At 42.7% G+C, this 576,716-nt stretch overlaps 3 protein-coding genes and 1 long non-coding RNA gene across 8 annotated transcripts; 1 reads left to right on the top strand and 3 right to left on the bottom strand.

The window, feature by feature from the left end:
- Window positions 1-40,498: 40,498 nt before the first annotated feature.
- BEND7 (BEN domain containing 7) lies at window positions 40,499-125,035 on the bottom strand. The gene is made up of 9 exons (XM_040413158.1): window positions 124,305-125,035; window positions 124,115-124,179; window positions 102,510-102,587; window positions 69,474-69,773; window positions 69,217-69,339; window positions 50,441-50,697; window positions 48,452-48,677; window positions 47,282-47,407; window positions 40,499-41,350 (listed from the first exon to the last, which is right to left on the bottom strand). Exons 2-9 carry the CDS (start codon window positions 124,173-124,175, stop codon window positions 41,292-41,294), a joined length of 1,230 nt encoding a protein of 409 aa, XP_040269092.1. The 5' UTR covers window positions 124,176-124,179; window positions 124,305-125,035; the 3' UTR covers window positions 40,499-41,291.
- LOC120983372 lies at window positions 72,450-90,667 on the bottom strand. Its single transcript, XR_005775054.1, has 3 exons — window positions 90,647-90,667; window positions 78,965-78,968; window positions 72,450-72,571 (listed from the first exon to the last, which is right to left on the bottom strand). It is a non-coding gene; the product is annotated as an uncharacterized LOC120983372 (long non-coding RNA).
- A 21,424-nt stretch (window positions 125,036-146,459) lies between the features above and the next one.
- Window positions 146,460-193,598, top strand: PRPF18 (pre-mRNA processing factor 18). Of its 2 annotated transcripts, XM_040413156.1 has the most exons (11): window positions 146,460-146,604; window positions 149,155-149,232; window positions 149,330-149,356; window positions 159,656-159,760; window positions 167,096-167,209; window positions 167,301-167,450; window positions 178,815-178,883; window positions 180,236-180,376; window positions 187,907-187,978; window positions 191,784-191,939; window positions 192,749-193,598. In XM_040413156.1, the coding sequence occupies exons 1-11, from the start codon at window positions 146,539-146,541 to the stop codon at window positions 192,827-192,829; spliced, it is 1,059 nt and encodes a 352-aa protein (XP_040269090.1). In that variant the 5' UTR covers window positions 146,460-146,538; the 3' UTR covers window positions 192,830-193,598. The 2 variants fall into 2 exon arrangements, with proteins under 2 accessions (XP_040269090.1, XP_040269091.1); XM_040413157.1 differs by lacking the exon at window positions 149,330-149,356 and having other exon boundaries at window positions 192,749-193,592.
- Window positions 193,599-218,378: 24,780 nt separating this feature from the next.
- Window positions 218,379-556,078, bottom strand: FRMD4A (FERM domain containing 4A). Of its 4 annotated transcripts, none has more exons than XM_040413154.1 (23): window positions 555,739-556,078; window positions 416,250-416,315; window positions 393,991-394,085; window positions 376,123-376,215; window positions 347,086-347,170; window positions 328,423-328,479; window positions 322,032-322,054; window positions 290,900-290,983; window positions 288,049-288,114; window positions 284,223-284,280; window positions 281,663-281,749; window positions 263,622-263,698; window positions 257,802-257,940; window positions 254,329-254,470; window positions 248,178-248,311; window positions 244,672-244,794; window positions 240,923-241,151; window positions 240,680-240,736; window positions 239,294-239,531; window positions 238,405-238,569; window positions 237,001-237,860; window positions 228,746-228,842; window positions 218,379-220,540 (listed from the first exon to the last, which is right to left on the bottom strand). In XM_040413154.1, the coding sequence occupies exons 1-23, from the start codon at window positions 555,802-555,804 to the stop codon at window positions 220,438-220,440; spliced, it is 3,144 nt and encodes a 1,047-aa protein (XP_040269088.1). In that variant the 5' UTR covers window positions 555,805-556,078; the 3' UTR covers window positions 218,379-220,437. The 4 variants fall into 4 exon arrangements, with proteins under 4 accessions (XP_040269088.1, XP_040269086.1, XP_040269087.1 ...); XM_040413152.1 differs by lacking the exon at window positions 555,739-556,078 and adding an exon at window positions 507,986-508,335; XM_040413153.1 differs by lacking the exon at window positions 555,739-556,078 and adding an exon at window positions 470,924-471,363.
- Window positions 556,079-576,716: the final 20,638 nt, after the last annotated feature.

Below are 576,716 nucleotides of genomic sequence, written 5' to 3'. Positions count from 1 at the left end.
CCCACAGCAACCAATCAGATTCCACCTTTCATTTTCCAAAGAAGATGTCAAAAATGGAAGGTGGAATCTGATTGGTTGCTATGGGCTACTTAACCAGTTCTACTTGACACCAGTTTGATAAATTATCCCAAAGGTCCCTGTCTACAGCAATTATAATGTCCTCTAGAGTGCCCCCAGTAATATTAACATCCTATTTTGTGCTCCAGGTAATAATGCCTGTATAGTGTCCCCCAAAATAATGTCCCCTAATAGAAATGCCCCCACACTGCCCCCATGTAGTAATTTCCCCCACACTGCCCCATATAGTAATTTCCCCCCACACTGCCCCCATATAGTAATTTCCCTCACGGTGCCCCCATATAGTAATTTTCCCCACACTGCCCCATACAGTAATTTCCCCCACACTACCCCCACACAGTAATTTCCCCCACACTGCCCCCATACAGTAATTTCACCTACACTGCTCCATATAGTAATCTCCCCCACACAGTAATTTCTCCCACACTGCCCCATATAGTAATTTCCCTCACACTGCCCCATATAGTAATTTCCCCCACACTGTCCCATATAGTAATTTCCCTCACACTGCTCCTATATAGTAATTTCCCACACACTGCCCCATGTAGTAATTTCCCCCACACTGCCCCATGTAGTAATTTTCCCCACACTGCCCCATGTAGTAATTTCCCCCATACTGCCCCCACACAGTAATTTCCCCCACACTGCCCCCATATAGTAATTTCCCACACACTGCCCCCATTTAGTAATTTCCCCCACACTGCCCCATATAGTAATTTCCCCCACACTGCACTCCCATGAAGTAATTTGCCCCCACACTGCACTCCCATGAAGTAATTTGCCCCCATAATGCAACCCCATGAAGTAATTTGCCCCATACTGCACTCCCATGAAGTAATTTGCCCTCACACTGCACTCCCATGAAGTAATTTGCCCCCACACTGCACCCCATGAAGGAATTTGCCCCCACACTGCACCCCATGAAGTAATTTGTCCCCACACTGCACTCCCATGAAGTAATTTTCCCCCATAATGCAACCCCATGAAGTAATTTGCCCCCATACTGCACTCCCATGAAGTAATTTGCCCCCACACTGCACTCCCATAAAGTAATTTGCCCCCACACTGCACCCCTGAAGTATTTTGCCCCCACACTGCACCCCCTGAAGTAATTTGGCCCCACACTGCCCACCATGAAGAATTTGCCCCCACACTGCACCCCCTGAAGGGATTTCCCCCCATGAAGTAATTGTCACGAGGGTGTCAAGAACCACGCCTGACTCCGTTATACCCGGGGTCAGGAAGTCGCAGCGGTTGGCTGCACGCTCTATGTAAGATAGGGTTGTTTCCTTATGGTAGCTTTCTGGGTTTGCTTTGCAAACCCTTTTGGCTCACTCAGGGATCTGTAGCTCCTTCTCCTCAGCTGTTCCTTGTCCAGCACTCCCAAACCTCCTTATATTTTAAACTGTGCCCTTACTCCTCTGGTAATGAAGAACAGCGGGTGGGGGTTGTTATTTCCCTGCTGCAGGGGGACCCGCAGTCCTGGGCGTTCTCTTTACCTACTTATTCCCAGGCTCTTCGGTCAGTGGATGAGTTTTTCGGGGCCTTGGGTCTCATATATGACGACCCTGACTGAGTCGCACTGGCTGAATCAAGATTACGGAGACTCTTACAAGGAGAGCGGCCGGTAGAGGAGTATTGCTCTGAATTCCGTAGGTGGGCTACGGATACCCAATGGAACGACCCGGCTCTCAGGAGTCAGTTCTGCTCTGGGTTATCCGAAAGGGTTAACGATGCGCTTGCATTATATGAGACCCCCTTTTCCCTTGATGCGGTTATGTCCCTTTCTATCCGAATAGATAGACGCCTTAGGGACAGGTTGAAAAAACCGGAGCAATTGGTAACCCCTCCCAAGCAGCAGTTAGTCTGTACGGACTTAGACGAGCCTATGCAGCTAGGAGGAACTACTCGTCAGGTCCGTCCTCCTGAGGATCGCCGTAGGCGTGGGGTTTGTTTTTTTTGTGGGGAGAGGGGTCATTTCATTAATGTCTGTCCTTCTTTCCTCAGAAACAAAAGACCGTCGGAAAACTACTAACCCCAGGCTGTGTGGAGGATGTCAGCCGGGGGGTATACGTTTCCTCCATACGTACATCGCAATTTGTGTTGCCAGCGGTTATTGTTTTTGGTGATAAGACGGAGACTATTTCTTTCTTTCTAGACAGTGGAGCAGGGGTAAATTTGATAGATGCCCATTTTGCCCGCACTATGGGTTTGTCTCTCTGTACGTTACAGAGACCCATTCCCATATTCGCTATTGATTCTGCTCCTCTGTCTCAGAGAAACCTCACCCACATTGTTCATAATTTACACCTTCGGGTAGGGGACCACCATAACGAGATGCTTTCATGTTATGTTCTGGAGGGGCTTCCCACTCCGGTAGTGCTGGGTCTTCCCTGGTTGGTAGCGCACAATCCAGTGGTGGATTGGCAGGCCAGGGAGATATTGGAGTGGAGTGAGCAGTGCAGAGAAAATTGCTTAAATAGCAATTGCTTAGTCGCCTTCATAACTACCCTACCTACATTTATTTCGGATTTTGAGGATGTTTTTTCTGAAAAGGGTTGTCAGAAGTTACCACCTCATCGTCCTTATGATTGCCCGGTTAACCTTATTCCCGGCGCAAAATTACCCAAGACCAGGTTGTATAATCTTTCGGGTCCAGAGAGACAAGCCATGAAAGATTATATCTCCGAGAGCTTGGCTAAGGGACACATCAGACCATCTTCTTCACCCGTGGCTGCAGGGTTTTTCTTTGTTAAAAAGAAAGATGGGGGCCTGCGTCCTTGCCTAGATTTTCGCGAATTAAATCGGATAACCATCCGAGACCCATACCCTCTTCCTCTCATTCCTGACCTGTTTAACCAGATTGCGGGTGCTAGGTGGTTCTCCAAACTTGATCTTAGGGGGGCCTACAATCTGATTCGTATTAAGGAGGGGGATGAGTGGAAGACAGCTTTTAACACCCCTGAGGGGCATTATGAAAATCTAGTTATGCCTTTCGGTCTGACCAATGCTCCTGCCGTCTTTCAACATTTCGTTAATGACATTTTTAGTCATCTAATCGGCAGGTTTGTGGTAATATACCTAGATGATATTTTAATTTATTCATCTGATCTGAGAACACATGAGGTGCATGTCAGACAAGTACTGCAGGTCCTACGGACGAATAAATTATATGCTAAAATTGAAAAGTGTGTCTTCGCCGTTCAGGAAATACAGTTCCTAGGTTATTTTTTATCTGCTTCAGGTTTCCGTATGGATCCTAGGAAGGTCCAGGCAATTTTAGATTGGGATCTTCCTGAGAACCTCAAAGCACTACAACGGTTCTTGGGCTTCGCGAATTTCTATAGGAAATTCATTAAAAATTATTCACTTATTGTAAAACCCCTTACTGACATGACTAGGAAGGGGACTGATTTTTCTAAATGGTCTGACGCCGCTAAAGTTGCTTTTTCCTCTCTAAAAGAGAGGTTTACCTCAGCACCTGTACTAGTCCAACCTGATGTCTCTCAGCCTTTTATTGTTGAAGTCGATGCGTCAGAGGTGGGAGTAGGGGCGGTGCTGTCTCAGGGTCTGTCTCCTGGCAAATGGCGTCCTTGTGCTTTCTTTTCTAAAAAACTATCTGCAGCAGAAAAGAACTACGATATTGGCAATAGGGAACTATTAGCTATTAAACTTGCGTTTGAGGAGTGGCGTCACTTTTTAGAGGGGGCAGTCCACCCCGTCACTGTGATTACGGACCACAAAAATCTTCTGTACCTCGAATCAGCTAAGCGTCTCACCCCTAGACAGGCTAGGTGGTCGCTATTTTTTACCAGGTTTAACTTTGTGATTACCTATCGTCCTGGGGCAAAGAATACCAAGGCTGATGCACTATCTCGTTGTTTCCCTGGAGGGGGTAATGTGAGTGATCCGGTGCCCATTCTTCAAAGAGGAGTGGTTGTTTCTGCGGTACACTCTGTTCTGGAGGGGAAGGTGTTAGAGGCCCAGGGGGACGCCCCGGTCTCTTGCCCCTCAGAGAAATTGTTTGTACCGTTGAACCTACGTTTCGAATTATTAAAGGAACATCATAATTCGGCACTTGCTGGGCACCCGGGTAGTAAAGCAACCTTGGAGCTATTGTCTCGTCGTTTTTTGTGGTTGCGTCAGGATGTATTGGATTTTGTGTCTTCTTGTTCTACCTGTGCGCGCGCAAAAGTTTCACATACACGTCCTGCAGGGTCTCTATTACCACTCGTCATTCCCAATAGACCGTGGACACATCTGTCAATGGATTTTATCACTGACTTACCTTTGTCTGCGGGTAAAACAGTTATTTTGGTAGTAGTGGACAGGTTTAGCAAAATGGTACACTTCATTGCGTTACCCGCACTACCTAATGCTAAGACTCTTGCTCAGGTATTCGTCAGTGAAATCGTGAAGCTTCACGGGGTCCCCTCCGACATTGTTTCGGATCGGGGTACCCAGTTTATTTCTAAATTTTGGAAAGCTTTTTGTTCCCGTTTGGGGGTACACTTGTCCTTTTCCTCAGCTTTCCATCCTCAGTCGAATGGACAGACTGAGCGTACCAACCAAAACCTTGAGACATATCTAAGATGTTTTGTGTCTGAAAACCAAGAGTTGTGGTCATCATATTTACCGTTAGCTGAGTTTGCCATAAATAATCGTCGTCAGGAATCCACTGGCAAGTCACCATTTCTTGGTGCATATGGTTTTCATCCCCAATTCTGTACTTTCAAAGAGGAAGGGTCTTCTGGGGTTCCCGAAAAGGAACGGTTTTCGTCATCTCTTTCATCGGTATGGCAGAAGGTGCAGGCTAACTTGAAAAATATGGGAGGTAAATACAAATGCATGGCTGATAAGAGACGGTCGCCAGGTCCGGACCTAGGAGTGAATGACTATGTGTGGTTGTCTACTAGGAATATTAAATTGAAGGTTCCCTCTTGGAAACTGGGTCCTAAGTTTATTGGCCCTTACAAAATTGTAGCCATTATCAACCCCGTGGCTTTTCGCCTGGAGTTACCTCAGACTTTTAAAATTCATAATGTTTTTCATAAGTCATTACTCAAAAAATATGTTCCACCTCTAGAACCGTCACCGCTGCCACCCCCTCCTGTTGTCGTGGATGGTAATCTAGAATTTCAGATATCCAAAATTGTTAATTCTCGTCGGGTCCGCCGCTCTCTTCAATATCTGGTGCGTTGGAGAGGTTACGGTCCCGAGGAAAGAATGTGGGTTCCTGCGTCTGAGGTAAACGCCGACAGGCTAGTTCGGGTTTTTCATGCCTCTCATCCTGAGAGACCTGGTCCTGAGTGTCCGGAGGCCCCTCGTAGAGAGGGGGGTACTGTCACGAGGGTGTCAAGAACCACGCCTGACTTCGTTATACCCGGGGTCAGGAAGTCGAAGCGGTTGGCTGCACGCTCTATGTAAGATAGGGCTGTTTCCTTATGGTAGCTTTCTGGGTTTGCTTTGCAAACCCTTTTGGCTCACTCAGGGATCCGTAGCTCCTTCTCCTCAGCTGTTCCTTGTCCAGCACTCCCAAACCTCCTTATATTCCCCTCTCACACTTCTCTGGTTGCCAGATATAGAGCTTCCTGCCTGGACATCTATTCTGACCCTCTGGAGCTGTGTTGCTGCGTTCTCTGGTAGTTGGTCCAGAACGCTACCCTCCGTATCCCTGTTGGACCTTTGTGGTCTATTGTGGTCGCCCACCTGGGTGTATGTGTTTGTCTGTTTTGTCTGTCCTCTCCCTGGTGTTTCCCTCTTAGTGACAGTGGTGCGGACTAGCGATCCCACCGGCCCGTTCACTATCTAGGGCTCATTTTAGGGAAAGCCAGGGTTTAGGCACGTGATCGCCGCACGGGTGAGGAACCCTTCTAGGGACGTCAGGGCAGTCAGGTGCCAGCCGCAAGGTGAGTTAGGGGTCACCACCTTTCCCTCTCCCTTGGGCAGGGCTTTCCCTTTTTCCTCCCTGTGCGTGACGCTGGTCATTACAGTAATTTGCCCCAAGTAATAATCTGCCCCCACATGAAGTGATTTGCCCCATTTAATAATCTGCCCCCCCTGAACTGATTTGCTACCACACTGCCCGATGTCCTCCTCTGCACACACAGAAAAAATAAATAAATTAAAAGCTAATACTTACCTGTGTCCGCCATGGTGAGGCAGGCGCGCATTCTTCATTGTCCTGTGTCCCTCCCGGCACAGGCGCGCGATGACATCATTACCCACGCCTGCGTCGGGATTTCACTACCGCATAGGCCTCAGACCTACTAGGCCTGAAGCCTATGGCGGTGATCGGCGGCGGTGCAGGGAACTATTCGCTGGGCGTATCTGGGCGTTCCCCAGGGATGCCGGGCCCGGGGCTACCGACCCGAACAACCCTATTATAATCCGCTACTGGTCCAGGGAGGTCCGAGAACACATCCGTGTTCCGACTAACGAACTCCCTGGCCTCCTGAATCTGTTTAGAGGAGAGGCTGTTAGCAATTTTTACTGTGGCAGCCGCCTCTCTTGCATCAGACAGAGGGGCCGATACCTCTTCTCCTAGAAAAACCCGGCCGCGGGCTATCTTCTGTACAGGTTTCCCATCTTTCCACAGTTTGAGTAAATTCACATGGTAAACCTGCTCCGGCTTTCGCCGCCCTGGCTGGTGTACCTTGTAGTTTACATATCAAATTTTCTCGAGTACCTCGTAGGGCCCCTGCCACCTAGCCAGGAACTTACTGTCCACGGTCGGCACCAGAACCAAAACCCGATCACCCGGGTTAAAGATCCGGACCCGATCCTGCCGATAGACCCGACTGGGCTCGCTGAGCTGCCTCCATATGCTCCCTAACAAGAGGCAACACTGTCTCTATCCGATCTTGCATCTGGGTAACGTACTCAATGACACTTTTATGTGGAGTGGGTTGTTGTTCCCACGCCTCTTTGGCCACGTCCAAGAGACTGCGAGGGTGTCTGCCATATAGCAGTTCGAAGGGCGAGAACTTAGTAGAGGCACTGCAAACATGAGATAGGGCAGAAGGAGGTCCTAGTCCTTCCCAACTTTAGACACTAAATTTTTCAACATATTTTTTAATGTTTGTTAAAACCGTTCAACCAGACCATCCATTTGCGGATGGTAAACGGACGTCCGTAGTTGTTTTATGTGCAGCAACTTACAGAGTTCCCTCATCACCTTGGACATAAAAGGGGTCCCTTGGTCGGTCAGAACCTCTTTAGGTAGTCCTACTCGGGAAAACATCTCCATTCACTCCTTAGCTATGAGTTCGGCCGTGGTATGGCGCAGTGGCACTGCCTCCGGGTACCGAGTGGCGTAGTCTAGAATGACTACGTTGTGTTGATGCCCTCTGGTGGACTTCGGTACTAGACCTATGAGGTTCATAGATATTCGGTCAAACGGTACTTCAATAATCAGGAGATGTACTAGGGGACTACAAAAATGTGGCTGGGGGCAAGTTATCTGGCAGGTCGGGCAAGACTTACAAAACTCTTTAACTTCTTTGAATTTGCTGGGCCAGCTGTAGAATACAATCCTGAGTTTTCTGCAGCCCCAGGTGACCCCCGGGAACGTGTTGATGGGCAAGATCTAACACAAGCTTGCAATAAGCCTTGGGGACCACCAACTGTTCAATAGGTTCACCCTGTAGATGGTTTACCCGATACAATATATCTTGATGAACCACAAAACGGGGAAACACTGACTCTGCCCCAGGTTGTTGTGGTTCACCATCTACTATTAACACATTTTCCCAGGAACGGGATAGGGTTGGGTCCCGACGTTGGGTGGTACCAAAATTTTTCCAGAGACGTTTGAGGTCTGCCAATTCAGGAACCAGCGGCAAGTCCTCCACCATCACACTTAGCGGGGTTGTCTCCCCCTCTTCCACCGAAGTGGCTGTCACCCCAGGGTTCTGGTCTCCCCCCTGAGCCAGGCCACTCTGCTAGGGTAACCCCTGTCTCATGGGAATCAGTCACTCTCATAGCAGGCCACAGTGCCAGGAAAGTCTCTCCCTATTATGAGTTTATAATATAAATTGGTGGCAACCTGCCGGGCACAGTGGATAAAGACACCAGGGGGGTGGGATAGTCCTTTAAGTCTCCATGGAGGCACCCAACCCCGACTTTTCGGCCAGTATACTCGGCGGGCTGCACTAGGGAAGTTCTTACCAGGGACTCCAGACTACATCAGAGCTACCGCCAGTGTCTCCCACTACTACCTGGCTATTATCTATAGTCTCTAGGGTACCTGTTGCACACAGCTTCCTGGCATACAAGGAGTGGCGGTAGCCATAGTTAGTATCCATGGGTTCGTCCCGATGGGGACAGTCGGCCCTTATGTAGCCAGGCTCCTGACACCGCCAGCAGACTAGCGGGTCATATCCCGGGCGGGTTTTGCTGGCACTAGTCGCCGGGTCTGGGGTGGAGAATTTCGGGGTTTGACTGCCTCCCTCCCAAAATAACCCCTCTGTAAAGTTCTGGTAGCCTCATAGCGCTCCACCAGGTCGACCATCTCAAGGGCATTACCAGGAAACACCTGGCCGATCCAGTGCTGGAGAGGGTATGGCAAAGCCCTCCAGAACACATCAGCCAACAGATGGTCCAGTATATCTGTGGAACTCAGCACGTCAGGCTGCAGCCATTTTTGCAACCCGTGCAACATATCATAATACTGAGGTCTCGCGGGTTCAGCTGGGTTAAACTCCCACTGATGCACCCGCTGGGCCCGGACTAACAAATTCACCTCCAGTCTTGCCAGAAACTCACTCTTTACTGTCATGTAATCGGCCGCTTGATCATCTGGTAAGTCGAAAAACACCTGCTGGGGTCCGGATGCCAGGAACGGAGCGACGACCTCAGCCCACTGATCTCGGGGTAGTTTCTCCCTCACGGCCACCTTTTCGAACGCCATATAGGTCTCGACGTCGTCCAAGGGGGTCATCTTAGGGATCACCGCATGGACCGCTTTTTGGGCATCGTGGACGCTCTGGGATGCTCCTGCTGCTGGTAAAGCCATCACATGTTGCAATAGCAGCTGGTTGGTTTCCTGCTGCTGCTTATTAGCCTCCCGCTGTTGCAAGTTAGCCTCCACTAGGGCTTTCACGACAGCTTCCATTTTGCCGAGAGACACGGGTTGTAATCTCGCTGGTTTAAAGTAAGACATACAACCGTGCCCGGAAAAACTTAAATTTTTGGCCTTCATGCCAGGCTCACTGCACTTTCTCGCATCCTCCACCAATTGTGGGAACTCGCTCTGGTAGACAGGATTAGCGGACACAGTATAGAGGCAACAACAAGTTCTTTGGATCAAACAGTTCAGTGTTTTATTCACACTTTAGGCAAGTGACAAAACAAATAGTCATATTCAAACAAAAAGTCACCTTGCGGTGTTGGGGGTAAGCCACACCATGCGGCAATTCTGCCTCAAAGAGTCCTTGCTGATAGCAGCACCAACATGTTTTCATGCCACACAGGTAGCAAGCCTTCATCCAGACACAAGGCTCCCAGATCCCAACACAGAGACCTATTTAAGGACAGCCAGGTGCTGCCAAAACCCGGACCGGCATTTAAAATCCAGTCCGGTATTTGACCTCACCTGGCTGTAAATCAGCCCAGCAGCACATGCTGGCACGAAAATACCTGTTTTCCCAGACCAAACCTGTCACTGTGTCACATACCCTCCCTTTGTTCAACCCTGAGGGGGTGAACACACGCCAGACATTGTACCCGGGACAGGGCATCCGCGTTTCCCTGTAACCGGCCTGCCCTGTGTTTCACCAAAAATTTAAAGTTTTGTAGGGAGAGAAACCATCAGGTGATGTGGGCATTTCTGTCCTTGGTCTGGCTCATCCACTTAAGAGGGGAGTGGTCAGACTGTATTGATGTGTGGCAGTACATGTCATGTTCCTTCATGCCTCCTCTTAACAACAAATTCACTGGATCCTGATGAATCCACTTGACTTACAATGGTGCATCAGTTTTTTTTACATGAAATAGCCAAAGTTGTAGAAAAAGTTCCTTCACTTGGGCAACGATTCAATATGCTGTCCTAGCCCTGTTCCTAAATAATGTGGCCAAGGAACAGTAGCTTGTTGGTGCCACTTCTGGCATGAACACACATGCCTTGGCAGCTTCCCAAGCTATGGCTCTGGAATAGCACAAAAAGCAATGCCAAGGACCAGATTCTAACACCAATGGGAATGGAGCCTAACACTAACAAGTCACAGGGAGGACATGTTTTTTTTTCTACGTACTCTTATGTATCTAGGAGTATAATTGTGCTGTACATATAGTAGCATAAGCCTCTGAAGTGAATCATGACTGCTTCTATGGCAAGGGATGGGCTATAACATTCCTCTCAGACCCCCTTCCCATTCTTTAATTGGTTGATGAAATACAAAGCTTTTCTGAAAATGCCATCTTTTCATCAAAGATTTGATTGTATACATAATCCCATGTACAGTCAACATGATTCTGGGAATATACTCAATATTTTAAATAAATACAGCAGATTTGATCTGATCAAACATGAGTGAAAGAGATTTTGGCAGCAGTTCTCCATACCACAAACTCCTGCCTGTGACTACAGAGGTGCGGTTTGGTTCACTTGCTGGTTCACTGCAGTAGGTCACTGCAATTTATTAAGGATTAGATTTGCGAACATGTTTTCACAGGCATTATTCTCCAACATTAAATAACATGACACTGGCTGAAAGAACAATTTACCAGAGCACATTTTGCTGCAGTTACTTTTCATTGTGAATGTCTTCCTGGTGTGATGTTTCCATAGAAGCAAAGCTTAACCTTTTAAGTGCAGATTATAAAAGTACCTAATTCAATTAAAATCAGCCTTTCCTAGCAGCATTTAATGCAGATTTGTTATTACTGGATTTATAGATAAGTACAAACCACAGACCTCACACGAATCCTGTTTGCTACTTTCACAGGACGCCACTTATTTTTCTTCTTACCCACACATCATCTTGGAAAGTTCTGTATATAATCATAAAGTTTGGTAAGAATTTACAATGTCCATTCACTAGAGGTGTAAAGTAATTGTTCTGCAGGATAAAACATTTTGAAGGCTACTCGAATCAGTTATGTATTGGGTATTATATGGTCTGGATCCCTTGAAGGTATAAATGGAGTTTGTCAGCAAACAGACATAACAGAAGTTTACTGGAACATCTGACTAATTTCTAATACACTAGACAAGGGGTGCACAACCTGCGGCCCGGGGACCACAAGCAGCCCTCGATACCATTCTGTGCAGCCCGCAACCATCTGGTGGCTGCTCACAAGTATCTTTCATGTATTCTCCCATTAGATTGGAATCCTGGAGGTGTAACCAGACATTTATACATATACTGTACGTTCAATACGCCATAAATATAGTATTTCAGTTGGTAATACCCCTTTAAAGGGGTTCTGCAGTTTGTTTAAACTGATGATCTATCCTCCAGAATCTGACCGGCGGGGGTCCGACACCCGGGAACCCCGCCGATCAGCTGTTTGAGAAGGCAGTGGCGCTCCAGGAGCGCCGCTGCCTTCTCACTGATTACCGCAGGCCCAGTGACGTAACGACTAGTATCAACTGGCCTGGGCGAGGCTAAGCTCCATTCAAGTGAACAGAGCTTAGCCCCGCCCAGGCCATTGATACTAGTCATGATGTCATTAGGGCTGCGGTAAACAGTGAGAAGGCTGAGGCGCTGCTGGAGCGTCGCTGCCTTCTGAAACAGCTGATCGGCGGGGGTCCCGGGTGTCAGACCCCCGCCGATCAGATGCTGATGATCTATCCAGAGGATAGATCATCAGTTAAGACAAACTGCAGAACCCCTTTAACCTCTTCAGGACATAGGGCGTACCGGTACGCCCTGATGTCCTGGTACTTAAGGACACAGGGCGTACCGGTACGTCCTGAGAATTTTTGATCACCGCAGCGCCGAAATAATTCGGCAGGCACTCTGTACCAAGGACACAGGGGGGTCTTGTGACCCCCCGATGTCGGCGATCGCAGAAAACCGCTGGTCAATTCAGACCTGCCGTTTTCTGCGTTTCCGGGTTATTCGGGTTTTTGATGACCCAATAACCCGGAAAGGACGGTGATCACCGTCCTGCGATCCTGTGAGGTGGCGATCACGTCACCTCTCAGGATCGCCTGCGATTGGTCCCCATGCGGCATGTGGGCGGAGCGCGGCAAGTTTGAATCTCCGCCGCTGCTCTCCTCCCTCATTCCGGTCCGTGGAGCGGGGAGAGCAGCAGGAGATCACGCTGCCCACCATCTTGTTGGTTTTTGGTGCCATCAGGCACCTTAGGAGGCAGGGGCAGGCAGGTAGTGGGAGGTGTATTCAGGGGTAGTTAGGGCAAGTTTAGGGTTAGATTAGGTAAAAAAAACAAAAAAACTTTTTTGGTCTGTGAGCCCCCTGATCGGTTGTCTGGGGTCCACAGCACTTAGCTGTATGACCCTAGACCCCCCCAGGAGTGCTGCAGCTTGCCCCCCCCCCCACACACTTTATGGGGGTGCAAGTTGTTTTTTTTTCTTTTTTCTTTGCATGCGCTATCTGTGGCCGTCACTCTTTGCGTCCGGCCACTGTTAGCGCATCGCCCACCCCGCCCCACAGCGCATTTGTATTTTTTTTTTCTTTTTTACACTTTTTTTTAACTTTTTTTAGTTAGGGATTTTAATTTTTTTTTTCTATAGCTATAGGGTAAGTGCGTAAACACCCGTGCCCCACACACACGCACACCTAATAAAGATTTACACACACGCACATACACACGCAGACACAAACTCCCCTATGGCCCGCCGGACGTTCTCGGCCGAGGAGGCATACGCCCTCCTTGCCTCTGAGTCCGAGAGTCCCAGTGAGGATGAGGGTGACCCTTCGTTCCTGTTGTCATCCGCATCCTCCTCATCATCAAGCGATGATGAGCGCCCAAGGCGGCGGAGACGCCCCCAGGCGGATCGAGGGGACCCCCATGCTAGGGACCCTGTGGCCCAGCCTAGTACGAGCAGCTCTGGGGCTCGTACTAGTTTTCCGGCCCACCAGGTCAGTCCACCTGAGCCCCCTGCAGGTGGACTTGTCTGGTGTACCCCAGAGAACTGTGAGCGCGCAATTCCTGATTTTGTTGGTGAATCAGGAATCCAGATTTCCACAGTGAGCTTCATTGAATACGACTTTTTCAGTCTTTTTTTCAGTGAGAAACTGGTAAATCTGATGGTGGAGCAGACGAACCTGTACACTCAACAGTTCGTCGCTCAACACCAGGACTCGTTTTTGGCTAGGCCCGGTGGCTGGACCCCGGTCAGTGCAGCCGAGATGAGGACGTTTGGGGCCTCGTGCTGCATATGGGCCTAGTCAAAAAGCCCAGTGTCAGGCTGTACTGGAGTGGGGACGTCCTCTACCAAACCCCACTCTACAGTATGGCCATGACACGTTCCCGATTTGAGGCCATCCGGAAATGCTTGCATTATTCACATAATGCAGCATGTCCCCCCAAGGTGATCCTGCCTATGACTGTCTGTATAAGATACGGCCGGTCATCGATCACTTTGGGGCCAAATTCATGGAGGCCTATGTACCTGGAAGGGAGGTCGCGGTTGATGAGTCTCTCATTGCGTTCAAGGGGAGACTCATTTTCCGCCAGTATGTTCCCTCAAAGCGGGCGAGGTATGGCGTGAAGCTGTACAAACTTTGTGAGAGTACCTCAGGGTACACTTACAAGTCTCGTGTGTACGAGGGGCGAGATTTCCGTATTCAACCCCCAGAATGTCCCCCCACTCTGGGTGTTAGCGGGAAACTTGTGTGGGACCTTATGCACCCACTGCTAGATAAGGGTTACCACCTATACGTGGATAACTTTTATACTAGTATCCCCTTGTTCCAGTCCCTCGCCGCCAGATCCACGTTTGCTTGTGGGACCGTGCGGAAAAATCTGCGCGGCCTCCCTGCCTACCCCCTCCAGGTACCTATTCCCAGGGGTGAGACCCGTGCCCTTAACACTGGAAACCTGCTGCTGGTCAGATATAAGGACAAGAGGGATGTCCTTGTACTGTCTACAATTCATGGTAACGGCATCACCCCTGTCCCTGTGCGAGGTAATGCGGCAAAGGTCCTCAAGCCCGATTGTATCGTCGACTACAATCAGTATATGGGAGTAGTTGATCTCTCTGATCAAGTCCTCAAGCCATATAATGCCATGCGCAAAACCAAGGCATGGTACAAAAAAGTTGCGGTCTACTTGGTGCAGGTTGCCATGTACAACTCTTTTGTACTGTTCCAGAGCGCTGGCAACACAGGGACATTCCTCCAGTTCTATGGGGCAGTCCTCAAGACCCTGATCTTTATTGACTGGGAAAGAGCAGGTGGGAGTACCTCTGGAATTGGAGGCGCCCGGATCGTCCCTGGCCAACACTTTTCAGGTGTGGTCCCCCATACTGGAAAGAAGGGACGAACGCCAAAAAAATGCAGAGTGTATCGCAGGAGGGGGATACGGAAGGACACCACTACTCAATGTGACACGTGCCCCGATCATCCGGGCCTCTGCGTTATTGGTTGCTTCAGGGAGTACCACACTTCCATGGAGTTCTAAATTTATAATCCCCTTCACCAATTTAGCCACTGACTATTCAAAAAAACTATGGTTCTCAGACTTGAGACACCCCAATTTTTTTTTTTGTAGAACAAAAAAAAAAAAAAAGTAGACTTACGAGGTAGCGCAGCGTCGGTCATAATCTCCTCTGTAAATATACCCCTAACCCCCCAGATTAACACGGTAAAACCCCCAAAAAAAGGTGCAAAAAAGATTTTTTTTGTCACCTTACATTAAAAAAAAGTGTAATAGCAAGCAATCAAAAAGTCATATAGCCCCCAAAATAGTGCCAATAAAACCGTCCCCTCATCCCGCAAAAAATTAGCCCCTACCTAATACAATCGGCTAAAAAACAAAAAAAAATTACTCTTAGACTATAGAGATACAAAAAAATTTCTTTTTTTGTATCCAAAAAGATAATATAGTCTAAAACCTAAATAATTGTAAAAAAAATAGACTTATTAGGTATCGCCGCGTCCGTAATAATCTCCTCTGTAAAAATACCCCATGACCCAACCCCCCAGATTAACACGGTCTAAAAAAAATATTAAAAATGGTGCCAAAACAGCTATTTTTGGCACTTTTCCATTTCAATCCGTCGTTTCCGGTAAAAACCAAGGGTTAACAGCCAAACAAAACTTAATATTTATTACCCTGATACTGCAGTTTACAGAAACGCCACATTTGTGGTTGTAAACTGCTGTATCAGTAAAAGGGAGGCGCAAAAGGAAAGGACCGACATGGTTTCTGGAAAGCCGATTTTGATGGCCTTTTTTATTGACATCATGTCCCTTTAGAAGCCCCCCTGATGCCCCACTAGAGTAGAAACTCCCTAAAAGTGACCCCATCTAAGAAACTACACCCCTTAAGGTATTCAAAACTGATTTTACAAACTTTATTAACCCTTTAGGTGTTCCTCAACAGTTTATGGCAAATGGAGATGAAATTTCAGAATTTCAATTTTTGGTAACCTTACCTCACAAAAATGTAATATAGAGCAACCAAAAAACATATGTACCCTAAAAATAGTCCCCAAAAAAAGACACCTTATCCCGTAGTTTCCATAATTGGGTCACTTTTAGGGAGTTTCTGGAAATTCGCAAATTTCATCCCCATTTGCCAATAACTCTTGTGGAGCACCTAAAGGGTTAACATAGTTTGTGAGATCAGTTTTGAATACCTTGAGGGGTGTAGTTTCTTAGATGGGGTCACTTTTAGGGAGTTTCTACTGTAGGGGTGCATCAGGGGGTGTTGAAATAGGACACGGTGTAAATAAACCGGTCCATAAAAATCAGCCCCCCAAAACCCACACGGCGCTCCTTTCCCTCTACACCCAGCCGTGTGGCCGTACAGTAGTGTACGACCACATATGGGGTGTTTCTGTAAACGGCAGAGTCAGGGCAATAAAGATACAGTCTTGTTTGACTGTTAACCCTTGATTTGTTAGTGGAAAAAATGGGTTAAAATGGAAAAATTGGGAAAAAAATGAAATTCTCAAATTTCAACCCCATTTGCCAATAACTCTTGTGCAACACCTAAAGGGTTAACAAAGTTCGTAAAATCAGTTTTAAATACCTTGAGGGGTGTAGTTTCTTAGATGGGGTCACTTTTATGGAGTTTCTACTCTAGGGGTGCATCAGGGGGCTTCAAATGGTGTAAATAAACCAGTCCAGCAAAATATGCCTTCCAAAAACCATATGGCGCACCTTTCCCTTTACACCCTACTATGTGGCCGTACAGTAGTGTACGACCTCATATGGGGTGTTTCTGTAAACGGCAGTCAGGGCAATAAAGATACAGTCTTGTTTGACTGTTAACCCTTGATTTTTTGTGTGAAAAAAATGGGTTTAAATGGAAAAATTGGCAAAAAAATGAAATTCTCATATTTCATCCCCATTTGCCAATAACTCTTGTGCAACACCTAAAGGGTTAACAAAGTTCATAAAATCAGTTTTGAATACCTTAAGGGGTGTAGTTTTATAGATGGGGTCACTTTTATGGAGTTTCTACTCTAGGGGTGCACCAGGGGGGCTTCAAATGGGACATGGTGTAAATAAACCAGTCCAGCAAAATATGCCTTCCAAAAACCATATGGCGCATCTTTCCCTCTACGTCCTACTGTGTGGCCGTACAATAGTGAACGACCACATTTAGGGTGTTTCTGTAAACCGCAGTCAGGGAAATAAGGATACAGTCTTGTTTGACTGTTAACCCTTGATTTGTTAGTGGAAAAAATGGCTTAAAATATAAAAATTGGCAAAAAAATGAAATTCTCAAATTTCATCCCCATTTGCCAATAACTCTTGTGGAGCACCTAAAGGGTTAAGATAGTTTGTGAGATCAGTTTTGAATACCTTGAGGGGTGTAGTTTCTAACATGGGGTCATTTTTGGGTGGTTTCCATTATGTAAGCCTCACAAAGTGACTTCAAACCTGAACTGGTCCCTAAAAAAATGGGTTTTTGAAAATTTCTGAAAATTTCCAAGATTTGCTTCTAAACTTCTAAGCGTTGTAACGTTCCCAAAAAATAAAACAGCATTCCCCAATTGATCCAAACATGAAGTAGACATATGGGGTATGTAAATTAATAACTTTTTTTGGAGTTATTACTATGTATTGTAGAAGTAGAGAAATTAAAATTTAGAAATTTGCAAATTTTTCTAAATTTTGGGTAAATTTGGTATTTTTTTTATAAATAAAAATGAATTTTTTTGACTCCATTTTACCAGTGTCATGAAGTACAATATGTGACAAAAAAACTATCTCAGAATGGCCTGGCTAAGTAAAAGCGTTTTAAAGTTATCACCACATAAAGTGACACTGGTCAGATTTGCAAAAAATGGTGAAATAAGGCTGTGTCCTGAAGTGGTTAAGTTTTATTTTCGGCCCTTGGAATTGGTTCAGGCTGAAAATGTGGCCCCCAACCAGAAAAGGTTCTGCACCCCTGCACTAGACTGCCGTAGCATTGACAACACTTAATTACATTGCCCTACAATTGTGGCTAGCCAGCTGTAGTTATCATGACATACAGGGAGCAGAAGTTTCACAACAGGTGAAGATCTATAGTCAGCAGACCACTTATGTTATGCATAAGCAATCATCTTTTTTATTAAGGGTATGTTGCTTATTCTCTAAAAGTTGAATTCCAGACACAAAACGGGTTACATTCTCCCAAAATGTTCAGCGAAGTGCATCATCATCATCAGCTATGGTGGTTGTGGAATGGTCAGTGTTAAGGGCCGCTACATGCTAGACTAATGCCCCCCCCCCCCCCCCCCCCCTGACGGACTTGTCAGGAGACAGGGAGCCGCAGAGCAGGGACTCGTTGACTCACGGTTCTTTTAACTCAAAGAATTAAATGAGTCTCTGACTCATTCGATTCTTTTAACTAATAAACTCAGACGATTCTCTCTGCGAGTCCCTGCGACTCCCCCTGTGCTGTGAGTCAGTGCTGGCTGCCTCTGATTGGTTGGGGGGAGGGGCGGGGCTAGCGTCCATGGAAGGCTCCTATTACACTGCCTGCTGCTGCCTCTATGCTAATATGACTGAGCGGCTTCACACGGATCAGCTCAGTCAGAGGAATCGACTCTTCCGGATCAGTGAACTGAATCGGTTCAAAAGAACGATTCGTTCATGATCCGGACATCACTAATGTGTATATGTAGATATTTGTAGTCGGCGATTGTATTACCAATAGATTATATATGCTGTTTATGCATGAGTCTACATATGTACATGTACTAATGGTCAGGTACTGGATGTGAGTTGGTTAGAAGAGTAGATCCAGTAGACTGTATATTGGTGGACTCTGGATATACTGTATATACATACACATTATTAGCCACATTTGCTTAGCATCCAGGGTGCGCAGGAACAGAGGTGGCTGTGTGTGGTGGTGTCCTCTATGTATTGTGTTATCTGTATCTTTATGTATAATGTCCATTGCTTTGTCCTCTCTATGTTATCAGTAAACTATTTTTATATATAAGAATCTGCGAGGGTTGTGTGTTGCTCCTGGGGTGTATGAAGGACTGAAAAAGGTGTAATTATACACAGGATATTAGGGTTGTATGGGAAACAGAGGCAACATGCTAGGAATAGAATAGAAGGGAAGGAAAACGGAGATATACATAAATCTCCATTTTCCAAGAGCAAAAATCCCCTCTTCAATGCCAGGGGGACAGATGAGAGTGAGACCGCTCCTATGGCTGCCTCCAATCAGACTGATTCCACTCCAATAGCTGTACATAGGGCTGCTGGTGACACCATTCGTGGATTAGGAGTTGGCATGGGACAGACCACTTCCAACTCACAGACGTGTCACAGCAATGCGGCAGAATTGAATTCTTTCCATAACATGGAGAGGATGCAATTTCTTCTAAAGATATGTAAACTGATTCCTACATATGATTCAGACGCAGATCCTTTCACTTCCTGTGATACTTTTGAGGGACATTGCCAGAAATTTTCTGTCCCTCCAGAATATCGCATGGAACTGTTCAAGCTTTGGTTGCCTACACATCTTTTTCAAAGATATGAGGTCATAGAAAAAATTGCCTACAGGAATGGCCTATTTCATGATGATGAAGACAAGCTTTCCATCCTCATGAAATTGGTAACAGGGCATACGGACGTCAGCCCAGAGGTCCTAAGTAACTTCAGGCCTACCACCCATGATGAGCCCCTGTCGCTTTGTGGAAGGTTTGAAGCTATGTATAGGAAGGTGAGAAAGGATCATGGTGTAGGAGCCCCACAAGGCATGATACGTATGTTTGTGGAGAAGTTTCCATATCTTGATACCACAATTCGTTTAACTGCAGCTAAGGAGACATCACTGATTGAAGCAGCAATTGTAATAGAGCAGGTCAGGCAGGATTTGCTAAAGAGTCACAAATCTATAAAAATCAGGAAGAAGGTAGCATTTAATAAAAAAATGCAAGATGGCTGCACGTTAAAGGGGATGGCAGCTAACAAAATATCTGTGTATTCTAGTGCTCTTCAAAGAAGAAAGTGGGAGAATATACAGTGTTTCCATTGTCTGCAATCTGGACACATAAAACGACTCTGTCCGCACAGAGATGGAAGGCAGGGTGGCTTTCAACCACACATACAATTGCAGAGACAGAGACCTGTTCCATTTGTGAGCCAACAGGCTACACATGAAACAGGGCTGCAAAAAGACACCATTACAACAGATATCCCTACTGGGAATCTGTTATAATAGATTTGTGGTGGGGATCCCCAAAGATCTGGCCATAATATGTAACTCAGGGGTCCCCCATATACTGGCCAGAGCATGCAATCAATGTAAACCCATAATAGCCCCAGTGCATGGGGACATGGTCACCAACACAGGGGGAGGGATTAGGTTTACTGTTGCAGAACCTTTTGTTTGTTTGTCCTCAGTGTGTAATGCAAATGTGATAGAGTTCTTATCTTTAATCTCTACACCCAGGTGTCTGTTGGGGGAGCTGTTAGGAATTTATGACTCTCTTTATTGTAGGGGTAAGGCAATACAGCTCACAAACAGATGGTATTGTCCCTCAACCATGAGGAGACAATGGATTTTAGATGAGCTCTTTTGCTTGCATCAATTGTCAATACTGTTGGTTCATAAAGAATAACTTCTTGCAAAATAGGACAGTTCAGTCTGGAAATGCTCTTTTCATGTTGGGCAGGAACCTTAAAAAAAAAAAAAAAAATTTTTTTGGTGCCAAGGTCTGTTGCTCCCTTAACTTGGCTCAGAGTGTCATCATAAGGGCATGTTCATCATAAGGGCATGTCGTTGCATATCTCCAGTGTGTCTTACTCAAGTAAACCCTGTACTGTCAGCTTAAGAATTGGGTCACTAAACAGCATTGAGAAATGGCAGTCTATCTCCCTGTCTGTCACTGGCACTTATAAGTAGGCGTTCAGTCAGGCCAAAACTGACTGGGCCCATTAATGGTAGTAACTAACTACCATGGATACATGGCGTGTAATTTGGGTGCTAGCCCACAAAGTCCGCGGCGCAGCCAGTAGGTTGTGGGGCATAGCTCTCCCTATTGGGGATTCTGCGAGGGAGTGGGATGACCCCACAGTGATCCACAGAGGCTCTTTGCATAAATTGCGACTGTCCAGTCGGACGCGGAACATGGGCGCAGCCGTTGCAAGTGGGAGCTCCCACTGGGTTGTGATATATAGCCTCAATTTGTAATGTACCTACTAAGAGTGCCAAGTGTTATCTACAGATACTGTCAACAGGGGGAGGCCATGATATCTCCTGATGGATTTTCAGAACTACAGCTGTTGAGGTGTGCTCCCCGGAGGGGCAGACTGTTTAATATGATTCCAGGTGGAGAAATGCCCAGAGACACAATGATTGCCCTTGATCTAAGAAGATGACCAGACATCTGTACCCATCATGAAGCCACCAGATGAACATCAGAACCATCCATACACAAGAAGATGAATCAACCGATTGGCCAAAAATGCAACATAAATGAGCTTATAATGTATTGTGTTTGTTCTTATTGTAAACACCTCCACACACAGACCAGGCTTCCAACATAGTGTGTCGGTATACCGACAACAGGGGGATATGTTAAGGGAAATATGGCTTTCAGCCAGAACCTCATCCTGATGACCACACAAATATGCCTAATAATTGGACCCAGTGGTATTCACCCATTCATTATGGCCAGGAGCATTGTGTCCCTTGTTAGCATATCTAAGGCAGTTGAACAACATCCTCTTGACCAAGAGATGGGGGAAGATATTTGGGTGGTCACAGGGTGGAGTCTATGGTGGGGGGCTGGGACACAGCAAGATATAGGTGAAAGTTGGGAGTGAGGGTGGCTCTTCTCTTCCTGCCACCCACTGGACCAACAGCACTTCAGGAGCAAGCTAAGTTATATGTGTGCGTATAAGGGTATGTATATAAGTATAATATCCCAGTAGACTTTATATGTGTACATATAGATATTTGTAGTCGGCGATTGTATTACCAATAGATTATATAAGCTGTTTATGCAGGAGTCTCTATATGTACATGTACTAATGGTCAGGTACTGGATGTGAGTTGGTTAGAAGAGTAGATCCAGTAGACTGTATATTAGTGGACTCTGGATATACTGTATATACATACACATTATTAGCCACATTTGCTTAGCATCCAGGGTGGGCAGGAACAGAGGTGGCTGTGTGTGGTGGTGTCCTCTATGTATTGTGTAATCTGTATCTTTATGTATAATGTCCATTGCTTTGTCATCTCTATGTTATCAGTAAACTATTTTTATATATAAGTATCTGTGAGGGTTGTGTGTTGCTCCTGGGGTGTATGAAGGACTGAAAAAGGTGTAATTATACACAGGATATTCGGGTTGTATGGGAAACAGAGGCAACATGCTAGGAATAGAATAGAAGGGATGGAAAACGGAGATCTACATAAATCTCCATTTTCCAAGAGCAAAAATCCCCTCTTCAGTCAGCTTACTAATATTGAGGTTAAGATAATGTTTATGGTGGCTCACCAATTAAACAGCTGGAACTGAGGTGCTTTGTTATATAAAGCTTCACCCAAGAGCTAGGTAAGTACAATTAATGGTAAATTAATTAACAAGCACTCTCAGCATTTGAAGTTACATTAAAAAAGCCAAATATTTTAATGGTAAAATAAAGTAAAAATTGTATGGGACTGGTCCAATAGGAGCCAAACAAAAGGACACCAACAGTGTGTTGTCCTCAATATTTCATCAAATTATACCAATCTCATTCAGTTATCAACATAACAACACATAATTTCATATAAAACTTGATAAAACAATTAAAATTTAATTAAATTCCCTAATTATATCTGTTATCTCATGATGTTGGAATAGAAGATTTGCAAGTTTATAGATTCACACTAATATTTCATAAATTCAAAATGAATCCAAAATAAATCCCAAAGTGTTGCACAAAGTCTATTAAATCCAAAGTGTATTAAGTCCAACAGTGTAAAAAATATATAAAAAATATAAAAATATACAGTACAGACCAAAAGTTTGGACACACCTTCTCATTCAAAGAGTTTTCTTTATTTTCATGACTATGAAAATTGTAGATTCACACTGAAGGCATCAAAACTATGAATTAACACATGTGGAATTATATACATAACAAACAAGTGTGAAACAACTGAAAATATGTCATATTCTAGGTTCTTCAAAGTAGCCACCTTTTGCTTTGATTACTGCTTTGCACACTCTTGGCATTCTCTCGATGAGCTTCAAGAGGTAGTCCCCTGAAATGGTTTTCACTTCACAGGTGTTCCCTGTCAGGTTTAATAAGTGGGATTTCTTGCCTTATAAATGGGGTTGGGACCATCAGTTGCGTTGAGGAGAAGTCAGGTGGATACACATCTGATAGTCCTACTGAATAGACTGTTAGAATTTGTATTATGGCAAGAAAAAAGCAGCTAATAAGTGGCCATCATTACTTTAAGAAATGAAGGTCAAAAATTGGGAAAACTTTGAAAGTAAGGGCTATTTGACCATGAAGGAGAGTGATGGGGTGCTGCGCCAGATGACCTGGCCTCCACAGTCACCGGACCTGAACCCAATCGAGATGGTTTGGGGTGAGCTGGACCGCAGAGTGAAGGCAAAAGGGCCAACAAGTGCTAAGCATCTCTGGGAACTCCTTCAAGACTGTTGGAAGACCATTTCAGGGGACTACCTCTTGAAGCTCATCAAGAGAATGCCAAGAGTGTGCAAAGCAGTAATCAAAGCAAAAGGTGGCTACTTTGAAGAACCTAGAATATGACATATTTTCAGTTGTTTCACACTTGTTTGTTATGTATATAATTCCACATGTGTTATTTATAGTTTTGATGCCTTCATAGTCATGAAAATAAAGAAAACTCTTTGAAAGAGAAGGTGTGTCCAAACTTTTGGTCTGTACTGTATATAAAGTCCAAAATTCATATACTTGTGATTCACAAAAAATAAAATAAAATAATAATATATGTCCCAAAGCAATCCAATTGGTGTTAGTGAATACGTATTCACTAACACCAATTGGATTGCTTTGGGACATACATTATTATTATTTTTTGTGGATCACAAATATATGAATCTTGAACGTTATACATATTTTTAGATTTTTTATATATTTTTTACACTGTTGGACTTAATACACTTTGGATTTAATAGACTTTGTGCAACACTTTGGGATTTATGAATTATTATTGTGGATCTATAAACAATCATGTAGCTTGCAAATCTCCTATTCCAGCATCCAGTTTTATATGAAATTATGTGGTGTTATGTTGATAACTGAATGAGAGTTGTATAATTTGATGAAATATTGGGGACAATACACTGTTGGTGTCCTTTTGTTTGGCTCCTATTGGACCAGTCCCATACAATTTTTACTTTATTTACTAAAATGTTTGGCTTTTTTAATGCAACTTTAAATGTTGAGAGCTTACTAATATGCCTGCAACCAACCTTGTACAAGCTATAATGTAACATGATTACGATCTCTTAAAATTAGACTATGACTATGTCTATGTGAGCAGAAAGAGAGACGAGAGCTGGCACGCGCACTGCATCATACCGATCAGCTAGCTGCTCATGCAGCTGATCAGCAGGGGTGTTGGACACCCGCCGATATGATATATTATTGATGATCTATCCTGAGGATAGGTCGTCAATATTAAAAGCCTGGACAACCCCTTTAAACATTTCCCAATATATCTAAAATGAGGTAATTTTGCAATAGGTGTTAACCCCTTAAAGACTAGGCCTATTTTCATTTTTGCATTTTTGGTCTTTCCTCTCCACGTTCCAATTTCCATAACTTTTTTATTTTGCCGCTCACATAGCCATATGAGGGCTTATTTGCAGGAAGGGATGCATTTTTTAATGCCACCATTTAATTTACTATATCTTGTATTGGGAAACAGGAAAAAAATATCTTTTTGGGGTAAAATTGAAAGAAAAGCCACAATTCTGGCAGGGTTTGAAATGACATCTTTATTCTGTAGCGCAATATGATTACGGCGATTCCAAACTAGTATAGTTTTTATTTTAATTACTTTAAAAAAAAGAAAAACGTTTTAAACAAATTAAAATTTTCTTTCACGTCGCCATTTTCTGACAGCTATAACTTTTTTTATGTCAGTCTACAGAGCAAATTTTTTGCCTAACGAACTATTTTTATTGGTACTATTTTCGTGTTATGTACAGCTTTTTGATCACTGTTATAAATTTTTTTTGGGGGGATAACATTACTCAAAAATGGTGAATTGTGTGTTTTTTTTCCGTTACAGTGTTCACCACACAGGAATTTGTTTATATATATTTTAATACCTGATATGTTTATTTTTATTGTTTATATATTTTTATATGTAAAATTGGGAAAGGGGAATGATTGAAACTTTTAATATTTTGGTATTTTTTTTATTTATTTAATAACTATTAGCCCCCTCAGAGTGGCTGGACCCTGGGATCTTTTGATTCTTTGTCCAATTCACTCTAATAGGGATCTATTGGGGTGAATGGGATTCTGACACTGTCCCTGCTGAGTTGTGTCTTGTGAACAGTGCAGCAGGGAGCCTGCCATGGCAGGCCTGGAAGGCTTCAGCACCGCCTAGGCTGCCATTGTAACCAATTAGAGCCCCGTGATTTCACTGCGGGGGCTCTGATCAGAAGGCAGAGGGAGCCACATCCCTCTGCCTTATCTCACAGATGCCGCGATCAGTGTTGCATGCGGCATCTGAGGGGTTATATGTCAACGTTCGGCACAATCGCCATTCCCTGTCATTGCGGCCGGGTGTCTGCTTTATGTTACACCTCGCACCTGCAGCATATCAAGCGGGGACACATGTACGGCATTTTGCTTTAAGGGGTTAATTACAAATTTCCCATGCTTGTCTTTGTACAGCTACTGTGCCTGACTATGTGTCTCCAAGGTAACAGACAGCAAACAAATTCGGTGTAGTCTAATTCAGAATTTGTATACTTTCTTTCATTTTTCCTATGCTTTGCACTGATGTACCTTTGGGAGGTTAGCCAGATGTAGAGGGCAGACAGAAGGGAATATGACTGCAAATAAGATTACAGTTTATTTGCTGTGTTTTCCTGGAGACACATAGTCAACATAGAGCTGTGGGAGCACACCATAAAGACAATTTTAATTAACACCTACTTCAAAGCTACTTCAGTTTTCATTGTATATCCACTGACAGAAAACAAAATGTGAAGTATACATAGCTTTTAATTTACAGATGCCACTGTGCTAAGAGTGTGATCCCAGGTTTGAGAAGACAGTAGATTAATTCTCTCTAATGCCAGGTGGTAGCAGAAGACAGGACAAGCAGGTCTTGTTAGGGTGCTGCCACATGGGCAGGTTTTCTGATGCAGTTTTTGAAATCAAAACCAGGAATGGATTAAAAAATAAAGAAGAGAAATCGTATCAGTCCTTTAGGCTCCATTCACACGTCCGCAAAATGGGTCCGCATCCGTTCCGCAATTTTGCAGAACGGGTGCGGACCCATTTATTCTCTATGGCAGGGGTCTCCAAACCCCGGCCCGCGGGCCACATCCGGCCCGCTTGTGCGTTCGATCCGGCCCGCCCGCAGCTGGCAGGTTGCAGGAACCAAATCCGCACAACCGCCCATGCTGTCACGCTTGTGTTGTGTGTTCGATTCCGCGCCCGCCCGCAGCTGACAGGTTGCAGGAACGAAAGCCGCACAACCGCCCATGCTGTCACGCTGTGCTTTTTGATTGGCTGCTGGGACCGCCGATGTCCCGGCAACCAGTGACGTCACAGGTGCGGCACCTCCCCTCTTCCCGCCCGCTGTTTGAAATAACAAATCCACGTGTGTAGCAGCGGGCGGGAGTCGGGACTCAGGAGTCCAAGAAGAAAAAAAAAAGAAGAGGAGCAGAAGCCGGCTACAGCGGAGGCAAGTGTTGCACAACGCTGATGGGGACACAATGGGGAACGCTGACATTGCTGTGCTGCGCTGATGGGGACACAAGCTGCTGAGGACACATACTGATGGGGATATTGCTGTGCTGATGGGGACATTGCTGTGCTGATGGGGACATTGCTGTGCTGATGCTGACATTGCTGTGCTGATGCTGACATTGCTGTGCTGATGCTGACATTGCTGTGCTGATGGGGACATTGCTGTGCTGATGGGGACATTGCTGTGCTGATGGGGACATTGCTGTGCTGATGGGGACATTGCTGTGCTGATGCTGACATTGCTGTGCTGATGGGGACATTGTTGTGCTGATGGGGACATTGTTGTGCTGATGCTGACATTGCTGTGCTGATGGGGACATTGCTGTGCTGATGGGGACATTGCTGTGCTGATGGGGACATTGCTGTGCTGATGCTGACATTGCTGTGCTGATGGGGACATTGCTGTGCTGATGGGGACATTGCTGTGCTGATGGGGACATTGCTGTGCTGATGCTGACATTGCTGTGCTGATGGGGACATTGTTGTGCTGATGGGGACATTGTTGTGCTGATGCTGACATTGCTGTGCTGATGCTGACATTGCTGTGCTGATGGGGACATTGCTGTGCTGATGGGGACATTGCTGTGCTGATGGGGACATTGCTGTGCTGATGGGGACATTGCTGTGCTGATGGGGACATTGCTGTGCTGATGGGGACATTTTTGTGCTGATGGGGACACCGCTGATAGGGACACGGGTGTCTTTGCGTTGTTTTGCTAAAGTTTTTTCTCTTTTGTTCTCAGTCATATCATGCTGATTACAAAAACGATCCATGTAAAATATATACATTTAATTTAATACATAATTGATTTTTTTTTTCGGCCCCCGAATACTTGTAAAATCTTCAATGTGGCCCTCCTGTTGAAAAGTTTGGAGACCCCTGCTCTATGGGGACAGAATGGATGCGGACAGCACACAGTGTGCTGTCCGCATCCGCATTTGCGGAGCGTGGCCCCGATCTTTGGGTCCGCAGCTCCGCAAAAAGATAGAGCATGTCATATTCTTGTCCGCAGCTGCGGACAAGAATAGGCATTTCTATAGGGGTGCCGGGCGGGTGTGTTGCGGATCCGCAATTTGCGGGTCCGCAACACAGCACGGACGTGTGAATGCAGCCTTATACTTTCTCTCCTTTTGTGATCAACTCCTAATTTTGACAAGAAATTACATCAAACCTGAACGTGTGGCAGCACCCTTAGGCCGGTTTCACACGGGCGTTGCGGAAAAAGATGCGCGATTTTTCCGCGCGAGTGCAAAACATTGTAATGCGTTTTGCACGCGCGTGAGAAAAATCAGCATGTTTGGTACCCAAACCCGAACTTCTTCACAGAAGTTCGGGCTTGGGATCGGTGTTCTGTAGATTGTATTATTTTCCCTTATAACATTGTTATAAGGGAAAATAATAGCATTCTTAATACAGAATGCATAGTACAATAGGGCTGGAGGGGTTAAAAAAATAAATACAATTTTACTCACCTTAATCCACTTGTTCGTGCAGCCGGCATCTCTTCTGTTTTCTTCTTTGAGGAATAGGACCTTTGATGACGTCACTGCGCTCATCACATGGTCCATCACATGATCTTTTACCATGGTGATGGATCATGTGACGGACCATGTGATGAGCGTAGTGATGTCACCACAGGTCCTTTTCCTGTGCACAGTAAAGATGAAGACAGAAGAGAAGCCGGCTGTGCGAACAAGAGGATTAAGGTGAGTTAAATTTTTATTTTTTTTAACCCCTCCAGCCCTATTGTACTATGCATTCTGTATTAAGAATGCTATTATTTTCCCTTATAACCATGTTATAAGGGAAAATAATAAAGATCGGGTCTCCATACCGATCGTCTCCTAGCAACCGTGCGTGAAAATCGCACCGCATCCGCACTTGCTTGCGGATGCTTGCGATTTTCACGCAGCCCCATTCACTTCTATGGGGCCTGCGTAGCGTGGAAAATGCACAATATAGAGCATGCTGCGATTTTCATGCAACGCACAAGTGATGCGTGAAAATCACCGCTCATCTGCACAGCCCCATTGAAGTTAATGGGTCCGGATTCAGTGCGGGTGCAATGCATTCACCTCATGCATTGCACCCGCACGGAAATCTCGCCCGTGTGAAAGAGGCCTTTGGGGAATTTCACTCATGTTTTAGGGCAGCTTGTTTTCATCAATTTAAATATCCAACATGCAATACAAAGCTAATACAGTTTCCATTATTATTTTCACTAATAATGCAATAATCTGAATGCAGGTTCAATTAAAATTAATTTTATTATATTTGATTTCTAATGAACATTAAAGTCTCCCGGTAACTTCATGACACAGTACAGTGTTAGACACAATTGTCACAAATGTCCATTGTTTTTTTTCTTTATATAAAAAAAAAAAAATCAGAATTGAAAAATATCCATATATATTTACATATTAATAAAGTTGTATATACAAATCAAACAAAAGCATCTCCCTGTATATACGGAATGATCGCAACAAGTCTAATCTTTATGCAGCATTTTGAAGAAAAACTCTAAACAGTAGTCATAGTACCGTAAATCAGCCCAATAAAGGAAATCATAGTTTTTTCAACGTAGATGTGCGTTTTCATATATATTTCTTATATCACCTTTGAGACTGATGGCTAAGACCTAAAATAAACACCTAGACGCTACATTTGAAGCATTAAATGAAAGTGCAAAGTTAGATTTCTCAGGTACCCCAGAAGCACAGGTGGTTATAAAACCTAACAAAAAACTGATTGAAATATTATCAATTTAGTATTAAATTAAGAAATGTTGGTCACTCATTTTCTTTGTGTAAAGCGGATGTCCACCATATCATTCTTGGATCCGACATGCCTAATATTTATTCGTTTTTCAAATGTTTGGTACTCATGTTTTTTCTCCTACAGAGCTACAAATCCTCTTCATCAGGGGTCTGCAACCTCCAGCACTCCAAGCTACTGTGAGATTACATCTCCCAGCATGCACACTTGCTTGGCTGTTCTTGGAACTCCCACAGAAGTGAATGTAGCATGCTGAGAGTTGTAGTTCCACAGCAGCTGAATGCCAGAGGTTGCTGACCCCTGATATACATCGTCATAGAGCTGAAAGATTATAGTCAGGCTGCCTGCATTTACCACTAGTGGCCGATTAGTGTATACCACTCAGATTTATTATTGAGCTCAGTATATAGTTAGTAAGCTCTTAAGCGCCCACTAACGGTGGCTAAGGCTAGTTTCACACTAGCAGTTAATATCTGGCAGGGAACAGTCTGCTAGATCCCTCTGCATTTCGGCATTGCTAAAGCATTGCCGTCCATTCCCCATTAACTATAATGGGGAACGGCGGTGATCCGGCAGTAACCCTGCAAATATGCCAAAAATCAACCAGACGAAAACCGTTGTGTGCAGCCTGCCGGATATTTTGCGTTAGTAGAAAACTAGCCTAAAAGCAATTAGATTTTTATGTTCAGGGTAGTTTATCATGATCTTTGTGCCAGAAAACACACAAAAGGTGGCAGAAATGTGCCACAAAGTCGCATATTTTCACGCAAGCTTTATCTGCAAAAATTTTTGCAACTTTTGGGAGTTTAAAAAAAAAACTGATGGGGTTTAGAGCTTGTTCACACGAAATTGCGGATCCGCAAAAAACAGACGCCACCAGTGTGCCTTCTGCAATTTGCGGAACGGAACAGGAGGCCCATTATAGAATCCCTTTTCTTGTCCGCAAAAAAAAAGAATTTTTGAGGGGCCACGGAACAGAGCAACGGATGCGGACAGCACACAGAGTGCTGTCCACATCTTTTGCGGACTCATTGAAATGAATGGTTCAGTATACGGACCGTACGTGGAACGCAGAAAACGGCCCGTATACGGAACGCAAACCACGTTCAAGTGAACGAACCCTTAGCAGGAGGGGTGATGCCTCTTGCAGTCCAATAAATTTAATTGCCGTAAATTATAACGCAGATTCCTTTTCTGCTGCCTGGGCAGGCAAACATGCAACAAGCTTATTAAGAAGCCTGTACGTCTTAATAAATTTGGCACATCTTACTCTAGTACATTTTGGAATGAAACACCTGATTTAGTAAACTCTCCTGTATGTTTATAAAGTGGATTTGGAGCTCTTTTTCAGAAAAGCAGAGCTGTGGCTGTTATAAAGATATATTGAGACATTAATCAGCACAGAATGTGATTATTCAGATGATAAAATAGTGTTCAAGGGTGGAAATGTATTGTGAATAGAGCTTTTTCATTCCTGGAATTGATTCCTGTACTGGAATTGACATCCTGGTATCATTCAAACCTGCTCTTTTTCAGATTTCTATTTGGGCCAATGACACAAAGTATACAGTACATTTTTGTGTACCTAAAACATAATCAAATCCAGAATTTAGCAAGACAGTGGTTTAAAGAACACACAGGTGTGGGTGAGTTCAATGATTACAAGTAGAATGAATGCTTTTACAGATAAGGTATACAGTATTTTCTATTAAGCCTGTATTGCACCTGCTGATTTTTCGGCAGATGATCGCTAACGAGCGTTCTTATGAATGCTCGTTAGCGATCATCATGCAGTGTAATACTGCCGACAATTGCTTGATGAATGAGCAAACGCTCGGTCATCGGGCAATTCAAATCTTTTGACATGTTAAAAAATAATTGTTTGCTGGCAGCAGATTGTGGTGTTTAATAACAATCTGCAAACCACTATACAGCATGGGGAGGAGTGATGGAGGAGATCGTTACATGTAATGGCAGTGGTTTCCTCCGCTAACGAGCAGGCGATCGCTGGAAGGGAACCCTGCCCCTCCCGACAATCGTCTGCCACAGCCTTTTGTCTTTGTTTGGAAGGGCTCCATGACGTTGGTAATTTGAAGCATAAATTCACCTTTCGATACAATCTATATAAAATGTTGAAATACTAAACTTTGCTTATTTATTATCTTATGATTGCATCCTATCATGAGGTTCCTTCACGTCTAGTGAAGCATTAATAATTCTTCTGGTTCCTATTTGGGATCACTGAGCGTTGTGCTGACATGCTGTGATGATGTCCGGGATTGCTCTGCATTCTGAGACATACAGTTTTCTCAACATCGGACTTCTGTACTGTTCTTGCTCTAAACAATGAGGCATTTCAAACTGGAATAAGATATGCTAAAGCTGCATGCCATCAGTTTGCACCCTTCATTGGCGTCGGTGCACCACAAAATTAAATCTATGCCAGCTATGAGTTGGTGTACTGTAGATTTGCGTATGGATTTATGCCAATTTCTGGAAAAAATTTAAATAAAACTGCCTTCTCATGAGAGACCCCTCACACTAAACTCCACCCACTTTTCTTATCACCTAGAAAAAGGATAAGCAAAGCCTAAAAGGGCAGAGAAAAATCTGCTACCTTTTGACATCAGAAAGCTGGTATAAAACCCTTTATATATAGATATAATCTGCTCAACCCATCCTGCCCTATAACATGTTGCTGGAACAGCAGACTGCATGATTAACGTTGCAGGTTCCCTTTAAAGGGGATGTACAGGATTTTTTTTTTATTATTTAGCCCCCAGACATCAGGACCTGTGGAGAAATCCATACTCATTTGTTCCCTGCCACTTGGTTCCAGCTCTGTGGCTCCTGGGTTGTCCTCGACTGTCAACTTCATATATTGACGGTATCAAGCGCGCCACTGTAGCCAATGACTGGCCTCAGGGTTGACCCCAAGCAGCACATAACCAAGCTGTAATGTCAGGAAGTTGACAGATGGGGACTCCAGGAAGCCGAACCAAACGAGAATGGATTCTCCACATGTCCCAATATCTGTGATTTAAATTTATTTAAAAAATAAATTAAAAAAAATTGAATTTAAACACCCTCTTTATTCTATTATTTTATGGATGCTAGATAAAGACAGAATTGGAAAATAAACCATACCAGAGAAATATTTCCACACGAAAGTTGTATCACAAGAAAAAGACATTAGATCAAAACCGAGATGAAACTAGGTTTAACCCTCTGTTAATACGCAGCATGCCCTAATCTGCTTGCCACATTCTCACTTCCCATGACCACACATCTTTCTTCTCAAACTCTGCTCCTTCTATGTCCAAGAACTGGGACATTCCCACACAAGCTGGGAGTTATGCCTTATATCAGGAATAGTATGCAGGAAGCATTTTTCTTTCATTGGTGCCAATTGGCAAAGCAGACGGTGACAGAGATTAGCGTGCACAGGTCCTTCACCTTAGATGATACCTATCTACCTCCAACTAATGAAATAAATAGCACTGCCAGAATAAAGTCACAGACACATACCTATTTATTTATAGACATATGGGTAAAAAAATATATCCCTTTAATAAATCTACAGCTGATGGATGACATTAACCACACTCTGCTTCACATATTAACAAACTACAATTCTACTGTATACATGGAGATACATTAGGATGTAACAGTCACGGCTCATATCAGTTTATCAAGGGGCATGGAAGAATGGCATGCTAAAAATGACCTGCTACCTTATCTCCGTCATGTGTGAATAGGGATCAATATACCAAATGGCTGGAGAAAACAAAGTTGCAAATACAAAATGTGACCATATAATGTGACTGGGCACTTGGAAATTAAAGGATCAACAATGGTGAAGGTCCTCAATGTCATAAGTTGTTAAACTTTTTTTTATCATTCCTATCCAGTTATTTAAAGGAACACTAAACCTAGAAATTAATGATAAAAGTAAACAAGAAATCTAGTTGCCCTTGTCATTTGCCAGTCTGAAGCATTTTTGGCAAGTTCCTGAAACATTTAAGGAACAGAGGGGTTAATCTCCTGCTGGTCACTTCTTTTTTCAGCTGGTATCAACCTAAGTAGCGGATCTTAGCTAAAACGAAGGGTTTAATCTTTCTATCCTACTGTGCACAGCAGTGAGGCCTGTGCTTCAGCCCGTTGTCTTACAGCGATCAAGACACATGACAGTAAGGAGAAGGGGACATGGCTGAGCTCTGTGATGCAGACAGATGGTTTCTTAATATCGTTCTCAGCTTTAATTGTCCTGTGAGACAAAATAGGACCAAGGGAATGGAGAAGACAAAGGGTCTAGGTGCTGGGTTATTTTTAACAAATTCTTCATGTATTTTCTGCGTTTAGTGTTCCTTTAAAAAGTAAGCTTTATAAAATGAGGTTGTCGGGTTCCAAAATTGCTTTCAAATTTTCAGCATAGAAAATGCAAAACGTTCTAAATGACACACATTTGCAATGTGGGCTCATCTTGGTGCTCTTGCTGTATGGACGTGGGCCTTCACACTGGCACATCTACACTGCGTGCAGAATTATTAGGCAAATGAGTATTTTGACCACATCGTCCTCTTTATGCATGTTGTCTTACTCCAAGCTGTATAGGCTCGAAAGCCTACTACCAATTAAGCATATTAGGTGATGTGCATCTCTGTAATGAGAAGGGGTGTGGTCTAATGACATCAACACCCTATATCAGGTGTGCATAATTATTAGGCAACTTCCTTTCCTTTGGCAAAATGGGTCAAAAGAAGGACTTGACAGGCTCAGAAAAGTCAAAAATAGTGAGATATCTTGCAGAGGGATGCAGCACTCTTAAAATTGCAAAGCTTCTGAAGCGTGATCATCGAACAATCAAGCGTTTCATTCAAAATAGTCAACAGGGTCGCAAGAAGCGTGTGGAAAAACCAAGGCGCAAAATAACTGCCCATTACTGAGAAAAGTCAAGCGTGCAGCTGCCAAGATGCCACTTGCCACCAGTTTGGCCATATTTCAGAGCTGCAACATCACTGGAGTGCCCAAAAGCACAAGGTGTGCAATACTCAGAGACATGGCCAAGGTAAGAAAGGCTGAAAGACGACCACCACTGAACAAGACACACAAGCTGAAACGTCAAGACTGGGCCAAGAAATATCTCAAGACTGATTTTTCTAAGGTTTTATGGACTGATGAAATGAGAGTGAGTCTTGATGGGCCAGATGGATGGGCCCGTGGCTGGCTTGGTAAAGGGCAGAGAGCTCCAGTCCGACTCAGACGCCAGCAAGGTGGAGGTGGAGTACTGGTTTGGGCTGGTATCATCAAAGATGAGCTTGTGGGGCCTTTTCGGGTTGAGGATGGAGTCAAGCTCAACTCCCAGTTCTGGAAGACACCTTCTTCAAGCAGTGGTACAGGAAGAAGTCTGCATCCTTCAAGAAAAACATGATTTTCATGCAGGACAATGCTCCATCACACGTGTCCAAGTACTCCACAGCGTGGCTGGCAAGAAAGGGTATAAAAGAAGAAAATCTAATGACATGGCCTCCTTGTTCACCTGATCTGAACCCCATTAAGAACCTGTGGTCCATCATCAAATGCGAGATTTACAAGGAGGGAAAACAGTACACCTCTCTGAACAGTGTCTGGGAGGCTGTGGTTGCTGCTGCACGCAATGTTGATGGTGAACAGATCAAAACACTGACAGAATCCATGGATGGCAGGCTTTTGAGTGTCCTTGCAAAGAAAGGTGGCTATATTGGTCACTGATTTGTTTTTATTTTGTTTTTGAATGTCAGAAATGTATATTTGTGAATGTTGAGATGTTATATTGGTTTCACTGGTAAAAATAAACAATTGAAATGGGTATATATTTGTTTTTTGTTAAGTTGCCTAATAATTATGCACAGTAATAGTCACCTGCACACACAGATATCCCCCTAAAATAGCTAAAACTAAAAACAAACTAAAAACTACTTCCAAAAATATTCAGCTTTGATATTAATGAGTTTTTTGGGTTCATTGAGAACATGGTTGTTGTTCAATAATAAAATTAATCCTCAAAAATACAACTTGCCTAATAATTCTGCACTCCCTGTATACAGGTCTATCTATGGAGGCTTTAGAATATGAGGTGCAGCCACAAACATGTTAGGGTCCATTCACACGTCCGCAATTCTGTTCCACATTTTGCGGAACGGAATTGCAGACCCATTAGTTTCTAGCCACCCACATGACATATGGTAAACAAGTGTAGAAAGCTGCATTACCTTCTGAGCTGGAACCAGTACAATCAGAGAAGTCTCAGAGAATATGTTATACAAGTGAGGGCTCGTTCACACGAACGTGTGCTGCCTGTTGCCGTATTGTGGACCGCATTTGCGGATCCGCAAAACGCGGGCACCGTTCCGTGTGCATTCCGCATCACGAATGCGGACCCATTCACTTCAATGGGTCCGCAAATCCAGAGATACGGAACGGAACACTACGGAAGCACTACGGAGTGCTTCCTGGGATTCCGTTCCGTGCCTCCGCACCGCAAAAAGATAGAACATGCTCTATCTTTTTGCGGAACGGAGGGATCGCGGACCCATTCAAGTGAATGGGTCCACGATCCCCATGCGGCTGCCCCACGGACGGTGCCCGTGCATTGCGGACCGCAATTTGCGGTCCACAGCACGGGCACAGGCTTCACACGTTCCTGTGAACGAGCTCTAAAACCTGATAACGCTGACAGTCTACAAATTGCTCTAATAAGTCATGATGTTGTTCTTGGAGAAGCTCTAGCTATTGCTTTCAATTACCTATACTTGCAGTTTTTAGATTTTTTTGTGGAATTCTTTTTGGGTAAGGCCTAGTTCACACGAACGTTTTTTTTGCGGGTGTACGGGCCGTTTTTTTGTGTTCCGTATACGGAACCATTCATTTCAATGGTTCCGCAAAAAAAACGGAATGTGTTCCGTATGCATTCCGTTTCCGTATTTCCGTTCCGTTGAAAGATAGAACATGTCCTATATTTGGCCGCAAATCACGTTCCGTGGCTCCATTAAAGTCAATGGGTCCGCTAAAAAAACGGAACACACCCGTATGTCTTCCGTATCTGTTCCGTTTTTGCTGAACCATCTATTGAAAATGTTATGCCCAGCCCAAATTTTTCTAGATAATTACTGTATATGCCATACGGAAAAACGGAACGGAAAAATGGAACGGAAAAACGGAAACACAACGGAACTCAAAAACGGAACAACGGATCCGTGAAAAACGGACAGCAAAAAACTATAAAAGCCATACGTTCGTGTGAACTAGGCCTAAGGCATCCACAGGAATGAAAAAAAATTAAGCCATATATGTAATGTATAAAACGTTGTGTAAAAAGGCCGGGTTCACAAAGGTCAGGTTTTGTATGTATTTTCCTATGAATTAAGCCTCATGCACACGACCATTGTTGTGTTCAATTCCGCAAAATGGGGTTCCGTTGTTCCATGATTCGTTTTTGTTTCCGTGTGTCTTCCTTTATTTTTGGAGGATCACCAGACATAAAGGAAAGTAAAAAAAAATCTAAGACAGGTTTGCCATGCAAATGATAAGAAAAAAACGGACGCGGACGTGCGGACAATCTTGTGTGCCTCCGTGTTTTTTAGCAGTCCCATTGACTTGAATGGGTCCGCGAACCGTTTTCCGCGAAAATAATAGGACAGGTTATATTTTTTTGACGGACTGGAACCACGGATCACGGACGCGGATGACAAACGGTGCATTAGCCAAGTTTTCAACGGACCCATTGAAAGTCAATGGGTCCGCAGAAAATCGCGAAAAACGGAACAACGGACACGGAATAAAACAACGGTCGTGTGCATGAGGCCTTAAGGGTACTTTCACACTAGCGTTTTTCTTTTCCGGTATTGAGTTCCGTCCTAGGGGCTCAATACCGGGAAAAAAATGATCAGTTTTATCCTAATGTATTCTGAATGGAGAGCAATCCGTTCAGGATGCATCAGTTCAGTCCCCCTTATGTTTTTTGGCCGGAGAAAATACTGCAGCATGCTGCATTTTTCTTTCCGGCCAAAAATCCTGAACACTTGCCGGAATGCCGGTTCCGGCATTAATTTCCATTGAAATGTATTAGTGCCAGATCCGGCATTAAAATTGCCGCACTGACAGATCCGTTCTTCCTGTCCGCGCATGCGCAGACCTTTAAATCTGAAAAAATAAATACTGGATCCGTTTTTCCGGATGACACCGGAGAGACGGATCCGGTATTTCAATGCATTTGTCAGACGGATCCGCCTGACAAATGCCATCCGTTTGCGTCCGGATTGCCGGCCGGAATCCTCTGCCGCAAGTGTGAAAGTACCCTTAGTTATGACAAAATTGGGAAGTATAATTTTCCATTCACACTCCCTTCTATAAGTTCTATTAGAGCACATGAATGTAATAGAGTGTGGTCCCCACTCATATCCTAAAGTCCAGTCCTCAACAATTTTTTGGTATGAAAATGTTAATTCTTGGACATGGTTTTATGGTACGAAAAATTTGACAAAATTGAGACATATGGTTTTCTATTCACACATGGCTATTTTTAATCGGGGTGTTCTGATCAGGCAACTCACTTCTATAAGTTCTAGAGTACAGACCTCAGCAATTTTATGGCATGAAAATGTACATTCGCGGACATGATTTGATGGTATGAAAATGTTAATTCCTGGACCACGTCAGTGTGAACTAGGCCTTACTAAACAAGGCAGTTTTTATATATTATACTACATTATTATTTCTGTTCAATACAAAGAAAATTCTATGTACATGTGTTTCTTCCACTGTATCCTTTATGGGACAGATTTGATATCTGATGTACAATATACATCAGTGACGCTATTCCAATGTGAGAAAACAGCAGCGACTAGACGCATGATCAAGAGAGTTCTAATTATTAACAGATGAAATTTTGTAAAAAGAGTATTCTATATATTTTTGGCATTTAAATGATGGAATTCAGTTTGTACATTTAGTAAGCTGGATCACATATGTATGCATTTATGACCATTATTTTCCCGTAGGTTCCCTGGTCTGTGTTTAGACTAGAAGAGATTTTACTAGTGAATTGCACATAGAGCAGTTCCCTTTATTTAGAGCATATGTTCACTGTCTACATATAGCATAAATCATCTACAAACCGAAATACTATTTATTACTGATCTTGTTTTTATTCTGAGTGGCAGCCTGTATTAGTCCAGAGCTGCGTTCACAATTCTACAGACTTCAGAGCCAAAATCTCCCAGCATTCATTGATTGCTCAATGTCTGTAAATAACTTGTTTTGGTGATTTTTAATGTCGCTGTGTAGTCTTTACATCAGGAACTATACAACAATGTGATGCTGGGAAAACTATAGTTACGCATGAAATAGCTGTCAGACAAACGCTCATTCATTTGACAGCTATCTGTGCAGAAACATTCACAATCGGTTGAGCAGAAAAAAGAATCAAGCATGCTGAAATTCTTCATACCAAATGTTCTTTTTTGCCCCCTGTCTGAGGTTAAGAGCTATTTGGGATACCCCAGACACATTAGACAAGTTTGACGTCATACTGTGTACTGGCAGCTGAAATGTCACATTGCATTGTAGGATCTCTGGGCCTCCACTAATAACCAGGAGACTTGTGAAGACCGCTTTGGGCTGTAATATGTGCAGTGACAAAGTACTAGTGCCAGGTAAGGAATGAACTGTACTTACAAAGATTACATCTATATATGAACAGTAAAATAATGAAGGGAACTCACTGACAGCTTGAGAAAATGAACGCTGAAAACTAAAACAATCTCCATTTATTTAAAGGGGTATTCAGAAGAGAATCTTGAAAGAAGGCTACAGGGTCATGACACACAGTACAACACTACTAGTATTACATCCTAAACATTTGTAATGACCTTTTCTTGTCTGACTACTGCTCTATAAGCAAGGATGGCCAACCTGCGGCTCTCCAGCTGTTGCAGAACTACAGCTCCCAGCATGCCTGGGCAGCCTACTGCAGGGCATGGTGGGAGTTGTAGTTTTACAACATCCCTGCTCTATAGTGTTCCTCCTTGGTGCAGCAAGAATGGGCTTGGCTTCAGCAGCCGCCTATGTGGATAGCAGACTACAATTCTTATCTTGCATTGGTGAAATCTATTCCAGGCCGTTTGTTCTCCTCCTTCTATATTCCCATTATTGCTGAACTGCAAGTCTCCCGCTCTTGTGCACCTTATATTGTGCTCCCTCACTGCTGAGCCTCTCCCATTAGTTCCGGTTACAGTCTCCTATAACTCCTAGTGCTATAACTGAGCATGCTCAACCGGCAGCTGCAGGTCGTAACCCTAGGCAGCAGGCTATAAGCATCACATTTTGGGCCAGTAAGTGTTAAGTGAATACGTGGGGAAATTACAGATAGGGTTGAATGACTGCATATGACAGATTTTCACTTTGTACCGCACTGTTTCAATAGGAGTCTAGTTTTGTGTAGTGCAAAAATCCCTTTAATAAACAATTCACTACACAGAGAACTATAAACCTAACAAAATATTAGTCTGTTCCGTTTATATGTCTCCGTGTAATTATATTCACTACGAATATGAATTATTTAGCACAAAACATTTCTTTAAAAAGTAACCTATAAACACGTGGCATTGGAAATGTATAAATGTGTTCAATGGCCATTAAAGGGTTTCTGTCATCAGAAAAATGGGTATTAAGCTGGTTGACATTAGCGATGTGCTAATGTCAGCTGAACATAACTATATTAGTCCCATGTCACTATGTGCAGCCGTTATTGAGAAAAACTAACTTTTATAATATGCAAATGAGCCTCTGGGAGCAGGAAGGGGGGTGGGGGCGTTGCACCTGCTCCTAGAGGCTTCGTTCGCCGGCTTCCTCACTGCGCCTGCGCTGAATACGTTGCAGTGAGGAAGCCGGCGACCGTCCTTCCCTCACTGCCCCTGCGCCGAATACTGAACGGGGCGGCGCAGGCGTGAGATTTCCCCGGCAGACAGGAGGCCAACGCTGCCTGGCCCTGTCAATCAAGTGTAGAAGGGTGTGAAAAGAGGTAAGCGAACGGAGCCTCTAGGAGAAGGTGCAACGCCCCCCCCCCCTGCTCCTAGAGGCTCATTTGCATATTATGAAAGTTCGTTTTTCTAAATAACGGCTGCACATAGTGACATGGGACTAATATAGTTATGTTCAGCTGACATTAGCACATCGCCAATGTCAACCAGCTTAATGCCCATTTTTCTGATGACCGAAACCCTTTAAATCACTAAATGTTATCACTTGATTACAGAAGGTGGCGATTTCTATGTCATATATATTCTTGGGCAAGGTATCGTGTATATTATGGGATAGAATTATTTCTCCCCACTAGACTGTAATTAGTTCACTATGTGATTGTAGATATGAAAACTCTTGTAAATAAATTCCCCTACATTGCAGATTAATCAACCAGTGTGTCTTATGTCTAATGTAAATGAATGCTACGTTTTCAGTAAAAAGAAGAATGTCTCTGAAACGCCTAACCAACCTGATAAAAAAATCCCTAATGTAAAGCATAGACAGCAGACTCCATGTCCCCTGGATCACATTAAGACGTGACTCTAAGAGTGTAATGCCAGTACGCCCCAAAAACAGCAATAATCTTCAGAGAAGAAGTTTTTACCAAAAGCATGCCACCTGTGAGCGGGCCACAGGGGCTGCACTATAAAGCCACACTGTCAACCCTGTTTGTGATTAACGTCCTGCCTGATATTAAAAAATAGACCTTTTACTCATACAGATGTCCTAAAGATGTCAGCACAAGGTTCTGGATGTAGCGCCTGCTGGACAGATGTCTTCTGGACACTTGTTGCTCAGAACCCTGCCTTTGAATGAAGCCACATTTCGTCATCGGTAGTCTGAAGAGAATTTCCTTAAAAAAAGAATGATAGTAATATGTGAGTAATCAATAAAATACACTGTAGTAACATTGCATGGAAAATAACAAAGGTCCGGTTTCCAGACTCAACCCCCCCAGAGGCATACTTCTATCACATTTACTAACATTTCCCATGCCAAATCTAAATTAATAATAAATTAATAAATCAAATAGTAGGCGAAATATACCTTATTAGACTTCAACAACATCATTAATATTTGGGAAGCTATATATAGCTTTAGCAGCTATTCTGTAATTTGAGGAGTGTACCTTTTAATGTAACAAAGACTCCTCTTTAAATTTCTGACGCTGCTACACGCAGTCTAGCAGAAGCTTATCCCTCTGCAGTACACATGTCTGCTCGACTGATCCGATTGTGGAGGTTTATGAGGGAGTCGGGGAGGTAGGTTGTTCAGCAGATGCCTCACTTATGTGTGTCGGCACCTTTACAGTTATTTTTCCACTTTACTTTCACCTACTGATTCTCCAATCAGACATCCCATCTAAAAACCAAGGTTCTTGCTCCACATCTTCCAATCTCCAGGACTGGAACTAGCAAACTGAATGGAGCAGAAATCACAGTTTTGCATTCAAAGTGTAGTGGCCGTGTCGTATTACTGCAGCTTAGCTCCCATCCAAGAGAACGCTGCGGTAACCAGACATGACCACTACACTCTGAATGAAGCCGTAGCGCCGGCTCAGTACAGGGAAACAGCTGATCAGTGGGAGGGTGGGTGTCAGACCCCACTAATCTGATATTGATAACCTATCCTGAGGATAAGTTATTAATATGTGGAGCCTGGAAAACCTATTTAACCTGGCAATTTACATTAAGATGCATTTACACTGCACTGACTAGCAGACAATTATCTGGAACAAAGCATTCCTTCCTGATAATTGCCTACTCATCAGTGGAGGTGAAGCACTGCATTTACATGCAACAGGGAATGTCCCACAGGATTGGCGCATGGCAAATGTGGTGCCAATATTCAAAAAGGGTCCAAAAACAGAGCCTGGAAACTATAGGCCGGTAAGTTTAACATCTGTTGTAGGTAAACTGTTTGAAAGTTTTCTGAGAGATGCTATGTTAGAGCATCTTAACGGAAATAAGCAAATAACACCATATCAGCATGGCTTCATGAGGGATCGGTCATGTCAAACTAATTTAATCAGTTTCTATGAGGAGGTAAGTTCTAGACTTGACATCGGCGAATCAATGGATGTCGTATATCTGGACTTCTCCAAAGCATTTGACACTGTACCACATGAAAGGTTAGTATATAAAATGAGAATGCTCGGACTAGGAGAAAACGTCTGTATGTGGGTAAGTAACTGGCTCAATGATAGAAAACAGAGGGTGGTTATTAACGGTACACACTCAGATTGGGTCACTGTCACTAGTGGAGTACCTCAGGGGTCAGTATTGGGCCCTATTCTCTTCAATATATTTATTAATGATCTTGTAGAAGGCTTGCATAGTAAAGTATCAATTTTCGCAGATGACACTAAACTGTATAAAGTAATTTACACTGAAGAGGACAGTATACTACTACAGAGGGATCTGGATAGACAGGAGGCTTGGGCAGATAAGTGGCAGATGAGTTTTAACACTGACAAATGTAAAGTTATGCACATGGGAAGAAATAATGCAAGTCACCCGTACATACTAAATGGTAAAACACTCGGTAACACTGACATGGAAAAGGATCTAGGAATTTTAATAAACAGCAAACTAAGCTGTAAAAACCAGTGTCAGGCAGCTGCTGCCAAGGCTAATAAGATAATGGGTTGCATCAGAAGGGGCATAGATGCCCATGATAAGAACATAGTCCTACCACTTTACAAATCGCTAGTCAGACCACACATGGAGTACTGTGTACAGTTCTGGGCTCCAGTGAACAAGGCAGACATAGCAGAGCTGGAGAGGGTCCAGAGGAGGGCAACTAAAGTAATAACTGGAAAGGGGCAACTACAGTACCCTGAAAGATTATCAACATTAGGGTTATTCACTTTAGAAAAAAAGACGACTGAGGGGAGATCTAATTAATATGTATAAATACACTGCTCAAAAAAATAAAGGGAACACTTAAACAACACAATGTAACTCCAAGTCAATCACACTTCTGTGAAATCAAACTGTCCACTTAGGAAGCAACACTGAGGGACAATCAATTTCACATGCTGTTGTGCAAATGGGATAGACAACAGGTGGAAATTATAGGCAATTAGCAAGACACCCCCAATAAAGGAGTGGTTCTGCAGGTGGTGACAACAGACCACTTCTCAGTTCCTATGCTTCCTGGCTGATGTTTTGGTCACTTTTGAATGCTGGCGGTGCTTTCACTCTAGTGGTAGCATGAGACGGAGTCTACAACCCACACAAGTGACTCAGGTAGTGCAGCTTATCCAGGATGGCACATCAATGCGAGCTGTGGCAAGAAGGTTTGCTGTGTCTGTCAGCGTAGTGTCCAGAGCATGGAGGCGTTACCAGGAGACAGGCCAGTACATCAGGAGACGTGGAGGGGGCCAACAACCCAGCAGCAGGACCGCTACCTCCGCCTTTGTGCAAGGAGGAACAGGAGGAGCACTGCCAGAGCCCTGCAAAACGACCTCCAGCAGGCCACAAATGTGCATGTGTCTGCTCAAACGGTCAGAAACAGACTCCATGAGGGTAATATGAGGGCCCGACATCCACAGGTGGGGGCTGTGCTTACAGCCCAACACCGTGCAGGACGTTTGGCATTTGCCAGAGAACACCAAGATTGGCAAATTCGCCACTGGCGCCCTGTGCTCTTCACAGATGAAAGCAGGTTCACACTGAGCACATGTGACAGACGTGACAGAGTCTTGAGACGCCGTGGAGAACGTTCTGCTGCCTGCAACATCCTCCAGCATGACCGGTTTGGCATTGGGTCAGTAATGGTGTGGGGTGGCATTTCTTTGGAGGGCCGCACAGCCCTCCATGTGCTCGCCAGAGGTAGCCTGACTGCCATTAGGTACTGAGATGAAATCCTCAGACCCCTTGTGAGACCATATGCTGGTGCGGTTGGCCCTGAGTTCCTCCTAATGCAAGACAATGCTAGACCTCATGTGGCTGGAGTGTGTCAGCAGTTCCTGCAAGACGAAGGCATTGATGCTATGGACTGGCCCGCCCGTTCCCCAGACCTGAATCCAATTGAGCACATCTGGGACATCATGTCTCGCTCTATCCACCAATGTCACGTTGCACCACAGACTGTCCAGGAGTTGGCAGATGCTTTAGTCCAGGTCTGGGAGGAGATCCCTCAGGAAACCGTCCGCCACCTCATCAGGAGCATGCACAGGCGTTGTAGGGAGGTCATACAGGCACGTAGAGGCCACACACACTACTGAGCCTCATTTTGACTTGTTTTAAGGACATTACATCAAAGTTGGATCAGCCTGTAGTGTGTTTTTCCACTTTAATTTTGAGTGTGACTCCAAATCCAGACCTCCATGGGTTGAAAAATTTGATTTCCATTTTTTTATTTTTGTGTGATTTTGTTGTCAGCACATTCAACTATGTAAAGAACAAAGTATTTCAGAAGAATATTTAATTAATTCAGATCTAGGATGTGTTATTTTTGTGTTCCCTTTATTTTTTTGAGCAGTGTATATCAGGGGTCAGTACAGAGATCTATCCCATCATCTATTTATCCCCAGGACTGAGGAGGTGGTGATGGTGAGTACAATAAAGGAATTCAAGAGGGGCCTGGATGTATTTCTGGAGCGTAATAATATTACAGGCTATAGCTACTAAAGAGGGGTCGTTGATCCAGGGAGTTATTCTGATTCCCTGATTGGAGTCGGGAAGGAATTTTTTATTCCCCTAAAGTGGGGAAAATTGGCTTCTACCTCACAGGTTTTTTTTTTTGCCTTCCTCTGGATCAACTTGGATAACAGGCCGAACTGGATGGACAAATGTCTTTTTTCGGCCTTATGTACTATGTTACTATGTAATCACCTCTACTGTATGAGGACAAGTTATGGCTACTGCTGTCATTCGTCCTCATATGGATTAACTGTTTCTGGTCAGCAGAGAGCTGTTTACACAGCACAATATGCCACCCAGAAACAATTATTGACGTGTCCGCATGAAAGATGAATTGAGCATTTTGCTTGTTCTTCGGCTGATTTGCGGCACATTTACATGAGCCGAAAGGAACGTTCGTTCACGATAATCTGCCCGACAATTGGCCAGTGTAAATGTGCCTTTAGTGACTATACAGGGTCTGTGCAACGATGTCACTGATAAGCAGCTAATATCATTCACTTATATGTACGTAAATGTGTTCAGAGGCATCAGACCTGGAGATATAGTAAGTGGGATAAATTAAAGCTCATGGGCACAGACACTTATCTTTTCCCAGACTGGAAAGGCTGCTTACAGAAAAAAATACATTGCATTCAACTAAAGTCAAATAGAAATTACATACCTACCGATGTTTTAGTTGAATTTTAGTTGAATTGGTAAAATTGGGGCATCTAAGCCCTGCCCCGTGAACATCCACTTGTTTTATGTTACTCAGTACATTTTCAACCTGGGGCAGCCCTGGACTATCCCTGATTTTCAGAGACAAATTCAGGACAGTTGGCAACTATGGATTTAGCATCCCTTTAAAGAGGACCTTTCATCACTCCTGACATGCCTGTTTTAATAGCTCCATGCATTCCCCGTGTAATAATAATTCTGGAGCATCTATTCTTATGGCTCTATGTTGTGCCATTCCTTTATTATTTCTACTAGAAGTTATGAATGAATTGTTAGCAGTCTGCAGTAAGGGTACAGAGGGGTGGTAACCGATTGGGGGGTGGTTTCCCTGCACAGACTCGCTCTATCCAATCAGTGCCCCTGGTGTCAGACTGTGCAGGGACCCCCCCCCCCCCCAACTGGTTACCTCCCCTCTGTACCCTTACTGCAGACTGCTGGCAATTCATTAATAACTTCTAGTAGAAATAATAAAGGAATGGCACAGCACAGAGCCATAAGAATAGATGCTCCAGAATTGTTATTACATGGGGAATGCATGAAGTTGTTAAAACAGGAAGGTCAGTAGCGGTGACAGGTCCTCTTTAACGAAGCACTACAGGTCTAAGAGCTGCCAGGAGGGATTTGATAAGTGATGATTTCATGCTGTAGTTCACACAGATACTACTGGTAGAATGACCACTGCTGTCCACACAGGAGTGCAGACTGAGGGCTGGTGGTCAGAATTGAGCATGACCAAGTTCCCATAATGAAAAGAGTCAGAATGTGTGGATGTAACTGAGCTGGGGTGAAACAAATTACACTGCCAGAATATTGGTGCAGAGTTAGGCTGGGTTCACATGGGCGTTGCGGGAAAATGTGCGGGTGCGTTACGGGAACACCCGCGATTTTTCCGCGCGAGTGCAAAACATTGTAATGCGTTTTGCACTCCCGTGAGAAAAATCGCGCATGTTTGGTACCCAAACCCGAACTTCTTCACAGAAGTTCGGGTTTGGCATCAGTGTTCTGTAGATGGTATTATTTTCCCTTATAACATGGTTATAAGGGAAAATAATAATGATCGGTTCTCCATCCCGATCGTCTCCTAGCAACCGTGAGTGAAAATCGCACCGCATCCGCACTTGCTTGCGGATGTTTGCGATTTTCACGCAACCCCATTCACTTCTATGGGGCCTGCGTTGCGTGAAAAACGCAGAATATAGAGCATGCTGCGATTTTCATGCAACGCACAAGTGATGCGTGAAAATCACCGCTCATCTGAACAGCCCCATTGAAATGAATGGGTCGGGATTCAGAGCGGGTGCAATACGTTCACCTACCGCATTGCACCCGCGTGGAAATCTCGCCCGTGTGAACGCAGCCTTAGCATTATATGTAAAAATCCAGAGTTCCTCTTTAAGTCAGAGATATTTTCTCACCTAGATCACAGCCTCTTTTTAATCTTCTCCTAGCGAGTTTGATCTGATCCTGGAGAATCTGTACCCAATGTCGTGGCCCAGGAACCTTTTCTACATTGTTAGCAGTGCAATATTTTTCTGTAAAGACTGGGGAATAAAAAAGACTGTTTTATACACTGAAGATTGATAGACAATTATCTCTTCTACAAGAAGACAGAGATGTAGCATTTCTGGGAATACGTCGATGTGCGTAGAAATACTGCATCAATAACATCTTGGTATGGCGTCTGAAACTGCTGGATATACAAAATGGTAATGAAGATCTCTGTCATTGTGCAGAGGAGATGTGCCTGTGCATCCTCATATGAACCTGCTAATATAAAAGAGAACAGACAAAGCTGAGAACACTACTTGGATACTGGCTACGCAGAGGACCGCAATCCACATTTACTTCTCCTGTCGCTTTGTCATTATCACGGCATGGAATAACCAGAAAAGCTCAGCAAAGTCTTGTGAATCCAACATGTAATTAAGAAGCAGAATCATTTGTGTACCATTTGCCTTGATGCGTACAGCTAAACTGTATGATTTAGGCTCTTAATAATGAAGACAGGGCAGCTTGGGAAGCTTACAGTAAGTTCTAGCTGTTTCTTTATTAGGTTTAGATATCTCCAGTCACTCTTACAGTAATTAGAAGTAAATAATACAAATGAGAAAATATGATTTTCTTCTTAAGGGTTTTTTAATTGTGAAACAATGTCCCAGTCAGATGTTTCTTAAAGAGGACCTTTCACCAGAGGAAAGCCTCTAAACTAACTATACAGAGGTGTAGAGCGGCGCCCAGGGATCCCCCTGCACTTACTGTTATCCCCGGGCGCCGCTCCGTTCGCCCGGTACAGCCTCCGGTATGTAAGGAGTTAGGCTTCACCCATTTGATCCTGCCGGCGTCTTCTTCTCCTATGCTGTAGCGCTGGCCAATGGCAGCGCTCAGCTCATAGTCAGGCACCCAGTAGGCCCTTCCACTTAGGCACTCCATGCTTTACCACTTATGTTTCTTTACGTAAAGTGCCAATATGCTTCCTTTTTGCCATATTTTGTATAACCTGGTTCTATAGTCTTGTCCCGTCTGATGTGAACTTGCCCACCCCTTTATACACATATGCTACAGACCATGTATTATAATCAAGGTACCTTTTATTGCTCCCACAATATTTTGATCCAATCCTTGCCTGTTGTCATTGAGTCCACGCTTCCTTTTTCCATTGGGTAATGATGTGGCCAAAGTTTTATCATCAAAAAAAGCACACACAAGTTTCCTAAAGAGCAGGCTGCCGGATCTCTTATAGTTAGACAATATGGAGTCCAGCTGGGATTTCGGCATGAAGACATCAAACCCTTCTGCCAACTGCACATCTGGCTAACAAATCAAAACACACAGTAATGTCAGAACAATGTCATATCTGTAGCTGATAATCTGTCTAGATGAAAAGTACAAACCAGGCCTGAACTTCGACAATCATATGCAAGATGCTTAGAAACCATATAAGCAATAGTCTGCACATACTGAAAACAAGGTGAAATGCTGAATACTGCTAGTGATACTGTATTATCAGTCTGTGTCCTTTGGCAGACCCCTAGCATAAGTAAATGTTGAGAACAACCAGCTCAAAACAGCAAGAACGTGTCCCAACATTACTACTAGCACTGGTCCCTTTTCAAGAAAAAGTTGAAAAAGCCAACACAAAAGCAGTTACCCCACGAATACCATTTTATATATTTTAACCTAAACGGCTTATACTGTGCATATGTTGAATTGAAGAATAACAGTATACAGTAAGCTGTACGCCCTCTATTTCACAGTGTTGTCATTAAAGAGTGCCTGTCACCTCTCCTGACACATCTGTTTTAGTAACTACTTACATTCTCCATGTAATAACATTTCTTGAGCAACTTTTCTTATGTCTCTGTATCGTGCCATTCCTTTATTATTCCTGCTTGACATTATAATGAATTACTAGCAGTTTGCAATGCAGGTCCAGCTGGGTGTTACTAGTTGAGGGGAAGGGGGGGGGTGTCCCTGCACAGTATGGACTACCCAATCAGTGCCATTTGGACCTTCATTACAAACCGCTAACAATTCATTCATACCTTCTAGCAGGAATAGGCCGCTGTGGAGGTCACTGTTAAAGGGCGGGCTGTTGTGGAGGTCACTGTTAAGAGGGCGGGATGCTGTGGAGGTCACTGTTAAAGGGGCGGGCGCTGTGGAGGTCTCTGTTAATGGGACAGGGAACGGTGGAGGTCTCAGTTAAGGGGAAGGTCCGCTATGGAGGTCAGTGTTAGGGGCGGGGTGCTGTAGAGGTCACTGTCAACAGGGCGGGGTGTTGTGGAGGTCACATTTTAAGGGAATGGAGCTCTGTGGAGGTCACTGTTAAGGGTGCAGGTTATTGTGGAAATCACTGTTAACGAGACGGGGTACTGTGAAGGTCACTAATAAAGGGGCGGCCGCTGTGGAAGTCCGGGTGCTGTGGATGTTACTGTTAAGGGGGCAGGCCTCTGTGGAGGTCACTGTTAAAGGGGTGAGGTACTGTAGATGTCACTGTTATAGGGGATACTGTCGATATCTTTTAACGACAAACACAAACATGAAATGAAATAAATGAAATATACCCGTGCAAAGCCGGGTCCTTCTGCTAGTAAGAATATATGATCCAGAATTGTTCTTACATGGAGACTGCAAGTAGTCACTAGAGAAAAGCATGGAAACCTCCATGGTTCCCATAGAGATGATGGGGTCTGTGACCACTGGATCAGGATGCAGCAGCCAAGCAGAAATATTGGAGGACAATAAGAGGCAGGTAAACATCCCCTGTAGCTACTGCATGGCACCATATTATTTCAGAGCTCCTGCCTGGAAGGTGGCTTTAAAATTAGAAGACGTAGCAAAATCTGTAGCATAGAAGAAAATGTATCATGACTTTAAGTGGTTTGTTATAAATGAAAATGTCTTCCTAATGCGGCATCTGCAGAACTAACACGTTTCTGGACAAAAAATAAAATAAAAAATCAGACTGCAAAGGACAAATGCTAATGTTTTTAGCTTTGGTGTAATGAGAAGTCATATGAAACTCATTACACTGCTTGAGGCCAGCACAACTAATTAACCTCTGTATTGCCACTTACATCAGAGGATGACGAGTTGACAACAATACCGAAAGCTGGGACGTGATCATCTTCTTTCTTGATGGCCTCTGCTTGTGGCACACTGGAGGACCTGTCTGGAAGAAGCAGCGGCTTGTGTTCCTTCACACTCGTGCTGTGTACCGAGGTCATGGTTGTATTCTTTGGAAGAACTTTTTTCTTCAGGATTCGTTTTCTTGAGAGAATGGTCTTCTGGGAGCAAAGACATGACGGTGCGGTTTGCTGTCGGGTTTGTGCAACTGTATAAAAATAAAAGGACTTGAAATTGAAGGCTGTGCTACGTTTAGCTGCAAGCAATTGGAAGGACACTGACAAGTGCATGCAAATATTCCTGCAATTTCTGCAAAATTATTGATAAACCAGGCACAATACTTTGTAGGACTATCTCAACTAAATATAATGAGAACTTTCACTTAGTGACCCATTGCTTGATTCTGGAGAAAAAGGACATTTGGTCTATATGCAAGTAAGTAGTTAAGTGCACCAAGGGTGGGCCTAAGCCACTCAGTGCACCCTTGCTCCTCCTGCTATCCTCCTCCTATGTCAGTTCCTCCCTCTTCTTCTTGATTGATAGGGTGAGGCAAGATGACTGCAGGAACCTGGCCAAGAAGCAGAGGGAGGGACTGAGAGAGGAAGCAAAAGGAGCAGAGGTGCACAGAGGGGCTTTGCCTCCCCCTTGTTGCACTTAACTGTTCATTTGCATATGGATTTAAGAGTAGTTTTTCTCCCGAATGAAGCAATGGCTAACTAAGTGAAAGGTACCATTATATTCAGCTGAGCTAGCCCTACAACCTATTGGTTTAAGGCTACATGCACATGACCGTTGTGTGTTTTGCGGTCCGCAAAACACGGAACGGCACAGACAGCCATTGATATAACTGCCTATTCTTGTCCGCAAAACGGACAAGAATAGGACAGGTTGTATTTTTTTTTTGCGGGGCCACGGAACGGAGCAACGGATGCGGACAGCACATGGAGTGCTGTCCGCATCTTTTGCGGCCCCATTGAAGTGAATGGGTCCGCATCCGAGCCGCAAAAACTGTGGCTCGAACCAAAACAACGGCCGTGTGCATGAGGCCTAACTGTGAATTTCCTGGTCACTCCCTTGTGCTGCACTGAGACTTACTAAAGAGCACTATCCATTTAGTAAAACCTAGGTTCAAACTGCAGTCATGTGGTCACTAAGCAATTCAACATTGCACTAAAAAGTATGATCCTTACAGCAGTACGAATACTTTACTCTGAGAAATGCTGAGACAACATTCCCAGGCTCATAGAAGAATGTTCACTATTTTCACACATGTCTAATATGTTACATATTCTTCTTACACAGGAGTAGCTGGGGGCCAGTAAGACACCTAGGGCCAGATTTATCATGACTCTGACAGCTCACTCCACTTTCACATATGGCTAAAGTCAGTTTTAGCCAAGTCAGATTTATGATCGGCCCTTTAAGACTTTAATAAATGTGGTTTGACGGTAGCAGTTTATCCGTCAGTAAGCAGCTTTACAAAAGTCGCACATCTTTACGAAAAAGTTGCATGTTCCAATAAAAAGTCGCATAAGATAAGCATGGTCCTCACTGGAGTGAAATTGCGCATTTTTTTGTGACTTTTTAAATTGTCGCAATAGTAAATCTGTCTAGAGATTCATTTACATAAGAAAACACGCCCACTTTCAGAAAACTGGTGAGCGTAGCGCAGAGCCAATAAAAGTCGCACATTTTTGAGCAGTTTTAGCGATTGCACAAAAATTTGCGACTTTCACTCCATTATTCTGACCTGAGCTAATGATAAATCTGGCACTATTCCTTGGCCAGGGTTTTTAGATACAAGGTTAGAACAGTGAACTAAATTTTTGCCCCAGGTAATGGAGGGATCAGCTACAATGCGAGCAGAAAGTTGTAATGAATCCATTTCAAGCTACACTAAGGTCTCATTCACACGTTAGTGAATCACAGACAGCACATGGTCTCCATGGATAGCACACATACCCAATGACTTTAATGTATGTATTCACACATCATTGTTTTTTCATGGACTGTGGCGACACTACGGAAGCATGCCCTATTACGGATCCCTCACATACATTATAGTCTATGGATCTATGAAACCACGGACACGACATAGATTCCATCTGTGTTTGGTCCATGGTTTTCACAGATCATTGCTAGGAGATGCTCTGGAAGCCAATTTTCAGCCTAGCAGTGTTCATGGAATATGGATGATAAGGACAAAAAATGGACACATGAACCAAACACGGTGTAACAGCAGCTGCTGTGCGCCGCTGTTCTCCTGCTTACCGCCGCAGTCCCAGGCGCCGTGTTTAACAGTGATCTGCGTCCGGTGCTTCCCATTCACTGCTGCAGTCTTGGGCTCTGTCTGTGGGTGCTGTTGTTCTGGGATCCGCTCCACAGTTTGCTCTCAGCCCTGGCCACAGCATGCTTGCTGCTTGTTTCCTGCAGCACTTCCTTAAAGGGAACCTGTCACTGGGATTTTGGGTATAAAGTAGAGCTGAGGACAAGGGTTGCTAGATTGCCGCTAGCACATCCGCAATACTCAGTCCCCATAGCTCTGTGTGCTTTTATTGTGTAAAAAAACCGATTTTATACATATGCAAATTAACCTGAGATGAGTCCTGTCCCTTTAAGGGCCGACGCATGTCACTTCCTGAGCTTTATGGGTTAGGTCATGTGACCTTGCTGACCTATCCTAGCCATCCTGCGCATATATAGGTGGCTCAGCCCTCTTCCCAGATGCCTCAGTGTCAAGGTCCTTGTGTCCTGCTAAGGTTCCTGGTTTCCACTAGTGTTCCTGACTCATATCTGTATTCCTGGACTCTGCTACCTGTTAGATCCCTATCTGCTTGCCTTGACTCTCCTGTTGCCAATCCGGATTGCCTGACCTGTACCTGTGCCGCCTGACCTGACCTTTTGCCTGTCTGAGTACGCCTCTGCCTCATCCTTCGGTCCTGCACCTCTGGTACCTTTCTCAGGAACCTCCTGGTCCGCCTGGACCAGCTGCCTTGTGTGCCTATCCTCCTCAAGAGGTAGCAACCTGGTGTTCCCCTCGGGAAACTCTATCCCCACCAATAGGGGTACTGTGAAGATCCATGGGTTCACTTATACAACGCCCTTAGAGGAGGTAGGACATGTGGTACAGTGAGTTTACACCCGCTGGTTCGTGACACATGGATACTTCACGGACCTCTTCACAGATAAGCTACTGACCATCTTGTCACAGATGCCGTCATGGACATGGAAATGTGAAAGAGGTCTAAGACATAAAGAAAGGCATGTCCTGCCAAATCTCCTAACCTCTTTTCCACCCTCAGTTCAGCTGAACACCTGGGTAACATAAAGGTAAAGAGAAGGTGAAATCCAGAAAACTCAAATTGTGTTTGTTCTAACAGTGCCACATCTTGTCTTCATAATGATTTGTGGTGTTGAGGATTGTTAGAGGGATGTTCTGTAAACTAGGATTTATATACGGTACATCTAGCATCCATAATATCATTGATAGCATGCGGAAGATGTATGATGTAGAATACTATAGTTTATTGACTTTTACAGCCATCCAAATGGTGTAGAAAGACTAGGAGAGGGGGGCGGAGGAATTTATCTTAAGGATGTCCAAAATGGACAGTGGGAGGATATACAATTTCGAGTCCTTTAATTCCCAAATGCTGAGATGGAATTATTTGGTTTTCTTGTGAAGTTGTGGGATGGGCGTGAACCATTGTCATCCATTGCCAGGCTGTACGGCCCTGTGACACACTCCATCGTGGCATCTTTATATTATTTCATATATTCAAATTGTTGATATTCTTAATCAACTGTTATTGTCTCTATTGATGTTTCATATTATTTTCACTTTCATTCATTTTTTTTAAATCAAATTTTTTTTTTTTTTTTACAAAAATATCTTACACGTATACAATATGATTATGTATAATGAACCATATCACAGAAGAATAAATCTTTTGATACCGTCTGTTTTGTATTGTTAAATTCTTTTTATATACGTAGATATATGTAAATATATTTATCCCTAATAACCTTATAAGATTTTTCACAAACCAGCATATTGTCAACTGTAACCCTGAATTCCTCCACTGTTGAAGGGCTTTCCTGTATCCAGTGTAGGTCTATAATTTTTCTGGCTACATACACCGCAACCTTTCTATATTCATCTGTCCCAACCTTAGAAACATATCCTAATATACATACTTTGGGATCTCTATCTACCCTCACTGACAATGTATAATATATTGTCTCCAGTATATGTTTCCAGTAACCGTCAAGACTCTGACACTGCCACATCATTTGAAACAAATCAACTGGCTCGAAAGAGCACCTTGGGCATTTTGCTTCAGTTCTGACGCCTATGTGTTTAAAAAATATTGGAGTTTTGTACACTCTATGGATAATAAAAAGTTGAGACAATTTCCCCTGTTCACTCAATGAGGCCAGCGGGATCGCCTCTAAAATGTCTTCCCATTGGTCTTGTGATATCTCCCCCAGATCTCGCTCCCATTTTTTCATTCTAGTCAACGGATGAGAGTTTAGGAAATTATCCAGTAGTAAAGTGTACAGCATAGATATCAGACCTCTCTTTTCACCCCATGTAAGAATTAATTTTTGGGCTGTTTCTAGTTTAACAATGTTAGTACCTTTTTAATGTAGTATTATACGCGTGGCGCAGTTGGAGATATTGATAAAAACTTGTACGAGGGATCCAGAATCTCTCCTGTATGTCCGTGAAGGTCCTAAACACTCCATTGTCTAAAAGATCTCCTATTCAAAGGATCCCTTTAGTCTTCTATTCCTGAGGACCTGACAGGGAAAGGAACTCAGGGAGCAGGGGATTGATCCATATGGGGGATATTTTACTAATACCTTTAACCTCTCTCAGCTGCTCGACCTTATCCCACACTTTTTTCATAAGTTCTATTAAAGGCAACTTTTCCTCCAAAATATGAATTCCCGCACACTCCAAAATCCATACTAAATCACTCCTACCTTTTTTTGCCGTAAAATCTGACTAGTCGTATCTTTCAAGAGGACCTTTCATTAGTCCAAACATTGTGAACTAAGTATCATGATATATACAGCGGCGCCCAGGGATCTCACTGCACTTACTATTATCCCTGGGCGCCGCTCCATTCTCCTGCTATAACCTCCGGTATCTTCGGTCACTTGGTTATAGTAGGAGGAGACTGCCCTTGTTCTCCTGGGCGTCTCCTTCTCCTAGGCTGTAGCGCTGGCCAATCGCAGCGCAGAGCTCACAGCCTGGGAGAAAAAAAACTCCCAGGCTGTGAGCTCTGTGCTGCGATTGGCCAGCGCTACAGCCTGGGAGAAGGAGACGCCCAGGAGAACAAGGGCAGTCTCTTCCTACTATAACCAAGTCGCCTAAGTCTCCGCCTACTATAACCAAGTGACCGAAGATACCAGAGGCCATAGCAGGAGAACGGAGCGGCGCCCAGGTCCTCTTTAAGCGTATAATCCATCCATCCCTTAAGATGCTGACACTGCGCTGCTAGGTAATAAATCCAAGGGTTTGGTACCGCCAATCCCCCCTCCGTTTTAGCATATTGAAATGTCTCTAATTTAATCCTAGGTTGACCTCCTCGCCATATTAGATCTCTTAATATCGCATTGATTTTATTAACTCTATCTAAAGGTAACCAGACTGGGGCATTATGGAATATATATAACAACTGCGGCATCATTATCATCTTAAGGAGGTTTACTCTGCCCACAACTGAGAGAAACAATTTGCCCCATGTTTTAGCTCTTCAAAGTCCATAATTCTGGGCGATATGTGGATTCCTAAATATTTAATGTTTCCCCCGCATGGAATATTATTAGCAATGGCCGTGGCAGACACATCCTGACCATTAATAGGCATCAGCACCGATTTTTGCCAATTAATAGTAAGTCCTCACAATCTACCAAACCGCTCTATAACAGTCATGGTGGCCGATAGGGAGGTTGACGTATCCCCCTAGAATAAGAGAGTATCGTCAGCGTATAATGCAATTTTATTATGTATCTGTCCATACTGAAGCCCCCTAATTTCTGGAGACTCTCACTGCTGCCGCCAACGTCTCAATGGCTATAGCAAAAAGTAGGGGCAATAACGGGCAGCTTTGTCTAGTTCCCCTAGCCAGCTGAATGTAATTAGACACTCCTCCATTAGCCCGAATCCGATCCTTCGGGTTAGGGTACAGTACCTGTACCCATTTAATAAACCGCTGTCCAAATCCCATACATCTCAACGTACCCCAAAGATACCCCCACTCCACACTGTCAAAAGCCTTAGCAGCGTCAAGAGACAGAACAGTCCTATCTCCACAGTTGTCCGCCAAGACCTGTATACTCTACGAATATTAATAGCCGTAGATTTCTGGGGCATAAAGCCTGTTTGATCTGGATGAATTATATTAAGAATCACCTTGGACAGACGTTTTACCAAGACCTTTGCCAGTATTTTGACATCTTTAGTTAGAAGGGATATCGGCCTGTACGAGTCGCGATATCTCGGGTCCTTTCCTGGCTTTGGAATCACTACTATAAGGACCTCCTGCAAAGAAGTCGGAAAAGAAACACACCTCTAACGAGCAGTTGAAAACCTTTAACAATTCTGGCAACAGAACTTCCTGAAAATTCTTATATACTTCCACTGGGATAGCATCCTATCCCAGAGCTTTGTCATTAGCCATATCTTTTAGGGCCTACTCCAATTCCTCCAGATTAATAGGCTCTTCTAATTGTTCCTTCTCCTCTACCAACAGTGTAGGTAAGTCTGCCTCCCCAAGAAACTTTTATAACTCCTCTTCCGAATTAGAGGCTCTAGAGATATAAAGAAAGGAATAAAATCCCTCAAGCAACCCTAGAATATCTCCTGTATCTGTGCATGTTCTCCCCTGGGGGTCCATCAATTCAGTTATACATGATGACCCTTGCTGGGCCCTGGAAATAACAGATAGCATATGTCCCACTTTTTCCCCTTCAGCAAACAACTGTTGCTTATAAAATATACGTTTCCTGTCTGCGACCTGTAATATATGACACCTCAGTTGTTCCTATGCCTCTCTTATAGCCCTGTTATTGGACTGGGAGTGTGTAACTCCGTAGGCCTCCTTTGCCTCCACTACTGCTTTGTGAGCCCTAACGTCCGCTTCCCTAGACCTGGTTTTATGTGCACTGATAGACTTGATTAATAACCCCCTCAGATATGCTTTCATAGCATCCCAGATAGCGTGTGGGGATGCCATAGCCGTTGTGGAGTTTCGCTCTGGTAGATAGGGTAATCGGATGCAGTACAGAGGCAAAAGACAAGTTCTTAACGCAAAACTTCAGTGTTTATTCACACGAGGCAAATACACAAAATAATGCGTTACTTTGCAGTCTTAGTGTTTACTTCACACACAATGGAAAGTACATGTTGGTGTTACTTCACACAAATTGGAAAGTTCATATAAGACAAGTCACCTTGATGTCAGTTCTGCCTCCAGCAGTCTACGGCAGGCTTTAGGGGGCCTGTTTCCTCGGCCCATGGGTCTCAGCTCTCCAACCTGGCACCAAGCCTTAGATCCCAACACAGAGATCCTGCTGCTGAGCCCAGCTGCCTATTTAAGGACAGCCAGGTGCTGCCAAAAACCCGGACCGGCAATTAAAATCCAGTCCGGTATTTGAACTCACCTGGATACAAATCAGCCCAGCAGCACACGCTGGGAGGAAAATACCTGTTTTCCCAGACCATTCCCCTCACTGTGTCACACTCGCCAGACAATGTACTCGGGACAGGGTATTCGCATTTCCTTGCAACCGGCCTGCCCTGTGTTCCACTGTAAATTTAAAGTTCTGTAGGGAAAGGAACCATCTGGTGACCCGGGCAATTCTGTCTTTGGCCTCGCTGATCCACTTGAGAGGGGAGTGGTTGGTCACCAGGCGTAATTTTCTCCCCAACAAATAATATCGGAGAGACTCTACAGGGAGTGCAGAATTATTAGGCAAGTTGTATTTTTGAGGATTCATTTTATTATTGAACAACAACCATGTTCTCAATGAACCCAAAAAACTCATTAATATCAAAGCTGAATATTTTTGGAAGTAGTTTTTAGTTTGTTTTTAGTTTTAGCTATTTTAGGGGGATATCTGTGTGTGCAGGTGACTATTACTGTGCATAATTATTAGGCAACTTAACAAAAAACAAATATATACCCATTTCAATTATTTATTTTTACCAGTGAAACCAATATAACATCTCAACATTCACAAATATACATTTCTGACATTCAAAAACAAAACAAAAACAAATCAGTGACCAAGATAGCCACCTTTCTTTGCAAGGACACTCAAAAGCCTGCCATCCATGGATTCTGTCAGTGTTTTGATCTGTTCACCATCAACATTGCGTGCAGCAGCAACCACAGCCTCCCAGACACTGTTCAGAGAGGTGTACTGTTTTCCCTCCTTGTAAATCTCACATTTGATGATGGACCACAGGTTCTCAATGGGGTTCAGATCAGGTGAACAAGGAGGCCATGTCATTAGATTTTCTTCTTTTATACCCTTTCTTGCCAGCCACGCTGTGGAGTACTTGGACGCGTGTGATGGAGCATTGTCCTGCATGAAAATCATGTTTTTCTTGAAGGATGCAGACTTCTTCCTGTACCACTGCTTAAAGAAGGTGTCTTCCAGAAACTGGCAGTAGGACTGGGAGTTGAGCTTGACTCCATCCTCAACCCGAAAAGGCCCCACAAGCTCATCTTTGATGATACCAGCCAAAACCAGTACTCCACCTCCACCTTGCTGGCGTCTGAGTCGGACTGGAGCTCTCTGCCCTTTACCAATCCAGCCACGGGCCCATCAAGACTCACTCTCATTTCATCAGTCCATAAAACCTTAGAAAAATCAGTCTTGAGATATTTCTTGGCCCAGTCTTGACGTTTCAGCTTGTGTGTCTTGTTCAGTGGTGGTCGTCTTTCAGCCTTTCTTACCTTGGCCATGTCTCTGAGTATTGCACACCTTGTGCTTTTGGGCACTCCAGTGATGTTGCAGCTCTGAAATATGGCCAAACTGGTGGCAAGTGGCATCTTGGCAGCTGCACGCTTGACTTTTCTCCGTTCATGGGCAGTTATTTTGCGCCTTGGTTTTTCCACACGCTTCTTGCGACCCTGTTGACTATTTTGAATGAAACGCTTGATTGTTTGATGATCACGCTTCAGAAGCTTTGCAATTTTAAGAGTGCTGCATCCCTCTGCAAGATATCTCACTATTTTTGACTTTTCTGAGCCTGTCAAGTCCTTCTTTTGACCCATTTTGCCAAAGGAAAGGAAGTTGCCTAATAATTATGCACACCTAATATAGGGTGTTGATGTCATTAGACCACACCCCTTCTCATTACAGAGATGCACATCACCTAATATGCTTAATTGGTAGTAGGCTTTCGAGCCTATACAGCTTGGAGTAAGACAACATGCATAAAGAGGATGATGTGGTCAAAATACTCATTTGCCTAATAATTCTGCACGCAGTGTAGTGCCCACTTGATAGCCAGGCACTCTCTCTCCACTATACTGTACCTGGTCTCGGCTGGGGTGAGCTTACGGCTGAGGAAGACAACGGGATGCTACTCCCCGTTGACTTACTGAGACAGTACAGCACCGAGGCCTACTTCGGAGACATCAGTCTGTACTATAAATTCCTTTTGGCGTCACCAAAACCGGGGACCCACACAGGGCCGACTTCAAAGCGGAAAAAGCCTCTGATCATCCCAGCGTACCATCACTGACTTGCGTCCCTTCAAGAGCCCTGTTAATGTCGCGGCCACCGTAGCAAAGTGGGGGACAAACCTCATGTAATAGCCCACCATTCCCAAGAACAACTTTACTTGCCTAGTAGTGACAGGTCGGGCCAATTCCGTATTGCCTCTATTTTGTTCACTTGGGGTTTGATGACTCCGCGCCCAATGACATACCCCAGGTATTTTGCCTCCTCTAACCCTATCGCACATTTTTTGGGGGTTAGCGGTTAGTCCAGCCTTCCGAAGGGAGTCCACTATGGCCTGCACTTTGGGTAAATGACTTTTCCAGTCGGTACTGTGGATGACAATATCGCTCAGGCAAGTCAAAGCGTACTGACGATGTGGACGAAGCACAATGTCCATAAGTCGTTGAAAAGTGGCAGGGGCGCCATGCAGACAAAAGGGTAACACCTTATATTGGTACAGCCCCTCTGGTGTGATGACGGCAGTTTTCTCTTTGGCAGCCTCCGTCAAGGGTACCTGCCAGTACCATTTGGTGAGGTCCAAAACAGAAAAATACCGGGCTTGTACTAACCTCTCGATAAGCTCATTCACCCGGGGCATGGCATACGCATCGAATTTGGAAATCTCGTTTAGTTTACGAAAATCGTTACAGAACCGTAACGTCCCATCCGATTTGGTTATTAAAACTATAGGAATGGCCCACTCACTTTTAGACTCCTCAATGATGTCTAGTAGCAGCATTAGCTGCACATCCTCCGAGATGGCTTGTCGCTGAGCCTCGGGTATCCGGGCTTTTGCCTACGGCTCAGTGACAATGTCTTGCTGAATTGTGGAAGTGCCTCCAGGGATGTCTGAGAACACATCAGTTTTCCTGCTGACAAACTCCCTGGCCTCCGGAGTCTGTTTATAGTAGAGACTGTCAGCAATCTTCACTGTGGCAACCACTTCCCTTGCATCAGACCGAGGGGCCGGAACCTCTTCGCCTAGAAAACTCGGCCGTGGGCTGTCATCAGTACCGGTCTCCCTATCTTTCCAAGGTTTGAGTAAATTCACATGGTACTCCTGCTCCGGCTTTCGCCGCCCTGACTGGTGTACCTTGTAGTTTACCTCTCCAACTTTTTCGATTACTTCGTAGGTTCCCTGCCACCTAGCCAGGAACTAACTGTCCACGGTCGGTACCAGAAACAAAACCCGACTCCCGGGTTAAAGATCCGGACCCGAGCCTGCCGATTATAGACCCAACTTTGAGCTCGCTGAGCTGCCTCCATATGCTCTCTTACAAGAGGCAACACTGCTTCCATACGTTCTTGCAACTGGGTGACGTATTTAATAATACTTTTATACGGAGTGGGTTGTTGCTCCCACGCCTCTTTGGATATGTCCAACAGACCACAACGATGTCTGCCATATAGCAGTTCGAAGGGCGAGAACCTAGTAGAGGCCTGGGGCACCTCTCACACTGCGAACATAAGATAGGGCAGAAGGAGGCCCAAGTCCTTCTCATCAATAGACACCACTCTTTTTAACATGTTTTTTAGTGTTTGGTTAAACCTTTCTACCAGGCCGTCAGTTTGCGGATGATAAACGGACGTCCGTAGATGTTTGATGTGCAGAAACTTACAGAGTTCCCTCATGACCTTAGACATAAAAGGGGTCCCCTAGTCAGTCAGAACCTCTTTAGGTAGCCCCACTCTGGAAAACATCTCCATTAACTCTTTAGCTATAAGTTTGGCTGATGTATGTTGCAGTGGCACCGCCTCCGGATACCGAGTGGCGTAATCTAGGACGACCAAGATGTGTTGGTGTCCTCTAGCGGACATCGGTACTGGGCCTATGAGGTCCATAGCGATTCGATCAAACAGTACCTCGATGATCGGAAGAGGTACTAAGGGACTGCGGAAAAGGTGCTGGGATCCAGTACTGGAGAGGGGGTGGCAAAGCGATCCAGAACATATCAGCTAATAGTCGATCCAGCATAGCCGTGGGACTCAGTACATCAGGCTGTAGCCACTTTTTCAAGAGGTGAAACAAGTCATAATACTGGGGTCTCGCAGGCTCAGCCAGGTTAAACCCCCACTGATGTACGCGCTTGTAGTGATGGACGAACATCGGCCGGGACGTTTCGCGAACCATGTGTTCGCGGCGGACCCCATTCACTTTAATGGCAGGCAAAACTGAAAAACCTTCAGGTCATATTTGCAGCCACCAAATACTTACTAGAAGTGCACAAATAGTCCCACAACATAGACAGTGGCATACCAGAGGGGGATCAATGGCAAAAATTCCCACAAAAAATATGTATTTTAATCAGGGGCCATTTTTATGCGTCTTAAAGGGAAACTCTCAAAATGTGCCCTGCTGCTGCAGAAATTTTATATTTTAGGCCACGGGAGTACAGGCACCAAACATTAGGCATTCACCAGACAGGAAAGTACAAGTGATTATGTGGCTTGAGGTATATTAGACGGTCAGTGGATAACAATTTTACTGCAGGCCAGTGGCGTACAGGCACCAAACATTAGGCATTCACCGGACAGAAAAGAACAAGTGATTATGTGGCTTGAGGTATATTAGACGGTCAGTGGATAACAATTTTACTGCAGGCCAGTGGCGTACAGGCACCAAACATTAGGCATTCACCGGACAGAAAAGAACAAGTGATTATGTGGCTGGAGGTATATTAGACGGTCAGTGGATAACAATTTTACTGCAGGTCAGTGGAGTACAGGCCCCAAACATTAGGCATTCACCGGACCCCTCAATCAGTTTTTTGGGGGCAATAGGTATATCACACCAGTTGCAATTAGTTATTCCAATAGCGTTTATCCCTCTATATAGCTGCGGTATCGCGGCAGAACCGCACACAACTGCTGCACAATACAAATGCACTATAATATACTTTCTATGTTAGAAAGTATATTATAAGTATATAACACCCCTCAGTATATTACACCTATCAATTGCACACCTATACCAGTCCTTAAAAGGACTTTTGTGGCCCTATTAGCTAGCGTTTGGTGTCCCTAACAGTCTGTCCCTGCTCCACAAAGCAACCTCTCCCTAAACTGGCAAAGCACAGAAGGTAAAATGGCTGCCAGATCGGGTTCTGTGATAGGGTGGGGGTCCATGTGCTGAAACGTCTCAATTGGCTGTCCTGTCCCACCTGATGGATGTGTCATGGGTAAAAGTTTGGCGCAATGCAAAAGAATATGGCGCCGGCGGACATCGCCATATGTTCGCATGTTCGGCGAATGTCGCTTCTTGGTATCAGCCATTCCCCTCACATTCCAGCTGAGTATCCTAGTCATATGTGTCATATTCCCATTTATGACCAGATCTACATTATCATGTGCCTGCCTTAATATGGTATCTCTATCTCCAAAGTGCAGTATTTTAGCAAGGATAGGTCTCGGTGGTCTACCCGGTGGCAATGGTCTTGTGGGCACCCGATGGGCTCTTTCCACAGCATATAGTGAGGACAGTCCTGTATCCTAAAATTTCTGATGTAACCACTTTTCTATATATTCTGTAGTATATCTTCAGTTTTTTCGGGGACCCCCCCTATTCTGATTATTACGGCGTGATCTATTTTCTAAATCATCAGCCTTAGCAAATAGGGCTGCCATATCTCTTGTCGTTGACTTAGCCTCCATCTTGAGAGGCCTGACCTCATCCTCCAACTTTGACATTCTTTTTTCCAGTTCAGAGTTTCTTTCAGAAATTTTGTGCATATCCTGCCTTATCAGGGATACATCTTCCAGCAGGCTGCCTACTTGAAGATTGAGGGCTTTTAGGGTTTTGTTACAGCTAACTACTGCCCCCATAATATCTTTAAGGGTGGGTTCTTGAACACTGAGGGTTTTCTTCCCCCTGTGTATTTCCCCTTAACACTGGGACCCGGCGTCCATTATTCTCATCTCCCTCTTCATCTGAGGAGCGATCCTCCTGATCCGAGGAGGGCATGTTCTCTGTCTCTTTACATTGAGACCAGTCCCTCGCTCCCTCCAATACTCTAGCAAATCTGCTGAGGCGCGCTGCTGCCCTCCGGCTCACCACCTCGTGCTGGCTTCTCCTCCCCCTTCACTTCGGCGCCATTTTGGCTGTTTTCCACTTTGTCCAGGCGGGCGCTGCTCTTCCCCCTCTTCGGCATTTTGGTCTTCCTGAGAGCAAGGCAGGGGACTATTCTTCCACCCAGGCGCCGTTCAGGGTTCTCCCCGTCCACTAGAGGACTGCAGGCAGCGGTACAAGTCAGGATGATGGCAGGAGCGATATGCCATGCTACTCACTCCATGCTATGGCAGGCCACGCCCCCACTTTCATAAATTTTTAGTTTTATGTTTACTATCATGTGATAAATCCAGTCCCTGATTATTTTCAGCCATAGTTAGTCCAGCTCTGGATTTACATATGATCCAGTCCTTATATACTGTGTAACAAGGGAGATGACTATTTTTTATATCTTCTGGCTAATGACAAAGGGGACAGGAGCCCTGAAAAGTGTTTAGTCACTATAGCTATTATACCACTTTATCACGATACTACCAGTGACTGTACCTAACAAGAGCATTGTGTCTCACATACCATGCTCTGTACCTCAAATAGAAGTCTATCCCATGAAGAATTCCTCACTTCACCAGATAGTTGTTTGTTCAATGGTTGTTTAACTATTAATACAGGATAGATGACTCCTATAATGCAGTTATCTCTGATGCACTTTGCTTTCGAGGAGAGTTATGGTGGATTTAAACTGCACTTGTTGGGCAGATTACTGTGATCGAACAATACCACGAACGATCACAGTAGCTATTGCACATTCCCATACGGTGGAGGTGATCGCTACATATAAATGCACCTCTTCACCTCCACTGATGAGCAGGCAGTTATCAGCAAGGAACACTTCCTTCCTGATAATTGCCTGCTCGCTCAGTGCATGTAAATGTGCCTTTAGGTTATTTTTGGTTCTAGTTCTGTGCCTGGTGAAAAAAAATTACACTTCCCATAATGGAAATCACCAGTTAAGACATTGAGCCTCCAAGAAATGCTGGGAGATTTAGCTCTGAAGCCTGCTAAATTGTGAAACTCAGGTTCAAAAGAAGTAATGCAAAGTAGTTTCAAAATGGCTTAATGATATATGTAGATGATATCGACATGTAAACTCAGAAATTATATATTGTACCAACTGATACATTGGCCATATTAAACTGCCTGGATTTTTTTATGCTTAAATTCTTCTTCTAATTAATAGGGGGGAAAGGCAAACATTTTTACACATGCCAAAAAACTATATCCAACATATCTCATCTCTGTGATGTTATTTGTTGTAATTTATGAAAATAAGAGATTGTGGTGTAAGAAGATTTCCATATAACACACCCGAAATTTCTCAACACATTAGGGCAAGATCAATTATAAATGATGCTTTTCTATGACTCAAGAGCTCCTGCATGGACTGTATGTACTGAAGCAAATTACAACACGTTACAAGTAAGGCTCTGAATGTCTGGTGTATAAACCAGGAAACTCCTAGCCCTGTCCACTGTGACTATGTGCCATACATTCTGCTGAGTGGTAAGGGCATCCTCGCCATCAGAAAGACCATCAATGATTTTTTTTTTAAAGCCGCTCGACTACTAGTAAGGAACGGATATCTAGATAACTGGCCCAAGGAGCCTCAATAAATCCTGAAGTTCTTCTTTAGGTAATCAAGCTAAAGGGACACTTAGTACCAGGATACCCGATTTCCATTATTCAGCTTTCTGAAGCATTTAAAAGATCTGACTTTACTGCAAATTAGTTTACTGGAATCTTGGTTTTACTATATTAAAGAAACAAATTTCATACATTTAATGAAGTCAGGGTACATGCTTCACGGGTTATTTATTGGAAAAAGCTTTCTCTGTGTTTTCTGCATTTTCTATATTATTGATCTTGTGCTGAGAAAATAATTTATTATGTAATAGGCTAAAAAAAGTAATCAGCTTTTCAGAAACAGGCTGGGGAGTGCAGCGTGATAGAGTATGATGTCTATGGCGATAATGACTACTGGGTCTGTGCCGTTTTGGAATTTATTGTTGTCCCAGATATCCGGAGAACTTTTTTTTAAACTGTAGCTACCCACACCAGTAGCACAAATGATTTTCATACTAGCAGCATGAAATATGCTGCTTTGTCTTTGGTTGAAGTCCATTTAATGCATAGTTGTATCGATCTAACATTATTTTACAAGGTTACTTTTTTAAAGGGAACGTGTCATCAGAAAATGACCAATTGTTTGCAACCCCAATTCCTAAAAAGTTGCCACGCTGTGTAAAATGTGAATAAATGTAAACTAAGGCCTCATGCACACGACCGTTGTGTGTTTTGAGGTCCGCAAAACAAGGATGGCGTCCGTGTGCGTTCCGCAATTTGCGGAAAGGCACCGAAAGCCATTGATATAACTGCCTATTCTTGTCTGCAAAATGGCCAAGAATAAGGTTATATTCCTTTTGCGGATCACAGAACGGAGCAGCGGATGCCGACAGCACACGGAGTGCTGTCCGCATCTTTTGCGGCCCCATTGAAGTGAATGAGTCCGTATCCAAGCCGCAAAAACTGCGACTCGGACCAAAATAACAGTCGTGTGCATGAGGCCTAAACAGAATGCAATGATTTGAAAATCTCATAGACCCCTATTTTATTCATAATAGATCATAGAACACGTATCAAATGTTGAACGTCGGACATTTTACTATTTCATGAAAAAAATTCACTCATTTAGAACTTGATGACAGCAACTTTCGACATCTGTTATGTGTTCTATGATTTAGTGAATTTATTTTTATTACGTCTTTATTTACATGTATTTACATTTCACAGCTGATTGGTGGGGTGCAGCGTTTAAGACCCCTGTCAATCAGATATTGATAGCCTATTCTGAGGATAGGTCATTGATAGTAAAGGAGCGGACTAGGGTTGCATCGGGTATCAAAGTATTGATACCCAATCGCTACTTTTAGACCCGGATGGATATACCAGGTCTTACTATTTACTGATACTAGGCTGCGCAGGCTAGAATCAGTTAGAGAACATGGCACACGCCACTCTCAGCGCGCGCCATGTTCTCTTCACTAGCACAGTGGAGAAGGAGGCAGTCCCTCCCTCCCCACTGTGACGTGGCTGCCGCTGCCACCAATGGGAAGATAGGGAGGAGGAGGGGAGGGACTGTGGCCACTGTGCCACCAATGAATATAAAACACATTAATTAAAGTATAGGAGGCAGCGGGTGTCGGCAGCGATATCACATAACCGGTATCAATAAGCCTCAATGACAGAGCGATCAGGTGTCACACTTGAGGGGTTAATTGCCGCAGTTCAGTGGATCGCATGCCCTGTTATTGAGGCCGGGTGCCGGGTATGTGATACCGCCGCCGGCACCCGCTTCCTCCTATACTTGAATTAATGTGTTAATTACATTCATTGGTGGCACAGTGCGCCCCCCCCAGTATAATAAATTATAGCTATTGGTGATGCAGTGCACCCTCCAACCCCCCCCCCACAGTATTAGTATCATTGGTTGCGCAGTGGCCACAGGCACACCCACTCCCACCATTGTTATATTTATTGGTGGCAGTGGTCACAGGGTCCCCTCCCCTCCTCTTTATTGGTGGCAGTGGCAGTTCTGATCGGAGCCCCAGCAGTGTAATTGCGGGGCTCCGATCGGTTACCATGGCAGCCAGGATGCTACTGAAGCCTTGGCTGCCATGGTAACATCCCTGATGCTGTGTGCACTATGCACAGGGCAGCAGGGAGAGTGTGAGATCCTATTCACCCTAATAGAGCTCTAATAGGGTGAATAGGACAAGGATTCTAGCCCATAAAGGGGGCTAATAGTTAAAGGTAAAAAAAACACTAAAATACAAAAAGTTTAAATTGCCCCCTTTCCCAATTTTACATATGAAATTTAAAAACAATAAAAAATAGACATACTACATATCGCCACGCCTCAAAAAATGTGAACTATTAAAATCTAAAAAAAATATTTCCTTTGTGGTGAACGCCGTAACATTAAAAAAATCAAAACCGCACGATTCGCCATTTTTAGTCACCTTGTCCCCCCAAAAAATAGGATAGGACTGTTCTATTATGGGCTGGACCTTCCATAAGCTGGTCCACAAGTAGTTAACTCTGCCCCATGAACACTGATGAAAATAGCTTCATACACATAGTCGCTGTGGCAGTAATGTCAGTCTACAAAATGACTGCATTGTTAGAAAGGGTGCCTGGAGCTCCTGTCTTAGATAGCAGCGTAGATTTGGACAATTTAGCAGACTGTATGCAAATAGCAACTGCACTTAGGTGCCATTTTTGTCTTCACTACACCTATGTAATGCTTCTTCCTCCTCCTGATTCATTTGAAATGCGGATCCCATCTAAAGAGCAACTTTTGACAATATTAAAAATGATTTTCCCAAATGATGTAAATCGCGTATCCACAAAATAAGGATGTGGTCTGTGTGCCATCCACTTTTTTTTTTTTTGCAGACCCATTGACTTCAACGGGTTGGTGGTCCACCTTTTGCTGACATATTCTACCTTTTTGTGGAATGGACATACGGATGTGGAAAGCACACGGATGATTCTTGTGCTTTCTGCATCCATATGTCTGTTCCACAAAAATATAGAACATGCCCTATACTTGCCTGTAAAATGCGGACCACAGACCCATTGAAGTCAATAGGTGTACACAAAATGTGGATGCAACACGGACGGTATCCGTATTTTGTGGATCCACAATTTGCAGACAGAAAAATACATACTGTCGTGTGCATGAGACCTAAATGTCATATCATTGAAATCACATAACAGTTGATATTGGGTGTTTTTTTTTTAAATCCACTTTGTCTAGCAGTTGATGACATAAAGCAATGGAGGGGTTGAAAAGATAAAAAGTAAATATGCAGTTTTGCAGGATTTCTAGTATGTAACTGGTATATAATACAGTACCTGCCTGTACTTGCATGAACTTCCTCATTGCTTTTAGCTCCTGAAGGATGGCCTGGAGAGTGGGTTGGCAGCTACATGTACAGCACTTTGCTTCTGACACTGAATTCACCATTCGTAACTCACCTGATGAATAAACAGAGTATTAAAACCACATACTTCATATTGTCCACTACACAGCAATGCAGCAAATGAACTCATTACGATCAATGTCATTTGCTTGACCTGTCACTCTACATCTATTTTTTTCCTAAACATACCATTAGTTCCTGGATTTTTCATCTGATTTTGTACAGTCTTAGATCGGGTCCCATACTGTCCTGAAAACTCGCTGGTTTGGATTGGCACATTGTTCCATGGAGGCTGTGTTGAGTGACTGGGATCAGCAGCAGCAGCACATGAAGTGCTCAGACTATCAGTCCAACTCATGTCCAGATCATGTACACCTTCCTTGAGTTTCTCGCCTTCCTTGCCAACACGCTGGTAAACCCGTCCAGTGCTGTCATTTAACAGTCTCCTCATGCCAGTGATCTGCTTTTTAATCTCCATACCTTCATCTCCTGTGTACAGAGAAGAAAGAGTGATACCTGATGTAATAAGCAATAAAAATATATTCTATGTGAGTAGTATTGTGGGGGCAGGTTTCTCCATGAAATCCAAAATTCAATTGTAAGTATATATAAAGCTAGGATTCCACATAGAGGCTACGCCTGAAATTGTGGGTTAATGGAGGTATGACCTTAAAAATTGTGCAGCCATTGGCCAAAAAAGCACATTACCTCAAGTGTAGAAGCAAGGTTTTGTCCAACTCTGCAAGCATTATGTATTGCTCCATCTCTTATATATCTAAAAATGAGTTTCTGTCTGTCTAGACGTCTGTCTGTTCTTTATGCGCGACCAAACGACTGGACCGATCTTCACCAAATTTGGCATACAGGTAACATCAGGTGTCTGGGAAGGTTTTAGACCAGGTCTCAGCTCTCTAGGGCGTACCGTTCCTGAGATGTTCCCAACAAATGACCTGCATTAACCAATACAAGCCTGCAAGTCTTTCTCCATACTGCCATACACACAGTTTTACTCCAGGTTTCCATAACAACCCAGCCATTTTTCTTCACAGCTGTAGGTCAGCTTTAGGCTAGGGCTATAGGACAACAATAAGTTGAACGACACATATGGCACAACTACACTGCTACATGCATCCATTTTGCAGTGCGACACCATAGCCTATCATTATAAAAATAGTTGAGACAAAATGTTGCACGACACATGTCGTCGTGTAGCCCTAGCACTAAAGGGGCAGAGCGCTGTGGAGGTCAATGTTAAAGGGACGGGCGCAGTGGAGGTCACTGTTAAAGGGGCGGGTGCTGTGGAGGTCACTGTTAAAGAGGCGGGCACTGTGGAGGTCACTGTTAAAGAGGCGGGCACTGTGGAGGTCACTGTTAAAGAGGTGGGTGCTGTGGAGGTCACTGTTAAAGGGACGGGCGCTGTGAAGGTCACTGTTAAAGGGACGGGTGCTGTGAAGGTCACTGTTAAAGTGGCGGGGTGCTGTAGAGGTCACTGAAGCTGGGTCCTTCTGCTAGTAGCTTCTAAAATAAAGAGCGAAGCAACCTGGCAAATAGACTTTATTAATGGGGGTCATCTCATGAAGACAACTTTGGCTTTCACAGCTGTTGTGAGCAGGGAAGCCACAGAGCAGTCCCTGCAGGGCCACTGTGTGGGCCATTGAAATAAATGTATTGGCCACACTGGGTCCACCAAAGCAGCTCCATGTCCTGGCACATAAAAGGTGCATTTCCGAGCAGCTAGACAACCCTTAGAAAGCTGTGTGTCACATCTTGTAGTTGTGTGGAACTCCCTTCCCTCTGCCATTTTTTCTATTATCTGCACGTTATCAAGAATAGGGTCAGAGGCAGTGAAATCATCTAGACTTTTTTTTAGATGCATGAATAAATATAAAATAATCATTGCAGAAGTGCACATATCCTTCATGCATCTCCGTTACATTTCCTTTACTGGGGCTTCTGTAGACATAGCTGCATGTGATACGTCCATTCTCCAAATATCTCTAGCCTGGGCTAGATTGTGTCAAAAGCCATGATCTTAGTCTTGTCTTGAAACCAACTCTTGACCAAAATCAAAGGAGTGCTTAAGTGGACTGACATCTGACATATGTCTGCAGCTTCTGTTTCGGCCTGTGTGCAGGGGCAGAAACCCGTGTGTGCGGGGAAGGGCTGTTCAATGGGTGATAAACTGACAGGAGGATAACATATGATAACCCTCCTGTCCTTGTTTGGTTTTAGGTGACACCAAGGTTTTTGACCAAGGTATCACTGCCTTTATCTCAGTAATCATATTTGACCACTGTCAGTCACATACAGGGGACGGACGGACAGTTTTTTCTGTCCATGAAATAGAGCTTTTTGGAGTGGCCGGATTGTGGTGTCAAGTCACACAAAGCACTCCCTCCGCCATAAACATTAATAAAGTTTATACATGTTACATTATCCTCCTCTATACCGTATCTTTGGTGTAAAAACCTCTGACCGCTTCACTAGCAATACATCTAACACACTATAAAAATTATAAATTGTATTTCTGAAAAAATGTGATTTTGATAACACATAAACTGATTGTGGGAAAGATACAACGCATGGCATTCCTAGGCATATCCCTCGCACGCCATGCTGCAGAAACTCAAATCTATGCCGGTTGGTTACTGGCGTAGACTTGAGCTATAGCGTACACCAGTTTTTGGCATACATGATAAGTTATCCTACAAGCTCCATCTAAGCTCGCTTCCTTTTCTTGCCACTTTTGTAAGCTCCAAAAGTCAAAATCTATGGTGCAAATATGACAAGTGCCATAATCTGCAACTTTCTAATGCCACAAAAGTCGTATTAAAAAAGCAATGATAAATCTCCTATGTTTTTTTTATCACATTTGTTTTTAGGAGCACAACCTCTTATTGATTTAGAAGTTGGCAGTAAATGTGAACACTTTGATCTTTATATTGTTTTTGTGTGTAAGCTTCTGCTTATTTTAAAGTTTTAGGCACAAAGGTAAAATATTCAGTGCAAGATTCTAAAAATTCTTTGTGTAACAAACTGTGTCTTTTCCCAAAGCGGTAAAAGTATGTGCACATATATAACATGTAAAGTGTAAACAGCGGCTCTCTTGATCCCATAGATGAAAAATGCACGTCTCAGATGATTGACCCTCAGTAGTAACATGCTGTTTAAGGCCTCATGCACACGGCTGTTGTGGTTCCGTTCCGTGCATTGGGGACCGCAATTTGCGGTCCCCAATACATGGGCAACGTCCGTGTGGCGGCCGGAACGGATCCAGACCCATTCAACTCGAATGGATCCGTGATCCATCCGTTCCGCAAAAAGATAGAACAAGTTCTATTTTTTTGCGGAATATAAGCACTCCGTAGTGCTTCTGTGGGGTTTCGTTCCGTGCCGCACCGCATCTCCGGATTTGCGGACCCATTCAAGTGAATGAGTCTGCATCCATGATGCGGAATGCACACGGCCGGTGCCCCGTGTATTGCGGAACCGCCGTATGCGGACCGGAATACGGCCACGGGAGCACAACGGCCGTGTGCAAGACGCCTAATCCACGTGTATTATAATTTGCTGCATTATCACTTTACCTGTAGATACTAATTACAGTCACAGAAATAATTGTACTCATTGTTAGTAAGTGAGAGTGACCTTCATATTCTCAGCTAACAGCCATAGGTTGCATTTACCCGATTCCTGGAAGCCAAAGCAATTAGGTTTTGTCACCTTCACTTCCTGGAATCTAGTGAATGAATGCAAACCATCCAAAATCATTGCAGAGGTTGTTATATCACTTTTCACTCATTTATTTGCAGCTACTGATATGAGTAATGTAAATTATGCTGGATAAATCGTAACATTGTAATAACCTAAAGAGCACAACACGAAGAATACTGCTAGAGAAGTCCTGCACGAAAACATTAGGGAAAACTCAGGAAGACCTTGGGAGGAATTTATCATGAGGGTAATATTTGAAGTCATTTTATTCCAAATTCCATCCCTCTTCACAGTAATCCCTCCATTCCCTTGTTGACAGACACGGCTAGGAGTCTGTATGTTGCTCTCGCCTGGCTGTAATCTCACACCTAGGCCATGCATCAGTCGTATGCTCAGTACAGGTTCTTCTCTGTAGGGCATGAAAGACATGCTGTACTGTGCATGCGCTGACATTCTTGGGCAGGCATGAGATAAGGGGCCAAGTGAAAATTGCTATACAGATGCCCCAAACAGCTGATCAGTGGGGGCTTCAAGTGTTAAACTCCCACTAGTCAATATTGATGACCTATCTGGAGGATAGGTAATCAATATCTAAAAGCTGGACAACCCCCTTTAAATTGGTCCTGTGAAAGATGTAGACCATATTTGAATAGAAGAGTTAGAAGAAAACCAAAAAGGGCTATATCCATCTGGAAGGGATAAGATTAATGACAAAAAGAAAACATTGAAACTATTAAAGCAAGAAAGTAGTGATGGGTATTAAAAATCATAAAGAAAATACATTATGTAAAACAAAAATGCAGCAAAGATGAAACTTAGAGACTCATTGCTGTGATGCAGCAGGTGTGGATCTACTGTGCCACTGAATGGATTTGGCTTGGGACGTTATTTAAGTGGTACCTGGTATTCCTATATGGGGATCTAGACTTGACTGCAGTGGACCATCAGTCCAGTACCTCTAGGAGTAATCCCCGTTCAGTGACTGTTGACCCAGGCGAGTCTAGAGACACCGATGCATGGTACTAAGGAGACAGGCAGAGACATGGTCATTGGGCAAAAGTTTGTGCAATATGGTAAAACAGGCAACAGATAAGGATGGGCAGCACAAGATCCATTTAGTTAACAGGCAGAGGTCAGGACATGTGAGGTCAGAACACAAAGTAACAGAATACTTTGCAGGAACTAGGAAAGCCAGGAATCCCTTTGCTTAGGCACCTTCCCAAAAGGGAAGGTGCCATATACGCCCAAAGGAACACTGTCATAGACTAGAGACAGATTAGTTTGGGTATGCACTGGCCCTTTAAAAGCTGTGGAGAGCATGCATACTCTATGGAAGCACAAAAGCAAGTACAGAAGGAAAGAGGGGGGGTGCGGCCGTGAGAGGCATGGAGAGCGGAGAGGGTGACAACTATTTAGGCTGTGACCACCAGGAGAGGAAAGATGCCAGCAGATACAGACTGAAGAAAAAACTACCCTAAAAATGTTTTTCAGCTACTTAAACAGTAAGAAATTTAAAACAAACGTCCCCTAGGTGGAAGAGGAACAGGAAAAAGCCAATTTAATAAATCACCACTATGGTGAAAATGATTATGAACAAATGATTGACTTGCTTAACTTATGATTGAAAAGAATAAAAGGGGTATTCTGGTCATAGAAAGTTATCCCCTATTACCTAGTGGGGGTTCTACTGCTGAGGGCAGTTGGTTGGAAAAGCACGCCGCCACGTACTGGGCCCCTGTTCTTGTGATCGGTGGGAGTCACAGCGCTAGGACCCCCACCAGTTTGATAGTTATCCCCTATTCTGTGGATAGGGAATAACTTTTCACAACCAGAAAACCCTTTTAAACTCCACAAGTCACTCCATGTAGGTATAACTGTATATAATATACTGACAAAAAGAGAGGGATGTTAAAAAGGACCAAAACAAAAATCTTTATTTAGTCACAGGGTTGTGGGGGCAAATAAATAAAACTAGACTTTGTTACTACCCTACAACCCCGATGTTCACGCAGGCTGGGCAGGTATTATCATCCTAGCCACAGGGTGAGAGTCACCATAAACCCTGGGCCAACCTATACCCCAACCAATCTAGACAACCAGTGGTGCAAGGTCTATCTCATTAACAGCTGGTCTGTAGCTCATACATAGAATATGCCCCACTGCTGTATCTAAGCAGACCCTCACACACGCTGCTGTTGAAGTAGCTGACAGGCTGCAAAAATACTCAGACCTTATGAGATAGTAATACAAATGCCCTATCTGATCTAGGGCAATATATCTAAGTACTAGTACAGCTCTACTAAGTATGGCTCTACGCGTTTCAACATCTGAGACAATGTCACATCAGGAGCCCGTACTGTAACCAAGATTGCGTCTGTGTTTAAATGTACATAGACATAATAGGTGTGCAGTCCCTCTCTCACAGGAATCACGCTTCGGCGCTATGGTGGCCATGAAACGGCCGCTCATGCGTTGGCTATTTAACAAGAGTAGCTCCACTTCCCCCCCAAAGTGAACTGAAAGCGGTCCGACCCCACAGCGAGTCCGAGCCACTTCACATGGGTCGACAAAATGTCACGTGACCCGCATGGATCGACGCGCTGTCAAAGAAGGGGGGAGGAGCCGCTTAGAGACAGCGCTCTATAGGTAAGGCGGGTATTAGAAGGTTAAGGGGAGGGGGGTTTGGACTGACAAGGGACAGTTGGACAATAAGACACAAGGGCAATACTTGTAGTATGTAAATAATGACACAGCACATACTGTAAATATGAATCTATACATGTATATAGAAGAAAAAAAACTGATATGAATCCAGAGATTAACCTTTGAAATGGTATAACATATACATCCTATCATAACCCCAGAGAGAACATGAGATATATCTCAATTGGAAGCCATAATTATGACCCAGGGTAACAGGAATGGCACTGAGTGCCAACCAGAAAGACGGCTACATCTCAAGCCTATCCATGATGGTAGGATGCTCAAAAGATACAATGATCAAACTACAGGAAGCACAAATATGATATATGGTCATTGAGGCCATTAGGTCGGACAGTATTCAGCCGAAAAGTCCATTGTGCCTCCTTCTGTAGTATACCTTTGTCAAGATTCCCCCCCCCCCCCCCCTCTCGGGGAGGGTCGAATAATTTCAATACCCTGGAAGCAAATAGCTTTAATGTTACTAGCATGGCACTCCACCACATGCCTTGCCACCGGGGTATCGGCCTCCTTTCTGATATCGTTAAGATGTTCCCCAATGCGGCGCCGGAACTCCCTCCGCGTTTTGCCTACATAGTGAGCTCCAAATTCACATGACATCAAGTACACTAGGCCCGTTGAGCGACAATTAATGAAAGACCTAATGTCGTATGTACGGCCAGTCGTGGTGCTCGTAAAGGTTTTACCTCTATTAATTGAACTACACGCAATGCAGCCAGAGCACTTGAAAGTACCCATTAGCTGATCCCTAAAGGGGTTAGTGGATTTAGCCATTGGGGTATATAGACTGTGCACTAGTCTGTGACTGATGTTACGTCCTCTGCCTCTCCTAAAGGTAATTGAGGGATTGTCACCCACTAGGTGTCCCACATCCGGGTCTGCTTTCAAAATGCCCCAGAATTGTGACAGAATTTGTCTGATGGGTTCATGGGACTCATCAAAATCTTCTATAATGCGAATGTGGTCAGAAGTATCCAGGCGCAACCGGGGATTGAGTAGGGTTTCCGTTACTGCTCAAAGCCATGATGGTATGCCTGTCTCAAAGTGTTCTCTGGGTACCCCCGGTTTTTGAATCTTGATCTAAAGGTCACCCGCAGCCACCTGGAAATCCTGAATAGTAGAACAATTACGACGAATGCGTAAATATTTTCCTTTCAGGATCCCTTGTTTCAGGGCCCTTGGGTGACAACTACGCCAGTCCAACAAATTGTTGGTGGTCGTCTTTTTCCGAAAAAGGTGTCTGCCTATGTCACCATTTTGATCTTTGAAAATATTGAGATCCAAAAACGTGATGGTAGTGGGATGTATCCCAGATGTAAAGTAAAGCCCCCAATCATTGATGTTGAGACATTGGACAAACTGGGCAAAGGTATCTTCATTGCCTTTCCAAAAAATCTGTATATCATCGATATACCTCACCCATAGGAGAATCGATGACACAAAATCTCCTATGGCCTCTCCAAACACAACTTCACGTTCCCAGCCACCCAGGTATAGATTTGTAAATGTTGGAGCACAAGGGCTTCCCATTGCAACACCTTTTACCTGGTGGTAAACCTTGTTGTTAAACAGGAAGGAGTTGTGTTCAAGAATAAAACGTAACAATTTAAGGACAAAATCGTTATGACGCCCCAAATAAGTACCTCTTTCCTGTAGAAAACCCGAGACCACTTCACAACCCCTATCATGGGGTATAGAGTTGTATAGGGCTTCCACGTCCAAACTTGCCAATAACACGTCATGCTCAACATGGAGGCCATCCACTCTTTTGATGACCTCCATGGAGTCGCGGACATAAGACGGGAGAGCAATGACGAACGGTCTCAAGATTACCACATAGGTACTTACTGGATGAGTGAGGCTATTAGTCCCTGAGACTATGGGTCTCCCTTTAAGGGGCACCAGGCCTTTGTGCACTTTGTGACCATAGAAGCATGCCATCTGTGGGAATGGTGGTAATAAAAAGCCCAATTCAGAACTACTAATCAGCCTATGTTGGAGGGTTTCTCTTAGAATGCAATTGAGCTAAGCTCGATCGGATATTGATGGATCGTTGGGGAGGATATCATAACACATTCTGACATTCAGAATTCTGAGACAAATCTCAGTGTATTGATCAATGTCTAGAATGACAATGTTACCTCCCTTATCTGAAGGTTTTATCACAATCGATTTATTATTTTGCAGACTGAGCAGGGCCTCCCACTCCGCACTAGTCAAATTATTGTAACCAAAGTCGTGTCCCTCTAAGGTGGCTAGTTGGTCTGTGACCACCCTGAGGAACACGTCCATAGGCGTATGGTCACTAATTGGCGGGTTGATTGTCGACGGTGGTCTCAACTGGGTGAATGGGCCCTCACCGGGATCCCTATTACTTTCTTCCCAGAGCCCCACAAGGACTTGGACATCTTGCAAGTCCCCTAACTCATTACCCAATTGTGTACATTGTCTCTTGTCGCGAGTATCAAAAAAAAAATTTCCATTTCAGATTACACACGAAAAGGTTAAAATCTTTGACCCATTTAAATAGGTCAAATTTGTTAGTAGGTACAAAAGACATGCCTCTCTTCAGGACTTTAATCTCATCCATACTCAGTGGTCTATTGTAAATTTTAATAATTTGCATCTCATCATTGGAGATGGATTCCTGTGATGGTTGCTTAGGGATCATTTCCTGTCCCTGAGGAGGTAATTGTATATATAACCCAGAATTCTGCAGGAACTTAATACTCTGAAGGACCTTTGTTTCTAATAAGTGGTTTTCTGGGATTTACAGTTGTGTTCAAAATTATTCAACCCCCACTGAAATTGAGTGTTTTGGCCAGTTTGACATTGATTTTGATCATTTCAGTCATCTTGTTTACAATTAAATCAAAGAGGCACTTGTAACTCAGACAAATATAACATAACATTTATAATGAAATAACCACAAATGTCTTTTCTGTGCTCACATCATTATCAGTTTTATTCAACCCCCAAGTGACATTCAATCTTAGTACTTAGTACAACATCCTTTTCCAGTTATAACAGCTTTTAAACGTGAAGCATAGCTTGACACAAGTGTCTTGCAGCGATCTACGGGTATCTTCGCCCATTCTTCATGGGCAAAAGCCTCCAGTTCAGTCACATTCTTAGGCTTGCGCGCTGCAACTGCTTTCTTTAAGTCCCACCAGAGGTTCTCAATCGGATTTAAGTCTGGTGACTGCGATGGCCACTTCAAAATGTTCCAGCCTTTAATCTGCAACCATGCTCTAGTGGACTTGGAGGTATGCTTGGGATCATTGTCCTGTTGAAAGGTCCAACGTCTCCCAAGCCTCAGGTTTGTGACAGACTGCATCACATTTTCATCCAATATCTCCTGGTCCTGAAGAGAATTCATGGTACCTTGCACACGCTGAAGCTTCCCTGTACCTGTAGAAGCAAAACAGCCCCAAAGCATGATTGACCCCCCGCCATGCTTCACAGTAGGCAAGGTGTTCTTTTCTTCATAGGCCTTGTTCTTCCTCCTCCAAACATAGCATTGATCCATGGGCCCAAACAGTTCTAATTTTGTTTCATCAGTCCACAAAACACTTTTGTGGTTTGTCCACATGACTTTTGGCATACTGCAGTCGACTCTTCTTATTCTTTGGAGACAGCAAGGGGGTGCGCCTGGGAGTTCTGGCATGGAGGCCTTCATTACGCAGTGTGCGCCTTATTGTCTGAGCTGAAACTTCAGTACCCACATCTGACAAATCTTTTTTCAGTTCCTCAGCAGTCACACGGGGACTTTTCTCCACTTTGCGCTTCAGGTAGCGCACAGCAGTCGAAGTCCGCATCTTCTTTCTGCCACGACCAGGTAGCGTTTCAACAGTGCCCTTTGCCTTGAATTTGCGAATGATGCTTCCTATGGTGTCTCTTGGTATGTTTAAGATCTTTGCAATCTTCTTATAGCCATTGCTCTTCCTGTGAAGAGAAATCACCTCTTCTCTTGTCTTCCTGGACCATTCTCTTGACTTCACCATGTTTGTAAACACAAGTAAATGTCTAGAAGGAGCTGAGTATCACAGTCCTTTTAAATCTGCCTAATTGGTGCTTATTATGCTTGATTGCTGCTCCTTGACATCCACAGGTGTTTTCAATACCTGATCGAAAACACTTGAATGAACCTCTGTTCTTAAGAGTGGTAGTCTTTAAGGGGTTGAATAATTGTGTCAATGAAGAAATCACAAAAAAACATTTAATACTGTATTACAAAAACAATTGATGTCATTTGGTTGTATTTGGTTCTTTAAAAAGTCCTTGTAAGATTTCATTCTGAACACAATTACAAATGTACACTAAACTCCCTAAAACCCTTTACAGCATTGGGGGTTGAATAATTTTGAACACAACTGTAGATATTGATGGCCTATCCATGAAATAGACCATGAATATCAGATTGGAGGGGACTTGACTCCCAGCACTCCCATGATGACTCTGGGGGCTGTGGCGATGCATGCCCTTTATCATTTACCAGGTCCAGCTATGTACATTTTGTGTTGTCTGCGCTTAGCACTACAACTCTCTGCAGCTCTGTCTAATTCAAGTAAATGGGATTGAGCTGAAGTACTAGGCGCAGCCATGAAAAAATGTATGAAGCTGGAAACTGAGAACTGCTCTCGCTGGGCCCAGTAATCTCGATTTGATGCATACGCAGTATACCTTTTCCCTCTAGGGTGGAATGGGATGATCTACTGTGCATGTACAGAAAATTTCATGCAAGGTGCACATGCGAGATTATGAGGCCAGGAGAGATCAGTTCCCAGAAGCCTGGCCCTGTCAATCACTGAGGGATGGGAGAAGCTTGATGAGAAGAGGAAGGAACAATGGTGCACTGAGGGAAAAGGGCCCACTCTTGGTGCTTTGAACAACTCATTTGCATATGTGTTCAAACTACTTTTTCTGCTAATGGAAATAACGGTTTACCACTTGCGTTTACATTTTCCTGTATTGAGTTCCGTCATATGGTCTCAATACTGGAGAAAAACGCTTCCGTTTTGTCCCCATTTATTGTCAATGGGTACAAAACTGAACTGAACAGAACTGAATGCACCAAAATGCATTCTGTTCCGTTTGGTTGCGTTCCCATACCGGAGAGCAAACCGCAGCATGCTGTGGTTTTCTTTCCGTCATGGGATGCGGAGCAAAACATTTTTGCTGATCCATGACAGATCAATGTATGAAAGTAGCCTAAGAAAGGTAACAATTTAAATTTAACACTACCACTATGCTTAGTTTAATGAGCAAAAACAAGGTGACAGACCCCCTTTAACATTAGCAATCAGTGCCAGGCAGAAGTGAGCTAGTTTTTGTTGAGCCTGAGCCAAGTCATCTACCACCCACTGATAATTTCATAAGCCTTTATTCACATGTCCGTGAATCACAGACTTCGCTGTCCGTGGTCTCCCCATGCCGATTAGTTTTACAGTGTTAATTCACACATCTGTGATTTTCCACTGACCATGGGTCACTGTAAAAACCAGAAACTATTTTGGTCTGAAATGTAAAGCAAAGATGTCCATTGAAGTCCATGGTTGGTCGTTTTCACAGACCCTTGGTAGGGCATGCTCTTGAAATTAATTTTCAGCCTAGCCACGTCCGGGGAATACGTATGACACACAGAGAGAGCAAAAAACGTACACACGGATATCTTCATGGAAGAACAACTGATCATCTTGCCACAGATGTCATCACAGACGTGTGAATAAGGCCTAAGGCCAGGTCCATACAGAACCCTTGTGGATGTCCATCACGCAGCTAGTGACACCCACATATTCACTCACTATTAAGAGTGTGTGTGTAAACTAAAGAAGCCATGCTAGCCATCCTGACAGAACACTGAAATATGGCCATACATGAGTAAGATGCGAATGTTTAATGCAATCATACACAATAAGCAGAAGTTCTGCCACAGTTCTTCCAACCAAAGTGATTTTCCTGTCTCAGAATGACAAAAGTACCATTTATAATCTACAAACCAGGTGAACGAGATGTGCTGGCGCGGAGACTTATCGTCATTAAATGAGTCATATAACTATATCTTCAGCCATTTGTACAATTACAGGAACAGACATCATAGAACACATGAATACATAAGTATGATGAGCAAACATGGCAAATCATCGTCCAGTCAAGTCAGGGCCAAAAACACCTTCAATGACTAAACGTCTCCCTGGCAATAGTCATGTAGTCTATAAGTAAAGACTCTTTTTCAGTGGATGACTAGTGCAGTTATTATTTCATGCCAATGCCATTTAGCATTGTTAGATCTGCTATTAAGGGAGGGCAGCACTGACATGGCTGCAATGCGGCCGAAAACCACAGCAACGTGTGACTACTGTGGCCCTCAAATTCATTGTTAAAGGGGTATTCCAGTTATGTTAAGTTATCCCTTTGGGTGATTGTGCCAAAAAACTGGTGTGCATGTTTGATACACATTTATCAACTGTTTTACACACTCTGCTAAATTTTTACACCTCGCCCGACAAGGGGGTGGGGCTTGGCACAAAGGGGCCTGGTCTAAATGCACCACCATGCGCCAGGAATTTTGGAGTAAAATTATACCTACTTATACAGGTAGGTGGTGTAAACAGTTTTTTATAAAGGTCTATGCGCCAGAATAGTAAATTTGTATAATATTGACTGTGAATCATACTATTAGACAGTGTAAGGTGCACCGCTATTAGTAAATCTGCCACAGTCATGTAGGACTAGCTTATCTGAATGCAATCATACCTTTCACTTAGTGATCCACTGTTTTATTCTGGAGAGAAGTACTTGTACTAAATGAGCAGTTAAATGCACTGAGAGAGGGCGAAAAAAAAAAAAACACTCTGCGAACCCTTGCTCCTCCAGCTTTCTCTGCCAGCCACTCCCTTTCTATGAATGATAAGACTAGGTATCTTTCCTGGCCCTTGTCCCATGGAAATATTTTATACTGTATGTACAGCCTCTCTGGGGGGTGTATTTCCCCTGTAACTGGGGCTACTATGTCAGCCCCAGTTACAGGAGAAATCAATAGTAAAAAAAAAATATGAAGTTAAATGTCCCCCAGAGGTCTTGCATGACCTTATAGGGGATACAAAATGTAAAATAAAAAAAATAAAAAATAAAGTATTTTGGAAAAAAAAAGTTTCACATAAAAAAAAACTTCCCCCCCAAATCCTTTATTTTAAAAATGTAAAAAAAATAAAAAAAATAAAATAGACATATTTGGTATCAACGGGTCCGCAGTGAAAGGCTCTATGATAATATCATATGATCTACCCCATCAGGTGAGTGCCTTAAAAAAAAATAATAATAAACATTGCGCCAAAACAGATTTTTTAGTCAGCTCACCTCCCAAAAAAACATAATAAATCAAAAAGTCAGATGTACCCCAAAATGGTAGCAATGAAAATGTCACCTCATCCCGCAAAAAATGAGCCCCAACACAAGACCATAGCCAGAAAAATAAAAAAAATATGGCTCTAAGGCCTCATGCACACGACCGTATGGCTTTTTCAGTGTTTTGCGGTCCATTTTTCACGGATCCGTTGTTCCGTTTTTTGTTTCCGTTGTGTTTCCGTTTCTGTTCCGTTTTTCCGTATGGCATATACAGTATACAGTAATTACATAGATGAAATTGGGCTGGGCATTACATTTTAAATAGATGGTTCAGCAAAAAACGGAATGGAAACGGAAGACATACGGATGCATTTCCGTATGTGTTCTGTTTTTTTTGCGGACCCATTGACTTGAATGGAGCCAAGCACCGTGATTTGCGGACAAGAATAGGACATGTTCTATCTTTTCACGGTATGGAAATACTGAAACGGAATGCACACGGAGACACTTCAGTATTTTTTGCTGAACCATTGAAATGAATGGTTCAGTATATGTTCCGCATACTGAACTACAAAAACGGCCAGTATACTGAACGCAAAATACTGTCGTGTGCATGAGCCCTAAGAAAACTGCAACACAAAAACATGATTTTTTTTTCTAAAAATGCAAAATAGGCATATTTGGTATCGCCGCGTCCATAACAATTGGCTCTACAAAAATATCACATGATCTACTCCATAAAGTGAACGGTGTAAAAAAAATACTAATAAAAATTATGCCAAAACTGTTTTTTTTTGTCACCTCAGAAAAAACATACTATCAATCAAAAAGTCGTATGTAATCCAAAATGGTAGCAATAAAAACGGCACCTTGTGCCGCAAAAAAAAAGCCCTCAGACAAGACTATAGCCAGAAAAATGAAAAAAAAATATGGCTCTGAGAAAACAACAACACAAAAACATGATTTTTTTTGTAAAAATGTTTTTACTGTGTAAAAAGTAAAAAAAATAAATACAAAAACTAGACATTTTTGGTATCATTGTGTCCGTAATGACCGGATCTATACAAATATCACATGATCCACCCCATCAAGTGAACAGAGTAAAAAATTACACCAAACAGCTTTTTTGTGACTTCCCTCCCAAAATTTTTTATAAAAAGCAACCAGAAAGTCAAATGTACCCAAGATGGTGCCAATAAAAAGTACACCTTGTCTCGCACGAAATAAGCCCTCACGCAGCTCATTCAACAAAAATTTTAAAAAGTTATTGCTCTTAAAAACCATGACAGAAAATTTCATGTTAGAAAATCCAGATGCCGCTCCTTCCCTTCTGAGCCCTGGCGTATCCCCAAATAACAGTTTACGACCAAAATTGGGGTGCTACTGTATTCAGGAGAAAGTGGGTGGATATTCTCCTGTAATCTTTTCTGAAAAACAAAGTTTGGTTCTAAAGCAATTAAGTTCTAAATTAATTTTTCATTTTCACACCCAAGTATTAAAAATTATATGAAACACCTGTGAAGTTGTCGCTACACCCCCAAAGACCATTCGAGCAAAATCTGCCCTCCAAAAACCATATGGCGCTCCTTGCCTTCTGTGCCCTGTCATGTGCCCAAACACCGGTATACGGCCACATATGGGGTGTTTCTGCAAACTGCAGAATCAAGGTAATAAATATTAAGGTTTGTTTTGTTGTTGATGTGTTTCAGGGAAAAAATGGTTAAAATGGAAAATCTGCAAAAAAAGTGACATTTTGAAATGTTACCTCTATTTTGCTCTATTTCCTGTGGAATACCTAAAGGGTTAACAACATTTCCAAAACCAGTTTTGAATAGCTTGAGGGGTGTCGTTTCTAAAATGGGGTCATTTATGGGTTGTAAGCCCCCACACAGTGATTTCAGAACTGAACTGGTCCATACAAAAGTTGTTTCTAAAATTCTAAACCTTCTAAACGTCCTAAAAAAATAAAATTACATTACTAAAATGATGCCAACATAAAGTAGACATATGTGGAATGTTAATTAATGAATATTTTATGAGGCATCACTATCTGTCTTAAAAGCAGAGAGATTCAAATTTAGTTAACTTTTGGATATTTTTTTTATAAATAAAGGTAAAACATATTGACTCAAATTTACCATTAACATGAAGTACAATGTGTCACGAGAAAACAATCTCTGAATGGCTTGGATAAGGCTACCACATGCATCCGTTCAGAACGGATCCGTTTGTATTATCTTTAACATAGCCAAAACGGATCCGTCTTGAACACCATTGAAAGTCAATGGAGGACGGATCAGTTTTCTATTGTGCCATATTGTGTCAGTGAAAACGGATCCGTCCCCATTGGTGTACACAAGTCTCGAGTAAGGAAGGAAACCGCAGCTTACCATCTGCGCAACACCTCTGAATTTCTGGAAGCGCTTCTGCAAAGCCGATCGGAAGAAACACAAGTCCTTTTGTGTCTTTACCAAAAGACACTAAGTAACGCCGAACATTCAAGTGGGTCTTAACCATTCCAGACCCCGACGTCTAAACGGACAGTTTTTTTCCCAGCCTCGGTATTTAACTCACTCATACAAAAGAGCGGACCGGAACTGAGACCAGCTATGCTGTAACACGTGGGACGCCACGCCAAGCACCAGTGATCGGTCACTCCACCGCTTCAGAACAGTGAGTAGTGTGATTACACACAACAAGGTTTAACAGCAGACAAACTGGGCATATGCTGTGAAGATAACCAGCAATAACAAAAAGACTGTGTATATATACTTGCAAATTACTGGCTATAGTTGCAACCTACGTATTACATATCAGCAGAGACATTACTTTACGTATCGGAATTGTATCAAAGACTATACACAAAGATAGACAGTCACGATCCTCCATTGCAAAGTAATATACAACCAGGGATTCTGCTATACATTCTGCCACATATTCCCTACAGACGGTTATTAATTGTATGATTTTAAGCAAATGTATTTTTAATGTAATATATTGAGTTACCCCACTTGTTTTGAATTAATTATTTTTGGTGCAAATAAATAGTTTTACAAACGCATTGGCTGCAGCTCCATGTGACTTTTAGATGTAGGTGTGCCCTTCTTATTTATTTAGCTAATATGTATACCTTAAAAGATTGGGGATATCTTTTTTTTAGGGGGAGCACCCATTCCATAATTTTTTGGAGGGTGAGCCAATCCAATTATTCAATTTATAAAGTGACACATGTCAGATAGATTTGCAAAATTAGGTCTGGTCAGGAAGAAGGGGGTAAAGGGCCCGGTCTGGAAATGATTAATTGCTCATCTGCATATAGATTAAAAGTACTTTTTCTCCAGAATGAAGCAAAAGATCACTAAGTAAAAGATATCTACATTCAGCTGAGATAGCTCTACACAGCATTGTGCCTGGTTTATCAGTGAATTTCTGGTGACAGGCTCCCTATAACAATCAAGTTAAAACCACAATGGCCATGTGCCACCAAATAGTAGACACATTAGTGTTGTAGTCACATCAGTACTGGCCCATGTGAACCTCCCCTTACAGGTAGCAGATACAATGCTTGTGGAGCTGTGTGTTTGGAGCTCAGTGGGCATTCTCCATGCATGCTTTTCCTTGCCCGTCTTTCCTTCACTGCTCTGTCCTGAGGGCCTATGACTCACATTCTGGCTATGTTTTCCAAGCTGTGACTTTAGGGAGTAAATAGGATATATAACATCCTGTGAGTAAGGCCTCATGCACACGACCGTACCGTTTTTGCGGTCCACAAACCGCGGATCCGCAAAAAACGGAAGCTGCCCGTGTGCCTTCCGCAATTTGCAGAACGGAACGGGCGGCCCATCGTAGAAATGCCTATTCTTGTCCGCAAAACGGACAAGAATAGGACATGTTCTAATATTTTTTGCGGAGCTACGGAACGGAGCAACGGATGCAGACAGCACACGGAGTGCTGTCCGCATCTTTTGCGGCCCCATTGAAGTGAATGAGTCCGCATCCGAGCAGCAAAAACTGCGGACCAAAACAACGGTCGTGTGCATGAGTTTTCAGGTACTGAGATCCGTCATAGGGTCTCAATACCGGAAAAAAACGCTTCAGTTTTGTCCCCATTCATTGTCAATGGGGACAAAATGTAACTGAACAGAACGGAACGCTCCAGAATGCATTCTGTTCCATTTGGTTGTGTTCCCATACTGCAACATGAAGTATTTTGCTTTCTGTCCTGGGATGCAGAGCAAGACAGATCCGGCATTACACCAATGCAAGTCAATGGGGACGGATCCGTTTTCTCTGCCACAATCTGCCACAATAGAAAACTGATCCGTTCCCCATTGACTTTCAATGGCGTTAATGACGGATCCGTCTTGGCTATATAAGACATAATAGAACCGGATCCGTTCATAACGGATGCAGATGGTTGCATTACCAGTAACGGAACCATTTTTGCTGAACCCTGCCGGATCCAACAAAAACGCTAGTGTGAAAGTAGCCGAATGCACACAGTGTTTGTGCACCACATTTAAATTATACAATGGAAGAAGCTCCTGGTGTGTAGAGTAAATATATTTATAGGCCCTAATTCGACTAATGGGGGCCAAAAGAGTGTCCTTTACGTCACCGCCGAGCCGGAATGTGTCAGAATGCCACCAGCTGTAAGGCAGCTATCCTATAAGTCAATGTTCAGCTCTTAAAATAAGCCTTGAGCCAGTACTCTCTGCTCTGCACTGACGAGGGGCAATCACCCCAAAACAGCTGTCTGCAGATGAGGTGCTGGCTTATTTAATATCCAAGTCATGTCTCAAGGCTTATTTTAAGAGCTGAACATTGACTTATAGGATAGCTGCCTTACATCTGGTGGCATTAGAGGCAGAGCTTGTTAAGAGCTCATTTGCATTTCTTCCCTCCCAGAATGCCAGAGGAGCATGTATGGCCTATAAGTCTCCTCACACTGATTAAGGTGCTCTCTCCCTAAGGAGAGTTAGTTCCCCCCCTTGCTCGGACACAGGCCTCCTACCCAGTTAAGCCAGTACTCTCTGCTCTGCACTGATGAGGGGCAATCACCCCGAAACAGCTGTCTGCAGAGGAGGTGCTGGCTTATTTAATATCCAAGTCATGTCTCAAAGCTTATTTTAAAAGCTGAACATTGACTTATTAGATAGCTGCCTTACATTTGGAGGCAGAGCTTGTTAAGAGCTCATTTGCATCCCTTCCCTTCCTATGGGTAACAAATGCAATTTTATGACATCCAAGACATTGCGAGCACATACTTCCAACAACAGTGTATACAGAGGTTAAGCTTACAGCAAGTTGCAGAAAAGTCGCACGAACTGTGATTTGGCTGTGAAAGCAAAGTGGGTTGTGTTTTGTGCGCAACTTCCATTAGAGCCAATTGTAGAAAAATTGCACACAGCCTGTGACACAATTCTGACACGATTCTGGATTTTTTGCCACAGTCGCGTCGCAGCATGTCGCGTGTCGCATTGCGGCACCATGGTTAATCGTTAGACCAAACGTCGCTCAACATATGTCGCCACAAACCTTCTCTGACCACAGATTCCTCTACAGTGCTCACAAGGAGTTGGCACGAAGTAGGTGCAGACTTCACAAGGTGCACATAACAGCTGTGAACACGTCAGTATATAAAGTGCAGATGTACATTAGATGAAATCCAGAGATGTACTCAAGCTGGAAGGAGGCAGAGCAGATGCCTCTCTTTACTCTGTGACAGTTCATCTACTAATCCAGATATAGAAATCAGAAGCCCCTGGAGTGTTTTTAAGAAGTAAGAATTTCTTTTAAAGTCTGCTCTCCGATGAATACACTGTCTCACTTTGTCAACCAGCTTTGAAGTTTCTTTTCATTTTTTTTGAACACAAGGAAATAAATTACCAACGTGTTTTCCAAAAAGATAATTAGCTGTGCAATTAATCCTTTAGAGGTGCCGGTTTATTTAGTAGGTTTAATTAAGGACTGTCGTACTGCTATATGAACACTCAGAATTATCTCCATCTTATAGTTGTGGTAGATTGCTAGGAGATGCCATCACTTCATGACTGGTAAGGGTCTGACCTCTGGGGCCCCAGTAATCCTGAGAATGATGGGGCCACAGCACTGAGTTAGTGCTGCGTCCTGAAATCCTGTTGAGGGAACTTCAGTGCAGCCCCATTCAAATGACAGAGGGATTTTGGGAGTAGGAGCATGGAAACCTTACAAAGGACTGCAGTAAATCAGTGCCACAGCCTCTTCATTCTCATTGCCATCACCTTATAAGATATGTATAACTCTTAAAAGGGGTTTTCCAGGACTTAGGTACTGATAACCTATCCTCCGATCAGCAATTTCGGGCAGCTGCTGGCATGAGAACTATATAATGGACAGAAGGCTACATCTACTATGCAGTTTTCCTCCTCATCCCCGGCATGGCCACTACACGGGAGATGGGACGTTGTGCGTCCAGGTCCATCCACTGTATTGGTTCCAGTGTTGGTAGCTGTCCAAAACATCTGTTTGGTGGGGGTACTTGGGGGTAGTAATGGCCTCTGGGTCCACAGCAACCCTTCAAAATGTGGGACCCTGTTGTTGTATACAATGTGAAAAAATGTGGCTCCTATGTGCTTTCAGCCATGGTGATGAAGTAATAACCGTAGGAACCTATGCCTTTTCAAGAGACTAAAAAGCTCCAAAAGGATGCAAAGCCCAACAATCTCAAGACAATCACCTCTATTACAAAAACATGTTAATTGTTTGTGCAATTTTTTTGTGCAGATTTCACCCTGTGCATTACAAGGGTAAGATCTACGAAAAAACACACACAAAAAAAAAGAGTGGAATTTGTTTTGAAATCTGCACTCGTGTATAGGTACCCTAAAGATGAATTCACATGCAGCAGATTTGCTGCAAAAATTCTGCAACTGTCTTATTTATCTGAAATCCATCTGTTTTCTGCCAAAACAATCCAATTCAGACCGATTTTTGTCAGAAATGTCTACAACATTTATCCTTATGAGACAACACCTGGATGTGAAACACACCTGGAGAACTTCATAACAGGTAATGGGGGTCATTTACTAAGATCCCCAGTTTTTGGTGTGGGAAAAGTCACAGAACCCCTTTTTGCGGCTTTTGTTGCGTGGGCGTTTTTACGCCATCCATGCCACTTGGGAGTTGCGGGGGTGTGGTGGGGGCTGGGGCTCGTCCATCCGCCCTGCAAATTCATTATCACGTATACATAGAAACAGGCGTAAAAGTGGAGTGAAAACTACTTCAGCCCCTGGATTTCCCTCCAGTCACACGGACTGCCAGAGGTATGCCTAATTTATGATGAGGTGTGCGTATCGTCATAAATTAGGCACTTCCTCCAGCTATCAAATACCAATGTAAATAGCAGGTCCTCGATAAATCCCCCCCCAATATGACAAAAATAATTCACCACCCTTTGTCTTGTAATTAGAAGTTAATTAACAGGTTTATTGTTAGGGCTCATTCACACGGCCGTTGCCCCTCCATTGCCGTATTGCGGGTCCGCAATACACGGGGCAGCGGCCGTGTGCATTCCGCATCATGGATGCGGACCCATTCACTTCAATGGGTCTGCAAATCCGGAGATGCGGCGTGGAACGGAACGGAAGCACGGAACGGAAACCCACAGAAGCACTACGGAGTGCTTCCTGGGGTTCCTTCCGTGCCTCCGCACTGCAAAAAGATAGAACGGAACTTGCTCTATCTTTTTGTGGAACTGACGGATCGCGGACCCATTCAAGTGAATGGGTCCGCGATCTGCATGAGGCTGGCCCACGGTCGGTGTCCGTGCATTGCGGACTGCAAATTGCGCTCCACAGCATGCGCACAGGGGGGCAACCTTCTTGTGAACAAGAACCTTAGGCGGATAATCTGAACTTTGCATTTATTTAGGGGGTTCTCTAGCTTTCAGTGTATGTTCACATGAAAAAAATCCACTACAGATTCCAAGGCGGAAAATGGACACTTTATGCCATGGAATACGCTGTCAAAACACCGCCAGCACCTTCCCATTTACTTCACTGGGAAAAACCCCACTATGTGCCCAGGGTGCATTTTTTTGGTGATGCTCCGCTTTAAAAGTGGCATGTTACTTCTTTGAAGTGGCTTTTAGATGTATTCCCCAAATCAATGGGGAAGGTCCTAAATGGCTAGCTTTTTTTCCATGTTTTGGCAGTGTTTCTACCTCCAGAGGAGCATGTAAGGCCTCTTGCACACGACCGTATGTATTTTGCGGTCCGCAAAAAACGGATCCGCAAAAAATACGGATGACATCCGTGTGCATTCCGTATTTTGCGGAACGGAACAGCTGGCCCTTCATAGAACAGTCCTATCCTTGTCTGTAATGCGGACAATAATAGAACAAGTTCTATCTTTTAGCGGAACGCAAATACGGAAACAGAATGCCACAGAGTACATTCCGTTTTTTTTTTTGTGGAACCATTGAAATGAATGGTTCCGCATACGGACTGCAAACGGAAACCGCTAAAACGGAACGGAAATAAAAGTTTTTGTGAAAGAGGCCTAAGGCCTATAAGGCTGGGTTCACACGAGCGTGTCCGGATTAGTTCCGGATGCGTCCCGGTGTGTTGCGGCAAACCCGCGCGAGTAGGAATGCAATTGCAGTCAGTTTTGACTGCGATTGCGTTCCGATGTTCAGTTTTTATCGCGCGTGTGCAATGTGTTTTGCACGCGCGTGATAAAAAACCGACTGTGGTACCCAGACCTGAACTTCTTCACAGAAGTTCAGGTTTGGGTTCGGTGTTGTGTAGATGTTATTATTTTCCCTTATAACATGGTTATAAGGGAAAATAATAGCATTCTGATTACAGAATGCATAGTAGGTGATCAATTGAGGGTTAAAAAATAAAAAAAATTAACTCACCTTCTCCTCTTGTTCGCGTAGTTCTCCCGGTCTTCAGTTCTTTAAAAAGATGAACTATGGGCTAAAGGACCTTTGGTGACGTCAGATCACATGCTCCAATCACAGGGTCCATCACCACGGTGATGGACCATGTGATTGGAGCATGTGATCTTACGTCATCAAAGGTCCTTTAGCCCATAGTTCATCTTTTGAGAAGTAAAGAAGAGACCGGGACTTACGCGAACAAACGGAGAAGGTGAGTTAATTTTTTTTATTTTTTTTAACCCTCAACTGATCACCTACTATGCATTCTGTAATCAGAATGCTATTATTTTCCCTTATAACCATGTTATAAGGGAAAATAATACAGTGTATAGACAGTCACCTAGCAACCGTGCGTGAAAATCGCACCGCATCCGCACTTGCTTGCGGATGCATGCGATTTTCACGCAACCCCATTCACTTCTATGGGGCCTGCGTTGCGTGAAAAACGCAGAATATAGAGCATGCTGCGATTTTCACGCAACGCATAAGTGATGCGTGAAAATCATCGCTCATCTGAACAGCCCCATTGAAATGAATGGGTCCAGATTCAGTGCGGGTGCAATGCGTTCACCTACCGCATTGCACCCGCGCGGAAATCTCGCCCGTGTGAACGCAGCCTAAGTCTCCTCAAGCTGATTAGCACTCCCCAAATCCCACCTCTAAAAATGCAGTTAGTAGAGGCAGATCAGCCTTTATTGGGACCGCGAAAGATGCGGACAGCATTCCGTGTGCTGTCCGCATCCTTTGCTCCGTTCCGTGGCCCCGCAAAAAAAATATAGCAAGTCGCATTCTTGTCCTTTTTGCGGACAAGTATAGGCATTTCTACAATGGGTCCGCAAATTGCAGAAGGCACACGGGCGGCTTCCATTTTTTTGCGGATCCGCGGTTTGCGGTCCACAAAAAACGGAACGGTCGTTTGCATGTAGCCAAAGTTGTATTTTTCATGGGACTGGACCATGGTCTGTATAGAAGGTGGTGCTGATGTAATTCATTCCTGTGTGGAGGGTTGTAATTCTAAGGTTAGGAGCCGGATGGCCAGTAGGATACACTGACGAATTCACTTGTCAGATTTGACATTTACTTTTGGTGAATCTTTGAAAAAAATATGAAAATAGATTCTCTAATTGCAGATAATGAATGAGCATATTGGGAGAACAGAGAAATACATTTTCTCACCTCTAGTTGGGAGGTTCGGGGTATGTTTATATGGCTAAAATCCACCATGGAAACCCTCAATCACAATGCCAACAACAGTGTCCCATTTACTTCAATGGGAAAAAACGCCACCATATACTCATGGCGGCGTTCTCTTCCGTCACTCATTTTCGGTTCCCTGTAGAAGCGGCATATTACTTCTCTGTAGTGGATTTTAGCTGTGTTTCCCATTTAAGTCAATGGGGAAGGACTGTTAGCTAACCTTTTTTGTGCGCATCTTTAGCAGTGTTTCCGCCGCCAAAAACCTGCCTACTGATGGGCCATTGTTTTTTACTACTGCTGATTTTAGCCGTCTCAATTTAACTTCAAGCTCTGCGGCTATGAGTAGTTTGAAAAGAGCGGCTGCCAGATTCTACATTAGTATGAATAAAAGCACATTCACTCATTGGGGCATATTTATCTCCCCTTGCACTGCCAGAGGATTAGCTTCATTTATGCCAAGGTATGCCCCGCGTGATAAAGTTGACTAATCTAAGGCAAATGTGTGCCTGGTGGAAAAATGATGTCGCTTTTAGCCAACATGTAGGTCTGCGCCCCCCTCATGACCGCCAGTTCCCCCCACCGTCACCCCAACTGTGAAAAACTTTTCAAGACTGGCCACAAATAGTGGCAAGTCCACTTTTTGACTTGCCGTGCAACAATATTAAGTCACACGGCAAGTCAAAAAGTGGACTTACGACTATTTTTTAGGGCTCGTTCACACGAACATTTTTTTGCGTTCCGTGTACGGGCCATTTTTTGAGTTCCGTATACGGAACCATTTATTTCATGGTTCCGCAAAAAAAACGGAATGTGCTCCGTATGCATTCCATTTCCGTATTTCCGTTTCGTTCAAAGATAGAACATGTCCTATTATTGACCGCAAATAACGTTCCGTGGCTCCATTCAAGTCAATGGGTCCGCAAAAGAAACGGAACACATACGAAATGTACTCCGTATGTCTTCTGTATCCGTTCCGTTTTTGCAGAACCATCTATTGAAAATGTTATGCCCAGCCCAATTTTTTCCATGTAATTACTGTATACTGTATATGCCATACGGAAAAACGGAACGGAACCACTACTGAAAAAAAAAACGGAAAAAACTGATCTGTTAAAAACTTATATGGATAATTTGGTTGAACTTTGCGCACAAATCTCCGATGCACTAAAAGGTGCACTTCAGTAATAAAGTGAGCCCAGCACAAACAATTCCGTAGCTATTATTCAGTTCTTTCTGCATAAGGGATGAAGTACTTCTTTAGCCCAGGAAGAGTCAGACACAATGCTGGTTCAAGCTGGAGTCCATGTAAAAAAGCTCCCCAATTGGCTCCAGACTCCTTCTTTATTAAGGCAATAGAACGACGCCCAGTAGGAGATGGCTTTACAATTTCAGCCAGTCAGCCGAGAAAGTACAGGTACATATCAAGGGACAGGGGAGGTCATCACCATGGCCGGACAGTGCAATGCACACACCCCATCCCTGTATAAGGAAGGATGAGTCATGTCCATTGTCTGATCAGCCAGGTCGCCGCACATCCCCCACCACTGTCAGCATGGATCCCATTCAATACTGCTCAAAGTGCCCAGTATCTAGTGAAGATCATTCTAATGGTTCTTATAGGTTTGAGATTATCTGCGAGACATTGCTACGGCTATTGTCAGTATACGGTACGAGTATACCGACAAGGCAGATATGCATGTCTTAAAAGCAGATATGTATCCAGAAAGGGATAGCGAAGCCGCAGCAGAGGTATAATATGTATCTCTCGTTATGCAGACTTCACTTCTCTAATGTGTATAGACATTTGAAGGGAAGAAGCCCAGTGCTTGCACTTAGTGCTCACAAACCGGAAAACGCCCCCCTACACACTGAGAACACGTCTCCAAGCCCATGAGAAGGTTTTCATACTGACGGTTTTACCGCTGGTCCCGATTCAACCCAAGTGCCCTCTGCTAGAGCGCTCTTTGGCTAAATCCGACACAGGGAGACAGATGACAATCTATAAAAACACACACACATCCTAAGATAAAATGTCCGCATAATTCCATATACTAAAATTTCCACAACAAAACGTCCCGCAAAACACTGAAAAAGCCATGCGGTCGTGTGAACAAGCCCTTAGTCTTTACGCAGATAGCGAGCGATCTGTCAGTCACAATGAGCCCCACAGATAATGCAGTTTTAAAGCTACGTTTTCTTTACAGCCTCCAGTACTATAAAGTCAAACATAGCTGGGTATGGTAGGAAGAGCACACTCAGGGAAGCCTGATCTTCACTAAATGCCACTGTCAATCGGTAGCTGTGGCAGGTCTTTAAAGTGGGTCTCATCAAAGAACGGCATGAATGACCTATGGCTGGGATCATACTGTGCAGCGTTGGCGCATCTTTTGCAAGCTTTTTTCATTAAGCCAAAAGCAGGAGTGTATAAATGAAACAGAAGAAAAGTGTAAATGTCAGCGTTTACTATTTGTTTTATCCATTTCTATCTATCTATACTAGCTTAAAAGACATACAAGAACTAAAGTAGAACTAAATGTGAACAAAAGCGAGATTTTAAACAGGTCAAATATAATATACAGCATGTGATTAAATAATAGTTGCCCCACTGATCATTAGAAATGCTTAGTGGATCTCCACGGCCCCTACATGCTGCGTCTGGTTCGTAGGCTGGGACTACATGGCAACTTGGGCACTGAGACCCACAGGTCGATCATTAGATGCAATGTAACATTGTGATCGTCATGCCATGCGACATATATTGTTGTGTAGCCCTAGCCTTAGGGATTTGTTAGGCCCACACAACCCCTAACGTTCTGTACCCCAACTATGACTCCCAGCATGCACACTTGCTTGCCTGTTCTTGGAACTCCTATAGAAGTAAATATTGCATTCTGGGAGTTGTAGTTTCACAACAGCTGGAGGGCTGGAGGTTGCTGACCCCTGGGCTAGGTTCACAGAGGCTTTTGTGTTAGCCACTTGAAGTAGGGTGCCTACACACACAAACTGTGTCTGGTGTTTTTTTTTACCAATACAAAAATACCAGAATAAGTGCATACGTTTTTTCTGACCACCTGTATATTTTTTGCCATCACTTTTGTGACCATGAGTTTTTATAAAGACAAATTACACCACTTCATTAAAACAACCAAACAAAACCTTGTGTGTCCTGCAGGGGTGGCCATAGACCTTACAGGGAAATTACCCAGTGGGCCGATGCCCATGGGGCCACCCAAGCCCTCTTCTCTGCCGCTGGCAGGTACATAATGAGCTCTCTGCGGTAATTAACCCTGCTGTGACCGCATCTCACCTCCTAACCCCCCTGCTCCATATCTTAATCAGAGAGAACTGGAGAGGGAGGACAGAAGATGGCATCTCATGATGGCCACAACAGAGGGACACTTTCTGGGGCAGTATATTGTGCTGCTCTGTGGTATATGGTTCTGCTGGGTCAGTATTTTGCGCTATGGTATTGCTGGCCCTGCCTATTTGGGTTGCCCTGCCTTCTGTCAATTTGGACACCCCTACAACATGGGGCCACTTTTATGTTTTTTTTTCCCAGGGCCACCTTAAGTTCCCAGTTTGTCCCTGGTGTCCTCCATTTCACAACTTTCATAGAACTTCTGCTAACATCTGGGGGTGGTGTTTTTAACGCAAAAAAAAAAGCCACACCAAAAATGCTGGTGCAAAAAGTGCCACTAAAAATGCAAAATTGCAAGAAAACTTTTAAGGCTGAAAGAAAATTTTACTGCAGTTTTCAATGTGTTTTTGTAAATATGTTATTTCATGAAGTTTTTAAGGCTAAGTTCACATCTGCAGGGGAGGTTGCAGCAGGAACCTCTGCTGCACATTCCGACAACCCCCCTCCGGTATTCACAACATCAGCGGTGTCCAACACAGTCCTGATCCGGTGGTGCCAGTATTCTGTTCTGAATAACGAAATTGTAGAGCTGATGTGCACTTAGCCTAAGGGCTCTTTCACACGAATGAGTTTTCCGCCCGGATGCGATGTAGCGAACGCGTAGCATCTTGACTGAATCCTGACTCATTCATTTCAATAGGTCTGTGGACATGAGTTTTTCATGCATCATCTTTGTGTTCAGGAAAAAGTCGCAGCATCTTCTATATTGTGCGTTTTTCACGCAGCTCTGACTCCATAGAAGTGAATGGGGCTTTGCGTAAAAAATCCAGATGCAATGCGTTTTTCACTGATGGTTGCTAGAAGCATTTTGAAATGATGCCACTGACCAATATGCAAAAGAAGCCACACAAACCTGCAACGCTATGTGTGCACATATACTCATTTCCTCCTATACACTAGCTGCACACCTTTGTGGCTTTGAAAAATGTCCGAAAACAAACATCTGGAACACAGTCGGAAACCTTTAGTGAATCAGCAATACATTCAGAAAGGTGAATTCAAAGGTAGAGATACACTTTAATCTAATAATACCTATAAGGCATCTAGTGGTAAGTGTTCAGTGACGTCATTATCTCTGTTGGACTACACTAGATCTCATTTCTATAGTGTGTATATGTAGCTTTTATACAACTGCTTGAAAGTTTTAAAGGAGGCGACCTACATAACAGAACACACGTGATGGCCTGGCCACATGACTCTATGGGACCCAGAAATGATGGCCCTGGTAACTACTGCAGAGTTATTCATGCCTTAATCTAATGAAAGGAATGACTATGGATATATAGATTTTTTAGAGCCGATACCAATAATCTGTGAACTTTCAGGCCGATAGCCGATAATTTATACCGATATTTTATATATCATAATATATATTATATTAGTTGGTAGTCACTGAGGTGGTGAAAATTTGCATTTGGCACGAGTATATTATAAATGTAAATGATAAATTAATAAAGCCCTTAGTTGGTAGTCAATTTATAATTTACATTTATAATATACTAGGGCCAAAGGCCAATTTCCACACTACCCCCCGTCCTTTATTAACCCCTATCAGACCTCAAATCAGACCTTTACTAACCTCTATCAGACCTTTATTAACCCCTATCAGACTTCAGATCAGACCTTTATTAACCCCTATCAGACCTCAGATCAGACCTTTATTAACCCCTATCAGACCTCAGATCAGACCTTTATTAACCCCTATCAGACCTCAGATCAGCCCTTTATTAACCCCTATCAGACCTCAGATCAGCCCTTTATTAACCCCTATCAGACCTCAGATCAGACCTTTATTAACCCCTATCAGACCTCAGATCAGACCTTTATTAACCCCTATCAGACCTCAGATCAGACCTTTATTAACCCCTATCAGACCTCAGATCAGACCTTTATTAACCCCTATCAGACCTCAGATCAGACCTTTATTAACCCCTATCAGACCTCAGATCAGCCCTTTATTAACCCCTATCAGACCTCAGATCAGCCCTTTATTAACCCCTATCAGACCTCAGATCAGCCCTTTATTAACCCCTATCAGACCTCAGATCAGACCTTTATTAACCCCTATCAGACCTCAGATCAGACCTTTATTAACCCCTATCAGACCTCAGATCAGACCTTTATTAACCCCTATCAGACCTCAGATCAGCCCTTTATTAACCCCTATCAGACCTCAGATCAGACCTTTATTAACCCCTATCAGACCTCAGATCAGACCTTTATTAACCCCTATCAGACCTCAGATCAGACCTTTATTAACCCCTATCAGACCTCAGATCAGACCTTTATTAACCCCTATCAGACCTCAGATCAGCCCTTTATTAACCCCTATCAGACCTCAGATCAGACCTTTATTAACCCCTATCAGACCTCAGATGAATAAAATAAAAAACTCCTCACCTCTCCTGTGCCGCAGCTCCTCTTCATCTCCGGGTCCGGTGTTCTGCTCCCCTGTGTTCTCCAGCCCGCGCTGCACTGTCACCTGACAGCGTGCAGCATCAGGTCATATTGCGCGCACTACGTCCTGACGCTGTACGGGGTCAGGACAGTGCAGCACGACCCCATCAAAGAAGACCAGGGAGGGTGAGTATCGGAAGCGCTTGCTGCACTTCTTCCCTGCTCCCGGCACCCGATGCATACTAGTGCGCGCTTCCACAATGGAAGCGCTCACTAGTATTCGCTTTATACGCATTATCAGTATATTGGCAAAGTTAGATGCTGATACCGATAATGTACAAAATCCTGAATATCGGCCGATAATATTGGTATTTCCGATAATCGGTCGATCCCTAGTATGGAGCTAAACCTTGAGGGTCAGGTCACGGTTATGATGGAACCACAGCATCTCATTTCCCAGTAGAAGTCAATGGGAAAATAAGTTTCTGAAACAGACCTGGCACTTTCCAAGTTGTGATGACGGCACATAAAAGAAGCCTCCCCGCTTTGGCTATACAGTTGATCAGCTGCTTGTGGTATATGTTTAACATATTTTACCACATGTATCTCTATTTGAAGTTAATCAGAATGCTAAAGAAAATTCGCAACTGTTCAAACAACAGTCCATAAATGATTGCGGGCAAAAAATACATCTTAAAAGCTTGAATAGACATGTGGTTCCATAAGTGTACTTTCACACCTCTGGACATAGCCTAAAAGATAGGGTGGGTGTTAGGGGCAGTGATAGGGCAGTGTCTATGTAATTAGCTGGTGGGAGGAGCTATAAACTAGCTGGGTGTTGTTGGGGGCAGTGATAGGGGAGTGTCTATGTAACTAGCTGGTGGGAGGAGCTATAAACTAGCTGGGTGTTAGGGGCAGTGATAGGGCAGTGTCTATGTAACTAGCTGGGTGGGAGGAGCTAAGAACTAGCTGGGTGTTAGGGGCAGTGATAGGGCAGTGTCTATGTAAGTAGCTGGTGGGAGGAGCTATAAACTAGCTGGGTGTTGTTAGGGGTAGTGATTGGGGTGTGGTAGAGTATTTTGTGGTAGAGTATTTTGTATACATGGTGAAAATGGGTCAGGAGAAGCCAAGTTGAAAAACTAAAAATCATGGGGAAGATGTACATGAGATAAGCAGCTACATAAACATATCTGTTAAAAACCGTAGTAATCCCAGAAAACCCCTTTAAGGAATTTTGTCTGTTAATAATGTACCTAGTTAACTACATCTCTCTGCATATCGTAGTGTACAATGTGGAGATTTTAGCCCTCTATACATCATGAGATAGCTGTTGGCCGAACGCTCATGAGGCTGACAGCTATTGCTCTTGATTCCCCACACGTGGCTGAGCATGCATGTGTTGTGAATGAGAGAGAGGAGAAACTGCTGCCAGACACCTATGGCAGCGGCTTATCTCCCAGAAAACAAAAGGCTGTGTTGAAATCCAACATGCCCGACCCTTCTCTCCCAGACATCTGCCATCGCTGGTGAATCAGGAGGCCCCCCACACGTTAGACGGTTGATCCTGCTGATATTGATGGGCTTGACCAGCAGATACTGTAATGTGTATGGCCAGCTTTTAGCAGTGTCTGCAATGCAGAATGTCTCCAGACCTCTGCCTTTATCTACAGCATAAGATAAATAACACATAACATTAGGAGGAAAGCAAGATCCCAAAAGGGCCCTGAGATAATTATCACAGAGTAGTTATGTTCCTATTTATAACGGCTCTGCCTTGTGATCTCAGCATATGTAGGTGCATCCCATTAGAGATTTTTTAAAATTAACAGCGGGCAAACATTTTGTTTCTATTTTCCATTCAGCCACATTAACTCTGGCCATTTAATTAGTTCAGTCTCTCGTATATCCCCATTGCCTATTATCTGATAACAATTCATTTTGAACAGGGATGACAAACATTTCATTTCAGCCAGCTGAGGACAAATGTATTAGGCAGAGCGCATAATGCTACAGGTTATGAATGTTCAATTAGCTAGTCAGACAACTAGCATTTGCTGTGATGTAGGCTTGACATATCGCTGTGCTGATAATGCAGGTACCGTGGTACACTACAACCAAATAGGACATTTCCATCTCATAGACACATTTTTCTACAGAAAAACCTCTTGCCATGTTAAATGTTATTGCCTTAAAATTCTGACACTAGCCATGAAGCGATAGGGATGCAACTGGGGTGGGCACAGCATGTACAATAGATGGGTGACTTAAAGGGGTTGTCCGGGCTTTTAATATTGAAGACCTATCCTCAGGATAGGTCATCAATATCAAATCGGCATGGGTCCGACACCCAACATCCCCGCCAATCAGATGTATGAGGAGTCGGCGCGTGCAGTGTCCGCTGCTGCTGTTCCATAGACATACAGCGGACAGCAGGAAGAGAGACGGCACGCGCACACTGCGCGCCCTGACTCCTCATACAGCCGATCGGCGGGGGTGTCGGGTGTTGGACCCCCGCCGATCTGATATTGATAACCTATCCTGAGGATAGGTCATCAAAAGAGAGAGCCCAGACAACCCCTTTAAGGACAAAATTACATATCATGCTAACTCAGTAAGGAGATGGAGCTATTTTATTATACCAACTAGCACTCCACCATTATTATAGTGTACAGAAAACTATACCGTGTGTCATCATCAGCAAGTATGGGATGGACTCAGTCTTCTGACCATGGAACTGTCCACAAAATTATTAAAATACCAAGCAACTATGTTCATTGGGTATATCTTCTGCCGCTGATAGAGAACAGTGGGTAACAGCTAACTGTGCCATAACTGCTTATATAACACTGACATACTCCGGAGCGCTTTACAGAAATTATCATCACTCACTGTCTCCGGTGGAGCTCACAATCTAAGGTCCCTATCAGTATGTCTTTGGAGTGTGGGAGAAAACCCACGCAAACATGGGGAGAACATACAAACTCCATGCAGATGTCCTTAATCAGATTCAGGACGCCAGCGCTACAAGGGACCAGCGCTAACCACTGAGCCACCATGCTGCCCTTGATCCTAGAGCCGTTGCACTGAACAGTAGAGGTCCTCCACCGAAGGGGCAGCGAACAACTCCAAAAGTAATGGCCTCAACCCTTTTTGGAGAAATTTGTGGTGTCATGGTCTTATAAATGACTTCATTTGTCATTGTGCTGATCAAGATTACTAAATTATTACCTGCACGGCAGGTCAATTTCCATGTGAAAAAAAAAGCTAAGTGCACATGAGATTTGTCTGATCTCATGCACTTTGCTGGTACTGTATTATGCTGCGTTTTTTACGCAAGAAAATCCACACAAAAAACAATGCGTAATCCACAACATGTGCATGTACCTTAAAAGTATAGAGCAAAATCTATAGTCGTATGCATGTTTAACTGAAAAATTTAAGCGAACATAAATCTAGGTAAACAGGTAGAACTACAAGACTACAGATTGTAAAATATTGTGGTTACCTGAAAAATGCTGGAAGTCCAAGGATTCCCCATTGATGTCGTTGTAGTCTTGGGATTTGTAGACCTCAGAATGGTAATCTGTAAAAGAAATGGAAGTTTATGGGAAAACAATAACTCCAAGCATCATTTCTCTATCACCGGGTGACCCTAAGGGCCTTTTACACATGCAGATAATTATCCCAGTTATCAGAAATGCTTGTTCCCGATACTTGGCCAGTGTAAAGGCAGCAATCAGCCAACGAACGAGCAAATGCTTGTTTGTCAGCAGATGGGATCATTTATATGAGCATAAAATACCAGTCAGCAGAGCGTCTCCACGTGTAAACAAGAGGTATGCTGCCAACACTATGTAAAGGTATGGTAGGCGAATGACAGTAATAATTGTTCATCCCCATGCACTTTCTATGAGCCTGTGTAAGGCCTTTTAAACAAGTACCGATCAATTGTCACTCATTAAGGCCTGGAATTGGGCCATGTAAAAACCCTCAGTAAATCATTGACATGTGCTGTCCGTTTTCTCCCTGGACAGCACACGGATACGTTTATTGTTCACACTTTTCCGCTGACCAATGGAGACATGCACTGTACAGTTCAAACACACCCATTGAAGTCTATGGGTCCGCCAAAAACCCCTGACAGAACTCAGGTAGCATCCGTCTTCTATCAGTGGTTTTTCACTGATCATTTTCACTGATCACTGGTAGGAAATTCTCTGGAAACCAATTTCCAGCTTAGCAGTGCACATGAAATAAGGATAACACACTGCGGGCAAATAAAGGACAAACAGACCAAACACGGACCCATCTTCAAAGATGAAACACTGACCGTCTTGTCACAGACGTCATCACGGACATGGAATTGTGAACGAGACATAGTTGTTGTCAGACTGGCATTCAATCTCACTCCCTCACACTCACAATCTTACACTCACAACGTTACAACCACCCCCCACCCAAATCCATTACTGTAGAGACAGGCGTCTATGAATGTCCATCATACTTAATACAGGGAGCTTTTTAAAGGGAACCTGTGAAATTGAACATGGAGTCTGATTTGCAGTCAGCATGTTATAGAGCAGAAGGAGCTGAGCAGATTGATATATACTTTTATGGGAAAAGATTCAGTGTAAGGGCTCATGCACACAAAATAATTTTTTGTCCGCTTCTGATCCGCATTTTTTGTGAATTAGATTCGGACCTGCTCCTTTCAATGGGGCCGCAAAAGATGCGGACACCATGTGCTGTCTGCATCCAAAAAAATAAAGAATATGTCCTATTCTTGTCTGTGGACAAGCGTATGACATTTGTGAAGGATGTAAGAAGGTACAAGGAATCATCGAGGTTGATAGGTACGTGTCACCGAGGTTCCTGGCCTCGGTGGAGTAAGAGCCATTTTTTATGTGTCAGCAGCAGTTGCTGTTTGGCACCTTGGTACTTAGCATGGCTGTAATAGTTGATCCGGGACGACTCTTACTGGGAGTAGTCAAAGTGCTGGGTGGGTGACTTCTCCCCACGTTCCAGGCCGGGTTTTGCCAGGCATAAAAACCCACCTATCACTGCCAGGCGGAGAGGATTACCTCCGTCTGACAGTGGAGCTCATGAGGTCTGTGTGCTGGGATCTGAGGCCTGTGCTGGGCTGGAGAGCGAAGACCCGTGTGTCAGGGGAACAGGCCGTCTAAAGCCTGTATTTGAACTCTCTGAGGCAGAACTGCCACAAAGGTGACTTTTGTTTTATTAACTTGCCATTGGGTGTGAAGTAACACCAACACTGCAAAAGTGACATTTTGTTTTTGGCATCATGTGTGAATAAACACTGAAGTTTGAATTACGAACTTGTATTTTCCCTCTGTACTGCACCCGCTTATCCTAACTACTAGAGCAAATCCCCACAAGGAGTAAAAAAGGAGGCTCTTGCCCAGTATCCGTGTTTTGCATATCTGCAATTTGCGGACCGCAAAACAGGTTTCGATCATGTGAATGAGCCCTAACTTGTATTTTAGGCAAATCTGTTAAGAAAAAAATACATGAGGGGGTCATTTACAAAGAGCGGTGTTTTACCTTGGCTTTTCTTTCCACACTGCACTGGCAGAGAAAGCGCATAATTTATGACGAGGCTCAGGCCTCATTATAAATTAGGTGCACCACCGGCGGTCTGTGGGCCTGGGGTAAAAACTACTCCAGCCCCTGACTGGAGTACTTTTCAATCCATATTTATGTCTGTTTTAAGGCGTAAACGCTAATAAATGTGTCATACTTGATGTTCCGGCCCCTGCCAATCTTTTGTCACTCCCTCGCCACCTCGCAAAAATGGCAGTTCGACAAAATACTGTGGCATGGGCGTTAAAAGTCACAAAACGGGGTCTTGCAACTTTTTCTACAACCAACACTGTCATATCACCCATCATAAATGACCCCCATGGATTGCACATCCACATGCCATGCATTGATCTATTGCTTTTCAGCATCATTTATGAACATCTCCATTGAGGCATTTCATATATGTTTTGAGGCCCACTCACTACATCAAGGTGGCCTCATTTGAGTGGGTTCCCGCTCTAATTTAGCGCAGCATCACATGGGGGTCACCACCAATGCAACACAGCACCCACAGGCAGTGAGACCCATCAGCCCAGCTATCAGGCCAAGTCCCCTTGGCACTGGGCCCCACCAATGCACAGCATCACAACAGCGACAGCCACCATGCAGTACTGCATCATGGTTTCAGAAACCTAAACTGAGACTGGGTATGAGTTCATTAACCCTTAGGCTGAGTTCACACGGGCGAGTATTCTGCGCAGGTGCAATGCGGGAGGTGAACGCATTGCACCCGCACTGAATCTGGACCCATTCATTTCTATGGGCCTGTGCACATGAGCTGTGATTTTCACGCATCACTTATGCGTTGCGTGAAAATCGCAGCATGCTCTATATTGTGCATTTTCCACGCAACGCAGGCCCCATAGAAATGAATGGGGCTGCGTGAAAATTGCAAGCATCCGCAAGCAAGTGCGGATGCGGTGAGATTTTGACGCACGGTTGCTAGGAGACGATCGGGATGGAGACCCGATCATTATTATTTTCCCTTATAACATGGTTATAAGGGAAAATAATAGCATTCTGAATACAGAATGCATAGTAAAATAGCGCTGGAGGGGTTAAAAAAATAATAATAATAATTAAACTCACCTTAGTCCCTTTGATCGCGGAGCCCGGCTTCTCTTCTGTCTTCTTTTTTGCTGATTGCAGGAAAAGGACCTGTGGTGATGTCACTCCGGTCATCACATGATCCATCACATGATCTTTTACCATGGTGATGGATCATGTGATGACCGGAGTGACATCACCACAGGTCCTTTTTCCTGCAATCAGCAAAGAAGGAGACAGAAAAGATGCCGGCTCCGCGATCAAGTGGACTAAGGTGAGTTTAATATTTTATTTTTTAACCCTCCAGCGCTATTTTACTATGCATTCTGTATTCAGAATGCTATTATTTTCCCTTATAACCATGTTATAAGGGGAAATAATACAATCTACAGAACACTGATCCCAAGCCCGAACTTCTGTGAAGAAGTTCGGGTTTAGGTACCAAACATGCGCGATTTTTCTCACGCGAGTGCAAAACGCATTACAATGTTTTGCACTCGCGCAGAAAAATCGAGCATGTTCCCGCAACGCACCCGCACCTTTTCCCGCAACGCCCGTGTGAACTCAGCCTTATGCAGTCTCCTGCTAATGAAAAACACCTTGGTAGAATGGGAGTGCTGATGCCATAAGAGAAATAAAAAAGAAAAGGGACAGAATGCAATATGCCAATCTGTTAAAAATGTATATTACCTGCCTAAATGGAGTATACATCTACAAATTGGCATAACTTGCAATTTAGTAATTTAAATCTCTGCCCTTTCTATGATTAGGAGTCCAGTGGGTGATCCTATTCAGTGATTGACAGTTTTCTCTGTATGCATGCTTATACAGACATAGCAGTAAGTCACTGCATAGGACCACCCACTGGACTCCTAATCATAGAAAGAGCAGAGATTTCAATCAATCGATTTCAAGTATAACTGAATCTTTTCCCATAAAACAATATATGAATCTGCTCTGCTCCTCCTGTATATATAACATCATGTCCATAGGTTGATTAGCATTTTTATGGTGATGCGTACCCTTCAAATTTGAAAACAGGGTAAAATGCAGTATGCTAGGGATGCTCAATAATAGCATCACTACAAAGGGACGTAGCAAGCTTCTCCTCCTACTTGAGTTTTAATAGCAACAAAAATAGGGATGAGCAAACTTCAGGTTATCTAAGAATTCCGTTAAGGATTCCGCTACCATGGACCATAACTTATGGTCCGTGGTAGCAGAACCCATAACGGAATTCTTAGATAACCTGAACCCGATCCTTGTATGCCGAACTTGAAAACACAAGTTCACTCATCCCTAAACAAAAACAGATGGCAGCATGGGACATAACTGTAAGGACAGAAGTGTCAAACTTAAAGTGTACCTAAACCGTTGCAGAAACCATGAAGGTTCAGCAGCACTTCTCAGAGTGCTCGACACCTTCAGGTTTCATCACTTCCTATCGGTTTTTCCAACATGAGGAGTACGGATCCGTAGAAAGTATATGATATCTAAATTCTACACGCTCGAAAAGCCCAGCAGAATCATTGAAACCTGAAGGTGCAGAGAGCTCTGAGGCGCAGTGCTGCACCTTCATGGTTTCAGCAAAGGCTCATAGGTCCCCTTGGAAGTTTTCATCAAACACATGCAGTCATTCTGTAGTAACCCCTAAATACATACCCTGACCAGTTTTGTTTAATGGCTATTAGGCCCCTTTCACACGGGCGAGTATTCCGTGCGGATGCGATGCGTGAGTTGAACGCATTGGACCCGCACTGAATCATGACCCATTCATTTCTATGGGGCTGTGCACACGAGGCAGTGATTTTCACGCATCACTTGGGCGTTGCGTGAAAATCGCAGCATGCTCCTCTTTGTGCGTTTTTCACGTAACGCAGGCCCCATAGAAATGAATGGGGCTGCGTGAAAATCGCAAGCATCCGCAAGCAAGTGCGGATGCGGTGCGATTTTCACGCACGGTTGCTAGGAGACGATCGGGATGGAGACCCGATCATTATTATTTTCCCTTATAACATGGTTATAAGGGAAAATAATAGCATTCTGAATACAGAATGCATAGTACAATAGCGCTGGAGGAGTTAAAAAAAAATAAAAAATAATTAAACTCTTCTCTTCTGTCTTTTTCTTAGCTGTGTGCAGGATAAGAACCTGTGGTGACGTCACTCCGGTCATCACATGATCCATCACCATGGTAAAAGATCATGTGATGGACCATGTGATGACCGGAGTGACGTCACCACAGGTCCTTTTCCTGCACACAGCAAAAAAGAAGACAGAAGAGATGCCGGCTGCGCGAGCAAGTGGATTAAGGTAAGTTTAAAAATATATTATTTTTTTTTAACCCCTCCAGCCTTATTGTACTATGCATTCTGTATTCAGAATGCTATTATTTTCCCTTATAACCATGTTATAAGGGAAAATAATACAATCTACAGAACACCGATCCCAAGCCCGAACTTCTGTGAAGAAGTTCGGGTTTGGGTACCAAACATGCGCGATTTTTCTCACGCGAGTGCAAAACGCATTACAATGTTTTGCACTCGCGTGGAAAAATCGCGCATGTTCCCGCAACGCACACGCACCTTTTCCCGCAACGCCCGTGTGAAAGAGGCCTTAGGGATGAGCGAACTTCATATTTTGAAGTTTGAGTTTGTGTTCGGGTTGGGGTATATGCTGAATTGCGTTATGGATTCCGGTACCACGGACCATAATGCAATTCCATGACGGAATGCATAATGGAATGCCTTTAGAGGCATTCCGTCATAATAGAAGTCTATGGTCTGCATAACGGATCCGTCCGGTTTCCGTTATACAGGAGAGGACTTCAGCATAACGAAAACCAGACGGATCTGTTATGCTGGCCATAGACTTCTATTATAAAGGATTAAATAACGGAATGCCTTCCGTCATGGAATTGCGTTATGGTCTGTGGTAACAGAATCCATAACGCAATTCAGCACATACCCCAACCCGAACTTCAAAATATGAAGTTCGCTCATCCCTAATGGCTATGTAGACTTTTAGGGGCAATTTTTTTACTATTGCATTGTACTTATTTTGAGCTAAAAATCAATTTTTCAATTGGTCTTTGTTAACAATATGGAATCCTTTTTTCTGTACAGAGCTGAGATGCTCTAGTAGCACCCTTTGGATTTTCTGTCTTTTCCTCACAGCAGGAGCTGATGGACTTCTTATCTCTGCTCTCTGACCTTATTATAGCTCAGTTCTTATCTTACTGATAAGAATGTGGCTTAACTATGTGTTTATGGCCTCTTACTAGTTTAGAGATAAGGTTTATTAGATGACCAGTACAAGTGAAAGTACCAGTCACACAGCTAGAAAAACAGTTAACCCATTGTGATACAACGGCTCAATATTTTAATAAAGACCAATTGAAAATATGATTTTTAGCTAAAAATGAGTAAAATGCAATCCTAAACAAAAATTATCTCCGAAGGTGTACATAGCCTTTAAAGGGAACCTGTCACCGGGATTTTGTGTATAGAGCTGAGGACATGGGTTGTTAGATGGCCGCTAGCACATCCGCAATACCCAGTCCCCATAGCTCTGTGTGCTTTTATTGTGTATAAAAACTGATTTGATACATCTGCAAATTAACCTGAGATGAGTCAGAGCTTGAAAATATGACTCTTCTTTTGTCACACAAGCAAGATATGACTCTTTTTATGTTAATTTGCATATGTATCAAATCGCTTTTTTTTACACAATAAAAGCACACAGAGCTATGGGGACTGAGTATTGCGGATGTGCTAGTGGCCATCTAGCAACCCATGTCCTCAGCTCTATACACAAAATCCTGGTGACAGGTTCCCTTTAAGTCTCTGAAAATATTAAAGTATCAAGCAGATGAGCTAGAATCCAGAAAATAATGCAGGGTATTACAACCACAATCATATCATGTAATGTCAGTATGGGGGTTCACCAATAAACAAGCACAAAACAATCCACTCAAGTGAATATTTTCTAGGTGGCAATACTATTTTTTAAAACCTTCTCCTGTTTATAATCTTGCTTATTTAAGATTAAAACGTGGCTAGAAATTGATGCCCCAAAGGTTACACATTTTCTAGAAAACCAGAACTTATAACAATCCAAAGCTGACCATAAGATAACTATCTCGATCCCCCAAACACATGCATGGTCGGCACGGCTTGGAGAGGGAGAGGGGAATGGCAGAGGGGAAAACAAGAAAATCAGGGATGTTGAATTCCAACATGCATGACCCTTCTCTCCTGACATCTACAGAGAATCCGGAGGGGTACTGTTTAAAGGGATCTGGACAATTCCATCTTAAGAATTCCCTCCTCCCCAAGCCCAATAAGCTGACTGTTCCAGGCTTGGCTGCTGAAACCCAAGGTGAAGGAGGCCAAATAGCACCTATTTAAATCTGTCCCTTCTGCGGACAGAATCAGCACCCATTCACATGTGACATCCCTCTAGGACACCTATATGCCATAATAGGGCGTGATTCACTTCCTTTTAGGCCCCTTTCACACGGGCGAGTTTCCACGCGGGTGCAATGTGTGAGGTGAACGCATTGCACCCGCACTGAATCCGGACCCATTCACTTCAATGGAGCGGTGCAGAGAGAGCGCTCCATACAGTATTAGAATGTACGAGCCGAGGTTATTACTTTGCGAAGTCTCGTGAGACTTCGCATAATAACTTCAGAAATAGATTTTTACTATAAAAAAACATTTCCAGAACTCTGGTTCGGTTCCAAGGTACCACTTCGGCTCATCGGAGCCAATACATTCTAATACTGTACGGAGTGCTCGCTCCGTACAGTATTGAAACAAAGTTTTATGCGAATCAACTTCGGATGTTTCATTCAATTCACATTTAATTTTGAGAATATTCTAAAAATACGGTATCACATACATGAGGTGCGTCTAGATTGCTACTTATCTCACTGGCATCATTCTTCCACATATGATTTTACAAGTGGAAACTTTACTTCCTTTTACTATAAATCCAAGTTTCATCTCTTATATATGTATAAAAATGAGTTTCTGTCTGTTTGGACATCTGTTCTTTATGCGCGACCAAACGACTGAACCGATCTTCACCAAATTTGGCACACAGGTACATCAGGTGTCTGCTCTCTAGGACGTACCGTTCCTGAGATATTCCCAAAAAATGCCCTGCATTAACCAATACAAGCCTGCAAGTCTTTCTCTTCAAATCCCAACTCCCATACACACAGTTCTACTCCAGGTTTCCATAACAACCCAGCCATTTTTCTTCACTGCTGTAGGTCAGCTTTAGGCTAGGGCTATAGGACGACAATAAGTTGCTACATGCATCCATCTTGGATGGATTTTTTGCAACTGTCATGTTGCAGTCGCAGCATGTCACATGTCGCAGTGCGACACCATAGCCTATCATTATAAAAATTGAGACAAAATGACGCGCGACACATCTCGTCGTGTAGCCCTAGCATTAAAGGGGCAGGGAGCTGTGGAGGTCACTGTTAAATGGGCGGGCACTGTGGAGGTCCCTGTTAAAGAGGCGTGAGCTGCAGAGGTCACTATTAAAGAGGCGGGCACTGTGGAGGTCACTGTTAAAGAGGCGGGCACTGTGGAGGTCACTGTTAAAGAGGCGGGCACTGTGGAGGTCACTGTTAAAGAGGCGGGCACTGTGGAGGTCACTGTTAAAGAGGCGGGCACTGTGGAGGTCACTGTTAAAGAGGCGGGCACTGTGGAGGTCACTGTTAAAGAGGCGGGCACTGTGGAGGTCACTGTTAAAGAGGCGGGCACTGTGGAGGTCACTGTTAAAGAGGCGGGCACTGTGGAGGTCACTGTTAAAGAGGCGGGCACTGTGGAGGTCCCTGTTAAAGAGGCGTGAGCTGCAGAGGTCACTGTTAAAGAGGCGTGAGCTGCAGAGGTCACTGTTAAAGAGGCGGGCGCTGTGGATGTTACTGTTAAAGGGGCAGGGCGCTGTGGAGGTCACTGTTAAATGGGGCGGACACTGTGGAGGTCACTGTTAAGGGGGCAAAGGCCACTATTAAAGGGGCATCTGCTGTGGAGGTCACTGTTAAGGCAGCAGGGTACTGTGAAGTCACTATTAAAGGGGCGGGCTGCTGTGAAGGTCAAAGTTAAGTGGATGGGCTGCTGTGGAGATCCCATTTTAAAGTGGCGGGGCACTGTGGGGGAGTCACTGTTAAGGGGTGGGGGACTGTGGAGTTCACTGTTAAAGGGGTGGGGTACTGTAGAGGTCACTGTTATGGGAGATACTGTCAATATCTTTTAACAACACACAGAAACATTAAATGAAATAGATGAAATATACCCGTGCAAAGCCGGGTCCTTCTGCTAGTCTCTTATATATATAAAAATACGTTTCTGTCTGTCTGTTCTTCAAACGACTGGACCAATCTTCACCAAATTTGGCACACAGGTACATCAGGTGTCTTGGAAGGTTTTAGACCAGCTCTCTAGGGCGTACCGTTCCTGAGATATTCCCCAAAAATTACCTGCATTAGCCAATACATGCCCCCCAACTGCCATGCACACGGTCACATGTCCCTTATCAGCCAATAGAAGCTCGCAGGCTTTTAGTCTCCACATACACACAGTTTTACTCCAGGTTTCCATAACAACCCAGCCATTTTTCTTCACTGCTGTAAGTCAGCTTTAGGCTAGGGCTACACGACGACATGCACAGCTCAGCAGACAGTATCACACAATAGACAGATACACAGCATACAGTATCACACATGATAGGATTAGATACACAGCTCAACAGACAGTATCACACATGATAGGATTCGATACACAGCTCAGCAGACAGTATCACACATGATAGGATTCGATACATAGCTCAGCAGACAGTATCACACATGATAGGATTAGATACACAGCTCAACAGACAGTATCACACATGATAGGATTCGATACACAGCTCAGCAGACAGTATCACACATGGCAGGATTAGATACATAGCTCAGCAGACAGTATCACACATGATAGGATTAGATACACAGCTCAGCAGACAGTATCACACAGGATAGGATTAGATACACAGCTCAGCAGACAGTATCACACATGATAGGATTAGATACACAGCTCAGCAGACAGTATCACACATGATAGGATTAGATACACAGCTCAGCAGACAGTATCACACAGGATAGGATTAGATACACAGCTCAGCAGACAGTATCACACATGATAGGATTAGATACACAGCTCAGCAGACAGCATCACACAGGATAGGATTAGATACACAGCTCAGCAGACAGTATCACACATGATAGGATTAGATACACAGCTCAGCAGACAGTATCACACAGGATAGGATTAGATACACAGCTCAGCAGACAGTATCACACAGGATAGGATTAGATACACAGCTCAGCAGACAGTATCACACATGGCAGGATTAGATACACAGCTCAGCAGACAGTATCACACAATAGACAGATACACAGCATACAGTATCACACATGATAGGATTAGATACACAGCTCAACAGACAGTATCACACATGATAGGATTCGATACACAGCTCAGCAGACAGTATCACACATGGCAGGATTAGATACATAGCTCAGCAGACAGTATCACACATGATAGGATTAGATACACAGCTCAGCAGACAGTATCACACAGGATAGGATTAGATACACAGCTCAGCAGACAGTATCACACATGATAGGATTAGATACACAGCTCAGCAGACAGTATCACACATGATAGGATTAGATACACAGCTCAGCAGACAGTATCACACAGGATAGGATTAGATACACAGCTCAGCAGACAGTATCACACATGATAGGATTAGATACACAGCTCAGCAGACAGCATCACACAGGATAGGATTAGATACACAGCTCAGCAGACAGTATCACACATGATAGGATTAGATACACAGCTCAGCAGACAGTATCACACAGGATAGGATTAGATACACAGCTCAGCAGACAGTATCACACATGATAGGATTAGATACACAGCTCAGCAGACAGCATCACACAGGATAGGATTAGATACACAGCTCAGCAGACAGTATCACACATGATAGGATTAGATACACAGCTCAGCAGACAGTATCACACAGGATAGGATTAGATACACAGCTCAGCAGACAGTATCACACAGGATAGGATTAGATACACAGCTCAGCAGACAGTATCACACATGGCAGGATTAGATACACAGCTCAGCAGACAGTATCACACAATAGACAGATACACAGCATACAGTATCACACATGATAGGATTAGATACACAGCTCAACAGACAGTATCACACATGATAGGATTCGATACACAGCTCAGCAGACAGTATCACACATGGCCTGGATTAGATACATAGCTCAGCAGACAGTATCACACATGATAGGATTAGATACACAGCTCAGCAGACAGTATCACACATGATAGGATTAGATACACAGCTCAGCAGACAGTATCACACAGGATAGTATTAGATACACAGCTCAGCAGACAGTATCACACATGATAGGATTAGATACACAGCTCAGCAGACAGTATCACACAGGATAGGATTAGATACACAGCTCAGCAGACAGTATCACACATGATAGGATTAGATACACAGCTCAGCAGGCAGCATCACACAGGATAGGATTAGATACACAGCTCAGCAGACAGTATCACACATGATAGGATTAGATACACAGCTCAGCAGACAGTATCACACAGGATAGGATTAGATACACAGCTCAGCAGACAGTATCACACAGGATAGGATTAGATACACAGCTCAGCAGACAGTATCACACATGGCAGGATTAGATACACAGCTCAGCAGACAGTATCACACAATAGACAGATACACAGCATACAGTATCACACATGATAGGATTAGATACACAGCTCAACAGACAGTATCACACATGATAGGATTCGATACACAGCTCAGCAGACAGTATCACACATGGCAGGATTAGATTCACAGCTCAGCAGACAGTATCACACATGATAGGATTAGATACACAGCTCAGCAGACAGTATCACTAAGGATAGGATTAGATACACAGCTCAGCAGACAGTATCACACATGGCAGGATTAGATACACAGCTCAGCAGACAGTATCACACATGGCAGGATTAGATTCACAGCTCAGCAGACAGTATCACACATGATAGGATTAGATACACAGCTCAGCAGACAGTATCACTAAGGATAGGATTAGATACACAGCTCAGCAGACAGTATCACACAGGATAGGATTAGATTCACAGCTCAGCAGACAGTATCACACATGATAGGATTAGATACACAGCTCAGCAGACAGTATCACACATGGCAGGATTAGATACATAGCTCAGCAGGCAGTATCACACAGGATAGGATATTAGATACACAGCTCAGCAGACAGTATCACACAGGATAGGATTAGATAAACAGCTCAGCAGACAGTATCACACAGGATAGGATTAGATACATAGCTCAGCAGACAGTATCACACAGGATAGGATATTAGATACACAGCTCAGCAGACAGTATCACACAGGATAGGATTAGATACACAGCTCAGCAGACAGTATCACACAGGATAGGATTAGATTCACAGCTCAGCAGACAGTATCACACATGATAGGATTAGATACACAGCTCAGCAGACAGTATCACACATGGCCTGGATTAGATACATAGCTCAGCAGGCAGTATCACACAGGATAGGATATTAGATACACCGCTCAGCAGACAGTATCACACAGGATAGGATTAGATATACAGCTCAGCAGACAGTATCACACAACATAAGATTAGATACACAGTTCAGCAGACAGTATCACACAACATAAGATTAGATACACAGCTCAGCACACAGCATCACACAACATAAGATTAGATACACAGCTCAGCACACAGTATCACACAGGATAGGAATAGATACACAGCTCAGCAGACAGTATCACACAGGATAGGATTAGATACACAGCTCAGCAGACAGTATCACACAACATAAGATTAGATACACAGTTCAGCAGACAGTATCACACAACATAAGATTAGATACACAGCTCAGCACACAGCATCACACAACATAAGATTAGATACACAGCTCAGCACACAGTATCACACAGGATAGGATTAGATACACAGCTCAGCAGACAGTATCACAGAGGATATGATTAGATACATAGCTCAGCAGACAATGGGGCGGGATGCTGTAGAGGTCACTGTTAAGGTTCATGCCCACGAACGTAAGGCCTCCGTGCCCATGCTGCGACCGCAAATTGCGGTCCGCAATGCACGGGCACCGACCGTGCGGCAGCCGCATGCGGATAGCGGACCCATTCACTTGAATGGGGTCTGCGATCCGCATCCGACAGTCTGCGCCGCAAAAAAGTAGTGCATGCACTACTTTTTTGCGGTGCGAAGGCACGGCCAGAATCACCACGAAAGCACTCCGCAGTGCTTCCGTGGGGCTCCAATCCGTGCTTCCGCACCACATCTCCGTGATTGCGGACCCATTAAAGTGAAAGGGTCCGTGATGCGGAATGCACATGGCCGGTGCCCGTGTATTGCGGACCCTCTGTATGCGGGCCACAACACCGCCACGGGGGCACACGGTCGTGTGCATGAGCCCTTATGGGGGATACTGTCGATATCTTTTAACCACACACAGAAACATTAAATGAAATAATTATCTAATTATCATTGAGGAAACTGATATCAGAAAAGACAGACTGCCACTCCAGAGTAACAGCTAAAGGGAGGGTTTAAAATTAATTATTTCTAACAATCGTTCACTAAACCGGTGACTTACTTAGTAAATCATTAACGCCTTCTTTGTAAGTAGTATTGTAATTTGTCGTTAGCTGCATTAGAATTGGCCTGCTCCCATGACATGTATATCATGTGTAACCACCACAATGTGAAAGGTGTGTGGGCAGGAGGAGGCTGGTGTCACACATAAATCTTGGGGTTTTCGAGGAGTTTCACAGTTTTTGGTGCATTTTTTTGTAGGCATATTTTGCAATGTTTTTAGTCAAAAACGCCAGCTCCAGATGTAACATGGAAGTTATTAAAGGGACATTTCCATCAAATTTTTTATCACACATTAACAGCCTGTATGTGAATATTCTATGTATTTTTTAATAAAACAGGTTGATGGTTTTCTGGATATAATTTTTGTAAGTCACTTCATGTATTCTACTTCCTGTCCTGGCTTTTAACTTCCTCCTTTGGACACAAAGGCAAACAGCCGGTATTACACAGGCAGATAATCGCTAACGAGTGTTTATAGTAACGCTTGTTAGCGATGATCTGGCAGTGTAATACTGCCACCGATTACCCGATGAACAGGCAAATGCTTTTTCATTCGGCAATCGCAATTTTTTAAGCATGCTTAAAAATCATCGTTTGCTGGCGGCAGATCATGCGGTGTAATCACGAACTGCTGCCAGCAAACAGTGATCCGTATGGGGACGAGTGATGGCATTAGCATCGCTCCTCTCCAGACTGTGGAGGAGATTGCTGCATGTAATAGCAGCAGTCTCCTCCACTAGCGAGCAGGCGATTGCTGTGAAGGAATGCTTACTTCCTGACAATTGTCTGTCTGATCTTTTAATCTAATACAGCCCTCACTTGACTTTCTCAGTTAGACCATTTACTGCAGCCACAAAAGGAAAGGGATGAGTGACTGAATTAGAACATCACACATTAAACTGATAGCTGTAAGGCCGAGTTCGCCGGCCGTAGGTCAGCCGCATCGGATCGCAGACCCATTCACTTTAATGGGTCCGCGATCCGCCCGTTCCGCAAAAAGATAGGACATGTTCTATTTTTTTGCGGAACGGAAGTACGGGACGCAACCCCACGGAAGCACTCTGTAGTGCTTCCGAGGGGTCCCGTTTCGTGCGGCCGTTCCGCAATTCCGGACCCATTGAAGTGAATGAGTCCGAATCCGTGATGCGGAATGCACACGGAACTGTGGCCGTGTATTGCGGCCCCCAATTTGCAGGCCGCAATACGGCCACGGATCACACACGTTCGTGTGAACTAGGCCTAATGCTGTTCTATGGACATCTTTATCTAGGCCTATCAGAAGAACAATAGAGCTGCCATACTGTCATCCTAATTCTATAATCTACTATTATACTAACAGATAACATCTTTCCCTCACAGCAGCAGTAAACTGACAATAGATTCTCTATTTATTTAGGAGTTGTATCTCTCTGTTGACTACTACAGAAGGATAATATTTTGTATTTCATGTTCAATAGTTTAGTACTGCTGAAAAAAAAAAAATCTAAAAATGTTTTCTATAAATTTTGAGTTAAGAAATACCCCTTTCTGACAGAAGTGTCCCTTAAAAGACAGGATAAACAGGTATCTTTTTGCAAATGCAATTTTTTGAGTCAGTGTTTTTTTTAAGTTGCTGCATGCTCTGGGTGTGTCATTTTTCCCTCATTGTCTGGAATTTTTCCCATAGATATACATTGATTTTTGTTGCCCTGCTTGAATTGCATTTTTTAAGATTTTTTTTTTGTACCAATTTTTTCCCCAATATCGCTATAACAGGAAGCGACATCACTTGCTGCCAAAACAACCCTTTCAAATGAATGGAACTGATTTTCTGAGATACTTTTTCTTAAGGCCTCCTGCACACGAACATGTACGCCCTGTGGTCGTGCTGCGACCCGCAAAATGCGGACAGCAACGCCGTCCGTGGGGCAGCCGCAGTGGATCGTGGACCCATTCACTTTAATGGGTCCGCAATCCGGCCTTTCCGCAAAAAGATTGGACATGTTCTATCTTTTTGCAGAACGGAAGTACGGGACAAAACCCCACAGAAGCACTCCGTAGTGCTCCCGTAGGGTTCCGTTCCGTACCATTCCGCATCTCTGGATTTGTGGACCCATCGAAGTGAATGGGTCCGCATCCGTGATGAGGAATGGCCACGGAACAGCGCCCGTGTAAATACGGCAACGGGAAGCACACGTCCGTGTGCAGGATGCCTAACCCCTTCATTACCTTGCAATTTTTCCATTATTTACTCCAAGCCTTCCTGGGGCCATAACCGTTTCATTTTTCTGTTCACATAGCCACTGTTTTTTTGTGGGACAAGTTGCACTTTCTAATGTCACCATTTAATATTGCATACAATGTAGTGGGAAACTGGAAAAAAAAAATCCAAATGTGAATTGGAAAGAAAAAACCCAATTCTTCCACAGTTTTATGGGTTTCATTTTTACGGCATTCCTTAAGCGTTAAACCTGACCTGTTACCTTCATTCTTTGGGTCAGTATGATTAGTGATACCACATGTATCGTTTTTCTTTTGTTTTAATACTTAAAAAAAATAAAAACATTGAAAAAACAATTATTTTTCTTTGCATCCCCATAGCATTTTTTTATAGTTACACCTATGGAATTGTGTGAGAGCTGTTTTTTTTGCGGGGCGATAAGTTTTTATTGATACCATTTTGGAGTGTGCATGACTTTTTGATCACTTTTTCTTAAATTTTTTTGGGAGGTGAAGCGATGTAAAAATGGTAAATTGGACAATTATGGTAGATTTTTTTCCCATTATACTGTTCGCGATACTGGATGAATATGTTTATATTTTAATAGTACGGGCATTTTAGGACATGGTGATACCTATGATCTTTCTTTTTTTTTTATATATCTATTTTTAATATGAGGAAAGGGAGTGATTTGAGGTTTTTTTTTTTACTTTTTTAAAATTCTCTAGGGAATTTGAACATATGATCATCAGATTGCTTCTCTCACAGACTGCAATGAATTCCTTTTGCAGCCTATGGGGCTCCATAGGAATGTATTGCTGTGCCTTGGAGGGCTCGAGGCTACCACAAGTCTCTCAGATGCCATGGTCACAAATGGGGTGCCTTCACACATGGCTGATTTTGTGGCAGAAGATTCTGCGACTGAAAATCAGTTCTATTCACCTTAATGGGGCTTGCAGAAATCCAATAGCAGGGCGCGACGAGATCGAACCTCCCTAGCATCGCGGGTGATGCTAGGGAGGCTCGTCCCCGTCGCAGCCTGCTATTGGGTGCTCCCCCTGTCGGGAGAAATTCACACGTAGGTTTACAAGGGACAGAACCCAAAGTAAAAACTGGCCCATTAAAGTCAATGGGTTAAAGCATGTTAATGCGTCGCTCCTCACTAAAGGTTATTATTCATGCAAAAAGGACCCCACAGAAATAAATGGGTCTCAGGGCATGCATTTGGTCACATTTGTCATGCAGGACTTGCCCATTCAAGCCAATCTGTCAGTGATTTAAAAAATGAACCACGCAGAAGGATGGTCATGTTCACAGATGGTGGCCAGGAGATGCAGTGTGATGCAGATCTTCACAAGCACGAGAGAACGCTTTCACTCACAGAACTTGAACAAGTTTGGTACCGCTCATGTGTATAAGGCCCTTTTCACACGGGCGAGAATTCCGCACGGGTGCGATGCGTGAGCTTAACGCATTGCACCCGCACTGAATCTGGACCCATTCACTTCAATGAGGCTGTTTAGATGAGCGGTGATTTTCACGCATCACTTGTGCGTTGCGTGAAAATCGCAGCATGCTCTATATTCTGCGTTTTTCACGTAACGCAGGCCCCATATAAATGAATGGGGATGTGTGAAAATCGTATAGCATCCGCAAGCAAGTGCGGATGCAGTGCGATTTTCACGCATGGTTGGTAGGAGATGATAGGGATGAAAGCAACCCCGGACCCCATTAAAGTGTATTCCCTGTATTATTTTCCCTTATAACATGGTTATAAGGGAAAATAATAGCATTCTTAATACAGAATGCTTAGTAAAATGTAGATTGAGGGGTTAAAAAAAATAATTAACTTACCTGTTCCAATTGATCGCGCAGTCGGCATCCTCGTCTTGCTTCTTCTTTCAGGACCTGCAAAATGACCTTTGGTGACGTCAGCGCAGGTCCTGCTGAATGAAGATAGATTTCTACGTCACCAAAGGTCCTTTTGCAGGTCCTGAAAGAAGAAGCAAGACGAGGATGCCGGCTGCGCGATCAATTGGAACAGGTAAGTTAATTTTTAAAAAGTTTTTAAGAATGCTATTAACCATGCTATAACCATGTTATAAGGGAAAATATTAAAATCTACAGAATACCTAAACCAAACCCGAAATTCAGTGAAGAAGTCTGGGTTCGGGTCTGGCTACCACAGTCAGTTTTTTATTACGCGCGTGCAAAACGCATTGCACCCGCGCAATAAAAACTAAACATCCGAACGCAATCACAGTCAAAAGTGCAATTGCGTACCTACTCGCACGATTTTTCCGCGACGCACCCGCATCCTATCCGCCCCTCACACGCGACACCCGTGTGAAAGAGGCCTTAGTGTTCTGCCAGTCCTAACTAGTATAATTCCTGAGAAGACTCAGTCAACCACACTCTAATACTGCAGAGGAATATGTACAAATAATCGCACACGTTGGGGCTTCAGTGGGGGAGATCAGCAGCCACCATAAACCTCTGGGGCTGCTTGTCTCCAGGAGAACAAAGGATTGAGATCCATCTTATTTCAGGACGTGCGGGTTCTGTCAAGGTGTTCTCGTATACCTCAAATTGCTGGAGGATCCTGTGGAAATCTGTGGGATCATCCACCAGCAAATATGTAATGCGTATGGCTAGCTGCACAAGAGCTGAAGGATATGTGACAATCAGTACAGGAGGGGAGGAGCATAGCAGTGGAGGGGAGAAGTGGTGGGGAAGGACCTGTGATGACATCACCATCATAAGATCAGTACAGGAGGGGGCGGAGCTCAGCAGTGGTGGGGAAAGACCTGTGATGATGTCATGTGACATGAGATGGCAGAGCTTTGTGTGGAGAATAAATTGGATGGAATCAGTGTGAAAGCCAGGGAAATCTTATACTTCTTCTTATAATAACAGCCTGGACACAGGGGCGGGTTGGCCATAGACCTTACAGGGAAATCTTATACTTCTTCTTATAATAACAGCCTGGACACAGGGGCGGGTTGGCCATAGACCTTACAGGGAAATTTCCCGGTGGGCCGATGACCAGGGCGCCGCCTGAACCCTCCTCACGGCCGGCCAGTGGAAGTTTTTGGGGATGTATTTTGTGCTGCTGGCAGTATTTTGTGATGGACTGTGGTATCTGGCTCTGTTGGGTGGTATAATGTGCCACAAGATGGTATTGCTGGCCCTGCCTTCCATCAATTTGGACCCGACTACAAAACGGGGCCTCTTTTGGTATTTTTCCAGGGCCACTTTAAGTTCCCAGTCTGCCCCTGCCTGGACATGCTGGGAGTTGTAGTCCTCTACTCTTATACCTCCTCCCTGTAATGTCCTCTAATATCAAATAATTACACCATGGACATGCTGGGAGTTATAGTTCTCTCCTTCTAAATCTTTTCCCTCGCTACCGGGTACAGGTGCCTGAGGGGGCCCAAAGACCCTTGTGCTACATAAGAAGACACCAGTATTATAGAAAGTGCATGCTGGTCCAGGTAAACCTCTGGCTGGAGGGAAGGGGTTAGGTCAAGAATTTGGTATTGGGAGAGGGGCGGGGGGGGGTGCCGTATCAATGTTTGCCTCAGGCAGCACGAAGGCTATGTGCTTCCCTGCCCCTGGCATTGAGGGAAGGGGGCCCAAGCTGAACTCTTGCACCAGGGCCCATGAGCCTTTAGCTACGCCCCTGATAACAGCCCAGAATTGCTGGGAGTTGTAGTTCTCTCCTCTCATATCTCCTTATTGTAATGTCCAATAGCCAACTCTTGGAGGCAGCGAGGAAAGTAGTTAAATATTGCAAGTAGGCTGAGTAAAGCAATGATTTATTTTATATACTTCTAGTGTAATTTGGCTGACGCTGCCATATAGATTACATTCTGTGTTGTAGCATCATCACCCACTGTCCCAGGTATGATGTCTTCCTTTTGGGGGGGGGTGACGTTCTCTTTTTTGGGGGTTATGAAAGTAGCGACCCTGACTGTATCCAGGTTAGCTGGACATGTTTTTTTTAGTTCATTTATAGACGAGATTATACCGTAATTGATAATCGTCCATTAATTGAAATAATCAGATTATAATTTTTTTGCCAAAATTGCCCAGCCCTAGTTAGCTTTATTCTATACTAGAGGTGTCAAAGGTGCTGTTCCATTACAACAACGTATCCCTTATCCACAGGATAGGAGATAAGTCTCCAATCAACCACTGGGGCCTCTGCCAATTGTGAGAATGGGGGCCTGTATCCCCCATTTGAATGATGTGGAAAACATGCATGCACGCTGCTGCTTCATTAAACTCTATGGGTTGCTTGTACTCGGTTATCTCCGGCATCCTATATACAGGGGCAGGCTGGGAACTTAAAGTGGCCCTGGATAAAATTTTAAAAGTAGCCTCGTTTTGTAGTTGGGTCCAAACTGATGGAAGGCAGGGCCAGTAATACCACATTGTGGCACATTATACCACCCCAACAGAGCCAAATACCACAGTGCATCACAAAATACATCCCCAAAACTTCCACTGGCCGGCCGTGAGGAGGGCCCGGGCGGCCCCCTGGGGAATTTCCCTGTAAGGTCTATGGCCAATCCGCCCCTGCCTATATAGTTAATTCAAGTGGAGGAACACAGGTCCCCATTCTCGTGATCGATGGAGACCCCAGCGGTCAGACCCCCGCCATACACTTAGACTCTAACCTGTGGATAGGGGATAAGTCGTTGTAATGGGAGAACCCCTTTAAACCATCTCCCCGTGTACATCCAGCTTCAGTCTACTATTCAGTGACTAGTTGGCAACATAAACAGGAAAACAGTAGAAAGAGTAGATGCCCTAAAATAAAATGACTGGTAGATACCAAGGGGGCAGACGAGACATGTAACAATGGAGTCAGGAATACATATATTAGGCCAATTTACATCAATGGAACCTACAGAGAAAAACCATAGCAGAAAGATGACATCTCACCCATTACTGGGTCTGACTGACAAATACCGCCATGTGAATGGGGCCTTAGGAATAAGCTGGGAGTTGTAGTGGCAGCAGCTCCTCCAGACAATGTGACTGTATACAGTGCACCGTCTATATACGTCTTCACCTGCCCTGAACTCTGCAGGCAGACCACAGTCTGGGAGCAATGATATATAGATATATATATACGTGTAGACTGTCTCTCCTCTAGACTAGGCAGCCGTCTCCATGTTCCAGACAGAAGTGGACACGGAATCTAATGGAGGGAAGGGGTGGCTGTGTATAAATCCTGTCATGAAGTCCGCCTCTCTGTGGGGTCCCCAGAGCTTTTGTCCTCAGCCTGTCTGTCACCGTGTCTCCCTGCGGACACCAGAACTAACTGCCACTGGCTGCTTCTCCACTAGAGGCCCGACCAGCAGAGCCCGCGCCAGAGCTGCTGCAGCACCTCTTCGGCAGAGGCAGTTGTGCCCGTCCCATGCTGTCACCTCTGACAGGTGTCACCATACTGTGCCCAGCCCTCTGCTCCTTACTTACCCTCATTCACCAGCTTGTAGCTCTGGGATTTCCTGCTCCGTCTCCTCTCGGAAAACTCCATTCTTCTACCGTCAGGGTGATGTTGACGAAGGCAATGCCAGTGACGAGAAGAAGGAGAAGCACAGGGAAAAGATCAGACAGATTAAGACGCTGACAAGGAAGGGGAGGGGGAGAATGGAAGGAAATTAACCGCTGGAGTGTGCCACGGGGTAGACAACTGCCAACTGGTGTGCGAAGGTAAAGTTTTTCCAGGCTTCCAATAGGAACGTACAAAAGGAAAATGTAAAGAAATCAGAGGCTAATCCCTGGGACTTCCCAGCAGGCGCTGATCTTTATCACACAGTGTCCTGAGGCGCCAATAATGATACATACGAGGAGCCCCAGAGGACTGGGAGCCGCAGACAGGGCCCGCTCGCTCTCTCTCTCTGTTTTGCTTTCTCCTTTTTTTCTTTTAGGGTCAATGATAAACAGGGGAGAGAATGACTTCGAGACGGAGGAGGGAGCCTGACACCTGCTGGCCAAATTCAGTCTTGCAGCAAGGTGGATTAAAGCAGCGTATGGCGTGACGTCATCGGCTCAGTACTACCGTAGGTAGAAAGGAGAAGCGACACCTCAGAAAGAGGCAGGAGAGAGGAATCCGGGGAGCGGCGCGTGCGCAGTGAGTGCTCATTCCTTGGCTTTGTCAGAGTGTCTGCTGCAACAGTGACCTGGCTGCTAGGCTAGGCTAGGCTAGCCTGACAGACGTGCTCACAGGGAAGTAGTCCTCATTGTGCTCCTACCCTCCAATCCACAGAAGAGCCATCATTAGCAAACAATAAAACTACTTAGAAACAATGAGCCCTCATTAGACCCCTGTAATACCCCTCGGAAGCTTCTGCTATTAATCTGTTCTTTCTTCTCTTTCATAGGATTCCTGATCTGGAGAGCAGACAATGTGTGCAGAGGCGCTAGGGCTTATTAAAGGGTCTCTGTCACCTGAAAAATGGGTATTAAAGGGAACTGGTCACCGGGATTTTGGGTATAGAGCGGGGGACATGGGTTGCTAGATGGCCGCTAGCACATCCGCAATACCCAGTCCCCATAGCTCTGTGTGCTTTTATTGTGTAAAAAAACTGATTTGATACATATGCAAATTAATCTGAGATGAGTCCTGTATGTGTGATGAGTCAGGGACAGGAGTCATCTCAGGTTAATTTGCATATGTATCAAATCGTATTTTTTACACAATCAAAGCACACAGAGCTATGGGGACTGGTTATTGCGGATGTGCTAGCGGCGATCTAGCAACCAGTGTCCTCAGCTCTATGCACAAAATCCCGGTGACAGGTTCCCTTTAAGCTGGCTGACATTAGCTGAATGTAACTATATTAGTGCCATCTCACTGCCGGCCACCGTTATTGAGAAAAACAAACGTTTATAATATGCTAATTAGCCTCTAGGTGCAGGGGGGCGTTGCCCCTGCTCCTAGAGGCTCCGTTCTCCCACCTCTGGCCACGCCCTGCTACACTAGATTGACAGGGCCAGAGCAGAGCTGCTCTCCTCCCGCCGGCCGTGTCTACAGTGTAAATCTCACGCCGTTCAGTATTCGGCGCAGGCGCAGTGAGGGAAGGGCGCTCGGTGGCTGCTGGCTTTCTCACTGCGCCTGCGCCGAATACTGAACGGCGTGAGATTTACACTGCAGACACGGCCGGCGGGAGGAGAGCAGCGCTGCCCTGGCCCTGTCTATCAAGAGAAGAAGGGCGTGGCCAGAGGTGGGAGAATGGAGCCTCTAGGAGCAGGGGCAACCCCCCCCCCTGCACCTAGAGGATAATTAGCATATTATAAAAGTTAGTTTTTCTCAATAACGGTGGCAGGCAGTGAGATGGCACTAATATAGTTACGTTCAGCTAATGTCAGCCAGCTTAAGGGTCCATTCACACGTCCGTTTTTTCTTTCCTGATCTGTTCCGTTTTTTCTGGAACAGATCTGGACCAGATCTGGACCCATTCATTTTCAATGGGTCCTGGAAAAAAACGGACAGCACAATGTGTGCTGTCCGTTTCCGTTGTTCCGTTCCGCATGTCCGTTTAAATATAAAACATGTCCTATTCTTTTCCTGAAAAATCGGATCCTGGTACAATACAAAGTCAATGGATCCGCAAAAAACGGATGACATATTGATGTCATTCCGTATGTCATCCGTTTTATACGGAATCCGTTCCTGGAAATTACATTTAAATTTTTTTTTTTTTTTTTTTTAAAGAAATCCAAACAACTTTATTTACTTATTGAAATTTATACATGTTTCCGTTTTTTGCGGATCCGCAAAAAACGGATGACATACGGATGACATACGGAAACATTTTCAGGAACAACGGATCCGCAAAAAACGGACAGAAAATCGGATTATAGAAAAATACTGACGTGTGAATGTAGCCTAAGGCTCTATTCACACGTCCGTGATGTGTTGCGGACCCGCAAATTGCGGGTCCGCAACACACCAGCCCGTCACCCCCATTGAAATGCCTATTCTTGTCCGCAAGCTGCGGACAAGAATAGGACATGCCCTATCTTTTTGCGGAGCTGCGTACCCAAAATCGGGGGCGCGCTCCGCAATTGCGGCTGCAGACAGCACACTGTGTGCTGTCCGCATCCATTCCGTCCCCATAGAGAATGAATGGGTCCGCACACTTTCCGCAAAATTGCGGAAAGGATGCGGACCCATTTTGCGGACGTGTGAATGGAGCCTTATACTCATTTTTCAGGTGACAGAAACCCATCTGACTGCACATGGCCAGACTTCCAGTCTCAGTATAAGGCTCAATTCACACATCCGCAATTCCATTCCGCATTTTGCGGAACAGAATTGCGGACCCATACATTTCTATGGGGCCACACAACGTGTGTCCCCGATCCGGAATTGCGGACCCATACATTTCTGTGTGAATGGACCCTTAAGGCGCCAGTTTTAATCTGGTGTCCTCGCTCTGCTGAGCAATCAGGACCAGGATCCAGAAAAATCGCTCTATGTTCCAGATGGGCTTTACATTCCATGCCTCTATGTTACTCGATGTTCTGCAGATGTTCTGGATTGCATGCCTACATCTAGCTATATGTTACAGAAGTGTCTGTACGTTACTACAGTATATGTCCCAGAGGTGATTTGGCTTGCATACTTATAAGTGGCTACAGGAACCAGAGGGGCTTTGGATTGCAGCCCCAAGGAAGGGAAGGCAGCACACACATCCAAATAAAGTGAGCTGAATCCATATAGACAACGTGTCAACTGGATATAATCCTTTTCAACCATGGAATGCTGCCTTGTGTTATTAAATATTGCAGACTGCTCCAGATACAATAGTTTAGTGGGTGTTCCAGCGACTCTCTGTATGTTTAATATATAATGGTGGTCTCCAGGTTTAAATTTTATGTATTATGTTTTTGAGGAACTTTGCATTCTGTGACTATTGACCTTCCAACTGGGTTCTGGATTTCAGATCTTTTTGTTATTTGGTTATTTTGCTGCATTGCCAGTCCACTTGCTCTCATCCAGTGATTAAGGCAGTGATGCCTAGACTCAGCTACCTTCATGCTACTTTGTGCCCATTTTTATTTAGAAGTACTTCAACTTTTGTATGTATTTCCTGAGTATCTAGAGGTGTTCTAGTATCTCATGCTGGTTTGGAGGGAAATCTACTTATCAGAAGCTTTGTTCATAATGCCAAAAACCTCTTCCAGTTGACGTCTGTGCTAACTGTTCCTCACCTCTAAGGGCTCATGCACACGACCGTATGTATTTTGCGGTCTGCTAAAAACGGATCCGCAAAAAATACGGATGACGTCCATATGCATCCCGTATTTTGCGGAACGGAACAGCTCACCCCTAATAGAACAGTTCTATCCTTGTCCGTAATGCGAACAATAATAGGACATGTTCTATTTTTTTGCGGAATGGAAATACAGACATACGGAAACAGAATGCACACGGAGTAACTTCAGTTTTTTTTGCGGACCCATTGAAGTGAATGGTTCAGCATATGGTCCATAAAAAAAAACGGAACGGACACGGAAAGAAAATACGTTCGTTTGCATGAGCTCTAAGGGTTCCTTTACACTGATAGATACAGCAGCAGATTGTCAGGGAGGGAAGCATTTCTTCCAGACCATCGCCTGCTTGCTGGTGGATAAGACCGCTACTATTACATTCAGCAATCTCCTCCACAGTATGGGGAGGAGCGATCGCTAATGCCATTGCTCATCCCCATAATGACTAGTTGTTTGTTGCAAATGATAATTTTAGTCAATGACATAAATGATTTATTATTAATCGGCGGTACATTTACACCGCCAGATAATTGCTAAAGAGCGTTTTTATGAACACTCGTTAGCGATTATCTGCAGGATTCTCGGCCTGTGTAAAGGGCCCTTAAGATAAATTTCTCTTTTTCTCCTTCATCAGTTAAAGTAACCTCACTTTTATAAAATAACAGTCTTTTTATTTTTTTCAGAAGTCCCATATTAGTGAATGGAGAGAGCTGCACTTGCGGGGGCTTCTCCATTCAGTGCAGCATGTGATAGGGTCCTATTCTTGAAATAGATGCGGGTCCTATCAGAGATTTATGGCCTATCCTTTGGCTATTTTAGGGAATGCTGTCGATTTTAAAAATCCAAAGCATGCTCTATGTCATGTATATTTGTGAAGATATTTGCTTCAGATTTCATCCCTTTTAATGCTGGAGCATGACACATAAAAGTTTTCTTTCCTCTGTTGCATCATCCAGAGTTTAACACTGTCTTTGGAAACGACATCAGCACAAGAACTGCAACAGGAGCTACATGAAATTAATTTCCATCATCAACCTTAAAAACACACAAGCTTAAAAAAAATATATATATTCTATAATAGTGCAGTTTTTGTAATGGTCTAATAATACGTTGAGACATCCTGTTCTCTACAGGTAACTTTTCAGTAGCTATTACATTGTTATCACAGGCATAATTACAATGACAGATATCACCTATTTACAGATAACATAGGATCTTCCGTTCACAATAGGTGATATCACGGCCGATCTACCGTATTTTTCACCCTATAAGACGCATCGGCCCATAAGACTCACCTAGGTTTTTGAGGAGGAAAAGAAGAAAAATAATATTTTTTAACCAAAAGGTGTGCTTTTGGTGGGTTTTGAACTAATGGTGGTCTGTGCATGACACTACTATGGGGGATCTGTGGATGGCACTGTTATGGGGGATCTGTGGATGGAACTGTTAAGGGGGGTTGATCTGTGGATGGCACTGTTATTGAGGGGGATCTGTGGATGGCACTGTTATGGGGGAATCTGTGGATGGCACTGTTAAGGGGGGTTGATCTGTGGATGGCACTGTTATTGAGGGGGATCTGTGGATGGCACTGCTATATATGTGTCACCCTCATATCCCCCACCCCATAACAGTGTCATCCACAGAACCCCCACTCCATAATAGTGGCATCCAGAGAAGCCCTAATATACCGGAGCTAAACCTGTGGGAGGGAGGAGGGGCCGGTGGCATTCAAATGCGGTGTACTCCGGCCCCGCCGCTCACTCACTGCTTTATTGCCTAAACCTTTTCTAATAATAACTTTAATTGAAGTTCCGATCCCCAGCTCCATCTGTACTACTTACTAAATGTCCTGTAGCAGGCAGAGCAGGGCGGGTGGCCGGCCGTAACTCACTGATGTCATGTGCCTGCGCCGCCTACTTTATGAATGAAGTAGGCGGCGCAGGCACGTGACATCAGTCAGTTACGGCCGGCCGCCCGCCCTGCTCTGCCTGCTACAGGACATTTAGTAAGTAGTACAGATTGGGCTGGGGATCGGAACTTCAATTAAAGTTATTATTATAAAAGGTTTAGGCATTAAGGAAGTGAGTGAGTGGCGTGGCCGGAGTACAGTGACCGCACCGGCCCCGCCGCATTTGCATGACACCGGCCCCTCCTCCCTCCCCCTCTAGCTGATACATCGCAGTCTGCGATGTAAAATGGCAGCATTCGCCCCATAAGACGCAGAGGCATTTTCCCCCCACTTTTGGGGGAAAAAAGTGCGTCTTATGGGGCGAAAAATACGGTACTCTCTCCTGTCACAGGGCATGTCTAGAAAAATCTCCCATAGAAGTCAATGTATATGTATATCCTATGGGTGATATAGAGTTGATACGGTACAGACACAGTACAGACACAGTACAAAAGCCAATGCCTCATAACATTGCCAGCCACAGAACCCCCGCTTATGCCAGCCAAAGTTTTTCATGACATTAGCAGACAAATACCCCCTGACTATGCCAACCACAGTGCCTCATCACATTAGCAGCCACATGTGTATGGATTAGGGTACATAGGCAAAACTACATGTGAACATTGTCAAAGAATTGGTGAACATGTAGGTGGCATCATATGCAAGGCATCATGTCAGGCTAGTTTCACACAGCTGACAGAGCAAGTTCTCTGGATCTGGCCTAGCCGGATACCTTAATGGGAACCGGCGAGGGTTTAGCCCGACAAAACTGTAGTGCGCAACAATATTTTTCTGTCAAATCCTGGCATAAATGCATAGATACAGATACCTGCTGAAACAGCCTGTCTGACTGCTCTGCCACCTGTGTGAAAGGAGCCTTAGGGTCCATTCACACGTCAGTAAGTGTTTTGCGGATTCGCAAAACACTGATACCGGCCATGTGCACATGGCCGGCACTATAATAGAAAATGCCTATTGTCCACTATTGCGGACAAGATTAGGACATGTTCTATTCTTTGCCGGAAGTGCTGTCCGCATATTTTTCGGCCCCATTGAAAACTAATGGGTCCGCACCCGTTCCGCATCATTCCGGAACATATCCGGACCATTCATACGGACGTCTGAATGGAGCCTAAGGGAGACCATCAGGGGCAGACTGGAACAGAAGGGTACTATAAAAACTGATTCACTGCATCTTTCACTCAAAGATGATATCAATCATGGGTTTAAAGGGGTTGTCCGGGTTCAGAGCTTAACCCGGACATGCCTCCATTTTCACCCAGGCAGCCCCCCTGACTTGAGCATCGGAGCAGTTCATGCTTCAATGCTCTCCTTTGCCCTGCGCTAAATCGCGCAGGGCAAAGGCATTTTCAAGAGTTCCGGTGACGTACCGTGCTCTCCATGGGGCTGCCAGGAAGCCCGGTGACATCACCGGCACTGATGGGTGGGTTTAGTGCTGCCCTAGCCAGTAAAAGAGCTAGGGCAGCGCTAAAGCACGCCCATCAGAGTCGGGGATATCACCGAACACGCTGCCGAGCGGAAACCTCAGCCCGGCAGTGTGCTATTGTAAACAAAAGAGCACGTGCCCTGCACGATTTAGCGCAGGGCAAGGGAGCGCATCGGAGCATGAGATGCTCCGATGCCAACATCAGGGGGGCTGCCTGGGTGAAAATAAGGGTATTTCTGGGTTCAGCTCTGAACCTGGACATCCCCTTTAAAGGGATTCTGTCACCAGGTTTGACCCCTGTCAGCTAAACATATGCTGATGTTCAGGGCGTCTTCACGATTCCTAATGTGGGCTTATAAATGTCATCTGTGGGCTTATTTAGCTAAAAAACAGCTATTACTAACCTGTCAGTCAAACAAATAAGGTGCCCAAGGGGATGTTAATGGGTGCAAGGTGCCCGCCGCACCCACCGCTGTTCGTGCCCAGCGCCACCTTTCCGGACTTCTGCGCCGCCTCCTAATCCTCTGTGCCGCCTCTCGCTCTCCCTCCCTCCCCCCTCCTTCTGCTGTAAGATCTCGCGCTTGCGCACAGGGCTCTGCCTGATGCGCCCGTGCAGACTTCTCCATTTGGCTTCTTACAGCGAAGTGCGCCTGCGCCGGCACTTCGCTCAACCCCTGTATGCGCGAGATCTTACAGCAGGAGGAGGGGGAGGGAGGGAGAGCGAGAGGCGGCACAGAGGATTAGGAGGCGGTGCAGAAGTCCGGAAAGGCGGCGCTGGGCACGAACAGCGGCGGGTGCGGCCGGCATCTTGCACCCATTAACATCCCCTTGGGCACCTTATTTGTTTGACTGACAGGTTAGTAATAGCTGTTTTTTAGCTAAATAAGCCCACAGATGACAATTATAAGCCCACATTAGGAATCGTGAAGACGCCCTGAACATCAGCATATGTTTAGCTGACAGGGGTAAAACCTGGTGACAGAATCCCTTTAAATGAGTGGCTGAACTTTAGTTACTCCCTGTAGTGGCACACAGTATATGATATGTCAATTGTTTTTCTCCTGTTTTTTGTTTCTTTTTTGGACTATTTTGGCATATGCATGGGGCATAAACCGCTGGCCAGGTTTTAGAAACATACAATTTTACAAATTATTAGAATTATTAGGTATTACAATGGCATAACGGATAACAGCTGCGTAAAAGTATACACCCATGTACACTAGGGCATATATTTCACAATGAAATCAATGGGAAGCTGTTTGGTAGCATTTATCCAATGTGGATAAATAGAACTGTAAAGAAAGCAATAAATGACAAAAAGAAAGCATATAAAACACTAAAACAGGAGGGTAGCACGGAAGCACTGAAAAACTATAAGGAAAAAAACAGAACATGTAAAAAACAAATAAAAGCGGCCAAACTAGAGACCGAGAGATTAATTGCCAAAGAGAGTAAAACTAACCCTAAAATGTTCTTCAATTATATAAATGTTAAAAAGTATAAATCTGAAGGTGTCGGCCCTTTAAAGAGTAATGAGGGGGGAGTCGCAGAGAGCGACGAGGAGAAAGCAAAGCTGTTAAATATTTTTTTCTCCAATGTATTCACTGAGGAAAATAAACTGTCAGATGAAATGCTGAATGCTGAAATAAATTCGCCATTAAAAGTGTCCTGTCTGACCCAGGAAGAAGTACATCAGCGGCTTAAAAAGATTAAAATAGACAAATCGCCAGGACCGGATGGCATACACCCCCGTATCCTAAGGGAATTAAGTAATGTCATAGCCAGACCCTTATTTCTGATATTTGCGGACTCTGTACTGACAGGGAATGTCCCACAGGATTGGCGCATGGCAAATGTGGTGCCAATATTCAAAAAGGGTCCAAAAACAGAGCCTGGAAACTATAGGCCGGTAAGTTTAACATCTGTTGTGGGTAAACTGTTTGAAGGTTTTCTGAGAGATGCTATGTTAGAGCATCTTAACGGAAATAAGCAAATAACGCCATATCAGCATGGCTTCGTGAGGGATCGGTCATGTCAAACTAATTTAATCAGTTTCTATGAGGAGGTAAGTACTAGACTTGACAGCGGCGAATCAATGGATGTCGTGTATCTGGACTTCTCCAAAGCATTTGACACTGTACCTCATAAAAGGTTAGTATATAAAATGAGAATGCTCGGACTCGGAGAAAACGTCTGTATGTGGGTAAGTAACTGGCTCAATGATAGAAAACAGAGGGTGGTTATTAACGGTACATACTCAGATTGGGTCACTGTCACTAGTGGAGTACCTCAGGGGTCAGTATTGGGCCCTATTCTCTTCAATATATTTATTAATGATCTTGTAGAAGGCTTGCATACTAAAGTATCAATTTTCGCAGATGACACTAAACTGTGTAAAGTAATTTACACTGAAGAGGACAGTATACTACTACAGAGCGATCTGGATAGATTGGAGGCTTGGGCAGATAAGTGGCAGATGAGGTTTAACACTGACAAATGTAAAGTTATGCACATGGGGAGGAATAATGCAAGTCACCCGTACATACTAAATGGTAAAACACTCGGTAACACTGACATGGAAAAGGATCTAGGAATTTTAATAAACAGAAAACTAAGCTGCAAAAAACAGTGTCAGGCAGCTGCTGCCAAGGCTAATAAGATAATGGGTTGCATCAAAAGGGGCATAGATGCCCGTGATGAGAACATATTCCTACTACTTTACAAATCACTGGTCAGACCACACATGGAGTACTGTGTACAGTTCTGGGCTCCTGTAAACAAGGCAGACATAGCAGAGCTGGAGAGGGTCCAGAGGAGGGCAACTAAAGTAATAACTGGAATGGGGCAACTACAGTACCCTGAAAGATTATCAAAATTAGGGTTATTCACGTTAGAAAAAAGACGACTGAGGGGAGATCTAATTACTATGTATAAATATATCAGGGGTCAGTAGAGATCTATCCCATCATCTATTTATCCCCAGGACTGTGACTGTGACGAGGGGACATCCTCTGCGTTTGGAGGAAAGAAGGTTTGTACACAAACATAGAAAAGGGTTCTTTACGGTAAGAGCAGTGAGACTATGGAACTCTCTGCCTGAGGAGGTGGTGATGGTGAGTACAATAAAGGAATTCAAGAGGGGCCTGGATGTATTTCTGGAGTGTAATAATATTACAGGCTATAGCTACTAGAGAGGGGTCGTTGATCCAGGGAGTTATTCTGATTGCCTGATTGGAGTCGGGAAGGAATTTTTATTCCCCTAAAGTGAGGAAAATTGGCTTCTACCTCACAGGTTTTTTTTTGCCTTCCTCTGGATCAACTTGTAGGATGACAGGCCGAACTGGATGGACAAATGTCTTTTTTCGGCCTTATGTACTATGTTACTATGTTACTATTTCTAATGTGTGTTGTGTTGCCCCTTATAACATTTCCATTTTATGCACAGAACTACACAGTGTTTTTTGCTGTGTGAACATAGCCTGAGTCATTGCAAATAATACCAAAATGAATACATACCTCCTGTTGACAATGAAAACAAAACTCCTTCTTTGCTATAACAAAAATTTTTTTTTACTGTTATCTAGCCAAGGGAATATACAACGTAACTCTGAGAAGTTTATTTTCTTTTAACCTAACCCCTTAAAGTGGTTCTCTGGGAATAGAGAAAATGAAAATACTTAAATATTACTTTATTATAAATATATTTACAAATACCTTTCATTAGTTATAATGGCTTGTTTTGTCTGGGGAGCAATCATCTTGGAAAATAAAATGGCCGCCGTCCTATTAGTATACCGTATTTTTCGCTTTATAAGACGCACCCCAGATTTTAGAAGAGGAAAATAAGAAAAAAATATTTTTCTTCAGACCTCATCTCAGATCAGACCCCCATAAATATTAGTTATGAGCGGCAGGGGCTATATTCGAATTCGCAATATTTCACGAATATTTGAGCGAATATTCATCATATATTCGCGAATTCGAGATTATTTTCTTGATTGCGAAAAATTGGCAATGTACGGTAATATTCACGTAATGCGCGCAAAATACAGGTGTGGGTCACCTTTGCTACATTTCTCAAGCTGCTAGAAGTTTCCTGAGACTGGAGAAAATGGCTGGCACGACAGAACATTAAAAATGGCTTTATATGCAGTTAGAGTGCTCCAATATATTCACGATTGAGCTAATCGGCACTAATGATGCGAATATTTTGGCGCAATACATGAAACTTAACATTTTAGCAGGTCTGCATGTATGTATGAATAGCAGAACCTATTACACTACCTAACACACTGCACTGCAACAGCTACACTATATCTGGATATAACATACACTAACTATCTGTATTAAGCTCAGACAAAGACATTGCAGCCTTCTCATTGGCCCACAAGCAAGAAGGGAGGTTACTGATAAAAAAAAAATCTAGAATATTCAAAATTACGACTATATATCACTATATTCAAAATATTTGCGAATTCTCAAAGTGCCGATATTTGCGATTAATATTCACGATTCTAATATTCGCGCCCAACACTAATAAATATCAGGACATCACATCCCCATATCAGCCCTCCATGTCAGAACCCCATCAGCCCCCTATGTCAGACCCCAGATCAGCCCTTAATGTCATACCCCCATCAGACCTCAAATCAGCCCTTTATTTCTGAGCCCCATCAGACCTCAGATCAGCCCTTTATTTCTGACCCCCATCAGACCACAGATTAGCCCTTTATTTCTGACTCCCGTCAGACCTCAGATCAGCCCTTTATTTCTGACCCCCATCAGACCACAGATTAGCCCTTTATTTCTGTCCCCCATCAGACCTCAGATCAGCCCTTTATTTCTGACCCCCATCAGACCACAGATTAGCCCTTTATTTCTGACCCCATCAGACCTCAGATCAGCCCTTTATTTCTGACCCCCATCAGACCACAGATTAGCCCTTTATTTCTGCCCCCCATCAGACCTCAGATCAGCCCTTTATTTCTGACCCCCATCAGACCACAGATTAGCCCTTTATTTCTGACCCCCATCAGACCTCAAATCAGCCCTTTATTTCTGACCCCCATCAGACCACAGATTAGCCCTTTATTTCTGACCCCCATCAGACCTCAAATCAGCCCTTAATGTCATACCCCCATCAGACCTCAAATTAGCCCTTTATTTCTGACCCCCATCAGACCTCAAATCAGGCCTTTATTTCTGACCCCCATCAGACCTTAGATCAGCCCTTTGTTTCTGACCCCATCAGACCTTAGATCAGAATAAAATAAAAAACTCCTCTTACCTCTCCTGCGCCGCAGCTCCTCTTCATCTCCGGTAGAAGTCACGCTCCCCTGTCTTCCCCGGCCCGCGCTGCCCTGTCACCTGACAGTGTGCAGCGTCAGGTCATAGTGTGTGCACTATGTCCTGACGCTGTACGTGGTTAGGACAGTGCAGTGCCGGCCCCAGAAAGACCAGGGAGGGTGAGTACCGGAAGCGTTTCTTCCCGGTACCTAATGCATACTAGTGAGCGCTTCCATAATAAAATCATACAAATTCAAGTCACCTCAATCTCCCCATAATAAAAACAAACAAACCATCATTAGCATTATCACATCCCAAAACACATGGGAGTAAAAAAACAAAAACGTAAAACCCCCCAAAAATCGCCATCTTCAAGGGGTTAAAGGACCAAATACGTGTAAACTGTTTGATTGTAAATATTTGATACATACAAACATTGAAGGCTCATTCACACTACCGTAGGCCGCCCATGCCTGTGCTGTGGACAGCAAATTGCGGTCAGCAATACATGGGCACAGGCCGTGTGAATAGTGTATTGTGGTGCAGACCCATTGACTTGAATTGGTCCGCGATCTGTAATATACGGTTAAAGATATGACGTGTCCTATCTTTTGCGGTGCGGAGGCACAGACCCAAAATCCCACGGAAGTCTTCGTAGTGCTTTTGTGGGCTTCCGATCCATGCCTTGCCTCCGCACCTTGCAGACCCATTCGAGTCAATAGGTCTGCATCCGTGATACAGGATTAACACGACCGGTGCCCATATATTGCAGACCTGCCGTTTGTGGTCCACAATACGGTCATAGACGGCCTACGGTCGAGTGAATGAGCCCTAAAGATTATATTGTATCCTCTGGTGGTTCATGATGTCATATATGAGCCTGACTTTTGTTGGATGGGATGTAATATTTATTAGTAGCATTTTTGGGTACATCAGGCAATACTGAACTTTTTTGGGGAGGGAGGGAAATGGGAAAAAAATAATTCCGTTATTGGTGGTTTAAATAAGGCTATCTTTATTATACGGGTTGTGCAAATGCGGTGATATACAGTATGTGTGTGGGTTTTATTTTTTACAAAATAAAACCAACTTTTAGTGAAAAATTGAGATTTTTTTTTTTTACACTAAGCTTTATTAACATTTAGGCCGCATTCGCATGACAGGGGGACGGCCATGCCTGTGTTGCGGATCATGCACCGCAGACACTGGCCATGTGCACCCTGTATTGCAGTGCGGACCCATTGACTTCAATAGAAGTCCAAAGATACGGCCAAAGATAGGACATGTTCCATCTTTTGCGGCATGGAGGCATGGACCTGGAAGCAAAACGGACACAGCCGTCACACGGGGGGATGTCACAATGCAATCATTTTATCGCTTTTATAGTACATTGGTATACCTTGTATAAACCAATGATTATAGACTATCACTTCAAGGCTCATGCACACGACAGCGTCAGTATTGCGATCCATAAACTACAGATTTGCAAAATAGGGATAACTTCCTTGTGTGCTCCGCATTTTTCTCACTCCCATCACTGGAAATAATTTTTATCCACAATACGAAAAAGTATAGAATATGTTTTATGAAAATGAAAACTACAAGCCCTCACACAGCTCCGTAGAAAACAAAATAAAAAAGTTTTAGCTCTTGGGATGCGGCAATGGCGATTTGGTATCACTGTAATTGTATTGACCCAGAGAATAAAGTTATCATATTGTTCATTCTGAAAAATGTTGTAAATTTTTAAACGTTAAAAGACAATGGCAGTATTGCAATATTACTATTTTTTTTCTATTCTACCCAGAAAGAATTAGGGCTCATGCACGACCGTATGTATTTTGCGGTCCGCAAAACATGGATCCGCAAAAAAAAAAAAAAAGGATAACATTCATGTGACATCCGTATTGCATTCATTTTTTTGCGGATCCATTGTAGCAATCCTATGCTTGTCCGCAAAACAGACAAGAATAGGACATCTTCTGTTCTTATGCGGGAACGGACATGTGGACATACGGAAACGGAATGCAGATGGAGTAATTTCCGTTTTTATACGGACCCATTGAAGTGAATGGTTCCACATACAGACCTGTAAAAATACGGAACGGAAAGAAAATACGTTCGCATGCACAAGCCCTTAGGCCCCTTTCACACGGGCGAGTTTTCCGCGTGGGTGCAATGCGTGAGGTGAACGCCTTGCACCCGGACTGAATCCGGACCCATTCATTTCTATGGGGCTGTGCACATGAGCGGTGATTTTCATGGTGATGGATCGTGTGATGGACCATGTGGTGAGCGCAGTGACGTCACCAAAGGTCCTTTTCTCCCAGGTCATCAAAGAAGAAGAAAGAAAGAAGACAAGCCGGGCTGCGCGAACAAGTGGATAAGGTGAGTTAAATTATTTTTTATTTTTTTTAACCCCTCCATCCCTATTTTACTAAGCATTCTGTATTAAGAATGCTATCATCAAATAATGAAATTTACACAACACCAATCCGGGTCTGGGTACCAAACATGCCGATTTTTCTCACACGCGTGCAAAACGCATTAAAACGCTTTGCACTCGCGTGAAATTGCGCATTTTCCCGCAACGCACCCGCATCCTATCCGGCCCTAACATGCGAAGCCCGTGTGAAAGAGGCCTTATTAAAGTTAATCAATAATTGCGTGCACCTAGGGTTGCCACCCGGTCGGTATCTCACCGACAAGGTCGGTATTTTAGCAGCCATGCAGGTGCCGGTATTTTGTTACAAGGACTGCTACTAATGAGCGCTTCCATCGCGGAGCACTCATTAGTGCAGCCTTTACCTCCCCCGTTATAATAAAAATTAAAAAAATGTATTAAAAAAAAGCACTCGCCTCCATTTGCTCTCGCTGTTGATTGGAAGCTCAGGACAGGACCTGTGAGACGTCATCACGCTGGATCGCAGGTCCTGTCCTGAGCTTCCAGTCAGCAGGGAGTGTTCACTGTAGCGTGAGCAAATGGAGGAGGTGAGTGCTGTTTTTTTTATTTTATTTTTTTGGCAGAAGCAGAGAAGGGGGCACTAATGGGGGTCAGTGTTCTAACTGGGGGCATTAATGGGGGGCGTTATTCTAACTGGGGCACTAATGGGGGGCATAATTCTAACTGGGGGCACTAATGGGGGCATTATTCTAACTGGGGGCACTAATTGGGGCATTATTCTAACTAGAGACACTAATAGGGGGCATTATTCTAACTGGGAGCACTAATGGGGCATTATTCTAACTGGGGGCTCTAATGGGGGCATTATTGGGAGCATTATTTTAACTGGGGGCACTAATGGGGGCATTATTCTAACGGGGCACTAATGGGGGCATTATTCTAACTGAGGGCACTCATGGGGGGCATTATTCTAATGGGGGCAATATTCTAACTGGGGGTACTAATGGGGGGCATTATTCTAACTAGGGGCATTATTCTAACTGGGGCACTAATAGTGGGCATTTTTCTAACTGGGGGCTCTAATGGGGGGTATTATTCTAACTGGGGGCACTAATGGGGGAATTATTCTAACTGGGGGCAATAATGGGGGGGTATTATTCTTATGGGGGCATTATTCCTCCTGGGGGGCACTAATGGGGGTATTATTCCTCCTGGGGGCACCAATGGCGGCACTATACTAACTGGGGGCAATAATGGGGGGGCATTATTCTTATGGGGGCATTATTCTTCCTGGGGAGCACTAATGGGGGAATTATTCTTCCAGGGGGGCACTAATGGGGGCATTATTCTTCCTGGGGCACTAATGGGGGCATTATTCTTCTTGGGGGCACTAATAGGGACATTATTCTTACTGGGGGCACTAATAGGGAATTAATCTTATTGGGGGCACTAATGGGGGCAATTAATGCTGGGTGGCACTAATGGGGGCATTATTAATGCTGGGTGGCACTAATAGGGGCATTACTATTACTGGGGGGCATTAAAATTATTGGGAGCCACAGTATGACAGCGACTTAACACCCTGTGTTAATCCACGCCCACCCACAGCCACACCCCTTTTGGGTGTTGTTTAACTTGGCAGGTATTTTTTGTTGGGAAAGGTGACAACCCTATGTGTAGCCCACAATGGTGCCATTAAATAATCTACAACGTGTCCTGCAAAAAACCTCCTACATTGATGGAAAAATAAAAAAGTTATAGCTTTCGGAGTGGGACAATGAAAAAAATTGCTTAGTCGATCCTATATAAAATAAGCTGTAACAGATGAAGGTCGCGATTTAGAAAAGTATTTTAGTTGCACTTTGTGTTATTTTTACTTGGGGCAAATCACTGACACAATAAAGGATACCCATAGGGGTTTGTCAAGGAGCTATATCACTGAACAAGCAATATTTCCCCATTAAAACATAACGTTTAATTATTATTTTTAAAATCCCACTTAAATTGCATTGGGGGGCGTTATTCTAACTGGGGCACTAATGGGGGGCATCATTCTAACTGCGGGCACTAATGGGGGCTTTATTCTAACTGGAGACACTAATAGGGGAAATTATTCTAACTGGGAGCACTAATGGGGCATTATTCTAACTGGGGGCTCTAATGGGGGGCATTAATGGGAGCATTATTTTAACTGGGGGCACTAATGGGGGCATTATTCTAACGGGGCACTAATGGGGGCATTATTCTAACTAGAGGCATTAATGGGGGTATTATTCTAACTGGAGGCACTAATGGGGGCATTATTCTAACTGGGGGCACTAATGGGGCATTATTCTATCTGGGGGTACTAATGGGGGGCATTATTGTAACTAGGGGCATTATTCTAACTGGGGCACTAATAGGGGGCATTTTTCTAACTGGGGGCAATAATGGGGGGTATTATTCTTATGGGGGCCACTAATGGGGGAATTATTCTAACTGGGGGCAATAATGGGGGTATTATTCTTACGGGGGCATTATTCTTCCTGGGGGGCACTAATGGGGGCATTATTCCTCCTGGGGGCACCAATGGCGGCACTATACTAACTGGGGGCAATAATGGGGAGCCATTATTCTTACGGGGGCATTATTCTTCCTGGGGAGCACTAATGGGGGGAATTATTCTTCCTGGGGGGGCACTAATGGGGGCATTATTCTTCCTGGGGCACTAATGGGGGCATTATTCTTCTTGGGGGCACTAATGGGGACATTATTCTTACTGGGGGCACTAATAGGGACATTAATCTTACTGGGGGCACTAATAGAGGCATTATTAATGCTGGGTGGGACTAATGGGTGCATTATTAATGCTGGGTGGCACTAATAGGGGCATTACTATTACTGGGGGCATTAAAATTATTGGGAGCCACAGTATGACAGTGACTTAACACCCTGTGTTAATCCACGCCCCCCACAGCCACACCCCTTTGGGGTGTTGTTTAACTTGACAGGTATTTTTTGTTGGGAAAGGTGGCAACCCTATGTGTAGCCCACAATAGTGCCATTAAATAATCTACAACGTGTCCTGCAAAAAACCTCCTACATTGATGGAAAAATAAAAAAGTTATAGCTTTCGGAGTGGGACAATGAAAAAAATTGCTTAGTCGATCCTATATAAAATAAGCTGTAACAGATGAAGGTCGCGATTTAGAAAAGTATTTTAGTTGCACTTTGTGTTATTTTTACTTGGGGCAAATCACTGACACAATAAAGGATACCCATAGGGGTTTGTCAAGGAGCTATATCACTGAACAAGCAATATTTCCCCATTAAAACATAACGTTTAATTATTATTTTTAAAATCCCACTTAAATTGCATTGGGGGGCGTTATTCTAACTGGGGCACTAATGGGGGGCATCATTCTAACTGCGGGCACTAATGGGGGCTTTATTCTAACTGGAGACACTAATAGGGGAAATTATTCTAACTGGGAGCACTAATGGGGCATTATTCTAACTGGGGGCTCTAATGGGGGGCATTAATGGGAGCATTATTTTAACTGGGGGCACTAATGGGGGCATTATTCTAACGGGGCACTAATGGGGGCATTATTCTAACTAGAGGCATTAATGGGGGTATTATTCTAACTGGAGGCACTAATGGGGGCATTATTCTAACTGGGGGCACTAATGGGGCATTATTCTATCTGGGGGTACTAATGGGGGGCATTATTGTAACTAGGGGCATTATTCTAACTGGGGCACTAATAGGGGGCATTTTTCTAACTGGGGGCAATAATGGGGGGTATTATTCTTATGGGGGCCACTAATGGGGGAATTATTCTAACTGGGGGCAATAATGGGGGTATTATTCTTACGGGGGCATTATTCTTCCTGGGGGGCACTAATGGGGGCATTATTCCTCCTGGGGGCACCAATGGCGGCACTATACTAACTGGGGGCAATAATGGGGAGCCATTATTCTTACGGGGGCATTATTCTTCCTGGGGAGCACTAATGGGGGGAATTATTCTTCCTGGGGGGCACTAATGGGGGCATTATTCTTCCTGGGGCACTAATGGGGGCATTATTCTTCTTGGGGGCACTAATGGGGACATTATTCTTACTGGGGGCACTAATAGGGACATTAATCTTACTGGGGGCACTAATAGAGGCATTATTAATGCTGGGTGGGACTAATGGGTGCATTATTAATGCTGGGTGGCACTAATAGGGGCATTACTATTACTGGGGGCATTAAAATTATTGGGAGCCACAGTATGACAGTGACTTAACACCCTGTGTTAATCCACGCCCCCCACAGCCACACCCCTTTGGGGTGTTGTTTAACTTGACAGGTATTTTTTGTTGGGAAAGGTGGCAACCCTATGTGTAGCCCACAATAGTGCCATTAAATAATCTACAACGTGTCCTGCAAAAAACCTCCTACATTGATGGAAAAATAAAAAAGTTATAGCTTTCGGAGTGGGACAATGAAAAAAATTGCTTAGTCGATCCTATATAAAATAAGCTGTAACAGATGAAGGTCGCGATTTAGAAAAGTATTTTAGTTACACTTTGTGTTATTTTTACTTGGGGCAAATCACTGACACAATAAAGAATACCCATAGGGGTTTGTCAAGGAGCTATATCACTGAACAAGCAATATTTCCCCATTAAAACATAACGTTTAATTATTATTTTTAAAATCCCACTTAAATTGCATTAATACAACAAAGAAAAATAGATAGTTTTGCCTAGGATTAGTGTAATCATACCACGTTATAGATACATCACCACCATGTGGTTACTCACGGTATTGTAGACCAAGGACAAATATTTGCATCAACAGGAGTACAAGTCCCCAACTATACGATGGTTTCTCCTTGATGATCAATGGATACAGGGTGAATACCGTCTTGATTGTATTTCAGGGAAACTGCGTACAAGTACGCTTATAGGCAGTGTGGGAAACTATCCCTAACGGCTATGCTTGCCCTGCCTACAAGCGGAGTGATCGTTCCGAAAGGGGCGGCCCCATTTCTCGGTGGCTGTTCCCTATTGTGATCTCCCTGCCTGCCAAATTCCCAAATAGTGGAAGCTGCCAGGTGTGGATGTTAGTGATCCCACAACTTAGTACAACAAATAGTTAAGTGTCCAAGTAAGAGACTTGAGAATAATGGCTGCAAGCTACTCATCTAACGGCAGGATTATCTTCTCCAGTGCATGACTAATATGATCCCCTGATGAATCTCTTCATTTCAAAGGGGAAATGCGTCGGGATGAAAGCTTTTTAATTTCTGCCTAGGATTACCACCATTATTCTCAAGTCTCTTACCTGGACACTTAACTATTTGTTATACCAAGTTGTGGGATCACTAACATCCATTTGAAGGAAAGATCACGGCACTCTCTTTTTGCTGTTACGTCAAATGCTTATTTTTATTGTCTTATTATATCCATCCAAAAGTTTTTTTGAGCCACTTGGCGTCGCCATCCTACTTCACCACATAGCACCATGACTACAGCTGTGATCAAGGTCTATTGCTGACTGAAATGTTGGCCAAGTGGCTCAAAAAAACTTTTGGATGGATATAATAAGCATTTAACGAAACAGCAAAAAGAGAGTGCCGTGGCCTTTCCTTCAAATACATGAACTTGTATACCACTGAGCACCTCCCTGCACACATTGAAGAGTGCCGTTCAACCTTTTCTTCACATCACTAACATCCACACCTGGCAGCCTCAACTATTTGGGAATTTGGCAGTCAGGGAGATCACAATAGGGAACAGTGATGGTCAGTTCGCAGTGTTCGCCAGCGAACACATGCGGGCTGCCATCTTTAGTAAGGTAGACTCACCCGTCCGGCGATGCACAGGTAAGCCTTTACCTGTGCCTGTATGAAATCAAATGCAGTCACCGGGAGCAAGCAGCCTTCATCGGGCTGTTCTCGGAACTGCCTGCTCCTGGGGACTGACCATCACTGATAGGGAACAGCCACCGAGAAGTGGGGCCGCCCCTTTCGGAGCGATCACTCTGCTTGTAGCCAGGGCAAGCATAGCCGGTAGGGATAGTTTCACACACTTCCTATAAGCGGACTTGTACGCAGTTTCCCTGAAATACAATCAAGACTCCTCAGGGGCAACAAAGTCTGACAAGACGGTATTCACCCTGTATCCATTGATCATCAAGGAGAAACCATCGTATAGTTGGGGACTTGTACTCCTGTTGATGCAAATATTTGTCCTTGGTCTACAATACCGTGAGTAACCACATGGTGGTGATGTATCTATAACGTGGTATGATTACACTAATCCTAGGCAAAACTATCTATTTTTGTTGTATTAATGCAATTTAAGTGGGATTTTAATAATAATAATAATAATTAAATGTTATGTTTTAATGGGGAAATATTTTTACTGGGGGCACTAATGGGGGCATTATTTTTACTGGGGGCACTAATCGGGTCATTACTCTTACCGGGGGGCATTAATATTACTGGGGACACTAATGGGGACAGTATTAATTCTGAGGGGCGCTAATGGGGGCATTATTAATGCTGGGTGGCACTAATGGCGGCATTATTAATGCTGGGTGGCACTAATGGGGGCATTATTAATGCTGGGTGGCACTAATGGGGGCATTATTAATGCTGGGTGGCACTAATGGGGCATTACTGGGGTGCATTAAAATTTTTGGGAGCCACAGTATGACAGCGACTTAACACCCCGTGTTAATCCACGCCCCCCCAGCCACACCCCCTTTGGGGTATGACTTAACTTGGCAGGTATTTTTTGTTGGGAAAGGTGGCAATCCTACGTGTACCCCACAATGGTGCCATTAAAAGATCTACAATGTGTCCTGCAAAAAACCTGCTAAATTGATGGAAAAATAAAAAAGTTATAGCTCTCGGAGTGGGACAATGAAAATAATTGCTTAGTCGAACCTACATAAAATAAACAGTTTATTTTATATAGGGTAAAGGTCGCGATTTAGAAAAGTATTTTAGTTGCACTTTGTGTTATTAAAAAAATGAAAATGTGAAAAAAAACACTTGCTTTCCTAAAAACCACAAAAGGTGCCTGGTTTACAGCTGGTTAAAAACCAGTCCCACAAAAAAATCCGCAGCGCATTCAATTTTCCCCCTCACGTGACCTAAACCTCCAGGGAGCCCATACACTGTACTCCACTACCAACATACAAAGTACTGCTTCCTGTGGACGGGACCCGAGGATCACATGACTACTCAAGGTCAGCTGACTGTAAAGGCTGCTCTTCAACTCACATCCAGCGCACGCCTAGCGTGTCACCATATTAACCCTCTCATTAGAGGCTTGCAGTACTAATGGCGACCACACGAGACATGCGCACTACTGTTCGCCATCATAAGCATACGTATAGTGTTTGTGAGCGCACTGACCACTGCTGGAGGCCGCTAGGACCCAGTACTCTCCACAGCAGATAAGGGGCGGGGCGAGCAGTACAGTCTCTTCCGCTGTAAACAGGAAGTGCGGTGCTGGTGCCCGGAGTGCTGTGCAGTTGGTGCCCGGCCGGAATGGACATTCTGAAGGCTGAGATAGCGCGGAAGAGGAAGCAGCTGGAGGAGAAGGAGCTGGTCGGGGTGAGGCGCTGCCTAGGTGGCCATCGTTACAGGCCAATGTGCTGTCAGGTGTCCACTCTGTGATAAGTTCAAGAGTTCAGATGCCCTGCGCCTTTCCTGTGGGTTCCTGCAGTTATGTGCACTGTTCACATTAGGGGGGGGGGTGGTGTTCTTAAAGCTGTTGTCACACCTCAAACATTGTGTCAGATAGGTGCTGGTCCGTATCTAGCTCACTGCACATGTTCATTTCTATGGGAGTGCGGGCTCAGTTTAGTAGCAAAATCCCATCACACCCCCAAATCAGACCCTCATCACACCCCCAAATCAGACCCTCATCACACCCCCAAATCAGACCCTCATCACACCCCCAAATCAGACCCTCATCACACCCCCAAATCAGACCCTCATCACACCCCCAAATCAGACCCTCATCACACCCCCAAATCAGACCCTCATCACACCCCCAAATCAGACTCCAAGCTCCATCAGCCTCAGATCAGACCCCCCCAGCCTAGATCAGCCTCCAATTGCACCCCCCAGCCTATATCAGCCGCCAATTGCACCCCTCAGCCTCCATTAGCCTCTCCTACCTCTATCAGCCTCAGAGCAGACTCTCCTCCCAGCCTCCATTAGCCTTAGATCAGCCACCTATCAGACTCAGATCGGACCACCCAGCCCCCATCAGCGTCAGATCAGACATTACAAAAAAAAAAGTATGGCACTACAAATCCACCGCTCGCTGCACTGCTTGTTTCGGGTCTCTTTGTGACCTCAGGGCACAGTGCAGAACAAGGCCTGGAAGAAGACCAGGGAAAGGTGAGTACCGCCAGCCCAGCACCTCCCACTTGCTGATGACTGCTTCTATAAGGGAAGCGGTCATTAGCATTTTGACTATAAGATGCCTTGCCACTGGCGTCTTATAGTCTGAAAAATATGGAAACATTTTTTTCAATATATATATATATATATATATATATATATATTATATATTTTTTTTAAATATTACATTCCAAAATCATAACCATAAATATGGTATTGCTGTAATTGTACAGACCCGCAGGATAAAGGTAATAGGGGTCATTTATCAAAGACCAGTCTTTGATACCCCCTGCTCCACCAGAGGGTGTGTTTAATTTAGGACGAGGCACAGGCCTTGTTATAAATTGGGCGGATCCTCGAGCAGTCTGTGCCCCTAAACTGCTCCAGCCCCTAGCTGAGTAGATCTCAGTCTTCAGTCACACCAGTAAACAATCTTCACAGAGCAGCTGATAATGGCCGTCTGATATCCTCTGCTGCAAAGGAGGAAGAACGAGGCAGATTTTCTACATAATATGATAATAGTGAAAGAGCTGCTGGGCTATTAGACTAAACTTTAAAGGGGTTCTCCAGCAATTTAAAAAATGAAAATACTTAAATATTATTGTATAATAAATATATTCACAAATACTTTTCATTAGTTAGAGTGGCGTGTTTTGTCTGGGGAGCAATCACTAGGAGAAATAAAATGGCCGCCTATCAGTACACACCGAACCTGTACTAATCACACAGGACATGTTACTTCACAACACTGAGCTAAAGAGCTGCCTCATCCTCCTCTCTGCTTGTCAGAAATCATGATCCTGAATACAGGTTAATCTCTGTGGTAATGGAGAAGATGAGGAGACATGAGAGGAGGGTGGGGGTAATGAGCAGCAGCACTTGTATGCAGTCTCCATTACCACAGCTCCATATCACCACAGTCTGTCCTGTCCATCCTCTCTGTACTTCATGTCTCCTCATGAACTAAATTCCCCAGAGATTCGGCTAAAGTTCTTATCATCTGTATTCAGGATCATAATCCCTGACAAGTAGAGAACACAGTAGGATGAGGCAGCTCTTTATCTCAGTAATTTGTCCTCCTCTCTGATTAGGACAGGTTTTGTGTCTACTGGTAGGGCAGCGGCCATTTTGTTTCCCCTGATGATTGATCCCCAGACAAAACGAGCAATTATAGCTAATGAAAGGTATTTGAGAATATACTTATAATAAAGTAAGATTTAAGTATTTTCATTTCCTTAATTCCCGGAGAACCCCTTTAAGGGTACCTGCAAACAGGGTACAGTGCATGTATATAACAGAAACTCTTTTTTTTGTTTTTTTGTTGTGCATTTCTGCACACAAAATGCAATTTGTTATTGTAGATTTTGGTGCGAATTAGATGCGGTTTTGCCGCATATGTGAAAAGGGTGAAATGCACACCTAAAACCGCAAGCATAATTGACATGCTGCAGATGTCTAACTTTGCACGGCACAGAAATAAAATCAGTAAAGTGTACATGAGAATTGTCTATTCTCATACAGTTTGCTGGTACTGTATAGCGATGCGGTTTGTCCACACGTAAATCGGCAGGGAAAACACGACGAGGGAAGCAGTTACCTGCCCCCGACACTAATATGGCTGCTTTGTACATGGGACAGCTAGCTGACTGTAGTGACAGGCTGTTTAGGTGTAATGTATTTCTAAGACCATTCCATTATCACACATTACATTTTTTAAGAATGTGTTTTTTTTCTTTCTTTTATATATTTCAGGAAAGTAAGAAGTATTTCAAGCGCAGTGAACTTGCTGAAAAAGAAAGGGAGGCTTACTTTGAGAGATGTGGCTTCCAGGTATAAATGTCTTGCTTCCGTAAATCCCATTCCTGTCTTGTCTTCCTGTCCCGTTTTAATATAAGATTTCTCTTTATTCGTCTGTCACAACTGTTAGCCTTTAAGTGAGAAGCCAACACAAAAGGTAGGATTTGGGAATGCATGCTTTACATCCGGGTACATTTTCCAAATGGTTTCCAGTTCTAGTTGACTTTTCTAGAAGGCAAACCATTTTGAAAATGGCTGCTGTCGGTAGTGTGCTTTCATTTGGCTTAAGGCGCTGAGCATGTGATGTCTTGATGTGCCTGGCAGCATTTACTAGGACACTAGGTCAACTAAATTCCGCTACGTCAAGACCACTTCAAGTAAGTTTGTTAGAAAAATAATATTTATCATTTGGCACATTTTAAAAAAAATCTTACACTTTGTGGCTTACCTAATAACCACATGGGGTGTGCAGATTGTCGCCCTTTTTTATAGCATGCCATAATACAGTACTTCTTTTTTAAGACTGCCTCATTTGTCTTCCTTGCTGAGCACCCTGGGTGCCGTTCACATCAATGCTAATGATTTCCACTGTGTTGCTAAGTTAAAAAAAAAGCCCTTACTTAAGGGTCCATTCACACGTCCGCAAAATGGGTCTGCATCCGTTCCGCAATTTTGTGGAACAGGTGCGGACCCATTTATTTTCAATGGGGCCGGAATGTGCTGTCCGCATCCGCATTTGCGGATCCGCACTTTCCGTTCAACAAAAAAATAGAACATGTCCTAATCTTGTCCACAATTGTGGACAAGGAAAGGCATTTTCTATGAGAGTGCAAAATGCGGAACGCACAATGCCGGTGTCCGTGTTTTGCAGATCCGCAAAACACATACGGATGTGTGAATGGACCCTAAAGAGGACTTTTCATAGATTTTTTTTATTTTTTTTTAACGTTTAAGTTTACTTAAATACCTTTCCTTGCCAGCTGTTTTCCCCGCCTAGTATGTTAATACTGAGCATCGATACAGGGAGGATTTGACGCCAGGGTTCCTTCTCCCTGGCTGTGACGCTCTCCGCTGTGAATAAACTGCGTCACAGCCAGGGAGAAGGAGACGCCCATTGAGAAACCCTGGCGTCTCCTCCTACCTGTACCGATGCTCAGTATTAAAGGGGTTGTCCGGGTTCTTTCGCCTATGACAGCACCCCTGGAGAGACCGCCTCCTCCTCCGGACAGGAAACAGGAACCAGAACCGCCTTTTAAAAGAGGGATCCTCCTCTCTAGCTTCAATTCTGTTTCCTGTCCTAAGAGGCAGGAGAAAATAAGAGCTGTTCTAGAGCTGCGTGGGCCCCGGCAATTGATGCGGTGAGGAGGGTTACCCCGGGCGGCGTAAGTCTCCATAGGGAGCTGCTGCTAAAGTCTGGGCTCCAGTCTCTGTCCCTCACCTTCCGCTCCCCTTCCTGGGGCCTGGGGAGTTTTGACTTCTCTGGGATTCCTGCGAACCTCTGCGGTCGTTTTCGCATGTTCTGCCGCCTGCCCGCGTGTGCAACTACTTCCGGGTTCAAGCGGTGGGAGGAAGTCGTCTCTGCGGACTGGAAGCGGAGGGAGCCGGCAGCGCGCGCCGAGGAGAAAAAGCCCAGCCAGCTTACTGCCATGCCAACTGAAGAGCTGGCAGTTTCTCATTCTGGCTGATTGTGATGTGTGAAAGAATAGAGCAGGTTCAGCGCGCTGAGACCACTGAGACCACCAATGATACATCGGGACCAGGGTGGGGTAAGAGGGGTCATTCCCCGGCAGATTTTATTTTTAGTATTGCTCATGGGATCATGTTTGTTTGTGCCTAGGTGTCTAAGGAGTCTTCCAGGAAGACCTCCAGAGCTAAAGAAAGGGGGCGTGCTGTCTGTTAAAAGAAGCTACCTTCTGCATGGGCTAAACCCCTTTGTCAAGCATGTGTCAGTTAATGGAAGAGGAAGCTCCATTTTTGATGCGCAGCATAAAGCAGATGATCAAGGATGAGGTCAGAGAGTCGGTTAGCGGATTGATTAAATACCGCCCCAGTACTTCTGCTGCTGCATCTAAAGATTCCCCCTCCAGTGACAGCGATATCCTTTCTCCCTCGCCTATGACAGCACCCATGGAGAGGCCGCCTCCTACTCCTCAGGACAGGAAACGGGAACCAGAAACCCCTTTAAAAGAGGGACCACCCTCTCTCCACCTCCAGTTCTGTTTCCTGTCCTAAGGGGACAGGAAGTAGTCGGAAACCGTCAATAGATGGAGCTGCGGCGCCCCAACTATCTGAAAGTGTGTAGGAGGTCTTACCCATGCGGCTTCTCCCTCCTCCCTGCTCCTTCTCTGCCCAGGGGGGTGTTTTTACCTTCCTGGCGCTGCGGACCTCTGCGCGGGGGGGAGCTGGTGTGCGCGCCCGTGTGAGAAAAGCCCAGTTCCTCCATTTGGAAAGATCCAGTGTCTGAACATGGAGCAGTCTCAGCGCGCTGAAGCTACTGAAACCACCAATGATACAGCGGTACCGTGGTGGGGTAAGAGGGGTGATTCCCCCCCCCCCCCCATGTGCATGTGGTTGTTTACTCATGGCGGTCATCCTCTGTATCTAAGGAGTCTAGGAAGGTCTCCAGATCTAAGGACAAGGGCTGTGCTATATGTAAAAATAAACTACCCTCTGCCTGGGCAAAGCTTCTTGGTGGAGGAAGCTCCGTCTCTGTTGGGCAGAATCAAGCAGATGATCCGGGAAGAGGTTAAGGAGTCGGTTAGCGGTCTGCTAAAAAGCCACCCTATTACCTCTGCAGCTGCATCAAATATCCCGTCTAGCGACAGTGATGTTCTTTCTGGATTGAAGGAAGAGGGAGAATGTTTTTCATCAAATGACTCCTCTGATGAGGAAGCCGCTGGGAAGACCCTTTTTCATACAGAGAACATTAGGTCCCTAGTAATGGTTGTGCGAGCTACTATGGGTTTAGATGACCAAAAGCCAATACAGTCCGTTCAGGACTCTGTTTGAGGGTCTGGGCCATAAAAAAATAAAAATAAAAGTCTTTGATGTACATAAAAATATTCAGGCTGTTATTGCTAAAAAATGGAAAAAAGTTTTTTATTCCCTCCTCTGTGAAACGTAAATACCCCCTTGAGGAGGAGGTGACTGCCTCTTGGGATAGAGCCCCTAAGCTAGATGCCCCTGTGGCAAAAATAGCTAAAAAATGTGCTTCCATTTGAGGATATGGGTTCTCTAAAGGACCCAATGGATAGAAGGGCAGACATCTATTTAAAGGATAACTGTCATATTTATTAATTTTTTGCTAAAGTGTAGGGCAAGTGATAGGTTTTTTGCAATAGACTTTATTTAGCCAAAACGTTTATTTTTGGTAGAAAACTGGGGCTGAAATGGCCCTTAGCAGCATTCTTCAAACGAGCGTTGCTAAAGGCCATCCGTCTCCTATTAGAAAAGGGGAGATGGCCCTGTGCAGACGCTGTGCTTCCCTGGGAGACGGAAGGCTGGGCACAGAAGTCTTAGGAGTTAAAATTACATTTATATTCCCCCTTTCTATGCAATCTAATGCTCCGTTACATTCACTGACCTGCGATCCCTGTGATAATAATTCATGAAGCAGCAGCCGGCTCACTGCGCACAGTGCTTCTACTTCCGGCGGCTGCTTCATGAATTATTATCACAGGGATCGCAGGTCAGTGAATGTAACGGAGCATTGCCCAGCCTTCTGTCTCCCAGGGAAGCACGGGAGGCAGAAGCACAGTGTCTGCACAGCCCGTCTCCCCTGTTCTAATAGGAGACGGATGGCCCTTAGCAACGCTCATTTGAAGAGTGCTGCTAAGGGACATTTCAGCCCCAGTTTTCTACCAAAAATAAACGTTTTGGCTAAATAAAGTCTATTGCAAAATTGTTACCTATCACTTGCCCTACACTTTAGCAAAAAAAAAAAAATATGACCGTTCTCCTTTAAAGAAAAATTGGGAAACCTCGGCGGCAGCCTTTAAACCAGCTATTGCCGCTACTTTGGTAGCTAGATCCCTTAAGGCATGGATGAAGGAGTTGGAGGATCACATTCAAGGGGGTACCCCTAGGGAGCAGTTGTTATCCTCTTTTCCTACTTTTTATAATGCCCTAGATTTTATGGCGGATGCTTCGGCCGACTCCCTAAGATTATCAGCCAGGGCTTCCGCTTTATTCAATTCTGCCCATAGAGCTATCTGGTTGAAAAGCTATAGCGGAGATGCTGGCTCTAAGGCTAGGCTTTGTGGCATTCCGTGTCAAGGGGAATTCTTATTAGGCCCGGTCCTCGACGATCTTCTTGAAAAGGCCTCTGATAAAAAGAGGGGTTTAACTTCCATCAGTCAGCCACCTAAAAAATCTTTCCGCTCCAAGTTTAACAGGGAAGTTTTCAGGGGAAGAGAAAGATCTAGACAATATACAAGAGCTGCAAAAAAGTCAAAGGGGTTTCTTTTTTCCGGGGCAGAGGCCTCAAAAAAGCAGCCCAAATGACGCCAGGCCTCCAGTGGGTGGTCGTCTGTTTCACTTTTCAAGTCAGTGGCAAAAAATCTCCAACAGCCCATGGATAAATGCTATTATCAAAGAGGGCTTAAAATAAAATTTTCAGAGGCTTCCAGAAGAAAGATTTGTGTTGACAGACTATCGTGCAGACCCCGCAAGGCAGGCAACCATTATTTCAGAGGTTTATTCCCTATTAGCAAAAAAAGGTATTGGTGGAGGTTTCAAAGCAAGAAGAGGCAAGAGGAATTTACTCAACTCTTATTCTTGTAAAAAAGCCGAATGGTTCTTTTCGTACCATAATAAACTTAAAATTTCGGAACTAGGGATCGACCGATATTGATTTTTTAGGGCCGATACCGATAATTTGTGAACTTTCAGGCCGATAGCCGATAATTTATACAGATATTCTGGTAATTTTCATTTTTGGAAAAAAATAAAAATTCCTACACAAATCTGCTGAAAATGAATGTTTATTGTTAACGTGTATTTTTTTATTTATTTTTATTTTTTAAATCTTTCTTTCATTTATACTTTAATATTTTTAATTAATTAATTTATTTACTAACTTTTAGCCCCCTTATGGACTAGAACCCTTGTCCTATTCACCCTGATAGATCTCTATCAGGGTGAATAGGAGCTCACACTGTCCCTGCTGCTCTGTGCTTCGTGCACACAGCATCAGGGATGTTACCATGGCAGCCAGGGCTTTAATAGCGTCCTGGCTGCCATGGTAACCGATCGGAGCCCCAGGCTTACACTGCTGGGGCTCCGATCGGAGGAGCAGGGGAGAGGGGATCCTGTGGCCACTGCCACCAATGATTAATACTGGGGGGGGGGGGTTGGGGGGCGCACTGCGCCACCAATGATTAATACTTGGGGGTTTGGGGGGGTGCACTGCGCCACCAATGATTAATACTGGGGGGTTTGGGGGGGGGGCGCACTGCGCCACCATTGAAGAGAAATCTCTCATTAATTCATATACAGGAGGCGGGAGCTGGCTGCAGAATCACATAGCCGGCTCCCAAGGGGTTAACTACCGCAGATCACAGCTATTGCTCATAGAGGTCGGGAGCCGGCTATGTGATTCTGCAGCCAGCTCCCGCCTCCTGTTCAATTTGAATGAATGAGTAAGTCAAAATCATTGGTGGCGCAGTGGCCACAGCCCCTCCCCTCCTCTTGTCTTCTCTCCTGTCCATGGCGGCAGCAGCATCACAGGGGGAGGAGACCCCGCTTCCTTCTCCCCTGTGCTGCTGAGGGAACACGGAGAGCGCTGAGAGCAGCGCGTTCTGTGTTCCCAATACGTTATCGGAATATCGGCAAAATAGATGCCGATACCGATAACTGTCAAAATACTGAATATCGGCCCATAATATCGGTAAAACCGATAATCGGTCGATCCCTAGTCTGAACCGTTTTTTGGTGTACGGAAATTTTCTGATGGAATCCATCAGGTCAGCAGTGAACTACCTCTTCCAAGGTTGTTACATGGCCACAGTGGATCTCAGGGATGCTTATTATCATGTTCACCGCCAAAAGTTTTTGAGAGTAGCAGTTCCCTTAGAGAGCGGTATTATGCATGCCCAATTTCAGACTGTCTCAGGCCCCAAGGGTTTTTATGAAGATCATTGCAGTCTCAATGTCTCAAGACAGCTTCGTTTTCCGTGGTAGAATTGGCCCAATATCATTCAAGAATTCTCCAGCTTCAGATTCTACAGGAATGGGACAAATGTATTCTCTCTCTGGATTCGGAAATCTCTCGATCACCTGGACTCTGAGCTCCTAGAGGTGGTAGATTGATTTAGAGAATATACAAAGAGGAGTCCTGTGGAGAAGAGATGCGGTTCTTCCTTTAACGACGGATGCGAGTACATCCGGTTGGGGAGCCCATGTGGAGTCCCTTCTGTTGCAGGGAAGCTGGGACAGCAGAGCTTTATCCCAGTCTCACAATTTCAGGTTGTTAAATGCGTTCAGGTTAGCCCTGGTACAGAGTCTTCCCGTTATCAGGGGCAGAAATGTAAAGATCTACTCTGACAACACGACAGCTGTAGCCTATATCAATCGGCAGGGAGGTACAAGGGCTCAGGGCCTCATGTCTCTTACCCATCAGATATACAGTCTGGCAGAAGCTTCTCTATCATCTCTTTCTGCGGTGCATCTAAAGGGCTCGCACAATGTGAAAGCGGACTTCCTCAGTTGTCATCATCTAAGCCAGGGAGAGTGGTCCCTAGAACAAAATGTTTTCAACCAGGTCACAGCATTATGGGGGATTCCGGAGATAGATCTCTTTGCCACCAGATCGAACAGAAAGGTAGAGGTTTTCTATTCCCTATATCCGGGGGAATATCCGAGAGCAGTGGACGCATTGGCTCAATATTGGAGGCAGGGCCTTCTCTATGCCTCCCCCCCCCCTTCCCTCTCTAAAAATGTTACCGAGGGTTCTCAAAAAGATCAGAGAGGAGGAAGCCAGTGTAATAGTTATAGCCCCCTTCTGGCCGCAGAAAGAAGCTAACACTGAGAATGAGAATGAATCAGAGTTCCAGTACCTAGAATGCTGAAACACCGCCGACCGCATGCTGCACAGCGCAGCCGGCGTGTCTATCAGGGAGGAGGGGCTGGAGGCCGGCCTCTAGTTTTGTAATGGCAGCGGGGCCCGGTGCAGTCACTGTATTCTATTGCACCGGGCCCCGCTCACTGTACTAATCGTATCTACTGTAACTGCAGGCAATGTTTAACTATAGATATGTTCGATCCAGCACTGAGCAGCCTGTACTTACGATCATAGCAGGCAGGAGGGTGGGCGGGCACTGGCAGCGTAACTTCCTACGTCACGTGCCTGCTCCACCCACTTTATGAATGAAGCAGGCGGCGCAGGCACGTGACGTAGGAAGTTAAGCTCTCAGTACCCACCTGCCCGCCCAGCCTCCTGCCTCCAGCCTGCTTTGATCGTAAGTACAGGCTGCTCAGTGCTGGATCAAACATATGTATAGTTAAACATTGCCTGCCTGCAGTTACAGTAGATACGATTAGTACAGTGAGCGGGGCCCGGTGCATTAGAATACAATGACTGCACTGGGCCCCCGCTGCCATTTAAAAACTAGTGTAGATGCCAGCCCCCACCCCCTGTATTGGGGGTAATTCACAGTGGCTGACACTGTTATGGGGGGGGATCTGTGGATGTCAAATAGCATAAGATGCTATTTATCTGTCATCCACAGATCCCCCCCCCCCCCCATATCAGTGTCATGCCATCCACAGATGCCCCCCATAACAGTGCCATCCACAGATGCCACCATTAGTTCAAAGCCCACCAAAAGCACACCTTTTGGTTAAAAATATTTTTTTTCTTATTTTCCTCCTCAAAAATCTAGGTGCGTCTTATGGGCCGGTGCGTCTTATAGGGCGGAAAAATACGGTACCTTCTAATGAACGTCTTTCCTCTGGCCGTAAGGTGCTACAGGCTGTTGACCTGCCCAAGATAGGATTCTTGCCTATTCTCCAGGGGTGCTGGAGGGCAAAGGCATTTTCTGGAGTTCCGGTGACATACCGGGCTCTCCATGGGGCTGCCACGCGGAGGCTTCCGCCCAGCAGTTAGCCCGGTGTCGTCACCGTCACTTATGGGCGGGCTTTAGCGCTGCCCTAGCCTGTAAAATGGCTAGGGCAGCGCTAAAGCCCGCCCATCAGAGCCGGTGACGTCACCAAACACACTGCTGGGTGGAAGCCAGGCAGTGTTTTATTGTAAATAAAAGAGCCCTTGCCCTGCGCGATCCTGCGCAGGGCAAGGGAGAGCATAGGAGCATGAAATGCTCCAATGCTAGCATCCGAGGGGCTGCCTGGGTGAAATTATGGGTAGGTCTGGGTTCAGCAGGGTGACAGCATCAGCGGAGGGTACCCGGCAAGGAAAGTTATTTAATTAAACTAAAAAAAGAAAATCTATGAAAGGTCCTCTTTAAGTGTAGCTGTAGTGGGACTCGTATATCTTCAGAAAGGGGCTCCCAAAGTGAAGGAGAGCACACTGCTCCTGCTAGTAATAAAGGCACCCGTATTAAAGAATGCGCTCACTTGTCCACATCTTGAAGAAGAGAATCTGCAGCAACTGCCTTGCATTTTTGTGAGGGCAATAAAGCGAAGTATAATTTCTGGAGTTTTTTCCGCAATCTACTAAAGGTGGTTTCATCATTGGATGCAATACTGTAACAGAATTATGGAAGAGAATGTACATTTCAACATTTATTTGTTAGTATTGTGAGGTTTGTTATATATACTGTAGCTTGTTTAGCATTTTCATACAACTAGTGACCAAAGCCTCCATCATGGGTCTTTGAAGACCATTTTTATCCAATGTATATGCGCGCCATTTTTTTATTTTTTTTTTAAATATTGCACAAGGTGTAACTAAAATGCTTTTTTTTTTTTTAAAGTGTATCCCCCTTCTGTCATGGTCACATAGTTATAGTTTCTATGGTTGGGGCTAGAAGCTGTTGTGTGGGTTAGTGGTGGCATTGTTTTTTTTTTTTTTTTCTAATTTTGTCTCGTCTTTATTTTATTTTATACATTGCCCCAGTTGCAGGAAGAATACATCCTCTGGGGCCTCACTGCAGAGCTGATCTGTGTCAGCTAAGACCCAACAGATTGTACAGTCACCAGGACCAGGTGATCACGTGACCACTGGGACAGGAAAAGGAAGCATCATGGCCGCTTCCTGATCCGTATGCATAGCGCTCATTGAGCGCTGTGCACACAGTGATAGAGAAGGAAGGAACGGTAATAAACCTTCTCTGTCGCTGAGAACTGCCTTCCTGCAGCTGCTAACACTGCATGGACTGTCAGAAACCTGCTTGCATTTAAAGTCACCTGGTAATCCGCAAGTGGTTATTTATTTAACTAAATTTATATAACGGCTTCGATCAGTTCCTAGTGTTAAAAAAAATAATATTAAGAGCTAAATTTTCTTCTCTTCAACAAGTGTTAACACAGAGGCAAATGGTTCTGCCGAGCCTTAGCACTGCCATGACTCTGGAATGCGGCATACAAAGGTTGAATGATGCAGTGCTATTTTTCAGTCTGCCCAATATGAAGGAAATAATTTATCCCAAACTTAATCCTCTCTTCTGTATTGATGCTCGGTGGTCATCTATTTTCCTTTGCTTTATATAGTGGCAACCTATGCTGCAGCTCTGTACAGAAGTTATCTTACAGTCACAGCACATACCATTACTAGTGATCTCTAGGTAGGAACATGCAAACTGTCTATTCATGCCCTTTCACCCCCAAGCATGTAACATCATCATGGCATATGAAAAAGCCGAGTCACACTGCTGGCCATGTGGGCACTGACTTCAAAGCTGTGCCGTGGTGCAGGGTCGCCCTGCCAGTGTGAGGGACGCAGGTTCTGTCGCATTTATCTGCATGCACGCTAACTGCATTCAATTCGTCACACTTTTTTTATTAGCATACACTATAACCCAAAAATTTGCTAGTGGACCAGCACCCACTAAGAAGAACCTCATTCTGCCAGTTCAGGAGCTGGGTGCTCTTTAGTTTTCTTTGTCAGCCTGCATAAGTGGTTTGAGCTCATTGGCTAAAAGGGTTTGACCTATTGCATTTTATGTGTTTCGACCCCCTTGTCTCCTCATCGGGCTCGTGCACCCACTAACGTCTGTTAAGGTTTTAATGGTTCTTTATCAGAAGCCATATTTATGTACAAAGATCTATGGGCCAAATACCTGAGTGTTTGTTTGTATCTTTTTCTCGCATGGGGCATAAATTGGTGAAATATTTAATGTGAATTATCTTTAATAGTGTGTGCATAGCCACTTTGTCTTTTTACTAGGTTTCTGTACTGCAGCATGTGCAGATTTTCAGATATTAATTCTAAGACTGCCTGGAGTTACATGATACGAGTTAGTATGAGTGCATTTTTTTATTTTTTATTTTTTACTATTAGGTTCAAAATACAGATGAAGAAGAAAAGCCGTCAACGTCGAACAATCCTGTACTGGACTTAGAGCTGGCAGAAGAGAAATTGCCTATGACTCTGTCTAGGCAGGAGGTGAGCTAGATTTACACACAAAAATTTGAAATTAAAAGGGTTTTCTGAGATTTTTTTTAATTTTTAATTTTTTTTACTGATGACTAGCGATCAGGGGTGTAACTAACATAGTGGCAGACCATGCGACTGCTATGGGGCCCAGGGCAAGAGGGGGATCATCTCCTCTTCTACTGGAGGGTGAAAACTTGGTCAAGACTCGACCCTCTAAAGGAACAACTTTTAGCAAATGACAGTGGAAAGAAATGGCCCAAGGGTCATTGAAAGGGGTTTATGTGGAGGGGCCTGGTTTGATCCTTGCTATGGGGCCCTTACTTCTCTATGTACGCCACTGCTAGTGATCCTAATTTCACTATAAATTCGGTTCACAGCGACGCCGAATTTCCTCGTGCTTCATGGTATTGAATCGATTTACCCTGAAATAGTGTAAAAAAAAAAAAAATCATGCCTGATCCATTTGCTCGCAATGGGCCGACCACTGCCATCTTGCTTGAAGATCTCACACAAAATCCTGTGCGCGGTGACATATGACGTCACCACTGGCCACGTGAGATTTCACGCCACATCTTCAAGCAAGATGGTGGCGACCGGCCCATCGCAAGTAAATGGATCAGGTATGTTGTGTGTTTTTTTTTTTTTTTTTTTTTTTTTTTGACACTCATTTATATCAGATGCCGCGATCATGTATGAATGTGGCATCTGAGGTGTACAATCACAGGGAGCGGCGCAATCGCCGCTCCCCGTCATTGCACCCGCTACTTACAAAGAAATGCGTGAAGCAAATTTTTTTGTAAAATTTGCAAAGTGGGCAAATCAAACTTTTGAATAATTCGCTCATCACTACTGAGGACCTATCCTCTAGATAGGTCATCAGTTTCCAATTGGTGGGGGTAGGACACCCGGGACCTCCGCTGATCAGCTGTTTTGAGAAGGCACTAGCGCTCCTGTCAGTGCCACAGCCTTCTCCATGCTTACCAAGCATAGTGCTGTACATTGTATAACAGCTGTGCTTAGTATGGTGCTCAGCCCTGTTCCAGAGGATAGGTCAGCAGTTTAAAAAAATCTCGAAAAAACTTCTTTAAATAATAATCATTTTGTGACTTGAACCTTCTTGTTAGATTGTGTGAACACTGTTCATAGGGGACGAAAGCCCTTAAACTTTCAAGATTTCTGATACTTGATCTATGGACCTATGAAAGTACCTGGGTTTCCACATCCACAATATTGCTGTAAGGGATTAAGCCTGGCATGTACAGACCAGTTTCTCCATTTTTACGTTGATGTGGTTCTCCTATGGAGCTTGTAACCGCTCTCCAACAATAACAGCGTGGTTACTTAGTCAGCTGGTTGCGTTCAGCATGGCTGTGGAAAAATCTCCTCTGCTTTTAATAAGGCTACATTCACACGAACGTATTTTGTTTCCGTGCCCGTTCTGTTTTTTTTTGTGGACCATAAGCAGAACCATTCATTTCAATGGGTCCGCAAAAAATGCAGACAGTACACCATGTGCTATCCGCATCCGTATGTCCGTTCTGTAGCCCTGCAAAAAAAAAAACAGAACATGTCCTATTCTGGTCCATTTTGCGGACAAGGCTAGACAATGTTACAATGGATCCGCAAAAAAAAATGCCATATGGACGCCATTCTTTTTTTTTTTTTTGTGGATCCGCAATTTGCGGACTGCAAAACACAGTTATGTGAATGTAGCCTGAGCTGCAGTATTTCCCCGGACAGCAGTATCCATAGTTGTTATCTTAGCTAAAAGTGCGCTGCGAATTTCAAGTGCATTTGCTAACTTGTAAAAGCTTATATTATTGTCTAAAATTAAATGGATGGCAAAATGACGTTTTTTCTCCTTTCGAAGTCAAATGGAGTATGAAACATGTTTACATTGTCATCAAACACCATTACGGGTTGTGCTGAACAATTTAGGTCGTATATAATTACACATTTCTGAGTTTACAATTCATCAGTGTGAGTTTAATTTGGAGTTGGCGCTATATAGTCACTTTGCTGCCAATACTGTAGAAATTGTATTTTTCGTACCGATAATTGTAGTAGAACGTAAGCATTTCAGATCTGCACTTCATCATTGCTGAACGCTAATAAACGCCAATCCGCTGTCATCCTGAATGGTAATCGGATACGCTGAGATTGGATCAGCAGTTCTATAAAATTGCCTCTGTTAATGGGATGCCTTTAATGAAGTTTGAAGGCTCAGAAGTCGTTGGCTTTAGCGCAGAGAACACAGTGGAGTAAAATGAATATTTCTGTTCGCCAATTAAAGAGTCCTTAACACCAGTCTGTAACACCATTATATATTTCACATAAAACCAGATGAAATCACTCCCTGGCAGCCGCATTGTTTGTTTTAGCTGGCCGTAGCTATTCCTGCTGTTTGAACCTCTCTGCACACTGTGAAGTACGTGTATGTCACAAACGTATGAGAAGTGTATACAGCGACGTGTGGTGGCTGTGTTACACCTGCCGGTGATGGATAACTAGATTCATAGCTGATTCACCCCTCAGATGCCATGGCTAGACAGGCATTATAACGTTTTATAAAAAACCAAAAAGATAAACCTAGTTGGAATTACCATGTCGGTATTAATGTATTGAATTGCGGTAATATTCAAATATAACATCCCAAAATAAAGAATGACCAAAAGGTTCTATGCATCCCAAACTGGCCCCTATAGAAACAACAGCTCACCCCACCAAAAATAAGCCACCATGCGGCGGTCTACAAAAAATAAATAAATAAAAAATGGTATGGTGCCAGAATCTAGTGTCACAATGCAATAAAAAAAATTGTTTGCATTTGTAGCTCCATGTGAACTAGAGCCTGGGCTGTGTTTTTAAGTATAAGCAGATTTATGAAAGGATCTAATGTTGGGTTAATGGTTAAAGGGTTTCTGTCACCCCATTAAACCGTTTTGTTTTTTTTTTCTTTACTAAACATCCCTATAGTGCGATCTCATGATACATAAGCAAATTTATCATTTTGGTTCAGTAGAATTTGCTAAAAATCGATTTTTAAAATATGCTAATTACCTTGCTACCAGCAAGTAGGGCGGCTACTTGCTGGTAGCAGCCGCATCCTCCGATTGTAATGACGCCCCCTCGGCATGCTGATTGACAGGTCCAGGGAAGGGAATCGTTCTCTGCTGGCGCTGTTAGAATTTGAAATCTCGCGCCTGCGCCGTACCTGTCTTCAATCGGCGCAGGCGCACTGAGAGGCGGCCGCTCGCTCGACCGCTCCATCCTCAATGCGCCTGCGTCGATGACGTCATCAAGTACACCCGGAAGAGAAGACGCCGGCATCGCTGGAAGGAGGCGGAGAGTCTGGTGACGTCGCTGGATGCTCGAATCAGGTAAGTATGTACATAATAAGCATGCTGCCACAAAAACCACCAACGAAATGGGAATAAATAATTTTATAAAAATGACAGTTATTAACACTATACCACCAACGATTATTAATAATAAATCTCTTCCGGGTGTACTTGATGACGTCATCGACGCAGGCGCATTGAGGATGGAGCGGTCGAGAGAGCGGCCGCCTCTCAGTGCGCCTGCGCCGATTGAAGACAGGTACGGCACAGGCGCGAGATTTCAAATTCTAACAGCGCCAGCAGAGAACAATTCCCTTTCCTGGCCCTGTCAATCAGCATGCCGAGGGGGCGTCATTACCATCGGAGGATGCGGCTGCTACCAGCAAGTAGCCGCCCTACTTGCTGGTAGCAAGGTAATTAGCATATTTTAAAAATCGATTTTTAGCAAATTCTACTGAACCAAAATGATTAATTTGCTTATGTATCATGAGATCGCACTATACGGAATATTAGTAAAGAAAAAAAAAAAAACGGTTTAATGGGGTGACAGAAACCCTTTAAGCTCTTTTCTTTTCTCTCTGTGCATTTAAAATACCATCAATAAAAGTAAAAATGACCATTCATGAAAGGAGTTCAAAGACTCACTCTTCTGTCTCCCCATCACTTTCCCCTGGATTTGGTTGTATATAGAATAGTGAATTAATTAGAATTTGCAACATGTTCTCTACGCTTCAGCTGTCAGCTGAGCTCTTCTCCTGACCCCTATTGACCGCCATACTTAATGCAGTGTATATACACTGCTCACAAAAAGTTAAAGATATTTGGCTTTTGGGTGAAACGTTAAAAGTTCACGCTACAGTGATATTATATCATGAAAGAAGAGCATTTCAGCAGAAGCATGCAATAGTGGTTTCCTCATCTCAAACGATTTATGTAAACAAAAGCCCCACAAAATATGTCAATGCCTCAGAAACGTATGTGACCTTGAGCATCAATTACAGCTTGACAACGACGTCTCATGTGGTTTACAAGTCGACTTATTGTCTGCTGAGATATGGCATCCCACTCTTCTTGAAGGACGGCCCTCAGGTCATTGCGGTTCTGGGGTACAGAGTTAAGAGCCTCTTCTACATGGCAACTCAGCTGATCCTATAGGTTTTCATTGGGATTCAGGTCTGGAGAAAGTGCAGGCCACTCCATTTGAGGTCCCCCAGTATCCAGCAGCAGTTTCCTAATGATGCAACCTCAATGAGCTGGCACATTACCATCCATGAAGATGAAATTAGGCCTGTGTTGTTAATGCAAAGGCACAATGACCGGATTAATGATGTTATTCAAGTAGTATGGGCTTGTCACTGTACCATTCACAAAGTGTAGGATAATTCTATATTGACTAGGCACACCTGCCCACACTGTAACACCACCAACACCAAAGGCTCCTCTGCTGACAACAGTGGCTGATGCATACTGCTCTCGATGTCTCCAACTCTACGCAGTATGAATTGACTTTCATCAGTGAACAGCACTGAGGCCCACTGGTCTCTCGTTCAGAGTAGATGCTCCCTGGCCCATGCAAGACTAAAACACCTGTGCCTGGTGATGTGGTCTGGTACCCTTGCAGGTCATCTAGCACACAGACCATGCTGATGTAAATGGTTTCCAATGGTCTGACATGACACTTGGGTGCGTCTCACATCCCTTAAAGGGATTCTGTCACCAGATTTAACCCTATTAAGCTAGCTGACATTAGCCATGTGCTAATGTCAGCTAAACCTAACTAGCCTATTCCTACTTTTATCTATGCCCCCATTACGCCAGAAATCGAACTTTTATAATATGTTAATTATCCTCTAGGAGCAGGGAGGGGGGGGGGGGGGCGTTCCTGCTCCTAGAGGCTCCGTTCTCCCACCTTTTGTCGTCTCCCTCCAAGTCCTGATTGACAGGGCCAGGCAGCGCTCACATCTGTCTGCCAGCCCTGTCTTTTGGTGAAATCTTGCGTCGTTCAGTTTTCAGGGCAGGCGCGGTGAGGAAGCTGGCAGCCTGCGAGCGTCTTTCCCTCACCACGCCTGCGCCGAATGCTGAACGGCGCGAGATTTCATAATTGCACAGGGGATGGCAGACAGATGCGAGCGTTGCCTGGCATTAATCATCTGGTTCCGCAGGGATTTGTTCACAATGAAGCATTCATCAGTGTGGCATCTGGCCAAAGGACATCCACTTCTATGCCTTTATGTCTCTTTATCTCTGTTACAACTGATTACACTCGTTAAGTGCTTAGTTGCCACTTTCTTTTGAGAACATCCTGCTTGAAGCCTTGCAATGGCAAGGAACTGCTGATCAATTGTTAGGTTCGTCTTGGTCTCATGATGTCAAAATGTGAACAGCATGGTGAGGAGGACTATTTAAATACCAATTCTAATTGAACCTGGAAATTTATTTGACGATTCATGGATCAAACACCTGTTGTGAATTTTGCTGATAAGCTCCTTGTTAGAGAACAGCAAGTTGTGCAAAAAGTACAGAAACATTGAACAGTTAGACATGTGCATTCAAAAGTTTAGAGAAGGTGACATTAAGTTCATCTGTAAAGGTTAAAGTGCATTTTAGGTTCATCCTGAAATTTCACCCAGAAGCCAAATATCCCTAATTTTTTGTGAGTAGTGTATGTTTTTAATTAGGAGTGGGTTTTAAGCCGTTTCCGGATACATGGTTGTGGCTTATCTCCCCAGGGAACAAAAGGATCCGGCATGTTGAAATCCAACTGGAATAGGGAAAACTGAAGAGAATGGACATACATTTTTGTTTTGTTAAAGGGGTCTTCCTATTATTGTAAAGGCGTATCCCCTGTTCTCAGTATTTGTACTCTGCTGTCTCCAGCAGTCCCATAGGGTGGATGGAACAGCAGCGTGCGTGCATGCATGATCACCGATCCATTGAAACGGGGAACTCGGGGGGAGGGGGCCCCCCCCATCGGTCAGACCCCTATCCTGTGTCTTCATAATGGAACAACTTATATTCATCGTTCATTTGCTCCATAGGTTTGGCATACACATAGGTATAATAAGGAAGTATACCAGCATATATTGTAATTTACTCAGGGTTTTGGAGGCAAACCTATACCAAGAATGTCCTTTAGGCATATGTGTAACAGGTTTGTTTGGATACCAGGCAAAAACAATGTGCCTTATGAGCAGAGATGATTGATGTAAAATGTGAGAGCAGCTGCAAGGAAATCACACTCCCTCTCCTGCTTTCCCAGCCTGTCAGCATATCTCAAATTACATTCAAAGAGCCTGTATCTATAGGGAGAGAAGAGCAGCAGTAATACCCATCAAGCATTGCCACAGCCTCTCTCCTACGAAGCCTTAAAGGGGTTGTCCTGCCATATATAATGATGACCTATTGTCAGGATAGGTCATCAGTATCAGATCGGCGGGGTCCGACACCCGGGACCCCCTTCGATCTGCTGTTTGACAAGGAGTTGTAACTCCATGTGAGCGCTGCTTCCTGGTCATTACACTATGCGTTGCCCCCTTTTGGAGCGGTTGAATAGTGTAATTACAAGTACTCGCTCCATTCACTTGAGTACCTGTCATTACGTTGCACTTCGCATAAAGCGCTGCTCTCCCCTTCAAACAGCTGATGAGCTGGGATGCCGGGTGTCGGACCTCAGGCAATCTGATATTGATGACCTATCCTGACGATAGGTCATCAATGTATTTAACAACTCCTTTAACCTTCCAAAGACAAGTCCTACCAGCATTGCAAGTAATAAAACCCCTGTCGGCAATATGCAGTATGCCCCGAAACCCGTTCAGATGTTTCTCAGTACATGTAGATGTATGAAATCTCCCTTCACATATACTGTGCTTTATAACAGATTTTTGGTGCAGAGTGCCCCCTGATAAAACTGTGACCTATCCTCCATATCTGAACAAACCATTAATGTAGCAGCTTGTCAGTTACACAGGTAGTGCTGTTATATCTGTCTTTTATTGTGTAGGTCATACGGAGATTGCGAGAGAGAGGTGAACCCATCAGACTGTTTGGGGAAACAGATTACGACTCATTTCAGCGCTTACGAAAGATAGAAATTCTTGCTCCAGAAGTGAATAAGGTACCTTGTGAAAAATGCCTACATGTATTCCCTATTGTTCTATGTGTTTATTGGTGAAATCCGAACAGTTCTGTTTTACCTTCATTTACAGGGATTAAGGAATGACCTGAAAGTTGCTTTGGATAAGATTGACCAGCAGTATTTTAATGACTTGGTGGCTGGTCAAGAACAAACAGAAGATGATACTACACAGAATGACCTAAAAGTTCATGAGGAAAACACCACAATAGAGGAACTAGAGGTATGTATCTTCCCTCAAAGGGGGTATGGAATTTAAAGGGTCACTAACATTTAAAAAAACTTTTGATATGTCTTTATGACATATCATGAGTTTAGATCAGTCTGAAGGCTGAGATCCCCACTGATCTGTAGAATGAGGGGAAAAAGCATGTGCATCTCTCTGTCTCTCTCCCTCGGGGAGAGAAGGGCCCATAGACTTCTATGGTGCCCATATCGTGCACCAAGGAGAGAGAGCACGCTTTGGCTTTTTACCTTCTGTTCCTTATGACACTGGGTCTGGGTCCTGAGAGCCTTAATGATCTCTGAGACAAAGGGCAGAGTGCTCTGCCCCTTCGGTTGTGATTGGCTTTGGGGCTTTCCTTAGGGATGTGAGCAGAGTAGTGTACAGACTTCCTTACCTTTTGCGTTCCGTACAGCACCCAACAAAGTAACAAAGTTGGTCATCAAAGGCTCTCAAGTGTGACATGTATGTGAGCAATGACAGGCATACTAAAAGCAGTACAGAAGTAAGGATTGCTTAACTAAATAAAAAAAAATGTAAAAGCTAAAACTGCACATAACTGGTATTGTCACAACAGTAATGAACAACACTACACATTTGCGGGTACTGCAGCTCCACTCCCATTCACTTTTTATATTGATTACCTATCCAATGTATAGGTCACCAATATGCTAGTGCAGAAAGATCTCTTTTGGGTGCTTTGACACAGGTGTTTTCTGGTGTTTTTCTGCACTTTTGCATTTTAGTTTTTTGCACCTGCTAAGAATAGGTCATCAGTATTAAGATCTCAGAAAACCCTTTAAAGCAGTAGGTTGTATGTACCTCAAAATGGTGCATATGAAGACTGCAATAACTAAGGCTCCATAAAGCAAATAAAAGGAAAACAATTATGCTTTTTGGAATACACTGACACAAAATAAAAAGTTATTGTGCAAAAGGAGTAAAACATAAAAAATAAACTATATGCAGTGGTCTCTCAAGACAGTGACCTCAGAATAGAATATTTTCAGCATGCATTTGTCTTTGCTAGCAGCCCTGTATTGGTTGTCTAGCAGTTGCTCTTTACAGTACAGGGCAGTACTGATACTATATGTTCCGTACTGCCCTCTATCTGTGCCAGCCTGAGCTGCTCTTATGGATGTCAGATAAAGGCGACTCCAATGTGTTATTCTGGCACACTGTATAAGATACTGAAGCTCCTGTTCTCATCCTAGAAATTGATTTACAACTTTCGGCATCTATTCGTGACTGCTGTCATTTTAAATTTTATTTTTTGTAATGTGTAGGGGCGGTGATGCTCTAAAGTGGCCTTAGTGACGCTCCTCTGTCTTCTGTTACATAACAGGGGAGACCTGCTCTACACTGACTGTTATCTGATCAGAAGACGGAGAAGTGTTGCTAAGGATTAAAAGAGGCCACTTTGGGGCCATTTTCTAATAGAAATGTGCAATTTCAGTAATTAAAGTATATTACAAAAATGGTCAGCATCACTGGGGGACAGATCAGTTTTTCTATTTTGTCAGAGAATATGAGAACGGTATGGGAATGCAACTAAATGGAACAGAATGCACTCCGTTCTGTTCAGTTACGTTTTGTCCCCATTGACAACGAATGGGGACAAAACAGAAGCATTTTTGTCTGGTATTGAGATGATATGACGGATCTCAATACCGGAAAATATTAATGCTAGTGTGAAAGTAGCCTTATCTGCTTATTTTATTTTTTAAAGGGCATCTCTCAGCAGATTTGTTCCTATGACACTGGCTGACCTGTTACATGTGCACTTGGCAGCTGAAGGCATCTGTGTTGGTCTCATGTTCATATGTGACTGCATTGCTGAGAAAAATTATGTTTTAATATATGCAAATGAACAATGGTAGCGTTGCAGAGAGAGCTGAGCCTCTAGGTATACCCACAACTGCTGCGCTCTCTGCAGTGACAAACGTCATGATGCCTGACCCTGTCATTCAAAGTGCAGGGGGCACGGCAGTTGCAGAGAGAGCAGAACCTCTAGGTGTAATGGCGACACCCCTTTTGCTCCTAAAAAGCTCCTTCGCATATATTAAAACTTCATTTTTCTCAGCAATGCGGACACATATGAACATGGGACCGACACAGATGCCTTCAGATGACAAGGGCACATGTAACAGGTCAGCCAGTTTCCTGCTGAGAGATGCCCTTTAAATCGTCCTTTTCGCTTACCTTGGGATGACATTTTGGGGCCCTGGAACCAATTACTAGTTTTCCATAGTTATAAACTCAAGTTACGATGGTTTCCACATGCAATAGTCCAGGAACACATGAATATTGTAACTTGAGGGACCACTGTATTTGATAGTGCTATGATCGTAATGACCCATGTAATGAATAGAGTTAACATGTTGTTGTTTTTTTTTACCTCAGTGTAAAAACAAATCCCAGAGAATTTTTTTTTTTTTTTTTTTTATCCCCAAAACTTTATATGTTCCATGCGTCATATTTACTCCAAAATGGTGGTAAATACCTAATATAATTTGCACCGAAAAAATAAATAAATATATAAATCTTTATACAACTACATCAATTGAAAAATAGATTCTGAGCCCAGAAATTTCCCGACACATCTGTTCAGTATGCCTCTATGGGTGAGCACTTATGGGGAAGCCTGCTGCCAGAAAGTTTCAGCACACATTATTTGTATTGGACTTTCTCACCCAGTTATTGGAACAGAACGAAGAGCTTTCGTTCACAGCGTTCAGTACTTACTTTGGATGTATTTCTACATTTCTGTTAATGACTGTCACTCCGTCATAAGTATCAAGAAAACTGCGGAGCGGCTCTAATTTGCAGATATATATTAAAGGGAGTCTGTCGCCACAATTTGCCCTTATAGACCACTTACATAGCACTATAGATCAGTCAAATGGTACCTTTTTGTTTGGATGTTTACCAGGGGCAAAAACAGAGTTTTATTCATATGTAAATGAGTGCTCGCAAGTGCCCAGGGGCGGCGTTCGGGCTGTAAGTGCCCAGGCCGCTCTGCCTTCTTCTCACATAACCTCTCCCCAGCCTGTTGCTTGGCCCGCCCTGTAAGCCTCTTACGTCATCCAGTGTACTGTCCGATATCCCGCGCATGCGCACTGTGATGACCATTGTGGGTAGCAGCATCATTCCATGCAGTGCGCATGCGCGGGCGGGATATCGGCCAGTACACTGGATGACTTAAGAGGCTTACAGGGCGGGCCAAGCAACAGGCTGGGGAGGGGTTATGTGAGAAGAAGGCAGAGCGGTCTGGGCACTTACAGCCCGAATGCCGCCCCTGGGCATTTGCGAGCCCTCATTTACATATGAATAAAACTGTTTTTGCCCCTGGTGAACATCCAAACAAAAAGACAAAGTTATGCTATAGTGCTATGTAAGTGGTCTATAAGGGCAAATTGTGGTGACAGACTCCCTTTTATTTGTACCCTGTAAAAAAAAGGAGGACTGGAATAGCTTGTTAAAGCGCCGCTGTCACCCGGATCAAACCTATCCTTCTAGGCGTATAGCCTGGTAGGGTTGATTGCCCTGATTGACCCTCGGTGGTATCGTTGTGGAGAAAAATGAACTTTTAAATCTATGCAAATTAACTATTTGAGCACCAGGAGGCAGTCTTCCCCTGCAAACCCCCCCCCAGCCCCGCCGCCTATAGATTGAAAGCACTAGCCCGCAGTCTTGTCCAGAACGGCATGTATGCACAATATCTTCGCTCGTCAGGATGAAGCTGAAGACGCGCCGTTCTGAACTCAAGTGCAGTCTAGCGGCTGTCAATCTAAAGGCAGTGCTGAAAAGCAGAGGGGCGTCATTATGGAGTTCCAGGGGTGTTGCTGGAGTGGTGCTCAAACCGCATAAGCCTCCTGGTGCTCGAATAGTTAATTTTCATCATTTAAATTTCTCGCCCAATTCCTTGGGGGACACAGGAAACCTTGGGTATAGCTCATCTCCATAGGAGGCGTGGTATAGCTCATCTCCATAGGAGGCGTGACACTAAGTGAAAGACTGTTAAGCCCCTCCTCCAGCAGCTATACCCTCAGCCTGGAGCGAGCGACTACCAGTTTTTTGCTTAGTGTCAAGGAGGCAAGACACTCTCTGCACTGCAGAGCTGTCTTTGCTAAAGATTTTATTTTTTCTCTTTTTATTATTTTCAACTTTTTTCCTTTTTTCAACAGGGACAACAGAGTCGCAAAGACCTCTCTGTTTTCCCGGGGTTGAGCTGCGCCAGTGCCGGCTATCCGCACTGCTGCCTCCCCCACAGAAGAAAAGGAGGACCAGGGCAGCCCAGCTCCCCTGCATCCCGCCAGCACAAGGGTCGCCCGCCTGCAAGCCCCTCTCCAGCTTCCTGCCACTTCGGTGCCAGTGGCTGAAGGGGCGTCCCTGCTGGATGGACTGAGGGTGAAAACGTCGACTGGTGAGGTGGCTATGCAGCCGTTCCAACCCCCCCCCTGTTAGGGTTTTAACTTCTGTGTTCCCTCTGCCTAGCCTTGTCACATTACAAGGCTTACTGTCGGCTTCCCCCCCCTTGTGTGTGGAGCAGGACGGAGCGGTGCTCGTGGGGGAGGGTTTACTGCACAAATTTACCTCAGGTGCTGCGGCCTTGTGGGGCCGCCTTTTGTTATCTCGGCCAGTGCTGCCGCTGTGTTCAGCTGCCGGCTGACTTCTCTTGCCGGCTACCGGTGTGTCATTCGCCGCCGGTGTATAAGGAGGTGGTCGGGGGGCAATATTTTCTCGGCGGCATATTTGTTTGAATCGCGCGCGCGCGAAAGTTCCGGCGGGGGGCGGAGCTTCGTTCCGCTTCTCCTGTACATGTTAGACATTCAATCGGGGGGCGGACGTCTTTCTTCCCGCTCCTCGCTGGCCCCGCCTCCTCTTCGTGCCTGCTCTCAGGACGGATCGTTTTTACCTCAGGTTTTACCTCAGGTTTTACCTCAGGATTTGCCGCTGCTGTTGCCGCTGCTGTTGTCGTCCGCTCCCACTGTGACCTGGTAGGACTGTTGACCCTTTCTAGCTCTGCAGCCCTCTGGCCTGGACGCTTTTATATTACTTCAGCCAACATGTCTGACCCCTCAGCGCCGGCCGGTCCTTGGTATCACACCTGCACCGCATGTAAGGCGCCCCTCCCTCAAGGGCAGCCTGACCCGCATTGCTCGGCTTGCAAAGCCCCATTACAGGGTCCGCCATCTGTTGTGTCACCCCCTGGCCTATTGGATCCCCCTGACTGGGCTAGGTCCCTTTCCCAGGCTGTGGTCAGCCTCTCTAACGTTGTGGGCCGCCTTGCAGAGGTATTGCCCTTATCGCAGCCGGATATTTCCCCTGCTGGGCCCTCCGGGTCCGCTATCTTAGCTGACCCGTCTGAGTCCCTCTCTCCAGGCGACACCTCCAGAGCCCGTCAACCCCAGAAGCGGTCTAGGGCGGAGCGCCTATCATCCTCGGATGCTTCAGTATCACCCCCAAGGGTGCGCTCTCAGTCGGGCCCTTCCTCGATACAGGATATGCCCTCTGAAGGGGAACTAGTTGATTCAGATTGTGATATGGACTCAGCCTTGCCTTCAAAACTGGCTTCTGCTGTGGGCCATCTTATTAACAATATTCGTGATACCTTTAAGATTCACGATGATCCTCCTAATTCTGAAAAAAACAGTGTTTCCTTTTTTCGCCAAAAACAGACGTCTGCAGTTTTTCCCCTCCACACTGACTTCTCGTCGGTGGTTTCCAAGGCCTGGGCCCGCCCTGATGCCCGTTTTACCCCGCCTAAGAAGTTGGATATCTGTTATCCATTCCCGGCGGATTGCATTACAAACTGGGCGTCACCACCCAAAGTCGACCCCCCGGTGGCCCGTTTGGCAAAAAGCACGGCTATTCCCGTTGCTGATGGCTCTTCCTTACAATCCACTGAGGATCGCCGTATAGAGGCCATTACCAAAGGTATCTTTGCAGCCTCCGGTTCCGCCCTCCGGCCGGTCTTTGCTTCCGCTTGGGCTGGAAAAGCGGTTTCAGAGTGGGCTTCTCAGCTGGATCAGGAGCTTGAATCCGACGTCCCTATTCAGGACCTCCGTGCTCTAGCCCAACTTATCGTTCAAGCCGGCAAATTCGTCTGTGAAGCATCCCTTGATGCGGGGGCTCTCATAGCCCGTTCGTCTGCCCTGGCCGTTTCGGCCAGGAGGGAGCTTTGGTTAAAGGTTTGGACGGCGGACTCCACGTCAAAGCGGTCTCTTACTGGCCTTCCCTTTACTGGTTCTCGATTGTTCGGGACCCGCTTGGATGAAATCATATCCGAAGCCACGGGGGGGAAAGAGTACGCATCTTCCTCAATCTAGGACTAGGACCACCACTCGAGGCCGTCCCACTTTTTCTCGCTTCAGGTCTTCCCGCAAGGCTCCCGCCTTGCGTCCAAGACAGACGTAAGACAGACGTAAGACGTCCAAGACAGACGTAAGAAACCTTTTTTTCGGACCCAGCCCTCCTGGCGCAAGTCACAGCCTGCTCGCCCTCCCGCGACCAAGCAGAACACTACCTGAAGGTGCGCCCCTACCCGCCCGGGTGGGGGGGACGTCTCTTCCTGTTCAGGGACTTCTGGCAGGCGCACGTCTCCGACGCCTGGGCTCTCGAAGTTGTGTCTTCCGGGTACAAACTCGAGTTTACGTCCCTCCCCCCAGTTCGGTTCTTTCGCTCCCGGGATCCCCAAGGGGCGGCCGATTTCTTTACTGCCACTCGCACCCTTCTGGACAAAGGGGTCATCGCTCCGGTTCCCATGGAAGAAAGATTCAAGGGGTTCTATTCGAACCTTTTTGTGGTCCCCAAAAAAGAAGGCTCGGTTTGTCCCATTCTGGATCTAAAACGGTTAAACCGTTTCCTTCGTCTTCAGCGATTCCGGATGGAGTCTCTCAGGTCGGTGGTGGCCTCTCTGGAAAAAGGGGAGTTCCTGGCCTCTATCGACATCCAGGACGCCTACCTTCATATTCCAATCGCTCGGTGTCATCAGTGCTTTCTGCGCTTTGCAGTGGGGTCCGACCACTACCAGTTCGTTGCTCTCCCCTTCGGGCTGGCGACGGCCCCTCGCGTTTTCACAAAGGTCCTTGCCCCTGTCTTCTTCCATATTTGGACGATCTCCTTATCAAGGCACCCTCTCTGTCACTGACATCCGCCAGTGTGGACCTCTCGCTACAAACCTTACGCCGGTTCGGTTGGATTATCAATCTTCCCAAATCCGCTCTTGTTCCATCCAGGCAACTGATCTTTCTGGGGATGCTGCTGGATACAGATGCAGCGGAGGTTCGGCTTCCGTCAGAGAAGCGCCAGCTCCTTCATCGGTCGGTTCGGAGGCTTCTGAACCACCGCCGTCCTTCCTTCCGGTTCAGCATGCGGGTCTTGGGACAGATGGTGTCCTGTTTCGAAGCAATCCCCTACGCGCAGTATCACTCCCGCACCTTTCAGACTGCCATTCTGTCCGCATGGGACAAGTCCCAGGAAAGTCTGGATCAGCACTTTCCTCTTCCCCCCCCAGGTTCGCTCCTCTCTACCCTTGGAGAGGGGTCCGTAACCACCAGAGAAGTCCTTCCTACCGATAACTTGGTTGGTGATTACCACCGATGCCAGTCTGCGGGGTTGGGGGGGGGTGTTTCCTCCTCGGTCCGTACAAGGCACTTGGTCTCCATCGGAGTCCAAACTGCCGATCAACGTTCTGGAGCTGAGGGCGGTTCTCCTCTCACTCCGGCATTGGACTTCGCTGCTTCAGGGTCACCCTGTTCGTGTCCAATCGGACAATGCCACGGCTGTGGCATACATAAATCATCAAGGGGGCACTCGCAGCACGGCGGCAATGAGGGAGGTGTCTCTAATCCTTCGCTGGGCGGAAGTTCATGTTTCAGCCATTTCGGCCATTTACATCCCGGGAGTGGACAATTGGGCGGCGGATTTCCTCAGCCGGACGACGATCGACCCGGGCGAGTGGTCTCTGCACCCCGACGTCTTCGAGTCTCTTTGCCTCCGTTGGGGTCGTCCGGACGTGGATCTCATGGCCTCCAGATTCAACCACAAGCTCCCCACCTTCATGGCCAGAACCAAGGATCCGGACGCTTACGGCGCGGACGCGCTCGTCCTTCCCTGGACGGAGTTCTCTCTCCTCTACGTTTTTCCGCCCCTGCCTCTTCTTCCACGAGTCCTTCGGAAGATCGCGGCGGAGGGCACGCCTGCGATCCTAATAGCCCCGGATTGGCCTCGTCGTCCTTGGTACGCCGACCTTATGTTGCTCCTGGCAGACGCCCCCTTGCCTCTGCCTCTAAGAGAAGACCTCCTCTCTCAAGGGCCGATCTTCCACCAGCATTTAGGGTTGCTACGTTTAGCGGCGTGGCTATTGAAACCGCGGTCCTAACGCGGCGGGGGTTTTCTGCTGACGTGGTCCGTACCATGATTCGTGCGCGTAAACCGGCATCGTCCAGGATTTATTACCGAACCTGGCGGGCCTATTTGAATTTCTGCGAGACCTTAGATGTTCATCCCCTTCGGTTTTCTCTCCCCACGATTTTATCCTTCTTGCAGTCTGGTCTGGATTTGGGTTTGGGTCTCAGTACCCTAAAGGGTCAGATCTCAGCGCTTTCGATCCTCTTTCAGCGACCTCTGGCTCCGCTCGGTCCAGTTAAGACTTTTCTTCAGGGGGTTGCTCACTATGCTCCCCCGTATCGCGCTTCCGTTCCATCTTGGGATCTTAATGTTGTGCTGACGGCTCTCCAATATTCTCCTTTCGAGCCTCTGCGCAGGGTTTCCCTTCGCTTGTTTTCTTGCAAAGTTTTTTTCCTCGTTGCCATCACGTCTCTTCGGCGTGTGTCTGAATTGGCGGCACTTTCTTGCGTAGAACCCCTCTTGGTTTTTCACCAAGATAAGGTGGTTCTCCGCCCGGTTCCGGATTTCCTTCCGAAGGTGGTGTCCGCTTTTCACCTGAATGAAGATATAGTCCTTCCTTCTCTGTGCCCGTCCCCGTCTCATCCTCGGGAACGGGATCTTCACCGTCTGGATGTTGTTAGGGCTCTGAGGATCTACTTGGATGTAACTAGACCCTTTCGGCGCTCGGATTCTCTATTTGTGGTTCCGGAGGGTCCGCGCAGGGGGCTGGCGGCATCTAAAGTGGTTATTGCCCGCTTCATCAAGATGGCTATTGCTGAGGCTTACCGTGCTAAGGGCAGGGAACCGCCCTTTGGTGTTACCGCTCATTCTACCAGAGCGGTCGGGGCTTCCTGGGCTCAGCGAAATCGATCTTCGGCTGAACAATTGTGTAAGGCGGCCACCTGGTCTTCTTTGCACACCTTCACCAAGTTCTACAAGGTGAACACTTATGCATCGGCGGATGCTGCTTTGGGCTGCCTGGTCTTGCAGGCGGTGGTGACTTAATGCCTATGGTGCTTTAATTCTTCTTGGGTTGTGGTCCCTCCCTATTTGTGGACTGCTTTTGAACGTCCCAAGGTTTCCTGTGTCCCCCAAGGAATTGGGCGAGAAAACGAGATTTTTGTATAACTTACCAGTAAAATCTCTTTCTCGCTCTTCCTTGGGGGACACAGCACCCACCCATTGTTTTGGTTGCCCTGACGGGAGTTTTGACTTGTTGGTGTTAATTTGGTTGATCCTTGCCTTTGTTTTAACTACTTGGGCACATAACTGGTAGTCGCTCGCTCCAGGCTGAGGGTATAGCTGCTGGAGGAGGGGCTTAACAGTCTTTCACTTAGTGTCACGCCTCCTATGGAGATGAGCTATACCACGCCTCCTATGGAGATTAGCTATACCCAAGGTTTCCTGTGTCCCCCAAGGAAGAGCGAGAAAGAGATTTTACTGGTAAGTTATACAAAAATCTAGTTTTTTCTCCACAATGATACCACCGACAGACATAAGACGGGTATCGTTTTAATCAGCGTAATCAACCCTACCAGGCTATATGCCTAGTAGGGTAGGGTTGATCCAGGTGACAAAGACGCTTTTAAAGAAAGTATGTCACCAGCCAGGTAAATTAGGGCCCCTCCAGTTAACTCCTAAATATGGAGTCTGAAGCATGCAGGCAAATGTAGACACTTGAGCATCCTTGGCACTTCTGAATTACTTAGATTAGATGCAACATTTCCATCACGATTGGCTGCTTTGGGGTTGTCTAGCTTTATTTGGTGCCTTGTATAGATGCTCAAGTAAATCTTCCATTATTTCCCTGTGCCCATATATTTTCTAAAAGTAAACTTCAGCCACTTTATGAAAATGCCACCCAGCACTTTTATACTCATGGGCTCCCTCTGCATGAATGCATAACATTTTGTAAAAAAAAAAATTGTTTAAAGAATTTTATAGGGGAGTTTTATCTAAACTGACTAAGGTGCCCATAGCAACCAATCAGATTCCACCTTTCATTTAATAAAGGAGCTCTGAAAAATGAAAGGTGGACTCTGGTTGCTATGGGCAACTACACCAGTTTTCCGTTACACCAGTTTTGATAAATCTCCCCTTTTGTGTCTAAAATTCGAACTCAAGCAGAGCCCGAGACGCACAACACCTACTACAAAGTTGAAGCCATGCCGAGTTCATACATGCCACTGTCCGCATGCAGACATCTTCACTAAAGTACCAAAAATGTCCACAATCCCAGATGCCGGAAGTTTGGGGCCGTGCTCCGGAAATGCGGATGCGGAGAGCACATGGTGTGCTCTCCGCATCCATTTGTGCCCCATTGAGAATGAATGGGTCCGCACCCGTTCCCGATATTGCGGAACGGATGCAGACCCATTTGCGGACGTGTGAATGGACCCTAAGGGTCTCCTACTTAGAGGTGTATGGGTTCCATGTCTAGCACCTGCTGCTATCTCACGGACAGGGCACCATTGTGAGCTGCAGTGAATGAATAGCTGGATGTGTATTTGCAGCTGTGGGACTGGACAGAGCGCTGTGACGGGATCCCGTTCTTAAGATAGGAGCGGGACCTAGAGTTAGGACCCACACCGGTTGGGCGTCTATGGCATATCCTGTAGATGTGCCATAAATGCTCAGATGAAACTACCCCTTTAAGTCATCCCTCTAGAGATTTGGCTCAGGATGAACAGGCCTCTGGCAGAAGAGAACTGTGGGGATTTCGTACAAACATCTGGAAAGTAGAAGTTGAATGGCATCCAGAGTGGCTGGAACAGGTGCTTGAAATGAATAGCGTAGTAACCACATTGTGATGTGAGACGGTGTTTGTACCAACTGGAATCATTTTCTTTTTAACTGTTCTAGCTTTGGCTGCAAAGCATTTAAAGATGAGAAAAATATATAAACCTTTTCTATATAGTTTACCCTGCCTTTATCTGGATTTTTTACCTGAAATGTTTCTCTGCATTATAGGTTTTGGGAGAGTGTCTGGGACAAGGCGATGACAACAGAGACATGGATGTCATTAATAAAGTTCTTAAGGTAATTGTGGCAGGGGGTGGTCATCTGGGCATTTATATTTAGAATACACACCTAATCCACTGATCGGGATATACCACTATGAATGTTATGGAGGTATACCTACTACCTTGAATTGCCCCCAATACAAAAATACCGCCACATAGATTTATCAAAAATAAGCTTTATTCAATACAAAGAAATACATAGACCTAAATATAGCAGCAGTCAATACTCCAAAAGAGGACTTAAAGGGCGCTGCAGGGTCAGTCACCACAAATCCACATATATCAACAATCAAGTAATTACTGTGCGCCCCACACTAACCGTAATCGTATAAGAAAGCTCAAAAGGAGCCAACTACTGTAGATAACTTAAACATAGTGATATGGGGATAATGTCATTACAAAGTATATAACTACATATGGATTACAGACCGACTCTGCAGAGTCCTCTTCCCAATGCCGTTTCACCCTAAGGCTTCTTCCGAGGATTTTTTGTCCTCTTTTGGAGTATCGACTGCTGCTATATGTATTTCTTTGTATTGAATAAAGCTTATTTTTGATAAATCTATGGTATTTTTGTATTGGGGGCCATTTATATTTAGAGCCTGGGAGAGGGCCTATGTGGGAGAACGCTAAAGGGGTTGTCTAACCTAGGAGCCAACAATCCCACTCTTCCAGCCTGTGCTCCTTAAAAAAACAAAAAACTACAGTCACCTGTCTATGGCCCTGCCAGGCCTATGCTGTTTCCAGCCCCTTTCTGGCCCTCCAGGACCAGAAGTGGCTTGCTCTTGTGACCACTGTGACCAATCACTGGCCTCAGTGGTCACATTTCTTACGCAATTTTGAGTGTGATGGAGTATTCCTTCCTAAATAAATGGGGCTCTATCCATGTAAAATTTTAAGAATATCTTGTAGTAAGAAGCCTTGTACTATTTCACCTTCCTAATTTTGTTTATTCAGGCACTGCTGTTCTCCACAATCCCCAATGCTCTGTTTTTAAATGTACAAAGTGACATGATGTCCCCTGCAATGCCATATGAACACAACAGTCAATTCTTGTCTGCCATAGTGCTGTTTTGCCTATAGGTGACATCACATTACATTGCTCTGTGGCCGTAGTCTTGTAACTGTATGGTTCATGTCACTGCGTACAGTTTAAACAAAGATGGGTGGAGAAGGTCAGTGGAGAGGCTTGAAGTGAAATTGTTGTGGGGTCAATATTACAAAGTTTCTTTCTGTCCTAATTCTGAAGACTCTTAAATATATTCACCCTTACATGCACATAATGCAGGGTTGTTGTTTTGCAGAGGTGCAGTTTTTTCATTGTCCACCAGGTGGCTATGTAAACCAAACATAATTTGTTTTGTTTAGTTTCTCTTAGGAGTCTGGGCCAAAGATCTGAATGCACGAGAAGATTATGTTAAGCGGAGTGTGCACGGTAAACTTGCAAGTGCCACACAGAAGCAGACTGAGTCCTATTTAAAACCACTCTTCAGAAAATTGCGTAAAAAGGTGAAGACCTCTAACAAATGCACAGAACAGCCTGTTTATTCTCTTTTTAACCCTTTCATTCATAGTACATAATCAGCAGGACACAGACAATTCCTACATTGTATTCCCAGAACAGCTTTTCACTTTTTAAAGTGTAACTGCCGATTCATTTTTTTTTTTATACCCTAATGGTATTGTACACCCTGCTGTGTAAATGCTTTTGTGCTTTATAATTTAATCTTATTCAGTTTCACCTCATAATAACACCCAGAAATTTGTGTCACTTTCACATTGAGCAGGCCTCTTCTTACAGCGTTCTCATGTGCAGACCGTCTCCTCTCCGATATAAACAAGAGAACTGGGAGGAGGAGCACAGCCCTGAGTGCCTGGGGTTAGCCAGAAAGTGGAGGGCCGAGGGCTTCTTTAGATGCTGCTACAGTTGCAGGAAAGAGTATGCGAACCCGTTGGAATGATATGGATTTCTGCACAAATTGGTCATAAAATGTGATCTGATCTTCATCTAAGTCACAACAATAGACAATCACAGTCTGCCTAAACTAATAACACACAAAGAATTAAATGTTACCATGTTACCAAGAGCTAATTGGAGTGAGGTGTCAGCCAACTGGAGTCCAATCAATGAGATGAGATTGGAGGCGTTGGTTACAGCTGCCCTGCCCTATAAAAAACACACACCAGTTCTGGGTTTGCTTTTCACAAGAAGCATTGCCTGATGTGAATGATGCCTCGCACAAAAGAGCTCTCAGAAGACCTACGATTAAGAATTGTTGACTTGCATAAAGCTGGAAAGGGTTATAAAAGTATCTCCAAAAGCCTTGCTGTTCATCAGTCCACGGTAAGACAAAAGTTCAGCACTGCTGCTACTCTCCCTAGGAGTGGCCGTCCTGTGAAGATGACTGCAAGAGCACAGCGCAGACTGCTCAATGAGGTGAAGAAGAATCCTAGAGTGTCAGCTAAAGACTTACAAAAGTCTCTGGCATATGCTAGCATCCCTGTTAGCGAATCTACGATACGTAAAACACTAAACAAGAATGGATTTTATGGGAGGATACCACAGAGGAAGCCACTGCTGTCCAAAATAAATATTGCTGCACGTTTACAGTTTGCACAAGAGCACCTGGATGTTCCACAGCAGTACTGGTAAAATATTCTGTGGACAGATGAAACCAAAGTTGAGTTGTTTGGAAGAAACACGCAACACGCAAAAATTAGCAACTTTTTCACTCCATTATTCTGACTTGAGCTAATGATAAATCTGGCCCGATGTGTGGAGAAAGAGGCACAGCACACCACAGTTGGGATGAGGTTTTGATGTTGACGTATGGTGGTGGGGGCATCATGGTTTGGGGCTGCTTTGCTGCTTCAGGGCCTGGACAGATTGCTATCATCGGAGGAAAAATGAATTCCCAAGTTTATCAAGACATTTTGCAGGAGAACTTAAGACCATCTGTCCACCAGCTGAAGCTCAACAGAAGATGGGTGTTGCAACAGGACAACGATCCAAAACATAGAAGTAAATCAACAACAGAATGGCTTAAACAGAAGAAAATACGCCTTCTGGAGTGGCCCAGTCAGAGTCCTGACCTCAACCCGATTGAGATGCTGTGGCATGACCTCAAGAAAGCGATTCACACCAGACATCCCAAGAATATTTCTGAACTGAAACAGTTCTGCAAAGAGGAATGGTCACGAATTACTCCTGACCGTTGTACACGTCTGATCTGCAACTACAGGAAACTTTGGTTGAAGTTATTGCTGCCAAAGGAGGTTTAACCAGTTATTAAATCCAAGGGTTCACATACTTTTTCCACCTGCACTGTGAATGTTTACATGGTGTGTTCAATAAAAACATGGTAACATTTAATTCCTTGTGTGTTATTAGTTTAAGCAGACTGTGATTGTCTATTGTTGTGACTTAGATGAAGATCAGATCACGTTTTATGACCAATTTGTGCAGAAATCCATATCATTCCAAAGGGTTCACATATTTTTTCTTGCACCTGTATCTCCTGAATGGCAGCAGCTAGAAACTGGTCTTGTTTGAAAGCTGACAAGACCAGAATGACAGCATTAGTCCAAGCCCTAGAGGAGAAATCACTGTTAGAAATAGAGTCTAGAATGATCGCGGGTAAAACCTGCATTCACTGCTTCCCGATTTCTATCAATGATATATTCCCCTATACTGAACATATTGCTGTCATTCTAGTATTGTCTGAAATGTCAGCTTTCAGACATTACAAGCCCATATATCTATAGAGATATAAGCAGCCGCCCCCACTCCCTGTCAGTGTGGAGGAGAATGATGGAGCAGCTGCAGAGCTGACAGGAGGAGAGTAAAATGGTAAAAAAAAAAAAAATGGAAATGTAGAAATGTGACATAATCATGAGTGTAGTGACCCACATAATAAAATTACATTTACCACACTGTGAACGCCGTAAAAAAAAAAAATCCACAAAATAATGTGAATATTGCAGGGTTTTTTTTTCTTTCCCCCTAAAAATAAAATAATGAAATTTATTTCATACACTATACAGTTAGGTCCATATATATTTGAACAGAGACAACATTTTTCTAATTTTTGTTCTGTACATTACGGATTTTGAACAAAACAATTCAGATGCAGTTGAAGTTCAGACTTTCAGCTTTAATTCAGTGGGTTGAACAAAATGATTGTATAAAAATGAGAGGAACTAAAGCATTTTTTAAACTCAATCTCTTCATGACGGGCTCAAAAGTAATTGGACAAATTAAATTGTAAATAAAATGTTAATTTCGAATACTTGGTTGAAAACCCTTTGTTGGCAATGACTGCCTGAATTCTTGAACTCATGAACATCTCCCGACGCTGTGTTTCCTCCTCGTTAATGCTCGGCCAGGCCTTTACTGCAGCGGTTTTCAGTTGCTGTTTGTGGGCCTTTCTGTCTGAAGTTTAGTCTTTAACAAGTGAAATGCATGCTCTATTGGGTTCAGATCAGGGAACGGACTTGGTCATTCAAGAATATTCCACTTCTTTGCTTTAATATGCTCCTGGTTTGCTTTGGCTTTATGTTTTGGGTCATTGTTTATCTGTATTCTGAAACGCCGACCAATCAGTTTGGCTGCATTTGGCTAGATTTGAGAACACAGTATGTCTTTGAAAACCCCAGAATTCATCTGGCTGCTTCTGTCCTGTGTCACATCATCAATAAACACTAGGGACCCAGTGCCACTGGCAGCCATGCAGGCCCAAGCCATCACACTGCCTCCGCCGTGTTTTACAGATTATGTGGTATGCTTTGGATCATGAGCTGTACCATGCCTTCTCCATCCTTTTTTTTTTTTCTTTTCATAATTCTGGTAGAGGTTGTTCTTGGTTGCATCTGTCCAAAGAATGTTCTTCCAGAAGTTTGCTGGTTTTTTAAGATGTGTTTTTTTTTTTTTTAGCAAAGTCCATCCAAGCCTTCTATTCTTGAGGCTTATGAGTGGCTTGCACCGTGCAGTGAACCCTCTGTATTTCCTTTCATGCAGTCTTTTCTTTATGGTAGATTTGGATATTAATACGCCTATATCCTGGAGAGTGTTGTTCACTTGGTTGGCTGTTGCAAAAGGGGTTTCTCTTCACCATGGTAATTTTCTGCGATCATCCACCACTGTTGTCTTCCGTGGGCGTCCAGGTCTTTTAGCATTGTTAAGGTCACCAGTGCTTTCTTTCTCAGGATGTACCAAACTGTAGATTTTGCCTCTCCTAATAGTGTAGCAATTTCTCGGATATTTTTTTTTCTGTTTTTACAGACGAAGGATGGCTTGTTTCACCTGCATGGAGAGCTCCTTTGACCGCATGTTTACTTCTCAGCAAAATCTTCAAAATGCAAGCACCACACCTCAAATCAACTCCAGGCCTTTTATGTGCCTAATTGAGAATGAAATAATGAAGGAATTTCCCACAACGGCCCATGAAAAAGCCTTTAAGTCAATTGTCCAGTTACTTTTGGTCCCTTTAAAAACAGGGTGCCATATGCAAAGGAGCTGAAACTCCTAAACCCTTCATCCAATTTTAATGTGGATACCCTCAAATGAAAGCTAAAAGTCTGGACTTTGTCTATGTCCATTATATAACTATAACTTGAATATGTTTTAGTAAACAAGTAATAAAAACAAAAAAATTGTCAGTGTCCAAATATATATGGACCTAACTGTATATACCCCAAAATGGTTCCTAAAAAACCTTTTAATGTGACTATTAAGAGGATAAAATAAATGGTAACTGATTTCATGTAATTGCAGGGCTTGTCTCTGGTTAGCTGTATGTGAGAGGATACACACTGCTGTGGGGTAGTGGGGGAGGTTATCTGCATTCTGATTGGTCTTGCCTGTCTCTGGTTACCTGTATGTGAGAGGATACACACTGCTGTGGGGGAAGTTATCTGCATTCGGATTGGTTCTGCTAGTTCATGTGAGGAGAGCAATGGGTTATGGAAAGTGAGGGAAATACAGGACAAATTCATTGTTTCTGGGCAGCTGCCAAATTCATTGTTTCTGGGCAGCTGCCCTGAAATTATAATTTTGGTGTCCGCATCAATGATGCGATCACCCAATGATTTGAGCATTTGCTCGCTATTCGGGTGCTACACAGGACAGTTTTCAGAAATGAGAGTGCTCCGATTGATAATCCATGTAAGGGTGGTCTCACACGTGTGTTTTTCTGTACTGTTGCATTTTTGGTGCAGTTTTTTGTGCAGATCTGAAATGTAAGACACACAGGTGTGTTTTTTTTTATTTACTTTTTTGTTGCTCCTGGCATTTTTGTTAATTGATGGTGTTTTTTTTTTTTTTCCTTTCTGGCTTCTTTTCAAAAACACCATTTGCGGTAGCTCTTGGCATTTTTTTTTTGTCGTTTCCACATCACCCTCTCTATAGGGGAAAAATTACCATGAAGAAAACGCTGTTGGTAAGGCACACTGTTTGCAAAAAAAAAAAAAAAGCCTCAAAATAACAGAAAGCAAATGGACAAAAATACCGCTTGGGGCTCATGCACACGACCATATGTATTTTGCGGTCCGCAAAAAATGGATCTGCAAAAAATACGGATGACATCCGCGTGCATTCTGTATTTTGCGGAATGGAACAGCTGGCCCCTAATAGAACAGTACTATCCTTGTCCGTAATGCAGACTATAATAGGACATGCTCTATTTTTTGGCGATACGGACATACGGAAACGGAATGCACACGGAGTAACTTCTGTTTTTTTTGTTGACCCATTAAAATGAATGGTTCCGCATATGGTCCGAAAAAAAAACAACGGAACGGACATGGAAAGAAAATATGTTTGTGTGCATAAGCCCTTATTGCTGCCATTTTGACAGTCCAAAAAAAAGCCTGTCAAAATTTGTCTTTGAAAAAAAAAATCCTGAAAGATCAAAACCGCCACCCATGTAGGAATCCTAAACTTTTTAGTGAATCCTAGGAAGATTTATACGAAGATGTATGCGCAGTACACTTCTGTTTATCTGCATGACTTACTGTAATATAATTGACTATTATTTGAAGGGAGTAAATAATTACTGCATCAGGTAGATGCAATAATTGATACTCCTGTCATAGCCTATTATTATATTGCAAACGTACCAGTCATTTTTGAATATAACAGTAGTTTTTCAGCTAGACTTAATATTAAAGGAGAAAAATATTAGATCATGGAGAAAAAGACTATACATTTTGATAAAGATACATAAGCCTACTCGCAATGTCAAGGTGGCGTCTATTGATTGGGTCCCTACTCTCATTTGGCACAAATGGCATGAGGATTTACTATCCATATCTAGTTCTCCAAAGCCTAGTATTAAAAAGGGATCAAATGCATAACCAAATGATATGGCTTTTATACTAGAAGTAACTGCCAGTGATAGGAAGCCAAAGAACAGAAGATGGTATAAGAGCAGACTTGGTAGCTTCCTTTTTGACATGAAAAGTAGCTCTATTTTCCATATTCATATGTCATTTATGGGAAAAGGCCAACTAATAATATGAAACCTAGATTGTCAAATCTATGCAAAAAAATGAAATGCTTGACCGGAGAGCTGAGATCCTCTTTAAATGAAGTCTACTTTGAGCGTGTTAAACCGCTCATATCACGATTTAGCACCAGTCACTGCCGGGCCCTTGGGCGGAGGCACTGATGTTAAAAGTGCGCGGGCCTGGCGGTGAGATCTAAACCAGAGGAGGAGGAGGATGACTAAGGAGAGGAGCGTGGGCCAAAGGAATCCAAGGGGAGCAGTTATCTGGGCACATCAGATTTGCACTTCTTTATAAAGTGTTTATTTTCCATTTGTGGACATGTGAAAGACACAATACAGGTACTATTTTTATGTTGGGTAACTGCTAAATGGTGATATGAGCGGTCTACAACGCTCAGAGTAGCTGACAGACTCCCTCTAAAGACAGGCAGTGCAATAATGCAAACAATTTTTACCATTTAGGCGTTTGCTGAGCTGCGATAGCTTTTGAATGGCAATCTGCAGGCAAGTGTTAGAGTAGAATGAGTGAGCAGATTGATATAAAGATTCTGTATAACTGGTCCTAATATACATATAGAGTATACTTCCAGAGAAGGAAGTCCGTCACTGAGCAGTTCCACCCCTTGGACACCTAAGATCAGAATGGGCAGGGATTTAATTGAATCAGTGGCAAGTTATACCGAACTCCACTAAGCTATGTATCAGTCTGCTCAGCTCCTTCTGACTGGCCTCACAGCTGATAATGAAAAGACTAGTTTGAGTGTGCATTTTTATTTTGTGTTCATTGTCCCGACACCAAGCCAAAATTTATTTAAAGGCTGGAATGTGTTCACTGCCTCTCCGTTCTAGTGCTGCCGTTCCCGTTCTTGCTGCGTCCAGTCTACTGTGGACTGTGTGATCTACTGTCAGTGGTCACATGCGGCACTGCAGCCATTCACTGAGCCTCTCTCCTGGACAAGTCACTGCTGGGGCCCGTGAAATACTGCAGCAGTGCACGTGACGACACCCTTCTGGACCACAGTGGACCAGAAGCAGTGAGAATGGGACCCTCACCGGTGGAACAGAGTGGCAGTGAATAGGCGAGCTAGTTTCTTTATTTTAAACACATTCCAGCCCTTAATTTCATTTTAATGATTTAGCACACTAGATACTGCTATGTAGGGCCTTAGGATGATTGTGGTTTCCAATTTTAGGATGTGTTACTTAGGGTTCAGAATGAAAGGCATTGTAAGTAGGAATGACTATAAGGGACTTTCCACCAGGAAGCATTTTGTCTCGTCAGCAGCTGTTGACTATTTCTCCTTCAGCTTGTAAAACAAATGTGGGCAGATAGAAACATGTTAGCTTCTTATAGACCAACATATTCTACTTTCCCACAGTATAATAGAATAATGACAGACCGTCTAGTGCTGAGCTCTCTTATCCACTGTCAGATCTGTCACCTTGCTCATGGCCTCTTACACAGTACTGTCACTTCACTTTCTCAATTCTCGTGATCTGTCCTTGATGCTTTTGCACGTTTTTGTCAATCCAGAACCTTCCTGCCGACATTAAAGAGTCAATCACGGATATTATCAAATTTATGCTGCAAAGAGAATATGTGAAGGTAAGTAAATCAGAATTCACATATACAAACCTTGTGCCACCTTTTATTTTCCTTTTTTAATCAAGTACTTCGTTTGGTTTGTCACATTAGGATACAGAAACTGTGTCGGACTGCGGTACCTAGGGCCCACCAGTAAAATGTATTTTAGCGGCCCACCATACGCATACATTTAAATATAATAAATAATCTAACACGTTTTTTTTTTTTTTATGGACATAGGCTGGTAGAGGTGCTGTACATAGAATATATGTATGTAGTGCACTAAATCTACTGTGTTATGTGCCACTTGTGCAGGGGGTGGGAGACTAGGGACGACCGGGGGAATTTACCTGTACCCCCTTGGGCCAGTCTGAGCCTGTACAGAAAGAAGAAATAAAGAACCTCTAGCAAGGGGAGTAATATACAGATATTGTAGTATTAACAAAGGAAAACAGTAGTAAGCAGTATAACTTTCCAAAAGCCACTGCAATAAGCCCCATCTTTCAGAAACCCCTATTAAACACAGGGCCCCTGTCAGACGCACGGAAATGTTTAAGAGAACACTTAAAGGGAACCTGTCACCGGGATTTTGTGTATAGAGCTGAGGACATGGGTTGCTAGATGGCCGCTAGCACATCCGCAATACCCAGTCCCCATAGCTCTGTGTGCTTTTACTATGTCAAAAAAATGATTTGATACATATGCAAATTAACCTGAGATGAGTTAGAGCTTGAAAATATGACTCTTCTCTGGTCACACAAGTAAGATATGACTCTTATGTTAATTTGCATAAAAGGCGGAAAGTACAAAAATGCATAATACTTATTGAATTCGTCTGCAAATGAAATTAAAAGTGTAATTTTATATGTTTAGGGTAACACAATGAATATTTAGAAACACTCAGTGAGGGTAGCATAGTATAGGTGACAGGTTCCCTTTAAACATTTATCTGACGTATAACAGCAATCATACCATTGCAGAGCATAACCCTCCGCCAAATATTCCTCCTCCAAATCCTTCAGGTCACTCCAGCAAAAACTCCACCCCCCTCGCAATCACTGGATCCTCAGAGACACCAAGGTTCCCTTCACTGTGTGAATTTGTAAATCTCCCATGAACTGATTCATTTCTGTCCTAGACTTGTGTCTAAGGGCTCATTCAGACGGCCGTATGCTGTCCTCAAAAATGTGGATCCTTTTTTTTGCGGATTAGATGCTGCCCTATTCACTTCTGTGGGGCCCTTTTCTTCCATTGCACGGCTCACCAAAACAAATGAAACCTGCCCTATACTTGTCAGTGAAAATCAGGACATGGTCCCATTGAAGTCTATAAGTCAGCAAAAAAAAAAAACTGAATGCATTCCGTTTATTTGCGGACATGCTGAACTGTCCGCAAATAAAACATCCGCATTTTTGCGGACAACATACGGCCGTCCGAATGAGCCCTAACAATGAGTGGTTTCAGTTTATCAAAGAATCTTTTATAATGTGCACCAGATTTATCACAGGGGCTCAGGCTGGATGCTAAAATTTGTGCAGTGATAGATCCTTTTGTCTAGTTCTATGGGTCCATTCTCACGTCCGTTTGTGTTTTGCGGATCCGCAAAACACGGACACCGCGGCAATGTGCCTTCCGCATTTTGCGGACCGCACATTGCCGACCCTCTCATAGAAAATGCCTTTGCAATTGCAGACAAGAATAGGACATGTTCTATTTTTTTGCGGAACGGAAGTGCACATCCGCAAATACGGATGCGGACAGCATATTCCGGGCCCCATTGAAAATAAATGGGCCCGCATATGTTCCACAAAATTGCGGAACGGATGCGGACCCATTTTGCAGACGTGTGAATGGACCCTATACCAGCTGTTTGTTGGCTTAGTTTGAGACAGAATTTATTCCAGAATTGTGGCTTAATTTTGGTGTAAAATGTAAATTTCCCCCCTTCTCCTGTTACAATTTGTACCACTTTTTATAGAGATTCTAGTCACAGACACATTAGTAAATTAGCCAACATGTAACATCTGGGTGCGGCAGGGTGTTTTTGCACTAAAAAAGACAGTTGGTTGCAGTGTGTATGTAGCCTCAGTGGTATACAAAGGTATGTACTCTGCAAGAGCTTATCTGAAGCCTAGCTTTTGTGGCTGAGGGGTCATGTAGTAATTGTTAGAAGGAAATGCCAAGAACAACAAGGTGCTTGGGAAGTATTGTAAGAAGGCCGCACTAATCTGCAGCTTTTGTAGTAATGTTATTTTTGGAGCAGTAGAAAGCTTGTTTGTGTTTCTGCTTTCAAACCAAGTTTGGATTGGGAATCATTTGAGAATCTAATGCCTTGACCAAATGTTTTGAGACTAACACAAATTTTGGTGGTCACAAAGTGTTTTTGGATCTTTTTGTCCAATGTTTTTTTTAACTTTTATTGACAAATCCATCAAGTTTAGGCAAAGGCTCAATATTTCCAGTGTTGACCCTTCTTTTTCAAGACTTCAGCATTTCGCCCTGGCATGCTGGATATCAGCTTCTGGTAGAAAAATCACAGAAAATAATGCACTATCTATGCCATTGGCAATCTACATTCTGCTGTCCTGAATGTAGATGCCCAACGGCATAGGTAGGTTTAGCGTAGGACCTGCCTGACTGACTGAGACCACCTTGCCGCGGGTAGGCGGGCACAGATGTGTTTTCATTAAAATATATTGGCTGAGAGTCTCAGATGGTATATCAGTGAGGGCTTAGTCAATATATAATGTTTGCGTCTATTGTGTTAGTGCATTATATTCTGTTCTCAATGGGATTGAGACCATGGATCCAAAATATTAATGTTTTGTTTACTGTTACTGAGCCATTTAGTCATGCTGGAAAAAGCATTGTTTATCACCATATTCCTCCTAGATCGTTGTGAGGCTGCTCTTGGAGGAGGTTTTGATACTATTCTTTATGTTCCAAACAGTCTGAAGGGGCTTTATCAGATAAAATAACTTTACCTCAGTCCTCTGCAGTCCATTCCTTGTACTTCCTGCAGAATGTCCTTCTGTCCTTCATGGTTTCTCCTGGCAAGAAGTGGCTTCTTTGCTGCTATTCTTGATGGCCTGGTATCATCCAAAAGCCTTCACCTCACTGTGCATGCAGATGCACTCACATGCCTGCTGCTGTTCCGAAGTAAGCTCTCCACTGGTGTTGACCGGATCCTATAGCTGAATCCACTTTAGGAGATAGTCCTGACACTTGCTGGACTTTCTTGGGTGCCCGGGATCCTTCTCATAGCAATTGAGCCTCTCTCCTTTGAAGTTCTTGATGCACCTAAATCAACCATTTATTGGATCAATCTTACAAGCAGCAATGTACTTGCCTGTAAAGCCCTTTTGATGCAAATCAATGATGACTGCACATGTTTCCATGGAGGTAACTTTGGTTAACAGAAGAAGACAATGATTTTAAGCACCCCCACCCCTTTTAAAGTAACCAGTCTGCTCTATTAATTAATTCAGCATGACAGAGCGATATCACCTACCTTGTCAACGTTAACACTTTCTCCTGAACTAATGAGATCACTGAACTAATGCTAGCAGTTCACTTTGTGGCGGGACTGAAAAACTGTGGAAATGTTTTTTTTGTAATTAAGTAAATTTTCGTGGCACGGAATTACTTTGCAACTTATTGCAACTTTTCTGGTCATCTAATGCAAATTGCTACCATAAAAACTGAAGCAGCAAACTTTGTGAAAAACAAAATTTGTGTTGTCTCAAACCTTTTGGCCATGGCTGTAATTGTATATGTTCATGATACTTTTACTAGGGATGTTCAGGTTAGCAATTTATTTTTCCAGGCCAATGATCATTATCTCCAGATGGCAATTGGGAATGCTCCATGGCCCATTGGTGTGACTATGGTTGGTATTCATGCCCGTACAGGCCGTGAAAAGATTTTCTCCAAGCATGTGGCACATGTGCTGAATGATGAAACGCAGAGGAAATACATACAGGTAAGAAACATCTCTTTTACAAAATTGGGCTTATAAAATCGTTTTATGTGTGTTTTATATATGATGAATATATATAATAATTGGTTAAGGGCTCATTCAGACGGCCGTATGTTTTGTTCCATTCATTTTAATGGTACCACAAAAGATGCGGACATCACACCGTGTGCAGTCCGCATCCGTTGTTCTGCTCCGCGGCCCCGCAAAAAAATATAGAGCATGTCCTATTGTTATCCGCAATTGCGGAACTCACATGGGCTGGTATCCGTGTTTTGCAGACCGCAAAACCCATACGGCCGTCTGAATGAGCCCTAATACTGAGGCAGTGCTAAGGATTGCTGAGATGTGCTGCTGTGCTCGAATGTTGTAGCAGTTCTGCTTGTCATTTAGGTTTATATTCCACGTTTAGCTGCAGTTTACAGGTGGTCTGTCACAGGGGAATAATAATGAAGCTGTGTTTCCACAAACCTGCTTCTGATGCTTGTCCCAGTCTGGAGAATACAACTTTTGGTCCTTCTGTGGATTACTCCATGGAAACTATGACTAGTGCAGGTGCCAGTCCTTAATAAAAGAACATGCGGTTGTCTTCTCCAGACAAGGATCAGTATGATCTGCAGGAGCCGAGTCATGCGGAGAACTTGCTTTGATAGTTATCCTTAGTATTTGCCACTCCAGTCAATTGGCATTACTGGCGACCTCTAATGGTAGTTTCTAATCCTTATGATATCTGGGATTGTGGCGTGTTACATGGTGGAAAATAACACTTCTTTCCAATAATACATCATGTCTATTTTATTTTCTTCTCCATTTAGGGGTTGAAGAGACTAATGACCGTTTGTCAGAAACATTTTTCAACGGACCCGTCAAAGTGTGTAGAATACAATGCATTGTGAATGTGTCTATGAAGCTTGTATTCACAACTACAGTTATCGCCTATTTTTTCTATTGGAAAGATTTGTTAAATTATTAAAATTATTATACATTTTAATGAAAGAAAATGGACTTTTATGAATGGTAAAATGTCTTTAATTTTAAATGTGTTTTCCGATGGTGGTGGGGTAAATAGTACTTTTGTGTGTTATAAAGAAGCTTCCAAGTCAGGCCCTCTTAAATGTTACCAAGATATGGACCCGAGTAACAGAATTTGCACCTACAATACATGAGGTTGCTTCTTCAAATTCTCTCTTCTGTAAAGTACTCCTAGGCAAGCTACTCGTAACTCTTGTGGTTGTATGAGGGCCAGTGGTTCGTACATTACGTTCCTGTCCCTTTCCTTTGCTGCTAATGGAGGAAAATTTAGACTGAACTCTTCAGGTGGGAAATTTCACTTGAATCTAGTTAAAAGTTGGTATATGTATTCACTTGGGAAAGGGGGAAGTTGTTGCATAATCTCCTCAGGATCCAATTCCACAGATCTTCATATAAACAGGAAGTTATCTTCTGTAACTCAAGAATCTTACTGTCATTACATTTTTTTTCTTTTTAAGAAAAATCATGATTTTGCTGTCAAAGTAAACCAACAGATAGTTGGCATAGAGCTATACAAATGCGTCTATCCCTGCACCAGATTTATCGTTCAGCCTGAGCCACTGTGATAAATCTGTTGAAGGTCTAGATGCCATCTATGAGTTTAGTAAATCTGCCCAAATATATTTTTGGATGAAGCTGAATATTCTTTTTAAGATCTAGTTTAATATAAGCTCTAAAGTGTACTTGTTAACTTTCATTTTACTAAAACCTAAACTACATGTAATAAAAAGCATATTTGTAATCTACTTTTTAATTTTTCCTAGCAAAATAGGCACTTGAAGTTTAGATGCTTATTGCGCTTTGCAGTCTGTACACTAGGGATGGAGAGAACTTGTTTTTTTTTTTTTTTACAAATTTTATTACAATTCCAATATGGATTCCGTTACCACGGACCATAATGGAATCCTATGACGGAATGCATAACTAAATGCCTTTAAGAGGCATTCCGTCATGATAGAAGTCTATGGGCAACACAACGTATCCATCTGGTTTCGGTTATGCAGGAGTCCTGTCCTGCATATCGTAAACCAGACGGATCCATTATGCAGCCCATAGACTTCTATTATGACGGAATGCCTCTTAAAGGCATTCAGTTATGGCCTGTGGTAACGGAATCCATAACGGAATTGTAATAAAACTCGAACTTGTGAAACACAAGTTCGCGCAGTCCTACTATACACCACTGTGTACTGGAGTATGGATTTTTCCACTGAGTGCTGTAAAGGCCTAAGCACATCACCCTCCTGCCTGTACCAGTGCTGCCCCACTAAAGCCTGGCATAGATGTTCTATGTCAGGCTTTAGCAGAGTGGGCACAAGCAGGAGAGCGATGTCTTATGTGAGCTCCTGCCCTGCACATTGGTACAGGCTATTAGCGGAAAGGAGCGAGTGCAGGGCAGGAGCTCGCGTAAGACATCGCTCTCCTACTTGTAGCCTGTTCTGCTAAAGCCTGACATAGCACATGTATGCCAGGCTTTAGGAAAGCAGCGCTCGTACAGGCAGAGGACCGTTGCTCCAGCCTATACAGCGCTCAGTGCGGCCCCAGGGAAATCCGTACTCCAGTACACAGCGGACTAGAAAAAAAACAAAAAACTGAAGTATATTACAAATATGCATTTTATTTCAAGTACTTTAGGTTTTAATTAAGCGAAGGTAAAAGTTTAGGTACACTTTGCTACTATGTAATTTTTGACCTTCCTTGTACCAATCTCTAATTATACAAGATTTTTTTTCTAGGCAGTATACCTTTTTTTATACTGTTTGTGGATTTTGCCCAGATGGGAAAATCCTCAGAGTGTAAGGTACTAGGTTCCTGTATATCTCTGCTGGTTTATCATCTATAAGAAAGCATTTGTAAAAAGATGACACTTTTTTGAAGTGCTTTGTACAGTTCAGTCTGCTATGGTTGCAGTATCTAATATTCTACTGTTAGATACTCCAGATGTTCACATACTTTTCCGGCAGATTATAAATCTACATTTTAATAACAATCACTTGTCAACCTTGCTGGGACATTGAAACAACACAGGCCCATGTTTTATAGATGAAAAATCTTCTGGATTTATCAGCTTTGTGCATTTTTTTTTTTTTTTTTTGCTTTTCTTTGTGGCACAGGCAGCAAGATAAACTCCATTATAATGTACAGTGGAATGTCTATCCCCATATTAATTCACAGGAGGACATTATGGGTTTGTAGAAACTTAAAGGGGAGGGAAAGGACCTGTTTCTCACGGCATCTGTATGTAATTGTTTGCAGCTGCTCAATGCGAGATCCAGCACTTCTCCCAGGAGAGAAGCACGAGGAACTGTTATGGTAACTGGATTTCATCACAGACTGTATCCCTGTGGTGTAGCCACTTGGCTATACCACTGCCTGGACCTTTAAGTGAACTGATGAATGTATAAGCTTATAATTAGTTTATCTGCTACAAGACGTTTCTGGCCTCCATATATTGTTTTGTAAAGACTTATCACATTTTTAAGTTGAAAGAACGGATAGAACAGACATGTCAGTTTAACACATTAATTTAATTTATAAAAGTAAAGAATACTGAGCTATTCAGTTGTTAGAGACTAATCTTTGATAACTTAGTATAGTAGTAGTAATAGTAGAGGAAGGGGTTATATTTAATGTGATAATTTTAATAGAAGCATCACTTTTACATGGTAAGCTTTGCTAACAGAAAAAAAAAATATATATATTATTTTTTAAATCGACCATAATTTTGTGTAATATATAATATCATTCTGGCCACTAGAGGTCAGGCCAGCAAGAAATGCAGTCTAAATGAAGCCAGTGATTCTCCCTTTCAGTCTGCTGTAAATAATGGACAATGTCTAATTATGCAGACACAGAGCTGAAAACCATCCACCTTGTGGTTAATGCCCATTAGGTTATATTAACAGGTGACTCACAAAGTGACAATTATTCAGGTATCGCCGGCTAACAATTTAACATGACATGGATGAAATAAAAAATAAAATAATAATTTTTTTCAACAGGCTTTTTTCAGGGGTTGGTTGTTATGATTGTTTGGGATCCCTTAATTCTACAGACCAGTTGGGATTCCTTGGGTCAGACCCCCACCTTCACTCACTGCAATCAAAGTCTACAAAAAGGGAGCATGGCGAGGGCAGAGTGCGTTCATGTATGAGGGCTCTGAGCTGTCATAGATTTTATTCCAGTGCACGGAGAGCCGGAGGAGGCAGGTAATTTACAACAAGGCCTGTGCCCTATCAAGGCCGCCATAGCACATGCCAGCCCTAATAAAACAGGGCTGTGGTGTACAAAAACTGGAGGCAGAAACATATTATGTTGAAAGATGTGCCAAATGTATCAAACAATGTGCAACACAATAAATTTAATGGAAATGATGGCAGCACAGGCTCAAAGCACAACAAAAGTCAAAAACTCCCCTCGGGATTAATTACCCCTTTCTTGAAATCTTAGGCATCCGGGTGCGTGTGATTTCTCACTTCCCATAGTAAAGTCACATAAGGGGTAAATGGAGGGGGAACGTGCCTCCCAGTGTTTGGTATAGGTATATGTGGCTTGGCTGCATTCATCTTAGGCTACAGTCACACGACTGCATGTGTTTTATGGTCTGCAAAACACTAATCCGCAAAAAATACAGATAATGTCTGTTTGGCGTCTGTATTGCATCCGGGGTTTTTTTGTGGATCCATTGTAACAATGCCTATCCTTGTCCGCAAAAAGGACAAGAATAGGACATGTTCTATTTTCATTTAATTTTTTGGTGGGGCTATGGAACGGATATACGAATGTGGATAGTACATGGTGTGCTCTCCGCATTTTTTGCAGACCCATTAAAGTGAATGGGTCCACATCCTATCCGCAAAAAAAACTTACCTGACACAGAAACAAAATACATTTGTGTGCATGAGGCCTTATCCAAGTTTTCAGATGTCGTAAATGAAATGCAGTACATTGAAAAACTGGCAAATTAAGGCTCTGTGCAGAATGTGTATGAGCCTGTTGTTGGCGATATGTGATGCAAAGATTTCCTGATGTATACCTGTGATGGAAGCCACGTCACCCATAGGGTCCAATTGGAGACAAACATACTGAATGTCATGCATTATTCACACGTCAGTGTTCCATCAGTGATTTTGAGCCAGAAACAGGTGCGGCTCTAAACACAGACTTGGTGCAGATCTTTCCCTTATACCTCATGTCTGTGGAGGCTCCAATCCTGGTTTTGGCTCACAATCACTGATGGAAATCACTGAGGTGTAAATGAGGCTTTATATTATCTTTTGCTGTGGCACTGCATATAGGAAAGCACCATCTGCCTTGCTTTCTTATACAGGTTACAAAAGGGTATGTAGACCCATTCCACTCCATTGAAGACCAAAAGGACACTTATGACCTTCATTAAGGAACCACATGGATACTTTTAATATATATACGGCAGGATAAAATACTGTGTGTACAGAGCATATCATCTTTTTTTTTTTTTTTTTTAATCCATTAACAGACCATAAACCAGAGAAAACTATTCCATAGAACTGAAGAGAATCCTTCCTAGTTGCATGTAACTTGCTATGTACTTTAAAGGATAACTGTCATTTTTTTTTTATATTATTTTTTTGCTAAAGTGTAGGTCAAGTGATGGGTAACAATTTTGCAATAGACTTTATTTAGCCAAAACGTTTATTTTTGGTAGAAAACTGGGGCTGAAATGTCCCTTAGCAGCACTCTTCAAAAGAGCGTTGCTAAGGGCCATCCGTCTCCGATGCAGCCAGATGCTAAGCTTTAGCCTCCCGTGCTTCCCTGGGAGACAGAAGGCTAGGCACAGGAGTCTTAGGAGTTAAAAATTCATTTATATCCCCCTTTCTATGCAATCTAATGCTCCGTTACATTCACTGACCTGCGATCCCTGTGATAATAATCCATGATCCAGCCGCCGGAAGTAGAAGCACTGTGCGCAGTGAGCCGGCGGTCTGAAATAGACCAACTTTTAATATTTCAAAACAAGTCCCCCTTTTTCACTCATGCAATCACCACTGAGTTTTATTTAACAACTCAAACAAAACCAAAATTTACCGAAACCCAGTCCGGATTTTCGAAATCACCGAATTGGATAATCGTAACGCCCACGTTAAGAAAACTGCTCAAAACACCCTCACTAGTTCCAGTATACTACTATAAGCCACTGAGGAAGGAGCAGTAATAGGCTCCGAAACGCGTTTGATAAAAGGAACTCGACTGTTATACAAGTCAAAATTATTCAAAATATTGTTTTTCCCCAAGACCAAAGAGCTAAAAGCCAATCGCAATCTGACACTCCAAAAGTGAACTTTCACCCTGAAATTAAGGACTAATCGCAACCACCGCCAGGAATGATGTGTTGCCCCGCCTTGTCACGTGGGACGCCTCGTAGCTCCTTGCAGGGCAAAGAAAGAGATCGAACGAACGGAACCGCACACAGCGAAGCTGTAAAGTACCAAAAATTCAACATTCTAACCGATTCAAAGCGGAACTAATTGTACTATTTTTACATTTATTTTTATTTTTATTTTTGCTCTAACTTTTTACCTATGGGTTTTTATGTGACTTTTATATGACTACCATAAGACTGCTATACGAATTCTACTACCAGGCCAACCACCTTTAGGAAACATTCGAAGCATACTACCTCAAAAAGCCAAAGCGAGATATTATTTTATATATATATATATATATATATATATATATATATATATATATATATACACTGCTCAAAAAAATAAAGGGAACACTTAAACAACACAATGTAACTCCAAGTCAATCACACTTCTGTGAAATCAAACTGTCCACTTAGGAAGCAACACTGAGTGACAATCAATTTCACATGCTGTTGTGCAAATGGGATAGACAACAGGTGGAAATTATAGGCAATTAGCAAGACACCCCCAACAAAGAAGTGGTTCTGCAGGTGGTGACCACAGACCACTTCTCAGTTCCTATGCTTCCTGGCTGATGTTTTGGTCACTTTTGAATGCTGCCGGTGCTTTCACTCTAGTGGTAGCATGAGACGGAGTCTACAACCCACACAAGTGGCTCAGGTTGTGCAGCTTATCTAGGATGGCACATCAATGCGAGCTGTGGCAAGAAGGTTTGCTGTGTCTGTCAGCGTAGTGTCCAGAGCATGGAGGCGCTACCAGGAGACAGGCCAGTACATCGGGAGACGTGGAGGAGGCCGTAGGAGGGCAACAACCCAGCAGCAGGACCGCTACCTCCGCCTTTGTGCAAGGAGGAACAGGAGGAGCACTGCCAGAGCCCTGCAAAATGACCTCCAGCAGGCCACAAATGTGCATGTGTCTGCTCAAACGTTCAGAAACAGACTCCATGAGGGTGATATGAGGGCCCGACGTCCACAGGTTGGGGTTGTGCTTACAGCCCAACACCGTGCAGGACGTTTGGCATTTGCCAGAGAACACCAAGATTGGCAAATTCGCCACTGGTGCCCTGTGCTCTTCACAGATGAAAGCAGGTTCACACTGAGCACATGTGACAGATGTGACAGAGTCTTGAGACGCCGTGGAGAACGTTCTGCTGCCTGCAACATCCTCCAGCATGACCGGTTTGGCATTGGGTCAGTAATGGTGTGGGGTGGCATTTCTTTGGAGGGCCGCACAGCCCTCCATGTGCTCGCCAGAGGTAGCCTGACTGCCATTAGGTACCGAGATGAGATCCTTAGACCCCTTGTGAGACCATATGCTGGTGCTGTTGGCCCTGGGTTCCTCCTAATGCAAGACAATGCTAGACCTCATGTGGCTGGAGTGTGTCAGCAGTTCCTGCAAGACGAAGGCATTGATGCTATGGACTGGCCCGCCCGTTCCCCAGACCTGAATCCAATTGAGCACATCTGGGACATCATGTCTTGCTCTATCCACCAACGTCACGTTGCACCACAGACTGTGCAGGAGTTGGCAGATGCTTTAGTCCAGGTCTGGGAGGAGATCCCTCAGGGGACCATCCGCCACCTCATCAGGAGCATGCACAGGCGTTGTAGGGAGGTGATACAGGCACGTGGAGGCCACACACACTACTGAGCCTCATTTTGACTTGTTTTAAGGACATTACATCCAAGTTGGATCAGCCTGTAGTGTGTTTTTCCACTTTAATTTTGAGGGTGACTCCAAATCCAGACCTCCATGGGTTGAAAAATTTGATTTCCATTTTTTTATTTTTGTGTGATTTTGTTGTCAGCACATTCAACTATGTAAAGAACAAAGTATTTCAGAAGAATATTTAATTAATTCAGATCTAGGATGTGTTATTTTTGTGTTCCCTTTATTTTTTTGAGCAGTGTATATATATATATATATATATATATATATATATATATAATATCTCGCTTTGGCTTTTTGAGGTAGTATGCTTCGAATGTTTCCTAAAGGTGGTTGGCCTGGTAGTAGAATTCGTATATGCACATATATTATTACTGAAGTTCAGTTATACTCGGCACTTAATATAGTGCTGAGTACATAGACTTATGCCGGATACATGTAGTGACAAATCTTGAATGAGTATCAATTAAGCACTAGACACTTTATTCAGCGTATACACGCCAAATCTGGCACTGTATGTATTCAGCTTAAGTTTACCTTCTCTATACCTATGTACTCAGCCTATCTATGTACCCAGCACTAAATTGAGCACTTGCCACTATGTATTTGATGTATTCGGCGAAGGTGAATATGACATATAATTGCAACTAAACACTATATTGCCATACATCCCAGCCGAATATCTGTCCTAAATCCTAACAGTCATCCAACACATAAAGAAGACTCACCACCCCTATCAACATTTCCTACCAATTTTTTATATATATAAAAATACATAATTTTAGTACTATCACTGTCTCTGTATTCATTCCGTGCAGCAACATATGAGTGTGCCTTTCATACCTATCTACAAGTATTAAAAAGTGAAAGTTTGATTTTTGATTATTCTGTCCCATTACTTTTGGTCCCTTAACAAGTGGGAGGCACATATGCAAACTGTTGTAATTCCTACACCGTTCACCTGATTTGGATGTAAATACCCTCAAATTAAAGCTGACAGTCTGCAGTTAAAGCACATCTTGTTCCTTTCATTTCAAATCCATTGTGGTGGTGTATAGAGCCAAAAATGTTAGAATTGTGTCGATGTCCCAATATTTATGGACCTGACTGTATAAGTGTCGTAGAGTAATAGAAAAAAACAGACCCAACAATTAGGACATGCATGCCGCTATTCTGAGTAATTGAATCATTAATTGAAAGGGGTGTGAGCAAAATAATAGCAGTTAGGAGTCAAATTGGTGAAATCAACGGGTGTCAATTTTGGCCCTTATTTAAAGTAGGAGGATGGCAAATGTTGCACATGTTGGTTTTTAGCCCATTTAATTCTGGAATACTGGGAAACATGAGTCGTTCCTGACATTGTTCTGATGAAGAACATAATTTGATTGAAGAGGGAAAACATAGAGAAGTGTAGCAAATTTTAGGCTGCTCATCTAAAATGATCTCAAATGCCTTGAAGTGGCAACCAAAACCTGAAAGACACAGAATGAATCGTGGAACTACTGTTTAAATGGATCGTAGAATGGCCAAAATAGCAGAGGGTTAGCCAATGATCATTTCCAGAAAGATCAAAGATCTGAAGTTAACAGTGAGTACTGCTATAATCAAAAGAAGATTAAGCAAAGCCAATTTACCACCAAGAACTCCCCGCAAAGTCCTGTTGGGAAAGAAACTTGAATCTGTGAAAATAGCTATTTCAGACGATCCCCGAGGACTGAATTCAAGCCACAGTAAACTGTGAAGACTGCAAAGCATGGTTATGCAAAAATCATGATACGGGGATATTTCTCAAAGCATGGTGTTGGGCCCATTTATCGCATACGAGGGATTGTGGATTTGTTTGATTATATCAAAATACTTGAGAAAATGTTGACCTATGCCAAAGAAGAAATACACTTGAAATGTACATTTCTACACGACAGTGACCTAAAACACACCAGCAAGCGAACAGCATTTTGGTTACAAACACATTGGATTGAGGTAATGGAGTGGCCAGCCCAATCCCCTCACCTCAATCCCATAGAGAACTTGTGTGGCGAGACAAAACCCAAAATACTGAAGAACGGTGGAATGTAGTCCAATCATCCAAGGTGCCTGAAGTTGGTCGACTCTATGCTTTCCTATTCAGTTTACAAAAGGGTATGTAGACACATTCCACCCCATTGAATACCAATGGAAATTTGTTGTTATAATGATTTTGTGATTTATTAGCTTTTTTAAGAGTTATCACTTAAGCAAATGGCATTTATTATGTAGATAAAGTTGAAAGGGTTATCCAGCAAATGATAATGATGACCTATTATCAGATCAAGCGGAGGTCTAATTCCAGGCATCCCCACCGATCAGCTGTTTCAGGTTGTCGCCGTGCTCCCCAGAGCACTCCAAGCACTCTGCAGTACATTGTATAGTGGCTGTACCTGGTATTGAAGCTCGGCCTCATTCACTTCTACGGGGCTGAGCAGCAACTGGGCCGTGTGGACGTGGTCACAGCAGGAACGGTGGACAGTTTTAAAAAGGGTTTAGATGATTTCTTTAAAGTAAATGACATTAATGCTTATAAAAACGTGTAGAAATCTAAATCTCACTTCCTTTCTGGGATTCGCGTCCCCACCTATCCTTGGTTGAACTTGATGGACTTAGTTACATAGTTAATACGGTTGACAAAAAGACATGTGTCCAATGTACAGTGACGTCACATGGCCTAGGAAGAGGCTGTGTCTCTCATGGAGTGCCTGACCTCTTCCAACAGTGATGGACCTACCCTTTAAATTTTTAAATTTTTTAAAAAAAAATTAACACTGCTATAAGTAGGACAGCTTGTCTGTGGAGTTTTCCTGACTGGGGTAAAGGTGAGTACTTTTAAACTATGTGTGCATATCATAGTGATGAATACACAGCATAAATACACAAGTATGTGCTAAGTTCTATTAGTAAGCATGTGTGTCATTGCCTTGTTTAGTAACACACATTACAAGCAGCAACGTGACATCTGTTCTGTCTGCTAGAGCCATCTACAAGTACCATGTGCTCGGGGGATAATGGGTTGATAATTATTAATACAGCACATTCTTCACTTCCAGGATAATTGCAGTATAATATCAAGCTGCAACTTTGCTGGCACACACCCTAAACATTCATTTGGTTCCATAAATGTAACTGTCTGCTTTAAACTTAGAGTTGATAATAAACTGGGTATCGGGAGGTACTGCTTTCCTATCCTCATAGCCCACATACAGAACACCCGCATACTTATTGTGTAGTAACTACACCGTCCCTCCTCACTAGATGAACTATAATATAGCATAATGTACTGATTCAAATCATGCCAATTTATGCATTGGTAGATCTAAGTTCATACTTCCTCATTGTATTAGGTCAAGGGTGCACAGTCCTGTCTTACAGCCTTCTGTGTATGTCTGGGGCCTTTCTCACTGGCAGCACTGCTCTGGCACTGGCAAAACTTCTCTTCCTTCACTCTCCACGAGTTGAAATGTCTCTTGAGAGATGCCTAGAGCAAGCATACGGAAAACTGTTTCAGCATCGCCAGTAAATGCCGGACAGGTGGTGCCTGTGAAGGTACCGCTAGAAGTGTTACAATAACAGTGGGTTGCTGCATTTGTACCACAGGTGATTCCTGCAGCATCAGCACTGTTGCCTTATTGTTGACTTCCTACAGCAAAGTACACTAGGTGTGTGAAAATATCCCCCTCCAACTAGGACTACTTTGCATTGCTAAAGCTTGGGCAATACCAAGGTTTACCCATGTGCACTTAGGCAAGAGGTTCCCAACCATGGTTCCCTGGAATACTGGTGTTTCTTGAGCTCTGAAAAAACGCTTCCGTTAAAATAATACAACCACATGCATCCGTCGGTTGTATTATGTCTCATATAGCCATGACGGATCCATCATTAACACCATTGAAAGTTAATGGGGGACGGATCCGTCCCATTGACTTACATTGTGTGTCAGGACGGATCTGTCTTGCTCCGCACCACATCGTGGACAGAAACATGCTGTTTTGCAGCGTTATTCTGTCCACGATGGGAGCGCAACCAAACAGAACGGAATGCATTCTGGTGCATTCCGTTTCGTTCAGTAAAATTTTGTCTCCATTGACAATGAATCCGTAAGGCTGATCGCATGCATTTTCCCTTTCAGATGCCATGGTCAAATGTGACCACAGCATCTGCGCAGTCCGGAAGTGGAAGTCGCGCACTTCTGCTCTGGTAACAGCTTTCCCCAGCTGAGATTGGGGAAACTGTTACACTGCTCTAATAGGCTGAAGCCTCAAGCAGGTTTCAGAGTCCATTAGATGACTATACCAATACAGGCCACTAGGAGGCAGCATTGTATTGGTATAGTGCAGGCATGCGCAACCTGTGGCCCTCCAGCTGTTGCAAAACTACAACTCCCAGCATGCCTGAACAGCCTACAGCAGGGCATTGTGGGAGTTGGAGTTTTACAACAGCTGGAGGGCCGCAGGTTGAGCATGCCTGGTATAGTGCAAATGAAGTCTTCAATGATGGCTATATAGCCATCAATGGAGACAATGGGCAATCTAATTGCCCGTTATTGTCACCCAAATATAAAAAAAAAACCTAAAAGTTCAAATCGCCCCCCTTTCCTTTAAAATAAAAATACTTAAACAATAAAAAAATAAACATCATGGGCATCGCTGCATGCGAAAATGTCCATACAAAACAGATCGCCCCGCAAAAAATGAGCCGTCACACAGCCCCATACACATAACTACCAAAAAATTATAGGGGTCAGAATATGGTTATAAACATTTTTTTTTTCCCCTCAAAGGTTTAAATTTTATTTATATTTTTGTATTAAAACGCAAGAAAAATTTATACAAGTGTGGTATCGTTGTAACCATACTGACTTGGAGAATGAAGATAACAGGTCAATTTTACTGCATAGTGTACAGTGTAAAAAAAAAAAAAAAAACTATCAGAATTGCGTTTTTTCCCAATTCTACCCCATTTGGAATTTTTACCTGCTTCCAACAACCGTAAATGGTGCCATTAGAAAGTACAACTTGTCCCGCAAAAAATAAGCCCTCATAAGGCTATGTGAATGGAAAAATAAAAAAGTTAGGACTATGGGAAAGTGTTGAGTAAAAAACAAAAAACGCAAAAATGGAAAATCTCAGGGTCCTTAAAGGGTTAAATGCCACCTCCGATGTCCATGTGCCAGATGAACGTCCCAACTGGAACCTGAACCCGAGTTCTGGAAATATTTTTTCAGAGTACAAATTAATTTATGAAGTCATTACCCGAAGTCTTGCGAGACTTCGCAAAGCAATAACTGGCTCATCGGAGCCAATACATTTTAATACTGTATGGAGCTCCAAGTGCCAAATTCATGCTTGGGGACCCTTACAACTGCCATGAAAACTGCAGCAAAATGCTGTGCATAATTTCAGTCTAAATATATTAGTAGGAATGGCTACATTATTCAATGTCCAAGTCAACAGCCCAATCTGAACCCATCTGAGGTATGTAAGGGGATTTGAAACAGGATGTGTGTAGAAGAAAATTTGTATAGTAAGAGGAGTGCAAAAAAATTATTTATGTCTGTTAGCTATACAAAATGCCTGCTAGAGGTTGTTTCTGCCAAAGAGGGACTTTTAAGAGAAGGAAATATCCAATTTTTTATTTAGTAATTTGTCAGTCAGTTTACTGTTTTTTGTTTAGTTACAGTACCTATGTCCTTGTATACTGCTTGAAAGAAGATAGAATATTGAAATGGGCACATATGTTTAAAATTAAAAACGTTATGTCCGATGTCTTTTTTCACATTACTGTTCCTAATTCCGGCATATTAGTTTTCTATTTCTGTGGAAGCTAGGTAATATAAGATGAAATATCAGGGCACTGCATTATCTGTGGTTCCTTATGTTTTTGATGACTCCAGGCAGGCTGGAATTCATTGACTCTGTGTGTTTTCATGGGTTCACATCCTCGCACTGACTGTGTATTGTAATATGCCAGCTTATTTTGGTGCTGCATTAAAATTATTATAGAAAATGGAAAACATTTTTGAAAAGACCCAAAAGTAATTCAAAATGGGTTTGATTATTTATATGTGAAACACTTCCAGACATTGTGCTAGTGAATAAAAAAGATCAGCGTGAGATTAGTATGGGTCAAGCTATCACATAACCCAAATAAACCTTTGGGGCAAAACCTGTAAAGGAACATAAATACATGAAAAGTATATGTGAACATACAAATCATTTGTCTTGATAACCTCTAGTTGTTTTGTCTGCCGAACTCCCCATATAGGATTATGTTATTCTAAAGAGGGAGGTCTTCACTCCAGAATTCTGGCTTCAAACAGTCACTAAAGGGGGCTTCTGCGATTTTTGCCTCACTTGCACCATAATTTAGCAACTTTTAGCATTTTTACAGCACTCACTCCAGTTTTGAAATATGGGTGGGAAAGTGGGCGTGGTTAGCTATGTTTTATGAGTTTCACTCCAGAATTCACTGAGACTATTTTAAAAAGTCACAATCTCACTCCAGTAGGAGGGTGGAGGAGGAAAACTGGAGTAGCTTCTCTAGACAAAAGTGTGAGGTTTAAGGATGAGACAAATTTATCAAACAACGTTATATTTGATAAATGTGGCATAAAGTACTCTAACACATCAAAACTGACTTCAAATATTCCCTTCATGATAAATCCATCCCCCCCCCCCCATATCCATAACCTTGGATTCCATCTGTTCTTTTATCTGCATTCATAAATGTCTAGAATATACAGTTGTGTTCAAAATAATAGTGTGTTAAAAAAATGAACAAAGCTCAAAATCCTTCTAATAGCTTTTATTTCCATACACACAAATGCATTGGGAACACTACACATTATATTCCAAATCAAAACATGAAGAAAAATATATAACATTTGTGTTGATCCTCTAAAAATTTTTTTTAAGAAAAGTGAATATTAGACTTCAAAAAAAAAAAAATAGCAGTGTTTGTATTCTTCTTTACAAACTCAAACATTCACTTTATAAACCGAAAAATGTTTGAACATTTTGCTTTCCTCTGAATCACTTCACTACTATTTAGTTGTATAACCGCTGTTTCTGAGAACTGCTGTACATCTGTGTTGCATGGAGTCAACCAACTTCTGGCACCTGTGAACAGGTATTGCAGCCCAGGATGATTGGGCTACATTCCACAGTTCTTCTCTGTTTCTTGGTTTTGCCTCAGAAACTGCATTTTTTATGTCACTCCACATGTTTTCTATTGGATTAAGATCCAGGGTTTGGGCTGACCACTCCATAACGTCAATCTTGTTGGTCTGGAACCAAGATGTTGCACGTTTACTGGTGTGTTTGGGGGTCATTGTCTTGTTGGAACACCCTTTTCAAGGGCATTTCCTCTTCAGCATAAGGCAGCATGACCTCTTCAAGTATTCTGATGTATTTAAACTGATCCATGAGCCCTGGTATGTGATAAATACAGGTCCTTCTCAAAAAATCAGCATATTGTAAAAAAAAAGTTCATTATTTTCTGTAATGTACTGATAAACATTAGACTTTCATATATTTTAGATTTATTACACACAACTGAAGTAGTTCAAGCCTTTTCTTGTTTTAATATTGATGATTTTGGCATACAGCTCATGAAAACCCCAAATTCCTATCTCAAAAAATTAGCATATCATGAAAAGGTTCTTTAAACGAGCTATTAACCTAATCATCTGAATCAACTAAATAACTCTAAACACCTGCAAAAGATTCCTGAGGCTTTTAAAAACTCCCAGCCTGGTTCATTACTCAAAACCGCAATCATGGGTAAGACTGCCGACCTGACTGCTGTCCAGAAGGCCATCATTGACACCCTCAAGCAAGAGGGTAAGACACAAAGAAATTTCTGAACGAATAGGCTGTTCCCAGAGTGCTGTATCAAGGCACCTCAGTGGGAAGTCTGTGGGAAGGAAAAAGTGTGGCAGAAAACGCTGCACAACAAGAAGAGGTGACCGGACCCTGAGGAAGATTGTGGAGAAGGACCGATTCCAGACCTTGGGGGACCTGCGGAAGCAGTGGACTGAGTCTGGAGTAGAAACATCCAGAGCCACCGTGTACAGGCGTGTGCAGGAAATGAGCTACAGGTGCCGCATTCCCCAGGTCAAGCCACTTTTGAACCAGAAACAGCGGCAGAAGCGCCTGGGCTACAGAGAAGCAGCACTGGACTGTTGCTCAGTGGTCCAAAGTACTTTTTTTGGATGAAAGCAAATTTTGCATGTCATTCGGAAATCAAGGTGCCAGAGTCTGGAGGAAGACTGGGGAGAGGGAAATGCCAAAATGCCTGAAGTCCAGTGTCAAGTACCCACAGTCAGTGATGGTCCACTGTGTTTGATCAAGGGCAGGGTCAATGCAGCTAGCTATCAGGAGATTTTGGAGCACTTCATGCTTCCATCTGCTGAAAAGCTTTATGGAGATGAAGATTTCATTTTTCAGCACGACCTGGCGCCAGCTCACAGTGCCAAAACCACTGGTAAATGGTTTACTGACCATGGTATTACTGTGCTCAATTGGCCTGCCAACTCTCCTGACCTGAACCCCATAGAGAATCTGTGGGATATTGGGAAGAGAAAGTTGAGAGACGCAAGACCCAACACTCTGGATGAGCTTAAGGCCGCTATCGAAGCATCCTGGGCCTCCATAACACCTCAGCAGTGCCACAGGCTGATTGCCTCCATGCCACGCCGCATTGAAGCAGTCATTTCTGCAAAAGGATTCCCGACCAAGTATTGAGTGCATAACTGAACTTAATTATTTGAAGGTTGACTTTTTTTGTATTAAAAACACTTTTCTTTTATTGGTCGGATGAAATATGCTAATTTTTTGAGATAGGAATTTTGGGTTTTCATGAGCTGTATGCCAAAATCATCAATATTAAAACAAGAAAAGGCTTGAACTACTTCAGTTGTGTGTAATGAATCTAAAATATATGAAAGTCTAATGTTTATCAGTACATTACAGAAAATAATGAACTTTATCACAATATGCTAATTTTTTTAGAAGGACCTGTAGGCCCAACACCGTAGTATGAGAAACATCCCCATATCATGATGCTTGTGCCACCATGCTTCACTGTCTTCACAGTGCACTGTGGCTTGAATTCAGTGTTTGGGGGTCATCTGACAAACTGTCTCTGGCCACTAGACCCAAAAAGAACAATCTTACTTTCATCAGTCCACAAAATGTCTCTTTAGGCCAGTCAATGTGCTCTTTGGCAAATTGAAACCTCTTCAGCACGTTTTTTTTTTTTCAACAGTAGGACTTTGCGGGGGCTTCTTGCAGATAGCTTGGCTTTACATAGGAGTCTTCTAATTGTAACAGTACTCACAGATAACTTTAGATCTTCCTGGAACTGATTGTTGGCTGAGTCCTTGCCATTTTGGCTATTCTTCTATCCATTCGAATGGTAGTTTTTTTGCTTTCTTCCACGTCTTTCAGGTTTTGGTTGCCATTTTAAAGCATTTGCGACCATTTTAGCTGAGCAGCCTATCATTTTCTGCACTTCTTTATGTTTTCCCCTCTCCAATCAACTTTTTAATCAAGGTATGCTGTTCTTCAGAACAATGTCTGGAACGACCCATTTTCCTCAGAATTTCAGAGAGAAATGCACTGTAACCAGCATGTACAACATTTGCTGCCTTCCTCCCTTTAAATAAGGGCAATAATTCCCACCTGTTTTTCAAAGAATGAATGACCTCACTAATTGAACTCCACACTGCTATTATTTTGAACATGCCCCTTTCAATTAGGGATTCAATTACACAGAATCGGCAGCATGCATGTCATGACTGTTGGGTCTGTTGGATTTCTATTACTCTACTACACCTGCTAGTAAATTATTTGCCATGTAGGAATATCATTTCTACCAAAAACAGTGATTGATCAGGTAAGGCCTCTTTCACACTTGCGTTGTTGGGATCCGGCATGCACTTCCGTTGCCGGAGGTGCCCGCCGGATCCGGAAAAACGCAAGTGTACTGAAAGCATTTGAAGACGGAACTTCCAAATGCTTTCAGTGTTACTATGGCACCCAGGACGCTATTAAAGTCCTGGTTGCCATAGTAGGAGCGGGGGAGCGGTATACTTACAGTCCGTGTGGCTCCCGGGGCTCTCCAGAATGACGTCAGGGCGCCCCATGCGCATGGATGACGTGTCCAATGCGATCACATGATCCATGCGCTTGGGGCGCCCTGACGTCACTCTGGAGCGCCCGGGGAGCCGCACGGACGGTAAGTACACTGCTCCCCCGCTCCCCACTACACTTACCATGGCTGCCAGGACTTTAGCGTCCCGGCAGCCATGGTAACCATTCAGAAAAAGCTAAATGTCGGCTCCGGCAATGCGCCGAAACGACGTTTAGCTTAAGGCCGGATCCGGATCAATGCCTTCCAATGGGCATTAATTCCGGATCCGGCCTTGCGGCAAGTGTTCCGGGTTTTTGGCCGGAGCAAAAAGCGCAGCATGCTGTGGTATTTTCTCCGGCCAAAAAAACGTTCCGTTCCGGAACTGAAGACATCCTGATGCATCCTGAACGGATTTCTCTCCATTCAGAATGCATTAGGATAATCCTGATCAGGATTCTTCCGGCATAGAGCCCCGACGACGGAACTCTATGCCGGAAGAAAAGAACGCAGGTGTGAAAGAGCCCTTAATGATGTCTGACTGCTATTATTGTGAACACAACTGTATGTAACACATTCACAGAGATGTTCTCTGCCTAAATGTACATAGTGAAGACAGAGACCATTAGTAAATAATTCCGGTGTCCACATCTCATTTTTAGATTACACTGGAAGTGTACATTAGTAGTATTCTCCAACATATACTGTACTATACTATATATAGCATGTAGAAGGGATCTCAGCACACCAGAGATGTGAAAGAAAAGTAGTAGATTTATTCCTCTGTGTCCTTAAAAACACAACATTTCATTTCCCTCCTGGAGCTTTTTTCAAGCACACCCCTTGAGGTGGGAGATGAAACATTGCGCTTTTATGGATACAGAGGAATTAATGTACTACTTTTTTTTCACATCCGTGTAGTACTGTGATCCCTTTTACATGCTGGACCATTTGATCAACGTCTGGATTGCGTGCCCCATACTTAGAAGACAGCATCACTAGGTAGTGAAGTATTCAATCTATCTGCCTAAACAGCCCAGCATACATGTCTTTTTGTAGTCCACCTTATCCTAAAAGGATGTTGTTAGGATCATGGGGACCTAAGGTCACCTTTATTGTATGCATCGGCAGCTTTCCCGGGGTATATGCTGAATACATTTAAACAAATTGTGAACATACAGCAGTTTAAAGGGGTTGTCCGAGTTATGAAAAAAAAATATATATATTTATAGCACTGTAAATCTGATGGGCAGCAATATATAACTAAGCTAAGCAAGTTTTAGGCAAAAAAAAAAGTGTTTCCTCATTTCCCTGGTTCTCTTCTGGCCCTTTGTTTACCCGCAATAACTACAATCTCTACCCCTCCCCCTGCTCTGCAAAGGGAGTGAATACAAGTGCTGCCCTGAGTGACATGTCTGCCTGCTGGTAGACTCAGCAGCATGTTGTATTTGTAGGACTACAAGTCCCAGCTGTACAATTACACTGCTGATGCACACAGGATCTTCCCCCTACCTGTTCTTGTGCTCTCCTCTGTCAGCTCCTGTGCCTAGCATTTGTCTACTCACTGCCTGCAGCTACTCAGCAGAAGGGGGTTAATGGTTTTCCTCAAGAATCCAGGGAGAGCGCAATAAGCAGTGCAGGGGGCGTGGCCAGCACGGTGATGTCTCTGTACAGACATAGATCTGCTTTCTCAGGCTTGTGCACGAAACCTCATCATATCAGGGAGAGAAGTTGACATCACAGGTCATGTGACCCTCAGTGACATCTGAGAAAGGAGCAACTGGAGATAAAGTAAGTGAATTGTAAAGTCCTTACATTTGCCTAGTTAGAAACATACAAAGAATAAAAATATAACTCAGACGACCCTTTTGATGTTTTCATTGTGTCTTGAGATGTGGAAACTACTTTTCCGTCCCTCCTCTGTAACTATAATTTGTTTTATAAATGTATAGGGCCACGTGATTTTATGAAGTTTTTCAGTATACTTTATTAGCCAATTCAGCCTCCTTGTCTGATAAAATTAGTCCTGAACGCAACCCCTATGGTCTCAGCAACTGGCCATTGCTAAGGAAAGTCCGTATCCGTTGCTCGGTAGATGACGAATACAGCTCTAGTAGAGGCTGCTGCTGGTCTGAAGTGCAATATTCCTGATACTTCAGTGCATCTGTTTTTTCTACAATGGATCGTCCCGCCTCTATGCCGGTTTCTGATTAATGCTTGCGACTGTGTCCGATTTTAAAACACAATCACTAACACCTCTGCTCTTACCCCTTCCCAGCCTACTACTTAGTTATAATGCCAGAAAGGGCAGAGAACAGTGGAAGAGTATAGGGAAGCAGAAGTACTCTATTCCTTGTGGAGATATAGTGGCTTACTTACCATGTGACTGCTATGAGGCTGGAGGGCATGGCCCTTAAGCACTTCTTCTGTTTCTCTTATAAAATCCACAGCATTTTCCATCAGCTGCCACTAGGAGGAGCTCAGTGCATAGAGAGTTTTACAGCTGCCATTAAGTTCAGTGGTAAGTGTATAAATGCCTATGTACTGCATTCCCCCTAGTTCTGGCTGCATGCAACCAGTTATGTGATATACTATATGAAGGGAGACACTAAACTATATTGGGGAGGAGATTTATCAGTGTATTATGCATTTATAAGCAATATGGTGTTCAGAAGGAGCACTATAAAGAGGACCTTTCACTAGTGTACAAACTAAAAACTAACTATATCAGTGGGCAGAGAGGGGCCCAGGGGTCCCCCTGCACTTACTAGTATGTCTGGGCGCCGCTCCGTTCGCCCGGTATAGGCTCCGGTGTCTGCGCTCCCTCTGTTGTACTGGACTGATTTTTTGTATGAGGCGTGTCCCTTGCTGCAGCGCTGGCCAATCGCAGCGCACAGCTCATAGCCTGGCTATGAGCTGTGCGCTGCGATTGGCCATTGCTGCAGCAAGGGACACGCCTCATACAAAAAATCAGTCCAGTACAAAAGAGGGAGCACAGACACCGGAGCCTATACCGGGCGAACGGAGCGGCACCCAGACATACTAGTAAGTGCAGGGGGACCCCTGGGCGCCGCTCTGCCCACTGATTATAGTTAGTTTTTAGTTTGTACACTAGTGAAAGGTCCTCTTTAAGCACCTGTTCCACTTTTTCTCATATAGAAGTCAGGTAAAGTGGTTGAGAAGGAGCATGACCTTTTTAATGAAAAAGTTCCTCCATGTAAAACAAAAAAATCATAATTTATCATACAACCTTAATAAGTTTTGATATGGGGTTTAGCTATAAGATCTGTTTACACCCCGGTGAAGATACTAATATATAGTGCTGTACTTACCTAGGGGAACCACATTTATTTGCTACAAGCACATGACTAGATGTTTTTAGGGAAGTCATGACCATCAGTTTCAGGAGGTTGTGTAGCGGTTATGTGGATGAACTCTCAATATGTCAATAGGTACTAACTTTTCACACAACTTTGCATACATCAATAGTACAAGCAACCACAAGAAACTTTGTAATAGGTCTTATCAGTGAGACATGTCTAGTTCTCATTTTATTAACTGCTAACTCTTTTCCCCCCTTTTCACTTTGCAAAATGTCTTAAACCCCACAAGGATGGATCAGCTTAACAGAAGGACCAGGGGGGAGGAAGGGGAAGTGAGCAGGAGCTCAATCACACACACACACACACACACAAAAAGACTGCACAGCTAAATAAAAAGTTTAGATCTCAGCAGAAGTGCTTTATTCACAACTATGTAGTACTTCTCTGTAATGTTCTCCATGATCCTGAGGCTGCTCTGAGTAAGAGAAGGTTCTCCTCTACTTTTTGTGTGTAGTGAATTGCATGCAGGTCTAGACCAGCAGGTCTAGGAGAACTGAAAACTAGACATTCCGTATGCACAGATGAAAACTGCTAAAAAAAAACCCACGTCAGATACAATTCATATAATGACCAGAACTAATGTTATCCCTCATGTTTACACTCTACTACCGCATAATGCAAAGATTGTTGAAAGGTTAGGTACGCTTTCAGTGACAACTTATAAGTAGACTGTGTACTGCTTTATTTATTACATGTAGTTTGTAACTTGATTCTGTAGTTATTTAAAGGGACATTTAGCATCCAGAATAAACCATTTGATTTTAAAAATGCTTTATTAAGGAAGTGTCAACAACACTGTTTTGCAAAATGTAAAGGTACTATACAAATTCTTAATACAAAAAGAATAAATTAATGACAGAATTCTTTTGAAAAATTCTGCAACTTTTCTACAACATACATATTTTCATTGATTACAGTTGAACAGAATAAAAAAAAAAGGAATTTTACATGCTCTAGAATGTTGTTTAGGCGCAACCTAAATTATTTAACCCCTTAAAGAGTCAGTGGACGAGTGGCATCACCCGCTCTGTTGTCTTCTAAGGGGTGAAGCTAAATTTAATTTTTTTGCACAACTTGTATTAAAACTATTGACATTAATAAATGTAAAACTTTACACCTAGTTGACTAAGCAGTAACTGGTCATCTTGGTAGCACCTGAAAAAAGAGGTTTGCTATTTTTCCGAACTAAAACTAATACTGGGTGAAAAAAAAAAAAATCATATATGGGTTACTATTTTCCAACACTCAACTGCTCATAAGAAAAAATAACTTGCCTTACAGCATAGTATACACCAGGTAGTCTGGTTGTATAAAACAATAGCCCATTGTAATTATCCAGTAGTATGCTAAGGTTACACAGGAGAGAACGACAAAAGGGATGCAGAACTGCTTGTGTACAATAATACTTATGAGTTAGGAAATATTGGGGGAAAAAAGGACTTATAGCATAGTGACAATGTAGTGTATAACCTGAGGAGTTGCCTGGTTCGTACAACCCTCTTTACACTGTAGGCATTCCAGAGGTTTGCTAAAGCTACAAGTACCATGATAATGTATACAGCACCCAAAGAAACCAAAAGATGCTAGTGGTCCTCCAGATGTAAAAGCAGCTCTAGACAATGGACCTCCCTACTTAACATGCCCAATAAGTCAAATGGAAAAGTAGCATTTAGCAGACAACCCATTATGTCTGTTCCAGCAGAGGAGCAGGCTAATGGAGTTACCATATCCAGCATTTATGCTGGAAACTCATCGGATCCCATTATAGTGAATGGGGATCCGGCTGTGCCTGGCTATGCCGGATATTGTAACTATGGTAGTCCTCTGTTGAAACAGACTAACGGCGTTACTAACACAGATGTGAACCTACTGACTATTGCTGTAAAACTAGACAGCAGTTGGATTTCTAGCATGTGGGTTAAGCAAGTTATTGTTCCCAAACAAAGGATGGTTTGCAAGTCATTCAATAGGATCACTGAGAGGAAGTCTACTGTGCATAGGCAATGAGTAATTTTTTTTAACTCAATATTTTACTTTTTTTTTTTTTCATTTCTTCAGTACTAGGCCATTGGTAATTAAATATAAATTATTGTATTTCTGCAGCAGTAATCTCAGAGAGAATAGTTCTCAATAGGAGAGGAGCATTTGTCTGCAAGGTAATCTTCATTAAAATAGTAGGTGGTGGATTGGAATGACTGATTGGTTGATAGGTCTAGATTAATCTGCCCACGGAGGAGCACTGCGTTCATTAGAATAACGTGAAAAGTTCAGATCGGCCACATGACTGGGATAGCAAAGAGAGGCATGGTGCGCTAATTGAGTCCTCCACACCTCAACCCTCCTGGTCTGACAAAGAGTGTTAAGTGGGACTCTCTGCTAAAAAGTGCCTTAAAAAAAATTATATCCGAAAAAAAAAAAAAATCCATCTATTATTTATGGATTTGTCCTTTAAAGTGTGCCCAGCTATTCAAGCTAATTCAGTTGCTCACGTGTTATAGTTTATAATTCTTTAATAACTACTTATTACTAACCATACATCCTAACAATGTTGCATGGATATTCAAGTGTGAAGTAAAGGGGACATTTATCAAGACTGGTTTTTCCATATGCCAGTCTTGATCTCCCTGTGTTGGGAGTAAGATGTGCCTTTTAATAAATTAGTTGCATCTCTGGCAGTCCAGGCGCCAGAAAAAAAGTCAACAGCAGTCGGGTTGAGCTTAAGAGCTTACACCAGTTTCTGGCGCAAGTTATATTAAATCTGGTGGGTATTGAGAAGCCCTGTCCCTTTTCTTGCCAGTTCAGAAAAGTCACAAATTATGGCACAAATGCCGTTTGTGCCGTAATTGTCATTAAAGCTTAAGTAAATGTCCCCCTAAGTGTTTACCAGTTAGTATTTTATTAAAATCACCACCGCCATTCAATATAATTATAGAGGAAAGATTTCTAAAACTTGCCCATATATTACTAAATTTAAAGATCTGATGTGGCAAAAATTTCCATCATCTGAATGATTTCACCAGTCATTTTTCTTATTATTCCAGCAGGCTCCTACTTTTGGTCATGGTATGGGTGTTGACTTACCGTTAATTTTATTTTTATTTCTTTTTCTGCCCAAACCACTGTTGAATCATAAAAGTTAAGTATTAGGTATGTTGTCATCTTGCATTTTTCACGCAAGTTTCCATGAAGTTTGGAATGGATCAATAGGGGAGCATCTTAAAATATTCAGTAATATTTCTAACACTTGATTTCACTTCTGCTTCTTACTAAATATATACACCCAGATTTACTAATGTGTTTGTGTCAAAAATCAGTCTAAAAAGTGGTTCAAGTTGGTGCAACTTGGCACATAAAAATTTAGGCCAGTCTTTGATATGCCCTGACTGCCAGAGGATGTGCCTAATTTATAAAGATGGTGCATACTATAGCAGTCTGGGCACCAAAATGTCTTCAGAAAATTACCACAAAGAAAGATAAATGTGTCAGGCGCACTGACCCCGCCTCTGCCACACCACCCCCATTTGAGAAAGAGGCGAGGTCGGCGTAAAGCTGCAAACATGGCGTTTGCAAGTCTTTTGCGCCACAAAAGTAGCATGGGGAATGATTAATTCCACTCACAGAATTTCAATAGCTTTGCAGAGCAGGGCCTAAGATGCACCTTTTTGAACCAAAATTGCACCATAATTCTGTTATAAAAATCTGTCTCAAAGTAAGCCAACCAATAGTCAATGTGTCCCTACTGTGGAGAGGGGTGAAAGCTGCTGCTAGACACCTCTGGTGGCAGCTTTTCTCCAAGGATCAGATATGTTGAAATCCATGAGCCAATCCTTTGTTGTCCCCCCTTCCCTGAAATTTGCTGTTAGGAGAAAGCTGGGACACCCCATACATATTAGATGGCCATTCCCCTTATGCCTGTTTTGGGTGTAGAAAAGCCAAAACTTTTCTAGTCACAGTCTGCATTTTTACAATTTACATTATTTACACCAGAAACTGACGTAGATAATGACTGAGCTGCTTAGACCTCATTCCGGCATATGGAGAGCCAGAGGGGGCAGGTCATTTATAACAAGGCCTATGCCTCATCTTAAATTGCATACCTCCTCTGGCAGCGCAGGTCCCATCAAGGACAGGATAACACACGCTGGCCAGGGATAAAACAAACAGAAAATGTGATGTGAACCCAAGGGGCACTGAGATATCCAGGTACCTCCAAGTTCGGTCTATGTTTGTATAGGGGTTTTATTGAGGTTCATAGATTTTCATTGTATTGGTAGGTTACTTTTTTTTTTTTTTAACTAATCTGGGCTAAGATTACAGGGACTATATAAATCGCTGTAATTTCATGATCTGTGTAATTATTTATGTCCTAACAATTGATACACTAACCTGTACCAAACTGATAGAAAAGCAGGATAGGTGCATCCATCCATGTCTGATATTGGGATGAGCATCTACATTTTACTTCTGTCCTCGTCACTGTTAGAGTGCTGTCTACTACAGTGTTCATCAACTCCAGTTCTCAGGGCCCACCTCCCAGTCATTTGTTCAGGATTTCTTTAGTATTCAGCAGGTGATAATAGTGTCAATGCATCAAGACTTACCACAGGTATTCATTCTGTGGGATATTCTTAAATCCTGACCAGCAGTGGGCCCTGAGGACAGGAGTTGAGGAACACTGGTCTACTAGATTAGGCCCAAGTTTTCCATGTCTTATGATCCCTTCCAGAAATGGCACAGAGGCTGTTATAAAACACTTATAGCACCAAACAGCAATATGAAAGGTGCTTTTTTCCCCCATGTTAAGGGCACTTTCACTGTGAAATGTGCGTTCACCTATGTGAATATTGCTGACACATATGTTGCATGCGGCCATATAAATGGTGGTCTGGTGGCTACAATTAATGTAAAGTGAATAATGAATGAAGAGTTTGGTTATGATGAATATAATAAAGGTTGTACCGATGATCTACTGAGCTGCTAACCTTAATTCTATAGGCAGCGTCGCTATATTCAGCATGTGGTGATCGTAAATGTGCACACATTCGTTCAGGATGTTTGGCATTGGGAACCACATGGTGCACAAAGCATTTTCCTGGAATTCTGTACCAGGAAATATCTGCACCATTATTCTTGTGAAAATAAATTGTGATTTATAATGCCAACGAGTGAGCAGTAGTGCCAGCAGCCAGGCTAACAGCTTATGTAAACCCTTCATGTATTCACCGATTTCTAGTGCATAGTCTGGAGATGATATGGTCTACTACTATTTGTAGTAAAAGTTTGGGACAATTAAATGTAATATATTTTTGCAGCAAATACTAGACCATATTTCCATGCTACCAACGCACCTGTCAGTCTTTATGAACGGATTCTAAAGCAGTACACTCGTACATGCGGTAAGTGGAGCTTTCATGTGTCTCACCTAATTGTTTTTTGGCAGCAGATCATATTTCACGTGGTCACCTAAATCATAATTTGCCGGCAGCGGATGGTGCCATCTACACAAACACATGTTCAATGAAATCAGGTGATGGACAAAAGACTTTCCTGGAAATTTTCTTTCAAAGATCTTTTGTCCAATTAGCAGACAAAAATTTCAAACATGGCCGACTTTTTTGCAGGCGACAATGGTCTATCATCAGTCGGTTGAAATTTTCAATTTTTATCAACTTTAGGCTCCATTCAGACGTCAGTATGAATTGTCCAGATCCATTCCGCATAATTCATTTTCAATGGGGCCACGGTCCCGAAGTTCCGGTTTGCGGCTCCGCAAAAAAATAGAACATGTCCTATTTTTGTCCACTATTGCGGACAAGAATAGGCATTTTCTATCATAGTGCCAGCCATCCACAAAACACTTAAAGACGTGTGAATGGACCCTTATACTAAGGTGTATGGCCATCTTTACAAGTCTAAGAGGTAAACTGCTGTAATTGTGTTACTTTATCGGATTGAGTAGCATTTTATATATGTTAATATTGTAATGTCATCCCCAGATTTCTAGCAGTACATACCGGTATATGAACTAACTGGTCTACATGTTAAAGTGAGAACATCCCCATGAATACACAACTGGTCGATCACAGTTGGTAGTCATTTTTTTTCCTAGTTGCAAAGTAAAATATTTTCTGTACTATTATATGGTAAATGTAACTGCATAATTAGCCTCATGGAATAGTAATATTAATACAATGGTATGCTTTAACTATAAACCAATGGCATAAAAAAGTGAGTGCAACACATTGCTATGTGTCATGTCAGCACCAGTGGCATGGACAGGTTAAGGACTATGTAGCAGTTAATTAGCAACCCTCCTGTTTTATCTTTGGTTAGAATTGAACTGAACACAATTTTCGGACAATTAGCCAGTTTTGTATACTTCAAAAAAAAAAAAAAAAGGAAATAATAACATGGATGTAGAAAAATTTAATATCACCCCTTGATTAAAATAACCAAGGCAAAATAAAAAGTTCTTTTTACTAGTGCTCTGTTAGCCTAAACATGAGATCTTCATCTTGTTAGAGTTTCACTTCCGTATAATGATATTAATAGTGATTAAGCAGTGATGATCCCCCAACCAGTACAAAATGACTCCAGTGGAGTATGAAAGCGAGTCCTTCACAGTTTGTCAATTTACACCGATAAGGAGGCACCCAATAGTCAGTAGTAGCAACATGGGCCTCCAGGGAGTGCTGTACGTACAAGGAGCAGGGGCTTCAATAATTTTCCTCACTTGTAGGTTTTTCAAATGAAAAGTGCTTGTAGCTGAAGCTGGTGTGGGATGGTAGTGCATCTGGGTAAGGCAAATGAGAGGCAGTGAGGTGATCTCCAAATGGCATTGTAATTATAGGTTCACACAAGAGTCCCAGGCTTGGCTTTTTCTTGTCCGTACCACTGGACATCAGCTAATTCCGAATATAGGGCAGCGTCTAGGTAGCAACTGTCATGGTATGTCCTGAAAAATAAAAATAAAAATATAATAATGTGAGATCCAGTGATCCTTAAAGGATTTTCCAGGAAAATAAAATTACTGAAAATATTTAAATATTTCTTTATTATAAATATATTCCTAAACACGTTATATTAGTTATTATTGCTTGCTTTGTCTGAGGAGCAATCATCAGGGGAAAAATAAAATGGCCGCCGTCCCATTAGTACACACAAAACCTGTCCTAATCACACAGCAGGACAAGTTACTTCAGACACTGAGCTAAAGAGCTGCCTCATCCTCCTCTCTGCTCGTCGGGGATTATGATCCTAACTACAGTTTAATATGATCTTCAGCTGAATCTCTGTAGGAATGGAGTTCATGAGAAGACATGAAGTACAGAGAGGACGGACAGAAGTGGTAATGGATACTGCATACAAGTGCTGCTGCTCATTAGCCACATACCCTCCTCTCTGTATTTTATATCTCCTCATGAACTCTATTCCTACTGAGATTCAGCTGAAGATCATATTAAACTATATTCAGGATCATAAATGAGAATGAGGCAGCTCTTCAGCTCAGTGTTATGAAGTAACTTGTCCTCCTGTGCGGTTAGGACAGATTGTGTGCACTAATCAGACGGAGACCATTTTATTTCTCCTAATGTTTGCTCCGTAGACAAAATGAGTCATTATAACTAATCAAAAATATTTTGGAATATATTTATAATAAAAGTAATATTTATGTATTTACATTTTCTTAATTCCCACAGGACCCCTTTAAAAGAAAAAATGTAAGTATACCAAACAGCAAGGAATAAAAGCAATGGTTCAGGCTGGCCCTATCCCCGATTGGCAGCGTAAACCGATGCAGTAAAACCACATTTAGAATTTTAGTATTCTATATTAAAAAACAATTTTTACCCTTTCGCCCTGTACAATAACCAGTAAAGGCTGAATAATAGAGATGAGCAAAATTCAATTTGGGTTCGATTAGGGTCCAAATCAATTCTACCTGTATTGTAAGTGCTCCAATTGGCCTCGACATTTGTGTATGAGACAGAGGTCTCCTGGAACTCATATTCCCCATCTCAATTTGGATCCACCTCAAATGTTTACAAAATTCTGGTTGAATCTGATTAATTGACAAATCGATTTGCTCATCTCTACTGAATATATAAAATAGGACTATGAAGCAATGTATCCTATATGGCCAGTACAATAATTAAATATATTTATATATATATATATATATATATATATTTTATTTTTATTTATTTTTTTATTAAACTTTTATGATCTTACATGGAAACACTAATAATCATTTCTCATAATGAAAAACATTTACTCATTTGGTTTTAAAGGAGACAGAACCAGAGTACAATGGACTACACTGAAGTTTTGCGATCATGCAGAACTATATGACGGATATATGGATTTCCATGCACAGTGTGACCAGATCATATGTTCTTTGTACAATACCTCTATTCATCAGTACTTTGGTGACTTGAAGACTCAGACCCATCCTGAGTGGGTGAGTTTTCTGTTGTGTCTCTGAGCACAGGAAAGCAGCAGAAGGAATAAAGTAGAGACAGAGTGAAGCAGACATTATTTAGTAACATGTTAGCAGAGGTAGGAAAGGAAACGTATAGTATTTTACAGTATTAGTATTTCAAAGACTGAAACCTCTTCGCTATTTTTTTAAAAGTAATAATGTTTGGTGATAAGTGATACAAACAGATGACAAACCATGATCGACATGGCTTAACCCGGCCATACATTCATTTTGGTGGAACTGGCTGACCATCTATTATGAAGGCCACCTGACTGTCCCCCTAATGGCAGATGGTGGATTTCCATCGCTCAGCCTTTGTGGTCTTGGGAGATAAGCCGCAAACAGAATGTCTTAGTCTGCTGAGCATTTATATAGGAAGGTTGGGAAGGATAACGTCTGGCCAAACTAGCCAGCCAGCCTGCCTTTTTCCAGCTCACACATTTTTTGAGTCCAATTTTGCTAGCTATACTAAAGGATGTAGACCTATACTGAACAACAGGAAATATTTTGAATATTAATATTCTGTAAATTTGACTTTTTGCAAAGGAATTTCCACAGTTCATCAGTCCAACAGCATTACTTATGAGGTGTTTACTGGGTAATGCTAATGGGAGAGGTCATTTTTCCCTTGGGCCTCTCCAGCTGGTGTTCTTCCTCCCCTGCATGAAAAGTTGCACATGGCATTGTCAGAGTTTGTCCTATGTTGTGCAGACAAAATGACAGCCAGCTGAAGAATCCCGAAGAGGAAAGGACCATGGATGAGCACCATATATATGGAAAATTATAAGGGTGGGAGACTGATGCAAAAATAAATCCATAACATTGTAGATATAATGCCACCATAAATCTTAGCATATACAGTTGCAAGAAAAAGTATGTGAACCCTTTGGAATGATATGGATTTCTGCACAAATTGGTCATAAAATGTGATCTGATCTTCATCTAAGTCACAACAATAGACAATCACAGTCTGCTTACACTAATAACACACAAAGAATTAAATGTCACCATGTTTTTATTGAACACACCATGTAAACATTCACAGTGCAGGTGGAAAACAGTATGTGAACCCCTAGACTAATGACCTCTCCAAGAGCTAATTGGAGTGAGGTGTCAGCCAACTGGAGTCCAATCAATGAGATGAGATTGGAGGTGTTGGTTACAGCTGCCCTGCCATATAAAAAACACACACCAGTTCTGTGTTTGCTTTTCACAAGAAGCATTGCCTGATATGAATGATGCCTCGCACAAAAGAGCGCTCAGAAGACCTACGATTAAGAATTGTTGACTTGCATAAAGCTGGAAAGGGTTATAAAAGTATCTCCAAAAGCTTTGCTGTTCATCAGTCCACGGTAAGACAAATTGTCTATAAATGGAGAAAATTCTGCTCTGCTGCTACTCTCCCTAGGAGTGGCCGTCCTGTAAAGATGACTGCAAGAGCACAGCGCAGACTGCTCAATGAGGTGAAGAAGAATCCTAGAGTGTCAGCTAAAAACTGACAAAAGTCTCTGGCATATGCTAACCTCCCTGTTAGCGAATCTACGATACGTAAAACACTAAACAAGAATGGATTTTATGGGGGCATACCACAGAGGAAGCCACTGCTGTCCAAGAGCACAAGAGCACCTGGATGTTCCACAGCAGTACTGGCAAAATATTCTGTAGACAGGTGAAACCAAAGTTGAGTTGTTTGGAAGAAACACACAACACTATGTGGGGTTGAGAAAAAGAGGCACAGCACACCAACATCAAAACCTCATCCCAACTGTGAAGTATGGTGGTGGGGGCATCATGGTTTGGGGCTGCTTTGCTGCATCAGGGCCTGGACGGATTGCGATCATCGAAGGAAAAATGAATTCCCAAGTTTATCAAGACATTTTGCAGGAGAACTTAAGGCCATCTGTCCGCCAGCGGAAGCTCAACAGAAGATGGGTGTTGCAACAGGACAACGACCCAAAGCATAGAAGTAAATCAACAACAGAATGGCTTAAACAGAAGAAAATACGCCTTCTGGAGTAGCCCAGTCAGAGTCCTGACCTCAACCCGATTGAGATGCTGTGGCATGACCTCAAGAAAGCGATTCACACCAAACATCCCAAGAATATTACTGAACGGAAATAGTTCTGTAAAGAGGAATGGTCAAGGATTACTCCTGACTGTTGTGTACGTCTGATCTGCAACTACAGGAAACGTTTGGTTGAAGTTATTGCTGCCAAAGGAGGTTCAACCAGTTATTAAATCCAAGGGTTCACATACCTTTTCCACCTACACTGTGAATGTTTACATGGTGTGTTCAATAAAAACATGGTAACATTTAATTATTTGTGTGTTATTAGTTTAAGCAGACTGTGATTGTCTATTGTTTTTATGACCAATTTGTGCAGAAATCCATATCATTCCAAAGGGTTCACATACTTTTTCTTGCAACTGTATATACGCTACAATAGTGGCATATTCAAGTTGCAAATTTTGTCATATACCATTTTGTGGCAAAAACTGCAACTTTTCCCCACTCAAAAATGAAAAATGGCTAAAATCTATGCCAGCAAGGGAGCTAGTGTACATTTAGGTCTGTTGCATGGTCTGCAGAAGGAAGTGCCAAAGTTATATGGAGGCCTCATGCACACGACCGTTGTGTGCATCCGTGGCCGTTGTGCCGTTTTCAGTTTTTATTTCGCGGACCCATTGACTTTCAATGGGTCCGTGGAAAAATCGGAAATGGCACCGTTTTGCAGCCGCATCCGTGTTTCCTGTCCATCAAAAAAATATGACCTTTTTTGACGGACAACGGTTCACGGACCCATTCAAGTCAATGGGTCCACGAAAGAACACGGATGCACACGGATGCGTCCGTGATCCGTGGCCGTAGGTTACTTTCATACAGACGGATCCGAAGATCCGTCTGCATAAAAGCTTTTTCAGAGATGAGTTTTCACTTCGTGAAAACTCATATCCGACAGTATATTCTAACACAGAGGCGTTCCCATAGTGATGGGGACGCTTCTAGTTAGAATATACTACGAACAGTGTACATAACTGCCCCCTGCTGCCTGGCAGCACCCGATCTCTTACAGGGGGCTGTGATCAGCACAATTAACCCCTCAGGTGCTGCACCTGAGGGGTTAATTGTGCATATCATAGCCCCCTATAAGAGATCAGGGGCTGCCAGGCAGCAGGGGGCAGACCCCCCTCCCTCCCCAGTTTGAATATCATTAGTGGCCAGTGTGCGGCTCCCCCGCCCCCCCTCCCTCTATTGTAATATCATTGGTGGCCAGTGTGCGGCCCCCCCCTCTATTGTATTAATATCATTGGTGCCAGTGTGCGGCCTCCATCGGCCCCCCCTCCCTTTATTGTAATATCATTGGTGCCAGTGTGCGACCCCCCCCCCCCCAGCCCCCCTGTACTGTATTAATATCATTGGTGCCAGTGTGCGGCCTCCGTCGCCCCCCCCTCTCTTTATTGTAATATCATTAGTGCCAGTGTGCGCCCCCCCCCTCCCTCCCTTTATTGTAATATCATTGGTGCCAGTGTGCGGCCTCCCCTCTCCCCCCCCCCCCCGCCCGATCATTGGTGGCAGTGGAGAGTTCCTTCTGTGCTGTCTGTGACCGGCCGGGAGCTCCTCCTACTGGTAAGTGACAGATCATTAAGCAATGCGCCGCACAGACCTGTCACTTACCAGTAGGAGGAGCTCCCGGCCGGTTACAGACAGCGCAGCAGGTAAGTATGATGCTTCTAATATTGTAATATTGCTAAGTAACCATGGCAACCAGGCCTGCAGTAGCGTCCTGGTTGCCATGGTTACCGATCGGAGCCCCAGCGAATAAACTGGGACTCCGATCGGAACTCTCCGCTGCCACCAATGATCGGGCAGGGGAGGGGGGGGGGAGAGGGGAGGCCGCACACTGGCCACCAATGATATTACAATAGAGGGGGGGGGGGGGCGACGGAGGCCGCACACTGGCACCAATGATATTACAATAAAGGGAGGGGGGGGCGACGGAGGCCGCACACTGGCACCAATGATATTAATACAATAGAGGGGGGGGCGCACGCTGGCACCAATGATATTACAATAAAGGGAGGGAGGGAGGGAGGGAGGGGGGGGGCCGCACTGGCCACCAATGATATTCAAACTGGGGAGGGAGGGGGGTCTGCCCCCTGCTGCCTGGCAGCCCCTGATCTCTTACAGGGGGCTATGATACGCACAATTAACCCCTTCAGGTGCGGCACCTGATGGGTTAATTGTGCTGATCACAGCCCCCTGTAAAAGATCGGGTGCTGCCAGGCAGCAGGGGGCAGTCATGTACACAGTTCGTAGTATATTCTAACTAGAAGCGTCCCCATCACCATGGGAACGCCTCTCTGTTAGAATATACTGTCAGATCTGAGTTTCACGATGTAACTCAAATCCGATGGTATATTCTAACAGAGGCGTTCCCATGGTGATGGGGACGCTTCAAGTTAAAATATACCATCGGATTGGAGAAAACTCCGATCCTATGGTATATTAACTCCTGACTTTACATTGAAAGTCAATGGGGGACGGATCCGTTTGAAATTGCACCATATTGTGTCAACGTCAAACGGATCCGTCCCCATTGACTTGCATTGTAATTCAGGACGGATCCGTTTGGCTCCGCACGGCCAGGCGGACACCAAAACGACTTTTTTTTCATGTCCGTGGATCCTCCAAAAATCAAGGAAGACCCACGGACGAAAAAACGGTCACGGATCACGGACCAACGGAAGCCCGTTTTGCGGACCGTGAAAAAATACGGTCGTGTGCATGAGGCCTAACACTGGTGTGGAAAATGCTGGTCTTAATAAATGACCTCCCATCCCATCCCAATTGTCTATTGCAAAGTCTTCATAAGATATAATAGTGAAATACAGAAGTATTGATCAGTGGAGATCTGGGTCTTAAGAATTCCACTGATTGTTGATGCAAAAGCATTTGAGAAGACAAAATGACAGATTTATACATAGGTAAATATACACAGTACATTAACTGTACCTCCACTTAATGCAGGCTTGGACTGGTCCACAGGGGGAACAGGTGAATCCCACAAGAGGCTCCTAAGCAAGGGTAGGCCCCCCAATCCAACACCCCTTGCACAAGTGGCACATGGCACAGTACATAGGAAGAGGCAGTTTACAGAGTCTTAAACAGCCTGTGTGTCCATATAAAAAACTAGGTAGATTATTATTGAACAGAGTACCAAGTTTATTACTATAGATGCATCGGCTGGTGGAGAAGACTTCTAGGCACAAAGGCATGCCAAACAGTATCCGCTTTTCCCTGGGATTCACTTTTAAGTCCCTGTAGGGACCCCATTATCAATCATCTTAAGCATCTTTCTGCTGTCTGCCTCTGTGTGAGCAGGCAGTCTTTGCATGTAGCTGTGCATTGGGCCCCCAAAATGAATTTTACTGATGGGCCCTAGACAGCCTAGTCCAACACTGATGTTATGGTAAAAAGCAAGAAAAATCAATGAAAAGAAATCTCACTGATCAACAAAAATTTGGATTTATTATTTTTTTTTAACAAAGACAAGTAATCTTACATAATTTTGTAATGCTGAATATGAAAACAACATTGAAAATTCAAAATTGGTTCCTGTTTGAAAGCTACGGAAAAAAAAAAAAAAAACATGGAAATTTGAGAGTCGGTTGAAGGGCAGCAAAAGAGAAGCATGGAAGGCTTTCAAAGTTGTATTAACTAGTTTGTTCGGAAATGTCACAGTCAAAAATTTCCATTAGCTTGTAGATGAACTTCTAATAGCATACAAAAAAAATGGACTGCAGAATGTCCCAGAAACCACATAACTTCTATTCCCATTAATTCAGTGACAAACATGGGGAGCTTTTTTCATCAGAATATTGCAGTCATTGAGGAGCCCTGCCATGTTGGCACATTACTGCTCGATGATCAGAAGAGAGGCTCCAGAAATGGAATACAAGACACAAACATGTCAGATTTACGACAGATGTTGTATTTGAAGCATGGACCTGCATTTTCTTTCTAATAAAAGAAAATCTCATTATATTAAGTTGGGGAGTCTTGATCCGTTGTGCGCCTGGGCGAGATGGATTTATTAAATTAGGTGCATCTCTGGCATTCTGTGTGCCAGAAACCCAAATCTACGCCAGTCGGGGGCTGGTGTACACCTGAACTATAGCTTACTCCAGTTTCTGGTGTAAGTTATAGTAAATCCAGCAGACCACAGTAGGGGCTGCCATTTCCACTAAGCCCTACCCCTTTTCTCAACACTTTTCTAAGCACAAAAAGTCACAAATTGCAGTGCATCCCATAATTTGGGATTTTTTAACTACACAATGTTGTAAATAACTTGATAAATATTCTCAGTTCTCTTTCCTTTTTATCTCTGTAACTTCCAAACAGGAACCAATCTTGCATTTTCAACGTCATTTTCGTGTTCAGCAACCGAAAATTTCATGAGATTAATTAACCATGTCTCCATTACAAAATGTGTATTGAACTAGGTCATCAATTAAGCACCACATTCTGCTCATCCTGACATCCTGGAGGTTCATTTTACACACTCATTCATGTAACGGTCTGACAAACAAAACCTATGGAATGCTTTAGAAATTCACTTTGATGTATCAGGTAGGTATGAATGGAATGCTAATCTTTCAAAAGCCTAAAGGACTTACCCAGTCTGCCAGGTTAAAATGTGGTGAGGGCTGCTGGGAGGTGTGGCTGTATGATCACTACAAGGCGTTGAACTTCTCGGACCATGGGGTAAGGCAGCTGTGAAAAGCAAAGAAACAAAATAAACTAAATTAAAAAAAATGCAACAAATGTCAAAGTATGAAACCAGAGACAGTCTAATAATTGTATTCCATTCTCCAAGATTTCTGTAATGAGCTGCTTTGATCTGGGCCACAGTTTAAGGTTACTTTTAACATAGTCATATTATGAATCACCAGTTTGTTTACACTTAAAAAAAAAATATTAAAAAATGCTAAACTATACAAATTAGCTCTTCTTCAGAAGGAAGAAAGCTGTCTCTCTATTGCCACCTATATGTAGCTAGCCTGTCTGATCAATAAAAAAACTTTAACTATGACTTATATTAGCCAAACCGGACACCCATCTGTAGACAGCTGTTGTACAGTTCCTGGCCCTCCTCAGTACAGGACGGCTTTCTTTCTTCTGGAGGAGAGATAATTTGCATACTTTTCTTCTCATGGATCACTGCTATAAGGTTAGTCGCACACTAGAGTTAAAACTATCCAGCAGAGGAACAGCCAGAGTTTATCGTATCCGGCCAAAATTGGCCGATGCACCATCAGGTCCTATTGACTTAATTGTTAAGGGTCCTATCAATGGGGGGGGGGGGGGGGGGTTAATGGTATCTGCTCAATAAAAGTGGTTGTGTACATTAGACACTCTATTTAATGGAACTGCTCTGATTATGAATGGAAGCAATCCAGAAATAGTTTCCAGTTCCTTACAGCTTCCCTGACAAAAGCCTTAGGTAAACTGTAGAATGTTTTAGGGCGTGCCATTGTCTGTGAAACATCTGCAGGCAACAGACACCAGATGTGTAGAACTTGCTGAAGGAACCTCAAGACAACATTGGGCAGTTTAAAGTTTCCCTGAATGCCCTGCCCCATTTTTACATCGCTCCCACTGCATCATTTCCAAACAAGACGTAAGAAGGTTTGTAAATTTATAACTAGAATGCCCTGTACATTATAAAGCACGTTTGCAACAAGATTCACACAAGATCAGATTCTTCCCAACTGCTAAGGAACAGCCTGAGCTTACATTGACAATACTGCATAACGTACCATAATGTACAAATTATAACACAGGGGAAAAAAAAAGAATGACTTGTCATCCACATTTTCAGCCTTGTGTGAAGCTGTACAGTAATTACTTCCAGGATGGGGATTCCAGGCCTAATTCCCAATTACGCTTTTAAGACGGTTAGAGAAGACTAGAACCACAAATATCCTTACATCGTTTATTTACATGTTTGAGCAGCCAGAAACACAAGATGGAAATGTGTTGGCTTATAACAATTCTCACCGATTTACAGGCAGCACATCACCCCAACAACATGATCCCTAAGGGTTAATATTATTATGTGCCATAATATAAGATTTTTAATAGCTCTTCTACAGACTGAAAACAGGGTCATTTAGAACGTCAGCTTCCTCTCCTGGGATATGCACTTTTTGTTATGTTTTTGATACACGAGACTCACTGGAAATTCCTATGAGATTAATATCTAAACTACAATTCATTCACTTAATTAAGATTCTGACCTACATGTTTGGCTTTACACATATCCCATACTATTTTCCCAGGAAACTTAAATACCAATTTCCTTGCAGGAAACGCATGCTCTCCTTCAGGTAAAAGGGCACATCTGGCACGCAAGAGTAAAATAGCTTTGGTACACCCTAGACCTAACTACGAGAGGACAATTATTAACAATGAAAATCAGAATAGTGATCTAAAGACTAAAATGATACCCCCTCCCCCCCATCTTTCTGAATATTAATCAACTCATACTATACCATTGAGGATTATATATTAATACATTGGTTTCAAGCAGATGTGGATTCAGTATTGAGCACAGACTGTTATATACATTATACTTTAGTTGTTCTTTGGCTTGTTGTTTTGTGCTGCTATAAAAAATTGGGCTCAAATCCCAGCAGATGGGTATATATGCCATAGCAATAGCTTCTGTGTTTGCTATGGGGCCTTTGAAGTGGAAACCCCCCCAGTTTGGCCTCACTCTGCTTTCCCTTGAGAGATGTCACCCTGTACATGGATTCCCCTCTCCTCAAGTGCGCACACAAGTCAAAGGGGTTTTTAGACCTTGTATTATCAGCTATGGGGTATCTAAACCTCTATGGCAAATTGCTAGTAATGCACCACAAAGGGGCATATTTTCTAATCCTCTGTAACAGAAGGCATAAACTCAGACCAGACAGTCTACTGATGCATGAATTTATGACAGTGGTTCATGCTGGATGATAAATTTGGTGCATCTTAAAGGGGTTGTCTCACCTCCAACATTGGTGGCATATCGCTAGTAGGTGCGGACCCCATCTGTCTCTAAAACAGAGCACCTGAAGTAAAGGAGGGTACACTGCGCATCCATAGCTGTCCTCCATTTATTTCTATGGGAGTGCTGGAGATGGCTGCGTAAGCACTCGGCTATTTTTCGCCGCTCCTATAGTTCTGAATGTAGAGCGGCCACACATGCGCGGTGTGCTCCTGTTGACTTTGAGAGCTCCGTTCTAGAGATAGGTGTGAGTCCCACAAATGGGACCCGCAACTATCTAACATTGGTGGCCATTAATGTTGAAGGTGAAACAACTCCTTTAAGGCACTTGTCTAAATGTATAACCATCTTTGGCTGGCTTAGTTTGAGGCAAAATTTTAATGCATCTTCAAGGAGTATTTCAATATTTTACTGTTGATGGCCAATGCTCGTGATAGAACATTAATATCTGACTGGAGGCGGTCCGACACCCCGTCAATCAGCAATTTCATAGTAGCAGTAGGTGTTTCATAGAAGTGAATGAGAGCAGCATACATACATCCGATTGGTGGGGGGCCCTGACACCCGGGACCCAATGCCAATCAGTTGTTTGAGGATGCACCGGCGCTCCTGTGAGCACCACACCGGACGTCGGACCCCTACCAATCAGATACTGGTGATGACCTATCCATCAGTATTAAAATATCGGAAAAACCTCTTTAACTCAGCTTAATGTGCCAGAATTCTGGCTTAAAATGCAAACAAAAATTGGTGTACATGTCCCACACTACATTTATTGTGTTTTAGGCACTTTATGTGCTTCACTCTTCGAGGGGATAAAGCTTAAAGGGGTATCCCAATATTTTACTATTTATAGCCTATCCATCCTATCAGCTGTTTCAGAGTAGTGCTAGAAGTCAGGTCTTGAATTACACCGCTTGGTCCATTGCATAGTAGAGAGGCTGGTAACTGGTCGTCGGTATTAAAATGCCAGAAAACCCTTTTAAATAACAGATACATATAAAGAGAGAGGTCATCAGAGCCCTGCTTTTAAATATTTTATAAGAGTACGGAAAACCAGCAAATTCTGTGTATTATCTGCCCCACTGCCAGGGTCCAATGCAACCATGCAAAGAGAATGACTGACCCGGCACAAGGCTTGCCATGGCGATATTAGTTATGAAGTTTTACGTTCCACTTCACATCTAGTTAACATTCATCAGCCGCCTCTAGGCAGTCTTTGAAAAGCACCAGACAGAAATGCACGGCAGGAGCCCCAATTGTAGTGTAATATAATGTGCAAATACATTGCTGGAGTCAGAAATACTGAACAATAACTAGAAGCTCTGTAATTCTAATTGGTAAAAAGCGGCCTCCCTCTGATGTTCTCATCTTTGACAAATGCAGATTGTGGCCAAAATAGTATCTCAGCGTTTCCAAGAAAAAAAATTATAATAATAATCGGGGAATGAAAAAAATAAATAAAATAGTACCATCTAGATTTCTATATGTGTTCACACTGACACTTGTTTCAGCTCTTTTTGGTTCCTGTTGCTTTTTGACAGCAAGACAATAACAGATAAGGACAGCATAGAAAATTAATAAATAAACCTGACAGATCTCTAGGACAAAGGGATCTGTGAGAATTCGCTGCGAACCACTTGAGAACTGATCAGACTAAGCTGGCATGATGGTTGTGTGAACAGAGCCTAAAGCTGGCCACACACATTAAACCACAGCCAAGCGCAGTCAGTCATTTCTCCTGACCACCATAACCATACACACTCAGTTTGTTTATTTAAATAGGAAGAGTGGAACGAGGGTCTACCAGACCCCTTTGCCAGTGACTACTGTGGGAACAAAGGATAGGACATGTTAAAATCAGACATACTTGATCCCACTTACCTCTGCGACTGCCATTGGGGTTGTGTGACCCCAAACACATAAGATCACTGACTGATCCAACCGGAGTGTTATCCCAAAGGGAATCTGTCATAGTGAAAACCACCACCCAGTGCACCCCATCTCCTTTGCTCACCAATCATCCTTCAAGTTGATTAACAAGTTTACTCCGAATTGCAGCAATGGATTGGAGAGAGACAGGTCTGTATGTAATTTGCGGAGGCAGCCCTACCTGGCATTTTGGCCAATTTGCTACTGATTTACATGCTGACAGATTCCCTTTACGTGTTTACCCAGCTACAGAGTTTGTTCATTTCAGCATCCCTACTAATGTCACTAAATACCTCTCAATAAAACCAGCATGACATGGGAAATGTGCCCTTGCCAGCTGAATCTAATAGAGTTGGTCCAGTCTCACTCAGTGGCCGCAGTGCAGAAAGAAAAAAAAAAAAAAAAACAGCTTTTGACTAATATGCAAACTAGTCCCTGGGTGCAATGAGGGAGTTGCCCTTGCACCTTGTTGCACCCAGAGGCTCCGCTCACTTCCCTTACAGGTCAAGCCTCCAACACTTTGAATGACAGGGTCAGGCATTGAAGAGATAAGCACACCTGGCCCTGAAGTCTAACGCCTTTGCCTTCACTTTAATAAGGGGCGTAGCTATAGAGGAAGCAGCAGAAGCCGCTGCTTTGGGTCCTAAACTCCCACGAAGGAGGACTAAAAGATTTTATGGTCAGGGCCCCCTCAACAGTATTAAAAAATGACATATATAGTGACACTGTAGGAAACGGAAGAGCGGCTTCTGGGCTCGTCTGAGAATGTGATCTTGACTAGCCACAGAAGTGTGGGTTGCACAGGAGGAGGGGGTTTTGAAGAAGTTGCTGGAGGGAGGGGCCCCCATGTAAAAATTTGCTGTAGGGCCCAGTCATTTCTAGTTATGCCACTGACTTCAATGTTTGGTGCAGGCACAGTACAGACAGAAACTAGACCAGTGATGGCTAACCTCCGGCACTCCAGCTGTGGTGAAACTACGACTCCCAGCATGCTCCATTCATTTTTAAGGAGTTCTGAGAACTGCCAAGCAAGTGTGCATCTTGGGAGTCATAGTTTTACCACAGCTGGAGTGCTGGAGGTTAGCCATCACAGAACTAGACTAATTTGAATTGCACCTAATGCCCAAATGTAAAATTACTAAACAATCATTGCATTTTCCAGGGCGTAGACTTAAAAGTATGGCGTGAACTACAGACTTGCTGTGACAATGCCAGATGACTAGACCAATTAGTATTTTTAGTATCTCACAGGTAACAAGTTCCTTGCACTGTACACAGGGGCTTATTGTGGTTATTAAAGGGGCTTTCTGGGATTCATAAATTGATGGTCTAGCCTCAGGATTGCTCATCAGTATCTGATTGGAGAGGGTCTGACCCCTGCACCCCCACGATCAGCTGTCTGTAGAAGCCAGGGCGCTCCTGTGAGCACTGCAGCCCATTCCTACACCAGTGAGGTCACATGACCAAATTACAACTCAGTCCCATTCAAGTGAATGTGTCTGAGGTGCAATACCAAGCACTTCCGCTATACAATGTGCAGCGCTGAGCTTGGTAAGCTGGGAGGAGGCTCTGGCCTCTTCAAAGAGCTGATTGGCAGGGACACCAGATGTTGGCCCCCACCAATGAAATATTAGTGACCAATCTTGAGGATAGGTCATCAATATAGGAGGCCCGGAAAATCCCTTTAAGGTATGTACGACAGGATGCAGTCACTGCAGTGTTAATAGTATACATTATGTATTGTAAAAGGACAGCACAATACAATACTAAAGAATTTCGATAACATTATTCAGTATGTGTTTACACAGTCCTTATTGGACGCAGGGCCGGCGCCACCCATAAGCAAGGTACGCCCCCGCGTAGAGCGCACTCTTGCTGGAGGCGCCGGCGACGCCTCCTAGCTAATTTATTCACTTTAGTTGCCTCTGTGTAATCTCGCACAGGCACACTGGCAGAGGCATCGTCGAGCGAAGTGTGCATGCGCCGTCTTCCAGCGCACCTCGTTCGACAATGCCTCTGCCAGTCCGCCTGTGCGAGATTAGGGCACTTCTCTGCAATTACACAGAGGCAAGTGAAGTGAATAAATTAGCTAGGAGGCAGCATTGGGCGATCTGTGGATGACACTGTTATGGGGGGGGGGCGATCTGTGGATGACACTGTTATGGGGGGGGGATCTGTGGATGACACTTATGGGGGGGGGGGATCTGTGGATGACACTGTTATGGGGCGGATCTGTGGATGACACTGTTATGGGGGCGGATCTGTGGATGACACTGTTATGAGGGCGGATCTGTGGATGACACTGTTATGGGGCGGATCTGTGGATGACACTGTAATGGGGGCGGATCTGTGGATGACACTGTAATGGGGGCGGATCTGTGGATGACACTGTAATGGGGGCGGATCTGTGGATGACACTGTAATGGGGGCGGATCTGTGGATGACACTTGTGGGGATCTGCCCTCAGCATGGTATGTAGCTGGAGGGAGAAAACGTGGCCTTACCACAATGAAGGGTACAGTCTGTATAAATAGTTGGCCGACAAAAAAGGGATGGGTCAAAGGGTGTGGTCAGTAGGCGGAGTCAAGGGGGCGGCAAAATTAGCTTTTGCCTAGGGTGGCAAAAATCCTTGCGCCAGTCCTGATTGGACTTTAACCAGGACGCACAAATGATACCCTTCTGCCAAAGCAATGTCATAAAGAAACAGCTTTTTAAAAAGTTACAATATTTGCAAAGAAACCCTGACGGAATTAATTGATAACAGATTATGATCCGTGTCATAAGAACATCTGCCAACGAGCTGAACACATCCTGTCTAATTTGCTTGAATGTATAGAGAGTAGACCAAAACTTGGCTTATAAGAATGTCCTCATGTTATCCACTCAGCGAAAAGCAGACCACCCACTTAGGAAAGCTGGTGAAAATCAAAGGCAGATCTCTAGTAAGGAAATCGTACAAATTTCCCACAGTACTACACTGGATATACAAGGCCATTAAACCAATAAAAAGACGTTCACAATGGTATGCAAAGATGCCTCGCCACCTGCTGGTGCTCACAAATCACTGGTGTAGCTTAGCTCATGGAAATAAAAGGTCTACGTCCAAGGAATACCACTGGTTGAGGTCTGGAATTGTATAATGATACATTTACTGTGCACTATAATGGTTTCTTAATTACAGGACTTTTGTATTACAAAAGACATGGTCAACCTTTGGGGGTCAGTTACAATAAACTGACAAAAACAATATTTTAAAAGAAATGGCATCAAATGTGTATAAATGTATTTAATCTGTCAGAGGAATATTGACATTTTGGTCATTTTGGGCTTCATTCATGTAACAATTATAGGCATAAAATTAAGTAGTTGCTATAGCAATCAGGTTTTTATTCAATTAACATATAGTCGCCTTTTCGGCAGCATTCATTCATAGCAGCCCCTAATATTGCATGCATGCAAATCTCAATAGTTGCATGCACGGCTTTAAAGGGAGTCTGTCACCTACAAAATCAGTTTCAAAGTAAACATACCGCCACTTAGGGTAGGTGTCCTGAAACATAACCATACCTTTCTTGTGAAATTCCAGTTCTCTAATCCTGATATATGCTTTTTTTTAATGTTCTGCAAACAAGATTTTTGGTGCACTTTGAGTGGGCCGCTTCATTAGATGCACCATTGCTCCACCAGTAATGCCACCTAGCACCTCTCACTCTTGTTTGATTGACGGTCCATGACCTTTCAGCTCCAGTAACAATGACACAAGGGAAACCAGGTGCACCGGACGGGGTGGCCCTGCCCATGGTGCACTGAAAACCTTACTTGCATAAAAATAAAAAGCTGAATTTCTTGGGATTAGCAGGCGACAGGCTCCCTTTAAACACACTTCCTCGGAATGCGTTCTTCAGTAAATGCATTCACAGATGTATATGACGATGCGATGTGTCTTACCTGTAGTTGCTTTACACATTGGAGGCATTCTTGTTACCCTGCTGTGTGCCACAAAGGTGCTTTGAGATGTGCTGTATTGAGAGCCACTGTCGGATGAGTTGGAACTAGTATGTGAAAGTCTGTTGTGCTCCTTTTGAGATGAGCTGGACCTGTGGAACCACTGCCGCAGCTCATCAGACACCACAGTCCTGCCTGAGCCCTTATCATGGCCGTCTCTGCCAAGTGATGGAGTCCTTACAATCTGAGAGCGAGAAGGGGTGAGCCTCACAGAGTCCACAGTATCATCCCCGTGCCAGTTCTCCTTATACATCCCTCCTGCAGTATAAGAGTTTGACGTCTTGAATTGTGCTTTGACACTGTAGTGTCCCTCTTGGTCGTTTTCTAGACTCCGCACAACAACAGGTGTTGAGCTTCCTTCAATGTACAAAGGATACTCTTTGATCCTATACTGCGATGAAGGTTGGCTCTGGCTATGCAGGTATACCCCATGGTGTCCGTTTCCATTCCTAGCAGCCAAATTGGGCATGCTCCCTGAATTGGAGGATACAAGGTTCCCATTAGACTTGTGTCTATGTCTTTGCCTCTCCCTGGCCTTGGAGGGAGAGTCCTCAGCCAATGTTGAGTAGTTAGGATTTATCTGGGCTGGATAATAGTGCTCAGAACTGGAATGGCTAGTACACGAGGAGCAGTCATCCATAGGATCGGAACCATTACTGCTACGAGTCCTTGGGGTGTAGAAATCTGGACTCCCCGTGTCATTTTCAGAGCCCAAAAGTTTTCCTTGGGATTCCAAGCTGGAACTGCGGTGCCTAAAGTGCTGTGCTAAGCTATGTAGTCTGGTAGGGCTGATGTCCACAGATCTGTAGAAACAATCACTTATTTAGATCACAGGAACAAAGACTATCAATCTTTTCTCAAAAATATGCAGTCTCTAATTATTCTGTCATTTAACCCCGCATGGCATTCTTCCCAAGAATGGATAGAATATTCTTGCCAAGCACTGCTAAATCATGAATGTCACTGTCTTACAAGATGGTAGTGACAGATAAACAGCTATTGATTAGAACATAAAACCCCAATTCTCACCTTCTGTCTCATAGTAAGTTACTGTGCTGTAGAATACAACAATAAGCCAACTGCGTCCTCTGCTTCCTCTACTACTTTCAGCAGAGGGCCACATGATATAACAATGAAATAATATAACAAAGTGCAAGTAATGAATTCTAAAACTCCCACATCATACATTTTGATAACATGATTCAAATCCATTACTTGAAAAACTAAACTTTTGTTAGAAAACTGGAAAAACACAATAGAAGACACTGCCATATTTTCCGGCAAAGTATACAGTACCATATAGTAGAGTATACACCAAAGAGAATAATAAAAAGTAAGATGTGTTACCTGGTAGAATGAACATAATGCGGGCTTCGTATTCGTAAGTCTGGGGTGGATGGCATGCTGGACTGAGAATTCCAGTGTGGGAGGGTTCGGATGGGACTATTCTGCAGAGAGTTACTCCCACCTGCTTCTGAACAGCTACCTGTGCTAGGAAACCTTTTGTGGTTGCTGCAATGGAAATATAACATTAACTATATTGGCATCTGTAACATCTGTATCACCTACAAGACTAGAAAGAACAAAGGGATGAATGACAACCTACAACGGATAAATCTTTAATGAAATGTGAAAAAAGGACATGAAGGTTTTACAAAATCCTAGTGTGGTTGCCACCTAGGATTATTGACAACCTGGACATGTGTAGAACATGGGGAAGGATTCGTTCTTCTGAAAATGAGTTGTGCTAGGTCCCAGGGATGGCTAACCTCCACTCCAGCTGTGGTGAAACTATAACTCCCAGCATACTCCATTCATTTCTAAGGAGTTCTGAGAACAGCCAAGCAAGGGGGCATCTTGGGAGTCATAGTTTTACCACAACTGGAGTGTCTGAGGTTAGCCATCACTGTGCTAGGCACATGTTCTACTAGCTATTGGTATTAGAAGACATTTGATGGCAATTTATTACATACATAAGGGTACGTACATAAAACACCGTTTATAAGGGTTACATAATGTAAAATCTGGGCTAAATATTATGCATGACCTTTATAACCAAAAATATCCATTTATAACAATCATTATCAGACACATATAGAAATGTACATTTTTCCAGAAAATATTCAATTTACAAAAACATTCCATCAACACCCAGCAGACAAGGATAACCAACATGATCATAAAATGATCTGCATATCTGGTTAAGAAGCCTGTAGTCAAGCAGAGTAGAGGTTACCTGGAATGGCCATGTGATGATTTTTTCTTCAGTTTCTCATAGGGTTCATCTAAGGAAGATTCACTCCACATTTTGGGTTTTATGGGCGATTTGTCATAGTCATTTCTCTGGTAGTGCAACTGTCTTAGTCCATCCAGTGACTGTGGAGGGTGTGGTCTGGCATGTGACGGAGGTCTTGGTGGTAGGCCTTTATGAGGGGACTGCATAGGAGACATGATGCTGGGGGCCTGAGAATCTTCTGGAAATGGCAAACAAGAGATATTCAGAAGCGTAGCAAGATTTCACCTAAATGCTGCTGAATTATCTATAGCTAAGGTATGGTTACAGTCACACTTGCGTTCATTCTTTTACTCTTTGATATCCATAATAGTGCAGCAGGCTGTACCATTTTATCCAGTTAAAACTAGAAACCTGACAGACTCCTCAAGTCAATGACTGTTGTAACAATTTGAAGCCATGACTTGAGTGTGAACAAAGCCTTGCTTACTAAGCATAATGAAGTACCATAATCAAAACCAACCAAAGATGTAATATATCCACTGCAGTTATGAAATATCCACAACATACAAATCTAAGGAAGTATAAGGCTGGGTTCACACCTTAGTGTATTCGGTATGCGCTTTTTACAGGCGTTTTTTAGGCGTATTTTGGGGCGTTTTTGCATTTTGGAAACGCGCGTAGTAAGCGCGTTCGTGTGATTAATCCAATGAAAAACTGCCACAATACGCGCGACAATACGCCCCAAAAAAGCTCCTGTACTTCTTGGGGCGTAGGGCGTTTTACAGTGCGTTCGTACGCGCTGTAAAACGCTCAGGTGAGAACCATGCCTATAGGGAAACATTGGTTTTTGCCTGTTGAGCGTTTTACAGCGCGTAGGAACACACTGTAAAACGCTCAGGTGTGAACCCAGCCTAAGATGTTTCTGGAAGGTCCCACAAACCAGTCTTAACTGCCTGCATATGCTTATTTGCTGACTGCATTGTTTCTTCTATAAACAGGGCAAATTTGCTCCAGTACACAACCGGGGGGGATACTCCATCTATAAAAAGGTTGTTAAAATGTCATCATGCCTGGCCCTTTCAATCAGAATGAAGACTGTGTGGCAGTTGAGACAGAGCAGATCCTCTAGGTGTAAGGGCAACACTCCCATTGCTCCTAGAAGCTCCTTAGCATATTAAAACATACATTTTCTCAGGGATGCAGACATGTATGAAAATGGGACCAACACAGATGCCTTCAGCTAGTTTCATAGGTACAAATCTGCTCACAGATGCCCTTCAAAGTGAGACGGTTTTGTCAGTAAAGTACGTATTTTAAGGCACAATAGGATTACAACCTAAAAACACTATTGATACACCCAATTGCTCTCTATTGTACAATACATACCATCCTCAAGAACAAGAGCATCAGAAAGTGAGCTGTCTTCACTGCCGAGGTTAGCTTCTGTAAGGAAAATAAGCCATGAGAAAGACAGTCAATGAACCTGTCCAACGTGCTCTACCACTCTTTTTATCCAACACGTACAATAGTTTTGTTAATGCCCACTTACTGTGACTTTTTTTTACCTCTTATGTTGGGGTATTAGATAACAAATGCACAATTATTAAATTAGTAGATTATTGCACTCACCATCTATGATTAAGGATGCCCTCTGTGTAGGCTTTTTCCCAAACTTGATGCGATAGTCATTAATGGAGTTTTCGATCTCCTGTAGTTTCTTTAGTGCATTGAGGTATGAGGTCTTTCTCTGCTTTTTCAGCTTTTTGCTTACGTGAGGATCACTGGCCAGTCGGCGAGCTGCCTCAGTAATCTGGGACTGAATTGCAAATTCTCTTTCAAGACGTTCCAGCTCGACTTCCTAAAACAATATTTCAAATATTACTCACTGTGCACAGGAGTTCATTCTTGGATCTGGTACCAAGATGCCACAGCTTCTTTCTCATAAATGAGATTTAAAACATTTGAATACACTTTACGTTTCAAGAGGCCTTTCTATCTTATGCGAATTCATTTCGTGAAATTACCACCCTGTAAGCTAAACTATACTTAGACCGCTTGCACATTCATCCATCAGTCCAAGTAATGTAACCACAACTCTCATGAGTCACACATGGTTTCCTTCATCTCCGTAAATTAAATAGGGATAAAAGCCCTTTTAATTTCAAGTTATGTTCAAAAGCATCACAGAATATATCACATATACCGAAAAATACCTTAAGCTATTTTTTTCTTATTAACTCGTTAATCATCACGCGAGGCAAAAAACATTGCATTTTTGTAGCCTTTTAAAGGGAACCTGTCATGTTGTACACGGTGTCTGACCTGCAGGTAGCATGTTGTAGAGTAGGAGGAGCCGATTACTGTAGATTGATATATAGTTTTGTGGAAAGTTTTTATTAACTTGAATTTTTGCTAATTGCAGGCCTTGGAGTCCAGTGGGCGGTCCTACTCAGTGACTGACAAATATAGTGATAGAAGTCAATCACTGATTATAACTGCCCACTATGCTGCATCTTTTTAGACAATCCAGTATATCAATCTGCTTACTGAAAGGGGTTGTCCCATCTCGGCATTTCATGGTTGAGATAGGAATAATCCAAAGTAAGGGCCCGAGCAGGGTGGCGGAGTTATGAAAATCGCCAAGTGGCCGATGCTGTGGATCCATGAGAGGATCCTGGTTTCCATATGAAAAAAAAAAGGGCGTGATTTTTCATTATCAAAAATGAAAGTTATTTGAGTGGAATGAACCAACTGAATAGTAGTGAAAAGCTTTCTAGGTGAACAAGATGTGCTCTGTAATAAAAGTATGGTTTGGGCATTTGCCTACAGTCCCTGGAAACATGCATCTGGATATGCAAAGATCCTCAAATCACCTACCCATATATAAGGGTACCTGCACATGGGGAAAATTTTGTTGTAGAAACTTCGGCAACAAAAAATCCGTCAACTGAAAGAGGCTGCCGCCAAAACTACCCCATTCAGATGAATATTGATTTTCAGCTGCAGACATTTATGCAGCACAATTGGCTGAATGTGAATGCACCTTAATAAAGCTTTCACTCACTCTAATTTGGAAAATTGGTGACGTAACCATGCCAAGCTAAATCAAGCCAAATTTATCAACTGCAAATTTTGACTCCAGTACTGGGGCGGTAGAAAGTAGAGTAACATTTAAAGACAAAAGTGTTAGACTTATAGATGCAACACATTTATCAAACATTGTGCAGCATTTGTTAAAATTATGGGAAGACTCCTACAAAACTGACCTTAAAAATTCCTACTATGATAAATCCCCCCCTAAACTTTCTGCCGTTTTGTATAACATTTCTAAGCTGAAATGTATTAGGGACATAGGTGAATCCTTGTTCTATCTGCAATCTGTCTTGCCTTTAGATAAATCTGATTAAATGGTATGATGCTCAGGAAACCAAACAATTGCAAAGATGTCTGGAGGCTCATAAGTCACTCCAGACAATGGTCTTCTTGCAAATTCCTGTCCTAAAAGCCGCTTTAGTTGTTTTTCCAGTCGTGGTTCAGTTCATTGACCCAGGGACTAGTGGAAGGAGGAGATAGGAAACCAGCACAAAGCAGATCTCCATATGACTAAATCTCATGGAAGCAAAGGAAGCCATGGTTTACATATTATAGAATATAAGGTGAATTTGTACAAAAACGTTCTGTTGCTTCTATTCTGAATCACAGGCTACTTTTTGTTGAAGCAGCATTGCTACAGAATGACTCAGTGCCAAGAACATGGGGCTAGCATCTGATTTAGTGGGTGGCTGACAAAAGACAAACTATGCTTCACGCTACAATACTAAATCCTCCTAGCTGGTAACATGAGACAATCACAGCTGTGTTACAGCAAACCATAACCTGGCACTGAGTGTCCGCAGACCTAATACAAAACCCACCCATGACATCAATATATACACATCCTGTGGGACATTCCTAAACTTTACATAGTCTCCTCTTTTTGTTATATGGGCACAACCATCTTCAAATTAATACTGATCCACAGTATGTTGACCAAGCGAGAACCTCCTTAGATCACAACTAAGTGAGCATTAGAGAACCACAATCCACCTCGAGACGCAGTGTAGACAGCAGGTAACTTAGAGAATCATCTATAATACAATATATTTGATCCTTAAATAATTTGAATTTGTACATATATTGAATCTATAGAAATAAAAATGACCATTTTCAATCATTCTGCTGGAAGGGAGGCTATATGGCTAACAGCCTAAACAATTATAACCTATAACTCAAAATGTCTGTCTAAAACAACAACATGTGCCCCAAGGCCTCTTTCACACGGGCGAGTTTTCCGCGCGGGTGCAATGCGTGAGGTGAACGCATTGCACCCGCACTGAATCCGGACCCATTCATTTCTATGGGGCTGTGCACATGAGCAGTGATTTTCACTCATCACTTGTGCGTTGCGTGAAAATCGCAGCATGCTCTATATTGTACGTTTTTCACGCAACACAGGCCCCATAGAAGTGAATGGGGCTGCGTGAAAAATCGCAGGCATCCACAAGCAAGTGCGGACGCGGTGCGATTTTCACGCATGGTTGCTAGGAGACGATCGGGATGGGTACCTGATCATTATTATTTTCTCTTATAAAATGGATATAAGGGAAAATAATAGCATTCTTAATACAGAATGCAAAGTAAATTAGAGATGGAGGGGTTAAAAAATAATTAAAAATTAAACTCGCCTCATCCACTTGGTCGCGCTGCCCGGCTCGTCTTCATTCTTCTTCTTTGATCACCTGGGAGGAAAAGGACCTGTGGTAACGTCACTGCGCTCATCAGATGGTCCATCACCATGGTGATGGACAATGTGATGAGCGCAGTGACGTTACCACAGGTCCTTTTCCTCCCAGGTCATCAAAGAAGAAGAATAAAGACGAGCCGGGCAGCGCGACCAAGTGGATGAGGCGAGTTAAATTTTTAATTATTTTTTAACCCCTCCATCCCTAATTTACTTTGCATTCTGTATTAAGAATGCAATTATTTTCCCCTTATAACCATGTTATAAGGGAAAATAATAAAAAACTTACAAAACACCTAACCCAAACCCGAACTTCTGTAAAGAAGTCAGGGTTCGGGTCTGGGTACCAAACATGCCGATTTTTCTCACCCGCGTGCAAAACGCATTAAAACGCTTTGCGCTCGCAGGGAAAAAAATCGCGCATTTTCCCGCCACGCACCCGCATCTTTTCCCGCACGTCACCCGCAACGCCCGTGTGAAAGAGGCCTAACCCTTCCTTTATAGTACGGATATCCTCCTATATGCCAAAAGGGGCTGTGGGACCCTTAGACACCATTCTAGAAATGCATTATAGGTGGGCAGAATGGACTGGACTCACCTCCCCTCTTGCAAGTAGTTTTTGTTCATCCAGCTTAAATGCCGTCCCTATTCGTCTTCTAACTGCAGGCGGCTCTTCTCCTGGATCTAACGGGTATTCTCTTGGCAGCTTGCCTGTAAGTTCCTATGATGAAAATATATAACCAATATTAATGAGTACTCCAGGCAATGGTTCTTATAATTAGTATTTTATACAAAATTATAACCTTCATCCATCAGCTATTACATATGTATTATTGAATAGTCGGCTGGTCAATGGAAGAACTGAACTAAAAAGTGATTATCTATGTTCACAAAGTTGTAGCTAGGCATTTCTTTAACTGGGAAATGATTAACTTCAATGTGGGTGGTTGACATCCCCACACGCAGGGCACATGCCCGCCAACCCTCACTGACTGTGCTCCCGATATCCACCTTGCTGACTAATCTGAAAAGTCAGCATCAAACTGCATTGTACCGGAGGGGGACGTCTACAACTATTGTGCTAGCTATTTATTTGGATTCCAAAAATGATAATGCAGCAAAAAAAAAAATGTAGGTTATTAATAGTGATCATAATTATTAACTTGTTTGGGTTTGTTATGGTGATGTGATTGCATTATACCAAACACATCAGACTGTAGACCCATGAACAAATGGATTGATAACCATTGCTTGATAATTTCCAGAATAACACAATTTGTACACTATAGGATTTACAGATATATTTTTTTCTATCCGAAGTCAGTGTGAACTGTTCTAAACAATAATGTAAACCTCAAGCATCAAAAATAAAAACTATTCTTGGATAACGAATACACTTTCTGTAACTCTTAATCCACAGGTTTAATTGGCAACACAATCCCTTTAGACAAGGCCTTGTCACTCTTCATCAACTGCATTTGCTTAGCTTTCCTCCCACACTTCCAAAGCATTCTCGCAGGAAATAATTATGATTCCTTACATTCCTTGCAGGGTGAAGGAGGATGAGAGCAAGTTTAACAAACACTAAATAATTAAGTAGTTGATTCACTGGTTTTACCCAATCTGAACCAAGGCAGTTTCCAGATCCTGACTCTTAAAATCACTGTAATGTTTTTACACCATGTAATTTCCTATATAGTGTGCTGTTCACCAGCCTGAGTCACCTTAACACCTATATGAAAATAGTTCCTTACACAGATGCTTTCATGTCCACATTTACTACATTCACATCAAAAGCATAGTCATATATGCCACTTATAACCATGTTGGTTAAAAGTGTTTTCCAGGTCCAGGTCATCAATATTAGATGTGTGGGGGCCATTGCTCACCACCTCCAGAAGTTTGACGGTGTTGCAGTGCCTGCGCAAGCGCTGTGACTTCATGATTTTTACATGGGATAGTCTACCTGTACTTTGTCTACTAATTGTAGAAGCAGTTTTGAGGATATTGCAGTTTCGTTCTATTTAAGTGAAAGGGATGAAGCTGCAATATTCTGTACCACCAATAGTGTGCAAGTAGATAGACTCAGGTAGACAAAGAAGGGTGCTGAGAGTTGGACCCCCATATAATGATGGCTTAACCTGAAGATAAGCCATCACCCGGAAAACACCTTTAATGATTTTTTATTTTATTTTATTTCATTTCTAGGAGGGGTGCAACTATGAAGCCTAACCACCATACCTGTTATTTCATCACACACCTAGTTATCAGGGTTGTTTCAGTAAGGGTATGTTCACATCTGCATTGGAGGCTCCATTCAGGACCTCCAACATAGATGTCATCAAAAACAGCGAAGAGAAAAGTCCTCCACGCAGAAGGTTTTTCTCTGCTAAAAAGTGGACTCCAGAATGGAAACAAACATACCCCATTATAGTCAATGAGATCTATTCAACTTTGTTTGGGTAGTTATGTGCCAAATCCAGCACTTCCCTAATATTTGCTGTTCTGCTCTTATAATTAACCAGAACAATGGAGATAGACAGCACAAGTGTGAAAGATGACTAAAGGTCCCTTTACACGGGACGACGATCTAGCTGAATGTCGGGAAGGAATCGTTCCTTCCCGACAATCTGCCGATCGCTAGCGGAGCAGACCAGTGCATTTACATGCAGCGATCTCCTCCAGAGTATGGGGAGGAGCGATCACTAATGCCATCGCTCTTCCCCATACTGTCTCCTTGTTTGCCGGCAGCAGATTGTGTTTACACAGCACGATCTGCCAATGGGAAATGATGATCTTTTGTGCTGCACAAGCGATCCAATTCGCTCGTTCATCGGGTAATCAGCAGTGCATTTACACTGCAAGATCATCACTAACAAGCTTTAGAAAAATTGTCGGCCTGTGTAAAGGGTCATTAAAGGGTTTCTGTCACCAGAAATACCTAAATTAAACTGGCTAACTACCCTATTCCTAGTTTTATCCATGCCCCCGTTACTCCATAAATGTAACTTTTATAATATGCAAATTAGCCTCTAGGAGCAGGGGGGGGGGGGTGTTGCTCCTAGAGGCTCCATTCTCCGACTTCCGTTACCTCCCTCCAAGTATTGATTGACAGGGCCAGGCAGCGTTCGCATCCTCCTGCCGGCCCTGAGTGCATGGTAAATCTCACGCCTGTGTTGTGCAGTATTCAGCGCAGGCGTAGTAAGGAAGTTGGCAGCCAGTAAGCGTCCTTCCTTCACTATGCCTACGCCGAATACTGAACGGCATGGCGCAGGATTTACCAAGCACTCAGGGCCAGCAGGAGGATGCGAACACTGCCTGGCCCTGTCAATCAATACTTGGAGGGAGGTAACAGAAGTCGGAGAATGGAGCCTCTAGGAGCAGGAGCAACGCCCACCCCTGCTCCTGGTGGCCAATTTTTATATTGTAAAATTTACATTTATGGAGTAAGGGGGGCATGGATAAAACTAGGAATAGGCTAGTTAGGTTCAGCTGTGTCACGAGGGGATTTATTAAGGGACTAGGTTGACCTAACATAATTACATTTATTGGTAAATACACAGCTTCTAAAGGAGTACAGATCTCAATGTGCATTTACACTGTGATTTTTAGCAAGATCTGTGTAAACCCAACCAAATGTAACTTGCTATTTTACAGAAACAAGAACCCTTAGAGAAATAGTAGAGGAACCTTGTAGCTCCTAAACAGACTCTGTACCAGGGCTTGTCACATACAATGGCATTGTACTAATGATAGTTATATAGCTCTGCTAATGTCGCCATTGTCTATGTAGTCTATGTGGCAAAAAGGTCTTTGGGTTCTCAAACACCAGGGCTTTGGTGTGACTACATCATCTGTACCTTCTATAGCTATACCATTGAACATACATGAAAGAAATAATATCTAGATTCCAATTATAAAGGACTGTGGCATAACTATATAATATGACTGTATGCTCAGTTATATCTATTGTAATAAATAAAATAAAAAAGACAAAAAGGCACAATATGGAAAACATCATCTGAATTGAAGAATGAGCTTTGACCAACTCTCCCCATACTACCCAACCAAAATACAAGACAGGAAGAGATGCTTGCTCAGTACCGCTTCACGTAGACAGAGTTTCTTCAGCTCCTCCAGTCGCTGCCGTAGAGTCTCCTCCAGAGCTTCCTGCCTGGATTTCAGTGCAGCTAGCATGTCTTTCTTGGCAGACTGTGAGCTGTCGGACTCCTGGGAACCTGTCAACAAATAAATGATTTCACTACAACCAGCTGACAACAGCCTGTACATCTGGAGCATTCATTGAGAAACCTACAGCTTCTCATGTGTACACTATGTGGGATACAGCATAGTGGACAAGATTCTCCTGGCATAGTCATATACAGAAAGCACCTGGTGTATGATTTATGGCAGTCTTAACACTTCCTTCTGTATCATGGGGTGGGAATAACAAGTTACTTAATTAAAAAACAATATAAAAGTAACAACCGGAAAAAAATGATACATAATAGGCATATACTGTATTTACTTTATTGAGGTGTATTTGCTCTACCACCACCAGCGTTCAGTTATTACATTATATTTATATATTTTTCAGTGGATCTTAGCATATATGTTGTTGGTAGTTTTGCTATTAGGGCTTATTCACATGGTTATTTCCATTTTGGGCACACACAAAAACGCAGACTCTTTTGCATCCCAGTTTTGCATCCACAACGGCCCAAGTTCAGGATGTGTCTTTTAAACTACATTTTTATCATTATTCTACGCACTGGATCAGTGATAAATGGACAGAACATGGGTGCCATCTGTGTGCAGTTCATAGTATTCACAGAAACATTGAATAGAACAGGTGCATTATGTTCGCAAAACAGACCAAAGTAGCGCACGCTGCTGTTATTTTACCGCAACGTAGAAAACAAAACGGACAGCTGAATACACATATAGAATTCAATGGATCCATGTGCTGTCTGTATTCTCCATGTACATCATTGGCGTAAATAAGTTGCAAAGAAAGGGGGAAGGTGGCGCACTCTAGGAATACTAGCAAAGTAGGTGCACGCCTCATGGGGGATTGGTCCACTTCACCCCGCACATAAAGTCAGATATAGAGAATGGAGGCAGCACTCTGTAGCTATACTAGAGCCAAATGTCCAATTTATTACCAGATGGGGCGTTTCGGCTATAGAGCCTTTTTTCAAGTAAGCATTCAGCCTCAGAGAGGCATGAGTGTCCACTGTTTCATTGCAAATGGAGAACACATCAGAATCTTAACCCTTATCCTGTGTATAGGTTATTGTAATGGGACAACCCCTTTAAGAATGATTTAAGAAAAATACCAAATCCAAGCCTATAAAATGTTCTGAGGATTCTTGAGATACAACAGGTGTCTGCATCCATACAGGGTGCAAGCTCTTACATGTTCATGAAGATGAATTTAAGGCCTTCAGAGCAACCACACCAAAGCATCTGATGAATGTAAAAGTGTAAGCATTTTTTCTCTGAAACAATATACAGAAAGGTCATCACAAGGTAGCTCTGCATACTTCATATTAACCGAATACTTGTCATGTTGTAACATGCAAGAGCCGCAAGACCGAGGAACATCCTGTTCACTTTCACTGCTCGTGCCCACGCCTGTCTGGTTGCAATCATCTATAATGGTGCTGGTGTAATCAGTATAAACACTACCATGCTTTGGGCACCTGTGAGGAGAGCTACTTACATACACTAGATCTGGAAATAATGAAGACTGCCGTGGATACAGCAAGCTGTGGCATAAGTCCAGTCAGGCCGTGGTCACCATTAAAAAGGGGGTTTCTGGATTATTTATCCTCAGGATACATCAATATAGATCACTGGGGGTTCGACACCCCCATGATTAGCTATTCCTTGCTGTTGCTGGATCTAACACTTTGAACTGACCCGGAAACATAGCTTTGTCTTTAGATTATTGGACATGCTCATATGCTGTACATCAGCTCCCATTCAACTGAATGCTGCCATAACCAGGCTCGGCCACTACACGTTGAACTTAGTGGTGCTTCCAGCTCTGTTTCAAATGTTAGTTCCAGGGCCTTAAGCTGGCCATACACATATCTCTGTTGGCTGACCCACTAATGTGTGTGGGGAGCTTCTGACTCTGCCCTGACAGGTGTTGAAGGAAACAAGGATCTGGTGAAATTAATATGAATTGGGCGAAAATCGTTCAGCCGACAATTATTGAATGTGTATGGCCAGCTTTAGGGTGCAGGAAACAACTGATCAGTGAAGTGCCAGGTATTGGACTCCCACTAATCTGATATTGATAAACCATCCTGAGGATAGGTCATAAATGTCATTAACCTCGAAAAACCTGAATAGTTGTAGAGACTCATAAATAATCAGCAGATTCTTGACGTCCAGTTAGACAAGGCGATAATTGCCTGAGCAATGATTCATAGGAAGAATTGTTCTCGATTACTGGCCAGCGACAGAAGTGGTAACTCCCCTTCTGTCATTAGTTGTTAGCCTAAACACATCCTACAATTAAACGATAATTTTCTTGTTTGCCAATAATCGAATTTTTGATACGGACCTAAAAATCATCATTGGTCAGCAGCACATTCTCTCAATATACACAGGCACCTGCCTGTTGCTTGAAATAGAAGCATTTAAGAGAAGGAAAAAACTAAAGACCGCACGCATAAATAATTCTACACTAAAAAGCAACCAAACTTTTCAACTTCTCACCAACATAACTTTGGTAAGTTAGTAAGAAGTAAGTGACAGAGAGAAAGAGACCTAAATTCAGTCCACACTATAGTAAAACTAAAATATACAATTGCCTACAAATTGCATAAATCCACAGCAAAATGACATATCTTCTAAAAGGTCCATATAATATATATATATATATATATATATATATATATATATAGTAAAAAATAGAAGAGCAGCACACAATGTATCAGCAGGTGCAATACCTTGAAAAGGGCCACGGACCTGGTCCAAATTAGATATACAGAAGGAAAAATCCAAGGCAGCACACAAGTTATCCGTGAAAAAAAAAGGGTGTTTATTGACCCATATGTGGACAGCAATATATATATAAAAGCTAACACAGCTCAACAATGTGGCCCAAAGCATTCCCAAAATAACCCTACTATCTAATCAATGTAAACATGTTCTGGGATGCACATGGAAATATCAAAGTGATAAAACTACATTTCATTAATAGTACGAACAGAAGAAAGGAGCAAGTTCCCACTGGTTCATAACCTTCTAGATCATCTGGTCTTCTGCCAAGTTCTCCAGACATCTGTTAAGTCCACACCACCATATCATCACTTGCAGATATACAAGTGCTACAACTCAAACCAATGCCAGAATGAGCTATTTATTGCATAGAAATCTGTCACCAATTGAAACCTGGACAAATTGAGTGGAGACATAACATTGTGGAGATTATCTCCAAAAGATGAGAAAAACAAGAACTGTGATTTCATGTCATCGCTTTGTTAAGCTGCTGGTTATTTTGGGACCTGTTTTAATAGGCTAATCTAAAGAGTATTCAACACTTGAGCAAAATGACAGTGCACAAGAATATCAAAATGATCATGTGCCTAGTCACAACAGTCTCCACATGGCACCATTATTTTGGAACCCACAGGCCAAAGCATACGTTATTTGTCAGCTATATGCTAAAAGAAAAACTCCAAGTCCTTCCCAATAGTTCCCCAACCTAATCATCACCTTTTGATATTTTAGACATTTTTCCTATTTAGTGGTAAAATCCACTTACTTTCTATTGTTGCCATGTTTTCTCTCACAGACATCTCTATTAGGAAGATCATGTTGATAGCCATCTTGTGGTAGATGAGACATGACTCACCAGTTACCACACAGGATGAATCAGGGAGACAGGATTATCTGTGCCAACATCATTTTGCTGGAGAACTTAACTGCCTCTAGCAAAGTGATCACCATATAAAAAACACTACATAGAGTTGGTGGTCACCTTGTTGTCATGTGGTCTGTTGTTATAGAATGCCTTCATAAGTGCATAGTCTCATAGTAAAAATAATGTCCACAAGACAGCATCACTTAACTAATACATCATGTCTAGATTGGTTTAACTTCGGGTTTTTATATGACAAGGGATATCCTCTACATATAGAGGAAAGAAGTCCTGAACTAATCCCTTCCCTGGCACATGCACAGAAGAGGTGGATTCAGGAGTTTGTGCATGTGCCAGGGACAATTGTTCTGGCTCCATCCACAAAACTTCAATTATGTCCCCATCCATTGACCAGACCAGAAACCTGGTAAAAGATGTAGGAGCAAAATTTTCAGAAGAGAAGCATTACCTGACTGGGTTCCTGACTCCTGAGCAGTAGATACAAATGCTTGGGGGAGAGGGGGTGGGGGGTGAAAGCAGGTATGAGATGACAGAACTCCTTTCAACAGCAACCCTAGCTGGAAAAATATCTCAAATGCAGACATGCTGAAGTATTTCTGAACACCACATAGGATATCCTAATAGATCAGACCAGACAATGGGTTCTGTCTTTGGGAGACCCTCGGGAGCTCATCACAGGATACACACGTGCTCACATCCGGCTTGATGAGCTCTGCTCAGTGACAGAGATGCAGTAAATCCACTTCCAATTGCAAGCATTAGCTGAGAATACATTTATCATAGTCTCAAGGGACTTTTACTGGTCTGGAGACAATCAGGTATAGGACTCTCTACCAGCAATGTTAGATTTCCCTCTGATTAATACGGTATATAAAAAAACTTTATACATACAAATATATACTCTATATGGATATACTTCCTGAGTAATTAGAGCTGTATATTATCTTGTTTGTGCAATATAAATGGTGAATCAGAGTAGAAATCTGAAATAGTTTTAACTGTAAATGGTTACATCTACTGATTCTCAGCCACCATTATCCCAGAAGCCTTTGCACCCAATTATATAATATGCCATATTGCTACCCATCAGTGATAACCGCATGTACTGGCTACACTTGTTTTGTTGTGGGCCATTTGGATGTGTCACACGTCTGTTCCACTTCAGATTAAGGCAGGAAGGGAAACATCTGTGTTTAAACACAAATGGTCAGAGCTGACAGACATATGCACAAATCATGTCCGACACAGAATTCCTATTTATACAATTGTATCACAGATTTCAGCTTGATGGTGGCAGAAGGAAAAAAAAAGGTTTTGTAGTAACAATCGTAAAAGCACATCTAACAATTGGTGGAAATGTCTAGTGTGGCTGAAAAACAGCAGTGAACTTTCAAAACAAAAACAGGTCGACACACCCGAATTTACGGTTTAAAGGGGTAGATCCATAAATAACCATATGAAAATGGATGATAAGGCGGCATGACTGGTACTATGTGGGGCTGAAGTGGTGGAAAGCAGTGACAAGTCCGACTTGGCAGTGTTTGAGCCAAGTTTATAAACAATAGCTTCTATGAGATATAGTCTTCTTCATCCTTACACGTTGAGCAGGTTTTATATGTAAGGATGTCATGTTGAAAATGTCAATAATTTTGGGGGGATAGTGGTAATAAACTTATCAGAGAACACAGACAAATACAGTAAACCTGCTTAAAATACTGTACATTACTTTGTAGGCAAAGAGGTATCTCACAAGAAAGAGAACCATCTTACCAGAACCACCTATTGAAAGATGGTTCTTTTTCTTAGGAGATACCTATTTGCATATTCAGTTCCCATGGAGCATTGCCAATAAGTCTCCATACCCTGGAGTACTTCCAGTAAGTCTCCATACAGGACTGGTCCCTACCCTGCCTAAGCCACTTCCAAAGCATCACACCGAGCCAGACAGAATCCTACTCCACACTGATGAGGGGCAAGCACCCTGAAATAACCGGCTATGGATGGATATATGGCGTGGCTATATTCCCTTGTCAAATCTCAAGGCTTGTTGGTAAGTCGGCCCTTGACTCATAGGGAGCCACTTCCAATAGGTGGCGCTGGCGACATGGTTCTCTTTCTTGGGAAATAACTCTTTGCATGTTGGTTTCCCATGGACCATTGCCAATAAATCTCCATAGAGGACTGGTCTCTTTAAGAAGATTACTTTGGAAAATTGAAACCGATGACCCATGTGCTACAAAGCAGCAATGCTAATCACTCAGCCAACAGTCCACCGGAGGTATGTCACAAATGTGGTACAGTATTGGCCACTGACAAGCAGTTAACGCTCAGTTATCCAAAAGATGGCGCTCTTACCTGATGACAACAGGCTTCCACTGCTTCCACTGATGATTTTCCCTTTACTTCCCATATTTGCAAGTTTTGAAGTCTTCAAGGTTCCAGTCTCTGTTAGGTCTATAGCAATCTCACTCAGGCTTCTTGCAGCATGTATTTTGGACTGTTGGATGAGATATCATATCCTATTATTACTGTAGCTCTTGTTTGAACATGACATTTTTTCTTAATGTATTACACAAAAATTTCAGTTTCTAAAGGATTATGACAAATCACGTGCAATACAACCAGTAACTGTGGAAAAACGACATGAACATGCCCGGGCAGACATCGTTATAAATGCAGGCCCAACTGTAACTCTCAGCAGATTTTTCAAGGTAAGTACAGTCTCATGAAGAAAAAGTCTTATTAATATGATATAATAAAGATAGGTTTGGTTTAAGATTAAAGGGGCTCACCCAAAAACCAAATTTGTGACTGCTAGGACTCATATGGTCACGAGAATGGGTGTCCCAAGTTTCCGGTTGAATGAAGCAGTAGTCACTCATTAACTAACTATTGGATAGCCAGAGATAGCTGAGTACAGAGTTTGGCTGTCTCCATTAGTCCTATAGACAGTGACTGGAGTAGAAGAAGTGCGCATGTGTGACTCCCTTGGTTCAAACTGGAGACTTGGAACCCATGTTCTCATAATCAGTGGGGAGCAAAGTTGTCAGACCTCCAGCAATCATACATTGACCATCTATCTTTGGATAATTGATAACTGTTGTTTATGAGACAACGCCTTTAAGTCTAATTACCACTACCTTGGCCTTTGCTCAGAACCATATTCATCTTTGAAGGCCTATGGGCTCATGCACACGGCTGCAGTTTTGGCCCGCATCCGATCCACATTTTTTGCGGACGCGTTCATCTCAATGAGGCCGCAAAAGATGCAGACAGCTCTCGGACTGTTTATCCGTGTTCATCAGCCCTAAATCTGAGGTCAGTGTGTTTGCTAGGACATGCTGCTGGACAATCTCATTGAAAAACTAATCTGGATTAACACTGCTGACAGAATAGAAAGTGAAAAAAGCGAGGAAACTGTTACATTCCCCATTTCAGCCTGCTTTATTAATCAGATTTTTCTAAAATGAGCTAATGATTTTAGTGTGTAGACATGCTTGCTATAAAGAGATGAGATGTGAAAACAGTGATTGCTTATAGAAAGCGGATATCAGGAGAGGACTTGTGAAAAATGAGGAAGTACAGTAAATGGAAGAGTTTCCCGCTTCATGACATTTGCAATACACCCACATGCTATCAGTCTGATGAATTGCTCAAGAGTGAACTAGTCACATCTCTGACATTTCATCACTCCCCATACCCGTTTTTCAAAGAAATGCCTGCAAGCAGCTCTGAAAACTTTGAAGTGGTTCTTGGTCAAAACCCAGGCCTCAAATTCTAGGGCACCCACACAGATCCTATCATTCAATAGGGTCAATGTTTTCTATGATTTCTGGAACGTATTAAACGGCTCTGGATAGATTTATCCAAATCATACAACATGTTGTAACTTGAGACACAGCATATACTGTGTTACTCTATTGTACAAAATGATTTTAAAAATGTTGGCAAGTATGCAATAGTTCTTAAAGGGGTATTCTGGTTTCATGACATGTATGACCTATCCTGGGGACAGGTCATCAGTATCAGATTGGTGAAGGTCCAACTCTCAGAATCCCTGCCGATCACCTGTTTGAAGAGGCTAGCGTGAGAACTGCGTCCTAGTCAATGTTTATTGCACGTGTCCACATTGTAGTGGTGGCGCGGGGTAATTACACTGCACCACCACTACCATATAGACGGCGTGCAGACAAAGACTGAAGAGGACATCGCTCTCATATTAGTGCTGCTGATTGGCAGTGGTCCACAACGTTGGACCTGCACCAACCGGAAATTGATGACCTATCCTGAGGATAGGTCATCAATTTCATGAAACCGGAATACCCCTTTAACTGCCTTACAGGACTTCTGCTTCTCAGCTATCTGAGTAGTCATTATACAACACACAAAAGTGATGTCCCACATTCATCCTACTAACTACTTTAAATGGATCTGATGAGGATCCACAAGGCCTTACTAATTAGACCAATATCTGCTGGACATGCCTATTTCAGCTGCCCAAATGATGTGTGTTAGGGCCAGAGGTGCACCTAGCCTTTCTGCTGCCTGAGGTGAAAACTGAAAGGGTGCCCCCTCTCCCCAAAGCCAATTTCTTAACCTAACCACTTCCCTTCAGCTACTCCTCTCTTGCCCCTAACTGGTGCTGCCTGAGGCGAACGCCTCACTTGGGCTCATTGGTGGTGGACCCCTGGTTGGGCCCCAAAACTCTCTCCCAATGTTGGAATATGTTGGAAAAATAAGCTACAGTATCTAATGCAATGACCAAACTTACTCAGTATAAGTTAAAAACAAGACAATGGGGCAGATTTATGAAACCATGGTTAGTCTAATGGAACATGGGCACCATACCAGTCGATTTAAAGGGGTCCTGTCAGCATGAAAATGCGAAATAATCTGCAGGCAGCATTTTATAGAGTAGGGGGAGTTGAGCAGATTAATATATAGTTTAGTAGGAAAAGTTTACATTTCATACATTTAAATTTCTGCTTATTCTAGGCTTTGAAGTCCAGCAGGCGGTCCTATCAGTGACTGACAGCTATCTCTGTATACACAGTCATAGAGGGAGGGATGTCAGTCACCGATAGGACCGGCTGCTTCACTGGAAAGTCCAGAACAAGGAGGAACTGAAATGTCTAAAATACAAGATATTCTGAATCTTTCTATAACATGGGATCTGCAGCTCAGACACCCTGTTTAACGTGACAGTTTTCCTTTAAAGAGACATCCATCCATACGCCAGCACAAAATATGTCAGCTAGGTGTGTGTACAGTGAATAAAATAGGAACGGTTCCACTTTTCTTAAAATGTTTTACATTACAGTTCCATTTATAAGCAAAGTATTTTATTTGACATTTCCAGTACAGGACAGACAAGTAGAAGTAAGTGGCATCTTGACATAACTGGAATAGTTCAGTGATTAAGTGTCAGCTCTAGCTCCTAGCACTGCTATTTTATTGGGAGAGAATGTATGTGACTTCCCGCATACATGTGCTGGTGGTATAGTCATTGATCAATAGCTATACTTGGGTTCAATCATTTATCAGACTTGTCATAAGCGACTGGTAAAAAAAATTATATATTAAATATATATATAGCCATTAGAATTTAGTAGGGCAAATTATTCCAAAAATTATGTTCCCATGAGGCCAGGACATGCAGGAAATATTTAGAAGAACCATACCATACACTAATCCAATGGAATGATATTGACTGGATGTTAATGGATGCCACCATCTCATACTTGACCTTGTGTTCCTCACATGACATCATGGCTCCTAGACAGGAAACCTATTCAGCCCCTCTATAAACCAGGGCACGAGGCGCTTACCTTGCTTTGTTTCCTATCCAGATAGAACTGGTGTTGGCTAATGGCCATAGCCCAGATGGACTTTATGAGAGCAGCACATGCGTACCACGTGTGCACAGCAATCCCGCCATGTCCAAATGTCCTCCTGGTAACAGATGCCCTGCACATAGAGAAATGAGCTGTGATTTCCCCCGGACACATCAGAAAGACATGAGCGCAGGACGTATGAACCAGCTTGCATCCTGCAGCCCATGACAGGCAAGTAATCAGATGTCTCCCTGGCTGCCATTAACCCCTGTTTATCTGAGAAACTGGTGGAATCAGGTTCATGTAACCACAAGAAAATCTTAAAATCAATAAAACATTCTACATTCCCCTACTACAAGACTAACTGGTTGTGCCAACAGTAATTATGAGCAGAAATGTCAATTATAATACCTACAAAAGGACCTGTCACCTCTCTTGACACATCTGTTTAAGTAACTACTTCCATTCCCCATAAAATAAAATAAATGTCAGCATCTATGTTGTGTCATTCCTCTATACTTCCTGCTAAAAAAATTAATGAATATAAGTGTAACCATTCCCATTATAAAAAAGAAGTGTGTCCCTGCACGTTGTACAACTGACCGGACAGTATCAGACTGTGCAGTGACACACCAAGTTATACCTTTATTCATACGTTTCTAATAGGAATAATAGAGGAACTACACCAAATAGAGTCATAACATGCTCTAGAATTGTCATTTTGACATGGAAGACAATTATTTACTAAAAGACGTGCCAGGAGCGGTGACAGGTTGTCTCCGATTCTTTATAATGCCATCATTGTGGAATACACTACAGCACTCCATGCCCCATGATATGTGCGCTGACTGTCAGCTGCCGGGAAACGGTTAAGATTTGCTGTCAGCACTAACATAAGACAGTATTCACATTGTTCCATGCAGACAAGTTAGAGATTGGTCGCCCCGTGGAATTAGTATTTAGCAAGCAAAAACAGTTCCATGTGGCTCGGGGGGCATGTGACGGACCACGTGTATATACAATATAACGCTGGCCCAGTACGAGCACCAGTCAGGTGCAGGCAGCTTTTGTGCCTACGATTCGTGAAGGACTACAAGTTCCAGCATTCCTCAGCCGATATTTCCACAGTACACATGAGCATTGCTGTCAGGAGAAGCTGGGTCCTGTTACACCTATTAGACTGGTCTTACTAAAGGCTGTCTAACCTGACGTAGATGGAACCGGTTATTGCAGACAGCTCGTACATATGACAGGACCTAACAAATTTGGCAAAAGGTGGAAACAGCAGAGAATTTGTAAAGGCGCCAGCCTCGGGGTGAAAATGAAACCAGGTGAGGGATTTGTGTAGAAGAATGGAACCCTAGACTGCTGTATAAAGAATAAGTGGCCAGACGTGACTCCGCATAAGAAGGAGCTACAGCTACGCAGCCCAGTGTGACCGTCAGCTATTGTCAATGGAAACCTGGCAGAGGTTCATACTGACAGTTAAAACTAATAGCATCTTATTCCAAATATCTATTCATTCAGCTCTGGTTAATATGGCTCCATTCCATTGCCCATGTTGGGTAGAATTCTGCAGTCTTCTGTGCTAGTCTACTAAGAAATGGACACCCGATTGCTACATACAGTAGAAGTCCATGGTATACTTTTAACATTCAGCCCATGGTGCCAGTTTTAACAGATTCATTCATTGTACAGAGCAAAGGGGGTGACCCATGACAGAAAGACACTCTGGGGGACATTTATCAAACTGGTGTAAAGTAGAACTGGCTTAGTTTGCCCATAGCAACCAATCAGATTCCACCTTTCATTTTTCACAGCTTCTTTTGAAAATGAACGGTGGAATCTGATTGGTTTCTGTCTAACACTAAGGCAGTTTTACTTCACACCAGTTTTATAAATCTCCCCCTCTGCCTCCCCAAGCGCCATGTTAGGCCTATTATAAGGCTACATGCGCATGTGGCGGATTAGGCTACTTTCACACTCGCGTTTGGTGCGGATCCGTCATGGATCTGCACAGACGGATCCGTTCAGATAATACAAACGTCTGCATCCGTTCTGAACGGATCCGTTTGTATTATCTTTAACATAGCCAAGACGGATCTGTCTTGAACACCATTGAAAGTCAAATGAGGACAGATCCGTTTTCTAGTGTGCCAGATTGTGTCATAGAAAACGGATCCGCCCCCATTGACTTAGGCCCCTTTCACACGGGCGAGTATTCCGCGCGGATGCGATGCGCGAGGTGAACGCATTGCACCCGCACTGAATACCGACCCATTCATTTCTATGGGGCCGTTCACATGAGCGGTGATTTTCACGCATCACTTGTGCGTTGCGTGAACATCGCAGCATGCTCTATATTCTGCGTTTTCACGCAACGCAGGCCCCATAGAAGTAAATGGGGTTGCGGGAAAATCGCAAGCATCCGCAAGCAAGTGCGGATGCGGTGCGATTTTCACGCACGGTTGCTAGGAGACGATCAGGATGGAGACCCGATCATTATTATTTCCCCTTATAACATGGTTATAAGGGAAAATAATAGCATTCTGAATACAGAATGCATAGTAAAATAGCGCTGGAGGAGTTAAAAAAAATAATTATTATTATTTAACTCGCCTTAATCCACTTGCTCGCGCAGCCGGCATCTCCTTCTGTCTTCATCTTAGCTGTGTGCAGGAAAAGGACCTGTGGTGACGTCACTCCAGTCATCACATGGTCCGTCACATGATCTTTTACCATGGTGATGGATCATGTGATGAGCGTAGTGACGTCACCACAGGTCCTTTTCCTGCACACAGCTAAGATGTAGACAGAAGAGAAGCCGGGCTGCGCGAGCAAGTGGATTAAGGTGAGTTAAATTATTTTTATTTTATTTTTTTAACCCCTCCAGCGCCATTGTACTATGTATTCAGAATTTCGATTATTTTCCCTTATAACCATGTTATAAGGGAAAATAATACAATCTACAGAACACCGATCCAAAGCCCGAACTTCTGTGAAGAAGTTCGGGTTTAGGTACCAAACATGCCGATTTTTCTCACGCGCAAAACGCATTACAATGTTTTGCACTCGCGCGGAAAAATCGTGCATGTTCCCGCAACGCCAGTGTGAACTCAGCCTTACATTGTGTGTCAGGACGGATCCGTTTGGCTCAGTTTCATCAGACGGACACCAAAACGCTGCAAGCAGCATTTTGGTGTACGCCTCCAAAGCGGAATGGAGACTGAACGGAGGCAAACTGATTCATTCTGAGCGGATCCTTTTCTATTCAGAATGCATTAGGGCAAAACTGATCCGTTTTGGACCGCTTGTGAGAGCCCTGAACAGATCTCACTAACGGAAAGCCAAAACCTGAGTGTGAAAGTAGCCTTACGTGCGTAATAAAGTACCAGGAAAGCGCCTGAGATTGGACAAACCTCATTTTGCTTTTTTATTCCATGCAAAAAATTGGATTTTGAAATCTGCAGCATGTAAACTCCTTGGGAGAAATTTATCAGACTGGTGTAAAGTAGAACTGGCTTAGTTTCCCATAGCAACCAATCAAATTTCACCCTATATTTTCCAAAGTAGCTCTAAAAAATGAAAGGTGGAATCTGATTGGTTGCTATGGGCAATTAAGCCAGTTCTACTTTACACCAGTTTGATAAATGACCCACTTTGTGTGGTTCTTTTGTGCCGATTTCACCCTTTTCGATGCAAAGATGAGACCTGCAGCAAAACACATCAAATCCGCACCAGAAAATACAAGTAACACATGCGGTTTTTGGTGCAGCTTTGATGCAAAGACACAAAGAATGCAACACGGGAATTTGCCCAGAATCTCCGCAAGACAATCCTCAACAGTGTGCCTTACACTGGCAGGTAAGATACCCATCTGTACAGTGCCCTGCAGTTAGTACAGACTTCATACTGTATTTCCTGAAATCAGTATCCACTGAACAGGTGGTGCCAACACCATAGAATAAGGTTGCCCTCACACGTTGCGGAATTTTACGCAAAATAAAGACATCCTCCATGTTAGCCTATGGGGATGAAAAGTGTAATTTCCTGGGTTTTATATTAATATAATTAATTTTATATTAATTCTGCAACGGTACAAAACGCAACAAATGTTTTGTTGCAGATTTCCTTCCTCCATTCATTTCAGCGGAGATGTAATCCGCACAGAAATCCACAACATCATTTACAAACAAACATCCTATTACGTTGCGGAAAAACGCAACAACAAAAAAAATTCAACTTTTTAAAATTCGCACCTGCAGATTTTGCTGTGGCAAATTCTGCAATGTGTGAGAGCACCCTAACGCAGTCTGTGTATTCTGCACCTGCTCTATACAAAACGAGTAGGGAGCCAATACTCACAAGTGTGAATGAGGCCTAAGGACCAGCTACTGTAAGCCCATATTATGGACTACTGTCCTGGTCCCAACGAGGGTCTACTGCCTGGAACTCACAGCATCATAATCCGTATGACACTGTGTGGTTAGGTCAGGAAACACGTCCATAATATGGGCGCTAAAATGCGCATATGAAACTGGTCTTGGAGTGTATTAGCACGAGGCACGGAGGCAGATTTGTTGAGTGAAATTTCTGGGATTGAAAATCTGTCCCGTGTATGGATTTTTGTTCTGCAGCATGCACTTGGATTTCTGCCGATGAATGGAACAGCTGCAGAAACAAATCTGCCATGTGTGAACAGTCTCTTAGAACTGGAGTGTGGGGACAGCACCAGCACTGCTGCCAAAACGGAATTTTCACAGAATAAGGCTACATGCACACGAACGTTGCTCATTTCCGTGTCCATTCCGTTTTTGTTTTTTTTGTGGATAGGATGTGGACCCATTCATTTCAATGGGTCCACAAAAATTCTGCATCAGTATGTCTGTTCCATAGCCCCGCAAAAAAAAGGAAATAGAACATGTCTTATTCTTGTCCGTTTTAGGCATTGTTACAATGGATCCGCAAAAAAATAAAAATAAACATGGATGGCATACGGATGTCATCCTTTTTTTTTTTTTGCAGACCGCAAAACGCATACGGTCGTGTGCATGTAGCCTAAAAAAATATTCACTTGGGCACTGTGCGTGCGATGTGCCAGTACCCCAGCCTGGTTTACTGGGCTGTCACTGATAGAGTAGAAGGATATTCAGTAGTGTACGATCTCACTAGTACAGTTTTATGCCTAGAACAGGGATTAGCAACCTCCGGCACTTCATTGTTTCAGGAACTACAACTCCCAAAATGCTTCATTCACTTCTATGGGAGATAAAAGAACTGCCAAAGATGCTGGGAGTTATAGTTTCACAGCAGCTGGAGTGCCGAAGGTTGCTGATCCCTGGCCTAGAAACTGGGGCTCACATTTTGCTTTCTTTGGAAGCAGCAGTGGCTACAAAGACAAGCAGGTCTATGCAGGACAGTCGCACATCCACCGCATGCGATCACACCTTAGAATCCAGATTTACTAAGTTAGTATAAAAAGTAAGAATTGCATAATAAATTACCGTGACAGTCATAAAATGGGTGTTAAGTGACAGCTAATAAAGTGCTAAAAGGAGCTGCCCTGTGTATATGAATATAAAGTCAGGATCAGAGGTTACGTGGTCTGTAGTCCACACTAAGGCTCCTGCACACCACTTTGTTTGCTATAGCAAACTAGGTCAATTATTAGCACATTCCTCTGACAAGTACCAGAATACCATAAAATCACACTGCATATACCAGTCACTACTGCAACTATCTTACCAACGCAGAATCCTAAGTCATGCAAAAAACAAACAACAACATAAAAACCTAGAAGAAAGTGCAACTTACCTGCGAGGATCATGAACTTCCACTGAGAACTTCTTTTCTCTGAAGTAGAGGTTTTCCAATTGTCTCCATTGAAAGATCTAGACAAGAGCACAGCTGGAATCAGTCACCATCTACAATCAGAACGATCCCCAAAAAAAATCACAGCTCCTCCAAGACTCCTCAGACCCCCGCTTTGTATCCTTGAAAGTAGCAGAGCGTACTGTTATCTGTTGGTTCCTTTTGTGTAATTTGCAACTCCTAGAGTCTTGATTTCCCTACACGCCTGGAGTAAGAACTGGCAGGAGGGGGGAAAAGAAGTCCTGGAAGCAAGCAGTAGCCATCTGTGAGAGCAGCTTCCTCCTTTCACAGTGGTGGAATGGCAAGGAATTCAAATTCCCCTGCCTCCCATTGGAACAGCCACTTCCTGCCCACTAAATGTGTAATAGTCCCTGACAAGCACTCTAGCTTGAAACAGCTTCTAAAAACCCAGCAGAGGGTGGGGGCGAGGGCTGACCTTAATTCAAGGCAAGGCAACATGAGATAACAATGTGAGCTTGTAAAAGCCTCTCGAAATATTCACCCAGCACAGCTTTTTCTCAAGATGCTGGTAGAAAGCAAGCAGGGAAAGGGCTCGGGGTTAAAGTTTATAGATGGTAGGTTAATGTGATCCTGTATTTGTAGTTCATGTATTTAGGCAGCTAACACATGATAGTACGGCAATCACTTCCCCCCAGTATATTAAACAAATGATCGTCCTGATCGTTGCCCACTGTAAGTTCATAAAAAGTTCAGCAAACTATTGTTCAGCGTTGATCTAAATGGATTGTGCCTCCATAAGGATTGGCGTTGTGGGTGGTGCTCATAAATATACATACCCCTCATATTGAAATTAATCTTTACAATGTGTTGGCTATAAGGAAAAGCGAGGTATGAGGAGGTTGCTGCCAGAGAGAACTTCTCAAAAATAATGGGGGTCATTTACTAACTGCGCTACGCCAGTTTATGGCATATGAAAAGTCAGAAGGCCCCATTTTGCGCTGTCCCCAACCCATCTGTTATGAGGTCATACCATTCTTTTCATTAGGATGGTGTTTATCCTGATGAAGAGACCAGTACGGTCTCATAATGCGATGTAATGTAATTCTTGTACCTTGTGAAGTTATTGGAACATGACACTGGACCTCTGAGTCTTTTCATCCAGCAGAGCTGCCAGAAGTGATGTTTCATTGTTTCTATACTCTTAAGCAGTGATGGTCAGTTCGTAGTGTTCGCCAGCGAACACATGCAGGCTGCCATCTTTAGTAAGGTAGACTCACCCGTCCGGCGATGCACAGGTAAGCCCTTACCTGTGCCTGTGTCGGTCTGAAATCAAATGCAGTCCCCGGGAACAGGCAGTTCCGAGAACAGCCCGATGAAGGCCCCCGGCAGCTGTTCTCGGAACTGCCTGCTCCCGATGACTGCATTTGATTTCAGACCGGCTCCCGGCACAGGTAAGGGCTTACCTGTGCATCGCCGGACGGGTGAGTCTACCTTACTAAAGATGGCAGCCCGCATGTGTTCGCTGGCGAACACTGCGAACTGACCATCACTGCTCTTAAAGGCTCATGCATTCGACCGTATCAGTTTTGCGGTCTGCAAATCATGGATCTGCAAAACATCAATACCATGCCACCATTTCTTTTTTTACCTCCTGCAGAAATGTCTTATTCTTGTCCACAAAATGGACAAGTATAAAAAATGGACAAGTATAGGACATGTTTGATCTTTTTTGTGGGGCCGTGGAATGGACATATGGATGCAGATTGCACTCAGTGTGCTGTTTGCATGTTTTGCGGCGCCATTGAAATGAAGAGTCTGCTTATGATCCACAAAAAAGGAGTGTGGCTCGGTGGGAGGAGCAGGGTCCCTGCTGGCCACCAGATTTACTATAATTTATGCCAGGTCTACACCAACCCCTTGATTTGAGTTTCAGGTGCATCTGCCTCTTAATAAATTAGCTGCATCTCACTCCAGCGAACAGGAAATCAAGACTAAAATAGGAAAGCCAGTCTTGATAAATCTGCCCCTATATGTTCAGAGATATTGGGAGGTGGACACTAAAAGGTGAGTAGGCTCATTTAATGGGGAGCAGTACAATGGAGTCCATTCCCCGGGGTCTGGTCACTAGGAAATTGCCCTATACTGGGCTGTTTCCTAATTTTTCAATACAGTTTTAATAACGTATCATTGACATTTCTATATACAAATACAGCATATATGATAAGATAAGAATCCTCCTGCCGCTGATTGATGGAGACAATATTAGTAGATTGTCATAACACAGAATGGTTACCCTGGTAAAATCTCGCTATCTCTTCCTGTTATTGTCTCAACAGTAGGTGTCGAGACACAGGGAGCGGGATCCACCGTTCAGGGCACGGCGAACAATCCATTTCCTGTTTAGTCAACAGGATTAATGCACATAAGGCCCAAGTCAAGCTGGATGGGAGACAAAGGGGATACTTTTACCAAGTCCACTTTGGTCCATGTTTACTAAGCAGAGCTTATGGGATGAGTAGTAGAGTCACTGAACAGTTAAAAGCCTCTGATGGAATTCAGTCCATTTGTGTTGGGGTTTCTTCACACATGGCAGATTTATTGTATAAATTTTTGCAAGTGAAAATCAGTCAGGCCGGTGTTACAGCCTGAGTGGCCCTAGGAAACTATGATGCTGAGAGTTTGGGCCAGTTAAACTCACAGTCAGGCCATAATACATGGGAGTTACATGGACAGAAAATACGTCCAGATTATTCTTGTGTGAATGCTGCCTTACATTCAGCTGAATGGAGTTACTTTGGCGGCATGGATTTCTGCAAGCCCCATTCGGATAAATGGAACGGCTTTTCAGTCGCAGAAATTTCTGCTAAAAAGTCTGCTACATGTAGGAAAATCATTTCAGGTACTGTGGAAAGCTGGGTGGCAACGCTTAAGGGCGGCTCATACACATGGCCAGTGTTGGCCAGTGCCCGTATTGCGGCCCGCAAAAAGCGGGTCCGCAATATGCGGGCACCGGCCGTTTGTACACCACATCACTTGAATGGGTCCGCAACCTGGAAGGTGCGATACGGAATGGAGGCACTATAGAGGGTTTTCTGTCCGTGCCTCCACACCGCAAAAAAGTAGAGCATGCACTACATTTTTAAGGTACGGACTGCCGGATGCGGATCACAGATCCCATTCAAGTGAATAGGTACACGTCCGCAAACGGTGGACACACGGACGGTGCCCATGCATTGCGGACCGCAATTTGCGGTCCACAGCACGGGCAAGGCCGGCACACAGTCGTGTTCATGAGCCTTAATACGGACACAGTTATGGTTGCTTACAACCGTTGTCAACTATGGAAATCTAGCACCAAGAAAGCTTCTAACCAGGGAAACAGAATATAAAAAAAAGATAAAAATGACTCAAGGAGTTTGTCCCTGATGAAATGCACACTTCTCCTCCTTGAACTTGTGCTTCCCCTAAAAATAGTGGTGAGATGTTCTACTCCCAGTATGTAAGTATTGGATCAGTAAACGTTCTGCACATTGTTACATTGTGATTCTAAAAAAGCAGGACACAGGCAGGCTGACAAGTGGATCTGGAAGCGGTTCAGATTCTTCTGACTTGAGGGCAAGCAGAACGTCAACTGACTGTTTTCAAAATGCCACAACAAGCTGAAGGCGGAAGCTTTGTGCCAGCTTGAAAATCTAGTCTACAGATGAATTCTGTAGGTTAAAACTTGTATTATAAGCCTCCGTATTTCTCACATGGTCACAGTAACATATGCAGGAAATATTATATACTACACAGTTAATCGTGTCATAGGCAGATCATCCAAGTGACATTAGAAGCAGATAAACTGAGGGGTACATGAACCACTGGTGAACTAATCACTATCACACACTGGCATCATAACTTCAGAAGCCACAACATAGGCACAGCTGTATGGAGAACTGTCATTTATGGCATTTCTTTTTGGTTGCTATGATCAACAACATTTTTAAAAATTTTTACTCCTTTTTAGCAAATCAATTTTTTTTTTTTTTAGAAAACTAATGGTGTCCAAACCATACTAACCACATATATGTGAACAGATTATAGAAAATACAACCCAATCAGTGCAGAGTAACTGGAGAACCCAAACTAGTCTAGTGGAGAAGTTCCTAAAAGTATTTTGTAATTACATTTAATTCCTAGAAACAACTGGCCAAATTCTTCAGCTCGACTTCAGTTCCAGCCTTGGGGCTTGTCATGACACACCTTGTGATAATGGATTTCTACCCCTGGGAGACCGGAGCAGTTCTGTACAAAAAGGTATGTAGATTCTTCCAGGGTAGATTCCTAACCCTGGGAGCCTGGGCAGAGCTGGGGAGTTCCATTCCCCTGGGGAAAGACGGTTTGGCTCTAATTACAATTCCACATGAGCCGTGTGCCAGTCACATCATTCTAGATGTCCAGGGGCTGCTCATTAGGAGTAGTATTATTGGTTATAAGGGTATGGCTACTCAGTCAGGTTTCTAGATGCAGTTTTGGAAGCCAAAATCAGGAGTGAATAATAACAGGAGAGAAAGTATAAAGGACAGATCTGACCTGCTCTTTTCTGAATTCAGTACTGGTTTTGGCTCCCAAAACTGCATGGAGAAACCTAACTGTGCGGCCGTACCCTAATTCTACATATTAGCACGTTAATACCTTCCCACATCTTGCAAAGCTTCCAGGCCAGCAAGCAAGTTTCTCCCGAAAAATGTGATTTTATCTATTCTAGTTCTATATATTAGCTCATTTTTAACTTCCCACATCTTGCAAAGCTTCCATGTCGTCTTCTGAGCAGCAAGTTTCTCGAGACAAATGCGATTTTCTCTTTCTTTCACAATGTAACAATATAAACACACCGCAGAGTTCTGTATATAGGAAATGAATACATACTGCAAGTGAATATATGCAGAAAAAGACAATGCCCATATATGAGAAAGCCCTGTAGGAGGCAGGATAACTTTACCACCCATCAGTTTATGGTATGAATGACAAGATCCAGATCCAGCGCTGCTCGGATGCCAGGATAAGAGACTGTCTGACTCAAAGTTAGTCATTATATCCACAGGCAATGAGCTATTGATTAGTACAGTAAATACCATACACTATTAACTCAATGATTTCACTCCCATGCCAATGCTTATACCAACGTCTTAAAAAACAAACAAACCGGTTTTCTGCACAGCCCCATTGGGAGTCATTATTAAGACTGCTGTAAACACACACCTATTGCGCTGACATTAACAATTGAGTTTGGAGGGGAGCGGCATGAGTCAACGTGGAGATGTATTTCTCAGGCTTTGAGGATGAAAGTATAAAAGCTTTATGAACTCGGCTGGTGCAGAGTTTACACTCTGACTCAATGCTGCACAGCAGGCATACGCCAACAGGGCATACGTCACTGTCTGGTAGTCTGGAGTCCAGATAGAAATATTCCCTTTATAGCAATATGGATGCGGTGGTCCATACACATGAGATATTTGGCTGACCGCTATCATCCCCAACCTAAACATAAACTTGTAGAATTGGCTCAGCGTTCATCTTTATTTCAACGGGCAAAGGGAACAAGTTGCCGCCAGAACTCTCTGGTAGCAGCTTATCTACCAGCAGAACAAATGGATTGGGCATGTAAACAGCCAATATGACCAATCCTGAATCCCCCTGACATCTGCCTTTAGGGGGAGATGTTAGATTATTCCAGGATTGGAACGGATCTGCTGATACTAACCTGATGGAAGAGGCAGCCTTACACTTGAATCACACAATAGATCCATTCACTATATAGACATAATATTCAACACAATGGTTTCTTTTCTATAGCAATGCTTATAGCAATATCATTAAAGACACAGAACCTGTTCTCTGCGCAGCCCTATTGGGAGTTGCTATTAAGACAACTAATACACACCTAGCCTGCCTACATCAACAGTCAAGTTCTGTGGGGAGAAGTGGGGATTCATTGAGCTGCGCAGTTGTCGGGGTTAGAGGTTGAAGGTATAAAAACCTTATATATTTATAGAGAGAGCTTCCCCCACCTCTCCCCGCCAACCTTAAAGGCTGAGGTGGGGGACGGGAGAGAGCTCCCCTCTTCAATATTCTGGACTCAAACTATACGTCTATTGGCCAAACTGCGGATCTGTTTCCATACTATACTGTACTTACATGTATCAGCATAGTCTAATCATCTGCTTTTAAGGGAGTCTGTCACCTTCTTTAGGCTGGGTTCACACCTGAGCGTTTTATAGCGCGTTCCTACGCGCTGTAAAACGCTCAACGGGCAAAAACCAATGATTCCCTATGGGCATGGTTCTCACCTGAGCGTTTTACAGCGCGTACGAACGCGCTGTAAAACGCCCTACGCCCCAAGAAGTACAGGAGCTTCTTTGAGGCGTATTGTCGCGCGTTCCCGCCCATAGACTTCAGCTGAAACGTGCCTAAATGGGCGTTTGCTTGTTTCCGCCTTAAAAAAACGCCCGAAAAAAAAAACCTCGATAAAAACGCCTGTAAGAAGCGCTTATCGAGTATGCTCAGGTGTGAACCCAGCCTTACACATATTTAACTGCCCTGTAGGTGATATAAACAGTTAACAGATCGTATCTTTCTTTCTGTCTTCTGTGTATCCGAAGTTGAAAATCGAAGCTTGATAATATATGCTAATGTCTTGCATATGTCCAGGGGCGTTCCCCACTGAGGCAAGTGCCCATGCCCTCCGGAGACTGCCATTGATCTCTCCTCCCATGTCCGTACATCACTGACTCTGCTCGCTACACATGTGCCGTACAATGCCCACTATGGCTGGCTGCATCAATGAACTGACGGCACATGCCTGTGCCCAGCAGTGTAGCGAGCAGAGTCAGTGATGTAAGGACACTGGGCTGTCACAGTGAAACATGGGAGGAGAGATCAATGGCAGTCCCTGGAGGGCATGGGCACTTGCCTCAGTGGGGAACGCCCCTGGACACGTGCAAGACATTAGCATATTTTATCAAGCTTCGATTTTCAACTTCGGATACACAGTAGACAGAAAGAAAGATACGATCTGTTAACTGTTTATATCACCTACAGGGCAATAATGACAGGTTAATGTGTATAAAGTAGGAGAATGACTCCCTTTAAGTTATATCTCACACCAGTTTGAAACTCTTCTATAGCTTTTCTCTCTTACTTTATTTTGCTAGTTTTATCTTTGTTGAATGGAAAAATAATATCTTGCAGCTTTCTAGGTCTCTTTGGTAAGTGGATACGTTGAATATTATCTCCAATATTCTAAAACGTGTTGTATTATGCTTGTATTTAATTTTAAATTGATTCTAGTGATTCTTGTTCTCCCTGGATGGTGCTATTCCCGGTAACTAGTAAAATGGATTTCTGCATGTAATGATACGTACATACATGCAGTACAGAGAATTCTGTGCTAGGATTATATTCTAGAATTCTGCTCTTTAAGTAATATATATTCAGGCGGGAAATACTATATCATATCCCAACACCATGTAAGAAATGTTAGGGACATAGTTCAGGTCCTAGTCGGAATGTCTTCCTGTATTTTATTTCCTGGTGGTCCAGCCTATTGTTCTCCCCAGACATTAATCACTCGGCTCTGAGCCCACATAGACATGCAATAAATGATGTGGTCTCAGCCCACTACTTATTAAATTCCACCCAAATCATGCAAATGTCTCAAAATAATAATAAAGGAAATAAATAACGTGCGTCCAGTGAGACATTGATATCCTGTTTAGTTGCCAAAGTCGGTCTCCCTTTGTAATCTGGCCTGCTAATGTAACCAAGATGTTCCCTTCAATGAAGGCCTCATCTATCAAACCACATACTGTCTGAGGGCTAGCATTGATTTGTTAATTCAGCGGCAGATGCAAATCCTGACACGAGCCTGACCCTTTTGTTCAGAAAACCAATTCCTTTGCTTTTACCTTGTTTTTTTTATTTTTTAAACCCAATCTGCTTGGTGGAAACCAATAGCGTGTCATCTGACATGTCTTAAGATATGCATGCAATTTTTCAAGATATTGGAGCAATCTGCTCTTGTGTATTATCAACTAAGTAAACCACCTCCTTCAGAGGCCAATGGTCTTCTAGCTGTGACAGAAAAGTACAAAGTGTAATTTACAGTCTGTCATCTCCACCAAACCATCTTACATTCCACATGGAAAGTCAGTGAGCGTGAGAGCTCCAGGGTATCTTCTGTTTATTTCTAGCGGGGTCACAACCAGCACAACCAGTGGATTAGTGGAACTACAGAGTTGCAATCTGACAGCATGCCCATTGACTTTCATGGACAAACGTATATGTGAAGAGTATCAGGTTCCCACTGTCCCCTCTTCCAATAGGAATGTATAAATGATAGGCATACAATTACATCAATCTGTCTATACATTAAGACAATTTCAAACACTCCCACAGAACTGAGAATGTAGCTAAACCTGTATCTTCTATGCAAATATATGAGTAACAATAACAATTTCACAATCGAAAAAATGGATCTGCATACATAATTCTGAGTTAATACAATATTTTTTTTACACTATCCGTTTACCTACTTTGAAATTATCTATAGTCCACCCATGTGAGATGGAAAGCTATATAAAGATATTATAAATTTGTGAATGAATGGCCAAACCTTACTCTGTTGTCTACATAAGAACCATTACACATGTGAATTCCGCTACCCCCTTCAGTGGCAGCAGGGCCTGTGAAAAGATCCGTACTTACCTGCCCCCCCTCCCTCCAATCTGATCGGGCTCAGTGGCTCCTGAGCTGTCTTTACTGGACTTCCGGTCAATGCATGTAAACTTCCTGCACAGATAGCGTCATGGGTGCCTCTTCAGCCTCAGCGCCAGATCGCTGCTGGGTCATATGCCGCTTGTGAACAGTCACTGGCTGCAGCAGCGCACGTGGCCCCATGTGCAGGAAGTTTACATGCAGGGACTGAAGTGCACTGAAGCCACAGAGCCGGAACAGAGCAGCATACGGCAGGTAGGTATCACTCTCTTCATAGGTCTTGCTGGGGGGGGGGGATGCAATTTTCAAAAATGTCATCCATCCCCGACCTGATTCTAGATTGATAACATAATTTGGTTTGGTTTAGCTTCCAAAGAAAGCTATGTGACCATCGATTTCTTCATTTTCTTCATTTTCCTTTTTCCTACTTCCTTATTCCTGATTTACCTTCTTGGTAACTAATTGTCCGTTTCAGGTTCTTTTCTTTATTATTGTCTTAGTTCTACGTTGGCAGCACCCAAGCGGGTGCCGTAGGACTTCCTATATTACAAAATATGTCAAGTTAATCTAAGTAGTGGCTGCGTCCACTAAACATTGGACTCTAATTTTCGTCTCATTTTATGAGTGGCTGCGTCCACAACATACTTGTTGCCATATTAATATGCCAATAAAAATTGACAATAAAAAAAAATTTGAGAAACAAATATATATATATGAAATATTCTGCAACAAAATCCACACATAACTCGACACGTGGTATGGAGTTGAAATCTACAGCATGCCAATATAATACATCTTGTGGATATCTGCTGTGGATTTCAGTTCTAGGGTAAAACCTGTGGGAGCATTTCGGCAACAAAAGCCACAGTATTTGGTGTAGATTTTTGGAATACCAGCAGATACGTCATCACTACAGTTTATAATCCATGTGGCCGTTCCCTCAGTCAGCACCTCCTAACGCAGGAAATACATGTGCAGTTTCTAATCTGAAAACCAGCGTGTCCAGAGGAAACCCTGGCAAACAGGGTGAGAACTTCAAGTAGATGTTCCTCCTATGGGATTTGACCTTGTGGTCTCAGTGCTGTAAAGCAGCAGTGGTAGCCAATGTCCTCATTTCAATGCAACTAATGTGTTTATTTCCTCCTACACTAGGAGCTTCAATGTTAAAAGCAGAATTCTCTAAGAGTATGTATGTTACTTGTCTGCCTCCGCTAACACCCAACATGGAAGTCTGCCACTGACGCTCTGTTTATCCTTCCAAATAATTAAGAGCTGCTGCAAGAATAACTGTTTATGAGAGTACAGCTTGTACAGTTCAGGATGGTCAGTGACAGGCAAACCACCCACACTTCTATTTCCGAAGGAAGAAAACTTGTCAGGTCAAATCTGAATGGAGAGATATCTTTCAAACCGTTAGAAAGACCGTTTCATTTTGCCAAACTGCCATATTGTGGCAGCGCTCTGTTCAGAGGCGGTGTCACTGAGACGAAAACTCCTTGTGGTTTACACACTACGGCTTTCACCCTGATTTCTCCTGACTAGCTCCAAAACAAGGAGATCTCCTTTTAATGTATGTTCACACAGGGCAGGTTTGTTGCAAACTAGAGATGGGCAAATTTCTTGAAATTTGTTTCAGGTCCAATACTAAGGTATCGGTCAAAAATGTGATTCGGGTCCAAATCAATTTTACTTGACTCAAAAGTGCTCCAACTGACACTATGACACTCTAAGGTCTCCTGGGACTCAAATTTTTCTCTTAGGGTACTTTCACACTAGCGTTTTTCTTTTCCGGCATAGAGTTCCATCCTAGGGGCTCTATACCGGCAAAGAACTGATCAGGCATATCCCCATGCATTCTGAATGGAGAGTAATCCGTTCAGGATGCATCAGGATGTCATCAGTTCAGTCTTTTTGACTGATCAGGCATAAGATAAAATCGTAGCATGCTACAGTTTTATCTCCGGCGAAAAAAACTGAAGACTTGCCAGAATGCCGGCATTTTTCCCCATAGGAATGTATAAGTGCCGGATCCGGCATTCAAAATACTGGAATGCCGGATCCGTCCTTCCGGTCTTCACATGCGCAGATCAGTAAAAATGTGAAAAAAGATACAAGACGGATCCGTCTGTCCGCATGACAAGCGGAGAGACGGATCCGTTCTCGCAATGCATTTGTGAGACGGATCCGCATCCGGATGCGTCTCACAAATGCTTTCAGTCACATGCAGATAGGCGGATCCGACGACAGAACTGCCCGCCGGATCACACTGCGGCAAGTGTGAAAGTAGCCTAATCTCTCTTTGTTGTAATTTTTTTTTACAATTTTTCTCCCCCTCCATTGCAATGACAGCAATAGAAAATAATGTCAGAGTGACACTTACATATATAGCTATGAGTAAACGCATGGCTGACAGTGTTAACATACAGCGTGTTTAGAAACACACTGCACTTTCGGAAAATTAAAAACATTCCAGATATTGTTCCTTAATTGCACACTTACAAATGTTAGAAAAATAGCAAATATTGGCCCAATTAAACCTCCCCTGGCTGCAACCACACTATACACTAGTATTGATACACTAAAATAAGATTATTTGTGCACTTTTAAATAGTAGAAAAATTGCAACAGGTTTTTGGAAAAAAAAGGGCACAATTGTTTTGCGTATTCGGCGAAATATATGCTTCTGGTGATGTTGGGAAATATGCCTATAAAACACTTATGAACTGTAGAAGCTTTTTTTGGACAAATAGGTTGTCATGCACAGAAAAAAAAAAGAGTACTGACTGTAAGACACTCAGTATACTAACTACTCCTATCTTGTCCCTAATGATAAAACCTGACTTTCTACCTAGTAATTCAGTTTACCTAAATAAATGTATTTTCTTCACAGCCCCTATACTGTACCTGTAAGACCCTATAATAGCTGGCTTGTGTCTAATTGTTGTCAGAGACATGACAGACACCGACACGTCATATACGTTAGCATACAGCCAATATCCCCTCTTCTGATGGTCTGTCAGGCTGACTTCATAGCATTATGGGCAAGCCTGCCGACCGTGGTCCTGCCTGGGACCATGTGATCCTCAGTCTTCATTCTCCCTGCCCTGTTTCCCTTCCACAGAATTTTTTTTATGTAAAATGACGGGTGCTATTTTGCGTAATTCTTCTGAAGCAAATTGCCAAAACTTCTGATTCGTTTGGAAGAAGAACTTTTTGTGAAACTTGTGATGAATCTGATTCTTTTAGAATCCATTAGCTAATCTCTATTGCAGATGTTTCTGTGACTAGAAATCTATTCCATATCTCTGAATCGGTTGTTACTGCAGAACTTGCATGTTTTTTTGGACAGTTCATTCAGCTGCATAAGACACTTGCAGATATTTCTACAACAAATGCATTGTGTGAACACGTCCTATTAGGGATCTGCAAGTCTATGAAGTTCTTTCAATGAGGTTTCTGGCTAGATTACAGTCTGTATGGTGAATTTAAGGGTTTTTCTGGTAGTAGAATATTGATGTGATCTGTGAGGGTCTGACTCCTGACACTCCTGACACACCAATCAGCTCTCCGGTGAGCGCTGTGGCCTCTTCCTACATGACGTCGTGTTCATCGGTTACATGGCCTATTTGCAGCTCAGTCCCATTCAAGTGAATATGCCTGGGCTGCAATACCAAGCACAGCTGTTATACAATGTATGGTATCCTCGGAGATCTGCTGCCTTTTCAGGCAGCTTATCAGCAGGGGTTGCAGGAGTCGGACCCCCACCGAATGGATATTGATGGCCTATCCTGAGGATAGGTAATCAATATTGAACTGGAAAACCTCTTAAATGAACTCTAATGGGTTCATTTATCAAACTGGTGTAAAGTAGAACTGGCTTAGTTGCCCATAGCAACCAATCAGATTCTACCTTTCATTTTTGACAGCTCCTTTGGAAAATGAAAGGTGGAATCTAATTGGTTGCTTTGGGCAGTTCTACTTTACACTCGTTTGATAAATGACCCCATATGTTCTAATATACAAGTTCTGCTTTTTTTCCGGTTGCCACACCACAGTGATTCTAAATAATGCTGCAGATATACCAGGAATTATAAAATAATTAAAATATTATTTTAGAACATAGAAGACTCAGATTAAAATGACTCTGTGGTAAACACTACAAGTGGAACAGTAAACTATTCTTTGTAAAGTGGTTTCCTATTGTAATTACTCATTAGACAGTCATTCAGACTCCCTAATGAATAATTCTGTACTGTGTTCCCTTGACAGTGGCTGGATATTTTTAGGCCTTTGACTATAAAAAGCTACTGTTGAACATGGAAGAAAGCAGGACTGTATTAAGAGTTCATGCTGCCCTAGGCACTTTACTGCTGCCCCCTCCATTAATGTGGGCCTGTGCCTACCACCGTAACATACACACACAGGTTTGTGCTGTGCTGCTTTGGTGTCCCAGAATTATGCTATGCTGTCTAACCTCCCAGGTTTTGCATGGGCCGCCCGTGTCTGCCACTCCCCCACTGCCTTGAGCGGGCATGGGTGCCATGTCAGTTACCCTTCTCTCCCTACTGTGCCAGCAGTCCGAACCCACTTGTCCTCTGCCCACCTGCAGTGGGTATGGCTACTGGCGTCCCATGTACTTGATGCAGGCCATGGCCTGTCTCTAGGAGTGCGTGCTCCCTCTGGCTGTTAAAGGGCCAGCACATATCTCCATCGTCACCAGCCAATAGCTGGCAATCTATGGGTGTTTTAGGATCCTTCTCCTGTGGGAATGTGCCTGAGCTTTAGGTTGTCTAGTTCTATTGAACAATTTAGGTGTATTTTTCTGCTGTCTGCCCATGTACTGACCTCTGCCTGTTTAAACAACTTTGACCCTTCACTGCCAGTCCTGACTTTAGCCTGTTTACCATACCCCCACACCAATATCGTGCTGTGATACCTCCCAGGACAGGACACTAAGAAACCTCAGCAGTGGGCAAATGGGGTACCTGGACCAACAATTCCACCACTCCTAGGACTAAACAGCAATGCCTTCCACTCTGCTCTTTGAACTCTAGTCCCACTCCCCTTCAGTACAGTTAGCAGTTCTCTGGGTACACACACCATGTCAAAGACAGTCTAATCCTACAGATCAGCGCAGCAGGACTTCGTCAGAGCCTTCTTGCTTCTGACAGTGGGCGATGGACTCGTGTGGACCTTACCCAGTCACCCACTGTCAGATGCCAGTGATGAAGTCCTAATGCGGTGCTGACATGAGGGTAGTGGACAGTGGTGAGTATCAGTCTCCACTGACTCACCTCCTCTGAGAACCTTTTTTTTTTTTTTTTTCTTAACTCCAGCCTCCAGGGCCGTGTTAGCTCCACCAGTCCTTCTCTGGGGTGCTCACATTCAAGCTGGCAGGCAGTCAGGCAAGCGAATAACACTGATAACAACTGGCTCTGCCTAAACCAGAGTGAAGGGTGGCTCCTTCTCCCTCTTGTTGGTGCCAGCGTGGTGTTGTCTACTGGCTCTGACTGTGTTGATTGATGGAGCATCGGTTAGCAGGAACTGCTGCCCCACCAATCAGCTTAACACTTAGCACACCGGTGCAGAGGAGCAGGAGGAAAATTGCTTCTCTCTTTAACCTCCTTCTGCCTTGTCAACCTACATGCTGGCAACTCCCCGAGAGTTTCAAGTAATGAGAGATACTCCAATTCCAGCACTGTTAATGCCTCCCTGCTGCCCTGCACTATGCCACTATAAGCACCCCCACCCCAGACCCTTTGCAGAAATTAAAAAATTTGGCTGTCCAGCAGTGCCCCCCTACATGGGGCAGCCCTGGGCACTGGACCTCCAGCGCCTATTGGCAAATACAGCCCTGGACAAATCAAAGGATTAGACTTTGATGAGACAGATGAATAGCTAGATCTCAACCATTACATATGAACAGCAGATACATATCCTACAGCTAATTGCTCTATATGCAGACTCTCCTGATAATCCCAGTTATTAATTTATTTATAAACCACAGTTGTTGCCATTATAGTTGATGCGTGCTTTGGTTATCTAATAAGAAATACAGAATACAGATAGTAATGACATTACTACTAAGTGCTTTCCGCAGTCTGTGGTAGCTGGAAGGAACTCTGACATACTCCGGATTTAATAAGTTCTTCCTGCTAACCACCTATTAAGGTAGCTCATCATTGAAGCCACAGTCTTCATTGGAAAAAAAACCTTCTCCAGGCTAACATTTTTTAACTTTGGTGTCTTGATTTTAAAGTTTAATAATACAATAGAGCTCTAAATTTCTATTATGATTAAACTAATTATTAATAAATAAAAAAAAGAAAATAAGAACAATGCACATATTTGGCAGCATGGTGGCTCGGTAGTTTGCCGTGTTGCCATGCAGCACTGCAGTCTTGTGTTTGAATCCAACCAAGGGTAACACTTTCATAGAGTTTGCATGGGTTTCCTCCAGCACTATAAAGACTGTAAGCCCACTGGGGACAGTGAGGAATGACAATGTCTGTGCTGTGGAATATGCTGGCACTACATAAGGGCAATTTCACAAGAGTGTATTCAGTGGGGGAAATATGCTTCATGTGGACAACAGTATTTCCTGGACTCACAGAATTAGGCCTCATGCACACGACCGTTCCATTTTTTGCGGTCCTCAAACCGCGGATCTTCAAAAAACGGAAGCCGCCCGTGTGCCTTCCGCAGTTTGCGGAACGGAACGAGCGGCACATTGTAGACATGCCTACGGACAAGAATAGGACATGTTATATTTTTTTGCGGGGCCTCGGAACGGAGCAACGGATGCGGACAGCACACAGAGTGCTGTCCGCATCTTTTGCGGCCCCATTGAAGTGAATAGGTCCGCACCCGAGCCGCAAAAAATGCAGCTCGGGTGCGGACCACAACAACAGTCGTGTGCATGAGGCCTTATAATGATTTATAAAGCTGTGTGTTCCTGCCTGACCTCAGCTATAACGAATTGTACTAACAGCATTATGTAAGTACATAAAATCATCACTAATCTGTGCATAATGCCCTAAATAAATGGAAGGACATTGCCCTAAAAAGGCTGCAGTGACATTGCAAGAGAAAAGTGGAGCAGCACTTTGTGAAACAGCAACCTGATTATTTGGGATGGGCAATTGCTCTCTGATCCACTTTTGATCAGTTTCGCTAATGCTTTTTAGGAAAACCACAACCATCACATAGTGCTGTTCAACTGGTAGAATACTTCAGTGCTACAGAATGCTACAACTGTTAACTCAAGTTGTTTTCAGATGGGTGACTGAGGTCCATGAGACACATTTCGTGTGACGGTCACATCATCTTATCTGATACTGTGCGTTCCAGCCCAACCTTGGGTCTACTGTCCCATACTCACATGCTGTGAATTCACATTAACATAGATCAGTATGTCTGAAAACAACCATAATGTCTTAAATACACATTTGCAGCAAACTTTAAATTGACACTTACCATCAAGTTAGAGTTTGCCATGCATGCGTATTTAATGTGTTAAGTGGCATGTTAATGTTTGCTACATCTGTGCTGTTACTTTATCACTAGCAGTGCATCTTGTATTTGTCTGAATGTGAGATCCTCTGCTGCTGGAATTCCTGATATTTATTACTCAGAAAACACTCTTTCAGCCTTGACTGGGATGTTTGCACTCAGTAAAACCAGCAAGTGAATACTAATTTATCAGCAGGAGGCTAGACCAATATTGACGCCTTCCTTGACTTGCACCCCTCTAGCTCTGCTGTGATATGCAAATTGCACAATCCATCAATTGCTTCTTCAGGCTGTCACTGCCATTATCTATTTGAGACATGCTGGGGAAATCGGAGCTCTAGTAAATACATAGAGGCAGTACTTTAGTTAAGTGCACATATGTGCTTCGTTTCTGATATTCTGTTCTGGCATAGGAACAGAATACTGAAAGTGTCAGATCTGGCATTTGCTGGACACTGCTGGAGTCTGATGGATCCCCTTCACTAAAATGGGTTCTGTTGGGTTTCCGGCACAAATACTGGTATTTTGACTGACAAAAAACTAGTTATTATCCTTTATTTTTACCAGAATTTGCATCCTGAAGGAACCTCTGCTGATGTGAACCTAGTCTTAGGGCTCATGCACGCAAACGTATTTTTTGTCTGCATCCGATCCGCCTTTTTTTGCAGGTTGGATGTGGACCCATTCACTTCAAGGTGGCCGCAAAAGATTTGGACAGCAGACTGTGTGCTGTCCACATCCGTATATCTGTTCCATGGCATCCGCAAAAATATAGAACATATCCTATTCTTGCCTACATTACGGACAAGGATAGGACTGTTCTATTATGGGTTGGACGTTCCATTCTACAAAAAGGCAGAGTGCACACGGCCGGTATCCGTGTTTTGCAGACCACAAAACAGGCAACAGTCATGTGCATGAGCCCTTACATTGTAGACATTGGAATATCCATCAGCTTTGGTTATATAGTTAATCATACCACCAAATGACATATATGAACGATTGCAAAGAAAATGTGGTGGAGCTGCCCCTAACAAAGATTTAGGAGCAGGAATGTGTCGGCAGCTCTTACTTTTCTCCTTTGCATTTGATTTGATAAATTCCATGAACCTTTACTAGGTATTGACTGTTATGTTATGATATGGTATAAAGAGGACCTGTCACCCCTTCTGACATGTCAGATTTAGTAAATACTAGTATTCCCCGTGTGATACTAATTCTGGAACATCGATTCTCATAACTCTTCATTGTGCCCATCCTCTGTTATTCCTACTACCAATTTATGAATAAGTAGACAAGTGGGTGTTACCATCCTCCTTGTCAAAAAGGGTGTGTCCCTACACAGTCTGGCCCTGCAGCACTGATTGGATAGTTACAGGCAGTGCAGGGACACCCCTCAATTGATAACAGTTTATGCATACATTTCTAGTAATTATAACCAAGGAATGCCACAATGGAGAGATCTAAGGTGCTCCAGAACTGTCCAATTATGAGAAATACAAGTATTTACTAAAACTGAAGTATCAGGAGAACTGACAGGTCCTCATTCTAAGATGCTGATCACATATGCACATGGCTTCCAATAATGGGTTCTGTCATGGTTTCCATCATTCTGAGGGTAAGGATAGCGATGGTGGGACTGCCAACAGACAGCAGAATGAACATAGCCTTTACATGTTTTACTCATATATAGATTTGGGGGACTGCAGTGGTATAATACCATTTTATCATTTTGACAATGAAATTAAACATACCTTTCGTGGTTTCACTTTATCATGGTGATCGTATTGGAAAATACCTTTGTAACTAAGTCCCAACCACCAAGGGATTCCTTGTTTGTCCTGTGAAAAGGAGGAGATAGCATGTAGTGGTGTTCATAGAAGGGCTGAAATGATATCTATGAGATACGTATGTCCTGGTTCTTTTCACTTATATAACACCATTGTCTTCTATAAGGCTGCAAAAAATAAAGGTCCCTATGAACTTGCTTGAATAAGCATTATTAATACGATATCACCTGTAACCCTCCTTATAAGTGATTTGCAGGGGTCCGCTTGCTGAGCGGAGCGGAGGCTGAACGCCGCCAGACTGATGCATTCTGAGCGGATCCGCGTCCACTCAGAATGCATTAGGGCTGGACGGATGCGTTCGGGGCCGCTTGTGAGCCCCTTCAAACGGAGCTCATGAGTGGACACCCGAACGCAGGTGTGAAAGTAGCCTAACTTACTTACGATTGCTCCAGTCAATGCTTAATGTGTTCAGAAGTTTTAAATCTTACTATAAAGGGGTTGTCTCAACTCAGACACTGGGGGTATATCGCTAGGTCCCCAAGGTGGGAGTCCGCAAAGTGAAGGAAGGTGCACCGCGCATGCATGTACGGCCGTCCTCCATTCATTCCTATGGGAGCGCCTAATATAGCCAAGCACGCTGGCTATATTTTCGGCAGTCACATTGAAATGAATGGGTAGCGCAACGCACAAGCGCAATCACCACTCCATTCGCTTCTATGGGGCTGTCGGAAATAGCCGAGCCAGCACTTGGCTATTTTCAGTGCTGGCATAGGAATGAATGGAGGGAGGCCACACATTTGCGGTGTGCCTTCCTTCACTTTGCGGGCTCCGTTCTGATGATGGTGGGAATCGCACCTACCAGACGTTGGGGGGATATCCAAGCGATATTCCCCCAATGTCTGAGGTGAGGCAACCCCTTCAACATTCATTGGATCAAAGGTTCAAACTAGCCATACATATCAGATAAACGTCAGCCGAACTCCCCAATATTTGCAGGACCAGCCAACAACATAATGGGGTAGATTTACTAATATGTACTTTATACTATCTAAGAATACAAATCATAGTCTTAATGTTAAGCAAATGTACCTTTGTAAATGTGGAGTATTATAAATCCTGCACCAGATTTATGCTGAAATTCCCTTCATGCGCCCAAAATTTGCCCATGCGCCAGAATTTTGTCTGTGCACCAAAAATGTGTCCATGCGCCAAACAAAACCTGTCTAGTCTAAGTTTAGGCCACCTATAAGTGGGCACAGTTTCACCTAAAAAAACGGGAGCATTTTCAATAGTAAACCTGCCCCAATGTGTATGGCGTGCTCCTGACTCTCCCCTACAGAAATCAGCAGCTAGATTTCAATTGCTCAATCCTTTTGTTCTTGGGAGATTTGTTCATCCCTTCTCCCCTTTCAGGAAACATGCATGCTTGACCAGTCCGAGTATGCGTGTGTATGGAGGGGGTCAGGAGCGTTAGCTGAACCAGCTATGTAATGTGTATGGCCAGATTTAAAATGACCAATTTTGCTTGAGTCTCACATCAGAGCTGCTTATACATGCATTACCCTTATCATCATAAACATTAAAGGAGTGCGAGGCCCTGTCATGTGATGCTATATATCACTCATCCCTTGTAACGCTAGAAAGAAGTAATGGAAGTCTCCTGTGGGATCCTAGCTATTTTCTTATCAATAATTCAACGATGTTTTTCTGTAGACCTCTGAGACCAGACAATGAGTCTGGAGAGTAGGGAGTGGGAGCACATTGTGAATGAGGATGTAGGGATGGAAGGTCACCCTAGGCATCTGCTGTATTCCTATCATATGTGCAAGCTAACAAAAAGTATAGTACGGAGAAACGTCTTTTCCTGCACCAAGGAAAATGTCTGTCACTATAAAGACTGAAAGTTGTCAAGTGTGGCCATGACGGTAGTAGAGATACTGATCAACCAGTGGAGAAACGTGACAGGTTTAAACCTTGGTATATCAGATGTCTCCTGGCCTCCATACTTCATAAAGCATCTGGGGACTGAGGGATTAGACACATGGGTTTTCTAAGAACTAGACAGTCTGGACATGGCATTTGCTACTACGGCTGTGGTACAATTAAACCATACTGTTGTTCCACTATAGACATAATACATTTCTTAAGGAGGATATGTAGTAATATCACAAATACTATACAATTGGAGTAATTTATCAAACTGGTGTAAAGTAGAACTGGCTTAGTTGCCCATAGCAACCAATCATATTCCTCCTTTCATTTTGGACAGCTCCTTTGGAAAATGAAAGATGGAATCTGATTGGTTGCTATGGTCAACTAAGCCAGTTCTACTTTACACCAGTTCGATAAATGACCCCAAATGTATTAATCTGAAGTCAGCAGCATAATATCTTAATGGACTTCTCAATCTCGCTGTTTATTTTACTAAGGAGTGGTCCTGATGCTATTGCATTATTGCATAACACAAAGTATTATCCCATATTAGAGATTACATGCAAAGCTCCCATTTAAGTGTAAAGCTTACCTTAACGGCATAATAATGCACTCCATACGTGGGAAGGGATTCTACAACACTCATATAACTGGAACATAAAAAATATGAAGCCGATGTGAAAACCGATCGACAAATAGCAGCTAGATTCATTTCATTCAATTTAATACAGTATTTCAGATCTGCCTTTCAACACGGCATATCAGCACTGAAACATTATATCAAGATGAGTTAATTTCCTGAACTTCGTTTCAAGTCCAATTCGCACAAATTGGCCATCATATTTGATTGGGGTCTGAATAAATTGAACCCAAATCAAAAGTGCCCGAGTTGCCCTGAAAAGTTGTGTATGACACCCGGTGGCCTCGTAGCACTGTATCAAAGAGGCAGCACCATTTGTGGTTATGGTAAGTACATGACTGCTGGTGGTACACTGCACTGTAGTTTTTTTTTTTAAACAATCCAAAAATGATCAATTTTGGGTGGCAGATGCCTTCTCCTCTGTCTTTTGCTCTGCAAATTTGTGTCTGCCATGCTTAGTGATTTATGAGGTTGAATAACAAAAGTTTTGAATTTGCCAAAATTCAATTTGTTTTGTAAATTCGGAAAGAATTTTATTAATGAAGAAATTACTCATTCATCTCTAATCATTTCCACAAAAGAGAGTTCACGAAAACATATTGAAAACTACAGAGGTATCATGGTGCCTAATATATTTTATGGTTTGTCTTGTTGACTAAAATTATACATTATTTTCTAAGAGTTGTTTTTGTCAAATTCAAATTAAAAATCAGTTAATCAGTCAAAAATTTGTCCTACCAGTTTGGTGGTGATTCGCGTCTATGGCTCAAGGTTAAGATTTGTAATAAGGTTACAATTTATCGTGGTCCGTATTATGGATCCAAAACGAAGGTTGCATTTACACCAACAGATTATCTTACAGATTTTCCGACCAATCATTGGTCAGATGGCCGTTTACACACACAGATCATTTGTTATACACACCAACTATTGGTCTGATTGGATAGAAATTGGTGAGATAATCTGTTGGTGTAAAGCTTTATTTATTTGAAGAGAGAATCGCACAGATTTCAATGCAAATTGCATACTGCACATGAAAATCACCAGTGTAAATGATGAGTGTTTCAATGTCAAGAACATGTTCGAAAATGCTCATTGGTCGTGTCAAAAATAGTTGATGCAAACCCTTGAATTATCGCCTGTCATTAAATGATTGGTGTACAAGAACAAGAACTGTTGAATCGTTCACTGATTTCGAGAATCCTGGTTGGTAACACTACAGGGTGGACCATTTATATGGATACACCTTAATAAAATGGGAATGGTTGGTGATATTAACTTCCTGTTTGTGGCACATTAGTATATGTGAGGGGGGAAACTTTTGAAGATGGGTGGTGACCATGGTGGCCATTTTGAAGTCGGCCATTTTAAATTCAACTTTTGTTTTTTCAATAGGAAGAGGGTCATGTGACACATCAAACTTATTGGGAATTTCACAAGAAAAACAATGGTGTGCTTGGTTTTAACGTAACTTTATTCTTTCATTAGTTATTTACAAGTTTCTCTTTGTTTACAGCCATTGACATATCGCCGAGGTTAACACGTGAGGAGCGGATAGAAATTGTGTTGATGTCTGGTGAATGCAGTAACCGGGTCATTGCAGCAGATTTCAATGCAAGACACCCTACGAGACCACCCATCTCCCATGCTACAGTTAGCAAACTGCTTGCTAGGTTTCGTGAAACTGGTTCAGTGTTGGATTTGCCAAAATGTGGACGCATGAAATCTGTCTCTAATGAAGAAACATCAGTGGCTGTCCTAGCTTCATTCAGCAAGAGCCCACAGCGAAGCACTCACCGTATGTCACTGGAGAGTGGCATTAGTCGAACATCCCTTCGGCGGATATTAGCTACTCACAAATGGCACCCTTACAAACTCCAGCTACTGCAGCATCTCAACGAGGATGACCTAGATCGGCGCACTGAATTTGCAGAATGGGCAAAACAAAAATTGGAACAGGATCCTCAGTTTACGCAGAAGATTTTGTTCAGTGATGAGGCAAACTTTTATGTGAATGGTGAAGTTAACAAACAAAACCACTGCTATTGGTCTGACACTAACCCACATTGGATAGATCCCTCCAAGACTGTTGGAACAAAAAAAATGATGGTATGGTGTGGTATATGGGGTACAAAGATAGTGGGGCTATTCTTCATCAATGGAAACCTCAAGGCCACTGGATATGCGAAATTGCTACATGATGATGTGTTTCCCTCTTTATGCACTGAAGCTGGCACGTTCCCTGAGTTTTTCCAGCAAGATGGTGCACCACCACATTATGGGTGTCAGGTCCGAGCATTCCTAGATGAACAGTTTCCTGGAAAGTAGATTGGTCGTCGTGGGCCAGTTGAATGGCCCCCAAGGTCTCCCGATCTGACCCCCTTAGACTTTTATCTTTGGGGTCATCTGAAGGCAATTGTCTATGCTGTGAATATACGAGATGTGCAGCACCTGAAACTACGGATACTGGAAGCCTGTGCTAGCATTTCTCCTGCGGTGTTGCTATCAGTGTGTGAAGAGTGGGAGAAGAGGGTTGCATTGACAATCCAACACAATGGGCAGCACATTGAACACATTTTATAAGTGGTCAGAAACTTGTAAATAACTCATGAAAGAATAAAGTTACGTTAAAACCAAGCACACCATTGTTTTTCTTGTGAAATTCCAAATAAGTTTGATGTGTCACATGACCCTCTTCCTATTGAAAAAACAAAAGTTCGATTCAAAATGGCTGACTTCAAAATGGCCGCCATGGTCACCACCCATCTTGAAAAGTTTCCCCCCTCACATATACTAATGTGCCACAAACAGGAAGTTAATATCACCAACCATTCCCATTTTATTAAGGTGTATCCATATAAATGGCCCACCCTGTACTATGGGGGCCTAATAACACAGAAAGAGTAGGTGGGGCTTGGAAAAAACTCCCATCAGATGTGGTTGGGAAATCGATATTAAGTGAATTTAAACATGCCCGGGATAAACACATGTCTATCCTAAGATAAAAAAGAAATAATATAAGGGCAGACTAGATGGACCAGGGGTCTTTTCCTGACGTCAATCTTCTATGTTATCTTATGGATAGCAGCTTTGCATTTTTATTAATAAATGTAGCCTTATCTAATATATAAAAATGGTAATAGTTTTTGAAGAGGTTGTCCCATGAAAAATATTCAACATTTTTCAAAACTGGATCTGAATACTAATGTTACTGCATGGAAAGTAGTTTAGCCTCTCATTAATTCATTAAAATGTATCAGTATAGCACCACCTGCTGTTTTTTTCTGTTCTTTATTTCTCTGTCCATCTCTAGTCCAGTAATATTGCTAAGGAGGACACACATGCTCAATTACATCCTTTTACTGCCACCAGCCGAATTTCCTGTTAGAAGCTGTGACAGTTACCAGGAGAGAATTATAGAAGAAAGGACACACCCCAGAGAAAGGACACACACCCCCGAGTTGCCAGCCTGACAGCAATCTAGCAGAGTAATTGGAGCAATGAATGGAAAGATCTCTGGATCCATGTGAGTTACAGGAGTGGTTCTAGATTTGTTAGAAAGAGATTTAATTTATTGCAATAATGATGGGATAACCCCTTTTACATGTGGCTGTGATAACATAAATCAGAGCAAACATAAAAATAAAACCACCAAAAAAATCTAAAAAAAGTTACCCGTACATGAATATCCTATAAAAGAGAGAGAGAGACTACTTGTAACCTGCCACCTATTAACTGTAAGACTCTGTTCTGTTAGACGGCTGACACAAATACTTACTTCACAATTGCTTGTCCTCTAGTTTGTCCATTGAGTTTCTTGTAATATTCTATAACTCTGTCCTCACTGCAAAGGAATAACAGAAATTAGCCATCTAGCTATATTATAGTTACACATATTTACCATCCATTTTATGAAGAATGGGAGAGGTGAATATAAAAAGACATGAATGACTTTTTTTAGAATGTTTTCTATTGACTTATGTTTTGCACAAAAATAGTAGTAATAAAATCTCGCAAACTGTAGAATTAGTGAGGCTACCAAAAAAATATGTCATATGAAACATGTTAGATAGGCTGGAGCTGTGGTGTAGTCACCAATCATCCATTATTTCCTAGGACAATCGTAGATTGTCATGAATGGTGTAATTTCCCCTCTAGGGGTATTTATTTTTAACTCCATCATTTATCTCATTTTCTTTTCTTTTTTTTCTCACGAAATGCCAATTAATAATAATGATAGTAATGATCGTAATCTCAGGAACCAGTTGTGGATGGCTCATGTAGTACTGTAAGGTTCTTAGGAGCAATAAAGTCCATGACAGTCTCAGATAAACTGTAACAAGCATCAAATTATCTGAAAGCAACTTAGTTTTCCCCCTGACGAAGCTAGTCGGCGAAACGCGTTGGAAAGTGAGGACACTGGGATGGGCTTTTGGCTGGAAGAACTCTTCTATGCTCTTTTTGGTACTTGTGGCACATGGCACTATATGCACTTTTACTGTCTGGGTACCCCTACAGGCATTGTCCTCCAGGGAGACTTTAGTCGGACACTTTTTTATTACTGCTGTGATGCTTTTGCTGCATATATCTTTGTTTAATCATGTTCATAGATTATTTGCTCCCTTTATATGATTAACTCATTGTTAGCCCATTCACTCCACTGAATCATGCAGGCTCCATTGTATGTCTTTTAATAATTGTATGTCAATAAAGTTTTTCTGTTTATTAAATGGTCGTGTGTAGTTCCATGATCTGGGTATACACATGGTTTTGTAGGTGCTGTGTAATAACTCTCATGTGGCCCTAATAGGTTTAATAATATATTCAGCAAGACCCTGGTGACAACCCTTTAGAGAACTATGAGAGCCAAACCTCCATTATAATCTATTGCACACATAATTAGAAATGTTCAGAGGGTCCAAACCACCGAGCCAACTTTGGAGACCCAAGGTCTACATAAGATTGCTGGATGGTTTGAGTTATGCAACATTCTCCCACATCCCCAGTAATTTACCTATGAACATCTCTGATAGCTTTGTAGGACAGTAAGTGGTCGGATTTGTGGAGATTTGCAATTCCTGCACTTGCAAAGCTCATGAAGCCTACTGTCATCTCAGCTGTTCCCCTCCTAACTGCTGCACTCCTAAAAGTCCTTGGCAGCTGTGAAAATTCCTTGTCTGGAACTGGACCACCTGCCAACCTTGGAGCTAGGCAAAGTTGACAGACTGACTCTTCCTGCAGAAATCTCTGCATAAACCCATACTGTTCCTAACTGCATAGACCAAAATGCTCTCACGTTGTATATTTCTTCTAGCTAACATGCATGATCCTTCTCGGTTAAAGCGATGGATCTGAAGCTAAGCTTTACCTCTCGTAATGTAAAATGATGCACGGTTTACCTAACTTCTTTTTTAATATGTTTTCATTAGTTTGTGTTGCTTTGTGCTGCACGATCTCCATAAACTGTGTGTATCCCACATAGGAACCTTACAGATTTTCTTACTGATTATAAACAGCATGGCTCCCATACTGAATACAGGTACCTTGGAAGCATAGGAGGTGCTATAATAACCTGTGCAGATTATGGAGAGTGTGGAGCAAGGAATCCACAATATCCTTGTAACAGAGCAAAATTAGCTGATTAAAGGGCATCTGTCAACAGGTTTGTACCTATGAAACTGGCGGACCTGTTGTATGTGCGCTTGGCAGCTGAAGGCATCTGTGTTGATCCCATGTTCATATGTGCCCACATTGCTGAGAAAAATGATGTTTTAAAAAATGCAAATGAGCCGCTAGGAGCAACACTGGCATTGCCATTACACCTAGAGGCTCAGCTCTCTCTTCAACTGCCGAGTCCTCTACCCTTTGACTGACAGGACCAGGCAGTGAAAACATTTACACTGCTTGGTCCTGTTAATGAAGTGCAGAGGGCACGGCAGTTGCAGAGAGATCTGAGCCTCTAGGTGTAATGGCAATGCCCCCATTGCTCCTAGCGGCTAATTTGAATATATTAAAGCATACTTTTTCCCAGCAATGCAGATACATATGAACATGGGACCTACACAGATGCCTTCAGCTGCCAAGCGCACATACAACAGGTCAGACAGTTTCATAGGCACAAATTCAGAATTTGATGACCTCAGGATGGCACCGATATCCCAATGGATGGCACTGTGCTTGGTAAGCTGTGAGGAGGCTGTGGTGCCCCCTCAAACAGCTTATCATGGGGGTTCCAAGTGTCGGACCCCTGACAATTTGATATTAATGACCTATCCTCAGCATAGGTCATCAAAATCAGAATCTCAGCAAACCCCTTTAAATGACCTAGTCCATCTATATTGTATTCTAGCAATTAAACAGAACATAAAAAATACATTAGCTATTGGTTTGGATTTCCAGGCATGACACAAACATACTATGGAGGGAGCAGGCCTTCAAAGAAGAAGGAAAGAGTCCGCGCAGTCACATCTACAAACCTGAATGATATTTTATGACCATTTCATCAGTGCAGCATCTATAATTTTCAGTCCAGTCATGATTGGTCATGGCATTTATTTATACAATCATTATGAGAGGCATTACAAGCCCCGCGATGGAAGAAATATACAGACACAATATTGTAACATTACCAGTAGGCGAGGGAGGGGTGCTCTTTAAGGGCTTGTGTGGGAAGTGCTGGCAACTTCTTTAAATCTATTCTTGTTAGTTCATCACTAGGAGAAGAGAAATGAGAGCGGATCAGAATACATAACAAAGTCACACGTATCTGACCTATACAGCTGTCAGAATCCCGCCGAGTGATGGCTCATTTCTTGGCTCCTCCGCCAGGTGTTACTGCACAGAATAAAGTGACCCCATCATCTGTTTTGAAGTTTGCTTTTGAAGAAAATAAAGTGAGACAGAAAGCCACAGAAGGAGCACACAAGGCGTTACCAGTCCTCTTCAGCGTGACATACTGTACTTGTCAGATCATATAGTTCAAGGCCATTTAACAAAGCAGATGTTCTTTCACCATATAATATTAGTTTTTTTTTTCTTTTTAGATCTCATCATGAGCTCATTCACACGACAGTATCCGTATTTAGGTCCGCAAACCACGGATGCACAAAATACAAATACCGTCCACATGAATTGCTGTTTTTTTTTCTCACTCCCACTAATAGAACCTGCAAAACAGACCAGAACTGGACATGTTCTATAATTTGTGGAACTGAAAAAATGGATCTGCGAAAAACACTTACGTCTGCATGGCTCCATGAATGTGTCAGAAAATGTGGATCATTCAACCAACAAACATAGAGGTCCCTCAGGACCCTGCACGTCATCCCCTGAAGACGCCGAAATATACGGTGAAACATGTAGGGATGCAGGCATAGATTTTAGTTCAGGATTGAGAGGTAGGGAAAGTTCATTCAGATGGTGACAGACAGAATCAAACAGTAGGGCAGAGAGACCTAAGAAATGATCAGGTGTTCCACCTAGATACGGTTCATCTGAACATATGATATAACAACAATATACAAAGACATAAATTCCCTCCTGTCTTTCCTGAGGAATTTTAAATTGGTTCCTAAGAGTTATATGTGGTTTTAAGAGTAAACAATAAAGAATAATGTTTTATATATTACTAGTCAGAGAGGATGCAAATGTTGCGCTTACGGTAGGTCCTAGAGACCTCTGAACTTCACAACAGAAAATGTGGATGGCACACAGATGAAAAATATGTTGTGTGCATAAAGCCTTAGGCTTAGTGCTATGTTGTGTACCGCAACATAAAAGCCCGCCAAAGTTCTCTGGATCTGTCATAGTATGATAGTGCTGCGTGCCCGCTGGACACCACTGACTATAATAGGAACTGGTGGGGATATGGTCTCTTCCCAGCATAAATGCCAGGATTTGGTTGGTCAAAATTGATGCATGAAATGTTTTTGTTGTCCAGGCAAATCCTGGCAATTATGCTGGGGAGTGGCTGTATCCCCGCTTGTTCCCATTATAGTTAATAAGGTCCAGTGGGCTATGCTGGATCCAAAGAACTCTGTATGTAAATCTGAGAGAACTCTAGATGTGTGTAAATGCCAAGACCCTATCTGTGAGATACCTAAGTAAGGCCTCTTTCACACGAGCGTGTCCGGATGCATTGCGGGTGCAATGCGTTTTGCACGCGCGTGATAAAAAACTGAATGTGGTACCCAGACCCGAACTTCTTCACAGAAGTTCAGGTTTGGGTTCGAGGTTGTGTAAATTGTATTATTTTCCCTTATAACATGGTTATAAGGGAAAATAATAGCATTCTGAATACAGAATGCTAAGTAAAATAGCGCTGGAGGGGTTAAAAAAAAAGAAAAATAATTTAACTCACCTTAATCCACTTGTTCGCGCAGCCGGCATCTCTTCTGCCTTCTTTTGTGAGGAATAGGACCTTTGATGACGTCACTAAGCTCATCACATGGTCCATCACATGGTGTCTACCATGGTGATGGATAATGTGACGGACCATGTGATGAACTTAGTGACGTCATCAAGGGTCTTATTCCTCACAGATGAAGACAGAAGAGATGCCGGCTGCGCGAACAAGTGGATTAAGGTGAGTTAAATTATTATTGTTTTTTTCAACCCCTCCAGCCCTATTGTACTATGCATTCTGTATTCAGAATACAATTTTGTAGTTGGGAAATGAACGGAGGGCGCACTGCGCATGCGCTGGCTCGGCTATTGCAGTCTGCCTCGTAGAAATGAATGGGATCATGGGCCGCGCATGCGCAGTGCGCTCCCATTCACTTCTATGGAAGCAGCGCTTGGTGGTGGACGGACCCCGGGAAATCCGGAGTCCTCCAGCCACAGCGCTCCCTGCTTCGTTCTCGTTGTAGGTGCGGGTCCCACCGCTGGGACCCGCACCTATCAGACAATGGGAGCATATCCTAGCGATATGACACCATTGTCTGAGATGGGAATAGCCCTTTAACGACACACACAAACTTTAAATGAAATAGATGAGATATACCCGTGCAAAGCCGGGTCCTTCTGGCGTTTACTCAGCTTCAGTTTGTTATGTTATAGGTGCAGTAGGATATTGCTCAATGGGTAAACAATAATTTTGTTTTTGTTGGAATTATCTGGTTTATTATACGAGTAAAATAAACTTGACTATGATGAGCTGGTTTCTATTCTGATTGTGTAACTGAAAGTACCAACCCGGGGTTTTCATCAGTAGAGTTTTCAATAATGACTTTTATAAAAGAAATTATCTTATGTCTTTATCATATATGTCCAGGAATGTGTAGCATATCTATAGCGGTGAAGGTCACACACTGAACCAGACCCCATGCTCTTACGGTCTTATTGTTCTTGAGTATTGCCTTTGTTTGGTAGAGAGCTGATATACAGTAGCTTTGGCACTGGGGCCCACACACAAGTATGCAATCTGACAGGTTCTTACCCCCATAAAGTCTAGTTATTCTCAATGGAGGATTTAGAATCTGAAATTCTATGTTATTAAACGCATTGCAGTAAGTGAGTAATATTATTACATTATCATACAGTAATATTACAATATTATTATAACAGTAATACTATTCACAACGTATCTATTACATGCTGTATATTATAGCATACTTTTATAGTGAAGAAAGTGAAAAATGTAACTTTCCCAAATGTAAAACTGACACCCTGGAATGTGGATTTCTCCCACCATGTCCTGCAAAATGGCAAAAACTGCTGAGTAGGTGTGAATGAAACGCAAAACATAATTTTCCAATCAATAAAGGAGCTGTAAAATATACCGTGATCATAAAAACTGGAAGCAGACTTATGTTTCAATGGTAGCTTTTGTCCTTTTACATAACAAATGAAAGCAAATTACAGTGGCAGCGCCAGCAGAAGCCTTAGGAGTGTAAACCAGTATGGATGAGAAAATATTGAAGACAAAAGACACCTTTGTGGCGCCTCAGCCATTTTCTTTGCAGCTTAAAGAATTCAGGTCCATTTATACCTTCCCTATTGTTCCTTTATACATGTACCCTGTTATTAGAGAGCTGACATTAATGATCATACTTCAGTAATACTATTAGTATCTGCGCACACAATAAAAATGAAATATGACGACTTGTTACACTGTATTTGATGTTGTTATTTCATCGATGATCACTAAGTAACATGTCATGGGCGGGCTGGGAAATTAAAGTGGCCCTGGAAAAAACTAAAAGTGGCCCTATGTTGTAGGCAGGTTGAAATTGCCAGAAGGTGGGGCAACACAAGTAGGCAGAGACAACAGAAGTAGGCAGGGCAGCAATACCGTAGTGTAGCACAAAATAGTGCCCCTGCAGAACCAAATACCACATGATGCAGGAGAAATTGCCACTAATTGTACTAACTTACACAGAAAAAAGCAGGCCCTTACTCATAGAGTCCAAATGGGACTACTCCTTGATGGTAGTATCCCCCCGGCAGGGCACTATGCTTGGTTGTTGCTTCCTTCCTGTACACCTTGTACAAGAAGAGAGCATTTGTCACCCATGCTTATTTCACTTCAGCCTTGTTTTTACATTTTGTGGGCCAATTAAATGGAATTTCTGGTGGATTTAATGTAAATGTGTGTTAAACCTAAAGAAGCACTCCCGCGAAATGTATTATTCTCTAACCTGTTAGAAAGGTACACAATGTAAACTGTAGTGAATGTAATTTTCTGTATTTGTGAGTTATCCCCTCCCTTCTGATCCTCAGTTGTTTCATACAACTGACACTCTGACCCTCCAAATAACACAGAATCTTATGTGTGGACAGGAAGTCAGTTTCTCTATGTATTCCTATGGGAACCTCACTCTCAGTCTCATAGGGATGAATAGAGAAGTAACTGACTTCCTGTCCTGTGTCAGTTGGAGAGGATCAGAAGGGAGGTTATAACTCACAGTCACCGGTAAGAAGATTACCTTCACTACAGTTTACATCAGGGACCTTTCTAACAGGTCAAAGAATAACCTTTTTTGCGGAAGTTATGCTTTAAAGAGCTTCTTCTCCATCCGAATTTCTTTCTGATTAATAATGCATACTGAGATAGGCAATGCCATGGCTTGACATGTTACCAATCAGTTTTTTACCTTTTTTATTATCTCAGTCCAGTAGCAACCGAGGTTGGACACGAGTCATTTAAGACAAACTGGGCACTAGATATACACTGCCCAACAAATGGGGCTTCCAAAAGCTTTTCTCTATTAACTTGAACAAGGCCGTTAGTTAAAGGGGTTCTCCACTTTAGACAATATATTTTTTTTACAAAAATGCAGCAAATCATCCTATAATTATACAGTATATGTTATATTTTCCTTTATGAAATGGCATAAGTATTTGGCATGAAGAATTACAGGGTATGAGAAATTCCTGTAAGAATCCTAATGATCCCGTGTGCAACGGTTAAATGTGGAGTACAGTAGGTATCTCAAGTAAGCAGGAAGGAGATTCCAATCCTGGTGTCTGCAGCCACTTATTCCACATGTATTCAAATTCGGGGACAATGTGTTTTCTAAAGCAGATAACCACTTTATTGGCAAAGAGACTTGGCAGAACTCAAACAAGAGTTTACTTTATTCTTTACTGCTATATCAATAGAAATTTAGAAAGTTTAGGCACTAGGAAGAGGACCTGTCACCTCTCCAGACATGTCTGTTTAAGTAAATACTGTACTTGCATCTTTTAGGATTCTGTTTTGTACTGTTCTGCTGTTATTTCTCCTAGAAATGTATGAATAAATTGACAGCGGGACATTACCACTTGTCAAAGGGGTTTACCCTTGCACAGTCTGATAATATCAATGATTTGGCAGTATTAGGTTACGGCCATGTGCTCAGGTTTCTACATACCAGTTTTGGAAGCCAAAGCCAGTAGTGAAGTCGTATTTGTCCTGTATACTTTCTTTCCTTTTATGATCCAATCCTGATTTTGGCTTTCGGAACTGCAATGAGAAACCTGAAGATCTGGCTGTACCCTCATGGAGTAGGGACCCCCCCCCCCCCCCTTCCCCCAATTGGTAACACCCAGCTGTGAATTTATTCATAAATTTCTAGTAGGAAAAACAGAGGAACATCACTATGGAGAGTTATTAGTATAGATGAAGAATTATTGTATCTGGCATTTCTTACTTCCTTTCTTGCAGTAAACTGTTGTGTACAGCACGTTATCATACTTGAGGAAGGGAGTAGCAGTAGGGGGAAACAATGGTGATGTCTATTAACATAACTGAATTAACAGGGGAACACACTTGCCAGGATGTAAGAGACTTGTACGTTTCCAATTCACAAGCGTGAACAGTACAGTATAAGGTGAAGTTGGAATTACATTTTTTTCGCTAGTAAAACTAATGGAACTGCTACAAACTGCTTTGCAGTGAAGATTCTGCACCCCAAATTACAATGGCAATTCACAATACAATACTGTAGACGGGATGTTTAAAAAAAATCATCTACACACAACGGGAAAAAAACATGCAGAGACAGGAGCATGCTGTGGACTATCAAATCTGCGGCATGCTGATTATGTTGTGGAAAAGTCACCGCAGATTTCACTATTAACAGTGCAGAGGGTTAAATCCACAGCTAATCTGCAACAAAAACTACAGATCATCTACTCCTGTAACCAGCAGGGTCTTCCACACACTGGGATCTGATACCTACAGTGGATATATAAAGTCTGCACACCCCTGTTAAAATGTCAGGTTTCTGTGCTGTAAAAAAATGAGACAAAGATAAATCATTTCAGAACTTTTTCCACCTTTAATGTGACCTATAAACTGTACAACTCAATTGAAAAACAAACTGAAATATTTTAGGTGAAAGGAAGAAAACAAAAAAAACTTAAATAAGGGTCCATTCCCACGTCCGTGGTGTATTGCGGATCCGCAATACACCCGGCCGGCCCCATAGAGCTACCTATTCTTGTCCGCAATTGCGGACAAGAAAAGGACATGTTCTATTTTTTTGCGGACCCGTGTCCCGGAAGTTCGGGGCCACGCTCCGGAAATGCGGATGCGGAGAGCACATAGTGTGCTCTCCGCATCGATTCCTGCCCCATTGAGAATGAATAGGTCTTCACCCGTTCCCGATATTGCAGAACGGATGCGGACCCATTTGCAGACGTGTGAATGGACCCTAATGTGGTTGCATAAGTGTGCACACCCTCTTATAACTGGGGATGTAGCTGTGTTCAGAATTAAGCAATCACATTCAAAATCATGTTAAATAGGAGTCAGCATACACCTGCTATCATTTAAAGTGCCTCTGATTAACCCCATACAGTTCAGCTGCTCTTACGAAGAAAAACATCCAAGACAGGTTACATTTTGCAAAAACACACCTGAAGTCTCCCAAAAGCATGTGGGAAAAGGTGTTATGGTCGGATGAAACCAAGGTTGAACTTTTTGGCCATAATTCCAATTATGTCTCACCAAAAGAACACCATACCCACAGTGAAGCATGGTGGTGGCAGCATCATGCCAAGGGGCTGTTTTTCTTCAGATGGAACTGGGGCCTTAGTTAAGCTAAAGGGAATTATGAACAGTTCCAAATACCAGTCAATATTGGCACAAAACCTTCAGGCTTCTGCTAGAAAGCTGAACATGAAGAGGAACTTCATCTTTCAGCATGACAACGACCCAAAGCATACATCCAAATAAACAAAGGAATGGCTTCACCAGAAGAAGATTAAAGTTTTGGAATGGCCCAGCCAGAGCCCAGACCTGAATCGGATTGAAAATCTGTGGGGTGATCTGAAGAGGGCTGTGCACAGTCGCAATCTGACAGATTTGTAGTGTTTTTGCAAAAAAGAGCGGGCAAATCTTGCCAAGTCAAAATGTGCCATGCTGATAGACATAGTTGGACCGCAAAACACACAACGGCCGTGTGCATGAGGCCTAAAGGTGGAACAAGTTCTGAAATGATTTATCTTTGTCTCATTTTTTTACATCACAGAAACCTGACATTTTAACAGGGGTGTGTAGACTTTTTATATCCACTGTATATACAGCACTGTAGGTACTGCAGAACAGCTAACTGATGGGAGTTGATATTGAGGACCCTTCCTAAGGATAGGCCATTAATATGAAAATCTTTAAGTGCCTTTTACATGGGGTGATTATCATGCAAAAATTTATATAAAAAACTTCACAATCATTGTGTAGTTGGGGGTGTCTATGCACAGTCTGACAATGACAGCACTGATTGGTTAATGTCACACTGTGCTGGGACCACACCCAGATGGATCTTTACTGCAGACTCCGGGCAATTGATGAATGACCTTCTAGTATTAAGTGATCAATCCTATTAAACTAGGCATATTACATGGTAGGGTTGATCATGCTGATTAGGCTAGCTTCCCACTAGCGTCAGGGGAGTCCGGCAGGCTGTTCCGGCGGGTGAACAGCCTGTCGGATCCGTCATGCTGCTAGTTCACGTGTGCCCCCGGACTGCTGCTCCGTCCCCATTGACTATAATGGGGGCGGGGGCGGAGTTCTGGCGGCAGCACGGCAGAGCATGGCGAGAGGCAGCCGGAATAAAACTACGACATGCAGTACTTTTAGTCTGGGGCCTCTCGCCGTGCGCTGCCGTGCTGCCGCTGGAACTCCACCCCCGCCCCCATTATAGTCAATAGGGATGGAGCGGCAGTCCGGGGGCACATGTGAACTAGCAGCAGAACGGATCCGACAGGCTGTTCACCCACCAGAACAGCCTGCCGGACTCCCCTGCCGCTAGTGTAAAACTAGCCTTACATTGACATTTGTCTTATGGTTTAAGGTCAACTGCTGCAGGAAGGGGGGGGGGAGTGTATAGAGCACAGTAGCGGTGCTCCAAGATCTAGAACCAGCCCCCTGGTGCTCCATCTAGTTCATCTGCATAAATGTAAAAACTAATATATCGCTGCAGCAGTTGATCGTATAGCCATAATACAGATATCAATTTAATCAGCATTAGCATCCCTACCAGGCAATGTGTCTGGTGTAATAGGGTTGAACATGCTGACAGAAGCTCTTTAAGTTTTAATGGTTATTAAAAATTAAAGGTGATGGCCTTGGAAAATCTGCCCAGCTTGGTGGCCGAGTGGCTTTCAATATGAATATGTCCAATATTAACATATACCTTGAGTTTGCATGTTCACACTTTGCTGACTCAGCAGTGGTGTACATAGAGAAGTAAGGGCCCCATAGCAAGGATCAAACCAGGCCCCCCACACAGGACAGAAGAGTTTCCGCCTAAACTCCTTTCAATGACCCTTGGGCCCTTTTTTTCCACTGCTTCATTTCCTAAAAGTTGTTTCTTTAGAGGGTAGAGTCCTGACCAAGTTTTCACCCCCAGTAGAAGAGGAGAAGATCCCAACTGGGCCCCCTCTTGCCCTGAGCCCCATAGCAGTGGCATGTGGCCCCTGTGATTTAGATATGTCAGCTGATGGAATGAGATTGCGAACCCAGCCTTGAGGACAGGGTTTACAGTCTGCATACAGCTCTGCAGAACATGCTCTTATGTTCTAGTTCATGGCACTGTAAAGTAGAAAGGGATGGCACAGTACCAGGAGGCAGGTGAAAGCCCTTCTTAGGCGTCCATGCAGCTAGATCCGCTCATATGTTTATACAATATGAACCAGGTTTCTTTCTGGAAACAAGTGAGCTGTGTGCTTTCTCTCCTTGTAAATCCAGCTAAATTGCTCACATGCGGACACCTCTTTCATCTCTCGCCCCTCACCTCTTGCTCTAAAATATCTTGCACTGTGATTCCAGCACTGCTCAGCCAACAAGCAAAATCTCTTTAGACAGTTTATAGACTGTTGCTTAGGCAAATGGTACTAATGACTTTATGAACGGATTCTGCCACAATATCTGCAGTGTTTTCCATCAAGATTGTAAAAAGCGTGCGCACCATGTCTGTAAACAGAGCCACTTTTGGAAATATTATCGCCATCTATACAGACACATAGAACTGCTAGCAGATGTCAATATACAAATGACTATGGAACACACAGTATAAAACATTGCACACAAACCCCTAAAACTGATTAAATGAACCCCAGGAGCCAGTCAATAAATGTATTCATAAAGACAGCAGATGTATAATGCAAAATCCAGATGTCAGAATGAGGACAGATTAAGGGCGAGGCAAAAGAAGACCCATGGAGGTCAATGTATAGAGGCTGCTCTGCCATGAATTTTCTTTAATGCCCCTACCCATCTCCTCCTCCGCAGGAATGTGGTGCTCCCCCTGCTGTTAGGGTGTAGGTAGCAACAATAGGGAACGTGTTGACTCAACCTTTTCAGCCCATCAATCTTTCAGGTCATCTATTGTGGTTACCTGGGTTCTGGGTGGTCATGTAATATGTGGGATCTGATATCACACTCATAATGTATGCTATATGTAGCTGCCTCCCTGTATTACCTAACCCTTCCTTACATGACACCAGTGGTTGGACCCACACCAATGCCATATCTCTATGTAAATCGAGTGGTGTTGGATATTAGGAGTAGGGCAATATTTCTTAACTACTCTATGCAAGTACCTCTAGTCAAAGAAATGTTAACAAGTACCTGAAGGCTATGATCAATAGCCAGCAAGTACCTGTAGGCTATGATCAGTAGCCAGTAAGTACCTGTAGGCTATGATGAGTAGCCAGTACGTACTAGTAAGTACCTGTAGGCTATGATCAGTAGCCAGAACGTATCAGTAAGTACCTGTAGGCCATGATCAGTAGCCAGTAAGTACCTGTAGGCTATGATGAGTAGCCAGTACGTACTAGTAAGTACCTGTAGGCTATGATCAGTAGCCAGTACGTATCAGTAAGTACCTGTAGGCCATGATCAGTAGCCAGTAAGTACTAGGAAGTCTAGGATAGAGGGGAGTGTGTGTCTTCTTACCTCCCATGTGCTATCTATATTAATAAGAGCTCTGGGGTTCAAAGGGGTTGTCCATGATTTCATTATTGGTGGCCTATCTGTAGAATAAGCAATCAATATATGATCCACCCCTGAAGTGAGCAGCACTGCAGTTACCAGCTACATCCAGTGGACAGTACTGTGTAGTTCTGGTGGTGACTTCCGGCACAGAAACTACCCTGAAACAGCTGATCGGCGGGGTGTAGGTGTTGGACTCCCACTGATCATTGATATTCTCAGGACAGGCCATCAATAGTATAATCCTAGAAAACCTTTTAGAAGGATAACAAATGCATATTTCCAGCTTCTGATGATGAAAAACAACAATTCTGCAATTATACCCTGATGACATAGTTGTCCTGCAACAGTGCTCCCATAACTGCCATCCTGCAACAGTGCCCCCATATTCAGTCATCCCCTAACAGTGCTCCCGTAACAGCCATCCTGCTACAGTGCCCCCATAATGGAGTCATCCCCTAACAGTGCTCCCATAACTGCCATCCTGCAACAGTGCCCCCATAATTCAGTCATCCCCTAACAGTGCTCCCGTAACAGCCATCCTGCTACAGTGCCCCCATAATGGAGTGTTTCCCTAACAGTGCTCCCATAACAGCCATCCTGCAACAGTGCCCCCATAATGGAGTGTTCCCCTAACAGTGCTCCCGTAATGGAGTCATCCCCTAACAGTGCTCCCATAACAGTCATCCTGCAACAGTGTCCCCATATAGGATTCATCATGCAACAGTGCCCCATAATGGAATCAGCCAGCAACAGTGCCCCAATAACTGGCATTGTGTAACAGAGGAGGGGAGAAGGAGATGTTTGAGATAGAAGAATGGCTTGGTGGCCATAGCCCCCCTAAATGTTCTGTGAAATATGGGAAAATATAAAAGGGACAAACCTTGTAGACTGTGAACCCATAACATATGAGCAATAAGAATCTACACATTCCTGTTTTCTTGAAGTTATATGCTCTTGTCTAAATGATCGGTAGATGAAATACAAGTTGTAGATATCGAATGCAGACATGGCAATACGTTTTCTGCTTAGCCATCTCTGCAGTCAAGACTGAACATGTGTCTTGAACCAGCCCATTGCAGTCACTAATCTTCTCTATAACAGTGCGTGACAAATAATGTGGTGTTTTAGGTTCAACTCCAAGAAATACTTATCACGGTTCTCATAGCATGTTGTGCTAACTTGGCAGGAACGTTCACAACATGCTCTATTATCATATTTTTCCCTGGAAAAACTTGGCTTCCCTTCTAATGTTTACTGTACACCAGGAGATCTTTAGCCTGATAGCTGATAAGATGCTCCACAAAAATGTTAGCTAAAGTAAGCTTTCAACAGTCGGACACATATTTCACATAATGAACCAAAAACTTTTTAAAACCTGAATGGCCGTTCATACAGCGTTTTCTACAGCAGAATTTTGGCGCAGGCAGCCATGTTGATCATTGATATTCTCAGGACAGGCCATCCTTTCTGCTTCCCATTCTTTGCAATGGGAGGCAGCGCTTAAGATTGCAGAGTAGCGGTTTAAAACCGCGGCCATGCCAAGAAGGGACATGTCTGGTCACGGCTGTGGCTTTAAATCACTGCTTTGCGATCTTCAGCGCTACCTCAAATAACACTAAATTCCGGGGCAGCTGTCCATGCTAAGATTCCAATGTAAAAAACACGGTTAAATCTAACCCCAGACATCTCTGTGGAGAAATCTATACTTACCTGGTCCATGCCTCTTGGCTCTGGCTCCCTGGTGGTCTTCACGGGAGTTTTGGACCCGGTCGGTCAACTTCCGGCACAGATGGGTTCATGTATGCCATGCAGCCCATGGCCTCAGTGGTGATGTGTCCTCAAGAGGCACGTCATTGCTGGGTCACGTGCTACTTGGAGACATGTCACTTCTCAGTCATTGTGGTGCACATGACCCCATCCATGCAAAAGTTGACAGATGGAAGTGTAGTGAAGAAAGCCCTGGAGCCAGGGAGAACAGAATAGTGGGGAACTGCTGAGTATGGATTTCTCCACCAGTGTCTCTGGTTGAGGGGCAAATTAAAAAACAAACAAACACCTGACAACCCCTTTAAGGAGACTAGCTGTGTATGGAGACATATACTGGAGTGGCAATGCTCAATGGGAAAAAAATATGCAAAGATGTATCTTCCAGAAGAAGTGAGAAATTGAACTAGTGCCACCTATTGACACATACCCAAACATTGACACAAACATTGAGTGTGCTTATAAGTGTCACTGTGCGCTGATGTACGTGTATACTGGGAATACAATACGAGGATTCCTTCCCCTAAATGCTTCTGCTAACTGGTGACCTAATGTGTTTCCTGTATGACAGGATAAAAACAATGATTGTGCTATTTCATGCCACATATGGAGATATGGAAGCCAGATTACCAAAATTAGGCTCCACACTGCGATATATAACCTGTGTATTACACTACGTATCTTACAATATTATGTAGGGCATGAGCCCTAAAAGTGATGTGAACCATTATCTTCCCGTCTAAAGGTGCCGCCGATCACCGGAATAACGAGCAAAACGTTCATTCATCGGGTGAAGTGATGCTTAATGCAGATGGATAAATTATTGTTTCTGGGCAGCAGAAAAAATGCAACTGTATGAGGACGAGTTATAGCAGCAGTCATCGCTTGTCATCATACTGTGGAGGTGATCGCGGCATGTTGATACAGTTCTTCACCTCCACTAAACGAGCAGCCAATTGTTGGGAAGGAACACTTTCTTCCTGATAATGGGCTGCTGGTCGGAGCATAAAGATCCAGCATTAGGCTTTCCGTTTTCCATGAACGCTTGCTGGAACCATTCATGACTACATATCTTCTGCCAACTGCCCTGATAAAACCCAGTATGAGTCTGATGAGTCTCAAACCAAAAACTGACACCCAGAATATAATTTTAGTAAAAGATTTTGTTGGCGTAGAATACCAGTCTAGTGTTAGTATCACAGGGATACAGCACTTAGCACAGGCCCCGGGTTAATCCTTGCTATGTAAACAGCCATGTTACCTGGGATTAGCATGTAGAACAGATTTGAGGCTGTTGTTGCACACGTCTGTGTACTGGTGATGATGGTGAAGAGTCCAAAAATGCTGAGCATGGAAACCAGAGGTCTATCTTAAGGTCCATGCATACATTCCAGTGGGTCTAAAATTGTAAGCATTTTTACATTGTCCTTACACCAGATTCTGTACAATAATCTGATGTATAAAAAAACAACATTATTGTATTATGTGAGGCGTTTACTATTCATTTTGTGGTTTATGAAGCATTTCATATCTGCACTTTATTTGGGAACTTTTCACTTTTTCACTTTTTGATTCTTTTGAAAAGGGCATAAAAAGTGGATGGGGTTTAAAGGGGTTGGGCCATCAATGTCAAGTAGGTGCGAGTCCCATCTCTAGGACCTGCACATATCTCCAGAATGGGGCCCCGAAGTGAAAGAGAGCACACCATGCAAGCTTTCCATTCATCTCTATGGGAGTTCTGAAAATATCTGTATATCAACTGTAAAATGCTGTTCAAAGGCGCACATATGTGAATTCCCGATTTGGAAGGGTTTACATGAGATTTAACCTCCTAACAGTCACGATAAAAGTGGAAAAGCCCTCCCAAAAATGTCACTTTTTTATTGTAGATTTTTAATGTCTGTCTGCAGTAAATCTTGTTGGCGCACAACTCAGGGGACACTGTTGCATTTTTAACCCCTTGGTGACATAATTAATTTTAGCCTTAAGGACCAATAATATTTTCCCCTTTGTGTTCTAGCAGTTATAACCTTTTCATTTTTCTTCCAAATTTTTTTTATTTTGCAGGATTAGTTGTTGGTTTTTTAGGAACAATTTTGGGGTATATAGTTTTTACATTATTTTGTGGAATTTATTTACAGCGTTCACTGTGTGGTAAAAAATAGCATCATTTTATTATGTGGGTCACTACACTGATGATAATGTCACATTTCTCTATATTTTTTTTACTATTTTTCCAGTTCTGCAACTGCTCCCCCTCCTCCTCCAGACTGTGAAGGGGGAAGGGCTGCATTAGCTGCTCAGATCTCTGGTTTGGTTCATAGCTAGCTTTGTATTGTCTGAAAGCTGCCATTCCAAGCTTTCATACAATGCTAGAACGACAGCAATCTGTTCAGTACACGGGAAGATATCACTGTTAGAAATCGGGATGCAATGAATACAGCTGAAAGTAAAAGAAGATTTTACCCGCGATTATTTCCGACTCGATTTCTAACAGTGATATCTCCTGTTTAGCTTGGACTAATGCTGTCAGCTTTCAAACAAGACCAATTCCATGCTAGCTGCTACCATTCAGGAGATATCAGCAGCTCCCCGCTCTACTTCTGCCTGAGCTCAGCTCGGGCAGAACAGTTAGGTACTTTTCCCACAGCTGGAGCTGAGCTCGGGCAGAACAGTTAGGTGGTTAAAGGGGTTGCCCTACCAAAAATATTCTTCAGTTTTCAAACCAGCACCTGGATCTGAATACTTTTTGTAACTGTATGTTATTAAAAATGTATTATAGCCACTGAGTTATTCAATAAAATATATCTGTATAGCGCCACCTACTGTTTGTTTTTTCTTATTTCTTTGCCCTTTTTACTGAGGAGGCCGCACATTCTCAGTTTCATCCATCAACTGCTTCCTGAGCTGTGGTAGGGAGAGAGCTACAGAAGAAAGACACGGCCCCTGAGAAAAGACACTTCCCTTGAGCTGTCAGCATGATATAAATCTAGCAGAGCAATGAATGGGGAGATCTCTGGATCCATGTGAGGTACAGGGCTGGTTCTAGCTTTGCTAGAAAGAGATTGTCATGTACTATATGATGTCTGATTTTAATTTTTTACATTAATTATGGGATAACCCCTTTAACTTTCCAACATAAAAAAACATATTCACAGGGTAATTATTCTGAGAGTTCAGTATTGATGGCCAGTATCAATATCTGACTCAACTCCCAGACTCTTCCTAGGCCAGTGACATCACGGTTATTGGTCACATGACCCACTTGCAGCTCTGTCCCAATCAAATGAATAAGCCTGGGCTGCAATACCAAGCACAACCACTATACAATGTACAGCTCTGTGCTTGGTAAGCTGTGAGGAGGATGCAGCACTCCCCTGAGCACCGTGGCTTTTTCAAACAGAAGATCGCGGCAGCGCCGATCTGATATGGCTGGCCTATCCTGAGGATAGGCCATCAATATAGGACTCCTGGAAAACCCCATTAAAACCTGATGAGTCAGGAAATGATACTGGCATTAGTTCAGCCCCTGGAGCTATTTCTTGCTCCACTGCAGAGTGTGTATATATCAACACACATAAAGTGTATAGTGTATGGTGCGTGTCGCTTTGTGCGCTCTATGTTACTGGCTCACATTTCACTGCGTAATTAATCTGACAAATCAGGTATCTCTTTCCACTGCTTATTAACCACTTCCCGCAACTGTAACGCCGAAAGGCGTCATTGCGGCGGCTCCCCCAGGCTACGCTAACGCCAATAGGCGTCATCTCGCGTGAGCCGAGATTTCCTGTGAACGCGCGCACACAGGCGCGCGCGCTCACAGGAACGGAAGGTAAGAGAGTTGATCTCCAGCCTGCCAGCGGCGATCGTTCGCTGGCAGGCTGGAGATGTGTTTTTTTTAACCCCTAACAGGTATATTAGACGCTGTTTTGATAACAGCGTCTAATATACCTGCTACCTGGTCCTCTGGTGGTCCCCTTTGTTTGGATCGACCACCAGAGGACACAGGTAGCTCAGTAAAGTAGCACCAAGCACCACTACAGTACACTACACCCCCCCCCCCGTCACTTATTAACCCCTTATTAGCCCCTGATCATCCCTGATCACCCCATATAGACTCCCTGATCACCCCCCTGTCATTGATCACCCCCCTGTCATTGATCACCCCCCTGTAAAGCTCCATTCAGACGTCCGCATGATTTTTACGGATCCACTGATAGATGGATCGGATCCGCAAAACGCATCCGGACGTCTGAATGAAGCCTTACAGGGGCATGATCAATGATTGTGGTGATCACCCCATATAGACTCCCTGATCACCCCCCTGTCATTGATTACACCCCTGTCATTGATCACACCCCTGTCATTGATCACCCCCCTGTAAAGCTCCATTCAGATGTCCGCATGATTTTTACGGATCCACTGATAGATGGATCGGATCCGCAAAACGCATACGGACGTCTGAATGAAGCCTTACAGGGGCATGATCAATGACTGTGGTGATCACCCCCTGTCATTGATTACCCCCCTGTAAAGCTCCATTCAGATGTCCGCATGATTTTTACGGATGCACTGATAGATGGATCGGATCCGCAAAACGCATCCGGACGTCTGAATGAAGCCTTACAGGGGCATGATCAATGACTGTGGTGATCACCCCCCTGTCATTGATTACCCTCCTGTCATTGATTACCCCCCTGTAAAGCTCCATTCAGACGTCCGCATGATTTTTACGGATCCACTGATAGATGGATCGGATCCGCAAAACGCATCCGGACGTCTGAATGAAGCCTTACAGGGGCATGCTCAATGACTGTGGTGATCACCCCATATAGACTCCCTGATCACCCCCCTGTCAAGCTCCATTCAGATGTCCGCATGATTTTTACGGATGCACTGATAGATGGATCGGATCCGCAAAACGCATACGGACGTCTGAATGAAGCCTTACACGGGCGTGATCAATGACTGTGGTTATCACCCCATATAGACTCCCTGATCACCTCCCTGTCATTGATTACCCTCCTGTCATTGATTACCCCCCTGTAAAGCTCCATTCAGACGTCCGCATGATTTTTACGGATCCACTGATAGATGGATCGGATCCGCAAAACGCATCCGGACGTCTGAATGAAGCCTTACAGGGGCATGATCAATGACTGTGGTGATCACCCCATATAGACTCCCTGATCACCCCCCTGTCATTGATTACCCCCCTGTAAAGCTCCATTCAGATGTCCGCATGATTTTTACGGATGCACTGATAGATGGATCGGATCCGCAAAACGCATACGGACGTCTGAATGAAGCCTTACAGGGGCGTGATCAATGACTGTGGTTATCACCCCATATAGACTCCCTGATCACCCCCCTGTCATTGATCACCCCCCCCTGTCATTGATCACCCCCCCTGTCATTGATCACCCCTCTGTAAGGCTCCATTCAGACATTTTTTTGGCCCAAGTTAGCGGAATTATTATTTTTTTTTCTTACAAAGTCTCATATTCCACTAACTTGTGTCAAAAAATAAAATCTCACATGAACTCACCATACCCCTCACGGAAACCAAATGCGTAAAAATTTTTAGACATTTATATTCCAGACTTCTTCTCACGCTTTAGGGCCCCTAGAATGCCAGGGCAGTATAAATACCCCACATGTGACCCCATTTCGGAAAGAAGACACCCCCAGGTATTCCGTGAGGGGCATATTGAGTCCATGAAAGATTGAAATTTTTGTCCCAAGTTAGCGGAACGGGAGACTTTGTGAGAAAAAAATTAAAAATATCAATTTCCGCTAACTTGTGCCAAAAAAAAAAAATTTCTATGAACTCGCCATGCCCCTCATTGAATACCTTGGGGTGTCTTCTTTCCAAAATGGGGTCACATGTGGGGTATTTATACTGCCCTGGCATTCTAGGGGCCCCAAAGCGTGAGAAGAAGTCTGGTATCCAAATGTCTAAAAATGCCCTCCTAAAAGGAATTTGGGCACCTTTGCGCATCTAGGCTGCAATAAAGTGTCACACATCTGGTATCGCCGTACTCAGGAGAAGTTGGGGAATGTGTTTTGGGGTGTCGTTTTACATATACCCATGCTGGGTGAGAGAAATATCTTGGTCAAATGCCAACTTTGTATAAAAAAATGGGAAAAGTTGTCTTTTGCCAAGATATTTCTCTCACCCAGCAAGGGTATATGTAAAATGACACCCCAAAACACATTCCCCAACTTCTCCTGAATACGGCGATACCACATGTGTGACACTTTTTTGCAGCCTAGGTGGGCAAAGGGGCCCATATTCCAAAGAGCACCTTTAGGATTTCACAGGTCATTTACCTACTTACCACACATTAGGGCCCCTGGAAAATGCCAGGGCAGTATAACTACCCCACAAGTGACCCCATTTTGGAAAGAAGACACCCCAAGGTATTCCGTGAGGGGCATGGCAAGTTCCTAGAATCTTTTATTTTTTGTCACAAGTTAGTGGAAAATGCAGATTTTTTTTTTTTTTTTTTTTTTCATACAAAGTCTCATATTCCACTAACTTGTGACAAAAAATAAAAACTTCCATGAACTCACTATGCCCATCAGCGAATACCTTGGGGTCTCTTCTTTCCAAAATGGGGTCACTTGTGGGGTAGTTATACTGCCCTGGCATTCTAGGGGCCCAAATGTGTGGTAAGGAGTTTGAAATCAAATTCTGTAAAAAATGACGAGTGAAATCCGAAAGGTGCTCTTTGGAATATGGGCCCCTTTGCCCACCTAGGCTGCAAAAAAGTGTCACACATCTGGTATCCCCGTACTCAGGAGAAGGTGGGGAATGTGTTTTGGGGTGTCATTTTACATATACCCATGCTGGGTGAGAGAAATATCTTGGCAAAAGACAACTTTTCCCATTTTTTTATACAAAGTTGGCATTTGACCAAGATATTTATCTCACCCAGCATGGGTATATGTAAAAAGACACCCCAAAACACATTCCTCAACTTCTCCTGAATACAGAGATACCAGATGTGTGACACTTTTTTGCAGCCTAGGTGGGCAAAGGGGCCCATATTCCAAAGAGCACCTTTCGGATTTCACAGGTCATTTTTTACAGAATTTGATTTCAAACTCCTTACCACACATTTGGGCCCCTAGAATGCCAGGGCAGTATAACTACCCCACAAGTGACCCCATTTTGGAAAGAAGAGACCCCAAGGTATTTCGTGATGGGCATAGTGAGTTCATAGAAGTTTTTATTTTTTGTCACAAGTTAGTGGAATATGAGACTTTGTAGGAAAAAAATAAAAATAAAAAAAAATCATCATTTTCCGCTAACTTGTGACAAAAAATAAAAAGTTCTATGAACTCACTATGCCCATCAGCGAATACCTTAGGGTGTGTACTTTCCGAAATGGGGTCATTTGTGGGGTGTTTGTACTGTCTGGGCATTGTAGAACCTCAGGAAACATGACAGGTGCTCAGAAAGTCAGAGCTGCTTCAAAAAGCGGAAATTCACATTTTTGTACCATAGTTTGTAAACGCTATAACTTTTACCCAAACCATTTTTTTTTTACCCAAACATTTTTTTTTTATCAAAGACATGTAGAACTATAAATTTAGAGCAAAATTTCTATATGGATCTCGTTTTTTTTTGCAAAATTTTACAACTGAAAGTGAAAAATGTCATTTTTTTGCAAAAAAAATCGTTAAATTTCGATTAATAACAAAAAAAGTAAAAATGTCAGCAGCAATGAAATACCACCAAATGAAAGCTCTATTAGTGAGAAGAAAAGGAGGTAAAATTCATTTGGGTGGTAAGTTGCATGACCGAGCAATAAACGGTGAAAGTAGTGTAGTGCCGATTTGTAAAAAAGGGCCTGGTCTTTAGGGGGGTATAAACCTGTGGTCCTTAAGTGGTTAAACACACTTACAGCTTTCCTTAAAAGGCTTTTTGTGTGTCTGCTTATAAGAAACATAAAAAAAAATCCCCCACCCCATATGGCATGAGATGTAACAGAAAGATTAAAGCCATATTACATTTCTTGGCCTGCCCTGCTGATTTTCTTAACCCGTTCATTGCTGGACACGAGAAACCCAATCCGAGTAAACAGCATATGTTTATCCACGACCATTCTGCTTCCTTTATACAGAACCTTCTACTAGATATCTATGTATGTGCTTAGAGCCTTGCAGAGATTTCACGTTGCGTATTTAGGCTGTAGTGAATGAAGAGGGTAAGCCAGCTCTGGCAAATCTCAAAAGTAACTGGAGAACATGATTTATACTTTTAGTTCATTTTCCTTGAACAGAGCCGTCGTCTGGAGAAATTGTAATGCCAACAATGAAGGGAAAACGTGTTATTGTTGGTGGTAAACTGCTCTAATGACCGAGCGTTTTTATAGAAAGTATGTATGTCAAAGGTGACATAGTATTCCATAGGAACCATGATGCATACACTCCAACCATTCTATTCTATACCATCCATTATGGTCCAGTAAAGTATTTTACCTTCTCTGTTAATGTATTAGTGGAGATTGGGATTTTGATCAACACAATGCTCCCGTGACAACAATTAGCTGCCTAAGTGTAAAGACGGAAGCCTTGTCATAGTTATACAGAAGGAGATAACTTGAAAGTTCTGGCCTTGTACCTTAAAGCAGAAATAACACAGCAAATAAATTACTTACAAAAAAATAAAATAAAAAAAGACCTAAAGGAGCTTTCGAAATATCTTGCAGAAATACTTTATACATTTTTGTCAGAAAAGGGTATTTTTATAAGCTCAATATTCATGGACAATCATTTTTAAATAATTTGTTGTCTGTACTTTTTCATTTCTGCAGCACTATACCACTGAAAATGACACCTGTTATCTGTTAGAATAATAGTAGATTATAGAATTGGAATGACAGTACGACAGTTCTACTGTTCTCTTGATTGGCCTAGATAAAGATGCCCACAGAAGAGCATTCCATTTATCGGTGTAGTGTGTGATACTCTAATTTACGGCACCTTTACACTGGTAGATGAATCAGATGATTGTCAGGAAGGAATGCTTGCTCGTCAGTGGAGTAGACCGCCGCATTTACATGCACAGTATGGGGAGGAACGATCACTAATGCCATCGCTCATCCCCATACAGAATCACTGTTTGCCGACAGCAATTAGTGATTAGACACCACGATCTGCTGCCGGCAAACAATGATTTAGGTGACGGCTTGAAAGATCCAGTTACCCAATGAGCGAGTGCTTCACTCGTTCATTAGATAATCGGCGGTATAAACAGCGATGATCTGCTCGATGTTCGGGTAGTGTAAAGGGGCCTTTAGTCTCTCATCCCCTTCCCTCTCTGGCCGTAGTGAATGGTCTGACTGTGAAATTTAAGTGAGACTGTTTGCTGTGCTAAAAGTCCAAACATAGGAAGAAATTAAAGAGCCAGGGCAGGAAGTAGAATACATGAAATGCCTTCAAAAAATTATATCCAATTTTTTGAAGGCAAGAAAATACACAGAATATTCACGTTCAAATACTGTGAGAACAAACATGTGATGGTAGTGTCCCTTTAAAGGGTTAATCCATCTGCACAACCCCTTTCTGCATGCTATTTTGAGCCATTTGGACATCATATGGAGCAACAAAGGAAAGCTCTGGTTCTGGCGAACTCAGCATGATCATGCATTTCATGACTGCCCATTCATTATTTTAGTGAAAACCCCTCCTCCGCTTCACCCAGCATATAATTTGCTTCTGCCACAGAAGCCTAGATCTACAGTGAAATATATAACGCAACAGCAAATATATCACTGGTACATGACCCGTAACAAATGGCAGCACAGATAGTTCAGGTGGTGACTAGTGTGCCAGACAATCTAGACACCAGGAGCATGTACTATAGGTGCCTGGGCCTAGTGGCAACAGCATGAATTCAAAAACTGTAGCTTTTCCTATCAATCTTTTATTTGTATTCATTTTCAGTAACCTACTTAAAGGCGTTATGATATGATTGATGTAAAATGACATGATGTGATGAAAATCAGATATTATATACATTACTATATGATAATACCTTTCTAACATTTTCCATTTGTTCTGATACTGTAGACTATCTTTAGCCTGGCAACTCAGGGGTGTGTCCTTTCTGCTGCAGCTCTCTCCTTATCATAGCTAAGGGGGCATGTGCTTTCTGCTGCAGCTCTCTCCCTGTAACTATCACAGCTTCTATCAGAAGATATGGCTGGTACCAGTTGAAGATTTTTATAGTGAACATAGTCAACAAGCTCAGTGAGTTGGACAAGAAATAAGGAAAAGAACAAACTGCAGGTGGCGCTATACAAATATATTTTATTGAATAACTCAGTGGCTATACTACATTTTTAATTACCTGCAATTACAAAAGTATTCAGATCCAGGTGCTGGTTTGAAAAATGTAGAATATGTTTTGTGAAACAACCCCTTTAAAGTTTTTTTTTTTTCACATTCCTGCGCCCCTTAAAGGATAACTGTCCTACTTTTTTTTTTGCTAAAGTGTAGGGCAAGTGATAGGTAACAATTTTGCAATAGACTTTATTTAGCCAAAACGTTTATTTTTGGTAGAAAACTGGGGCTAAAATGGCCCTTAGCAGCACTCTTCAAAAGAGCGTTGCTAAGGGCCATCCGTCCATTAGAAAGATTGGGCTGTGCAGACGCTGTGCTTCTGAAGCGTGCTTCCCTGGGAGACAGAAGGCTGGGCACAGGAGTTAAAATTACATTTATATTCCCCCTTTCTATGCAATCTAATGCTCCGTTACATTCACTGACCTGCGATCCCTGTGATAATAATTCATGAAGCAGCCGCCGGAAGTAGAAGCACTGTGCGCAGTGAGCCGGCGGTTTGCTTCATAAATTATTATCACAGGGATCGCAGGTCAGTGAATGTAACGGAGCATTAGATTGCATAGAAAGGGGGATATAAATGTAATTTTAACTCCTAAGACTCCTGTGCCCAGCCTTCTGTCTCCCAGGGAAGCACAGCGTCTGCACAGCCCATCTTTTCTAATAGGAGACGGATTGCCTTTAGCAACGCTCATTTGAAGAGTGCTGCTAAGGGCCATTTCAGCCCCAGTTTTCTGCCAAAAATAAACGTTTTGGCTAAATAAAGTCTATTGCAAAATTGTTTCCTATTACTTGCCCTACACTTTAGCAAAAAAAAAAAAGTATGACAGTTATCCTTTAAGCTCCGATTGGCTACTGCTATCTCATGATCTGGGTTGTTATGGATAACCTTTATTCATGCCAGGAAGTTGGAAATTGATTGAGGTCAGCACTCGGAGACCCGAGCAAATTTTTGATATTGTCTATTGGCAGGAGTTTCAAGAATTTTATATATTTTGGACAACCACTTCTCAGAAATCTCTACAATTTCAACCTTAAGCTTCACACTGAATATGTAGCCTAACGCTATGCTATTCTGGGTTATGCACACCTTGTATATACATGTTTTAAATCTATTTCTGGAAGTTGAGGCAGGTCCACGGTTAATGTGTCCTTCAGGTATCCGCAGAGACTGCCATCCATCACAAGCCATGAAAGGAGTAAACGGCATTTATATCAATAGCAATGTTCCCTAGTTCCAAGATGAAATATGATACAATGAAAATGAAAGGGAATCTTGAGGTCGGACCCCTAAGGTTTTTCCTTGTAGAGTACCGGAAACCAGGATTGGAAATTATTGTATTCAAATCATAACCAGCTGGGTATTCCAAAATGAAAAGGTTAAAAAACAAGAAGCTCTGCAGCATAGGATATTCCTGAGCTCCTGTTAACCACTGCATTTCACATTCTGGAGGAAGAACAGATCTCCTGGAAAAAGCCATGATTGGAAACAGAAACAATGGCTTAATATGTGGATCTAATGGTAATTGTATATTATTATACATAATGTAAAGAAATGTTTGCTGCGTTGTTTACTTCAATGATATATGCTAAGATGTCAGGAGCCCACAGCAAGTACGGCAAGATCTGTCTCTATGTACGTAACAAGACTTAGTTCAACCAAGTAATAAAGAAGCACACACGACATACAAGAAAGGAAACCAATGCACTGCAAAAGTACTCACGCAGTCCGTGCTAAGCGCTTTGTCCTAGTCTCTGCGCTATCATATGTTATTATTTACATTCTTTGGACCAAGGGCAAAATGATCTCATTTATACAATCAGGCAAATGTCCTAAAAACAATACGTACACAAATCTACATGTTTAGAGCCTGTAAGCCAACATACCGAGCCCTACCTTTTTTTCTGAACTCTCCGTACCGCCATATGTCTCATTACTCCCTAAGCATAATACAGTGAATGCCCCAACATTTTCTCTATACTAATTCATATGCCTCTTGAAAGGCGAGTTACAAAAGTACAGCAAGTGTACCCTGAGGGTCTATAAGCGCCATGTTATGGATTGGCACCACAAATAAAGCCACCAGAGTGCCGCAGCCTCTTCAAACAGCTGGTCCGTGGGTGTGCCAGGAGTTGGACCCCCACCAACCATATATTGATGGCGTTTCTTGAAAATAGGTCATCATTATTGAACTCCTGGAAAACCCGTTTAGTATCAATCTTACTGCCTTCTACTATAAACAATCCAGATTCTGTAAGGGGGAGCCGGCGACGCACGTTCTCCATGCAGCGCTTCCGACATCCCGCTGGTGAGGAGCGAGAACGCAGCCTGCTTCCTCGTCTTCATGGTGACGGCAGGGTGGGGAGGACCCGGCCGCGCACGCTTCCTCAGCGTGGCCGGCGTCCTCCATCCCCTAGGCAACGAGCAGGAAGAGAACTGAGTGCCGATAACAATGAATCGGCGCTCGGAAATAGTGAGGGGCAGGACATGAGTCACGTGGCGCTGGCCATGTCACGTGACTCATCTGCCAGGGGTATTTAAACAGGTAACCTGTTGGCCAAAGGTTGCCTGTGATCGATCTATTTACCCTCACTAGTGTTCTATGTACTTTGGACTTCTGTTTTTGACCTCGGCTTGTACTTGACATTGACTTGGTATTTCCCCCCTTGTACTGACGTGACTTCTTGGCTTCTGACCCGGTTCGTATCAAACTTGCTTTGTTTCTTCCCTTAGTGTCGTTGTTATCTTCCGCCTCAGTGTTTGTATGCCTGCCTGTCACTCCTTTTATTGTTCTTTAGGCCCCTGCACGTACGCAAGCTAGGGACTGCTGCCCAGTTGTACGCTGTCGGTTAGGACGGGCCATGCAGGGGCGTACATAAAAATCACTGGGCCCCATAGCAGGAATCTAAATTGGGCCCCCATTCCCCTTTTATAGCCCCTCCTTTTGTTCCATGAACTATTCTTGCTGCTGCGTTTTATAATTTATGCCACCAGGGCCGGATTGGGATTACAAAACAGCCCTGGCACACAAAAGAGGTATAATAGATGCAGTGTGTACAGGTATATAGTGTATACAGTAGTGTACTGATATGTGAGGTACGGGGTATAATATATGCAGTGTATACAGGTATATAGTATATACAGCAGTGTACTGATATGTGAGGTACGGGGTATAATATATGCAGTGTATACAGGTATACACAGTATATACAGTAGTGTAATATGTGAGGTACGAGTACGAGGTATAAATGATGCAGTGTGTACAGGTATATAGTAAATACAGCAGTGTATTGACACCTCGTACCTCACATATCAGTACACCGCTGTATATACTATATATCTGTACATATTGCATGTATAATACTGTGTAATATATGCAGTGTGTGTGTGTATATATATATATATATACACACACACAGAGCAGTGTATTGATGTGAGACATAGAAGGTATAATACTGTAGATGCAGTGTTTACAGAAATATGTGGTCAGTTATACACTATGAGTGAGCAATGAGTAAAAACAGGGCATGCTTGTGAACTTCTAATACTTGCTGTTAGGGGTTGAAGGACCTGTGATGATGTCATCACAGGTCCTGGCAGATATACATTTGAAACCTAGGAACTACACCATTTTTGGTGCAGTTCCTTTGCTAGATTCTGCAGGACCTGTGATGTTGAAGATGATGTCATCACAGGTCCTGGCAGATGCACTGTTCTAACCTGGGAACTACACTTTACACTGTGCAGTTCCCTTACAGGACCTCTGATGACATCATCAAAGGTCCTTTAGCTTTAGAAAGATAAACAGGAGCAATTAGGGGGCGGGGCCTCTCCTCCACTTCGGGCCCCTCTTCTTCACGGCCCCATAGCAGCTGCGTGGTCTGCCTATATGGTAGGTACGCCACTGGGGCCATGCAAATAGGCAGGGACAGAGGTGTCGGTGGAGTTCAGGGCTGCACACATCCCCACCCCCACCGTGACAGATTCTTAATATAACTAGTTCTTAAGATGAGATTTTTCACTTACCCCCGCAACAAATAAAAATAAACGTTAAAATTAAAACTAGCCAATCATTCTGAAGTCTTTACACCGGGCTGATGATCGGGAAAGAATATTCTTTATCGTTCCTTCTAAATCCTCCACCAATCAGCCAACCAATGAGCAAAGATTTGTCAGGGGATTAGATCCTTTATGCTACCGCAAGAATTGTTCAGCAGCTTATTTCCTTGTGTAATCAGAGGATATGTTGTTGACATGATGCAAACTGTGTAGAGGAGTGAATGATCATCTTAACAATTGTTCATCCCTATTGCAGTTTGCATCAGCCTCAATTTATTTATATCACCAATTGGCGCTTGTTAAGGCCTGACCTTGAGCCATGTAAAGTCCTCGTTATGTACAGGCACAGAGCTCATATTCACACTAATGAAAAATACTGAAAAATGTACCGTGCAAGGTAATGCCTTATTCACACAGTCAGTGATTTCCATCAGTGATTGAGCCAAAACCACGGCTCTAAACATAGAACAGGTGCAGATCTTTCCCTTATACCTTATGTCTGTGGAGGCTCCAATCCTGGTTTTGGCTAACAATCACTGATGGAAATCACTGACAAATCACTGACCAAACACTGACGTGTGAATAAGGCTTAATAAATTTGATGCACAACAATAAAATAATCCATAGCCATTTAAAGGTGTTGCATGTAATTAAAAAATTTAGTATGGCCACTGAGATTTACAATAAAATGTATCTGTAAAGCGCCACCTGCTGTTTGCTCTTTTTCTTATTTCTTTGTCCTGCTCACTGAGAAGGCCGCACATGCTCAGTTTCATTCTTCAACTGCCTCCTGGGCTGTGATAGGGAGAGCTGAGACACACCTCCTGAGCTGTGATAGGGAGAGCAGAGACACGCCTCCTGAGCTGTGATAGGGAGAGCTGAGACACACACCGTGAGCTGTGATAGGGAGAGCAGAGACACGCCTCCTGAGCTGTGATAGGGAGAGCTGAGACACACACCGTGAGCTGTGATAGGGAGAGCAGAGACACGCCTCCTGAGCTGTGATAGGGAGAAAGCTACAGAAGAAAAGTCTTGCCCTCTTAGCTGTAGCAGAAAGACACTCCTCTGCAGCTGCCAGCTTGATATAAATCTATCAGAGAAATTGAGGCAATGAATGGGGAGACCTCAGGTTCCAAATGAGGCAGAGGGCTGATTCAAACTTTTTTAGAGATTGCCATATACTATATACAGAGCATAGTATATACACTATATATTTTTTCATTAATCATACACACATTTTTTCATTAATCATGGGATAATCCCTTCAGTTACAGATTTTTGTATGTGTTCTAGTATTTTCCACTGCAGGTACAGATGCCCTTGCAATGTTAGGTAAAATGCCGTGGTACCCCTGTCATAATGATATTTTAAACACTAGTAACAAACTGATTCTTAGATTAAAGAGCCCCTGTCAGCAGGATGAACCCTATTAAACCGGGCATAGTGCATGGTAGGGTTGATCCTGCTGATTGAGGGGTTGTGCTGTGCTAGTATATTGATGACCTATAACCAGGGCTGGGACAAGGCCATTTGGTGCCCAGGGCGAAGATGGCAAACTGCGCCCCCCCCCCTCCCCCGTTTTTAAAAAAGAATCAATGTTGTTTCAAAACAAGAATATACTTAAAGCAATAGAACAAAGGACTGTGGGACTTTGAAAGTCACAGACACTATAAAGTTCCCCCCCATCATCATGTGCCAGTATAAAGTCCCCCCCATCATCATGTGCCAGTTTTGTAATAAGCCCCCCCAATGTGCCAGTAACACTATTGTAAAAAAAAACAAAAAAAAAACACTTATACTTACCTAAGTGTCAGCGATGCGATGCAGCCTCTTCCTGTGTCCCACGCTGTAATGTAAGGCTCAGGCGGCACGATGACGTCATTGCGCCGGCCTCTGATAGGCTGCCGGCCTAGTGCCTGCAGCCAGGGGCGTACATAAAAATCACTGGGCCCCATAGCAGGAATCTAAATTGGGCCCCCATTCCCCTTTTATAGCCCCTCCCTTTGTTCCATGAACTATTCTTGCTGCTGCGTTTTATAATTCATGCCATCAGGGCCGGAATGGGATTACAAAACAGCCCTGGCACACAAAAGAGGTATAATAGATGCAGATGTATATTATATACAGCAGTGTACAGTTATGTGAGGTACGCAGTATAATAGATGCAGTGTGTACAGGTATATAGTATATTCCCTAGTGTTCTGATATGTGAGGTACAGGGTATAATAGATGCAGTGTGTACAGGTATATAGTATATACAGCAGTGTACTGATATGTGAGGTACGGGGTATAATATATGCAGTGTATACAGTATATACAGTAGTGTAATATGTGAGGTACGAGGTATAATAGATGCAGTGTGTACAGGTATATAGTAAATACAGCAGTGTATTGACACCTCGTACCTCACATATCAGTACACTGCTGTATATACTATATATCTGTACACACTGCATCTATTATACCTCGTACCTCACATATATAGTATATACAGAAGTGTACTGATATCTGTACACACAGCATCTATTATACCTCATACCTCACATATCAGTGCACTGCGGTATATACTATATATCTGTACATATTGCATGTATAATACTGTGTAATATATGCAGTGTGTGTGCATGTATGTGTGTGTATATATATATATATATATATATACAGAGCAGTGTATTGATGTGACACATAGAAGGTATAATACTGTAGATGCAGTGTTTATAGAAATATGTGGTCAGTTATGCATTATAGTCACTGTGAGGTACATGAGGTAGTGGTAACTGTCTGAAGTAGTATACATGAGTGAGCAATGAGTAAAAACAGGGCATGGAGGGGGGGGGGGGGGTAAATGATAAAAAGTGGAGGACCTCCTCTTACCTCTCCATTCCAGTCTGTATGGATCAATACAGAGCTGCTTGTGAACTTTTAATACTTGCTGTTAGGGGTTGAAGGACCTGTGATGATGTCATCACAGGTCCTGGCAGATGTACCTTTGAAACCTAGGAACTACACCATTTTTGGTGCAGTTCCTTTGCTAGATTCTGCAGGACCTGTGATGTTGAAGATGATGTCATCACAGGTCCTGGCAGATGCACTGTTCTAACCTGGGAACTACACTTTACACTGTGCAGTTCCCTTACAGGACCTGTGATGACATCATCAAAGGTCCTTTAGCTTTAGAAAGGTAAACAGGAGTAATTAGGGGGCGGGGCCTCTCCTCCACTTCGGTGCCTGCCTGCAGCCTATCAGAGGAAAGGGAAGGGACACGCCTCTCCCTCCCCTGCACCTCCGCTGGCACAGACAGTTTACAATGGAGATGAGCGCAATGGAAGCGCTCATCTCCCTGTGCCCGGCGGCGGCTGCTCACTTGGGGGGGGGGGGGGGGGTCATTTTAGTTGGGGGGGCACATGGGGGGGCACAGCATGATGTAGGGGGGGGCCGTGGCTGGCACTTCACCTGCGCCCCCCTCCTGTCCGCAAATGGTAGCGCCCAGGGCACCCGCTCCTTCGGCCCCTGCCTTGTACCGGCCCTGCCTATAACCTATCCTCAGTATCAAGTCGGTGGGGATGCGACTCCATGGCACCCCCACAGATCAGTTGTTTAAAGAGGCCGTGGTACTTGTGCAGGAGCTACGTCCTCTTCACTGTTTAACTGAATGCCATCTAGGTTGTAGTGGCGGTAGCTGCTGGTCCCATTCCAGTGAAGCTCTAGGCTCCAACAACATTGTCAGCATGTCTCCATCTCCCAGCTTGTGGAATGTAAACAGGGCTGGACGTCAGCCGGCTGTCTATAATCCTGAAATACAGCACTCTCTTCAACCGACTTGTGTTGTTTTTCTGGTGATCACTTTACTGAGTACACTTCAGTCAGCTGTGCATAGAAAGGCAAAGCAAATCGATTTTATGTCCGGTGCATCTTATTTTCATTGCTCTATGACACATTTTTCCTGGTTGTTTCTTCTATTACATATTATGTGCACTTTTTATAGGCAGAAGAATCCAGATACATATTTTCTGAATTAAAGCGTAGATCTTCATTGAGACGGCCAAAAGAAACAATGTATCCGCATTAGCAGTGCAGTGGTTATCACATGGAACTTAAAACAATAGTCTTCCCCTCCTCATTGAAAAGATAGAAAGATACATGAAAATAATACCCGTAAGTAAAATAAAAAAAATGCAACCCTTGGAAAGGAAAGTGATACTTTGGTAGGTATGGTCTAGGAAATGACAACTGGAAAATGAACCAGTAAACTAAGATGTGTTGGAATATTTTGGGGACAATAAAACGCCAGTCTTAATAAGCCCCTGTGCTGACGGAGGATCAGCCGAAGTTATGAAGAGGCGCCGGCCTCCCCATAACTTTGGCACATCCAGCGCCGTTTCTAAATGTAAGACAGCTTCCTAGCTGGCTTATATTATGACCATTTTCTACGCCTGAAACAGGTGTAGAAAATGATGAATGAGACAAGGCTGCCCGTCCCTTCCCCGCTCACACCGCGCCCACTTTTTTAGACCTGGCAGATTGCAGCGCCAATAACCTTTGAGCTGCAATATGCCAAATATAGGAATATTTCTGGATAGTAAATGGCCCCCATAGTATTTTCCGACTAGGTCAACATTATAAGTGAATATCTTAACAAACAAGTGAGAAGTTATAGACTTACCTTGTGAAGTCTCCCTTTGCCTCCTAAAATGGAGACAAATAAGAGTTAGTGACGGGTAAAACCTATGACTGCTTCTCTTCTTTGTACATTGGATTTGTATTTAAAAAGTCTTTGGAGAGACACACAGGAAAACTACAGGGCATGAAAATGTCATGCAGCCATGTGAATGGGGATTCTCGTTCTCCTAACAGAGATCCAGCTGGTCTAGAGAGTCTTCCAGGCAATGGGAAAATATGCTAATCAGCTCTCCTCTAGAAGGAAGAAAACAGTCTCTCTGGTACCACTGCTAAAGGTGGCTACCCTGTAAGTCAATGTCCAGTCCATTAAAGAACTTGAAACATGACTAGCGATATCAGCTGAACCAGTACACATGGGTAGTCATCTTTCACGGCTCTTTAGTGCTGTGAAATATGGTGGTTCTATATATGGTTGATTTCTTACCTCCAAAAACTTTACATACTACTAAAAACATCTGACTCTATTAAAAGGATAAGGTTGAACACCAGACTAATGTATGTAAGTGAAGGGCTGACGATCTTAGGAGAAGAGCTAGACCTTTATATATCACATTGCTAATAGCAGGCTTGGCATACACAGACTGAAGGCCCTTTCACATGGGCCAAGGATTAGGGCAATCATCAGGAACGAGTGTTTGTAGGAATGCTTGTTCCCAATAATTGCCCCATGTAAAGGTGCCTACAATCACCTGGCAAACTAGCAAACACATAAAATTATTGTTTGCTGGCAGAATATTACCCTCTGTAAACAGGGATGTAGTACTGGCGAGCACTGAATCTGTATGAGGACGAACTACTGTAATAGGGATCATTCTCCCTTATACGGAGAAAATGATTGCCGCATGTATTTGCAACTATCATCTCCCTTCAGCAATAAGACAGCTATTGGTTTATTCCTAATAATTGATTGTGTAACGGCCTGTATAAAAGGGCCTTTATTGGGAAAGCCAGTGAGTATATAACTAAAGTGTCACACTGCTCACTGTCCTGAAGCTAGTTCTCTGGGCATCTATCAGCAGGTTTGTACCTATGGAACTGGCTGACCTGTTACATGTGCACTTGGCATCTGAAGGCATCTGTGCTTGTCTCATGTTCATATGTGCCTGCATTGCTGGGAAAAATTTATTTTTAATATATGAAGATGAGCCTCTAGGACCAATGGGGGCTTTACCGTGACAGAGAGAGACTGAGCCCTCTCTGCAACTGCCACGTCCTCTGAACTTTGACTGACAGGACCAGGCATCATGTTTACACCCCTGTTGCTCCTAGGGGCTCATTTGCATTTATTAAAACTTCATTTTTCTCAGCAATGCGGGCACATATGAAAATGGGACCAACACAGATGCCTTCAGCTGCCAAGGGCACATGTAACAGGTCAGCCAGTTTCATAGGTACAGAACTGCTGACAGATGCACCTCTTAGCTCCCCTTTTTTCCTAATCCCTGAAAGTTGTTACATATTGCCAAATAGGGTAGACCTAGATGGGCATAACATGGGCGGCGTAGGGGCAATTTCCCCTGGTGACAAACTGCAAGGGGGTATCCAGCTGCCTGGGCACAGACAATGCCATTCACTGTGCCCAGGTACAGTGGTCCCATCTGTCAGGGAGCCATTAAGTGCACTGATTTTGCACACTCGGCATCATCAGTGCAGTTCGGATGCTTAGAAAGCTAAAGGACCTGTGATGACGTCATTGGAGGTTCTGAACAGTCTAAAAGTAGAGGGAAGAGCAGACCTACTGGGTTTAGCAGACTCTGATTTTACCCTGTGTGCCCATAGGTTAGGAGGCACAATACTTGGCTTGCTCTGGGCACTGGCAACCCACACTACGCCACTGCGGGTATTCTATAGAATTATAACACAGTTCATATTGTGGCCCCCGCCCTCATTTCCCAACATATCCATATCCATATTATAGTGTCAAGGTTGGTGGAAATATCTAAGTCAATTAAAATACAGTTACATTTAATTACACAGGAAACAGTCAATAGCAGGAACTAATTCAGGAAACAGGATTGTCATCATACCATTACAATAAATACATTTTAATATAATCATATACCATAAACTGAATTTTGCAGTATATTAGAAAAAAATATATGTGCAGGATAAAATTCCTTTAAGATCAGGAACCCATAGTTTATTGTTCAGGAAGCTCTTCTGCCTGGACACTGAACACTTTCCCATGGCTGATAGGTTCTTACTTACAGAGAAGCTGAATTTCTGAAGAATGGCCCTAAAGAGGCCCCGTCACCCCATTAGAAAGCTTCGTGTTAGTTTTTAGTCTTACTATCTTTCAAACATTTACAATTAAGAGCATGGGGGAGGGGGAGATGTCACTGCCGCAACCCTACTTAATGATGCAGAAAATCCTTGCATGCCACAGGACCTTTCAGCCTCAACTGCCCTGCCTGCTAGGCAGCTGTAGCACCATAGTAAGTTGCTAGGAAGATCTTAATCCCTGATCTATGCCTATTTTATCTTCGTGCCGCTTTGATTCCCATATTGTACAATGTCACATAGCAACACTGGATAGCAGCAAATCGTGAGGTTTAAGGATGCTATTCAACAATGACCTCTGTATTGTACAGCTCTTTTTTAACTCAGACCTTGTAAGCACTGCTAGAGAGAATACACAGACAAAAAGGTAGCTTGAAGATCCTGGTCACCAATAAAAAAAAGTCTATAGGGCTTTCAGCCATTTCATGTCATTTGCATCCTCTATAGTGACTCAGCTGTCCTTAAATATTGCCTATGGCAAACAACTGTATCATCTAGACACGAAGACACATTGGGAAAACACTCTCGATTCCCCATAATAAGCATGACTTTTCATGAAACTGCAAAGATGTTACCAGTTTAGTTGTTTCATCCTAGAAACTATCCACTGCACCAAATTAGACAGAAATGCAATGGAGACCGGAGTCTGTTCAATTTAAAGAACTTTGGAAGAGAAAATTGGTATTCGGTACGGTATTGCATCGTATTCATTCTCAGCCTCTAATTATGTACTGTGCAGGAACATATACAGTCCTGATCAAAAGTTTAAGACCACTTGAAAAATGGCAAAAAATCATATTTAGCATGGCTGGATCTTAACAAGGTTCCAAGTAGAGCTTCAACATGCAACAAGAAGAAATGGGAGTGAGAAGAAACATTTTTTGAGCATTCAATTTAATGAAAATAACGAATAAACTGAAACAGGCTGTTTTTCAGCTGATCAAAAGTTTAGGACCACACCTCCAAAAAAAAAATAAACCCCCCCAAAACAGAAATTCAACTTCCAAACATGAACTCAGTAATGAGTAGCTCCGCCGTTATTGTTTATCACTTCAAAAATTCGTTTCGGCATGCTTGATGCAAGGGTTTCCATGAGGTGAGTGGGAACATTTCTCCAAGTGGTGAAGACGGCCGCACGAAGGCCATCTACTGTCTGGAACTGTTGTCCATTTTTATAAACTTCCCTTGCCATCCATCCCCAAAGGTTCTCAATTGGATTTAGATCAGGGGAACACGCAGGATGGGCCAAAAGAGTGATGTTATTCTCCTGGAAGAAGTCCCTTGTCTTGCGGGCATTGTGTACTGTAGCGTTGTTCTGTTGAAAAACCCAGTCGTTACCACACAGATGAGGGCCCTCAGTCATGAGGAATGCTCTCTGCAACATCTGGACACAGCCAGCGGCCGTTTGACGCCCCTGCACTTCCTGAAGCTCCATTGTTCCACTGAATGAAAAAGCACCCCAGACCATTATGGCGCCCCCTCCACTGTGGCGCGTTGAAAACATCTCAGGTGGGATCTGCTTGTCATGCCAGTAACGTTGGAAACCATCAGGACCATCAAGGTTACATTTTTTATCATCAGAGAATAAAACTTTGAATGTCCCATGTTTGGTGCTCTCTTGCAAAGTCCAAAAGAGCAGTTCTGTGGCGTTCAAGGAGACGAGGTCTTTGAAGACGTTTTTTGTTTTTGAAGCCCTTCAGTCTCAGATGCCGTCTGATGGTTATGGGGCTGCAATCAGCACCAGTAAGGGCCTTAATTTGGGTCGAGGATCGTCCAGTGTCTTGACGGACAGCCAAATGGATCCTCCGGCTCAGTGCTGATGAATTTTTTTGGGGTCTTCCACTTGACTTTTTTGTTCCATAACCCTTAGGATCATTTAAGAATTTAAGAAATTCCAAAGGACTGTCTTACTGCGTCCCACCTCAGCAGCGATGGCGCGCTGTGAGAGACCCTGCTTATGCAGTTCAACAACCCGACCACGTTCAAAAAGGGAGAGTTTTTTTGCCTTTGCCATCACAACGTGTGACTACCTGACAGAAAATGACAATGAATCCACATCTTTGCACAGATTTGGCCTTTTAAAGGCATGTGGTCCTAAACTTTTGATCAGCTGAAAAACAGCCTGTTTCAGTTTAATAGTTACTTTCATTAAATTGAATGCTCAAAAAATGTTTTGTCTCACTCCCATTTCTTCTTGTTGCATGTTGAAGCTCTACTTGGAACCTTGTTAAGATCCAGCCATGCTAAATATAATTTTTTGCCATTTTTCAAGTGGTCTTAAACTTTTGATCAGGACTGTATGTTCAGATGCCTGCATGGTGACTCAATAGTTAGCGCTGGTGTGTTGTAGCATTGGGGTCCTGGGCTCAAATCTGACCAAGGACAACCTCTAGATGGAGTTTGTATGCCCTCCTCATGTCTGTGTGGGTTTTGTCCTGGTACTCTGGTTTCCTTCCAAAGACATATTGATAAGGAACTTAGCCAAATACTACTTGACCCCTGCTGTAGCCCATTGACTATAATGTGACTAGGCAGAGAGCTGGTCTGTTTCTGGCATTAGTGCCGGAATTCGCTGAACAAAAACCCCAATTTGTCTGTCCGAATCCCAGCCAGATCTCCATCGAGTCCCATTATAGTCAATGGGGCCTGGCAGTGCTGCAGCCTTTTTCTGGCTATGCCTCTGCCAGAACAGCCTGCCTGAAGGTTTTACCGCTCGTGTGAAACTAGCCTTAGATTGTAAGCTCCACTGTAAAGTGCTGTGGAATATGTCAGCACTATATAAGTGAGTAAAATATATAAATGTTATTGCACTTTACCTAACTTCTGTGTTGGAAAAAATGGAAAAGGGTGTTCATTCTCATACACCAGGGATGCTCAACCTGCGGCCCTCCAGCTGTTGCAACACTACAACTTCCAGCATGCCCTAATATCTGTAGGCTGTCCAGGCATTCTGGGAACTGTATTTTCGCAACAGCTGGAGGGCCGCAAGTTGGGCATCCCTGTCATACACCATATTCCTCAATGTACAGTATTTACACCAGACAACTAGCATTAACCACATTGATAAATTTCTCCATATGGCTCTATGTCGGCTGCTTCCTTCATACTCTGTATCATAAGACACCGCTACGGGGAGGTCTGTGCATAGGAATTTACACTGTTGCCATTGCATGCAGCTCCCAGTAGTGACTGCTACCATAAAATGCAGTGTTTGCATTTCAGGAACAGAAAAAGGCATTCATCACTGGGACATAGCTGTAAAAAATAATAATAATATTAAAAAAAGCTATGGCTATCAGAAGGCAGGGATGAAAGACAATAAAAAATCCCCACATCTTGAAGGCCAAAATAGGCGTTCCAAGACTATATATGTCTACGGTGCGGCACCTATACAGCAGAGGAGCAGTGTGAATACCATCTGTGGACATGGTGTGCATGCCCAGGAATACATGTACCACACTATTTGGGTAACTAGGAACAGGAACATAACAGTTATTGGTTCAGTTTTATAGTTTCTGCTAGGCAGAAATCTCACATCTCATTTGGAGCTGTGTGATGCCACATTAAGAGCTGACAATCTGGTAACAAGGGCCTCCAGAGAACAAATACAAGCTGCAGCAGGATACACGGGTAGACGTCAGGACTCCTTCTCTGTATTGTGACCTGGTACATTAAACTGAGCTTGTTTCCTAAGAGCCACCAACTGTGACAAAGGGATGTCTACACAACCATAGAAAATACAAGCAGAGCATTAAAATGCAATTTCTGACCAAAGTAAATGGTCTAAAAATGTAAATAGCGAAGCAAGACTCTTATTTCAATGGTATTAAAAAGTCAAGTTAAAATAAAGGTCTTTGGTTTCACATGGGGCTCATTAGACGTAGAAGGGACGGCCAAGTTATCCTACACACATATGGAATCTGAGAAACCAAAAAAAAAGAAGAAGGCAAGGTTGCAATCTTAATTGATATCACATTTTGCATTTGAAAGCATGTGGTGCGTATGATGTGGATGACAATGCTTTAGATTTGATTATCTTCCTTCGTTCCCCCATGTGAGAACCATCTGATAGGCGGTGGAGAAAGCCTTCTTACCTGCAGGATGTATGCTGCCAGTTCAAAAACAACCTCGCTGTCAACATCTATCAATTCCTGCAAAACACAAAGAGAAAAAGATGTTGTGAATTTGCAGAGAACAGGCTGCTCCAAGCTGTATAATGTAGCGTGCAGAGCTGCGCTCTTGTGGCTTTACATCAAAGGCCGGCATTACATTGGGACATGGAATGCTAAGACAAGGGGAGTTACATGAAACCTTCCTTCTAACATATATTCTGCCTAACATAAGAACAGTCAAAGGCCCTGCAGTTATTTTCATCCCAATTAAACAAAGATTAACATACTGTGTAACCAGTTGTCCATCACACAACCCATGATGTTTTCCCATCACAATGCTCGTATACACCAGCCTAAATTTCCGCATTCAAAAGGGAGCAAGAGCAATCTGTCAAGTATGATGAATTCCCCTGCTCGCAGGGCTGTCGGTTGTTCTCTATTTGTAGTTCCCAAATGTACCACGAGGAACCGAAACATTTGTTGGCCAAAGAAAGGGATTTCCGGAGGCTGAGACAGCAGAAAAGGTATTCCTGGCACAGCAGAAATATGACCCTTCATATCTAATCTACTGTGACTGCCAAATTGATTATTTATGTGCTCATAGATCTAATGAATGGAGCTATCCATGACCCAAAATAGATTCAGAACAAGTATGGGATTGGAGGTGTCTAAAGAACACTATAATCATATGCAAAAAGAGGTGAAACAAATGTGGTATCAAAAGGATAAAGTCACCAGTTCTTCCTTAGGATACTTTCACATGACCTTATGTATATATAGGGATCCACAAAATAGATGCTGTCCGTGTGGCCTCTGCATTTTTTGTGGACCCGTTAGCTTCAAAATACATACGGTCGTGTGAATGTATCCTAATTTTCAGGGACAGTCCCAGGTCTTAAAGAGGACTTGTAATTAGTATACCACATTTGTCTTACCAGTGTTTCCCCCATGCAGGCTTCATATGTAATTGTTAGGAAAGGACACTATAAAACAGTATTTAGAAGTGGTGCTGTGAATCCTGCACTGGAGTAAGACAGTAAAACACTACAACCAGCTGCAGGGTCTATGTGTGTGCTTGTCTCTCCCACTCTGTCACTGCTCCCTCCAGTCTCTATAGCCTTCTATGGACAGCAGTCATGTACTGATCCTTCAGAGAAGATGAAAATCTGTCTCATCTCTATGTCTAGCAAGACAGTGAATAGACAGTGAATGATCAGTGCATGAGGCAGAAAAGAGAAGGTGCAATCTATCACTGGTGGTCGTGCTTGCAAGCTATAGGGAAAGGTATCAGCCTCTCTGGTGGCTGAGACCGCAGGATCGTACATAGGCCGGTGCTTTTTCCTATAGTGTGCAAGCACAACCACTGCTGCTGGATTGCCATAACCATGGAAACGAGCAGTATATAATGTGATGGGAAAATAAATCCAGCCAGCAAAGGAAGCATTATGGATAATAACAATACATTAATAAGTGGCTTCTATTAACCTCCTCTACATAATAAATGCTATTTGGTGAAGTGAGACAACCCCTTTAAAGGGAATCTGTCACTAGCATATTAGCAAAAAATTTTTTTTATGAATCCATGTGTAATAAAGTACCTTATATCCTTATGTCTTGTTCTTTTTATTGTGAGTCTTGTCATTTCTTCAAAAAAACACTTCTTATGACATGCAAATGAAGCTGTAAGGAGCCCAGAGGGGCGTTATTCTTTCTCCACGGTGCCCAGGAACGCCCCTCTGAAGTGCCGTGCCCGCCTAAATTTGAAAACGAATAACTCCTCCAAGTTCATCTAAATCGCCTCCCAGAGGCGAGGGTAAGTGCTCCCCCCCCCCCCCCCCAGCGCCGCACTCAGCGGCAAACACCCCTGATCCTCCTCTCGCCTGCAACCGAAATCCCGTGCAGGTGCAGTGCCGGCGATTTAGCTGGCTGAGGAAACAGCGAACACGTCACTGGGATCGGCGCATGCCCAGTGACGCTGTTGAAGCTGTTGCCCTCAGTCGTCTTATCATACCGCAGGCGCAGGAAATCGCCGTCACTGCGCCTGCGCGGGATTTCGGTTGCAGGCGAGAGGAGGATCAGGGGTGTTTGCCGCTGAGTGCGGCGCTGGGGGGCACTTAGCCTCGCCTCTGGGAGGCGATTTAGATGAACTTGGAGGCGTTATTAGTTTTCAAATTTAGGCGGGCACGGCACTTCAGAGGGGCGTTCCTGGGCACCGTGGAGAAAGAATAGCGCCCCTTTGGTTCCTTACAGCTTAATTTGCATATCATAAGAAGCGTTTTTTTGAAGAAATGACAAGACTCACAATAAAAAGAACAAGACATATGGATATAAGGTACTTTATTACACATGGATTCATTAAAAAAAAATTTTGCTAATATGCTAGTGACAGATTCCATTTAAGCATATTTTTTTCTAGTTTTTTTCACACACAAAAAAAAATGACACGCAATCGGGTCTCCTTAGGGTATCTCCATAGGAAACAAGGCATTGATGTGGAAGTTCTGCTGCAGTCCCAATGTATACAGGGATGTGTCTTCACAGGGGAATTGACAATAGTAAAGAATCCTAATATCTGCAGTAGAGAAGCGTCTATGGAAATTATTTTAAAATGTTCATAAAAAGATGGATTAGGACACAGCGGTGTTAGGCCACATGCACACGACCGTATGTATTTTGCGGTTCGCAAAAAACGGATCCGCAAAAAATACGGACGACGTCCTTGTGCATTCTGTATTTTGTGGAACGGAACAGCTGTCCCCTAATAGAACAGTACTATCCTTGTCCGTAATGCGGAGGACAATAATAGGACATGTTCTATTTTTTGGTTGAACGGAAATACGGACATACAGAAACGGAATGCACACATAGTAACTTCCGTTTTTTTTGCGGACCCATTGAATTGAATGGTTCCGCATACGGTCCGCAAAAAAACGGAACGGACACGGAAAGAAAATACGTTCATGTACATGAGGCCTTAGAATGTAAAATGTATAAGGCTGGGTTCCCATTACATTTTTCCCTTCTGTTTAACGTATACAAAAAGCGTATATGTTAAACGGATGCCTCAGACTGATGCCATACAGTGGCATCCATTCATCAGAGTTCCATTGAAAAAAAAAAAAAGTATACTTTTTTTTAACGGACTCTACAGTATACAAGAACATGGTGTGCTGCGTTTTTGTATCCTTTTTTTCCCTAACATATAATTCAGATGAAGGCATAAAAAACATGATGTAAACCCACCCTTAGAAGCATTTGTAACCTCTAAAAATTAGCAATATAAGGGTATGTACTTTCACACTAGCGGCAGGGGACTCCGGAAGGCTGTTCCAGCGGGTGAACAGCCTGTCGGATCCGTCCTGCCGCTAGTTCACGTGTGCCCCTGGACTGCCGCTCCGTCCCCATTGACCCCCGTCCCCTATAATGGGGGCAGGGGCGGAGTTCCGGCGGCAGCACGGCAGCGCACACTGAGAGGCAGCTGGACTAAAAGTACTGCATGCAGTACTTTTAGTGCGGCTGCCGTACTGCCGCCGTAATTCTGCCCCAATTATAGTCAATGGGGACGGAGTTGCAGTCCGGGGGCACACGTGAACTAGCGGCAGGATGGATCCGACAGGCTGTTCACCCGCCGGAACAGCCTGCCGGAGTCCCCTGCCGCTAGTGTGAAACTAGCCTTAGATTTTATAGCTGTAAAACGACTTACTGTATGTTTCCTATACTAAACCACTTCAGTAAAAATTCTACAGCACAGATACTAAACACTCAAATAAATTGCTGTTTGCTGGTTTGGATCTAGTCTAAATACTTTAGGGAACCGTGCTTTCACTAATAGTCCCATTTAATGTCATTATTGCGGCGACTTTCTTTACAGCCGGAATTAAACAAAGTGAAACCCACAGGTTTAAGCAAAATACCATTCAAACAAATCCTCCTGTCTTGAAATATGTATGTGAGTTTGAATAACGTCTTCTATGGGAATCCTGCTTTTCACTTAGTGCATTGAACTTTGAAGAGGTGTTCAGTGAACTCTGAGAACCCAAACAGTGAATGTCTCTGAATTCAGGATGCAGAGTTCCCATGAATAGCTGCAGGCGGCCACTAATGACATCCCGCCATCATTCCCCTCCTACAATCCAGTTCCCCCTCTCTCTCTCAACGGCTCTGCAAGTCATGGAGGCTGCTTCCCAGAGAAGGACAATTGGAGTTCTGTTCTTTCAAGGTCCTTATTTAATTAACAACCTCTTGAGCTATTATAAGCCTCAAACCTGCACCTTCCCATCAAGGTCAATGACACTGGTCCCTGTGGGGAATCTTCTTAGCTTAGGCTTAGCCGCAGCTCTTCATACCCTGATCGTAAGGAGGGGGGGGGGGGCACTGGACAAATGGCAAGAAGCAAGAATCTTGCAAAAATGCGGGTAACAATGTTGTTGATTAGGCCACCCATATGGGTCGATTCTGCACCACTGCATGCCTCCCAAATCTAATGTTTTAGTTGCACCAATTTGTGCCAACTTTTTAAACAGATTCTAGGCGCAGACACATTAGTAAATCTGGCCCAGTGTTTATTTTCCTAATGGACTCTATGAAACCTCGGGATGCCCCAATACAAGCCGCATTACACAGGTATTCTCCCCTAGAAGTATTACACAGGTATTCTCCCCTAGAAGTATTACACAGGTATTCTCCCCTAGAAGTATTACAGAGGTATTCTCCCCTAGAAGTATTACACAGGTATTCTCCCCTAGAAGTATTACACAGGTATTCTCCCCTAGAAGTATTACACAGGTATTCTCCCCTAGAAGTATTATACAGGTATTCTCCCCTAGAAGTATTACACAGGTATGTAATGTGGACAGGGGTGCATCTAGATGTTCTGCTGCCAGAGGCGAAAACTGAAACGGCGCCCCCCCCCCATGCCAGCAGCAGAGGCGAAAACTGAAACGGCGCCCCCCCATGCCAATTTCATAACCTAACCCCTTTGCCACAATCAAAGTGTTAAATGCCCATGGCCCTTCCGCTGCCCCCCTCTTGCCCCTTCCTGGTGCTGCCTGAGGCGATCCACCTGGCCTCATTGGCGGTACACTCCTGCCCATGGGGCTGTAGTTCTGTACCAAGAAAAGTATAAGGATTCCGAGAACTTGCATTTGGTGTTAGTCATGATTTTTTGTTCAAAGCCATTTCCCATCTTTCTTGTTACAAATTCCCACTGTATGTTTGGTTTTAACTTCCCCAACTATGACTGTAACTGGTACTATTGTCTGTGAACTTCAATACTAAAACTAAAAGAATTCATGTATCTCACTTCATATACTAGCTCCTTCATTCAAAGCACCCCCATCCCACAGTGACTAATTCTTAAAGCAAATAGTCACCAAGGCAAGGTCTCAAGTATGTCATGACAAAGATGAAATATTATTAAAGGGTTATTTCCATCCTTAAAGAAATGGCCTATAGCTGTAACTAGTAGTATATGTTATAACCTAAGATCAGGGTGCTGATTTATCATTGTGCCCTCTTTACTGTTTTTATCTGCAGTCAATGACCGGGAAACTGATGTGTAGGGACAAAAAAGCCCCTTTCAAGTGAATAGGGTTGGCGTCAGTTCCCTGACCAGCTGGGTAGCCACAAACACTGTTCTGCAGGGAAAATTTAGGAGGGGGCACAGCACTAAACTAGTGCTATCACAATTAGTCGGAGACCCCAAGATCGAGCCCCACCAATCATAAAGTGACGGCAGATCCTAGCTATATGCTGTCACCTTATTAGATAGGAGAACCCATTTTGCGAATACAATCTATTTGCAGAACCCTAATACTAAAATGGCAATTACCCAACATTCAATAGGAGAACAACTTGTGTTGGAGCTATTTGACAGCACCCATGCAGAGTGAATCCATCATCAGGTTTTTCTTTACCAGTCGACTAAAAGGGCTGCTAACGGATTTCAGTGGAGGTAGTGCTGCTGAGGGGAGCATATCTGATAATAACCCTGTATTAAGGAATCATTATTAAAGGCTCCAGGCAAAGCTGATACACAGATTTTTGTCCTAATTTTGTTAAAAGTATTCATTTTGGGACAAAAGCCATGTTTATGACATCCCCGTGCCAATAGTGATTGACCAATTGATTTAACCACCTCAGCCCCCCTAGCTTAAACCCCCTTAATGACCAGACGACTTTTTACAATTCTGCACTACACTATTTTCACGGTTTATTGCTCGGTCATACAACTTACCACCCAAATGAATTTTACCTCCTTTTCTTCTCACAAATACAGCTTTCTTTTGGTGGTATTTGATTGCTGCTAAGATTTTTCGTTTTTCCGATATTAATCAAAATAGGCCGCAATTTTCTCAAAAAAAGTGTATTTTAAAATTTTCTCTGGTTAAATTGTTCAAATATAATTAAATTTCTATACAAGTTTGTGTCAGAATTTATTGTGCTACATGTCTTTGATAAAAAAAATCCAATAAGTGTATATTTATTGGTTTGCGCAAAAGTTATAGCATTTACAAACTATGGTACAAAAATGTGAATTTCCGCATTTTGAAGCAGCTCTGACTTTCTGAGCACCTGTCATGTTTCTTGAGGTGCTAGAATGCCAGGATAGTATAAATACCCCCCAAATGACCCCATTTTAGAAAGAAGACACCCCAAAGTATTCGCGGAGGGGCATGGTGAGTTCATGTATGATTAAAAAAAAATTCACAAGTTAGCGGAAAATGACACTTTCTGAGAAAAAACAATAAAAATAAAGTTTCCATTTCTGCTAACTTCTGTCAAAAAAAAGAAAAAATCTCCCACGGACTCACTATGCCCCTCAGTGAATACCTTGGGGTGTCCGAAATGGGTTCATTTGTGGGGTGTGTTTACTGTTCTGGTATTTTGGCCGGGGCTAAATTGTGAGCAACCCTGTAAAGCCTAAAGGTACTCGTTGGACTTTTGACCCCTTTACGCACCTAGGCTGCAAAAAAGTGTCACACATGTGGTATCGCCGTACTCAGGAGAAGTAGGGAAATGTGTTTTGGGGTGTATTTTTACATATACCCATGCTGGGTGAGAGAAATATCGCTGTAAATTGACAACTTTGAATAAAAAAAGTAAAAAGTTGTCATTTACAGAGATATTTCTCACACACAGTATGGGTATATGTAAAAATACACCACAAAACACATTGCCCTACTTCTTCTGAGTACGGCGATACCACATGAGTGACACTTTTTTGCAGCCTAGGTGCACAAAGGGGCCCAAATTCCAATGAGTATCTTTAGGATTTCACAGGGCATTTTTTACGCATTTGGATTCCAAACTACTTCTCACGCTTTAGGGCCCCTAAAATACCAGGGCAGTATAAATACCCCACAAGTGACCCCATTTTGGGAAGAAGACACCCCAAGGTATTCCGTGAGGGGCATGGCGAGTTCCTAGAATATATTTTTTTGGGCACAAGTTAGTGGAATGTGAGACTTTGTAAGAGAAAAAAAAATAAAAAATCTTTTTCCGCTAACTTGTGCCAAAAAAAAAATCTTTCATGGACTCAATATGCCCCTCAGCGAATACCTTGGGGTGTCTTCTTTCCAAAATGGGGTCATTTGTGGGGTGTTTGTACTGCCCTGGCATTTGAGGGTCTCCGCAATCATTACATGTATGGCCAGCATTAGGAGTTTCTGCTATTCTCCTTAGGCCTCATGCACACGACCGTTGTTTGGGTCCGCATCCGAGCCGCCGTTTTGGTGGCTCGGATGCGGACCCATTCATTTTTAATGGGGCCGCAAAAGATGCGGACAGCACTCCGTGTGCTGTCCGCATCCATGACTCCGTTCCGCGGCCCGCTAAAAAAATATAACATGTCCTATTCTTGTCCGCGCTTTGCGGACAAGAATAGGCATTTATATTGCCGGCGCCCATTTGCCGCAAAAAATGCTAAAAAACGCAAAAAACGGCACGGTCGTGTGCATGAGGCCTTATATTGAGCATACGGGTAATGAGATTTTTTTTTTTCGTTCAGCCTCTGGGCTGAAAGAAATAATTTATTGCACAGATTTCTTCATTCGCATCGATCAATGTGGATGAAAAAATCTGGATGTGGATGAAAAGAATCCAAAAAGCTCAAAAGTGATCTTTATAGCGCCGCAGCGATTTTACGGTGTTTTTGCAGTGATCAGAAAAAAATCATTTCTGTCACTGCGGTGGGGCGGACTGAACGCAAGTGTGCGCACAAGATCAGGCCTGATCGGGCGAACACTGCGTTTTTTGTAGAACCTAGGGTGACCCTAATGTACTGATATAGATCTGATTGCGATCAGTCTTGATCACTTACAGATACTATATAGTACTAGTGCTGATTAGAGACAGCGATGACGCTAATCAGCGACTAATCAGTGACTGCGGTGCGGTGGGCGCTAACTACCTAACAAGTGGCTAACTAACTGGCGGTGATAAGGGACCCTTAGGCCCTATTTACACGTCCGCAATTCTGTTCCGCATTTTGCAGAACGGAATTGCGAACCCATTCATTTCTATGGGGACAGACTTTGTCCCTCTCGGATCCGGAATTGCGGATCTGCACTTCCGGGTCCACACTTCCGTTCCACAAAAATATAGAACATGTCCTATTCTTGTCCACAATTGCGGACAAGAAAAGGCATTTTCTATATAGTTCTGGCAATGTGCGGATCCACAAAATGCGGAAAGCACATTGCCGGTGTCCGTGTTTTGCAGATCTGCGGATCCGCAAAACACATACGGACGTCTGAATGGAGCCTTACAGGGGGGTGATCAATGACAGGGGGGTGATCAGGGAGTCTATATGGGGTGATCAGGGGTTAATAAGGGGTTAATAAGTGACAGGGGGGGTGTAGTGTAGTGTGGTGCTTGGTGCTACTTACTGAGCTACCTGTGTCCTCTGGTGGTCGATCCAAGCAAGGGACCACCAGAGGACCAGGTAGCAGGTATATCAGACGCTGTTAACAAAACAGTGTCTAATATACCTTTCTGATGTTCAAAAAATCGCATCTACAGCCTGCCAGCGAATGATCGCCGCTGGCAGGCTGTAGATCAACTTGTTTGCCTCGCGAACCTGTGAACACGCGCTCCTGTGAGCGCGCGTTCACAGGAAATCTCGCGTCTCGCGAGATGACGCGTAGATGCGTTGAGGAGGAATAACCCGGCCGCCCGCAGGACGCATCCCTGCGTTAGGCGGTCGGGAGGTGGTTAAAGGGGTTTTCGCAGACCTAAATATTGATGATCCTCAGGATAGGTTATCAATATCAAATCAGTAGGGGGTCTGACAACCCAAATCCCCACTGATAAGCTGTTTCTGGCAGCATCTCTGTCCACTGTGTATTTTCCAGCACCGGGGTAATGTAGGTCAGCTCTTATTTACTGAAAAGGGGGTTGAGCTGCAGTTCCATGGCACTGCAACTGCAAAGTGGACAGTACCTTGTGCGTCCAGTTCTGTCCACTTTCTAGATCACGTAGCCATACCTCCCAAAATTTTTTGATGGTCAAAGATGGTCAAATTTTCTATGTGAAGTAATAACATTAGGCTTCACAAAGAGACAGACACAAAGCACAGTTCCTAATATTGCGCTCTATTGGCAGCTCAGAGTCAGGAAGCTGCTTATCTCTACCAAGCAACAGTTTGTACTAAGACAATAGTGTTTAGTCAACAGGAATGTCATTTTTCTATAGACTAGGGCTAACGCTACCCATTCTTGGCACGAAATCTCTCTGGCATATTTGTAATTGTTAGAACCAACTGCTGCGACTGAGCGGTGACCCTGTCCTCTTTGTGTTAGAAAGTACACTCACACTCCCTGAGGAACACCCTGCCCTGAATACACTCCGGTGATAAGTGCCGCATAAGGAGCTCAGGCAGCGCTTTTCATCTTCCATGTCCGAGCCAAGAGAATCTTTATGAGAACAAATGCCGGAAGATTCCTCCTCCGCCTATTTACGGTGTGTTCTGGCCATCTCTTTTATTGCATGTAAGATATGTTCCTCCTGAAGCAGAAGGCTGTTTATTATCAGGCTCAGGAGACGTTCATTTTATATGACCCTAGTCTACTGTACATACTGGGGGATACCTCACAATAAAATAATCCATCTAACGCTATACAATAGGGCACACTGAATCGAAGGTTACCCTGCCTTATCTGAGGTTTTACTATTTTCACAACCATTGTCTGGAAGGCTCCTGCATGATATTACATTATTTAAAGGGCTTGTGCCAAGTTTTAAAGTCATCTAGCTAATCAACTGATCACTGGGGGTCTGATCACTTGGACTCCCACCAATCCCAAGAACAGGAGTCCCATTCTCCTATCTTTATGAGAATGACCAGAGCACTGTGCTTTGCTATTTCCTGCGGTCCCATCTACAATAAATGGCATAGTAGGTTGCATGCTCCATCTGCTGGGACAGTGGTCAGGCCCCTGCCTATCAGCTAGTTATTTCCCAGCCCTCTTTAAGGGGCTGTCCAGAAAAGGAAAAACAAGGATGTTTTCTCCCAAAACCAGTGTCACCCATGTCCAAAGGTTGGGAATGGTGTTGCAGCACAGCCCGCTCACTTCAGTGTAGCCCAGGTGCAATACCAGACACTACTAATGGACAGGTGTGGCATTGTTTCTGGACATGTTTTTCTAATTCTGGACAACCCCTTTTACGTGAGCACTGAGTGTAGATAAAAACGGTAATGTATATTTTAATCGAGATTAATAAGCCCCATCCTTTGCCTAAAGTGAATGGAGTTGAGGCCACCCCTCTAGTCACCACCATGGGACTTCCAAAAACAGCTGAGCATACTTGAATGGAGAGGATGCTGTGCATGTACGGTGTGTTCTCTGTTTTTGAGATAGGTGCGGGTCCCAAAGGTGCAACCTCCAACGATTGGACTTCTATGCCATATCCTATTGATATGCCATAAATGTCCCAGATATATAATGGGATTTGTTATGTCTCTGGAGGTTTGGAAGAACGTTTTGTTAGCGGAGAAAAAAGTTCTGCATACAGGACTTTTATCGCCACAATTTTTTACGAACTCTGTGATGGAAGCCCCAAATGAAGCCTCCGAGGCAGATGTGAATGTAGTCTTAGCTTTTATGTTCTTCGGTCCTGGCTTAAAATGCATTCAATAATTTCTCTCCAGATCTCTATTTAAAGCAGTGTTCACATCACGTTTTTCCCCAACATTTAACATATACACATAACGTATGCATTAAACGGATACCCCGGACAGATGTCATAGAGTTCCATCCATCAACATAGGCTTCCATTGTAAAAAAGATCTATAAATGTTTTTTGCTGGACTCTGCAGGATAAAAAAGCACAGCTTACTACGCTTTTGCATATATTTTTTTCCCAAATACGTATTGTGAACAGCCCCTTAGTAGGATACAGAAGGCACTTGTTCGGTTTAGATACATCTTAAAATTAATGCTTTTCTGGTAATTGAATGGGGAACTACTGCCATCTAGTGGGAAACAGATCTATTGCACTTCTAGAAAATGTTATTTTGATTTTACCAGTTATTGCAAACATATTGCCTGAGCAGTACGTCTTTACAGTAAATAATTGTAAATTTCCCATTGTTAAACATAACACAATTGTATGATGATAATAATAATAATAATAATAATAATAATTTTGTGTTTGATCGCACATTTTACAAACAGATATCCGGTAAAGCAATGGGTGCCCATTGTGCGCCCTCTTATGCCAACCTATTTCTAGGTTGGTGGGAGGAGACACACGTGCGCCCATTGGATATGTTTTGAGAACACATTTTAGGCTGGTATCGCTACATTGATGATGTTTTATTTCTTTGGCAGGGACCAAGGGAGCGGTGTGAGCAGTTTATTGGCCTGCTAAATCAAAATCGGCTCATTATCTTTTTGACATATAAGATTTCGGACTCAGAGGTCGATTTCTTGGATTTGAGGATTCCGCTGGATGACTCTCATATTGTGACGTGACATCTTTGTTTCGCAAGAATACTGCTACAAACAGTTTACTCCATTATCGAAGTTTCCATCCAGCCCACCTCAAGAAAGGAATACCCAAAGGCCATTTCCTAAGACTCCGCCGCAATTGTACCTCCATGGTTGACTTCAATGAGGCCTCTGGTGACTTATCGTCACGTTTTCAGAAGCGGGGATACCCTAAAAGGATCATTTCACAGGCTTATCGTTTAGCCAAGGGATTGAATTGTTCTGATCTGTTTAAACCAAGATCTAGGTTTTGTGATAACAAAGTACGGCCCATCACTTGATTTAATAACCACTGAACGGACTTATATAAGATTTTGGGCACACATTGGCATCTTTTCTCCTCCAATACGAGACTGACTTCCTGTAATGATACTGAACCAAGACTAATCGCTCATCGAGCACCTAATTTGAAGGAAAAACTGTTGCGAAGCCACTTCCAACGTCCAACTGGTGTGACGGATGGAGGTACTAAATTGCGAGGCACATACCTGTGTGGTAATTGTAATGTTTGTCAGTTTATGTTGGGTTCGGATACTTTTGTGAATTTGGACAACAAGAAGAATATTGTTCTAAAAAACGATGTGAACGGTCGCTCTAGAAATGTGGTATATGTCCTACTGTGCCCTTGTGGGAAGATTTATGTTGGACAAACAACACAGGAATTGCGTAAGAGAGCACAACAACATCTTTCCAACATTGGTTTGGCATCACAAGACAAGCTCAGGAAAGAAAAACCTTTAACGTCGGTTGCTTCTCATTTTTTGGAACATCATGGAGGTAGGTGCAGTGGTTTAAGGATTGCGGGTTTAGATTTGATTCGTCCACAACTGCTTAGATCTGAATCCAGGTGGATTTTTAACCTGGGTTCTCTTACACCTTCTGGTTTGAATGAAGAACTCACTTTCACTGGATATTATACACAAAATGTGTATATATATATATATATATATATATATATATATATTTTACGTATTTATAAATTGATGTGTTTTTTTGATTTTGGTTGGTCACTATTCATTTTTTGCACTTTGGAGTTGGATACACATTTTTTGGATTGGAGTAACAAGCACTTTGCACTTTATAGTGGGATCTATGTCATGGGATTGTGGCCACCGATATTTTAGAGGACACTTTGAAGCCGCTCTCCAAGGACCTAGGGCCCCTACATGGCTCTATATGAATATGATCGTTGATATATTAAAGATGGACTTTGGTTGTGTGCCTTCGCAACAGTTTTTCGCATACTTTACATTTTTTCGTGATTTTTTTTGAGCATGTGCATTTGATGATTATGTGTATTCTCTTGTGATTTCCTGTTTACGTGCACTTGATGAATTTACGTGCACTTGATGAATTTGGTGATTTCTAAGGCTACTTTCACACAAGAGTTTTGGCTTTCCGTTTGTGAGATCCATTCAGGGCTCTCAAAAGGGGTCCAAAACGGATCAGTTTCGCCCTAATGCATTCTGAATGAATAAGGATCCGCTCAGAATGCATCAGTTTGCCTCTGTTCAGTCACCATTCCGCTCTGGAGGTGGAAACCAAAATGCTGCCTGCAGCGTTTTGCTGTCCGTCTGACGAATCAGAGGCAAACGGATCTGTCCTGGCACACAATGTAAGTCAATGGGGACGAATCCGTTTTCTCTGACCCAATGAATGAATAACGGATGAAAAACGGATCCGTCCCCCATTGACTTTCAATAGTGTTCAAGACGGATCCGTCATGGCTATAGAAGACATAATACATGACGGATGCATGCGGTTGTATTATTGTAATGAAAGCGTTTTTGCAGATCCATGATGGATTCTAGTGTGAAAGTAGCCTAAATTAATTTATTACTCCTTTCTTTTTGATGAATTTATGTGTACTTGATGAATTTGATGATTTCTAACCTAATTTATGACCCCTTTCTTTTTGACTCCCAGATGCAGACCATCAAAAAAGTTTTTTTTTTATAACATGATTGGGATTTTTATGATAATTATATATAGTATATGATGATATATGATCGTGAGTTACATTATCATGTTCTAATGTTTGATCAATGGGTTTCCATGACTTTTGTGTCTCTTTGGATACAATGGTTACATGGTAGCGTGGTTAATAATCATACTTAAATTTTTAATACTTTATAAACTATCAAGCACTAATTGGACATGTGCTAATTCGTTCTATAATCATGTTATAATTTCCAATTAAGGGTTTTTATGCGTATGATATACAACCTAGTATACTGGGTATGTGGTATTGATTTATATAACTTTATTATTATTTTATCTTTTTTTGGGGGGGGATTTTTGGATTATTAGTTATTTATTTATAATTCTGCTACAATGATTGGTTTATGATTGGTTAATCCCTTCCCGACTGCCATACGGCTATATACGGGCTAATTACACATGCCCCGTGCAGCTAGCACGTGTATAGACGTCATGGCAGCTCTTTAATCCAAGCGCTGCAAAGCGCTTGAATTAAAGCTTCTGCCCCTGCACTGCCGATGTCAGGGACAGTGCAGAGTCCAGTAATGCCGGCAAGGGACCAATCAGAGTGGTCCCTTGTCGGTGATCGGTCCGATTCGTTAGTCTATGCAGACTAACCAATTGGAGCGCAGCAGTGTAAAAATGCCGGTTTGAGGCTCTGATCTGCACTCTGAAGATCAGAGCCTGAAATCAGGCATTAGCTGATCTTGGCCCCCAATCTGTACCCCTCATCTGTGCCCCCTGCCCCGATCTGAGCCCCCATCTGTCCCCTGTAATGTGTCCTGCCAGCCCCTTCCATGCCCTCTGCCCGATCAGCGCCAGCTGCCCATCTGTGCCCCCTGCTTTTAACTTTCTCGGCCGTGCTCTGCACGTGCTGGCCCCTGGCATTAACAACACTGCCCCCATCTGAGGCCCCTCCCCCCCGCTCCCTCCGCCCCTGTAGCGGTCCTGCTGAATGTGATGGTGGTGGCTCAGGAAAGCAGAGAGTGTCAGCTGTATGTTGACACTCTGCTATAACTCCTTAGATGCCACGGCAGCGGCATCCATGGGGTTAATAGAAGGAGAGGGCAAAAGGTGTCTGGTGTTGCCATCTATCAGGAAACCTGATAGTATGATACTTTGCAATGCAAGAGCATTGCAAAGTATAGTACAGCCATCAGCCCCACTGGATCTTCAAGATGCAAGAGGGACTTGATAAAAAAAATGTGTGAAAAAAAAAAGAATTGTAAATTAAAAATAAAATAAATTGCCTTTTCCTATATCTGTAACGACAGGCTCTATAAATATATCACATGATCCACCCCTTCGATAAACACCATAAAAAATAAAAACGGTGTAAAAAAAAGCAATTTTTGTCACCTTACATCACAAAAAGTGCAACACCAAGCGATCAAGAAGGCGTATGTCCCACAAAATGATACCAATAAAACCGTTACCTCATCCCGCAAAAAATGAGCCCCTACATAAGTAAATCGCTTAAAAAATAAAGAAACAATAGCTCTTAGAACATGGAGACACTAAAACATAATTTTTTTGTTTCAAATATGCTATTATTGTGTTTATGTGAAACAAATTTTAAAAAGTATACATATTAGGTATCACCGTGTCCGTAACAACCAGCTCTATAAGAATATCACATGACCTAACCCCTCAGCTGAACACCGTAAAAAAAAAAAAAAAAAACAGTGCCAAAAAAGCCATTTTTGTCACCTTAGATCACAAAAAGTGCAACAGCAAGCGATCAAAAAGGTGTATGCCCCCCAAAATAGTACCAATAAAACTTTCACCTCATCCCGCAAAAAATGATACCCTACCAATTGGTCAAAAAATTAAAAAGCTATGGCTCTCAGACTATGGAGACACTAAAACATCATTTTTTTGGTTTAAAAAATGCTATTATTGTGTGAAACCTTAAATAAATAAGAAAAAGTATACATATTAGGTATCATAAAGTCCGTAACGATCTGCTCTATAAAAATGTCACATAACCAATCCCCTCAGGTGAACGCTGTAAAAATAAATAAATAAAAACTGTTTCAAAACAACCAATTTTCTGGTCACCTTGCCTCATAAAGTGTAATAATGAATGATCAAAAAATCATATGTACCCAAAAATGGTACCAATAAAAACGTCAACTCTTCCTTACGAAAAACAAGCCCCTGCACAACATAATCGGCAGAAAAATAAGGCGTTCAGACAACCTGCTCTATAAAAATAGCACATGATCTACCCTGTCAGATAATTGTTGTAAAAAATAAAAACTGTGCCAAAACTTGCCTCACAAAAAACGTAATATAGAGCAATTAAAAATCATATGTACCCAAAAGTAGTACCAATAAAACTGGCACCTTGGGGTCACTTTTTGGGAGTTTCTACTGTAAGGGTGCATCAGGGGGGCTTCAAATGGGACATGGCATCTAAAAACCAGTCCAGCAAAATCTGCCTTCCAAAAACCATACGGTGCTCCTTTTCTTCTGCGCCCTGCCGTGTGTCCTTACATCAGTTTACGACCACATGTGGGGTGTTTCTGTAAACCGCAGAATCAGGGTAATAAATGTTGAGTTTTGTTTGGCTGTTAACCCTCGATGTGTTAAAGAAAAAATTTACTAAATTGGAAAATCTCCATTTTCCTTTAATTCTTGTGGAACACCTAAAGGGTTAACAAATTTTGTGAAATCAGTTTTGAGTAATTTGAGGGGTGTAGTTTCTGCAATGGGGTCATTTATGGGGGTTTCCACTATGTAAGCCCCACAAAGTGACTTCAGACCTGAACTGGTCCTTAAAAAGTGGGTTTTTCTTCTAAAATTCTAAGCCTTCTAACGTCCCCAAAAAATAAAATAAAATGACATTTACAAAATGATGCCAATATAAAGTAGACATATGGGAAATGTAAGTAAGTAATAAATATTTTATGAGGTATCACTTTCTGTTTTAAAGGCAGAGAAATAGAAATTTTGAAAATTGCAAATTTTTCAAAATTTTGGGTATATTTGGCATTTTTTTATAGGTAAAGGGGAAATATATTGACTCAAGTTTATGACTACCATGAAGTACAATGTGTGACGAGAAAACATTCTCAGAATGGCTTGGATAAGTAAAAGCGTTCCAAAGTTATTACTACGTAAAAGTGACATGTCAGATTTGAAAAATTAGACGTGGTCACGGGGGCATTAATGACCCTTGGTCATGAAAGGGTTAAGGAGGCTATTATTAGGTTATGTTTAATTCGATGTGGGATTTTCTCACTTGCTTTTATTATATTTTTATTTTGTGTACGCATGATCATGGGTAATTTATGTTTGAATAATGGATTTTACACATTGTGATTTATCATATGGTTATATATACCTTTATATGTATTTTAAATATGATTGGCACTGTTCTATTTATATATACTATCCTCACCCTAGTATATAATTTAAGATCAATGTAACAGATCGGGCAGACACTTCCTATATTTGGCGTGCATAATGGAAAACACTATTGAGGGTTGGCACATGCACATATCAATGTATAGGACGATCATGATGCATATCCGTCTGTGGAATGCATTATAGGTCCACTTCCGGTTGGCAGCCATTTTGTGCATGCGCATTACTGCCTCCATAACGCCGATTTGTATAGGGTGGCGCCATTATATGGAGACGTGGGCTCTGCACTTGGGGCTGTCAATATATCCCTACCACCGCCCCTCTACTTCCTCAAATTTATTCCTTAACAGGTGACTTCTATTTTTTCATCTAATTATTTATTCAGATACAATTGCCCTGACCTTTCGAGCCCTGAGGAAGCTGGCTTGATCCGGCGATACGCGTGGGGCGTATTACCTACACACCATGACCACCTACCTTCTTATATGATAAGTATTTTGCACTATTGCTTGATGCCATATTCATGAATTATGTACTCCTTTGGCGGCATATATTTGTTCCCAGTGTCGGACTGGGGTGCCTAGGGCCCACCAGTAAAATTTATTTTTGCCACCGTACGGATACATTCAAATATAAAATCTAAGTTTTTAATTTGAAAATAGGCTGGTTGAGGTGCTGTACATTGAATATATAAATATAGTGCAGTAATGCCACTTGTGCAGGGGGTGGGAGACTAGGGGCCCACCGGGGGATTCCCCTGTACCCCTGTGGGCCAGTCCAAGCCTGTTTGTTCCTATGTAGAACTTGGTGTTTGTAGGCATGTGTGTTGGATAGATGGCTGGTCCAAACACAATGTTGTAATTGTATACAATGATTTAAATTTTTGGGGTTTCGTGTTTTTCAATAAATTATGGATTTTATTATTAAGATGTGCAAACTTTGTATGCGGTGTTTCTTTTTCTTTTTCCTATCTAATAATAATCAGTTAAAAGGTCTCAAAAATTCCCCTAAGGATTACATGAATCATATCCAGTTATAGAAATCGCAGTTAAGTTGAAGTCAATGCATTACTGTCAGAAATGTTGACCACAGATTGCTGTCATTTTGCCTGATTCAAAACATGCCATTTATAGCTGACTAAAAGGTGCTATTAATCCCATTTCTTCTACTCCAGGAAGCTCCACACAATGTGGGGCACAATGCCACAACTGACTATGAAATCAGTCGTCCCATACAATGCAAGCTCCACATTCCAGACTTAAGCCTTGTAGAATGATTCTGCTACACAAACATGTGTTCTCACCTTGTATATGCAGGACTTGGCATTTAAAAAGAAGAGCTCAATAGTGGCATTGTCCTTTAGGTAAGATATACTCTCAATGTAGAACCTGTAATACAGAAGAGATGATACAAAACATGAATATATCACATGAGCAAATGCATCTAATAGAAAAACACATGATATTCTCGCCATTATTTCAGTTTTTATCCAGCTGATTCCTGGCATATTTGTCAGGTAGCAGCCAGATCTCTACTGGATCCCATTATGACAATGGGGGACTGTCGGCATAGCGGTAACATCCGGCTATGCTGCATCCCGAGAGCTCCGGCAGGCTAATCTCTGCTGGAAAAGCCTGCTGGAGAGCATGCCGCAGATGTGAAATAGGCCCTAGAAAGTACTGGTGGAGCCTTGCAATTAGCGGGAAAGGCTGCTCCATGTACGGGTGCCCCAAGCTGAACATGAAGGTAAGTACTGGTGAAATGTTATCAGACTTCTGCTTTATTCCAACATGAGACATAGATGTCTGTGTATGTCTGGTATATATTTTAGCATTGAATTGTCAAAGCTCGAAAGAGAGAGAGAATGCTACTCTGGGTTTCTGAGCAATATATATGTGTTGTCGTCTGAGGATACTCTTCCTCATTATGGAGAGAGCCTAGTATGCGAAGTATGTGTGTGAAATACTGTATGCCAAGTAATTACCATCTGGGTTTCTGGGAAAGATATTCAAATTAGCTTTCCTAATCCTCTCTTATGCCAGCAGATGTAGGATGTGCTAATTTTCATGTCGTTTTCTCAAAAGCCCAGAGGAACGTTGGCTGGCTTACCATACTCCATATGCATACTTGGCACTCTCCATAAGGAGAAATGGTACTCCAACCAAGGATTCTCAGGCAGCCAAGCACATTTTATTTGCTCAGCTCTGCTAAAGGCTAGTTACCCAGAAAGAGCTGGGTTCCTGGTATAAGTCACTCAGTATTCCTTTCTTTTTGAATGCTTGCATGCCTCTTTTTCAGAGAAGCATTATGTTAGGATGCAAGCACAGCTATAGATAAAAAATATTATTATGAAAAAGCACAGATTGAACAGTTTGAGGCTACCACCAGGGGATAATCTTAATTTGGAAAAGCACATTGAATGGTTTGAGGCTACCACCAAAAATGCATTGGGAAAAATTAATATATGAAGCACAAGTAGGTATACATAAATATACATTCTAGAGATGAGCAAATCAGTTCTATCAATTTGGAATTCATCCTGAGTAAAAAAAAAGATAAGGGATTTTAACTAGAGATGAGCAAACTTTTTGAAAAGTTCAATTTAGACCCGAATCAATTCTGGACTAATCAAGTGTGCTCCAATTAACCTAAAAATTGGTATATAACACCTTCCAGTCTCCTAAGACATATTTTTTCTAAAAAGTCTCAGCAAATAAACATGAGTTTAGAAGAGGACAGGGACATCTCCTCCCCGATTCATGCAACAAGCTGAGAATTGTCCAGGTATCAGGCCATGCAGAGACGATGAGTAAACCTATATGTTTCAAAAACCATGTGACATCTCTGTGGGTACTGCAATGTTAAAGGGCTATTCCAGGATGTTTCTATTGATGGCCTATCCTCAGGAGAGGCCATCAATATCTGATCAGTAGGGGTCCAACACCTCCCTCCCACCAATCATCTGTTCCTGAGTGGCTCTGGCGCCAGAACTACACAGCTCCATCTATTATTTAGTGGACAGAGCAGGTAACTGCAGCGCTACTCCCACGGAAGCGTATCACCGTGTGAAGGAAGAATAAAGTACTGTATATTGAGGTGTTAAAAAAAATGCTCAAGGTATGTGTCTAAGGAGGTACAATAAAACTACTCCACGTGTTTGCTGAAAATACTATCCTTTGTTTTCCTGTGGTTACTGCCAGATGTAATGACTGCTATTGAACAGCTAGCGCACACATCTCTTATTGATGTACTACACTCCCCTACATTACTAGCTGTTTAGCTTTTTAAGAATTGGGAGGGTTGTTTCATTTTGACAAATTCCAGAGAGGGTGAATGCCCCTCTAGGTGACTTGGTTACTAAAAATGAAACATAATTGACGCTAATGACATCTGAAACTTAAAAGGGTTATCCAACCCCTATAATGTCCCCCAAAATGCCCTCATACAGGTAGCTCCTGATGTCCGCATGGCCGCCGCTGCATCTCCCCGTCGCGCGGATCAGAACATCCGACGGGGGGGAGGTTTTGGTGGTGCAGCAAATAGCAGGGGAGGCTCGTTCCCATCACGGCCTGCTATCGGCTGACCCCCCATCGCCGGATGTTTTGATCCGACCGATGGGGAGATGCAGCGGCAGCAGTGCGGGCATCAGGAGCGACACAGGTGCCTAGGAGAGAGATAAATCTAACTTGTATGAGGTACCCGGGTATTTTGGGGGGAAGGGGGGCATTATAGGGGTTAGATAGGGGTTTTCCAGGACTATAATATTCCTTAGTCTAGGCAGTCAGTATCTGATTGGTGTCTGCTCTCCTCTCACTGATTACCAGACCCACTGTACATTTAGTTGTAGCTGTTCCTGACACTGCAGATCAAGGCAGCTCAGTCCGATTCAACCCATCTGCAGTACCAGACAAAGCCACCACAATGTACGGCGCTGTGCCCCCACCCATCAGATATTGATGACCTATACTAAGGGAAAGTCATCAGAATACAGTCCTGGAAAACTACTGTAAGTCAGGAGAAGTTTTAACTTACAATAAATTTGCTGCACAGTTCCTATAAATAAGGATTCTTGGGTCCAGACAAGTCCTAACTGTTGGCTGGAGGAAGATAGTATGCTCAGCTCCCAACACTTCTATTTTTGTTTATGGGTAGGGTCATTAATAAAGATCACAGCCTCAGCTATAACAGAAATACAAAGTACACACCATCTATATATCATGTAATTGGATATGGGAGTAATGCCATCATTCTAACAGTAGGTGGCGCTGATGTATTTCCTCTCCTTATCTCTGCACTTCATCGGTGAAATAACTGAAAATCGAGGAATAACCTTTCCTATTGTTAGAAATAAAAACAGGGGATTCAAATAAATCTACCAGCCAAAAAAAGATTCAAATGAAAGCAAGACGAGCCTACCTACCATATCCTGAAAACAGACCACACATATAATAGTAAAAAAAAGAAAAACACAATTGAGGCCTCTACAGGCCATAGATCATCATGGGACAGAACAACATGTAGGTTATTGGCATGGTCATGTTTCGCAAGGATTTGCTTAAACCGCACAGTCTATATTTTATAGTGCACAGCCTTCTTGCATCACTCTCCAGTTGACCCCAGATATCACTATAAGTTTGCGCCTGTGAATGGGACCATTTGGATTCCTGTTGTTTTTCGTCAGTTAATTGTTGTCAGCAGCAAACAGACACTCATTAAAAATCAAAGCTGTATTTTTACACTCAGTAGCATGGCAGGTCCCTTCGTTAGAAGAGTGCTACTATTATTACAGGCCTATATATAGCATCTGCTTAATTAGCACAGCGTAGTAAAGGAGGAGAATGATTCTGAAGAGTGTTTACCATGCACACACAGACAGCGGGGAGGGAGGCAGGGACCGGCGCAGACACAATTATCCTCTACCGGGAGCTGACAGCAGACTGGAGACCAACTTTGCCAGTGTCGAGAAAGCGGGAGTCAAGGAGATAAGGAGTTCCCAGGAGGATGAAGGCGGCCTTGTTATGAAGACACAATCACAGATGCAATTTGACTGCACTTTGACAATGACTTGACATCAGAACAAAAAATCATCTGAGACATCACAGACGAGGAGCCTACTTTGGTTGAAAATTTTCAGCAACTTCAAAAAGTGTTGGCTCGGCTGCATTCCTCGAGCAGATTGTGATGTTGTCTGGCATGGCTTTCCTGGTCTTTTACGTTCACTTCATGCTAACAGGAAGCTACATTTATATTCCCCATAGCCATCATTCATTATGGGTTTCCTAACATACATGGAATTGTTCTTGCCAGGTTAAAGGGACACTTTCATCATTTTTTGATGATTTTCTGGACATATTTTTTTGAAGTCATTCTACTTCCTGTCTTGACTCTTTAACTTCCTCCTTTGTTTGTTTTTTTAGAACGGCAAACACCATCACTTAAGTTTTCAGTCAGACCATCACTCTGACCAGAGAGAGACTCCTGTAGTAATTCAAATAGAGCTTCACACATTACACCAAGTGTGATGCTTCTCTGTGGCCATCTTTATCCAGGTCTTTCAAGAGCTTAATAGGGCTGTCACACTGTTATCCCAATTCTACAACTACTATTGTCTTGGCGTTTACCCTTCAGATAACATCTTTCTCTCACAGCAGCAGTAAACTGAGAACAGATTAACTATCTATATAGGAGTTTTATCTCTCTGTGCTGACTACTACAGAAGAATAATAATTTGTATATCTTTTTCAGTGGTGTAGTACTGCTGAAATAAAAATAAAAAGCCAAAAATTTGAATTGATTACTATAATTATTGAGTTAAAAACTACCTCATTCCTGACAGAATGTACCATTAAACATTATAGGCACAACACTCTCTTTTGTCTACACACACTCCCTTGGCTACACACATTACACAGCACTGCAACTTATTACAGTGTTATGACAGTGGTCCATGCCCGCCGCCGCTCCACTCTTCCTGGGAAAGTTGTGCCACCAAAGTTGTGCTGTCCTTTTCACACAGGCCACCACCTGCTTGCTGCCAGCACCACTTATGCTGCCCGTAGGGTGCACACTTCCTCTTAAAGAGCCAGTGCGCACACCCTAATATTCATCAGCCAATGGTTGGCAACCTGGGGGCATTTAAGACACCTTCTAGAGGCAGAGCTTCATTGTGAAGTGCACTCTGCACAGCTTCTCCTCTGCTCTCAATGACTGCTGTAGTGGTCTCCTCATTGGATGCTACAGCTGTCACTCAGACAGAAATGACTGTGAAGCAGCTCAGCGCAGAGAGTAAAGAGCTCTTCCTCCAATAGCCTTAAAGGAGCAGAACCAGGTGGAATAAAACATCATATTCAGACTATCATCTACATTCTTTCTCCATTGAAAATCTAATCACTGATGGAGACAGCAGAGCAGACTCTTGGAAAAACCTCCTTAAGACTTCATTACCTCTGCACTGAGAAAATATCACTGTGAAGAATATAATAAGATGAATAAATGACCATCAAAAGTAGATATTTTGCTGTAAACAAAAAACACACACACAAAAGGCTCCATATATAAACTGCAATCCCAGGGAGTACTGAAAGGAATAGGCCTATTAATGAGCCTCCAAATAGCTATTCTGGTCTGCAACTCTGACCCAGAATGTTATGCTTAAGAAAGCATAAACAGTAATGAGTTTAATGGACGTAGCGAGGAAAAACTCTGATGATTTCTCTACTAACTCCCATTAGTGAGATGGAGCATCTAGTGATTAACTGCAACTGGGACCTTATTCCACAGATGTTCACAATATTTATGGCATGAACTCCAAAAAACAATGTTCAGTTATAATAAAAAAGATGTGTGATCTATTTACAGTTGCAAGAAAAAGTAAGCGGACCCCTTCAAACTACCAGAATTTATTAATGACTGGAAAAATGTGGTCTGATTGTTATCTAAGACACAAATTAACGGGGGCGTGGAGACGCACTTTGGAGCGCTCCTGCCGGCATCCGGAAACATCCTGATGATCACAGATCTCTGGTGGAAGAGAAGAGCCTGGAAAGGAGCCTGGGAGAGGGGAGATTCACCTGCAAGGCACATACAGTATGTGCGCCAACATGCCGAAGAGGGGGAAGAACGCCACGAGAACAGATAGTGCAGAGCTCAACCAACATGGCGCCGGCATGGAGGAGGAAGGACATCAGGAGGTGGTGAGCCGGAGCGCGGCAGCACGCTTAAGCAGGTTCGCAAGGGTGTTGGAGGGGGTGAGGGACTGGTCTCAAAATAAAGAGACTGCAATAATGTCCTCCTCTGATCAGGAGAAAAGATCCTTAGATGAAGAGAGGGAGGGAGAAAATGGCCACCAGATACCTGCTTCTAAAGAAGTCATACAGGGGAAAGAAGCTCCCCACAAACCCCTTGAACAGGAACCCACCCTCAAAGACATCATGGTGGCAGTTGCAAGTTGTAACACTACCCTCAAAGCCCTCAATATTCAGGTAAGCGGTCTGGGAGAAGATATATCTCTGATAAGGCATGATATGCATAAAATTGCTGAAAGAACCTCAGAAGTAGAAAAAAAGAGAGTGTCAGTATTGGAAGATGAGGCAAGACCTATTAAAATGGCGACTAAGTCAGCGGCAAGAGATATTGCTACCCTGTTTGCAAAGGCTGATGATTTGGAAAATAGATCACGCCGTAATAATATCAGAATAGTGGGGGTCCCTGAAAAGGCAGAAAGGGCAAATGCCATGGACTATATAGAAAAATGGATTCAGCAGAAATTTCAAGACAAAGGACTGTCTTCACTGTCTGCTGTGGAAAGGGCTCATCGGGTGCCCACAAGACCGCTACCGCCTGGTAGACCGCCAAGACCAATACTTGCTAAAATATGGCATTTTGAAGATAGAGATACCATATTGCGGCAAGCACGTGATAATACAGATCTGGTCATAAATGGGGCAAAAATTTCCATTTTCCCAGATTATTCAACAGATGTCCAGAAGAGGAGGACACGCTTTCTGGATGTCAAGAGAAGACTCAGAAACTTGCAAGTCCAATACTCTATGCTGTTTCCAGCTAAACTAAGAGTGGTGGCTCTAGGATCTACCAGGTTACTTGAAGACCCAGAAGAGGCGGCACAATGGTTGGATTGTCATGAAAGTCACCTGAAGGAGCAGAATAAAAACACTTGAGAAGACGGCACCTAGGAAGAGATGCACACACAATTGCATATGGATGGAGCTGCTGTTTCCCCCTCCTATATCTCTTTTCTCCTTTTATTTCCATTTTCTCATTTTTTTTTGTTTTATAGTGTGCAGGAGAACATCTCGTCATAGGACGGCTCCACAGATGGGACAATCTGATTAACACTTTATCACCAAACTCGTCTGACGCAGGAGCGTGAATAGCACAGGAAGTGTTGTTCATAGTTTACAGGTTGTGTTTTGGGAGGTTGAGAGATGAAGGGTTAAATATGCTGCATTCAACGGTGGGCAAGTTTGTTAGTGAGTGCCCCAGTTATGGGATCATTAGCAGTGTTTCATTTGGGATTAAATCCTTTATTTTTGGTAAGGGATATGGGAGGGGAGGGAGGGGATGCACTCACTCCGGCGGTACTGAGAGGGGCACAGAAACAGCTAAGATGCCACCTTCTACAGGCCGCTGATAGGAAGAGTACCTTCTATAAGCAACGTATGTTTGCAGAAGGAGAAAGAGTGGGTCATATATGTTATCTGTTATCTCCAAGGCCCAGCAGATGTTGACATGTATAACGGAGTTGGTGGATTCCCGAGGGAAGTCCTGTGTGGGTACGGAGGACATTTTGTGGGGTTCTCAGAGATTTTTATTCTTCCCTGTATACCTATGTATGTAGATATTAAAGTTCCTAAGGGAGGCAGAACTGTCTACACTATCGGCAGAGGAAAGGGAACAATTAGATGCGCCTATTAATCTAGAGGAACTGGAGGAGGCATTAAAAGATATGGCTAATGACTAAGCCCCGGGATTGGATGGTATCCCAGTGGAAAAATACAAGAGATTTCAGGGAATACTACTGTCGGAACTACTAAAAGTCTTTAATTACTCATTGGAGACGGGCTCACTCCCGGCTTCTATGCAGAAGGCCCTTATAGTAGTGATATGGAAGCCAGGGAAGGACCCGAGATTCCCAGACTCGTACAGGCCGATATACCTTCGAACGTCCGATGTTAAACTTTTAGCAAAAGTTCGGCAAAACGTCTGTCCAGGGTGATTCTCAACATCATACATCCAGATCAGACGGGCTTTATGCCCCAGAAATCTACAGCTATCAACATCCGCAGAGTATACACTAGTCTACAGGTCTCTGCGGATAACTGTGGAGATAGAGCTGTTCTGTCTCTGGATGCCGCTAAGGCTTTTGATAGTGTGGAGTGGGGATATCTCTGGGGTACGTTGAGCTGTATGGGTTTTGGACACCGCTTTATTAAATGGGTAAAGGTACTGTATTCTAACCCAAAGGCACGGATTAGGGCTAATGGGGGAGTGTCTAGCTGTATTCAATTAGCTAGGGGAACTAGACAGGGTTGCCTGCTATCACCCCTATTATTTGCTATAGTCATTGAGCCTTTGGCGGCAGCAGTGCGACAATCTCCGGATATAAAGGGATTTCAATACGGCCAGATACATAATAAAATAGCATTATATGCCGATGATACTCTTTTATTTCTGGGAGATACATCATCTTCTATATCGGCCACTATGTCTCTTATTGACAGGTTTAGTAGGCTATCGGGCATTACTATTAATTGGCAAAAGTTGGCATTTATGCCTATAGATGGCCAAGCTGTATCTGTCACGGTTATCAATAATAAAATACTGTGTGTTGAGAAGATCAAGTACCTAGGGATACAAATTTCGCCCAGGATTATGGACTATGAGGAGCTGAACCTGTGTCCTCTCTTGGCGAAATTTAGAGTGAAGGTTAGAGCCTGGTGTAAGCTGTTTCTCTCAGTTGTGGGAAGAGTAAATCTCCTCAAGATGGTAATGATGCCACAACTTTTATACATACTCCATAACACCCCGGTCTGGTTACCTTTGGACAGATTTCATAAAATTATTTCTATATTTAGGGATTTAATATGGAGGGGGGATGGGGGGGGGGGGTCACCCCAGGATTAAACTGGAAACATTGCAGCATGATAAAATGGCAGGGGGACTGGCTGTGCCAAATCCTTGGATCTACTATCTAGCAGCGCACTGTCAGCATTTTAAGGGATGGATGAAATATGCGTTGACTGATATGACTAGCCAGATTCTACAACAAAAAATAGGTGAGAGAGATCTTATGCGGATATTAGAGGGGCAGGGAAGCATATTTCAGAGGAAAATTTACCATAGTTAGTGCTACTGAAAAAAGTATGAACAAAAGTTAAACAGCTGAGAGGTATAGGGGGCTTTAGCTATTTATCACCAATATGGAATAACCCGCTTTTACTGGAATTTCTCTCATTGTCTGGACTGCAGGATTGGAAATCTAAAAGGATCCTTAGGATAGGTGACCTGATAGATAATGGAGTGTTTAGGTCTTTTATGGATATACAGGAGAAATTCCAGGTTCCCAGTAAGAGTTTCTATCAGTATCTTCAACTCCTATCTTCAACTGTATGTTTACATCATATTGGTGTCAGGAGTGATGCAAGATGTTCAAGAGGTGCACTGGAACCAGCCGACTTGCTGCATATGATGTGGCAATGTCAGAGTCTAGATGGGTACTGGACAGGAATATTGGAGACAATATATCAGACAATGTCAGTGTGGGTAGACAGAGATCCCAAGATACAGTCTTGTGAAAAAATTAGGACACCCTTTGAAAGCATGTGGTTTTTTGTAACATTTTTAATAAATGGTTATTTCATCTCCGTTTCAACAATACAGAGAGATTAAAGTAATCCGACTAAACAAAGAAAACTGAAGAAAAGTCTTTTCAAGATCTTCTGTAAATGTCATTCTACAAAAATGCCTATTCTAACTGAGGAAAAAGATAGGACACCCTTGCCCCTAATAGCGAGTGTTACCTCCTTTGGCTGAAATAACTGCAGTGAGACGGTTCTTGTAGCCATCTACCAGTCTTCGACATCGGTCTGAGGAAATTTTACCCCACTCCTCAATGCAGAACTTTTTCAGCTGTGAGATGTTTGAGGGGTTTCTTGCACGTACAGCCCTTTTCAAGTCACCCCACAGCATCTCAATGGGATTCAAATCTGGACTTTGACTTAGCCATTCCAGGACTCTCCATTTCTTCTTTTTCAGCCAATCTTTGGTTGATTTACTAGTATGTTTTGGGTCATTGTCATGTTGCATGGTCCAGTTCCGCTTCAGCTTTAATTTTCTAACTGATGGTCTCACATGTTCTTCAAGCACCTTCTGATACACAGTAGAATTCATCGTGGATTCTATGATGGTGAGCTGACCAGGTCCTGCTGCAGCAAAGCAGCCCCAAACCATGACACTTCCACCTCCATGCTTCACAGTTGGTATGAGGTTCTTTTCTTGGAATGCTGTGTTTGGTTTACGCCAAACATGTCCTCTGCTGTTGTGTCCAAATAATTCAATTTTGGACTCATCTGTCCAAAGAACATTATTCCAGAAGTCCTGGTCTTTGTCAACTTTATTGCTGGCAAATGTCAGTCTGGCCTCGATGTTTCTCTTGGAAAGCAAAGGTTTCCTCCTTGCACACCTCCCATGCAAGTTAAACTTGTACAGTCTCTTTCTGATTGTAGAGGCATGTACTTCTACATCAACAGTAGCCAGAGCCTGCTGTAGTTCTCGAGATGACACTTTAGGGTTTTTGGATACCTCTTTTAGCATCTTGCGGTCTGCTCTTGGGGTGAACTTGCTGGGGCGACCAGTCCTGGGCATGTTGGCAGTTGTTTTGAAAGTCCTCCACTTGTAGACTATCTTCCGGACAGTGGAATGGCTGATTTCAAAATCTTTTGAGATCTTTTTAAATCCCTTCCCAGACTCATAGGCTGCTACAATCTTTTTTCTGAAGTCCTCTGACAGCTCTTTTGCTCTCACCATGGTGCTCACTCTCACTTCAACAGTCAGGAGCACACCAAACTAAATGTCTGAGGTTTAAATAGGGCAAGCCTCATTCAACATGCAGAGTAACGATCTACTAATTATGTGCACCTGGTGTGATATACCTGTGTGAGATCTGAGCCAATTTAAGAGGGAATACATGTGAGGGTGTCCTATCTTTTTCCTCAGTTAGAATAGGCATTTTTGTAGAATGACATTTACAGAAGATCTTGAAAAGACTTTTCTTCAGTTTTCTTTGTTTAGTTGGATTACTTTAATCTCTCTGTATTGTTGAAACGGAGATGAAATAACCATTTATTAAAAATGTTACAAAAAACCACATGCTTTCAAAGGGTGTCCTAATTTTTTCACATGACTTGTATGTATCTTAGGCTATGTCTCGAAGGTTGGGGCAGATGAGTATATAAAAGTAGCGGTGGGAAGATTGTTATATGTTGCTAGAAAACTAATAGCCCTGCACTGGATACAGGCGAGCCCTCTGACAGTAGAGTAATTTTGGATGAAAGTCAACAATATGTTGGTGTGTGGAAAAATGATATTTCTCAAAAGCGGTTGCCCACAAAAGTTTGATAAACTATGGAGTGACTGGATGTCTCAAAATCACATTAGGCTCTAGGGAAGTAAAGAAATAAAACTGCTGGGCTGGAGTGAGTGGGGGTAAGGGTTAAAGGAGGGTGGGAAGGGGTTAAAGGAGGGTGGGAAGGGGTGGTTTTTTTCACTAGAATTATATATATTTACATATATTTGTTTATATATTTATAAAATAACTTGACAATACACAGAGGATTATATAAGATGGATTTATTTTCTGTTAGGGCTCTTTCACACTTGCGTTCTTGTGTTCCGGCATAGAGTTCCGTCGTCGGGGCTCTATGCTGGAAGAATCCTGATCAGGATTATCCCCATGCATTCTGAATGGAGATAAATCCGTTCAGGATGCATCAGGATGTCTTCAGTTCCGGAACGGAACTTTTTTGGCCGGAGAAAATACCGCAGCATGCTGCGCTTTTTGCTCCGGTCAAAAATCCTGAACACTTGCCGCAAGGCCGGATCCGGAATTAATGCCCATTGAAAGGCATTAATCCGGATCCGGCCTTAAGCTAAACGTCGTTTCGGTGCATTACCGGATCCGACGTTTAGCTTTTTCTGAATGGTTACCATGGCTGCCAGGACGCTAAAGTCCTGGTTGCCATGGTAAAGTGTAGTGGGGAGCGGGGGAGCAGCATACTTACCGTCCGTGCGGCTCCCGGGGCGCTTCAGAGTGACGTCAGGGCGCCCCACACTCATGGATGACGTGTCGCATGGATCACGTCATCCATGCGCATGGGGCGCTCTGACGTCATTCTGGAGCGCCCCGGGAGCCGCACGGACGGTAAGTATACTGCTCCCCCGCTTCCCACTACTACTATGGCAGCCAGGACTTTAATAGCGTCCTGGGTGCCATAGTAACACTGAACGCATTTTGAAGACGGATCCGTCTTCAAATGCTTTCAGTTCACTTGCAGTGTTACGGATCCGGCGGGCACCTCCGGCAAATGGAGTGCACGACGGATCCGGACAACGCAAGTGTGAAAGAGGACTTAAATTTTACAACTCAATGTGTTTATGTAACACTGTTTTGGTCAAATAAATAAAAAAAGATTTGATTTAAAGACACAAATTCACAAACACAATCTAACCAAACTAATAACACAAACAGTTGCACCATAAGTAAACCTCTGTGTTAATGACTTCCCCATGAGTTAATTGGCAAATGGTCTTTAAATTAAGGACATGAGATTGGAAGTATGGGTTTCACACGTGCTGTGCTATTAAATAAAGGCACACAAAGCCTGGTTACTGACAAATCTATTCTTATCAAGGAAGACTGGTTAGTGTGAACCATGTCTTGATGCAAACAACTTTGAGAAGACCTCAGAAAATGTGTTTTAGAGATACATGAAACTGGAAAAGGCTACAAAGTATTTCTAAAGACCATACACCAATCCACAGTTAGTCAAATTGGAGAAAATTAAGGCTGTTGGTACTCTCCCTAGTAGGGGGGTTCCGTTAATATTGCTTTAAGAGCACAACAATCAAAGATGTGAGAAAGAACCCTCTACATACTGCAAAACCTCTATTCATTTGTATGCTATTAGAAGAACACTGACAAGAATGGTGTTCACGGAAAGACACCAAAAAGGAAGCCCCTGCTTTCTAAGAAAGCATTTTGGCCCATGTCCATCTATATGTTCCACAGTGCATCTGGGAAAATGTTCTGCGGATGGGTGAAAAAAAAGTGGAAATGTTTGGGCACAAATGTACAAGGATATGTTTGGGGGGGAAAAAGAACACTTCAACCCAACACCCTTATCCTAACTGTGAAGCTTCATGGTTTGGGGCTGCTTTGATGCCTCAGTTTTAGGATATATTCGATCATTGATGTATCAATTATATGGTGTATCAAAACATTTTACAGGAAACAGTAAGGCCCCTTTCACACGAGTGAGTATTCCACGTGGGTGCAATGAGTGATGTGAACGCATTGCACCAGCACGGAAGCCGGACCCATTCATTTCAGTGGGGCTGTGTGCATGTGCGTTGGTTTTCACGCATCACTGGTGTGTTGCTGTCACGGATGGTGTACAGGAAACAAGACAATACCATATAAACAATGTCTCTCTGGATCCACAACTAAGGAACAAAGGGAGACCCCTGCAATAGACCTGCCGCTCTCCCTCACTGCTCAGCCTATGCGAACACCCCAAAGGTGGATGGCCGCATATCCACGTTCCTCGGCTATCTATTAGCTGAAGACCCTACAATAGTGAAGGGACACGACCACCGGCTCCCTACACTGACACGGAGGGAGTCAGGGTCACCTGGATCCAGAAAAGACAAAATCATAAATACATAAACAGCACTTATCTTGCAGACGACTGACGACTGAGGACTGGGAACTGGGAACAGCATGCACACACACTCCAGGAAGTTGTATCAGCCGCACACTACTGCATTATGGGGAGGAACTTAAAGGGTAGCAATTAGTCCAACTGCATGACAGCTGAGATAGACTAACGAGATGAGAAACTAAACCAAAACAAAGAAATTCAAGGAGGAGGATCTGAGAAGCTCCTGTGAGCGCTTCTCAGCTGTCTGGCTGTGACAGTTGCGTGAAAATCGCAGCATGTTCTATATTTTGCGATTTTCATGCAACACTGGGCCTATAGAAGTGAATGGAGCTGCGTAAAAATCGCATCGCATCCGAAAACAAGTGCTTCTCTGCATTTTTCTGAAGTGTTGAGAAAAAGAGATTGACTTAGCTGAAGGGGCGTGGCTTCGCACCGGCCGCCACATTTACTATAACTTTCGCCAGAAAGTGGTGGAACTTATAGCTGAAGTCTACGCCAGCCTGTAACTGGCTGTCACGACCCTTGGCTAGGTCGTGACTCTGTGTCTGCACGTGCGGTTGCCTTTGGCAACGTGGTTTGCATGTGAGGCACTTTTCCTCGGATGTGGTGTTTCCCCATTTTGGTATGCACAGGGTTAAGGTGTGTCTGCTAGGTGTGGTGGGTGTGACCTCAGGCCTCCTTATATGCTGGTGTGGTGGAGCATGAGGTCAGTTTGATTTTGTTGTCGGTCTGTGTAGGAGCTCTGCTCCCTGGCTAAATGTCTTGGTCTGTGTGAGCCACCCTTATTTATTATATTGTTTCCCTTGCTTTGTCTGTGTGTCCCCTCCGGTGTGTTTCTGTTTTCCCTCCCCCACCTGGTGTACGTTGTTATGGTGTGGGCCTTGTTTGGAGGTTTGTGTTGTGTTGTGTCTGCTCCAGAAGGGGCTTGCTTTCCCGGAGTGGTTTAAGCAAAATGCAAGACTGTGTGCTTCCTAGCCTGGTGCCTCCCTGCATCTGGTAGCCGCAGGGAGGTCCAGATTGTCGTCTGTGCCGTCCTTCCATCTCGGCTGCGGCAGGTAAGTGTTTATAGCATTTGTTGTGTTGCTGTGCTATTTACCTGCCATACTGTTTTCTCCTAAAGTCTTGCACCCTGCCAGCTACTGGGCCTCTGGAGACACCATTCATCCGTGGTGTTGGATGAATGGGTGGTCTCTGCCCTGTCTTCAGTCTTAGGGCATAGCAGGGATACCTAGGGTCCTAGGTTGGTGAGCATGAGCCCCCTTACCTTCTGAGGTGGCTCATGCACTAGGAGTCTAGGGAGATTTCAGGGTTGCGTTAGGTGGTGACCTGCTCCCTGTTCCCTGCTATCTGGCTTAACTGCCACTGTCATTGTATGGTGGGGGGTTTCCCCTACTCCCCGCCGTGACACTGGCGTAGACTTCAGTTTCTGGTGCAGGGCAGGGCAAAGATGTGCCTGATTTGTTAAGAGGCTTCTGCCAGTCTTGATATATCTCACTCAGTTTTTCATGGCCATTTTTTAAACCATTTTTGCATCCAATATCTGGTCTTTTTTAACAGTTGTTAAAAACAACCATTAAAAATTTATGATTTTCATTGGCTTTTTTTTATTTAAATCCAAACCCCTGCAGTACACATAATGTCCCTGAGCATTAATCATGTCCCCCAGAGTGGCCCCCAGCATTATTAATAACCCTGGGAGAACAGTTCTTTCTGCATCAAGAGAGGAGCGACTGTCTATGTGCGTGCAAATGGATGAGGTGAGTAAATTATTTGTATTTTAACCGATAAATAAAAGGCCATTTTCCAATAGTGTACCCATTTTTATGGGTGAAGTCCTGTCTAAGCGGCCGTTAAAAATGGTCGCATTGGTTTCAATGGGGTCCACCTGGCCGTGAAAAAGCCCAAAATAGAACATGTCCTATTTTTGATGGACACTATTCACATGAATAGCCCCATTGACTTCACATCATTCAAAAAATACCCGTCACAACGCAGTTTTTCACTGTAGTGTAAATGTAGCCTTAGGGTTCACTTACTTTTTCTTGTAGTTCTATCTATCTGATATAAAAATATATATTCTACCTATTGAAATGGAAACTTGAATTATGGCAACTCCAGAATGAACATTTTAAGTATCTGAATTGCACCGATTTTCAAGTGTTTCTAATGTGATCCTCCTAATACACACACCTGACATCATGAAGAAGTCAAGCTTCATTCACCTAGCTGCACTAACCTCTATCATTTTTTAAAGAAATGGGTTTTCTGAGAACTAATTAAATGAACCAGTGAATGTGTTGCTGTGAAACGATCAGAAAAGAATCAGGTCTGGTGGTGGAGAGAATGAACACATCCAATACACACACTGCTGCCTCCGTGAACAGGTACATTCATATCATTTATAAAGCTGCATGTGAATATTCAATATTATTTTAGTGATGTATGTTAGCTGTTTGGAAGCCAGCATCCAGCTGTTATCACAACTGCCAAAAATACAGTGCTTTACTGATCAAGAGTTTATGGGACACCTTCAAAGGGGTTTAATATTAATGACCTATACTTAGGACAGGCCATGAATATTACACTGATGGGCTCCGACTCTCAGCATGCCCACCAATCAGATGTTTGAAGAGCTTCATTGTGTGCCAGGCACATTGCTATACATTTTGTAGTGGCTGTGTTTGGTACTGCCTGTTAAAGGGGTATTCCCAACTCAGACAATGGGGACATATCTCTAGGATAAGCACCCATTGTTTGATAGGTGCAGGCCCCACCTCTGGGACCCGCACCTACATCGAGAATGGACCCCTGAAGATTGTGGAGGGTGCACTGCGCATGCGCAGCCGCCCTCCATTCATTTCTATGGGGTCAGCAAATATAGGCGAACACTGGCTCGACTATTTCCGTCATACCCATGGAAATAAATGGGAGCAGTGCCCGCGCAAGTGTGGTGCGCTCCCATTCAGTCCTATGGGGAGTGCGCTTGGAGGTGGCCGGACCCTGGAAACCTGGGGTCCTCTGGCCACCACCTTTCCGGTTCCGTTCTCAGTGTAGATGCAAATATGGCTTGCATTATAATAAGCAACTTTTTTGGTCACATAAAAGCCTTCATAAACCTATGTCTTTAGTGACCAGTGGTGCCACTGCCACTTAATCAAAGGTGACGTGTTGGCTTTGACATGTCTGTTTTAGGGAATGCTTGAATTTCTCATAGAAAAATAATTTGCTCAGGACTTTCTGTTGTACCGTTCCTCTAATGTTCCTCCTGGGAATATATGAATAACTTGACAAATGGATGTTACCATTTTCCTTGACCAAAGTGTATGTCCTTAAATAGTCTGAAGGTACTTACATGCTAATTTTGTATGTAGTTTATGAAGCCAAAACCTGGTAAAAATAAAAACAAGTAGAATTCTTCCTATATAAGGCCCCATTCACACAGTGGATTTTGCAAAGGCAAGATCCACTGTGATTTCCGCACAGGGCCACATGAACTACAGTGTGGCCTCCCATTAAGAACAATGGGAGGAGAACTCCTCGTGGCCACTGGCAGCTTTTTGTCTTGGGAGTTTTGCCAGCAAAAGACTGTGTGTGAACAGGGTTTAGCACTGCTCCATTTATAATCCATTCTTTGTTGGGGCTTCAAAAACTGCATGAAAACTGCATAAAAAATAGCCCCCTGACAGTGTCAGCACTGACTGACTGCACAGTGACGGATGGTGGAGGTATAAGCCCCTCAGACAAGGGAAATGCCCACTAGACAATTCATTCACAATTCTCAGGCAGATTAACAGCACAATGCAGAACTCTAAAAAGCTCCAGCATTGCTATTTCATGGGGGATAACCAGATACCTTGGCTCAGCAGTGCAGGTGAGGTCACATTACACGCAGGCCGGTTGTCTATAAATCAGGCAGAACCCCTTAGTAATGAAGAGCATGAAGAGCATTTTGTTTCAGAAGTATACATGAAGTACAGGAGAAGCAGAAAATTTAAGGATTATTAAAATTGGCTTAACAATGAAAATATATTATAGTTTTTAGTCAGTATTAAGACAAAATCTGCATTGGGTGTCCATTGCCCATCTACTGATTATAACGCGTCATTGTACATGTGATATTTTCTATACCACTTATTTGTGTGATAAAACCAGTATTATACCGAAATCAAACCAAAATGCCACTTAGGCTACATGCACACGACCGTATCTGTATGCCATCAGTTTTTTTTTGCGGATCCATTGTAACAATAGGACATGTTATAGCACACGTTACAAGAATAGGACATGCGGATAGCACACGTTACTTCTGTGCTAAGCTGAAACACTCAGGCACTGTCTTAAATACACTTACAGCGGGCACCATTTGCTACATAATATTACGAGGATTACTCTAGACGCAAATAACGTTTCCAAGCTTGTCGAGAGCGTAGCCAGTCTGATGATTCATGGTGCTGACCCATTATTCCCATAGGAATTGTAATTAAAATGTTGTGGCTAATTAAAGCAGAGCCACGAGGATAATGAAATAAACACTAGCCAATGAGTAACAGTTTTATACGTTAGAAATCTAATGAAGATAATGTCTGATAACATGGCTTATGTATGAGTAACTAGATGTTTTTCCGTACTACTTGAAAATCCATCTTGGTGTCTGATCACCTGAAAATACAATTTATAATATACAAACCACTATAAGGGTTGATATTGTGCCCATGAGAATCCTGAGTAACAGTCATTAACATTCCTAGTAAAGGGATTGTTCCAGTACAAGAACTAGTCTCTTATGCACAGGAGCCCCAGCAGTCGGTCCCCTACCACCAAACGAGGGACACATGCATTCAACTCTATAGGACAGCCGGTGGTAGCCAAGCGCTTGTTAAATGTGTATACCACTCCATTCAAATAGGAAAACACAGGCCTCTCTTCTCATGCTGGTCCTCAGCAGTCAGACCCTCATTGATCAGACACTTATCTTCTATCCTGTTTGTTACTATACAAATGCTCTTTAATGTTAAAAATGAATAACTAATTACTCAGAATGGTATTTGCCAAGTGAAAGGTTTATTTTCTGGGTTATTCCCCTCCTTCCTTCATAACTATAGGCATGTTGGTCAATGTTGCTTAGTGGGTAAACTGCCCTTAGATATAGTTAGCATATTTTCTGCAGCATAAGACACACTTTTTAGCTCCAATAGTGGGGGAAAATGGCAGTGCATCTTAAGCAAATAATAGTGTGTGCTTGCATTATGTCCACTAGCACGCAGTATTACCAGGGAGCAGTGAATACAGCACTACTTGTGCTGGGTGTACTTAGCGCTCCCTGGTCTTCTGTCAATGGGGATCTGAAGGGGGTCTGATCAGAAGTCTGATAGGGGTCTGACTTGAGGTCTGATGGCGGTCTGATGTGAGGTCTGATAGGGGTCTGATAAACAATCAAGGTCTGATCTGGGGTCTGATGAGGAATTGGGGTCTGATCTGAAGTATGATGAGGAATAGGGGTCGGATTTGAGGTATGATGAAAAATATATATTTTATTCTCATTTTCCTCCTCTAAAACCTAGATTTGTCTTATGGTAAGGTACGTCTTATGGTGTGGGAAACACGGTATATATGGAAAAATCAGGAAAACAATCACTAAGTAGCCATCTTTGTGGGAATTTGTGGGTTTACTCTAGTAGAATACTGTTTTGACATACCATTTACAGGTTGTTTAGATTCTTGATTTAGCATAGTAAACCCCGAAGCCTACATATCTGTGCATTGCTGCACATGCCTGTGATGTTTATGTCACAAGTATTAAAAATTAATGAAACAAATTAAAGGGGTTCTGCAGTCATTTTAAACTGATGATCTATCCTCTGGATAGATCATCAGCATCTGATCGGCGGGGGTCCGACACCTGGGACCCCCACCGATCAGCTGTTTGGGAAGGTAGCGGTGCTGGCAATAGCGCCGCGGCCTTCTCGCTGTTTACCGCAGGCCCAGTGACGTCACGACTAGTATCACTGGCCTGGGCGGGGCTAAGCTCCATTCAAGTGAACAGAGAATTTCCAGAGAAAAGCTTTAAATATGATAAAATCATATTATATAAAAAGTAAAAAAAATTATTAATGACCTTCAAGTCAAGCAGGAAAAATAAATAGATAAATTATAGTGAATAAGAATTTATCTAAATGTCAAGTGTTATAAAGAAATAAAAAAATGCTGATAATCAGCTGTCAGGAAGGAAAGGCATATAATCTGAGAAGTCAAGAAGTGAAAAGACTGTCAGTATAAGGACAATAAAGAGCAGTAATGTCAGTGCCATCATGTTTGGAAGCAATGTGAACTGCAATGAGGTCCGATGTATTCTGCTAACTGGTCAAGAAAATAATTTACAACAGATTTCTGCATAGATGGCCCTATTAGCTTGTACAATGCTATTGTTCCTGTCAAAACCATAGGCACCTTGGCAGAACTTGATGGACCCCATTATATGTTAATTACATTCGGCAATAAATGAAGCCGTTAAGTTGGATGTAGTCATTAACATGATCATCATGTAAGAATTGTGCATGGTACATCCACAGGACTGACAGCAGGGCTGAAAAACTCTTGGACATAATGAGGGAGATTTATCAAAACTGGTGTAAAGAAAAACTGCCCATAGCAACTAATCAGATTCTACCTTTCGTTTTTCAGAGCTCCTTTGGAAAATGAAAGATGGAATCTGATTGGTTGCTATGGGCAGTTTTTCTTTACACCAGTTTTGATAATCGTCCCCCAATGTCATTTTGCAGACAGTTTTCCAGCATTATTATATTCAGGACCGCGTTGTTAACGTCCGTTGACACCAGATAGAGATTGACATTTACTGCTGATGACGTTCTCACAAAATCAAACTGTCTTAAAATAGAAAATTCTGCAGCAACTGTAATCAATGGCAAAGCACCAGCCTCACAATTTCTCCATCCTATTGATCTCAGCTTACATTGCATAAACCAGACTCTGCAAAAATCTCCTGATGGCAGCCTTCAAACAGCGTGCAATTAGACATGTGCAAGGGGAAACAGATGTTGCGGAAAAATAATTGCTTGTCTGCATTTTTGATGATCCCTTCCTTTTTAATTCCAAACATGCAAATTACTTGCCTGCTATCTGTTAGAAGGGTGTCGGAGGAAAGCATGCAACAAACTTGTTTAATCAGCTCTCCAGTTTACTTTATGTGGATGGGCTGCAGCGTGATTTGGGTTGGCGGGTTAACAAGAACAGAATTTCTCAGGAAGTTAATAAGTGCACAGTGATATAGTACAGCCACCTGGGTCAACCATGTGTAAACGCCGCAGAGATGTGGGGAAGGCAATGCAGGTCATTGCTCTGTTTTCATAACTTGGTGCACCGGCCGGGTATACTCCTTTCTCTCGATTGGCAATTATAAGATTAGAAATTGCTCCCTTGACACAGACATAAAGGGGGACATTTATCAAATTAGTGTAAAGTAGAACTGGCTTAGCAACCAATCAGATTCCACCTTTCATTTTCTAAAGGAGCTGTGAAAAATGAAAGGTGGAATCTGATTGGTTGCAACTATGCCAATTCTACTTTTAGTTTCTGCATACATTTTACATCACACAACTAGCTGATTTATATATATTTTTTTTATTAAATGATGTGTTTTAGATGTGTTCTAACCAATTTTGTAAAATACTACCAATTACTGTATCATACAATACAAATCAGGGCGTTCATACATTATTTTGTAAGTCCCATTTTATGACATTTACTAAATTAGAGACAACTAATCTCTATTGTAAGCCCCCCTGACCATATAGATGCCAATGAAGACAGATTTTAGATCAATGCTTCTCAGACTGTGAGGTGGGCCTCACCAGGGAGGTGCCCCATAATTTTGGTGAGGCTCAGCTTGGGCAGTTTTCACAACAGTGGTCATAAGCTGCACAGGCCTTTTTCTTGGCAACATGACTGGCTCCGTTTGGGCTTATATTAAAATTATACAGAGTTCAAGAGACAAATGAAAGGCAAGCTGAATATTTTTGGGACTTTTACAAGGTCTTCACCATAGATGGTAGGGCCCAAATGTTACCATGCTCTGGTTGGTGAAAACCAATATAAAACTATTGAGAAGTTGTGTTTTAGAGGACTATAAAGGCATGTCTAGCCTTCTCCTTATCTCCTTCCAAGAACCTCCTGTGTTAGTGTATACACACAAGTATCTGAATATGAGCGGGTTTAGGTTAAGATGCATTGGGTCTACCAGAGAAAATTATTTTGAAGACCTTCCATGTATACAAAGAACATATGAAACATAGGCATGGGTTCCTCAAGGGGCTGTTTGCCCTATGCAGAGAAGGAAACCCAAAAATACATGGAATGGCCTTTCATCCAAAAAACTACCAGTACTGTGATATGTAGTACAAATTATATTTTTTTATGTCCAGTATTCTAACGCATTTAATATTTTGCTAGCTCCTGGGCTGATACTCGTTTATATAATCATACCATGACTGTGATCATCTGCAGTGTCGGACTCTATGTGTGACCATATGCCGAAATACATGAGATATCTTCCTCCAGGCCACTTGCCACTTTTCATTCTTTGCAAATGTTGATAATTTTGATATTTCAATAAGTTAATTATTGTTGTGATGGATGTGTTAAAAATAAAATCTCTAGTAAGACAGACAACCTTGGCTTTACAATGATTCAACATTCAAAAATCCTGCTTCTTTATCAAAAGCTCAGCAGGACGGGGGCTGATAAAACATAACGCCGAAGCATTTGGCTAATTTGATACTGACCCACACACAATAAATACGGAGAAAATCAATGAGTATTCTAACATAAGATAAAAAGCTTTTGCAATGAAACCCTTATTGCGAGGCTGCCAACTCCAGGGAATTAAAGCCAAGTATCAAAAGCCATTAAAGATGCCTGACAGTGCACTAAAAACTGCACATGCTCCAGGGTGCACATGCTGACTACAGAAAAAGTATACACATGATCTCCGGGACTTTATTTGGTTTCAAAACTGCCAATTATAATGTACAACTGTTTAACGGCAAAGTGGGTCCACCAACAATAGATTTCCTAAAAATAATCATATTCGATACTATGCTTGTACTAACCAGCTATGCCATTCAAATTCTAAAATGACATATGACTTAAATATGTCACATAACTATAGCGGGTCCTGCACCTGGGATCACCATCCGCATCCTATTTAGACGGTTCCTGGCATTCTAGAAGTCACTGGCATAGTGGGCTACTATGTCAATGAGATGCGATTTCCTGAAATCATTCATAGAAGTTCAAGATCCTATAAATCAGTGCATTCTAAATGGGGATTTGTTTCCTGCTTTCTGCTTTTATTGGCATCCTCTGATTACAATGAAATATAGTAGCACTAATCACTATATCCTGTTGTATAAAACCCGGTTATTGCTATAAAACATTGCTTGAAAGTTTCCTCTGTTTTGTCAGATCCACTGATTACCTCTGACAGCCAGGCGTGACTTACTCATGTCCTTACTCGACCTCCCAATCCGACTTATTCTCTACCTGTTTTAAAGGGATCTGAGTATAGAATCAATCTGAATGTCTCTCTACTATGCATGGGATTAAATAACTAATTAATATAAAACCCTGGGATCTCATTACTAAATCAGATTACTCTTTTGTCTGACTACGACCTCCCATATAACATGATTTGTATTTCACTAAAGTAGCTTTCAGAAATCATCCTCTAGAAGGCTACTTCCAAAAGATTCTTCTAGGCCCTTTCAAACAGACTCATTCAACACAAGAAGCAGAAATATCTTTCCATCTGTGGCTAGCTTTAGTTTTGTATTGTCATTTCTATCTAACCTTAGGCTGTCACCATGAACACGCAGTACAATCTGCCCGCAGCATTGTATAGAGCAGGAGGAGCTGAGCAGATTGATATACAGACTTATAGAGAAAAATTCTGTAAAATTTGCACTTTACTCATGCATGAAGAGCATGCATACAGCAATAGCTAAGTAGGACCACCAGTGGACTTCTAAGCATAGAAAGAGCTGGAATTTAAATTGAAAAAGTCTTAATGAATCTTTTCCCATAAGTCTATATATCAGTCTTCTCATCTCCTCCTGGTCTATAACATGTTCTCTGCAGACAGACATAACTATATAATAATTAGTCTATAAATGGTGAACTAAGTATGGCTTTTAGGGAGCAGTATTGTGAGAGCACAGCTTTATTGCTGACAATTCTCATCATCATTGGACATTAATTGAAATCATGAGTAGTAGTCTAAATATAGTTGAAAATGCTACCCGTGACTACAACACGTAATGGTCAGACCTGTTAGTAATTAGCTTTAACATATGCTTAATTACATCATTTTAAATCATCAAAATAGCACACGTTGCATGAGAGCTAAACAGGATTCACAAGACATTCCATGTGGCAGAAATTGCCTAAACTAGCCAAAATGTATCCAGCATAACATATGTGGCACAGAAGAGGTTCTAGGTGACAAATTCAATTCATCCTATTGAAGTCTTAAAGGGGTTGTCCGCTTTTCTCTATTGATGATCTATCCTCAGGAGTTTATTAATATCAGAGTGACCAGGGGGCAGCGACTCCCGGCACCCCCGCCAATCAGCTTTTTGAAGAGAAAAAAGCACTCATCTGAGGGCTTTCTCTTCAAACAACTGATTGGCAAGGGTGCCACGAGTCCAGGGGGGTGCCTATCCTGAGAGGGAGCCTATCCTGAGGTTAGGTCATCATTAGAAAAATGTGGACAACTCCTTTAAATCTTCATAAGACTGGATTCACACACATTGTTTTTGCATTTTTTTTTTTTTTAGCTAAATCCAAAAGTCCATCCTTTTTATTTCCCATTCCATTTGAATTCATGCCTGATTAAAGGGGTCAGCTGAATGATCATACGGCCAACAACTATTTTATCTGACTCACTTTTACAGACATGCGTACGGACAATGGTTGTGGAACCACTGTGCCAAGTAACCAGTTTGATGTTGAGCCAAACCCTAAGGGCATTATTCTGGCACCCTATAACCTCTGTACAGAGGGAGGAGTGGACTTTGTTGTAGGTTAGCGACCAGACCGCTACCTCCTGAGATGGTCCTGGTGTACTTGACAGCTGATTAGTTGAGGTCAGAGACACTGGTGAAAGCATCAGAGACATAGGCATGGCACAATTCAGAGTCAGACAGAGCACAGGCAAATCCAATGAAGACATAGACAAAATGAAAAAACATGACAAAAAACACAGAAAACTGGCAGACGAATAGATCAGGAACCCATGCAGTAAGTCTACAAGAGCTAAACATACAGATCACGGAACTTGGACACACAGACTTTAGGAGAAAACTACAGGAACGGACACTGTTCACATGTAACAGAACTTGGCAAGACAGACTACAGGAATTTGGACATATCAAATACATAAGCAAAACTAGGACACATGAGTACAGGAATACAGACAGAAGCCACCATACACAGATAGATGGGAAGCTCCATACAGACTTTAACAGAGCACAAATAATGGCTAGGACACTAGGTCAGAATTCTGACATGGACAATATGTCAACAGAACAAACCCAAACGATGAAATAGGACTATGACTATTGCTCAGACAGACACCAAATTGACCAAAGCAAGACTTGACATGACATGAAAGACAAGACGTAGTTGCACAACTGGGGCAGGTCATAGCACTCAAGAGAAAACCAAACCAACACAGAACTCAGGAACAAATATAGCAGACTTAACAAACCAATTAATCGAACAGATGCAGACACAGACAGAACAATGGAAAGATTAACCCTCGCAAGACTGAGAAGAGATATAGGGTACAAGCACATTGGCGCAATTCATACCACAAGAAACCAGGATACATGGAGCATTGGCAACATTAACCGCTATTGAACAAAACGGCACAAATCCATACTCACAAGCAACCGAGGCTAGCGTGGATGGTACAACTGTACAAGTGAAACACTATTTGGTTCAGCTGAATGTGTATTCAATGGGAAGAAAGGAGAAAACCGCTGCCAGACACTTCTGGGACAGCTCATCTCCCAGGAGAACAAAAGGATTTGGTGAAAATGTTACTTTTGCCTGATCCTTTAGTCCTTAGCATCATCTGTTCGACCAACATTAAACTGTTAGCCGAACCCTCCTTTCTCGGCAGATTTGGCTGACAATACACTAAAGTGTATGGGAACCTTAAGGTAGTCTGAAATCCACCTCATGGCTTAGGCGGCTGCTCTGCCCCTCCTATTATCTACATTGCATCTTGCTCCTAAGACAGACCATCAATGTTTATATTCCCCCCAAAACGACTTAACCACATCAGAAAAATGTTCAGTTCACCACTAAGACCCCAAGAATACAGTGCTGGCTCTAAATCAAAGACTAACATTTTTTAATGGACGCTATTTAGTTGGAGCTTTTATCAAGTTTAGAATATCTTGGCCCTATGGCATCATACATGTAGACAACTGACCTGATGGCAGTCTAGTGAGCAATTCAGATTTCATGGTCTGGACTTTGGTTAATGAGACACCCAGTATGTAATATACATATTTATGGCACTATGTTGCATGGTGCTACATGCTTTTATTTCATAGCTATACACAACAAATGGTCATGGATACTATTTTAATAGAAACATAAAAAAAAAATAGTTGCTTTCTCATACTATTGCAGGTAGCCTGCAGATCTTCAGGGTTCACTATATCAATGCTAGGCTCAGTAATGAGGTTAATTAAGTACCCATGGCTCTTCTCCCACTGGGATCACTTAAAATCCAGTTTCTTCGGCGATTCCTATAGCTCCCGCTGTTGACCATTACATTTCATAGGTCCCATAACTGCACATCCGGATAGTGAAAAGATGCACATAACTCAACACATGTTATTCCTGATTTCACAAATGCAATACTTTCCTTAGAATTCCCAAACCTTTTAATTAAGAGCAAAAGCTCCAGATGTCAAGGTAACAGATCTAGCTTGTGCCAAGTAACCAGACATCAGTAATAGTTTTCTTTGTGTTTCTTTACACCTCTTCATCTCCTCAGTAAGTTCTTTGGACAGAATGTCCATGTTATTTCTAATTACTTTATCATCTGGGGACAGGGAGTGTCTGGTATTTTGGCAAAATAATTGTGGGGTGAATAGAATACAACGAAAGTTAATGTTCAAGCCTTACAACCTCCCTATAATAAATTATTGTTAGGCTATTTGCACACAACTGTATATATACTGTGGTCCGCAAACTGGGGATCCACGAAATATGGAGACCATCAGTGTGCAAGCTGCATTTTTCTCAGTCCCAATTATAGAAATTGCTATTCTTCTTCGCATTTTGTGGGACGGACATACTGATGAGGACAGCGCACAAATGACATCCCTCTGCTGTCTTCTATTTGCGTGGACCCATAGAAATTAATAAGTCTGTGTGCAATCCACAAAAAATGAGGATTGGATGGAGACCCAAAACACGGTCATGGACATAAGACCTTTTGAAGACGGGTAACATTATGCATCTTGCGTTTTGAGCATCGTATGTTAGTTTTGACATAGCTGGCCATTTAAAGGGATTTTCACACCAAAAATATTATTTATAGTTAAATCCAGACCATAATCATAAACATTTTATGTATTTACACTTATTGAAATGCTTATCTCCCCATATGTTCTAGGAATAATGTTAGTATATTGCCACCTACTGTTTCTATTGAACAGTCTTTTCTGTGTCCACCTCAGTAAATGTGCCAAGCTGGACACACATGCTCAGTCTTGCTCCTTCGGTAGGCAGAAGCATTCCTGCTGTGTGAGCTGGCTGCTACTAAAGCAATGTCCTTCCTGCTTCACAGAGGAGATCCTGAGCAAGCATAATTACAATAATGCTGTCTCATTCTCTTTTCCCTTGCTCAGAATCTTCTCTGAGAAGCAGAGAAGATGCTTCAGAAGATGTTGTCTCACCACACCAGGGATCCCTCCACAAACACAAAGGAGCAAGACTGAGTATGTGCGTCCACCTTTGCATGTTTCCTGAGGTGGTCACAGAGAGGCTGTTTATTAGAAACTGCAGGGGGAAGGGGGGGGCTACAATGATATAAATGAAAACAATGTTCATAATTATGGGGTGAACTTAACTATAATCATTTTCGTGGCACATCCCTTTTAATGATGGCCAGTCAGCTCCCCTGACAAGTTTGTATTAGCAAATTATTGTATACCCCATGAAACAATGACTCTGGAATAGGGATGAATCCATTCTAACGGATCGATTCATCTCATTAGCAAGAGTTCTTCACTTATGAGGGGCTGTCCCTGCAGTTGAAGAAGCACCCACCTACCCCTTGATTGACAGGGCTGGAAATCTCGGCCACCCCTGACAATATCGTGCCTGTTCCAGTGCTCCGAGTAGCGTCACAAGTGCAGAGGCTCAGCTTCCGCTTATGGAACAGGGACTGTTCATGCGCCACTACCCAGAAGTGTAGCAGCGCATGTGCATTTGCTGCTCCAGTGGTGGAAGCAAAGCCTCTGTGCTAGTCCTGCAACTTGGAGCAGCGGTGCAGGTGTGGGATTGTCAGCAGTGGCTGAAATGTCCCTCTCTGTCAATCAAGCGACATGTGGGCACTTCTTCACTTGTGGGGGCAGACCCCTACAGGGAAAGAACTTTTGCTGATGACATCAATTAATTAGAATTGATTCGCTCATCCCTATTCTGGAGCATCTTTGTACTTTTCCTTTGTTATTACCCCTAGAGATTTATGAACAAATTGACAAATGGCCGTTACCATTCCCCTCGTCAAAGAGGTGTGTCTTGACACTGTCATCAATGATTGGACAGTGCCATGCAATGCAGGGACACCCCCCCAAGAGGTAACACAAAGTTGACAACTTATTCATAAATTTCTAGTCCTAGTAGGAATATAGAGCTCTAAGAATAGATGATCCAGAATGGTAACCTAATGCGAACTGCAAATAGTTACTAAAACAGATATGTTAGGAGCAGTGACAGGCCATCTTTAACTACCTGCTTGCTTTACAACTCAATATAGCTCCTGATGATGAAGTAACTGACCTTGCTACTGAAGTTACAACACTGTACTAATAGCATATATTATCGTTCAGACCCCAGCGTGACCAAAGTTTGTAGCCATTTGTTCATGTCTTGTGGATCTATGGAAAAAACGGCTGGCTGGGCCGTTTTCACTGATCGCCTGGTTGTAACTGAAGAATCTTGTAGAGGTTAACTGTATGTGCATTGGCCTTTACTGTACCCTAATATTTAGTAGTGCTCCATAAAGTTATCCAATACAAATAATTAAAAACAAGCCAAACAACACAATGACAAGTACGTACCTGACACAAAAGTATAAGACAACTGGGCCAGACTTTTTGGGAAAGTCATGTTCAAGTACTCTTCGGTCCAACTGTAACCAATTTAGATGTCCCCTGCCAAAGACAAACTCAGGTTATCTTGTGCAGACACTTTTACAGTAAGGTACAGTATATAGAAGAACAGAGAATATTCTGTCAAAGATTAGTAAGTGCAATACCGTAGAGGAAATTCATAGTCTACAAAAAGTACATTTCAGACCAGAACCAGGTGGCCATACACATTAGGTAGAAGTTACTGTAGTTGATGGTTGAACAGCAGTTGAACAAACAAACATCTGATGAATGTTCCTTCCATAGACATGGCCATACACATTTTGTTCCATATTCAGTGACCATGCATATTCAATAAAACCGGGCTATGGGCAAAAAATCTTTCAGGGAACGTTCTTTCAAAGAAAGATCTTTCATTGATGAACAATCTTTCTTTGAATAAAAGACCTTAAGGGTACATGCACACACTAAGGATTCATGTGCGGAGATGTTCGCAGGCAAATCCATGCGGTCAATCTGCATCAATTGGTGCGGATTTCCCTGCCGGATTTGGTGCGGATTTTTCGCACGCGGATTTTGCTAAGTGAATGAAGAAAATCCAGTCAGGAAAAATAAAATAAATTGACATGCTGCGGATTTAAAAATCTGCACCGCAGGTCAAAATCCACATGGAAATAATCAGCATCGTGTGCATTGAGAATTTCAAATTCTCATAGAATACAATGTACATGACCTACGGTGCGGATTTTCCGCACGCGATCCTGATCGTCTGCATTTAGCCTAAGGGTACTTTCACACTAGCAGCAGGGGACACCGGCAGGCTGTTCCGGCGGGTGAACAGCCTGTCGGATCCGTCCTGCCACTAGTTCACGTGTGCCCCCGGACTGCCGCTTCGTCCCCATTGACTTTAATAGGGGCGGAGTTCCGGCGGCAGCACAGCAGCGCACACGCCGAGAGGCAGCCGGACTAAAAGTACTGCCTGCCGTCGGAACTCCGCCCCCGCCCCCAGTATAGTTAATGGGGATGGAGCGGCAATCCGGGGGCACACATGAACTAGTGGCAGGACGGATCTGACAGGCTGTTCATCCGCCGGAACAGGCTGCCGGAGTCCCCTGCCGCTAGTGTGAAAGTAGCCTAAGTCTGACTATTTGACAAAAATTTTCAACGTGGCCGTGTCATGGGTTGATAGAGGTGTGTCATGGGTTGTCTAACATGATTGTTGTTAAATTTCAAGCAATGAACGTTTGTTTTGGTTGAAATCGTTCATTCTGGTCAACGTTAGACTAATGTGTATGGCAAGTTTCACACAAGTGTATTACGGGGGGTATGTGCGTACATAATATGTCCCAGCCTGACCACAGGTTTACTGACTTGAACTCATAGCATCATACAACTCTATGATGCTGAAAGTTTGGGTCAGTAAACCTGTGGTCAGGCTAGGAGGCATGTTAGTATTACTGGCGCACATACGCACCCGCAATGCTCATGTGAAACTGGCCTTAGGCTGTACTACTTTCTGGTAAGAGCATGTGGATCATCAGATAAAAAACTTCCACACACGCAGTGTTTCTATATAGATATTCAGATCTACACAGATCTCTAAGACATGGCCTTGTCGACACAAATCAGAAGTAGACATATCACTAGAACGCTGATCACTATCACTAATGCTGAAACATAACCATCATAACCACTAAATTAATAAAAGATGAACTCCAGTCAAATTTCTTTAAATTGGCTTAAATTGGAGACAAAATTAGATTTGGACGACTTTAACTGTAATTGTTGAACATGTAGCACGGTCTTTATGTAGTGAGTCTATAAATGTGGCTTTGACTGAAATCTCTTAGTGCCTAGATGCTGGAGTCTGACCTCATGTCTCTGACTGGTGTCTTTTACAGTAGTTAATTTCACATCGGAAGGGAATCAGAATTTATGACCATTGTCACTACTGTCAATGGGACATGTATGGCTTTCATTGATATACCGAGGGAAGACAAATGATCAGGCAGTGAAATCATTGTTGTTCATAGCTCTGGGGCAGCTCTCAGTAATTTTACAGTTGTCATCCTTTTTGCTATTCTTATTTTAACTCTTTATACTCATTTCTCCATCATGCGATTTACCATTTTAATTATTCACTTAAAAATGGTCATTTCTGGGGTATTCTTTGTACTTTCTAGGTTTATGTTATACGTAAAATTTTTATTTCTACTTAATAAAAAATAAAAAAGAACTGTCACCACTAAATGCAATGCAATCTGTAGGCAGGATGTTATAGAGCTGGAGAAGCAGATTGATATATAATTGTATGGATAAAGATTCAGTAAAATGTGTAATTTACACATTTAACAGATAACACCTCCCCTGTGTACAGGTATCAGTGACTGACAGTTATCTCTGTATACACATTTACACAGGGAATGCTATCAATCACTGATAACACCTCCCCTATGTACAACTATCAGTGACTGCCAGCTATGTATACACACTTAGGGCTCATGCACGCGAACGTGCTGTCTTTCGCGGTCCGCAAATTGCGGATCAGCAAAAAACGGATGCCACCTGTGTGCCTTCCGCAATTTGCGGAATGGAACAGGAGGCCCATTATAGAAATGCCTATTCTTGTTCGCAAAACAGACAAGAATAGGACATGCCTCATAATTTTTGCGGGGCCACGGAACAGAGCAACAGATGCGGACAGCACACAGAGTGCTGTCCGCATCTTTTGCGGACCCATGGAAATAAATGGTTCCGTATACGGAATCAAAATATGGCCCGTATATGGAACGCATATGCACTTTTTAAATTTTTTCTTCTAGTCTCTCCCATTCATCTGCCTTCGTGACCATTAGTTTCAGCACCCGATGTCAGCGAATTGTCAGTTTGGTGGTCCCTACTGAGCAGTGTCAAAGGAGCCTTAACTCACTGATAGCAGCCGAATGGGGAAGACTAAAAGAAGTTGCGACTGTGTGCAGCCATCTGCAGTTCAATGAGGACATAACTGGTCATCTAGTCATCTTTAATATCTAATTTCAGGTAGATATAGGTAAGCTGCTTTTAAGAGGGCTTCCCAGCTCTCCTGTCATGTCTATTTTAGTAAATACTTACAATCTCCATGGTATAACAATTCTGGAACATGTATTCTTATAACTTTGTACGATTCCTCTGTTGTTATTTTAGGAGGAATACAAGTATTTCCTAAAACAGAAGTGCCAGGAGAGGAGACAGGTCCAACAGATGTTGGTATACATAGCCTGTTATATGTGTAGAGGACAGCGTCAAATGTAATTTGTATCTCAGGGAAGTGTTCAATGTTATATGCCACTGTAGAGGGCATGTACCATATCATGTAATAGATTTCTCACTCACTAACCCATGCTTGAAATGAACTTATTGATTTCGATGGTTTTTGCCTCCTAGCATAAGCATTAGAAGAAAGGGCAGAATGCTACAAAGTATTAAGAAATTTATAAAAAGGAACTGTCTTTATACGGACATTTAAGAAGGGAAGAGAAAAAGTATCAACCCTTTGACTTTTTAATGTTTTCATGCAAAGCAACATTGAATCACAGTCGATTTAATTAGGCTTTTAGTCGCTGAACAATACAAATATCTAAAGCCAAGAAGCCAACGTGCTTGATGGCTTGGTGCCGATGTTCTAGATAAATTATTAATGCAGTCCATATGGGTCAGTATTTAACATATGCAGTTCACATATAGACACTGCAATGTTCCTTCAATCTTCTTCACAAAACCATTAACTGTTAAACGCTGAGCAGGGTTACCACGAGTGGACAAGCTCAATTACCAATTACCCAGTTGGACCGAGGTCTGGACATAAATATGGTTGTTTTTAAGCCATGTAGCTGTGTAGCTTTACTTTTGCTTTTTGGGGTTGCTGTCTTTCTGGAAAATACATTTTCTCCAAGTTTTACTTTTACAGATTGCAGCAGGTTTTCTTGTACGTTACTACATCCATTTTATTCTCTACCCCTTATCAGTGCCTAAAGTAGCTTAGCCACAATATGATTCTGTATCCTAATGATGGGTTTTATGATTTAGTGGGGTGGTTTTAGAACCACAAAGCTGAATTTTGGTTATCTGGTACCAGATAGTCTTTTTCCATTTTATGTTTTTTTTTTGCAAAATGTTTTTCTTTTTAAGGAGGTTCCAGTGGTAATACCCCAAAAAATTGACTTTTAACCCTTCAGATGCTGTGGTGAAACAAGGATCTCTGTATTCCCTAATGATATGAAGCTGTCGCACATTAGTTCCTATGGAGGACACCTCTGGGTCAGAATATGGTATGAAAAGAATAAAGTATTTTTTTCAAGGATTAAAACGCAAGAAAAACTCTACACATATGGTATCGCTGTAATTGTACTGACCTGGAGAATGTAACAGGTCAGTTTTACTGTATAGGGAATACCAGAAAAACAAAACCCATAAAGCAGTTACGAACAGTTAGAATTACGTTTCTTTTTCCAATTTCACCCCATTTGGATTTTTTTTCAAGCTCTTCACTACATTGTATGCAATATTAAATAGTGGAATTAGAAAGTGCAAATTGTCCTGCAAAAAACAAGCCTTCATACGGCTATGAAACGGAAAAATAAAAAAAAGTTAAGGCTTTGGAAAGGCAGGGAGTTAAAAACAAAAACGTTACAACGTACAAACCTCCAGGGCTCTAAGGGTTATTAACCTTTTTAAGAGTATATTTACTTGGTGTGGTAAAATCAATTTTTTGGGCTTAATTGTTGCAAAATTGTGGCACAACAATGCATATACATGTATTTTCTGAAGTTGCTGCAATTTTTTGGTAATCACAGCAATAAACCTCAACTAGACCACACCCTGTAGGCATACCCTAAATCTACTATGATTCAATGTTGTTACTGGAGAAATAGTGTGCAAAGAAATTCACAACCCATATAAAAGGCTTGAGCCACACAAAACCTTTTGTCTCTATCCAGTGTCAAAAATTAGTCTTACTAATTTTCAAAAATAAAATATGAAGTATAATGGAATATGCTGTAGCACAATCCAGATTATAGGAAGATGTAGTGACAAGGCAATCATTATTCTACATTCTACACATACATTAATTCATTTATGTTAGAAAAAATTACTGTATTTTTCGCCCATAAGACGCACCTAGGTTTTAGAGGGGGACAATAAGAAAAAAATATTTTTAATTAGACCTCAGGTCATACCACCAATCAGACCTCAGATAAGAGCCCCCATTGCCTCATATCAGCCCCCAGCAGCCCCCATTGCCTCTCATATTAGCCCCCATTGCCTCAGATCAGCACCCAGCACCCCCATATTGCCTCAGATCAGCCCCATATTGCCTCAGATCAGCCCCATATTGCCTCAGATCAGCCCCATATTGCCTCACATCAGCCCCATATTGCCTCACATCAGCCCCATATTGCCTCACATCAGCCCCATATTGCCAAAGAGCAGCCCCATATTGCCAAAGAGCAGCCCCATATTGCCAAAGAGCAGCCCCATATTGCCAAAGAGCAGCCCCATATTGCCATGTTTTATAAAATAAAAAACCCAGTTACCTCTCCTGTTCCTGGACGCCGCCGCCGCTCCTCTCCGCCCACGATCTGCTTCCTCCTGCCGCCGGCTGTGCTGTGAACTGGCGTGCACAGCGTGAGGTCACAGAGCGCCTGTCACTACCAGAGCTTTGGGACGTTCTCACAGCTCTGTTTCTCCACCCCTGTGATGATGTCACTACTAGAGCTGGGAGGAGTTCTCACTACTCTGTTTACTTTTGGTTTCTTTCACCACAGCTGTTCTTCATGTGTTTGATTTCCCTCTCCTTATATCACCCCTCCTCCTATGATAGGATGTGGATTATAGTTCTCACTTCAGTTGTAGCTCTTGCTTTAGTTTCTTCACTTGTAGCTATCAGTTCACTGGACCTGTGTTCTGCTGCAGCTAGCACTCCGGATATTGCCAGCCTGTCCTTGGATCCATCTTCTCTGCGGCTATAACACCTTCAGCTAAGTCTGCAGACATTGTTGTATTCCTGTTTGTTTTCTGACTGGATCTGAGGTGGCCACGGTTCCCTCCATATACTGAGTAGGGCACTGGTGGCCGTGCCCCTTCCACTATTGTAGGGGTTACAGTGGTCATTAGTCTTAGGCACGTGGGCATGCCTCGTTCCGCCATTTGGATCCGGGCATGTGCTTTAGCAGAATACGGAAAGCGTTGAGGGTCGGACAGGGGTCACCCTTTATCCTCCCTAGTTCTGGGTCCAGTCAGTTGCTCTGTACTGTGAATTACTATTGTTGCTCACATACAGCCGTGACATTATAATCCACCAAAACCGTCCTTTTTTGACATGGATCCGCTTTCTGACCTGGTTGACCGCATGCATGGTCTTTCTTTGGAAGTAGCGGATCTCCGTCAATCTATGACCCAGCTTCAAGCATTGGGCCCTGCTCCGGCTCATGGAGTCTGTTGCGAGCCAAAGGTCTCACTTCCGGAGATGTTCTCCGGGGGCAGTGAGAATTTTGTTCGTTTCAGAGAGGCATGCAAACTCCATTTTTGCTTGTGTTCTCACTCTTCTGGTAATCAGGAGCAGAGGGTGAGGATTGTCATTTCCCTGCTCAGGGGTAATGCTCAGACTTGGGCTTTTTCGCTGCCATCAGGGGATCCCTCCCTTCGATCCGTGGAGGTATTTTTTGTGGCCCTGGGGCAGATTTATGATGACCCGGATCGTGTTGCTCTGGCCGAATCTAACCTACGTGTTTTATGCCAGAACAAACGGTCTGCGGAGCTTTATTGTTCTGAATTTCGGAGATGGGCAGCTGATTCGGGTTGGAATGATGCTGCACTCCGGAGTCAGTTCTGTCATGGTCTCTCGGAGAGATTAAAAGATGCGTTTGCTTTCCATGAGAGACCAACGTCCTTAGAGTCTGCCATGTCATTGGCGGTACGCCTTGACAGGCGTCTAAGAGAAAGAAACGAGACCTCTCTGTCCAACCATTGTCAGTCTAGGGGCAGTGGTGCGGACTCATTCAGTGTGCAGGGGCCTCATCCTGTCTCGCTCCCCTCTGAGGAGGAGCCCATGCAGCTAGCTCGACTTGCCCCTGATAAAAGAGGATTTAGTCCTCAGAGTATGGTCTGTTTTTGTTGTGGGGGCATAGGTCATTTGGCAAATGTTTGTCCGTCTAGGAGATTCTTGAACCGTACTAAGAGCGATAATAAGAGAAAAATCTCAAAAGGTAAATCATCAGGTTCTGCTTCATCTGCTACTTTGGGCAAAGTTGATGTAGGATTTGATGCTTTTCCTCTGACCTGCAGTTCCCGTTTTCTCCTGTCTGCCAGGGTGGCGCTAGAGAGCAAAGTCATTTCTTGTGAGATTTTTGTCGATAGTGGAGCTGCCGTCAATCTTATTGACACTCAATTTGTAGCCATGCATGGTTTTCAGGTTTGCACATTAGATAAAGATATACCTGTTTTTGCTATTGACTCTGCTCCACTCTCACAGAGATCTCTGAAGGGCATTGTTCACAATATCCGGCTAGCTGTAGGTGACACTCATGTGGAGGATATATCTTGTTTTGTCCTTAACGGATTGCCGTCTCCTCTAGTTTTGGGGTTACCCTGGCTCACTAGACATAACCCCACTATTGATTGGCAAGGAAGGCAAATAAATGAGTGGAGTGATTTTTGTAGAGAGAATTGTCTCACAGCGACTTTTGCAGAGGTGTCTACTAAAACGGTGCCATCATTTCTCTCTGATTTCTCGGACGTGTTTTCCGAGAGCGGTGTTCAGGAGCTACCTCCTCACCGGGAGTTTGACTGTCCCATTAACCTCATTCCCGGCGCCAAGCTGCCAAAAGCACGCCTCTACAATCTCTCACAACCGGAAAGAATCGCTATGCGAACTTACATCTCCGAGAGTCTCGAAAAGGGGCATATTCGTCCCTCAAAGTCACCTGTGGCTGCGGGTTTTTTTTTTGTTAAAAAGAAAGATGGCTCTCTGAGACCTTGCCTAGATTTTAGGGAGCTGAACCGTATCACGATTCGCGATCCCTATCCCCTTCCTCTGATCCCGGACCTCTTCAATCAAATTGTTGGGGCCAAGGTGTTTTCCAAATTGGATTTGAGAGGCGCGTACAACCTGGTCAGGGTCAGAGAGGGGGATGAATGGAAAACGGCCTTTAATACCCCTGACGGGCATTTCGAGAATCTCGTTATGCCTTTCGGCCTGATGAATGCTCCGGCCGTCTTTCAGCATTTTGTTAATAGTATTTTCTATCATTTAATGGGGAAATTTGTATTGGTGTATCTTGATGATATTTTGATTTTTTCCCCTGATGTTCAGACCCATCAGGATCATCTTTTTCAGGTTCTGCAGATTCTGCGGGAAAATAAATTGTACGCCAAGCTGGAGAAATGTCTTTTTATGGTATCGGAGATTCAATTTCTGGGTTTTCTCCTCTCTGCTTCTGGTTTTCGCATGGATCCCGAGAAGGTCCGTGCTGTACTTGAGTGGGAGCTTCCTGAGAATCAGAAGGCATTGATGCACTTTCTGGGTTTTGCGAACTATTACAGAAAGTTCATTTTGAATTATTCCTCTGTTGTCAAACCCCTCACTGACATGACAAAAAAGGGGGCGGATTTTTCCTCTTGGTCGGAGGAGGCGCTTACAGCCTTTTCTAAGATTAAAGAGAATTTTGCGTCTGCTCCCGTCTTGGTGCATCCCGATGTTTCCTTACCTTTTATTGTTGAGGTAGATGCTTCCGAGGTGGGTGTGGGTGCGGTTTTGTCCCAGGGCCCTTCCCCTGCCAAGTGGCGACCCTGTGCCTTTTTCTCTAAAAAACTCTCCCCGGCAGAGAGAAACTATGATGTGGGAGATAGGGAGTTGTTGGCCATCAAGTTGGCTTTCGAGGAATGGCGCCATTGGTTGGAGGGGGCCAGGCACCCTATCACCGTTTTTACCGACCATAAGAATCTGGCATACTTGGAGTCGGCCAAGCGTATGAATCCGAGACAGGCCAGATGGTCTCTGTTCTTCTCCAGATTCAATTTTGTTGTTACATTCCGACCTGGGATAAAAAATGTGAAGGCTGATGCTCTCTCTCGCTGTTTTCCGGGAGGAGGAAACTCCGAGGACCCGGGTCCCATTTTGGCGGAGGGGGTAGTTGTTTCTGCTCTATATTCCGATTTGGAGGCCGAGGTCCAGGCTGCCCAGACTGAGACACCTGCCCGTTGTCCTTCTGGGAAGTTGTTCGTGCCTCCTGAGCTACGTCACAAACTCTTTAAGGAGCATCATGATACGGTTCTTGCTGGTCACCCCGGGAGTAGAGCCACGGTAGATCTCATTGCTCAGAGATTTTGGTGGCCGGCTCTTCGTAAGTCGGTGGAGGGTTTTGTGGCTGCTTGTGAGACGTGCGCTCGAGCTAAGGTCCCTCGTTCACGGCCTTCAGGTTCCCTTCTCCCGTTACCCATTCCTTCCCGTCCTTGGACACACCTGTCCATGGACTTTATCACGGATCTTCCTCGTTCCTCGGGGAAGTCGGTGATCCTGGTGGTGGTGGACCGTTTTAGCAAGATGGCTCATTTCGTACCTTTCCCTGGTTTACCCAATGCTAAAACGTTGGCGCAAGCTTTTGTCGACCATATTGTTAAATTGCACGGCATTCCCTCTGATATTGTTTCCGATAGAGGCACGCAGTTTGTGTCCAGGTTCTGGAAGGCTTTCTGTTCTCGCCTGGGGGTTCGGCTGTCCTTCTCTTCTGCTTTTCACCCGCAGTCGAATGGTCAGACCGAGTGCCTCAATCAGAATCTGGAGACATATTTGCGCTGTTTTGTGGCAGAGAACCAGGAGGATTGGTGTTCATTTCTCCCTCTTGCTGAGTTTGCTCTGAACAACCGTCGTCAGGAATCTTCTGATAAGTCACCATTCTTTGGTGCATATGGGTTCCATCCGCAGTTTGGGACATTCTCGGGAGGGGCTCTTTCTGGTTTACCTGAGGAGGAGAGATTTTCCTCGTCTTTGTCTACCATTTGGCAAAAGATTCAGAGTAATCTTAAAAAAATGAGTGAGAAGTATAAGCGTGTGGCTGATAAGAGACGTGTGCCTGGTCCGGACCTGAATGTGGGTGATCTGGTGTGGTTGTCTACTAGAAACATTAAGTTGAAGGTTCCCTCCTGGAAATTGGGTCCCAAGTTTATTGGGCCTTATAAAATCTTGTCAGTCATCAATCCTGTTGCCTTCCGTCTTGATCTTCCACGGGTTTGGAAGATACATAATGTATTTCACAGATCTCTCTTAAAACCATATGTCCAGCCCACGGTACCCTCCTCTTTGCCTCCTCCTCCGATTTTGGTTGATGGCAATCTGGAGTTTGAGGTTTCCAGAATTGTGGACTCTCGCATTGTCTGCGGTTCTCTTCAGTACCTCGTTCATTGGAAGGGTTATGGTCCTGAGGAGAGGATGTGGGTTCCGGTGTCGGACATTAAAGCCACTCGCCTCATCAGGGCATTTCATAGGGCTCATCCTGAGAAGGTGGGTCCTGGGTGTCCGGAGTCCAACCGTAGAGGGGGGGGTACTGTCACTACCAGAGCTTTGGGACGTTCTCACAGCTCTGTTTCTCCACCCCTGTGATGATGTCACTACTAGAGCTGGGAGGAGTTCTCACTACTCTGTTTACTTTTGGTTTCTTTCACCACAGCTGTTCTTCATGTGTTTGATTTCCCTCTCCTTATATCACCCCTCCTCCTATGATAGGATGTGGATTATAGTTCTCACTTCAGTTGTAGCTCTTGCTTTAGTTTCTTAGCTTGTAGCTATCAGTTCACTGGACCTGTGTTCTGCTGCAGCTAGCACTCCGGATATTGCCAGCCTGTCCTTGGATCCATCTTCTCTGCGGCTATAACACCTTCAGCTAAGTCTGCAGACATTGTTGTATTCCTGTTTGTTTTCTGACTGGATCTGAGGTGGCCACGGTTCCCTCCATATACTGAGTAGGGCACTGGTGGCCGTGCCCCTTCCACTATTGTAGGGGTTACAGTGGTCATTAGTCTTAGGCACGTGGGCATGCCTCGTTCCGCCATTTAGATCCGGGCATGTGCTTTAGCAGAATAGGGAAAGCGTTGAGGGTCGGACAGGGGTCACCCTTTATCCTCCCTAGTTCTGGGTCCAGTCAGTTGCTCTGTACTGTGAATTACTATTGTTGCTCACATACAGCCGTGACAGCGCCCTCACGCTCAGGACCAGAAAGCGGTGAGTACAGAGCCTTCACAGCTTCCTGGTCCTCCCGTACTAATGAGCGCTTCCATAATGGAAGCGCTCATTAGTATTCGCCCCATAAGACGCAGGGGAATTTTCCCCCCACTTTTGGGGGAGGGGGGAAATGCGTCTTATGGGGCGAAAAATACGGTACTAAGTATGTATGTGTTCTTATTTTAGATTAGAACATCAGATCTCCTTTTCCTATGGAAGCTGGAGACAAGAAATTGAACACTTTGACCATCTGAGTGCTGCAGCCTCTTCCTAGGCCAGGGACGTCATGTTCATCTGTCACATCTCAGTCCCTTTAACATTATTAGGTCTGGGCTAAGGCATCAACCACAGCCGCAATACAATGTATGGCACTTAGCTTAGTAAGCTGTAAGGGGCTGTTGCACTCATTGGATCTCCATGGCCTCTTCAAACAGCTGATAGGCGAGGGTGCTGGAAATCGGACAACTTCAGATCAGATATTGATGTCCTATCTTGAGGATAAGTCATCAATATTCTACTCCCAATATTCTACTCTAGGTACATGGATATGGTACAGTATATGTTGCATATACGTAGGGCTTTTGACATGGTCCAACGATTAGCCCATCCGAACCCCCATGATCAGCTGACAAACAAGCAAATGCACGTTTATAAGCTGATTGGATCCCTTATGGGAGTATAGAAATGGTCGCTGGTTGGCACCTCTCCCTGTGTAAACAGTGGCTGTGCTGCCAACATAATGTAAAGTATATGAAGAATCGTTCATCCTGAGGGGCGGACTGGGAACTAAAAGCGGCCCTGGAAAAAAAAATGTAAAAGTGGCCAAATGTTGCAGGGGGGTCCAAATTAGCAGAAGGTGGGGCAACAATTAGGCAGGGCCAACATATGTAGGCAGGGACAAGAGAATTACAGAAGTAGGCAGGGCCAGCAATACCATAGTACAGAGCAATATACTGCCTCAGCTGAACCAAATAGCACGGTGCAGCACAAGATACTGCCACCTGTGCCACAGTATTCCACGATATCATTGTCCTGAGGACGAAGATAGAGTTGAATTCAGGAGGGCACCTGCGGCTGATGGCTAGGTGCATAAGAGAAAATCAGATCATTATGTACCTGGTGGCCGTGAGGAGGGCTCAGGTGGCCCCCTGGGCATCGGCCCACAGGGAAATTTCCCTGTAGGGTCTATGGCCAATCTTCCTCTGTTCATCCTCCATTAAGTTCTCATTGGCATGTATCAAGGTATGAGTGCTAATCAACTTGTAAAAGGACCTTACATCTCTATGACTGCCTTGGATTATTACACAAAAAGAAAGCATTTGTATACTATGGGGGAAATGTATCATTCCCCTACTTTCTTTTTTAGCATTAGAAAGTTTGAAAAACCCTGGTTTCATAAATTAAACGCCTATCAAGTGCAGGCCCTATCAAGACAGACCGGTGTAACACACACTAGTCTTGATAAATCAGGACCTATGAGTTCCAAAACTACCATGGAACAAGCAATGCAAACTTCTCTCCACTAATTTTCAGCGAGAATTTGGGAAGAACAGATATAAAGTATGACAAGACATGCAATTTTTAGGATAACATCAGTGGCTTATCTACATTCATCTGATCAGATAAATCAGATCAAAACACTCTCTGAAGCCTTACGCTAGAAATTATGGACTGAGTGTGAAAATAATTAGCTAGTTTTGATACATGAATAAAATGGTGTTTCTTAGTATTATTATTATTATTATTATTTATTATTAAAGCGCCATTCATTCCATAGCGCTGTACATATGATGAGCGGTGCACATACATAATACAGACAATTGCACTAATCATAAACAAGACAAGTTACAAACTGGTACAGAAGGAGAGAGGGCCCTGCCCGTGAGGGCTTACAATCTATATGGTATGGGTGAAGGACACAGTAGGTGCGAGTTAAGTTGGTCATGGCGGTATAGAGGCAGCGGGGTCACTGGTTGTAGGCTTGTCTGAAGAGGTGGGTTTTCAGGTTTCTTTTTAAGGATTCCAATGTAGGTGAGAGTCTGATATGTTGGGGTAGCGAGTTCCAGAGTATGGAGGATGCACGGGAGAAATCTTGGAGTCGATTGTGGGAAGAGGCAATAAGAGGAGAGGAGAGAAGGAGGTCTTGTGAGGATCGAAGAGTGCGTGTGGGGATGTATCTGGAAAGTAGCTCAGAGATGTAGGGAGGGGACAGGTTATGGACGGCCTTGTATGTATTTGTTAGTACTTTGAAGTGAATTCGCTGGGCAATGGGGAGCCAGTGAAGGGATTGGCAGAGGGGAGAGGCAGAGGAGTAATAGGGGGAGAGGTGGATTAGTCGGGCAGCAGAGTTGAGGATAGATTGGAGGGGTGCGAGAGTGCTAGATGGAAGGCCACAGAGGAGAATGTTGCAGTAGTCTAGGCGAGAGATAATGAGGGCATGTACAAGAATTTTCACAGATTCAAAGTTAAGGAAAGCACGGATGCGGGAGATGTTTTCGAGTTGGAGGCGGCAGGTGGTGGAAAGAGCTTGGATTTGCGGTCGGAAGGAAAGTGCAGAATCCAAGGTCACTCCAAGGCAGCGGACTTTGTTGACCGGGGAGAGTGTGCAGCCATTGATCATGATAGATAGGTCTGTTGAGGGGGTTGAACAAGATGGGGGAAAGATTATGAATTCTGTCTTATCCATGTTAAGTTTTAGAAAGCGAGAGGCGAAGAAGGATGATATAGAAGATAGACATTGTGGGATTCTTGATAGGAGGTGGTGATTTCTGGACCAGAGAGGTAGATTTGTGTGTCGTCAGCGTAGGAGTGATACTGAAAGCCATGGGACTCTATGAGCTGTCCCAGGCCAAAGGTGTAGATAGAGAAGAGCAGGGGTCCTAGGACAGAGCGTTGCGGGACACCAACAGAGAGGGAATGAGACGAGGAGGTGGTGCGAGAGTGGGAGACGCTAAATGTCCGGTCTGTGAGGTATGATGTGATCCAGAAGAGGGCCAGGTCGGTGATGCCGAGAGATGAGAGAGTTTGCAGCAGAAGGGAGTGGTCAACAGTGTCGAAGGCAGAGGACAGGTCAAGGAGAAGGAGGACAGAGTATTGTTTCTTGGTTTTGGCTGTCAGTAGGTCATTGGTGACTTTGGTAAGGGCAGTCTCGGTCGAGTGGTGGAGTCGGAAGCCAGATTGTAGGCGGTCAAAGAGGGAGCAGGAGGAGAGGTGGGAGGACAGTTCTGAATGGACATGTTGTTCAAGTAGCTTTGAGGCATACGGAAGAAGTGATATGGGGCGATAACTGGACAAGGAAGATGGGTCAAGTGAAGGCTTTTTGAGGATGGGTGTAATGGTAGCATGTTTAAAAGCAGAGGGGAAGACACCAGAGTTTAGTGATAGGTTGAAGAGATGAGTTAGGGCTGGGATAAAGACTGTGGTGAGGTTAGGGATGAGGTGGGATGGGATTGGGTCAAGTGCACAGGTGGTCAGATGAGATTTGGAGAGTAGAGTGGAGAGTTTTTCTTCTGTAATGGTGGAGAAGCGGGTTTTGGGAGAAGGGGACCGAGCCGTTGTGTAGAGGGTCTGTGGGGACTGTGTGGTGAAGCTTTCTCTGATGTTGACTATCTTTTGTTTGAAATATTTGGCAAAGTCCTCAGCTGAGAAGAGAGGAGAGGGTGGGGGCGCTGGGGGGCGGAGAAGGGAGTTAAAAGTGCTAAAAAGTTGTTTAGGGCTGTGTGAAGATATGAGAGATGAGAAGTAGGCCTGTTTTGCATTAGCGAGTGAGGATTTAAATATGAGGAGGGATTGCTTGTATGCGGTGAAATGATCATTTGAATGGGATTTCTTCCATTGCCGCTCAGCAGCCCTGGAAGCTTGTCTGAGTTTTTTGGTCAGGTTGGTGTGCCAGGGTTGTCTGTTGATTTTTCGGGTTTTGTTGTGTGTGAGGGGGGCAACAGTGTCCAGAGCTGTACTTATTGTGGTGTTATATAGGGTGGTAGCAGCTTCTGGGTCTAGGAGGGAACAGATGGTAGAGAGTGGGAGAAGAGAGTCGGAAAGCAAGTGAAAGTCGAGATGTTTAAGGTTCCTGCGGGGGTGTGTTAGAGTGTGGACCGGGGGAGCAGCAGAAGAGACCAGTGAAGAGAAGGTGAGTAGGTTGTGGTCGGATAGGGGGAGAGGCGAATTAGAAAGGTTAGATAGGGAGCAGAGGCGGGTAAAGATCAGATCCAGAGTGTGACCATCTCTGTGGGTGGGAACTGAAGACCACTGTGATAGGCCGAAGGAGGAAGAGAGTGACAGGAGTTTAGAGGCAGCCGAGTGGCATGTGTCAATAGGGATGTTGAAGTCACCCATGATGATAGTGGGGATGTCGGCAGAAAGAAAGTGTAGTAGCCAGGTGTTAAAGTGGTCAAGAAAGATGGTGGCTGGGACTGGAGGGCGGTAAATGACGGCTACTTGAAGGTTGGAGGGAGAGTAGATGCGAACAGAGTGTACTTCAAATGAGGTGAGCGTAATGGAGGGTGGCAGTGGAATTGGGCTGTAGGAGCAGGTGTCTGATAGGAGGAGACCAACTCCTCCACCATGTTTGCAGCCGGGGCGGGGGGTGTGAGTGAATTGAAATCCACTATAAGAGAGTGCAGCAGGGGAGGAGGTGTCTGAGGGTGTCAGCCATGTTTCAGTGAGACCCAGAAAGGAAAGGTTTTGAGAGATGAACAGTTCATGAATGTACGACAGTTTGTTACAGACAGAGCGCGCGTTCCATAATGCTCCTGCAAGAGGAACCAAAGGAGCAGGGGTCAGAGGAATGGTTATTAGGTTTAAGGGGTTGGAGAAATTTGTAGAAGGAGATTTGTGGTGGGACATGGAGGTGATAGTGGGGATTTGCTGAGGGGGTCCTGGATTTGGAGAGATATCACCAGCAGTAAGGAGAAGCAGAGAAAGTGTTAATAGATGAGAATAAGAGAGGGCATGAGGAGTGTGTGTGTGTTTGGGAAGGAAGTGTTTTATGTTGGCAAACAGGTTTGTGCAAGCGATCAGATGAGAAGGTAAAATGTAAGAAGAGATGAATAGTTCCTTGCTGGGTGAATGGATGTGTGGGTATTTCAGGAGGTGTTGGAAAAGTGGGAAGAGTAAGAGGAAAAATTGAAACATTGTTTGCATTAACTAATGTCTGTAATTACCTGTCATCCCCTTCTGGTCCAATTCTGGTATAATTCAGTCAGTGCACTTAAGAGTGGCACTTGAGAGATGTGCATTTGGAAAGACCAAGGTCTGGAAGACCAAAGGACTTAGATTTATACCACTCAGTGTTCAATCAGGTGTGACCAAGAGGGGAGGGACATATGGCCTAATCAAGGAGGACCAGATACAGGGGTGAAATAGTCAATGCAAACAAATACTCAATAAATCTAGCAGGGAAGGAGACATTAATGCTTCAGAAAAGACATACCAGGATTTAGAAGGAGAGATGAGAGGGGTGGACAAGATCAGACTGTGGAAAAGCTGGGTGTAGCAGTATACTTTTTAGGCCGTGTGCATGAGGCCTATAGTGTATGGAAAAAACAGGAATCTGAAGTTTTAACTAAATTCCAACAACCTAGTACAAGAAATCCTATGCAGGTGATACAGAGACTTGACCGATATGATTTGTGGAAGTGAAAATCCCTTATACTGTGTGACTTCACTTTGTCACAGCTCCAAAATGGGATGCTTAGTCAGACCAAGGCTTAATACATTATGCATGCTTTCAACAACTTTCCAAAAGCTTCAATGCAAACCTTATTACTGGAAACTTCAAAAAGTAGTTGTTCCTCATTAAAAAGAACGAGCGCCTCAAGACATTACAAAGAAGGCAAATATGGCACAAGTGGAGCTTACAGGCCACATAGGAACATTTTATGGGCAGAAGGCACAGGATGTTATATTAGTTCATTCCCTTCTTTTGCTCTTTATTACACATTGTGAGATCTCATTTAACACAGAAAGTTGTTTTCAACAGGTAGAAAGGAATATATTCTGCTTGCATAGAGCATATGGACGTTTACATTAAAAAAATCTACATGAAGGAGAACATTTTCATATAATTGGTTCTACAGCTTTCACAGCTTGCAGTAGAGTAATACATACAATGAGGGACTATGGTGCTATATGTATCAGGTATCTAATAGCTATTTGGCTTTCCAGTATGGTTGACATTAGATAATTGGGTCTTTCTCTGAAGGTGATCAAGCACTCATAGTGACTGGTGTTCCCATATCAGTCTTGATTCCCCCATGCCCAAGAGTGAGATGTGCCAAATTTATTAAGAGGGAGATGTGTCCTCCACATCTACACCAGCTAGTGTCTGGTATAGGCTTCAGCTATAAATTACGTCAGTCTCTGGCATAAGTTAAAGTAAATCCAGCGGACTATAGGAGGTTCCAACCCTTCACGCTAAGCCCTTGCCCATTTTCTCACCACTTTGTGCCATAATTTGCGACAAAAGTGGCATTAAAGCATTAATAAATCTCCCTCTTTATATGTCAGTAGTAAGTAGCAATCTGATTGTAAATTGCATAAAATACATTGCATACACTGAGCTTCAATCAATTCAATCAACTTACGTTTCATCTGTAAAGGCTATCCCAAAATATTCTTTTTCTTTCAGGTTGAAATGGGATGCCACTAAATCAAGCAGCTCCTTGGCTAGCAGTTTTGGCTACAAAAGAAGAAAGATGTGATTTATCAAGGGCCGTGATACATTATGTACATAATTGCATACAGACAGTAAAGTGTGCTGATATATTTCTTAAGAAATGAATAAGGATTCAAAGGAGACCCTACTGATTATGGTGAACAAAAACTACAGTACTTCAATGCATTATCATCTAGTAAATAAAATGCTTCATTCTTACCAGATGACAGTTTGAAAATGTGCAACATAAAAGATAGAGAAGAGATACATAGATAAAGGCTTGAAAAAGGCCCCATGCAGCACGGCTGAAACGTTGCACATATGGGTGAAAAAGGTTTACTTCTCTTCTCACTTTGCCCATTTGGAGCGCTGCTGATTTCTTGCTTTTTTAAATTGTGCTTGTACCAATGCATTTACACAGTGCTGTTTAGTTTAGACGAACTAACAGATGGATGATAGGTAGATAGATAGCTAGATAGATAATAGATAGATAGATATATAGATAGATAGATAATAGATAGATAGATATATAGATAGATAGATGATAGAAAGATAGATAGATAATAGATAGATATGAGATAGATGGATAATAGATAGATGATAGAAAGATAGATAGATAGATACTAGATAGATAGATAGATAGATAGATACTAGATGGATAGATAGATAGATAGATATGAGATAGATAGAGAGATAGATAATAGATAGATAGGATATATATATATATATATATAAAAAAGATAGATAGATAGATATGTTATAAAGACACAGATACATTATGATATGCAAAACAGTTTTTTCTCTTTCTATGATCCGCTTAGCAGATTTGCTAAAAACATCTACAAATGGTTGCCAACAAAAAAGCCATCTGTTTTACACAGACTTCAATAGAAAAATCAAATCCTTCACTGAAGTTTTTTGCAGATGCAAAATGAGAGTCTACCGCACTTTTGCGTACACCAAAATATATGATGGATGCTCTTCTGTTCGCATCCTACAGTATTGTATAGGTTTTTAGCATAGCTGGTAAAGAAATAAGTGGATGCTAGAACCAAGATATGAACACAACCTAAAGGCCCCTTCGACATGGCCCAATTAAGCAGATGATTGTTGGGAAGGAAGTGTTCCTTCCTGACAATCAACTGCTCATCAGTGAAGGAGACAGCTGCATTTACATGCAGTGATCTCCTCCATAGTATAGGGAGGAGTAATCACATATGCCGTTGCTCGTCCACATACTAAGTTACTGTTTGCTGGCAGCAGATGCTGTTTAGACAGCACTATTTGCTGCCGGCAAACATTGATTTAGGTGTCCGCACCAATGATCCTATTACCCGATGAACAAGCATTTTGTTCGTTCATCAGGTAATCAGCAACATCTTTACACCGGCAGATTACTGCGTTCAAGGGAATGCTCATTAGCTATAAACTGCCTGAACATCTGGCAGTGTAAAGAGGCCTTTAGTCTGTCTATTCTTGCCTTAAAGGGGTTGTCCGGGTTCAGAGCTGAACCCAGACATATCCCCATTTTTGCCAAGGCAGCCCCCCCTCTCCTTTGCCCTACGCTAAATCGCGCACGGAAAAGGCATTTTCTGGAGTTCCGATGACGAACCGGGCTCTCCATGGGGCTGCCAGGCGGAGGCTTCCGTCCAGCAGTGAGCCCGGTGACATCACCGACACTGATGGGCGGGCTTTAGCACTGCCCTATCCTGTAAAATGGCTAGGGGAGCGCTAAAGCCTGCCTATCAGAGCCAGTGATGTCACCGAACACACTGCTGGGCGGAAGCCTCCGGCCGGCAGTGTGTGATTTTAAATAAAAGAGCCCTTGCCCTGCGCGATCCACGCAGGGCAAGGGACAGCATCGGAGCATACCTGGGTGAATTTATGGGTATGTCCGGGTTCAGCTCTGAACCCGGACAACCCCTTTAAGTAAATAAAAAGATCAAATCAATTTTCACATGAGAACCCTGCCATATGCCATTTAAAAATAATACAGAAGATGCTTATTTATAGCAAATAAAATGTCTGATTACTGACATGTTTACATAGTAAAGATAGAATTATACATTAAAGGGGATGTCTCACTTCAGCAAGTGGCATATACCCTGTAGAGAAAGTTAATACAAAACATTTACTAATGTATTGTGATTGTCCATATTGCCTCCTTTGCTGGCTTCATTCATTTTTCCCTCGCAATATACACTGCACATACCCAGGGATTATGACCACCACTACAGCGAGGCGCTTTTTCCTATAAGGTGCAAGCACGGCCACCACTGCTGGATTACAGGGTGGTCATAAACCCTTGAAACTAGCAGTATATAATGGGATAGAAAATGAATCAAGGCAGCAAAGGAGGCAATATGGACAATCACAATATATTAGTGTCTAGTATTAACTCTGTCTACATGATAAATGACATTGGCTGAAGAGAGACAACCCCTTTCAAGACTAGGATACTCAACCTCAAACATTTTTCTTCTTATTTGTAACATGTCTTTAAAGGGGTTATCCAATTTCTTGAACCCCCCCTCCCCCCCACATATGCCTGGCCCCTCCTCGGTAATATACTTACCCCGCGCTGCTCCTGGTCCCCGCACCGCTGCTGCTGCTTCTCCCTGCACACGGATGAAAACAATGGCAGGCAGAGACAGGGACGAGCCTCCCTAGTGTCAACCGCGATGCTAGGGCGGCTCGTCCCCGTCTGCCATTGGCTGTTCCCCCCCGACACCGGATGTTTTCATCCGTGTGCAGGGAGAAGCAGCGGTGGCGGTGTGGGGACTAGGAGCAGCACCGGGAGCGGGGTAAGTATATTACCGGTAAGGGGCCAGGCACATGTAGGGGGGTTTTGAGAAATTGGATTACCCCTTTAAGGCTATGGACACCTTTGGGGACATTGTTTTTACTTGCACGCATGCACTTTTGACTAAAAAACAGTTTTGCACTGAGTTGTTTGCACTGTCTTCTGCAACTGCTATGTATCACAGTTTATAGAAAGCTACAGAATGCCATTCACAGTGAAATCCATCAGCAGGGCATTGTGGGAGTTGTAGTTTTGCAACATCTGGAGGGCCGCAGGTTGAGCATGCCTGTTCTAAATATATCAAATACGATGTTATAATGATGAGTTATTGCATCATATGTTCTTGCTTGTCCATTTTTGGTATAATAGATTATTTTGGTCACAGCGATTTTATCTTTCCTTGCGAAATGATACATCCATTGTCCATGTGATGTGTAAGCATCTATGACATAGCTGTAACAGGCACTGACTGCTACTTGTAACCACACTTGCATGACTCACATCTTCTTCCACTGAACAATGGGTCTATACTGTGAGCCCAGGAGAATCTCACCCATTGCATGACCGAGGATCACACACTGCATAAAAGGCTTCTGTGTCATAGCTTAGGACAGTCTGAGTGGTTGTGACTCAATTTCTATGCACCGGAAATGAATTTTATATAGTATTAAATATATTTAGTGCATTTGGACACCAATTAAACAGCTTTTTAAAGCAATTGTGAGTTTTAAATATGTCTGCTTCACTTCCGTAAATGCACAATGCTCTATTGAACTGTTCATGAAAGTTGAGGCCCTTTCCACATTTGAGAATGGAGAGCACTTTTAAAGGGGTTGTCTCACTTCAGCAAATGGCATTTATCATGTAGAGAACGTGACTACAAGGCACTTACTAATGTATTGTGATTGTCCATATTGCTTCGTTAATTTTTCCATCGCATTATACACTGCTCATTTTCATGGTTACGACCACCCTGCAATCCATCAGCGGTGGCCGTGCTTGCACTCTATAGGAAAAAGCACCAGCCTCTTTGGTGGCCAGGACCATGAGAGCGTCTATGCCAGCCACCTTGTATCTGTGCTGCAGCGGTGGCCATAGCCCCTGGATACATGCAGTCTACAATGTAATAGAAGAATTAATCAAGCCAGTAAAGGAGACAATATGGAGAATCACAATACATTATTAAGTGCCTTGTATTAACTTTCTCTACATGATAAAAGCCATTTGCTGAAGTGAGACAGCTCTTTAAATATGTTCACATGACTTAAATTACATGCGGATCTTGGTGCACATTCTGCTCGAAAACTGCAGCAAATCATATGGTCGCAGATATTTCCACTCACATATGACATCCTCATGAAGAAGGAACATGTTTCTTCTTCCTTCTTGCCATTGAAAACACACTAATCCAATGTGCAAACTGTGGATTAGCAACATGCAAACTGCAAAAGCGAGGTAGAAATGTAAGGGTCAGTATCTTGACCATGGGAACATGGCTTTTGGACATGCCAAAAGCGGTGGAAATCTTGCAGTGGAATTTCCGCAGTTTGTTACATGCAGAGTTGCTGCGTTTTTTTTTCTGCAAATGTGCAGCAGATTTTACCCTATGTATATGCAGCGAGTCCTTGAGGAGCCAGAGAGGAGCTGGTAACTGGTGTGCCTATGATATTAGATGTTTGGATGGGTGCAAGGCAGGGCGTGTACATTGCAATGGCCACTATATGGTGTTGGAGTTTGAAAACCAGGTCAGAGATAGAAGAATAAAATTCTCTCTTTACTGTAGTGCAAAATAGAGCTAGCTAACAACGCCCAGCTAGTTTATAGCTCCTCGTGCCCAGCTAGTTACATACACATTCCCCAATGACTGGGACATAACATCATAGAAATTAAGAAAGAGCTGCATGGACATGTTCATGTGACCAAAATCCAGAACATAAGATAGGATAAAAAAAAATAAAAAAAATACATTACAGAATGACAGCTCAGCTACCTTCATAAATGATTATTTTAGACAAGGTTGATGCAAACCGGAAAACCCCTTTAAAGGAACTGAGCTAAACAACTACATGGATGTAAAATACTATGTGTCATCTACACCATCTGAATGACAATGCATGACCTTGGAAGATGTACATAACTATTAAACATTTGAGTTTCCCAGGAACTGTGTGTCTGAAAAACATTCCTGATCTCATTGTGCCTGCTGAGCAGGGGACTGACTATCTAAGAGCGCTAGCATTTTCAGACAGACAATTTTTTTTATTTTATTACACCAATTAACCGTTAGAAAAGAATCCCTACACTGTCATTCTCATTCCTTCCTTTTACTTGGTCTGAAAAAAACAACAACACACACACAAAGAAAAAAGGATACTGATGTAATGGATGTTACAAGCAGGGGGTCAAACATGAGTTCAGCAGACTCCACAAACCAGATTTCCCTATTTCTCATGTACAGAAAGGTATGTAGAAATATTAACATACAAAAATACCAAAAAAAAATATGAAAATAGAAACCTGCATTATTTAACAGAGCTGACACATACAAATTCAGGTTAGCTCAGTTAATAAGACACTGATAATTAGAATGTAAGTGATCTTCACCCAATTGGGTCATTTTTATTGAGCAAATAGATATGTTTTGTCGGACAGCAACATACACTTGTCAAAGCAGTCTTCAATAAATTGCCTCTTCCATCCATAGATGAAAACCAATAATTACTGAGAGGGTATGTTGTAACCAACTCTTACATAAAAGATGTAAACCAAGCCTTCCCTGAAGACTTCATAAGCTGGATAGACACTTCAGAGAACTTTCATTCAGCCAATAGCTATATTAAAGGGAACCTGCCACCATGAAAATGCTAATTAAATTGCGGGCCGCATGTTATAGAGCAGGAGGAGCTGAGCAGATTGATATATAATTTTATAGGAAAAGATTCAATAAAACTTGTAATTTATTCATTTATATCCATGCTCATTCTAGGCTTTGAAGTCAACGAGGTGGTCCTATCAGTGACTGACAGCATCTCTTTATAAACAATCATAGAGGGAAGGCTGTCAATCCCAGAATGAGCAGGAATTTAGATGTATAAATTACAAGTTACACTGAATCTTTTCCCACAAAACTATATATCAATCTGCTCAGCTCCTCCTGCTCTATAACACAGTACCTACAGTTCAGACACCATGGTCAATGTACCAGGTTCTATTTAAGCTGGTCATATACTAGGAATATCATCCACTTTCTGAATGGCTAGCTGGATGACAATAGCATGCATTAAAATAACAAGTTGCAGATTGATCTCTGCCATCATCTGTGTCCTAGTCTTGTCTTCCCTTGATTCAGATCTGTTTTTTGGTATGAACGGCTCTTCAACTACCGCATCTGACAACAACTGAGAAATCCATCACAGCATATCAACTTTCCAACAAAAATCTGACTTTGTTTGGCTTTTGTCATACTTGTTTGTATCATGAAAAGGAGCCGGTGGTAGGCAGAAAATGGTCTAAATCAGCAATCCAAAATCTCTAGGGTAGAGCCAGCTTTAAGCAGGCATGCAATTCATTGGAGATAAGCAGCATGCAGAAACATATGATGCCGTTTATCTCATGGGAATAAATAAAAAAATCGAAGTTGAAAGACAAGGGGTCAGCCAGGCTGTCCCCCCCCGGTCCTAACCCATTAGGTCATTGGCAGTTCCTTTCCGGTGAGCACTGGCATTCATGATCTACACCCATATTCCACTCTTTGAACAGTACATATAAGTGGTCTTAAAAGACTGGTTAGAAAATTCAGCGTTGCCCTCAGTGTCCTCTAATGTCAGAAACAATCACAAAAACATAAAACATGATTTATGTTTGTACCTTACATCAATGGTCTACATATCTGTAAGAACAATGTACTTGATTAAAATAATAAAATGAAGAAGCTGCCTACTTGTCATTGTGCTATTAGTAATACCATGTATGTATGTATGTATGCATAGGCCAGGAATAGAAGACAGAAAAACCTGGGGGAAGGTCTCCACTACTGAAGAACAGAGCTGTTTGTAATGCGGATTTCAACTGATTTATTTGGAGCCGGTTTGTTCTTTCACATATGCTGCATGTTACGCTCACATTTGGAAACATTGTGAATGTGCACGTAGTAAAGGTTGCCACTGGGTATAACCTTCAGCTTGTTCTAGTTGTCCTGAGTTAACCCGCATTTTGCTTTTAACTTGAGGAAAAGAGGGAAAAGATTAATTTTTATATATTACATATAGTGCAACCTCTCTAAAAGACCACCTATATATTTACAATTCATTTCACCTTATTTCCCTTCTTTCAGTCGACCATCACTCTTGAAGGCTATTCTTCATTGCAATTTATGATTACTGCAGCAGTGCTCCCTCCGAAGTGGCATGGAGTTGTGTAGTTCTAGCACTGACTAACGGTCCCAGAGCTACCTTGAAATCGCTGATTGACAGAAACATGGGGCATCAGACTCCTGCCGATCAGGTATTGATGGCTTATCCTGAGGAAAGACCATCTATAGTAAAATCCTGGACAACCCTCTAAGCATATTGCATTCATGAACTGAATCTGCCGTCTATACAGTTTACCAGCTCAAAGCAACCCATGAGACTCTCTCTTACTTATAGTCTCCTCTGTCTATGTTCAGCAATGAACTGGTTTGTATGAGATGACACATTATTATTAGTTATTCAATGTATTCGCACTCCTGTGCTTACTGATTGATTCAATTACTTACCTAGATTTGGTGTCTTTTAGGGAATTGTCATTTCAAGTGTCTTTGTTATGCTATGTGCCTTTGGTGTATTTTTATGAAATATGACTCAATTTTCTATAATGGGTTTTATATGAGCATTTTTGGGCGTTTTTTACACTGTATGGCTAATCTTGTCATGACCCATGAGTGACAACATACATTATTGTATGTTATATTTATAGGGGGACCAGCACTTACCTTTGAATTGTTTTTTAATTCTATTGTTAATTAATTGTTTAATATAGATAATATTTTCAGCTATTTTTTTGGATGTGCGCAACTTTTATCAGTTTTTTATTGTATTGCTTGTAGAACCCATATATATATATATATATATATATATATACACACAGTAGTGGTGTCCATCAGTTTGTAACTAGTACTTGGCCATCTCTGTCAGTTCTATTAAGAATGAATGAATTGTGCATTATTGACCTGCCGCTCCATCAAGAGAGGGGAACGGGACCCCTGTTCTCCAGATCAGACCCCCACAAGTCAGTTATCTTCTATCCTGTGGATAAGGGATGTTTAGTGCTTGAAACAGCCTATTTACCTGGAAACATATATGTTGAGTGGTGATATGCATGGCAATGTTCACAATTCATCTGGAAGACTAAAGTACTTTAACATTCTCTACAATGGCCATGGTCTCTACTGGACCATTCCAAAGGTGAACCTTGCTGTGTAGATGTAGTTTATCTCATCCAGCTTTATGATAGAGCTAGTTGGTTTCTAATGTGATGTCTAAGTGAAACCTTCATATATCAGTCTAGTTATATATCTTGTATACTAGATGGAATCTCTTCTTGAAGGATTATAATTGAGCCACATCTGATTCCTGGATTTCCATACTGTAATTGTTTTCAGCAAGCTACTTGATGTCAATACTGAAGCTGATAACACAATTGAATAATGTTGGCCAAACCTGCCAACTTTGGCAGAACTGGCCAACCTTCTAAAGTGCCTGTGGTCCTCCAATCTCTCACCCAATAGCCAAAAAGAAGAGTTTGGCAAGTTGGCTCTCATATGCTCAATCCTTTAGGTTTTAATGTTTTATGCTGCCAACAACCCTTGAAAATGAAGCTTACTGTGTATATCACAAGTAGATTTAAAGTGGTATCAAATGGATATTGGGCAAAAATATTATATAGATTTCACTAAATAGGAATTGAAGATCCATGGATTTCCTGTTATACACAGTTCTGATAGAAGGGAAATGGTTCTCAAATAATTATGGCCATCACTGATGTTTAGGTAACTTGACAGGTATAATATCTTAGAAGTTCTAAAAATGGATGATGACCAACAGCATGTTTGATAGTAACAGAAGTAATCTGGTTACTATGGTTATCACCACACTATTTGTCATGCATGAGGCCCATTGTCTCTCTGCCAGAGGGAAGCTTTAATACTAACCCAGGAAGAATATGCATCATGAAATGCCAGGATTAATTTAATAAAAATGTACATAGATAATGAATTCAGATCTCAGATACATGTAATCCTATCTTCTGTCTGCTCAGGACAAACCAGAGACAATGACATCATTCAGTAGACTGACAGTCAGATAAGCTGGGTGGAGATTGAATTGTTTTATTAGAACCTGCCCACACCTTTGTTATCTGCCTGAATGAGTGAGGTCTCATATTCTATATCTAGACTTCTGATGCATTTATTCATTCCTTGCACGATAGGAAACTGTACACAACATGTGAACAATTGTCTTGTTAACATAATGTTATAGCTTACAAATAGAAGGTTTCTAAATTTGCAGGTTCACTTTTAAGAAATTTCTGTATTATGTAATTGGCATTTAGGTGATGTTATTGTCACATCAGATTTATGAATGGTGGTGAAGCAAGTATGGGTGCTGTGCTATAAAGGACACCTGTAAAGGACACTTGCTTTTGGAGACATATTTTCGGATGATAGGAATTTATTTTCTCACTCTTGCCCTGCTATGTTGTCAAATCCTCTCCCCCCAAAGGAAATGATTAATTAATAAAAGTATCACTCTCTAACATACATGTAGGGGATTATTAAAGGTGTAAGAATCTATTTCAGCCTCTCCACATGATATAACACACTAGTCAATCTGCCAAGAATCCACTGTAGGAGCTCACGCAGTACATGTGCCTTGTGACGTTGATTAGAAACAAGAATCCTTTTGGTTCTGTTCTCACTACCATTAGGTCAGTTCTATCTGGTTTCCATTGCTTTTAATGACCAGGATAGCACCTGCTGTGCCTGACTGATAAAAAAAAAAATCACAAAAATTGTCATAATGGTCATGGAAGCCGTGACACTTATGTGAACAGCACCCTCTTTAAAATGGTTTTCCGAGACCAAAAATGTTAAAGCTATTAGCTAAGCTTGAAAAAAAAAAAATCCAAAACCATGGGTCATGTGATGCCATCTACAGTGTTCCTTTTTGTTTTCAGGATGGGACATTCATTGCTGCCATGGTTCCTTTTTTAACCATTTGTACAGGGTGGGCCATGAAAAAGTAGCCCGCCTCCAGCGATAGTATGACAAAATGAACGAGCAAGTGTTTTTTAATTTTTTAATTATCCACGTGTCACAAAATATGCTGAATGTGGTCCCCGTTCACGTCTATGCATCTTTGGGCGGGTCGGATTATGTTGGCTGATACTGCTTGTGATGCTGCGGATGGTGTTCGTGATGTTTTCCTGGAGTTCATCCAGGGGATGTGGATTGTTAGCGGACACTTTCTGTTTTATATTTCCCCACAGATATGGACAGGTCTGGGGAACGTGGTGGCCATAACCCCTTGCTCACAGTTCGCTCCTCCCTAAACAGTTCATGAAGCCATGCCAGTGAGTTCTGTGAGGTGCGGCATGTTGCCCCGTCTTATTGGAAAATGAAGGACATTGTTTCTTCTGTAGCATCTCAAGCAGTATCAGCCAACATAATCCGACCTGCCCAAATATACATAGACGTGAACAGAGACCACTTTCAGCATCTGTTGTGACTTGTGGGTGATTAAAAGAAACCAATCCACTTGCTCGTTCATCTTGTCATACTATCGCTGGAGGCAGGCTACTTTTTCATGGGCCACCCTGTATCAGACGCCATGATTGATGTCATGTACAAGGGGCCATAACTGCTCTAAAGGTATGTTCACTGAGTTTTTTGGAGAGCAATTTGAGGCATATTTTCCAGCAGGTTTTTGAGCCAAAGTCAGAAGTGGATCTAGCAGGAAGGAGAACTATAAGTCCTTCTTTCATATTTCAGATTTTTTTCTGGCTTTGGTGGAAAAACCGGCAGAAAAATGTGCCGCAAAACCTTCTCCAAAAAACTGTGTGTGAACCTACATCTAATGACCATGTGCAGGTCTGCTTGCTAGTGCTATGCATTGTGGGCAATGTAGTTCCTGCTACTTTAAAATGAGGGGTTGGAAGTCCATTTACATCCCGTCACACACCTGCTACAGTGAGTCACCAAATAAAGATACAAAAATACAAAAAAGGTGTTTTCTTTAAATGCATGTCATACTTTTAAAACAACTGAAACATTTTAAGGCTCTCAACGCCTTTAGCCATATAAAATAGTCCTCTTGCTTCACAGCAGTATTTAGGGACAGGCATGGCGACTTGCCATGTATGTACTGTAATTCACATTGGTTTGTCTTCCTCTACACAAAACTGTCAGCTTTGTCCTTGAATCTACAAATCAGACCAGCAGCCTGGCCTGAATATAAAGCATTGTGACATTTGTCATTGTGTTATAGAGGCAATGCCAGGGGCATCAAGAAATGTTAGTGCACCAGTAACATTAGGCCTTGGTGCACTCTTGTATCCCTTCAAAGGAGTTGAGGGAGTCTAGTCTGAGCAGTCCAAGGGAGCTGTAATCTCTGAGCATACAATTGTCTGTCCTCAAAAGAGGGAAACCAGACATGAGAAGGTCTAGAACTTACAAAGCCGTGCAAGCTTTAGACAGCGAGGTACTTTCCTACTTTGGATTACTGATGAGCCAACCTCCATACCTTAAGATGGATTGGCCACCAGTTTTATAAATTTCTGCACCACTTGGTCTGGGATCCTCCATGCATTCCTCCTGGGCTGCTGCACATTGCCCATTGGTAAATGGATATTCAGCAACTTGGAACCAACATCCATATGTTGCCTATTTTAGGTACTTATGACAAGTACAAGTGATGTCCTGTAGTTCTGGCATTGCCTCGCAGAAGGACTTACTAAGAACCTTATAGCATGCCTGTGATTCAGCTGAGAGACTGCAAAGTGTTCTTTACAGAGAAATAGGAGTACTATAACCACCATCATTGTTGCTATCCATACACTGCTAATGAGAAAATATTGCACTGAGATATACTGTGGAACTGTGCCTTGCTGCTATTTTGTATTACTACCCCTATCATTTACTTAGTAAAAAGAGATTTTTTTTATTACATTATGATCATTGTCTTCACTATCCATCAGTCCTTACACCCAGCAAATCATCCAACATCAGGGGCACCCCACCCAACACCAGGTTTTAATAACAGGGTGTGCCCCAAGGGAAGAAAGGGGGCCCCCCTAGGGAGTGCAAGAGTACCTGTGAGTACTGCTGCCACTCTCGGAGCCACAACTACCACTCCCATCCTCCATGCATTCCTCCTGGGCTGCTGCACATTGCCCATTGGTAAATGGATATTCAGCAACTTGGAACCAACAACCATATGTTGCCTATTTTAGGTACTTATGACAAGTACAAGTGATGTCCTGTAGTTCTGGCATTGCCTCGCAGCTATCAAGGCTGGAGAAATGTATGCAGGAGCACATACACAGAGACGTGGCCATGGATGTCATAATAAGCATTACTGACATATTTTACTTTGGCTTGTGTCTAGGAGTCCTGGGATGTGGTTTTGGCTGTGTTTTTTGGAAGAGGCAAGCTGTGGAAAATCAGCACATGACCGTCAAGCTTTACGTTTGAAATGTTAGAAGTGAAGGTTTTAGCTGTCCTTTAAATGTTGTTTCACATTATGTAGCATGTGTGTGGTATGGACACTGCAGCCGTACAATGAAGCCAAGGGAACATCTGGTTCACACATTTCCCTTCAGTATAAAGAATACTTTTACATTCGCAGAAAATAAAAATTTGGGTAATTGCACTTTGTCAGAAGGAATTGGTCTATACTTTTAACATAAGATATTAAATGTAAAACACATCAATAGTTTGTATCATTTTAAAATCCATTATACAATGTCTACAAAGCAGAACTCACTAGTTATAAGTCCTGACATTGTACCCATAGGGTATCCACTTTCTTGTCTCTTGAGGCAATGGAGAGATCACTGCAGCCAGAAAACTATCTACCGAGGAATAAAGAAATTGGCAATTGATACCTATTCCGCTATCGGGGCAGTCAGAAGACCACCATACACATTCAGTGGAAAACTGAATGGGAGGATTCAGCTGACACATCTAATATCTACGCCTAACTTAAAAAGTTTTGGACTGAAATACTTTTTAACATAGAAAATAACAGTGATCGCCTTAGTTTTGGGTTTTACTATAAACCTACGATAGAGAAAATGTTTAGCAAATGATTCCAAATGATTTTTCTACTTTGCATTTACAACAGCTGCTTCCGAGGGACCCACCTGCAGGGTGAGGGGGCAGCCAGGGATATTTTACAGTGGGGAGGAAAGTAAAAGGACATTTGTTTGCAAGAGGAAATGGACGCAGAAAGTATGCAATAAACAGAATTGTTCTCTGCTTAGATGAGAATGATTACCAGATGAGATCCTGCTCATGAGGTAGTGGAGATGGAGAAGTGACTGGTCGCAGCTGTATACTGAAGTCATTGCTTCTTAGCATTTTACTAAAAGGTCTGCAGACAATAAAATGCTATCTATTATCCTACATAAACTCGCCCTATGACAGTGGTTTACATTACAAGTATTCATGCACTGAATGTAAATGTATGCTCAAGAAACTAATATTTATATCACTCACGCCAAACACAAGTTCACTTAAATAAAATATAAACCTGATAAGATTGCTTCTCGAGATTGCACCTATATTGAGAATGGAGCTCCATAAAGTGTTGGCTGGAGGACTGCAGTACGGCCACCAACAAGCGGTCTCCCTATACAAATGAATGGTGAGCACACCGCGCATGACCAGCCACCACTCCCATTCACTTTTATGAGCCCAACGGAAACAGCCGAGCTAGCGCTTGGCTACTTTCAGAGGCCCCATAGAAATGAATGGAGGGTGGCTGCGCATGTGCAGTGCACCCTCGACCACTTCTGAGGCTCCATTCTCGAAATAGGTGTGGGTCCCAGCGGTGGGACCCACACCTATCAGACAATGGGGGCACATTTTCTGAGATGAGACAACTTAAAGAAGCACTCTGGGAATTCTTTTCCTGCTTATAATTCACATTTACAATTGCAATTAACAATCTTACCAAGTGCTTTACTTCTAAATTACCTGCTCCACTCTGGTCCTTCCATTGTATATTAAGACCACTGTTCTGACTTTTCGAATCATACAGGTTCTTCTGGTCGGACTGGTCAATGAGACTCTCATAGCAATAGCATAAGAAGTCTACCTGTGTATAGTCTGAATTGACTGGACTGGTCAATGAGACTCTCAGAGCAATAGCATAAGAAGTCTACCTGTGTATAGTCTGAATTGACTGGACTGGTCAATGAGACTCTCAGAGCAATAGCATAAGAAGTCTACCTGTGTATAGTCTGAATTGACTGGACTGGTCAATGAGACTCTCAGAGCAATAGCATAAGAAGTCTACCTGTGTATAGTCTGAATTGACTGGACTGGTCAATGAGACTCTCAGAGCAATAGCATAAGAAGTCTACCTGTGTATAGTCTGAATTGACTGGACTGGTCAATGAGACTCTCAGAGCAATAGCATAAGAAGTCTACCTGTGTATAGTCTGAATTGACTGGACTGGTCAATGAGACTCTCAGAGCAATAGCATAAGAAGTCTACCTGTGTATAGTCTGAATTGACTGGACTGGTCAATGAGACTCTCAGAGCAATAGCATAAGAAGTCTACCTGTGTATAGTCTGAATTGACTGGACTGGTCAATGAGACTCTCAGAGCAATAGCATAAGAAGTCTACCTGTGTATAGTCTGAATTGACTGGACTGGTCAATGAGACTCTCAGAGCAATAGCATAAGAAGTCTACCTGTGTATAGTCTGAATTGACTGGACTGGTCAATGAGACTCTCATAGCAATAGCATAAGAAGTCTACCTGTGTATAGTCTGAATGCAGGTCACATGTTACAATGGAAACCTGAGCTGGTAATTCAGTCATAAAGAGTTTGGATTTTTAGCTCAACATCTATTTACCCCATGTGAATTAAAAATGGAGGATAAAATAAAAAATATTCAGAGAGACTTCTTTGAATTAAGTCATGCCATACTCCCTTGCTGAAAAGAGTTGACTTCTAGGTACTGACTGCACTGACGGTTGAAAAGTGGTTGGGAACAAGTCTGGGTGAGGTCAAGACCCGCTGGTTAATGCAAATACTGGTCCAGTGCATGGTGAAGAAGGGAAGAACCATCTGCTCCTACTGGAAACTCTTTCTCCACAGGATCACTGTGACCTGTGTGCAGTCTACAAGCTACTACACAACATTTCATCCAGTGCAAACAGCAAATCAAAACTATCAAATCTAGCCGGTAATGTAGTAATACATCCCTGTTTTAACTTAAGCAGGAAAATTTGACCTATAGTATTCTGGAAAAGCTTTGTCACAACTGTGATAGTTGCCATATTAGTGGTGACCCATCTCTGTAACTAAGAAACAGAGTAATAGAGCTGTTAAGTATTTAACAGAAGGGGAGGGCTTATTACCAGAAGTGATTTTCATCTATTTTCCTGGGTAACATTGCACATACATTTAAATTTCTGCAGAATGTATTAAATTCAATAGAAAAAGCCTAAGCATTCGTTTGGGTTAGACATGGGTCAGGTTTGATGCTCCTCCATTTCCCATAAATGTGATATTATAACTTCCATGCCTTATTATAATATTAATAAATTCTGTGCTTATGGAATAGCAGCAATCCCACAAGACTACTGTAACTAATGATAACTCTGCCCCTTAGTCATCTACAGTAAATTATAAATTCATGTATTATTAGATTAACAAGGTGTTTCCCACAGGGACATGCCTGATCTTAGTCTTCCACCATAATAACATGCATTCAGGACCATCCATAATAAGCAAATAATTGGGAACGAACAAGTACATGAATCTGAGCTGGCTAGATGAGTCTGGGCATAAGATTTATGAGGCATTTTGCAGTAATATTACTTGTGATCCGCTTGTACCCAATGGTATAAATATAAGAAAAAGCATTACCATATGTTTTCCTGCAAATGCCTAATCATACTGGCTGAGTCAGCGTTTATGATATAGCTAGGCAAGTAATGAACATGGTCGGGTTTGTTACCCATATGAGTTCCGGTGCTCGGTTTATGAGTAAAATAAATTGAAACTAGAGAGAGAAGATAATCATATAATCAAGTGATCATAAGCCTTTATGTATTTTCCATGTACACATATATTATATTTTCTATGAAATGTGAAAATATAAATGATAAAAGTGTAAAACCAAAATAATGTATCACAAATACTTCTTAATTTGCAGGCACTGATGTAGTGAGCAGGCCATTTTCCTTTAATTAAATAACGGTAAAAATAAAGCACTAGAAATGCCTTTACTTAACGATGTTCTCGACTTTGGACAGTCGGGTCCCTGGACAATAAGCAAATCAGAGTTCCCCTGTGCTGAGACCCCCCAGAATCATTTCTAATCTGTGGTGGCACCTGGCAGTATGTTCAATTTCCCTGCAGCCCACCACAGGAGAATGTAAGTATTACACAGTGCCCACTCTAATCAGGACAGGACAAGGCTTTCCTGAGAGATGCTCTTTGTAACTGCTCTCTACTGTGGTCATAAGATAAAGATCCTGAACAGAGAACTCAGAATCCTCTAATAGGGTGTATGGAAATAGTCTCCAGAGCCATATGCCTGGCATCTGAACAGAGCCTCTGTGGTACTGTGCTATAGATACCATATTACAAAGATATTCTCCCCTAGAAGCAATGTTTCGAAGGAAGAATAACTCAATTTTCTGATGGAGCATGCCACAATTCCAGATGAACAAGTACAGCAACAGGTCATACTATTATGGTTCCCTATGATCAAGAGTTTGTATGAAGATGCTATATCATATATACTGTACAAGGGTGCATTTGCTGCTACATAGTACTACATTCTGTGGAACTCTGGTCATCTGGCATGAATATTGAGCGTTTCTGGTTTTTAAATCAGTTTCTGCTGCTAGTGAATGTAAATTAGTTATTTAGGGTCATATGAGTGCATATGGGCTGTAAATACACTCCTGGAAAATGAAAAAAGGACACCTGGAACACTTTGTGTTATTAATCTGAGATTGACAGTGTATGAACTGCTAGTGGTGGTCAGTCAATGATCATACAACCAAGGTGGTGCACAGGGGCGTAACTACCATAGCGGCAGACCATGCGACTGCTATGGGGCCCAGGGCAAGACGGGGCCCGGTTGGGATCATCTCCGCTTATACTGGGGGTGAAAACTTGGTCAGGACTCTACCCTCTCTAAACAAACAACTATTAACAAATGAAGCAGTGGAAAAATGGCCAAGCGTCACTGAAAGGGGCTTAGGCAGAAACCCTTCTGTCCTGTGTGGGGGGCCTGGTTTGATCCTTGCTATGGGGCCCTTACTTGTCTATGTACGCCACTGGTAGTGCACCCTTTATTTTGGGTTCTGCAGTAGGGTATATGTTTAGGAAGGGTCACATTAAGATTGCTTTCACACAGTTAGTATTTGGTCAGTGTTTGATCAGTGATTGTGGGCCAAAACCAGGAATGGAGGCTACACAGAGATAAGGTATAATGGAAAGATTTTCACCTGTTCTGTGTTTTTGGCCTGCACATGCTATTGCTTCACAATCACTGATGGAAATCACAAACATTTATTGTGTGAAAGCGGCCTAATACTGGGTGGCATCTCCCCTTGCAGCAATACAGGTTCTCACTCTGACATGGTAATGGTTATCCATGTGCTGGGTATCCTCCTGTGGTACGTCATTCCAAGCTCTTTCAACTTGGACCCATAGTTCAACCAAGGTAGTTTTCGGCTGCTATGCATGGTAGATTCTTCACCCCATCCAGTTCCAGAGATTCTCGATGGGGGAGAGATCTGCCAATTGAGCTGGCCAGGGGAGCTGCCAGATACCCTGAAGAGCAGATTTTGTAGCATGCCTCCTGAGTTAAAAAAAAGTCAGTAGGACTAGTTCCACAATGTTCTGGACATACGGAAGGCTGGTCAATGTTCCTTCCACTAATACCAAACTGGAATGGTCATAGTAGCTAATGTAGCACTGCACCATGAAGCCTTTTGGTCCTATGTGTCTCTGCACTATGCATAATGGGAGTAGATATTCTCCAGCCCTCCGAAGAACTCTAATGCAGCCATCATTAGTACCAAAGCAGAACCTGCTTTCATCACTATTGTGTGACACTGATGGCTGCATCAGAAAGCTCTATGGGATACTAATAAATGTACTGTATATTCAACATAAAGAACAATGAATAACCACTGGGTCTCTTCTATATTAGCTACACATTGTTGAAAAGAGAAAGGAGCACATCTATAATAGTCCATCTGGGTTGTTATTACTGGAAGCCACAAATCTGTAGGATATGTAACTGCAGGGTGTAGTTTTAGAACTAAAATGTGAAAATAATCTTTAACCTCTGTAAGGGTATTTTCACTTTAGCGTTTTTCTTTTCCGGTATTGAGTTCCATCCTAGGGGCTCAATACCGTAAAAAACTGATCAGTTTTATCCTAATTTATTCTGAATGGAGAGAAATCCGTTCAGGATGCATCAGTTCAGTCCCCCTTACGTTTTTTGGCCAGAGAAAATGCCGCAGCATGCTGCATTTTTCTCTCCGGCCAAAAATCCTAAACACTTGCCGGAATGCCGAATCCGGCATTCATTTCCATTAAAATGTATTAGTGCCGGCATTAAAATTGCTGCATTGACGGATCCGACCTTCCCAACCGTGCACGCGCAGACCTTTAAATCTGTGAAAAAAATAAATACCGGATTTGTTTTTCCGGATGACACCGGAGAGACGGATCCGGTATTTCAATGCATTTGTCAGACGGATCCTCATCCGGATCCGTCTGACAAATGCATCAGTTTGCGTCTGGATTGCCAGATCCGGCAGGCAGTTCTGGCGACGGAACTGCCTCCCGGAATCCTCTGACGCAAGTGGGAAAGTAGCCTAACTTAATAGTTTTTTTATTAGCCGAGGTCAGACACAGGAAAACATGGACACATACTCAAGACTGGGCTTAATGATCCTTTTCTTTATGACAGTAATTTATGACAGTACTGTTTTATAATAATTTCTTTTAAATTTTCTAATTTCATATTTTAAAAGTTGAAAATAAAAGAGAAAAATTATTTTTCTCATATTCATGACTATACATTATGGGGCACATTTATTAAGACTGGCGTGTTTTCTACGCATAAACCAGGTGTAGAAAATGGTAAATGAGACAGACCTGCCAGTTGGTCCCCTACCCCGCTCATCACACGCCACAACCCATTTTTAGGCCTGTCGTGAGTGGGGAAAAGTTGCAGATTTCGGTACAAAAGACCTCTGCACCGCAATCTACATAATATAGGCGTATTTCTGTTTCATAAATGACCTCCAATTTATTAAGTTTTAGGTCTACACATCAAGCATAAAGTGGTCAGTTGATATGTACATGAAGCAACACAGTAACATGAATGTTGTATGTTCTTCCCAATGTTTTAGTATAGAATACAGATCTCCAGGTCAGTTGTGAAATTCATACAGAAAATATTTCACACCATGTGTAAAAGTCACTACTAACACACACTTCCTGGAATTCAAAGCTGTCTCAGAAGTATCCATTCATCTCTTAGCCCAGTCTTCCTACAGCACAGCCTTTTTCTTCCTGCCCCCACCCATGTTTGACAAACGGATGTGAGTGACCTTCCAGGAAATGCCAATTAGGAAAGTCTAACCTTCTCTCTTACATATCCTCCAAGGATACTCCAAGACACCGATGATAATATTCAGCAGGAGTGATATAGAATCAATATAGCATGAGCTGCAGCAGTTCATCCACGTCTACCGCAGACCTCACAACTGTCCTTGTCAATACTCTCAATGCGAGTTTGGGTGGTTTTCATATGACACAGGAAACCATTCTTCAGCTGAATTTCGGTCCCATCGCATGTGTCTGCCTTGATGAGAAATTAGCTTTTTACCAATATTCAAATGAACCGTTAGTGAGGTGTCCTTGCACCTCGTTGCACCCAAAGGTTCCACTCCCTCTCTTGCATGCACTCCCACCACTCAGACTGACAAGGCCAGGTAGTGAAGATGTAATCACGCCTGGCGCCAAGGTCTCCTAAAGTCTTGCAACTTCAGTGCTTGGACCAGGCGCAGTACTGTACAGAAGCGCCCCAGCTGATAGATTCCATACTGTGCCTGTGCAAAACACTGAAGCTAACATGAAGGTGCGAGACTTCAGGAGAGTCAAAGTGGTGGGGGTGTGGCATGCAAGGGAGTGAGTGGAACCTCTGGATGTAACGAGGAGCAACGGCACTTCACTCGTTGCACCTAGGGGCTTATTTACATATTATTTAAAAGTGAATTACTCAGCAATGCAGGCACATGTGAGATGGGACCAATACCATTAAATTCAGCTGACAAGCGCAAATTTCTCAGTTCAGCTGGTTTTACTAAGATATATTTGGGGACGCAACACATTCCCTTTAATATTATATGCTGTAAAAAAATAAGATGAGAAGATATATAATGTTGGAGAAAATGGCAGCAAAGTAAGCATTCTGTGCTGTATGTGTATACAGGGAGTGCAGAATTATTAGGCAAGTTGTATTTTTGAGGATTAATTTTATTATTGAACAACAACCATGTTCTCAATGAACCCAAAAAACTCATTAATATCAAAGCTGAATATTTTTGGAAGTAGTTTTTAGTTTGTTTTTAGTTTTAGCTATTTTAGGGGGATATCTGTGTGTGCAGGTGACTATTACTGTGCATAATTATTAGGCAACTTAACAAAAAACAAATATATACCCATTTCAATTATTTATTTTTACCAGTGAAACCAATATAACATCTCAACATTCACAAATATACATTTCTGACATTCAAAAACAAAACAAAAACAAATCAGTGACAATATAGCCACCTTTCTTTGCAAGGACACTCAAAAGCCTGCCATCCATGGATTCTGTCAGTGTTTTGATCTGTTCACCATCAACATTGCGTGCAGCAGCAACCACAGCCTCCCAGACACTGTTCAGAGAGGTGTACTGTTTTCCCTCCTTGTAAATCTCACATTTGATGATGGACCACAGGTTCTCAATGGGGTTCAGATCAGGTGAACAAGGAGGCCATGTCATTAGATTTTCTTCTTTTATACCCTTTCTTGCCAGCCACGCTGTGGAGTACTTGGACGCGTGTGATGGAGCATTGTCCTGCATGAAAATCATGTTTTTCTTGAAGGATGCAGACTTCTTCCTGTACCACTGCTTGAACAAGGTGTCTTCCAGAAACTGGCAGTAGGACTGGGAGTTGAGCTTGACTCCATCCTCAACCCGAAAAGGCCCCACAAGCTCATCTTTGATGATACCAGCCCAAACCAGTACTCCACCTCCACCTTGCTGGCGTCTGAGTCGGACTGGAGCTCTCTGCCCTTTACCAATCCAGCCACGGGCCCATCCATCTGGCCCATCAAGACTCACTCTCATTTCATCAGTCCATAAAACCTTAGAAAAATCAGTCTTGAGATATTTCTTGGCCCAGTCTTGACGTTTCAGCTTGTGTGTCTTGTTCAGTGGTGGTCGTCTTTCAGCCTTTCTTACCTTGGCCATGTCTCTGAGTATTGCACACCTTGTGCTTTTGGGCACTCCAGTGATGTTGCAGCTCTGAAATATGGCCAAACTGGTGGCAAATGGCATCTTGGCAGCTGCACGCTTGACTTTTCTCAGTTCATGGGCAGTTATTTTGCGCCTTGGTTTTTCCACACGCTTCTTGCGACCCTGTTGACTATTTTGAATGAAACGCTTGATTGTTCGATGATCACGCTTCAGAAGCTTTGCAATTTTAAGAGTGCTGCATCCCTCTGCAAGATATCTCACTATTTTTGACTTTTCTGAGCCTGTCAAGTCCTTCTTTTGACCCATTTTGCCAAAGGAAAGGAAGTTGCCTAATAATTATGCACACCTAATATAGGGTGTTGATGTCATTAGACCACACCCCTTCTCATTACAGAGATGCACATCACCTAATATGCTTAATTGGTAGTAGGCTTTCGAGCCTATACAGCTTGGAGTAAGACAACATGCATAAAGAGGATGATGTGGTCAAAATACTCATTTGCCTAATAATTCTGCACGCAGTGTATATATATATATATATATATATATATATATAGAGAGAGAGAGAGAGCGAGAGAGAGATATAAAGGTCTACTTATTTACCTGTACGAGAAGTTCTAACTTCCTGTCATCTAGGAGGTGAACTTGACATCGCCGCCCCTCCGTCATCTGTAAATGAAAACTCGGTTATTTATTTGTGAGATAGAAGAGTTCATAAAATCAACTGTGATCAAACAGTGTCAAATAATATGACTATTTAAAGCCTAAGGCCTTGTTCACACTTCTGTTGGAGGCTCCTTCATATTTGATGGGAGAAATAGGGCAGCTCTATTCTTTCCAACAGAATGACGGAGACCATGGCTGAACCTAACGGTCCCCATTATACGTCAGTGGTGTTTGTGAGGATGACAGATCCGGAACTCCATTATCTTCCATTTTCTGCTCCTATGATGTTTGAGCAGAGCCTAAGCGATCTCTGTAAAGCGTACTGCAGACTTGACAAAAGCAAGGCTAAACGAGCGATAAACCAATTCATTTGCAGAACATCATTTATAGCAACATATATACGGTAATTCACAGTGCAGGATATGGCAGATATCTGCATGAAATAAAGTGAGTTATGAAATATGAATGAGTGTTCTTGCATAACTCAGTTGTTGTCTCCTGCTGTGTGTGCCTTATTACACACTAGTATATACTGTATTATTAAGAGTTTTCTCTTTACCTGTTGGTACACGGTTTTTATCGGTGCTTAAAGAGTGCCTGTCACCTCACCTGACACATCTGTTTTAGTAACTACTTATATTACCTATGCCATAACAATATATCTCTAAGTTCTGCTATTCCTCTAAAATTCCAACTAGAAGCTTATGAATAAATTGCCAAAAGATGGGGAAAGAAAAGGTCCAGTTGGGTGTTAAGGGGGGGGTGTCCCTGCACATTCTGCCACTGGCAGCACTGACTGGATAGTGTCAGATGGTGCAGTGACAGCCCCCCAACTGGTAACACCCAGTAGGACCTATTGGCACGTCAGTCATTTATGAGAGAAATTTCTGCAATTCTGATCATCTCACAGAGAATTGGCTAGATGAGATAGATTTGAACCAACTAACTGTATTGGATGTATACTAGCTGAAGAAGCAGGGCTACATACAGAGCTGTATCAATTCACTGACAGAAAGCAGAGAACTTGAAAAAGATGAGGAAACAAAATCAAACGCAGTTATGCGACTGTTCTTATGATTATTACTATATATAATTGTCACGAGTGAGGAAAGTAGAGAGGAAGTGCACCCCCCTGACTGCCACCCTCAACTCTGTCCCTGCCTACTTACACTACCCGCCCTAGGCGACGGGGCGCAAGTGGGCGGCGGTCCCTGACCTACGTAAATGCAGAGTAGAGAGGACAGAGACAGAGAGGGAAACGGACAGCTGAGGCAGAGAACGGCACACGTGTGCCGTATCCAGACGGATGGACAGGAAAGTAAACAAGACGAAGGTAGCCTCTGATGGAGAAGGCAAAGGCGAGTCAACTAGCCGAGGTCAGTCCGGGAGGTCGCGCAAGTACAAAGGGGAAAGGCAGGAAACAAATCAGAGAACGAGCCGAGGTCAAATCCGAGAGGTAGCAACAGTACTAAGGGAGCAGGCAGTAGCGAGGTCAGAAGACGGACAGAGGTCAAACAAGGTAGTAACGCAGGGATATACACAGCCTAAGTGACTAAATCACAGGCAACCTGTGGGCAGCAAGTTGCCTGTTTAAATAGTGGAGGAAAGGGATCATGTGACATGGCCAGCGTCACATGACCCATCCCTCCTGCCTGTAGCCGAGTGCCTAGCTTGTCGCTCAGCCCCTCCTGGTTCCTATGGTGACGGGGAAACGCTGACCGCTCCAACAGGAGGAGTGTGGCCGGTCATACAGCGTCCCCCGTCACCATGACAACGGAGATGCCGGGAACCAGGAAGCGCAGCCGGACGCAGCGAGCGTCCGGGCTGCAGTAAGATCGGGGAGCGCCAGCAGCACAGGGGAACGGAAGCCCGCCGCCTGTGTCTCATAACAATAATATTTTATTATACAATGAATAATCCAGATTTTTAAGCCCCAGCATCCCCTTTGACTGCAGACAGAAGTGTTGCTAGGTCTTCCATCACTCGGGGCACAGATTCAATCTGCTGCCCCAGTCCTGTATCTAAATGGCCACAGACAGAGTGGCTTGTTGGCACCTCAACACCCGGGGTACATGCCCCACCTGTTCTCCTTCCATTGATGCCTATGCTACAGGTCTTGTGAACAGCTTGTCAGTCTGACTTTGGGGCTGCTGAAATATGTCTGCACTCCACGCATAAAACAGTAACAGTATAGAAATCTGAGGCCTAGCTTGATCTTGATGCCACAGATCTGCTCAAGAAGTCTTTGGCTATGTGTTCCATATTATAAGTTCAACATATTAAAGGCCGCCTTATAAGACTGTACTGTAAAATGAGTATTTTACTTTACAATCCATAAAATCTTTTTTGGAAGCACAACAAGACAACAAAAGTAGGTGTAATTATTCATATAGATATACAAATGTTTCAAAAAAAGAGAAAAAAAGCATGGATCGCACAACCCCATGCTATGCATTGATCTATTACTGCTTCTCAGCACAGTTCATATAACTTCTCAGCGTAAATAATAGTATACCAAGCCATAATTTACAAAGCGTACACAAGACATTAGTATACATTTTGATCAAAATGCATAGGTCCACTCACCAGGCCAAGGTTGACTTGACTGGGTATCTACTCTAAATTGGTGCAGCGCCACATGGCGACCACCACCACAACACCACGCCAGCTGGCGGTGCAACCCGGCAGTCCAACAGCACTCCTGCTGTCAGACTAAGCCCCCATGGCGCTGGGAAGCACCAACCCACAGGCACAGCAACAACAGCCGCCATGCAGCGCCACACCGTGTGAACAGGTTTTTAAATCTCACATTTCCATGTGGTCTCAGGAACTACAAACTGGGACCTAGTAGGAGTTTATTAACCCTCCTGGCATGGTGAGTGGACCTATGCATTTTGATCAAAACATATACTAATGCCTCATGTATGCTATGTAGATTAGGGCTTGGTATACTATTATTTACGCTGAGAAGCGATATAAATTGTGCTGAGAAGCAATAATAGATCAATGCATATCATGGGGATGTATAGAATTGTCATGGCAGGGCCCTGCACCCGCCTGATAAAGGCCACTTGGCTGCTATACCTCTTTCCCTGTCCCGTAGGGTACATGCATATGTGCCTCCCTGCTCTTATAGGGCCAGAATACCTATTCTGCATTTTCACTAGTCAATGGTTGGACATCTGTGGGTACTTAAGGTGCCTTTCCCCAGGGAGAGGTGCCTGAGCAATAGGTTTCCTAGTTCACTAGTAAACTAGTGAAGGTGTGCTATTCTAACCATCTGCCCATGTACTAAACTTCACCTGTGTTATTGACTTTGACCCCCGCAGGCTGTCTTGACCTTAGCCTGCCTCTCGTATTGTTCCATTGTTGCCTGCCTTGATCCCAGACTAATCAGTTGGATATACATGAACTCTGCCTGCCCTGACCTTGGCCTGTTACCTGACTACGAATATTGCCTGACCCCTCAGTGCATCTCACCAGATTCTCTGCCCCCAATGGGTCAATTGGCAACTACACCAGAACTATCCCAAGAGGTAGTGGCCTGGTGGCTTACCTGCAGAAAAGACCAGATCTGTACAGCAGGTAAAGGGTGAAACCCGAGGACTGCCAGGATAACTCTCTTAGGGATAGCCCAAAGCTAAACCGGTTAGTTGACTACAGTAGTTCTACACCCAATGCCCTTTACAACAAAATTCAATGCAATTAAAATTGGATGTACTTTACAAATCGCTAAAATCAAAGTATAATAGGCTTCACCTTTAGTTGTCTGTAAGCTTTGTCCTAAGTCAGCATGTCCTATCAAATTTCTAACATAAATGGATAGTAAAATGGAAAAAATAACACAATACCAAAGTAAAATATAAATGGAGACCCTCTCCTAGTATGCTGGTACCTAGTATGTTGAGTGTTTGTCTAAGAATGGCTAACACAGCTAGCACTTTTTTGGATTCTTTGACATAATCAGGTGTTGGGATCTGGTGCAAACCTGCCTTCTAAGAATTGGGAGCGCAATGCTATGGTGCATCTCTGGGTCCAGTAGCTAAAGTATGGCTTGTCTCTATTGCTGAGCACAAGTTAAGTAACTACAAGTACAGTATGCCTCATTTACAATATATGACGTGTTAAGTGTATAGAGCGGTTTCCTGATTAGGAGCCCTAGAAGAACAAGCTGAAAGCTACATCCAGATAGCTTTGGAGGACCACAAGTGTTCACCTAAAATGGTGAGTGGCCATTCCAACAGGCACACTGAAATACCTTGTTTTCCCATGCAGCATCAGCAGTCAGGGAAAACAATCAAATGGCCTAGATACTGTGAGACCCCCTTCGAGCAGCTGCTGGCAGGGGGACATGCAATTTGAGTTGTTGTCCCAGCTGGATAACTCTCCTTAATCACATATATTTTCTATGTACCAATTTCTGGAAATCAGTCTGGTAATCACTTGGAAAGAAATACCACCTAGTACAATTATCATTCACGAAGAAACAAATGTCACCTCTGCCTTCTCCCGGGAATGAGGTCAATGCAGAATTCTATCCAGTTCTCTGCTGAGCAGAGACTATTTGTTGGTGGAGCACAGGACTGACTCAGTTGTTGGCTGTGGCTTTAGAAAGTTGCTGCTCTGTTGGATTTGACTACATTATTGTGCAGTGATATTGCACATGTTGACAGATCCGGGTATATCCTACTAAGTATTACAATTTAAAGGGGGAACAGAATGCAAAAACAGTCATTTCTAGCACACACAAATTATTTTCAAATATGTCTCATTATCTGAATGAAACAATAGGTTCAATAAAAAGATGAAGCAGTGCTCTGCCCCTGTGGTGACATCTTTCCAAGTGGCACGTCACTGCTGGGTCATCTGCTGCATGGGGACATGTCACTACAGAGGCCAGTCATTGGCTGTGGCATCCCACATGACTCTGTCCATACCCTGGCTGGAAGTAAACAGGCCAGGGGCTGGAAGATTGCCGAATGAAATCAGGGTCACTGGAACAGAGCAGCAGGGAGCAAGTGAGTATGATTTTCTCATTAGGTAACGCACACTCTGAGACCTAATTAGAAAGGGCCATGAAAAACCCCTTTGGGATATAGGAGGTGGTACAAATTTGGTATACAGGAGAAGATGTAGCATTAGGGATACAAGAACTTATACAATATTGTACAAGAAATGATGAAATATTGGTATACAGGAGGTGATTTTATATTAGGGGTAACAAGCATTGGAGCTAAAACTAATTAAATGGGTTATGCAGTATGATGATATTGATGACTTAACCTCAGGATAGATTATCAATATCAGATTTGATCAGACTGACCCCAATGATCTCATATTGATGACTTAGGCCTCATGCACACGACCGTTGTCCGTTGTTCCGTTTTCCGTGATTTTCTGCGGACCCATTGACTTTCAATGGGTCCGTTGAAAACTCGGATAATGCACCGTTTGTCATCCGCGTCTGTGATCCGTGTTTCCAGTCCGTCAAAAAAATATGACCTGTCCTATTTTTTTCATGGACAACGGTTCTCGGACCCATTCAAGTCAATGGGTCCGTGAAAAAACACGGAGGCACACAAGATTGTCATCCACGTCCGTTTTTTTCCTATCATTTGCAAGGCAAACTTGACTTAGATTTTTTTTTCACTTTTCATGTCTGGTGATCCTCCAAAAATCAAGGAAGACACACGGAAACAAAAACGGAAACGGATCACGGAACCCCGTTTTGCGGACCGCGAAAAAATACTGTCGTGTGCATGAGGCCTTATCCTGAGGACAGGTCATCAATATCATCACACTGCACAACCCCTTTAACCCCTTAGTGACCACCCATACGTGTTTTTACGGCGGTCACTAAGGGGCCTTAGGCTGGGCCGCCGCGTTTTTACGGCGGCCCAGTTTAAGCGCTGCACGGCTCCCCCGTGCAGCGGGGAGCGCGGACCTGGCTCTCACATGAGAGCCGGGTCCCTGCTCTAACAGCCCGGAACGGCAGGAGTGCCGATCCGGGCTGTTTAACCCTTTACATGCCGGGCGCAATGGCGCCCGCCGCATGTAAAGTGGTGACAGAGGGAGCGGACTCCCTCTGTCTCCCATCAGCACCCCGAAAATGCGATCGCGGGGTGCTGATGTACTAGGAAGCTTACCTCACTTCCGATCAGGGCCCCGAGCCTGTCTTCAGTTACTTCCAGCAGGCTGTGCCTCTCTGGCGCAGCCTGCTGGTCAATGTTCGAATAGCATTGCTTTTGAAATGCAATGCATTATAGAGATAATGCATTACATTTTAAAAGCAATCAAAATACTGTATATTATAGTCCCCTTGTGGGACTATTAAGTAGTGAAAAAAATAGAAAAAAAATACACATTTATTAAATAAAAAAAATTCCATAAAATAAAAAAATAGGCTTTTTTTTCCATTGAAAATACGCTTTTCAATGAAAAAAATTGCAAAAAGAAAATATCCCCCATATGTTTGGTATTGCCGCGTCCGTAACGACCGGGACTACATAAATATTACATAAATTATCCCCTATGGTGAACGCCGTAAAAAATAAAAAATAAAAAAAGACAGAATTTCGAATTTATTCTTAGTTTCCACCGAAAAAAAAAACGTAATAACAAGCGATCAAAAAGCGGAATTTACTCCAAAATCATACCAATGAAAAATACAAGTTGTCTTTCAAAAATCAAGCCCTCACACAATTCCATATAAAAAACTAAAAAAAAGTTATGGGTCTTGTGAAGTGGCAATGCAAAATAATATTTTTGGTTAATAAAAGGTGTTTTATTGCAAAAAAAAGTAGTAAAACGTAAACAAAATTATAAGTATTTAGTATCACTGTAATCGTACTGACCCAGACAATAAAGATATTATGTTATTTGTACCGAAAAATGAACGCCAAAAAATGTATAATGTAAAAACGCAGTGGCAGTATTGCTATTTTTCCCCATCTCCCTCCCAGAAAGAGTTAATAAAAGTTAATCAGAAAGTTATGTGTACCCCAAAATGGCGCCATTAAAAACTACAACTTGTCCCGTAAAAAACAAGCCCTCATAAAGCTATATAGATGAAAAAATAAAAAAGTTATAGCTCTTGGAACGAGACCATAAAAAAAGAAAGAAAAACGCTTGGTCATAAAGGCCCAAACAGGCTTGGTCACTAAGGGGTTAAAGACTTTTTTGTTTAGTTTACGATTTAGTATTGTGAGGACCTTTTTTGAAATTACCTGTCCACTACTGTGTGGTGCTGAATGCTTTTTTTTTATTGAATTGTTTTTATGATATTATTGCTATAAACAAATTATTTTTGGATAACCAACGTTTTAATATATTCAATGGTCATAAAGTTGGCTAGCCTGTATGAATTACATTCCATTAAAAAATACAGTTTGCAATGTGTAGATGGGATTTCCTGTGTTGTGTGCATGACTACATTCAAAAAGTATGGACTACACTTCCGTCCGCATGTGAAATATCTGATTGTGCCTCCATATGATTCAACACTTAGGAATGTGGTCCGCAACCCATGTGACCCAGAGACAGGGGAAACATACAATGCAAATTATAGCGTTACATTTCTAAAAATGCCTTCAACATGTTGAATGAATCAATAGTTATTTGAAGGGTACTTATATTTTATATACATCTGATGTACTGAACGGCATTGTCACGGCATACACCTGCATGTATTATCTACTGAATATTTTATACAGCATCAACCTATTCAGAGAATCAATTCATCCTCAGTGATTCCAGCTCTAATTTCCATATAGCAGCCACACAAACAAAAGTCCATTTTATAGGAAGAACCATATGTATTGAGAACTGAAGGAACTCACACAAACGCAAGAGAATATACGAATGTTCCCTTGGTTGGGTTCAAAATCTGCATAAACCAGTATGAACCATGGCACCATGACCCCCAGGTTTCTACACTGAGAATGTCATTTACAATTGATGGTAAACAGAAAATAACCATTAACTAGACATATCATTCACAACTTGGATGGGCATACCCCAGAGAATTTGGGAAAAACCTTTATCTTTCCTCTTTGGGTCATGCAACAATGTGATGTTTCAGAACTGTCATGATTCATGAAGAAAGCCTGTGTAGATATTCCAAAGAAATTATCAAGAGCACAAATACATCACTGTGCTATGTACATTTCATCACTAAGTCGACTTTCTATGTACGGCTTCATCAGTATTAAAGAGGACAATGTACAGAGAATCAGATACTGACATTTTATTTACTTATAGGTGTCAAATTACTCAGTAACACTACCAAAAATGTAAATTGGATTCACTTCTCCAAGACAGACCACCATTGATTTACCAATAAACTAACACATACATACAGGTTTATAACACAAGTATAGGCACATGCAATTAGATTTTTACTATGCATCTTGTCCTGGAAATGAAATTGAGGACAGCATCATCTGTAAATCTACAGTTGATTGAACCTCAAAATCAAAGGATATTAGTGCACTGACTGCATGGCGAGGCAGCTGTAATTTCAATAAACGCGCATGTAATCAAAAGCATCTTTTTCTCCATGAGGAATACTCCGGTTACCGGGTACTCCGGTTTCCTCCCACACTCCAAAGACATACTGATAGGGACCTTAGATTGTGAGCCCCATTGGGGACAGTTGGATGCTAATGTCTGCAAAGCGCTGCGGAATATAGTAGCGCCATATAAGTGCATAAAATAAATAACTAAATCAGTGAAGAGACTTTGAGGCAAGATAAAATTAAAATCCAGCAGAGCAATTAGTGACAGGTTTATAACTTGGGCCTGGTTACTACCAGAACTATTTCCCTTTTTTCCATATTGAATTTGTCTGACAGACATTTGTTGGGACACATTATCCACACTGATATCTCCTGACTACATCAGACATCATGCTTGAAGCAATATGCCACCTAAAGCTAATGACATCATACACAAAGCAAAAATCCAACAATATTAGCAATTTAGCAGTAAGATACCAAGATCAGACACAGTTCTGGAAGACCCAGACCTTCTGATAACATGTGTGTGTTCTATCAAGGAAAGGAACATTTCACCTTTCTAGATAGTTCACAGACACATAATACCTAAGATAGTCATGACTCAATGGACCTTTTTCTCTGGAGACCTTAAACTTTTCACCCATTGGGAGTGTGGTCTACATTTCTTGGTATGTGTAAATATTGCCTCATCTAATGTGAAAGATCTAAAATATTCCAAAATCCATAGGTCTTATAAGACGATAACAATATGATAAAGACTTTCACTAACTTCTGAAGAAAGGTTACAGTAACACCAGCTCTGAGTGTTCAAAACATAGATCTAAGTATATTGTACAAACTCAAAAGACTTTTTTTCTATGGTGAAAACCTGAGGTTTCTCACATCATATTATTGGTCTCTGCTAGACTAATGCATTTCACAATGAAAAGCCACATCAACTCTATGCAATATCTTAAAGGGGATCGGTCATGGAAGTACATTATGTCCTCATGTGGACTGTGGTTCAGGAGCTCCAGCTTCCACTGCCAATCCCAGCTTGGGTCTGGTAAAAAGAGCAAGCATGCCTAGAAGCACTCTAACAAAAGACCAGGCTTACATAAGAGTTTGTCTTTTGCATGCCTGGACTATATTCTCTCTACTTGTGCTATTTTTGAAATTGGTAGCAAAAGTAACAAGAAAATATTTCTCCAAATCTGTTCTCCATTGGAGGTTCTGTTTGGCCAAAAAAAAGGCTTTTCTGGAAAGCCTGGGTAGACACATTACTACAGCCTGTAGGAACCAGATAGAAGCTTCTAAAAACCATTGAGTTTTCTAGTAACCAGGCAAAAGAAATCTTTCATCAATAGGGAACAACCCAAAGAGTTAGGCATCAGCTTGTTCTGAAGACAGATGTCCCCATGTTGGAATGGTATTGAAATCTTCTAGTCATCAGAAGTAGTTGACATATTCCTACACATAGGCCAATATTTGGCTGAACTGCTGAATCTGAACAGAAAAAAACATGTTGGCATGCGATTCTCTAAAACACAGCAATTGCTAACAAAAATCACTAGCTGTAAAACTCAATCATACTTCTGACAACAAAGTAAGGCCTCATCATGCGTATTGGATGCTGGCCCATTCATTTCAATGGGGCCACAAAAAATCCGGACATCACTGTGTGCTGTCTGCATCCGTATCTCCGTATACGCGTCACGCAAAAAAGTTGAAAATGTCCTATTCTTGTCTGTTTTGCGGACAAGAATAGACAGTTTGACAATGGGAAATTGAGGATGCATGCGGCCAGTATCCGTATTTTGCAGATCTGCGGTATGCGGACCTCAAAATAGGTCGGGTTCATGAGACCTAATAAGTAAAAGGTCAAAGACAACAATAATAATAAGCTTTACAATGTTTCACCTTGAGCATAGGCCTATAGACTTTCCCACCAACTCATGTAGCTCTAGGATACATATAACTGTCCAACAAGCCAGGATGACACAGCCAAAGAGAAACCTGACACATAAGGAACAAGGAAGCAAACAGAAATGTTCTTCTATGGGCTTTACAACTGTACACTCCATAAATGACTAGTGAAAGCAGAAATGATTTAAGGCCTTGGTAAGTTTATATACCTTACATAAGGTTTAATAATTGTGTTTTGACACCTTATCCTGCTGGTGTCAATCACAGCTGCCATTCGCTCTCCTCTATGCACAACATGCTTGGTTTTTTGAAAGATTCGACTCTTTTTTAAGATGGCTAAATAACTAAAATATGGAAAAATTTGATTTTCAGTCTCAGCCACTACTCGTAAGGGCACTGTCTTCTAAAATCGGCTGGCATGGTCCACTTTACATATATGTACATATAGAAACACCTACCGAGAGGTCAAACATAGTCATTTTGTGATATTTTTTTTAATGGAATTCTGTGAAAATCGTATAAACCATAAAATAATTTTAGCTTTGAAACCAATCAGATTGAATCTATCAAATGCATATCTAGTTCTAGTTTCTACTAGACTCTATGTCAAAGGTAACGCTATGACTTCATTAATGAGTAGAATTGAAGTCATGGAGTCTGCTGTCTGTAAAATTCAGAATGGCCACCAGGTATGAAACCTGACAAGGTGGGCTATGCCTTGGATTTGTAATCTGCTTATAGAAGCATTCATTTCTACACAGCAACGAATGTATCGCCCCATATTTTAGTAACTTGCAATCTGGCATATGGTTATATGTTAGCCAAGGTTCTGTAAGAATGACGGTAGACATCTTCATGGCATCCAGGCTGAAGCCTCCTAACAGCCATAGAACATCACGATGATTCCATGTGGATGTAAATATGCAACTGGTTAATTAACACGTATGACCTGGTAACACTTAGCGCGGTCTGTTAATGACATGTCAGCCGGTTGTAGCACTGGAATCATCATTGATATTCCATATGAATATGGAAGTGAGTGAAAACTCTGTGTCAGGTGACTCCGGCGTCCACCATGACAGACTGAATGCAAAGCATGTGCAAATAATATTCATGAATTATTTACCAGCCAGATACTGGATGCAACATGAGCCTGTTCACACAACCTCTTACAATGAGCTAAAAGGTAAGGCTGCCTGTTTAAAAATGCAGCAGGAGATGACAGGGCAAGATGCCCGGCACCAACTGAATTTAACTCTTCGACGAGCACCATTATTTTAGTCCCTTCCAGCTTCCCTTCTCTGCCACCATCCCCCTTAATAATTCCCATTGCAGCCTTTTCCCCTTCTCTTTTACTACCATTGAGAGAGTATTATAATGGAGGAGTGTCATGTTTCCTAGCTGTATGCTGTCTGGGTAGACTGCCTACATCACTGTGCATAGCACGAAATCCGCCAAGCCTATTTATAGAACTGAACGCCTCCTAAAACCCTGTGACCATGGAAAAAGGTGAAACCGGTAATATTTTACTCTCTCTGGCAGTGAGCCTGCCAGCTGCAGTGCAAGCCGGCATTACCACCTTCCTCATCATCATCATCATGCAACTGGCATGCCTTCTAGAGTATGCCCGAATGAATAACATCCTGTCCCCTGTGCCATCATCCACAAGTCTGTCTCTTTGCACTTACTAGACTTCAAAGTGCAATCTCCAGCTATGTCGCCTCTTTTCCATCTGTCTTTCTTATCCAATGTGACATGGCTTCTCATGATCAAGGAAATAGTGTATTTGCAAATGCATTTCACGTCTATCATGTCTATAGTAGCAAAATGCCATGGCCGTCCCTACACGCCAAACCATGGCGAACAGACAGATATGTTCTGTGTATCATTGTATATCAAATAGATGTATAGGAGACGCACATGTAAAGTTACAGATCATAAATGTTTGTGTATATATATATATAGTGTAAGAAAATGATTAAATAGATGTATAGGAGACACACATGTAAAGTTAAAGATCATAAATGTTTGTATATATATATATATATATATATATATAGTAAGAAAATGATTAAATAAATGTATAGGCGACGCACATGTAAAGTTACAGATCATAAATGTATATATATATATATATATATATATATAGTGTAATAAAATGATTAAATAGATGTATAGGAGATGCACATGTAAAGTTACAGATCATAAATGATTAAATAGATGAAATATAAAATACAGATAGTAACATATAAGGATATTGTTCTGCAGGCTCAGGTGTACATCCATTACATATACAATGCCTGTTCTCATGTATCCAGCAGTCATTTTCAGGACAATTCAATTCATTTCTAATGGAAAACAGATAGGGTGCTGACACATTACCTTCTTTTTAGGATGAGACGCTGTGCAGAAGCCAACCCCAGAAAAAGCATCCCATTAAATCCAGGTTAAACAGGCTCACGGCCTAACAAGCAGCATCCATTTCCATCTCCAGGACCTCCTCTGTAGCTTTGCTGGAATACAGACACAACCCCTCTTGCTGGCTTCCTCCTGTATGTGTGTGTGTGTGTATCTGTGTGTGCGCCTGGGATTCTGCCTCTTTCCACTGGGCTATTACATCCTATCACCCCGCGAACCGTCTCTCACATCGACACTGGCTGTGGTCCAGGATGCACCGCAGAAATGTCCATCGTTACAAAGAGAGAAGGGGGAAAAAAAACGAAATAGTAGAAAGTGCTGGCCACACTACAAGGAGATTCACACACACACATAGGCAGAGCATGCCACTGGCTGGAAGGAGGGGTGAGAAAGCGGCTTCAGCCCTGTGCTTTTCCCTAGCTTTTTCCTGCTGGTGCATTCCTCCCTTTTCTTAATGACTCACGTGCAGACAAAAACACACTTTAAATGAAAAGGGGCTGCCTAGTGGTGGGGGAAGGGAAGGAGAATAGAAGAGGCTGATGCTGATAATGTGTAACCCAAGCCCCCCAGCAGGCATGCAGTGTACCAGGCTGAGGTCCTGCACCACACACTGCAGAGCAACATCTGTGCAGCAAGGAACCTGCTCCTGACAACACCGCACAATTTCTACTTACAGTCGCTAAAGTTTCATTTTATTCTTTTAACTTATTTTCTCTCTACAGCGCTGCGGAATGTCTAAGCGCCATGTAAAAGGAATAAAATAAAGAACTAAGCTACAGCTAAAGCGCACAGTACTAAAAGGACAACGTATTCGTTATTAAGATTATTAAATCAAATCATTACAAGCTAAAATAAAAGTTTTACTATATTAATAGGATTAAGAAGTGCGAAAATATATGACAATATATGACAAATATGTTTTAAAGGGTCTTTCCATTTTCCTGACGGACCTGTGGAGACGACCATGCTCACCTATTCCCTGCCTCTGGGTTCGGGCACATTTGCGCCGCCGTAGTGTTAAGGTCCCCGTGTGTCATCATCCAGTTTGACAATCAATGTAGTCAATCACTGGCCGCCACGGTGTTATATGACCCACTGATAGGAAGCAAGGGGGGCGCATCACCAATGTGGCCAATGATCGGCTGCAACGGCCGTCAAACCAGATGTTGAGACCGGAGAGTGGCAGCGGCGGCGGGGGAGCCAGAACCCAGTGGTGGGGAGCAGGTAAGTATGCTTCCCTCTGCAATTCCAGCCTTGTGGGGGAGGGAGTTTGGAAAGCCCCTGAATATGGAAATCCCCTTGAAAGAAAAAAATTTAAGAAAAAAGAAAATTCCTTTAAAGTAAGCAAACATTGTGGCCAAAGACTTTAGCGTCTATATATTTTTTATTGGAAGACTTTATTGGATTTTTTTAAATAGTGGCTTTAGTTCAAAGAACTTTGCCATTAGGAAAAAGTATTGTACATATAACTACTACTGTAAGTGGTCCATCAGGAAACAGGTTGCCAGAGTAAGGCCAGTTTCACATGACCGAAAAATTGACACATTTAAGTCCTGGCCCGGGACCAATCTAATGACCCGAACTACCAGGAATATGGATCCCCTCTTGGGGAACATACATAGAAGGCTAGGTAAGAGTTTGTGTACATATGACTGCCCATGGACCATTTCAGCAATATAGTATTTTAGCTATTGATATTATCTGCAGGGACCCATGTACATACTCTGCCCATATGAAATTTTATTCAGTGCGTGTCCATTATCTAATCTCTGACTTCGGCCTCATGCACACTACAGTTGTTTTTTGCGTCCGCCAAAAAAACCTGTTTTTTTTTGGAGGATCAGTTTTTTTCCACAGATCCCTTGTAATAAATGCCTATCCTTGTCCGCAAATGTGAAAAAAGTAGGACATGCACAATTTTTTTTGCTGAAGGGAAACACGGACAACGGACGCGGAACACAAATGAATGAACTAACAGCATTTTTTTGCTGACTCATTGAAATGAATGGGTCCCCATCCTATCTGCAAAAAAAACGGAGGCCGAGAAAAACAACTGTCGTGTGCATGAGGCCTTCCAGTGATCATTGAAGCAGAGTTGCTTATTTCAGAATATGACAGTCCGTCTACTTAGTCTCGTCTTATACATTGGTGTCCGTCCAGTGACCATGTTTATTGTCAAAACCAAGTAATCACATTCACATTCAAAAGTGGCAAAAATGTAGAAGGTGCAGAAGTTCTGGCCAAAAGCTGTGCACACACACACCCGTTAGATCCATTGTTTGTTGTCCATTTTGGGACTTATGTGGCTTTTTTTAGTAATGGATGAAGCGGTCCTGAGTAGATGTATAGATGTAGACTGAGCTACAGTTCTAGCCGGGGTCAATGTGGACAGGCTGGAGTGACATTCATGGGAAGTGAGATAAATAAGCCATTTCACAAGATAACTGAAAAAATATATCTACCTGTCAAGCAATATTTCAAAAAAGATATTTGTGTGATTCTGCCCCATTTATTATAGGTAAGTAACAATAAAGTCTACATTTCTTAGATCAGTGATCATGCACCTCTACGTCATACAAGACGTTGCATTCTGCAGTATGTGTTTTACTTAGCAATTGATCTTAACAGAATTGTTCAGTGTCACCCGAAGGCCTCAGTAATCAAATATAAACAGAACATGATGGATCCTGATCATGACAGAACAGATAAAGGCTGATTCCATGGCTATACTTTCATGAATAGGTTCATTTGTTGACTGATCCCTTAGTATCCATTTTTTGAATATCCTATATAATACAAAAACACAGAAATGTGATTCTTAGGCTACTTTCACACTAGGGTTGTTTGAATCCGGCGTTCAATTCCGTCACCGGAACTGCCCGCCAGATCCGGAAAAACGTGTGAAAACGGATTACATTTAAATCCTGATCAGGATTTTGATCACAATGAAAAAATGCATTAGAAAAAACGTATCCGCCATTTATGGACTTTAACTTTTTTTCACATTTTTCGGGTTTAACATGCAAAAGCCGGATCCGGTTTGACGGAACACACGGCGCCGGATTCGGCGTTAATGCAAGTCAATTGGAAAAAGGCCGGATCCGGCGTTCAGTCAAAGTGTTCCGGATTTTTGGCCGGAGGTTAAAATACAACATCCTACGGTTTTCTGAAAAGCCTGATCAGTCAAAAAGACTGAACTGAAGACATCCTGATGCATCCTGAACGGATTACTCTCTATTCAGAATGCATGGGGATAAAACTGATCAGTTCTTTTCCGGATTTGAGCCTCTAGGACGGAGCTCAGCACCGGAAAAGAAAAACGCTAGTGTGAAAGTAGCCTTATTTAGATGTGGCCAAGGTAAATGCAATCTTAAAGTGCCCATAAACCTTCAGTAGCAACCTCTCCTGATCCTCCCATACACATACCTGCTCACCTGGGCTGAGCATGTATTTTTTATAATGGGAAAAGATGAGAAAGTTGCTACCCATAAGAACAAAAGGACCAGGCACTGAAATTCTACTCAAGAGATCCTTTCACTTCTCACATCATCTGTTGGAGGAGAGCTGGGACTGTCCTACCAAAAAAGTTGAGTTTGGCTGACAATAAGATATATATCGAGGTCTTTAAAATACGATTGTCTTACAATAGATTGGGTGCAAGTGTTAAGTAACCTGTCCACTATTAGTCACATCATGACAAAGAAGGAGTTACTCCAGATGCTTCCACAATTACTCTACCGTAGACATGATGTCACACTGATTTTAAAAAAGCCACCATTAATGAAAACGACATTGACCCGAGACAAGAAAAATCTTTAATAGAAACCTGCACAAGCAAGAAAAACATAAATGTACTGTACAAGAATGCAATAGTTACATATATACCAGTATCAAAGAAAAAGTCTAAACTAGGACTATGAAAGAGATGATCCCACAGGACATCGGAGAACGAAAGGGTTGTGAATACTTCAATTTTCTTAACAGCATAAGGAGTCAAGATGAAGTTATGTCTTCAATTATGCTGGCAGCAGGAAAAGGAGCTGGCAGCTGGATGCTGAGTCAGTGAAAAGTCCAACAAAAAGAAGTCAAGAAAGGAAACCAATCGATAGGACCTGCCCTTCTGTATATCGTTCAGTTTCCTAGGCGGCGATTCTCTGGCTTTTTTTTTTTTTTTTTTTTAAAGATGAGGATCTTGCCAAAATATTACAATAACAGCTTTCAGCAATGTTTCCCTCACCTCACACAAAAAATAATAATCCAATGATTCCAGACTGGTTGTATTATTATGGTAAATTAATACACATTGTACAATGGAAAAAGAGTGCATATGACTTCTTGAACAATTCCCATATCTCTACCATAAATCAGCATTGGTTGAACGAGCAAAGCAAGGTGCAAGGATTTTTGCCAACACAAGGGAAGCTACATTTTGGCGCCCCCCCCCATGTCACATTTCTCTCCCCATGTCACATTTTGCCCCCTCAATGTCACATTTCTCCCCCTCCCCTCCATGTCACATCACCCCCTCCTTTTTACATCACCCCCTTCGTGTCACATCACCCCCTTTGTGTCACATCCCCCCCCATGGCACATCATCCCCTCCCCCATGTCACATTTCTCCCCCTCCATGGTGATTTATTTAAAGAGGACCTTTCAAGGTTCCAAACATTGTAAGATAACTATCTGTATATTTAGTGCGCCGCCCAGGGATCTGCCTGCATTTACTATTATTCCTGGGCACCGCTCCGTTCGCCTGCTGTGGCCCCCGTTACCGTCTCTGGCGCTGTATGATAATTACTACTATCGGAGCAATGGGGAGGAGACATCAGCTTCTCTCCTGGGGGAAAAGATGAGCTTTTTTCTCTCCCTGGCTGTGACAGCCAGGGAGAAGGAATGCCCAGGAGGGAAGCTGATGTCTCCTCCCTGTTGTGAAGTTAGTAGTAATTAGCATACGGCGCGGGAGACAGTAACGGGGGCTACAGCGGGCGAATGAAGCGGCGCACAGGGATGATAGCAAGTGCAGTGAGATCCCTGGGTGCCGCGCTACATATACAGATATACAAAAAAAAAAGTTTCATTTTTCCGCCCCAACCCCCCCTCCCCTTGGATCGGTGTCTCTGCGCCCTAAGGCAGTCGCTTGGTCTGCCTTATTATAGCGCTGAGCCTGGAGCTAAGCATGGATTTAAACCTTATATTAAGAATTAAAGGTGTAGATATGCTAATAATTCATCATATCTCACTCTTGGCCAGATATTTATTCCGGCAGTAGATGGGGTATGCTGCTACAATTAACAGGAGCTATAATCTGTGGAAATCTTACTCTAACCTACGAAGACTAACCCAAGTCTGCTCCATCCTACATTTTTATGCTAATTCAGATATCACCCAAAGTGGAACCTCCTCTCTGCCAAGAAAAACCTCCTAATATGTGCAGTGTCCCACTCACGTGACCGTGGGAAACGCAAACGTATCTTAATTATGTATTAATGTCATGTGATATGCCTGCATTTTGTATTTTATCTCCTGTCATATTCTCCATGTCACAATGTGATTCTATATGCATAGATCCTTTACACAGGCCTAGTCAGGGTGCACTACACTTGTTTCTCCACAAGATGGAGCAGTGTCCGTGTATAAATAGCTTAGCTCAGACCTAAGTTAGGCAGTTCAAACCAGATCAGTTGTTGGCTGGTTGAGGTCAATCCCAACCAGTTCAGATGAGCTCAGGTAAATCCAAGTGAGAGTTCAGTTCAAAGCAGTTCTCTCATGAGCCTACAAGAAAGCAACAGCCATGTAGCTGTATATCTGGAGGGAGGCATAGTCCTAGCCTCTCTACTCTGTCCCTGTCGGCTCCACAGCCCAGGGTTAAAGGGAACCTGTCGCCAGTTTTATGGTGTCCTAACTAAGGGCAACATAAATAAGTGACTGATTCTCTTAGCAAAATGCTGGGTCACTTTCTTTAATTACAAAAATAATAACTACTAATGTCCAGAGGACTAATATGCACCTATTAATCCAGCACCTATTCCAAGATACCTAATATTTAATATGTAACTTTTATTAGTATGCTGTAAAACCGAGTTACTAACTTAACTATACGTTAAAATCCCAGTGCGTCGCAGTCCTCACTTGTCTAGTTTTATTTACTATAGTGTTGTCCAGCATCCCCTTCCTTAGTATGGGGTGACAGGTCGCTACTAATCACCACTGATGCGGCTGGCTGCGCGCTGCCAGCATGCTATGTATTCAGTGCTGCGATTCCCCTTATGCTGCTTGGGGCTGCAGACTGCACTGTGTTAAAACTGAAGCCTCACGCTGCCCCCCGACATGTTTCGCCGTTACCGGCGTCTTCAGGGGTTTCTTTAATTGACCCAGTCAATCTGCCAACATCTTGTATTGAAAAGCTACAGTGTTAATGATGAGTCCTGAATATTCATGAGCTCCTGACTCTCCCCGACTACCTGCTGCTGAATGACTGTTTTTTTCCATATGAATCAGCAGCAGGTGGGCAGGGGAGTGGCTATAGCTCTGAATTAAATATACGCTGGACTCAATGACATCACGCCGGACTCCAATCAGCTCATTAGCATACGGCATGCGGAATCTTTGTGTGTATATTACGAGGTAACCATCTGTCACACCAGTAAGTGAATACATCTAAGGCACTTTTTAGTAGTTAATGATTGTATATAATTAGTTCGATTATAATCAAATATCCACATGACAGGTTCCCTTTAAGGCCTGCAATCATTCTACCTAGAGGTGAGCAATCCACTCCTATAGATCGCGCTTCCAGTGTGACCAATGTCTAAACTGTATGCAGCCGAGTATATAAGGAATTATCATGTTTATGCAAGATAAAGGATTAGCAAGATAGTCATTACCTGAGGACTTATTAGGCACCTTTGTACTAGGTGTAGGAGATAGCATGAAGCATCCACACCTCCAGTTTAAATCCTGAGGACAGTCAGGCCAACTGTCAGAACAACATTGGAATATAAGTTTCAGGATTCAGAAAAGCACCTTTAAACAAGGATTAGGATCAGACCGGAGTTGTTACCAGTGTAAGACTTTCATATTTTTACAAGCCTAGTCTGAGCAGTAGTCTTCTTATGTATTACAAGAGCCTGTACTTCATTGAGGATTTGCATTTCCCTTTCCCCATATGTATGGGAGATTGTGCTTAATGCCAGATTGTATCAAGAGACTGTCTTAATGCATTTGATGTGTTGTTATTAGAAGTTATCTTCAGTAAAGTTCCACTTTGAGTTTCATCTTGCTTGCCTCAGTCTCAAGTTCCTCTATTAACACTATAGTAAATGGTTGTACCTCCATACAAAAGGTACTGGCGTCACGACTACAAGGGACCTTGCCACTGGCACATTAATACAGACCACCAAGGGCACCTCCAACCACCTTCATCCCAGTGTTCCTTACACCAGCGTGTGCCCCAGAGAATCCTTGTGCCATTCTCCTTTTCACTTTTATGCAAGCCTGCCCAGGGACGACATAACCTTGAGTAACCAGAACTGTATTTACCTCGGCCCACCTATTGCTCACACCGTGACCTCACACATAATTCCCCCACAAGGTCTGGCATACCACATATGTACCTTTTTAATCCCCTTCTCACACTCTCACATACAAGACTTCTCCATGTGCCTGCCCTTTCTACTGGAACTCCCTTCCTCATTTCACCTGACATTCTCCAGCCCTCCAATCCTTTTTAAATCTTACTTCGACAAACATATAACCTGACCTAAAGAATTCCCCAGGTGATATTTCAGCACCTCACATGTCTAGACCTGCTTACGTCGTTCCCTGGCCTTGTATCTATTCCTGTTACATGCATGCTATAGCGCCCCCTGCTTATTTTTCAATGTCTCTCAGACTTCCAAGTGTTCACTGCCGATGTTCACTCATTCCCAGTAGCTCAGCTCCACCACCTGGAGCAGAGTGATTCCTGCTGTTGTGAAGGCCAGCCAGTCTGAAGCAACTTCTCCTTACCAGCACTAGTCACATTAGGTGGACGTTCTGAGAGGGAATGAAAAGAACTGAAGAGAACACCATGACAAATATGTAGCAGCAATACCGAGACACAATGGCATTAAAATGACTCCAATTGAAAAATTGTTATATTTTGCATGATCTAGCAGAGCAATATAATACTTACCATATACCTCTACTATATACACATGGTTGCTATATTACCAAACCAATCATTTTAAAGTCCCATTCACATGGTCAGTGACCGTAACTGATCAGTGGGGGGCAGACACCCGGGACCCCTGCCAGTCAGCTGCATTGGAACTCCTGTGAGTGCCACGGCCTTCTCGCAGTTTATCAAGCATAGTACTATATATATTATAGCGGCTATGCTAGGTATCGCAGCTCAGCTCCATTCACTTCTATGGGGCTGAGCAGCGCCTAGCCCATGTGACCAATGAACATGTTGTCATTGGCCTAGGAAAAGCTGAGAGAAGGCTGCAGCACCTCCGTGAGAACCAGTGCCTTCTCAAACAGCTGATCGGCATGGGTCCCAAGTGTTGGACCCCCACTAATCAAATACTGATGACCTATTTTTTTTACCTATTTTTTATGGACAACTTATAACAAATCCACGGACAGCCAAATTTATGGACCAATTGTAAAACCATAATGAATGATGATTATAAGTAATACATGTCTATAGCTCAATAGACTGATAAGAACTCATTACCAGCATTTACTGTGAGCTGGAAAATAATGATAATCACCACCATCATTTTTTTTTCATGCACACAGGAAAAAAGTTGCTTATTTTTACAGACTGTCCAGAAACTTCTGGACAGTTGGTAACCCTGGGCACCCTGTGCACCAGAAACTCGTATCTACGGCAGCCGGAGGCTGGTGTAGACTTGAGCCATAACTTATACCAGTTATTGTGAATATGGCTGAGATAGGCCCCTTCCTCTCGAACTACCCCTGAAAAAGTCACAAATTATGGAGCAAATATGCTGTGCTCTATTTTTTGTGCGATAATATTGGTGAAATAGACTTGATAAAGGCCCTTTCTAGATTTAGAGAAATCATAGTGCCTAGCTTGCCAAGGGGCCTTGGTTTAACAGGAAATGGTGTGGCTTAGAGGAGAAGAGGCATGGCTTATTATGCAACATTTTGCTCCAAAATGGCACCACAATTTTGAAGTAAAGTTCTGTAACAAATTAAGCCAACCAATAGTTGGTTTAAAGCTAGACAAAAGTGTGGCACTAAATGTATTATCCAGCATGAACCACGGTGATAAATCTGGTGCATCTAGACAGCTTGTCTAAGTTTATGCAGTTTATGGGGTGCTCCATTCAAGTTGCTCCGTTTCACCCTGAGGTTAATGAGATGGCTCAGACCACCATGAAATATTGCCCATATGTACTATTATTGTGCTGCTCTGAATTTCATTTCTTGTAAGTTGAAATTGTAGGAGAAACATGTCTGTTAGCTGCTCTCTTCCAGATAATGGTGTAAAAAACCCTCTTGTGGCACCAGGAAGCTACCCATTTGCAAGGGCTTCCTCCTTAAATGTCACCTACAAGTCCTTTTAAAAAGCAGCAAACAGGACCCCCAACATTCCTATTTGTCCCTGTGCAATCTGAAACAGTTTATTCTTTCTAATTTGCACAATATATTATGTGGGGCATGGTTTAGGGCAGTGATGGCTGACCTCCAGCGCTCCAGCTGTGGTGAAACTACGACTCCCAGCATGCTCCATTCATTTCTACGGAGTTCTGAGAACAGCCAAGCAAGTGTGCATCTTGGGAGTTGTAGTTTTAGCTGGAGTGCCGGCGGTTAGCCATCACAGGTTTAGAGATTACTGAGACCACCAGGTTCATCAGGGTTAGGAAGAGGATGACTTCATGGGTAAAAGCCCTTCTACTCTTATTGTGCACAACTCACTAACACTTTATAAAAACTGAAATATCCGCACAGCTTAAACACTGACTTTCATCAAACAGCCATAAGAAAAAGTGTATACAACATTTTTAAATTAAACTTAAAGTTAAAAAAATAATCTGTCAGTCACAAACTCCAACCCTCTAATGATTTGTTTTCTTTTTTCACCAGCAGAGGGACTAATGATTTTGAGTGGCTGACCCCATCCGTCTTGTGGGTTGAGTCAGTGATTATAAATCACCAGCTTTCAAAGTCAAAGGTTAGGGAGCAACACGGGATATGACCAGGCAATGATTGGTGAGGGACTGAAATGGTTGAGTTGGGACTAACAGACCTTAGATAAAAAGGCAGTTCTTAAACTATATCCATCACAATTAGGATGATTTCCGTCCAGTTTCCTGCAGCAATAAGTGACTTGCTTTAAACACAGTAATTTGTTCCTTTTTAACACTTGCAGGATAGTCCTGTAAAAAAATGTTTTATGGTGTCTAAATGTCCTCTATAGCTGCACATTGTAAACGCTTTGTTCTGCAAGCTTTCATGTTACAGTATCATTTCAACAATTTTGCAGCCCATTGCTGTTACCTACTGGACACCCATTTCCCCTCACCAGAAAAGGGTTCAGTAGTATATTAATGTGCATACATGTCATGCTGCTTTGACTAATACAGGGATGCCCAACCTGCGGCCCTCCAGCTGTTGCAAAACTACAACTCCCAGCATGCCTGAACAGCCTACAGCTACCAGCCTACAGCAGGGCATGGTGGGAGTTGAAGTTTTACAACAGCTGGAGCGCCGGAGGTTGAGCATCCCTGGACTAATAGATAAGGGTCCTTAATGTTGTTCACGCCTATTTCTTTTGAGTCCTTACATTTTCAGTGTATATTGGGCTTGTTTCTGACAGTTAATATTAGGGAAATCAATTCAGTCAACAGCGGAGAATCCTCAGATCAGGACCATCATCTATTAGAAGGACAGAGAGTGGCTAAAAAAGGGCACCTCTCACATTATTTGTTTACATAGGTTTTTCCGCCATAGTGGTTAAATACACCCATGGGGACCAATGTCCTTTCCATCTTGTGATAACGGAGGCTATAAACCAGGAGTTAGTTTTATAAAACCAATGACCTCTACACATGAATTTCCATATTCATCTAGCAGGACCCTGTATCCACTGCCAATATTTTAATGGCTGAACCTCAGTGTCTGAGACCGTTTCATTTCATTTTTTAGTCATGAGGAGTACACATGCTAACCTAAAAACTGTACACAAGATTTAGCAAAAAGGTAGAGTCACAAACCTCTTTGTTTATTCTTATATGAAAGCAACTATACATCTTAGGGTAGCCTGGGACAAATCACAGCACCTCAAAAAACCACTTTGGCAGGACAACGTCTCCAATGCCAGATCTTCAAATCAATATGTTAAAGGCCATACCTCCCTGTCCTTGACAATAAAAACTGTACTGTCTACACCCTCCCCTTGTTCTCACCCGTTATATCCCCTTGACTTTGCCAATTTTCCAATTAGCTATCTCGAACTTGTCCTTACCCAAATTACCTATAGATCTCTGCATCTCCCACTGACACCTCGTTCCAGCTCCATCTTGCTCAGATTCTCCCCCAACTACATGCTCCAAACCACCTCCACACATAATATTGCCATTTTTGAGGAATCTCAACGGCTCCCTTTATGGCTCTCACCCTAAGCCCCCAAACTCCTGGCTCTTTATAGAGCCATGATCTACTGTAGGGTATAAAGAGTTTACATATCCAGTATCTGCAGTCATTTTAATCAAGTCTATTGATTTTGTTAATTAGCAAATGAGATTATCATGGATTGACTTTGGCTCGTCTTTATGAAGCTATTTATATGCAAATCATTAGTAGTAAAAGTTTGGGGAATTCGGCTACTGTGTGTGTGTTTGTGCATGTATGCTTATGTTCAATTACTCTTCTATGAATAATCAATTTCTAGGATTTGAATGCTCATCCATTATTTATCTATTGTTAGCAAATTAAATACTTTATGGATAATCATAGAGGACTGTATAACGGCTGTACTAACATAAAATATTTTCTACAACAATATGGTGTGACAATATGCAAGGACTCAGCAGCATTTAACAGTGATGGACATGCAGTGTGATCCCTATTGAACATGGCGTAGCCTTTCTTTTGGGAAGAGGATATGCAAATCATCAATCTCTGCCTCTAATGCCACCAGATGAGAGCAGAGCATTCCTAGAATTACAGGAGCATTGCCTGGCCTTTAAGACTCCTCACAAAGATTAGGTGCTCTCCATAAGGAGATATTGTACCTCCCATAGCCTTTTTTTGTAATATAATAATATTAGTATTGTAGGGATTTATAATAGCACTGGTTGTGTGATAGAAAAGGAAGTTAAAGAGATCAGAAAATTACTTATTGTTTAAATTATGGCTGGGCTGATAATCAAAAAGAACCTGAAACTGACCATCAGCCTGATTAATTGATGGCACTTTGTCTAAGTCGTTTTTTTTCGGTTCGGTTTTTTAAACATGGCATAGCCACCAGGTTTCTGCTGTTTCAAACAGCAGAGACCCGCGGCACAAGGCTGATCGCATACATTTCACCCCTCAGATGCCGTGGTGAAATGTGACCATGGCATCTGAGCAGTCCGGAAGCGGAAGCCGCGCACTCCTGCTCCCATAACAGCGTTCACCAGCTGAGATCAGGGAATCTGTTATGATGCTCTAATAGCCTGAAATCTCAAGCAGGCTCCTCAGCTATTAGTGTAATATACCAATACAGGCCACTAGGTGTCAGCACTGTATTATATTGAAAATGAAGTGTTGAATGGTGGACATATAGCAGTGATGGCTAACCTGTGGCACTCCAGCTGTAGTGAAACTACGACTCCTAGCATGCTCCATTCATTTGTATGGAGTTCTGAGAACAGCCAAGCAAGTGTACATCTTGGGAGTCGTAGTTTTACCACAGCTGGAGTGCCGGAGGCTAGCCATTACAGCTATATAGCCATCAATTAACACAACGGGCAATCTAATGATTGCCAGTTATAGTCAGTCAAAAGTTCAAATCAAAATCAAAATACGTAACCAATAAAAATACACATCATGGGCATTGCCACGTGCAAAAGCGCCCTTACTATTAGAATCTGATATTAATCCTATACGGTAAATGGCGCATGGGAATATATTTTTTTTAAAACAGACAATTCACCTTTTTTTGTTTCAATTCCCCCAAATATTTTTATAAAAGGTGATCAAAAATTCACACACACACTTCAAAATGGTATCAACGAAAAGTACAGATCGCCCCGCAAAAAATGAGCCCCCACACAGCTCCGTACACATAACTACAAAAAAGTTATAGGGGATAGAATACAGTGATTAAAAATAAAAGATTTTACATTTTTTCCCAGTATTAAAATGCAAGAAAAACTATACAGCTGTGGTATTATTGTAATCATACTGACCATGTGCCGTGAAGAAACATACTGGGGTGCCAGTGTGCTCACTCTGGCCAGGTCAGCCCATACAGCCTTCCCTGCCTGGAGTATATGTGGGCCAGGCCAGCCCATACAGCTTTCCCTGCCTGGAGTATATGTGGGCCAGGCCAACCCATACAGCCTTCCCTGCCTGGGGTATATGTGGGCTAGCCCAGCCCATACAGCCTTCCCTGCCTGGGATATATGTGGGCCAGGCCAGCCCATACAGCCTTTCCTGCCTGGGGTATATGTGGGCTAGGCCAGCCCATACAGCCTTCCCTTCCTGGGGTATATGTGGGCTAGGCCAGCCCATACAGCCTTCCCTGCCTGGGGTATATGTGAGCTAGCCCAGCCCATACAGCCTTCCCTGCCTGGGGTATATGTGGGCTAGGCCAGCCCATACAGCCTTCCCTGCCTGGGGTATATGTGGGCTAGGCCAGCCCATACAGCCTTTCCTTCCTGGGGTATATGTGGGCTAGCCCAGCCCATACAGCCTTCCCTGCCTGGGATATATGTGGGCCAGGCCAGCCCATACAGCCTTCCCTGCCTGGGGTATATGTGGGCTAGCCCAGCCCATACAGCCTTCCCTGCCTGGGGTATATGTGGGCTAGCCCAGCCCATACAGCCTTCCCTGCCTGGGATATATGTGGGCCAGGCCAGCCCATACAGCCTTCCCTGCCTGGGGTATATGTGGGCCAGGCCAGCCCATACAGCCTTCCCTGCCTGGGGTATACATGTGGGCCGGGCCAGGCCAGCCCAGTATACAGACGTCCAAGCCTGGGGTATACATGTGGGCCAGGCCAGCTCAGTACACAGACGTCCAAGCCTGGGGTATACATGTGGGCCAGGCTAGCCCACTATAGATTTCATACTTAAGTATATGTTCAATAAGAGAAAATAGAGGGGGACAAAAGCACAGAACTCAAAATATGATCAAACAATTGGTGTATTATAACACCCTGCACTAAGCCATGCCTCAAGTCACGCCCCAAGCCACAGCCTCAAATAACAGTTCAATAATCTTAATCCAGGTTAAATGTTCAACTAATCGCAATTTTCATTTTTGTTATAATTGCCCAGCCCTAGTTTACATCACGTTTTTATGCTTAACATATTTTTAAATAATTTTTGATGATGTTACTTTTAATACTTCAAGTCAATATCTATATTTAAGCAAAAACCATAAAATCCAGCAGTTTTTGCAATGGCCACTAAGCCTAATAATAGGCGCCTCTTCTTTTTCTGTACTAACTGGCTTGACCATTGCATTATGTATACCAGGGTGTGCAGATCATAGAAACTGGCCATGTGAAAGTGCCCCTGAAGAGCTTATTGCCCTTGTTTTCACGGGGGGAGAGAATTTGAGAATCTGTGCAGAGTGCTTCTATCCATTAACTAAGGACCACAGGAAGGAGAAGGAGGCAGTAGACCATAAGAAAGAAAGCACATTTCTGTTCATCATTAAGGGGTGGTCTGGAATTTATTCTGTATAATAAACTGAACTGGACTTCTATGATTCATGAAATGCAAATTTTTATGAAAAACAAATTATTGTTATTACAATCCAGCTTGGCTTTTCCCATGTCCTGGTATAACATTTCGAATATCCTGCTCCCTTTTCACAGCCACACAATGATAATATTAGTCGGACGCAGCAGATTTAGCAGGACACTGAACCGCCAGCAAATTGTTTTCCTTATAACTCGTTCCTTCCACTTATCAGACAGCTGCCTACTGAGAATAGCCTCATATAAGAGATTATGTGTGGGCGATCAGAATGAAATCTGTGTAGACATGGAGCTGTCCAAAATAAACATATTTCCCACTACACCATATTTGAAGTGCAGCACTCAATCACCACCGTGCCAATCATCCTCGGAGAATCGGCTTTATGAGGGCCTTTAGGAATCCCTGTGCAAAGGATTGTTGAGCAAATCACGTTTCAGCGAGCCACATATGATGTCTGCAAAAGCCGGCATAAAAACATACTAAGATGGTGATATAGTTACAAGGTATACAAGCCTTGTCTACACGTTGCATTTATGGTATATAATTGTGACCTGAGCTTGGCTGAAAAGCAACCTTAGCAGATATTTCCATCAAATACGCCATTATGTTCTTTTACCCTCTGAAGGACATGCTACAGAATAAGCTGGCCCTATAGAAAGATTATTATGCGATTGGATATGAATTTGAACCTATAAAGTAGCATTTCACACAGAAATGTCCTGTGTAGCATGTGCTTTGTAGAAGTAATCAGCACGCACAGACTGACTGCTAGGTGTACTTCTGCCCTACTCTCCATATAGCGATAGTAATGAATTAGCTTTGGACGCTGGTCTTAATAACCCGTGCGCTGGCCTCTACATAACTTTGGCGCATCCACCGCCGGTCTAAATCTACACCAGCTCCCTTGCTGGCTTAGATTTAGAACATTTTCTATGCCTAAAATAGGCGTAGAAAATGATAAATGAGACGGGCCTGGTGACCCACCCCTTACCTGCCTACACCATGACCCCTTTTCAGACCTGGCGTGAGTGAGGGAAAAAGACGCAGATTGCGGCGCAGTCTGTGACAGATATATACTGGCGTATATCAGTTAGTAAATGACCCCCATAGTGTCTTAAAGTAAATCTACAAAATTGTAAGTGTCCATTATACTGTGGATTAAATTGACCATGCTTTGACTGGTCTGATGTGTTTGCAAGGATTGGGTTTTCACTAGAGATAAGCGAGTAGATTCTGAAATTTAACCCAAATTTTTCAAAAAATTGGATGTTAGATTCGGAATTTTGTGTTATTCAATTTGAAAAAAATCAAGGAGTGAGCGAAGAAAGAGAGAGGGTGAGAGAGACAGAGCAAGAAACAGAGACTTTCTAGGTAATCAGAGCACTTTCAATTTAGGTAGAGTTTATTTGGACCTGACTCGAATCACAAAGGCGATTGGGCCAAATCGGACCACAATAGAGTTAAGAAATTCACTCATCTCTAAATGCCACTTTAGGAAATGCATGCTACTACATACAAAATCACTGAAAAGCGTAAAATTTCTTTATGTTACCAGAGCAAATCTATGCACTACATACATCTGTTAGTTACTGGACCCATCAGATGAATGTAGTGGTACACGACATTTTATCATACATACTGTATATAGACAACAAAGTGTCATCTTTATGACCATTAGAAAAGCAAGCTTTTTACCTGTGGAGCCTTTTGACGTCACAAACCTTTTCACTTTCTGATCTTTAAGTCTGGTTTTATGAGTTGGTTTCCTCTCCCAAAAAAAAGCACATGTAGAATTTTCTGCCATTTTTTAAAGAATTGTAATGTTTTGATCCTTTGCCTCCAAGGCAATCTATGGTAATTATAATTTTACCATAGCTGTAAATGAATGCCTGTTATTAATTAACTTTATTAAAGGTTACTGTATACCGGTTGAGTTTTATAGTAGCAATGATTCATTTTATTATTTTATTGTAACAGGCAAAAATGATAATCTGGTTATATAGATTTAGGCTACTTTCACACTCGCGGTTTGGGCGGATCCGTCACGGATCTGCAAAAACGGATCCGTTACAATAATACAACCGCATGCATCCGTCATAAACGGATCCGTTTGTATTATCTGTAACATAGCCAAGACGTATCCGTCATGAACTCCATTGAAAGTCAAAGGGAGACAGATCAGTTTTCTATTGTGCCAGATTGTGTCAGAGAAAACGGATCCGTCCCCATTGACTTACATTGTGTGTCAGGACGGATCAGTTTGGCTCAGTTTCGTCAAACGGACAATTGTCCGCCTCCAAAGCGGATCCTTTTCCATTCAGAATGCATTAGGGCAAAACTGATCCGTTTTGGACCCCTTGTGAGAGCCCTGAACGGATCTCGCAGACGGAAACCAAAACACCAGTGTGAAAGTAGCCAAGTGCCCCGTGTCCTGTTAGCTTAGAGAATTTAGGTTGTGTAGGACCTCCACGCTGACTCACTTCACCCCAGAGATTGTAATTATTGTGGTAAATTACATTAGCTAACGTAGACAAGAAATCAGACACACGTTGTTCTGAAGTCAAGAAGAACATCAAGCCTCCCTTTATTGAATGGACCTAATGGGAGGGATTAGCATAACACATTGGAGATGATTCCAGTAGTTTGGGGAGGTTTTGACATTATCTTCATTTAAATGTAAGAAAACATATGATGTATGAATAAATGAATGACATATGCAAACTGGATATCATACTAAATACGGTTACAACAACTCATATAACTATGCTCTGCCACCATTCTACGCATGTCCTGAACCCCAGCCTGATCAGGGTGGTACCAGAGAGGACAGATTTTAGTGACTTGGAGTGACCCTCTATTGCAAGCCCCAATATTGAGATACTTCAGTTTAATCCCAACCATGCATAAGCACTTATAATGAGCTGGGCTTTCCTCCAGGCCATAATCCTTTAGGCTGCAGTCAGTGTTTGATCAGTGATTGGGAACCAAAACCAGGAGTAGAGGCTACACAGGGATAAGGTATAAGGGAACGATCTGCACCTGTTCTCTGGTTTTGATCTTCTTTCTCTTTTCTCTTTTGTCATAATCACAGATGGACAGGCTTAGGCTGCTTTCACACAGTCAGTGTTTGGTCAGTGATTTCCATCAGTTATTGTGAGCCATAACCAGGAGTGAAGCCTCCACAGAGATAAGGTATAAAGGAAAGATTTGCTCCTGTTCTGAGTTTTGGGCTTCTACCTGAATTTGGCTCAATAACTGATGGAAATCACTGACAGAACACTGACATGTGAAAGCAGACTTGCAATGTGTTTGTACTCCAAGGCTTATCATTATTTTTTAACCCTGTAAGCATATTACAATACGCTGACCATGGCAATTACTTTTACTTTTAATCAACAGCATTACTTTTTCAGTCCCTTTTGGAAATGAATAGGTGCTGTGTTTCACCTAGATCCCTTGTCAGCTCTTGTCTAGTGATGAGCGGCAGGGGCAATATTCGAATTCGCGATATTTCGCGAATATTTGGGCGAATATTCGCCATATATTTGAGAATTCGAGAATTCGCGAATTCATGATCTCCAGGCATTATTTTCTTGATTGCGAAAATTCGCATAAAATTCGCATTAACTGGTATTTAAAAAAAATCGAATATTCGCGATTACGAATATATTTTACGATATTCTAAATATTTGCGAATTCTCGAAGTGCCGATATTCGCGATTAAAAATTGCAATTCGAATATTCGTGATCAACACTACTCTTGTCACTTAAGGGTCTGTATTGGAACTGAATGACATTATATGGGTTGTCCCACCAGGACATTCACGGAGAACGGAGTCCTGTTTCTTGTCTCTGAGAATGTGTGGCTCTCTGCATTCACTCTAGAAGACATCCACAAATTGACCAGTAAGCGGACTCAGCTATTTTCTGTAGTTCCATAGCAGTGAATGTAGAGAGTTAGGCATGCACGGCCTCCTCTCCATTCCCAACCAGCTCTTGAGACAGGAGTGGGTCCCAGAGGTGCATATTTATTTCACTCAGCAGGCTCTAACTTTGAAGTCTTCGGGGGAGATTTATTAAAAGCGGTTTAAAAGAAAACTGACAGTTGCCCATAGCAACCAATCAGATTCCAACTTTAATTTTCCAAAGGAGCTCTGAAAAATGAAAGGCTGAATCTGATTGGTTGGTACGGGCAACTAAGTCAGTTTTCTTTTATACTAGTTTCAATAAATCTTCCCCTATGTACTTCATTTTACTGTCAAGGAACTGTTATCTGTCTATCTCTCCATCCTATTGCAACGGGCGTCTCCCCCCAGGGCACCTAATAGATGTAATGACGTGCGTCCCAGGTGTAGGAATGGCGAGTGGCATAGTGCGGCCTAAAATGTCCCTTTATATGTGTCACGGTGCTCCTACCTGGATACAGCTGGACCCCAGGCTTTGGCTCCGAAGCGATAAATAGGGGGAATAATTGAAGGATTTGAAAGAAAGATTGAGTCCAGACAATCTTCAAGCTTTATCCTGGTCCCAGCAGGCTTTAGCATTAAAACTTAGCAGGCAAACTCGTCTCTGCTACACTTGTTTCTCTCTGGCTCTGCTGTACTGACAGGCTGGTTGTATAACTCAGATTCCTCTGTATGATGCACTTCTCTCTTTGTAGTCTGGTCTGTCTCTAGATTAGGCCAGGGAACTATACTCCTGGCTCCTGAGGCTTTATGCTTTGGCCTCCATGGCCAGCAGAGCTTAGGGTGCTCTGGCTGGTTTGGGCACATACAGCAGAGACGTGCCCAGCACACTCTCCCTTGGCAGGGGATAAGCTGGAACTCACTAACTCTGGTCCCCACCCTTCCTGCAGAAAGTGGGACTCGCCCACTCCTCCACAAAGGTGGGGTTAGAATGCAATGGAAGGTTCCATTCTACCTAACTGCAGCTCTTTCATGTTTGCTGCCACCTGCTGGTGAAACAGGCCTATTACATTTGAACATAACAGTTACATTATAAATAGGAATGCACCTTGTAGTGGACCTGAAATAAATACACAAGATGACATTATATTAGCCCATTAGAGATAGTAGCGGGGTGAAGAAGTGGTAATGCCACTCTGGGGTGTTACACTATCTCATATCTATCTATCTTGTGTATATATATGTGTCTGTATATATATATATATATACAGTGAGGAACAGAAGTATTTTGAACACCCTGCGATTTTGCAAGTTCTCCCACTTAGAAATCATGGAGGGGTCTGAAATTCCCATTGTAGGTGCATTCCCACTCTAAATAAAAAAAATCAGGAAATCACATTGTATGAATTTTAAAGAATTAATTTGTCTTGAACTGCTGAACATAAGTATTTGAACACCTGAGAAACAGCAAGAATTGTCCACCTCTACTACACTCATTAATCTAACTTAGTAGCACCTGTCTGAGCTCTTTAAAGACCCCTGTCCACCCCACAGTCAGTCAGACACCAACTACTACCATGGGCAAGACCAAAGAGCTTTCAAAAGACACTAGAAACAAAATTGTCGACCTCCACAAGGCTGAAAAGGGCAACGGGGCAATTGCCAAGCAGCTTGGTGAAAATAGATCAACTATTGGAGCAATTGTTAGAAAATGGAAGAGGCTAAAGACGACTGTCAGTCTCCCTCGGACTGGGGCTCCATGCAAGATCTCAACACGTGGGGTATCACTGATGATAAGAAAGGTGAGGAATCAGCCCAGAACTACAAGGTAGGAGCTGGTCAATGACATGAAGAGAGCTGGGACCACAGTATCAAAGGTCACTGTCGGTAGAACACTACACAGTCATGGTTTCAAATCTTACATTGCACGGAAAGTTCCCCTGCCCAAGTCATCACATGTCCAGGCCCGTCTGAAGTTTGCCAATGACCATCTGGATGATCCAAAGGAGGCATGGGAGAAAATCATGTGGTCAGATGAGACCAAAGTAGAACTTTTTGGTCCAAACTTGCATCCCAAGAACACCATCCCTACTGTGAAGCAGGGGGTGGTAAAATTGGGGGAGCTTTTCTGAGAAGGGGACAGGACGACTGCACTGTATTAAGGAGAGAATGAATGGAGCCATTTATTGTGAGATTTTGCGCAACAACCTCCTTCCCTCAGTCAGAACATTGAAGATGGGTCGTGGCTAGGTCTTGCTCAGTGACAGCCCCGAAGCCTGACAGATCTAGAGGAGATCTGTGTGGAGGAGTGGGTCAGAATTCCTGTTGCAGTGTGTGCAAACCTGGTCAAGAACTACAGGAAACATTTGACCTCTGTAATTGCAAACAAAGGCTTCTGTACCAAATATTAACACTGATTTTGTAAGGTATTCAAATACTTATGTTCAGCAGTGCAAGACAAATACATTCTTAAAAAAATCAAACAATGTGATTTCCAGATTTTTATTTTATTTTATTCTGTCTCTCAGAGTGGGAATGCACCTACAATGTGAATTTCAGACCCCTCCATGATTTCTAAGTGGGAGAACTTGCAACATCGCAGGCTGTTCAAATACTTCTGTTCCTCACTGTATATATATATATACAGTACAGACCAAAAGTTTGGATACACCTTCTCATTCAAAGAGTTTTCTTTATTTTCATGACTATGAAGGCATCAAAACTATGAATTAACACATGTGGAATTATATACATAACAAACAAGTGTGAAACAACTGAAAATATGTCATATTCTAGGTTCTTCAAAGTAGCCACCTTTTGCTTTGATTACTGCTTTGCACACTCTTGGCATTCTCTTGATGAGCTTAAAGAGGGGCCTGGATGTGTTTCTAGAGCATAATAATATTACAGGCTATAGCTACTAGAGAGGGGTCGTTGATCCAGGGAGTTATTCTGATTGCATGATTGGAGTCGGGAAGGAATTTTTTTTTCCCCTAAAGTGGAGAAAATTGGCTTCTACCTCACAGGGTTTTTTGCCTTCCTCTGGATCAACTTGCAGGATAACAGGCCGAACTGGATGGACAAATGTCTTTTTTCGGCCTTATGTACTATGTTACTATGTTCAAGAGGTAGTCCCCTGAAATGATCTTCCAACAGTCTTGAAGGAGTTCCCAGAGATGCTTAGCACTTGTTGGCCCTTTTGCCTTCACTCTGCGGTCCAGCTCACCCCAAACCATCTCGATTGGGTTCAGGTCCGGTGACTGTGGAGGCCAGGTCATCTGGCGCAGCACCCCATCACTCTCCTTCATGGTCAAATAGCCCTTACTTTCAACGTTTTCCCAATTTTTCGGCTGACTGACTGACCTTCATTTCTTAAAGTAATGATGGCCACTCTTTTTTCTTTACTTAGCTGCTTTTTTCTTGCCATAATACAAATTCTAACAGTCTATTCAGTAGGACTATCAGCTGTGTATCCACCTGACTTCTCCTCAACGCAACTGATGGTCCCAACCCCATTTATAAGGCAAGAAATCCCACTTATTAAACCTGACAGGGCACACCTGTGAAGTGAAAACCATTTCAGGGGACAACCTCTTGAAGCTCATCAAGAGAATGCCAAGAGTGTGCAAAGCAGTAATCAAAGCAAAAGGTGGCTACTTTGAAGAACCTAGAATATGACATATTTTCAGTTGTTTCACACTTGTTTGTTATGTATATAATTCCACATGTGTTAATTCATAGTTTTGATGCCTTCATAGTCATGAAAATAAAGAAAACTCTTTGAATGAGAAGGTGTATCCAAACTTTTGGTCTGTACTGTATATATATACTGAATATATTCCTAGTGATTACACTGATTTACTGGAATAAGAGTAAATCATTGTAAACCATCGCCGTTTTTTTCCCATGTGTTTCGGGCAGTCTCCAGAGTCTTCATGGGCATTTCCTGTAACCTTTCAGTACACAAATAGTAATTCTATCTAAATTAAGTAATAGCTTCCTATTTTGGTTTGGATTTAGCTCAAACTAGACTATAAAAATACATGAAGACAAAGCTTGTGGTCTAGAGACATCACCGGACTCTCCTCATCCCTATTAACCCCGTCGTTACTGCCAGGCAAGCATTCAACATCGCTAAAGAAGCTGACAGGAGAAATAATGTACAGGAGAGGGTGGACTATTGGATATTCTAGCCAACACTGCTTCATTATTCACATGCCAATGATTTCTATACTGGAGCTGATAACAATCACAATCGCTTCCAAATAGATGCATTGAGAATAAAGAGGCATACGAATAATTACCTATGAATATTATATTAGGAAAATAATGATTTTGTGGTAAGAACTATAAAAATAAATCCTTTTACTTCTAAAGCAATAGCTTTAATGTTTAAACATTTTAGAGGAGCTTTCTAGGACTTAGGCTGGGTTATGCCTCTGTTTGATGTATAAGGAAAAAAAAGGATACAAAAACGCAGCACACCACATTCTTGTGTTCTGCAGAGTCTGGTAAAAAAAACGTATACTTTTTTTTTTTTTTTACAATGGAGCTCTATGGTTAATGGATGCCACATAATTTCATCAGTCTGTATGTTTTTTTTGTATATGTTAAACAAATGGTAAAAATGTGATGTGAACCCAGCCTTATACAGTGATAGCCTATCCTTAGGATAGGTCATCAATATCTGATCAGTGGAACCCTCAGAGATCAACTGTTAGAATGGAGCTGCGGAGCTCAGCCTTTTACGTCTCGTCCATCACTCACATAGCCTTTGTAAAGCTCTGTTCCATTCAATTGAATGGGACAGACCTGCAATACCAAGCAAAGCCACTATGCAATGTGTGGTGCTGTGCTTAGTATACTATGAAGAGACCACAGCACTCGTCCGAGCACTTCAAACAGCTGATTGGTGTGGTGTGCCAAGACTCAGACCTCCACTGATCTGAACTTGACCTATCCTGAAAATAGGTCATCAATATATAAGTCCCGGAAAACCCCTTTAATGAACTTACTTGGGAGATTGTAGTCCAGCTCCAGTTATGGAGGGTGATATATCAATATAATCTTCCAACACTAGATCTGTCTGTGGGGAACATATAAAGAGCCTACAGATTCAGATGTTGTGTCCAGAATACCGCTACCTGGTGGCTAAGGAACAGGCGAAACATATTCAAGCACCTGCTCAGCAAATAGCAGAGCCAAATCATTACCTATAATGGGAAAGACTGGTTTTTGCAGGAATTTCCCTTTCATATATAGCATATGATGCTTGGTACAGTTACATGTTCAGAAAATGGCATCTTTTGATGGCAACAACAAAAGGACAGATTTTGGGGCAATATATTGTGGTGCTTTTTGGTATATGGTTCTAGTGGGATGGTATTTTGTGCTATGGTATTGCTGGCCCTGCCTATTTGTGTCACCCTGGCTATTTGTGTTACCCTGCCTTCTGTCAATTTGCACCCTTCTACAACATGGGGCCACTTTTAGGATGTTTTTCCATTGCCACTTTAAATTCCCAGTCCGCCCCAGACAGCGGTCTCTTTTGCTACTTAAAATATTAAAAGGCCTCACTCAAGCTTACATGTTTCATATGTTAATTTCTGCTTACTCTATGGTGTGCAATGCAGTAAATGGAATCAAGGCAATAATATCTTCAATTTCAAGCTGCTTGATCCTTTGTTCCTCTAAAGCAGCCTTGCTCAACCTGCGGCCCTCCAGCTGTTGTAAAACTACAACTCCCACAATGCCCTGCTATAGGCTGATAGCTGTAGGCTGTTCGGGCATGCTGGGAGTTGTAGTTTTGCAACAGCAGGAGGCCCGCAGGTTGAGCACAAAAAATATGGATGACGTCTGTGTGCATTCCATATTTTGCGGAACAGAACAATAGAAAATTCCTATCCTTATCCGTAATGTGGATAAGTGCAAGATAATGCACCTGGGGCGTAAAAACCCAAGGGCAGAATATAGAATATTTGACACAGTCCTGACCTCAGTATCTGAGGAAAGGGATTTAGGAGTAATTATTTCAGAAGACTTAAAGGTAGGCAGACAATGTAATAGAGCAGCACGAAATGCCAGCAGAATGCTTGGATGTATAGGGAGAGGTAAAAGCAGTAGAAAGAGTGAAGTGCTTATGCCGCTCTACAGAGCACTAGTGAGACCTCACTTGGAGTATTGTGCGCAGTACTGGAGGCCATATCTCCAGAAGGATATAGATACTCTAGAGAGAGTTCAGAGAAGAGCTACTAAACTAGTACATGGATTGCAGGATAAAACTTACCAGGAAAGGTTAAAGGACCTTAATATGTATAGCTTGGAAGAAAAATATTTAAAAGAAGAAAAACTACCACAAGAGGACACAGTTTTAAATTAGAGAGGCAAAGGTTTAAAAGTAATATAAGGAAGTATTACTTTACTGAGAGAGTAGTGGATGCATGGAATAGCCTTCCTGCAGAAGTGGTAGCTGCAAATACAGTGGAGGAGTTTAAGCATGCATGGGATAGGCATAAGGCCATCCTTCATATAAGATAGGGCCGGGGGCTATCCATAGTATTCAGTATATTGGGCAGACTAGATGGGCCAAATGGTTCTTATCTGCCGACACATTCTATGTTTCTATGTTTCTATGTAATATGGACAATAATAGGACATGTTTTTTTTTTTTGCGGAACGGACATACGGACATAGTAACTTCCGTTTATTTTGCGTACCAATTGAAAGGAATGGATCCGCTTACGGACCTGTAAAAAAACTGAATGGAAATCGAAGAAAATACATTTGTGTGCATGAGCCCTAAGAGATATATTCTCATCAGAAGGATTTTGCAGTGGGTTATGCCTCTCCCTCTATTTACCAATCCAAGCATGCTTGTTACAGAGGAGTCGGGGTTGGCAGATATCTCAGGATTAGAATACATTATATAAATGCCTCCTCTGCATGTTCACTGTAAAGTATCAATCAAAGCTCACAGTTCACAGACTTTACCCCATGGACTTGTTTTTAGAGATGGGATAGGCTGGCCATGAACTATATATAGGCTGTCAGCTGTATCGTTTGACCAACAGCTATCCCCCCAACCTTCTATTCATCTCCATGCTCAGCCAAGAACATGTGGTCTGAATGGGGAGAGGGGATAAAGCTCCTACCAGACACCTTTGGCAATGGCTTATCTCCCTGAGAACAAAATGATTGGGCATGTTGAAATCCAACAGCCTAATCCCTCAATCTTCCCACCTTCTGTTGGGTGGAAAGTCGGGGCACTGCTATACAGATTAGATGGTTGTACTACCAAATGGTGGTTTCTGCACTAATCTAATGTACATGACCAGATTTTCATTTCTTCTCAACTAGCTAATACTCACAATTAAATGCTACAATGATACATTAAAAAGAGTCATCTCTCAGGAGATGATCTCACAAGCTGATCTAAAAATGCTAACAGATACTCTTATAATAAAATAGACCTTAATTAACAAATCCAGTAAGTGCACTTGTCCCAACGTTCTAGAATTATATTCACCAGTGCCTAGATATATTTCTAACAGTATGTACAACCAGAAAATGTTCAATGTGAATCACCAAAAAGAATTCAGTTGATTGTCCCTTGGGTCATAACAAAATGTTGGGTTCAAGGGGTTCAAGCATGACATAAAAGTTGTAAATGCAGTCATTGTGTTGGTAACAATATTACTATAAAGTCGCCAGAGTATGAGCCAAAATCATAGCTTCCTCCTTTAGCTAAAAGGGAAAAATGGTAGATCTGAGAAAGTGCTGCTCACTAAAATGCTGTAGCATAAACCAGAGAGAATAGGATTACCGAAACATGCATGGGGTCACACAGTATAATCCTATTATGTGTACTGGTGTGAGTAATTAACTCGCCGTACAGGGTTAATTGGGAAAGCCATTACTGAATAAAAACTGAAATAATTTTTTTGGGTATGTGAGGATGTGAGTAAAATATATCCTGGAGTGACATCATCGGGCAGACAAAGATGTATTTGTATCAAGAACGTCATGAGTTAAAATGTAAGGGGCGATAACATCTATGGGAGGGAGGAGATTGCAGTATCCCTATTTTGGTGGACTAAGTTTCTGAAAATAAACGTAGAACGTGTAATTGTGTCCAAAGCACAGGAAATGCTTCTAGAACAGAGAACAGTTCCCGCGCACTGCTTACAATCTTTCTGGGGTAGAAAATGTCGAGGATGCAATGGAAAATGTGATGCTCAGAACACGTACATTACTGATATACTAATTGTGCCATTTCAAATACCACAAATGTCTGGTTCTACTAATCCGGAGGTTTCCATCATCCTTTACAATAACCATTTATGAAGGTAGCTGTAATTTTGTAATGTATTTCTTTTACAGCTATTGCTCCTATCTTCCATTGTGGGCTGTGGTCACATGACCTTGTCCATGCAGCTCTTTCTTATTTCCTGTGATGTTATGTCCATACAGAGGCAATGATAGGACAGTGTCTACAGTGGCGGAAATAATTATTTGACCCCTCACTGATTTTGTAAGTTTGTCCAATGACAAAGAAATGAAAAGTCTCAGAACAGTATCATTTCAATGGTAGGTTTATTGTAACAGTGGCAGATAGCACATCAAAAGGAAAATCGAAAAAATAACTTTAAATAAAAGATAGCAACTGATTTGCATTTCATTGAGTGAAATAAGTATTTGAACCCCTACCAACCATTAAGAGTTCTGGCTCCCACAGAGTGGTTAGACACTTCTACTCAATTAGTCACCCTCATTAAGGACACCTGTCTTAACTAGTCACCTGTATAAAAGACACCTGTCCACAGAATCAATCAATCAAGCAGACTCCAAACTCTCCAACATGGGAAAGACCAAAGAGCTGTCCAAGGATGTCAGAGACAAAATTGTAGACCTGCACAAGGCTGGAATGGGCTACAAAACCATTAGCAAGAAGCTGGGAGAGAAGGTGACAACTGTTGGTGCGATTGTTCGAAAATGGAAGGAGCACAAAATGACCATCAATCGACCTCGCTCTGGGGCTCCACGCAAGATCTCACCTCGTGGGGTGTCAATGGTTCTGAGAAAGGTGAAAAAGCATCCTAGAACTACACGGGAGGAGTTAGTTAATGACCTCAAATTAGCAGGGACCACAGTCACCAAGAAAACCATTGGAAACACATTACACCGCAATGGATTAAAATCCTGCAGGGCTCGCAAGGTCCCCCTGCTCAGGAAGGCACATGTGCAGGCCCGTCTGAAGTTTGCCAATGAACACCTGAATGATTCAGAGAGTGACTGGGAGAAGGTGCTGTGGTCTGATGAGACCAAAATAGAGCTCTTTGGCATTAACTCAACTCGCTGTGTTTGGAGGAAGAAAAATGCTGCCTATGACCCCCAAAACACCGTCCCCACCGTCAAGCATGGGGGTGGAAACATTTTGCTTTGGGGGTGTTTTTCTGCTAAGGGCACAGGACAACTTATTCGCATAAACGGGAAAATGGACGGAGCCATGTATCGTGAAATCCTGAGCGACAACCTCCTTCCCTCTGCCAGGAAACTGAAAATGGGTCGTGGATGGGTGTTCCAGCACGACAATGACCCAAAACATACAGCAAAGGCAACAAAGGAGTGGCTCAAGAAGAAGCACATTAAGGTCATGGAGTGGCCTAGTCAGTCTCCGGACCTTAATCCAATCGAAAACCTATGGAGGGAGCTCAAGCTCAGAGTTGCACAGAGACAGCCTCGAAACCTTAGGGATTTAGAGATGATCTGCAAAGAGGAGTGGACCAACATTCCTCCTAAAATGTGCGCAAACTTGGTCATCAATTACAAGAAACGTTTGACCTCTGTGCTTGCAAACAAGGGTTTTTCCACCAAGTATTAAGTCTTTTTTTGTTAGAGGGTTCAAATACTTATTTCACTCAATGAAATGCAAATCAGTTGCTATCTTTTATTTAAAGTTATTTTTTCGATTTTCCTTTTGATGTGCTATCTGCCACTGTTACAATAAACCTACCATTGAAATGATACTGTTCTGAGACTTTTCATTTCTTTGTCATTGGACAAACTTACAAAATCAGTGAGGGGTCAAATAATTATTTCCGCCACTGTATGTAAGTAGCTGGGTGGGAGGAGCTATAAACTAATTGGGCTTAGTGAGGGGCGGTACTGGAGGTGTGATAGAGAGAAGTGAGAAGTGCATCATGGGACAACAGGAAGTGCTATATACAGGATGGAAACAAACCAGAGGGATTTGTCTACATTGTAAAAACGGGTCAGAAGGGTCAATACTGAAAAAAGATGGGGGGAAGATGTACAACTACATGTGAATATCTGTTAAAAACCATAGTAATCACAGAAAACCCCTTTAAAGCAATTATTTGCACCTGCCATACAGACTTGCTCCTCAAGGAAGAAGTTGCAACTAATAGGCTGGGTTCACACCTTTCCGGTGGTTCATTATAGGCGTATACAATGCGGAAAAAGTCCTTTGGTGTACATTTGCCCATTCTATACAATAATATTTCAATACAAGTATATGCCGATAAACATATATACGGATTATAACACATTTCTAAAGGCAGTTAATGGCAGCTATAAGTAACTGTATTGGAATCCCTTGGGAAATATCTAGGGTATAGAGTCAAGAGCCCCTTTCAAATGTTCCCATTACCAGAATATTAAAATTATCCTTGTAAAATAATGTCACCATAAAGTATTACAGCAAATAAAAGAGGAACATTTTAAATGGAATGATGTAGATTTAAAATATAAATCATAGTAGTTACAACTTTCTATGAAGAGTAGCAAGACAGTTTATGTGCTGTGTGGCATAATGAAGCGAAGAACCTGCCAAAGGTGAGGAGATAACTGCTTCAACATATTGAGCTTCTATTGACAGATGGACACCCCAGAAGGTGACAGCCTAAAACACCAACATATGGAATCTTCAAAGGACAAGGCTGAAGCTTAAATTAGAAAGCCTAGAGGTAAAACAACAGATCTCTTCTCAGTAGAAAGGTAAGGTGACCTTTGTATATTTTGTCTAATTTAAGGGTTCCTGTAAAATAGCTGTCGTTTTCTTTGGTTATATGGTAGGAAAGTGTCCCATGAAAATGTCATTGAGGTGATGCTGCATTTAGGGACCATCAAGCAACAAATAAAACATATGCAACATGCATTTTTTAGCAATTCTATGGAAATTAGTTTTTTGTATCTTGTTAATATTTCTGTGTTGAAGAGTAAATGTGCAGCACCACATAGCTGCTCCAAAACACACTCAACCAAAAAACGTAGGTTGTACTTAGTCCATAAAGAAAATGTGTCACCAAAAAGGTTATCTGCCAGATAGTAACACATCTCCTTTTTTTCTAATCTGTTTTTATTTCCTGATTGTGATCTTTACAAATCAAGAAGTGGCGCCAATTATTAGACATAATGGCCAGTGCAAAAACTGCTGGATTTTTTGTTTTAGTTTAAAAAAGTGACATGGAAAATTAAAAATAATAATTCATCATAATATTATAAAAAATTATGTAAAAATATGTTAAACTTAAAAAAAAGTGATTTAAACAGCAGGTCATTTTCTGATGACACATTCCTGTTAAGCTGTCCATACGTAAGACATAAGTCAGCCAAGGTGGATAATTGATGCCTGATCATCATTTGAAAATGTGACGCAAATTATTATTGACGGTGGTTGGTGGCTGCATTCTGACTGCCAAAAATGTAATCCATGGTCTTCTGAAAGTACAACTGAATATCATGTTTGGCCAGAATCAACTTTTCATTTCCCACTTTGTGCAGGCCCTAGGGAGTCATTTTTCTAAGCAGACGCCTTCATCAGCCATTTAGTCTGTAATGTTGCTGGAGGGATCCTTCCTACAAACATCAAGGGAATGGGGGCTGAAGCAACTGGCACAACCACTACACAGTAGACAGAGCTGTGGTTCAGTCCACTGTGTTTTTTCTGGTGGCTGGTGTTAGACCTCCACCGGCTTTACAAATATATAGAAGCTGTCCTTGGATGATAGTGCTAATATGGAAAACGGCACATTTCTCTCTTGTGGAATGGCGGTTTACACTGCAGTAGCATGAACCAATGTTCATAGACGATAAGCTAAAGGGGTTTCTGGTGAAATATTTTTTTTTAACAAGTTCCACACTCACTGTGGTCCTCCATGCTGCCAGTCTTCGGCTTGAGCAGTGCATGTGGCCATGCTCATATCGGGCTGGATGTAAACAGTGCCGGGATCGGTAGATGGAGAGAGGAGGCAGTGTTAAGGACTGGAGCATGGGCCATGCTGTGAGAATTTGTTAAAAAAGAATTTTTTACCGGAAAAACCCTTTAATGAGTCCTTCTTTCCAGTGCCGAGGGCACTTTGCATTGGATGTGTGCACTGTAGCATTCCTGATCTGTACAGTAAAGCTGTCACAGTGTGCGGTTTTTATGATTTCATTAGCATACTTTCACATGCCGTTACTGTTTTGAGAATGGAACGCCCCAATGTCCCATGTAAATGACCCGCACATAGCAGCAGCTCTGCCCTGTACAATACATTGGCAGGACGTGCAATTTCTTTTAAGGCTAACACAAACATGAGACTGTAATCTTCTGAACCCTTCTCTTTCATTAGCCCGTCTGTGCACACTCATTTTATCTAATGCTGTTTCCTCTATGAGATTTAATTACACGCAGTGATCTGAAAAGTCAAAGGACGCAGCCAAATTATAAGTTGATGTATAATTTATGCCGCTTCAATTTCCCAACAAAACCTCCCATTTGAAAAAGGATCTAATAATGTTCACATGCGGAATCAATCCACAACATTTATTATTCTTAAGACATAACACTCAGCTCCTGATAAGGACTTCTTGAAGATAATTTACTCTGGTGGATGTCCTTATTAAGAGAATCATCAGGGGAATTTACCCAGCGTCTTCATGTGTGAAGCTTCATTGGTTTATTGTGTACAATCTAGTTCATGTTTTATTCACTTCATCATCTATTCTCCCATATCAGCAATGTGATGGAAAGGCTCAAAATACCTCAAGTCTTCTGACTTGTAAGACGCAATAGCTCTACACAATCTATTCCTTCATATATAAATTACATTTTCCGATTTTTTTTTAGACCTGCCTGGTATTTTTTTCTCTTCATCTTTTTCTTTCATCTTCCTATGACTTTATTTTTCCCTTCGCTTTGGACGGATCCGTCTTCAAAATGCGTTCAGAGTTACTATGGCAGCCAGGACGCTATTAAAGTCCTGGCTGCCATAGTAGTAGTGGGGAGCGGGGGAGCAGTATACTTACAGTCCGTGCGGCTCCCGGGGCGCTCCAGAATGACGTCAGAGCGCCCCATGCGCATGGATGGTAAGTATACTGCTCCCCCGCTCCCCGCTACACTTTACCATGGCTGACAGGACTTTAGCGTCCCGGCAGCCATGGTAACCATTCAGAAAAAGCTGAACGTCGGATCCGGCAATGCGCCGAAACGACATTTAGCTTAAGGCCGGATCCGGATTAATGCCTTTCAATGGGCATTAATTCCGGATCCGGCCTTGCGGCAAGTGTTCCGGATTTTTGGCCGGAGCAAAAAGCGCAGCATGCTGCGGAATTTTCTCCGGCCAAAAAACGTTCCGTTCCGGAACTGAAGGCATCCTGATGCATCCTGATGCATCCTGAACGGATTTCTCTCCATTCAGAATGCATGGGGATAAAACTGATCAGGATTCTTCTGGCATAGAGCCCCGACGACGGAACTCTATGTCGGAAGAAAAGAACGCAAGTGTGAAAGAGCCCTAAGTAAGCTTTATGTCACCTATGACTATAGCAGGACACTATAACGTGATGTCCCACAGATTGACAGCTATCTCTACATGGCTCTCAGTCACTGATAAGACCACCCATATGACTCCTATGTATAAAAAGCGCAGAGATTTAGATGAGTTAAAGGGGTAGGTCATCCATATCTAATCAGTGGGGGTCCAGCTCTCAGCACCCGATGCTGATCAGATATTTGAAGAGGATGCGGTGCTTTGGTGAGCGCTGCTGCTTCTTCCAGACCAGTGACATCACATTCATCAGTCACATAAACTATGTGCAGCTCAGTCTCCTTAAAGGAAATGGGCCTGGGCTACAATACCAAGTACAGTCACTATACAAAGTTCATGTATATGCGCTCTTCAAACAGCTGGTGCTGGACCCCCACCAATCAGATATTGATGCTCAATATGGTGCTGCCTGAAAAACCCTTTAGTTACAAACTTTGCAGAATCATTTCCTATCAATCTGCTCAGTTTCTCCTGCTCTATAACATGCTGTTTGTAGATTGCACTGCATTTTCAGAGTAACAGGTCCTCTTTAAAGGAAATCTGTCACCACGATTATCTGTAGCAATCCATGGGTAGTACTGCAGATAAGAAGTCGCTATTTTTTAAATTTTCCTACTGCCACTCCGTTTCCCCCACTGTCAGCGCTTAAAAGTTACACTGAAATACACAGTCCGGACTGCTGTGCTGTTCTAACATAAAGTCCTGACAATGTATTTCATCACAGATTGCAGCGCTGGCCGGAGAAAATATGGGAGGCAGTAGGAAAATAAAAATTTTTGATATGAACTTCTTATCTGCAGTACTGCTCATGTATTACTGTAGATAATAGTCCATGATCATGGTGACACATTCCCTTTAAAGCTTCATTCACATCTGTGTCGGAGCTTCCATTGTTGTAGATTCCGTTCAAAAATCAGGACAATTAGGCAGGACAGCATGGTGGCTCAGTGGTTAGTAAAGCTGGGGGCCTAGGTTCAAATCCAACATCTGCATGGAGTTTGTATGGCTTTCCTCCGGGTTCTCCGGTTTCTTCCCCCACTCCAAAGACATACTGATAGGGAACGTAGATTGTGAGCCCCATTGGGGACAGTTTTATGCTGTAAAGTGCTGGATTATGTTAGCGCTATACACTCACCTAAAGAATTATTAGGAACACCATACTAATACGGTGTTGGACCCCCTTTTGCCTTCAGAACTGCCTTAATTCTACTTGGCATTGATTCCACAAGGTGCTGATAGCATTCTTTAGAAATGTTGGCCCATATTGATAGGATAGCATCTTGCAGTTGATGGAGATTTGAGGGATGCACATCCAGGGCACGAAGCTCCCGTTCCACCACATCCCAAAGATGCTCTATTGGGTTGAGATCTGGTGACTGCGGGGGCCATTTTAGTACAGTGAACTCATTGTCATGTTCAAGAAACCAATTTAAAATGATTCGAGCTTTGTGACATGGTGCATTATCTTGCTGGAAGTAGCCATCAGAGGATGGATACATGTTCTCATTCTGTTTACGCCAAATTCGGACTCTACCATTTGAATGTCTCAACAGAAATCGAGACTCATCAGACCAGGCAACATTTTTCCAGTCTTCAACAGTCCAATTTTGGTGAGCTTGTGCAAATTATAGCCTCTCTTTCCTATTTGTAGTGGAGATGAGTGGTACCCGGTGGGATCTTCTGCTGTTGTAGCCCATCCGCCTCAAGGTTGTGCGTGTTGTGGCTTCACAAATGCTTTGCTGCATACCTCGGTTGTAACGAGTGGTTATTTCAGTCAACGTTGCTCTTCTATCAGCTTGAATCAGTCGGCTTATTCTCCTCTGACCTCTAGCATCCTCAAGGCATTTTTGCCCACAGGACTGCCGCATACTGGATGTTTTTCCCTTTTCACACCATTCTTTGTAAACCCTAGAAATGGTTGTGCGTGAAAATCCCAGTAACTGAGCAGATTGTGAAATACTCAGACCGGCCCGTCTGGCACCAACAACCATGCCACGCTCAAAATTGCTTAAATCACCTTTCTTTCCCATTCTGACATTCAGTTTGGAGTTCAGGAGATTGTCTTGACCAGGTGCACACCCCTAAATGCATTGAAGCAACTGCCATGTGATTGGTTGACTAGATAATTGCATTAATGAGAAATAGAACAGGTGTTCCTAATAATTCTTTAGGTGAGTGTATAAGCGAGTAAACTAAAATAAATACCATTCTGCACTATTTTGCCTGGTATTCCTGATGGAAACATGAGGGCCACGTTATTGTCAATGGAGTCTGTCAGGTGCTATTCTTTTTCAATTTGATTATTATATAAGACCTCACAATTTCTATTCATCTGTCAGCCTGTAGATGCTACAACCACCTCTCCATATGGTCCTTCAAATTACTGATGATGTCCATTGAGCAGATGGAGCCATAGTGCAAAAATTAAAACTGGGAACCCTGCTGTCACACTGTTATCTCAAGTCGTTACTTGTCCCCTCTACCCAAGAAAAAGACCCTTTTCATGGTCATTTTCCCGGCACTTTGATAATGTTGCTGTGATTGTAGCGAGAGGAACTTTCTGTAGGTTCATCCACCCTAAAGGAAATTGGGATAGATCCATCCTTTGGTCTGTTATACTCTTGGATAACCCCTTTAGTAGATATTAAAGCACAGGAGCCAAATTTTGGGAATGGTTGTATATAGTACAGATGAAATCAATGACCTGCATAACTCAGTATACGTATTAGTCTTATAGGTATGAGAAGAAGAAATCAAGTAAAGTGTATGTGGAAAGTAATGTATATGCTGCCAAATATTTGAATAATATCCCATACATTATATTTCCTTAGTACAGCAAATGGAATGAGAGTGGCTCCCGTTCTTGACTGATGATAGGCCGTTCACTGATTCAGCCTACAACTGCATATCTTTCCTTTCTAAGGAGATGCTGACTGCTGATCTTCTATTACATGTCTGGTAATGTGGCTTAAAGATGGTTTCTGGGACTTTTCATTTTTCTGCCTGGACTTTGTCATTCAGAGACTGGATCGTGACCCTTTGAGTCAGAAAAGGACCCTGAATTTATGTGCATGAGTATACACTGCTCCTGCTCTTACACCCATTAGCTGCTAAACCGTGAAGTTTGTCATGTAAGAATATACTTACATATAATTGAATCCCCTCGCTAAGATGCATAATGGCAGACAACGGTAACTGTTATATTGATATAGATAACTTACTGTTCATAGGAACAGAGGGTCTCTTTTTGCTAATGGAAAAACTGACCATACTCTAGTTGTGTATGTGCTGTTACATAACCTCTGTGAATGGAAAACCCTGGCACATAGTCTCCACGTGAAACCGGGAACAATACAATATGTCCGTCCCGCAATGCTACTTGAACTCAGTTCTTGGATCACACTATGGCGTAGATAAATGCTCCTTTAACTGCGGATGATATGGATGTGTCACTTTATCAGTCATAACGGTATAATATCTGGTATTAATATTCCTAATGTTAAATTTAACACTTGTACATAGTCTATGCAAAACTCAAAAATGAAGAGTTGGCTTTCATTGAGAACCTTTATTTGTAGAGTACACACTGGACTGTACATACCTTTGGCCAACCCACTGGCTGTCTAAACTCTACCTGCCGATGGGTTTAACAATTTTCCATACGACACTGCTCATAGATAGACTTCCATAAACACTTATGTCTATGGTTTCGCACATGATATAATTACATGATTAACTGAAAAATGGTACACATTAAAGGGGTTACCTTACAAAGACAACCCATGCTCGTGTTAGGGCATTTGGACATCAAAGAGTAGTTCACATCATCTCTCAATCAGAGGCTCTTCCTGTAACAATTCACCCACCAGTTCACCTCTGCCCATGGCCCCAGCGTTTTTCTCTCCACCAATGCTTTCCTTTGCCTCATCCTTCTTGGTATGTGGGCCAGTGTGCGCTTATTGTATTATTGACCTACTAAAGCCCATATGCTCCAGACTTATTAAAGGCTCGTTTCAGCAAATGCCATTTATCATGTAGAGAAAGTTAATACAAGGCACTTACTAATGTATTGTGATTGTCCATATTGCCTCCCTTCCTGGCTTCATTCATTTTTCCATCACATTATACACTTCTTGTTTCAAGGAGTTACGGCCACCGCCAGGGGCATAGCTAAAGGCTCATGGGCCCTGGTGCAAGAGTTCAGCTTGCCCCCCCCCCTCCTCAGTGCTTGGTGGCCAAGGTCAGGAAAGTACATTGCCTTGACGCTGCCTGAGGCAAACATTGAAACGGCACCACTAGCTCCCCCCACCCATGCCAAATGCTTGACATAACCCCTTCCCTCTAGCCAGAGGTGTAACTTGACCAGCATGCACTTCTATAATACCAGTGTCTTCTTATGTGCCACAAAAGATCTTTGGGCCCCCTCAGGCTCCTGGGCCTGGTAGCGACTGCTACCCCTATAGCTACGCCCCTGGCCACCGCTGCAGCACAGTTACAATCTGTTCACCAGAGAGGTGCTTTTTCCTATAGTTTGCAAGCATGGCCACTGCTGCTGGATTGCAGGGTGGTCGTAACCCCTGGAAATAAGCAGCGTATAATGTGATGGAAAAATAACTTTGTCTACATGGTAAATGACATTTTCTGAAGTGAGACAACCCCTTTAAGTACCCTTCCCCATCACTCAGTGCCTGAGGAAGTCCTTTTGGTTCTTAAAGTCTGCAAAGGTTTGTTCTGGCATCAATCTGTCTTTTATACCTGACCAGGTCCGCTCATCTGCTGCCCACCCTGACCTGTGCCTAGCGTTTATGACTGATACCGTCTCCAACGACCCATGCATCTGACTGGGATGCTGCCTATTGCCTTGGTACTGCAAAATAGTGTCTTTAGACCTCCTACACGCCAGCCATTGCTAACAGAAACAATTCCAAAGGTAGCAACCTTAGGATCCTCTGTCAGAATATCCATAACCTGTTGCAGTTGTTAAAGGGGTTTTTCAGGCTCCTGATATTGATGAACTATACTGAACATACATGAAAAGACCTGGTTCCATGTGTAGTGGCTGTGTTGGGTTACTGCAGCCCAGCTCCCATTCACTTGAATGTATCCCAGCATGTTCACTCATGGTGAACGGAGCTGTGGTTTGCACTGGAGGATACAGGAAAAAGCTGATTAGTGGGGATGCGGGGTGTCAGACCCTCACAGATCAGATATTGATGACCTATACTAAGGTGAAGAATGTATAATCCTTTAGACTACACCCTGTTAAGTTGGTAGAAACTGAGTTGGTCTACGTATTCTTTTTGGCCTTATTACACTTGCTCCATTTATCTGACCCTGCACAAGATATACATAGCCAATGATAACTGTTTCCATTGGTCCTGCAGCCATCAGATGATCACCAGTGCGTTTCCATCCGTAAAGGGCTAGTCTTCATTAGATTAGACAACCCCTTTAAGGCCAGTTAAAAGCATAAGAGGAAACAGTGTTGTGAAGAACCCAAAGATCTGTTAAAAAAAAAACTTTTATCATATACGTACTTCACAACATAGGAGGAACTGCATGAAACATCTGTAGTCAGAACGGAATTCCGCTCCACATCGTTCATCAGTTTAGCATAACTTATTAATGTTACACGAGGAAGCTGTTTCTTATGTCTCTATGCAAATGATAACTTTTACAAGACACAGTGAACAACTATTTATGCAAACACCGTAAACCAAATGACAGGATTCATCTACATAAAAAAGATTTATGGGTTCAGCTGCCTTAGCTCTCTTGCATTGCTGGTCGTGGATGAAGTCACATCTGGTTGCATGGAATGTACATACTGTACAGTCCTATTCTAGGACCAAGGCCATTGCTTTTGAGACAAATCTTGCTTCCAGTTTAAAATTGGAGCACCATAGTCTCAGTGACTCCTAATTATTTCCAAAGGTTTTGGCAAACAACAATCCGACAAATAAACCAATACTTCCAGCACATAGCTCCAGACAATAGTACTGAGAATTGGAAAAGTGGATGTGTCAAAAAAGTATGAGCCAAAGAAATGTGGAAATCCTGACATTTAATAAAAAACATTTAATATTGCCTGCACGTGTTATGCATTTTATGGAACAAACTGGAGACATTAGCAATTATGAGCAGCAATAATATATTCAAAGGAGGAACCTCTACAAAACGTAAACATATCAATAAATGCTTTAAGTCATTAAAGGGGTTGTCTGGTTTCAGGAACAAACCAGAAAACACATGTGATCTGCCAGCTATAAAGCTCACATTGTTACTTACTAACTTGCCAGATCAGCATGGCGTCATTCCAGTTCTCCTGACTGGGCTCAGTTTACCAGCTGCTGACAACATGTGACTGCTGCAGCCAGTCACTGGCCTCTGCAGTGAATAGAAGAAGCCAGTGATAAGCTGAGACAGTCAGGTGTTGTCAAAGTGATGCTACAGCTGCAGCTGGGTAAAGAGAGTCCAGCTGAGAGAACCAGAGGATAGGTCATCAATATTAGGGCACATTCACGCAACTATATGGTAAAAAGTATAAATCTGAAGGTGTCTGCCCTCTACAGAGTAATAAGGGGGGAGTTGCAGAGAGCGATGAGGAGAAAGCAAAGCTATTAAATATTTTTAAAGTAATAACTGGAATGGGGGGACTACAGTACCCTGAAAGATTATCAACATTAGGGTTATTCACTTTAGAAAAAAGACGACTGAGGGGAGATCTAATTACTATGTATAAATATATCAGGGGTCAGTACAGAGATCTATCCCATCATCTATTTATCCCCAGGACTGTGACGAGGGGAGATCCTCTGCGTTTGGAGGAAAGAAGGTTTGTACACAAACATAGAAGAGGATTCTTTACGGTAAGAGCAGTGAGACTATGGAACTCTCTGCCTGAGGAGGTGGTGATGGTGAGTACAATAAAGGAATTCAAGAGGGGCCTGGATGTATTTCTGGAGCGTAATAATATTACAGACTATAGCTACTAGAGAGGGGTCGTTGATCCAGGGAGTTATTCTGATTGCCTGATTGGAGTCGGGAAGGAATTTTTGGGGAAAATTGGCTTCTACCTCACAGAGTTTTTTTTTGCCTTCTTCTGGATAAACGTGCAGAATAACAGGCCGAACTGGATGGACAAATGTCTTTTTTCGGGCCTTACAGTATATACTATGTTACTATGTATGGTCACTATGCTTGTGTTGCGGATTGCTGTTTGTGCGGGCTCCACAAAAGACGGTAAAAGATAGGACATGTCCTGAGGGTAGGTCATCAAAATCTTTAGCACTGACAACCTCTTTAATAGCACTACCTGAACATCCAGATTTCAACCACCTATAGCAGTGGTCGTTCCTTATTGTCAACTAATGTACAGGGTGAGTGCAAAAACACTCCTTGATAGATAATGACCGGTGATGAAACATGGGTTATCTTGATGCACTGTCACCTGTCCAGGGGTGGGATAAATAAGGCAGCAAATGAACAGTCAGTTCTTGAAGTTGAAGTGTTGGACGCATAAAAAATGGGCAAGTATAAGAATCTGAAAGACTTTGAACAGAGTCATCAGAACATCTGTGAAACAGCAGGTTTTGTGTGGCGTTGCTGGCATGAAATGATTAGTTCATACCAAAAATGGTCCAAGAAGGGACAACCAATAGTGGCAGGGTAATGGGAGCCCAAGGCTTGTTGATGCACATGTGGAAGAAGGCTAGCCCATCCACAGAAGACCTACTATAGCACAAACACCTGAAAAAACTAACATTGACTAACATAGAAAGGTGTCAGAACACACAGTGCATCACAGCTTGCAGGTATGGGAATATCAGAACCATGGAGAAATAGAAAGATGTGTCCTGGTTAGATAAATCACATTTTGATTTCTATCATGTGGATGGTTTTGTGCATGTGTGTTGCTTATCAGAAGAGATGCCACCAGGATACACTATAGGAAGAAGACAAGCTGGCTGCTCTGGGCAATGTTCTCCTGAGAAATCTTGAGTCCTGGCATACATGTGGATCTTACTTTGACACATACTACCTCCCTAAACATTGCTGCAGACCAAGTACACCCATTTAGGTCATTAGTTTTCCTTAATGTCAGTGGTCTCTATCAACAGGATCATGCGCCTGCCACACTGCAGAAATATCGTAGTTCAGGAATGGTTTGGGGGACATGACAAGGTGTTCACCTGACCTCTAAATTCTCTTGATCTCTAACTGATCAAGCATCTGTGGGCTGTGCTGAAAAAACAAGTTCAATCTATGGAGGCCTCACCTAACAGCTTGCAGGACTTAAATGTCTTAGGGCCAGATACCACAGGACACCTTCAGAGGTCTTATTGAGTCCATACCTCAATGGGCCTGAACTGTTTTGGCGGCACAGGTGGAGGCCTTCACAATATTAATATTTAATGTTATGGCTGATCAGTGTATTTTTTTTTCAGATTCAATATTTCTTCAATTTCAACTTCCATTTGCATAAATTGTATGTGATATATGATGAATTTTCTAATAGAGTTTGCATTTATGTTTCCCAACATTTTCAAAGAATTCTGCTTACTGTCAGTGAATATGCTGTAAATATTCTTGTTACTATCCAGGGGCCCAAAAACTGCCTTGATCATATCCAACCATAACTACAATAGAGCTTGCTATAGAGAGGACTATGATACATTGAAACGACCATGCACTTGGACAAGATCATGACTTAAGTTTTCAGCCTCTGAATGTATCCACAAAAGTTACAAGCAAGCAGACAAGTTTAAAATATTGAGAAATTTAAACACATAGTATATAAAATTTAACCCCCCCCCCCAACACACTCACACATGCACAATAATAAGAAAAAAAATGGAGCAGCTGTTTATGGAGTTCCGCAATATATTAGAGTAAGCCCAATGAAGGTGAGGTACAATAATTATAATAATAATAAAAAATTATTATTGATAGTAACAATGTTAATTAAAAGTAACCCCTGACAAAATCATAATGTATCAAAGTATCGAAAAACATTGACCAGTAAACGATGGTTAACACTATGTGATGAATCGTATATACTTGAGAACCAATTTTAATTAACCTCATTTACTTTGAAAGTGAAAATCCCACCTGGTAAACTGCCCTGGAAATGCACCAAGGCTTCAACATCATCTGCAGAACCCTAAAGTTTCCATGCCGGCATGAACGCAGTGCTCGTGAAGTGAGGTTCCACACTAAGCTGTCCCAGGTATACATTAAATCCTCAAAGCTTAAAAGAACAGCAGCCATCTTGATCTCATCAAAAGTAATGGATGAGGTGCAAAGCAGGTAACTGATGTAGATTCCTTTGATTCCACCAAGTTCAAAGTGCTACATGTAATTTTATACACAGGAAAAATCACTCTGGCCAATTTTTGTTTTTTTCTGGAAATGGGTCCCGAGAGATAGCTTTGTGTCTTAAACAAAATACAAACTTCTTTATTCCCGCTGTTCCCTAGACAATGGATAGGACATTCCTCTGTGATCTTTTCAGCTCTTCTCATGGGGAGCTCTGCTCAGATACTGTGACTTCTCAGCTGTCTGCTCCTATACTAAGAAATATACTTACATCCAAAGTCATCACTTCATACTGCTGGGAGAGAATCCAGGGAAATGAAGCATTGTTCCACTGCCAACATTCCTGGGACGGTCCACATTTCTACTTAACCGTTTCTATCTTAAATGCAACATTCCCAACACTCAGTCAAAACAAAAAACCCAGCAACTTCAAGAAAGTGTATGAGAAAAAGATGTTTCCACCGAGTGACAAAAGGTATGACATTTATAGGGCCCCCAGAGCCAAATACAAAACGAGAACTTCTGTAGATGCCATGACTCAGAACTGCAGAACAAAAGTAGTTTAATAAGTGAATGCTAGGAAACACAAGGATCCCCCGCATACCAATGGCTCTCGCTGTATATTTTCTTAACACAGTTTGACACTTTTACTAGGGGAACCTATTGCCCGCATCACAGATTGTCATGGAGACATCACTGATGCCTGATTTTAACTAGACATTACATAAACCACTGTTTTGTTCTATAGCTCTGTGAAAATATTGGAGAATGACCAAGAGCAATGTTACCTGGAAAAAAACATCAGTGCAAAGTAGAAATCTAGCTTAAAGATGCGAAAAGGTGGACTTATTAAGCCCTGCTCTCCAGAATTCTGGCTTTGTGCTTTTTTTGGGGACTTATTTGCGCAACATTTTGCACTGTTTTGAAAAGTGGATTGGAAAGTGGTTGGGGTTAGCTTGTTGAGCTGATTTGAGCCTGATTTATCAACTGCAGCTTTTTAAAAATTCACAAAATTGTTGTAATTTTACCCCAATAAAATTGTGTAGAAATTGGAGTAAGACAGAATTGTTGGACTTAAAGATGCACCAAATTTCTCAAACATTGTTGAGAAAATTTCTCAAACACAAATGACAGCCACACAGACTCCTGCAAAACTGATTTTAAAAATTCCTATCATGATATATGGTATCTACCCCATTTTTCTATTAACCGTGTCTATTTACTGAAGTTGATGTGCTTTCACTGGCTGAGAGGGAGTTGTTAGGCATCTGTTAACAGCTATATATTGCATTTAGGAATACTTTAATAGCCTCAGTATTATTAGTATTTTTATAGCTATAATGCACCCCACAATTTTGTTGAGATTGAATACATTGATTACACTATTTCCTAGAGATGCTTTTAAATTAATTCCCTTATTAGTGACATGAATCCCATGGATCTTCTTTAAATTGGTAGCCAATTAGTCAGATACTAAATCATTCATGTCATTTATGAGGTTCCAGAGATGTACGAACACCGTGCAATTGGCTTGATCAGATTTAAATGTTAGCCCAACTGCAGCAACACCAGTGGGTCACCATTTTTGAGAGAGGCACATTGTTCTACAAGGTGTTCTAATAAAAGATAAGTTAGAAGGTGGCCACTTAAATGGATACCAAATCGAGGGGCCATGTGCACACTATAGCCAATCTATATTAGAATGTCTTATAGATTAAAGGGCTTTGACATGGAGCTGCTTTAGAAATAGACTTTTCTTTTGGAAAAACATTTGCTAATGTGATAATTTCTCATTGAATTCATAGGAAAGAAATATTTGACAAAAACATTCTGATGGTATTCTAAAGTTTATCTCCCTGAAAATGTCCAAACTTCAAATAAATCAACCACTGGCATAACCCTTTAGATCACAAGGTGAAGGTGTGCTACCTTCTGGTCCAATAAGTTCAAGCATTTCTGATGAAGCTGAGCTAAGGGGGACATTTATCATTCCCTGTATACCAGAAAACTGGTTTAAAAAAGTTGCAAAGTTTTCACCTCAATGAAACTAGATTATGCTTGAAGATTATACCTGAAATCTACAATAGCTTCCCTACTAGAGTAGGTGGTGCACGGATCTACACAGATGCTCCAAAATTATTAAGAGGTGCGTGCCCCTTAATAATTGTTGTGCATCTAACACCATCAGGGTATAGATTAAGACCAGTGTTTAAAACGTCGGTCTTAATAAATGCCCCCCCAAGAGTTTATAATACTCAAAAATGACTCCACAGTTGGAAATGTGTAAGTACATATTTTTAATGGTTACAGCTAAATAAGATCAGATCAAAGCATTAGATCTATACTTGTGGCTTTACATTTGGTAGAAAGGTCTGCAAACCACGGACCTGCAAATTACGGATGCGGTCCATGTGCCGTCTGCATTTTTTTGGGACCTATTGACTTCAATAGGTATGTGCTCTTTTTGCAGAACAGACATACTGTATGGATGAGGAAAGCACACAGATGATCCCTCCGATTTCTGCATCTGTATGTCCATTCCTATACTTGGCTGCAAAATGTGGACCATAGACCCATTAAAGTTAATGGGTCTGCAACATGGGTAGTATCCATGTTTTGCGGATCCACAATTTGCAAACTGCAAAATACATAAGGTCGTGGACATAAGGACTAGTTCTTTTGCAGCACCATAAGTAATTATTGCATGCTACAAATTAAAGGGGTTGTCCGGGTTCAGAGCTGAACCCGAGCATATCCCCATTTTCACCCAGGCAGCCCCCCTGACTTGAGGATCGGAGCAGTTCATGCTCTGATGCTCTCCTTTGCCCTCGCGCAGGGCAAAGGCATTTTTAGGAGTTCCGGCTCTCCATGGGGCTTCCAGGAAGCCCGGTGACGTCACCGGCACTGATGGGCGGGCTTTAGCGCTGCCCTAGCCAGTAAAATGGCTAGGGCAGTGCTAAAGTCCGCCCATCAGAGCCAGTGACATCACCAAACACACTGCCGGGCCGAAGCTTCCGCCCGGCAGTGTGTTATGATAAACAAAAGAGCCCGTGCCCTGCGCAATCTAGCACAGGGCAATGGAGCGCATCTGAGCATGAAATGATCCGATGCTAGTCTCAGGGGGGCTGCCTGAGTGAAAATAAGGGTATGTCCGGGTTCAGCTCTGAACCCGGACAACCCTTTTAAAATCAAAGGGCTGTGCAGAGAATGAAAAATCCTAACGTCTGTCTAATAGATATGACTGTGAGTGATTCCCTATATTGAAAAATGGATTCTCTAAAATCAGACAACCCCTAAAGAGTTATTATATGCCACAAATTATTTTCCAGCCCACATTGTCCAATCTTCAACCTCACTTTCTTGTAGATGAAAGAAAAAAAATCATTAAAAACCCACATCTTGTGAGCCATCTGTAAACCTGTTTGTGATAAAAATGGCTCCAGACGAGTCAATCCCGTTTTGCCTGGCTCTCACAATGCAAATTATATAAATGCCGTAATGGCGAGCCTGGTGATTTTCTTGCCTTTACCTTCTTGGGTTTCTGGCCTTATGAAAAGCAAAGTAATTGAACAATGCCTATAACCCGCTGCTTTTAGTTTTCATCCAAGTTGTTAGCAGGCACTTCCTGCATCTGGCACACACATGACGAATGAGAGCCGCTTCATTCCTATGTCTCCTTCTTCCTTTTCAGAGCCACGTTTGGTTTTAAATAGATAACAGATTTAAACTACAGAGGAGCGGAGAGATGTGAATATTACAATAATAAAAGCTACATTGTTAAACCGTCAAGCAGATTTTTCTCCAAAAGGCATGCTTCAATCAGTACAATCTATCTGCATGTCTAAATTGTATAATATTACATTACACTGAACTCAAAAGGCAATGCCAGCAAACAAAAATGTTGGTGTCGGTTTCTGCTATGTGCTAAATATCTAGGCTCAAAGGGGTTATCCAATGGCATACAAAATAAATATACCACTTCTTGTATCCTTCCATGTATAAACTATGCCAAAAAGTCCATTGTTACAGCGCTTATTGTACTTGTACATGTCTGTTATTGGTCAGGACTGAAAGACTACAAATCTCAGCAGGCTCTCCTTTTCTTCTTTTCCACTCAGAGCCCATAATTGGTTCTCAGAGTAACCTCAATAAATAGTAATTGTAAGAGTTTCTCCCCTCTCTGTATGTTAAAATTCTGTGATCTTGCTGACGTGACTGGCTCTCAGTGTAAGGGCCTTTATACACAGGCTGAGGATCGGGACAGTTACAGTATCAGAGATTAATATTTGGGTGAGCTATCTTCTCGATAACTGCTCCATGTAAAGGTGCAGCCAATCAGCCGATGGATGACCAAATACTCATTCGTTGGGTGATCGCATCTTTCTTGTGGCACCTAAAATTGTTTGTGGGCAATATACCACCCTATGTAAACAGGAATGTGCTGCTGACAAACAATGGATCTGTATGGGGATGAATGATTGTCGTTACGATCATTTATTCCTATACATGTAAAGTAGCTGAACAATCGGGCAAAGATTGGGAACTAATGGTCTGATTCCGATCACTGCTTTGAGTATCGGCCCATGTAAATGAGTCCTTAGGCTCTGTGCTAATGAATCTTGTTACAGTTACTTTTTGAGAACTGTATCTCTTTTTCTGTGTTACTTGTCACATTAAGGCCAGGGCTACACTGCGACTTTTTGTGACAACACTGATTGATTTTAACTATTGAATGACAGCTGCAGACTGCAAAACTGTATTCAACTGAATGCATTCATTTGGACTACAGCTGTAGTTAAATAGTTAAAACCAATCAGTCGCGTTACAAAAAGTCGCAGTGTAGCCCAGGCCTAAGGAGCACCCCAGAAGATGACGGCCCTATATGAATAAATAATAATGTAGAGGAAATTAAGCTGGCCACAGATATGGGATTTTTGCTGCTGAATCTGGCAGACGTTCTCTATGGTCATTTATGGACAGTACCCTTATTGCGTGCTAGGACCAGGCCAGTTGGGTTTTAGCTTTTTTGTTTCTATTGTTTTCTACTAGTTAAATGGCACCAGAGATGTCTAACAGCTGCTTACCTGTGATTTCAGCATAAAAATTACAGCTATCTTGCTAGAAAAGATGAAAAAAATCTATTAAATGGAAGTAGGAAACTTTCCTTCTTTCCATTGAGAGTACAGTAGAAATATTATCCCGCTAAAGACAGCCACGCCAGCTGTATGCGATTTAATTTGGGCTAAATTGTTCTAATCTTACACCTCAACAATGGTAAGAGCCATTATACCATCAGCAATGCTACCTTCCTACATATCGTGCTCTATTTTAAAGTATCTGCCAAATTTTTATAAGTTAACAATTGGAGAAACTCAATACAAGACAAATTCTTATTTCCTGCTCTGAGATTTGAAGGGAGCTGATTTAAAGATATATTGCACCTAGAATGATATACAAAGAAACAAATTGAGAGCATGAACCAGTCTTTTTTCCGTTCCAATAGTAAAGCACAGTTGTGTTGTTGCCTATGGCAAAGTCGTAGGTCACATTCAGTGATATTGCACAGCTGCACATTCTGGTGTGCTGGGAATATTTTAATAAATATTCTGAAAAGCAACTGAAATTTCATGTATGCTTCGGCCACAGAGGAAAAGATGACAAGACCCTGAGCTTTATATCTGTGGTGACACAAACATTTGGCGATATTCCTCAAGACATGTACTACAGCCTTATTCTGAAGCCTGGGAAAGTGCAAGACTTGAGCTGACCTCCTGATTAATCTCTCCAGAGCAACAGGCAAATAAAGCCATTTTTAGAAACATTCCCAAAGATCCTGAAAGTCATTACCAGAATGACCCTGCGGTCATAAAACTGCTCGCTTTATAAATGACGCAACTAAGCTGGGTCCAACCTATGTTCCTGCTTTAAAGGAGAACCTACACAGGATATAAGAAAGACATAAATTAGGAGGCATTGCTGCAATAGAGATGCCCTCAGACTTGGATGGAAATATTTTGTAGTCATAATTTACTACCTCCCCGCAGCCAATTTGTCACTTCCCTACAGCTATAGTTATTTAAAGGGGTTATCCAGGTCTTCTGGTGTAAAAAAGTCACAAACTTTATGTTTGGGACTTTTTAAACATCATTGCACCTAAATCTAGGCAAAATGCTGCGATACCAGAGGGCCCGGCGGGTTTTCTGGTCTATAAGATGACTGAATAAAATCTATGGCAGCTCAGAGCTGCCGTAAATTTAAAGGGAACCTGTCACCAGTTTTATGGTGTCCTAACTAAGGGCAACATAAATACGTGACTGATTCTCTTAGCAAAATGCTGGGTCACTTTCTTTAATTGACCCAGTCAATCTGCCAACATCTTGTATTGAAAAGCTCCAGCTGATAATGATGAGTCCTGAATATTCATGAGCTCCTGACTCTCCCCGCCTACCTGCTGCTGATTGACAGTTATTTTCCATATGAATCAGCAGCAGATGGGCAGGGGAGTGGCTATAGCTGTTAATTAAATAAACTCAGGACTCGATGACATCACGCTGGACTCAAATCAGCTCATTAGCATGTGGCATCTTTGTGTGTATATTATGAGATAACCATCTGTCACACCAGTAAGTGAATACATCTAAGGCACTTTTTAGTAGTTAATGATTGTATATAATTAGTTAGATTATAATCAAATATCCACATGACAGGTTCCCTTTAAGTCTAGGTGCATAAACTGATGGAGGATGCGTCTAATTTATGACGAGGTGTGCACCTTGCATAAATTAGGCGCATCTTCCTGCAGAACAGGGGATATCATAGACCTGTATAAAATGCCAGTCTATGATTAATTCTCCCCATGACTACAAGGTTAGAAGTCATAGACTTAACTATGGCTTCCAGTAACTAGAAGAACCAACGTCCATTCAGAGATGAGGTGAAGTTACTGATAATAAAAAGGAGAGGGCAAAAACCTTGCAGACCATTTAAAGACCCAAGAATGTACAGACAGATGCATAAGACAATGCAGATAAAAAGACTTTCATGTTCTGAAATCATTTTCTGCTGAAAGTGGTCATGTTTTTGTTGTTGTGGATGTTATGTTGTGGAGTATAATAGTTAATATGTATGGAATGTATGGAATAGGTTGTTGGTGCCTTCTGTAGTGGTGCAATTGTAAAATGTAAATTTAAAGGGGTATTGCTCGTTTATCTTTCTCAATGCCATAGACTTTGAATGGAGCTCCAAGACGCAGGCTAGAACTACTCTCTATTCATACTTGCTGTGGTCTTGTAGATGGGATGAGCAGAGGGCTAAGAATCGCCTGTTCTAAAGATCAGTCGGGGATGCAGTGGTTGGACCTCCACTGATCTAGCAGTTATCACCTATCCAGTGATAATTGCTTCTAGCTGGAATACTCCATTTAGCTAAGAATCAAAAAGATATTCCAAAGATAAACAAACATTTTAACCCTCTTCTTCAAGAAACATATATTCACAGACATTTTGGAAAAAATTCAGAAAGACTGAATAGTAGCAATGCCATTAGCTACTATCAAGAGAGATGAGGTCAGTGGCAATATTTAGTCTTATCAGGTAGGCTTTGTTAAATGGTTTATTCAGTGTTTGTTAGCAGCAGAGTAGACACAACCCAAACATAAGCATTGTTCATAAATGAGGTGTCGAAAGAAGGAGGGAAACACTTTCGCTTAATGCATGGCTTATTCATTGGTGATGAAACAATACAGGGTACACTATGGAGAATGCAATTTCCTCCACTTTTAATCTTTTAATTCTTATAGCTTCATAAAGGGAGACAGAAGACTGAAAAAAAGCATAACCTGCTGTAGTATATACATAGTACCACCCATAGTACATAGCTGAATAGCCAACCTGCCCAGTTGTGCAGTGATAATTTCTCCCTTCAGTGCATAATTGTACAGATTTGCCTTTCAGCAGCTTTAGAAAGCTGGGTAGCATGTGGAGGTATTCCAGAGCATAAGCTACATTTATAAATAGTATCATAGCTTCGAAGATTTGCTTTCATGGGAAAGTTGGGTTTACACCATGTGGAACTGTAATAGACTGCAGAATACAAAATATATCAAGATAAATCCCCGTCCCCGCTCCTAAATAATGCCATAGCTAGGTGGATTTGCCTTTCAGGGTCCTGGGAAAGCTGGGCTACTTGCATAAAGAACGTTTGTCTTTACCCCTTTCAGCTTGGACACCTTCAAACTGCAACAGAAAGCAGTTTTAGGAGAAGTCCCTTATTATCCCTGCCTCTCCATCTTTGGCTGGAGACAGGCTGCTATCAGTATAGGTGAACTACCATGACTTCACAGTCACATAGTAAGTTCAGGAAAGGGGAGGGAGTAAACTCCAATAAACTTCAATATACGGTGAGATCACCATGAAAGCACTAGAAACTTAGCAGCTTCCTACAAAACCACCTCTTATGTGTGTGCAGGAATACTACACAGTACCTGTGCACTGACACTACAGAAAGTGCTACCCAGCTTTCCCAGGTGGCTGAATATCAAGTTTTTCTATATAGGCAGGAAAGATTTCTCCCTGTCGGTCTAGACAAATCAGACATCATTCAGTATGGAAAAGTCTTGTGGATCTGTACATACTATCCAGATAATATTACTCTTACATTATGCAAGTAGCCCAGCTTTCCCAGGACCCTGAAAGGCAAATCCACCTAGCTATGGCATTATTTAGGAGCAGGGACGGGGATTTATCTTGATAGATTTTGTATTCTGCAGTCTATTACAGTTCCACATGGTGTAAACCCAACTTTCCCAGGACCATGAAAGCAAATCTTCGAAGCTATGATACTATTTATAAATGTAGCTTAGGCTCCGGAATACCTCCACATGCTACCCAGCTTTCTAAAGCTGCTGAAAGGCAAATCTGTACAATTATGCACTGAAGGGAGAAATTATCACTGCACAACTGGGCAGGTTAGCTATTCAGCTATGTACTATGGGTGGTACTATGTATATACTACAGTTAGTACTATGGTTGGTGTTGTTACTATATCTATTTTTTACTGATAGCAACTAGGAGATTCCTCCCAACAAAATGGCCATGCTTGCTGTGTAGACAAAAATTATCCAGACTAAACCCAGCCCCCTTCTCCTAAACTTCCTTAGTCACGTGCACTAACATCAGAGGGGGGAGAGGGAGGGGGAGAAGATATGGCTGCAGTCTGAGAGAACAATGCACTGCTTTTCTAATTTATTTTTTATGGTCTGCAATTGTGATATCTGGCATAACAAGGACAAATAACACACATAAGGAGATTATGCTACATTTTGTCGGTTGTCCTTTTTTTTAGTCTCCCTTTAAAGGGAATCTGTCACTACTAAAATCAGTGCTAAACCAGGTACCATAGAAAATGATGATTGAGACAGGCCTGCCGGTTGATACCCTTCCCCGTCAACGCCACCCCCACTTTTTTAGACCTGGCCTCAGCGGAGAAGAAGTCGCAGATTCTGCCGCAACATGGCGTGCTACAGAATCTGTGCAAGATATATGCTACAAAAGTAGCATATATCTGTTTGTAAATGTCTTTAAAGGGAACCTGTCACAGGGATTTTGGGTATAGAGCTGAGGACATGGGTTGCTAGATGGCCGCTAGCACATCCGCAATACCCAGTCCCCATAGCTCTGTGTGCTTTTATTGTGTATAAAAACTGATTTGATACATATGCAAATTAACCTGAGATGAGTCAGAGCTTGAAAATATGACTCTTCTCTGGTCACACAAGTAAGATATGACTCTTTTATGTTAATTTGCATATGTATCAAATCGTTTTTTTACACAATAAAAGCACACAGAGCTATGGGGACTGGGTATTGTGGATGTGCTAGCGGCCATCTAGCAGCCCATGTCCTCAGCTCTATACCCAAAATCCTGGTGACAGGTTCCCTTTAAGGGCTAGCTCATCTGAATGTAATAATACCTTTCACTTAACAATCCATTGTTTCATTCTGGAGAAAAATTACTTTAAATCCATACGCAGATGAGCAATTAAGTGCACAGAAGGCAGGCCCAAGCCACTGTGCACCCATGCTCCTCCTGCTTCCTCTGACAGTCCCTCCTTGTCCTTCTTGATTGACAGAGCCAGGCAAGATGACTATGTAGGTACCTGGCCTGGTCAATTAGAAAAGAGAGGGAGGGGCCGCCGGTGGAGGAAGCAGGAGGAGCAAGGGTGCCGAGTGGCTTGGGTCCGCCCTCAGTGCACTTAACTGCTTATTTGCATATATATTAAAAGTACAATTTCTCAAGAATGAAGCAACAGATCGCTAAGTGAAATCTATTATTATATTTAGCTTAGCTAGCACTCCAAGGCATGGTTTAACAGTGAATCTTCTGGTGACAAACTATCTTTAAGGGAATGGATTGAGATTATATATTCAAATATATTCTGTATGCCCTTAAATATGCAAGTAATTTGTATATCAGTTGCTACTGTGACATCCTTCACTATGCTTACACATTTCCAAATATTTAAAGGGGTTGTCCAGGACTTTACTATTAATAGCCTACTTTCAGGATAGGCCTTTAATATCTGATTGGCAGGGGTCAAACACCCTGCACCCCCACCTCTCTGTAGTAACCAGCACCATGTTCTATGTAAAGGACAGAGCTGAGTAGCTAACTCCAAACAGCTGATTGGTGGGGTGAGGGTTATCAGATCCCCACTGATCAGATATAGATGACCTGAGGATAAGCTGTCAATAGTAAAATCCTGGGCACCCCCTTTAAGCTGATCCACAATGACAGATTTTTGGGAGTGACAAACAATACACTCAGTAATATAATAGTTGGTAATTATGTATTCTGGCTCTTTATCTGTAAAAAAAAAAAATTCAATGAATTCACACTGACAGTGCTGACCACCAGCAGTTCTTGATAACCAGTAATTCTGGGCAAAATTTATGAACATAATTGGAAATGAAAATGGTGGAGATTCCTATAACAACCAGATTGTGCTTAATATTTTATAGCACATTATTGTTTGTACCTTATGGCCCAATAAGTTGTTTGAGCAAAGCTTTATATGGTGCTGTCTCATCAGAAACAACCTCCAGGACGGTCCTTGCACTATAGCAGATGAAGCCATGTCCAACCAAGCATTTGCCTCTGCAGAAATGTAGCAAGATGAATGGCCATCCATGTAATACAAGTATGAACACCGTCCAGACTGACGCAAACAATGCCGGGACTGCAGAACTAGTCCAAGCACCGAGGACCCTTCAAACAGCTGATTGGTGGGGTTTTCCGAGAGTCCTCTACTGATAGAATATTGATGGCCCATCCTAAGGATAACCCCTTTTAATCTTGTTTGTTGCACTGGGGTAATGACTCTAGAGAAAAAACTAGTGTTATTCCCAATGTCTGAGATGGGAAACCCTCTTTAATGCCTCATTTAATAACATAATGTAACACATCTGTCTATAAGACAGATAATCTGTTGGCGAGGATAGAAAAAGTACACATTTAATCTTTTGAAACTTTTAGCTGTGTTGATTTAATGGATAGAAATCAAGCAGGAAGGGAATTCTTACATGTATACTACATTTGATAAATCTCTCTTTGTTCTATTAAATTGCAAACATGGCAAATATCACATTGTAAATTGTCAAAAAAAATATTTCTGTTCAATGTACTGAATAATGCATTTGAAAGAAATATGGCCACAGGATAAGAGTACACAAAGTTTACTTATAGTCGGTAATCATATATACATATAGATATATAGATGCTGTAAACACAAAACAATAGAATATTCTGTTGCTTCATTTTCTGTTTTGATACTTTTTAATGACTAATCGATAAAATGATGACCAAATTGTAAGCTTTCAAGACTACTCAGGTCTCCTCCTCAGGCATGTTATAACACAGTACCTGACAATTCCCATTTTTATACACAACAGTAGATAGGAATAGTGAGGTAGATGAGACAACTGATGTAAAGCAGGTCAATAGGAGTGGAAGAGGGAACAGTAGTAGGTGTTACAGATGAGGAGTGTGAACGTTTTATTGTCCCCTGACAGATATCTAATCCATGCATGTGATGAAACCAAGATGTCTGAATGGCAAATTGATTAAGAGATGTAGAAATACATAAATCTATGCGACATATTCATTCATTAATGTGCCAAAGGTTGTGAGCTTGTGCTCCTAGATGTCAGTTACATTATATACACCTCTTACTCTAGTTTGGGGGTGTTTTGGAGCTGACAGATTCCCTTTAAAGCGACTGTAATTTTATACACATATATAATGTTATAGGCCGTCCACAACCTGTCCCCTCCCTACATCTCTGAGCTACTTTCCCGATACACCCCCACACGCAATCTCCGATCCTCACAAGACCTCCTGCTCTCCTCTCCTCTTATCACCTCTTCCCACAATCGCCTCCAAGATTTCTCTTGTGCATCCTTCACACTCTGGAACTCACTACCCCAACATACCAGACTCTCACCTACATTGGAATCCTTCAAAAGAAACCTAAAACCCCACCTCTTCAGACAAGCCTACAACCAGTGACCCTGCTGCCTCTATACCACCATGACCAACTTCACCCTCACTTACTGTGTCCTTCTCCCATACCATGTAGATTGTAAGCCCACACGGGCAGGGCCCTCTCTCCTTCTGTACCAGTTTGTAACTTGTCTTGTTCATGCTTAGTGCAACTGTCTGTATTATGTATGTGCACCTCTTATCATATGTACAGCGCTATGGAATGAATGGCGCTCTAATAATAAATAATAATAATAATAATACATCTCTGTATGGCCATGTACCGGTCACAGCATTAGTCTGCATTATGGATGTGTCTAGGATTTAACAATAGCTCTTTCATAGACATTTACAAAGTACATCCTTCTTGGTGTGTATATAATAATCAATACACAGTGCTCATTTATTCTTTCATCCTATAGCAGATAGCCGAAAGTCTTGTGGTGACTTTCATTAAGTACAGTCACATGTCTCTTATCCTCTGCTACATAAGTCATACAAGGACAATGCTCCACGAGTCCTCCACCAAAGTACCAAAGTACCATCACTTTACAATCTAGTGACCCTCTGGGCACCTATAGAGCTGGGTCTTTACTATACTTCCATCTGACACAAAGTATTTCCAGATTGATTTTATACAAATCCAAAAGAACAAAATCAGGGTAGGCCCGTCAGATGCTGTATCATATGTGCATTGGTATTCCTCTAGTTGAATATCTCTGTACATACGGCACCTAACAGTCGGGTATGGCTATGTGCAGCCATTCAGGTTCTACAACATGCAGAAAGATGCCCGATTAAAGATGGTAGAATCATTCACTTGGTCTTGCAATAGTTCTCTTGCCTCCTGTAATCTCAAAATGAAACACAGTCATCACATGACCCATACACTACTTTGATTAATATATAATCACATACTTATTATGTTGTAATTTGAGGTTACACAAATTTGTTTCGCTCTCTGTGTGAATCATGTGAACATGGTGCCACAAATGAGACTCCCAGGGCGCGCAATAAGAATGTCGTCCAGCGTCGTTCTCCTCTGAATTATGCTTTTGATGTTTGCTATCCAGACCACATATCTTAAAAATGGTAAAGTGATCTTTGAAACAACAGTACACAGGGGACTACAAGCGTTGAAGCCTCAATCGAAATTCACGTCATCCCCGCAGCACAGCTTGGATAGGGGCTTTATTTTAGGTCTAAGCACAAAGAGGCTTCTTAGGTTTTGGCATTAGGGATTGTGACTGGTTTTAAATGATTGGTTGCTGTACAATTTCAGGAGAATAGGAAAAACAATAAAGTTAGGAGAACGCTTGGTGGATTGCTGGGAGTGCCTCATGCAGTAGAATAATCTGGTCAGACATCCAGGCTCAACAGCCAACATGATGAAGGGTGGACGCCCTTTTACATCTGATGATTCATATATTGGTGGTTGCTTTAAACAGTCAGACTATTGAAAATGCGCCTCTCATTGGCCATTATTCACAAAAAAAGCCACTCATTTCTGCTTGTGTATTCTTCTTCTTGACATTAAAGACAACACACGACAGTTTTTTATCCCTTTGTGTATGAGCCTTGTTTCCTAAATGGACTAAAGCTGCAGAGACACTTGACATTATTCCAGTAAAACCTCCCAATCCTGATCCAGCAATGAGACCTGCAGCTGTAGGACATGGCAAGTGCTGGAATCACAAGATAAGCTAGAATATGGACTGCTGACAGCAATGTCTGCATGCTAGGACAAGGCGGGGTGTACTAAACACACTGCAATGGGCTATTTGTGCTTTTTGTAGGAAATTGGAAAAGAGAAAATTAATATCTTAATGGTTTAGATCACCCCCCACCCTCGTTTAAATTTTTTCCAGGGCAGCATCAATTTGTAACACAGAACATTGTCTCGTTAGTAAAGAACGTAAACCTAGAAGACCAGCCTACATACATAGCTTCTGTAAGAACCAATACAAACAACACACCGACATGCGTTTGGTGATCCTTAGTCCCGGGGGTGATCCTTCTTCCAGTGGTGCTGCCAATGACTTTACTGCACTGTTTTAATGTGATTTAATAAAGTGATTGATTAATTCCAAAGCGGTCTGGCATTTTTTTGATAGGTTCTTTTTACTAAAGACCTGGAAATATGACTTTCTTAGCTGTCTACCTGTGTAGACTTCTAATATATTATTCAGCTATTTGTAAGTTAGGCTAAGATCACATCTGAGGCACATTTCCATTTTTATATTCCAGACACTAACGGAGCCTGATGGAACCCATTCATTATAATCGATTCAGTTAGGTTTCCATTATAGTTTCTGCTACTGTTCCAGACAAAGTACTGCTGCATGTAGTGATTTTTTTTCTCTTGCTTTTGTGCCTTAGATTAGGTACTTACACGGTGTCAGATACTCTGGATATTCACTAAAAGTGGTCATTACAGTGTTTATACTGTATGAGTTGTCCACCCATCTGGAATGACTTAGCAATCTACCATATTATACAGTATTACATGCATGGCTGGTCCAAGATGTGGAGGGGAAAGGCACTCCTTTGTAGAGATGGTGGTCATTTGCAGGACGTTGCAGCAGAATACTAGTTATTGGGTACAAATAATGTTGTAGCAAATATCTCTTGGGTAGTAATATACTGATGATTGGCTTCTTTTTAGGAATGCTCTGTGAGGACACAGCCATAATAATAAACTGCAGCTTAGCTGCATGGTAGTTCTAAGCTGCAAAGAAAGACTGGACTAAGACTGTCCTCTGACTCCAGTTTAAATAAAGGAGTTGGAGTGACTTGTGCCAAGTGAGGAACATTCAATATGGTGCATTTGAAGCTAACAGTCAAATCAGATCTACGATAGGTGTTGATTTGGGGCAAACATTTTTGGGCCATTTTTAGGCTTTCTTCTTAATAAGAAGGCCCTGATTTATTGATTGGACTCCTCTGGCAGTCCGTGCCCAGAATTAAATCTACAGTAGCTCAGAGCCCTCACTCCACCCAGGGTTTTGCAACCTCTTTTTAGGCTAAAAATAGGCATAGGGGGACTGACAAATTTCCTCCTATATGTCCTTTGTGACACCCCTTTGTCATACATGTGGTTATTACAGGCACATTGGCGCATATGTTGGGAGACTTACCTGGCATATAGGTGGGTAGTGCATGACAAATGTTATATGCATTGAGCTACATTATATTATATTTGCCAACATGCAGAAGTTTGCCTGTGGGAGATGAATGAATGCAGCATGTGAAGCTGAAATTTATCTGGCTACGGATATATATATATACAGTATTAGGGATCGATCGATATTGATTTTTTAGAGTCGATACTGATAATCGGTGTACTTTCAAGCCGATAATTTATACCGATATTTTATATCTCATAATATATATTATATTGACACTGTAAATTATAAATTGACTACCAAAGCATTTGACACTGTACCACATAAAAGGTTAGTATATAAAATGAGAATGCTCGGACTGGGAGAAAACATCTGTATGTGGGTAAGTAACTGGCTGAGGGATAGAAAACAGAGGGTGGTTATTAACGGTACACACTCAGATTGGGTCACTGTCACTAGTGGAGTACCTCAGGGGTCAGTATTGGGCCCTATTCTCTTCAATATATTTATTAATGATCTTGTAGAAGGCTTGCATAGTAAAGTATCAATTTTCGCAGATGACACTAAACTGTGTAAAGTAATTAACACTGAAGAGGACAGTATACTACTACAGAGGGATCTGGATAGATTGGAGGCTTGGGCAGATAAGTGGCAGATGAGGTTTAACACTGATAAATGTAAAGTTATGCACATGGGAAGGAAAAATGCAAGTCACCCGTACATACTAAATGGTAAAACACTCGGTAACACTGACATGGAAAAGGATCTAGGAAGTTTAATAAACAGCAAACTAAGCTGCAAAAACCAGTGTCAGGCAGCTGCTGCCAAGGCCAACAAGATAATGGGTTGCATCAGAAGGGGCATAGATTCCCGTGATAGGAACATAGTCCTGCCACTTTACAAATCACTAGTCAGACCACACATGGAGTACTGTGTACAGTTCTGGGCTCCTGTGAACAAGGCAGACATAGCAGAGCTGGAGAGGGTTCAGAGGAGGGCAACTAAAGTAATAACTGGAATGGGGCAACTACAGTACCCTGAAAGATTATCAAAATTAGGGTTATTCACTTTAGAAAAAAGACGACTGAGGGGAGATCGAATTAATATGTATAAATATATCAGGGGTCAGTACAGAGATCTATCCCATCAGCTATTTATCCCCAGGACTGTGACTGTGACGAGGGGACATCCTCTGCGTCTGGAGGAAAGAAGGTTTGTACACAAACATAGAAGAGGATTCTTTACGGTAAGAGCAGTGAGACTATGGAACTCTCTGCCTGAGGAGGTGGTGATGGTGAGTACAATAAAGGAATTCAAGAGGGGCCTGGACGTATTTCTGGAGCTTAATAATATTACAGGCTATAGCTACTAGAGAGGGGTCGTTGATCCAGGGAGTTATTCTGATTGCCTGATTGGAGTCGGGAAGGAATTTTTTATTCCCCTAAAGTGGAGAAAATTGGCTTCTACCTCACAGGGTTTTTGGCCTTCCTCTGGATCAACTTGCAGGATAACAGGCCGAACTGGATGGACAAATGTCTTTTTTCGGCCTTATGTACTATGTTACTATGTTACTATGTAGTCACTGAGGTGGTGGAAATTTGCATTTGGCACGAGTATATTATAAATGTACGGTAAATTATAAATTAATAAAGCCCTTAGTTGGTAGTCAATTTATAATTTACATTTATAATATACTAGTGCCAAATGCCAATTTCCACACCATCCCCCCCTTCTCACTGACTTTATTAACCCCTATCAGACCTCAGACTTTAATTAACCCCTATCAGACCTCAGATCAGACTTTAACCCCTATCAGACCTCAGATCAGACTATATTTAACCCCTATCAGACTTCAAATGAATAAACTAAAAAAACTCCTCAGCTCTCCTGCGCCGGGGCTCCTCCTCATCTCCGGGTCCGGCGTCTCGCTCCCCTGTGTTGTCTGGCCCGCGCTGCACTGTCACCTGACAGCGTGCAGCGTCAGGTCATAGTATACGCACTATGTTCTGACGCTGTACGGGGTCAGGACAGTGCAGCGCGGGCCCCATCAAAGAATACCAGGGAGGGTGAGTATTGGAAGCGCTTGCTGCGCTTCTTCCCTGCTCCCGGCACCGGATGCATACTAGTGCGCGCTTCCATAAGCGCTCACTAGCATTCGCTTTATACGCATTATCATCATATCGGCAATGTTGGATGCCGATACCGATGCAAAATCCTTAATATCGGGCGATAATATCGGTACTTCCGATGATCGGTCAATCCCTAATATATATATATATTTTGGGCTACAGTAGTCTATGCATATGCATTCGTTTCCACCCTATCTGTACCTACATTCTCGCTAGTGTACTAAATTTTTTTCAGTGTAACCCCTGATATATGGTGGAAGATCATTATTTATAGGAATGTCGTAGAGGTCATAATGGTCAGTCTGTAATCCAGGCTTCCATGTCCTCACTGTGTGAATATAAGCTGATCCTCAATGTAAACCATACAGCTGTGTCTGTTTAATGTAAAGAATGGATTTCTTACTTTACCCTCACTGATATACACAGTAGTGTGTAAACGGTTAAGGAAAAATGAAGAAATCTTTCAAGAATAGAAGTGTTAGTAGTTTACATTTATTCTCCAGCAGAGCAATGACTCCAAACATATAGCCAATGTCATTTGGAGCTATCTTCAATGTAAAGAAGAATAAAGAGTCCTGGAAGAGATAATATGGCCACCACAAAGGGTTTCTACCACCAGAAATACCGTTATATAGCTGACTGACATTAGTGATGCGCTAATGTTAGCACTACATAACAGTAGGTTTTTTACCTTTCTCCCTGCAGCCGTTCTGATAAAATAAGCACTTTTATAATATGTTAATGAGCCTCTAGGTGCTATGTGGGCGTAAAATCAGCACCTAGAGGCTCTGTCTACTCACCCTTTATCCCGCCCAGGTCCCCTGTTCTGCCCGCCCCGCTCCTCTTGATTGATGCCACGGTTCGCAGCATCGCTTACGAAATCCCACGCCTGCGCCGTTCACTTCTGTATTCGGTGCAGGCGCAGTAAGTGAATGATGCACTCCTGGTGCCGGATTCCTCACTGTGCCTGCGCCGACTACGTCACAGTGAAGCCGGCATCAGGAGAGCGGCCTTCACTCACTGCGCCTGCGCCGAATACAGAAGTGAACGGCGCAGGCGTGGGATTTCGTAAGCGAGGCTGCGAACCGTGGCATCAATCAAGAGGAGCGGGGCGGGCAGAACAGGGACCTGGGCGGGATAATAGGTGAGTAGACGGAGCCTCTAGGTGCTGATTTTACACCCACATAGCACCTAGAGGCTCATTAGCATATTTGAAAGTGCTTATTTTATCAGAACAGCTGCAGGGAGAAAGGTAAAAAACATACTGTTATGTAGTGCTGACATTAGCGCATCGCATCAGCTACATAACAGTATTTCTGGTGGTAGAAACCCTTTAACATCATTGAGTCTGTCTGGGATTACATGAAGAGACAGAAAGATTTAAGCAAGCCTACATCCAGAGAAGATCTGTGGTTAGTTCTCCATGATGTTTGGAACAACCTCCCTGCACACAAAAACTGTGTGAAAGTATTCCTAGAAGAAGCCAATGGATGGTTACACAAAATATTTATTTGATTTTGATTTCTCTTTTGTTCATAATACTTTGTATTTTGTTAATTGATAAAAATAATCTATTAACAAGTCTATGTTTGAAAGTATTCTTACTTTACAGAACTTTTACCACATTAGCCTATAACCTTTGCACAGTACTGTATGTTTTAGTTCGAAATCAACATTAACTTATCAATATAATTGTTATTGTTGGCTCTTTACTATTACATTTAAGCCAGTATTACAAGCTACCCCAACAGGCCACTCCGAAGAAGCCACCACAGAGTTGAAAAAGGCCCTAAGATGTGGCCGCTGTTATAGTTATAAGGATCTGTATTCCGTTGGCACGTTTCTGGCAGCATATCCCCTGTTTATACAGTGAGATGTGCTGCCGACAATTAATTTAGCTGCTGCATAAATGCCTTAATCACCCAAAAAAAATAGAATTTGCTCATTTGTAGAGTCATTGGTGGCAGGTTAGGTACGCGGGTCAATTATCGGCAACTCTCATCCACACAAATGTTTATTTCTGATAATTCATCTAATCCCTGGCCCCCGTAAAAGGGCCCTAACAGCCTGTCTTTGTTGTTGACCTTTTGGTACCACTGTTGTATTTATATAGTCTTTATAAGTAGGGCATATATATTCAGGACCTCCATTTCTAGATTACCTCATCTCACTTACCTTTGGTAAATAAGTTGCTAGCATAAGAGATACACAATGATAATGACCAATTAATGATTACACACGGTGATCACAGACAAGGATTCAGCTACCATAATACAACTATTATATTTTGGATAAAGTCAGCTAACATTCTCCACATAACATACACCTGCGCAAAGCAGAATGCTATATTTGGAGACATTTCTTAACATTCAAAGCAAGTTGTCAGCTTAACCCCATATGTGCAATCAGAAGAAATTGTCTAGTAAATTTACTGTAAAATTATTTTGTTCTGCCCAAACCCATAAGGAATAGGACAACTGAAGTCAGCTTCACCAATTTAATCAGAAAGTCCATGTAAAGTCAGTATCTCACTGACGGATACATAAAAAGGGAAAGCAATTTATTACACAGTGGTATAGCTGCAGTACTGTTTACAGTAAATTCAATTAACTGCATGGTTGCTCTTGCATTACTTAATGCTCTGAGCAGCGCAGCAATTTGCAAAGAAACCGCTTACAGATCAGATTTTTTAATGATAGATCAGTTACATTTAGCATTTTTTTATTGGGTAAGCAAAGCAAGTATCTCTTTTAAATTCTTAATTCTGCTAAATAACTGTAAAGTCACATGCCTTGTATTATATAATGACAACAAAGTTATACATGATAACTTTCTGAAAATGGTCTAAGCTTAATTGTGTAAATGCATTTGGAAAAGCTCTGCAAAGAACTAGCAAGCAATCAGTAATTGATTCAGGTACAGTATATACTATTGAAAAACTTCTCATTGGTGCCATATCTTACCATGGATCTCACTGAGACTCTGTCAATAGTAGGTAAGCACAATTTCAATATATATATACACTCACCTAAAGAATTATTAGGAACACCATACTAATACGGTGTTGGACCCCCTTTTGCCTTCAGAACTGCCTTAATTCTACGTGGCATTGATTCAACAAGGTGCTGATAGCATTCTTTAGAAATATTGGCCCGTATTGATAGGATAGCATCTTGCAGTTGATGGAGATTTGACGGATGCACATCCAGGGCACGAAGCTCCCGTTCCACCACATCCCAAAGATGCACTATTGGGTTGAGATCTGGTGACTGTGGGGGCCATTTTAGTACAGTGAACTCATTGTCATGTTCAAGAAACCAATTTGAAATGATTCGAGCTTTGTGACATGGTGCATTATCCTGCTGGAAGTAGACATCAGAGGATGGATACATGTTCTCATTCTGTTTACGCCAAATTCGGACTCTACCATTTGAATGTCTCAACAGAAATCGGGACTCATCAGACCAGGCAACATTTTTCCAGTCTTCAACAGTCCAATTTTGGTGAGCTTGTGCAAATTGTAGCCTCTTTTTCCTATTTGTAGTAGAGATGAGTGGTACCCATTGGGGTCTTCTGCTGTTGTAGCCCATCCGCCTCAAGGTTGTGCGTGTTGTGGCTTCACAAATGCTTTGCTGCATACCTCGGTTGTAACGAGTGGTTATTTCAGTCAACGTTGCTCTTCTATCAGCTTGAATCAGTCGGCCCATTCTCCTCTGACCTCTAGCATCCACAAGGCATTTTTGCCCACAGGACTGCCGCATACTGGATGTTTTTCCCTTTTCACCTTGACCAGGAGCACACCCCTAAATGCATTGAAGCAACTGCCATGTGATTGGTTGACTAGATAATTGCAATAATGAGAAATAGAACAGGTGTTCCTAATAATTCTTTAGGTGAGTGTATATATATATATATATATATATATATATGGAGCTGATAAAAATGGAAGTCTGGCATTGCTTTACCCTCCACTTCTCTTTTCTGTAAAGCTGGCCGTGTACGTGATTGCTGTCAGTTGAACAAGAGTGCATGTGTTCTTAATAGGAGGAAGGGAGTTGTGATGGATCCGATTGGATATAGGTAACCTGTCCAGCAAACTGTGTGGCCATTGCCAGACTTGGCACAAGCTACCCAGTTCATCAAGAGCAAGCAAACCTGCACTGCAACAACCCTATAACTACAAGAGCTCTGCTACCAGCGGAATAGCATTCACAATAGGGGCGACCCACTCAGGAACTAGTTAACGGGTTGTATGGAATCCTTTTTTCCGTTCATTGGGTATTCTCTAAAAGGTGGAGCAGAGTCACAGTCAGAACTAAGTCAGAACCAAGAGAGACACAGGTACAGAGACACAAAGGCAGAATAATGAATAGTCGCTAAACCATCCATTGTCAAAACACAGTAGCAAGCAAGCAGAGGGCTACATAGAGTAATCTAGCACATGCACAGGAACCAGGTTAAAAGTATGAACTGTCATTGAGCAGGATTTAAGTAAAGCACAGATCTCACTGATTGGCTCTCAAGTCAAGCTCCTGTCTTTCTGCTCCATGTCAGGGGCAAGAACAGCTGATCTCCTACCTCTTTGTCTGGCTTCTGGAGCCGAGAATGTTACAGGAGTACAACAAACAAGAATGGGACATAAAGAAATCCAACAACCCGATCCTTCTTTCATCCCAAAATCTACCACCAGATAGAAGTTTGGATGCCCAAGACGGTCCGCCAGTCCCATCGAAATTAGAAGGTTTGACCAACAATTATGTAATAGGTATTTCTTGGTTTAGGCTATGTTCACACGTACGTGAGTAATTTACTGTATAATACAAGTAGATGAGTTTTTCAAAACCCTATCCTCATATAGTGAAAAAAAATCTATGCAAAAATCAGAGGCTGCCTCGAATTTTCAGATAAGCAGCATGCTCATTCTTGTGTGACAAATCAGTGGATTCTCACTACAGATATCACTCTTTACAATCCAGTAGGGTGAAATCTGCAGCCAAATCCACAAAAAAACACATTAGAGTTCGATAAATGAAAGGTGACCCGACTCTCACTCCTAGTAGACATTGTCACTGTAACACTGTAACAGAATTTTCCTAGTTATCTACAAAAATGCACTAAAAATCCACCAAATTTAATTACCATAATTACAAATAAAGCTTTGAAGAACTTCAATAGTATATATTGATTATATTGATGATAGCATCTGCATTTCCAAACAAATCAAACAAAGTCAAAAAATTATGTTTTATCCAGTTTTTTTTACAGTTGTATTTTTTAAAAATGCCTAGTCAGCTGATGCCTTTACATAAGAAACAAATGGCAGAAGCTCTTCCCTGTGGCAGCTGCAATATATGGAACAGTGAAAAGGAGAGTAATACTCTTATCCAATAATGCTGAAGTAACCCTGGAGATTCAGCGACTTACACAACGTCACACTGGGATGGAGTGAGAAAGCCAGGATTACAGGCTAAATCCAAGAACTAAATTTATGCACATCCAGATCCTGGAAGAGATCACTGGCACAAGATAGAATTTGAGGTGAACCACAGTCCTCAGAACAATCAATCAGACAACAAACCAACCAACCAGTATTAAAATGTGAACCAGTGAGCCCATTAACATTGTAAATAGTGAAGCTATTAAAGGGAACCTGTCACCGGGATTTTGTGTATAGAGCTGAGGACATGGGTTGCTAGATGGCCGCTAACACATCCGCAATATCCAGTCCCCATAGCTCTGTGTGCTTTTATTGTGTAAAAAAACCGATTTGTTACATATGCAAATTAACCTGAGATGAGTCCTGTATGTGAGATGAGTCAGGGACAGGAGTCATCTCAGGTTAATTTGCATATGTGACAAATCAGTTTTTTTTTACACAATAAAAGCACACAGAGCTATGGGGACTGGGTATTGCGGATGTGCTAGCGGCCATCTAACAACCCATGTCCTCAGCTCTATACACAAAATCCCGGTGACAGGTTCCCTTTAATGATCTTCCATTTATACACACTGTGGAGACTATTATTGTAGCATGGCCAATAGCTTAATTGCTATAATTCATTCATTTCTTCATGACAATAGAGTAACATTCTTGTAATCCAGGCCATGCCACAGACACCAGATTATTGCATTTTTCAGAGCCAAATTAAATAAAAATCATACACACTTCTAAGTAGACATCCCTTAAAAAATCCAGAAGCTCACAGAAGGTATAGTACTGCTGCTCATTGAAGAGAAGCATTGGAGATTTGTTTTTCAGGCAATGGTACATGGGAAAAATCTGCAAATTATCTCATACCAGCCAAACCAGAGACAACCATCTGTTGACTACACTGTTTCATGGCAGGTGACTGTCTGTCTGGAGATACCTTCTCATCCAGGGAACCAGTGCAGTGCTGTCTACGGATGGGTGTCTCTGATTTGGAGTACCTTCTCTGAGCCGCATCTAATACATCTCATCCAACCAACTCTGCACTGATGAGTGGCAAAAACCCAATAAAGGTGTTGTCAACAGATGACTATGGTTTTTGCAGTATTAGTTGATTAACATACAGAACATCAATGCAAAGACAAAATTTCAACTTCCAATTAAGTTTTCCTCATTTCTTCTGTTCAGCTGTTGATACAAGAGTCACCATACCATATTCTGACACTCAAACTGTCTCTGTTGCCTTCTGATTGCATTAAAACCTGATTTTGATGACTTTTTCATGAATATCAGATCCTGGTGGATTATTTTTATCTGAACTCCAAAAGCATGCACATTTTCCCAGAGAGGCCACTTCAGCCCAGCTCCCAATGCCAACTTAGCTGTCCAAGATCAACGATACATATAATCAGTGCATATACAGTCAGGTGCATAAATATTGGGACATCAACACAATTGTAAAATTTTTGGCTCTATACACCACCACAATGGATTTGAAATGAAACGAACAAGATGTGCTTTAACTGCAGATTGTCAGCTTTAATTTGAGGGTATTTACATCTAAATCAGGTGAACGGTGTAGGAATTACAACAGTTTGCATATGTGCCTCCCACTTGTTAAGGAACCAAAAGTAATGGGACAATTGGCTTCTCAGCTGTTCCATGGCCAGGTGTGTGTTATTCCCTCATTATCCCAATTATAATGAGCAGATAAAAGGCCCAGAGTTCATTTCAAGTGTGCTATATGCATTTGGAATCTGTTGCTGTCAACTTTCAAGATGAGATCCAAAGAGCTGTCGCTATCAGTGAAGCAAACCATCATTAGGCTGAAAAAACAAAACAAACCCATGAGAGAGATAGCAAAAACATTAGGCGTGGCCAAAACAACTGTTTGGAGCATTCTTAAAAAGAAAGAACGCGCCGGTGAGCTCAGCAACACCAAAAGACCCGGAAGACCATAGAAAACAACTGTGGTGGATGACCGAAGAATTCTTTCCCTGGTGGAGAAAACACCCTTCACAACAGTTGGCCAGATCAAGAGCACTCTCCAGGAGGTAGGTGCATGTGTGTTAAAGTCAACAATCAAGAGAAGACTTCTCCAGAGTGAATACAGAGGGTTCACCACAAGATGTAAAACATTGGTGAGCCTCAAAAACAGGAAGGCCAGATTAGAGTTTGCCAAACGACATCTAAAAAAGCCTTCACAGTTCTGGAACAACATCCTATGGACAGATGAGACCAAGATCAACTTGTACCAGAGTGATGGGAAGAGAAGAGTATGGAAAAGGAAAGGAACTGCTCATGATCCTAAGCATACCAGCTCATCAGTGACACATGGTGGTGGTAGTGTCATGGCGTGGGGATGTATGGCTGCCAATGGAACTGGTTCTCTTGTATTTATTGATGATGTGACTGCTGACAAAAGCAGCAGGATGAATTCTGAAGTGTTTCGGGCAATATTATCTGCTCATATTCAGCCAAATGCTTAAGAACTCATTGGACGGCGCTTCACAGTGCAGATGGACAATGACCCAAAGCATACTGCAAAAGCAAACAAAGAGTTATTTAATGGCCAAGTCAATCACCTGACCTGAATGCGATTGAGCATGCATTTCACTTGCTGAAGACAAAACTGAAGGGAAAATGCCCCAAGAACTGAAGACAGTTGCAGTAGAGGCCTGGCAGAACATCACCAGGGATGAAACCCAGCGTCTGGTGATGTCTATGCGTTCCAGACTTCAGGCTGTAATTGAACGCAAAGGATCTGCAACCAAGTATTAAAAAGTGAAAGCTTGATTTATGATTATTATTCTGTCCCATTACTTTTGGCCCCTTAACAAGTGGGAGGCACATATGCAAACTGTTGTAATTCCTACACCGTTCACCTGATTTGGATGTAAATACCCTCAAATTAAAGCTGACAGTCTGCACTTAAAGCACATCTTGTTCATTTCATTTCAAATCCATTGTGGTGGTGTATAGAGCCAAAAATGTTAGAATTGTGTAGATGTCCCAATATTTATGGACCTGACTGTATATGACTGCTTATTGTAAAGATGATTCTGAGTAGTCTGCACCACCTATAGATGTTGTCAGGATTAACTCCATCCATGACTGTGCCAGGATATATTATACACTCACCTAAAGAGTTATTAGGAACACCTGTTCTATTTCTCATTAATGCAATTATCTAGTCAACCAATCACATGGCAGTTGCTTCAATGCATTTAGGGGGGTGGTCCTGGTCAAGACAATCTCCTGAACTCCAAACTGAATGTCAGAATGGGAAAGAAAGGTGATTTAAGCAATTTTGAGCGTGGCATGGTTGTTGGTGCCAGGCGGGCCGGTCTGAGTATTTCACAATCTGCTCAGTTACTGGGATTTTCACGCACAACCATTTCTAGGGTTTAAAAATAATGGTGTGAAAAGGGAAAAACATCCAGTATGCGGCAGTCCTGTGGGCAAAAATGCCTTGTGGATGCTAGAGGTCAGAGGAGAATGGGCCGACTGATTCAAGCTGATAGAAGAGCAACGTTGACTGAAATAACCACTCGTTACAACCGAGGTATGCAGCAAAGCATTTGTGAAGCCACAACACACACAACCTTGAGGCGGATGGGCTACAACAGCAGAAGACCCCACCTGTTACCACTCATGTCCACTACAAATAGGAAAAAGAGGCTACAATTTGCACGAGCTCACCAAAATTGGACTGTTGAAGACTGGAAAAATGTTGCCTGGTCTGATGAGTCTGTTGAGACATTCAAATGGTAGAGTCCGAATTTGGCGTAAACAGAATGAGAACAGGTATCCATCCTCTGATGGCTACTTCCAGCAGGATAATGCACCATGTCACAAAGCTCGAATCATTTCAAATTGGTTTCTTGAACATGACAATGAGTTCACTGTACTAAAATGGCCCCACAGTCACCAGATCTCAACCCAATAGAGCATCTTTGGGATGTGGTGGAACGGGAGCTTCGTGCCCTGGATGTGCATCCCTCAAATCTCCATCAACTGCAAGATGCTATCCTATCAATATGGGCCAACATTTCTAAAGAATGCTATCAGCACCTTGTTGAATCAATGCCACGTAGAATTAAGGCAGTTCTAAAGGCAAAAGGGGGTCCAACACCGTATTAGTATGGTGTTCCTAATAATTCTTTAGGTGAGTGTATATTAAAGGGAAATAAACAGATCTAAGAACTTAGTTAAATGGTTCTTGTAGGAGTATTTTGAGTATATAACCCCTTAGTGACAAGCCTGCTTTGGGCCTTAATGACCAAACATTTTTTTTTCTTCACTTTTTTATTGTCGCATTCCAAGGGCTATAACTTCTTATTTTTTCATCAATGTAGTCATAGGAGGGCTTGTTTTTTGTGGGGCAAGTTGTAGTTTTGAATAGCACAATTTTGGGGTACACATAGCTTACTGATTATTTTATGAACTCTTTTTTGTGGGAAAACTTTTTCATCAACATCATTTTGGAGAACATAAAACGTTTAGATCGCTTTTTATTCAGTCTTTTTAAATGGAAAAAAAGGTGTATTTTATTTTATTTAATATAGCCTTTTTAATCTTTTATTAGTCCCACAAGGGGACTTCAGTAGGCAATCTTTTGATAGCTTCTATAATTCTTTTGCACAGCTTATGCAGTACAGGAGAAATATTTCTACTGTCAGTGCTATAATGACAGTCACCAGCAGGCTGCAGAGGCACGGTCTGCTAAGATACACTTCAGGCACCTTCAATAGGCTTTAGACTGCTGTGCAGTGACATCTGCATACCGCAATGTTATTTGCAGGATGCCCGATGAAAGACAGCAGGAGTCCACTTGCTCTGTATACTGCTTAGATGCTGTGGTCGCTATTGACCACGACATCTAAGGGGTTAAATGGACCAGAACAGTGCTTACACTGGGCCGTGTAGTGCTTAGACTGAGCCACTGTAAGAAGGTGGTGACACGGTCTAAGGCCCCTTAGTGACCATCGTAAAAAGGCGTATGGGGGGTCACTAACTGGTTAATACTGATGACCTACCCTCAGGATAAGCCATCAGTATGTGACTGGTGACATTCGAACATCCAGCCCCTTGCCAATCAGCCTTTTGAAGAGGCTGTAGCGCTCCAGTCATTGCTGCGGCCTCCTCGCAGCTTACCAGGCACAGCGTTGTCCATTGGATAGTGGCTGTGCTTAGTATTACAGCTCAGTCCCATTCACTTGAATGGGACTGAGCTGCGCCTAGGACTGTGACTAATAAATATGACGTCACTGGCCTAGAAAGAGGCCATGGCACTTAAAGTTTCTTCAAACGGCTGATTTGCGAGGGGTCGGAAGTCAGACCTCCACCGATCAGATATTGATGACCTATCCTGAGAATAGGTCCATCAGTATTAACGCTCGAAAAACTCCTTTGAAGGAAATGTTGACAATGTAACACCATTTTACGGTTTACTTAAATAACTTATGTACATCAAATATTAATTAGTGTTGCAAATTATGTATCTCGAGTCTGCATTCCTAATTATGATGGCTGCACAGAACTTTTTCTGGTGATTCAGATAGGAACGCCTAGAAACACTAGCTGTAAAACTGCACGTCAGGTCACAAATATGTTTTTAAGAATGTGTCTGCTGACAAGCGTATTGTTTCCAGTTGCAAAAAAGAGAATTGTGAATGCAGCTCTGGAATATAGTGCAGGGTGTAATTCGGTGGGAATGTAAAATAAGTACAGGTAATACAATTTAGAACACACTGCAGACTTTTTTGTGTATATCTTTTTTGTAAACTGGTATTTAAAATGTTTGGCCACCATTTTTGCTAGCTTTCTTCTTGGTGTTTGGTTTTGGGTTTGTAAAAAATATATACAGCTTGGGCAACTTTAAACAGCAAAAAGTGAACAGATAGGTCCCCTTTGAGGAAATACAGATTAGTAAGGCACCCCTAACCTGAAGGCACACTTTAAAGGGACACAACCATCTAAAAAAAATGTTATCACATTTTAAAAGCCTATGAGTGACTATTTTATGTAAATTTGTACAAAAGACAGGTGGATAGTTTTCCGGGTATACTTTTTGGAGATCACCCCATGTATTCTAATTCCTGTCTTGACTCTTTAATTTCATCCTTTGTTTGGACTTTCCTTTGTTTGGACTTTCAGCACAGCAAATAGTCTCTCTTGATTTTCTCAGTCAGACCATTCACTACGGCCAGAGATGGACATTACACTGATAAATGTAACGCTCTTCTGTGGGCATTTTTATTAAGGTTTATCAGGAGAACAAAACTGTTATCCCAATTCTACTAATACATACTGTTATCCAAATTCTACAAATGTACTATTGTACCCACAGATAACATATTTCTCTCACAGCACCAGTAAATTAAACAATGGGTTACTTAGCTATATAGGAGTTTTTTTTTCTCTTTAAGTATTACAAAAGGACAGTATTGTGTATGTAATTTTAATAGCATTGTACTGCTAAAATGAAAAACAGTCAAAACGTCTTTAAAATTGTCTTCTAGGAATATTGAGCTTAAAAAAATACCCCGTTCTGATGGAAGTTTCTCTTTAAGCTGAACTGACTCTGACATACTGCAATCACCCCAAGAGGCACAGACCGAATATAACATAAATGGATGAAGACCATTGTGCTATGAAATAGGCCTGTGTACTTAAATCAGTCTAATAACTGCTGCAGGGAAAAATGTTATATAACAAAATTTGTTCATACTTTTTATTCAATTTCTATCAAAGTCGTCCTTGTGATAACAGGGAAGATAAACTTACAGTGAGAGAATAACACAATGACCCTCCACATACAGAGGAGTGGAGTTCTGGTGCTCCTAAAATGCATTAGTTCCTTCTGATTCATGAGCCAATCTCAATGAATGGGTCTATGGGATAATGATTTCTATTTTTATCACACGTCTGGCAAAAAGATGCCATCGCCCGCAGCTGCAAAATGTTCCCACGAAACTGTTATTATTACTTATACTTTCTTAAGTTTTCAGTACAGCGCTCAAAAGATGGGATTAGACTCATAAAGGAGCCAGGATCATAGCAGTTTTCAAGTGGGTACATAATAGGACACAATAAAGAGCAATGATTGTATTTGTATAATCTGCACAAAGAACCAGCATCCATAGACACTGTGTACCTGCACCTGTTCCACCAGGATACACCCCAGTTACCGTCTTGTATAGTGGAGGCATCTAAATGACTCTTAATTCACTGTCTACCTTCTAGAGAATGGTCTCCAACCTATGCCTTTCCACTAGTTCCAGTGCTTTTTTTCTAGACCCCCACCCCATTTCTGTGCCATTATTTTCGGCGCATGATACAAGTCAATTGTCTGCATTCTCCACGGCCAAGTGTCCATGACTGAGGCGATGTTCCATTGACAATGAATACTAGAGACCACCCACCTGACAATTCATTATTATTGGGCACTGCAACTAACAGCACCAATTGTAGGCAATTGCAGGGGTCTAAAAGAGAAATAAAGTGCAGGAGCCAGTGAAGAACCAGCTGTAAGGTATGGTGCCAGTTTTAGTTCCATGAAGAGGTGACATGTCCTTTTTATGAGTTAGGTGTTATTTGACATTTTATTCCTAAAGCCACTTTCAGAAGGCTGTATTTTAACAATCAGATTATGGTTGTAAGACCTGAACTTTCATGGTTCTATGAAGGCATGGGCGGACTGGCCAAAGACCCTACAGGGAAATATCTTGGTGGGCCGAGGCCTTACAAATTAAACTTATATGTCTTTGATGAAAATTAGATGTCTTATATACTATAGTATATAAGTAATCAAATTTTCTTGACACCAGTTTTACAGGGGTTTTCTAGGATTATGGCTCTTTTTAACCCGAGGCACCCCTGGAGTATTTGGTACCTACTGAAAAAATCATACTCACCTGCTCCCTGCTCCTCCGTTTCAGTGCCCTGGCTCTGTTTGGTAATTTTCCAGTTCCACGCCTCTTTACCTCTAGCAAGCGCACGGATGAGGTCATTTGTGCTGCTGTAGCCAATGGCTGACCTTATTGATGATGTGTCGCCAGGTAGCACATGACCCAGCAGTGGCATGTCATTTAGGTACACATCACCACTGAGGCCAGCCATTGGCTGCAGTGGTGCAGGTGACCCTGTCTGTACCCCAGCCTGCAGAAAACAGACCAGAAACCGGAATATTGCCAACTGCAGCCTGGGTGCTGGAACAGAGGGGCCAGGAGCAAGAGAATATGATTTTTTTTTCATTAGGTACCACATTAGGGGCTAGTTAAAAAAGGGCCATAATCTTGAAAACCCCCTTTAACCTTTGCAGGTTTGTATATGAAGGTCAGATTGATGTCAGGAGTTTCTATACATAGCAAATAAAGAAATGTGCTATCCATTATGCTAGCTGTGAAAGACTGGTGTAGGAACAGATCTCTTGATAACAAGGCAGATACAGTATGTAATAATATGTGCTACACTGCAGAACCATGGAAATTGCATCTCGGCTGGAGCACAGGCAGAGATACAGAATATAATGGCAAAGGAACCTACACATATGTCCGTGAAGATTGATTTGTTCAACTTTTAATGTATTTCTCTCAGCAACATGTTATATATCTTCAGGTAATTCTTGGGAATACATTGTGTCCAGCTGGGAGGCTTCGCAAGGTAATTTCAGATAACTAAATTGAAGCCGGGGTTCTGTATGCTTGTACCATATCATCAATAGATAGTGATAGGCAAGGATGATGTGGAAAGTGAGGGCTGGGAATGAATAGTACATGACGATCAGTGCCTTTCATCAGCTTCATGCAGAACGCTCCTCCTCGTTCTAGTCTATGTGTAATAAAACAGCCAGCCGTCACGTGTTTTCTCCTTCAGCTAGGTCATTGTCTGTTCAGTCTACAGCAGTTCCGACAGTTTGTGACCTATTTTTCAGATTCAGGAGAGGGATTAATATAAAGCTTGTATAAGAATTTGGTGAATCCATTACAGTATTGACTGCGCTCTATAGTATATGACATGTAGACTATTAACTGAAGAAACTGTACCAGGCTCAGTTGAGACTTACGGTAATTGGCGAATATCTAACGGATAAAGATGGTAAAAGGCGATATTGTGTTATGTCTAGGATAATGGACGTGACATAGAGATTCCCCTGTCCTTTTCTTTTAACCCCTCTGTATTACCTGCCTGCCCATAGGGCCCTGTATACACTTTAGCTATGGCATATCTTTATGGATTTTATCTGTTATGTATAGATAATGTTTTCAAATGTAAAAAGATAGATAGACACATAATTAGATAGTAGATAGATAAGATATGGATAGATAGATAGATAGATATATGATAGATAAGTACTCCAAAGACATACTGATAGGGACCTTAGATTGTGAGCCCCATTGGGGACAGTTGGATACTAATATCTGTAAAGCGCTGCGGAATATGTTAGCGCTATATAAGTGCATAAAAGAAATAAATAAAATAAATACGTATGAAATGGATAGATAGATAATAGATTAGGTAGAAAGAAAGAAAGGCAGGGATGGCTATTTGGACTAGTTTGGCCTCTCTTGTTTGCTATGATGCAGTAGGTCACAGGAGATGGGGAAGGATTGAGGTGGCCGTACACATTAGATATATGTCGGGTTGGTGGGATTGGCTGGCCATCAAATGTAGAAGATGATTTCAAATGCCTGATTCTCTGATGCTCTTGGAAAGATAAGCTGCTGCCAGAAGAGTCTACTAGCGGCATCTTCCCTGTCTTCCTACTGAGAACACATGCTTGCTTGGCTGAGCTGAGCAGGCTTGTATACGAAGGGATCAGGAGCGATAAGGTTGGGCCAACAGCCATCTTATGTGTATAGCTGACCTCCCCTTTACTATAGGAATCTGACCAACTTGAGAGTCTGCTGCCTCTCACTTTTTAGTCACAGAATATAAATGTGCCATTATTTCGAACAACTAGTAAATGAAAAAATAGATGGATGTCTGATGACCCGGCTGATCATTGTGCTCCTGACTACTACTTTACACTCTTGTCATTCTCTAAAACTCACAGTGCAATTTCAATATACTGTCCTGACGAGTGAAGTTGTTGACAACCTGTCTCCATCTGCAAGAGATAGATCCTCGCGTCCTGAATGTACGAGAACTTCAGCAGTTTTGAAAAAGGCCTACTGGTTACTTGTGCATAAAAGTTTTCAGCTTTGAAAAATTCACGTTGGATTTGCAATAAAATCTGGCATGTTTAAACTTAGCCTTACTTTGGCCATTTATATGGACATGGCCCCACAAATTCTGCAATAATCACCCCTGTTCTTCAGAACTGGCTTTGCACTTAATCACAGCAGCACGGTGATATGATATGATTAGGTGTTGATCGTGTGAGATAAAACCCGGATCTCTCCAGTGCAATCAAAGGAGTTGTCAGCCTTAGGGCTCATGCACACCATCGTTGCCTGTTTTGCAGTCCCCCAATTGCGGACCCGCATAACACAGATACCGGCCATGTGCATTCCGCATTTTGTGTAACGGATCGTCCGGCCCATAATAGAACCGTCCTATCCTTGTCCCTAACACAGACAATAATAGGACATATTCTATTCTTTTGCGGAACAACCATGCGGACAGTGGGTCTTTTGGAAACAATTTATGCGGACATACGGAAACAGAATGCATACATTAAATTCAGTTTTTTATTCGGGTCCATTGAAGTTAATGGATCCCCATATTGGCCAAAAAAAACAAAACAGCACGGAATGGAAAATAAGAAAAAAATAAGTTTGTGTGCATGAGCTTTTATGAGACCTACCATATGGCCATATTGTGGATCAGCGTTGTATGGATCAATAATATGGTGCCCATAGAATGCTGTGGGTTTAGCCTGTACCTCCATGTGTCTTCAATTTCCAACTCCATCAGAAAAAGATTGAATGGCACGCAGTATTACACATATATTTCCCCCAAAAAGCACATTTCTCACAGAAAATCATGAAATAAGCGCCCACTCCAACTTGTTACTTCTGTTCACTATAACTTTTGATCAGCGCATCAATGGACCAAAAGTGTGAACAGGTAATGGCCAAATCAGAAAAGACATCAATGTGCGGTCCATGTGGATCTTACCCCAGGTACTCCTACAAATCAGAGGAAGAAGTGGCGCTGGCGCTTACAGGAGTACTGCAGACCCTTAACTGTGCATTTCTTTGCAGCTGTGTCCAGTACTGCAGAGAAGCACACCTTGGCGCCCTGCGCCCTGGCCTTTATGTTATTCTCACTTGTGGGGATTTGAGGTTGGACCCACAACTATTAAAATATTGATGGCCAGGCTATCAGTATTATATCCTAGAAATAAGCAAAAGGTGGAGATGTAGGCAAAGAACCCCCCGGCCCCATCACCTGTGCAGATATGAGATAGATAGATATAAGAGAGAAGTCCAAGGCAACACCAACCGTAATGTAAATCTGGAGTGCCAGCGGTACAGACGCAACCAGCTGTCCACACATGTAGCAAAAAGAAAAGAAAATGCAGCATATCCGATGTGGTGAAAGAAAAAAGTGATCTTTTATTCACCCGTGCGACGTGTCAGTCCGCTTCCTGGGACCGTTATCAAGCCGTTATCCTAGGAAGCGGACTGAAACGTTGCACGGGTGAATAAAAGATCACTTTTTTCTTTCACCACATCGGCTGCATTTTTTTTTCTTTTTGCTAGATAGATAGATATGAGATAGATAAATAGATATACAGACACTAGATAGATAGATAGATAGATAGATAGATAGATAGACCAGGAGGCCGTGGAGGATGAGGCTCACTTCCTGTTTTATGGTGCCCCAAATACTCAGCAGTGAGGGACTCTAACTTCAGGAGACTGTCTGATCTCTGCCCAGACTTCACCTCCATGGAGGAGGAAGAAAGACTCTCCATACTGCTGGGCGAAGAGGAGAACACAGCGGCCATAGCAGCACAATATATTACTGCTTGCCATAGACTGAGAGGAGCCTGATATACCATAGACTCCTATATCCCCATCCTGGACATGGCCCCATTCCCCAACCCTACCTAATTATTCCCCACTTGCTTTGGCAATGCTAAAATGTATTTAGTCCTGCCAATAAAGCTTATTTTATTTGCTAGATAAATAAATAGATATGAGATAGATATATATGAGATAGATCGATACATAGATATAAGATAGATAGATACAAGATAGACAGACAGATAGATAGATAGATAGATAGATAGATAGATAGATAGATAGATAGATACTAGATAGATAGATAGATAATAGATACAAGATAGACAGACAGATAGATAGATAGATAGATAGATAGATAGATAGAAGATAGATAGATAGTAGATAGATATAAGATAGATAGATAGATAGATAGATAGATAATAGATACAAGATAGACAGACAGATAGATAGATAGATAGATAGATAGATAGATAGATAGAAGATAGATAGATAGTAGATAGATATAAGATAGATAGATAGATAGTAGATAGACAGACAGATAGATATTTCTCCTTGAATCTTACAGGTGACACATAACATGACCACATGAAACAGTCCATTGGTAGCTGTAGTTTCTTTGTTATATTATTAGGAAGGAATAAGAGAAGACACTGAACACTGCTTGTATCTTGCGGCAATCCTTACATCTCTTTTATGTCATACAATATGGGAACGCCAACGTTAGTAACACTAAACCCCAACCTAGGTCTGGTGTACACAATGAGAGTCTGATATCAAAAGAAAGTGGATGAAGGTCAGAGGGAGTTTTTTTTATCAAATGTTGCTGCCAGCAATGCCATTGTAGCAAAAATGAAAAAAGCATAAAAAGCATGAAAACACATTGCTTATAACAGAGAAATATCATAGCGCCATTGCCTGCCTTTACATTTCAGTGATTTCACGTACCATGTATGCACAGTGTAAGCATCCCTTATACACAAATTATTTACAAATCTAGCAATACATTTAGTATTCTGTACAACTCATCATCTTCTCGCATTCTGTGGTTTTACACAGGACTGCACATACGGTATTATCACTTAGTGGCGATACACAAGCAAGGCAACTTTAAGGAGTCATCATACTGAGCTCTGCTGCATGCAGACAAGCTCCTTCTGTCCATGTGCTGACTACATTTTCACGTTTGCAGTATATTTTAGAACATGTGAATATGTCCTCTCCTTTACACATCTGTCTTCCAAGGATTTCATCACTATCACCTTCCCTGTCACCATGTCTGTCTGCAGTAAGAGAGTAAACAGTTGCTATATCCTCACAAACAATTCTGCAAACCCACGAGAACAAGTCTGGCAAACCATTCGCTACGCGATAAAAAAAAAAAAAAATCAACCCAAACCTCATGTCTTTGCACAACTGAAACAAATGTTTGCACACTGAAAATATTCACTTGGAATGTTTGCAGTTTCGAAAAAAGTTTTATTTTTTTTCCTGTAGACCTAATTAACTTTCATCTCTTTCGCTGAATATTTAAATTTTAGTTCACGTTATTCCAAAGTAATTTAATGTACAATAATTTGCAATATTCTAGGTTCCTGGACTACATAAAGGGTTAATAATGTCCCTCTTCTACATGCACTTTTTGCTAGTTTACTTACCCGTTCTCCGCTTCTCCTTCTCAGTGATCCATATGGTATTTTGAACAAAAGTCTGCGGGCCCTGCCCGGGGTCACGGCGGTCTGCAGCACCATCCCTGTATGGCAGCCTGTGGTGGGTTCTTCGCAGGGGCTTTGCACAAAGGCTGGAGAAGCCCTTCCTGTGCAATAGCTTGTAGGCTCCTCCAGATTTCTCATATATCAAATGACTGAGCAGCTTTTACTTTAGAGACCTTTTCTGAATCAAGATGTGGCTTGTCTGGAGGGTGGGAGGGGGAATAGAAACACAGTGCCTAAAAGCATGTTTTAAGAAGCAAATCTCTGACTTCCTCCAGTTCCCCTTGCATACTTTGCACTGATTTTAGGCTGGAGTAATGCTTCCAGGGAGCGTGATCCAAAAATGTCAAAGTCACTTCTTCTAGCTGCAGATGGTAACCAGGTCACTTGTCTAATCAGAGCTCTAACAGACTTATTAAACATCTGTCATGTGACCGTACGCCCTGCGCTTCATTGGCTTTCTGGATACAGTAAATCACATGACCATGTGAAAAAAATATCTTTACCATCGCCATCTGGTGCTGTGATTAATGTTAAATCCAGCATACAGCTTTTCTTTGGGATGTGAAACAAGAAAACCTGGTCTATAGACAGGAACATTGCATTGTCGGGAGACAATGGGAATTATACAAATCCTAGTAATTTATAAGAATGAGAAATAAATATTTATACTGTTTGTAATATTCTATGAATCCTTTATATATACTTGTAATGTTGACAAACATGTATAGTACAACAGTGACTTTGCATAGATCCATGTTGTCAGAGGTGTAACAAGGACCCATGTGCCCATAGCAAAGCTTGGCATGGGGCCCCACACCACCATGACAACCTTTGGTAGAATGAATATGAGTAGCTTATGATTATGCGCAGAGATGATGCACACAGTGATGCCACAATGGTGGGATCATGTGCGTAGTGAAGAAAGGGCACAGGAATAATGTGCGCAATGAGGTCACAGTACAGCAATGAGGCTCATAGTGATATCACAATAGTATGATAATGTGCATGATGGATCAGTGATGTCACAGCACAGAAATGCTGCAAAAAGTAATGCACTCTTCCGTTGTCCATGTATATCCCTAACTATCTTTTTGGAGATGGGCCCTCTTAGTTACTGGCTGCTACCTTGGTGGTTACACCCAAACTTGTTGTTTATGGGGCTCACAATCTAATTTCCCCATCTCAAGCAAGCACATATAGGACTATCTTCGACCATCTTTATAGGAAGCCTGCTAGCTTTGGGGGGGTTTGAGGAAACTGGAGAATATGGACAAAATACATTTGAACAAGGGGAACCTATTCAAACTTGTGGTAGTTTTTACACTTGTCATATACATTGCTGCTGGATACAGCATTTAGTAAATCAGAAGTTCAGGCCTTTAGAATTTGATGGCCGAGATGAAGGGTTTTGTACCAATAATGAATAAACAGTTACTTGAGGTATTCAATCACCAATATTAGTGATTAGATTATAGTTTGGTTCTATTGGCGTTAAACGGTACTTGTACTGTCAACAGCTCTCCTTGTAAATGGATCTTTGAAGAACACATGTCATCAATATGTATTAGGTGGGGGTCCCACCTCTGGGGCTCCAACAAATAGGAAGAATGGCCATTACCTGTCCACTGTTTGACCAGGCGAGGTACCACATCCAGCTATAAATGGAGAGGTGGCCATGCACGTGTATTCCATCCTATTCATTCTCCAAAAAGGTGAAGATCCCAGAGACATCTCAAACACTAAAAGAGGTTGTCTCGAGTGGCAGCTATCATGTAGAGAAAGTTAATACAGGCCACTTACTAATGTATTGTTATTGCCCATATTACTTCCTTTGCTGGCTGCCTTCATTTTTCCATCACATTGTACACTGCTAGTTTCCATGGTTATGGCCACCCCGCAATACAGCAGCAGTGGACATGCTTGTAGTTTGGTCATTCCTGGGATCTTCTGAATGAAAAGTTTTTGTTTTAAATCTTTTCTTTGCTTCACCTTTTCTTTACTACATTAACGCTAAATATGTCCTCAATTATCACGTTGAGGGTACTCCCATTTTTGGCCTTCTGGCACTATGTTTCATATCCTGTTCCCACAAGCATGTTTTGCATAGGAAACTGATGTCTCTCGAGACTCAGGAGCTCAGTTTTAGTTATAAGACTACATTTTGAAGGAAACTATCACGTTTCATCTTAAAGCTTGCCAGAGGAAACAATGAAATGCTACAAGACATTGACAAAATGCATGTTTACTCTGAGTCATGTCGTATGAAGCCGTGCAAAATTCCCACATCTGGCAGTGAAACAGTTAAGGTCGCATTAGTCTGATGTGAGAAACTGGTTGAATAAAACAATCATTCCTTGTTCATAAGTGGTTCCATATGTCTGTAGACCCCTCCTCCCCGAAAAAAGGCAGGGAAAGTTGTAAGCTTTTTTCTTTTTAATATAGCTTACAAAGCTCCTTTATGAAGATATGGTTTCTCGTTACATTTCAGGACCATACAGATATCTGAAGAGCGTTTTTCTTCAGATACCTCTTTACAATGAAATTTCTAGATATAGTGATTTATGGATGCAGAGAAAAAGGCCACACACTATGCTGCAGCTTATAGAATGAAGTACAATACCATGTGCCTGTGTGATTTCTTTTCCCATTCGACCACAAAGGCTTGTACAAAAAAATATATCCCAAGGAGATAAAACGCACAGAGATTAAACCTACTGAACCTATCCCTATAACCACCTAACAATCCTAGAACACTGATATTCAATGGGAAGGAATTATCTTTTGCGTCATAGGACGTCTGCATTTATAAGCTGGTGTAAATGGTGCAAATTGCGACAAATTCCTGAACATGGTACATGTGGCAAGACCAATTTTCACAACCCACCAGGCATGCTAGGGCTATTTATCCTCCTTATGCAATTTTAAAGCTGCCTTACATAGTTGATAAGACAAAAGACACAGGTGCATAAAGACCAACCTATATATATCCTGCCATGTTGATCCAAAGAAAGGCAGCCCCCCCCCCCTAACTGGCCTATATGACAATTCCATCCTCACTCCACATAAGGGAATCATAATAAATCCCTCTCTCCTCGTCTCATCTCCAGAAATCTAGTATCCATAACTTGTGATATTATTACTTTCAAGAACTGCACCCAGACCCCAACTGAACTTCTACAATGAAGCAACCGTTGTCTTGTGGCAGAGAGTTCAATAGTCTCACCGCAATATTTTGTGCCGTAAAACTGTGCATATTTTAAGACTTCTCTGCCATGTTCATTTTTCAAACTATGAAGGTAGGTGTTAAAAGTATCTGAATCACATATTAAATTTGGAGATGATGGTTCAGTAGAGAATTTTGTACATCGTTATGATGGGCAGTAAATGTTTGGAAAAAGGTGAATAAATCTCCCCAACAAAGTTTTGATAAGAACAAGAAAACTGAGTAAAAACTGATGGAAATGACTAGAAATGTTGATATGGTGGCATACTAATGGCTGTCAATTTTGCCTAGTTGATCATTCCTTATGATGAAAAAAGTGGGATTTTTCTTAGGGTTGTCTACATTCTATGACATGCATAGGACAGAGAACATTCTCAGAAAAATGGCACTTCTCTGGCACCTTGTGGACAATACGATTTGATTTGTTCGACCAGTCACACAGACTTCTTTTACACATGTAGCAGAGCAATCCGGCAGTTTTTGTCCGGCTGAATCCTGGCATAAACTGTTGCGGTGGTGAATGGCAGTATACGGCTAGGTCGGATCCAGAGAACTCTGGAAGGCTGTTCCTCTGCTGTATTGTTCTGCCACATGTGTGAAACTAGCCTTCTTCTGATCATTAGTGAGCATGACATCTTCCATTTAAAGAGGTTTTTCGTGGTTAGAAAAAAAAAGTCTGGTATTTTTCAGCTCCCATCTTTCTGTCTACATAAGCTGATGATTTGGTTTACGAACTTTCGTTCCTGATCATTGTTACCTGTTACTCTCCCGCTGATTTGATATTCTGTTAAGGCATACAAAACCAGCTCTCAGTGTAAACAGTAGATGCAAACTGAATGGAGACGAAAAATAGTGTACATGACGATTGGCACATTTATATTTAAAGGTACAAAATGAGAACCGATTGATACACTACATTGTTGATCTGCTCTTGTTTTAGGTTGCCTTTCTACATTCAGGTTTTTTATGTTGTTTTTGAAGCCAAACCAGGGTTGAATTCAAAAGGAGAAGGTTCAGTCTATCCTTTATATGTGTCCTCCATTTATGACCCCACTCATGGCTTTGGCTTTAGAAAAACATCAAATAACCTGCACGTGGAAACCCAATATTAAAAAGTACAGCCTTTGTTAGCCAATTTGATGCTAAGAGAATTGAAAACAGGTTGTGAGAGCCAGAATGACTACTCTGGTCAGAAATCCACACATGACAACCTTCTGGACTCCATATAGTTCTAGGGCTTTCAGTGCCAGAAGAAATGAGTATTACACACTCATCTACACTGTTAATGCAGGTATATGAAATTCCATATTTCGTATTTTTCAGTTTCTATCTGCTGTAGTCCACCATGGTATGAAAGAGTTGTGTTATTTTCTGAGTTATGTGATACTACTTGAGGTCACCCGTAATGTTCCCACATAATGGTACACACCTGGTAAAATAAAACATAGAGGCTGGAGGCAGTGATTTCTCAATGCCACACCCAGCTCAATCTAAAAAATGATTAACATATGCAGAGAGATAACAATGTAGTGACTAGAAGAGTCAACTTGATCCCATCGTGAATTATTTCACTGCTGGCTAAAGTGAAGAAACAAGTTTAAACCAGACTCTTACATTTTTTTAATGATTTAGAAGTGTACAAAACCTTAAGTACAAGAGTACAATTTGAAGAAACTAGTGTTCAGAATTAAATCTGTTCTGAGGACTCTCAAAGACAATGCTCACATTTGAAGAAAGCCAAAAACTCTTAAGCTGGTCATATACCGTACTTCAGATAGCTGTTGGCAGAACACTTGTTTAGCCAAAGACTGTTCACTTCGACCCTCCCATACACAAGTGTGCAGGTGTTCTCGATAGAGAGCGGGGATTCGCTGCTGTCAAACACCTCTGGTGGTGGCTTATCTCCTTTGAGAACAAATGATCGGGTATGCTGACATTTACAATGAGTGACCCATCTTATCCTTGACAGCTGCCATCAGGGGAAAATCAGGACACTACCATACACATTAGATCATCGGCGGTTCCCACCAAGTTTGGTGGGTTTGGCTAACATCTATCAAATGTGTATGGTCACCTTTAGAATGATACTAGTATCAACATTTTTTGTTGACTGGCAATTTTTGGTTTTCATTCATTTTGTATAAATTTTCCTTAAATCGAGGGGTGCACACAACCATTGTGGTCCTGTCGGTAACCTTGTTATGGACAGGATTTGCTCAGATTTGCCCTGTGTAGGTGCATTACTATAGCACATTTTCAGCAGGCAGATGCAACATGAAGCTTAGTCTATGGGTCATGATGGCATGCAATGTCATAATTCAAGGGCAAGGAATACCCCTACATGCAGCAAATCAGATAACTTTCCGTTGCTATACTTATAACTCAAAGAAAATTCAGGAATATTATTAGCTCAAATTGGTAACTGGACAGTAAAAGAAATTATATTTTGACCACTGATACAGTGGAAAAAACACAGACGTCAGAAGAAGTTTGACAGCATTCCATATGATTCACATACAGCTGGCTGTAAACATGAGTATTATTTTTTTATTTCTGTATTTTAGGATGAGCTTGCCTAAAAGCACTGTCAGGAATTCCGCACTGCTAGATCTCTCCAGTACTGCCGAGTGCTGTCGTGCATATCTGCAATCAGCATAATTAGAGTCCATTCACACGTCCGTAATTGCGGATCCGCAAAACAAGGACATCGGCAATGTGCGTTCCGCATTTCGCGGACCACACATCGCCGCCACTATAATAGAAAATGCCTTTTCTTGTCCGCAGTTCCGGACAAGAATAGGACATGTTCAATTTTTTTCGTGAACGGAATTGCGTATCCGGAAATGAGGATGAGGACAGCACATAGTGTGCTGTCCGCATCCGTTCCGGCCCCATTGAAAATGAATGGGTCCGCACCCGTTCCGCAAAATTTTGCCGAACGGATCCGGACCCAAGTTGCGGACGTGTGAATAGACACTTATTCTCCTGGTAGTAGGAATTTGTAAACCCCACGCCTTCTGACTGCACAAGGTCATGGTGCCATACCTTTATTTCCATTTCCATTGAGAATAGAAGAACACACTTAGGGTCTATTCACACGTCCATTGTTTCTTTCCTGATCTGTTCCGTTTTTTGCGGAACATATCTGGACCAGATCTGGACCCATTCATTTTCAATGGGTCCTGAAAAAAATCGGACAGCTCAATGTCTGATTTTTTTTCAGGACCCATTGAAAATGAATGGGTCCAGATCTGGTCCAGATCTGTTCCGCAAAAAACGGAACAGATCAGGAAAGAAACAACGGACGTGTGAATGGACCCTTAATAGAGAACACAACCCAGTCAAATTCTGTACCATCTGTCAAAAGAGTGGACAGGCCTTACACTGTATTGAAGCCTAGCTCTAGGACTACTACTAAGCACTATCCCCTGTTCTCAAAGTTGCCAATACTGCTGAAAATAGAGTTTGTAGAAAACACTTGTGATATGCCTTATGCTTTCCATACATAACAGAACCATGACAGCCGTGATGGATATGTTTCCCAGTGAATCCTACCTATAATGGAACCCATCAAGTTCCTTTTGAGGTTCTGGTTTTCTTGACGCAGGAGTGGTGCTGCAGACTGCGCTATTATTGATGTAAAGAATACCAAAACTAGAATTTTGTTTCTCTGTCTTAAGCCTCATTCACACGTCAGTGTTTTGGTCAGTGATTTCCATCAGTGATTTTGGGCCAGAACCAGGTGCGGCTCTAAACACAGAACAGGTGCAGATCTTTCCCTTATACCTTATGTCTGTGGAGGCTCCAATCCTGGTTTTGGCTCACAATCACTGACTAAAACACTGACGTGTGAATGAGGCTTTAAAGAGGTTCAGCAGTTTTTCAGTCTCAGAAATGGGGATTTCCCGGATGAGATTTCTCTTTTCCCCAAGTTTTCAGTGCTCAAACATGCACATGTTGCCTCTATCTTTGATGACTAGACATTCTCTTTTCTACAAGCTAGGAGGGGCAGATCCAGCCCATCTACCAGCAACCTAACTAGGATTGCCAGTGTTTACTTCTTGTTTCCCATACATAACCATTTGAGATATATACATAGTGCAAGGAAAAAAGGACTTTAATAACAAATCACCACAAAATTCCCTCTGCAGGGCCACTGCCTATAGAAACAGATTGGTGTGGAATGCATACACACATTCAGAAATGCAATTTATGCCTTTGTATACATTATGTGCACAACCACTGCATTCACCTCCATGTGCTGCAAGCATTGAGAACAGTGCTTGGAGGTGGAACGTAATCACTATGTTAGGAACGTAGAACACTATATACCATAGGGCTGCTTTAGCTGTCCATGTGCCATTGAGGGAGAAAGGTTGCCCTTGGGGCTTTTTTCTAGACTAACAAAATAGCAGCATGGCACTGCCACAAAGTCAAAAATAGCAGATTTCTTTAGTTGTTGGCATAAGGGAACAATCAGTGTCAGATGCAACTATACCATCAAATAACCCCTCATTCTCAGCTTCCTTCACTCCTGTGAGTGTGTTATGGGTGGGGGTACTGAGGTTTATTAGACTTGCAGAGGAATTTAAAGGGGTTGTCTGACTCTTTACAAGTGATGGCCTATCCTCGGGATAGGTCATTAATATCATCACTGTCTGATCGGGGGAGATCTCAAACACCACACACCTCTACCGATCAGCTGTTCTGCAGTAGCTCCGGCGCCAGGAGTCAGCTCCGTTACTACACAAGTGATTTAATAACCAGCTCCTTCCACTGCCCAACAGGCGAAGCCATGTAGTTCCGGCACTAAGTTGTAACCGGTTGCAGATAGTTCAGCTTTAAATAACAGAGCACATATAATAATATATTTACCGTAATTATTTAATGCACAATATAATAATGTATATATACAGTATAATTTCTAAAAGTTTTTCCCAACCTATACCTCCATAGAAGGGCTGCGACACATGCCACTATATAAGCATACGGTGGCATAAGTTACCCACGGGGGAAACAGAAGTATACTGTAAGATGGGTCATATATTTTTGTTTACTGCATGCCTCTGTATAGGAAACCCCAGCTTTTCTATACGGTGAAAAAAGCATGCAGATGGTATCTTTTGGTATGCGTCAGGCAAATGGGGCTTTATGGATACATACGGCATCAGGGGTGGACTGGCAACTTAAAGTGGCCCTGGAAGAAAACTAAAAGTGGCCCTATTTTGTAGTATGTCCAAATTGACAGCAGGCAGGGCCAACAAAAGTAGGCAGGGCCCGCAATACCATATTGCAGCACACTATACCACCCCAGCAGAGCCAAACACCACAGTCCATTACGAATTACTGCCCCAGCAGCACTAAATAGCTCCGCAAAAACTACCCCTGTGTGGTGGCCATAGACAGCTGCCTTGTTCTATCCTCCTACTCCAGTTACCTTAGGATGGCAATACAGTTGAGTTCAGGAGTCAGGAAGGGAGCATCAGATCATTATTTACCTGGCTGGCAGGCATGAGGAGGGCTCAGGTGTTCCCCTAGGCATCGGCCCACTGGGAAATTTCCCTGTAGGGTCCATGGCCAGTCCATCCCTGTTCGGCATGTAAACTGTGAGAGTTCCAGCACATAAGCCGAACATGAACATGTGACCAAGGCCTAATTCTGCTGCAGTATGATACAAGAATACAGGTATACATTACAATGGTATATAATGTGCAGTACAAGGCGTATACCCTCATGTTAGAGACATCAACTGGAACTGTAGGAAATGTTCCCAGTATAAAGTCATACACAAAGTTATACAGTAGGTTAGATGGTGTAATTTAAAGGGATAAGGTATTTGTCTGCACTGTAAGCTGGAGGTAAATGAAAACAGCCCAAACGATGTGATGAAAGGAAAGCTTTGGTATGACAATATGTTAGACACAGCCACAATAGAAGAAAGGTCACATAAATTGTCAGCTGGGCTCAGCCCATTCATCGGCTCTTTCAGCGGTGTCGTTTTCTATTCATCTGTATGCATTGTTCTCTGCACATTCTTCGTATTGATCTGTTTTATTTCTTGCTCATGTGTTTTATTATTGCTCTATTGTTGTTTTTCACAGTTCCGTATTGCCCTGACTAGACAGGCACACAGATCATCCCAGTAAATAATGCATGCAGAAAGTTGGAGAAGAGACAGAACTGTGTGTGAACTCTATGAGTGAAACCATCGTAAGCTTAATACTATGGGTTTAACTGACCAAGGTGTAATTGGCGCAATCAACCCTTTGTACAATTCATCGGGTTAATAGAAGTGCTAGCATGCTGACAGTATAAAGCTAGGGTGGCCACGACATAGCATTAGTGTTGAGCGCGAATATTCGAATCGCGAATTTTAATTGCGAATATCGCCACTTCGAGAATTCACGAATATTTAGAATATAGTGCTATACACTCACCTAAAGAATTATTGGGAACACCATACTAATACGGTGTTGGACCCCCTTTTGCCTTCAGAACTGCCTTAATTCTACGTGGCATTGATTCAACAAGGTGCTGATAGCATTCTTTAGAAATGTTGGCCCATATTGATAGGATAGCATCTTGCAGTTGATGGAGATTTGAGGGATGCACATCCAGGGCACGAAGCTCCCGTTCGACCACATCCCAAAGATGCTCTATTGGGTTGAGATCTGGTGACTGTGGGGGCCATTTTAGTACAGTGAACTCATTGTCATGTTCAAGAAACCAATTTGAAATGATTCGAGCTTTGTGACATGGTGCATTATCCTGCTGGAAGTAGCCATCAGAGGATGGATACATGTTCTCATTCTGTTTACACCAAATTCGCACTCTACCATTTGAATGTCTCAACAGAAATCGAGACTCAGACCAGGCAACATTTTTCCAGTCTTCAACAGTCCAATTTTGGTGAGCTCGTGCAAATTGTAGCCTCTTTTTCCTATTTGTAGTGGAGATGAGTGGTACCCGGTGGGGTCTTCTGCTGTTGTAGCCCATCCGCCTCAAGGTTGTGCGTGTTGTGGCTTCACAAATGCTTTGCTGCATACCTCGGTTGTAACGAGTGGTTATTTCAGTCAACATTGCTCTTCTATCAGCTTCAATCAGTCGGCCCATTCTCCTCACCCACCCCCTCACCCACCCCCCTAAATGCATTGAAGCAACTGCCATGTGATTGGTTGACTAGATAATTGCATTAATGAGAAATAGAACAGGTGTTCCTAATAATTCTTTAGGTGAGTGTATATTCGTATTCGCGAATATTATAATCGCGAATTTATCGTGAATATCAGCACGTAGCAACATCCCTAGCAACCAATAGGAAAGTTGCCTACCCCTTAGTGTTGATCGCGAATATTCTAATCGCGAAATTTTATCGCGAATATATTACAATGAAGATTTTCGCAATCAAGTAAGAAATGACAAGATCACGAATTCTTGAATTTACGATGAATATTAGGGCAAAATATTCATGGAATATCGCAAATTTGAATATTGCCTATGCCGCTCATCACTACAGAGCATGAGCGCAACAGCCTCTTTAAACAGCTTGGGGGGTGCCGGGATTCACTGCTGATCGGATACTGATGACCTATCCTCAGGATAGGTCATCAATATTATACCACTGCACAACCCCTTTAACCCTTTTAGGACACATCCCTTTTTTTTTGCCCGACTTCAAAGGACCATAATTCTTTAAGTTTTCTGTTCACATAGCCATATGAGGGCTTGTTTTTTTTTTTTAATGCGGGACAAGTTGTATTTTTTAAAGGCACCTTTTAAATTACCATAGCTGGTACTGTAAATGGGGAAAAAATTCTTTGTGTGGTGAAACAAAAAAAAAAAAAAAGGCAATTCCGACAAGGTTTTTGAGCTTTGTTTTAACAACTTTCAGTTTGAACTAAAAATGACAAGACAACCTTATTCTGTGGATCAGTACAATTATGACAATACCAAATGTAGATAGTTTTTATTATGCGTTTTTTTAGCCTTTTTAATTGTAATTGTTAGTCTCCTTAGGAGACTGGCGGATCCAGGGGGGGGGGGGGGGCAACGGGGCAATTGCCCCCCCGAGTTGGCGGCGGCGGGGCACAGGGAGATGAGCGCTTCCATTGTGGAAGCGCTCATCTCGATAGTCATCTGTATCGCCATCCTCAGGACAGAGATACAGATGACTGTGCTGAGGCAGGGGAGGGAGAGGCGTGTCCCTTTCCCTAGTGCTTGCAGCCTATCAGAGGCCGGCGCCGGCGGCGCGATGACGTCATCGCGCCGCCTGAGCCATACAGCGCGGGACACAGGCCGGAAGAGGCCTGCATCGCATCGCGGACATGGAGGCAAGTATGTGTTTTTTTTTTTTTTATATATATACAATACTTTTACTGGCACATGGGGGGGGCTGTTATTAATACTGGCACATTAGGGGGGGACTGTTATTAATACTGGCACATGGGAGGCTGTTATTAATACTGGCACATGGGGGGGCTGTTATTAATACTGGCACATGGGGGCTGTTATTAATACTGGCACATGGAGGGGCTGTTATTAATACTGGCACATGGGGGGCTGTTATTAATACTGGCACATAGGGGGGCTGTTATTAATACTGACACATGGGGGGCTGTTATTAATACTGGCACATGGGGGGCTGTTATTAATACTGGCACATGGGGGGCTGTTATTAATACTGGCACATGGGGAGCTGTTATTAATACTGGCACATGGGGGGCTGTTATTAATACTGGCACAGTAGCCTGCTCTTTCCGAGGCTTGCTCTACTAAGTGGCTTCTTATAAAGCGGAGTTAAAAAATAAGGAGTTTAAGAAAAGGAGTTTGGAAACTAAGGTTGGATATAATTTCCTTGTGTGTTGTTGGCTTAATTTTACGTGGTCCTTCAACTACAGCAGACAGGGTCTAAATCTAAATCATTTAGACTGTTTTACTTTTTTACTGTTGTAATCCCCATTTAGTATGTGTTGCACAATTTACAACGCAGTCCAGTGCACATCTTGCATGATGTATGCAGTCCTGGAACAGGAGTTCAAGGGTGTATATCTTTGTTCTAGATGTGAGCAAATTACCCGTTTGGAATCGCAGATCGAGTCTCTAAATGGGCAAGTTGCAACACTGAGAGGCATTGATAATTTGCAAAAGAGTTTGCTTCTCACCGAGCAAGCACTCTTTGGGGTAGATGAGGGGGAGGGTGACAGAGAGGAGGCTGAGGAAAGTGAGGTAGCTAGCTGGGTAAAAGTTAGAAAGCGGGGTAGAGGGAAGAGTGCCAGGGAGGCTAGCCCTGATCTGACACACCCCAACAAGTTTGCACGTTTGGCAGATGAGAGGGATGTCAGTCCGGGGACGGCACTGCTGCAGCCAGACACTTCCTCTGCCAGTCAGGGGAATGTCAGCTCCAGTAAGCAGGGAACCAGGAGAGCAGGGCAGGCCAGACAGGTGCTGGTAGTGGGAGACTCCATTATTAGGGGAACAGATAGGGAAATCTGTCACAAAGACCGTGATCGCAGAACAGTGTGCTGTCTTCCTGGCGCTAGAGTTCGACACATCGCGGATCGGGTTGACAGATTACTGGGAGGGGCTGGAGACGATCCAGCGGTCATGGTCCATATCGGAACCAATGACAAAGTTAGAGGTAGGTGGAGAGTCCTTAAAAATGATTTCATTGATTTAGGTCAAAAGTTGAGGGCAAGGACCTCAAAGGTAGTATTTTTCCGAAATACTGCCTGTACCACGAGCCACACAAGAAAGGCAATGGGAGATTAGGGAGATTAACAAGTGGCTCAAGAACTGGTGTAGGAAGGAGGGGTTTGGGTTCCTGGAGAACTGGGCCGATTTTTCTATCGGCAACAGGCTCTATCGTAGGTACGGGCTGCACCTCAATGGGGAAGGGGCAGCTGTGCTGGGGAGAAAGATGGCTAGAAGGTTGGAGGAGTGTTTAAACTAGGGACTGGGGGGGAGGGTAATTACGTTATAGGAGGGGAAGATAGTGCAGATAGAGACCGGGGGCAAGGTAATAAGAATGGGGGAGGAATGGAAGGAGGGACTAGAACAATTCAGAAGGAAAGGTGTAGGGTAAAAAATATACATAAACCTCTCAAATGTATGTATACTAATGCCAGAAGCCTGACTAATAAAACTGGTGAACTGGAATTAGTGATGTGTGAGGAGGACTATGACATAGTGGGAATAACTGAGACATGGCTGGATGATAGCTATGACTGGGCAGTTAATGTACAAGGTTACAGTCTGTTTAGAAAGGATCGTCAAAACCGGAGAGGGGGAGGGGTCTGCCTTTATATAAAGTCCTGTCTAAAGCCCACAGTCCGAGAAGATATAAGTGAGGGACATGAACATGTGGAGTCACTATGGGTAGAGATACATGGAGCTAAAAACAACAATAAATTACTAATAGGAGTTTACTATAAACCACCTAATATACCACAGTCCACAGAAAATCTACTACTAAACGAGATAGACGAGGCGGCAAATCATAATGAGGTGGTTATTATGGGGGACTTCAACTACCCAGATATAGACTGGGAAACTGAAACTTGTATATCTCATAAGGGAAACAGGTTCGTGGCTATAACCAAAGACAATTACCTCTCCCAACTGGTTCAGGACCCGACTAGAGGGACGGCCATACTGGACTTGGTATTAACCAATAGACCTGACAGAACAACAGACGTGCAGGTCGGGGGACACCTGGGAAATAGTGACCATAAAGTAATAACCTTCCAATTATCATTCAAAAGAGCGTTTCTACAGGGAGGAACAAAAATACCAAACTTCAAAAAAGCTAAATTTAGCCAACTAAGAGAGGCCATAGGCCAAACTAACTGGGACAAAGTCCTCACAAATACAGACACAAAATGGGATATCTTTAAAAACATCCTAAAAACTCATTGTGAGAGGTACATACCGTATGGTAATAAAAGGTTAAGGAACAAAAAGAAACCAATGTGGATAAACAGAACTGTAAAGAAAGCAATAAATGACAAAAAGAAAGCATATAAAACACTAAAACAGGAGGGTTGCACGGAAGCACTGAAAAACTATAAGGAAAAAAATAGAACATGTAAAAAACAAATAAAAGCGGCCAAACTAGAGACCGAGAGATTAATTGCCAAAGAGAGTAAAACTAACCCTAAAATGTTCTTCAATTATATAAATGTTAAAAAGTATAAAGCTGAAGGTGTTGGCCCTTTAAAGAGTAATGAGGGGGGAGTCGCAGAGAGCGACGAGGAGAAAGCAAAGCTGTTAAATATTTTTTTCTCCAATGTATTCACTGAGGAAAATAAATTGTCAGATGACATGCAGAATGCAAAAATAAATTCCCCATTAAAGGTGTCCTGTCTGACCCAGGAAGAAGTACATCAGCGGCTTAAAAAGATTAAAATAGACAAATCGCCAGGACCGGATGGCATACACCCCCGTATCCTAAAGGAATTAAGTAATGTCATAGCCAGACCCTTATTTCTGATATTTGCAGACTCTATACTGACAGGGAATGTCCCACAGGATTGGCGCGTGGCATATGTGGTGCCAATATTCAAAAAGGGGCCAAAAACAGAGCCTGGAAACTATAGGCCGGTAAGTTTAACATCTGTTGTGGGTAAACTGTTTGAAGGTTTTCTGAGAGATGCTATATTAGAGCATCTCAACGGAAATAAGCAAATAACGCCATATCAGCATGGCTTCGTGAGGGATCGGTCATGTCAAACTAATTTAACCAGTTTCTATGAGGAGGTAAGTTCTAGACTTGACAGCGGCGAATCAATGGATGTCGTATATCTGGACTTCTCCAAAGCATTTGACACTGTACCGCATAAAAGGTTAGTATATAAAATGAGAATGCTCGGACTGGGAGAAAACATCTGTATGTGGGTAAGTAACTGGCTGAGTGATAGAAAACAGAGGGTGGTTATTAACGGTACACACTCAGATTGGGTCACTGTCACTAGCGGAGTACCTCAGGGGTCAGTATTGGGCCCTATTCTCTTCAATATATTTATTATTGATCTTGTAGAAGGCTTGCATAGTAAAGTATCAATTTTCGCAGATGACACTAAACTGTGTAAAGTAATTTACACTGATGAGGACAGTATACTACTACAGAGGGATCTGGATAGATTGGAGGCTTGGGCAGATAAGTGGCAGATGAGGTTTAACACTGATAAATGTAAGGTTATGCACATGGGAAGGAAAAATGCAAGTCACCCGTACATACTAAATGGTAAAACACTCGGTAACACTGACATGGAAAAGGATCTAGGAATTTTAATAAACAGCAAACTAAGCAGCAAAAACCAGTGTCAGGCAGCTGCTGCCAAGGCCAACAAGATAATGGGTTGCATCAAAAGGGGCATAGATTCCCGTGATATGAACATAGTCCTACCACTTTACAAATCGCTAGTCAGACCACACATGGAGTACTGTGTACAGTTCTGGGCTCCTGTAAACAAGGCAGACATAGCAGAGCTGGAGAGGGTCCAGAGGAGGGCAACTAAAGTAATAACTGGAATGGGGCAACTACAGTACCCTGAAAGATTATCAAAATTAGGGTTATTCACTTTAGAAAAAAGACGACTGAGGGGAGATCTAATTAATATGTATAAATATATCAGGGGTCAGTACAGAGATCTATCCCATCAGCTATTTATCCCCAGGACTGTGACTGTGACGAGGGGACATCCTCTGCGTCTGGAGGAAAGAAGGTTTGTACACAAACATAGAAGAGGATTCTTTACGGTAAGAGCAGTGAGACTATGGAACTCTCTGCCTGAGGAGGTGGTCATGGTGAGTACAATAAAGGAATTCAAGAGGGGCCTGGATGTGTTTCTAGAGCGTAATAATATTACAGGCTATAGCTACTAGAGAGGGGTCGTTGATCCAGGGAGTTATTCTGATTGCATGATTGGAGTCGGGAAGGAATTTTTTATTCCCCTAAAGTGGAGAAAATTGGCTTCTACCTCACAGGGTTTTTTGCCTTCCTCTGGATCAACTTGCAGGATAACAGGCCGAACTGGATGGACAAATGTCTTTTTTCGGCCTTATGTACTATGTTACTACTATGTTACTATGTTACATGGGTGGCTGTTATTAATACTGGCACATGGGGGCTGTTATTAATACTGGCACATGGGTGGGCTGTTATTAATACTGGCACATAGGGGGGCTGTTATTAATACTGGCACATGGGGGGGCTGTTATTAATACTGGCACATGGGGGGCTGTTATTAATACTTGCACATGGGGGGGCTGTTATTAATACTGGCACATGGGGGGGCTGTTATTAATACTGGCACATGGGGGGCTGTTATTAATACTGGCACATGGGGGGGCTGTTATTACTGGCACATGGGTGGGCTGTTATTACTGGCACATGGGTGGGCTGTTATTACTGGCACATGATTGGGGGGGGTTGCTCTTGTTAATGGAACATTATTGGGGGCACTATAGGGGCATCTACTGAGGCCACAAAGAAGGGGTATTTTATATGGGGTGCCCTGTACAGTACAATTTTATACTGGGACACATTATGGTGGGTACTATGGGAAAGGGGGGAGAGGAGTACTATGGGGTCATCTACGGGGGGCACTAAGAAGGGGTATTCTATACTTGCAAATTATGGGGGACACTGAGGGCATCTACTTGAGCATTTTATACTGGTACATTATGGGGGGCACTAGGAGGAAGGAGGGTGTGGAGCACTATGGGGGCATTTACTGGGGGCACTATATAGGGGTATTTTATATTGGCACATTATGGGGGCACTATGGGGACATTAGCTAACCTGGGGCATTACAAGGGGGGATGTTTTGCACATTATAAGGAGAATTATTTCTACTGGGGGGGGGGGGGCATTATGGTGGGCTTTATTACTCCTCCATGGTATGACCCCCTAGTAGCAGCACCAGCCTCTCCCTGCTCTGCTATCCCTCTGCCCCTTCTCCAAATCCTTATTATGAAATCTTTCTCATTAGGATAAAACACATCAGCTCCGCCGAGCCCCCCGGTCAAAGTGTTGAAGTGGTGTCCGAGATCCCCAAGGGCCAAGCCAAGTAATTGTAAGTTTTCATGTGGAATATGTTTGTTATACACATATAGCATACACTGTGCCACACAATGTTCAGTATACCTCTACACTGTGGAGTCTGTTCTATAAGCACCATTGTTTTGTGGCGGCGGACAGAAAATAATCTGGAAGTGCCCCTCCCGAGACCAGGCTCTGGATCCGCCACTGCCTTAGGGACTTGTACATGCAATAGTATGTACCATAGACTGCAAGAGTATGCTATTGCAGTCTATGGGATTTTCACAGGCTGCCTGTCTTTAAAAGGCCCCAGGCTGTCGCAGTAACCGATGAGAGCCCCACTGTTTCACTGTGGGGGCTCCGAATCGAGAACAGATGCCATGGTCGATATTCACTGTAGCATCTGAGGGAGTTAAATGACTGGGATCGGCGTGATCTCCGATCCTGGTCATTGCAGCTGAGTGCTGGTTGTATTACCTAGCTGGCACTCACTGCATACAGAGTGGGCTCATTATGTGAGCCTGCTTTATAGACTTACACTGCACCATCGACATAAGGTTACATTATGTCTGTTTTTTTCATAGCCAAAAGGCTGAGAAAAGATTGACATGTCTGTTTTAGTAACTAGATATATTCCCCATGTAATAACGATTCTGGAACTTATTTTCAGCGCAAGTCGCATAGGCTTGTCCAGAACGACTGATTTCAGGTAGAAACAGCAGACATCATAGGACCAGGAAGTCAGAATGCAGGTCACATGACGTGGTGGTGGACCCGAACAGAGCTAATTATTCTGCAATGACGCTGCCAGTACTGACTGCACTACCCTACCCCTCATGTAGCTTACAAATGGGGCAACCATAAACCCCCCAGAGTTTTTATTTAATGTGTCTGAATAGGAAGTTAGCTGACCGCCCCTGCATTACTGAATACTGTCGATGAAAACTATACACAGTATTATCTGACAATCCTGGGGCAATGACATTGTTATACGTATAAGAAAGCAGGAAAAAGTTAATAAAAAGCATGACTTAAAGTGGCTTCGGAAAAATGTGCACCATCAAATCCTACTGCATAGCCTCCATTAATGATCTTAAAGATGTTTGTATTTAATTCAATAGTAAAAGTAGCCAGCAGCAAGAAAGCTTTTACTCAATCCAAACACACATTAGCTGCACTCTGTATATTCATCCTGCATGCTTTATGCTATGGGGATCATCCCAGGTCTGCTCCAGATGTCATCAGACATTATTCTATGGTGTGCACTCCAGTCACCCCACATTGCGGTATACTCTTCTTACTCTGGAGAGATTGTCAGAGTGAAGTCTGAGGGGATCCACATACCGATTGAGCAATTAATTAGGATGCACCGTCACTTCCCGCTGAATTGACTGACTTTTCCCACCAATATCAAATGCAGAGAAACATGAGCAAAATGATTCTTCATAGTGATAAATCTTTATGGCACCATTAGCATCTTCACAGGGAAAATAGGGGATCTGCTAGCAGCCAGGAAAGCACCATTATACATACAGGTCTGCATTATGATTGGATATCATGATACAAATAAACTGAAGGTAGAATTTACAAGTCACTACACTTGTATGCAGTCTCCATTACCACAGCCCCACATTACCACGGCCTGACCGGTCCGTCCTCTCTTTACTTCAGCTGTTTCCTCATGAACTCCATTCCTACACAGATTCAGCTGAAGATCTTATCAGCTGTATTCATGATCATAATCCCTGACAAGTAGAGCAGAGAGGAGGATGAGGCAAATCTTTAGCTCAGTGTTGTGAAGTAACTTGTCCTCCTGTGTGATTAGGACAGGTTTTGTGTGAACTAATAGGACGACAGCCATTTTATTTCTCCTAATGATTGCTCCCTAGACAAAATGAACCATTATAACCAATGAAAGGTATTTGGGAATATACAGTCGGGTCCATAAATATTGGGACATCGACACAATTCTAACATTTTTGGCTCTATACACCACCACAGTGGATTTGAAATGAAATAAACAAGATATGCTTTAACTGCAGACTGTCAGCTTTAATTTGAGGGAATTTACATCCAAATCAGGTGAACGGTGTAGGAATTACAACAGTTTGCATATGTGCCTCCCACTTGTTAAGGGGTCAAAAGTAATGGGACAGGATTATAATCATAAATCAAACTTTCACTTTTTAACCACCTCCCGACCGCCTAACGCACGGATGCGTCCGGAAGGTGGTTGATTCATTCCTCCTGGACGCATCCGTGCGTCATCTCGCAAGACGCGAGATTTCGGTCAGAGCCGGCCCGCGCATGCGCATCGCGGGCCGGCAAAAGTTAAAGAACAAGTTCGTCACCAGCCTGCCAGCAACGATCATTGGCTGGCAGGCTGGCGATTTTCAAAAAATCCAATCACAAGCCATATAACAGATCATATTAGTAAATATGATCTGTTATATGGCTTGTCTGCTCCTCTGCTGGTCCTTTTCGTCGGTTGGATCCAGCAGAGGAGCAGACTGAACTGTGAGTAGCACCAACACTACACTGTAGCCCCAGATCACCCCCCTGCACACCAATTAACCCTTTGATCACCCCTTTGATCGCCCCTGTCAATCACTAGTGAAAGGAAAAAAAGTGATCAGTGTAAACTGTATTGACTGTTAGGTTTTAGGGATAGTTTAGCCCCCTTGGTTAGGTAGTTTAGCGTGAGTTAGCGCCCAGCCCACCGCACCGCAGTCACTTATTCGCTGTTTAGCGTATCGCTAATCAGCATTTGTACTTTTATAGTATCTGTAAGTGATCAAAACTGATCACGGTCAGATCTATAATTGTATTAGTGTCACCTTAGCTCGCCCTCCACCCAAAACGCAGTGTTTGCCCGATCAGGCCTGATCGGTCGCCCACACGTGCGTTCACCCACGCCCGCCCCGCCGCAGTGACAAAAAATATATATTTTTTGATCACTGCACATTCACTTTACACGCGCTGCGGCGATAAAAAAATCAGTTTTGATATTTTTTAGCAACCGCAGCGGCCTCCGGTACTTCGCTAGCCTCCCCTTTGTAAGACAGGCTTGCTTTTTTTCTTGGGTAGTCTCAGGGAATACCCCTAAATTTAGTAGTCCAAAATGTCAAACAGGGGGTATTCTTCTGAAGAGGCCTACAGGATTCTGACCCAGTCGGATGAGGAGTGGGAACCCTCATCTGACGAATCTAGCGGGTCAGAATATGAACCTGTAGAAAGCAGTGGCTCTCTGACCCAAAGTTCGGACGAGGAGGCTGAGGTCCCTGATAGCACCAGGCGTACCCGGCCCCGTGTCGCTAGACCACAGGTTACGCAGGATCCGCTTCAAGAGCAGCAGAGTGGGGCTGTCGCTGCCGGATCACGTGGTGAGGCATACACCAGCAGCGCAGCCCTTCCTGGACCTAGTACCAGCACTGCCGTACAACATGGTGAAGTAGCGAGCACCAGAAGGGCAGTTGAAGCTGGTACGGTGGCACGTGCAGTAGTTACCCCGTCGCAGCCACTGCACAGACAGGCCCGTAGAGCCCCTAGAATCCCTGAGGTGCTGGCAAACCCTGATTGGCAGTCACCAACTTCAGCCGCACCATTAGTTCCCCCTTTCACCGCCCAGTCTGGAGTTCGGGTTGAGACGGCTCATATCGGTTCGGCCCTGGGATTTTTTGAGCTGTTCTTGACTGTGGAGCTCTTAGACTTAGTTGTGGCAGAAACAAACCGGTATGCCACACAATTTATAACCGCAAACCCGGGAAGCTTTTATGCCCAGCCTTTCCGGTTGAAACCAGTCCAAGTTTCCGAAATTAAAATTTTTCTGGGCCTTCTCCTCAACATGGGTCTAACTAAAAAGCATGAATTGCAGTCATATTGGTCCACGAACCCAATTCATCACATGCCCATGTTCTCTGCTGCTATGTCCAGGACACGATTTGAGACCATCCTGCGTTTTCTGCATTTTAGCGACAACACCACCTCCCGTCCCAGAGGCCACCCAGGTTTTGACCGGCTCCACAAAATTCGGCCCCTCATAGACCATTTCAACCAGAAATTTGCAGATTTGTATACCCCCGAGCAAAACATCTGCATAGACGAGTCCCTAATACATTTTACCGGGCGCCTTGGCTTCAAACAATACATCCCAAGCAAGCGTGCCCGGTATGGGGTCAAATTGTATAAGCTCTGTGAAAGGGCCACAGGCTATACCCACAAATTTCGTGTCTATGAGGGAAAAGATCAGACCCTGGAGCCGGTCGGTTGCCCTGACTACCTGGGGAGCAGTGGGAAGACAGTCTGGGACTTGGTGTCACCCTTATTCGGCAAGGGGTACCATCTTTATGTGGACAATTTCTACACAAGTGTGGCCCTCTTTAGGCATTTGTTTCTAGAACGGATTTGCGCCTGTGGCACCGTGCGACCTAGTCGCCGGGGCTTCCCCCAACGGCTCGTTACCACCCGTCTTGCAAGGGGGGAGAGGGCTGCCTTGTGTAACGAAGAACTGCTCGCGGTGAAATGGAGAGACAAGCGTGACGTTTACATGCTCTCCTCCATTCACGCAGACACGACAATCCAAATTGAGCGAGCAACCCGTGTCATTGAAAAGCCCCTCTCAGTCCACGACTATAATTTGCTCATGGGAGGGGTGGACTTCAATGACCAGATGTTGTCTCCGTATTTAGTTTCCCGCAGAACCAGACGCTGGTATAAGAAGGTGTCTGTATATTTGATTCAATTGGCTCTGTATAATAGTTTTGTTCTCTACAGTAAGGCTGGGAGAACACGATCCTTCCTCAAATTCCAGGAAGAGATCATCGAGAACCTCCTGTATCCAGAAGGTTCCATGGCCCCATCCACCAGTGTAGTTAGCCGTCTACACGAGCGACATTTCCCCAATGTCGTTGCTGGTACCTCAACCCAACCGTCACCCCGAAAAAGATGTTGTGTCTGTAGCAGGAGTGGAATAAGGCGTGACACCCGCTATTTCTGTCCTGACTGTCCTGACCACCCTGCCCTATGCTTAGGAGAGTGTTTCCGGAAGTACCACACACAGGTACACCTAGCATAGGGATCACATCTCACCAGGACAGGCACACAGGGCTATTAGGGCCCATTCACTCACAGCTGCTGCAAACGTCTCCTTTCACATGGGACAAAGTGCATAACGTACTTCGCCACATCTTTGGGCGATTTGCGCTTTGCACATTGACCCATGGGGAAGGAGAGGTTTGTTCTATAAAGGTAAAAAAAAAAAAAAAAAAAAAAAAAAACACCAGTAAGCAAAAAGGTTAATGTTCAGTTCAAAAAGTTAAAGTTTATATGTTCTCTTCCAAAGTGAATAAAATTATTGTGTTGCGGCCTGTTTTTTGTTTTTTTTTTACCTTCCAGGTGGACCAACTGATCGACTAGCTGCAGCACTAATGTGCATTCTGACAGAAGCATTGCGCTGCTGTCAGATTACACGCAAGTCGGTGTATGCGGCGCTGCAAGACGAGATTTCTCCTCTGCAGTAAAAGATACGTTTGCCGAGGCATATGAGCTGAGGAGGTGGCGGTGTTCATATGCTTTGGCAAACACTTTGTATATAAAAAAATAAAATAAAAATCCCGGCAAGGATTTATTCATCCACATCGATTGATGTGAATGGAGAAATCTGGTTTGCCAGGGCATACGAGCTAAGTGGGTATGGATGTTGGGCGGAGCTCCTATGTCCTGGCAGACCCCTTTCCCCTCCTTTTTTTTTTTGGCAGAGATTTTTTCATCCACATTGATCGATGCGAATGAAGAAATCTGTGCCGTTCATTTTTTTCTTTCAGCCCAGAGGCTGAACGGAAAAAAAAAATCTCATTACCCGTATGCTCAATATAAGGAGAATAGCAGAAACTCCTAATGCTGGCCATACATGTAATGATTGCGGAGACCCTCAAATGCCAGGGCAGTACAAACACCCCACAAATAACACCATTTTGGAAAGAAGACACCCCAAGGTATTCGCTGAGGGGCATATTAAGTCCATGAAAGATTGAAATTTTTGTCCCAAGTTAGCGGAATGGGAGACTTTGTGAGAAAAAAATCAAAAAAATCAATTTCCGCTAACTTGTGGCAAATTTTTTTTTTTCTATGAACTCGCCATGCCCCTCATTGAATACCTTAGGGTGTCTTCTTTCCAAAATGGGGTCACATGTGGGGTATTTATACTGCCCTGGCATTTTAGGGGCCCCAAAGCGTGAGAAGAAGTCTGGTATCCAAATGTCTAAAAATGCCCTCCTAAAAGGAATTTGGGCACCTTTGCCCACCTAGGCTGCAAAAAAGTGTCACACATGTGGTATCTCCGTATTCAGGAGAAGTTGGGGAATGTGTTTTGGGGTGTCATTTTACATATACCCATGCTGGGTGAGATAAATATCTTGGTCAAATGCCAACTTTGTATAAAAAAATGGGAAAAGTTGTCTTTTGCCAAGATATTTCTCTCACCCAGCATGGGTATATGTAAAATGACACCCCAAAACACATTCCCCAACTTCTCCTGAATACGGAGATACCACATGTGTGACACTTTTTTGCAGCCTAGGTGGGCAAAGGGGCCCACATTCCAAAGAGCACCTTTCGGATTTCACAGGTCATTTACCTACTTACCACACATTTGGGCCCCTAGAATGCCAGGGCAGTATAACTACCCCACAAGTGACCCCATTTTGGAAAGAAGACACCCCAAGGTATTCCGTGAGGGGCATGGCGAGTTCCTAGAATTTTTTATTTTTTGTCACAAGTTAGTGGAAAATGATGATTATTATTTTTTTTTTCATACAAAGTCTCATATTCCACTAACTTGTGACAAAAAATAAAAACTTCCATGAACTCACTATGCCCATCAGCGAATACCTTGGAGTGTCTTCTTTCCAAAATGGGGTCACTTGTGGGGTAGTTATACTGCTCTGGCATTCTAGGGGCCCAAATGTGTGGTAAGGAGTTTGAAATCAAATTCTGTAAAAAATGACCAATGAAATCCGAAAGGGGCTCTTTGGAATATGGGCCCCTTTGCCCACCTAGGCTGCAAAAAAGTGTCACACATGTGGTATCTCTGTATTCAGGAGAAGTTGGGCAATGTGTTTTGGGGTGTCATTTTACATATACCCATGCTGGGTGAGAGAAATATCTTGGCAAAAGACAACTTTTCCCATTTTTTTATACAAAGTTGGCATTTGACCAAGATATTTATCTCACCCAGCATGGGTATATGTAAAATGACACCCCAAAACACATTCCCCAACTTCTCCTGAATACGGAGATACCACATGTGTGACACTTTTTTGCAGCCTAGGTGGGCAAAGGGGCCCACATTCCAAAGAGCACCTTTCGGATTTCACCGGCCATTTATTACAGAATTTGATTTCAAACTCCTTACCACACATTTGGGCCCCTAGAATGCCAGGGCAGTATAACTACCCCACAAGTGACCCCATTTTGGAAAGAAGACACCCCAAGGTATTCCGTGAGGGGCATGGCGAGTTCCTAGAATTTTTTATTTTTTGTCACAAGTTAGTGGAATATGAGACTATGTAAGAAAAAAATAAAATTAAAATAAAATCATCATTTTCCGCTAACTTGTGACAAAAAATAAAAAGTTGTATGAACTCACTATGCCCATCAGCGAATACCTTAGAGTGTCTACTTTCCGAAATGGGGTCATTTGTGGGGTGTTTGTACTGTCTGGGCATTGTAGAACCTCAGGAAACATGACAGGTGCTCAGAAAGTCAGAGCTGCTTCAAAAAGCGAAAATTCACATTTTTGTACCATAGTTTGTAAACGCTATAACTTTTACCCAAACCATTTTTTTTTTACCCAAACATTTTTTTTTTGATCAAAGACATGTAGAACAATAAATTTAGAGCAAAATGTATATATGGATCTCATAAAATTTTACAACTGAAAGTGAAAAATGTCATTTTTCTGCCAAAAAATCGTTAAATTTCGATTAATAACAAAAAAAGTAAAAATGTCAGCAGCAATGAAATACCACCAAATGAAAGCTCTATTAGTGAGAAGAAAAGGAGGTAAAATTCATTTGGGTGGTAAGTTGCATGACCGAGCAATAAACGGTGAAAGTAGTGTAGGTCAGAAGTGTAAAAAGTGGCCTGGTCTTTCAGGGTGTTTAAGCTATGGGGGCTGAGGTGGTTAATACTTGGTTGCAAATCCTTTGCAGTCAATTACAGCCTGAAGTCTGGAATGCATAGACATCACCAGACGCTGGGTTTCATCCCTGGTTATGCTCTGCCAGGCCTCTACTGCAACTGTCTTCAGCTCCTGCTTGTTCTTGGGGCATTTTTCCTTCAGTTTTGTCTTCAGAAAGTGAAATGCATACTCAATCGGATTCAGGTCAGGTGATTGACTTGGCCATTGCATAACATTCCACTTTTTTCCCTTAAAAAACTCTTTGGTTGCTTTTGCAGTATGCTTTGGGTCATTGTCCATCTGCACTGTGAAGCGCCGTCCAATGAGTTCTGAAGCATTTGGCTGAATATGAGCAGATAATATTGCCCGAAACACTTCAGAATTCATCCTGCTGCTTTTGTCAGCAGTCACATCATCAATAAATACAAGAGAACCAGTTCCATTGACAGCCCACGCCATGACACTACTACCACCATGCTTCACTGATGAGGTGGTATGCTTAGGATCATGAGCAGTTCCTTTCCTTCTCCATACTCTTCTCTTCCCATCACTCTGGTACAAGTTGATCTTGGTCTCATCTGTCCATAGGATGTTGTTCCAGAACTGTGAAGGCTTTCTTAAATGTCGTTTGGCAAACTCTAATCTGGTCTTCCTGTTTTTGAGGCTCACCAATGGTTTACATCTTGTGGTGAACCCTCTGTATTCACTCTGGTGAAGTCTTCTCTTGATTGTTGACTTTGACACACATACACCTACCTCCTGGAGAGTGTTCTTGATCTGGCCAACTGTTGTGAAGGGTGTTTTCTTCACCAGGGAAAGAATTCTTTGGTCATCCACCACAGTTGTTTGGTGGTCTTCCGGATCTTTTAGTGTCGTTGAGCTCACCGGCGCGTTCCTTCTTTTTAAGAATGTTCCAAACAGTTGTTTTGGCCACGCCTAATGTTTTTGCTATCTCTCTGATGGGTTTGTTTTGTTTTTTCAGCCTAATGATGGCTTGTTTCACTGATAGTGACAGCTCTTTGGATCTCATCTTGAGAGTTGACAGCAACAGATTCCAAATGCAAATAGCACACTTGAAATGAACTCTGGACCTTTCATCTGCTCATTGTAATTGGGATGATGAGGGAATAACACACACCTGGCCATGGAAAAGCTGAGAAGCCAATTGTCCTATTACTTTTGGTTCCTTAACAAGTGGGAGGCACATATGCAAACTGCTGTAATTCCTACACCGTTCACCTGATTTGGATACAAATTAAAGCTGACAGTCTGCAGTTAAAGCACATCTTGTTCATTTCATTTCAAATCCATTGTGGTGGTGTATAGAGCCAAAAATGTTACAATTTTGTCAATGTCTCAATATTTATGGACCTGACTGTATTTATAATAAAGTAATATTTATGTATTTTAATTTTCTTAATTCCCAGAAAACACTTTAAGGAACTTTAAATAAGATATGGTTATATAAAGAGGAGAAAGAAGTGCACACGTGTATTTCAACGGGGAGAGGGGAACAAGCCTTTGTGGATACCTCTGGCAGCGACTTCTCTCGCATGGCAATAAAGGATCTGGCATGTTGAAATCAAGATACTCAGCCCTCCTTTCAGGGCCGTTTCTATAGGCGGGCGAGGGGTGCGACCGCACAGGGCGCATTACTCAGGACAGAAAAGGGGGGCACCATCAGCAGGGCCCAGCTCCGGAGGGGGGCCCTTTCTGTCCGAAGGCAGCAGAAGTGGAGATGAGCACTTCCATTGTGGAAGCGCTCATCTCCATATTCATCTCTATCGCCGTCCTCAGGACAGCGATACAGATGAATGGTGCAGAGGAGCAGGGAAGAGGCGTCTCCCTTGCCCATTCCTTTGATAGGCTACAGGCCTAGTGCCTGTAGCCTATCAGAGGCCGGTGCAGGCGGCGCGAGCGGGAGCAAGACACAGGCCGGAAGAGGCCTGCATCGCATCACTGACAGCAGCATAAGGTAAGTATATGTGTTTATTGTTTTTATTATTTATAGTATACTGTGACAAGAAGGGGAGTGGGGGCCCTATATACTGGCACAATATGGATTGTTACTATGGAGAAGAGGGGAAGCACTATGGGGGCCACTATGGAGAAGAGGGGAAGCACTATGGGGGCCCTATTAACTGCCAAAATATGGGGGGGCACTATGGGGGCCACGATGGAGAAGAGGGGAAGCACTATGGGGGCCCTATATACTGGCACAATATGGGGGGCCACTATGGAGAAGAGGGGAAGCACTATGGGGGCCCTATATACTGGTACAATATGGGGGGGCTCTATGGAGAAGAGGGGAAACACTATGGGGGCCCTATATACTGGCACATTATGGAGGCACTATGGAGAAGAGGGGAAGGAGCACTATGGGGGCATCTACTGGGGGCCCTATGTACTGGCACACATTATTTGGGGGCTCTATAGAGAAGTGGGGGGAAAGGAGCACTATGGGGGCATCTACTGGGGGCCCTATATACTAGAACTTATTATGGGGGGCTCTATGGAGAAGTGAGGGGTAAAGGAGCACTATGGGAGCATTTACTGGGGGCCCTATTTACTGGCACGCATTATGGGGGCACTATGGAGAAGTGGGGGAGAAGAGCACTATGGGGGCATTATATAGGGGCATTTAATACTGGCACCCATTTTGGTGCCACTATGGGGAAGCATTATGGGGGCATCTAAGTGGAGCAGTCTATAGGGGCATTTTATACTGGCACATTATGGAGAACACTATGGGGACGGGGGAGGAGCACCATGGGGCACCTTCTGGGGCACTATATAGGAGTATTTTATACTGGCACAAATTATAGGGGCACTATGGGCACTTAAACTCAACTGGGGGCACTAAGTGTTTTTTCTAGTGGCACACAGTTCAGGTCATTGGAACACATGAGGGCACTCTGGGGACATTGGCTCTACTGGAGGCACTAAGAGATTTTCATTTGTTTTATTTTTACTGACACACAACGAGTCACACATTAAAAAGAGAATTATTACTACCAGGGGCATTATGGTGGGCTTTATTACAACTGGGGGACTATGGGAGCATTATTACCGTACTTCTGGGACACAATCACTGTTGGGGGCACTGTAGGAGCACTATTACTACTAAGTGCACTCTGGCACAGAATTATTACTATTGTTGGGATTTTGGGGAGCACTATTACTGTGGGGGCACCCTGGCACAGTATCAACGTAGCACATTTATTTTTGGGGGACATTATGGTTACACTATTAGTGTCAGGGACACTATTTTCTGGGTGCAGTTATTTTTTAGGGCGCTATCTGTGTGTAACTAGTATTTTCAGGGGGTTTATCAGTTTATGCAGTATAGTTTTGGGGGTGCATGATGGGATGTTGAGAAGGTGGGAGGATGATGTAAAAGTAGGAAACTAAGATGTCTGTCAAACTCTGCAGAGAGAAGAGATGGCTGAAAGAAATAATCATGGCGGTCTGGTCTGAATGGAGAAGATAAAGAAAGAGAACATCTACATCAAAGGAGACATCTCTGGATGTAAGGCTACTCTATTAGGCTACTCTTACAACTGCGTTAGTGTTTCTGGCAGGCTGTTCCAGCAGAGAAAAGCCTGCCGGAATTCACTGGATCTGGCACTGCAGACTAAATTCCCGCCGCCCCCATCAACTACAATGGGGTACGACAAAGATCTGGGGGGATGGGGTGGGGCGCTTTTTTGATGTTCGCCCTGTTGGTAAATTTCCCTAGAAACTGCCCTGCCTCCTTTCCCCAGACATCTGCCATTGGGGTAAAGCCTAGAGGCCTATGTATATATCGGTCAATTCTTGCAAAACTTGGTGAGATCAGCTGACTTTTTCCTAAGTGTATGGTCAGCGTCATACTTTTTGTATTCTATTCAGCCAGTTACCTCGATAAAATTGTGGACGGATTTCCAAAAATGACACAAACTAATTACAGCCTTAAGACATACAACTTTCCAACTTTTCTTAAATGGCACATAAATCTGTATTGCTAGGCAGAGTGGCATGCCTATCACCTTCCTCAATCATCTTCTACTGACCTACCTGAGATTGGACCTAGGTGCAAGGTGGTACCTTTCTTCCCTATAGCATGGAAAATGTAAGCAGCAAATCCGCTGCCCAGCGTGAACATGGACCAAGCATTATTGAGATTTTGCATCCTTCTTATGAACCACAAAGCTCAGCATTTACAGAAAGTTTCCAAATTTCCAACTTTACTCTAATTGCAGTGGTTAGCCACCCCTTGAACTGTCCTTTAACCACAACATCTAAGTAATACAGTTAAAAGTGAACATAAATCCTTAATAGGTGACATTTTCACAAAAAATATATGAATTAGTTGTGGTAAAATATGATACTATAGCCCCCTGTAGGTGTTAATTACTTTCTTTTAAGAATTGCTATTGCCCATGTCTAATTACATCATTACTCAATAGAACAGAATGAATTAAAAAGAGCAGCATGCTAAAAGCTTGCAGGAAGGTCATAAGAAAATAGCGTACTCCATCATAGTATCCTACTGCATGACCAGCAATGCATTCTCCTGCAAAGAGTTGTATAGCGGAGGTGTGCCAGAAGCTAATATGTAAGAAGTGCAAAATTATTCTAAAAAATAGGGGAATCCATTTAAACAGTTTAGCAAATTACGGCTGAGCATGCTGCGCTACATGATAACTTCGGCATGCTGTCTGCATCCGCATGTCTGTTCCACAAGCTATAGAACATGTCCTATTCTGGTCCATGGACCCACGCTAGGAAGGCTCGTCCCTGTCGCGGCCTGCTATTGGCTGACTCTCCCCCCCATACCCTGTCACGGAATGTTTTGATCCGTGCGACAGGAACATGTAGCGGCAGCCGTGCGGCCATCATGAGCGATGCGTGTGCCGGGGAGTGGGGTAAGTACAATATGAATGAGGGGCCCGGGCATTTGGGGGAAGGGGATCATATTTGGTGTTGGATAATCCCTTTAAGTTAGTCAGATTTAAGCAATGTATAATTGTAGCATTTTCAGGTAGTTCTAGCTTTACTGATATCTTACTGTTTCATTTTCGTGAAAAAGAAGTTGTAATATTGATGCAATACATTTTCAACGCAGAATAAAAAAACAAAACATTATGCTTTTTTGATGTTCTTGATTATTTGTAAATTTTTTCTTTCTTGACTTCAGTGGGAAAAATCGTTACAGAGAATGTAAGTATGGAACCATACAGTATGAACACGGTCTAAAAGGGATGCTCTTCAGGACTGTACCTTCACTAGGTCAGTTATCCAGGTCTCCTCAGTGTCAGCTACTATATTAGGCTACTTTCACACTAGCGTTTTAGTTTTTGCCAGTATTGAGATCTGTCATAGAGTTTCAATACCAGTAAAAAACGCTTCAGTTTTGTCCCCATTCATTGTCAATGGGGACAAAACTGAACTGAACAGAACGGAGTGCTCCAAAATGCATTCCATTCCGTTTAGTTGCGTTCCCATACCGGAGAGCAATTTGCAGCATGTTGTAGTTTGCTTTCTGTCCTGGGATGCGGAGCAGGAAGGATCCGGCATGACCCTAATGCAAGTCAATGGGGACGGATCCGTTTTCTCTGGCACAATAGAAAACGGATCCATCCTCCATTGACTTTCAATGGAGTTCATAACGCGGGGCAAAAGGGGTAGCTGCCCTGGACCCAGTTGCTCCTGGGGGGCCCAAGGCAGCTGCCTCTTGAGCCCCGCTGGCCACTGACCACAATCGCCGGCTCCGTGTCCCGATCCTATCCTTCACTATGCGAGCGGCATGGCTCGCATAGTGAAGAACTTACCCGGAGGACCGGGAAGCGGTGAAAGCTCTATCCTCACCTCTTCCTGGTCCTAGGCTCTCCGCTGTGAAGGCTGCGCAGATGTGAGGTCATGCTGTGACCTCACCCTGTGAGCGGCAGTTCACAGCACAGCAGACTAAAGAGGAGGAAGACCGTGCGCGGGCGGTGAGGAGCGGCGGCGTCTAGAGCAGGAAAGGTAAGTGTTTTTTATTTTATTTTACTTTATATGAGGCTGATGGAGGCACTGGGGGCTGAAGAGAGGCATACGGGGGCTGATATGAGGCATATGGGGGCTGGTATAAGGCATATGGGGGCTGATATGGGGGCTGATATAAGGAATATGGGGGCTGATATGAGGCATAAAGGGGCTGCTATGATGCATAAAGGGGCTGATATGAGGAATATGGGGGCTGATATGAGGAATATGGGGGCTGATATGAGGAATATGGGGGCTGATATGAGGCATAAGGGGGCTGATATGAGGCATAAGGGGGCTGATATGAGGCATATGGGGGGCTGATATGAGGCATGGGGCTCTTATCTGAGGTCTGATTGGGGGTCATTCAGATTGGGGTCTGATCTGAGGTCTGATTGGGGGTTTGAGCTGAGGTCTTATTGGGGGTCTGAGCTGAGGTCTTATTGGGGTCTTATTAATATTGGGGGTCTGATTGGTGGACTGACCTGAGGCATCATGAAAAATATTTTTTTCTTATTGTCCCCCTCTAAAACATAGGTGCGTCTTATGGGCCGGTGGTCTTATAGGGCGAAAAATATGGTACTTGCTTGCTCCTCCTCCTGACCTCCCCTGCCCTTTTCGTACGCCGCACGAAACATCACGCGGAGGCACTGCAACGCTAGGGTGAGCCGAGCCCCGGTCTCCTTCCTGAACTGCAGAGCGGTGCCCACTTCCAGCCCTGAGGCCAGCTGCCCAGAGCACTGATCCTGAGCCTGTTGGAGTCTTCAGAACTGTAAGTATTTACAGTAATTCACTGTTAGCTATATTATGTATATTACTTGTTTTATGTGAGTAAGGGTGCTGGGTGGTTTGAGAAGGGGGGATGGAGAAGGGGGAGGGAGGGGTGGATGGAGGGGTACAGTACTATCTGCACATTGTAAAAAAAAAAAAAGTAATCTGCAAAATACTATATATTTGTGTCAGAAGTTGTGCCTTTTTTATTTTCTTCACACCATTTCACTTTTTTCACATTTTGCTATGTTGCAGCCTTGCGGTAAAATAAAAAAAAGTTTTCCCACATCAATCTGCATCTGAATACTTCAAAATGAGAAAGGAAAAACTGAATATTAGAAATGTCTGGAAATGCATGAAAAAGGAAAAACTAAAATTTCACAAGGACATAAGTATTCAGGACCTTGCTATGACACTTTTGAGATGCTTCTACATATTGATTGGAGTCCACTTGTGGTAAATTCAGTTGACATGATTTGGAAATACACACCTCTGACTATATAGGTCTCACAGATGCATATAATAGAAAAAAAAAAACAAGCCATGATGAGGAAAGAACTGCCTATAGAGCCCAGGGAGAGGACTGTATGGAGCTACAGATATGAAGAAGGGTACAAAAAACTTCTGCAGCACTGCACTCCATTATTCTTAAATGGAAGAAGTTAGGAACAACCAGGACTTGTCCCAGAGATGGCCACCCCTCCAAACTAAGTAATGGGGGGAGAAGGGCCTTGCTACACAGGATCTAAAATAGTATATACTACTATCAGAAAGACACAAACATTTGAGAGACTATGCAACCTATAACAGTGAATAAATAAGCTTTGGGAGCCACAGACTTCCCTGTGGACACTGGTGGTCCAATTATGTGGTCACAAATTACAGAACACACAAGATGTTACAACAGGGAAAAAAACTGTTTGGTTTTATACGTTACACAGAATCACACATTTATAACCTGTAGATTATGTAACAAAAGTACAAAGTCTAAAAAATATTTAGCAAAATATATTTCCGTCTGTACAAAGACCTTAGTGTCCCCTGTAATTGCTTTCCACCCCTGCTTTCAAAGCGTTCCGGCACTTCGGTACATGATGCTTGACAGTGACCACTGGCTATGTTCCGCTCTGTGCAATCACCCCCGTGCCCTAGCCTGCTTTTCATTATGATGCTTTTATTATAGGCACTGATTGCCTCTGTTTATTTAGCTTCCACTTAAAGGAAAATTTGCATCATCCAAACAACATCCATATTTTGTCTGCCAGCCATTTTACTACTCTGGCTCCCGATTAATGCCAGATGTTATATAGAAGGCCTGAGAAAACCTTCAAAGTCCACATACAATGTCCTCATGTCACACATACCACAAATACAAAAACTCTGGATTGTTTCCATATGTACTAGTGGACTAGCAAAATCCAACTCACACCTTCACCAAGATCTTGAAATGGCTTTTTGCTTTTTCATTTGCTTTATCTGTTGATGGCTCAAGCCACACGATGACATGAAGTAACACACAAAGTTGTAAGCGACCTTGCCACTTTAGCAAATTTTCTACCATGGAGCCATTGTAAAAAAAAATCTTTGGTGCTTCTATCACAGCATATTGTACTAGAGATTGTTGTAAAATTTGTAAATGAATATTTGTGTATTTTGTTGCATATATTACTGTTACTACATTCTTAGTCAATGGGCAATTGGTAATTGGATTAATTATATGAAAACGATGTCACAAAATATATGTTTTATTCACTTATCACATGTAAACTTTCGTATTAGCAAGCATTAAAGATGTCTCAAAAAGAAAACCTGTATCTATATGGCCTGGTGTGAATCTGGCTTAAAGAGGTGGATCCCATTGAGGACTCCACTCTATTGGTCAGAATGGAGAACCACTAAGAAAGCATAGCTCTACTCTGGCAGAAATACAAACTGTCACGGTGGGGAGTGGGGGGAAAACTCCCCACCATATAGCATAGGAAAACGGGAAGCAGCTAGGCCTGGATGCCGGGAAAAGGGAGCAGGTCACATCCTAAAGCCGCCCTAATCCTGGCGCTGACTCCTAACCGTATGAGCAGACCCATATGGTAGCGAGGCTCATACACAGTAACCTCGGACCCTGAGTCGCCCTGATGATCCCTGAAATAAAGGTTAGGAGCTAGAGACCACCTGATCCTCCAGAATACGGACAAACAGGTGTCTCACAGACCAAGCAGCAAGGATAAGGGAAGACAGTGAGCAGCAACTGGGTCATCAGGCAAGAACCCAGTGATACGACAACACACCGTAACAACAAGCACTTACCTGCCGCAGCAACAGGCTGGAACACCAGCAACAAGACTACCTGGACCCCCATGCAGGCTAAATGCATGGCAGCACCAGGAAGAGCTGCTCACTGTCTGGTGGTTCCCCCTCCGGGGAACCCAGGGGTCCTCTCACCGAAGGCACAGACATACAGGGGGACGTCTAGCAACCATGCTGGACAACACACCAAACAGACAAGATATGGAACACAACACTAGACATAACAACACACCCTGTACATAAACCCTCACCAAACATATACAAGGGAAGGAAGGGTAAAATACATAAGTATGACATCGGAAGACCTCGATGTCTAACTAGGTGGCCCTTACACTGGACGGATGGAATATCCAGGGCAGCAGCATAGCTCCAGCAGACACCAAGGCTGGATAACTACTGACCTCAAGCTCAAAGCACCAGATTCAGAAGAGCAATGAGGCTACACCCAGAACACACCTAGCCAGGAAGTTAACCCATCCAGCACCAGACAGGGAAAGAACCAGGAGAAGGAGTAAAGCACAAACATGCTGCACGACAACGCGTTGCCCCTGGCAAGCAGCATGCACTGCTTACGTGTCACGGCGCACAACAACCAGACCGTGACACAGCCGTGATGCAAACCTACATTAATAAAAAAAACAATACCTATATAATATATAAACTCATGTATTAAACCTTATGACAAGGTTCTCATGAATATGTCAGCCATAAACACTACTACTCAATTGCAAGAAATAACAATATAGTTATTGAATAGAAAAATATACTAAAGCACTGGCTGTAACAGCCCCACAAATACAAAAAGCACAAAGGACATTTAAAAACATAGCACCAATAATACGTTTTGGGGGGGAAGCAGGAGGAAAAAAGAAGTGCACCACATTAAAGCTAATACATGTACTCAATCTTACAAAAACTCATGCTTACAAAATCAATATTAAAATTTTATATACCCGCCTGAATTGCCCATATATCTATGTAGTTCCTGCCACTGCACCACACAGCACCCTCCAAAGCACGTCTGAAGTATCTTTCTCAGGGAAGACTTGGCCTAGCCAAGTCAACTGAAGGTCCACCACATAATACTGCATTACTCAAGCAGCCAGATCCATTGTGATCAACTGAATATTTCAAAGGCTTCCTTTAAAAATGGGTTGCCTTGTTGAAAGAACCTTTTAAAGGATATGTCAGATACCCGAAAATGTTCATATATGCCAATAGTGGTTCTCCAGGAACCCACACCATGGATGAAAAAAATGGCAGCATAATTATGGAAAACGGCAATCTACTTACCACATGCAAATGCTACATTTGTGTTTTTATAGACGGTATTTTAATGCTTCAGTTTTCTTCACTGATGTCACAGTGGCAAATTTCTGATTTTAAATATTGAGGAGGAAATGCTTCCATACTATACATTTTTGTTTAAAGCCTATAATATAACTACTGCTACAACCATCCCGGAAAATAGTGATCACTGAAGCACTGGCAAAGCTATTCTTTTAATAAGCCATTTTTAAATAAGTGACCTAAAAAGTGACCACATTATGAAATAGAGATTCTTTTGCCTCCATGGATGTTTTGAATTTGTTAGTTTGTATTTACGTATTCAGTACACTTCCTCTATGTTATTATTGTGTGATACATAAAACATGGTTCTATTTGATATACAAAGGGAATTTTTTTTCTGCCAGTTAAAACCAGACAGTGACATACAGTGCCTTGTAAAAGTATTCACCCCTCGACTTGCTTTGTGTTTTGGTGCCTCACAACCTGGAATTAACATGGATTGTTTGAGGATTTGCATCATTTAATTTATAGAACATGCCCACAACTTTGAAGAGTTTTTTTTTTTTATTGTGAAGCAAACAACAAATAGGACAAAATAACAGAAAAAGTCAATGTGCATAACTTTTCACCCCCTTAAGTCAATACTTTGTAGAGCCACCTTTTGCAGCAATCACAGCTCAGCCACTTTAGATGAGTCTCTATAAGTTTGCCGCATCTTACCACTGGGATTTTCGCCCATTCCTCCTTGCAAAACTGCTGCAGCTCCTTCAAGTTGGATGGTTTGCGCTTGTGAACAGCAATCTTTAAGTCTGACCACAGGCTCCATCGGATTGAGATCTGGGCTTTGACTAGGCCATTCCAACACATTTACATGTTTCCCCTTAAACCACTCAAGTGTTGCTTTAGCAGTGTGTTTGGGGTCATTGTCATTGTCCTCCGTCCTAGCCTCAAATCACGCACAGAGTGATACAGGTTTTGCTTAAGAATATCCCTGTATTTAGCACCATCTATCTTTCCCTCAGCTCTGACCAGTTTCCCAGTCCCATCCCCACAGCATGATGCTGCCACCACCATGTTTCACTGTGGGGATGGTGTTTTTTGGGTGATGTGATGTGTTGGGTTTGCACCAGACAGAGCGTTTTCTTTGATGGCCAAACAGTTCAATTTTAGTCTCATCAGACCAGAGCACCTTCCTCTATACATTTTGAGAGTCTCCCACATGACTTTTCGCAAACTCACAACGTGCCTTTTTGTTTTTAGCTGAAAGTAATGGCTTTCTTCTGGCCATAAGGCCCAACTCTATGGAGCGTACGGCTTATTGTCGTCCTATGTACAGATACTCTAGTCTCTGCTGTGGAACTCTGTAGCTCCTCCAGGGTTACCTTAGGTCTCTATGCTGCCTCTCTGATTAATGCCCTCCTTGCCCGGTCCGTGAGTTTTAGTAGGCGGCCGTCTCTTGGCAGGTTTGCTGTTGTGCCATGTTTTTTCTATTTGGTTATGATAGATTTGATGGTGCTCCTGGAGATCATCAAACATTTGGATATTTTTTTATAACCTAACCCTGAATTGTACTCAGTGTCGGACTGGGATGCTTAGAGCCAACCAGTAATATTCATTCTGGGGGCCCACTGTACAGCGACATGCAAATATTACCTGCCCACACAGAGGCAGACAGCAACAAGATGCTATAAGATTATTATGATATACGATTATGGGGGTTTCTGCAACAACTTCAAAATATGGGCCCCAAGGAAGAGAGGATACTGGCTGGCCTGCCTCTATTCCTACAGGCCATCTTAACCTTTGGATGCATCTATAATAATAAACTGGATAGTCTACCCAGTTTTTATATTGATATATGTTATTTGAGATTCTGTGCTGGTGGACTAGGGGCCCACCTCTCTCAGGGGCCCACCGGGGGATTCCCCTGTTCCCCTGTGGGCCAGTCCGAGCCCTTCTTGCCCGATCCATGAGTTTTGGTGGGAGGCCGTCTCTTGGCAGGTTTGCTGTTGTGCCATGTTCTTTCCATTTAGTTATGATAGATTTGATGGTGCTCCTGGAGATCATCAAACATTTGTATCTTTTTTTATAACCTAACCCTGACTTATACTTCTCAACAACATTGTCCCTTGCTTGTTTGGAGAGTTCCTTGGTCTTCATGGCAGTGTTTGGTTAGTGATGCCTCTTGCTTAGGTGTATGTAATGACAGATCATGTGACACTTAGATTGCACACAGGTGGACATCATTTCACTAATTATGTGACTTCTGAAGGTAATTGGTTGCACCAGAGCATTTTATGGGCTTCCTAATAAAGGGGGTGAATACATACGCACATGCCAATTTTCTGTTTTCTATTTCTAAACAATAGTTTTATTTATATATTTAGACTATGTGTTCTGATCCATCACATAAAATTCAGATTAACAAAACATTGAACCCGGGGCTGTAATGTAACAAAACACGAAAAAAGTCAAGGGGAGGGGTGAATACTTTTGCAAGACAGTGTATTTTTTTCTAATCTGCTTTTATTGTCTGGTTATAGATTTTTTATTTCTGTTTTTTGAACATGATTATGGGGCAGCCATCTTGCTGGCGCATTTAGAAATATGCTTTACAGCAGCCACCATTACACACACAGTAGTCTGGAGGGGACTCTATGGGAGAGTTTTCTAGGCATGCTCTATGATCTGTGCAGAGGTCAGAAGTGAGTAGATAAGCTGTAATATCATCTATTGTGAATGGTGGATATATACATACATACATACACTCACCTAAAGAATTATTAGAAACACCTGTTCGATTTCTCATTAATGCAATTATCTAGTCAACCAATCACATGGCAGTTGCTTCAATGCATTTAGGGGGGTGGTCCTGGTCAAGACAATCTCCTGAACTCCAAACTGAATGTCAGAATGGGAAAGAAAGGTGATTTAAGCAATTTTGAGCGTGGCATGGTTGTTGGTGCCAGACGGGCTGGTCTGAGTATTTCACAATCTGCTCAGTTACTGGGATTTTCACGCACAACCATTTCTAGGGTTTACAAAGAATGGTGTGAAAAGGGAAAAACATCCAGTATGCGGCAGTCCTGTGGGCAAAAATGCCTTGTGGATGCTAGAGGTCAGAGGAGAATGGGCCGACTGATTCAAGCTGATAGAAGAGCAACGTTGACTGAAATAACCACTCATTACAACCGAGGTATGCAGCATAGCATTTGTGAAGCCACAACACGCACAACCTTGATGCGGATGGGCTACAACAGCAGAAGACCCCACCGGGTACCACTCATCTCCACTACAAATAGGAAAAAGAGGCTACAATTTGCACGAGCTCACCAAAATTGGACTGTTGAAGACTGGAAAAATGTTGCCTGGTCTGATGAGTCTCGATTTCTGTTGAGACATTCAAATGGTAGAGTCCGAATTTGGCGTAAACAGAATGAGAACATGTATCCATCCTCTGATGGCTACTTCCAGCAGGATAATGCACCATGTCACAAAGCTCGAATCATTTCAAATTGGTTTCTTGAACATGACAATGAGTTCAAGAATGGCCCCCACAGTCACCAGATCTCAACCCAATAGAGCATCTTTGGGATGTGGTGGAACGGGAGCTTCATGCCCTGGTTGTGCATCCCTCAAATCTCCATCAACTGCAAGATGCTATCCTATCAATATGGGCCAACATTTCTAAAGAATGCTATCAGCACCTTGTGGAATCAATGCCACGTAGAATTAAGGCAGTTCTGAAGGCAAAAGGGGGTCCAACACCGTATTAGTATGGTGTTCCTAATAATTCTTTAGGTGAGTGTATATGTGATGTCTAGCATTGTAATCCTGCCTGTGATGATAAAGAGATGACTGCTGACAAGTGATTTGTACAGACCAAGAAGAGATATTTATTATTAGGCTTAGTGACCAGTGCAATAACTGGGGGATTTTAGTATTTTTTTTTTTTTTTAACATAGATAGTGACATTGAAAATTAAAAATACCATAAAAAGTCTTTAAAAATGTTTAACATAAAAACTTGATTTAAACATTTAAATGTAAACAGGTAATTTTCTGATGAGTTTCTCTTTAACATCTGATTTTAGTCCTTATGTACTGTCCGGGGGAATGCTTGCTCTACAAAGACTCCGCAGAAATGCACAGCGGAGTACAACTAATTAGAAATGTCACAGATGATGCTTGGACTTATATATCATCACAAGGATGCTGGGGAAGCAAGCCGTGCTCTGTCCTGCCTGTCCACACTGGAGAGAAGGAGCTATCAGTATGGCAGCAGGTGACCAGACACGCTCTACTTTTTACAGCTGGCACTAACTCCATGTAATGGATATCAGATCTGCAGGCAGAATGATTTGTCGCCATTACTTGTGGTATATTACACAAAATGGATCCTCATAGGACAGGCATTTAGAAACTATGATAGCACATACATTAAAAAGCATATATAGCATGTACCAGAACTGAGCTGTGTGTTAACACATCTGACCTTGAGACGCATTGAACTATACTCATTGCTGATATATGCTTCCAGCAGAATTATGTCAATGAATGGTTTTCCCCAGCATGAAGCTATAACACACCAAGGGCAAATGATGCTTAAAGAACTATGCCAAAATATGCCTTAACTTTGAGAGTTCATTATGATCATATGAGAAATGTGCTGTAGAAAGGCACAAGGGACCATCATAGATGGAAGATATGTGTCACCGAGGTTCCTGGCTAGGAGCCAGTAGTGCATATGTCCGCAGCAGTTGCTGATGGACACTTTGATAGTTAGCATAGCTGTGAAAAGCTAATCCGGGGCGGCTCTTACTGGGAGCAGCCAAAGTGCAGGGTGGGTGGCTGTTCCCCATGGTCCAGGCCGGGTTTTGACGGGCTTACAAAAAGTCAGCCAGCAGGGTCAGGGGTGATGATTACCTGGCTGATGGTGGAGCTCTATGTAGCTGTGTGTGTTTTTGGAGCCGAGTGAAAACCAGAGGGTCTCTGCCGAGAGACAAAGGACAAAGCAAGGTTCCCATCCACTCCGTGGGGAGTACGGTACTGTGCCCTAAAACTTTCTATGTGATTGTTCAGATTCAAGACTGAATTGTTTTTCTTTAAGTGTCAGCTGAAGTAAGCTGATCACTACCGCCTGTTGAATTGTGGTGTGCCAACAATAAAATACATTTATTACTTTGATTTCCACCACTAAAAGGCTACTGTGTATTTATCTGAAGGCTACCATTTGGGAAATCCCTACAGTGCTTACTTAAAGAGGACCTGTCACCAGTTCGGAAATATAAACTACACAAATGTGCTGCGACCAGGCTGCCGGGAAGTGCATGTGAGTGAGTAACCGGATGAGTGAGTAACCGGATGGTTGTTGTAGTACTCATTGATCTGAAGCTCCCTGGGCTGGCATGCAATGATGGGAAGAGCGCACCGGTTCTTTCCTTCAGATAACAGTCCAGTTCTGGGGTCCTCGTTCCTGATGACAGTTGAGGTGCCCTTGATGGTGAAGGTTTTACAGTGCAAAGCAGGGTCCCGGTTGATGCCAACACTTTGCAGTGTAGTAGTGATGTAGGAGGCAATGATGAGACCAGGTTAGTTGTAAAGTCTTCACTGTACTTTACTGCAGCAGTCAAGGGATAAGCAACACAGGCACTGTGTACATCAAATGCAATTTCAACAGTTGGTGTATGCAGTTCCCATAATTGTGTATGAGCGATGGAGTAATGAGTCCCTTTCTTGCAATCTGTACAATCCTTCCAAACCGATCAAAGGGTGCAACTAACCTTTCTCCCTTTAGGTTTGTATTAGCTCTGAAATATCCACAATGGAATACAGTCTCTGAACAGGCATGGCTTCCTATCGTTTGGCTATTTTGGGAGACCTAAAGCTTGCTCCCTCCACATGCAGATGTCAGTAACCTTAGGGTACTTTCACACTAGCGTTTTTCTTTTCCGGCACTGAGTTCCGTCAAAAGGGCTCAATGCCGGAAAAGAACTGATCAGTTTTATCCCCATGCATTCTGAATGGAGAGTAATCCGTTCAGGATGCATCAGGATGTCTTCAGTTCAGTCATTTTGACTGATCAGGCAAAAGATAAAACCGCAGCATGCTACGGTTTTATCTCCGGCGAAAAAAACTGAAGACTTGCCTGAATGTCGGATCCGGCATTTTTTTCCATAGGAATGTATTAGTGCCAGATCCGTCATTTAAAATTATCGGAATGCGCATGCGCAGACTGAAAAAAAAGGTGAAAAAAAGAAATGGCAGATACGTTTTGCCGGATGACACCGGAAAGACAGATCCGGCATTTCAATGCATTTTTCTGTGATCAGGCATTTTTAAGACTGATCAGGATCCTGATCAGTCTTACTAATGCCATCAGCTGACATTTGACGGAACTGCTTGCCGGATCACTCTGCCGCAAGTGTGAAAGTACCCTTAGTGTAGGCAGTTACCTTCTCCGGCAAATACTCTGCAATCCTCCTTATGGTTGCTGAACTCTGTTTTCAGTAACGCTGTCTCCTAAAGGGCTGTCAGATTTGTTGCTTGCAGGAAAATACCTTGTGACAATGCCCTATACTGCTCTGAGGTGTTCACTTGTCAGCAGTCAGACAGTCTAGGTTACTTCCTCCTAGAGAGGAAGGGTGGAGACAGCTCCGCCTATCTACAGTAACTAGGTACTTTTCCCTTTCCATACACAGGCAATGTGTGGGCAGAAGTTATCTTGTTGGAACATCCACGTCTCCTGAGTTTAAGAAGGCAGAAGGCTCGGTTCCATGATGTCCTGGACATAGTGTAGGCTGGTCAATGTTCCTGCAACGAATACCACACGGTAAAAGGCCATCATAGCTAATGGTACCGCACCGAACACTATGATGTGTCATTGATAGCTGCAGCAGAGCTTGCAGGAGGGCTGGAGAACACCTGAGACACACAAGACCAACAATAGGTATCACGGTGTGTGCTGCTATTAGCTACCATGGCCGTTCCCATCTGGTATTCATGGAGGAATCATTAATCAGCCTTTTTTATGTCCACGGCATCACAGAACCAATCCTACTGCCTTTTGTGACTCAGAAAATATGGTGTTCCAACCTTGGCTGAACTATGGGTCCAAGTTGGAAGAGCTTGGAATGACGTACCACAGGAGGATACCCAGCACATGGATAGCCATTACCATACCAGAGTGGCAGCCCCATTGCAGCAAGGTGAAATGCCACCCAGTATTAACCCCGTTCCGATATGTGACGTACTAGTACTAATGGGGCCTTATCTCCATAATAAAGGGGGGGGGGGGGGGGGAGAAATATCAAAGAAGCACCATAAGAATTATAAGAACAGCCGGATTTCAGGAATGTATATAGTTATACTTTTCTGCAAACTGGTGACAGGTCCTCTTTATCAGAAAGAACAACATATTATTAGACTGCTGATTTTCTTGACTCATGGGTACCTTTATGGATCTCTATCAGGCTGGATATGAACTTTGAATTACGGTGGGGCCTGATGAAGGTCTAATGCCTGTTGTCAGGGAAAAGAACTATTGAATTTGTTGGATTTCAACATGTCCAATCCTTTGTTCTCCCTGGGGGAAGCCACAATGAAATAAACGTGCGTTATAGAGCACTGGAAGACCAGCTGTCTAATGTCTACTGCTGGATTTAGATAACTTCCATATAATTGTATAAGACTGTCAGTTCTCATGACACACATACTAATATACCAAGCAACAGGCTCTACTCCATGTATATGTGCACATGTCCCATGGATGGAAACGGTACCTCATGAATTGCTTCTCTACTGTATCTCATCTTTGCATATTGGAGAATTATACAGTATATATTGCTGTATGTTACCAAAATGTCTCCTTTTTAGAGATTCTGGTAACAAGGGAGAGTATGCAAGAGGAAAGGGGCTGTTGTGAATGTAGGTAGCCACAATGACAGCTTTCTCCATTGAAAGAGCACAAGGACAACAAGGTGACACAGACAGACTCAGGGAGAACTGGGAGTTTGGAGGAACTCCATTTACCTACAATTCTCTCATCCGCGACCTGAATTGCTACTGCTGGTAAAATTATAGAAGTACCTTGTAAATTGCTGATAATGCAACCTCCTGAGTCCTAATACACAAGAGAAAGTTCACCTTCTCAATTGCTGACAGCATTTTATAGTCAAACCCATATCCCACAGGACCAAAAGGTGCTATTTACATAAAACCAAAGGCATTCTGCAAATATAAGAATATAGCAAAATGCCTTCATTCAAGGGGTTCTGCCATGATTGATTTAACAATGAAAATCAGAGATCATATAGTACATGACAGTCTCTTTCTAACAAAGCTAGAACCAGCCCTGTACCTCACATGGTCCAGAGATCTCCACATTCACTGCTCCTATTGCTCTGCTAGATTATCTTCAGCCTGGCAGCTCAGGGGGCATGTCCTTTCTGCTGCAGCTCTCTTCCTGTAGCTGTCACCTCTTCGTTCCGCAATTTGTGGACCCATTCACTTTCAATAGGGCTGGAACAGATGCAAATCTGCATTTTCGGGATCTGCATCAGTTTTTTCGGGATCCGTTTTTTCGGGATCCGCAATTTCGTTCCTGAAAAAAATAGAACATGTCCTATTCTTGTCCGCAATTGTGGACCAGAAAAGGCATTTTCTATTATATAGTGTCTGTGATGTGCAGTCCGCAAATTGCAGATCGCACATTGCAGGTGTCCGTGTTTTGCGGATCCGCAATTTGCGGATCCGCAAAACACTTACGGACGTCTGAATGGACCCTTAAACTGAGCACTTTTGACCAGCTCAGTGAGACGGACAAAAAAATGAGGAAAAGAACAAACAGCAGGTGTCGCTACACAATATTTAGTTACATTACAAGTGTATTCACATCCAGGTGCTGGTCTGAAATATGTAGAATATGTTTTGTGACAAAACCGCTTTAAGGGCATCTGTCATCAGATTTCTACCTGCAACAGGTCAGCCAGTTTCATAGGTGCAAATCTGCTGACAGCTGCCCCTTAAAGGGGTTGTCCAGACTAGGAGCCAACAACTACCCAATGCTCCTAACTTGTGCCCCATTAAAAAAAGAAAAGTCACCTGTCTGTGGTCCCCACATGCCCACCCCACTGCCCTGTTCCTGGGCACTTCATGTTTGGGAATTGGCTTGGCCATGTCACAGCTTTGGCCTCAAAAGTCACATGTGCTTGAATGGCATGTTACTTTCAGTGACATGCTAGTGACGTGTTATTCAAACATGTCACTGGTGAAGCCACTGACTGGTTGCAGCGGTCATGGAACCAAGCCACTTCTAGTTCTGCGGGGAAAGGGGGAGTGGCACAGCGGAACTGCGGACAAGTGAAAGTTTTATTTTTTTGTTTTTAACGGGGCATGAATTTGGAGCCCTGGGTTTGTCAGCTCCTAGACTGGACAACCCCTTTAATTCAACACACTCCAAAGTTGTACAATGGAGGCTTATCATTAAGACAGCATTCTAACTAAAAATTGTGGGGGCTCACCAGCACAGTCATGTCCTAATGGTATTTTTTGGGACAACACCTTGAAGTAATGCTATTTTTCACCATCTTACTATGCAGCATTTCAGCTTATTGAGCCATATAAAGCCAATCAGGATTGTAATAGGTGCTTATATTGGAAATCTCTGCAGTAACACAAGCCTGGTTGTAAACACAAGTCAATCATTTGTGCTGCAGTGCTGCAGAATTCTATCTTACCTTTCATAACTGAATGTCACCTATACAGCAATATGACTGCAACTCCCGAATCTCATTGATAATTGCATAGTGCGTCTGTTTATTACAATGTTATACTAACATTGCCCTTTACTTTTTTTTTGGTGTTTTATTACTTATTATGTGCTGTATTTTGTTGGGATGCTAAAACAGTAAACGCAGTCTTGCACACTCATTAAAGGTATACTATGCTACCAATTATGCCCAGTTATGAATATGCATACATAGATACTCCTAACTAGGGTTTGAGCATTTGCTTCCTGCTGGTTCGGTATGATGTACAGTCTCTGTGGACTGTGAGCTTGCTGGAAACTGGAACTTCTGGGAGGAATGACCATGACAATTTCTGTACAGCCATGCTGAATATGTTGGCACCAAACAAAAGAAATTCTCATGAAGCCACACTAAACGTAGATAAACCCGTCGATTTCGATGGGAACAAGTCTCCATCCATCGTGTGCAGGTGACAGATGTCAGGGGAAAAAACAGCACGTTAAATATCCTTTTGTTCTCATGTAAGATAAACGCCACCAGAGGTGTTTGACAGTCTCTTTGCACTAGTAAAAACACATGCATGCTCTGCCGATTTGGGTGTACATGTGTGTAGGGCGAGCATTTGGCCGACAGCTATTGAAGGTGTATGGCCATCTTTGCACCCCGAAGTGGATGATCTGATATGAGAATAATGGTATGATCATTTAGTGCTGTAGCTCTGATGCAACCCCCTACAGTGTCACAAATCCGACAGACTATGGCAGGAGGTAGGTTGTTCTGCCACAGTACACACTACTACTGCAGACTGGAAGGGCTGCAGATATTACCAGGATTGTGAGAGAATTCCTAATTCTGAACAAAAGAACCAGGACAATGCCAAAGAAGGGTGAGGTGGTAACATATTGGGTTACCTTTAAGGCTTCGATCACATCACCGTTCAGCCTTTCCGTTCTACTGCTCCGTTTAGGAGAAGGCACATAACTGAGCCAAACGGAGCCTAAGGACCCCATAGACTACAGATGTAGCAGGGTTAGCACTCCAGCTCTTAACTCAAATTTCTTAACTCATCGCATTATCTTGAGACAAAAGCCATTGAAGGTGTTTGCTTAGATAACACAACTCAGAAATCTCAGAAAACAGGAGTGTTAACTCTACTCCATTCGTTAATTAATGAGGTCCGTTATGTTTCCGCTCAGAAGATGATTTTGAAGCGGAGACAAAAGTCCTGCATGCACAACTTTTGTCTCCGCTCCAAAATCATCTTCTGAGCCGAAACATAACGGACCTCATTATAGTCTATGGGGTCCTTAGGCTCCGTTTGGCTCAGTTATGTGCCTTCTCCTAAATGGAGCAGGAGAACGGAAAGGCTGAACGGTGATGTGAACGAAGCCTAAGTCTAGGACTACACTGTGACTTTTTGTAGCGCTCCAGAGTGAGTACATGGGGCTATATGTAATCTTGTGGACTGCAGCTCTCACTCAATAGTTAAAATTAATCGGTAGTGCTACAAAAAGTCACAGTGTAGCCCAGACCTAAAGCTTCACGAACAAGACCGCATTTTTCATCCATATGCAATCAGCATTTTGTGAGGATAGCACATAAACCCAATAATTTGTATGGGACATGCACTCATTGGTTTTTCAGCTCTGTAAATTATAGTACGTGTCCTATTCTGGTTGATATTGTGGATGTGAAAAGCCCTTTCTATTGATGGGAGTGAAAATAATATGGAATGCACATGGAAGGTGTGGACGTTTTGCAGATCTGTTTTGTGAGGACCAAATTATGGACACCGCCATGGGCATGAAGCCTAAACCTTGACTAATAGATACTGCATGACTGAAATATTAATACCATCGTTCTTTCATATCCCTTCATGTGTATATACAGATTATTTTGTCATCTTGTCATGTAAATAATAGACATGTTACTACAGATGATAAAAGCTGATCATTGTTCTCATCTCATGTAGACCACACACCACCATTTTCTCTAAATAAGTATCAGTGCACAATTATACACATGGATTAAACAAGGAAAACTAATAACTCACCATGAATACGACATCCTAAAAGCCAATGGCTCATACTACACACATAATCTCATATACACAGAAGATATGAATAAGACTTACAAACATATCCATCACCAGGTGCTCCAGAGTCGCCTCAATATCCTCCAGTTTGGCTGCAAGAGTCATTTTCAGATGCAACAGATGTAACTTGGAAAAATTGCTTTACAAACTACTATGTATCCAATAATTTCTTTTAGGGTTCAAGGAATTGTTGTATCCCCAATAAAATCAAGAGTCAGTTCTGGCCACATGAGAAGGACCGGATGTGCGGCTACAGTAAGAAGCAGATCCTCAGCGCTGCAGCAGGCATCGGTTTTCTATAATTTGATATTTGGGAGGCTGATTCCAGTTATTGTTCCAAGATTAGCTGGGAATGATTGTGAAGTTGAGCATTGCAGCTGGATAGTGACACAGCTGGGACCATGGACGGGAACAGAATGAAGCATGCTCCTCTATGACTGATATTTATATGTTTCCACTTTTCGACTCTTTCTCCCTTTACTGCTTGCTCCTGACCTTTCATTAATGTCTGCATACACTGGAAAGTATTGTAGGACAAGGCAGAATTGGGTTGCGATCAACCCTAGGCCAATTCACATAGCTACACCATGAATGATCCTTTGTGCGCTGATTGAAATTTCCTTGTAAAGCCATAAACAAAAAGAGAATGGCGTTTTAGATAAGGGAAATTTACACTCTCATTTTTTCCTCTATTATTAGATTAGAAGTCTAATTTCCCAAAATAGGCTTTGATTCCCTTAAATTCATCAAAGTGAGCATTGGCTTCCATCTCCATGAATTGCTTGATTCAGCCCAGTGAGGGTACTGGCACAGCATGTGTCTTATTTTCATGAGCAGATGGGCAGACCAAGAGATCTTGTATATTTTTTCACCGAGTTAGAAGTTACTTTTGTAACAAGGGTGACTATGTTTGGTGACACTGTCCCAGGATAATACATACTACTCAGGAACACATGCATTTCACTAATACATTTTGGGGATGTCCATTTTTATGCAATGACACTATTTTGGGTGATGAGAAGTTTCTACCATTAGCTTACCATATATTTATTTCGTAATTCATTAAAGGGCTTCTCCAGGCTGATATTGATGAATATCGTGATGATCACGTGTATAAGGAGACCGTGCACGCAGTGTGCACGTGCCGTCTCCGCCCGCATACAGATGGTCGGCAGGAGTGCCGTGTGTGGGACCCCCACCGATCTGATATTGATGACCTATCCTGAGCATAGTTCATCAATATAGGAATGCCTGGAGAATCCCTTCAAGGCCGGGTTCACATCACTGTTTATTTTTTGTTCTTCTGTCTGAAGAACAGAAAAATAAAGAAAAAAATTAACCCTGTAAAAAAAAAATTGATCCTGAGCATTAGTTAGGCCTCTTCCATATTTCCGTTTTTCACAGACATGTGCTGTCCGCATTTTCCACGAACAGACATACCCATTGATTTAAATGCGTCACACATCAGTAAAAAATCACGGAGACATGCACTACTTTGGTCTGTGATGCGGACGAAACATGCCCACTGAAGTCTATGGGTCCGTAAAAATCATGGACACGACATGGATGGCATCCGTGGCGGGTCTGTTTTTCACACAAGACAGATAGGAAATGCTCTTGAAATTTATTTTCAGCTGAGCAAGGTCTGTGGATTACGGATGACACACAGAGGGTAAAAATGGACACACGGACCATCCACGATCCTTCACGGACATCTTCATGGATTAAATAAGGACGCTTTTTTCACATACATAATACTGACACGGAAATGTGAATGAGGCCTTATTCACATTTGACATCAGAAAATCAGAAAAGTCTTGCATTTTTTCCATCTAAAATAATTGACAGAAATGGTTCAAACGGATGCCAGGATCTGTTTTTCTCTTTATTTTTCTGTTCTGTTCTTCATATAACCACGCCCATTCCCCCACCCACTTTTCAAAACTTGATTAAAAATTCAAAAACCTGCAGATTTTTTGTGCAAGGAAAGGCCACTCTGTGTTATGACCCATTTTATTTTTACCCTTTCTACCCCGGGCCAGTTTTCACCTTCCTGCCCAGGCCATTTTTTGCAAATCCGACGTGTCACTTTATGTGGTAAAAACTTTGGAACACTTTTATTTATCCAAGCCATTCTGAATTGTAAATGTAATTTTATTTTTTTAGGATGTTAGAAGGCTTAGAATTTTAGAAGCAATTCTTAAAATTTTTAAGAAAATTTCCAAAACCCACTTTTTAAGGACCTTTAACACATCGAGGGTTAACAGCCAAACAAAACTCAATATTTATTACCCTGATTCTGCGGTTTACAGAAACACCCCACATGTGGTCGTAAACTGATGTAAGGGCACACGGCAGGGCGCAGAAGGAAAGGAACGCCATATGGTTTTTGGAAGGCAGATTTTGCTGGACTGGTTTTTAGATGCCATGTCCCATTTGAAGCCCCCATGATGCACCCTTACAATAGAAACTCCCAAAAAGTGACCCCATTTTGGAAACTAGGGGATAAGGTGCCAGTTTTATTGGTACTATTTTGGGGTACATATGATTTTTAATTGCTCTATATTATGTTTTTTGTGAGGCAAGGTAATAAAAAAATTGCTGTTTTGGCAGCATTTTTATTTTTTTGCAACATTCATCTGACAGGGTAGATCATGTTCTATTTTTTTAGAGCAGGTTGTTATGGACACAACAATATGAAATATGTCTACTTTGCCGATCATCTTGTGCAGGGGCTCATTTTTTGCAGGAAGAGTTTACGTTTTTATTGATACCATTTTTGGGTACATATGATTTTTTGATAATTCATTATTACACTTTATGTGGCAAGGTGACCCAAAAAAATTGGTAAATTTGGCACAGTTTTCATTTATTTATTTTTCCAGCGTTTATCTGAGGGGTTAGGTCATGTGATATTTTTATAGAGCTGGTTGTTAGGGACGCGGCGATACCTAAAATGTATACTTTTTTTTAAAATTTCACTTTAACACAATAATAGCATATTTGAAACAAAATGATGTTTTAGTGTCTCATGTTCTGAAAGCTATAGTTTTTTTAGTTTTTGAGCGATTTTCTTAGGTAGGGGCTCATTTTTTGCAGGATGAGGTGACGGTTTTATTGTTATTTTGTGGGACATACACAGTTTTTTACTTTTTTTAAACTTTATTTATGACTAACTTTTGGGGGTCTGATCCCCTCTGCAATGCATTACAATACATCTGCATTGTAATGCATTGCCTGTTATTGTATTACACAGAGTAATACACTAACAGGTTGCCTAGGAGACCAAGCCTGAGGCTGGATCTCCTGGGCACCTGTAGAAGACAGGTCCCGATGCCGTGCAAGGCATTGGACAGCCTCTGCATGGCATCAAGCTGCCTTCTCACCCATTGGGTCCCCGCCACAGCAGCGTGGGGACCCGATGTGCTCCCTAACCCGGAGCAAACCCCTTCTATGTCGTGGTCAGCGTTGACCTCAGCATAAAAAGGGTTAATGCGCTGGCATCGGTGTTTGCAGGAGCATACAGCAGGGGTCTGGCTAACGGGAACAGCTGGTCCCCTGCAGCTGATCAGGCGGGTGCAGCTCCACGTCCCGCTGCGCCGTACTATTATGGCGCTGGTCTGGAAGGGGTAACTATGAACAATGGGTGTGATTTACTATCCAGAAATATGCCTATATTAGGCATATTTCTGGCGCAGATTGCGGCGCAAAGGTTATTGTTTCTGAGACTTTTCCCCAGCTCATGCCAGGTCTATAAAGTGGGCTCCTGTTTTAGGCTTAGAAAATGGTCTAAATGCAAGCCCGCAAGGAAGCTAGTTTATATTTAGACTAGTGCAGACTGGCGATATATCAGTTTTGGGAAAAGATTTAATCTTCTCCCCATCTGCCTCTTTTGATCATTTTACAGCGATAAAAGATATACATATTTTTGCTCGTTCACTGCTTTTTAAAAAAAGTTGGCATCATGGGGAAGTGGATTCTGGCACTTTCGCCACGAACGAAGAACAGGAGGCGATACAGACTCTTGAGAAATTATTGGAAGAAAATGAGCTGTCTGGAAAGGAGGAGATACCATTATCTATTAAAATTAAGTCCAAGAAATTCCTGCCACTTTCATTGTGTCCCCCCATTGATTTGTTTGTAAAGCTGGTATCTAAAGAACTGGAGGGTATTCCTACATCTATACCTAGGGACAATATGTCCAGAGCACAACATCAGAGTCTTAGATATTTGTCTAAGCTCTCTGACGTTGTTTTTAAACCTTTGGACAAAAGGGGTAACATTGTAGTTTGGCCCACTCATTATATGAAAGAGAGGTCTACAGGCAATTAAGAGATAAAAATTGTTACAAGATGTTAACCTTTAATCCATTACGTTTGTTTGAAGGCATGATGATGCAGATCTTGGCAAAAGCCCTGGAAGATGCAGTGATATCTAAGGCCTTATATGATGCTTTGATCGTGAAGGAACCTACAATATCTACACTCGACCTTCTACTGAAGATCCATAAGAATGACAAAGTGCCTCCAGGTAGGTCTATTATTTATGGTAGTGGTAGTATGACTGAGAAGGTGGGGCGTTAATTGGATTCCCAGTTGAAAAACATAGTGGCCAATTTTTTTTACTTTTAACGCATCCTTCTACCTACAGCTCCAGGGGACTGTGATGGGGGCGCCTTGTGCGCCCTTTTACGCAAATTTGTTCCTGGGGCTGACGGAGAGAGACCTGTTCTTGTCAGATCGATGCACGCTGATGGACCATGCCATTTTTTGGCCGCGGTACATCGACAATGTATTTTTGATTTGGCAGGGTAGTATTCATGATTTGCAGGAATTTCTTATTATGTTGAATAATAATTCCAGGAATATTAAGTTAACTTATAAATTCGATAAGAACACTATTGAATTTTTGGATGCACAATTACAGAGAGGGACTGTTGGTCTTATCTTGACAAATATATTCAGGAAACCAACCTCATTGAATGCTTATTTACATGCTTCTTCATCTCATCCCCCACAGATGATTAAGTCAATCCTGGTTGGACAGTTTCTGCGGGCCCGCAGGATATGTTCTAAAGATCATTTGTTTGAGCAGCATGCGTACGATCTGAAGTGTCGTTTTTTGAGTCGTGGATATAGCCAACATTCCATTAAGGAAGCACATAGAAGAGCACAATTGTGCTCCCGTCATGATCTTCTGTTTTCTACTAAACAAAAGCCAAGTGATAATCAAGTAAGATTTATTACGAATTGTCACTCCAGATGGCCTGAGATGAAAACTTGTTTGAAATTTTTTTGGCTGTTCCTGTTGACAGATCCGGTTATTGCAAAATATGTCTCTCTGGGACCATGGGTGATTGCAAGGAGATCCAAGAACTTGTAAGATCATTTGGTGAGGATCTATTACACAAAACAGGTTTTTCCTGGAGTTGGTATACCAAAATGGGGTTTTTCACCATACGGGAGATGTATGGCTTGTTCAAATATGTAAAGGGAATGGATTTTCATGATTCTACTGAGAGGAAGACTTTTCAAATAACATACCGCTTGTCATATTCCAGTACAGCAGTTGTTTTTTATGCTACATGTCCCTTTCCAAAGATCTATGTGGGTCTCACCACAAGGGAATTGAAGGTCAGAGTGAGAGAACACGTGCAGGATATTCTATCCGCCACTGATGAAAGGGATGTGGCAAATTTGAAGCCTGTTGCTAAACATTTCAAACATTTTTGTGCTTGTGACCCTAAGGCCCCTTGCAGACGAGCGTGTGTGAATTAGGTCCGGATGCGTTGTGAATGCTTTAAGTGAAAAATGCGCGATTTCGCAAACAAAGTCATTTCGTTTTGTCTGCTATCGCGTTCAGTAGTTCCGTTTTTATCACTCGGGTGTAATGCGATTTAATGCATTTTGCACGCGCGTGATAAAAAACAGAATGTATACAAACAACATCTCTTAGCAACCATCCGTTAAAAACGCATCGCATCCACACTTGTTTGCGGATGCTACTTTCATGCAGCTACATTCACTTCTATGGGGCCAGCATTGCGTGAAAATCGCAGAATATACAACATGCTGCGATTTTCACGCAGAGCACAAGTGATGCGTGAAAACCAACGCACTTGTACACAGCCCCATTGAAATGAATGGGTCCAGATTCCATGCGGACTCAATGCGTTCTCATCACGCATTGCACCCGAGCAGAAAACTCGCTTGTGTGAAAAGGGCCTAAGTTCCTGAAAGTCCGCGGGATAGATTGCATTTTGAAAAACATCCGGGGTGGAGACATTTCGCGAAAACTTGCACAATTGGAGTGCAAGTAGATTTGGAAGTTGAATACTTTACGTCCGAATGGACTCAATCAGTCTACTGGTTTTTCCTCCTTCCTATAGATACTTTTTCCAATTGACATTCTCTGGGTCACCACATGCCTATGTGTTTTTAACTATGTTTTTAATTATTAATTAATTTGTGTTTTATTTTAGATGATCACCATTCACTTAAGAAGGTATGCGCTCCATCCAATGACATGGTTATAATAATTTATTTTTGTTGTTATATCATTTGCTTTACACAACTCTATGTATTTCATGTGTTTTATCATAATTTATGGGATTTACTTTTTGTGGACTACTGATTTTAATTATAACTATATTATGAATTTCCTATTTGTTTCACATAATCATGGATAATACATTTTTTAATTACATAATTTTTCATAACACATGCACTTTTTTTAACAAAAACTTTTTGTCACACTGTCAAAAAGTTTTTTATATTTACAAAAATTGTATGCACTTTGTCGGACTGACATAATTTTTTTTATGTATTCATTTTTTGCATATTATGATTTTTATTTTTCTCATTCACATTGTCCTTTTTTGAGTATCATTCACTTATTCACAGGTTTATATAGTCATGGATTTTAGCTTCTTTTACTTTCTCATGAGATACATATGGATGCCTGGCAGTATGATTTTATTTGCAATAAAAAAAAGAAGTCTCTCAAAACGATGTAGGGTGACTTTTTTTTTATCAATGAAAAGTGTGGTAACTTGGAAATGGAAGGAGGAGAGATTTAGCTATTGTGTTTTATCAAGAAAAGGTATGAGACTTATTGTTCCATTCGATTTTGTATATGCTGATTATATGGATCTTTGAATTGTATGTTATTGCTGAAAAAGAGTTTTACAATTTTTTAAAGAATATGTTGTAACCTCGGAAGAGAGAAGAAAAATAAATAAATAAAAAATAATAAAAGGGCGTGCTTTATGCATTGCCCTTAATAACCACACCTGAAAGGGGTGGTATTATCGCCCCTGACGAAGCTGACCGGCGAAACCTAGGTCGGGTGCTATACGAGGAACTACTATCTGGTTTTATGCTTTTATAATTCACTTTCTTGTGAGTATAAATAAAAATCCTTGGGAATTTGATCCCTGTGGAACTTCACTATTTTGCGCCTAATTTCCATTACAGCGGTTTGGATATCCTCTGGTGCATCGACCCCTGAACTCTATTGTGTGACTGCATTGTGAAGAGCTTGGTTATCCTATATACCTTTACCTGATGGACCTCGCGACCACCATTATATATCAGTATGATTTTATTTGAATAATTATTATTTTTATATTTATTTTGATATATGCAATCAGTGATTTATTTATTCATTATAATTATGGATTTCTGTTATTTAATAATGTGTTTTCCTTTTGAGGTACATATGGTTGGTTATTATTTATACTATTCATGTAATTTTTATATATAATCATGCCCAATTGTATATAATTCAGAATGGGCAACATCGGGTCTACGCATGCGCATATACTTGGTGGCGCCAGCATGTATCTTGCGATGATTGCAGATCTGCCTGTGCCATCATGTGATACGAGATGCGATCACGTGACAGATAGATCATGTGTCGTCTCTCATCATAATAATGTGGCCCGTTCTCCTTGGTATCCTGAATGACGTATATTGAGACAATTGATTTCACCTGTGGATGGAGTGATGTGATTGGTGATTGGGTGTATTTAATGTGTGTCCCACGTTGATGACGCCACCCACAGACGAAGGTCCATCGAAACGCGCGCCGGGGCTGGCGCCATCCCGGAGGTGAAACATTATGGGTAATTGATTCTTGTCCGGGTCATACACTATTTTGTTATATGTAGCACTTGCACTTTATTTTGTAAACATCATTTTGTGGATGGATATGAACTATTCCCATTGTGTTTCCTCCGGTTGATGTCGCCTTTTCCCTGCACTTATACCTGTTTTTAAATCATGTAATTATTTATTTGTATTGAATCAATAAACATTGATACTGTTTTAAAACGGTCTGGAAATTTCAATGTAGGTTTTATGTTTATGTGACTGCCATAGGCTTGTATGCATTTTGTGCAAATTTGTGATAAAGTAATATGAAATTTACTTATACATTAAGCTGAGCCTCCTTTTTTTTGGTTTTGTAGTTTTTATTTAGACTGTCTCAGTATACGCCAAAGTTATGTAGAGGCCAGCGCCTCTTCATAACTTCGGCAGAACCACCGCCAGCTATAGGGGTTATTAAGACTGGCTTCTAAAACACCGGTCTTAATAAATTACCCCCTATATATTTATCCTCTACAGATATTATTTCATCATATTGGGTAGTCCTCCATAATCATTTATATAAATTTCTCATTTCGTTTGTGCTTCTCACAAATGACCATGGTCTAGGTCAAGATGCTTGTGTTACTGAAAGAAAACCTGCCCTGATCGTACCTATCTGTGTATCACAGCTATCTCATGTAATGGAGCAGGCACTTATCTTGAAAACTGTGAATTATTTGAGCTTAAAGTATATATACATAAAATTACAAATTTTGCTGTAACTTTTGGTATGTGCACTACATAGTTGACAATGCATAATATAAATGGTTAAAAAGAACCCTTTTTAAGGGAAGAGGCTTTAAACAAGACAACAAGCATGTATTCTTGGGTCTATTAAAGTTCTATATATGTTCTGACACAAGGGAATTGTGCTACTCAAGAATGGATCAGACTGTATTACATAGCGTAACCAAAGGCTCTACATAATAGTCCTTTCACTTTATGCCTTATATTATGTACTGAAGGGATGATACTACCAAGCATGGTTTGTATTGCTATGAATTGATGTATTTACTGGGCAAAAAAAGTGATTTTCACTGCTACATAAATCATGTTTTTGTTACGAGTGGTATAAAAGACACCAACCAGTAAATCATGTTCGTCTAGAAATGTACACAGCCTTATTCTGTCTTGTATAGATCTGTAATATGGTACCCTAAAAGAAATTTGAAAGGGGTCATTCTCCTGGTGGTAATCTCCCTTCTAGGAGGCACCGTACAGCTGCACACTGTCTACAGGTCCATAATATGACCATATCATACATCTGTCTTTGTAGGCACCTGTAATACCAAAAATCTGAAAGGAATCATTTTCGTGGAGGTACTCGTGAGAATGAAGTGCCATATGGAGGCATTTTACTGCTGTAGAATATGGACCTGGGGAGATTTAAGACTAAGATGGTCAAGTTGCACATACCCACTGAAATGAATGGATCAGGATTCAGTCAGGATGCTTTCCATTTGCAACACGCATTGCATCCAGACGGAAAACTCACTTGTGTGAAAGAGGCCTAGAACTACCAAACAGTTTTTTTCCCCTAAAATAAAAAAACACTTCTAAAGGTCAGAAGAGGGCTGAAAAAAGGCCAATACCTAATACAAAATGTGAGATTTCTTTATTGAAGAAGTTTATAGCAAGTGCCATCTTCAAATGAAAAATAGCATCTCACATATCCCCCAAATACCAATGAGTGTCAAGGGTTAAGGGCGAGTATTAAGGTGAATTTATTTGTGCTTAAACATTCATTTATTTTACGGCAGTCAGAGGTTGAGTTTGTAAATGAAAATAACAGTATTTGGATTGGCTGGGTGCTGATTTGGCTGCCATCAGAATGAGATACTGTGAATTACATTTCCACTGGCCAAAAACAACGAGGTCTGGCATTATTCATGTACGGTGTGCAATGCGTGTAACAGTAGGATATCAATGCTTACACGTGTATATGTACTCAAACTAAAATGTCTGATCTTTCCATCAGCTAAATTCAACCAAAGATAGTTATGACTTTTGTATGTTGATTGGCTGAATGACCAGAACTTCCATAGGCTTTTGTCCCAAACATACAGAGCTAAGGAAAGCCAAGATTGAATCTGAAACATCCAACCTTCTACTCATGTTACATTTATATTACAAATAAGCCAACCACCATGAAAATTTTATGGTAATCCCATTTTCCATTTCTTCTGAACTGTTGAGGTGACAAGTTGAAGAATGGATTCTAGGCAGGAATCTATAAATCCCTTAAAATCTAAATAAAGTAGGCAGATTACAGGCAGGAGAAGCACAAGAAGTCTTTATGTTTTCTCAGTGTTAAAAATATGCAGAAACCAGAAAACAAAAATACCCACATAGACTGTCACAATAACAGTGCAATGTCATAATTACACTTTAAATGATAGATTTATATAGCACACTGAACATTTCAGTACACTATCTATAGTTAGTCTTGCATCTATGGGTCGGTTTGACAAAAAAATTGAGCTTAACACACATAACAAGGACATGTAGTGTAAACCCACCGAAAAAGCATGTCACAACATATTTAATAAAACAAACTAATGTAAAGTGTATATACACTCACCTAAAGAATTATTAGGAACACCATACTAATACGGTGTTGGACCCCCTTTTGCCTTCAGAACTGCCTTAATTCTACGTGGCATTGATTCAACAAGGTGCTGATAGCATTCTTTAGAAATGTTGGCCCATATTGATAGGATAGCATCTTGCAGTTGATGGAGATTTGAGGGATGCACATCAAGGGCACGAAACTCCCGTTCCACCACATCCCAAAGATGCTCTATTGGGTTGAGATCTGGTGACTGTGGGGGCCATTTTAGTACAGTGAACTCATTGTCATGTTCAAAAAACCAATTTGAAATGATTCAAGCTTTGTGACATGGTGCATTATCCTGCTGGAAGTAGCCATCAGAGGATGGATACATGTTCTCATTCTGTTTATGCCAAATTCGGACTCTACCATTTGAATGTCTCAACAAAAATCAAGACTCATCAGACCAGGCAACATTTTTCCAGTCTTCAACAGTCGGATTTTGGTGAGCTCGTGCAAATTGTAGCCTCTTTTTCCTATTTGTAGTGGAGATGAGTGGTACCCGGTGGGGTCTTCTGCTGTTGTGGAGGTGGAGGTGCAGTAGACATCGCATATCTAGATTTTAGTAAGGCTTTTGACACTGTCCCACATAGAAGACTTATCAATAAACTGCAGTCATTGAGCATGGACTCCCATATTGTTGAGTGGATTAGGCAGTGGCTGAGTGACAGACAACAGAGGGTTGTAGTCAATGGAGAACATTCAAAACAAGGTCATGTTACCAGTGGGGTTCCACAGGGATCTGTACTGGGACCAATTTTTTTAATATCTTCATAAGTGATATTGCAAAAGGCCTTGATGGTAAGGTTTGTCTTTTTGCTGATGACACAAAGATATGTAACAGGGTTGATGTTCCTGGAGGGAAACGCCAAATGGAAAAGGATTTAGGAAAACTAGAAGAATGGTCAGAACTCTGGCAACTGAAATTTAATGTGGATAAGTGCAAGATAATGCACCTGGGGCGTAAAAACCCAAGGGCAGAATATAGAATATTTGACACAGTCCTGACCTCAGTATCTGAGGAAAGGGATTTAGGAGTAATTATTTCAGAAGACTTAAAGGTGGGAAGACAATGTAATAGAGCAGCACGAAATGCCAGCAGAATGCTTGGATGTATAGGGAGAGGTATAAGCAGTAGAAAGAGTGAAGTGCTTATGCCGCTGTACAGAACACTGGTGAGACCTCACTTGGAGTATTGTGCGCAGTACTGGAGGCCATATCTCCAGAAGGATATAGATACTCTAGAGAGAGTTCAGAGAAGAGCTACTAAACTAGTACATGGATTGCAGGATAAAACTTACCAGGAAAGGTTAAAGGACCTTAACATGTATAGCTTGGAAGAAAGAAGAGACAGAGGGGATATGATAGAAACTTTTAAATACATAAAGGGAATCAACTCGGTAAAGGAGGAGAGCATATTTAAAAGAAGAAAAACTACCACAAGAGGACACAGTTTTAAATTAGAGGGGCAAAGGTTTAAAAGTAATATAAGGAAGTATTACTTTACTGAGAGAGTAGTGGATGCATGGAAGAGCCTTCCTGCAGAAGTGGTAGCTGCAAATACAGTGAAGGGGTTTAAGCATGCATGGGATAGGCATAAGGCTATCCTTCATATAAGATAGGGCCAGGGACTATTCATAGGATTCAGATATATTGGGCAGACTAGATGGGCCAAATGGTTCTTATCTGCCGACACATTCTATGTTTCTATGTTTCTATGTAGCCCATCCGCCACAAGGTTGTGCGTGTTGTGGCTTCACAAATGCTTTGCTGCATACCTCAGTTGTAACGAGTGGTTATTTCAGTCAACGTTGCTCTTCCATCAGCTTGAATCAGTCGGCCCATTCTCCTCTGACCTCTAGCATCCACAAGGCATTTTTGCCCCCAAGACTGCCGCATACTGGATGTTTTTCCCTTTTCACACCATTCTTTGTAAACCCTAGAAATGTTTGTGCGTGAAAATCCCAGTAACTGAGCAGATTGTGAAATACTCAGACTGGCCCGTCTGGCACCAACAACCATGCCACGCTCAAAATTGCTTAAATCACCTTTCTTTCCCATTCTGACATTCAGTTTGGAGTTCAGGAGATTGTCTTGACCAGGACCACACCCCTAAATGCATTGAAGCAACTGCCATGTGATTGGTTGACTAGATAATTGCATTAATGAGAAATAGAACAGGTGTTCCTAATAATTCTTTAGGTGAGTGTATAGTGTAATACTATAGAAGTACTGTGACTGTTTGTTGGCAAGAGTTTGTCCATGGCCATGAGATTTACTGGAGGAGTTCTTCGCTATAGATACAACTACCAACCCATAATGCAATGTATACAATGCTAATCTAGAGATTTCTGGTGATCATGAATGCATCGCCTGTTATGTATCAGTGCTACGTATACAATCTTTAGGAGGCCTGCAGGAGAGACTTCTGGGGGCCATGACGGTACTGTGCTACACACATAGAAAAAGTCATATATTCCTACTCAAAGTAAATTAACCATGGGACATCACAGTTAAATGCACTTAGACGATATGAAATATTGTAAAGAAAACTGTTACTATTAATGAGCCTATCTAGAATGTGGGCAATAATGAAAAGTCAAACTGTGATTAAATTACCATAAGTCTGACCTCTGTTGCATCTCTCTTATTCTCTTCTACCTGAAGGGCTTTAGTATCCAGCAAAAAAAATGGAGCGGTGTCATGGAAACTGCAGCTGCAGATTCACAAGCCTTCTCCATAGGATTACAGCGACTCAGGCCCATTAACTGGTTAATGCACTATCTATACTAGCTTGGCTACTTTGCTGTGTGCAGTATACCAGACCCTGAAAAAGTACCTGTTCTCATCATAGATGATAGTGACTCACCAGGCTCCAGGTTTCCTGCCTTTTATATGTGATGGGTATTCGTTATCATTAAGGTGTCTTATTGGCAATTCTCTATGGGAAAAAGTATGCAAATTAGCTATTTTCCAGAAGAAAAAACTGTCTCACCAGAACCACCTATTGGAGTTAATGATATTGTGAAATCCAGCATTGAGGTGTCTTGATGAATTAAATCACTTTATTACAGGGAATCTGTCACCCGAGACCTTCCTATTCCATGGTTTGCATAGACACCACAGCCACCACATACATTTCATATGGTGAACTGATCAGAATCCATCAGAACTGTTGAGATGATGCAACTTTCCCAAATTATGTCCAATAAACTTGTGGTAGACTGCGTGAAAGACAATATCCAGAATGAGCCCTACGGAGAGCATTCTCTTGGACCTTGAAATGTAATAGGTGTGAATTATTACGGGAATCAAACAAAAAGTATGTGGTGGGCAAGGTTGAACAGGAAGGGGTCACCTTTGTGATAGCTTTCAGTAACCAAGACACACAAATAACAAATTAACAAACTTCTTCCATTACTTGAACAAGATGAGATTTTGGCATATATTTTAACACAAGGAGTAAGAATTGTCTTTAGGAAAGCGAGGCCACTGGGTTCTCTATTTCTACAGAATACAGCTACATGGAGACCTTGGTTAGGGACAACAGGTTGCTACAGATGTGGCTATCAAAAGTGTAAGTCCTCATATTAACTGGACTAATCATTTTGATGATGAAATCTTATATCAATTGAAATTTCAGTATGTTGGCCACACAACTAATCCTCTCAAAGTACGCATCACCGATGTATGCTAGATGACCTTACAGACAGGCTTGGACTGGCCCACAGGGGTACAGGTGGATTCCCCGGGTGGCCCCTGAGCAAGGTGAGCCCCTAGTCTCCCACCCCCTGCACAAGTGGCACACAACACAGTAGAGTCATTGAACTACATATAGGTAGTCAGTATATAACATCTCAACCAGTCTATGTTCATACAAAAAAATTAGTAGATTATTTAAGAAACAAAAGTTTATTATCATAGATATATCAGGAGGCTGAGATGGCTTTTAGGTACAGAGGCAGACCAACCAGCATTGTCTTTCCTGGGGACCCACCTTCTAAGATTTGCTGCAGGGACCCTTGTCTGCTGCTGTGTGAGCACGTAATATTTGAATGTATCCATACGGTAGGCCCTAGGCACCCCAGTCCGACACTGCTTACAGATATAGTGAATGTTTCTACCTTGTCATGACACTTTAGGGATGTCCACAAGGGGGATTTTACCTCTATTGTGTTCCAGGGTATTGAACGTGTACAGAGTCCCATTAAGAAATGAATCAATATAGAGACGTATTGGATATTCCCCAAGGATCAGATTCCCCAAGGGTCTAAATCAGAGATTAGAGCTGATTTGCTGTTACTGATTTTTGGATTTTTAGATTTGTAATATTTGTATAGTTATGGTCTGAAGGGTTTAAATTAAACTGTGATTAAACGTTCATTGCTTTTATATATGCTTATTATTGTGCATGCATTGTAGGCCATGATTAGGAACCGTTGTGTTGGAAACACATAGGCGGACATCTGGTCTTTTGTTACATGGTGCATTTTATGAACTATAATAAAGTGATTTGTCAAGACGCCTCAATGCTGGATTTCACCATATCATGCATTCATCTGTCCTGAGCTGGGATGTCCATGCACTAATTTGTCTGCAAGTGAAGTAGGTGTGAGCTGACTTTCTTTGTGACCTACTGGAGTTAGGTACCCTTTAAATCAATTTCTGACCATTGCAACAAGCCAGACAACATTTTGTAGAAAGCCGTTACAGTGTACTTACCCCTTATCAGTACAGAGCAGAGTATTGGTGGGATGAGGGGAGTTCTGGTTCTCATTAAATGGGTATCACGGTTACTACATGTTATCCACCATCCACTGGATAGAGTATAGGACCGTTGAGACTCCCAATAATCTCAAGAAAGGGGGTACCTGTTTCCCCATTCTAATGGATCATATAAGTCCAGCATGCTCCATGAGAAAAAGTATGCTAATTTGCTCTATACCAGAAGGAAGAAAACTGTCTTGCTATTGCCATTTCGAGGTACCGGTAGTTGTCTACAGATGGTTGTCTGGCTTAGCTAATATCTAGTAATGCTGAAAGGCCTGATAAAGGGTCAGCCATTGACTTATAGGGTATCTACCTCCATAGGTGGTACCAGTGAGTCTGTTGTTTTCTGTTATTTTTCTTATTTTGGCTTGACATTTTGAGGGCTTCAGAAATAATAATTCGTTTTCTATAGAACTATAGTCTAAAGATAGTGTTTTCAACAGTCTTCCTGGAGCAAATATGCATAGGGACTCCTGTACCTGAAGATTTTTTTTTTCTTGTGGAAATGTTCTTTAACTATTAAAGAGGGACTGCAAATAGTTTGCATTAGGCCTCTTTCACACAAGCGAGTTTTTCGCGCGGGTGCAATGCGTGACGTGAACGCATAGCACCCGCACTGAATCCTGACCCATTCATTTCAATGGGTCTGTGTGCCTGAACGTTTTTTCACGCATCAGTTCTGCGTTGCGTGAAAAACGCAGCATGTGCTACAGGCCTCATGCACACGACCATTCCATTTTTTGCGGTCCGCAAACTGCGGATCTTCAATAAACGGAAGCCGCCCGTGTGCCTTCTGCAATTTGCGGAACGTAACGGGCGGCCCGTTGTAGGAACGCCTATTCTTGTCCGCAAAACGGACAAGAATAGGACATGCTATATTTTTTTTGTGGGGCCAAAGAACGGAGCAACGGATGCAGACAGCACACGGAGTGCTGTCCGCATCTTTTGCAGCCCCATTGAAGTGAATGGGTCTGCACCCGAGCCATAAAAAATGCGGCTCGGATGCAGACCACAACAACGGTCCTGTGCATGCGTTTTTCAAGCAGCCCTGGCCCCATAGAAGTGAATGGTACTTCAGTAAAAAAACGCGTTGCATCCGCAAGCAAGTGCGGATGCAATGCATTTTTCACTGATGGTTTCTAAGAGATGTTGTTTGTAAACCTTCAGTTTTTTATCACGCGCGTGAAAAATGCATCAAAACGCGGAAAAAACTGAACAACTGAACGCAATTGCAGACAAAACTGACTGAACTTGCTTGCAAAATGGTGCGAGTTCCACTGAACGCACCCTGAACGCATCTGGAGCCAATCCGTCACGCTTGTGTGAAAGAGGCCTTAAAATTTTCCCCAGCTTTTGAGGCTTAAAGGGGTATTCCGGTTATAGCAAGTTATCCCCTATCCACAGATCGGTGGGACTCCCAGAGGTAGGTGTACAGCGCTTGGCTATCTCTGGCCCTCCCATAGAAAAGAATGGAGCGACGGAGTGCATTTCTGACCAGCTGCTCCATTTATTTCAGGGGGAATCCTTAGGGTACGGGGCCCACGTTCTTGTGATCGGTGGGGGCCCCAGTAGTAGGACCCTTATTGCCCTATTGATCTGATAGTTAACCCCTATCCTGTGGGCACTTGCAGGAGCAGAACCTGGCAGAATAAAAGTTGATAATAATAAATTCAAAACCTTAGCACCTATGAGCACTGTCCGCAGTTTTGCGGTCAGAGCTGCTGACAGACTCACTTTAATGTAAGGAACATGTAACTTAACACTGATTTCCTATTGATACAGATTTGAGTTACAATATTATATGTATTATACAGTGGGGGAAATAATTATTTGACCCCTCACTGATTTTGTAAGTTTGTCCAATGACAAAGAAATGAAAAGTCTCAGAACAGTATCATTTCAATGGTAGGTTTATTGTAACAGTGGCAGATAGCACATCAAAAGGAAAATCGAAAAAATAACTTTAAATAAAAGATAGCAACTGATTTGCATTTCATTGAGTGAAATAAGTATTTGAACCCTCTAACAAAAAAAGACTTAATACTTGGTGGAAAAACCCTTGTTTGCAAGCACAGAGGTCAAACGTTTCTTGTAATTGATGACCAAGTTTGCGCACATTTTAGGAGGAATGTTGGTCCACTCCTCTTTGCAGATCATCTCTAAATCCCTAAGGTTTCGAGGCTGTCTCTGTGCAACTCTGAGCTTGAGCTCCCTCCATAGGTTTTCGATTGGATTAAGGTCCGGAGACTGACTAGGCCACTCCATGACCTTAATGTGCTTCTTCTTGAGCCACTCCTTTGTTGCCTTTGCTGTATGTTTTGGGTCATTGTCGTGCTGGAACACCCATCCACGACCCATTTTCAGTTTCCTGGCAGAGGGAAGGAGGTTGTCGCTCAGGATTTCACGATACATGGCTCCGTCCATTTTCCCGTTTATGCGAATAAGTTGTCCTGTGCCCTTAGCAGAAAAACACCCCCAAAGCAAAATGTTTCCACCCCCATGCTTGACGGTGGGGACGGTGTTTTGGGGGTCATAGGCAGCATTTTTCTTCCTCCAAACACAGCGAGTTGAGTTAATGCCAAAGAGCTCTATTTTGGTCTCATCAGACCACAGCACCTTCTCCCAGTCACTCTCTGAATCATTCAGGTGTTCATTGGCAAACTTCAGACGGGCCTGCACATGTGCCTTCCTGAGCAGGGGGACCTTGCGAGCCCTGCAGGATTTTAATCCATTGCGGTGTAATGTGTTTCCAATGGTTTTCTTGGTGACTGTGGTCCCTGCTAATTTGAGGTCATTAACTAACTCCTCCCGTGTAGTTCTAGGATGCTTTTTCACCTTTCTCAGAACCATTGACACCCCACGAGGTGAGATCTTGCGTGGAGCCCCAGAGCGAGGTCGATTGATGGTCATTTTGTGCTCCTTCCATTTTCGAACAATCGCACCAACAGTTGTCACCTTCTCTCCCAGCTTCTTGCTAATGGTTTTGTAGCCCATTCCAGCCTTGTGCAGGTCTACAATTTTGTCTCTGACATCCTTGGACAGCTCTTTGGTCTTTCCCATGTTGGAGAGTTTGGAGTCTGCTTGATTGATTGATTCTGTGGACAGGTGTCTTTTATACAGGTGACTAGTTAAGACAGGTGTCCTTAATGAGGGTGACTAATTGAGTAGAAGTGTCTAACCACTCTGTGGGAGCCAGAACTCTTAATGGTTGGTAGGGGTTCAAATACTTATTTCACTCAATGAAATGCAAATCAGTTGCTATCTTTTATTTAAAGTTATTTTTTCGATTTTCCTTTTGATGTGCTATCTGCCACTGTTACAATAAACCTACCATTGAAATGATACTGTTCTGAGACTTTTCATTTCTTTGTCATTGGACAAACTTACAAAATCAGTGAGGGGTCAAATAATTATTTCCCCCACTGTATATTTGGGCACAATAGGGGTTTAGGCTGTGGAGGTTACAGACTGCAGCAATGTGCCCCTTTGCGATGCAGGCTGACAAACAATACTTGTTGGCATGACATAATGTATTAATATTTGATAACATTAGGTATGACAATATGGCCCTGGGCTTGCATCCAAATAAAGCAAATAAAATAACAAAAAGGATGCCCTATAAACACATGATGAACACATGCGCGATGTAATGGTAAACCACATTCTGGAAATGAATTTGCTATTTTTATTATACATGATCTGCCTAGTAATAGGTGGTTATTGAGAAGGGAGAAGAACAGGTGGAGTAGTAAAAAAGAGACAGTTCGAATGGTCTGTTCAGTGCACCTCATCAAGGTTTATCCACTATTACTGACTGCAATTTGACCAAAAATTGTGACCTGGATAACAGAGTTAACAGATGGGCTGGCCTGCTGCCACTGAAGCATATGTGACACTGCCTCCTGGGGGTCAGGCAACATTATGGAAGCTAACCTAAAGTCAGAAATTGCAGTGTTGATCAGTGATGCTCAACTGGCAGTCCTGGGGCGCTATACAGCCTTTACATGGCTGATCTGCAGCTCTTGGGCGCTAGAGGAAGGCAAACTATGATGCCATTGCCTTCTCTAGGACTGCTTCTATATGCAGAGTGCTCTGCCCAGTCATATACACTGACGAGCAAAAGGGTAATGAATGTTTTGAACTTTTGACTTTCAGGCTCCATATCTCACCATCCACTACAACTTAGAACGTGAGACCACCATCATTTTATAGACAATCATCTTGGCCATCTCATACATAAACTGGACTTGCAACAATTTAGCATATGATTAGTTATGCAGATTCTTGTCATGTGACCGCATTGTTACTGTTTTGCTCCTGGTGGTGGAACAATCGTTTTCTTCTTGTATACTACAAATTACAACCTGTTCTCACATTCCCTAAAAGCTCAGTGTGTTATTAGGTTGATTCCCACTTGAAAGGTCACTGGTTTGAATCTAGGAGCAGCCATGAAGATTTCCAAAGAATAAAGAAACACCATCATCCAGCTCGTCGATAGTGGTATCTCTGCCAAGAGAATTGCCAAGCTGCATTATGTGAGTAGCATTACAGCTGGAAGAATATGAAATGAAGTCCATCCATCCATTCCAAAGCCAAGAGGTGGACGTCCAGGCAAAATATCGGAGTCAACAAGTCGGCTCATCACAAGGTCTATCAGTTCTGGTCACGACAAACACAGCAAGAATTCACAGATCTGGCGAACTGGCCATCAGAAAGCCAAAATGCTAACTGAAGTAGTCAAGGAATTCAAGTAGAATTAGTTCTTTTTCCAAACTTTTCAGCTCAATAAAATAGATGAAGAAAACAACAGCCTGTAATACAGCTGTGCCTATCCTTTGACCCCATCCAGGGTGAATGTGAGGTGTGGCACTTTGATGAAGGCCTGCACAATATGTTTAGTTGACCACCACTAGTGTAGATGTTTTGGGGCTATTGGCTACTTTCACTATATCACCCATGCTCCCAAATAATAATTGACTAATTTGGTCGTGGTTATTACTGTTCCCTTGCAGCGCTAGGGTACTAGGTGGGAATTCGAACAAGGGTAACACCTACATAGAGTTTGTATGTCCTCTCCATGTTTTTTTGGGGTTCTCGCAAGTACTCTGGTTTCGTCCCACACAATAAAAACTGGTAGTTTAATTTGAAATTTTAATGGTCTGCCTTAATGGGGACAGGGACCAATGTAAGCGATGATAATCTCTGTACAGAATATGTTGGTGTAATACAAGTGAATAAAATAAAATTTAGCGTAGCAAAATCAGCAGTAAAATGTATTCAGACAGTTGGTCTTTCAATTTGCCTCCAATATAAATTCAAAGGGCCAAAGACAATACTATAGATGCCTGATTCTAGTGCTTACATACAAGTGTTACCATAGAAAAAGAAAAACAAGAAAAAGCGGGACGTAACAATAATAAATGACTACATTTTAATCAAAATGTAACAAAGCTTAAGCACAAGTATGGATTAATCATTCCCATTGC

Source organism: Bufo bufo, chromosome 1 (assembly GCF_905171765.1).
Source record: "Bufo bufo chromosome 1, aBufBuf1.1, whole genome shotgun sequence".
Taxonomy (NCBI): Eukaryota; Metazoa; Chordata; class Amphibia; order Anura; family Bufonidae; genus Bufo; species Bufo bufo.
The sequence above is the reverse complement of the archived record's forward strand: the minus strand, read 5'-3'. Positions and strand labels throughout refer to the sequence as shown.

Excerpts from the sequence above, each read along its gene's own strand:
- PRPF18 (XM_040413156.1), top strand. The coding sequence starts at position 146,539 with ATGGACATTCTGAAGGCTGAGATAGCGCGGAAGAGGAAGCAGCTGGAG. Across the intron at positions 149,357-159,655 it reads GTGAGAAGCCAACACAAAAG|GTTCAAAATACAGATGAAGA; the intron begins GTAGGATTTGGG and ends TTTTACTATTAG. Across the intron at positions 167,210-167,300 it reads TTGCTCCAGAAGTGAATAAG|GGATTAAGGAATGACCTGAA; the intron begins GTACCTTGTGAA and ends CTTCATTTACAG.
- BEND7 (XM_040413158.1), bottom strand. The coding sequence starts at position 124,175 with ATGGAGTTTTCCGAGAGGAGACGGAGCAGGAAATCCCAGAGCTACAAG. Across the intron at positions 48,678-50,440 it reads TCAACTCGTCATCCTCTGAT|CCAGATGTGCAGTTGGCAGA; the intron begins GTAAGTGGCAAT and ends TTGATTTGTTAG. Across the intron at positions 41,351-47,281 it reads AAAAAGAGGCTGTGATCTAG|GAAATTCTCTTCAGACTACC; the intron begins GTGAGAAAATAT and ends TCTTTTTTTAAG.
- FRMD4A (XM_040413152.1), bottom strand. The coding sequence starts at position 508,180 with ATGAGAAATCTGGAGGAGCCTACAAGCTATTGCACAGGAAGGGCTTCT. Across the intron at positions 394,086-416,249 it reads AGTTAGAACTTCTCGTACAG|CCAAAACTGCTAGCCAAGGA; the intron begins GTAAATAAGTAG and ends CTTCTTTTGTAG. Across the intron at positions 322,055-328,422 it reads TGGCAGCATACATCCTGCAG|GAGGCAAAGGGAGACTTCAC; the intron begins GTAAGAAGGCTT and ends TCTCCATTTTAG.